This window comes from Lepidochelys kempii, chromosome 6 (genome assembly GCF_965140265.1).
Source record: "Lepidochelys kempii isolate rLepKem1 chromosome 6, rLepKem1.hap2, whole genome shotgun sequence".
Lineage (NCBI taxonomy): Eukaryota > Metazoa > Chordata > Testudines > Cheloniidae > Lepidochelys > Lepidochelys kempii.
The window spans coordinates 109,309,924-109,785,831 of record NC_133261.1 but is presented as its reverse complement, the minus strand read 5'-3'; the positions used below and the strand labels follow the sequence as shown (position 1 = coordinate 109,785,831).

Genomic DNA, 475,908 nt, shown 5'->3' with positions numbered 1-475,908 from the left:
AGTGTATTGGCCACACATGCATATACAGCCTTCTTAGCAAGGCACTTTGCACAGTTAGGTCCCGATCTTGCAAGTGCTTCCACTCAAGCTTAACTTTATGCATGTGAATAGCCCCATTGAAGTCAATGGAACTGCTCCCCTGAGTAAAGCTAAACATGAGTAAGTGTTTGCAGGATCAGGGACTTTGTGAAGAACTCTGTGCAAGAGGCTTATGCAGGACATACAATTATCCAAAAGGTCATAGCTTGGTCACATAAAAACAAATTTTCATTTTTACACTCATGACACTTATCCTCAAAGAGGGCTATTGCCCTCCCTGGTTTAAACTTTCTACTCCTAGCCATTTGGGCCATAAAGGTGTTTTGGTTTTTTTAGTGGTTATAAGAATTTTTTTTCATGTGAAAACTATAATTCTCTCCACTCTCATCGTACTCAAAAAGGAGCAGAACCTTATTTACTCTGGGATTCTAGGGGGAGAGAGGAATCACCTTTTGATAGAGAGCAAAGGTGAAGTTATGAGTAAGGCTGGGTGTTCACCATGGCAAAAAGTGCAAGAGCCATAATTTGAGTTAAAGAATAAAAGGGAGTGGAAATCACAACACACATTTGAATAATTGTTAAGATAATATGAGAAAAGTGTTATTAAATAGGTGTCAATAATGGCTCTAGGCTGTGATTTCCAAAGGACTGCAAGGGAGTCAGGCTCCATAAAATTCAATGGGAGTTGGGTGTCTGTCTATCTATCTTACAGCACACATCACTGTATTATCTAAGCACCTCCCACGTAAAATCTACAGCAATAGCAAAGTCCCTTAATGGAGTTCCTGGGCCACCCCCCCCCCCATTTACAGGGTTGGAGCTCTGCTTGGGGTCAGAGTTTTCTTGGTGGGATTTGGGGAAAATAAAAGGGCTGCTCAAATTGGGAGAGTCACTTATGATGGAAAGGCTTTCTCAGAGAGGAAGGTTTTGTAACATTTCCTAAAGATGATCAGACTCCGGATTCACCTGATCTCCTCTGGAAGGTTGTTCCAGAGCTGGTTCTCCCTCTGCTGCCTTGGAACAGCCCAACCTTAAAGCAGATAGAGAACAAAGCACCAAACTCCATATAGAATATGTGTTAAAAATGATAAAGTGCTAGAAAGCATGTTTTATGTGCCCTAGAATATGTTATCTATTCTTACATTATGTGGTTTAATGCTATTTAAAAAACTCAGATCATTCTTCTATGCTCTGCCAGAAAGGACATTCACAGAACATTTGTAAGAATTCATGGAGTCTTGAGCATGAGCAAGCTTCTGGCTCATGGTCTTATTCCAAAGTCATGGTCATTAAAACATACAAGGTAAAATAAATTTAAGCACCTAAGTGACCTAGGATCCCAAGTCCCATTGACTTTCAATGAGAAAGGGCCAAATTTACAAAGGTATTTGTAGATTTAGGCACCTAAAGGTGCAGATAGTCACCTAACAGAATTTACAAAAGTGCTTAAGTGAGTTAGACACCTCACTCCTAATGCTTTCAAATGGGAATGAGGTACCCAATCTGTTTGAAAATTCCATTAGGTGCTTATCCACATCTTTAGGCAACTAAATACCTTTGAAAATCTGGCCCTTGGTGCCTAAATCACATAGGTGCTTATGAAAATTTTATCCACAGCCTTATGGAAACAGTTCTGCTATTCTTATGGTGGACAGGTTTTTTAGAAGAGGAAAGTTTTCAGAGTTTTCTAAAGATGGTCATTGATCAGGGCTCTGGATTCAGCTCTCTCTTCAGGAAGTTTGTTCCACAGTCAGACTCCCTTGATTGAGCATGCTCTGTCCTGAGACCTCACACACTTCAAGTTGGGCTTTGTAAGCTTCATTGTCCCTGAAGAGGACAGCGATAACAATGGCTCACAGCTCAAAATTCCATCTTTAATGTACCTGGGGCTTGATCCATGAATTGCTTTGAAATTCTGAGGAGGGAGAAAATGGGGAGATCCCTCAGTGTGAAGAGAATTATCCTACAGCTGGGGAAGAGGATAGGGGGTGGGTGGAAAAAGAGATGGCTTGATTGTGAGAGGAGCAGAAATTCCCTCTTTATGGGATGGAAAGGGAGAATGGGGTTCTCTCATGCTGGAGGGGGTACTTCTTCACTGGGGAACAGAATCTATGGATCTTTCGTGATTTTTAAGAACAGGTTGGACAAACCCCTGTGAGGGATGATCTGGGTTTACTTGATCCTGCCTCAGGACAGTGGGCTGAACTTGATGACTTCTTGAATTCTATGATTCTATGAAACATATACATGTGTGACTTCACTCCCCGAGTGGTCCCATAGGTATAGGGGTTTGCAGGATTAGGCCCTTAGGCCTAGCTTATAGGTGGAATTTGCCCCATTTCCAGCCATGGATGTAGTTGTGCTGGTCTAAACCCCTCATGCAGCGGAGGAAGCTGTGACTGGCATTGGCTGGACCTCACACCCCGCTGGAGTGTGGTAAGAGCAGCAGGGTCAGCACGCTCTAGAATCACCCGTGAAAGGGCTCCGCTAATCGTGTCACTTATCTGGTGGTACAGATGAAGTGTTCTCATTCACTCTCCATTTCTCTCTCCTGGCAGAGGGAAATCACTGAGAGTGAGAATGATTTCTTGAGGTAATCAAGTCAGATCTAATTATTACATTTGCACTTGTCCATGAGCATCTTATAGTCCAATTCCGCAGACATTTATATCTCACATCTGTGTGATTTCTATGCTTTTTAAATAGAAAATGACTGAAATATGTTCCCTCCCTTCTAATTTATGCAAATCAGGTTGGAATATTTTTCGCTGTGTGAAGAGATTCCTGTCTATTAGGAAACAGGGGGTTGGGTGGGGAGATGGAAAGAAGTGGTCGGCTGAAATTAGTACATTTACATCAGCATATAAAATCAGACACTTAGAGCATAAAAAAAAAAAAAAAGGTCAGTCCTGCAAGTTAAAAGTGTCCCCAGGTAATTTTCATGTATCAATCAGGCGCCTGTGAAGCAGACGGTCTATGCTCTCAACAGCAGAGGACACCGCTTTTTTCAAAGTTATGGATTCATTAATAAAAACATTTTTTTGCCTGAACAAACATACTGGTTGTGGCCAGTGGGAAGACAAGGGGCCTGAATCTCCTGTCACCTGAGTATAAATCAGGAGTAATGCTACTGGAGTCACTTGAGTTACACTGTTGTAAAATGGTCCATAAACGAGAGGCGAATCAGGCCTAATGTATCTCCCGTCACCGAACACCCCTTCAAAATACGAGAATTACCGGAGTCTCCAGAGGATGAACTCACTCTCTCCTGCCCCAGGTCCCACCCAGGCCCTGCCCCCTACTCTGGGGGCTGCACAGGAGCATGGGGTAAGGCTGCCTGTGGTGACCCTGTGCCTTTGCTCCACTGGGGTCATTTCCAAGGGGGCCATTCTGGCCCCTTTTCACCACCAGAACGACGTGAAGTGGTCGGAGTGGGGAGCCATCATCCAGTTCCTAGTATTTAGGACAAAACCATGAATCAGTCTTAACTTTTACCTTCACTGTGATGGTTACACTTCAGTTCTTGATTTATCATACAGCAAAGTAATGGTTATAGAACAGCTGGTATAAAGGCCTCATCCTCTGCTCCTTAATCAATGGAAACGTTGCCTAAGTAAAGCAAGCAAGTTCAGACCCAAACCACAATGACCATTAAGTGCCAACGAAAGGCATTTTCCCCCTATGGTCTTCTGACACATGATCTTTTTGGATTTTCCATTGGGGGGGGGTAGAGAAGCGTAATATGTTTCTTGCAATACTCCTGAGGGAATTCTGCACCAATCAAATAAAAATTCTGCACGCAATATTTAAAAATTCTGCAAATTTTATTTGTCAGTAAATACAGAGGGCTCCAGCATGGCAGTGGGGAGCACAGGCTACTGGCTGCACAGAGGTGGAAGATCAGCTTGCTGCCCTCCACCCTCCCGGGACATGGACTCACCGGTGAGGCTGCATCCGACCCTGACACAGCTCAAGGGCCAGGTCTGCCCCAGAAACACCCCAAGGCCCTTCCCCTCTGAACCAAGCAAGCAAGAGGGACAGAATCTTGGAAGCATGCCCAGTCCTGGCCCCCAATCCAGGTGTGGGCAGGTAGGCTCATCCTGGAAGGATCAAAAGTGTGGAGGGCAGGATCCAGGTGTGGGGTGAGAGGGCTCTGTGAGGGGCAATCTGGGTGCAGGGGAGATCTGGATGCATAGGGGCTCATTGGTGGGTTCCAGCTGAAGGTGGTTGGGGCTCAGTAGAGAGGGTCTGGGTGTGGGGGGCTCAGCAGAGGGCTCCGGGTGCAGAGGGGTGGGGCTCATTGGGATGGGGGTTTGAGTCCAGGGGTCTCAGTGGAGGGTGCTCTGGGTGCAACAGTGGAGATCCAGATGCAAGGGGAGGGGAGGGACTCGGTGGGTATCTGAATGCAGTGGGGTGAGGCTTGGTGTGGGGTGGTCTGGCTGCAGGGGGTTTGGCTCAGTGGGGTGGGGGTTCGGGAGGCTCAGGGGGTGAGACTCAGTAGGGGGTCTGGGCATGGGGAGGGTTCAGATGCACAGGAGCTGGGAGGATGTGGGAGCAGTTTTCCATACAATGACACCCCCCCATGGCTGAGGAGCAATGGGGGCAAGAAGTGGGGGGCAGAGCTTCCTGCAGCCAGGGGAGGTTTCTGGGGGGGTGGGTCTGACCCAGCCTGGTCCTGACCACTCCTTGCAGGAGAAGAAGTCGTCCTGTCCTCCCCCATCCCCAGCCCAGACAGGACTAGCAGCTGAGCCTGGTGCAGGGTAGGAGCTATCAGCCGGGGCATCCCCAGCCCCTCTCCCACCACAGTGATTTACTTCTCCACTGGCTGCTTTGGATGCCCTAAATGGCACGCCTGTGCTACATGGGAGGGGTGCATGACTGCTTTTGCAGCTTCCCTTTTCTTCCCTGTCAGAAGTAATTTTTCTGCGGGGAAGAAAATAAATCTGTGGAGGACATGAATTCTGCACACACACAGTGGCACAGAATTCCCCCGGGAACATTGCAAGATAATGTGTAACAATGACAATACATCACAAAGAAGCATTAAGGGCTATTTTCTCAAATTATTTTCAGATGTTGGAGGGGGAGATGATTGGAAAAAAAGGGAGGAGAATATGACATTTACAATAATATTTATAACTGACACTAATATATAAAGTGTAGATATTTGTGGTAATTACTATATACAGTAGAATTTACAGTAGTTTTGTACCTATGAGATCCTGATATTAGACACATACATTTTGCTCTATAGATTGGGATTTTTAAAGCCAGATTTTTACTGGTCACAACTGAATGTGAGCTTGGTATTCCAGAGAGAAAAAGTCTCCATCATCTCCTCTGATGTCACCCCAGAGAGAAGATTAGAAGATTATCTGTGTCAGGTGACAAGAATCCAGCAGCACAGAATAGAACTTTGCACATTCAAAGAGAAAAAAGGAGGGGAGAAATTCCAGCCATCTCTAAGAAACGTATATCTCACAAGTCTATTGCTGGTTCACAAAGAAAATGTTTTATGCAAAGGTGTTTCTATACAGTAAATAAAATAAGAAGATCAAAGACTTGGAAGAGGATTTGTCTTTGAGAGGGAAAGAGTAGATAGTCCATGAGTCTCAGTGGCATTTCAGTCCCATTCTATTTATAAGCAGCTGCTTTCTCCGGGGAGAAGTTACAAAGGACCATTGTAATTAAGTGGAGAAAATATTAATGCTAACTACCATTTGAAAGGTGGAATTGTTTTTTAGCTGCAGCAATGGCTGCTAACATACTGGAATTGAAACTGAGTATGCAAGCTTAAATCCCACTTGCCGTGAGCATTTGTCTGGATGAAATTTGTTTGCATAGCTATTTGCAGAAGGTGAATACAAAAGAACACAAACTGGGCTTATCACACTCACTAAGAAATGTGAAAAAAGAAAAGGAGTACTTGTGGCACCTTAGAGACTAACAAATTTATTTGAGCATAAGCTTTTGTGAGCTACAGCTCACTTCATCGGATGCATTCAGTGGAAGTGAGCTGTAGCTCACGAAAGCTTATGCGCAAATAAATTTGTTAGTCTCTAAGGTGCCACAAGCACTCCTTTTCTTTTTGCGAATACAGACTAACACGGCTGCTACTCTGAAATAAGAAATGTGAGCAAATGTTCACCAGCATTCTTGCAGTATTCACTCAGTGCAGAGAGAGAGAAAGAGCGAGATCAATGTAAAGCCTATTCTTCCATCAATATACAGTTGATCTCCAAGCATAATTCCAATGAGTGTTAATGGGGGTTGCCAATGTAAACTTTCCAGGCGTTAATGGGTAGTCTCAAGGGGAAACTGAAGGAGCAAAAGAACAATTATACAATTTAGGCCTGATCCTGCTGCCCCTGGTTTCAATGGCAGCTTTGCCATTTATTTCCATGGGAGTAGGATTGAGCTCTTTATATTCCCCTGCAGCTGAATCTACTTACCACAAACCTTGTGGGGGGAAAAAAGAGCTTCAATCCCTGAATGTAAATATTATGCTATCAAGTGGTGGATCTGAGGAGCAAGTGAGAATCTACAAACCGAGAAGGCTTGGCAGCTGCAAAAACAAAATTCAGGCAGACAGATACTCTCTGCAATGAGGCTGGTCTTAAAAGACTTGCAAATGAATGGGCTCTGCAAGGTTTTCAGTGTTTCCTACCAAAATTCCTATAAATCAGCCTTTCTGGACGGGGAGGCGGAGAGGAGTAGAATCAGTTACATCCCCAGACAGCTTGGATCTCCAAGGTTAACTGACAAAAAAGACTGGAGAGCTGGAATGTCCTGGGAGGAATTAAGAAGGGGCAATGTCATCCTTTCAGAAGGCAAAAGCCACCGCTTTAGTTATGGACTGTAAGTGCTTGGGAGACTAATTGCTACTGTCTGTGACCAAGGATTTCAATTCAGTAATAAAGGAAGATGAGGTGCCAGATACATGAATTATGGAACCATGCTGGGAATACTAAATCTTGTTTTAAGAGAAGGAAAACCACACTCCTTTATTGAAAGTATGAGGATCAATGCCAATTACAACACTAGAGAGAGCAGGCGAGACAGAGATGAGCCTCTCGCCTGCGCCTGAGAGAATGAGATTTATTAAAAGTGGGCCCAAACAGAGCATTATCAGGCCTGAATAGTCCCATGTTTTAATGAATAAGGCTTCACCAGCTTTCGTCTCTAATATTTTCCACCTGTGCACATTTAAATCAAGAAAGACATTTTCACCATTAAAAAAAAAAAAAACACTTGCCAACAGTGACCATAATGGGGCATCTGTGAGGTCATAGCTTCCCTCCATATTTGCAACAGGAGCAAAGCATATGATATCTGCCAGCAAATGCTGACTCGTGGGTTTAGAAGGGTAGTAAGAGGTGTGCTGGATGACCAGGCCAGAGGTTGATACATCTACCCTTCTATAGCAGTGGTTCTCAAACTTATTTGATCATGCCCCTGCCCTCCCTTCTTTGTGTCTGTAGTAGTTTACTCCCCCGCTTCTCTCGCCACACAAGTACATGCACTGATATAGGCAGCAGCGCTTCACTTAAATCAGTTTTGGCTTCTTTGTTTTTCACTTGAGTTGTTTTTTTGTTTTTTTCCTGTTGCACAAATGAGCCAATGATCCATTGTAATAAGAGCAAAAGCAAAACTGTGACCAACTGTGATCATGGTCCATGTGCACACTATGCCCTTATCTAGACTACGTGAATAACATAGCTGGAGTCAACATAGCTGGAGTGGGTGGGTGAGATTCTGTGGCCTGCGTTGTGCAGGAGGTCGGACTAGATGATCATAATGGTCCCTTCTGACCTTAGTATCTATGAATCTATGAACATAGCTTAGGTTGACTTACTGTGGTGTCTACACCACGCTGGGTCAATGGGAGACACTCTCCTGTTGACTTACCTTATGCTTCTCGTTCCGGTAGAGTACTTTGGAGTCGACAGGAGAGTGATTGGCGGTCAATTTAGTGGGTCTTCACTAGACCCGCTAAATCAACCTCCAGTGCATCGATTGTGGTAGCGTTGATCCCCGATAAGTGAAGACAAGCCCTATGTCATAGCAAACAGATTAATTTACAGATGACAACAACTTTCTATAATGCTATTCAAGATTAACAGAAATCCGTCAAAATGCTCAGCGTCATCTAGAGTCAAATGCACAGCACCATCTGAGGACCTGATAGGTCTGGAGGAATCAGCTTTGCTAGTTATTCATTGCTGTGGATAAAATGTGTGCAGTAAGTTTTTCTTCCTAAAGCTTCTCATGAATACATTCTGTGCCTCCCAGTTTGAGAATCTTTGCTTCATAGCAATCCCAGTTTGAATCTCATCATATCTCATCTCATCACAATTAGTTTATAGATTCTCCACAGCTTCAGACTTTTGGGAATCACCAGCAGCGAACAGTGAGCAGGTGGTAAAATCAGATGATCCTCCAGAAAGTCTCCTGCACTGAAATCAACTGCAACCTTCAAGGTGCAGAGTCAAGGTCTCCCATTCAGGGAGATGGGATGAATTAAGCCAGTGGTTCTTAACCTGGAGTGCATGCACCCCTGGGGTTGCAAGATGCCCTTTCTGGGGGTGCGAGACATGCCAGATTTTTTTAGAAGGTAAATTATCAAAAATGCAAATTAAGCACAGGCACGTAAGTACAACTACTTTGTTTCATCAAACCTATGTATTTATTAACATTAACATTATACATTTTTTAACAATTACTGTAATATACAAACAAAAAATATATCTAGGTTTAAAGAACTGACCTACTTCAATGATTTTTCATAAGGGGTGCGAGAACATATTTTGAGAACCAAAGGGGTGCAGGCTGCAGTGAAGGTTAAGAACCACTGAATTAAGGGATTGTTAATGGAATCAGAGTTGAGCAAACAAAGGAGGAAAACTATTCACTAAGGTGTTCATAAAATCTGCAGCATAATTCAATCTGGTCACGTTCACACCCATTTTCATTTACTTCTTTGCAAGCATTTGTCAATGGCATTGGATGGCAGGAAAGTTTGCAAATGAACTTTGGTTCTTATTTATTTGGAGAAGAAGAAGAAGAAGAAACACCATCACAATTAGCATAAACTGGTGACCGTTCTGTCCATGTCTGCAAAGAGGCCAAAGAATCAGTGGGAATAAGGAATGAGCAACTCCATTACCATTTAAGTGTACTCTCTAGGTCAGGGTTGATCAAGGCATCCATGGATCTCAAAGTGTTTGAGGAAGTCAGTATATTTATTCCCATTTTATAGATGAGGAAACTGAGGCACAGGAAAAAGTGACTTGCCCAAGATCAGCAAACCAGGGAAGAACCAGGTATTGGACCCAGGTCTCCTGAATTCCAGTGCAGTGCCCTATTCAGTAGGCCATGCTGCTTGTCTGTGGATAAAATTGAGGAATTCACTATGCAGGGATGTCAAATCAATTCATCACTGAAGATAAATGTCTTAAATACGCTGCGGAGCATTTTCCTATCATCATTATTGTTATTGTCAGAAAAAGGAAAGTGAAAGCAAATAGTAGAGAGGAGAAGAGAGAAATAAAGAGAAGACACCAAGGGAAAAGAAGAGGAAGAAGAAGAGAACACATGAGATTAGTCTTTGAGGCAATAAAAATACATGTTTCTGTAACTGCCATAAACTTGGGCACACATTTGATTGTGCATGTAGCTCTATGTGCAAAGCTATGGCTTTGTTTTCTGTGTACTGCACCTTTAAATTTCTAAGGACTATACCTATCTGCATGCATATCACTGAACAGACAACACTATGCTCACCCATGCAGACTTTACTTTTATTCTTCCTTATTTTGTTGTTTCCCTTACTCTAAAATAAATGTCTGGCTGAAAGGATATGGTTGCTTTTTGGTGTATGGATAAACATAACATACTGCTGCATAAGGCTTGTTGAAAAATTTCCAATCAAAGTGGTTTTCAATGGAAAATTGCATTTTCAACTAAACAAAATTTTCCATGAAAAGTGTCTTTCTACAGCATTTTTTACCCCTTTTTCTTTGAAAAACTGAAAGCCCCAAACACAAAGTATTTCACTTTGGAAATGCGGCTGAGAAGACACGTGGGAGCTGTCATTCAGTTGCTTCATGTCCTCATTCTCTTCTAGGGTTTGGTCTCTCCAACTGGACAACAACTCCCACAATGCTTCATGGCCAGGGACTCCAATGATGCACCATCCCTTCTTCAAAAGTGGAGATTGTGGTGCATCATGGGAGATGTACTCAAAGCTCATAAAGGAGAATGGAGACATGAGACAGTTGAACTATAATTGCTGTGAGGTGCCATAGCAGCATTTCCAAATGGAAAAAAATTGAGCAGAAATCTGATTTTCAAATTTCCACTGAAAAATTAAAGTTTTCCAAAGAAAATGCATTTACAAAGACTTCCCAACTTTAGGCAAGACTTTACAGCATCACCTTAACAGTGATGTCCAGTGGTTCCCTGGAAGGTAAATTAGGGCCTGACCTTGTAACCATTAACTCACCGGAGCAGTATTTACTCACACCAGCTATCCTATTCAGTATAGTTTTCCAAAGGATTGGGTCCCAATGCAACATATGACGAGTACAATTAATTGAATGTAACAATTAAAAAACATTTTAGCATGCAAGTCAAACAGTCAGCAGAAATTGAGGCTCTATTCCCCAACTGTTCCAGCACGACTGCTGCTTATCAATAGCAGCCCTGCTTGGCCACCTATTGTAGTTCTTAACTATCCTCCTTTCCCTGTTGGCACAAACCCTTCCAGGCCAGTGTTTTTGCTATGTCCTGGATGCATCTCCTGTCTATGTCTTTATTAACTCACAGCAATGACAGGAATTAATGGAAGCAGGGGAGTGAAACCTTGGCTGTAATATCCTGGAATATAGATTTTCAGCGGGGGGGTGCGTGTGGAATTACTAGCACATTGCGCGGAGTGCTTTGGCAGAGCTAGATTAGATGTGCTGAAATGACACCCCCGGGCCATCAAAGCAGCAGTTAATGTGAACTAATAATGGGTCCCAGCATTTTTTAAACACAGTATCAGTTTATAGTTATTTTTATCAGAAAATTATACTGACAAAAATTACAAGAACGTATTACTGGTGATGTTAACTTGCCAGGAATAGATAGGAAAAGTACAAAGGGTACAGAGCAGAAAATTAAAACCCCAGGGAATTTTTTAATGTAGAGAGCAGCAGAAACTCTAAGAAATCGATCTCACAGCAGAGCCCACGTATGAGGAAATTCACGTATAGTCAAGTGTCAAGATGTTTCCTCAGTGCAGGGCAACGTGTCAATTGCAGTTCCAGTCAGAGTGAACCTTTGCTTAGAGTAAAGATTTTTTGTAATGTTGAGTTTTCATTTAGTTCATTTGCCCAAAAAGCTGCTGTATATTTGCAAAGGTTTAAGACCCCTTTCTTTCTCCCCACTGTTACTTGAGGACCTCCTTCTGCTACTCTCACGCTGACTAGCTCTGAACTCTGCAAGTGGTCCTGTTGCACAGGTGCTGACCCGCCATTCTAAAAGGCTCATTGGGTTAAGTTCTGCCCTCAGAGGGGGATGCACTGCTCCTGCTGAAGCCACTGAGATTTGCATGTGCAGGCAGAATTTGGCCCCATCCTCTCTAGGAGCCAATAAAATGTTTTTTATTTACCAATAAACTCATGGGGATACTCAATTGGTAAGCCCACCATTGGTATCCTTTTCAAACAAAAGTCCTAGGCCCCGGGCAATATGCTGCAGAGATATTTCATGCCTGACAAATTACAAAGCAGAGCTAGATCCTGCCATCTTGGTGCGATAACTCCTGCTACAGGGGCACTATCTCCTTCCATTACTCTGGGCTCACACGGATGCTCATCTGCACAGTGACGATGGGTTTATTCCAGTCCTAGCCCTCCAGACTCTAGTATGTGCCGAATGCTGCTGCCTGCTGGCTTACTCATACCAAGCATAGCACCCCCACCCCCAGACACTTCCACTTATGGCTCCCCGTCCATTTCAGGAACCAGGCCAACATTATTCTCTTTGTTTTTGAGAGTCCCTTTCTCTTGAATGGTCTTTCTCTCTCCTACTTTCCCGGGGCCCCCCACTCTTCTAGCACTGGGCTACTCGCTACCACTCACTCCATGCCACCTTGAATAGTTGGGGGAAGAGCCACCTTCTCTGCAAATCCTGTTACCCTTCTAGTATCCTTGTACTGCATTGGCTCTCCCTGTCATTTCAAACCTCAGCTGGGAGCATCTCATTACTCCCCTGGCTCCCTTTTGAGTTCCCACTCCCCCTCCTGTATACTAGTTAGCTATGTCTGAGAAAAGCATGATGGTCTTATGCTTAAGGCAGTGGACTGGTACTCAGGCAATCTAGGTTCAATTTGTGGCAGTGTGATCCTGTGAGAAACATCCAACCACTCTGAGCCTCAGTTTCCTATCTGCAAAATGGAGATAACAAGACTTACCTTCTGTTTTATCTATTTAGTTTTTAACCTCTCCAGGGCACATGCTGTCTCTTACTATTTGTTAACACAGCACATACCACGAAGAGGCCCGGTTCTTGGCTGTAACTATGCTACTGTAACACTAAGTTCTTGCATATTTTATGTCTAAAAAGTGTTTCATGATGGAGTATGTATGAAATACACTCTACTAAATAAAGGTGTATTGCATTCCTGAGTATGAAACTTTCCATATCTCATACATAATTCTACCTGCAATCGATCTCATTAACAAACAGAATGCATCTAGGACTGTTTGTTCAGCTATGGATGGTTGAAATGATGCTATCATTGACATAACAATTGATATAGCCATGGAAAGAATATTAGTTTCAGAATCCTTCTGGCCAATACCCCAAGATGAAACCAGCAATGCATTATGTAGCCCATGGTACTGCATAAAATATTATTTTGAGCATAGCAAGGTAAAAATTAGTGGGCATAACAATGAATGATGAAGGAAAAAGCTATGATTTATGAGATGAAAATCTGACTTGATGCTGGCTCTTTAAAAATACACTTGAACAATGCATGGAAAAGTAAACGTTTTCTATCATGTCCACATTCCTTCTGCACCTCAGAATTGTAATTAGTGACACGAGGGTGAGGGGAGGGGGGGAATAATTCATTTGACAGTTGTCCTCAGGGCAGGCTTTTTACTTCTATCTACATCTACACAGCTCTCTATTACTGTTTCTCCTGGCAAAACTCCTCCTCCACTTCACTCGGTTCCTTAGCAGAGACAGGAGCAGATGTAGGGCTAATCCACATTTTCTCCTCTTTTGATGAATTCTTTGCTTAGCCACTACTGGACTAAGTATTTCATTTTCCAAAGATGGACGATGATGCACCGGGACACACACAGTATTAGGTGAACAGAAAACTCCTGTTTGTAATCCTGCCTGCTGTGTGAAATAACCAATGTTAATTCAAACTGGACAGGATCTAAATTAAACAGCATGGGCCAAAGTCATCCCTGGGGTAACTAATGCTCTAAATGTACTTTATTTGATTTGACTGAATTACATCAGGAATGAACTAGGCCCACTGTGTTTATACAGTGTTGAATGATATAGCCAGGAAATTTGAACTTGAGAGGCACACATGTATAAACTTGACTGCTCTGGCTGAGACACTGATACTATGCTGCATTTAGCTTGTTGTTCTTTGATCTGGATCTGTCATTATCCCTTACGAGTATTTCTGAGGCTCATTTACTTCCCACTCTTTATAAAGGTTAGCTGTGCCTTCTGAAAATATGAGGAGTAATACAGAAATCCTGTCTACATGCAAAATGTGGACTGTATGGACAGTATTTTTTCCAATTAGTCCAAACACAAAAACATACTTCTATCAGTTATTTCAGATCTGTCCAGTATAAGGTATGTACGCTGGTATGAATCTCTACTGAATACACTAAAAAGTGAATCAGTATCCGTAAATTAAGATGCAAAGAATATAACTTTTGGAAGAACTAATGGTGCATAAATGCAGCCAGAGATTTCCCAGCTCTGGAATTTACAAGGTTAAATTGCAGATTTCATGCTGCTGTTGAGAAGGAATTTGAAGTTCACTCAGATTCCTTGGGAGTTCAGCAAAGAGCTTCCTAGAGTGTAACAGATTTGATGGGTCAGCCTAGTTTCCCTATTACAACATAGGCCATAGTATTCTGCAGTTACTCAGCAACCCTCACTCATCTGATAGATGCCATCTTGGCACCAAGGATTGCCAGGCCTCAAGCAGATTGTGTGTGTAGACTTTACTTACATGGAAATGAGCAAAGTCAGACACAGAGCCTGATTCTGTACCATTGGAGTCAACGGGAGCATTGCCATTGGCTTTATTGGGAGCAGGAGCAGGCCTATATTGAGTATTGTATAATATTTGCAATGAAGGAATATATTCATTAATTTACCCAGCAACTTTTTAATACCCCATCTCACTAGCTGGTGCTGTATGTTTTCTGAGCCTTCAGTTTTATCTTTGTGACCACTAGCCACTCCATATTTATAAAAAAAGAAAAGAAGTACTTGTGGCACCTTAGAGACCAACGAAGTGAGCTGTAGCTCATGAAAGTTTATGCTCAGATAAATTGGTTAGTCTCTAAGGTGCCACAAGTACTCCTTTTCTTTCTGCAGATACAGACTAACACGGCTGCTACTCTGAAATCTGTATTTATTCTGTACTATATTATTCTGTATAGAGACTGGAAGAAGCCAAAACCTGGTCTCTTTTTCATCTGTGTTTCTGCATTGTATGTAGTTGTGATTTCGACGGTCCGATCGTGCAAGTGGGGATTTCATTCCTTGATATCCAGCTCTACACTTCTGGCACTGTATAAATAATAGCACTACACCTTTGACACTTTGCAAAGTAAATATGCATACTAAAAGCCCAATCCTGCAACCCTCACTCTTGTAAATAATCCTTAAACAAGTAGCATCACTGAATTCGTTGGGATTAGCCGCATGAATACAGGTTGCAGGATTCCTGGGTCCTATGACAATATATAAATAATAACAGTATTGTTTACCAAACTATGAAGCATTAACTGGAAAGAACTACCTGATCTTTACATTGTATAGGGAGAGTTAGGGGCCTAAGGGAGGGATCCTCACAAGCTGGCCAGCTGAGAAAGGAGCCACCTAAACTAGCCAGGAGTAAATGCCAAGGAGAGGGGTGAGAAGAGGAGAGGGGCTTAGGCATCTGTGTGGCTGACTGACCAGAGATAGGTGCCCCCCAAGCCCCTGCCTGATCAGGATCCTCAGCTAAGGGGCACCGGAACAGTGGAAGCCAGAGGGTCACGGTCCCCCCACTTTTAAAAGTGAGAGGGCTATGCTCTCCAACTTTTTACTGTCCATAAGGGTGAGCGATGTGGGGGACGGGTCAGAGAGGAGCAAGCGGGGGGGGAGGTCTCGGAGTCAGGGGGGAAGAGGCGGCCCAAGGGTAAGCGGTCGGAGGGAAGGGGTAGTGCGGTGGCAGGGCCTTAGTTCGGGTGCCAGTGGCCCCCTGACTTTTAGGGAACTTCTACTGCTCCTGCCTCAGCTGCAAACCCTCTTCTGGAGGTATGTGCCTAAGCCAGGACAGCCATTCAAATAGCCCATGCCCTGGCAGCTGACCCCATCTCTCTACCTCTGTCTCCTGCTTATGGTGATACCTCTAGCACACCTGCCCTCTGTGCCACTGGCTGTGTTTTGTGCAGGAGCTGTGCAAGCCCCACACTTCCCAATGGACTGCATCTGCCCTCCTGCTGTGGGGTCTGACTGGGATCAGCTGTTAGGTGTGCTCAGAACATGCCTACAGGATTGGGCCCGCAGGTAAGATGGATGCCCTTTGGCTTAGTTTCAGACTCCAGCTTTGCAGCTTCTGGGGCTTCGCCCAGGAACTAGGGCACCAAGCTGCTCATCAGGGCTTCAGTGGCTTTGTGAATGTCGAGTGGTGGAAAGATAAGCACCATGCCAGCGGAGGGGCAGTTTTGGAAATGTCAGTGGCACTTATATGGTGGACTAAGGCACCTAAATATCTCTGAGGATCTAGCCCATAGAAGCCTAAGTCACACTGACTTTCAATTAGACTTAGGATACTAAGTTAATTATGCGTTGCAATGCTGCGTGGAGACCTGCCAACATACTTTTAAAAATCTGGGCCTTAGAAGTCAGTGCTTTAACTAATCAGTCCTTATAAACTGCACATTCATTCTGTGACAGCGAGGTCCTGTTGCCATACACCTCTTTCAAAGGTCCTTTTGGAACAAATGCCTAACTGGAAACTGACACACATTTTGCAACACAAAGCACGACACCCTCCAGAAATGAAAGAAAAACAGCTTGGTTCACTTTTCTGATAGATGTCAGCGACCAGGTCTGCTGCTTTCTGAAAGGGCTTGACTCCCTCCACACTCCCCTAAGGCTGCTCCCCTCTTACTGTTTGCCTCAGTGGGCTGTACTGATGCAAAGGTTAAAGGCGTGTGGTTACTCCTCCATGCACGGGCTCTGTATCACTGAAATCAAAAAGGACAATACTAATGCCAGTGTTATTAAAGATAATGAGCGGCTGATTAGCACTGGAGACACAACAGAAAACATTTAATTTAAATTGCCTTTCTTGTCGAGTTAATTAAAATAAAACACAAAGCTTCTCAGCTTTATTACGATAACTGCTTGGTTCAAGCCAATTCAACTAAAGAGGATTGCAATTAATATTTGTGTTGACTTCCACCTTACATTAACATAATAAAAGAGACTAATAACACCTTTCAAATGATTCCCAGTGATACAGCTGCAGTTTAGAATGTCAATACATTTGGGTTAGGTGTAATGTAATGTACCCCACATGTTCTCTAGAGAAGCAGCCAGTACTTAATGAGGAAATACAGATGTGCCCAGAGCTTTGAATATGAGTGAATGAATAACTGCCCTAGTGGGCTTAGCTTTGTACTGTAATACCTGTCAGTTGCTTTCTGAAACTTCTGGTGCCTTGTTCAGGCTGCCCCAGGGAACGAACGATTCAGCTGGATCAGTTAAGGAAAATGTTTTGATGCGATATCAATGGCTCCTACAGTCTGGAGTCATCTTTTAGACCAACAGCACCCAGTGAAATGAATGCAGCCACAACAGAGTGAATAGGTAAATATTAATGTTTAAAAATAATCATTTTTCTTATGCATACACTGTATTGTTTCTCACTGCTGGCAAATACCATACATATCACTGCCCTCTATTGGAACATATCGGAAATGCTAATGGATTCATTTCCCTAACCAGAGGGAACTACACAAATTGAGCCTTTAGCTTCTAGTTTTGGAGCGCACGGTCCTGAGTCAGGGGCCTCTCCCTGTACAGTGAGTGTGATAACTCTACATATGTGGTTATAGATCGATTTACCTCCTTCTTTTGTGATGCCTTATAAAATCAGACGGCTCTTGGTAGACTACAAAACACATCAATTTACCAGCTTTACTGAAAGGTATTTTACTAATACCTACAAGTACATCCATCTTTAACCTATACCCTCTTTATCACCTATATATTAATCACAGTAATTACAATACTGGGGTTAAATGAAGGATACATTTGCATTTCTTACACCATTGCAAATTACTGAGTAGTCTTTAAGATGTTTTAAACTCAAAATAAAAATTAAACTGTGACTGTACAGTATTGGGTGAAGAATAAAGTGCTGTAAATAATGGATTTAGTATTTACTCACTCAGTGTTAATTGTGATGGAAAGGGCATGAGTTTCTGTAGAAATCTGCACGTACCGAGTGCTCCAAGACCCCGGGATGGCAGGTCCTACACAAGTGCAAAAGTTTGTATTATTATGCATCTGGGTATTAAATATGAGTATAATTTAATCTGGGCATCCCATTGCAACGTGCTTATATGGTGTTCTATGAAAACCTTAGTTAGCTAAATAGGAGCTTTCACCACTTGTAGTACAATGCTGTGTTCCTGTTTAAGAAGTTACCAGATTAGGCCCAGGATCAAGGAGAAAAGTTGGTTTTGTGCATGAAAAGAATCATAGGACTGGAAGGGACCTCGAGAGATCATCTAGTCCAGTCCCCTGCACTCATGGCAGGACTAAGTATTATCTAGACCATCCCTGACAGGTGTTTGTCTAACCTGCTCTTAAAAATGGAGATTCCACAACCTCCCAAGGCAAATTTATTCAGTGCTTCCTAATTCAGGGTGGTTAAGTTTTTCCTAATGTCCAACCTAAACCTCCCTTGCTGCAGTTTAAGCCCAATGCTTCTTGTCCTATCCTCAGAGGTTAAGAAAAACAATTTTTCCTCCTTCCTCCTTGTAACAACCTTTTATGTACTTGAAAACTATCATCATGTCCCCTTCAGTCTTCTCTTTTCCAGACCCAATTTTTTCCAATCTTCCCTCATAGGTCATGTTTTCTAGACCTTTAACCATTTTTGTCGCACTTCTTTGGATTCTCTCCAATTTATCCACATTCTTCCTGAAATGTGGTGCCCAGAACTGAACACAATACTCCAGTTGAGGCCTAATCAGCACAGAGTAGAGCGGAAGAATTACTTTGTGTCTTGCTTACAACACGCCGGCTAATACATCCCAAAATGATGTTCGCTTTTTTTGCAATAGCGTTACACTGTTGACACATATTTGGTCCACTATGATCCCTTTCTGCAGTACTTCTTCCTAGGCAGTCATTTCCCATTTTGTATGTGTGCAACTGATTGTTCCTTCCGAAGTGGAGTACTTTGTATTTGTCCTTATTGAATTTCATTCTATTACTTCAGACTATTTTTCCAGTTTGTCCAGATCATTGTGAATTTTAATCCTATACTCTAAAACAGTGATTCTCAAAGCCAGTCCGCCGCTTGTTCAGGGAAAGCCACTGGCGGGCCGGACCAGTTTGTTTACCCACTGCGTCCGCAGGTTCGGCCAGCCGCGGCTCCCACTGGCCACGGTTCACTGCTCCAGGCCAATGGGGGCTGCAGGAAGGGTGGCCAGCATGTCCCTTGGCCTGTGCCGCTTCCCCAGCACCCATTGGCCTGGAGCGGCCAACCGTGGCCAGTGGGAGCCATGATAGGCCAAACCTGCAGACGCGGCAGGTAAACAAACTGGTCCGGCCAGCCAGGGGCTTTCCCTGAACAGGCAGCAGACCAGCTTTGAGAACCACTGCTCTAAAGCACTTGCAACCCCTCCCAACTTGCCAGCATCTAAACTTTATAAGTGTACTCTCTCTGACATTATCTAAATCATTGGTGAAGATATTGAACAGAACCAGACCCAGAACTCATCCCTGCGGGACCCCACTCATTATGCCCTTCCAGCATGACTGTGAACCACTGATAACTAGTCTCTGGGAATGGTTTTCCAACCAGTTTTGCACCCATCTTATAGTAGCTCCATCTAGGTTGTATTTCCCTAGTTTGTTTATGAGAAGGTCATGCGAGACTGTATCAAAAGCTTTACTAAAGTCAAGATATACCACATCTACTGCTTCCCCCCATCCACTAGACTGGGATGCAAGAAACGAGGCCGGGGTGCTGGAACTAGGGATGCTGGCGATGCAGAAGCACCCACTGCCTTGAAGTGGTTTCCATCATATACAGGGTTTACAGTTTGGTTCAATGGCTTTCAGCACCCCCGCAATACAAACTGTTCCAACGCCACTGAAACTAGGGGTCAATTCCTGGCTCTGCCACAGATCTTCTCTGTGACCTTGGGCAAGTTGCTTAGTTTCCTCACTTCCCCGTACATAAAGTGGAGCTAATAATCCTTCCTTGATCTGACTTGACAAGTCATAAACTCTTCAGGGCAGGGATTGCACTTACTCTGTATAACACAAACCACAATAGGCCCATGCCTTGGCTGGGGCCTCTAGGAAAGACTATAATAATAAGTAATACCATCGTGCTGTCCTCCATTCCTTATCTCTCTCTTCCTCTTCCCAGCATGTGTCTATGTGCACTATAAGGTGGGTAGAAAGCTGGCTAGATTGTCGGGCTCAATGGGTAGTGATCAATGGCTCCATGTCTAGTTGGCAGCCGGTATCAAGTGGAGTGCCCCAAGGGTCGGTTCTGGGGCCGGTTTTGTTCAATATCTTCATAAATGATCTGGAGGATGGTGTGGATTGCACTCTCAGCAAATTTGCGGATGATACTAAACTGGGAGGAGTGGTAGATACGCTGGAGGGGAGGGATAGGATACAGAAGGACCTAGACAAATTGGAGGATTGGGCCAAAAGAAATCTGATGAGGTTCAATAAGGATAAGTGCAGGGTCCTGCACTTAGGATGGAAGAATCCAATGCACCGCTACAGACTAGGGACCGAATGGCTAGGCAGCAGTTCTGCGGAAAAGGACCTAGGGGTGACAGTGGACGAGAAGCTGGATATGAGTCAGCAGTGTGCCCTTGTTGCAAAGAAGGCCAATGGCATTTTGGGATGTATAAGTAGGGGCATAGCGAGCAGATCGAGGGATGTGATCGTTCCCCTCTATTCGACATTGGTGAGGCCTCATGTGGAGTCCTGTGTCCAGTTTTGGGCTCCACACTACAAGAAGGATGTGGATAAATTGGAGAGAGTCCAGCGAAGGGCAACAAAAATGATTAGGAGTCTAGAACACATGACTTATGAGGAGAGGCTGAGGGAGCTGGGATGGTTTAGCCTGCAGAAGAGAAGAATGAGGGGGGATTTGATAGCTGCTTTCAACTATCTGAAAGGGGGTTCCAAAGAGGATGGCTCTAGACTGTTCTCAATGGTAGCAGATGACAGAACGAGGAGTAATGGTCTCAAGTTGCAGTGGGGAAGGTTTAGATTGGATATTAGGAAAAACTTTTGCACTAAGAGGGTGGTGAAACACTGGAATGTGTTACCTAGGGAGGTGGTAGAATCTCCTTCCTTAGAGGTTTTTAAGGTCAGGCTAGACAAAGCCCTGGCTGGGATGATTTAACTGGGAATTGGTCCTGCTTCGAGCAGGGGGTTGGACTAGATGACCTTCTGGGGTCCCTTCCAACCCTGATATTCTATGATTCTATGATTCTATGCAGCAAGAGCTGTACCCAAGTTAGCCTGTCTGAGCTAGGCTGAATCCAGCTAGCCTGGGCAACAGTAGCAGTGAAGACAGCACAGCGTGGGCTTCAGAGCAGGCTAGCGAGCCAAATACCTATCCAGAGTCCATGCCAAGCTTGTACTACCTGTGCTGAAGCCCTCACTGCACTGGTTCACTGTTACCCGTGCTAGCTGGAGTCAAGCTAGCTTGTGCAGGGTAGCCTTAGCAGGGTAGCCTTAGGCTACCGTAGCAGGGTAGCCTAATGCTGTGGCAGCATTAGATCAGCAACAACCAAATTTAACTTTCATCTAAGAACAAATATTCCTCGTGAGTTTGCTTTCTATATGGAGTCCTCAAAGTTCCAGAAACTCGCTTGAATTAAATGCAAGCTGGATTCCTGTCCGGCCCCTAGCTGCTAACACCTAATTGATGGCAGAGTTGTGAACAATTCCTTCGCTTCTTCCTTAGTTATATAACAAAGGCAAAAGTACAGTAGCATGTTCAAAATACTTGTCCTACTTCCAACTACAGAATGAAAATGTCTGACTTGGCTAATTAGTCTCCAGTGTGAGAAAGAGGACATGTCGTTAATCATTTAAGAAGCTCATTAGGTTTGCCCCATATTTCATCACTACAGTCACAGAGGTTTTCCTTTGTGTGCCTGCAAGCACCTAACAATACCAGCTGATAGCCATTTTTGAATCACTCTAGTAACATGGTAGGTAATAATGAAACCAATTGGCCCTCATTCACTTATACGTGTTCTACATTGGTGTTACTACATTAACTTCAGTGAAGTCACTGGTGATGGACACAAGTATAAACAATTTCACAACATCTGTCTCATCGTCTTTGAAGTTGAATCAAATAAGAAGAGCCCATAGAGGCACCTATTGGTCAATTTACACATTCTTCTTAGACTACCCATGTAACTGGGCAATCTGCCCCATTACTGATGTGGGCAGGGCAGGCAGGGAGCAGCCCTCCCTGCTCCTGGGAGAAACCCAGCAGGCAGGTCCTGGGAATTAGCTGATGCAGGTAAACAGCAGCTGATTTGATAATAAAGAAGAACAAGAAACCAAGAGAGATTAGGGAGCATACACCCTATAATCAAAGCAGGAGGCTGCAGGCAGGCACATCCTGTGGATCTTCCCTCCCCTGCCACACCACAGCATTGGGGCAGGCCTGCTCACAAGCTACTGGAGGCCAGAGGGCCCCAATCTGAACCCTTAACCAGACTGTTTTGTGTGTTACGTTTTGCACATTGTCTCTTTCTTTGTTTGTGAAGATAATAAGCCATCATGTTCCTCTGCACCTGATGTGTGGTGGTCACAGAGCTTGCTTATACATACCAAATGAGTTCATAAGATTTTTTAATGCTCTGTCAGGAATGGCTGAGGTTCCTTTTAAATGAGGTATTTTATACAGAGCACCACCTAGTGGCTGAGCAATATAATACAAGTTAGCATTCCATCACATCTCCCCCTTTGAGTTCTGCATTCGTACTATTTACAATATTTACACTATCATGCTATCTTTGAAATTCAGTACAGATCTGTCTGTTGAGGATCTCTGAATTGTATTGGGTTTATAATTACACGACCCAAACACATAACAACTTGGTCATTTGGCTGTCCGTTAGTTGCCCTGACTGGTTGTGGTTGGTCTGGAATTCTTGAGTTGTCTTCTTGTTTGGCATCCACCATCTGTAGAATTTGCTCTGTTGATTGTTCTTCCTGAGGAACACATTGTAAATATTGATGGGTTCTGTTGAATTCACTATCAGTTTTGATCTCATATGATCTGAGTGCTGACTTCTTTTTCTTTTCGACAGCTGGAGATGTCCATCCTTTTTCTCCATTCAATTTGACATGGTCAACAAATTCTGGACCCAGCAGTGGTCTGTCAGAGTAATGTCTGTTGTAAGAGAGTGTTCATAAACTCTTTTTGCCTTTTCATCCGATTTGGTTGCTGTCTTCATGTCTGGCCACTTTGGAGATAGATTCTTTCCAAAGTTCGAACAGTAGTTCTGAGTTGTTTTCCCATCAGGAGTTGCGTTGGACTATAACCAGTTTTTGCTATTAGTGTTGATCTGTAACTCAGAAGAGCAAGGAATAGATCTTCCTGCTCTACATTTTCTTGGCTGTCTGTTCAGCTCTCTCAACCTCTTCATTCACTTGTGGGTAATGTGGCTGCTACTAATATGATCAAAGTCATATTGGAATGATTTATTCTGCTGCAGTGAACTGTGGTCTGTTGTCCATTATTAGTTGTTCTGGAATACCGAAAACAAAAGTGCACTTCAGTTTCTTGATACAATTGTGACATATTGTGTCTTTAAGTACATTATTTCTGTATACCTGGAAAAATAGTCCATGACCAGAAGATAATCATGTCCTCTGAATTCAGCTACTCTCTGTTGGTCTGTTAGTTCTGCAATTTTCACATGCAGATGCCTGGCCAACACACTGACAGGTTGGCTCATTCCTGGGATTTAGTTACTCCTTGATGTCGTTTATGGAGAAGATATAGGAGTTCTCCTCTCGTTTCATTTGGAATTACAATGGAATTGACTTTAAGCAAGTAAAATGGACTCATGATTAATATTCCATGCACCACAAAGTAGTCTCGTCACTTTATTAGTGTCCTTTAGGTACTTGGGCCAGCCACCCCTAATGTAACTTAGAACTTCCTGAAGTTGCATGTCTGTCAAGGTTGCTTTTTGTAGCTGTAGTAGTCTCTTTTCTGACAATGGTCTGTATGTGTCCACAGCATCCACCTATGCCTTTATGTCATCTTCATGCTCAGAGGTAGTTGAGTGCAATGCTGGACTCCATGAGAATGTCTGCTACTACTAGATTTTTCCCCAGGAACATATTTAGCAATTAGGTTAAATTATATTAACCTTGGTAATAGACAATGGCGCGATGCTTGATCCAGGGGTCTTTTCCATTGATGAGGGTTATAAGTGGTTTACTGTCTGTTATCAGTATAAACTAATCTAGTCCACAGTGATATCTGTAAGAGTTCTCATATGCCAATATGCTTTCCAGGCACTCCTTTTCAATCTGTGAATATGTTTTTTCCCACTTCTGTGAGTGTGCAAAAGCAAAATGCAGCCGGCTTCCACTCAGAGCCATGTTGTTGCAACAGTACACCACCTAGGCCATAGCTGCTTGCATCTGCACTGGCTGCTGTGGGTTTGTTCACATCGTAGTACTTGAGAACTGGAGCTGTTGAGATCATTTCTTTTACCTTTCCAAAGGCAATTTCTTGATTTGGCCCCACATAGCCAAATGCGTTGGGTAACGGTAGTTCATTCAGGGGTTTTGTCATTGTAGAAGAGTCTTGTAGATATCAACCAAGGTAATTTACCGTCCCCAGTATATAAGTTATGTTATAATGTACTGTGTGGTATATCAGTTGGTGCATTCAATCTCAAATTGCTTTTACTTTCTCAGGGCTAGGACTGATTCCATCTTTGTTTATTGGATGTCCCAAAAACTCCATTTGGGGTAGGCAGAAAATACATTTTTCCTTGTTTAGCTTCAGTCCAGACTGACTGATTAGGCTTAGGACTTTTTTGAAGGTTTTGGTGCATTCTTCCGTCGAAGATCCATATATCAAAATATCCTCCATGAAAATTACAACTCCATTCATGTTTGTTAACAGTTCTACCTTCTTTTCTTGGCAAATTTCAGGTGCACTGGTAATCCAAAAGGTAATCTTCAAAAGCAAAATCTCCCAAAGGGTGTGATCAATGTAGTCGGTTTAGCACTCTCTTTGGCTAAAGGAATTTGCCAGAATCTGCTTGTGGCACTAAGCCTGGAGAATACAGTAGCTCCTTTCACTTTGGGGAGAATGTCATCCAGTGTTGGTAGGCTACATTTTGCTCTCACAACTGCCTCATTACATTTTTTAAGATCCACACATATTCATATCTTTCCATTTTTCTTTATAACTGGTACCATTGGGGCATACCAGGATGTTGGCTTGGATATTTTTTTAATTACACCAATCTGCTCTATTTAACTCAGTTTCCACTTTATGAAGTAATGGGATAGGAATCCTGCAACGTGTATGTACACTATAATTCAACATTGTCTCAAGGTTATTTGTATTGGATCTCCTTTCAAAAGTCCAATATCACCAAATAGTCCATCGAGTTCTTACACCTTTTGCACTAGGTCCATCATGGCTGCCACATTGTGGCTGAGAAGAATATTGGTCTGTGGTCTTTTGATCACATACAAAACCAAAAGAAATGCATTCAGAGCGTAAGTTGTTTATGTGGTGTACTGGCTCATGCACCATTCAGAATACCGCCAGTGCTAATCAGAAGCTGTGTCAGGTGACTTCAGCTCTGAGAGGGGTTGAAGGGGATTGTAAGCCCCTTCTGAGATGACTGTGACATCAGTACCTGAGTCGATTTTAAATGCAATAGTCTTGCCATGAATGTTCAGTTTCACTCTCCAGGCAGGCTCTATGTCATCACAAGTGATAGATCCCAGAAACAATGGCTCTTGACTGTCTGCAATAAGTCAACTCCCTGACAACTTTGGAGAGGCAAACAGCTGCAAAATGTCCATATTTCATGCATGTATTAAATCATGTGCCTCTGGCTGGATATGCGTCATCTTTCTACCCCTTGCGCATGTAGGCTGAAATTTGCCCCTCTTAGCCTGGGATCTCTCTCTCCTTGTCTCGGGGGTTTTATGCTAATGACTTTTATCACTCATGCTGCATATGTTAACAGCTTCTGAGACAGTTTCTTGTTTTTCAAGTTTGCCAATATGCTCTTGGTTTTGCTGTTCACCAGCTCAGATTCCTTTGCTTTCTGTATAGCTGTGGTTAGAGTTAAATCTCTCTTCCCTGGTAGCTGCTGTGAAAGGTTTTTATTTGTTAACCAAACAACCAGCTTGTCTCTGATATTTTCATTCCCCCAATCACAGTGTTCAGCCAATGTATGCAAAGCTCTTATACAACACACAATATTTTCCCCTGGTTCTTGAATTCTCTGATGAAAAAATGCTCTTTTGTAAACCACATTTCTCTAGGTATAACATATGCCTCAAACATAGCCAGGACCATAGATATCTTTGTGACTGTCATCAGTAAAGTAAGAGGATTTAAAGGTATGCTCTTCTTGCTTCCCTGTAGCATAAATTAAAGAAGATATCTGTATATCTCCATGTAACGTTGCACGCTATATGATTTTATGAAACTATGCTAATGAGTGTAAATATAATGTAACTGGAATATGCTTCAAGCAAAAGGTCCCTTGTAAGGTATCATTACAAAGCTTATAATCTACTGAGTGTGGTCATCCTATTTGTATAAATGTATCACTCTTGTATCTGAAACTAGAAATATAACCCTGAGGTCCTATTGTAGTTATGCAAAATGTGGGCCATTAATAGTGGTTTGGAATCTTGATGGCTCCCATCAACCAGGACAATTGACTGTGGATGGCTGTTTGCTTGCAGGCCTTCCTGTGAGTCAGGGTGAGAGAAATGAAGGCTTGGGGTCTCACAGGACATGTGACCATGTCACCTGGTACTGAAATCCATCTTAAACCTGGTGCTTTTCCATTTAGAAGGAGGGAAGGGGACCCAGAGAGACAAAAGATTCCCGCCTTGTGCCAAAGCTATATAAGGGGGTGGAACAGAACAAAGGGGCTGCAATCATGAGAAATCTCTTAGCTACCACCTGAACTGGAACAAGGGCTGTACCAGGGGAAAGGATTGTGCTCAGACTAGGAAGGCATCCAGTCTGTGATAGAAACTTATTGAAACATCTGAGGGTGAGATTTTATCTGTAATCACTTTCTTACAGTACTAGGCTTAGACTTGCATGTTTTATTTTATTTTGCTTAGTAATTCAGTTTGTTCTGTCTGTTATTACTTGGAACCACTTAAATCCTACTTTTTGTATTTAATAAAATAACTTTTTACTTATTAACTAACCCACAGTATGCATTAATACCAGAGGGTGGGGAACAGCTGTGCATACCCCTCTATCAGTGTTATAGAGGGTGAACAATTTATGAATTTACCCTGTATAAGCTTTATACAGGGTAAAACAGATTTATTTGGGGTTTGGACCCCATTGGGAGCTGGGCATCAGAGTGTTGGAGACAGAAACATTTCTGAAGCTGTTTTCAGTTAAGCCTGCAGCTTTCGGGGGGATGTTGTTCAGACCTGGGTCTGGGTTTGTAGCAGGCTAGTGTGTCTGGCTCAAACAGGCAAGGTTCTGGAGTCCCAAGCTGGAAGGGAAAACAGGTTAGAAGTAGTCTCAGCACATCAGATAGTAAGTCCCAAAGGGGTTTCTGTGATCCAACCCATCACACTCCAGCTTCTTTGTGGAGTTTGTTTGCAGTTCGAAATCCTGCAAAATATTGCTTCCAGTCAGGGGTACCAGAAAGGGGGGGGGGGCGCCGGGGACCATGGCCCCATTACTTTTTACCAGCCGTAAGGGCAAGCAACTGAGCAGAGAGGAGCAAGTGGGGGGCAGGTTCTTGGGGAAGAGGCAGCACAGGGGTGTGGCCTCAGGAGAAACAGTGGGCAGGGCCACAGTTCGGTTGCTGGGGGTGTCAAAGCTGAAGTTCTCTGGGGCATTGAAGAGTGCCATGTTGATGAGATCCTGCCACCTTTACTGCTTTGTTCCTTCTGTTTGCAACCTTTGTTGCTATTTTCCTTCTGTTTCTGTTCTTAATGTAATCTTGACACCACATCACGTAGTTCTGTACCAGGTATGGACTGATCACAGAACTTGCTTATGCACACCAGAAGTGTTCATCATGAGATTGTTTAATGCTCTGCCGTGTATGGCAGAAGTTAGTTTTAAATAAGGTTTTTCCACACAGTACCATCTAGTGGCTGAACAGTATAACACAGTTTAGCATGCCATTATATAAACCAGTGGTTCTCAACCTGTGCCCAATCAGCACACAGCTGCAGTCCATGCGCCATCCTCAGGGCTATACAGGTAGTATTGGATGCGGCCCACAATGGTAAATAGGTTGAGAACCACCGATATAAACAGAGCCCTGAAGGAAGGGACAGAAACTAAGCTGGGCTTAGCTGACTATTTGTCCCCAACTGGTGATTGGTTTGTAAGCTGGCAGTACTGCTTTTCCAAAATTATGTAAATTGGTCAACTAATGTTAGTGGGTTGAGGCAAAGAAAGTGCTTGTTTGCTTTATTCCCAAAACAGACATTCTTTTTTAAAAAGTGAACAAAATATTAAAACCTTTCATTCTGAAGCGTGCCACCTAGTATATCTTAATGCTTAGCATTTTAGAAAAGCATTGATTCATCACACTTTACAATTGGGTAAACTGAGGCAAAGAAGCTTACAAAGGTAACAGTGAATCAGTTGCAGAAGTGGGAGCAGAATGCAGAAACTTGGGGCTACCTGTCCTGTGCTCCAAAGAACAGCCCATGCCTTCCTTTGGTTCCAGTGTTAGATGAAAAGAAAATAATAAAGTGACTGTATTAGAACAAGATTTATCCAGCTTCAGCACTAACAACCAAATTCTGACCTCAGATGCATCAGGTTCATCTGATGGCAGCATGGTCCTGCCACACCTGCCACTGAATAAGAACATTTCACTAGATTGCCATCACACAGGTGAATCAGGAAGGTTGTTACTTCACCTGTGAGAAAGGCCTGCCCAGTGCTGCTCTGGTGATGTGACAGGAGGTTATCAGGTAGCACTGATGGCTGGGGCAGGGAAGCAGCACCGTCTAGTGTGCGTGCTCACCCTTCTGTCATAAGAGGGAAGTGGGAACGTGAACAGGAGACATTCAGGGCACTGAGGCAAAAGCTAAGGAGGAAGCTAGTTGCTTGCAGGACAGACATTCATTGGTTTCAATGGGAGTTAGGGGACTCGGTGTTTTTGAAAAGCCGACTTGGCAACTGTCTGCATCTTTAGATGCCTAAATATTGTTACAAATCTGGCCCTCTGACACTACAGCAATGGGTGGCTGTGTAAAACCCTTATGACAGCAAAGATCGCTACCGATGCCACTGTGTGAGAGCAATGAGGAATCTGGACATGATCTTTGTGCTTTTGAGCCTGGCTTGCTGCAAGCTGGCATGGTTCCTCTCCCAAGCATCACAGAAAACTCAAGATTTCAACTGCATTGTAACTGGAGCCTCCAAACACCTTAAACAAGGGAACCTGCCTATATCCGCAGTCTCCTAATACTACCCACAGAGTCCTTCTATTCTCTGGCCCAATGTGTTAGACATTTCAGCTGTAAACCTCAGACCAGAGCATTTGGCTTAAACCTACTGTTTTCATGAGTATTAAAATGCTGCTTCTATATCACGGCTCAAGGTGGTAATGTGATTGTTCTGAGTTTGTAGAGCACCTAGCACAGCAGGGTCCTGGACCATGACTAGGGCCATTAGACATTATGCTAATACAAATAATAAAACCCTGCAGACTGTCAGTGGTGATTTTCATCATATTTATCTCCATCTCCTCCTCCAAAACCAGAAAAGACACAGACCTCTACTTTGTCCTAGTGAACCAATGAAAAGCTCATACTGGGTCTAAATAAGTTTGATGCACTTGAGTCTCATTCCAAAGTCAGGCTAATTCTCAGTGCAGACAGCCATCCAAACATCAGTCAAGCTACTCTGTCCGGGAGATGGCACCCTACAAAGAGAAGCTGGAGCGGAGATTAAAAGAAACGTTCACTTTTACAGGGCTCCAGAGCTTGAATCAGTGGGAAAGACTGAACAACAGGTAGAAAAGCACAGCAGGAGCACAACAGAAAAGCAGACAGATGGATGCTCTGTTAGCTCATTAAGTGTAGAGATGTAAGCCTGCTGGGAAATTATCATCCACTTTATGTCCTGACAGTAGAAAGAAATTAACTAAAAGAGCTAAGGCAGGTTTAGCAGTCAGGCTATTTAATTATGCTTTTTAAAGTGGCCTTTGAAGCCAGAGAGGGAAGGATGGATCTTGAGAGTGTGTTTCATCCTTATTAGTCGCTCCATCCTCTGAGGGTAATAATAATTATATTGTCCTGCATTGGCATGAATGTTCCCAGGGAATCCCAGTGCTCCTTTCCCTCCTAGATAACATTTTCAGCAGTGCAAGCTGAGATAACGATGTGGACACTTAGAGCTCATGCTTCAGGGTGTGGGACCTACACAGATCATGTATAAACTTCCCTGCTGGGTAGATCATTGCACACTTGTCTTGTGCTATAAATGGGGACAGACCTGAAAACTCTGGGGTGTAGGGAAAATCTGGATCAAACTTTGTGGCTCATGCTCGTGTCTATTGTTTTGGCGATTTGTGAAGGAAAGCATCTCATTCTCCCACTGCTGCAGACAACACCAGACTAGACTGATTCAATGTGTCATAGATTTTAGACTAGAATGGACCATCATGATCATCTAGTCTGACCTCCTGCAGAATACAGGCCCTGGATCCATGATGTGATCTGGTATTTTGAATACCATGATGCTACCGTGACACCCTGGCACCCCCTTATTCACCACTGTCATATAATTAGGATATGTTTTGTACAAAGTAGGCCTTGTGAGGTATCATTCTAGAGGTCTTGATCTGCTAGACATTAATCTCTCAGTGGATTGTATGGGCTATCGTTGTATGTGAAGTTTGGCTATGTATGTGCTCCTGAAACACTGTTGTGAGGTTGAGAACACCCACAAGCCGCCTTTCAAGTACAACAATAGAAAGGCCAAACAATGTTAACGGCTTATTGAGGAAATACAAAGCAGCACAAGGACGACCCCAGGAACTGTGTACAATAGAAACCTCTCAGAGATAGCACTACACAATGGGAACTGTTTGACTCAGGTCACAGCAAAAGAGCTTTCCAGCAAGTTGAAAGAAGATATAAAAAGAAGGAAATGACATCATGAGGAGACCTTACTCTCCCTACAACAACACACCTGAAATTACTGGAGGAAAAGGACTGAATTGAGGGGGTAGGGGGGCTGGTCCCAGGCTAAAGGGATTTCTAGCCTGTGTATGGAAATTTGGTGGACTTCTTGAATCAACAGTCAGATAGGATCTGAATCAATAATCTCTCATCCTAATATTGTAGGCTTAGTTTGTGTTTTGTTTTTTTTCCTTATGGTAATCTACTTGATCTGTTGGCTATCACTTAAAAGTGATCTTTCTGTAGTTAATAAAGCTATTTCATATTTTACCTAAAACACTGTGTGTTGTTTGAAGTGCAAAGAGGATAAATCTCAGCTCATGAACAAGAGTTAGTGCACATCCACTTTCCTTTATAGAAGTGGTGGACTGGGTAATAAATTCATACTGGTCGGGTTTTGACCAGGGCAGGACGGTACAGCTCTGGGGTCCCAGGGAGGGTGCCGGGGAGACTTTGGCTGTAGCCTCTCTATTGTGGGTTCATGAGTGGCTAGCCAGAGCATTCATGAACACAGCTGGGTGTTGTCCCTACATGTGGATGCTGGTGTGAGTGCAAGCTTGGAAGGCTTTGCAGCTTGTCACAACATCACATTGCAAGAGGGAACCCAAATTAGCAAGACAGAGGGCTCAGCTGGACCTCAGTTCCAGGTGGCACCCCAGAGCGGGACCCATCACAGCTACAACACTTGTGCTCTCATTTCACAATGATGCAAGCAGGAAAAAAAACACCAAAAAAAAAAAAATCAGTGTCTCAGCACAACAGACAGTTTTGTGCCACTGACATTACATATGGGATTGGCATAGCAAAACTGCACCGAAATTGCAGCCCTCTCAGAGGGCATAGCACCTGCATTATCACTGGAGACATCCATTATGCAGTACTTGCCGTGGGACTTTCCTCTAGCAGCACCTATGACACAGGCAGGAATAATAAAAGAATGCATTAATCGTTTAGAGAATTGCTATTACAGTCAATTCATCAGTATTGGACCTTCACATGAAAGTGCTTTTGTTTCTGCTTGTCCAGAACACTTTGTCTTTTCATGCCGCACAAGGTCATACTGTATTTAGCTAGGACGGGAAAGGTCCTATCAGTCTGGAGGTTTGAGAATGTGGATCCCACAGCTTGGTTGCTGTTGCTTCCCATGGAGAGATTCATGGCTCAGTCTTCAAATTATTTGACTTCTCTTTTAAATTCCACATGACCTGGTAGTCAGGCAGCTGTTTTCTCTTTCTTTGTGGTTTCCTGGCAACTGAGAATGACGCTGGGATCTTGCAACTATGGCGGTGGGAGCTGGGCATGGCAAAGAACATACTGTCTACCGAAAAGGAGTAGGCCCTGTTCTGAAGTCACCATTATGAGGACTTGCTAAGACAGTGCAACAGCCACCATGTTGGCCAATGCGACAGAGACTGAACTAGAAGCTAAAAGCATGAGCTGCTACAGAGTGAGCTAAAGAGAAATGGTTCTGTTGCCACTGTTGTATCTGCCTCATATCCTCTGTGGGTGAGGCACAGAGCGGGACCCATAAAACACAAACATACACTGGCGGGTTACAGTAGCTCATACAGCTCCACCCTGCTCCTACCAATGCTGATGAGAATTTTAAAATCCACAGACAGATGGCACCACTGGTGATTGTTCAGCTAAGAAATGCAGCAGCTCAGTGCTGATACATCCCATTCAAACTCCTTGTCAAATCCGCACATTGCTTTAAATGTGACAAAGGCCCCCCCAAAAGAGAACAAATAAAAATGCACTTTTGGTTGGCAGCAACTTCTATGGGATCATCCACTTGGGTAGGCGGAAAAAACAAAAATTACCCTGGGGCATGGCCAAGGAAATGCCTAAGTCCAGAGAAGTGGTGCGGAGATAGACAAGCACTAGTCTGTATGTAGAGATCACAAGGGCACGTATCAGCCTTGGTTCTGCAACTGGACACTCATGGGAAGACCCTGGTGCCCACACAGAGCTGCACTGATTTCAGCAGATCTCCGTAAGGGTCCAAGAGTTTGTCTGACCCCATTTCATTAGAGGATCAAGGCCCTGGTTTCTTGTTTCTCAATAGCACCTCAAGAGCCCAGACAAGATCAGGACTCCATTGTGCTAGAGTCATACAAACTCAGAGAGAGACCGTCCCTGCCCTGAGCAGCTCACAATCTAACTAGACAAGAGTGGAGTGGGGGTGGGGGAGGCAACAGAGGCACAGGGAGTGGAAATGACTTACCTCAGCTCACCAGTGGCTGTGCTGGGACTAGAACCATGCTCTCCTGAGTCAGCAGCCTGTGGTCTACCTATTGGACCTCCCTGCCTCTCTGTCAAGGCTAGAACTTCTTGCATTTATCTTAGTGGCAAACATGCAAGCCCTTGTTCAGGGCTTTTCTCCCCCCAACTCTTTTCCTCTCCTACTTGCTTCCTTGCTGTGCACTAATGTTTCCAACTAACTTGAAACCACCAAGTTCCTGCATGGCACAAAGTGGGCCCCTTTCAGCCCCCACCCCCTGAGCCTGCTGCACCAGCTTTCTTGCACATTGGGTGGAACAAAAGTCAACCCCCTGTTTTTTCCTGCTTAGTGAGTTTTCTCCTCCTCCGTGTGTTTTCAGCATTGAACTCCGTAGAGTTAGCCTTTGATAAACAAATCAAACTGATTTTTTTCCCCAAAGAGTGTTTCTGTCAAATCCACTAGGTGGCAGTAGAAGAAATACCTTCCTCTCCCAGTAAAAGATTAGGATCCTTTGAGTCAGATTTGAGGAGGATCAGTTAGGAGAACTGATGAGCAGGGCCAGCTCTAGGTTTCTTGCTGCCCCAAGCCAAAAAAATTTTGGCTGCCCCCCCACCCCAGCCCTGGGCTTCCCCCCCCTTCCCTCCTGCTGCCCCAGCCCTGGACTCTCCCCCACACACACACACCCGCACCCCCCCCCCCACCGCCCCAGCTCTGGGTCACTGGTAACTCCTTCCCAGGGCAGGTCATCAGCATCCCGCTCATGACACTAGCAAGGGCGGAGGCTGCATCCACCCGACTCCTTCCCCTTGCCCAGGGGGGCCCTGACTCCGCTCGCTGCCCCCTCGCCTCCAGCTGGTCTGGCGCTGGCATGGTCGGGGTAAGCAGTGGGGCTCCCGGGCTGCGCCTCAGCCCAGTGTCCCTCCAGCCGGGGCTCCCATCTCCAGGACCAGCTGGGAATCAGGAGGCCAGAGCCAAGGGGACTGCTCCAGCAGGGGGCTGAGGAGCCGGGGCAGGGCAGCCCCAGAGGGAGCAGCCGGTGGGGAGTGGAGCCCCGGAGAGCGGGACGCAGGCCCTGCATGGCAGTGCCCCAGGCACCAGTCCCCTCTGTGGACCCGCTGCTGCTCCTGGCTGCCCTGCTGCAGCCCCTGGGCGGCTCGGGCCACTTCGCCCAGCCCCGGCTGCGGTGCTGGGGGGCGGCAGCCCTGCGGCACTTGCAGGCGACTCCATGCGCCCCATGGGGCGGCTCCCAGCCCAAGTGTCCTGCTCTCCAGGTGTCGGAGCCTGCCAGATGCCTCGGCTGTGGCCAGTGGCCCAAACCACAGCGGCCCTAGGGCACCCCCGCACTGCTGCTGCTGGACCCCAGTCCCGGGGCCAGCTTTGGCCACCCGCTGCGGCTCTTCCACCTGGACTTCGGCATCAGCTTGGGGGCCGGGACAGCACCTATGGGGGTGAGCACCCTCAGGGCCAGCCCCCAAGCAAAAAAGATGGCCCGAATGCCACCCCTGCAAATGTGCCGCCCCAAGCACCTGCTTGCTTGCTGGCGCCTAGAGCCGGCCCTGCTGGTGAGCTATAAGAGAAAGGCGGTGTGCCAGCTGAAACGTCAGGGGAGGGCACCCATACAGTGAGGTGCAAACGCTTTACAGCAGGTGGCATTAAAAGGAGAAAGAAGACTGGAAATCTTACCAGCACTTTGCTTTATTTGCAACACACAACTATTCTTGATCAGAGTATTGTCATGAATAAGTAGCTCGGCCTGGGGCAGTGCTCTGAAGTAACAATGCGATCGGAGCCTGGAGGTAGGATTCCCACTCCCAGTGTAAAGTATGCTGACACTCTAGTCAGGCCTAGATAGTCTGAGCATTAATCCAAATTAAGGCAAATGTGTATAATCAAGTCATGGGTGCATATGATCTATAGCACAAGTCTATTAATGAGTTACATATTTCAGATATCCAGAGATGCAGTAATTTCAAGCGCACAGTGCCCAGATCTGACAGTATTAATGATTGGTGCCATTGGCAGGGACGGAAGAGGGGGACAGTGGGAGCATGTCATGCTCAACATTTTTCTGTCCAGCTAAGGTAATTTTAAGAAACTTTATATCTATACAACCTCTCACTGATGGTAAATACGGCACAGAGGATTTGTCATGAGGAAGGTTATCTTTCTTTCTAAGCATTTATACTCTTCTCACCACTGCCTGCAAGTAAAGTAGTCAGGGTTCCTGTACCATCAAATATGAGGCAGTCTTGCTGACCTGTGGGTATTTTGGAAATGGTTAGCAAGGGAGGACCAGGAACCAAGACTCCCGGGTTCTAGTCTTATTCTTTACCTTAGATAAACCCCCTCACCTCTCTGTCTTAGTTTTCCACCTGTGAAAAGTGCTTTGGGATCCCCAGATGAAAAGCCAAGTATGAAGTATCATTGCTGCCCCCATTATCACTCTATTTACCACCATGGACAACACAAGGCACCTCCTGCAGTGAGCTGTGTCCTCCCTGTTCTCCATGCCAGGGCCATGGACATCCTAGCCCTAGAAGAACCGCTGTGGGGGTCTCCGATAGGAAATAGTCACGTTCCCCAGAGTTATTAGCCTCCACATCCCACACGTTTTGGTCAATTCTGTCATAAATATTAGGAGGCAGAGAAGGGGAGAACTAGTGAGTTAAGAACAATGGTTGTTCTCTCTCCTTTCTTTTCTTCCTGATTTCTATAGTGCTCACCACCCGGAGCTTCAAAGACACTCCCTCCTACCCCGACTACAGTTTCCTCTTGTGCAAAAAGGGAAGAAAGGGGACACATCCCCAGACTCATATTCTGTATCGGGAAGGCACATCTCATGTGCCCCACTGCCACGCATCACCACCTACCAGCACACTGTGGGCACTATATACATAATGAATGACTCCTCTCTTCCACCTGGGGCAAGTGGAGAGGGGTCTTGAAGTGGTCTTGTGAACTGGGGAGCCACAGGAAATCCAGTAGCTCCCAACCAGAAGCATCCTATGTGTTCCTCTGGGGACTGCTTGCTATCACAGCAATGATCATATGGCCAGGCCAATAACCAGGCTGCCACTGGCTCCTGGGATCCCTCCCTGCAGTCAACGAAAAACTCTCCCTGATTTCAGTGAGCTCTAGATCAGCCCCATCGTTCATTGCCTAACAATATTAACCATTCACCTTTATCAGACCCCATCTTCATTGGTTTGATGTTCCAGAAAATGTCAAATTCACTGGAAATGTTCAGAATCCCAGGCTCTTTCCCAGTCCCACAGGCTAGCTACTTGTCTTGCCCCGGTGCCTTGCTTCCCAGGAAGCTGAGCAGCAGCCGTGCCCTGTTGCAATCAATACGCATTTATTCTAATTGAAAACACCATTGATTAGAGGCTGACTGGAGACGTGAAATGCTCTATCAATAACCTGTGCCGGAGAAGGACTCTGAGTATTTTGACAGTAGCCAGCAGAGTAATTGTCAGCAGTAATGCTACACAGAAAGCCAAACCAGCCAGTGCTCTGTCAGTCTTTGAATGCCCTACTTACAGTTCTCACCAGGGAGCAAACTGTCTTGCTTTCACAAAAAGAAAAAAGGAGTACTTGTTGCACCTTAGAGACTAACAAATTTATTTGAGCATAAGCTTTCATGAGCTACAGCTCACTTCATCAGATGTAGCTCATGAAAGCTTATGCTCATATAAATTTGTTAGTCGCTAAGGTGCCACAAGTACTCCTTTTCTTTTTGTGGATACTAACACAGCTGCTACTCTGAAACCTGTCTTGCTTTCGTGATCAATTAATTTCCTCTGACTGCTAACCCCACAGTCCTCCACTGCAGCATCTTGCCAAATGCATGGCATAAGAATCTCTCACTGACGTGAGAATCTGGATTCATTTTTTGCACCACAGGCAAGACAGCGGACCCAACTTCCTCCCCACCCCCCTCCTTCAAGGTTTTCCCCTGCAGGGAAAAATTCCATTGATTGCTAAATGGAAGGTAACGTAGTGAAGTCATTTAATTGAACAACTCTTTTGATGTACTGCGGCTTAGGCTTTAAATAATCATACGACTCCCACAGTATGTCTGATGTCTTCATGTTTTATTGCAGGATGAGTTATGGCTCAGCTTTCTCATAACTTGTTATGGTAGGTAAGCCAAGCCCAGAAACACTGGGGTTTGTTGAAAAGCCTGCCTGAGGGTGGGAGGGAGTTAGAGCAGGAGATCGGAAATCAGGAATTCTGATTTTATTCCCAGATTGGCCACAAATTTGCTGAGTGACCAGGGGGAACTGGCAGCCTCTCTGTGTCTCAGTTTCCCCACCTGTGAAATAGAGCAATTAGGATGAATAGAGACTGGTGATTTGTGGGTGTGGCTGAAGTTGTTCATGAACATTTTTGCCAGTTCAATTCCGGTGAGCTTTTCAATCCTCAGCATTTCATTCACTATGACAGTTTGCGAACTGCAAAATTCCCCCTGAAATTCTCTCTGAGTCATGCAGTTCATTTCTGGCTACAGATTTTGTCAGTTTGAAATGGAGCATGCAGTAATACCTCGGGTGATTCTGGATTGCGGACAGAAGGCAGGGAGGGATGAAACAACACATGGAAAAACACATCCATTGATAATACACATTAAGCTGTACATACATGTACAGCAGGTCAGACGAGAGCAGAAGTGGCACTAGAAGTGCAGGATAGATAGTTCAACTTTTAGACATGGCATGGGGATTAGTGATGAATCATGCACTCTCCAATCAAGGGAGCAGCTGGCTTTAAATCAGAATTTTGAGTAGCCAGAGCAAAGGAACCAAATGGTAGCAGATAAGCAGGCCTGTCATTAACCAGGATCCCGACAATACATCCAAAACAGTGCTGATCTTTATGACCTGCCCACAAGGATGATTTAACTGGGAATTGGTCCTGCTTTGAGCAGGGGGTTGGACTAGATGACCTTCTGGGGTCCCTTCCAACCCTGATATTCTATGATTCTATGATTCTAAGGACTACCGGAGAAATAATATCCAGAAACATGCCACCCCCAAGATTAACGTAGCCAAAGCACATGTGAAAGCAAGTCACACTCTAAATCGGCTTACTCAAACTGCACAGAAACCTGGTGATGGATTTAAACTCAAATGATTCAGAATTTTGATACGTCTCTGAACCATCCAGCTCACCAGGCCAGGTGGTCCTCTGTCCCTAAACAATGCACCCCACACCTAGCACTCATTCTTTGCAGGGAAGCATGACCTGCTATCCCTGCCCTTCTCTGGCATCTTTGGTTGATGAATTATGTTCTCATCTGGTGTCTTCAGTGCGAAAGAATTGCCAGGAAGAGTAGCGTGCATGGTATTTGAGAAGCAAAATGTGGTCCCTCTTCCACAGTGCCTTGCAACAGACAGCACTGCACAAAGATTTCCGCTGCTATCATTCCTGCTGGGCCCTTGTCTATAGCACTAGAGCCCCCTGCTCTTTTGGAGGCTTGAGAGAAGAGACAGATCCCAAGGACACCAATTGTCTGCCCACTCAGTTGCCCGAGACACCTGTGGGGGCCAGACAGGAAGGCTGACTGACACGCCAGGGCAGTCAATTTCAGGCTTCAGAAAGCCTGTGCATGGCTGGGATCTCCCAGACACATGAGCTGAGCCTGGATAGACACAGTTGGGGAGAGGAGAACAAGAGTTGATTGCTGGGAGTGTGCTTCTACCAACAGGACCCACAGCCTTCGAGTTGCTCTTGGAGAGAAGGTGCAGAGAAAGGCCAGGGCCCATTGGTCCCATAACAAGCCATAGAGCTAGTGAGGAGGGAAGAATGAGCGGATTCTAACACTCTTGGAGATCAGGAGGGTGCTACACTAAAAGAGTTGCACCTGTTTATATTGACTTAGTTAAACCAGTGCAAACCCCTAACGTAGAATAAATGCACTCAAGCCTGTTTAAACCATGCTTAAACCCTCAATTTGGCTTTCTTTGGTGTGTTGCTGATGATTTAACTCTAGGAGGTCATTTGTGTACAGTGTGTCTACATTAATGATTTGCACTGGTTTAACTAGATCAGATTAAAAATCAGTTTAGTCAGATTTGTCCAGGAAAGTTGCACCAGATCTGAGCAAATGAGCAGCAATGGCTCTGCTCACCCACCTGATCATGTGGGGCTGATCAGCCAGTCGGGGAACAAGGATTAAAGCTATGTAATTTACTGTGATCCCTCTCAGACAAATCAAACCAGCTACAAAAGGGGACCTTGGAAATGTGTGCACATATTTCTGGCTGTTGTTATAACAGCAATATTTGTCCCCTCACCAAATCTCATGGAAAAAGGCTTAACCGGAGTGTTACCCCCCACCACAAGGACATACAGGGTTACTGTTGCAAGATAGGTCTTCAAAGACAAATGCCTTATATGCTTAGAATCAAAACACCTGCTTGCAACGCAGGTTCCGCCTAACCCAGGAGATTCCCTGCCTTGTACAACACAGTATTCAAAAGCCCCATTCCTCTCATTTCTGCAGCGTGCTGTGCTCCAGCATGGCACATTAGGGCTGGAAGAGATCTCAGGAGGTCATCTAGTCCAATCCCCTGCTCAAAGCAGGGCCAACACCAACTAAATCATCCCAGCCAGGGCTTTAAGACCTCTAAGGATGGAGATTCCACCACCTCCATAGGTAACCCATTCCAGTGCTTCACCACCCTCCTGGTGAACTAGCGTTTCCTAATATCTAACCTACACCTCCCCCACTGCAATTTGAGACCATTGCTTCTTGTTCTGTCATCTGCCACCACTGAGAACAGCCGAGCTCCATCCTCTCTGGAACCCCCCTTCAGGTAGTTGAAGGCTGCTATCAAATCCTCCTTCACTCTTCTCTTCTGTAGACTAAATAACCCCAGTTCTCTCAGCCTCTCCTCATAAATCATGTGCCCCAGCCCCTAATCATTTTCATTACCCTCCTCTGGACTCTCTCCAATTTGTCCACATCCCTTCAGTAATGGGGGGACCAAAACTGGATGCAATACTCCTGGTGTGGTCTCACCAGTGCTGAATAGAGGGGAATAATCACTTCCCTCGATCTGCTGGCAATGCTCCTATTAATACAGCCCAATATGCTTTTGGCCTTCCTGGCAACAAGGGCCCACTGCTGACTCATAATCAGTAATCCCCAGGTCATCCACTGTAATCCCCAGGTCCTTTTCTGCAGAACTGCTGCTTAGCCGGTCCCCAGCCTGTACCATCTAAATAGTCTAAGGTTTCAGAGTAACAGCCGTGTTAGTCCGTATTCGCAAAAAGAAAAGGAGTACTTGTGGCACCTTAGAGACTAACCAATTTATTTGAGCATAAGCTTTCGTGAGGTACAGCTCACTTCATTGGATGCATCCGATGAAGTGAGCATAAGCTTTCGCGAGCTTTGTAGCTCACGAAAGCTTATGCTCAAATAAATTGGTTAGTCTCTAAGGTGCCAGAAGTAAATATTCTAAATAATTTTACAACTTTTACTCCATTTTAGTGCATGGCTCACATACTGACCAGATCTTTAGCTGGTTTAAATCAGCATCACTCCACTGAAATCAATAGTTAGGCAGATATGCTGCAGCCAAGGATTGAGCCCACTCTGTTTAAGAAAAGACTACAAAGAGCTGAAGTTCTGATGAATGTGCTGTAAAACACTCCCTCTTTCTTTCAAGTTTCTCAGATAATTGAACTGAAGTCACCTTGAATCATGACTACACATGGCTGAAGAGTCTCATCTCTTGACTCAGGTGTAGGGCCAAATTCAATCCTGCTGCAAGGCAAATTAAACAAATGGAGTTAAACCAAAAATGAATTTGTCCTGTTAAAATTTACTGCACGACAGAACCAAATCATGTTTGTCTCACAAAAGGAAATGAAATCCATTATCAGTGACTTTGAATATATCATTCTTTTAAGAAAATCTGGGCATCCTCCCTTAAATACAGTATCAGCTTTCAAAAGGAGTGTTATGGTAACAAAATTGCCTAATGATTACCTGACAGAGGTCAGCATTGCTCACTCAGCTGTTCCTGAGTTCCTTGGTACAGAAAGGGAATGCTATAGGTGATGGATGGAATGAAGCCTCTGATCAGTGAGCTGGAGAACTGAGGTTGTGTCTTTGAGGGGGGTTCCTACACCAATTTACCACCTTGCTGCAATTTGGATGAAATTTAAGACCAAATCTGAAGTATTGGCAAGGAATCTCTTTTGAAAGACAAGCCGGAAAGTTTCCTTTGATGAATATTAAGCTTCCATTATTTTCCCTTTTTACCGTAAGGGTGGATGCAGCATAGGTAGAACTCTGCCCGTTATCTGTATTTGGGCGTGTCATAAATATAAAGGGAAGGGTAAACCCCTTTGAAATCCCTCCTGGCCAGGGGAAAGCTCCTCTCACCTGTAAAGGGTTAAGCAGCTAAAGGTAACCTCGCTGGCACCTGACCAAAATGACCAATGAGGAGACAAGATACTTTCAAAAGCTGGGAGGAGGGAGAGAAACAAAGGGTCTGGGTCTGTCTGTAGTCATCTTGGCTGGGGACAGAACAGGAATGGAGTCTTAGAACTTTTAGTAAGTAATCTAGCTAGGTATGTGTTAGATTATGATTTCTTTAAATGGCTGAGAAAAGAATTGTGCTGAATAGAATAACTATTTCTGTCTGTGTATCTTTTTTGTAACTTAAGGTTTTGCCTAGAGGGGTTCTCTATGTTTTTGAATCTAATTACCCTGTAAGATATCTACCATCCTGATTTTACAGGGGGGATTTCTTTATTTCTATTTACTTCTATTTTTTATTAAAAGTCTTCTTGTAAAACACTGAATGCTTTTTCATTGCTCTCAGATCCAAGGGTTTGGGTCTGTGGTCACCTATGCAAATTGGTGAGGCTTTTTATCCAACATTTCCCAGGAAAGTGGGGGTGCAAGTGTTGGGAGGATTGTTCATTGTTCTTAAGATCCAAGGGTTTGGGTCTGTGGTCACCTAGGCAAATTGGTGAGGCTTTTTACCAAACCTTGTCCAGGAAGTGGGGTGCAAGGTTTTGGGAAGTATTTTGGGGGGAAGGATGCGTCCAAACAGCTCTTCCCCAGTAACCAGTATTAGTTTGGTGGTGGTAGCGGCCAGTCCAAGGATAACGGGGGTAATATTTTGTACCTTGGGGAAGTTTTGACCTAAGCTGGTAAAGATAAGCTTAGGAGGTTTTTCATGCAGGTCCCCACATCTGTACCCTAGAGTTCAGAGTGGGGGAGGAACCGTGACAGGGCGAAAGCCCAGCATTTAGAAAACCAGTTCAAGTCAAGGAGACTTTGAAATAAACCTTGTCCACATTGTTTGAAATGAAAGCTCTTTTGCACAGAGTATGATTGTGTGAAGCGTAAGGATCTATTTTTCATCAAGCAGCTCAGGGTGTTTTCAGTGCAGAATTAGCTTAGGTTCTAACTCAGGTGTTGTCCCCAAACTTCCTCCCATCCACACACAAAACCTACTCACCTGAATTTGGAGGTGCTTTCAACCCAGGCTAGCTGGCTCTGCTGGGATTGTGGATTAGAGTTTGGATACCACTTACACTCAGGCTGATAAACTACCCTCTTCACAATGAGGATGCAGGATAAATCACTGATGTGCTGATAGTCCTCCAATTCCTTCCCACAATTCCCCTTCTGTATCCACAAGGGCACACAAATTCTCAGAAATCACTGGGAAAGAATCATAGAGTAGCTCAGCTCACTACAGTACAAAGAATCTTGAGATATATCCCCAGAAGTCCTAGCAACACACCAGTAAGGATTCAATAACTCAGGAATGGCTTTGCCCTGTGGCTGCTCACACCTTGGCTGGGCTAACTGGGGTGCTGACCACCTGGTCTAACTTTGCAATTAAGACATACCCTTAGAGGGGCTCCCTCCATGAATCCATAGCTCAATGGAAACTACAAACAGACTCACTGGGCTTGATTTGCCATTATCCTGCACCTTCTATAATTTACATGTCTGTAAACTGAATGCCAAGATTTGCTGGTATTTTACACACACTTTGCCCAGGTGTTAATGATTTCACGAGGTTCAGGACAGTAGTGAATCAGACTCATTGGGTGGAATACAGTTGACCACCAATGCAGGCAAATTTCCTGAGACTGTTCCAAGTTGCAGGATTCAAAATACACGGGAAAGCAAAGAGCAGTTGGTCACACTACGCACACTCCTAGCTGTACAGCTGGTGTGACAGGAGAAATGAGAGAGAAGACATAGTATATGTTTGCACCAGAGAACTATATTAAATGTGTCTACTGTATAGGTAGAGTCCAGATTCCTAGGATCTTATTCTCTTCCTGTCCATGAATAATTCTGATTGAACTTGGTTAGTTATGTGTAACTGCAGAAGGAACATACAGTCCCTGAATTCAATGTTCTTATAGACCAACAGAACTTTTCCTTTCCTTTCTTTTCATTCATAGTCTGGCCTTTTTAAATTCAGTGTTATCACCAATGGGCCCAAACACTAGGTCTGAACACTCCTGAACTTTGCAGCCCAGTCCCATTTTGAGATACTTGCAAATTCATCCACAATAATTCATCTACTCCTGGCAGGCGGGAGACCCTGGGTCCAGTCCCACTGCTCTAATAACTTTTTCATTATTTATCCAGAGTGCAACAGCTTCAACAGGAGAGAGTGGGGGAGCCCTTCACCAGAATAGCAGGGAGCTCACTGGTTAGGATTTGAAGAGGAGAGTTCTCTTTTCCCCCCCCTCTGGCAGAGAGGAGAGAATTGAACCAAGTCTCCCATATCCCAGAGGAGTGCTCTAACTGGTGAACTAAAAGTTATAAGGTGGGCAGAGATACCTCCCACCTCCTCCTCTGGCTGGATTTTTAATGGGACCCAATCAGATTGGTGGCCTCTGAGGACGCCTACTGGAATGGCCTCTCTATAGACAACTCATGCCTCCCCAGACCTAGGGGCCACAATCTAAAGGGGAGGACACTTGACAGACCCACATGTCTCCTCTGCCCAGTGACCCCTCCCCCCACCTTGCACCCAGGCTGGGGCCGCCATACTCTCCCTGCCCCAGGTCAGGGGGCGGTTTTCTGTCCTTCTCCCAGTGCGTCCCCTGCCCTGGCATGTTCGGCCCCTGTTCCTGGCAGGTGGGCCCAGGCGGGGAGCAGAGGGGACAGGGTGGGCTGCCGACTCCCCAGCCAGGCTCTCTCAGGCAGCTGCTGTGCTGCATGGAGCAGCAACTCGGGCGTGAGAAGTGACTACTCCAGTCCCGCCCCTTCTGCTCCCGGCCCGGGCCCGGCTGCCAGGGACAGGGGCCGAGCGTGCTGGGGGCAGGTGCAGTGGGAAGACAGAGCCCCCCTCCCTCTCCACCCCTCAGCAGGCCAATCTGGGGGAGGCAATTGACCCTGAATGCCCCCCACCACACACACACACACATGAGCCCCTCTGTGTGAATGTCTAACTTTCCCTGCTTCGTGAAGCGCTCTAGGGCTTAGCCGGTAGATAGGATCCAAATGCCTAGATGGAGGCAGCAGCACACACGCTCACAGGTGGAAACAGAGGTGCCTGGAGAAATTTTACTCTGAAAAACTTAGGCACCAACTGAGTTTAGGTGCCTACCGTGTTGGGCAGGTGTTTTATGGATCTCAGTGGAACCAAAACTGGGACTTAGGCTCCTAAACCCCAGACTCAGGGACCTACGTCTGGAGTGTAGGCACCTGTTTACTTTTGTGGATGCCAAAATGAGTGTGCTACTACTGGGTTAACTGGGATAAGTGAACTCGCTGGGGCGGGGTGGGGGCATTTCTGGTATTACTTGGAGAACAGATTTTTATTATTTGTGTTAGGTGCTGTCTGTGTGCATATGAATGCACGGAAGATATATAAGACCAGTCAGACATTTAAATGGTGTGCATTTATTCACACAGTTTAATGTAGATAACATACTTACGCTTACATCATCCTGGCTACATTCACAGTGTTTTAGAAATATGAACTAATGAATCCTCAAAATGCCAGTGTGAGTAAGCACTTATATGGCTCTTATTACCCAAATAATCTGAGTACCTCACAATCTCTAATGTAAGTACTGTTAACCCTATTTTACAGCTGAGAAAGGGAGGCACAGGGATACTATGTGTCACACAGAAGTCTGTGGTAGAGCAGGGAATTGAACTTGGATTTTCACAGCCCAGGCTAGCACCCTCACCACTGGGTAGTATTAGAATAGCCATTTTACAAATGGCTGAACCAGTTAAGTGATTTCCCCATAGACAAAGGATGAAACAGTGGCAGAGCTGGCGATAGAAATTGGGACTTCAGTGCGAGTTGATAGTGAGGAATGAGGCTTCAGGAGTCCTAATGCCTAGTTCCCTACTCTGCTACTAACCCAGGAATAGCTCCCATGCCCCAGAGAAAGAGACAGACAGACACAGAATACAGCCTAACCTCTCTTAGGCCTATGAACTGAAGCAGGAAGATTCTCCTCATGCTTAAATGCAAACAAATAAGAACAGAAGACAGAGAAGAATCACAAAATATAATTCCTGCCCTTGATTAATGTGATTAATACTTCCTTTCCTCTACTAGCAATTACATTAACAAGAACAGTTTCATAAAACACAGACATCTGGCTGGGACTAGAAGGTACAGCATGTTTATGTATTATTAATACTTTCAAAAGTAGTCTTCTGTGGCATGATTATATACACTAGAGCAGTGTGAAATGTCCTTTACAGCAAAATTAATTAATGCAGGTACCTAAAATCTTTTAATATGTGTTCATCTTTTTGGAATGAATTCCTCGTTTGGACTAAATACATTTGTTTTGCCAAATAGTGAAACAAATTAGGAGCTGAAATCGGTTGATTTGATTATAAATTAGCGGCCAAGTACTTCTTCATTCTTAGAAGATATAATCTTGTCAGGGAATCATGAGTCTATCATAATGGAAAATTGTAAATCCCAGCCTTATCCTAGAAGAGCTCTTTAAGGATTCTTGGCTATGTCTGGAACAATGATGCTATTGTCTCTCAGTTTAAATATTAGGCCTTGGCACTGAACATAAAATTATAGTGGGAGCCTTCTAAAGCATAACTTTGGGATAGAGTTATTGCATTTCTTTAAATGGTTTATCCTCTAAAAAAAACATGATCTAAGAAAGTTACTTAGCTGGTAAGCCCTTCATAGCAGGGACTGTTTCTGTTATATCTCTGGAGCCAGCAGAGAAGGAGATAGACAACAAACAGACACAGAGGGAGCTGATGAACGCACAGCTTCTTGCTGTACTTGCTTTATTGTTCTGGCTGAAAAACTGAAATCAACCTGAAAGTGAGGCTTTGGGCTGTGGAGCCGGGGAGAGTACAGAGTCCCTTGCACATTTAAAGGGAAAGGACATCACAGTTTGTTTGCTAGATGTTTGCACAGCATCTAGCACAGTGGGCTGGTGCCTCGAGATGGCACTGCAATACAAACAATAATAATCAAGGTTTTCTTCAGTCTTTGTATCACATTGATGATATGCTGTAAGCTGCTTACACTACTAGGCAATCCAAGAAGAATGGTTATACATTACTCCTAGGCAGATATACCTACATTAATTAATGCACCATCCATTCTTGAGGGGACAGTGACTCCCTGAATCTGTACCTCAGAAGTCACAGATGTGAGAAGACAGAGTATTCTGCTTCCCTTGATATCTGAAATGAAGAACTCAAATGGGAGGAAGAGTCACATTTTCAGTAGCAAAACTGCATGCAACTGGGTGTGGCTGCATCACTTGCCTGTCCACTTACTGTCTATGCAGGCACAGGAAAACAAATATGCAAATGGCTGCTGGAGGCCCAGCTTTTCTCTGTGGCCTGGTCTCTGCATGCGCCTGCAGTTATCATATGCAAATGTGTCCAATCATTTGTGTGCACAGAGCCTTATTATTGTTATTATTTCTGTTACAATGGTGCCTTAAAACCTTAACCGAGATCAATGCCCCAGTGTGCTGCTAGGTGCTGTACATACACATCCTAAGAGAGAGGTTCTGCTCTGAAGAGCTCATAATTGCCTAGACATGACAGAGGAAAGAGGAACAGGTGAAGTGACTTTCTCAAGCTACACAACACGTCAGGCAAGAGAATCCAGGTCTCCTGATTCCCAGCTCAGTGCCCTGATCGCTAGCCCATGCTTCCTTCCTGAAATGGTGATCCTAATAATAAGAGAGAAAATGAATCTAACAGACTCATTCTCCTCTGGGTTTCCTAGACCATATTTTGTGGAACCAGACTCTGTCCCCTTGTGAATATGGGCCAAAAAGATGACAGATGCCACCAGGCTATTTGACCTTGCGTAAAATAAGAACAGAGGGCTACAAATCTAAGATGGGGAAAATGGCAGCCACTGCAAAAGATACCCCAGGCCAGTGCCTTAACCACAAGACTGTCATTCCTCTCCAAGCACTGCAGGAAGATTCTGTTCCATGGGCATTTCCAGTTCAACCTGAAAAGAGAATTCCCAGAAATCTCATGAAAGAGAGCCTGCTTTCACCATAGTCTAGCTCAGGTCCAACCCTCTCTGGTTTGGATGGTGTGAACAGTCGGATGCTTTTCATGAACTCAACTTCTGTTCTGTTTGTGTTGTTGCTCTTCACGAAAATGCACCCTGCCCATGCCTCCTATATTATATTGCACAGCATTGTACTTGGCTCAGGACAGGAAGTTAGTTTACCTTGGCAAATATATCTATGTAAAATCTCCTGAGGAAAACAATTTATTTAAAAGCATGTGGTTGAAAAAAAAAAAAAAAAAACCCTTGTGATCAGCAGAACTTTGCTCCCTCAGCTTGTATGGGCAGATTCACTCATAAGGCCAAGCTGTCATGGGGTTATAAAATAGAAACAAGTCCTTGTAAGAACTGATCTTTCTTCAATTGCCCTTGCATCTTTAATCACTCTCACCACTTTAAAAGCAGCAGATCTGGCAGCTGATAATTAGACTGAGCCTGAAGCAGGATGGCCAGTGGCCAGATCACGTCTCCTTTCATCTGCATATTTATGCATTTAAAGGAAAATAACTAGGTTCTTCTGAATCCATAAATTAAGTTCTCCAGGCTGGTTCTAAACTTTCCCACTGATCTTAAATAAGTAGAGTGTTTTTTTTTTTCCTTCTTCATTTTTCTGTACTGGATATAAACATGGGAGAAGTACTGAGATGACCCACACAGGTTATTGATCCTCAGTAGCATGTGATGTGTCAGGCAAGGTAAAACCTAATGCACTTATTTTTGAGATAAATCTTTGATTTGATTCCTGGGACAGAAAATGTTGAACTCGCCAAGACTCCTTATATAAACTGTCTGGATCTTCTCTGTTTGACTAAACAACAACAAAAAATTACCCAGGCACTAGTGATCACCACATTTAAAATATTATCAAATACAAAACAATGTACTTTGCCCGGTATTGTACTGATTAGAAAATCATTGACAGCGCCTGTATTGGCACTGAGCCTACTGGAGATTCTGGGTCAATATCTGACATGATGTTCCCCTATATAGATGTCAGAATAAAAGAACTTGCTCCAAATGAGAGTCTCTCTCCAAAACCGTGGGCTGCTGGAGATCTTTCACAGTTCATACTGTCAGAGAAAACAACGGATGGTCGATCTCCCTCTATGTTATGCCTTCAACCCCTCTGTCAGAGGCAGACTCAGTTCAGCTGAACCGCTCCCTCCCCCCCCCCCCCGCCGTGTTTAGCGTTAATTATGCATTCTGGGTACAGAATGGCATGACAGGGCTGCCATTGTCTTTCCTTATCTCTTGGTAGTGAAGTGTAAGGAGTGATGTTGTGTGAATTGCTCAGAGAAGGCAAGGCTCACTTCACAGAGTATGGCAAGGATGCTTTCTCCATACCCCTGGCTTGTGGCTGGTAGCTTCTGACACTTTGCATGACATCACGTAGGACATTTCGCAATTCATTTTCAGTCTCATTCTAACCATTTTGCCCTATCTGACATGTGAACGAACGCATGCTTTTCTATTAGTACTGAATGACAAAGTATATCACTATTAAAAAACAGGATGCAGCGAGGACAAGAGGATATTGCTTGTGATGTGCACAAAGCAATCAAACAACTGACTATGTCAAGCTGTTCTGCAGTGACTCAAGAGCGTGAGTACCAACCTCAGGGCAGACTGTTAAGAACAAGGGCACAAACCCCAACTTGCATGGGGGTTCTATGCTTAGATTTCACCAACCAATTATCAAGTGTAAACTCTTCAGACACTATAATAGCCTTAACATGGAGTCACTGGCAGTCCCCTTGGGTATGCCAATCTATCTTGTCACCTAGGCAAGCCTACCTTTGTGATGGATGGTCAAATCACAGCAATATTCAGGTTACTTCCAGTCACAAAGGACCAGTCAATTATCTCAGGTCAATTGTACCTTAGATCTCACACCAATGACAATGCTTGTAGTTAATCCTATAATAAACTATATACAAATGTATTAATAGGAAAAAGAAATGAGTTATTTACAACGCTAAAGCAGGTAAACAGACACACAAACCAGTTACAGTCTTACGTTTCAAAAGGTAATAGAAGCTTCTAGAATAAGCAAGATCTGTGTGTCCTTTAGGACTAACCAGGCAAAGCAGCTCAGGATCCCTTGCTCATGCCTAGAAACCTTGCCTCCAGAATCCAAGCAGCAGTGAGATCTAGTTCCTCCTTGTTAGGGGGTTTTATTCCCTTTCCCCCTTCTGATTTGAGCTGCAAACTCAGCTGACGGGAGGAATTCATTTTCAAGACTCATCTTCACTGGGGTGTGGGGAGGGGAGAGTAACAACAAAGTCTTGCAACCTCTTTAACGTTCCATTCTAGTCCATCTGGTGTTGATGGGCCTTCCTTGTCAGGCAAGCCATAACACCTTCTGTTGGAGACCAGCATTTCACACTAGTTAAAGTCTCCGAGCTTGTACTAACACAGTTACAGAAGCTTACAGTGCAAGTGATCAAATATTACCTCGCAATATGAGATACAGAAATTATGAGTAAGGCTAAGATTTGGTCACGGATATTTGTAGTAAAACTCATGGACAGGTCATGAGCTTCCATGATTTTTTGTTTATTGCCTGTGACCTGTCCCTGACTTTCACTGACAAAATGGGGAGGCAGGATCAGCTCAGCACCCTCTGCTGTTGGGGATCTGGGGTGTTCCTCCCCCCCTCCCCCAGCATGGTGATTGGGGAGCTGCAGAGTTCCCTCCACGAGGATGGGCGCTGGGAGCTGTGGGGGTGCAGCTGGGAGCTCCAGCCCCGGGGCAGAAAATGTCATGGAGGTCAATGGAAGTCCATGACTTCCATTACTTCCGTGACATAATCATAGCCTTAGTTATGAACGAGATAAATGCAGGCAGCAACTCACAAGCATTCAATAAAGCCTAAACACATTCTTATAAGTCTAATACCTATTGTAACAACACTAGCACACAGGTGAGCCAGACTGATTTAATCTATATATTTGCCTGTATTTAACTGAGGCATGGAGATCTTGGCATGATATGGCACCTGGTCTGCCAGTACCACAGACTGCCTTTGGCACATTGAAGTGCTTAGCTACATACCAGTTCCTAAATTTTTTAATTCTCTATTAAAGAAAAGAATCATTCGCATTTCTATAGTGGTAAGCGTATTTCTGCATTGGCAGAACCTTCTCCGCTCCGCAGATTATACCGCTATAGCTCTGCTGGTACAACTCCCTGTATAGACACTCTATTCCAGAATAAAAGTGACTTAATTCTGGTATAATTACGCTGCTTTCAAAGCTCTTTTATTCTGGAATAGAGTGTCTGCACAGTTTTTTAAGCTGGAGCTTGGTAAGGGATTGTCTGCACTTAAAACACTACAGCAGCACAGTTGCAGCACTTCAGTGTAGATACTACCTACGCCGATGGGAGGGATTCTCCCATTGGTGTCATTAATCCATCTCCCTGAGAGGCAGTAGCTGGGCTGACAGAAGAATTCTTCCACTGACCTAGCGCTGTCTACACAAGGACTTAGGTTGGTTTATATCCACCATTCAGGGGTGTGAATTATTCACGCCCCTGACCAACATAGTTAAACTGAGCTAATTTTCTAGCGTAGACCAGGCCAAAGTTTATGAATCGGTTTATGTGATGGGGTTGCTTGCAATAGTAAGGGATTGGACTTGATTACCCTTCCAGGCCTATTTACAGTGCATTAACTTCACTTGGATGAGACAGTGAATCACTTCCCGGCTATTTAACGAATTAGAAGAAACAAGAGGAAGATTAAGGGGGAGTTTGTGACTCTCTTTACAAACATAAAAACATAAGAATGACCATACTGGGTCAGACCAAAGGTCCATCCAGCTCAGTATCCTGTCCTCTGACAGGGGCCCATGCCACGTGCCCCAGAGGGAATGAACAGAACAGGCAATCATCAAGTGATCTATCCCCGTTGCCCATTCCCAGCTTATGGCAAACAGGCTAGGGACACCATCCCTGCCCATCCTGGCTAAGAGCCACTGATGGATCCATTCTCCATGAATTTATCTACTTCTTTTTTTAACCCTGTTATAGTCTTGGCCTTCACAATATCCTCTAGCAAGGAGTGTGAGTTGCTCCGAACAAACAAACAACAGCCTTGAATGTAGCACAGCAGCTAGTTATCGGAAATGCTTCTTGGTATTTTCCATCTGTTGTTTTAGGGAATTTCATTTGTGTCCTCAAGTCTTCAAGACATTCAGAAGCGGATAGTAAAATGCCTGTCCAGCTATACCAACATGCTGATTAACGTGTCCCCCAAAGGTACATTATCAAGCTTTTAATCTGAGCCACAAGTCTCAAATCTGTCATCTGAAGCAACGAAGGGTGTCACAGGATGTGTTTTACCAGCAGAGAATTCACTTGGTGAAGGCATTTGTGAGGTAGGAGTAATTGGGAGGGAGAATTGGGAGGGCTGGTCGTTTAGCTTTATAACTTTGGGATAGCCCAATGCCTTTAATTCATTTTGAGGACAGATCATGTATTTCCAGTACAATAAATAGAACAGTCTGATCCAAACCCTGTAGAAGTTGTCCAAGAGAGTAATTTCATTGATTTTGATGGGCTTTGGATATAAATGCTGGCATTATAGTGTAAGTATTTGTCCTTGTGGTAGGTCTTGGGTAGACTAGGATTTGGAAGGTGTTAGTTAACATGTAACTATATAGCGTGTAGACAAGACAATGCGCCTTTAACTCAACCCGTCTCCACTAGGCTATTAACAGGCACTATCTACCACATTCCAAATCCAAGTCTAGATGAGCACTTAATGTTTAAAGCAAATGGAAAAGCAGGTTAAAAAATAATGACGGCCTGGCTTTATGGTTAAGGCATAGGACTAGGAATCAGGTGATCTGAGTTTTATTCCTGGGTCTGTCACAGACCTTACATATGAACTAGGGCAAGACATTTAGGGCCTGTCTTCGCTATGTTAACTCAGAAGATCAGCCTCCAGGTTAGCCTAGCGTGAGTCTGAGCAGCCATACTACAAAGCCTCATGGTGGAAATTGTGAGAAGGCATTGGAAGACTATCAGCATTTGAGTGATTTAGACTGCGTCTTAATTGCAAAGTAGGCAGATTATTTGTCTGAGCGGAAGCACTCAGAGCCTCAGGGTGAATGCACCCTCAAACTTTGTGCATGGATGGGAGAAGAGTTAGCTGCAACACCTGGGAAAGAGACCTAGCTAACTGCACTGAAGAGATACCCTTACGCTCCTGTGAAATTGTGACATGAAGTTTCCACAATGAATTGGTGAGCTGAAATTTAAGCAAGGTAGACTTAGCATTCATCCCCTCCAGCTAGCACCCTGCGTCTGTAGATGCAGATAATTTTGCCCCAATCTGATCAATTTTATCTGCAGAATAACCTGAATTTTCCTCACAATAGCCAAGTGAGGACAGCTTGATTAACCAGACTATCCACCACCCAGAACAAAGCCACTGCTTTAGATTATACAGCTGCTATGGAGGAGAAACAGAAGTATTTCTTTGCCTTCCTCACACTCATAGCATAAGACTTTAAAAATCATTAATGATGCAGTCACTCAGTTTCTGCATGAGGCTTCCATCAGCAGAGCTCTAACAAGCTGCCATTTTGCTTCATCATCTGTCGCAGATCAGCTGTAGACCATGTGAGGCAGAGCCAGGGAAGATGGTATCTAAGGGTCAGTCTACTGATAGTTCAGGACAAAAGATCATTGTAAATCCTATTAAACTCCCAACAGAGAAGTGTGTCGGCGATACAGTATTGTATTCAGACCCATCTAGAAGCACTCTGTTCACTAATGAAAATGGACCATCAAAAGGAGAGTTATATTCTAACTTCTAACCACGGGCATTAACATTTGGTCCATGACACAATCTGCAACTCTCCGGTAACTAATCTTAACCCAAACCCCACACAGTGTGGCCAGCTGTAGGAGTTGAACCTAGCACCTGGGGTAATCCCATGGTTGTCATGAGAATCTTGAACCAACTTAGCCAACACATCAATGGGGACGTTAAAGTCATTGAGAATTGATGCTTGTAAAACACGCAGTGATCCTCAAATGGAAGATGTTTTACAAGTGCACAGCATTGGTTTTGTCAACACAAGTGCTGTTTTCAGATAGTGTGTTGTTTTTTTCATTATCAAGGTTCTGCTCCCCAACAAGTGCTAAATCAGATATGAATTCCCCATTCACACACTTGAAGACAGTCATCCTTCATCTGTTGCTATTTATTAAATTATGCTGTATGTCTTTGCAGTGAACAGTATTTTGTTTTATGAATACAGCTTTCTCTCTGTTATTGCAACCTCGAATAAATGAAGAATATTAAAGTTTTTTTTTAAATGACATTCCTTACTTTTATCTACGGGGACAACATTTTCTCCCAATAGCATTGTCCTTTTGGAAGATGTGATAGACATATTGGATAAATACTTTACCTCCAACCACATGGTTCCCATTGCAATTGATTCCCCTGCTGTTCCCTTCTAAGCACTTCCCCACCTTACTTCTTCCACAATGGTGACTTCAACAGTGTGACTGACAGCGGAGATAAATTTATTCCAGCAGCTGGTTTTGGGCAACAAACTTATTTACCTTAGCGTGCACTTCAGTTACTGAAATAAAGATATTAGGGGAAAATTTTACTGCAATTGATTTTATAAAGACCTTTGATGAAGCTTTAGTGTAAAAGGACAAAAGCGAACAAAGATTGATTGGCCTGGTTGGGATATGAAGATACTGCTCTCTCTATAAAACACCCACTTTTCACACAAGAGGTTTACAGAATATACTATGGTTGAGGAGGGCATGTTGGTTAGCGCATCATAGAACCGAAAGATTGCCAGAAATTGTAACCTGCAAAATGCAGAATCTGGATTATAATATTGCAGTTTGTTTACTTTGAATTGCCATGGAGTTCATTCTCCTGAGTTCTTTGAGCTCAGTGGGAGCCTGGGGTGCACAAGGAATGCAAGAAGGGACAAACAGGAGTAACTAGGGATTGGGAAGTTAGAAGCAGAGGAAGTTATTTTGTGGATTCAAAATTCTTTCATATATATCAGAGGCTCAAGTCCTTTCTCATTCCAGGGATCACTCTCCAACTACAAGTTTGGATAGTGTTTTGTTAAAGCAACTAATTAAAAATAGATACAATGTTGTTTGCTTGGATTCCACATACTCAGCCTATGACCACTTAATATTACTAAGCCAAAGAGCAGAAGGAACAATGCCTGACTTCATTGGGTTCGGTATGAACACAGCTTTGCCTTCAAAAGGTCTGGTTCTGCAATCGCTGTAAGCCAAAATGCCCAGTGAGTGGAATGAGGGTTTTTGGTATCTAAGGACTTCACTATTACTCAGCAAACCTGGTGATCCAAATGCTAGAAAAGTAATAAACTGAAAAAGACAATCATGTTTATTTCTGAATTGGAACCATTGAAGATCAGAATCTAGACAGTAAATTCACTATCAGACAATTAAGAAATGTTGATTGAGTGAGAAATCTGATCCTGGATAACTTAGAAAACTTAGCAGGACAGTCTTTCACTTCTAGGTGCCTGATCCTGCATTCATTGCACACCCAAAACTCCCATTGACTGCAGAACCTTGCATCATATGAGCTCGTTCATATGAGTCTCATACATACAAACCCCTCCACTGAAGTGCAATGCCCATATTACAGGCCCTGGGGAGCTGCACCGTGGAGACAGGGAGAATTGTGCCCATAGACTAGGAGTGGCACATTTTCAAAGTGTGTACTAGGTCTCCACTTGCGCTTCAATGCAACTGGGCACATACATACCTGCACTCAATTTGTAGGTGCAAACACCTGGGTGTGTACTTCTAATAGCATGACACCTGAATATTCATAAGTGTTAGAATTTGCACCTACCACATTGATTAGGAGCATTCGGTTTTGTCGGTGCCATGTTTAACACATGCAGAGGTGTTACCCTGTTGGAAGTGTGCATGAACTAGTGCACATAAAGGTACACAGCTGGTCCCAGTTCAGCATGGTACTGCTTGCACGCTTAGAGTTAGGCACCTGCATGTGCACTTTAGAAGTTAGGGGTCTGAAAATGTATCCATTAATTTGAAATGTGTAGGCTATGTTTTCCACATGTGGCTTCTCGCTTGCCAAGTGCAAATCAACTCAAGGGGATCCTTTAAACCCTTCATACCCCATTTTAAAAAATATATTTATTATTTGTTAGCCCTTTGTGAGTGCACAGCCCTTTGGAAAATACAGGACATGAGCCTCACCTCCCCAAAAGCTTCTAGATTTCTTAGACTATGTCTACACTACGCGCCTTTTAGCAACACAGGTGGGCCACTACAGCCATGCCGCTACAAGGTGCGCAGTGTAGCTGCTCTTTGTTGGCAGGAGAGCAGCTCCCGCCGACAAAACACAGTCCACACCGCTGCTTTTCATTGGTAAAACTTTTGTCATTCAAGGGTGTGCAAAAAAACACCCCCGACCGACAAAAGTTTTACCAACGAAAGTGCAGTGCAGACAAAGCTTTAGTTGCTGTAGCTCTGACTCTGGGATTTGCATATTTACAATAAACAATGTCCTCCCCCACACCATCTGCACAAGGGCCAGGCCTGACTACCACATGGGAAACAGATAATACAATGAAGACATTCTGAAAAATTATTAGCCCAAAGGGGAGACCTCTGGGAGTGCTGGGTGTTTCAAATACTTTTTAAAAAAAAAACAAAAAAACTCGGGCCTTGACTTTTCATCAGGAGTGTGTAGAAAGATCTTTTTAATACGCACCAGGGTCACTTCGTTCTTGCAGTTTTCAGTCTTTATCCCCTCTCTTTCTAGATCCAGCAATGAGACTACACACCAGCCCTTGGCTGTTGCCATGAGGGTGTTCTGATTTGTCTCTCTTAGGGTTCAGAGAGATGGATACAATCTCAGTAACTCTTTCTAATGTAGAGCATCACATGGCAGATGCCCTGCAGCCCTCACCCAATAGAGTCAAAGTAGAACAATAGAGGACCCCCTGCCAGGGCCTCTCTCTCCAATACACTGGTCCTGTAGAAGTGGAAGGAAAGTCTTTGACTGTCCATTTAAAAAGCATTGTCTTCACAAAGCCCATAGCAGGAGGGTCATCATGATAAAAAAAGGCTTGTTGTTGTGCTAGATAGGCATTTTCATTAATTGTGTCATTTTGGAGCATAATGCAACTAGAATGGATTGCATGAGAAAGCAGAAGTGTAATGGCTCTGCTGTGCCTTAATGGAGCACTAATGAGCTAACAGGTGAGCAGCTACATTAGGAAACACAGAATAGCATGTGACAAGGAGCACAGCCTGAGGCAAATGCTCAGGAATCTCACTCTGGAGTATCCAGACCCCAATCAGGTACGTCTACACTGCAATAAAACACCAGCAGCTGGCCTGTGTAAGCTGACTCTGTCTCATGGAGCTATAACCTTGCACTGGAGACATTTGGGCTTGGGCTGGAGAAACTTATACTGCAATTTTATAGCACCGCAGCCTGCATCAGCGGACGTCAGCCGACCCTGGATGTTTTACTGCAGTGTAACCATACCCCTTGTGGCCTACAGCTGGCCACTGCAGGGTAATGAGAGTATGGCGGTTGAGTAGCCAATATGGTCTTATTGCTCCCTGTACACTCACCATTAGATGGCATGAAATCCCTGGTCATGTCCAAAACATACTCACCTTCTTCACAGCAGTGCAGAGAACCACCGTGAAGGCCTACTCCATAGTGCACACAGCCTGCGTGGTCCCACTCTATGCACGGTGCTTGAGGCTCTGAGTTGAGGGAAGTTCCTTTGCAGGTGGGGGGTAAGGCCTATTGTGACTTGGCTTTCCTGAATTGGACCACAAAAATGGTCCGGAAAAAAGAACAGGTAGTGCAGTACTCCCAGTCATTCCTGTCCAGACACAATGTTAGGTACGTCTCCATTTATTGCAGTTTAAAATGCATAGAAATCCTGAAGCCTTTTCAGAGGAACTGTGCGCAGAGAGCCCATGCAATATATTATCAAAGCAATAAAACCACCCTCCCCCTTCACCTCATTGTCAAGAGGAGAATAGCAGTTCTTTAGGATACAGAATAGAACTTCAGACAAATATTTTGAACATTTTGCTCAGCAGAATTTCTTTCATTGAAAGTAACACTGGATAACCTTCAAGGTTGATACAAGGGAACTGGTGTTTTCAAATGCACACATCAAACCCAAACTCTGCATCCAAACATCCCAAACTTTGGATCTGGATTTGAACTGAACACCTACTCCCCTGCCCTGTTACGGGCTGAACCAAAACTCTGGATCTGAACTGGATACCTCCTTCCCCCAGTGGGTTGAACCCAAACCCTGCATTCTGAACTGCATACCTTGACCTCCTGCCTCCCACCCCCCTGGGCAGATCCAAAATCATGGCTCAGGATCCAAACAGTGCACTTTGGGCCTCATCACTAATGTATGGATTCTTTACATTTATGATGTTACTAAATCCCTTTTGGCAGCCCCATCATTGGGGAGTTATGTGTTCTTCAGAGGTGCATTATTCATAGATTTTCAAAGACAGATGAACTAACTAGGACTACTACAGCCAAGTCCCTCACGGCCATTTCTATTCCTTTGCTGACAAGTTCTGAAAGCAGCAAGATGAGGTTCTGAAAATTGCAACAACATTTGAACCAAAACTGCAAATGTTTACAGGGAATAGCAGAGTCTGGGAACAGGTTAAGAACCAGGTGGGGTTGTGTAGAGCAGAGCATTTGGCTACGAATAATCTCTGCTTTGATCAAAAAGACAGCACCATTTTACTCAGTCCAGGATAGTATGGAGATCACATCCTAAAGCAAAATAAAAAGTATCATTCCTTTTGGTAGATGATGTTCTCCCCAATGACTCCTCCCCAAATTGCTGAATGTGAGCTCTCACTGTTTTTTAAAGTCTTTCCCTCGAGGGAGCAGATCGTTTAATATAGAGTACCGCATTGTCGTCTGGTATTAAGTCAGTCAGGCAACTTCGAAATGAGGCGAGTGGGCGTCCTGGTAAGAAAATAAAAATGCAAGTTTAAACAGAGGAGATGGGTCATCTTGGTTCTTTAGATTCCAAGAAAGATTTATATATAAAATTCTCTCTAAGCGGGTTCCTTTTACACCAGCTATGTGCATTTGAGGCATCCTTCCTACATTCCCTGTGCATCCACGATCCTCACCAATTTCAGTAGGAGTACACAAGAAATACAGGATCAGGCTCCATAGGCTTTATGTCTCAATCTGTATTACAGAGTTACATTAACAAGTTACTGCCAAACACCAGCAGCTCCAGTTAATGTGAATGCAAGATCTGGGCCCTCAGCATGTCCGAAAAATCAGGCCACAAGTAACAGAATTGTCCTTTTTGGCAACTCAGAAACAAAGACTTATTACAAAATATGAGGAAGAAAAAGCTTAGGAGAATAAAAAGAGACGACAGAAATGGCCTTGATACAGGTCAGCCTGTTGCAGAAACAGAATGCAGCGACACAGGGAGGATGTTCTATTCCATTCTGTATAGGTGTTTATACCGTGCTCATCACCATAGTAGCTGAGCACCTTCTAATAGCACACGAAGCATGTGATGAACATCTGTTACATTATAAAACCTAGAAGAGATGCAGAATACAATACCCATGCATAAACCATTGCTACTGTGAAACTGGCCCAGAGGCCAGACGTATTGTTTTGTCAGCACATGAATACTCTCTTATACAATAAAGTTATCCGTGTACAATTTTCATACAAACGTATAGAGTACGATTTAAATATTTTTTTAATACAAAACACCAAAGAGCAGCCATGTATCATGTCAGCAGACAAGATACATGATCATAACCACCATGGTAACAATGCCTGTTTAATGTTCATATACCTTATTCAGTATTCACATTATAAGTAATAGCTTAGACTTGCTGAAGTGTCAGCTAAATGAGGGGATTTACAGTGTAATTCTAAAACTATACAAGCTGGCTTCAATGAAAGGCTGTAATCAGAGCTAATTACAGGGATGTTTGTGAAACTCATTGGTCTGGGGCTTTATTTTGATATAAAAAGGAGCAAAACTATTGTAAACTATGGTTCTTTTGAGTATAATGATAGTAACCGCCTACTTTTATATCTCTTCTTTCACCTCAAAGGACCCAAAAGCTTTTTATAAACAGTACATACCACAGCAATTGCCTCACCTACTACTGAAGTGCAGCTATCTCTGGGGTGGATCATAGCAACTATTTAAAAGTGCATACCAACACCATGCAAAACTGTAGCAGAGGAAGTGAAGAAAATTATCACATCCTGTTGAAGATGCTGATGGAATTCACTGAGGAAGAATGTAATTAACCAAACATGGACACAGACACTAAAATCTCCCATTATTCTTGCAAGATATATGGTATCTTTAATGACCACAAAAGGTAGCTTCCTATCTTATATTAAGTTTCTATATGGTGTTTTTCCTCCATAAATCTCAAAGAGGGGCAGTATCATTATCCCCATTATACAGATGGGGAAACTGAGGCACAGACCGGGAAGTGACTTGCTCAGTAGGTTAGCAGCAGAACTGGGAATAGACCCCAAATCTTCTGAGTCCCAGTCCAGTGCTCTAGTCACTAGGCCACACTGCCTCTCCTAGACAATACTTTGAGATGGTTCTTCCAAGATAACTGTGCCACCTAGCACCATGCCGGAGCACTGGCACAGTACTGACCCGGAGAACAGAGCCACCTCCTGAATCACCCACACCACTTCCTAAGCACTCTGAATTTTTCATGGCAGAGCAACCTCTTATCTCAGTACTGATCAGGCCAGACCCTATACGGCTTGTGAAATCTAACCAGATCAGAACCCAGCATGGTATGGCTTCTATTAAATCAAACAGAACAGCAGCTTTATGCAGTGGGACATGATACCAGTTCCTAAGTGTAATATCATGCTTTTTTAAACACAGGATCTAAAGGGAACCTTTTTGACTTCCTTCGTGCATGCTTTCTGTCATACGTCCCAGCAACTTACAACTAGCTCTGGCCATCTGTACTGAAAGATCTTTATTGGGATTTTCGATAAAATAAAGTCATCTCACCTGTCCACGTTCTCTGTTGAGTGACAATAAAACTTTGGCACTGTGGTTGAGAGTTACAGATTGCTGCAGCTTCCTCTGCATTATGAATGGAGAGCAAACATCCCAGATGGCTGTAGGAGGGCCAGCATTTATAGTCCTGCATTTCCATGGTTCGGAATCCCTTTAGGGTGATGTAGTCTGAGAAACAGAATAAAAACTAGTAGATAGGGAAGCAGCCTTTAGGAAACTTTTAATATAATCCAAAAGGAAGATACCCTGCAGTATGTTACGGTTACATCATAAAGTTAATACTTTGCCCTTGTGTGACATCCTTCATTCAAATAAGACAGAGAGAAGTTACAGATTTCAGAGTCGCAGCCGTGTTAGTCTGTATTCGCAAAAAGAGGAGGACGACTTGTGGCACCTTAGAGACTAACCAATTTATTTGAGCATGAGCTTTCGTGAGCTACAGCTCACTGCATCGGATGCAACTCTGAAGTGAGCTGTAGCTCACGAAAGCTTATGCTCAAATAGAGAAGTTACAGTAGCCTGCTCAGACTGAGCCAGTGGAAGAGCCAAGCACAGAACACATACATTTTAACTTAACCCCCACTGCTTTAACCACTAGATTTGTCTAGTGCCTCCCAGAAAGATATGACAGAGCGGGCAATGTTTAAGGCTACCGCTCACTCACTGCTAAGCTTTCTGCCCCTTTGTGGAGGTGCAAAATAGGACAGAGGCGCTAATTTTAGCACACTGCTAATGAACACTGATGGATAAACTGAGGGAGAGACATTGTTAGAAAATACGACTGTTAGAAATGCAGGCCCATCTGTGTAAGAGTGCACCTACATTTTTGCACATGCTCTGCTTGCAAGCATGCCATTTCCAGAGTCGATGTAAATCTGGCACTCCACGGATTTTGCAATTCATGCCCATCCCAAGTCTGCATGGGAACACTTAGGAAATCTAGGGCCACAACACCTTTTGTGCGCAAAGCAGCAAGGAATGAACTTTTTCATAAGGAAGAATGATTAGCCACTTTTCTCCACCATGGAAAGGGTTCCCTTCTTTTGTACAGATGAACAAAGCCCCAAACTATTATCCATGGTCTACCAATGACTCAAAGCAGCAGATAGGTTGCACAATGAAACTGGAGAAAAATAAAAGTATCACAGGGCTCCGTGGGTAAAGAGAGTGGAAGCCATCTGAGGATCTTTCCTACCAACTGGTCCACAGAAGTAAAAAGCTGGAGGGCCACTTAAGATATTAACAGGACATATATTCACTTGAAACACAAACTGATGCACATGTTGAAAGGACTGTGAGTAGAGTACTTAAAGCAGCACACACGCATGTGCACACAGACAAGCCAGATTGTTCTGCAAGGTACGTACAATGTAGTACAAGCAATCACATGCAACTCTCATGAAAAAACAGCAAAGATTGCACCAAAGAGAAAGAAACAAAGATACTAAGGCCAGCTCCACACTAGAAACGTTTGCTGGTATAGCAATATCAACTAGGGAGTGATTTTGGGTGATTCTTTATTGTTTCAGTGATACTTCTATTTTAAAAAACACCAGTGCAGATGCAGTTATACCGGCATAAAAATGCTTTAGCTGGTATGGCTTATTTCACCTTTTTTTCTGGTGTGGCAGCATCTACTTTAGGAGGGCTTGATTGTATAGCTATACCTGTATAGTTTTACTGGTAAACCTTTTCTAGTGCAGACTAGGCCTAAGTGTGCCGAATTCTGCCCTCACGTACATCCACTGTGTCCACTGGGGCTGCATGAGCGTAACTGAGATCAGAATTTGGCCATATTTGGGAACCACAAGATTCTTACAGTCCGATTGCACTGCAGTCATTGAACTATTATCTAAAGACTCTGAAGCCATGTACCTTTTAAAAGAGGAAGCCTGTTCTGTAGATATAGCCCAGACTTGTACAAATGTAAAACTTTTTCAAAAGCTCCTAGGGTTTCATTTATTCCATATCGTAAATCACCTACATTAAAAAGAAAAATATGACAGAAGTAATTAACCTGATAAAATATCATTTAGAATGTTTTCTCATAAAAGAGAATGGGGTCTAAATATTAGCTTGTACCTGTTCCATTCAGAATATCACCCAGAAGGGGCCGCAAAGCAGAAGGTGCAGTGTGTGGCAAAAGATACGTGAAAAAATACCTGCAAAGAAATCCCACAGGCTTGTTAGAAGTGAGAGGTCTCAATATGTCAACAGTTACTCCTCTCTAAATTGTCACTGTCCATCTCAGGAGGACGATTCTGTTCTATTCAGGTTGTTACACAATGCCCAATACTGTGGTGCTGGAGCACCATAACTGGCTTCTCATAGATCATGTTGCCAGTCCCTTTCAAAGCTTGGTCCCTGTGGCATATAGTGCTGCCAAGTGCTTTATTCAGTCTGATTTAAAGGATTCAAGCAATGAAGCTTTCACTAAATTCCCCTGCAAGGCTTCTATGTATATTGCCTTGCTCACCTTTAACCAGTGACTTTCCAGTCTACAAAGGACATGTATGCTCTCTCACCTAGGGCAACCTTGTAAGGCCTTGTGCTACCAAGGCTTGGCAGCCCATTATTAACTGAAAGATAGGGTAGCTCATTATTAATTCCTTGAACCATCCAGTCCCTCCACAAAGCTGCTGCTCTAAAAGGGATGGGTAATTATTGCAAGACTATGATTTTCTTTTAGGGTGAAATTAGGATCCCTCAATAACAGTGTCTCCCTCTTAAACCCCCGAACATTATAATAATGGGTGATCAAGACTTTCACCTCCAGGTCAGCTGTTCAAATCTAGCCCAGATCAATGGAGAGAGGAAGTCGCTGTCTTTTGATGACGGATTGGTGGCCTACGTGAAGTGACTTGACAGTCTCAGTTCAATTCCCAATAGATGTCCATCTCTATTTCTTCTTCGCTCCTTTGTTGCCCATCTCAAGCGAGGGGCCATGAGTTAAAAGGGACAAAGAGACTAAACTATACTGTTTTCATACAGAGGAAACTCCACCTGCAGTACTACCAAGCTGAGGCACATTGGTGGGGAAGCTTGCATTGCCTCTGCTGTGGATAGTTAGAGGATTGCCATCTCCAAGGCTGTCGTGGGACCTCTGGGAAACAATAAGTTCACTGTGGAAAGTTTTTTGGGCAGGTTTATTGGTGATCATAGAGGGAGGCAGCGCAGGAGGGGTGTCTGCATTCTTACTAGCCAATGACTACGCTGTTTTCAATTCTTAGCTAACAAGGAAAATAATATTTGCTACAAAGAGATTCTTAATAAATCTCTCTCTCTCTCTGTATACTACATAGAATAAGTACAGGATACTGCTCACTATATGGTATTGTGCAAATTATGATCAAATCTGCCAAATTTTTCTATATAATTGCACATACCGGTATGCATTAAAAAGATTCTTCTTTTCATTTAGTCCATCACATTTCCCAGCTGCAGTACATTTGAGAATGAAGCTTTTTGCAGGGAAGTCTAGTGTGCAGTCATTATCTTCCTTGCATGACAGTTCCTCAGTGCTGGCATCGTCCATGTCTGTCACTTTTAAGTTTCCATCCACCATAACAAACTGCCTTGGCTGGAAATCCAAGAGGACTATTGAACCCAGAGGGGAATGTGCCAGGTAAAACAGCAGTTTCACTAGACTCAGGCAAATCTGAGAAAGAGGAGATGAATACGCATGGGAAACATAGTCCAAAAAAAGCTATTAAACTGGAAGAAGGGGAAAGGCATTCAATGAAATTAAAGACAAGAAATGTACAGTAATTAAGAGGAAATTATGTGTACGTTACAAGCTGTATTGTCAATATTGCCAGAGGATTTTACTGTCATAAACAGTTTAGCAATGTTTGTTAAATATGCATACGCACAAAAAGAAACCTTTACAGTTACATCACTAGGATAAAAAGCTACAAGGGATAAAATATCAGCTTTCATGCTTCAGGCCATATGTAGATTGCCAGCTGGGATCAGGAAGGTGTTTTCCACCCTGGTACAGCATTACACAATTAGCCCCTGATCCTGCAACTGTTCCATGCACTTGGACTCCTGCACCCACATGGAAGCCCATGTACTTCAGTCGACATGAGTTCAGGGGTTGGTTCACTCAGAACAGCTTACAGGATCAGTGCCTAGTGTGGTGCATCATGGGATAAAAGCAGGCAGGGACCATCAGTATAGACCACTGCCATAGTCAGGATATAAGCGCAGATGGTCCAATTATCTGTTCTGGAACAGCACTCCCTATGTAAAACTATTGTACTAAATGTTTTGTTCATTAACGGTATATCTACACTGCAATTAAAAACCCACAGCTGGCCCATGCCCGCTGACTTGGGCTTAGGGGCTGTTTAATTACAGTGTAGTCATTCAGGTTTGGACGGGGTGCAGGTAGGGTTGCCAACTTTTTAATTGCACAAAACTGAACACCCTTGCCCTACCCCACTCCTGCTCCAAGGCCCCTGCCCCACCCCTTTTCCAAGGCTCCGCCCCCCACTCACTCCATCCCCCCTCCCTCTGTCGCTCACTCTCCCCCACCCTCACTCACTTGCTCATTTTCAGTGAGCTGGGGCAGGGGATTAGGGTGCGGGAGCAGGTGAGGGCGTCGGCTGGGGGTATGGGCTCTGGGGTGGAGCCAGGAATGAGGGGTTCGGGGTGCAGGAGGGGGATCCATGCTGGGGCAGGGGTGCAGGAGGGGGTGAGGGCTCTGGCTGGGGGTGCAGGCTCTGGGGTGGGGCCAGGAATGAGGGGTTTGGGGTGCTGGAGGGGGATCCGGGCTGGGGTGTGGGAGCCCTTTCCTTCTGCTGGAGCCTGCCATGAAGCCCCTATGCTGAGTTTTGGATGTCTTAGTCTGTTGGTGGCTATGACTGTGGTAGCCACATTCAGCCTTGTGGATCACATGCTTTTGGGGGTTTTATGGTTTGAGGGTTTTTTAACCAAAGAATTTCTCACTGATTGCAGTGTAGTTCTTCCTTTAACTTCAACATCATCCTCTCTCCAGTAAAGCAAATAAGCAGCAGCCATTACAGTGAGGCCCTGACCAAGACCTCTGAGGGCATTACCGTAATACAAATAATAAAAATAACTTCCATGTCATACGTAATTTATGCTAACGGAGAGCTAAAGAGCCTCACTTGGCCTCTCACCTACCGGACTGAGACATCAATTTATTATTATTTGTATGATAATAGTACCAAGAGGCCCCAAACAAGATCAGAGCCCTACTGGACAAATACACTGTAAGAGATGGTCCCCTGAAGAGCTTATAATCTAGACCAGGGGTGGGCAAACTATGGCCCGGGGGCCATATCCGGCCCTTCAGATGTTTAAATCCGGCCCTCGAGCTCCTGCCGGGGAGCGGGGTCCGGGGCTTGTCCAGCTCCACGTGTGCCATAGCTCCACGCGGCTCCCGGAAGCAGCAGCATGTCCCCCCTCCGGCTTCTACGCATGGAGGAGAACAGGGGATCCACACACTGCCCCCGCCCCAAGCAGCGCCCCCGCAGCTCCCATTGGCAGGCAGTCCTGACCCCCTCCGCTGCCCTGACCCCCTGCCCCAGCCCTGATCCCCGTCCCACTCTCCAAACCCCTCGGTCCCACCCTCCTGCACCCCAGAGCCTTCACCCCCCCCACCTGCACCCCAACCCCCTGTCCCAGCCCAGATCCCCCTCCTGCACCCTGAACTCCTCATTTCTGGCCCTGCCCAAAAGTCTGCACCCCCAGCTGGAGCCCTCACCCCCTCCTGCACCCCAATCCCCAATTTCATGAGAATTCCTGGCCTGCCATACAATTTCCATACCCAGATGTGGCCCTTGGGCCACAAAGTTTGCCCACCCCTGATCTACAAAAAGGATAAGAAACAGAAAAAGGATAAGAGAAAAGACAGAAGCGCAGAGGGGTGAAGTAACTTGCCCAAGGTCATGTAGGAGGTCAGTCAGTGGAAGAGCCTGGAACAGAACTAGTCTCTGTCCCTTGCTCCATCCACTGGAACATAATGCCACTGCAATAATGGGCCTCCCTATACAAATCAATAAACCTCTCTGCAAAGGCATGCAGAACAGAAGGAACCAGACATCCAGTCAGACAAACACAATACTATCTCTAGGCAGGATTCTTTAGACTTTGTAATTTTAGGTCTGTTGTAACATTGCTTCGGAGGGGGAAATAAAGGAATATCTAGTAATAGTGGAGCTCCTGCTCTCTGACTGGGGCTATTATTTACTGTATTTTAAAAGGAGTGAAAACAAGATTATTTTAAGAAGATTTTAGGAACATACAGAAAGTCAGCACAACAATCCTCAAAAAGAAAAGGAGTACTTGTGGCACCTTAGAGACTAACCAATTTATTTGAGCATAAGCTTTCATGAGCTACAGCTCACTTCATCGGATGCATACCGTGGAAACTGCAGAAGACATTATATACACAGAGACCATGAAACAATACCTCCTCCCACCCCACTCTCCTGCTGGTAATAGCTTATCTAAAGTGATCACTCTCCTTACAATGTGTATGATAATCAAGTTGGGCCATTTCCAGCACAAATCCAGGTTCTCCCACCCTCCGCCCCCGCCCCAAACTCACTTTCCTGCTGGTAATAGCCCATCCAAAGTGACCACTCTCTTTACAATGCGTATGATAATCAAGTTGGGCCATTTCCAGCACAAATCCAGGTTCTCTCACCCTCCGCCCCCCCCCCAAACTCACTTTCCTGCTGGTAATAGCCCATCCAAAGTGACCACTCTCTTTACAATGCGTATGATAATCAAGGTGGGCCATTTCCAGCACAAATCCAGGTTTTCTCACCCCCCCCCCAAACACACACACACACAAACTCACTCTCCTGTTGGTAATAGCTCAATCCTGTGAGCCCCAGCACTCATCATGGGCTCTTTGCATTTACTCAGTTTGAGACCTAAAAGCTACTGATAAAACTGCCTTTGTTCTGTTTTCTTACTTTAAATCTCTCTTCCCAGGGAGTCTGCAGAAGCTGAATCATCTCCAGAGGGGATCCCAGCTCCAGCATAGCTGTGACCCTTATTTCAGGATCTAAGCTATTATCATAGCACTGACCATGCAACTGTAGAGAGAAAAGGAGAGATTGTTATACTGACGCATACTCAAGTACAAATGTCAAGGGAAAAGGCTGAATAAATATTGACAGATCAGCTTGGCCTCTGGGGAATATGGATTCAAGTACAGTAAAAGGCATTCAGTCTCCTATACTCTGTTTAAAGCAGGCAGACACCATGTAAATACGGTAGTACTACAGACAATACAATTCAATTGCTCTCTGTTTCCAAGTCACTGATACCGTCACAAGTATCAGGGGGTAGCTGTGTTAGTCTGTATCCACAAAAACAACAAGGAGTCCCGTGCACCTTAAAGACTAACAGATTTATTTGGGCATAAGCTTTCCTGGGTAAAAAAAACCCACTTCTCCAAATGCAATGGGATACCATCCCATTGATGCATAGTTCTATTTCAGAGGAACAGCCGTGTTAGTCTGTATTCGCAAAAAGAAAAGGAGTACTTGTGGCACCTTAGAGACTAACCAATTTATTTGAGCATGAGCTTTCGTGAGCTACAGCTCACTTCATCAGATGTTTACCGTGGAAACTGCAGCAGACTTTATATACACACAGAAATCATGAAACAATACCTCCTCCCACCCCACTGTCCTGCTGGTAATAGCTTATCTAAAGTGATCAACAGGTGGGCCCCGACCAACAGCAGCTGTTTCGCTGAGCGAGAAAGCAGCGTGAACTGCCTTGTGTGATTCCCCCCAGCTAATGGCATCATTAGCAGGCATCAAGCCCAGAAAGAGACCCTGATTAGTTTACAGGATGTGAATCTGAAGAACTCGCTTTCTACAAAGCACGTGGCTCTGGGCGCATCCTTGCAAGAGGGTCTGTAGTAAACAATCACCCCCCCCCCCCACACCCCGTTCCCATCTCTAACCAACCCCATCAGCTTGGCTTTACTCGGAAGACCGGGATCTCCTTCCTTCGCCCATCTCCGGACGCACAGAAGTACCGGGCGGTGTAGCACAGCGGGGACAGTCCGTGAGGACACCTGGCTAATGCAGGGCGTAGCTGCCTGTGCCTGTGTGCAGTGGCTGTGAGCCAAGGAGGTCGGGCACTCGCCCCGCTACCGTCTCCCCCAAACGGGCGCTGCCGCAGCAGTTGCCCGGGGTCTCCCGCAGGCGGCCGGGCCCGGGGGGTCAGTAGCCGCGGGGCGCTGGGAGCGGCGGAGGTGGGCGAGTGGGGCAGCCGCGCGGCATTCAAGCAGCGGGGGGTCAGAAGCGCCGTGTCCCCCTCTTCCCCCGTCCCTCTACCTGCCTTGACGACGCCGGGGTGGTCGAGGCGCTGCAGCAGGGTCACCTCCTTGAGCAGCTTGTAGCTGGCCAGCCTGCGGCAGCCGGCGGGGTGCCCGTAGCGCTGCACGCAGCGGCTCACGTCGCCGCCGGCCCGGTGCACCGACTTGAGGGCGATGGCTCCGGCCCCCGGCAGCGCCGCTCGCTGCACCAGCTTGGTGAAGCCGGAGCCCACGACGCCCAGCCCGGTTACGCGGCTCAGGTCCCCGCAGCCCAGGCGGCCGCCGCGGCTCAGCCCCCGCTCCGGGGGCCCGGCAGAGGTGGCCAAGCGCCGCAGGTCCCGCTGCCGCCGGCTCAGCTCGCCCAGCAGAGCCGGGGGAGGCCGCCTGGCAGGCCGGGGGCAGCCCCGCGTCCCGTTCGCCCCCCAGCAGGGGCCAGCGCCCGGGCAGCTCTGGAGGGCCAGGGCGAGTAGGGCGCTGGCGGCCAAGAGGCCGAGCAGCGCCGCCCCCCCGGGCCGGGCGAGGCTGGCGCCCTCCTTGCCCCTGGCTGCCCGCATGCGGGACGGCCCGAGCGCGGCAGCTCCCCAGCGGCCCCGCCGGCTCTGCCTGCCGGTGCACGGGGCGAGCCCAGAGGGGCGTGTCCGCCAGTCCCAGGAGCGCCGCGCCGCGGCCAGCCCCGGCTCGGCTCCCTAGGGGGCAGCTGGCCGCTCCCGCCCGCCGCGCCTCGCCTCGCCTCGGAGCGGCTCCCCCTTCGCTCGGCTGCCCTCTCCCCCAGCCCGCCCCACGGAGCCTGTGCGCGTCTGCAGCCAGCCCCGCCTCTCACCCAGCCCAGGGAGGCTCCTCGTTCCTGCTGCGGAGTCGCCCCGGTGTTTTAAACCGGCCCTTTCAGTTCGCCGCAAACTGCGTTTGGGAGACAGGGAGGGGGAGATCCGGCCCTGATTTCACTGCACTGTCACCGCCGCTGAATTTGGCCCGTTAGACTTGAGCTGCTCTGGGCGGCGGAGCTGAGAGGAAGAATGGTCCCTCTGATTAGCTTGCTAGACACAGGAGGCCCCAGGTATTCAGGCATCTAACGGATTGAAATCAATGGGAGTTAGGTGCCTACATACCTTCTAAAATGTGAGTCTCTTTGTAAAATGAGGCTAATAGCACTTCCCTACCTTGCAGGCTGTTGTGAGGATAAACACATCAAAGACTGTGGGGTGCTCAGATACTACAGTAATGGGGGACTTAGGTTCTGAGCCAAATCTATGGCACTGCAGTTAAAGGAGAATTACACTAGGTGTGAATTTGGTCCTCTGGCTTTAACTACACTGCTTTCAGTAATTCGTAGCCACAGCATGGAGAAAACATAGTGGGTCTGACTGTGACTGGTCACAGTACCCCAGTATTTCAGTGGACCTAAATGACTAGAGAAGTAAGTATGCAGTGTTGCTGTAGGTCTGTGGGCCCCAGTATATTAAATAGACAAGGTGGGTGAGGTAATATCTTTTATTGGACCAACTTCTTGTTTCTCACCAACAGAAGTCAGTCCAATAAAAGATATTACCTCACCCACCTTGTCTCCTTAGACAAGTTAGTGGTAGTCAAGAGCCTTAACTCTCAGGGCTCAGAGTTGCTCAGGCCTCTATCCCACTACTTGTTTGCTGCGATGGTGCCAGCTGAATTCATAGCAGAGTGGCATGAGAATGTGCCCTGTCGCGGAGGAAGAAATAAGGCTGCAATTCCTAGACGCCTTTGGGAGAGGATTGCAGAGTATCTCCATGAAAGTTTCATCAGGATCTCTGAGGAGGATAAAAGAGACATCCCTATTCACATAAAGGAGTGCTTCAAATTCCCACCCCCTTGCCTGGCCCAGCAAGGGAATGAAAAGCAGATGCCAGCTCTGCAGGGGTGTCATTTCAGATTTTTTTTGGGGGGGCAACTTTAACTGTGATTCCAGGGGCTACTTAAACACCTGAAAAGTCTAGGTTTTTTGGCGGATAATAACTTAGAAATGAGTTTTGGAGCCTTAATAAAAGAACTAAAAACTTCAATTGGTAAATAAAATTAATGCAGAATGTTTGCTCAATATCATTGTCCTTACAATATCACACCAATCACCCTCAAACACTCACATACTTTTTTATTTTCATTTCTATTACCTTCTGGAAAATTAATAAGCAAGCAAATATATGTACTCTTAATTTGTATATCTCATTTCTCATTAAAAAGTTATGAAGTCTAAAGTAGTTGGGTTTCCCCTCAAACATTCTTCTAAAATGTGGAATAACTAACAAATTAGAGAACAAATTCATTTTGCACCAGCTTAAAAAAAAGGCAAGATAAAAAGCTTTAAAGTGATAACTGGAAAGAAAATATTAGAATAGATTGACCAACATGGATTTCCTATCAGATCTAAGACACCTGAAAGTGTATTTCCAGTAGAAAAATGTTTTTTTTTCCCCAATGGCAATGTGTTTTCTTTTCCTATTAAGTTACTTCAGTAATAAGAAATAAAGTCTTAAATATTGTAATCTGTTTGTACAATGCATTTGATATTTCTCCAGCACAAATGAAAACACACTTCAGTTCAAGATACTTAAGATGTAAAGCTTCAAAACATAAACACAGATATAAAAATGGAACTTGCATTTACAAATGACTGATCTAAAAGCCTGTTTTAGCTTCTGGAAACTGTTCAGTGATATAATGTAAAATAGAAATCCTGAGTATGTATCTACAGTGACCCAACTGGATGATTTTTAACCATTTTTTAATGATAACATGACACTATGTGTCTTAAATATTATTAAGACAATTTGCCCTCTAAACAATGTCATTTTAAGGGCATACTCATACATTAAGGAAGTTAGTAAAGAGTTTTGTTCCAGAGCTGTAACAAACTTGTAGGATTAACATGAAAGCAGGAGGATGGTCTGAATACATCATGAAGCGCCATGACAGGTATGCTTGTTCTTTAATTCTTTGAGTGGAGTTTTGCTGGCAGGGAATTAGCTAAATAGGGAGACAAAAGAAGGATGAGGGGACATTGAAGCATGGGGATAAAATGGAAGGTGAAAAGAAGAGAGGAGGAGTGAATGGGGAAGAGAAAAAAGCTTGATTTACACTACATCATAGTTATACCGACCTTAACCCTCCATGTACACAGCACTATGTCAGCAGGAGATGGAGTTATTAAGCCGATGGGAGATCTCTCTCCCATCAGCTTAGAGCCTGATCACCAAATGGCCTGCAGTGCAGCTGTGGGAATGTAAATTTGTAGTGTAGATCGGCCCAAAGATTAAAAACCTCATCAGCAAAGCTCAACAGATCCCACAGTGACTTCCTCTGCAGCATGAAGCAGGGATCATCTGGACACACTCCACCTAATCAATTCCCTGCCACACACTGGATGGGCCTCCGGGCATTGGTGGCATCTCGGTCTCTTCTTCCCTGCCTGCGGCTTGCAACAGTTTAGCCTCCTGAGGACTGGAAAGGGGACAAGGCATTTAGCTCTGATTTGGTCCAATAAAATTTGTTTGGAAAGATTCAGAATCAAGTTTTTTATAAAATAAGGCACAGCCAGCCAGGCAGACTGATTAACCCTGGTTCCCAGGCTAGCTACCAAGTCAGTGGGAGAGCTGGAGCCAGAACCCAAGAGTCCTGACTGTGTGGCACACTCAATTTTAGAGCTGCAGCCTTACGGTGAGGAGAGTATGTTTGGGATTAAGAGAGGAGAAGGAGAGTGAAGGACAGTGGCATGAGGAGCTGGAGAGAGAAAAGCCACCACAGGTGGATCAGGATGAGTCAGTGCAGCAGCAGTTCTGACACCAGAGAGAGGAGAGAGCGCTGGAGTAGCGCTGAGAAAAAGAACAGGAAGAAAACTCAAGGAGAATGCCCATGAGGGGGTGATCACAGATGCAGCCCTGTTGTGACATAGTCCCCTTAGTAGCCTGAGGTGAAAGGAATAGACACCAGTTAAATGTGAATTGAGGAAACTCTGTGACCAATACCAATGGAGCAGGAATCATGGGACCATTATCTCTCCCCTTTCCTCTCAGGGGAAAATGTTGGAGCCCTATTCCTGACTGGGCCAGGAGGAGGAAAACAAAGTATCTGAGTGAGTTACAGATGGGTTGCTACAAATATACTGAAAGTCCAAAGGAACCAATGGCAGAGGTCTGTGTCAGGTCCAGGGGCACAGACTGGCACACTGGCTGGATGGAGACGGTGGATGCCCTCAGCATGGTGATGAGGACTACAGCAGCTGCTGAGGGGTTGTCATGAATTGCTAAGAGCCTGTCCATCCACCCAAGGGGCTGACCAGATGGCAGGGTGAGAGTTGGGCATGCAACCTTCCAGTGCTTGCCAATACGGACACAAGGACACACCCATGCTTCCATGGACACATGAGACCGCCTCACAAGGGCAGGGCAGTATTTCTGCTACTGGGTGTCTCCCACTGCGGGCTTATAAATGGGTGGTGGGCCGATGTCAATGCAGACGGGGCCAAACCCTTCAGCTTCAGCCTGTACTTCACAGATGATTGAATAAACAGCCCAGCCAGCAACAGAGTTGATTCTTCCTGAGCCATTGGGATAGAGCTTGAGAGGGGTGAAATTTAGGGGGCTGTGATTCCAGGGTAAGAAACTCAGTTCTCTGGAAATAACATGGAATATAGGGCACAGCATCGGGGTCCTGCTTGGCTATGGCCTTTAGAGTTACAACAAGAACAGTAAAAAGAAAAGGAGTACTTGTGGCACCTTAGAGACTAACCAATTTATTTGAGCATAAGCTTTCGTGAGCTACAGCTCACTTCATCGGATGCATACCGTGGAAACTGCAGCAGACTTTATATATACACAGAGAATATGAAAAAATACCTCCTCCCACCCCACTGTCCTGCTGGTAATAGCTTATCTAAAGTGATCATCAGGTGGGCCATTTCCAGCACAAATCCAGGTTTTCTCACCCTCCACCCCCCCACACAAATTCACTCTCCTGCGGAGAGTGCATTTGCATTGTACAATGTACAAATGGCCCACCTGATGATCACTTTAGATAAGCTATTACCAGCAGGACAGTGGGGTGGGAGGAGGTATTGTTTCATATTCTCTGTGTATATATAAAGTCTGCTGCAGTTTCCACGGTATGCATCCGATGAAGTGAGCTGTAGCTCACGAAAGCTTATGCTCAAATAAATTGGTTAGTCTCTAAGGTGCCACAAGTACTCCTTTTCTTTTTGCGAATACAGACTAACACGGCTGTTACTCTGAAACAAGAACAGTAATGAAATCATAACTTTAATAGTGTCAGACTGAGCTTAGTGGGGATTGGAGCTGGTTGGGAGCAGGGACTATGATTGTGAAGTCAGTTAGAATGCAGCAATTTCGCTGGGCAGCAGCTCTTCAGGGCAGTTGGGCTGATCAGTGGGCATCATAATACTGATGACCTCTGCTCTTCAGTCAGTGCTCCAGGACCAGCCCCGGCACTCTCACAGGGTCAGACCTAGACCAAATTGTGCCCCAGGCAAGGAGCATCTTTGATTTCCCCTCCTCCATTTGTTAAACCTTTGAATACCGTCTTTTTTATTGCATTGGTAGCCCATTTTATGACTTTGATTCATGATTTGCATGCATGATTTATCCCTGTCACATAAGATGATAAATTTGCACACTAGGATCTGTAAAGCTGTATTTATTCATGCCATATAAAAGCAAATAAAAACATTTGTTTCCTCTAAGCTTTTAATTTTAAGAATAACTGAAATGTACTAACATCAAGAAATTGAACTGTGCACCAATATTGGGTGGCCCAACATTAAATAGTGTTACAATTGGTGATGGTCTTAGAATATTAACCCTAGTCCTTTAGTTCAAATCTTGCTTTTCTTGCCTTTGCCCTCATGAACCGAAGCACAGCATCAGAGAGATCGAAAGACTGGCCAATGGCATTTTCAAATGATAAAATAGCAAGCAATGTCAGTCTCTCGTTGGCTATCACTGATCAAAGATATGTTTTAATGGGCCTGAGCTTCAAAAAGTTGTGCTCACCACACATGACTGTGACCGGCAACCTGAGCAGAATCCTCAAAGCTAGCCACACATTAGGAAGAGTGTCCTTCAGCTCTGCATCATGAATGAACTGGAGAATGTGGAGTGAAGAGTGCTTCCTGTGTTGCAAGATGCGACGGATATTGTCCTGTGTTCCCTCTAAGCTGCGCAGTCGGGCGGCACTTGATTAGCAGAGCCACACATATCTGTCACCATGTGTTCAGGTGTCCCCTCCTCCCCCGCCCTGCTGCTTTGCAGCCACATTGCTCCTGCAGCTGCTCCCGGGACCATCCTGCTGGCTGTGCAGAGCAGGGGAGGGTGCTAATGTCAGGGTGTCTCCCTCCCCCTGCTCCTGTACCCCATCTCCACAGAGCAGGGGAGAGGGGACAGGGCTCAGGACTCGGAGCAGGAGAGCTGCTGCAATCTGAGGTGTGAACAAGCCTTCTGGACAGTGTGCGCCTTAAAGAGACAGCACACGGTCTCTCAAAGACTTTCCCAGCAGCCAGTTTACACAATCTCTGTCTCCGTCTCTGACTCTCTCTCTCTCACACACACACACAGACACACACACACACATGCTGTCTCTCCCCCTCCCCCCTCTCTGCAGAGCGGTGGAGGGGGGACAGGGCTCAGGAGCAAGAGAGCTTTCAGTGAGTGCCTTAAGGAGACAGCACACAGCATCTCTCGGAAACTTCCCCAGCAGCCAGCACACACACAGTCTCTGTGTCTCTCACACACACACTGTCTCTAGGTCACCCCCACACACACACACACACATACTGTCTGTGTGTGTCTCTCTCTCTCTTTCTCTCTCACACACACTGTCTCACTCACACACACACACACACACTCTCTGTGTGTCTCTCCCCATTACACACACTCTCTGTGTCACACACACAGTCTGTCAGTCACACACACAGTCTCTGTCTCACACACATATACGCACTGTCTCTGTGTCTCTCTCACACACACACACACGGTCTGTGTGGCTCTCTCTCTCACAGACACACACACACAGTTTTTCACACTTCCCTCCCAACACATACTTGCATTATTGTTGTTGTTACTTCTTGGTACTTCCTGCAATGCACATATATGCTCTGTAATTTTATTCTTTCAAAGTGTGTTATTTGTTTTTTGACTGGTCTATGCATTTCATAATTTTTATTTCTTTCTTATGCTTAAATTTAATTCTTTGAGTCGTGAGTTCTAAAATGCCTAACCTGTCCCGGCTGGAGTAATTATCCTTATAATAACTTTTTAAAAACATATATCTAATTATCTAGGTTTTTTTATTCTACTGGTGGGGCATATCCACACATCACCTCCGTGCACATAACAAAATTCATTCCGCACATGGATGAAAAAAATGAGAGGGAACATTGATGTTGCCCAATTCGACACAGAGGTCTTTAGCATTGACATCTGAACATTCCCTATGTGTCAGCATCTGGTGAAGGTCCGTACAATTGTTCAAGAGTGTTTTCCTGTCCACCAGCAACTTAGTAAGGTAATACAAAAGCCCCCAGCTCTTTTTGTTTGTCCTAACCTTTCTTCGATGGACACTTGAGCAGTGTCAACAAGCGAGCAAAAAAACTCCAGATAGAGGTGTGGGGGTTGGCTCTGGGGTATCAGTTCAGGTTTCCATAGAGATGGAGCTGGTGGAGAAATTCAGAAAGAGATCCAGGTCCGGATTCAACTTCTTGCCTCAATTAAGAAGAGCTGGAGCCCAAGTGATGTGGTAAGAGACAGGTCTCTTGACAAATTAGCTGAGGAAACCTAGAGTGAATAACAAGGACTCGGTTCTGGGGGAAGCTGGAGTGTGAACAAACCAAAGTAGCTGAGTGGGCAGAATGATCAGCTGAAATGCAACACTGCAACACTGGGTAGGAGCAATTCTAAGAGGGTGCTACCATTGTGCAGGCTGTACTGGGATATACCATTGGGGTGGCACCAGCTTTCCATTGCTGACTCTCCTGTCACTGATGTCAGAATGAGGAAAGGACTGTCCCTACCCCAGAGGAGTTTAGCATTCTTGTTCTAACAATGTCATCTCTGCCCATAGGTCTAACAGTGCACAAGCAGCCACAGTCCATCCACAGAGAGAGAGAGAGAGAGGAAGGAATGAGCAAGAGAGATTTGGAGCCCATCAGCAAAGACCAACACATCCCATTGTGCTGTGAGTGAGGTTTGCTGTCACACAACAGAGAGAGAGGAGAATGTTCTGCTTTTCTCTCAGCATTATTCAGTCTGGGAGGTCTCTGGGGCAGGGATGGCTGGGATTTGTGTGGTGTAAGCGCACAACATGCTCAAGGCACTATCCCCATGATTTACACTGACCCCCCTGCTCCATCCTGCTACCCGCCGTCCGGGCCAGTGACACACAACAAACCTCCTCCCTAGGCCATGGAGAGAACAGGAAGCGCTACACTGCACACACATTACTTTTAATATCTGCAGCTCTGTATTAGGGCAAGACTAGAAACAAATCTCATGCTTCAGGGCTTCAACTAGCACAAAAGACCCCATGCAGCAGCTTGTTCAAGCCTCTGCTTGATCCAACATGGCTTTTCTCAGAGGGATGGAGGCCCCCTGCAACCCAAGAGAAACAGGACTGACAGAAGAACGCTGCAGAGATTTGGCACAACATCAATCCGCCAGCCTCCAGCCTGGGAAGCACCTACTCTCCCCTGTGGTGTTGGCTCCTAAGAAACTGTCAGGCCTGCAGGGCTGACCCGGATTTGACAGTTGGAAATGAAAGCCTGCCACCTGATGGAAGCAATGGGTAATGAGCACTGATCTGGCACAATCCAGATATAAAAAGAAAAGGAGGACTTGTGGCACCTTAGAGACTAACAAATTGATTTGGGCATAAGCTTTTGTGAGCTACAGCTCACTTCACCAAGTCCTCCTTTTCTTTTTGCGGATACAGACTAACATGGCTGCTACTCTGAATCCAGAGATCGTATTACTATTTTCCCTGTATTGGGACACTTTTCTTGCTTTTTCTTTCATTTTGAGTTTTGTGTGAAAAATTGGATAGGTGCTAATAAGCTCGGGACTAGCAGCCTCTGGGGTTTATCATGGTTGTAAGGACAGCTCATACTCTGGAAATGTTTGCGCTAGGCTGACCAGATTGCAAGTGTCAAAAATCGGGACAGGAGGTGGGAGGTAATAGATGCCTATGTGAGAAAAAGAGGCAACAATTGGGACTGTCCCTATAAAATCAGGACATCTGGTCACCCTAGTTTGTGCTGTTGTTTGGCAAGGTATCCACAGGTCTATCAGCTCCTTCCATGGGCTCCCTGATGGTTCCATAACTCCTCTACCTCCGAGGCTTTCCGACTCTTCAACAGGTTCTTAGCGACAGACACCTGTGCTATTAATTTAGATGGAATATATAGGCCCAAAGAGCCAAAGGTGTCAATGTGACCCTGAAAATGTCCAACATTAAAGAGTGTTAGACAAGGTTTGGTATACAGAAACTTCAACCTGCTTAATATGCTAACCTGATACAGGCTCACCAATTATCTGAACAGAAGATAATCAGGTTCTTGTCCTGAAATCAGGCTACAGAATTCAACACAGAGAGTTCAATATTTTGTAAGGACCCTCAGGGTGAGTGGCAAGAACACTCATGCTGAGAACAAAGCAGAGATTTTTATTAAAGGAAAAAGTCATTAAAGCTCCAGACCTCAGAATTAAAAAGAAATAATAACATTCTAATAGTACCCATGGTAACATTCCTCACAAATGCGAATTAAACTAGCATATTAACACCCTTCTTGTAGACCTGGTGATAAGAGACACAGGACCAGCCTCGCCTCTGGCATGCTAGATGAGTCTAATGGTCCAAGTTCCTCAATGCCGAGATGGTGGAGAGCAGAGTCAGTGTTGAGTAACTAAGTTTTACTGCAAAAAATAAGCTGGTAGCTAAACAAAGGGGAACTAAAGATCTAAAAGAATAATTTCCATATGGTGGTTTGCCCTCTTATAGAGTCTTGGCACTATCCTGAATATTCATGTCAGTGCCCAATCTTCCATGCCCAAATCACATTTCCTCACCCCCATAATCTTAGGGTACACTTATTCTACCTTACTCATACATATTAATGCCCATTATCTGATATCCTGTTACCTTTGGCCTGAACCGTTACTTCCATGTTCTTGTGGTGCACCTTGTTGTTATTAGTATGTTCCAGAATTGGTAAACACATTCAGTTTCCCAAAGTCTAAAAGGATAACCGGTAGGCCATTTATCTATGCCACAGGTTACAAACACTCATGCAAATTTGCTCTAGTTAATAATACAGGACCCAGGTTCCTGCATTACAGCCAAATATAATGATGTAATGTTTACAAAAATTATCCAGTACAAAAATATAAGCCATAATAATATAATCAAACCAGCCAATAAAGACAGGATATATAATATAGCAACCTAGCAGGTTAGCCCTATGGACTACAAATACCATGGAAAACACATCATCATTGAACATAATTTTAGTCTTTAATTAAAGATATAGAAAAGAAGGAAGAACAGTTAAATCATTTGAAAAGTATTAAGTAAGGCTTTCATTTTAATAACATCCCTTGTTTCCTTTTCAAAGGAACTCCTTCCCTTGTTTGACAGTCTCGTAGATCAGTGGTTTCAATCTGGGGTCCACAAACTATGTCTAAGGGGTCTGTGAAAGGCTGTTGTTCCATAAAACAGTGGTTTTCAACCTGTGGTCTGTGGATCCCTGATGGGTCTGCATACTATGTCGAAGATTTCCAAACTAGTCTGCACCCTCATTTGAAATTTTTTAGGGGTCTGCAAAAGAAAAAAGGTTAAAAACCACAGTCTTAGATGGTATCAAAGATGGTAAAAAATGTCCTTTGGGGAGGGAGAGAAGTTAGTTGCATTCGGCTGGAGTTGTTGTTGAAGGTGGGGAAGAAACACACAAAGGTCAAAGTCTCACCTCTTAGGTGGCATATGGGATTTAGCTGAAACTGGTGATGTCAACTGGTTCATTCTCTCTGGCTCAGTCTGCTCAAGACATCTTTCAGGATTAGAGAGAGAAAGTTCAGGGCCGTGGAGATGGTTGAGGTGGCAACTGTGAAGAGAAGCTTGTTCCTTCTCTTGTCTTTCAGTCAGCCAGCAGCCCAGTAGCCTTTCCCACTCAAAGTCTCTTTTTGAGGATCATTAGGCGGAATCGCCCATCCCCTCATATTTTGTCCACAAATTAGGCCTAATTTCCAACACACCAATTTTGGTTCATTGACTTCCAGTCTCACACTGTTCTTGTTTATCAGGCATGATCTTAACGCAATTCTTGGAGTATACTACTAGGCCTTTTTGTTTAGACTAATTCCATCTTTTTCACCTTTTCCCGTCAACATTATTGGCTATTGCGTCACTTCTATGAACTGTTATTCACTTTTCACAGTTGAGGTCACAATTAGGGTATCTTTGTAGGCCCAATTATCACAACAACCCTCATCCGATAGGGCATCCAGACCTCTGCAATGTCCCCAGCTGGCCTTTAAGAAAAAAGGCATCTGGCTCAATCCCATATTAACCTCCAGCAATATACTTGGAGAGAAAGATAGAGTCCCTTTATTTGTCAGGGAGGAGCAATGCAGAAGCAGGGCTTGGAGCAACCTGAACACAGAAACAGAGCATAACCACAGGCACATGCATTGAGCAGCCAGTGAATTGCTGCCGTTGGGCTGAAGAGCAAGCCTGCTAGCTTGCTCAGCCAACCAGGTGGGGCAATCCATCACGTGGTCTAGTGGATGCATCCCAGCTGTGCTCATTAGGCTGGCAGGTGACTGAGCAAGTGCAACTGCAGGGCCTTATACCTGACTGCATGTGTACCGTAGGACATTACCAAAGACAGTAATGCTGTCGGAGTGATAGCATCAATGCGATAGAGCAGATTATCATGCCCTTATTTATGCTGAATAGTACCTTAGCACATGAGCTGTCCCACTGAAGTCAATGGGAACTCAGTGTAAGGGGCATTACAATCTGGCCCTACAGGAACAGATGGATGCTGTACCACATCACAGCTTGTCTTCTGCCCATCTTAATTGGAAGAGATAAAGAACACAGTTCAGCTCCAATTATCCTGAACTCCCTTTTATCCAAGACAAGGTCATGTTCCCCATCATCTATTAATTACCATCTATTTCTAAACAGTAGCGTTTTCCCAAGTAGTTCTTCCTTTAATTGAGATAGGCCATTTGGAAGCTAATCCAGCTGAGTGCTTTGTCAGGCATGGAGCATTGTCATATTACAATCTAGCTAATGTCAGTTGTAGAAGTAGGACATGGTAATGCTAAGACACAGCACAACTTTTGCTTCCACTGTGTGTTCACTGAGCAACATGGACTGGGATTGGAGAGAAGGACAGTGTGAAAGACAGAGTGAGAGACAGACAAGAAAGGAGGAAAGACTAGATATTGGCACATTTTTTGGCAAAAATGCCAAGTGAGCAATACCAAAATGTTTTACAAATTCATGGCAGTTTTGTCCAATTACTTTGGCTGAAAAAAACCCTAAAAAGAAAGTTCACAAAAAACTGAAATGCTATATTGAAATTTTCAAAACGAAACGTTTCAATGTTTTGGTTCAAAACTTTTCATTTAGAAATTTACCTTCATTTTATTAAAAACCAAACACTTAAAAACATAAAAAAAGCTTGAAATCAAAACATTTTGTTCAATCCAATTTTTTTTTAAACTTTTTTGAGTTGCCAAAAATTTTTTGTAAAAAATTCATTTTTTGCTCATTCTGAAACAATTATTTTAATCTATCGGTATTTTGGAATTGCCAATGAACCAGAAAATCCAGTATTTTCACAGATCTAGGATAGACAATAGATGTAGCTTCTGATCCCCTCCCCTGCCATTAGTTTTCATATGCTGAATCATATTCACAGCAAAGATAACATGTACTATTGCAGTTTACAGCATGGATGTGGGAAATGATTTGGGTGCAATAAGAATGAACTCAAACTTTTACCCCCAAACTCAAACCAAAACTGCTGTACAATTCAACCAAGTGTTTGATTCATTGTTTAAGTGCTCATGTGCTTCTGAACTTATGCCCAATGGTTCCACTGAAATCAGTGAAAAATCTGGACCAGGATTTGGCTTTAGGTTTGTTTGTCATCATATGTAGCAGAGTGAGAGATGATATTCTTGTGGTTTTTCCAAGTCTGATGAGAACCAAGCGGTACCGGATTAAAAGTCTGCTTTTTGCAAAGCTTCCAGATCAACAAGATTCAAATAAACATTCACACTGAAACTCCTAAACTTCTCCACAGTAATTACGGGGTGGGCTAACAACATTTTCTAAATAGCACCCCTCAAAAGTGATTGCAAAAATCTCTAAAATCCGTGGGGAAACTCCACCACCATTTGACTCCATTGCTCCCCACTCCCATTATTTTTGGGACCTTTTTGTAATGATCCGTGGTTTCAATATGCACACTACGCCGTCTTTTGGTCTAAAGGTTCCTGTATCCATAATTGTAAAGCTCTGCCCTGGCACCAGCTGAAATTCAAACCTCTGAAGCAGCTTTGCCATCACCACTTTAGCCTCCATCTGTTAAGGAGAAAAGAAAACTCGAAATCAGCAGATGCAAATATTGCTTTGGCTGAAGAGATTTAAATTGAAGACACTGGGCAATTCTGTAAAATACAGAGATTTAAAACGATACAAGCTACGGTATTATTGTAACTCCATTAGGGAAAGAGCTTCCCCTGTGAGGGGTGTTCCTCAGTCACCTGCAGTGTTCCCGAATTGGAGATACATTACAGACACAAAGATATGTCTGTTGGTTTAAGTTCTAGGTCTTACTTGGAGACGAGGGTACGGATCAATCCACTTTAATAAGAGGATTGCCAGCGCAGGTATAACTGCATTTAGATGAGCCCCATTAGCAGCATGGGAAACTGGAAAAACAGAAGATTCCACACAAGAGCTACAGAGCAGGGAACAAAACAGCAAGGCCAGCTTCCCTGCACTGTCCACAAATGTGCATCACGACAGCCTTGGGGAGCCCAGCTCTAAGGGGAAGAAGCCAGGTCAGTAGCTTTGCCTCTATGCCTTTGGGCCTGTCTGGTTGCCTATTGCTTCAGCAACATGGCACAGCATGTACCAATGAAGCAACAGTTAAAATTTGTTAGCTTAACAAAGAGAAGTTTAATGGGTGATCTGACTGCACGGGGAACAAATATTTAATAATGAGCTCTTCAAACTATTAGAGAAAGGTCTGACACGATCCCATGGCTGGAAGTTGAAGCTAGACAAATTCAGATTGGAAATAAGGCATAAATTTGTAATGGTGAACGTGATTAACCATTAGAACAATTTACCAAGGGTTGTGGGGGATTCTCCATCACTGACCAGGAATTATTCTGGGGAAGTTCTATGGTCTGTGCTATACAGGAGGTAAGACTAGATGATCACAATGGTCCTTCCAGCCTTGGAATCTATGAAAAAGGTGGGATACACCAAAACTTCAGAAGCCTGCGTACCTGTGAAAATATCTGTCCAATACAGGAACGGGGTCCCAAAGAAAATGGAAAATAGGTAAAATATGGCCTATGAGGAAAAAAAAATTTTTTTACAACATTTATTCTGATGGCTGCACTGGGATGAGAGATGCTGGTTTATAAGTCAAATATTTCATCACAACTGTAATTTTAATTGCTTAGCAATAACTTCTTTACACCTCTGACTCATTAAGGCACCATCTTCCTAACCTAACAGCAGAATAGCATCATACGTCTTTGTGCCCATTTCCTGTTATATGGGGGAAATGACACTGTAAACTCTTGGGGGCAGGGACGGTCATTCATTATATATTTGGACAGTGCCCAATGCAATGGGCCCCAATCTGATTTGGCCTTTGGGTGCTACTCCAGTCTAAATGTTAATAATAAATAATAATAATACCCTCCTTTGTAAAGTGCTTTGAGAACTGCAGATAAAAACCTGCTGTATAAAACACAAAATTATTATTATTAATAATAATAATGCTTGGATTTGCATCTGAGCATAAAGCTACAATAATAAACATATTTTCCCTGTTAAAGCTCTTACCATAATGGTTACTCAGTACGTTTTGGTAACATGGTAGTAAAATATACTCACTTTGGTGCATCTTTGCTAAATCGGTCAGGATTAAAGGTCAGTGGGTCCTTGAAAAACTTTTCCAGCCTTCCCATGACATATGTGCTGAACTGCCAATAAAATGTGTGTTTGCATTATTTATGAGATGCACACTACTAGAGCCTCTCTGATGGCTCACAAGGACAAAAATAATTCTGTTTGTCTCTAACTAAACACTTTGCATCACCCTCCCCATCACTGGATCTGACGTACTGCCACAAACTGGGTCCAAAAGCCCGATTCACACCTTACTCTTTTGGTCTTCAGTGCCCAATTCTCTGCTGCCGTAATTCCCCTGAAGTCAATGAACTATGCCAACAGGGAATTCTGGCTCTGCAGTGTCTAACTCCATTGTGTGTGGACCTATAACCTGATACGTTTTGGATGCAGCCATCAAACTCACAAAGAGAGTAGTGTTTGCTGGAATTCTGATGCCTTCAATGATATTTTCCTTTCCTGTCCAACGTATGGTCCCTGAAACAGGAGGGTATAATCGGAGGGATTCTTTGAGAACCTGTGTCAGCACAGAGGAACAAAGAGTTAATTATTACAACATGGGGAGAAGAGAGATTATGTCAATTCTTCCCCCATAGCCTTTCCAATCAGGTCATTGATCTGGAGGGTGAACAATATAAGTAAGGCTGTAGCTAGAGAAGCTGATGGCTAGCAAGGCAGGACAGCTAAATACATATACTTCTGCCCTTCTTACTGCCTTGTGTATAAGGAGAACACTGTGAAAAAAAAAACCACAGCAGCTAGACAAAGAGCCCAGGTCAACTGCCTTGGGCTTGTGGGGTTTGCACCACAGTGCTAAAAATAGCAGTATAAAGTCTATTACTACTCAGGTTGGAGCTCAGGCTCTGAAACCAGGTCAGTCACCCCAAGTCAGACTCTCTGGGGTGGAGTTCCAGACTACAAACCCATGTTGTCAAAATAATGGCAGAGATTCACTTGAAACATATAGTGAATGAGAAACCTAGTTCTATGCTCTGATAATAATTAAACTAAGCAGGCAAGGATTTCTGTGCCATTTCAGAGTGAAAACCCAAGAACATCTTTTCTCCCAAGGTTATGCTACCCTGAAAGCTCAGAATAGCTAGGACAAACACTGTCAGAACTGATCATTCCTTTTGATTGTATAAAACAAAACCAGTTCAGAGTCCCCTAATGGCTGTGCTATGACATGGCAAAAGTGCTGCAAAACAACGCCAACTGCCCTTTGGCCTCATTCTCCTACTGTACCTGTGACAAGTACTCCAGCTTCCCAAGATCTTCATAGTCAATGTCCCTCTTGGCTCCAATAACCTCATCCACTTCAGCATGAAGTCTAGAGGTATAATGAAGGAGAAGCTGTAGTTACCGACATCCATTTCCTGCTAGGCCAGGTGAACGCTCTTTTTTTTTTTTTTTTTAAACTGTCCTAATATTGAGCCTGACCTTGCCTTCCTCCCTCAGACAAAATGCCTATTGATTCCAAAGGCTGACTGCCTGAGCAAATATTCCAGGATCAGTACCACGGCAGTATTCATAAAGCATAATACAATCAAATGTGATAAATCCCATCTGCAGACCAGACCGGCTTTGTATAAAGGCTTCTAAATAAATTACTTAAATAGAATTGAAAAATCTCAGTTCCATGTTTTTTATTTTACAAGTGTGAAATTGCATTAAATATTATTTATTTTGGAACACAGGTTAGGATTTATTATGAATAAATACTGGTTATTTAATAGTCCTTATAATTATTATGGGGCACAAGAGTCAGAGAGCTGTCCTGGCAAACTAAGCGTGGAGTGTACATACCTTTCTAGTATTTCAGGTTGCCGTCCCAGTTCCATTATTGTAAATGATAACTGATTAGCAGTTGTCTCATGACCTAAAAATATTGAGAATCTATTTAAAAAGCAACACTGAAAAAATTACTATTCTATACAAAATTAATGGTACCAATACAACTGTGACCACAAAACCAGAGGCCAGATTGAGGCCTCTTAAAAAAAACAAAAGCCCCAAATGCTTAATTTTAATACTGTGCTAGGCAATAAATGAATGAAATCATATAAATGTTGAAATATGCATGTAAGAGGCCTTCAACAATAAAAACCGCAAACAGATTAAGCTGCAGATCAAGCCTATTATTTCTTGTCCTACTTTCAGTGGATACGGAGAAGAACAGATCTCCATCTTCTTTAAAACAGTCCTTAACATTTCTGAAGAGTATCAGGTCCCCCCTCAATCTTTTCTCTCAAGAATACACATACCAAGTTTTAAATCTTCCCCATAGTTCAGGTTTACCAAACCTTTTACCATATTTGTTGCTCTTTTCTGGACTCTTCAATTTGTCCATATCTTTCCAGAAGTATGGTGCCCAGAACTGGACACACTACGCCACATCCGTGATGAGTACAGCAGAACAATTACCTTCCGTGTCTTACATAAGGCACTCCTATTATTACATCCCAGAATGATATTAGCCTTATAACACTGTTGTCTCACATTTAATCTGTGATCGACTAGAAGCCCCAGAGCCCTTTTCAGCAGTACTACTTCCTAGCCAGTTACTCCCTGTTGTGTGTTTGTGCATTTGATTTTGCCTTCCTATGTGTAGTAATTTTGCACTTGTCTTTATTGATTTGCATCTGGTTGATTCCAGACCAATTTGTCAAGGTCTTTTTGAATTCTAATCCTGTCCTCCAAAGTGCTAGCAATACCCCCCAGCTTGGCATCATTCTTAATTTTATAAGCACACTCTCCACTCCATTATCCAAGTCATTAATGAAAATATTGACTAGTTTTGGATGAAGAACAGACCCCTGAAGGACCCCATTAGATGTGTCCTCCCAGTTTGATAGAAAACCATGGATAACTATTCTTCGAGTACATTTTTTTCAACACAGTGTGCCCCCACTTTATAGGGATTGCATTTAGACCACATTTCCCTTAATGTCTTTTAGCTGCTTTCAATGAGATCTAGGGGAGGAGACAGCATCATGAGACTAACCAGCTCTTTGCAGACCACCATCAAGTGCTGCTCTGTGGACCACCGTTTGGGAGCCACTGGTCCAGATAGTCTTTGCTTATGTTTATCTGATGAGTGGGAGGGTTAAACGTCATTTTCTTATTTCTCACTCCAGATCTCACTCAAACTGGTTTTACACCACTATAACTTGCAATGGAGTTACTCCTGACCTACACCTGTGTCAGAGAGAGAATCAAGCCCTTAGTAACTCTCATGGTAGACACCCTGGGAACGTGTACTCTTTTCAATAGCTTCCCACATTATGTGTCAGAGTAATAAAGTAACTATCATACAAACCAGCAATGAAGAAAGTGACAAAGTTATCCAGAATAGTTTCATCATCTCTAGTCTCCTCCTGAGCTGCTGGGATAGGAAACAAAGTAGTTATAAAAGTTCACTTTGCCCCTTTAACAACATTTTGGGGACAATGGGGGTGGGAGGGAGGGGGGCTAGAAGGGATGGGGAGGCTCAGTGGTGACCTGGAACCCAAGTTCTGATTCCAAATGTAAAAAGAGGTATATGTTAAACTCAGAAAGGGGCAAAATCTCCAGGACAAGGTCCCACTTGTAAACAAACCCTTGTTTGGATCTTCAGCTTGAAAGAAACATTCCTGAACATGTTAGAAAGGTCTGTAATTCAAAGTTCAGATCCAGAAGTGAATCCCCAAATTTTGGGTGTGTTTGGATCCACTGTTTAACCCTGCAAAACAACTCACAGAATAATGAAATCAGAGAAAGTTGAGTTTCCTACCATCCCCTTTCAGGATCTGTGTAAGAATATCTTGTGGGACTTCCTCCCCATTCTGGATGGCCTCTTGCCTCTGCTCAATGCATTCCTTTCCTACACGGCGCAGCAGTCTCACACTTTCCCGGACCTCCTTTATCAATTTTTGTTTTCCTGGCATGTACTGAATATAAAATGCACTTGGTCATTTTACTAGCTTTGCAGAATAAACCAAAGAGGTGTAGAGACTAGGGCTGGTCAAAACTGTTTTAAATAAAAAACTGGGTTTGATTAAATGAAATTTTTTGCTAAAAAATATTTGTTCTCCATGGAAAAATTAGATTTTTGTGTTGAAAGACCAAATGCTTGAACACTGAAATATTTCAATTTGGATATGCTGCCGTAGCACCTCACAGCAGCTGTAATTCAGTTCAGCTGCCTCATGCACCATGGCCAAGGACTCCCAGGAAGTATCAAAATGCACCCTCTCCTGCATCATGGGAGATGTAGTCTAACCAGGGTGTCTGACCTATAGAGGCAAATGGGAGCACAAGCCATCTGAACTACAACTCCCATGAGACACTGTGGCAGCATTTTCAAATCAAAATATTTCGGTTTTCAGTTGAAAAGTTTTGGTATATGAATTTTTGCTTAAAAAAAAAAAAAAACACGTTCACAGGAAGAAAACCCTTTTTCTAACCAGCTCTAGTAAAGACCATGATCCTTTTTTCAGATACATTTATGTTTCTATTCAGAGAGAGAGAGAGAGAGAAGATAAGAAAATATTTTGTTCAGTGCATGAGTTTCTTAAATTGCTACTGAAATTTTATTTCAAAGAGAGAAGAAAAGAAAGACACAGGAACCATTTCAATCTGTTGATCCTTTTTCTATTGCGAAAGGGCCAAAACACACAACCCCAGCCCACTGTGCTCACCAGTCAATATGCATGCAGTGACTACAGCTTCACTCTGAAGAGAGCATTAACTTAAGTGAGATGTGTACGGACCTGCACAAATGGGACACGTATCTCGTTCATTCCTTTCATGACCATGGACACGGCATGTGGGAAAGGTGTCTGATCATCCTGCAGTGTGTTTAATTCTATGCCAAAGGCCACCTGAGGATATTGAGAGAAAGAGGCAGCTATTTGCTGATTAAACCCTTCTGCTTATTGCATCTATAATTAAAAAACACATGAATAGACCCATGCCCTGTTCCTATATCATGCTAGTACCTAAGGGTTACATTCTACCTTTAGACACAGCCCTGAGCAAAGGGTGGTATCTAAAGCCCAGAAGCAGCCCCTGGGAGAGAGAGAGGCTCAGAGACACCGCTCTGTGTCACACTACTTACCCAACGGGGGTAGTCATTTACTGCTCCCTTCTACCAACCTCTTGCTGACTCCTGCAGAGAGGGTGCAGCCATGGCAAGTTTTTGTTGATGCATAATGGCCATGAAACACTATACACACACACATATGAATTAAACACTGACATGTTCCTTTGAGATTGGAGGAGAGGGAGAAGAAGACACAGACCTGGAGAGCTCTCAGGCTATGTCTACACTGCAGGCGTGATCTGCAGCTTAGGTACACCAAAGTTAGTACACCAAAAACGGCAACGTAGGCTTCAGCATGGGCTGTACAAGCCCATCTGGGACTCTGGGTATGCACTCATGCTGCTAGTCCACACTGAATTCCTGCTACTTTTAGCGTGCTAGCTAGATGAAAGCTAGCACTGGTATGGCTACATGAGGTGCAAATCGCACCTCCAATTGCACAGTACACACAGCCTGAGGGTAACAGCCCCTGAGCAAAATTTTCAAAACATGCCGAAGTCCTATTTCCAAAGCACATAAGTCACTTAGGGGCTTCTAAAGTGGGACGTAAAACACTTTTGAAAATGTTTCCCCTCTGTCCCTTACTGCAGATCAGATTCTACCACCCTTGGGCAGGTTGAGTGGTAACTTATTCCGCGAGTAGTTATCTTACTCCATACTGATGTCAGTGGGTCTAGTTATGGAGTACGCTACTACTCTACCTGTGTAGGGGTGGTACATTCTCACCCTGAATTAGACTGGCATTCAGGGGAAAGTTTTCTGTTTCATAGCTACAGCCCCTTGATTTTGGTCTAGGTATCTGCACTATAACTTTTCTGTCACTTACAGTGAAAAAAGGATGTCAGACAGTCTGTACCTTTGCAAGAACATCCAGAGTCACTCGGCTCATCATGCTCATGATGTCCACTTCAGTTTTTCCATCTGCTTTTTCCTCTAGCTTCTCCATCAGCTCCTCTACTTTTTCATTAAAGGTTTCCATCAAACCAATCAGGTAGCTGGATAATTAAAAAAAAATATTAGTGATGGGGCATCTTTGTTCAGAGAAAAATTATCTTCGCTTATTTTACAAAGGAAAATTTAGAGAATAAAAATTTTTCAAATGATATTTTAAATCCTAAACTAGTTACATACATTTTTCCAAATTAAAGAAAACACCTGGTATAATCACTTGCTTAAGCACAACAGAACAAGCTAAATTCTGCTTGCACTACTTCTGTGGAATTCAATCCTGCCAGAGATAAGAATAACCACGGAATGAATCACTTTCAGAGCAAAGGGCTTGATTCAAAGCCCACTGAGGTCAATGGAAAGACTCCCACTGACTCCAGTGGGCTTTGGATCAGACCTGAAATGAAACATAATGCCTAGATTTAGCTTACCTTTCCCTCTGAGCATAGGCACTGAATTTTGTTTTTCCTGGGGTGCTCCACCCTTGCTCCGCTCTGAGGCCCCGCCCCTACTCTGCCTCTTCCCACACTGCTCTGCCCCCTCTCGAGGCCCCTGCCCACCCATTGCTCTCCACCCTCCCCCATACACCTCCCGCCAGCTGCCAAACAGCTGTGGCTAGTGGGTGCTAAGCACCCACTATTTCTTTTCCATGGGTGCCTGAGCCCCAGAGCACCCACGGAGTCGGTGCCAATGCCTTTAAGTACAGACACATGAGGAAAACTAAACAAAAACCCTACACAATACTAAAGATGTTTCTCCTAAAGACTGGAAGCAAAGGAGTCAAGTGGTATTTGAAGTCACTCTTTAGATCCTTGAGAGGCACTCAGATAGGACATATGGTGTCATCACTAGATGTCTAGATAGATAGCTCTGCAAAACCTGCTGCTGCTACTAGTGTCATTGAGTGTATATGGATGTAAGTGGGAGAACCAAATTAGTCTCTATTTACTGTACGTACAATACGGCCAAGTTATGGTTGCCATAAAAACAATGCATTAAACTTTAGATAAAATGAGAACTATCCATTGAATGACTGCAGTTATTTCTAAATTGAAAGTAACTGGGGAAGGGGGAGAAATACCTGACACATTTTAATAACTCCCCTCTGGAGACAATAGGGAGCTAATCTCAGATATAGATTTGCCTTACGTTCGGCTGAAAGCTGGATCCATAATTCTCCGTTGCTTGTACCAGTGATCATGGTTAAGATCAGTCACTAAGCCATTCCCTAAAAATCTAACAAAAAGATGAGGATTAAGGAAAAGAAAAAGTTTCTGGCAAGGGATTTGATATGAAGTTTTCAATTCTTTCAAGCCACATGTATAGCAGCCTTTCCGCATCTGCCTGAGCTCTCATTAGCCTACTCGGTTTTATATTAGGGAAATATATTGTAATTTCGAATTATAAATATGTTCTTTTCTCAGGAAGCACCAAGTTGGTCCAAGCACATTATTCCACTCATGCCACTGAAGGAGGAAATGACTTTAAAAGACAGCTGGATTTGTAGAGTGCCTAGCACAACTGGACCTTGATCCATGACTGAAGGGTCCTAGATACTACCACGTGCAAAATCATAAATAATCATATCTGAAGGTCCACATTATATGTTTCAGGTTTCAGAGTAGCAGCCGTGTTAGTCTGTATTTGCAAAAAGAAAAGGAGTACTTGTGGCACCTTAGAGACTAACCAATTTATTTGAGCATAAGCTTTCGTGAGCTACAGCTCACTTCATCGGATGCATTCAGTGGAAAATACAGTGAGGAGATTTATATACACACAGAACATGAAAAAATGGGTGTTTATCATACATATATTTCCCCATGTTTATTCTCCCCTTCCCCCCACCCCCCCACTGTTCCTCAGATGTTCACTACAAAAGGTTTTCTTCCTCCCTCTCCCCCGCTCTCCTGCTGGTAATAGCTCATCTTAAGTGATCACTCTCCTTACAGTGTGTATGATAAACACCCATTTTTTCATGTTCTGTGTGTAGATACATCTCCTCACTGTATTTTCCACTGAATGCATCCAATGAAGTGAGCTGTAGCTCACGAAAGCTTATGCTCAAATAAATTGGTTAGTCTCTAAGGTGCCACAAGTACTCCTTTTCTTTTTTCATTATATGTTTCAGTAGATCATGCTAGCAGGGCAGGATAATTTCCCCCTCTCTGATGAAAACCAGCAGCTGAATACCCCCATGCACAATGGAATGATTCAATCATGTAAAGGGCAACCAGTGATTGATTTATTTTTTAAAATAGTCTTGTGCAAAGTTTCATCTGCTTTGGGTTTAACTCATAGGAGCCCAACTGTTCTGAGGCTAGGTGCATATCCCACAGGGGAGGGATGTGAAAGATAAAGGACTTCCATGTGTACTCTCCATTGTTCCACTAGGAAGACACTTGATTCTGTTTGAGTCTCATCAAGTTAATATAATGGGTGCCTTGTGCCCAGTTGTGACTGGAGTTTAGCCACAGATCCCAATTTAAAGTCAAATCCAGAATCGATCAAAGCAAATTGAATCCCTTCCTCCCGTTTTATTCATTTCTAAATTTGTTTTAAGCACACAATGCTTTTGATTGGAGTTGGCCTACCTCACGCCAAATAGAGCATAGAGTTTGCCATATGTTATTCCATCCTTCGGGTACTGTGGCATCATCAGGAACTCCTAAAATGAAATCCCACAGTCAGCAAATATAAAGTGCAATTCGTTTCCCAAGTAGACTGTAAAGAGCCATTCTAGCATTCAATACTTTCTTTGTTTTATCAAAAGTCCACAGGCAACAGGCTCCACGAATCACACAAACTTGCCCCGTGAACTATTAGGAAGGAACACATTTGTCTGCCAGAGTTATTTTAGAAGGTTTGGCTCCCTCATTTGCACACTTACAGAATTTAAGGCTTCTCTGCAGGCCTAGCCCTAGAACACCTTTCCTCCCAGGATCTGAAACTGCCTTACAAAAGTTGCTCAAATCTCACATCACTATTATTCCTATGATTCAGAAGGGGAAACTGAGGCATCTAGCAGTTAGTGGACTAGTTTTTGGAAGTGTTGAGCACCTGCAGCTCCCATTGACTGCAGTAAGTGCTGCGGGCATCCACTATCCTGTAAAGCGATGTCACAAGTGGCTTAAATCAAGGCAACAGTAAAGTCAAATGGTACAGCAAGAACTAGAACCTCTGGCTCCTAACCTCATACTCCAAACACTGCACATTTGAATGAAATGAAACACCCTTTCATTTTCTAGGAGGACAGATGGCTGGGTAGATGGATAGGATGATTCCAGTCAGATGATTTATACAGTACCTTTACTCCTTCTGGACTTAGAACCATTAGCGAGACTCTGTGAAAAGCATTAAAACGCACAATGGGGCCATACTCCTCTGCCCTACACCAGAAAGGAAGGAGAAGAATTATGGTGCAAAATAACACATCAATCATGTGTGAAATGAAAACACCCTCAAAGGAACACAACACAGTGTAATGTGCATTGCTACCGTCACACCTAGGCAAAGCACTTACAGCAAGACCTGACTCTGTCACTGACTTGCTGAGTGACCCTGGGCAAATCACTTACTCTCCTTGTGCCTCAGTTTCCCAATTTGCGATATAGGGTTAATGATGCCAGCATGTCCCCCTCTCCTGTGTAACACTGGGTGGCGGTGTGGTCCAATAAGATAAAAGTTATTGAGATATAACAACTTACCATTGTATGAAGAGATCAAGTGCCAGCTCATTTTTCTTTAGCATCCTCCAGATGATTGGCAGGTGTCCCAGTAAAAAGCTGGAGAAAACAAAACTAGATCTTAGTCTAATCCTAAGGCTGAAACACTCCTCTCTGTCCATAGGACTCAAGTGGACGGAATGAAATATGGGAGATAGATTTAAAGGCTGGAAGGGACTTGGCAGGATGTGTTGGTTCAGCTCCCAGAACGTGCAGGTCTTCATGAGGCTGGGGACGTTGCCATTAACTTTGCTGTGCGAACTGACACAAGTTAGACCTTACGTATCAATTTCTCCATTTGTAATAATGGCGATCACGTTTATTTGCCTTTGAAAAGTGCTTTAAATCTTCATTTGAGGACAAGAGTAGATCATGTTAATGAGTGTGTATTTTTAGACACATTGATCTCATGTGGCTTGTAAGCTTTTGTAGAACTTAGTCACATTGTTTTGGTTTCCATTGATGTGCTGTCTGCATTGCTTGTATTTTCTTTCCTTTAAAGAAAGCACACCCACAACCCATAGCCCCTCCTAAAAGACACATTCCCCGCCACCCCCTTCCCAGATGTTTACAAGGCAAGACTCCCTCAATTGTTCTGCAGAGTTCTCTGCATTCTGTAGGAAGGTCTGTGAACAGAGACTGAGCACAAAGACTCTGCTGTTCTGTAAAATGAGACAGTCTTTTGTCTGTGTAAGAATCTGAGATGTTTGGGATTACAGGTGGTAACTGTCTTGGCATCAGTGACAAAGGGACCCAGTGCCTTCAGTCTAATATTCCTGAATCCATGCTGTAGTTGTTATACAATTGTATGTACAGAAGAGAGCATGTGGGCCCAACTCTGAACTTCTTTACACCATGGTAACTCAGTCAGTGGTGTTACAGTGATGTAAGTATGATTAGAATTGGCCCCTCTCTGTCTACATGTTCTGGTTTGTTCAAATTATGAAATAAAGAGGAAAAATTAGAAGGGAAAGTACTGGCTAATATGGAAATTACAAAAACGAATAAAAGGCGTTGATCCATCAAATGCATCAGCTTTATTTAAAACCCATGTGTCAATTCCTTTAGAGGCGAGTTGAGAATTCCCACTGACTTTGTATACATCTGAAGTAGGATCTGGCTCAGCAGCTTCCTACTCCAATTTCTCAAAAAGCCAACAAGCTGTGCTTAAGGGGATCAGTTTTCCAAATGAGACACAGATAGCTGCACTGTTGTTCTCGTTAAAGTAAACAAGTTATGATAAAAAAAAAAAACCCACAGGTTCCCTTTCTTTATGCTAGATTCTTTTAGTTACTTAAAAATGTCAAGCATTTAACAAAATTACCCAACCATTTACAACAAACCCTTTTAACCCTTTGTGTGTGTGAGTTAGTGGAGTTCCCTTCTAGTAACTGGCCCAAAAAGGACAGGATCCCTCCTGCTAACGGTTAGCTAAAGAAATTCTCCTTTAGCTGAGGTATCAGAAACCTGTGTGTTTTGAGCATAAAGGAGCAAGGTTGTAGCCCTGACTCCCCTTGTGCATGTCTCATTTGTTGACTGTCGTTGTCCTCACCACAAATATTTTTCTTCAAATTTCCCACCAGTGCAAGCCCGCCAGTGCCAGAGCCACTGGTGGCAACAATGGTGGGAATGCTTGTATACACTGGCTACCAGTGGTTTAATTCACTATGACAGAGGAAAGATGGCCAAATGGTTAGTGCACTAGCCCAGTACTTATGACAGCTGGTTTCAATTCCCTGCTCTGTCAAAAACATTCTGTGTCACCTTAGACAAGTCACTTTGTTGCTCTGTCTCAGCTCCCCATTGGTAAAATTCGTATGAGAAGAACAATGTTAAAAGCGTGTGAAGGGCTCACCACAGTGATAAGAGCCCTGCAAAGCTTACCATAGACAGTATTGTCCAGCTGTGTTTAAAGCAGTTCTAGCTGTTGGAATACTGGTGGCAAAGATGGCCTGTCTACACTCATGCTCCCACTGTTTGAGCAGCACCGGTGCTTGAGAAAGGTCTAGTACAGGCAAGGCCACTGTCTGAATCTTCCCCTATGTATGCTCTGGCCCAGTGGCTGGCTGATGGGGACGGAACATGCCAATGGTCCTACTCTAGATCACTTCGCCACCCCCACCCCCACGAACCCTGCCATGGAAAGGACAGCACCATATTTTCTTCCACTTATGCTTTTTTTTCCAATGGGACACTTGGTGGGACTCAACACATGAAGTTAAGCATGTGCAGAAGGGTTTGCAGGATCAGGGCCTAAGATAATACAAACCATATATTCTTCACTCAGGCCACTGGCATATTTTTTTAGAGGCTGTCGGTGTGCCATGCTAATTAACACAGAGAGCACTGTGTGGCCCTAAATGACTAAACCAGCATACCTGAGTCACACATCTGCCTCATTTCACACCCCTGTGTCATTTCAAGTCCATTGTTTTCCAGGGCTCTGCAGTGATTCTTGGAGTGCAGAGGATTCTTTGCAGAAGTCCCTGACTCCAATTGGAGCTGTGTGTGTGAGGGGGTTCAGCATCTCATAGGACTGGGCTCTTAAAAATGGTTTCCTTTATCACACGAACAAAGATTCAGATCAAAGGACTACAAGGGGACTAGAACACTCATTAAACTCCTGGATTCCTGACACCTATTGTGTACCACGCTGATACCTTTGCTCAGGTTGGGATGTATCGGCATGTGACAATTATCCAAAAAATGTCCGTTTGGAAAGACATCTATTTTTCCATGTTTCCCTTTAGAATCCTCATGTGAAATAAGCCTTTGACGGGATAACCAAAGTTGTGAGCCGTTCAAGTGAGAAAAATGGCACAAAACCCCAATGCAAGGATCGCTTTCACACCTATTCAGCGGAATGTTTTAATTTAAAAGTGCTCATAAATGAAGGCTCAGAGCACCTTAAACCATTTACCCACCATTTCTATTCTAAAGTATACAAGAGGGCATCAAGACCAAATAAAGCTGATACTAGGAGCCACACAAATGTCAACAGAATGCATAATACAGCCGTGCTGGAAATTAAAAAGGGATATGGAGATCACAAGCCTTATGCTGAAGGATCCTACCTGGGCTGATCGCTGAAAATCAAACCAAAAATCCTTAAGGAGAAACAGACAAATAAACAAGCCAAAACTTACCTTACATGGTGCCACAGGCCTGGAAAGCCATTTTGATCTAACTACCAACAGGACTAGAGCTGGCATATCCCTAATATTAATGTGTAGACTCTGAACAGAAAGACATGATAACTGCAGTTACACAACCAAACCTGATATCCTGGCCTGGCTGCTTATGCAACAGAATGCAATTACTGTGTCTGCTCACATACTGGTATGTCCCCAGTTTACTAGGGCACACAGGCCCAAAGCCAAGGTGAAATAAGCAGCCTCAATACCGCTACATGAGCTGTTTCTCCTTGCTGCAGCAAAGCCACTTTGGTGCTTCACGTCTCTTTACCGCTGTCCATATCTGTTGACCCGTGGTTTTTTGCCAAACCAGAATGCCTACGCTGTATCGAAGCGGGTGAAATTATTGTCAGCTGATGTGGTCCAAACATCCTGATATGACCACGGGGGGGGGGGGGGGGGGGTTGTGGCCAGCAGGGTCAGTTTAAAGACAGTGTACTGATAGAAACAGAGCTTCAAACGTAACTGGTGCGCTAGCCCCGAGATGGATCCCAACCCCCCCTCCGGGATTGCCAGAGCCCAAATCCTACAAATGCAACGCAAAGCCAAACCCTCCAGGTAAAAGATTCAAAGTGCCTCTAAACAGGCTTTTACCTCCTCCAGCATAAAAGGAGAAATCCTGACCTCATTCAAGTCAATGGCAAAGCTCCCACTGACTATGCCGGAGCCAGTTCTGCACCTGAAGCGGGTCAGGCCAGCACGCCTGCTCCGCAATACCAGCAAGGTCACAGGCAGCCCTCCTGGAGGGAGAGCAGCCCCCTCCCCTAGTTCCTCATTGGGCCATGCTGGCATTAGCTGGGCAGCAGATGGGCCCCGATGCACCCAGGCTGGCGAAAAGGGAGAACCTGCCACCCCAGGGGACCAGGCACTGGGGTGGCGCTATTGAGATGCCTGAAACAGCAAGATCCTTGCCCCCCCCCCCGAGCCCCTGTCCCTCCCCGGGGGCTGGCTGCGGGCCTCCCCCTCACCTCGCTCTCGGGGCGCCGGGGATGTGATCGTACTTCGCGTGGATGGCTCGCACGTAGCAGCAGTAAAGTCCGAAGGCCAGGAGGCAAAGCGAGAGCAAGAGGAGCAGCAGGGCCCCCAGCCCCTCCATAGCCGCGGCTAGATCGCTGGGCAGCCCCCGCCCGCCTCTCCGCTCGGCTCGGCCGGACGGGTTTCCGACTCCCTGCCGGGGCCCTGCCCTTCAGGCAGAAGGCGCCGCAAGGCTGGGCTTAAAGAGACAGGCAGCCCTGCCGCGCCTCCCCCGGCAGCGGCCAGGTCCGGCCGCGGCTCTTCGGCCTCCCCGGGCTGGGCCCTGCAAAGCCAAGGAGTCTGTAACAGCCTGTACCCAACTCGGCCCGAGTCCCCCCGGGGGAGCCTTGCTGCTCTTCTCGCCAGAGGGGAACCAGAAAGTTAATAATCACCCAAGGGAGCTGTCAGCACAGGGCCAATTCCACGGAAGGGACACAGGGAGGTGAAACTCGTGTGTTACAAAGAAACGCTGGACTTTTCTCCCCTTAGATTACATAACCTGGTTCAAAAATCACAAGTAACACCCTTCCGCCCCATCACCAGCTTGGCCTAAAACAGCTTTAATTTCTAAAATCAAGATTTTTTTAAAACAAATATATATATATATATACATATATATATATATATATATGGTTCTTTGTGTTTGCCTTCTGATTTGTGAACTCTGAGATCCCACGCGGGTCATGTTTACAAGCTCTTCATCGCAAGCATAAGAGGAGAAATGTATTTTTTCTTTTTAATTAACATCTGAGATTTTGCACAATTCACAAGACTGCAGGAGCTGGGGCGTTAAGGGAAAAAAACACCCAGTACTGTGCAACTCGTGATAAATCCTGAGAGTTGGCAACCGGGAAACATCACAGTCACCTGATATTTCGTTGTTATGATGTTGGCTGACTTTTTGGGCATTCATTTCCCACATCTTGGACAGCAAAGCTCAAAGGGGAAAAGTATAATGTGCCTTTAAAAATAAATGTAAACTCATCTAGGACCACAAATACTAAAATGTCTTAATCAGAATCATTTAAGATTATTGCATGACATCACTACAAGGCAGAGCTATGGTTTTCTGGTTTTCTTAACTATGCATTTCTTAAACACAGAAGTATTAAACTGCCACCTGGTGGAGCTTTCGAGAATTTGCTAGATAAAATAAAATGACAAGGTGAATGACCGCAATAGCTTTTATTGGACTTTTATTTCTGTTGGTGAAAGACAAGCTTTTGAGCTACACAGAGTTCTTCTTTAGGTCTGGGAAAGGTACTCAGCCTGTCATAGCTAAATACTAGTTGGAACAGATTTAACATAAGTAGTTAACACCTATTCTAAGAGACCATTCAAGGGGAAGTGGTCAATTAACACCCCTACAGACATAAGACAAAAAAGGGAGTGTTTGTAGGTTATAGATTGTTGTAATAAGGCATAAAACTAGTGTCTTTATTAAGGCCATGTCTATACTAGTGAATTTATAGTGGCACAACTGTACTGCTGCAGCTGCACCGCTGTAAGATCCCTCATGTAGCTGCTCTATGCTGATGGGAGAGAGCTCTCCTGGCAAGGTAATAAAAACACCTCAATGAGTGGTGGTAGCTATGGGGAGAAGCTCTCCTGAGGACATAGCGCTGGGCATGCTACCACATATGCCAGCAAAACTTATGTTGCTCAGGGGTGTGTTTTTCACACCCTAGTGACATTAGTTTTGCTGACGTAAGTGCTAGTGTAGACATGGCTTTAGACCATGATTTTTAGAGTGTAGCAAAGTTATGGATTTAATCTCGTATTTTGAAGGGTTGTGCAACTTTCCTTTAGGATAAGGACTAATAGATCAGATATGGAGTGCTTGTTTTGTGAAAAGTCATAGGGTTGTTTTTGTTTTTTGTTTTTTTCTTGTCTTTTATCATTTTCCTGTGTGAGTTCATTTGAGAGCATGATGATTGTCTGCTTTCACCCACATAGTTGTTATTGGGGCATTTAGTGCACTGGATGGGGTACACCACATGTTGCGATAGCCATGTGTAGGACCCATGTGAATCGCCATGCGTTGTGGGCGGTATCGATCATTGTAGCAGTGGAGATATGTCTGCAGGTTTTGCATCTGTTGGTCTGGTGCCAGTTTGAGTTGGTGGATCCTGGTTTGTGTGGAGCTTTCTTCTGATGATGAGCATGGCAATGTTGGGGGAGCTGTTTGAAGGCCAGAAGAGAGGTTTGGGAAAGATTTCTCTCAGGCTGTGGTCCCCATCAAGTATGGGTTGTAACAGTTTAACAATTCCCCACATGGGTTCCAGTGTGCAGTGAGAGGTGACAAGGAGGGTGTGCCTATGTAGGGGTATTTTTTCCTGTATTGAAACATGTTTTCTCAAGGTATTTGGATGGCCAGTACTATGATACGATCTACATGTCTGGTGGAGTGTCCTTGTTTGGTGAAGGGAGTTTTAAATGTGTTAAGATGTATATCCTGCACATTCTGCAATACCTGAGGGTCTGGCTGTAGATAACATGTTTTGATATGTTTGTGGATCTGTGAAGCTAAGAGTGGTGATACGGAAGGGTTCTTGTATATAGTTGTCTGTTATTCCAGTCCCAGGATAGCTAGTGACATATTTTGTAAGTGATGAAAGGAGGTAGCGGGCATAGTAAAGACAGCAGCTTGCACTTGAAAACAATTCACTATCTCTGCACCACATACTTGACCAGTTTGAGGGATGCAGAGGGGTCGGTCTTTGGGACAGTCCTGAATTTGTCAATAAAACCAGGTTTCCAAATAAGAGGCTTTTTGTTTTCTTTTTTAACTGCATCCATCTCAAATATGCAAATGAACATGGTGGCTATTTGTGGCGGTTCAATGACAAGACAGCACAGAGCTTTTAGCAAGCAAGCGGCTGGTCTGCTAACAGGCTTCTGCCTGTCAGCTTTCCACCTTCCCCCTTTATTCTTTCTCTCCCCGCGCGCATTACATTCTCCAACAGATAAAAGGAATACACTGGCTTTGTTTAACATTCTTATTTACCAGTTTCTATCTACCGCATTCCTTGCTCTCGGGCCTTGAGCCCAGTCCTGGGAGGCTTCCCACGATTCACGACATCTGGGCGAGATTCCAAGGTTGATGCCCTTGAAAGGAGCTGTGTGTGCACAGGTCCAGCACAACACTCCGGGTGTGCCCTGAATGTTGCCAAGCACATAAACCTTGTATGAATCCTACAGCTATTCATTAAGTATCATCAGCATGCTCAGCACTGGAGTTGACAATTTAGACAGTCCCTCCTGAAGAGTTTACCATCTAAATCTTCAAAACTGTACAGAGCACTATATGGGCAGAGCCCTGAGCTCAGTGCAGGATCAGGGACTATGTAAGCAACATGCTTGATCGGAGTGCCATAGCAAATGGAAATAAACACTTGCATATTAGTATTTTATATTGGCATCAATAGCACATCACATTGCTACTATAGTGTCTTTTGCAGCATATAGTTACCATAATATGTGCAAGCATTAGCCTTCCACTTTAAAAAATAGCTCATGGGGGTTGGGAGGATGATAGATGCTCTCAGTAGTAACTGCTCGCAGGATTAGGACCATAATCTGTGCTTCCTGTGGGAATATTCAGATCACTTTTAACAAAGTTTATAGAAGATCTATAGCATCACGGTGTGCTAGAACATTTTTAGGCACTGTAATGCAGACATTACTCTGACAGAAAATGATTGTGTGGATAGACAATGAAAATACTCAGGCATTTGTCTAATGGGAGGTAAATGGATTTTACTATCACTGAAAACAAAACCTCAGTATATAAAATTTGTCTTTGCTTTCTTGTTGGTGCTTTCTTGTCTGTTCAATGGTCCAGTGTCATCATAGACTAATCATTGAGCAACTACAGTTTACAACAGACAGAGACCTGGTCTCTGCCCCCAAGGAATTTAAAATCTGGTATATAGAGCATGTAATCTCATGCTTTCTTACTGTGTGATGGCAAAGCAAAACCGCTCCACTTATCTATGATTTTAAAATGTGCTAAAGGTTTAAACATATTCAATTTATACTGTGATACACAGCAAGCAAAAGGCAGTAGCACTGTGTGGTATTATCATGGATACATCCAGCTCAGTTCAATGCTTTATAAAATAACTTTGGGAATAGGGAATATAATCACAGGTTTAAAACAGAAACAGGCTAACCTTATATAAAAATATGCAACAGTATAATAAAAAAATTCATCTTGGTGTTCTGAGGGTCAACTATCTTAACAGCTGATCTCCTAGGTTTTACTATTATTACTGTGTAGATTCATATGGTACCCATCACTATAGTACTAGAGTGCACATTATCTGGATTAGAGTAAGAGCAAATAACATTTTCCCCAACTATAAGTACACACACCACGGACAGACCCCATTGCTGGAACTCTTCCATTACATAGTTGTTTCTCCGTTATTAATATTGTACATGCCATTTACAACATATGCAGGAAAATATTTGCTTGTAGGCGAACTCACCTGCATTCTTTCCTGCAAAATGCTCACATCAGAAGTGAAGATTTAAAGTTTTTTTCAAATATATCCAAAAATTAATTTTAAAATCTGGGTTTTTTATTTATAAAATACAGGCTGCATTATTATACCTAATATTACAGACCCATCATTACAATAAAGGCTTGTTTCCACCACCATTACAATAAAGGATTGCATTTTAAAAACAGTTATACAGAGGCCCAGATATGAATGAAATAAAAGTAATAGAAAGACATAACTTCCGTACCAGTATAAATTTGTTAATTTCTCCAAGTATAAAAGTAATAATAAAGTAATGGGCCAAATTCTGCTTTGTATGGAGTCAGTACTAAAGCCATCTCTTGTATCAACATGTCACTGAGCATGGCTGTGTGAAGAGAGAGCCTGATCATGAGTGGTACTGACCACCTGCAGCTCTAGGGAGTGTCAGGCTCACCTCCTCCAAGTCTGCTGCTCTATTTAGTCATGTCTAGACTCATAAGAAAGGCCATACTGTGTCAGACCAAAGGTCCATCTAGCCCATTATCCTGTCTTCTGGCAGTGGCCGATGGCATGTGCTTCAGAGGGAATGAACAGAACAGGTAATCATCAAGTGATCCATCCCCTGTCACCCATTCCCAGCTTCTGGCAAACAGAGGCAAGGGACATTATCCCTGCCCAGGAGAAGTGAGAACCCTCAAGAAAAAGGAGCAATTCCTTATAATAACTGAAGGCATTTCTCTTTCAGAGGTAAGCAATACCATTCAAAGCAAGTTGAGTTACACCAGCGAAGGAAATCAACAGCACATCACCACCAACAGCATGAGATCACATTGTTATTGATCTAATAATGCCAGTATGGACATCTCATGTTCCCCGAGATAATTCTCAACCAGCACGACTCATGCTATCTCCATGCCACATGCAGAGTGGATGCCCATAAACAACGATATGATTGGAAGAAGCTAAGTTGGCCTTCCTCCTTCGCTATCAACAACTTTCTCCAACAAGAAAGGGGTAGAGATTAGACACCTAAGTGGTAAGATCATTAACATTGAGAGATAGCTTCTTGATAAAGGGCCAGGCCACAGTACGTTTAATAGTTGCCTTCAGCTAGTCCTTCCTGAGAAAGGCATTAATGATTACATTCCAGATTGATGTCAACGGAACTACAGATGGCTGAATATTGGGGTTGTTTTTATATATAATCATTTAAATAGCATCACTATTTCCCATGTTATTGTTAAACACTAATCACAGTTTCCATCTGAATCCCTTTTCCAGTGGTGCTGATGGTAACTTGGCAATAAAATTCTGCTCAAGGCAGAAATATGGGATACAGCTTTCTCAGCCTGAGAGTAAAGTCAACACATTAAAAACCCCAGGACTGTAATATGAAATGTATAGAAATGTTTAAAAATAGCAAAGTGGGCTTGGAGGCCTATTTAAGTTTCTATAATTTTAGGCAGATATAGATTTAAAATAAAATTTGGGATGCAGTTAGCTCCTATTACTATTTGTAAAAAGGTCAACAGTGTGTTAGGCACTTTACAGGCAGGTCTGGAGATACAAAGTGAAAACCTGGTCCCACTGAAGTTAATAGCAAAATTCCCTCTAAATTAGAGGTGTCTATTAGTCTAAAGCTCAGAGCTGGGAGTCAGAAAACCCAGAGTGCCAATCCTGCCTGACTTCTTCTGAGGTCTTGGGCAAGTTTTTTAACTTCTCTTCTAACATGATTTCCTCACCTTAAAATTAGGAAAATGCTTACCTACCTGCCTGCAAGGGGGAGCTGTGAAATTAGCTAACATTTGTATAGCACTTTGAAAATGTATAATGCTACTGCCTTAAATAATCACCTACAGTGAGATCCACCTGAGTGTGAATGGCCAGTACAAATCCTATGCACCATTTAAAGCCTCCAACTGGGACTTAAGTCGTGCACAGACCTTTGCCAGGCCTTCTATGTAGAGGTGAATTTTACCCTGAATACATTAAAATCAATCAGTGTGATTTAACAGTCAGCCAATGCACTTTCAGAATAACTTCTACAAATTGTCATATGGATTTTTTAGTAGACTTAACACATGCTCTAAAGGTCCCAGTCTGTCCCACCCAGACAGAGACTACTGCCTACCTCCATGGTACTTAGGCCATTAAATAATCAGTGATGCACTCTATATCCAAGAGGAGGATTGGGATGTAAACATTTAACATATACACAATAAGGACATGATGAAAACATTACAGGCCACTTGCAGCCCTGATACAAGCAGGTAAAATTCCAAAAAGAGTTTTACCCTCTTACCACTCTGTTTTGCCTTAAATCGTGAACAAAATATGAACACACAGAATAGAAATATAAATGTATTTATGATATGTAGGGCCTAATCCTGCTGTGGGATACATTCCCAAAGCTCCCACTGAATTTAACAGGCAATTGGAACATAACTAATGGTAAGATCAGGCCTATTACTAACATAATGGGACAGGTTTTGTGCAAACTTCTACCCTGTGCTACAACCCATAAAGTTGATGGGGGTAAGAAAGTGCAATGCATTGCAAAAAGCTGCCTTAAGAAGATTTGGCGGATTTGTTCTGGTTTGCTGGGTGACAAAACGAGAGCTACATTTTCCCCTTTGCTGTGCCGATGAGTAAGGTGGGAGGAAAAGGGCAGGAGGGACACCCAACCAGGGGGGAGAGACAGTTGAACAGAGGCTTGCAAGGGTTGGGAAATGGGGGCAATGGTGGTTGGAATGACAGTCTGAAGCTGTGAAGCAGGGGCATCAACTTTCATTTTTGGTGGGGGACAATCCCAATTCCTTAATGTGGCAGGATGTCTGAGGCCAGGTGTACACTACAGACCTAGATCAGGATGACTATGTTGCTCAGAGGTGTGAAAAATCCACCCCCCGGACCTAACCCCCCGTCATGTAGACAGCGCTATGTTGATGGGAGAACTTCTCCCACTACCACTTCTTGGGGAGGTGAATTAACTACACTGAGAAGCTCTCCTTTCACCATAGGAGCGGCTTCACTCACCCAGTGCAGCGCCTCTATGGCAGTGTGTGTGTGAAGACAAGCCCTTACTCTACTGCCTGTGGTAAAGGCTACCTTTGCTGCACATACTGTGCATGTTTTCGGTTCTAAAGGCAGATTGGTGCCCTCTGGGTTTAAAAAAATTCTCAAGAGAATATCTGGGAATCCAGCTTTTCTGAGAGGGCATCCCAGTCCCTCATTAGACACCGCTCTCTCTGGTTGTTCAGCGTAAAGAACAATGCATTTCAGAACAACTTTGCACTAAATAATTCCTTTCCCCCCTTAATCTCAAACACACCCAAAAATAAAGTTTAAATGACTTTAAATATCCACCTAAAGCCAGGAAATGTGCCAAATTATGTCCCTGACTCATGCCCTGTCTTTGTTTTCTTCCTTTCTTTGACATGTTAAAAACAGCATGTCACTTGCAGTGCTAATACTAAATTTCCTCAGTTTGAGTCAGTCTTAATATTAATTAAAGACAGTTCTTGTATTTAGTAGTGTACGAAATGTGTGAGATACTGTTTATACCCAGCAAGCTGATACACAGGAGGTGGGCAGGGTTCTCCCTGCAGAGTTCTGTGCTGCATAAGTCTTAAAAATCTAAAACTGAAATTTCACACAGATGAAACAGAACTCATTTTCAAACTATTTTTCTTTCTTTTGGTGGCCAGGACTCCTTAGCAGCTAAAGAGACCAAAAATAGCTTAGTTTTGAGATTCATTTACATTACGAGATAGAGGATGAAAACATCTTAATTTATACAGAATGTTTCCTTCTCAAGGTTCTTAAAGTGTTTCAGAAACTTTACACACACATACAGAGGAACTGCAATCCAATATTGAAATGCAGCCATTTCTGGGGTGGAAAGAAGCCATTGTTTAACAGCACACAGCAACACAACAGGTTATAGCAAAGACTCTGGGGAAGCCACATAACACATGAATAACATACCCACAATTGCACTATGGTAACTGATAGTTTAAGGGGCTGATCCTGTATAATGGTCCACTAGCACAGAGGTCCGTGCATTGGCATATTCTGATGAAGGAATAGGACATATCTAAAACTACGTATATATGTGAACTGTGACACAAGTGAAGCAGTGAGCATTAAAAGAATGACAAAGACTAACAATAAGAATCTTATTAAATAGTTAATGATGCATCAAATATTTAAATCTACAGGTATTTCAAGCCTTTGGCATCAGGGGCTCTTTATTTAAATGCTGCAAAATTAGAGAATGAAAAATGCATAGATTTTTAAGGCTAGAAGGGACCATGACGATCAGGAGTACTTACCTTCTCTGTTGTATGAATATGTATAGAATGCACGCACTCACTTTCTCTTTGTCTATATTGCCCCCCAAGATTTCCCACCGTTGCACTTTCTCTGGTGGAAGCAACTGTGGGATCACAGCACTGGTGGGAAACTGTCAGGGAAAAACATAATAGACAGCCTCTGTTTCTAATGGTGTATATTTTCTCTATACGCTGTGTGGCAGCCACATGACTCCCAACAGCACAAACGGGGATTGCAGAGCTTTGTATCTGAATTTGCTGGGGTCAGTTGTCATCAGCTCCCCTGTGTACCAATAGAGAGGTGATAGCTGTGGCCTTGAGTATTCCTTATGTTCTCCTCTCCCGGCACAGAATGAATGCCACAAGGTGGCAACAGCAGCATCTAGATGGCGGTGATCAGTCCTCGATGATGAGGTGGCATTTACTTACATTCTGCTGCCAAAGGCTCCAGCTGGCAAAAAGCAGGAGTAAAATAAACGAAGACTTTAATCTGAGGAGTACTCATTCACCTGCCCCTCTTTGCCATGTTGAGGTTCCTCCCCATCTTGTCTTTGGAAAAGATACTCAAATCATCCAGGAGTATTCTGGGATAGCTTTAGTTCGCTTGGGCCAGAACCTACCCACCGTTTTTAAGCAGAACACTCCCTCAAATTTCCATTTAAAATCAAACAGCTAGCATTGGATGAAATTAGATTATGAAAAAGAAAGGAGAATTTTTGAAAACAAATGGTATGAAATAATTCCTCTTTCCCCCAACCCGCCCAAAAAACTGTTGTATGTGGCCCAATGATTTTATAGACAAATTTACAAAGGGCTTCTCGAATTGTTCCCCAAACAGATGAATCCAAATTGAGTATCCCCAAGTTTTCAACAGCTGCACCTCATTACTGGGTTGCTGTGAAAAAAGCCTTAATGACATTTTGAGTTTTTTGTGGCAACAAGAACAACATTCCATAAAAGGCACCTTACTTCTTTGTTTTCCCCTTTTAGCTTGATTAACATGGAACAGAAAGTTGTAGTCGGTGCTACTCCTTTCATCATCTCTGCTCACACAGGGATGCTATTCTTTACCAGCAAGGAATATTTATAGGGTCTTCAAGAAAGTTCAGGCATGATCATTTTAAACAAATGTATTTAGCATCTGGAGTTGTGTTTTGGATTTGAAAGGACACAGTCAGCGTGGATTCTGGGCTATTTCAACAAAATTAGTCATCAGTTGCAGATTCTAAGTCTTGTGTTTGAATTCTGCTGGCTGTCTTTACAAGTACTACATATTCCTTTTTTTCATCTTTCGCATGGTGTGGTCTGAAAGACACACCGTAAATAGGAAATAGACACTGAATATAAAGTGAAAATTACTGTATATAAAATGAGGACACAAAAACTGTTTTAAAAAATGAGAGAGCAAGAGAGACAGAAACAACGTGTCTCCATTCATTCAGTTAGGGCTACTTATGTGTTACTTGTAAAAAAACCAATTCAGACAAAAGTGTAAGATTTTTTGAAACTGATGGTGTCCCTTTAAGGATTGTACACATGTAACAGGCCTTGTTCTCTATGGCACTGCCCCTTGTGTAGTCATTTACACTGTGCAAAATGGGTGTAAAATGCTACATTTCTGATTTGGTAGAGTTTTGCACAGAGGTATGTGGTCACACAAGGCTCAAGGCAGTGGACAATCAGGACTGAAGTGTCTCCATAACTGCAGTTAAACTGGATTAGAGCCACCATATGTACTATGGGCTGGATTTGCCACTTGCTTACACTGGTGTAAATGGGAGTAACTCCAGTGAAGTCAATGCAGTTACTCTCGTGCAAGTGAGATGAGACAAGACTCTCTGAAATGAAACTTGAATCAATTTGTAGAATTTAACACATAATTCTTCCAGACACTACAATGACTCCGGGTAGGATTCCTTCCTCATGTAAACAGGTGTAATTCCCACTTTAGTCAATACATTTACACCGGCATAAAAACAGCCAGAGAGGAGAATCAGGTCCCTGCCTTCATTTTCCTTTTAAAGCCAGAGCATGGAGATTCAACACTAAGTTATCTCCATTTTCCACAACAAAACACACAGACTCGTAGATGCTCAAAGATCAATGTTCAGTTTTTTGTACAGGTGCCAGAACAGTTAAGCAGGCAATGTGAATGTTTGGATAAACAAAACTTTAAAACACTGCCATTTGGGAATGTTTTTCAGCGGAATGCTGCTAGACCTGGCTGGGGGAACTCTGTGCTACAGTTGCATTTGAGATGACAAAGGGGTACATCTTTCTATTTCATAATCGCTAACATGAGGATGTTTCTTCTTCCACCTGTAAAAAAGAAAACCCTGATCACACACATGCTCAAGCGATTATGTTCTGTACATTCTCTCCCTCCTCCCAGCACACACATTATAGGATGTATGGGGACAAGACTGCAAGATTACTTAAATCAGATATAGCATCCTCAGGGTTAAATATACCGTTTTCAATACATCCACTGTTTAAGAAGGGGGAAAAAGAAAGATGAGGTTAGTCCATTTCTACCCTCCCATTCCTCCCAATGTGCTGTTTTTAGTTTTCAGTTTATAACCTCTTCATGGCTACATATCACTCCTGCATCTTCTTTGTGGGAGCAGTTGTTTTTGCCAATGTCTGCATGTGTGCATTCCAGCAGGTTCTTCTCCTGCCCAGTGCACTCAACATCATCAAGAAGAATCCGAAGCAAACGTCCTTCCCCAAACTCCGCTCTCTTGGTTGCCCTGACAACATAAGGGAACCCTAACTGGCGACACACCACAACTGCCGCCTTGGAGTTCCACAAGTCGTCACACACAGTGCCCCACTCTCCATTGATGTAAATCTCCACCCTTCCCCGGTCTCTTCCTCTTGCTTGCCTGTTCATCAGTCGCACTGCACCATTCAGGAGCTGGGGTGGAGTCAGAGTGCTGGGAAGTTTGTTTTTCCTTCTCTGCCCTCTTCTTTCCCCACTCTTCCCCCCTTTCCTGGACTTTGGGGGTTTGGTTGTTGGTGTTCTGGAGGTCACCTGCACTCTATTTTGATTCCTTAGAAGGTTCAAGATTTGTTCCACCCAGTCTGGAGTAGTGGCATGGGGTGTTTCAGAAGTTGGCCTACCCCTGCGTGGGACTTTGGTGGTAGTCCTTAATCTAGGCCGTTGGGTTGGTGTTTTCACAATCAGTTCTTATTGGGGGAAAAACAGAGGTAACGATAATGAGTTTATAAAGCTAGTACAATAGTTTAAAATGACTACATAAAAACAGTGCTAACTTATAGCTCCACTGTATTTAACTTCTGATGGAGTTTACTTTCTTGATCCTGTTGAGTAGTTAAACCAACATTGCATCAGCTAAAAGTTTCCAGTGTATTAAGAATGTCTGGCTGCTGGAGATGACTGCACAGTTCAATGCCAATAAATAGGACAAAAAAGGAAACATTACCAAATTTGCATGCACAGTTTACCAACAGAACTTTAATGCGTGGACATATCAAGAGTCAGACTTAAATGCTCGAGACTTCTGGCAAGAAATAGAGGTCTCTCCAAGTACCTCTTGCCCCTGCAGAAAGCATTTTTAAAGACATGCTTCTACTTCTGCTGTCTTCTTCATTACTAATGATTGGATCATTACCAGATTGTGAGAGCTCCAGCCTCCCCACTGTGCCAGATACTTTATTCAATGTGGCTGGAATCACAGACATTCACAATCAATTCTCTCTGGTAACTGGAATGTGCAAAAAGAGCTGAGTTGCCAGGACAACACATAAAACAGTGGGTTTTTTTAAAACAGTCTTGAACTGCAAAGGGCTGGACATATTTTACTGTTGCAGCTTCCAGGAATTACTGGACTTGCTTATTCATTCTATTTTTAAGTTAAAAATAAATATAGGATAGTCAAAGGGATAGTTACTTTAGTCAGAATAATAATTAACCACGTAGCTCTCCCAACATTATGCATATTTGCAAAGATGTCAAAATTCTGCTGTTTAGCCTACGGACTTCCCCTCCAACCTCACTCATCATTCTTTTTAATATACAGAGGGGAAAAAGTGTCAAACACCACCCTCTCCTAAATAACCCACATCCTCGACTGGCCAAGATTTGGAGGGGCTCAGTTTTTTGGAACATCCTCCCAGAATCCCATATGTTGGCAGGGGGGGTCTTGTTTGTAGCATGAAAAGCATTCCCTATTCTGAAAGCTCAGCTTCTGAAGACAGAAAATAAATTGGGGAAACTGACAATACAGAGAAGAGATTATCACACTCTGGAAACTTACACATTGTTAGGTTTAGGGCCTGATCTCACAATGTACTCAGCAATTCTGGAGCTCACTAATTGATAAAGTCTATCATTATGCAATAGTACATTTAGTAACAGGCAATCAATGGCGGGGGGGGGGGGGGGCGTGGAGGGGATGCGTAAGCCAGAAGTTCAGCTGATTATCTGACTGAACTGAATCTTTTGAGAGCATTTTCCTCATCCTTTCCTGACCTCTAAGTAACAGTGGCTCAGATCCAATCTCTCTCAAGGAGCTAATTTCCAGTCCTCCTCTAATAACAAGACTTTTCACACACTGAAGTGCTTCTGCCTATTAGGAGGTACTCCTAGTGTACTCCTACTCCTAGTGGAAAGCACTGTAGAATTCAAGACTGCAGTGCAGAGATGACAACAGGCAGGGTTTAAATTCTCACAGACTATTTCCCAGAGCCCGAGGGCTTCTGCCCCACAACCGCGGGAAGGGGCAGGGCTCGGGGCTTCTGCCCTACCGGAGGCACCAGAGCTCCCACAGGTCTGAAAATATTTACCTGAGCTCTGCTCTGAATGGCTCTGGCTGAATTTAAGCCCTGGCACAGGGAATCCACGCTGCTCTTAATGAGACAGCCATATTGCTATCTACCACAGAAAGGGAAGATGGGAGGGAATGGGAAAAAGTCAGGTAAGGAGGCACAGTCTAAGCTGAATGTTTAGTATGTCTATCCTAGGTACTTATATGGCCTCCCACCACCCCAGGATCTGAGTGCCTCACAATCTTGAATGTATTTATCCTCACAACACTCCTGTGAGGAAGGGGAGTGCTGCTATCCCCATTTTACAGACATGGAACTGAGGCACAGAAAGACTAAGGTGAGGTCTATACCACAAACTGAAATTGGTATAACTACGTTGCTCAGGGGTGTGAAAAATCCACACCCCAAGCAATGCAGTTATATCAACCTAACTCCCAGTGTCGACAGCACAATGTCAAAGGGAGAGCTTCTCCCATCAACATAGCTACTACCTCTCACAGAGGTGGATTAACTATGCCGACAGAAGAAGCCCTCCCATCAGCATAGGTAGTGTCTTCACTGAAGTGCTGTGGCTTTTAAGTGTAGATCTGCCTCCATTGCCTTGCCCAAGGTTACACAGGAAGTCTGTAACACAGCAGGGAATTGAACCAGCGTCTCCCAAGTCCGAGGCTAGTGCCCCAACCATCCTTCCACTCCTTATATTAAAAAGGTGTCGATAGAAATTAATTTTAAGGATAGACTGGGCCTGAGGCTCTGGATGGTTTGCATATATCCAAAAAGACAATGCTGGTTTTGAGTTTATATTTACGGATCAAAAATAAGGAGCAACAACAATACTCACTCTCCTTCGGCACAAACTTTATTAGCCTGCTTTTCACTTTCACTGACAAAGGCTCAACACGGCATTTTCCTGGGGGTGCTCTCCTGTGAAAGAGGAACATAGACGATACAGGATGAATTGCTTTCCAATGGTATCAGCAGCATTCTTTGTTTCCATTGCTTTTCAATGAATTTCGTACTTCTGGAAAAAAGGTCTATTTAAATGACCCAAATAAACTCTTATACCCCACCCCACAAAATCCTATTCATTCTGTATATCAGAGAGCTCAAATATTCACAAGCATGTGCAATATTTTGATAGCATTTTCTTGATCATTGCTGTATCCATCAAAGTACAAATCACTGGTGGGTTCAAGCGATACAGAAAGATATGAATCAAATTGAACAGAAAAAAAGCATAAAGCTATACAATGTTTGTTAGATAGCTGAAATGAATGTCATGTTCACATGCAAGTTTCCAAGCCATCTCCATAGAAACAAGATGGCATGCAATCATTTATATATTTAAAACAAAAATACACTTCACTTTGCACCACAATTCGTACAACAGAAAGGAGCCAGAAAGAATGATATAAAATGGAAAATAAAAAGAATCTGGAATTTGTCACTGACAGCAAGTTAACAGTTTAAACAGCATCATAGATGCAATTCACTTCAAATTAGATTTTTACATTCAGAGTCCCTTTTAAAGAAGCATTCTCTTAAAATGCTACATTCATTTGACTCAAGCTTGTTTGCCATGGCAGCGTCCTTCACTTTTGAGAAGTTATACCCAGTACACAGCCACTTTTTCCTCTGATATTTGGTTTGTTATTTTCAGGGCTTCTGAGGATTTTCAAAGCAGCGCAACAGTTGGATAATGCAGTCTGACTATTTGCATGCACACATGCAGCAAATAATCCCTACATAATTAGAGTCATTTGCATCTGCTGTGTCTGGAAAGAAGACCGTAGTAGCCAGACATGAAGCATAGCTCTCTCACTTATTGACTTATGGATACTATACTTTTGTAAGCCCTTGTACAAATCTTTATTTTTCCACTGCTATGCTCTGTAATGAGTCCTACTAAGAAGACTTTCATTTATAAATTATAAATTGCCAGTTGAGTTCTGTTTTTCAAAATTTTAAATGTTTTTATGTGGTTTGATACTAATAAGGATTATACTTTGTATTTTAAAAAGGGATGCCCATGGTTTTAAGATGCTGGTTTGTACCATGGAAACTGCAAACATCTTTTTAATACATTCTATGGTATGCAGGAAATATTCTAAATTGTTTCAGTTGATGGGCAATGAGACGATCAAAAAAGAACTAGTCTACAAAGGTGTCAGAAAAAAAAGAAAAGGGTGAAGTTCTGGAATTCAGAAGCTACCCATATGCAAGCAGAGAGATATTCTCTATAAATAAGGAGTTTTCCCATGCTGACTTGAAAAAGACGCTCAGAGAGCTGATGCCCAAATTTAGTTTATTTTAAATAAGCACACGTCTTAAAAAGCCTACTGGGCGCATTTATCTGAAGGCATTACTTGGTCCTTTAATAGTCATGTTTTAGTTAAATTAAAATCTATAAATCCTCCCCAAGATTCTCCTACATTGTTAATGTCCCAGATACAACAACTTCGTGCAATAGCATGAGATTCAGAAAGTGAAGCCCTAGTCTTCATGCCACTGTCCAAGCTAATTCCACCATTATACCAACAGCATAAATGGCAAAAAGTAAATTCAGTTTTTATTTTATTTTTCCTGTTTTAGTTATAGAAAGTGGTGGTGCTAATATCAGGCCAGGCTGCGCCCTTTAATTCACATAGAGAGGCCTCTCTGTGGACATGGACCTCACACCTCCCCTGAAGAAGATGTTGGCCAGCTGCAGAAGGTGCTCTGTGGAGGTGGGCTTTGTGCAGAAGGGAGCAGATGGGCCTGTCAGGAACATATCAACCACCTTGACAAAGGCAGCATCAGTTTGGGCAGAAGTCATGAGGCTCCACTGTCCTCTAATACAGCAGCCTCTGAGAGACTTGAGTGCCACAAAACCAGCTGCCGGCTTTTCAAGCTGCCACTGAATAACCCTCACAGCCAGCTAAGATATACAACCCCCCTTCAAAGCAAATCCATGGATCACCCACCAATGCAGACTCCAACTCTGTGGAAACCTAGAGCATCCTAGGAAGCTTACTCAGAACTCTCCAATATGAAGCCAGTTCCTGTTTACACTGGTTTACTCTTTAACAAGGAGCCAAGGTGAAACAAGGGCAATTTATTTCAGCAATAACCATCAATCACATTTGAATCCAGGTCCACAGAACCAAAATGTAGGTTTTGTAACAAGAGCATTTCTCACCGTGAGGTGTCTACTATTTTGTAAACTACTCCATTGGGAGCGGTGGCACTTGGTACTCCAGTAGACATGAAGTAAAGTTCTCCTTAGAAAAACAAATAAGAATTACTGTCTGGGAAGAGAAACCTGTCATGCAACCTATGCATCCACTTGAAAAGACTGAATATAAAATACAATAGACAGACAGAGAATGGGCTATGTACCAAGAATTATTCTGTGAAAATATTAACATAATTGGAGAAAATAGATTTTTATGAGGACAAATTTGATCAAATAAATTAGTTAGAGATTATTCACACAGCTCTACCTGCCAGAGAGAATTTTATGTCAAAACTCACTGATTTCCTTCACACACACCTCTCTCCTCCCACCACACTCTTCATTCACCAGCCTGCCTACTGGAAAGGCTATCCTTTGGGTTCCTCAACCCTGCCTCACAGTGTCTGGCTTCAGGCCTGCTGCTGAGGATATTCTCTGGGTTCCCCATCCCAAAAGTGCAGAGAGAAGGGGAGAGAGAAACAGGCACAGACCTGCTGGTTGGGAGAAGCCTTGACCTGCCAGACCCCCTAAGGCATCCCCTATGTATGCAGTGAAGAGGAGGAGGAGAAGCAGCAGCAGGAGAGTTGAGATCAAAGAAATCATGGGTGTGGGTGGGAATCAAGGATATCAAAGAGAAACCTTGTGTGCAAAATCCTGAGGTCTTTACTCTAATTTTGCTTGGGTAAACTCCCAACTGCATAAGGAGCCTCAAGATTTGCCCCTGGATTTTAATCAAATTTTGCCATGACTCATCAATAATTTTTCCAGACATTTAACCTGAAAATAGTCACTGCCCTACTAATGAGGTTAACTGTGTAAAGGAATGGACCCAAGCACATAACCTGACTTTTATGCATGCAGAACATAACCACCTATACAGTAGCACCACCTCCCTGCAGAGAGCTGATTTGGGAATTTTATGCAAATATCACAAGTATACCAAAAAGATTTGTGGTTTGCCATTGCACAGGAGCTGCTTCCCACCCGTCAGAGTAGTAATCCTGAAAACAAGCATTTTAGTAAGGGAAGGCCCACTCAAATAATTGACTGGTAAAGTCATAAACAAACATCTCCGGACAGCAAAAGGGCCCAAGAGAAGATTATACCCTGAACTCAGTAGAGGAATATATTATTTTAGTGGTACCTTTTCTTTCCATTATACTGAAATGAATACATAGGAAGAACTAAACCTGTTAACAGATTACAAACCTGATACTCCATTGCACCTTGTACAGTCACTTATTCCAGTGCAGTGTAAGTGTAAAAAGCTACAGAATGGTAGGATTTTACATCCACTTTGCACCTCATGGGGGCATCAGTATTGTGTTTTAAAAACCCCGGCAGTGAGTCTCAGAGCCTGAGTCTACAGACTTGGGTTCGCACTGTGGTGCTAAAAACAGCAGTGTAGATGTTGTGGTTTGGGTTGGAGCGCTGGCTCTGAAGCCTAGGCAGGGGATAGGCTAATTATGTCAATAAAGGGTTTTATTTTTAAATATAAAAAAAGGGAAAACATTGTAAATTCAGTTATTCAATTGCATTCAGCCTGCATTAATACCAAACATTGCCCGCTCAACTGTCCAGGAACAACAAAGCGTTATAAAACCATACCTCAGGGACTGTGGCAGGAGTCATTGTGATCAGAAGCCAACAGACTTACATTACGTCTAAGAGCACAAACTTCTAAATTTCAATGTGGTGCATGCTACTGCTTAGCAACCATGCTAAACATTTGTGGAGTGACTCTAATGCGTCTACTGCTATGAATTGTACAGTGTGCTTATCCTTACTTCAGTCTCACATAATTAACAACATGAATGTACTAACACTTGACCAATGTCAAGTTTTCCCTTCAGATCCTCTTCTCCCTCACCCCAGTTTCATATCATAAGAGCTCACTCTTGTAACATACAGAGCCAGTAGCTTATCCTGAAGCCTCGTCACAAATAATATTATTTAAAACCAAGGCCAAATACTTTACCTACTACCTAAGCAAAACTCTCATTGACATCAACGGAAGTTTTGCCAGAATATGAACCTAAAAGGAAATATACAATTGTTTGCAATTCACACATTGCAAGATACTAAAACAGTGTACAATTTCCATTCTGTTTCACTCTGAAAGGAGATTTACAATATTCAAGGCCAGTACGAGCAGGTTTCACTGTCACCGCTCATTGTGTCTAATTTTCTGTCAGTCATTAATAGTGTCCAGTCCAGATCTTAATGAGCCAAAAGCATAAGCTTGTTGTAACAAATACCAGACTCCTTTCATTTTTACTGTCAACCTTGTGGCCACCCAGTTGCATCTACACTGCAATAAAAAAAACTCTGGCATTGAACCTCAGAGCCTGGGTTAATTGATTCGCGCTCACAGAATTCGGGCTGTGGGGCTAAAAACAGCACTGTAGACATTCAGGCTTGGTCTTGAGCCCAGGCTCTGAGAACTTTTCCCCTCATGGGATTTCAGAGCCCAGGCTCCAGCCTAAGGCCAAACATCTACACTTCATTTTTTAGCCCTGCTGCCCAAGCCTTATGAGTCTGAATCAGCTGACCCTGGCCAGCCCCAAACCATGCTGTGGTTCTTTTATTGCAGTGTAGATGTACCCCCCATATATTTCCTATGGCTTTTTCAAATTGAAGATTAAGGTTCCCGCTAAGTGATGTTTTAACGTATTTGTCCCCAGGCATTCGCTCCCCTCCAAATGGCAATGGGGCAGACGGTAATGCAAATGGATCCACAGTAAAAATAAATAAATAAAATGGCAAGCAACCCACTCCAAAACTGCTAATGGGCTCATCATTGCATGAGACACTGGCCACTTAAGGAAGAGAACATTATAATTGCTTGTTTTTAGTAGCTGTGAGAACTCGGGAGTCCAATTTTTTAATGTTTGGGCACACTCTGGATCTTACCTGAGCTACTCTCCAGAATGCGTGCTTCTTAACCTAAAAAAGTATTCTCATTCCAAGGTGTTTTGCTCTGAAGATAAAATACAACCACACTGTTCAGTGTAATACTATATGATTACCTGCCTCATCTTCAGCAAAAGAGATGATGTACTGATAATAATTATTGATAAGCCCAGGGAACACACACGTTTGTCCTGTTCCCATGCAAATTTCAGTGTACTGCCATTCTCCAGTAAAATCTTTCTCTTTCAATGACATTAAACGTCTGCAAGACAAAAAATAATTTTCAACAGGCAACTGGGACAGATACTTTTAATCTAGTAGTACCAAATGGGATAATTAAAAGAGTGCCCAATCCTGTGACGGATGTGTGCTCTCCACTCACATTAGATTCAACAGAAATGAAAGGGGATGAACATTTAATACGACCAGAAACATTAAGATACATTCGTTTCAATGGGAGTTAGGCACATCCTGTGGCTGGATAGTGCAAAGCATTAAAGATGCACCAAAATACAGAATGGTCATTTACTCTCCTTTTATGGTTTTAAATCAATGTCAAAGCCACATCCGTTCACATGTACTGACACCAAGTGAATCAGCAATATCTACTGCTGGTGTGATAATCATATACCTTCACAATAACATGGAATAACGATTACATAAAAACATGTTATGTGAGTCATCTGTAATATGCAGTAAGGGTTTGCACTCAGAATAAACCAAGCAAAGAGCAGTAAGTCAGCGATGGTTACACTGCAGAAGCATTTGCAGGCGTATGGAGCAAAAATGGAAGATTTCAGCTGGGGGTAATGCTTGCTGAGCGACTGGACTTACCCACTCATAAAATCACCAAATATGTACAGTCCATTCAGGTTTGGAGACTCACAACCTCGATAGACATAGCCTCCTATAACAGATTTCCCCATTTTGTGTGGATAAGCATAAATTGGAAGCACATCATCTGTAGGGGGAGAAGATATTGTGTCTTTCCTTGTTTTAAGTATGATACAGAATAGCTGTTCTATCGATAATAAAATTATAGATGGTTACTAGTCAGCGATGTGTACTATCAAATTCCCATCCAGATTCTTGTTCTGTGCTAAACCAACTACTGAATGGAGTCAAATTTATTTTTATTATACTTTGGCCTTTCAGGTCTCTTCTCCCAAATGGCTGTGATAACTAGGGGCTCCTTACCAAGAAACTGACCCAGTAATTAAGTGTACAAAATAATTTAATGGTGGACCTAAAGGCTCTGTGATTAGCCGCATGCTGTCATGGGAGATGCCTAGCTGTATTCCTGAGCCTGGTCTCTCCCCTCTAGAACAGGGCTACAAGCATGAAAGAAACTGTATGTTCACAACCCTGTCAGAGGGAATCTCGCATGTCACTCTGAAGTAGAGGAACTTACCCTTGAAGAGCCACAAAATAATTGTGGTGAGACATCGTGACAGTGTTGCCATATTTAATGCAAAATATTCATGAAATCACCACAAAACATCACCAGGGTAGAGTGTCATATTGTGACTCTCTAGGGCTCCATCTTAAAAGTTTCCTCACTCCCCTCCCTCTCTCCTCCCAAACTCCTGAATATAGGGACAGAGGGCATATGTATATGGGGGCAAGAAGGCATGCATTTCTCCTCTCTATCCCTCTTCTCCCACACAGCAATTGGAGAATAGGAAATTGGAGAAGGGAAACATATTTCTCTCCCCATCCTGTTTTCCCCACACTTATTTGCTGGGCATCCAAAGGGCTCAGCACTCTCCTGCGTCTCTCAGCGAGTACTCCCGTGACTGGCGATTGGCTCCAGGAGAGCCTTGAATGGCAGCTTGATACTCAACCTGCTGCACTAGAGCCTCATCTCTCTGAAGTGACCACTGGAGCTGAGCTAGAATGGGCACTGAGGAGATCTGAAGGGAATCCTAGGCAGCCCTCTTCTGTCAACAAATGTAACTCTCTGCCTTGGGAAGATGAGGGTAGTGTGGATGAGGAAAGCCAGGTGGGAAATCCCTTGTTGAGGACAAGAAACTTATTGAGCTGTTTCCATAAAGAAAGCAGTTTACACAACATAAATACCAGACCAGATCCTGAAAGCTGCCAAGCCCTTCCCACTCCCCTTAACTTCATGGCGCATTCATGTATTGTAAGGGTCAGGGCAGATGGCTATATAAAAATTATACAGCATAGCTTCCCATCTAAAGTAGTTACTTCTGAAAACTTGTTTTATTTTAAAGAATCTATGAAAGCATCAGAAACTGTTCTGAACCCACGGTGTCACTGATAAAGAGCTTCCCATTAACGTAGCTTAAGTAACTGACACACAGAAAGGCATTAAAAGGACACTTAAAAGGCTACTTTTTCAGTGGCAGAAGGAAGAGAATTCAGACTTAAAATGTGCCACATGCCTTCCAAGCCATTAACCCACATTTTATAGCTCTTAATGTCCTTTCCTATGTACCAATTCCCTTATATTTAAATTCATAGGAAGATGATGTTTACATGGCAAAAAGAAAAAAGTAAGGCACTGAACAACATAAAAACAAAACGGGCCAAATGCTTGGCTGGTGTAAAGTGGTGTCACTCCATTGGCTGCAGTGAAGCGATGCCAATTTACTCCCACTGAAGCTGTGGCCCAAAATTCAGACACATTTATGGCCTGGTGGGCCCTGAGATTTACTATGTTGACCAAACTGTAGCAGACAGCATGTGTACTGAGCCAAAGTGTTAAAAATAAAAAGTTAAGAGTGTTTTCCTTTTGGGATTAAAAAATAAATAATCACACTGCACAACAGAGTAGCCTTTTAAAAGCCGGCAGAGTAACCAATCCATGTAGGGGAATAATAGTTTGAAGAATCTATTTATGAAGCTAAACCATTTACAAGTTATGGAGATAGTAACATTTTACTGATTTATCTCAGGGGCAAGGTGTTGGATAAAGCCAATAGCTCTGACTTCCACACACTTGCATATTAGTGTAGTTTATGTAGCAAAAATGAAAATTGTCCCTCGTGCATATTTATCCAATTCACAGAACCACCATGAAAACTTGGCACAGTTTGGTATAATTAGCACCATATTTGGTTACGAAGTGGAATAGCCAGGGCATTAAAGTTCAGTTCATTTTTCTCGTAACTCAAAAATGGCAAGAGTTTTTAATGTAACTTCCCAAGTCAGTTTGCTCCCAGGATGCATATGCCAAGTTTAAACCCAAAAATATATGTTAGCAACTGCACAATCAACCTGTGAAAGCAGAAGTCAATAATGGAAGTCCAGGCACCACCCAATATCAAGGTCATTTATTTAGAGTGTATAATTACCTAGTGAGGAATTGGCGCATAGTTTCTTATCATAACAGCTGAATCCTTCCCTTGCTCTCCAGCCATAATTTTTTCCTCTCTCTATAATGTTAACTTCTTCAAATTTATTCTGTCCTACATCTCCGCAGAAAAGTCGCCCTTTCCCTTCCTTTGTATAGGGTTCGCCCCGATCGAAAGAGCAGCGCCACATATTTCTCACTCCGTATGCATAGACTTCAGGTCGAGCTTTTGGCTCACTAACAAATGGGTTGTCTGGAGGGATTCTATAAAGAGGCCCATGGTCATTATTGTCCACATTGATCCGTAACACTTTGCCTAGCAATGTTGATCTGTATTTGTTCAAAAGAGAGAGGAGAAAAGACAGCACTCTCTTAAACACATATTCTTAACCAAAGATAAGTATTTTTTTAAAAAATGCAGTCTAAGATTTCATAATTTCTATTTCAGAAAACATAAAAGTCTTTCAGTGCATCAAATATTCACGTAGTTAAAGTTTATGGGAGCCAACCTACGCAGTTTAAAGTAAGCCAGAGCTTTGCCAAGGGCTTTAATGAGGGCAGGATTTAATCTTACAGACAAAAGAAAAACTGATTTAAGTAAAAAATTAAGGGCCTGATTCTGCAAACATTTACACATTTCACTTTAAGCATCCGAGAAGATCTATAGACCTCAGTGAGACTGCTATGGGAGAATGGGAGAAAAGTTAAGTTGGCAGGTTAGCGTTTGCAGGACTGCAGCCTAAGTGAATTTATTGTTCATGAAAAATGACAGATGGGCAGAAGCCCTCTATTTATCCCCCGAATAGGTGGCAGCAGCAGTGCAAACTTCCTCACCAAGATCCAGCAGTGAGGATTAATGGGATCACCTCCAGGGTGAGGGCAGTTTCCTTGCCCAGTCAGACACTGGCCTCTTTGCTGCCAACAAGGGTGCCAGTTGTGGGGAGCTTTTTGTTATCTGGATAGTTTTACTTAAGCAACCGGACCAAGATCATCTATCTCATTTTGCATGGGCCACTGAACAGCCTTCGTATAGTAAGTACTTTTTGGGACTACCAACTTGGCAGATTTAAACTGGTGTCTTGGAAGTGAAAAGCTCTATAGCCCCCATCTAGATCCTAGAAAACTGGGCTCAGTTCAGGATATTGTGGCTAAAAATTGAGTTCGTGTTTCAGATTTTCATAGTTCTTTAAAAAACACATTAGTTACTGTTGCAATGTAAATTAGCATCATAACAACGCTTAATATGCAAAGAAAGGGTTGCAGTAACAAAGCTTCCTCTATAGTAACAAGATTTATGACAGCACTTGGTTCATTATGGCATCTATGCAACATACTGAATGTGTAATGAAAATTAAATGTGGTGCATTGTCAGCAGCTAATTTCCAAATGTAAGTATTTTGGGTGTTTGTTCCACACTGCAAAATGGCATAATCTAGATTAGGGAAGAGCTCCGTTTTGAATTATTTATTTTTAAATGAAGACATTTTGGTTTAATGGAAACATGGTCTAATAGATAAGCCACAGGACTTGGTGTCAACATATCTAGGTTTTATTACATTATGGCATGAAATTAGAACCAAAGGAATTTTCTATAATTCCAGTTATTTTTACCTTAAAAAGGCGAGAATACTGCTTTAATGCCTGTTGAGGAAACTGGAATCACACATTTAAGGAAACAATAAACATAACTAGAAAAACAGTTCCTCTCCCCTTGGCTTATCTTTTCTACTTAACCCCCCTCCCCAACCCACCCCCACACACAAAGTTGCACACACACACTTAGAGGCTCATACTTGTTTTGAGCATTTCCAAACGTCCCAAAAGGATCGCCAGCCATGCCTCCATCCCCAGTAAATATGTAAAGATAACCATCATCTCCAAAGAGCAGCTCTCCTCCATTGTGATTGGAAGCTGGCTCTTCTACCTCCAGAATTATCCTGATCAAAACCAGGAATGAAGCATTATCAATATTGGGTAACTTATAAGCAAAAGGCACAGTAGCACAATAGCCTAAGTACAGCATTTGAGACATGAAATTGTATGAGGACCAGGAAAAATACAAATCTTCCTCCACGCCCTGGTTATAGAATTTTGCTTTGTCCTTGCTCTAGAGAAATCAGAGATTTTTCTTTAACACGCTACATGCAGTGGGCCAGCTTTTGATTTCAGACACATTATTTTTTGAGCCATATAATATTGTGCACTAGTCATCTGGAATCCCAAATGGTGCAACAGGGCAGACACATTGATTTTATTATTTTAGATAAATCCACAAAATTTTCAATGATATGGAACCATCACATTGTGCAGTAAGGAACCTATGTAACCATGTTTATGATTATTACACGCAAAATGTATTCTTTTAAAATAATATTGTTTGCACTTCACACATTTCATAATTTACTGTGCATATTTTGGTTTAGCATATGCAGTAATTTTTTTTTTGTTATCCCTATCCTCCCCCTCTTTGTACCTTTTGTTTGTCATACACAGTTGTTGCTTCTCGTTTCCAGTCAGACTGTAAACTATAAGGTCCAGGACCGAGTTCTACCTGTGCATTTGCACAGTGCCCGGCACAATGTGGCTACAATTCTGATTGGGGCTTTCTGAGCTACTGCTTTACAAATATTAAATAATAACAACAACAAAGCTCAAGGCTTGAGGCACAAATTATTAAGAAGAATTACAGATGCATATTTCACTTGCTCCTGGAATCTGTACATTACCGAACCACAAACTTAAATGATTTTTAAAGGGATATCCTTAAAACATATTCATACTGTGTCAAGACAAGTATTCTGATTATTGTTCAAAGCAACACCTAACATTATTGTTAACTGAAAGAAATTTGAGGAAAGAAATCTTTTTTCAGCTGGTTTACTTTGTGCATTTGGCATCACTTTAAGTATAGCAAACAGTTAAATATAGGAAAACATGATCAAAAAAGTACACATTTTGGCAGTGGGATTCAGGGGCAAGTGTAACACTTGAAATGTATTTTATTTTCTTATTTTAAAAAACCCACTATATTTCAAGTTGACAGTCTCTCTCTAATATCTGTAAAAATAATTGATCAGATAATAACAAATCGCAGTATCTTGCATTAATGTTGTCCCCTCTCCTTCTGAAAGATCCTAAAGCGCATTGTAAACAGATAAACTAGCCATGTAGGGATCAGTTCATCCATCACTAAACTTCATCACCTCTAGAATGGAGTAGCTGTTCAAGACCACATCAAAACACTACCCAAGCGTAAAAGTGAAGAAGGATACTGTAAGTAATAGAAACCTTCTTTCTGTTCAGCTCCTCCCAAAGCAAAGGGATTCTGCAGTACAGCAAGACAAACTAGTAAACCTGAAGGCAAACAGAATAGATACATTCTCACTCTTAATGCTAATGGAACCCCACACAGGGTTACAGGCCTGACTATCCATCTCTGGACAATATTCTCAGTGAAGTCAATGGAAGCCTTGCCAAAGTAAGGACAGCAGGACCAGGGTTTGCTTTTTTCAGGTTGCAGCATGAATCTATTTTTGTAATGAACATTGTAGTAGCGACGGAAGAGGTTATAAACTTAGAGCCTGATGGATCTTCATTCAACAGGACAGCACGAGAATGAACATTTGCAGGGTTAGGCCCCTGATCCATTTCTCAAGGCTCTTCTCCTGTCCACATCTAAATTTCTTTTAAAGACTCACTTCTGCCATTCTGCCTACAGGGAACTAAGTTGACATATATAAACTGTCGTTCCTCTTCCCTGAGCCTCTGCCTGTCACTAGACTGTGACTTCTTTGGAGCAAGGATCACTCATTCTTGAGTGTTTGGAAAGTACCTAACACATTGTGGGTGCTAGCATAAAGATAATAAAATTAGTAATATTCAGTGATCTCATAAAACTGTCATTTTGAGGTCCTACTCCAGATTATAAACTTTATAAACCAGTCCTCCTTTGTCCTACATGCAAAACTTCAATTACCTTTGCACTGTAGGTGCAGAGCAACAGCAGAATCAGATTAGCTAACTCAGAAGCCATAAAACATTTTTAATAAGAAAAATATAGCTGTGCTTAAAAATAGTGCAGTTAATGTGTTTGGCCTATGCCTTAATTCCGTATATTAAGCAATGAAACACCAACATTTATGAAACCAAAACCTTACACTGCCTTCAATGATGCCTTGTTTTAGAAGAATAGGATGCTCCAATTCACTATAATGCAAACTTTTAAAATGCAGAAGATTATTACATGCAAAATGTATTATTTTAAAATAATACTGAATGCACTTCAGACATTTCCTAATTTACTGTGCATATTTTGGTTTGGCATATACAGTAATTAAAAAGTTATCTTATATAGTGTCTCATACAAATGTATCTCAAGATGTTGCACAATTATTACACATTTCTATCTACCTAAGGTATTTATAGGGTCCCTCATTACCATAGTATCTGGGCTCCTCAGAATATTTAATTAATTTATCCTCACAACACCCTGTGAAGTAGAAATGTGGTATTAATTCCCATTTTACAGATAGGGAACTGAGGCACAGAGAGGCTAAGTGACCTGTCCAAGGTCACACAGGAAGTCAGTGGCAGAGTTGGGACTTGAAATGAGGTCTCCCAAGCCCTAAACTAGTACCCCTGAACCATCCTTTCTCTGAATTTTGTGCCTATAAGAGTAATAAATAATAACAGATACTATAGCTGTGGAATTATATGACACTTCAGGGTAGTTGAAGGAGATACTGAAAGGCACTGAGAAGAGAGAACAGGTAGATTTTAGGAGGACATTTTAAAAGAGACAGATAAAACAGATGCAGTCAAAACAGAGCTATAGAGAGGCTGTCTATGAGGGCAATAGCACAGAAGAAAGCCCTTTCATATCAATGTGTGTGAGACTGTGGGGAGGGAAGGAAAAGAAGTGTGTGCTAGATCAGCATATGAAGTGGCAAGTAAGGTGGTTTTCAGAGTTTCTGCTTTAAGACTGATGAATTAAAATATTATTTTCTAATAACTTTAAATGTGCTGAGCTGATGAGCCCAAAATGTGCTCGTAACAGTGTGATTATAGGAAGAGCACGGCAAATTCAAATAAATGCAACTGTATTTATTTCATTCCAAAAGATACATATTTATTTGAATGCACAACACCACAGGAATGCAACATCACTCAGCTAAGCATATTGGGCCAAATTAATCTTTGGTGTAACATCGCTGACTTGATTTATATTGACTTCAGTGACATTCCAGTAGGGATGAATTTGACTCACACAGTGCAGAACTTGAATGTGTGGTCAAGGTTTCTCTTGCTCCTTTTTCTTTCTTACGCAGCCGTCAAACCAAGGAAATTAAATGCAAAAAACTTTATGCAACATTATAGTTCTATCTTTAGATGTTCAATGGTTAGGAAATTCAATTTTTTTTCCAGGGCAATTGTAATTCATCTACATGGAACATGTATCTTTTATACCTTAATACATACCTGTGCAAAAAGAAGCAGCTACAATTACTCTTGGGGAAAGGGTTTTGAATTTTCTGATCTTTGTACATTAAAATAAAATCTCAGTTATAAATTGATGTCCTTTTTCCCCTTTAAAGTTACAGCATAAAGAGACTAGGACTTACTTCATATAAAATTAGAATGAAAGAGCAATATTAAGCCAAATAAATCTTGTTTATTGTGTTAGCAGGCCTTTAAAAATGCATGAAATTTTCTTTGAAATCTTAAATAATTTTGACAGATAAATGTGCATACAATACCTTTCAGAACTATGGTCCAAAGTATTCATGTCATCAGGAGAAATTCTGAACTCACTTATTCGGATTCTCTCTTCAAAATGAACTTCAACTGAATAGTAGACATACACTTTACCATTAAATTTGAATTTAGGATGGAAGACAATACCTAGAAAACCTCTCTCGTCTCCTTCCCAAGGTGAGGTAAGTACGGCTTCGCTGATGTTCAGAAATGGCTTTTCCAGCCTTGACCGATCTGGGAGGTAGGTCCAAACTAAACCGACTTGTTCGGCAATGAAAAATCTGTGAGTTCCATCATGTGCATGCACCATAGCAACAGGATTCCGCAGACCATTAGCTACCTCTACTAGGCACAACTGGAGACAGCCCTCTGAATTGGCAGTCATGAACCCAAGGTTTTGATTAAGATTCTGATTTACCAGCAGGCGAGGGAAACAATAGTCCACATCATCAAGTGACAAATAGTGGCAGAACTTTGCCATATTGTTTTCCAGGGCCAATAATTCTTTGTCCATAGAGAGATAGCGAAACATGGACCTGCATTTTTGCCACACCTGCTCACAGTATTCTTGGCAAAGTCCTGCCACTGTCCGCAAGGGAGTGGAAGGATCCTCAGCATCATACAAGTGAGCAGCATAGGGGGAGCATTCCTACGGAAAGAGCGGAAACCTCAGTCACTTCAAAATGTGGCCGAAAAAATTTCACCAAAATATGTAACGTCATTTTATCACAACATGCATGTGACTCACTGTGCAAATATATTTACATACGTAAAGATCTCAGACCTTTGAAAACGATTCATCCCAACAATCAAGGTAATAACCTCAAGTACAGATGGTGGGAGCCAGGTTTCAATGAGAGTTCTCAAATGTGGATTCAGGTATTCAAGCCTGAGTGACAACACAAAAAAACTGGACCCAGGCTCATGGATATGCTTAGTGTATATCACGCCAACGTCCTAACAGAGGAAAAGTGAAGTTTTGTGTTACAGGCTCTATTGTCCAAAGATAGAGAGTCACCATCACTCTACTCCAGTGTAATGCTGGAGCAACTGCATTGAAATCTTGGAGTCACACCTGTAACTATAAAACTGGACCAACACAGAAGAATCAGGTCCCAAAATTTCCACATTGAAAGAAGCAGCAACTGAGCCATCGCTTTCTATAGCTTCCATTCTTCTTCTGCGGACAAAGGCAGGCACTGCTGTAACAGCTACATAGAGTGAGGGCCACAGGTCTGTGAGCACAAACTACATCTGAATACCCAACTACCTGACTAGCGAGTGCAAATGCATCTTGAGACCATTAAACTAGATTGTAAACTCTTAGGGTATAGAGACTATTCATGCTATGAGTAGGGCTGTACCAAATTCACAGCCATGAAAAAAAAACTACGGTCTGTGAAATCTGCTCTCCCCCCGTGAAATCTGGTCTTTTGTGTGCTTTTACCCTAATCTATACAGATTTCACTGGGGCTCCTGACCCAAAAGGGAGTTGCAGGGGCAACGCCAGGTTATTTTAGGGGGGTTGCAGTATTACCACGCTTACTTCTGCGCTGCCTTCAGAGCTGGGCGGCCAGAGAGCGGCGACTGTTGGCCAGGATCCAAGCTCTGAAGGCAGCACCCCACCAGCAGCAGTGCAGAAGTAAGGGTGGCAATACCATACCATGCCACCCTTAGTTCTGCGCTGCTGCCTTCTGAGCTGGGCAGCTGGAGAATGGTGCCTGTTGACCGAAGGCCCAGCTCTGCAGGCAGCAGCTCTGCCTTCAGAGCTGGGCTCCCGGCCAGCAGCTGCCGCGCTCCAGCTGCCCAGCTCTGACAGTAGCACTGCTGCCAGCAACAGCGCAGAAGTAAGGGTAGCAGTACCACAATCCCCCTGCAATAACCTGGCCCCTCCCAACTCCTTTTTGGGTCAGGACCCTTGCAATTACAACACGGTGAAATTTCAGATTTAAATAGTTGAAATCATGAAATTTATGATTTTTAAAATCCTATGACTGCAAAATTGACCAAAATGGACCATGAATTTGGTAGGGCCCCAGCTCTGAGATGTTACAGTGCCTATCATGAAAGGGTTCCAGTCCAGATTGGGCCCTTTGGTAGCTACTGCAACACAGATAAACAACAGTTTATGAAGATGCCCTGCTTAAGAACTGAATCAAATTCATATAAGGGTTATCTATCATGAGCACATTTTCTTGACATAAGAAGTCACTTAAATCCAGAAAATTACTTGTCTCTTACAAACTGACCAAAACACCCAATTCTCTTGGTTTTCAGGTGTTTTTTCTTGTCAAGTAATAATATATTACTTTCCACTTCTGATGCACCTTCCAGCCAAAGATATTAAAGTGCTCTATAACAATGCAATAAGCCTCAGTTGGTAAGGATTTTTAATTACAAGTGATAGATAAGTAAATTGAGAAAAAGAGAGGAAGAATGATTTATCACATATCACTAAGCCAGTCTGTGGTATAGCTGGGAAAAGAAACCAACTCTCTTGAATAAATCTGTGCTTTAATTATAGGGCCACACGTCTCCTAAGCAAAATGGGCTTAATTTAAAAAAAACAACATACAGATTAGGTCATTAGTCAATGATGAAAAGAAAAAACATCCAAGATACCTATATTTAAATTAGCTGGTAAATATACACAATTGTACTACACACAATATTTCATTTTTATAATAGTTCTGGCATCTCCCATAATAAAGCAAGGGACTATGTAACAGATCTGGTTAGTGTATAATAAGATTTCTTATTATGTCAACCTATTCATTGCAAAATGAAGGTTATTATGCTGATTGCCCTTCAAATGAACAGCAGTTAATGTGAAAAAAAGGAGATTCAATGAGACAAAACACCAAAAGTGCATCCACAGATTAACTGCACACCAATTCACTTATGCAAATGTAAAAGTGTGCAAGGCATAGCAGATAAGATGGCATATTTCCTAGTGCATTTGTTGTGGCCATGATTGAAAATTTGGTCTTAAAAGTCAAACCTTAATACAAAACAGCAAGAGAATTCCAACTTAAAACTATTATAGCATTCATACTGGCCACACATGCATAGCTCACATTGACATCAATGGAGTTTCACACGCGTATGGAGAAGAAAACAGACTCATGTTAAATGCTGTAGTACATATGGTTCTCTGACAGGGTATCTTACACTCCATATGCACCAGACACCAATATTTTGGTTTCAATACAGGAGATAAAAATGGCATAGAAGCATGAATGCCTAATTCCTTTGTTACTGTGTTTGATCCTTAGGGCTTGTCTATATGACCTGCTCGATCGATGGGCGGCAATCGATCCAGTGGGGATCGAAGATGCGATAAATCGACCGCTGAGCACTCTCTTGTTGACTCTGGTACGCCACCAGGGCGAGAAGCACAGGTGGAGTCGACGGGGGAGCGTAAGCCGTTGACTTACCACAGATCTAAGTATGTCAACTTCAGCTACATTATTCATTTCGCTGAAGTTGCGTAACTTAGATTGATTCCCCACCCACAGCGTAGACCACGCCTTAGTCTTAAGTCAGTGTTAATAACAGAAGATATTGTGGATAACCTTATATGCAAGTCATAACACATCTGTGGTGCCATTTGTATACACACAGTAACATCCCATTGGAAGTGATGTACAAAAGATTAACGACCAGCCAGATTCTGCACTGAACCATGTTTCTGTAGTATTTTCCACTACTAAAATGCTCAAAGTTGGGAGACCTTCTGATTCTGAATCCGAAACACAAGACGCCTGATCTTGAAATTCTTTGCTTGTGAATCAAGTGGTGCATCCAACCCCTAATGCTACTTTATTTGTTGTGTTCAGTTAGTTATAACGTTGACTGACTTTGCACTGAATTCATGGCACAGCATGACCAGCAGATCTACATTCTCTTCTACAAATTACAAGCTACACTGTTTTATTAATGCTTTTAATTGAACTCTTCTAGGTCTTGATCCAGAGCACATGGAAGCTAGTGGACAAGACTGGGCAGGCCAATACCATGATAAGAATTGAAAGAAACACTGTCACTAATTTAAGTAGCTGGCTGGATATGTCTCAGTTATTTAGGCAGCTAACTTACAGAGTTACAAAAAATATTTACCTAAGGATTGACATTAATTGCAACAATTAGAATCAGGATTTGGTACTCAGATCCAGCAATGATTTACCTGTGGTATCAGTCTGGCAGTTCTGATGCAAGTTTTGAGAAAAGTGTTCTACTTTCCACTTAAACTTTGATATTTCTTATCAATTTCAACCTAGGAAGCACAATACTCTTACTTTTAAAAATTATATACTTATTTAGGAGGTTGTAGTTTAATGGGAATCAAAGCCTTTGCCCTCCATCTCTTTACAAAAGTTTTCAGCAGGCTGTACCCATACATGTAATTATTTTCACTTTATATAGTTTGTCCTCAGCCCCTTCCTTGCTGCTTTGCAGCACTAAAGCAGCCTTAACTGGTCCCTTGAAAATTTCACCTGTGATGGAAAGCTTTTGAACAGCATAAAGCAGGGATTGGCAAACTTTGGAACGCAGCCTGTCAGGGAAATCCGCTGGTGGGCCGGGACCATTTGTTTACCTGCAGCATCCACAGGTTCGGCTGATCACAGCTCCCACTGCCTCGGTTAGGAAGGGGACGGGTAGCAGGGGGTGCAGTGTCACCTGGCCAAGTGGGCGCTGCGGGAAGGGAAGAGGAAGCAGGGGGTGCAGTGTCTCCAGGCCGAGCGGGCCCTGCGGGAAGGGGAAGCGGAAAGGGAGCAGGGGGCCTGGTGTCACCGGGCGGAGCGGGCGCTGCGGGAAGGGGAGGGGAGCAGGAGGCGCGGTGTCATCGGGCAGAGTGGGCACCGCGGGAAGGGAGGGAGGAGCAGGGGGAGCGGTGTCACCTGGCCGAGCGGGCGCTGCGGGAAGGGGAGGGACACCAGGGGGCGCGGTGTCACTGGGCTGAGCGGGCGCTGCGGGAAGGGGAGCAGAGGGCGCGGTGTCACCGGGCCGAGCGGGCGCTGCGGGAAGGGGAGCAGGGGGTGCGGTGTCACCGGGCCGAGCGGGCGCTGCGGAAAGGGGAGGGGAGCTGGGGGCTTGGGGTCACCGGGCCGAGCGGGCGCCGCGGGAAGCGGAAAGGGAGCCGGGGGCGCGGGGTCACCGGGCCGAGCGGGCGCCGCGGGAAGCGGAAAGGGAGCCGGGGGCGCGGGGTCACCGGGCCGAGCGGGCGCCGCGGGAAGGGAAGAGGAGCAGGGGGCGCGGGGTCACCGGGCAGAGCGGGTGCTGCGGGAAGAGGAGCAGGGGGCGCGGGGTCACCGGGCAGAGCGGGTGCTGCGGGAAGAGGAGCAGGGGGCGCGGGGTCACCGGGCAGAGCGGGTGCTGCGGGAAGAGGAGCAGGGGGCGCGGGGTCACCGGGCCGAGCGGGCGCTGCAGGAAGGGGAGGGGAACCGGGGGCGCGGGGTCACCGGGCCGGGCGGGCGCCGCGGGAAGGGGAGGAGGAGCAGGGGGTGCGGTGTCACCGGGCCGAGCGGGCGCTGCGGGAAGGGGAGGGACACCAGAGGGCGCGGTGTCACCGGGCCGAGCGGGCGCTGCGGGAAGGGGAGGGACACCAGAGGGCGCGGTGTCACCGGGCCGAGCGGGCGCTGCGGGAAGGGGAGGGACACCAGAGGGCGCGGTGTCACCGGGCCGAGCGGGCGCTGCGGGAAGGGGAGCAGAGGGCGCGGTGTCACCGGGCCGAGCGGGCGCTGCGGGAAGGGGAGCAGAGGGCGCGGTGTCACCGGGCCGAGCGGGCGCTGCGGGAAGGGGAGCAGAGGGCGCGGTGTCACCGGGCCGAGCGGGCGCTGCGGGAAGGGGAGGGGAGCCGGGGGCGCGGGGTCACTGGGCCGAGCGGGCGCTGCGGAAAGGGGAGAGGAGCCGGGGGCGCGGGGTCACCGGGCCGAGCGGGCGCTGCGGGAAGCGGAAAGGGAGCCGGGGGTGCGGGGTCACCGGGCCGAGCGGGCGCTGCGGGAAGGGGAGAGGAGCCGGGGGCGCGGGGTCACCGGGCCGAGCGGGCGCTGCGGGAAGCGGAAAGGGAGCCGGGGGTGCGGGGTCACCAGGCCGAACGGGCGCTGTGGGAAGGGGAGGGGAGCCGGGGGTGTGGGGTCACCGGGCGGAGCCGGCGCCGCGGGAAGGGGAGAGGAGCCGGGGGCGCGGGGTCACCGGGCTGAACGGGCGTTGCGGGAAGGGGAGCTGGGGGCGCGGGGTCACCGGGCCGAGCGGGCGCTGCGGGAAGGGGAGCCGGGGGCGCGGGGTCACCGGGCCGAGCGGGCGCCGCGGGAAGGGAAGGGGAGCAAGGGGCGCGGGGTCACCGGGCAGAGCGGGTGCTGCGGGAAGGGGAGCCGGGGGCGCGGGGTCACCGGGCCGAGCAGGTGCTGCGGGAAGGGGAGAGGAGCCGGGGGCGCGGTGTCACCGGGCCGAGCGGGCGCTGTGGGAAGGGAAGTGGAGCAGGGGGCGCGGTGTCACCGGGCCGAGCGGGCGCCGCGGGAAGGGAAGGGGAGCAGGGGGCGCGGGGTCACCGGGCCGAGCGGGCGCTGCGGGAAGGGGAGAGGAGCCGGGGGCGCGGGGTGACCGGGCTGAGCGGGCGCCGCGGGAAGGGGAGAGGAGCCGGGGGCGCGGGGTCACCGGGCTGAGCGGGCGCCGCGGGAAGGGGAGCCGGGGGCGCGGGGTCACCGGGCCGAGCGGGCGCTGCGGGAAGGGGAGCCGGGGGCGCGGGGTCACCGGGCCGAGCGGGCGCCGCGGGAAGGGAAGGGGAGCAGGGGGCGTGGGGTCACCGGGCAGAGCGGGCGCTGCGGGAAGGGGAGCCGGGGGCGCGGGGTCACCGGGCAGAGCGGGCGCCGCGGGAAGGGAAGGGGAGCAGGGGGCGCGGGGTCACCGGGCAGAGCGGGCGCTGCGGGAAGGAGAGTCGGGGGCGCGGGGTCACCGGGCCGAGCGGGCGCTGCGGGAAGGGGAGAGGAGCCGGGGGCGCGGGGTCACCGGGCGGAGCCGGCGCTGCGGGAAGGGGAGAGGAGCCGGGGGCGCGGGGTCACCGGGCGGAGCCGGCGCTGCGGGAAGGGGAGAGGAGCCGGGGGCGCGGGGTCACTGGGCCGAGCGGGCGCCGCGGGAAGGGGAGAGGAGCCGGGGGCGCGGGGTCACCGGGCTGAGCGGGCGCCGCGGGAAGGGGAGCCGGGGGCGCGGGGTCACCGGGCCGAGCGGGCGCTGCGGGAAGGGGAGCCGGGGGCGCGGGGTCACCGGGCCGAGCGGGCGCCGCGGGAAGGGAAGGGGAGCAGGGGGCGTGGGGTCACCGGGCAGAGCGGGCGGTGCGGGAAGGGGAGCCGGGGGCGCGGGGTCACCGGGCAGAGCGGGCGGTGCGGGAAGGGGAGCCGGGGGCGCGGGGTCACCGGGCAGAGCGGGCACCGCGGGAAGGGAAGGGGAGCCGGGGGCGCGGGGTCACCGGGCAGAGCGGGCGCTGCGGGAAGGGGAGCCGGGGGCGCGGGGTCACCAGACCGAGCGGGTGCTGCGGGAAGGGGAGCCGGGGGCGCGGTGTCACCGGGCCGAGCGGGCGCTGCGGGAAGGAAAGGGGAGCCGGGGGCGCGGGGTCACCGGGCCGAGCGGGCGCTGTGGGAAGGGAAGGGGAGCCGGGGGCGCGGGGCCACCGGGCCGAGCGGGCGCTGTGGGAAGGGAAGGGGAGCCGGGGGCGCGGGGTCACCGGGCCGAGCGGGTGCTGCGGGAAGGGGAGCCGGGGGCGCGGGGTCACCGGGCCGAGCGGGTGCTGCGGGAAGGGGAGCCGGGGGCGCGGGGTCACCGGGCCGAGCGGGTGCTGCGGGAAGGGGAGAGGAGCCGGGGGCGCGGTGTCACCGGGCCGAGCGGGCGCTGTGGGAAGGGAAGGGAAGGGGAGCCGGGGGCGCGGGGCCACTGGGCCGAGCGGGCGCTGAGGGAAGGGAAGGGGAGCCGGGGGCGCGGGGTCACCGGGCCGAGCGGGTGCTGCGGGAAGGGGAGCCGGGGGCGCGGGGTCACCGGGCCGAGCGGGTGCTGCGGGAAGGGGAGAGGAGCCGGGGGCGCGGTGTCACTGGGCCGAGCGGGTGCTGCGGGAAGGGAAGGGGAGCCGGGGGCGCGGGGTCACCGGGCCGAGCGGGTGCTGCGGGAAGGGGAGCCGGGGGCGCGGGGTCACCGGGCCGAGCGGGTGCTGCGGGAAGGGGAGCCGGGGGCGCGGGGTCACCGGGCCGAGCGGGTGCTGCGGGAAGGGGAGAGGAGCCGGGGGCGCGGTGTCACCGGGCCGAGCGGGCGCTGTGGGAAGGGAAGGGGAGCCGGGGGCGCGGGGTCACCGGGCAGAGCGGGCGCTGCGGGAACGGGAGCCGGGGGCGCGGGGTCACCGGGCCGAGCGGGCGCTGCGGGAAGGGGAGAGGAGCCGGGGGCGCGGGGTCACCGGGCAGAGCGGGCGCTGCGGGAAGGGGAGCAGGGGGCGTGGGGTCACCGGGCAGAGCGGGCGGTGCGGGAAGGGGAGCCGGGGGCGCGGTGTCACCGGGCCGAGCGGGCGCTGCGGGAAGGGAAGGGGAGCCGGGGGCGCGGGGTCACCGGGCCGAGCGGGCGCTGTGGGAAGGGAAGGGGAGCCGGGGGCGCGGGGTCACTGGGCCGAGCGGGCGCTGTGGGAAGGGAAGGGGAGCCGGGGGCGCGGGGTCACCGGGCCGAGCGGGTGCTGCGGGAAGGGGAGCCGGGGGCGCGGGGTCACCGGGCCGAGCGGGTGCTACGGGAAGGGGAGAGGAGTCGGGGGCGCGGTGTCACCGGGCCGAGCGGGCGCTGTGGGAAGGGAAGGGAAGGGGAGCCGGGGGCGCGGGGCCACTGGGCCGAGCGGGCGCTGTGGGAAGGGAAGGGGAGCCGGGGGCGCGGGGTCACCGGGCCGAGCGGGTGCTGCGGGAAGGGGAGCCGGGGGCGCGGGGTCACCGGGCCGAGCGGGTGCTGCGGGAAGGGGAGAGGAGCCGGGGGCGCGGTGTCACCGGGCCGAGCGGGCGCTGTGGGAAGGGAAGGGAAGGGGAGCCGGGGGCGCGGGGCCACTGGGCCGAGCGGGCGCTGTGGGAAGGGAAGGGGAGCCGGGGGCGCGGGGTCACCGGGCCGAGCGGGTGCTGCGGGAAGGGGAGCCGGGGGCGCGGGGTCACCGGGCCGAGCGGGTGCTGCGGGAAGGGGAGAGGAGCCAGGGGCGCGGTGTCACCGGGCCGAGCGGGTGCTGCGGGAAGGGAAGGGGAGCCGGGGGCGCGGGGTCACCGGGCCGAGCGGGTGCTGCGGGAAGGGGAGCCGGGGGCGCGGGGTCACCGGGCCGAGCGGGTGCTGCGGGAAGGGGAGAGGAGCCGGGGGCGCGGTGTCACCGGGCCGAGCGGGCGCTGTGGGAAGGGAAGGGGAGCAGGGGGCGCGGTGTCACCGGGCCGAGCGGGCGCTGTGGGAAGGGAAGGGGAGCCGGGGGCGCGGGGTCACCGGGCCGAGCGGGCGCTGTGGGAAGGGGAGCCGGGGGCGCGGGGTCACCGGGCCGAGCGGGCGCTGCGGGAAGGGGAGAGGAGCCGGGGGCGCGGGGTCACCGGGCCGAGCGGGCGCCGCGGGAAGGGGAGAGGAGCCGGGGGCGCGGGGTCACCGGGCCGAGCGGGCGCCGCGGGAAGGGGAGAGGAGCCGGGGGCGCGGGGTCACCGGGCCGAGCGGGCGCCGCGGGAAGGGGAGCCGGGGGCGCGGGGTCACCGGGCCGAGCGGGCGCCGCGGGAAGGGGAGCCGGGGGCGCGGGGTCACCGGGCCGAGCGGGCGCCGCGGGAAGGGGAGCCGGGGGCGCGGGGTCACCGGGCCGAGCGGGCGCTGCGGGAAGGGGAGCCGGGGGCGAGGGGTCACCGGGCCGAGCGGGCGCCGCGGGAAGGGGAGAGGAGCCGGGGGCGCGGGGTCACCGGGCCGAGCGGGCGCTGTGGGAAGGGGAGCCGGGGGCGCGGGGTCACCGGGCCGAGCGGGCGCTGCGGGAAGGGGAGCAGGGGGCGCGGGGTCACCGGGCCGAGCGGGCGCCGCGGGAAGGGGAGAGGAGCCGGGGGCGCGGGGTCACCGGGCCGAGCGGGCGCCGCGGGAAGGGGAGAGGAGCCGAGGGCGCGGGGTCACCGGGCCGAGCGGGCGCTGTGGGAAGGGGAGCCGGGGGCGCGGGGTCATCGGGCCGAGCGGGCGCTGCGGGAAGGGGAGCCGGGGGTGCGGGGTCACCGGGCCGAGCGGGCGCTGCAGGAAGGGGAGCCGGGGGCGCGGGGTCACCGGGCCGAGCGGGCGCCGCGGGAAGGGGAGCCGGGGGCGCGGGGTCACCGGGCCGAGCGGGCGCCGCGGGAAGGGGAGGGGAGCCGGGGGCGCGGGGTCACCGGGCCGAGCGGGCGCTGCGGGAAGGGGAGCAGGGGGCGCGGGGTCACCGGGCCGGGCGGGCGCCGCGGGCGCGGTGTCACCGGGCCGAGCGGGCGCTGCGGGAAGGGGAGCAGGGGGCGCGGGGTCACCGGGCAGAGCGGGCGCCGCGGGAAGGGGAGCAGGGGGCGCGGGGTCACCGGGCAGAGCGGGCGCCGCGGGAAGGGGAGGGGAGCCGGGGGCGCGGGGTCACCGGGCCGAGCGGGCGCTGCGGGAAGGGGAGCCGGGGGGCGCGGGGTCACCGGGCCGAGCGGGCGCCGCGGGAAGGGGAGAGGAGCCGGGGGCGCGGGGTCACCGGGCCGAGCGGGCGCTGTGGGAAGGGAAGGGGAGCCGGGGGCGCGGGGTCACCGGGCCGAGCGGGTGCTGCGGGAAGGGGAGCCGGGGGCGCGGGGTCTCCGGGCCGAGCGGGTGCTGCGGGAAGGGGAGCCGGGGGCGCGGGGTCACCGGGCCGAGCGGGTGCTGCGGGAAGGGGAGCCGGGGGCGCGGGGTCACCGGGCCGAGCGGGTGCTGCGGGAAGGGGAGCCGGGGGCGCGGGCTCACCGGGCAGAGCGGGCGCCGCGGGAAGGGGAGACGAGCCGGGGGCGCGGGGTCACCGGGCCGAGCGGGCGTTGCGGGAAGGGAAGGGGAGCAGGGGGCGCGGGGTCACCGGGCAGAGCGGGCGGTGCGGGAAGGGGAGCAGGGGGCGCGGTGTCACCGGGCCGAGCGGGCGCTGTGGGAAGGGAAGGGGAGCCGGGGGCGCGGGGTCACCGGGCCGAGCGGGCGCTGCGGGAAGGGGAGCCGGGGGCGCGGGGTCACCGGGCCGAGCGGGCGCCGCGGGAAGGGGAGAGGAGCCGGGGGCGCGGGGTCACCGGGCCGAGCGGGCGCTGTGGGAAGGGAAGGGGAGCCGGGGGCGCGGGGTCACCGGGCCGAGCGGGTGCTGCGGGAAGGGGAGCCGGGGGCGCGGGGTCTCCGGGCCGAGCGGGTGCTGCGGGAAGGGGAGCCGGGGGCGCGGGGTCACCGGGCCGAGCGGGTGCTGCGGGAAGGGGAGCCGGGGGCGCGGGGTCACCGGGCCGAGCGGGTGCTGCGGGAAGGGGAGAGGAGCCGGGGGTGCGGTGTCACCGGGCCGAGCGGGCGCCGCGGGAAGGGAAGGGGAGCAGGGGGCGCGGGCTCACCGGGCAGAGCGGGCGCCGCGGGAAGGGGAGACGAGCCGGGGGCGCGGGGTCACCGGGCCGAGCGGGCGTTGCGGGAACGGAAGGGGAGCAGGGGGCGCGGGGTCACCGGGCAGAGCGGGCGGTGCGGGAAGGGGAGCAGGGGGCGCGGTGTCACCGGGCCGAGCGGGCGCTGTGGGAAGGGAAGGGGAGCCGGGGGCGCGGGGTCACCGGGCCGAGCGGGTGCTGCGGGAAGGGGAGCCGGGGGGGCGGGGTCACCGGGCCGAGCGGGTGCTGCGGGAAGGGGAGCCGGGGGCGCGGGGTCACCGGGCCGAGCGGGTGCTGCGGGAAGGGGAGCCGGGGGCGCGGGGTCACCGGGCCGAGCGGGTGCTGCGGGAAGGGGAGCCGGGGGCGCGGGGTCACCGGGCCGAGCGGGCGCCGCGGGAAGGGGAGAGGAGCCGGGGGCGCGGGGTCACCGGGCCGAGCGGGCGCTGCGGGAAGGGGAGCCGGGGGCGCGGGGTCACCGGGCCGAGCGGGCGCTGCGGGAAGGGGAGCCGGGGGCGCGGGGTCACCGGGCCGAGCGGGCGCTGCGGGAAGGGGAGAGGAGCCGGGGGCGCGGGGTCACCGGGCAGAGCGGGCGCTGCGGGAAGGGGAGCCGGGGGCGCGGGGTCACCGGGCCGAGCGGGTGCTGCGGGAAGGGGAGAGGAGCCGGGGGCGCGGTGTCACCGGGCCGAGCGGGCGCTGTGGGAAGGGAAGGGAAGGGGAGCCGGGGGCGCGGGGCCACTGGGCCGAGCGGGCGCTGTGGGAAGGGAAGGGGAGCCGGGGGCGCGGGGCCACCGGGCCGAGCGGGTGCTGCGGGAAGGGGAGCCGGGGGCGCGGGGTCACCGGGCCGAGCGGGTGCTGCGGGAAGGGGAGAGGAGCCAGGGGCACGGTGTCACCGGGCCGAGCGGGTGCTGCGGGAAGGGAAGGGGAGCCGGGGGCGCGGGGTCACCGGGCCGAGCGGGTGCTGCGGGAAGGGGAGCCGGGGGCGCGGGGTCACCGGGCCGAGCGGGTGCTGCGGGAAGGGGAGAGGAGCCGGGGGCGCGGTGTCACCGGGCCGAGCGGGCGCTGTGGGAAGGGAAGGGGAGCAGGGGGCGCGGTGTCACCGGGCCGAGCGGGCGCTGTGGGAAGGGAAGGGGAGCCGGGGGCGCGGGGTCACCGGGCCGAGCGGGCGCCGCGGGAAGGGGAGAGGAGCCGGGGGCGCGGGGTCACCGGGCCGAGCGGGCGCTGTGGGAAGTGGAGCCGGGGGCGCGGGGTCACCGGGCCGAGCGGGCGCTGCGGGAAGGGGAGAGGAGCCGGGGGCGCGGGGTCACCGGGCCGAGCGGGCGCCGCGGGAAGGGGAGAGGAGCCGGGGGCGCGGGGTCACCGGGCCGAGCGGGCGCCGCGGGAAGGGGAGAGGAGCCGGGGGCGCGGGGTCACCGGGCCGAGCGGGCGCCGCGGGAAGGGGAGCCGGGGGCGCGGGGTCACCGGGCCGAGCGGGCGCCGCGGGAAGGGGAGCCGGGGGCGCGGGGTCACCGGGCCGAGCGGGCGCCGCGGGAAGGGAAGGGGAGCCGGGGGCGCGGGGTCACCGGGCCGAGCGGGCGCCGCGGGAAGGGAAGGGGAGCCGGGGGCGCGGGGTCACCTGGCAGAGCAGGTCCTGCAGGTGGCTGGCGCAGGCGGCGTAGTCAGTCTGGGCCAGGCGGCCGCTCAGGCTGTAGTACCGCTTCATCAGCGCCCGGTCCTGCTCCACGTCGCAGCAGCCGAAGTCCGAGTACTGCACGCAGAAGTCGAGCGGCTGCGGCGGCCTGAAGGGCGGCTTGAAGTCCAGGCACTGCGGGTGGGGTCGCACCTGGCCTAGCCCGGCCAGCAGCAGCAGCGCCAGGAGCGGGGGCCGCGGCCCCGGCTCCGGCCCGGCCCCCCCGGGACCCGGCGCCGCCCTGCCATGTGCCATGCTGGGCGTTGGGCTCAGTGCGGGCGGCAGCCTGGCCCCCGCCCGCTCCCTCGCCCCGCCAGGGCGGGCTCGGGTTATGCAATCCCCCGGGCCGCCCCTTTGGCTGCACGTCGCCCGGCCGCTCCCACCCCTCCGGCGCTCGGGGCAGCCTGGCTGCGCCGGAACCCAGCGGGCCGGCAGAGGCGATGCGCCGGCGGCTGGGGCGGGAGCTGGCCGGTCCCGCTCTCTCCTGCTAACGGTGCCCTAGGGCCGGGGGCCCCGGCGTCAGGCTGAAGCGCCGCCCCGGCTCTGGGCAGAGCCAAGAGCAGCTGCAGGGAAGGAAGCGCACGTAGAAGAAGCAATTTTCGCAAAGAAATATGGGCTGCGGCTCCCGGGGGGGCAGCTCCACATAGCTCAGGGCTGTGAGCATTTCACCCCCCAGCCTATGGCGACACATAAAACCCCACAGAGACATAGGTGCTGCTGCGGCCCTTCCGATATTACAGCCACCGGCGGGGTTCTCCCAACTCCACCTCCACAAGAGGCCATGGCTAGGAGAATTCCTCACTCCAGCTGGCACTGTCTACACCAGGGACTCAGTCAGTTTAGCTACCTGGGGATTTTTCACACCCCTGCGCAAAGCTGGGTCAATCTGATTTTGTCCTGTTGTCCAGCCCTAAGAGATGTATTTAGGTCAATTTAACCCCCAGAGTAGACACCCCAAGGTGGATGGAAGAATTCTAGCTACGGCCTTTCGGGGAGGTGGATTAACTACAGCAATGGAAAAAGCCCTTCTGTCACTGAAGCGAGTGTCTATGCCACAGGTTGCTAACCCTCCCAGATTGGCCTTCTGGAATCGGCCTCAATCTCCCGGAGCAATCTGGGAGATTTTAATAGGCCAAAAGTCCAGTTGGTGGGGCTAAGGCAGGCTTCCTACCTGCCCTGGTTCCGCGTGGCTCCCTGAAGCAGCTGGCATGTTCCTGCGGCTCCTAGGTGCAGGGTCAATCAAGGAGGCTCTGCATGCAGCCCTGCCCAGAGCACTGGCTCTGCAGCTCCCATTGACTGGGAACCACAGCCAATGGGAGCTGCAGGGGTGGGGTCTCCAGGCAGGGGCAGCGTGCCGGGCCGCCTGGCAACCCTTGAGCCAAAGTTCCTGGCCTGCCGGCCGCTTCCAGGAGCCGCCTCAGGTAAGTGCTGCCTGGCCAGAGCCCACACACCAGCTCTGAGCCCCTTCCCGCACCCAAACTCCCTCCCAGAGCCTGTGTCCCGCACCTCCTCCTGCACCCCAACCCACTGCTCCAGGCTCAGCCTAGAGCCCCCTCCCACATTCTGAACCCCTCGGCTCCAACCCAGAGCCTGCACCCAACCCCTGGGAGTGCAAGTGAGTGAGGGTGCGGGAGAGTGAGCGATGGAGGGAGGGGGATGGAGCGAGAAGGGCTGGGGCAGACGTGTGGCCTAGGGCTGGGGCAAGGGTGTTTGTGTTTGTGCGATTAGACAGTTGGCAACCCTAGTTACAGCAGCGCAGCTGCAGCACTGTAGCAGAGCCACTGTGGCATGTTTAGTACAGACATAGGCCTGGTCTACACTAAAAAGTTAGGCTGACCCAGCTACATTGCTCAGGGATGTGAAAAATCCACACTCCCGAGTGACGCAGTTAAGTCAACCTCAGTCCCCAGTATAGACAGCATTAGGTCAACAGAAGAATTCTGTCGACCTAGCTACCTCCTCTTGGGGAGGTGGATTACCTACACCGATGGAAGGATTTCTCCTCTCAGTGTATAAGTACTGTCTCCACTGAAGCGCTACAGTGGCACGGCTGCAGACTTGCTGCTGTAGCGTTTCAAGTGTAGACAAGCCTAAAGTGATTTAGGAGACTAGTTCAGAAGTGACGTAGGCATGTGAGCCAAGGTCTATAGCACTTTTCAGAATGGGACTCATCCTCTTAAGTCACTTCAGAGCTACTGAAAGTTTTACCCACTGTCCAGAGTCTTGGAGAAGGGCAAAGTTTTGTCACATATAGAACATTAGATGTGGTTATATTATATCCTGCAAAGTTGGGTGGGTGGGAGAGCATGGGGGGAAATTGATAGACATCAGTCAGAGAGCATATAGATCTATAATGGAGCATATAGACTTTTGAAAAGTCTGGGGTGGAGGGCGATTGCCCCCCTTGCTGCATAGCGAATGGTGCCTCTGGAGCTAGTGAGAATGGTTTTGCTGAAACATTTTTTTCAGTGAATAATGGCTTTTGGGCCAAAACAAAATTTTTCATTTTGATTTGAAGTTTTCCATAAAAAAATTCCAGTAAACTTTTTTCAGTTAAAATTTTTGGTTTTCAAAAGTAGGAAAATTCTTTGAGTTTTTTTAATTGAAAAACCAAAACATTTTTGTGGGAAATCTTAGAGTACTTTTTCCTGAAATTTCCCATTAAAAATAATTGGCATTTTTTAATCAGCTCTACTATAGACTAAACAGAGAGAGAACTTCCAAAAATGAAGGGCAGGAAAATTTTGGAAGCAATATTTCTTTAAAACCCTCATGGGATTCTTCTCAATTTGATCCAAAAAATTTTCCCCTTCTCTGTAACATGAGAAATTCTGGGAGGACTGGTTTGATTTTGGTAAAGTTAGCAGTGGGGTTTTGAAAATTGGGCTTATAATGGGAAGCTATGTGCAACCTTCACTTTGAGGGGACTGGGGCCCTTCATAAGAACCACTTAGAAGATCTGATTTGAATAGACCATGTACAGTGGAAATAATTATATATGTCAGGTTTCAGAGTAACAGCCATGTTAGTCTGTATTCGCAAAAAGAAAAGGAGTACTTGTGGCACCTTAGAGACTAACCAATTTATTTGAGCATAAGCTTTCATGAGCTACAGCTCACTTCATCGGATGCATACTGTGGAAACTGCAGAAGACATTATATACACAGAGACCATGAAACAATACCTCCTCCCACCCCACTCTCCTGCTGGTAATAGCTTATCTAAAGTGATCACTCTCCTTACAATGTGTATGATAATCAAGTTGGGCCATTTCCAGCACAAATCCAGGTTTTTTCACCCCCCCCTCCAAAAACCACACACACAAACTCACTCTTCTGCTGGTAATAGCTTATCCAAAGAGACCACTCTCCTTACAATGTGTATGAAAATCAAGGTAGGCCATTTCCAGCACAAATCCAGGTTTTCTCACCCCCCCCAAAAAAACCATATACACACACAAACTCACTCTCCTGCTGGTAATAGCTTATCCAAAGTGACCACTCTCCTTACAATGTGTATGATAATCAAGGTGGGCCATTTCCAGCATAAATCCAAGTTTAACGATACAGTTCTGTGGTGACCTAGAATCCTATTTTCGACGTCTCCGACTCAAGGAATATTTCCAAAATACCTCTGAACAACATACTAATCCACAGAGGCCTCCCTACCAACATTACAAAAAGACGGATTCTAGGTGGACTCCTCCTGAAGGTCGAAACAGCAGACTGGACTTCTACATAGAGTGCTTCCGCCGACGTGCACGGGCTGACATTGTGGAAAAGCAGCATCACTTGCCCCATAACCTCAGCCGTGCAGAACGCAATGCCATCCACAGCCTCAGAAACAACTCTGACATCATAATCAAAAAGGCTGACAAAGGAAGTGCTGTTGTCATCATGAATAGGTCGGAATATGAACAAGAGGCTGCTCGGCAGCTCTCCAACACCACTTTCTACAAGCCATTACCCTATGATCCCACTGAGAGTTACCAAAAGCAACTACAGCATTTGCTCAAGAAACTTCCTGAAAAAGCACAAGATCAAATCCGCACAGACACACCCCTGGAACCCCGACCTGGGATATTCTATCTACTACCCAAGATCCATAAACCTGGAAATCCTGGGCGCCCCATCATCTCAGGCATTGGCACCCTGACAGCAGGATTGTCTGGCTATGTAGACTCCCTCCTCAGACCCTACACTACCAGCACTCCCAGCTACCTTCGAGACACCACTGACTTCCTGAGGAAACTACAATCCATCGGTGATCTTCCTGATAACACCATCCTGGCCACTATGGATGTAGAAGCCCTCTACACCAACATTCCACACAAAGATGGACTACAAGCCGTCAAGAACACTATCCCCGATAATGTCACGGCTAACCTGGTGGCTGAACTTTGTGACTTTGTCCTTACCCAAAACTATTTTACATTTGGGGACAATGTATACCTTCAGATCAGCGGCACTGCTATGGGTACCCGCATGGCCCCACAGTATGCCAACATTTTTATGGCTGACTTAGAACAACGCTTCCTCAACTCTCGTCCCCTAACGCCCCTACTCTACTTGCGCTATATTGATGACATCTTCATCATGTGGACCCATGGAAAAGAAGCCCTTGAGGAATTCCACCATGATTTCAACAATTTCCATCCCACCATCAACCTCAGCCTGGTCCAGTCCACACAAGAGATCCACTTGCTGGACACTACAGTGCTAATAAACAATGGTCACATAAACACCACCTTATACCGGAAACCTACTGACCGCTATTCCTACCTACATGCCTCCAGCTTTCACCCTGACCACACCACACGATCCATCGTCTACAGCCAAGCTCTGCGATACAACCGCATTTGCTCCAACCCCTCAGACAGAGACAATCACCTACAAGATCTCTATCAAGCATTCTTACAACTACAATACCCACCTGCGGAAGTGAAGAAACAGATTGATAGAGCTAGAAGGGTTCCCAGAAGTCACCTGCTACAGGACAGGCCTAACAAAGAAAATAACAGAACGCCACTAGCCGTCACCTTTAGCCCCCAACTAAAACCCCTCCAACGCATTATTAAGGATCTACAGTCTATCCTGAAGGATGACCCAACACTCTCACAAATCTTGGGAGACAGGCCAGTCCTTGCCTACATACAGCCCCCCAACCTGAAGCAAATACTCACCAACAACCACATACCACACAACAGAACCACTAACCCAGGAACCTATCCTTGCAACAAAGCCCGTTGACAACTGTGCCCACATATCTATTCAGGGGACACCATCACAGGGCCTAATAACATCAGCCACACTATCAGAGGTTCGTTCACCTGCACATCCACCAATGTGATATATACCATCATGTGCCAGCAATGCCCCTCTGCCATGTACATTGGTCAAACGGGACAGTCTCTACGCAAAAGAATAAATGGACACAAATCAGATGTCAAGAATTATAACATTCATAAACCAGTCGGAGAACACTTCAATCTCTCTGGTCATGCAATTACAGACATGAAGGTTGCTATCTTACAACAGAAAAACTTCAAATCCAGACTCCAGCGAGAAACTGCTGAATTGGAATTCATTTGCAAATTGGATACTATTAATTTAGGCTTAAATAGAGACTGGGAGTGGCTAAGTCATTATGCAAGGTAGCCTATTTCCCCTTGTTTTTTCCTACCCTCCCCCCGACGTTCTGGTTAAACTTGGATTTATGCTGGAAATGGCCCACCTTGATTATCATGCACATTGTAGGGAGAGTGGTCACTTTGGATAAGCTATTACCAGCAGGAGAATGAGTTTGTGTGTGTGGTTTTTGGAGGGGGGGAAACCTGGATTTGTGCTGGAAATGGCCCAACTTGATTATCATACACATTGTAAGGAGAGTGATCACTTTAGATAAGCTATTACCAGCAGGAGAGTGGGGTGGGAGGAGGTATTGTTTCATGGTCTCTGTGTATATAATGTCTTCTGCAGTTTCCACAGCATGCATCCGATGAAGTGAGCTGTAGCTCACGAAAGCTTATGCTCAAATAAATTGGTTAATTATATATGTGTATTTACAGTATAATGAACATTTTGGAAAAGTGATGGGAAGTCTTGAGTCTGGTTCTAGTTGTACTGCAGCCTGCTAACTACATACACATACAACGTAAACATTACAGTATTGTCAGGTTTCAGAGTAGCAGCCGTGTTAGTCTGTATTTTCAAAAAGAAAAGGAGTACTTGTGGCACCTTAGAGACTAACAAATTTATTTGAGCATAAGCTTTCGTGAGCTACAGGTCACTGCATCGGATGCATTCAGTGGAAAATACAGTGGGGAGATTTATATACCTAGAGAACATGGAACAATGGGTGTTACCATACACACTGTAACCACAGTGATCACTTAAGGTGAGCTATTACCAGCAGGAGAGCCGTGGGGTTGGGCGGGGGGGGAGCCTTTTGTAGTGATAATCAAGGTGGGCCATTTCTAGCAGTTGACAAGTCTGAGGAACAGTGGGGGGTTGCGGGGTGGAATAAAGAAGGGGAAATAGTTTTACTTTGTGTAATGACCCATACACTCCCAGTCTCTATTCAAGCCTAAGTTAATTGTATCCAGTTTGCAAATTAATTCCACTTCAGCAGTCTCTCATTGGAATCTGTTTTTGAGGTTTTTTTGTTGAAGAATTGCCACTTTTAGGTCTGTAATCGAGTGACAAAAGAGATTGAAGTGTTCTCCAACTGCTTTTTGAATGTTATAATTCTTGACGTCTGATTTGTGTCCATTTATTCTTTTACGTAGAGACTGTCCCATTTGACCAATGTACATGGCAGAGGGGCATTGCTGGCACATGATGGCATATATCACATTGGTAGATGTGCAGGTGAATGAGCCTCTGATGGTGTGGTTGATGTGATTAGGCCCTATGATGGTGTCCCCTGAATAGATATGTGGACACAGTTGTCAACGGGCTTTGTTGCAAGGATAGGTTCCTGGGTTAGTGGTTCTGTTGTGTGGTATGTGGTTGTTGGTGAGTATTTGCTTCAGGTTGGGAGGCTGTCTGTAAGCAAGGACTGGCCTGTCTCTCAAGATCTGTGAGAGTGATGGGTCGTCCTTCAGGATAGGTTGTAGATCCTTGATGATGATCCTTGTAGATCCTTGGAGAGGTTTTAGTTGGGGGCTGAAGGTGATGGCTAGTGGCATTCTTTTATTTTCTTTGTTGGGCCTGTCCTGTAGTAGGTGACTTCTGGGTACTCTTCTGGCTCTATCAATCTGTTTCTTCACTTCAGCAGGTAGGTATTGTAGTTGTAAGAATGCTTGATAGAGATTTTGTAGGTGTCTGTCAAAAAGCAGTCAGAGAACACTTCAATCTCTTTGGTCACTCGATTACAGACCTAAAAGTTGCAATTCTTCAACAAAAAAACTTCAAAAACAGACTCCAATGAGAGACTGCTGAATTGGAATTAATTTGCAAACTGGATACAATTAACTTAGGCTTGAATAGAGACTGGGAGTGGATGGGTCATTACACAAAGTAAAACTATTTCCCCTTGTTTATTCCACCCCTCCACCTCCCACTGTTCCTCAGACGTTCTTGTCAACTGCTAGAAATGGCCCTCCTTGATTATCACTACAAAAGGTTCCCCCCCCGCCCCAGCCCCCGGCTCTCCTGCTGGTAATAGCTCACCTTAAGTGATCACTGTGGTTACAGTGTGTATGGTAACACCCATTGTTTCATGTTCTCTATGTATATAAATCTCCCCACTGTATTTTCCACTGAATGCATCCGATGAAGTGAGCTTTATCTCACGAAAGCTTATGCTCAAATAAATTTGTTAGTCTCTAAGGTGGCACAAGTACTCCTTTTCTTATAACAGTATTGTGTTGCTTTAGATTGAAATTGATAAGAAATATAAAAATTTTAAATGGAAATTAGGGCACTTGTCTGCAAAGTTGTATCAGGACTGCCAAACTGATACCATAGTTAAACAGACCATTGTGAGTGCCCATCTTGATTCCAGATCTTTAAGTTAATATATTTCCTTAACATTTTCTAAACCACTCTCTAAAGTACATTGTTGCAGCATAATTTATTTGGTCAACTATTTAAACTGGTAAAGGTGAGCTTTTTATTCTGTTAATAATATAAATCTTCAGTCACAAAAAGAATAAATCAGAGTAATAGTGTAATTTGGAAAGAAGTTATTTAGATTATGACTTCAGCTTCATTTGGTGTAGTCAGTGAAGACTCAGAGTGAACAATATATAATAATAATAATTAGCACTGATGTGACTTGATACAGGCCATGTTAAGAGTGAGACATATTTAGAAGCAAGAAAATTCAGGATCAATGCAGCTAGTGTTTTTACTGTAACTAACTTCTACATTCTTTGGTATTATAAGGTCAGACTCTGATCTGGCCTAGCTTTGTGCAACACTAGATGCAGTTGAGATGGTGCACAAGGTGGCTTTTACACCATATGTTTGTGGTTCCCACATACAGGGACCCTGGTCTGGATCCTGATTTGGTCTGGACCCTGCCTGAAGACTGCTCTAACTTAGCATGCCTATCTGTGTCCAAAGGGCCTTTTCTGACAGCCAGGGATAGCACCTTTGACATGCTCTTTTCCCTGATGATACTACACCAAGGGTGAGGTTCCCACTGTATGCTACCCAGGGATTCCCCCTATGCAAGGGAATCCCAAGTTAGCTAGTTATACCAGCTTCCCAGCAGTTTTGCACCACCATTGTGGGAAAAAGATTCTGACCCAGAGGGTCCAGTCTCACACTTCCCACCTATAGGCATTTGATATGTATTACTAGGAAATATTTACTTCAGAGATTGGGTTAAGTACAATATTTAGATGGCAATTTTTTGTACATCATATTTTATGTCATATTGTTTGTATAAAGCCTCCAAGGTGCATTATAATTTTTGCTGTTAAATACTATTATCCATATTTCAGTGTGATAAGTTAATATTAAAATCTAGAAAACCCATTAAAAACAAAAGAATTTGGAGATAAGCTGCCATGCTATTTTTAACTCCCACTTTGATACAAAAGTACTGCTATATAGTGCATACGGAGTATAAGATCACTGCTTGGTTTTAGAGACCCTGTCAGAAGACCATATGCACTATAGCATTTAATAGGAGATTTTTTTTCTTCTCCATATGCGTGTGTAACTACTGCTAATGCCAATGAGAGCTATGCATATGTGTGGTAGTCTTAACTTAGAATAAAGACAAATTTTCATCCATGACCCCAATAGAGGCAAACACAAACATGCCACCTCATCCATCGCACCTGCAAAACCTTCTATTTGCATGTATAAATAGGTAATTAGGTATGCAATTATCCAGTCCCAGGTTTTGGAAGCACAACTGGTTTCCATCCATTTTTTCCATTTTGTGGTTAAAAATTGGGTTTGTGTTTCAGATTTTAATAGCTCTTTAAAAAACACATTAGTTACTGTTGTAATGTAAATTATCATAATAACAGTGCTTAATATGCAAAGAAAGGATTGCAGTAACAAAGCTTACTGTATAGTATCAAGATTTATGACAGCACGTGGCTTATTATGGCCGCTATGCAACATATCGAACTTGTAACGAAAATGAAATGCAGTGCATAATCAGCAGCTCATTTTCAAATGTAAGTATTTTGGGTGTTTGTTTAGCATTACAAAATGGCATAACCTAGATTAGGGAAGAGCTCCGTTCTGAATTATTTATTTTTAAATGAAGACAATTTTGGTTTAATGGAAATGTGGTCTAATAGATAAGCCACAGGACTTGGAGACAACATACCTAGATTTTATTGGCGCCCTGCTGTAGCCTTTTGTGTGGCTGTAACCAAGTGGCCACTTTTGAAAGTGTTGAAAAAAATTTAGAGTTCAGTAGATGGATGGAATATTGGCACACATTCACAATGCTTTTACAGCATTCAAAACTGAATGGGATCTGAATTTGCTTGGTACCTCAGTGTTCAAGTGTGCTTTAGATAAAAAGAAATGAGCTTTTGCAGTAGATAGTTATCCAGTACTAGCAGCCAGTCTGTAAACCCCAGCACTAGAATAGATAACAGTCAGGAATTAAATACGTTGACACAAATGCTTGTGGAAGATTAGGCCCTGCCTGAACACACTATGTTTGATCTTTCTAACCCCTGCTGTCTGTCATTATTTCCTGAGCATTATGTTTCCTTTGTTTACTGAGGTAAGGCAATTTTTATAAAAACAACACACAAATGAGAATGAGGCAAAGGATTAATTTTAGTCTAATGTGATCTGCCAACATAGAAGTTGGTAATTTATTCCAGCATACCACAGGGATCCGGTTAGATTTTAGCAGTCTACATAAACAACTGGAAAGACATAATAAGTCCCTGAAAAGATGCTAGAAAGGCAGTTTTGCAACACTTACAATGAACAGATTTCTTCTTCTTTAAGCATCACCCTGGGCTTGATTCAGCAACACATTTAGGCACTTAACTTTAATCAGGAGCTGAAATCCTGTTGACTTTAAACACAGGAGTAGTCCCATTAAAGTTAAGGAGCTGCTTAAGAACATTGCTTACTCAGGGCCTAAATGAAGAGGGTGGAATATGCACTACTGACGCTCTTATGGCATCTTGTATCTTTGAGAAGAAACTGTTACATCTATAAAATGGGGATAATGATACTGACCTCCCTTGTGAAACACTTTCAGAGCTACTGATTAAGAGTGCTATATAAGAAGTAGGTGTTAAAAAAAGCCTTATGTTAATGTCTATTTTGATTTTTAAGGAAAAAGAGCAAGGACCAAATCTTGGCAGTAGGCCCGAAATCCAGCACAGGTGCTCTGACAGAGGGTTCAGTGAAAGAGCAATGTCTCAAGGCATGTTGACATGGCTCATTATGCTGCAGAATGCTATTTACTGCTGCTGTGTTTATGACCAGAGTGCTCATTGCTAGTGGAGCTGTGTGTCAGCCATGTCTCCTACTCTGTTCTGATGCAGCGTCAACTGCTTTAGCAAAACCCTTCTGGTAGCATATTTCTGTGCTCTGTGTCACAGTAAATTTTTGTACAAGACACCGGGACAGACTTCTAGCTGGTGTAAATCAGTATAGCTCTATTGTATTCCTGTGTACCACGGCAGGGATCCAACATTCCTGCCTGGTGCATGCTTGTGGCCTGATGATCCACTTTCGTACCCACCATTCTTATGCTTCTGCATATGTTCTGGCAGGACAGAGACCATAGTTTTGCAGATATTCAGTATCTTTTTGCTTCACATAAATTGCCACCTCCATAGGAGGATTTTCCAGACATGAGGCCTGAGGAGCACATGTGGGGGATAATATTCCTTGCAGGTAATGCCTACATAACAATGTTATTCTCTTATCAGCTCACACAGTGATAAAAACCTTTGGAGATGTTCACAAACAATGAGTGGCATTCCCGCCCAGCTAAAAGGAATGGAATAATACATAACCCTCTATTAATTATGTTGTCTATTGCATAGCATGTGGGGGTTTTAGTTAGTGTGTTTGCAAGTGAAAAATAAAGAGATTGAAGTGTAAAGTCTTTTAAAAAGTGATTTAGTGATTTTATGTAATGTATGACTGCTTTGCATTACATACCCTTGGCAAAATTAAATTTTTTTTGTCATTTTGATGGATAATGTCAATTTCAATTTTCACCGTTGCAGGAAGTTAGGGTGAGGGCCACAATAGCTACTTAGTGACAGACAAGATGCAAAAAGTTAAAGCTTTAACCTTTAAAAATACAAATTCTCAATATATTGTCAAAATATACAAAGTAATTTTCCTTAAATCAAACTCTAATAAGTTCTCAAACACAATTTTTCTTGCTTTGTCTATCTGTAAATTTCTATTAGTCAATGGAAATATTTGTTGGTTTGTGTGTGGAGGGAGAAATTGAGGTTTACTGACATTTACCAATAAAAATCTAATCTTTTCAAGCCTAATTATGTATAACTATAAAGTTTTTCTATAACACAAAATAGACCAAAATACATGCTCACTGAACTGTGCAAACAAGCCTTCTCCTGCCTAACGATGATCTACAACAAAATAAGATATGCCTTACTATGTAAGAGGAATAATGCATTATGTGTCTCCTTAGGGTGGAAGGTGAAAAAGCTCATTTACCAGAACACATAGCTTCTATAATTCTTCTTTGTATGGCTGATGTAGATGTAGAGCAATAATTATAATTTTACTCTTAGGTGGTTAAGCCAGATAATTGCATCAGGAGTAGCCAGAGTGTATCACTGTGATGCCTCCTTCATATTTGTGAATCGGGCATTGGATCGTTATATGCTCCATGGTCTGTTCTGGGTGACCACAGTCGCACACTGGAAAGTTTTTAAATTTTCCATTTGTGCAGCAAGTATCTGCATTTGCCATGGTTTGTGCTGATGCGGTTTAAGGTCGCCCTGAGTTTCACGGACGCTCAAAGCCAGGGATCTTCTGCATCGGGTCGGTTTGTTTGTAACTTCTTGTGAATTCCATTCAGCTTTCCATGCTTCATCAGGGTTGAAGTCACATTGTCAAAGGTTAAGTTGGACATCAACAAGTCGAGAGTGGGTACTTCTGGCCAACACTGGTGCACAGTACTCAGCTATGGAGTACACGAGGGCCATCACTGATGGACGTAGCACTGATACTGATGCTCCCTGGTAGAGCTGTGACACATGTTTGCCAAATTTTGGTGTGATCACATCCAGGGGTGTGAAAAAACAAAACAAAATAAGACTTTTTCAAATGGAATAAAACAAGTATCAACCAGCGCTGCCATTACTCCTCCTTTGCTATAAGCATAAGGAACTGCAGGCAGCTTGTTCAGATGTTTTCCATTAGCTGAAAATGGAAAATATAGTTAATAAAACCACAACTTGAAAAAATTCCCCAAATTAATTGCAGTGGAGGGTCCTACTGCAGTGCGTTATGGCAACTGCTCCAAATCAAAGAGAAAGATTGCAAATCTTGGATTCTGGCTTTGCTGGGGGTGGAATGCCATCTCCTGGCCTTTTTCAGAGCTAAGAAGCCTTCAGCCTGCAATTCATAAGTGAAAATATATGAGGATCAGTTGCTTCTCTTCCAGGGACAAACCCATGGAAGAGAAGAAAAGAACTTACAGAAGTCCACGTGGTCAACTCCAGAGTGTTCTTTCCTTTGGAAGGAGGGGTTAACAGACCCACAAAGAGGCATAGCCTCTTATGTATACACAGTGCTAGGATCCACAGGGAATCCTGATCCAACTAGACAGATCTTGGAACATCTATGCTTCTTCCAGGGTTTGCTCAGTTCCGGCAGCATGACTGATTTAGTAGCTATACGGCCTTTAGTTTGCCAACCCACTACAGTGTTGTTCTGAAACATGCAAAGAACATTAACTTCCAAGAGCACATGTAAATTTGCAGTTTCTTTTGAGAGGCATAATATCCAAAGGGGGCCAGGGTAGCATGCTCCTTTATAGGCCCTCCTCCACTTCTTCCACACTTCCTGGACCAAATTTTGTATAAATAGCAGGCATTTGTTCTCCTTCACTCAGCCAAGGAGAGCTTTTGGCTCTAGGAATCCAAAGGATGCAGTAAATCCTGGTGAACATGTCCCTTCCCTTGTGGAAGATTATCAAGCATTATTCATAGTAACAGCTAGTGCAAAATTAGTTTGAAAACATAATACTGACTGACTTTGAACAGGCTTACAGCCTTGTCAAAGACAACTATGCACGCTACAAGCAGAGCCACATGGAGTTCTGGGCATAGATTTGCAATGCCTTCTTATAGTGATACAAAACAGCTGATTTAAGAATCCCCACACGGAACATGGAGAACTAGACAATCCACGCTAGTTTAAGGGCCTGACCCAGCTCCCATTGAAGTTAATGGCTAAGGACCAGATTTCCAAAGGTATCTAGACACCCAAAGATGCAGATAAGCACTAATGTGCTTTTTAAATCCCCCCATTTCCTTTCCTCATTCCATAAGCATTCCTTATGTTTTATCAGGATTAAGCCTCAGCCATCTTGCCATTCTACAAGCTCATTGTCCACTGACCCCAATATCTGCTGAGCACAGCTGGAGGCAGGGAGCTGCAAAGGAGCATTTCTCCTATCTTGGCCCTGGGGTTGCTCTAAAGTGTGCCAGCTGTCCATGTAACTCCTCCAGAGTTACCCCCTCATAGCCTGGGACAGTCCTAAAGCACCCCATCTCAGTTTCCTTCTCTCCAGGGCTCCTTAAGAACGCCACACAGTTCAGGGTATTCAAAAAACAAGATTCCCTTTCTGAAGTCTGATTTATTAAGTCCTTACACAGTTTCAAGTGGCCCTCCCGTTATTCTCATCTCGTTCCACCCAGACTGGCAACAAAGTCTTTCCAAACAAATGAGACTCAAACCAAAATCTTTTTAATAGTTCTTCCTCCACAGCATTTTTGCTGGAATGTAGTCTTCCCGCGTCCCTCCAAGCTCGGAGATCAGATCACACCACAAGGAAACAGAGTTCCCCTACCAGGTCTCCTACAGGAACACACTTGTTCTTGTTAGGCGGTGGTGGTGCTGCTACCATCCCCTATTCCTCCCCAGGCCTCTTCCTATCTACCCTGGAAGCCTGAATGAGTCATATGACCTGTCAGTCACATCACATGCCCCTCATTTTCCCAATCTGGGGAGGAGAGTTGGCTGTGTCACAGGTGGGGCTGAGACTCATCTCCTTTTAAAGGGCCAACAGCCATTTGACAGGCTAGCTGGGAACTACCAAAGTGCAACAGGCACTCTGCATTCCCCTTCATTACAAACACTTTTATTTTTTTTAACATTTCCCACAGTTGCTTCCAATCATGTAGCTCCACTGGTGGCACTGATAGTGGGAGCACTAGTGTAGAGCAGACACCAGTGTTTTCACGGCTGTGCAATTTAACTCTGTGCATAGCAGTTGTAGATGACATTGTGGTAAAAACACTGCTGACCTGTCTCCTGCTGTTGCTGCAAGACTTGGAGCTGTATGGGTGGTAGCAAGGGAAGGAAGGTTTAAAGGAAGAAAGTCTGATGTGGGCAAGCCTTTCTCTATCAGAATTGTTGTACATAGACTTGGGATTGATTTACACATGTAACCGTATGAACTTCTGGCTTTGGTTTACGAAGGAAGGATGGGCCAGAGGTTAGGGTGCTAGTTTGAAACTACAGAGACCTGGGATTCAAGTCTCTGTTGTGCTCCAGACTTCTTTTGGGACCCTGGGCAAGTCATTTAGCCTCTCTGCACCTCAGTGTCCCATTTGTAAAATATGGATAATAGCACTCCCCTACTACACAGGGCATTGTGAGGATAAATACATTAAAGATAATGACGTGTTCAGATGCTCTGGTAATAGGGGGCAGGTAAGTACCAAAGATAGATAGATTTCTCTTACACTGAAGTAAAATGTGGGTTATTCAGTTTGGACACTAACAGTTTATACATTTTAAAAGTGCAATCAAGGAGAAACAAAGCATTTACAATCATGACAATGCAGTAAATGTAACTACAAATAGCAACCAGTGATGTATCATGCAACTCACTTGGACCATGTGAAAGGCTTCTAGAAATGGAAAAAAATCTTTTTTTACAGTGATGCTTGTTGCCCTTTAAAAAACAGCCAGATGAGACTGTTTCTACCCATAGGGTTCTCATGCACTGACAGCTACATTAACCTTTGCTGATAAGCGCTTCTCTTTCTTGTAAAATCAGCTAGTGAGTGCAAAATTCTTCCAGACTTTAAAATGGTTACTATCAAATCAAGATGTACTAAATGCAAAACCAAACTACTCATGCCTTACAGTTACTATTTGTTTTGTTAGTGCTACACTGAGATTACTTTAGATGTTGGTATATGATGATGGCTGGGCTTCTGTCCATTTTAGCTAATATTGCAGAATACATCTGAATGCATGAAATGCAGCCATTTGTTACTGTGACTATCTAGGCATTTATACCATGCTCATCGCTATGTTGTCTGCACAGCAAACAACTTATCAGAGCACAAGTAATACAATATATGCTTTGATTATTTTATATTATGTCTATTGGTTTTAAAACAATGCTACAAAATTACTCACACGCCATTCCCCTTCCCATGATGTCTCCCTATCAATCTCATATCCTTCTTGTTTGCAAATATGTGATTTCCTTTATATGAGAGAGAAATTCCTCCCTTATAAGAGGAATTCTTCTTTTTTCCCCATAAATGCAGTAAATGAGATGCTCATATGAAGCTATTTCTGCCATCTTATAGTATCAAGCTTTTAAAATTGGGATATAGGCGATTTTCCACCTTCTCAGGATCAAGCTCTGTACACAACCAAGGGCAATTTAAAAGACTTTGTAGCCTAATTAAAACAGATGGCAAATATAATTTTGATGCGGTCAGTGGTTTCTGATTCCATAATATCTCTATAACATTTATAATAGTTGACCAGACATTTCTAATATTAGGACATTGTCAAATAATGTATGTCAAGCTACCATGCTGGCTATTCACTATTAAAATACATCCTTGTTCAGGAGAATCCTGAATAAATGCAGGAATCCACTATGTGATTGGTATCGTTTAAGTTGTTGTAAATATATTTTAGACTCATGAACAGATTTTATAATCTCACCCAATATATTTTATCACTGTCTCTCATTTAGGGCCCTGCTCCTGCTAATGGGTTCGGCTTTAAACTTGTATTCCCATCCTTCTTTGTGAGGCTGAAATGCACAAGTCAAATAAGAGAGCACAAGTAACATAAATATATTGAGAGAAGGGTACAATTTTTATACTGAAAGAGCAATAGGAAACTACTTCGCAGCAAGCAGAAATGCAAACAACCTGAAGTTACGTGAAATCCTGATTGCTGATCACTTCCCAAGTTAAATCTGTTCCACAAGGATGCGAAGGTAACTGGCAAACCTTGAGACAAACAATCTGTCTGCACTGTTATATCTAAGGGTATACAGCCTATAATATTAATATTATACAGTCTTCAAGGGGGCCAGGATTTCACCCTGGATGATTCTCTCTCTGAGCCAAGCAGTGAAAGTTGTAGCATGCTTTACAGACCAAGGACATAATCACTGCACCACACCCATCTCTCCACTAGAGCTTGTGCCGCCTCATCCTTGTCCTGAGGGTCCCAACCCAAATGAGATCCTCCACGTGACAACCAGACGTATCGTGGGGAAAATGCTAAGCTCCATAGGCCCTCCAAAGAGAAGTATTGGGATAGGTCTATAGCATCCCCTCCCCTCAAAATACATGATGAAAAGTGATGATAAATTACCCATAGCACTGTGTTACAGATATCCCACTACATCATAAGGAGCCTCTTTCCCAGTGGGATTTAGTGGTCCGTAGCAGACACCCACTAATATCCCATTTTACACTTTATGGACATTGATCCACAAGCATTCCCGATCATTGTCTATTGAGTTATCAGTGACTCAGAAACAGGTAATGCCATTGTTGACACAGAGTGCCATTCCCCCCTCCTTTTGCCTGTTCGATCCTTCCTAAATAGGTTATAACCATTGATTTTAACATTCCAGTTATGCAACTCGTCCCACCAGATTTCAGTAATACCAACTAGCTTGAATTTATGCTCATAAATGAGCAATTCCAATTCCTCTTGTTTGTTACCCAGGCTCCAAGCACTGGTGTACAGGCAGTTAAAGAATTTCTTGTCTTCATGTCCTTTGATTCCTTGATTAATTTTGTTTCAAGCATCTTGATTCTATGCTAAATGAGGCCTCATATCCTCCCTCTTTTTATTCTCCCCTTTTGTTAGTTTAATGCCCGCTTGACTACTCTAGCCAGCCTGTCCCTGAACAGATTGGTTCCCCTTCTGCTGGGGTGGGAGGCCATCCAAACTATACAGTCCCTCTCCCCATAGAAAGTGGACCCAATGTTCCACAACACCCAAACCCTCCACCACTTACCTAGCCAGGGGTTCACTTCTAGAACCTTCTGCCTTCTGTCTTCCTTTGCTCGCAGGGCAGGAAGGATCTCAGAGAATTTGGATGTCCCCAGACATGTGGAGGATTTCAGAGCATCCTTGTGGAAAGGCAACACTTGGGAGGGGCAACAAGGGCTACATGCTCCTCCCAGACGCCTGGGGGAGGCACATTCAGCAGGGAACCGCAGCAGTTCAAAGGAGCAGAACACGGGGCTGCCACTCCCAGGAGCTAGCGCCCCGGGCTGGCAGCGCCTCCGACACGGCTGTACCAGTACTGCCCCAGCCCTGCCCCCAGCACTTCCACGCAGCTGCATTTCCTGGGGTCTGTTCTGCCCCGCCTGGAGGACAGGGCTGTGGATGGTACAGCTATGCCGGAGGAGCTGCTGGCATGGGGTCGCCCGGCATTCTGCTCCTTTTGCCTGAAATCGGTATCCAGCGCAGCTGGAGGACAGAGCCCCCGCCCAGGTAACATGAGATGGGGAGGGAACAGGAAGAACGCGGGGGCCCCAGGCTGGGGGCGGGGAGGAGTCACGTTGGGGGTAATGTGGGGGGTCACGTGGAGACATCATGTGTCCTCCCTTTTGCTGGTGCCCCCCTTTGTGTCCTCCCACGAGTCGCCTATTCTGATGTCAAACAGGGTCGCAGGGCCCATGGTGGAAGGAGATTAGCTCGACATGAGGCTGTAATGGGGCAAAGCAGCAACAACCTCACTAGAGGGCCTGCAGGGGCCTAGCACAGCCCAGAGTATTGGCAACGCTAGCCAGGGAGGGAGCACAGGCAGAAGACGGGGAGACATCCCCTCAGCAGCTCCCGATGGAAAGCTACCCTTCCTTGGGGTAATCTCTACTGTCACCAAATGCCTTCTCCAGAGCCTAAATCCCCCTTTGGGAGTTCAGAGGCAATTAGTATTTCCTATCCCTGGGCCAGCAGAGACTGGGAGCATCAGAAAATGCCCACACCAGCTTACTCAGAATTGGATTTTTATTCCCGTTTTACATTATGGAAGATAGAGAATGACATTGGATCCCTTAGTGTAACCAGCAGTGAAAGAAAATGATTAATTAAACAAAAAGGATCATGACAACTGACAAAGCAGCAGGTCTTCCATGACTCCCTGAAACAGAGGACATGTAATGCTGCTGCTGCTGCCACCATCCACAGACGCCCCAAGCCTTCCTCGCAGAAGCTTACTTATGAAGTTGCAGCACACAGAAGCAGTAGAGAGCAACATGCTGGCACATGGAGTAAAATGTGGTCGACAAGATAACAGACGCACAATTCAAAAGACTAATGGTCTTTTTACATTGCAGATACAATTATGGCACAAGAGATTCAGCCACTACACAGTTCCAGCTGGTAGTGTGGATAGGACCTTATCTGTGGGCATCTAAGGGCACATTGAGACTACAAAATTACGTTGACATACAACCGCCACAGTTATTACACTGCTTTTGCATGTCCACACTATGCTCCTTGTGTCAGCGGTGCATGTCCTCACCTGGAGCACTTGTACTGATTGTACCATCACTGTGAGGCAATGTGGGATGGCTTTTGAAAGCCATAATAGTCGATGTAAGCAACGCAGTGCCTACACTGACACTGCGTCGACCTCATTACGTCGACATTGACTCTCACCGAGGTGGAGTTATTAAGTCGGCATAGCAGGGCATTTATGTCGACGGGAGCAAAATTTTAGTTTGGATGCTTACATAGTTAGGTCAGGATAAGCTGCCTTGCATCAACCTAGTTCTGTAATGTAGACCAGGCCTAATGCTTTTTCCTAATCTACCTATCTAGGCATTAATAGACTACCCAATCATTGGTGCATCCACATTCAAAGTCCTCTTGATACCAACATACCCTTTTGCATGAGAGCAGGCAGGCTAGCATAAACCAATCAAATCCCTTCTGAAGATCTACTTCCTTTCCCAAGAAGTGAATCAATCATAGAGACTGAAAAGAATCTGAGCGATTCCATCCTCTTGGTTTCCTAGAACATCCTGTCTGCTCTATATCTGTCTTTCTTAGACTGTAAGCTCTTCCAAGCAGGGTCTGATTTCTATTTTGTATCTTGTACAGCTCTGAGCACATTATTTGTTAAGCACTGACAGATAAATCACCATCATTGTTGTTGTTTTGCTTTTTGAGTTGTTTCTTATTTTATCTGAATTGTCTTGTCCATCTGAAATAAAAACAACAATAAGAGCAAAATATCACTTCTATTTCTCTACTTTAGCAGAAACATCTGGCTAATGTGTTTATCCCACAGTCTCAACCACATATAAAATTAATCAAAACATTAAAAAAGGCCCAAATTGTCAGAACAATCTAACAATGTGTGAATTCACCTATCTGAAATCAGAGACTATCCAAATTTTAGGCACATTGATAGAATAAAAAACCATGGCCAAAAGGATCATATTTTTAAAGTCCATGGGAGCTATGCATGTGGAGTATGTAGCCACTTATTTCAGTGCCTAAATATTGACTGGGGCACCCAAGTTTGGAAATTTTGGCTGATATATTCATTTCTGCCAATTTGTATCACTCAGACGTTATTTGTACAGTTTTGGGAAATAAACTGATAAAGCCTCTACTAATTATTTTGGTAAGTAGAATTATTAATATTCCAAGAAGCTCTAAGATCTAAAAGACTTTCTAATTTATTATATCTAGGTTTTTTGATGAGTAGCCATGAGGGATACTTTCAAACATCAATAGAGATGGAATGCACTATTAAATACAGATGAATACAAGGAAGAATGACGATTGAATTACATTTGTATGTGTAACCATAAAATGGTCTGATATTATTTAATTTTAAGCAAAGATTATATATCACTCCAAAACAAAAGATTATGATCTATGGCTCTGTTTCAAAGTGGTGCACAGAATGTAAAATAGAGACACGGCCTAGATCTTTGGCTGTGGCTGAAGAGCACATAGCTACAGGTTGGGAGGTAAGGAGAAGAGGAAGAGCACAGGTAATATGAAACAATGTTTTTCACTCCATTGATTTTGGGCCAGCCTGAGGGCTGAGTTAATGTATGCTGGCTCCAATGACTCCAAGGGTCTGTTATGACAGCTGGAGATTTCTGAGGCATAGGACATCCCTAATCACACCTCCTTTCCTGCAATTATGCCCCTATGATCTATGCCACCAGAGAATCTGTCTACAGCGGGGTCATTCTCCAAGGACCAGTTACACTGGCTTTGGGACTGTTTGCTCAGGTGCAGTGTCACGAAGTGGCCTAATGCAGTTAAGCGTTGGGACCTAGGGATTTTATATACATGGCTTGTAAATGTAGAAAGCTTGCAATGTTTTGGTCAAAAGTTTTCAAGCATATGTAAGCTTTGTTAGCTGTGTTTGGTTTATTTAATTCATATGTTTGCATTTTAAATAGTTTAAAAGATGTTATATTAAACAGACATCAGTGAAAATGGATGGGAGTGCATTCTCAGTAGCAAGAACTTGTGCAATGAGACATTGGATAAAAGAAACTGGACCTTTAAAGTCAGAATAGATTAAGAATATGAATGCATGTATCCCATGAGAACTTATTACCAACTCAGAGGACATCCAGAGACCTTCAAAAAGAAACAGGGCCCAGATTTGAGTTCAGATATCATATCATTTCAATTGTAAATATACTGTTTATTATAGTGTTTATAGTGTAGCTGTGTAATATTTTTTATCTGATTTACTCAATTACCAACATTGTTTTATATTTATACAAAAGGGATTATATGACATGGTTGCCTGTCCTAGCAGGGGACTGGACTTGATGACTCAGAGGTCCCCTTCAGATCTATGTTCTTATGTTGTTAGACATAAGTATGCTTTATAAGGAATTATAAACTGGATTATAAACTAAATTAACTTTTACCACTCAGGAAAGGGATCTTGGAGTCATTGTGGATAGTTCTCTGAAAACATCCACTCAATGTGCAGCAGCAGTCAAAAAAGCAAACAGAACGTTGGGGATCATTAGGAAAGGATAGATAATAAGACAGAAAATATCATATTACCTCTGTAGATCTATGGTAGGCCCACATCTTGGATATTGCATGGAGATGTGGTCACCCCATCTCAAAAGATATATTGGAACTGGAAAAGTTACAGAAAAGGGCAACAAAAATGATGAGGAGTATGGAACAGCTTCCATATGAGGAGAGATTAGTAAGACTTAGACTTTTCAGCTTGGAAAAGAGACAGCTAAGGAGGGATATGATAGAGGTCCATAAAATCATGACTGGTGTGAAGAAAGTAAATAAGGAAGTATTATTTACTCCTTCTCATAACGTAAAACTAGGGGTCACCAAATGAAATTAATAGGCAGCAGGTTTAAAACAAACAAAAGGAAGTATTTCTTTACACAGTGCACAGTCAACCTATGGAACTCTTTGCCAGAGGATGTTGTGAAGGCCAAGACTATAATAGTGTTCAAAAAAGAACTAGATAAATTCATGGAGGATAGGTCCATCAGTGGCTATTAGCCGGGATGGTGTTCCTAACCTCTGTTTGCCAGAAGCTGGGAATGGGTGAAAGGAGATGGATCACTTGATGATTGTGTATTCTTTTCATTCCCTCTGAAGCACATGGCATTGGCCACTGTCAGAAAACAGGAAACTGGGCTAGATAGACCTTTGGTCTGACCCAGTATGGTCATTCTTATGTTCTTATGAGTACTATGTCCAGTTCTGGGCACCACATTTCAGGAAGTATGTGGACAAATTGGAGAAAGTACAGAGGAGATCAGCAAAAATGATTAAAGGTCTAGAAAACATGGCCTATGGGGAAAGATTGAAAAATTGGGTTTGTTTAGTTTGGAGAAGAGAAGATTGAAGGGGACATGATATCAGTCTTTAAGTAAAAGGTTTCAGAGTAACAGCCGTGTTAGTCTGTATTCGCAAAAAGAAAAGGAGTACTTGTGGCACCTTAGAGACTAACCAATTTATTTGAGCATGAGCTTTCGTGAGCTACAGCTCACTTCATCTGAAGTGAGCTGTAGCTCACGAAAGCTCATGCTCAAATAAATTGGTTAGTCTCTAAGGTGCCACAAGTACTCCTTTTCTTTTTAAGTAAAAGGTTATTATAAAGAGGATGGTGATAAATTGTTCTCCTTATCCACTGAGGACAGAACAGGAAGTAATGGGTTTAAATTGCAGCAAAGGCAGTTTAGGTTGGACATTAGGAAAAACTTCCTAACTGTCAGGGTAGTTAAGCACTGGAACAAATTACCTAGGGAGGTTGTGGAATCTCCATCATTGGAGGTTTTTAATAACAGGTTAGACAAACACCTGTCAGAGATGGTCTAGATAATACCTAGTCCTGCCTCAGTGCAGGAAACTGGACTAGATCACCTACTAAGGTCCCTTCCAGTCCTACATTTCTATGTTTCTATAATTCTATGTGTTATTTAAGTAAATCAAAATCACATAGTTCTGATTATATTACATGGTTACTTCATTTCCTGAAGAGTCATTGGTAAGGGACTTTGTCAAAGGCTTTCTGAAGAAAATCTAAGTATACTATATTCTCTGGATCACCCTTATCCATGTGCTTGTTAACTTTCTCACAAAATTTGCAATTAAAAAAAATCTGCAGTGGAGTTTAAAACAAACTAACTAATAAACAAAAATTTGAAACTTTTCTATTGATCTTAAGTTTTACATTAGGTTATTTTTTACAAAATCTGAACTTGAGGCCAAGTTTGACCTGAGAGTGACCCAGTAACTTTTAGTTTAGGAAGCTGTTTTCCAACAATAGTAGAAGATTTGCATCTTGTAGAGTTCAAGAAAGTCTAGAAGACTGCGCTGCAAGTCTCATAAAACATAAAATAACCTGTGTCCTTTTCATTTCACAGACTTTCAACCCATATTTCCCTCCCATAAAAGTGATACTTCCTTTGCCAACTTGTTAGCCTGAGCTAGTCACCATATGTTATGATGATTAAGCTTTAACAACTCCTTATGAATAAGAATTATGATGTTAGTCACACATTAAATGGATGAAAGAAAGGTTCTATAAATGGTCACTGTCTCCATTACTCTTTGATCTTTCTGTAGCATGGCCAACATGTCTCCCTTTATGTTCCAGAACAGGGTGATTTAAAAGTTGCCTTTGAGCAGTTCAGCATTAGTCTTGCATTAGACAGGAGATATTCCCACTACAGCCGTGTGTGAGATTTGATGTCAACCTTTATATCATAAATTGCTTTCATCCAGCTCAGGGCAGCAGGCTTTTAAATATCATCCATCAACTCTGTGTGCCACCTGTGAGACATTGTTTTGAGCAATTCTTCAGAAAAGAATGACCACTGTTATGTGCTAGGGTGACAGAAGAAGACTGATGTGAAAGCTGGATTTCACTTGATGAATTATGCTACTAAAGTAAGATGTGGACAGGCAAAGTCTAATGAAAACTAATGGTTTCATTAGTTGTCCAAACTTTTTGTACATTAACTATCTGTGTTGTATGTCAGGTTCACAGTTCAAAGTTAAAAAGCTTTGTAAGTAAGGGTTTGAAAGTGTCAAGCAATCAGCACTTACCAGGATCAGGCCTATATCTAGCAATAATGCTACTGCTACATAATAATGTATTTCATCTATATAGTGCTATTCCTCCAAAGGATCTGAAAGCACTTATCTAGCTATAATAAATATCACTTCACCCACCATTGAAATTAAGACACATCTGGGTTGGAATGTAGAATGCTATGAGTAATAGAAGTGTCTTACTCCTATATGCTACTTTTTAACTGAAAATGACATTAGCACCATACTTAGGGCCTAAACTCCCATTGACCCCAGGGGGCTTTGGATCAGGCCCTTAGTGCTGAATTTGTTAAAAAAGTGTGTATGGCCTGAGGGATTTAACCTATTTTGAAAATCAACCTATTAGTTTAATTTTCAAATATCTGTAATGGTGTGTGCTGGAGCGCAGATTCATAATGGGCTCATTTTTAACCTGCGCTTTCTCCATCGGTTTGTTGTATCTACCTGTTGTCTTTTTCTGACTTATACCATATATTGTAAACTGTTTGTAGGCAGGGGCCATCTTTTTATAGTTTGCTTAGAACAATGGAGCTGGGGTCTTTGGGCACCAACACAGTAAAAATAAATAACAATAATAATAATAGTGATTGTAGGAAGTTAGTGACAAGTGCTGGTTTGACAGCCCTCGAGGCTGAAATCCTCTGTTTTTCCTAAGAACAGTTATTGCATGGATAGTGCCAGGACAGGTTTCTCCCCTGGCTGTGTGCCCCAACCCTGACCTGAAAAGACACTTCCTATCTCACAGGGGCGATAGAGTAATTAATCTACCTCCAAGACTATTCAATCATTGTCTTCTTGGATGAGATTGCTAATTGGGGTTCTCATTGTGATGATGTTGACACCTGTCCACCAGGAAACTGACTGAGGACACCAACTCATTTCATATTGCCACATAACAGCTGTCAAATGGTAATGACTTTCAGTCACTGCCAACCTTGCCTGGGTTTGAACCAGTAACTTAGACACAAAAGACTCCTCTCTTATTAGGACCAATCCCCTGAGCCATCCAGTTCCCCAGCAGCAGATGTCTCATATGTGAGTGTCAGAACGGAGGCAATTGTGTCTAAAAATATGGGCTGAATAAATGTTTCTAAAGTATTAGTCCTAAAGCATTAAAAGTATGATATTGCACCCGTTTGACACAGCAACACTCCTATTGATTTTGGTGGATGCAGCACTTTAATATGTGGCACCATAAATCCAGAAGGTTATGATTCAAAACACTAAAATGCAAGTGAAATACTGGCTTTACACACCTCTGCGTAGACAATCTCTAAAGCCATTCTGGCTGCTTAATGCTGTTCTAGCTTTCATGCAGTCAAAGAGGTACCTTTGTTTATGTCTCTTAAACACATATCATCCACCTGGGTTTCACTAAACAATTACACAATGTATTTCCCAATGGAAAGGTCGCTTAGCTTATTTATTATATTAAGATCTTTAAGGAGGGCCAGTCAATGTAGTTGGGAAAGAGATACTGGGGCAAATTATCTGCTGATGGGCAAAATTCTATTAAAGTCAGTAGAGCTGCTCCCACAGAGATTTTGGCTCACCTTGTTTCCCATGAGGCTCTGTCAGCGAGGCTAAAATGACACAGACGCTGCCATCTAATGTAACTGATAAATACAGTATTGCAAAATAATCAGCTTCTGAGAAGATACGTAACAGGAATGAAATGCCAGCAGCCAAGGACAGCTTGGTTTGGCACCTATTCATCAGGAGCCCGATCCTGCTAACACTTACAGTTGTACAGGCTAGTCCTAGGAGTTTTTTGCAGGAATAGGGTCTAAGAAAGCATGCTACTGAAATAGAAATAGCAATAAATCATTACCTGGGAAGAGTATATGTGCTCTTGAAAAAAGAATCCCCCAAATAACTGGTGAGTCTTCAGAGCTCTGCTGATTAGAGAAAAGCCAATTGCAGCAAGTCTCACTGCCAATTTAGCACCTGCAGAATAGGAAACTGTATTGCCAAACAGGATGCTTTTCTGCTCTGTGGAACTGCTTGATAAGTGACAACACCCCAAGTTCTTGCCCTTGGTAGATAGGCTTTTGTAGGAGGCTGGTTTATATAGGGCAGCCAGTCATTTATTGGAGTCCCCGTGGCAGTAAAATGTTTGAATGAAAGAACCTCCTCCCACGCTGCAAGAAGCTTTTCCAGTTGGTCAGCTCAGGAGAGTTAAAAGAAGAATAAAAGTGCAATTGTTTGCAGGATGGGGGTGGGGGAAACCAATTTATAACACTGTTTTAAACAGCTTAGCTCCTCTTTGCCACCAGTTACTCTGAGTGCAGGCTGTCCATATGGAATATATTTTCTCTAGTGTTGTAAGCCAGATTCTGATCTAATTTGCACTGTTGTAAATCTGAGATAATTCCATTGAAGTCAGAAAAAAGGTGTAACTGTATCCTAAAGCGTGAAAAGACTCTTCACAGTGTGTGTTATTATTACTGTTATTATTTGCTTTGTAGTCTCATCTAGGACCCCAATCATAGATCAGGACCTCCCTGTACTTGGCACTGTACAAACACAGGAAGAAAAGGAAAAAAAAAAAAGATGGTCCCTGCCATGATTAGTTCATCTCTCTGGCATACCAAACTTACACAGAGAATGTATCACTTTGTGTCACCTGCTTGAACCATGTAACAACACCAACAGTAAGCCTATTGTACAGTAAACTGCATTATCTGCCATTTATCCAGTGAAGTATTGCTGATACTTTAACCACAAGATATTGAGCAGACAGTAAGGAGATTAATGCCCCTCCTGGTTTTACAGATGCTGCAAAGAAACCTGCACTAAGGCTCACTCTCAATAAGCATTCTCTTGCCATAAGCAACCGCCAAGGTTTCCTAGCACAACTGTGTTACCGCTTTGGGCCCTGTGTGCATTGGGATCAATGCAGATTCCCTAATCAAGGCCTCAGTCTCTATGTGAAGAAGTCCTTCCAGGCCACTTATAGATTCACAAACTGAGGAGAGGTGATTTCTCTCGAGCACAGAAGATTGAACAAAACAGTAAAATGGAAGAGTAAGGACAATTCTAAAACATTATCAGAAATAGTAACACATTAATGGCTAGACTGGGACTTGGGATACCTGTATCATGGGTCCAGGTATTCAAAAGCAAGCATGTGCAGCACATCCATTTACTCCGTCTCCCTACCTCACCAGCAGGTAACGGTGGGGGGGAAAGGGAGGAAATCAGTAGCATCTTGACTCCACTCCTCCAACTCACCCATCATTGCATCTGAACCGGCACGGGGGTGGGAGGCTCATAATTTGTGACTGGTGTAGATTACTCTGCAATATTTTCTTTGAATTTCACTTCTTTGGGTTCTAATTTCATAATTACTGCTGTGTAATGGTATATTTAACAGTTGCAGAAATGAGTGTTGCATTTAGTTCTAAAAGGGATTATTTCTGGTCTCATTCTATCTCTTGTGGGAGTGGGTTCCATAGGCCAAGCCAGCTCCTGGGGCAGTTCTGTCTCCCCTATTCATGACTCTCTCCCTAGTGATCCAAGAGTTTCATAGTTTGAGTGGAACACAGTTGTTGTGGAAGCTCATGGTCACGAAGGGAGAAGTGATCTCTTCTCAGGTAGCTAGGACCAGTCCCTTGAAGGACTTTGACTAGCTGGCCAGAGACCTTGAACTGTACTCTGGACTCTGCAGAGAGCCAATGCAGACACCCAGAGTTCTATGGAGGGTGTGTTCATGTGGACTTGTGTTGCTAAGCAGACACGTGTTTAGTACCAAGAAGGTTTTCCCGGGTATGTAGCTTCATTCCTAGATATAATGATTGGAAATAATCAAGCCTGGAGTTCAGGAATGCGTGGCTCATTGTGGGTGATTCTGGGCTGGATAGGATGAAGCAGACTCTTTTGGCCAGTTGCACATTAGTGGATGTTTTGCTGCATGGATATTTGGACCTCCAACTACGAGGAATCCAAAAGCTGTCCCTGCTCTCCAGGCACAGTGCTGGGCTGGGCTTGATGTGTCTCCACAATGCCTCCTAAAGGGCTGGACGCCACAGGGCCTTAAAAAAGGCAAATTATTCAGTACAGAAACGACTTACATTTTTCTGCTGGTGTAAATCAGTGTAACTTCATTAATGACACAACACTACACTGATTTACACCAGCTAAGGCTCTGGCCCATAGGGTTTTTTACCTCTGGGTCATTTGTTTGAAGCTGGCTCAGTTTAGTAGCAGTCCGGTTCTGCCAATCAATAGTGACCTATAGGCCACAAGTGCATGGTGGTAAATGTATAACAGGTTGTTTGTGTCAGTCCACATAAACATCTTGCTAGGCAAGTGTTCAGAACACAAAAACAATTCTCACAGTTGGCACTAACTGGCATCCTTGCTGGCATTCCCAGCAGAGAGACAAAGGACTGAATGGGCATGGGGACTGAACTGCTTACCATCCTGGATTGCTACCTACTTGTGTCTGAGTTGGGGCACACTGTTATGGGAAAGCCTGCACGGCTGCTGGCTTTACCTAACTTGTTTTGTGCCAAGAGGACTTTGGAACCTTTCATGAGCATTAAATTCACTTTTAATTAGGGGAAGGAGGAGAATACATTAAATATATTCAAATTCACAGCCATGGCTGATCGATTAAGCTTGTTAAAATTCTGCACAACATCAAAATAAAAGCCTACAGCATGGTTTAAAGTAGTGTCTATGGAGAGGAAATCTAATTGTATCCAAAATGTAAATTCTGCTAAGCTAGAAGTATGTCTGCTCTGCAAATGAAAGGGAGAGACTTACAATAAGATTACAAACACAGGAATCTTTGCTGCACTGACTGTTCAGTGCTAGAACAAGTCATGAAGCTGACAGATTCTCTCCCAGCTGCTAAAACTATCATAACCCTAAGGCAATTAAATCCACCCATTCAGAGTTTTACTTGCATGGCAACAATCAAATTGCAACAGATAATAATGTAAGAATAAGACATGGCCACTGTTTGGAGCAGAGCATTTGAACCTTCTTTAGAAAACAATACAACAGAAAATGAGTGATGAATACAAAAGCAAGGCAAAGGAACTTGCTATCTTAAGGACAAAACACAAGCCAACCTGGCATTGTTCTAAACCAGAGAGCGAGACAAGCTGTGCCAAACTGAATCATGCAAATGAGAGGCATGCAGGAAATTTAATAAAATGCATTGCCAAGCTAAAGAACAGAAGCTCTACTAACAACAGTCACATTGAACCTTGCAGTAACAAACCTATTACCCAAATGCCACCTGGGGCTTCCCTTGGCTCAAATGGTGAAAGAGTGGAATTCGTTCTCCAATTTGTATTCAAACAGCATCGCTCTTTGTAACTGTATCCAAGTCCTATTGTGAGTTTGAGTCATGCAGACACTATAGAAGATTTAACACAATCACCTGAAAACTAAGAATTGCTTGCTGTGGCTGCTAAACATAAATCAAGTGAGGTAGATTTACTTAGTCAAGTAACTTAGTACATTTATACTAGAAAGGAGGCCTAAAATGAGCCATTCTAGCAATGTTCTGGTTTAAACTCTCTCTGTCTACTTACTGTGCCCTTGAGAGCAGCAGACAGCATGTTGACATTTATGAGGCTTCCATTCCCCTGATACCTCTCAATTCTGCTGAGGCCCAAATGTCAGCCACAATGAGGGTCAAAGATCTTAAATGAGGGACACGAAGCAAAGAATAGTACAAGAAGCTTTAAATGATATGGAATTAGTTTATTTAGCATTAACAAGAAAACATGAGCTGGAACTGCTATATTCTGATCTGAATTTCAAACACGATACTCTGGAGGTGTTCAGATCTGAGAATCCTGATTCAGCTTATTATAAACATTGGGACCAGTTACAAAATTTGAATCTAGCTTAGAATTCTGGATGTCTTAGCATGTCTTAGAATTCTGAATGTCTTTGATTCAACCCCATTTGTCTATAACCTCAGCTTCATGATTCAACATATTTTAACATGATTTAACCTACTCGAAGAGTATTATCAATAGTAGTTACCAATGGTTCACTGTCGAACTGGAAGGACATATCTAGTGGGGTCTTGCAGGGGACTGTTCTGGGTCTAGTAATAGTCCACATTTTAATTCATGACTTGGATAATGAAGTGAAGAGTATGATTATAAAAACTGAGGATGGCACCAGGCTGGGAGGTTTGCAAGGACTTTGGAGGACAGGATTAGAATTCACAAGGACCCTGACAAATTGGAGAATTAGTCTGAAATTAACAAGATGAAATTCAATACAGACAAGTGCAAAATATACACTTAGGAAGGAAAAATCAAATGCAAAAATACACAATGGGGAATAGCTGGCTAGGTGGTAGTATTGGTGAAAAGAATCTGGGATTTACAGTGGATCACAAATTTAATATGAGTCACCAATGTGATGCAGTTGCGAAAAAGTCTAATATCATTCTGGGCTGTATAAAGACAGTGTTGTATGTAAAACACAGGAGGTAACTGTCCCACTCAACTTGGTCCAGGTGAAGTCTCAGCTGGAGTACTATGTCCAGTGTGGAACGTCACACTTTAAGAAAGATTAGGATAAACTGGAGGGAATCCAGAGGAGAACAACAAATATGATAAAGGTTTAGAAAACCTGATCTATGAGGAATGGTTAAAAAAACTGCGTGTTTTTAGTCTTGAAAAAAGAAGACTGAGGGGAAACTTGATAACTGTTTTCAAATATGTGAAGGGCTGTTATAAAACGGACGGTGATCACTTGTTCTCCAGGTCCAGTGGAGGTAGGACAAGAAGTAACCTGCTAAATCTTCAGCAAGGGAGACTTAGGTTACATATTAGGAAAAACTTTCTAACTACAAGGACAGTTAAGTACTGGAATAGGCTTCCAAGGGAGGTTGTGGAATCCCCATCATTAGAGATTTTAAAGAACAGGTTACACAAGCATCGGTCAGGGATAGTCTACGTTTACTTGATCCTGCCTCAGTGTTGGGGGCTGAACTAGAGGACCTCTAAAGGTCCCTTCTAGCCATACATTTCTATGATTCTTTGATTTCTGATGTCAATAATTATCAGGAATGAAAAGCAGGAAATACTCTAAGGCAAGGTTTCAGAGTGGTAGCTGTGTTAGTCTGTATCAGCAGAAAGAACGAGGAGTACTTGTGGCACCTTAGAGACTAGCTAAAGCTCACTCATGGGCTTTAGCCCACGAAAGGTTATGCTCAAATAAATTTGTTAGTCTCAAAGATGCCACAAGTACTCCTCGTTCTAAGGCAAGGGTGACAGTAAATTTGGGTCTTACATGAGGGGCATCTCTGTTAATGAGGTCACAGTTGAGAGGTATGTGGCCCCTCTTAAAAAGTGGGATGCTATTATATTTGAATCTCCTCAAAACAGAAGAGCCAGCAAGGTGAGAATAAATACTGGGAATATATGTGTCTGTAAGACAATGACATATGGAAACAACTCTGTTATTTTTCAATTCCTGTATTAAGTTTTGTCCTGTGTTTTTATTCCACTGATATCAGTCTGGAGCCATGCATGATAATAACTATTTCTTATATAACACTTGTTATCAGTATATCTCGAAGTGCTTCCCGTTCTTTTAATGTATTTATTGTCACAACATCCGTGAAGGAGGGAGGCATTATTATCCTTATTTTACAGATAGCAAACAGAGGCACAGAGAGGTTAAGTGATTTGCTCAAGGTCAAACAGGAAGAATGCAAAACTGGGACATGGCACAACTGAACCTGGGACTCCCTGGGCTCAGCCAGTGCCCTACCCACTGGAACATCCTTTCCCTCTGGAGTCTTTATCTATAATGACTTCTGACGGTGAAGCACAGGGAGAGATGCAGGCAAAGGCACATAGAGGGTGATTCTTGTATGTGGCTTGATCACACACCTAGTAAAGCCAATGGCAAATGGTAAATCCATTGACTTGGATGGTGCCGGATCAGGCCTTGTGAGCTGTGTGGGCCCTGTCTTGTGAAGTACTGAGTGAATCTAAATGCCTTAATCTCCCACAGAAATCAATGAGAGCTGAGTGCTCACTCCTCACAGGATACATTCAGCCCCTTGCAGAATAGTACCCTGAGGTGTTACACATGCAGCATGGACCAGATCGTTTCCTCAGATACCTCCATCCCCCTGCTGTGAGTTATGCATGTAGCATGTATCTAAGGACAGGGTTTGGCCTCAAAGGCACGATGATGTCATGGCAACTAAAGGAGTGAAGCTTTGTGATCGCCTCAGAGCACTGAGATGTAGGTAAACCTTATTTGTCATTTATTATACGTATTTGATGCATCACATAAGATTTTAAGAGAACATTTAAAAATTAAAGTGATATTAACAATGTGCCTTTAGTCCCCTGTTAGGTTAGACAGTATTATAAATATGTGTAGAAGAGATGTAAACCTTCATGTTTCTGGGCATAAGCCAACCAGTAACAGATGGTGGGTAAGAAGAAACTCACCCTTTAGGCAGTCTTCATAAGAATCTGGTACAGGCCACTGTCAGATACAGGAGGGTCTGATCCAGTCTGGCTACTTCTATATTCCTCTTTTTTGCTGATTTCTTGTAAATTCTGTAAGAGGAAAAATATTTTTAGTTTTGTTTAAACACTTGATTTCAAGATCTTAATGGCACAGCTTAATGGATTCTGGCAGATGAGATGACTCAGCTAATGTTGCCTGCAGTTCATTTGCACACTGCGATCTTCTTGATTAAAATGTTACGAGTAGTTTGGGGATTTTCTCAACACTTGAAAAATGGCTTTGATATCACTGGCCGGAAACGCAGTCTTCTGATTATACTGTGAAATAGGATTCACCCTCCCCCTATTTAGCTAGCAGTGAAATTCTTGCTATAACTGTTAAATATAAATATTCAGGGACAGATTCTGAAATGTTCTGATCATCTGTAACTCCCAAGTGACAGCTGCATGTGCCCAGAGCCTTTTAGGATTTAGATCCCACTTCCTAGTATTTTATATATCTAAAGATTAATATAACAAAAAAGGTGAAAAAACCCACCCACTCACTAGAGATGGCTGGAAAATTTCAATGAAAATGAAATTTTGATGAAAAATATCCATGAAACTTACCACCATCACCATGGTTAAAACTCTTAACACTTAGTGAAACAAAAAAGAGACCTAGCTTGAATTCCCCACCCAGCCCTGTTAAAGATCACTGGAGCCGATCTGGGCCCAATAACATTGCTGGAAGAATGTAGGAAACTCTAGAAGAGGGCTTCTTGGGTTTTTTTTTTCAGAGTGTAGACCATATCTTAATAGAGAATTTGTCCAAAGGACACCTTCCCTCCCATTCACCATTGAAAGAACCACAGAATTTGATCTAACAGATCAGGAAGTATTTATCTCAGATCTAACCAAAATGCTATACAATGGCAGTTTTAGGACCTGACTTTTGGACTGGTGAAGAGTATGCCTACGTGGTCAATCACAATCTTAACTGTTCCCTCAATCTACTGTAGGATTTTTTTAAAAAATGATTATTTTTTGCTGGTACATTTTATCTGTTTATTAGCTCCTGAATTATAAAGCAAATGGATGCTCTCAACTCTCATGATGAAACTCCCTATTGATGTCAGGTAGAATTTCACAAGCAGAATGAAGGAAATATTTGGCCTAGTTATAATAGCTGAGCTCAGTACTAAGAGGTGCTGCATATTCTGCCCGTAACTTGCCTTTATGTTGTATCTCAGCTAGAGGGGCTAATGCATCTAATGTATCTCAGCTAGAGGGGTGGGCAAACTTTTTGGCCTGAGGGTCACATCTCGGTATGGAAATAGTATAGTGGGCCATGAATGCTCACAAAATTGAGGTTTGGGGTGTGGGCTCTGACTGGGGGTGCAGGCTCTGGGGTGGGGCCAGAAATGAGGAGTTCAGGGTGAGGGAGGGGGCTCCGGGCTGGGGCAGGGGGTTGGGATGCCGGGGGGGTGGGGTGAGGGCTCCAACTGGGGGTGCGGGCTCTGGGGTGGGGCTGGGAATGAGGGGTTGGGGGAGTAGGAGGGTGCTCTGGGCTGGGACCGAGGGGTTCGGAGGGTGGGAGAGGGATCAGGGCTGGGGCAGGGGGTTGCGGCATGGGAGGGGGTCAGGGGTGCAGACTCTGGGCAGCACTTACCTCAAGCAGCTCCCAGAAGCAGCAGCATGTCCCCCCTCCGGCTCCTATGTGGAGGCGCAGCCAGGCGGCTGTGCATGCTGCCCTATCCGCAGGTGCTTGGGGCGGGGGCAGGGTGTGAAGCCCCTTGGCTGCCCCTACACGTAGGAGTTGGAGGGGGGACATGCTGTTGCTTCCGGGAGCCATGCAGAATGGGGCAAGCCCCTGACCCCGCTCCGTGGCTGGAGTGCCAGAGCAGGGCAAGCCCCAGACCCTGCTCCCCAGCAGGAGCTCAAGGGCCGGATTAAAACATCTGGAGGCCGGATGTGGACCCTGGGCCATAGTTTGCCCACCCTGGGGCTAATGGGATGACAGACCCCTTTCATGGGGCTTTCCAGTGGATCTGGTCCTGATCATATAGTTGGTAAGAAATAAAAGAAGAAAGAATTAAACACGACAGCTTAGCTCTAAAATGCTCAAACGCAAATTACTATTTAATTAGAGTTGGAGCAATGGACAAATCTCATTCACACAGATTAGGAATGTAGCATAGTTTGCATTATCACGTAGCAGAAATTTTCACTGTCGAAACCTGAATTAAGCATTTAAAAATATTAATCAAAGATTAGTTCTTGGTGCTGATTTCTGAGAAAAGACTAATAGGGATGAAGATTTATAACTTGGGTGAGTAATGGAGTTTAGACTCTAAGGGTCACACCGTTAGCTGGTGTGAATTGGCGTAGCTTCATTGAGTTGAGGATCTGGCCCCTTGCATTCAATAGCAAAGGGTTCATTCTGAACTGGGTTTGTAGCATTAGGTAGTCTAGATAAGCAAACTTCAACCTGGCAGAGCAGAAGAGTCACTTTGTCAGCAAACGTATTCACGGGGAGTCATAAAGCAATGGAGTGATATCAGGGCACCCTGTTGCAATGCTTGTGTCATGATACTGCATCCTAAGATTTAATCAGCACATAGGAGAGTCAGACACATCACAGTGCACTGTACCATGGTTATTTGGAAAAAGATTCACTGCAAGTTCATCTGATATAATGGGTCAACTTCATCTCGGATGTAAGCAGGGACAAATCCACTGACATCAATGTGCCAGAGGTGAGTTTGGTCTAATTTCTCCTCTCATTCCCCACTCCAGGCTGCTTGGAGGAATAGGAAGAGATGCTGGCAGCTCCAGTGCATGTGCTTAGTGCTTCTTGTGCTGCATTGTAAGTGTGCAAAGCCATTTGTAGGGCCCCCCCGGGATCTCTGCCTCCTCTTCCTGAGGCCAAACCTGACTCTGAGATACAGGTTTCCTGAGAGCCACAGAATCTCAGGGGGAGATGCACTAGCCTAGAGCAGAGCATTAGAAGTGTTTTTTTGTAATACTGTCTCAGCCCTGTAGAGGGAATGCTTCGGTAACATTTAAGTGATGTGATGTGTGATTTCCAACACCAGGCACCAAATTCATCCCTGGTGTCACCCCACTCAATTCAATGGGGTGACACCTGGGATGAATTTGGCCCAGTAACTTTTTCCTAAAATTCTTGTCATGTTACACAATGGCTTAATAAATTAATACCAAAATAAAGTTAAAAAAACCAAAAAAGAATGTTATTTTAAATTCAGTGCAAGTGATAGCCTTTGATGCAGTATTACACGGGCATAAAAAGCTTATGATGACATGCATATTAAAAGGACTTTTCGTTCACAGCTTGCTGAAGGCCCTGCAGCTAAATGTAACAAACCAAATGTTTGGTGTGTTGTTTATTAACTCCTCTGAGTTTTCCATCTGAAATTGGCCAAGCAGAACCATAATTCCAGCTGAACCACATCGAGGAACTGGCTTTGTTAGCTGGATGTAGAAAGCACAAGCCCTTCAAAAATATCCCAGGATGTGTGTTGTTTGTTGAGATAAAAGCAATAAACCTATTTGAATACCTTAATATGTATTGTTGATAATAATATCTTGCACTGATGTAGTCACTTCCTTCCAAAAATCTGACAGAGCTTTCCAGACATGCCTCACAACATCCATCAGAGCCACTCTAAACATGGGTAAACAGAGGCACAGAGAGGCTGTGACATGCCCAAGATGATTCAAAATCAGTGACAAAATTGGGAACAGAGGCAGGAGTCCTGACTCTGAGCCCTCTACACTAAATAGACAACACATTCCCTCATCACCTTCCCAAGCTGACAATCCTTTTATCTACTTAAAAAGCATTATGATACCCATGTTTAAAGAAAGACAGTCTAGGTGAGAGCCCTCCCCACCAAATACAAGTCATTCATGTCTATTTGCTGCTAGTGGATGTCTGTATCCTAATAAACTAAGTATTAATCATCACAATGGTTTATCTTCTTAGTGTACATTAATACTTTCACCCTTGGAGCTCTTTTGTCCAGTAGGCTAATTCTTTGCAAAGCCAGCAGATTCATCCAGAGTTTCCTCCAGAAAAAAAAAAATCCAGAAAAAAACAGCTTCTCTGGGAACAAGGTCAACTCTGATGCCACAAAGTCAACTTCTGTGCTGCAAATCAAGGGCAGCCCTGGTAATATGCTGCCCCGTCCAGCCACGTCCAGATTGCATTGGGCAATCATCACTGCCTTCTCCTCCCAGTGACATTGTGGAATGACATCTCTGAACAACTCCCTCTGCCTTCACCCCTCCTTTCCCTCCCAGCAAATTGAGGGTAATTTTACAAATAAGGATGGAGCACTCCTGAAACAACTGGGAGTGCCTGGGATAAGCACTTTTTACTTCCTATAAGAGAGGATGTGATTAAAGCCATGTGAATAAAGGGCTTGTCCCAGAAAATGCTCAGATGCCTGAGACAGGATGCAACCCAGAGATGTTACAAAACAAATCATTGCATTTGCGTAACAATGTGGGCCAGTGGACTGGGGAGCGGGAGACCTGGTTTCAACACTCTGCTCTCCATTGCGTTGCTGGCCAAGTCACTTTGTCACTCTACACCTTGGCTTCTCTGAAAGGGCGATGGTTTTACTCGCATGCCAAGATCTGCCAATGAAAAGCCAGAGAACAGTATTGTTATTATTCATGCAAGAAGATGAGAAGCAAGGAGTGGTAAGGGAGACCTTACAGGGGGCTAACTAAAAATAAAGGGCTAGCTTGAGCCTTTAGATTTAACCTGGAGTAAGGGGCAGCACATAGCTGAGCTGCTCCAGGAAGACTCCATAAACATTGTGCCTCAGTGATCCCCTATGGGACACATTTCTCCTGGAGCTCCTCTTTATGCAGTATCAGTTAATTACTAGATGCAGCATACATACTCCCCGACCACATGCAGCCAATCCACCAACTTCCTCCCCCTTTCTGATGGGGGAGCTGTATCGGACACACAGCCCCTGCTCTTCCCAAGATGTGGGTTCATCCTGCACAGCTGTGTAGGGGGATGCAATCTGACTCCCCTGCATGGCCCTGTGCGATCCAGTCAGAATCTAGTTCCAAACCTTCAGACACTCTACAATCCCACTCTTCATCAAGCCAGGGGTTATTTTGTACTTAGTGTAATGATAAGATATGGCTTGAACCTCTTATTTTTAAAACTGTGTCTTCTTGACTATAACAGGGTTCAAAAAAGAACTAGATAAATTCATGGAGGATAGGTCCATCAATGGCTATTAGCCAGGATGGGCAGGGATGGTGTCCCTAGCCTCTGTTTGCCAGAAGCTGGGAATGGGCAACGGGGGATGAATCACTTGATGATTACCTGTTCTGTTTATTCCCTTTGGGGAACCTGGCATTGGCCACTGTCGCAAGACAGGATACTGGGCTAGATGGACCTTTGGTTTGACCCACTATGGCCATTCTTATGTTGATCTTACACAATTGCTATTTTGACAACATGAGCGCCTGCTTATGAACAAGACCTGCACAGCAGGACACCCTAACGTGAAACCAGTATGAGCTTGCTCCAAGCAAAGTGTAGGGCAGTGCTTGGATATAGTCATTTGCCAGTAGGGGATAAAATCCTTGTATTGGAGCCCAAGGTATTGTATTGGAGCACTTGGTGCAATCAGGTTCAACCTACAGGCCAGAAATTTGTTCCTCAGAAGTAGGTTGATCAGGTTAAATATCTAATGCTGGGGACCACCTGCATATCCTTCCATCTCAGATTGCTGTTATCCTACATTCTTTAGGAGCCAGGGACAAAAGTTAGCCTGGCTCAGCGATGGTTTAGAAGCATCCCTGGAGAGGAATGTGTTCCATCAGAGGCAGGAAAATCCCTCTCCTCTGCTCCAGTGAGGAGTAGGGAATTGTCTTTATTTACAGAGGACATTGCCAGAGGCAGGAACCAATGAGCCCAGACTAACTTACACAGAAAAATGTCCAAGAGGCTGCAAATTTATTTAATTAAACTTAACAGTATAACACCAAAGGGAAGCAACTGGAATTCCTTGGGCCATTGCTCTGTGCACCATACTCTGATGCATCAGACTTGAAGTTGCTTTTTGCCAGAAGGACATCAAGGCCACAGGCCTTTACCAGCTTTCCAATGTGGCCAAAAGGCTGAGAGTGCACAAAGTTAACCTAGAGGTCAAATGAATCATTGACTGCGTTTCCCTTTGGATAAGGAAGGTGATGATTTCCCAGTAGGACCATTCTAAGACAGGTTAAGGTCACAAAGGAAATGGCTGGTAGCACCACCACAACTAACTGTTGGTGCATTTTTCCTTTTACAACACAGTTCATGTCAAAAGCAGATTTAAAATTATGGTTGTAGAGAAGTGGTGTAGCCCAGAAGATAGGGCACAGAACGTCGGGTGACCTGTGTTCTCTTCCCGGCAAGGCTACTGACTTAATGCACTGCTCTCTATGCCGCAATTCCTCCATCTGCAAAATAGGTCTAGTAATACAATACTTACCCTCCTTTGAAATCCATGAATGAGAAGTGACACATAAATGCAAAGCATATTTATTTATTATCATGTAGCCTTCATGAGATATCCTACAACCATCACAAAACTGCCTAGCACTTGCTTGGCACTATGTAAATATTAAACCCCTCCCACATATATTCAGCAGCTCTTCAATCAACATAGTCTAGTGACACTCCTGCAGCTCCCTATCCAGACCCTTCCCTCCTGCATTGCTGGAGTTTGCATCTCACCAACTGTCCACCCTTTCTCCAGTAACATGGAGCTAACCCTCCCCATACAGCATGCCTGGACCCTGTGCTGACCACTGTACTCAGTGCATGCGCCCAGCTCACCTGTTTTTCCTCATTCTCATGCTTGGGTTCAGAGACAATGGGAAGACCATTAGCAGGATGCTGAAAATTGCCAGGCCTAGCTATAGGGATGATTTCAAGCCAAAGCTGGTTGCTCACTTGCCTTCCAAGGCTATCCCTGCTCCTCAGAAAGCACTCATCATATTGCAGCTAAGCTGTACTGCTGTTACCGGCTATCACCAGCTTCTTCTTGGCCTTCAGCTCATTCTTCCTAACCAGTTGTATGTCAGGAATAGTGGGCTCTGTAGGAGAAAATGCCCTTTCCATATTTTCCCTTTAAAACTATGGACAAGTAGGAGTCGTGCAATTCATCTGTATAAACAGCAGCTGCTGCAGAAACTTGTGCAACATCCTCCATTGTTGGGGGTTATATATATAATATCTATATGCATACAGCTGAGCTATATTTAAAAAATATATATGCATATTGCTGAGCACCCCACAGGCTGTGGATGGAAAGAGGGTTCCTGTGAAGAGGTATGGCTATGAAAGGGGATGGGATGTCTCTTCTGGTGCACAGCCAACACCCCTACTGCAGGTAGCTGGCTGAGAAGATGCAAACATCTGAGGCTGACCTAGCCCTCTCCCGTGTCTTTCACTTCCTTCCACCTTGCCCACTTGAGAAGTCCCCACACACTCTAATATCTGGGCCACTGCTCTAGACAGCAGCTGAGTATGCCCACCAGTATTGCCAGATTCCTCTGGCTGGTACTGAGTAATCCTTCAGTAAAGGCTGGTCAAAGAAAGGTCTAAGGTTAGCCAATGGCCCTGTGTGCCACAAGTACTGGTTTCCCTTCCCCTCATTGTGGTGAGAGGTGTAGCAGCAGGAAGGGCCTTAGCTTGTATGGTAACAAAACCCACCTCCCTGGGGGCAAGGCTTGCCTGGCCCTTGAGGCAGCCATAGTGGTGGTGTGATGGCCACCATCTTGGCTGACACACCAAGGACTGAACCAGGGGCCTGCAGAACTAAAAGCACAACAGCTTGAGTTTACAAGCCAAGCCGCACCAACTGGGGGCTCTAACAGGCCCCTATCCTGTTGAGAGGGCACTGAGGGCAACGTGTTACACACTCACCAGTGGGCTACAGTAGCTGAAGCTTAGGTCATAGAAGGCTGCTGCCCAGCTGCAGATAGAAGAGCAGCCACAAGAGTGGGAACCAGAGGCTGGAGGCACTAGGGACATACACTGAAGAAAACTTACTCGTGGTGTGGCCAAAGGCTGAAACAGACTGAGTCAGAGAAGAATGAAGGGTTTCTACGGGGAGAGTGGCTGGAGAAGTGACCTTACCAATCTCATGTAATGGAGCTGAGGAGGGGCTGCATGTTACATAACAGTGTTGGAAGGAGAAGGACAGTGGGCTGGGTTGCTCAGGGTAAGGGCTGGCAGGATGGAGGCTGAGAGAGGAAGCCTACACAGGGTAGAGTACCCTCAGCTGTATACGGGCAGGAGTTGGAGGAGGGGCTGCTTCCCCCTCTCTGGTTATTTATCTCTCTAGGTAGATACAATGCACCCATCCCTGTGATGTCTCAGCACTACAGAATGATCGAAAGCCACCCCAGTGATCACCTCAGCTTTGGTGGTGCCACTTTGGTAGGCGCCCAAGACACATGCTTCGGATTGACCAGTGGAAACGCTCTGAACAAGAAGCCAGGGGTTGTTTTTGCAGCTGTTGGGGCACTGCCTGCTTGTGCCAGCAATCCCAGGGTCAGCGCTGTGTTTCTCCTCCACTGTGGCTACTGAGGCACCATCACAACAAAAGGAATATCCCCAGAACTGGGGAATCTCTGCTGCTGGAATAAAAGGCACCTCCTCTCCCCACATACCCCACCTGCTTTCCTGGTTGCGGCATCAAGAGATGGGGGCGGGGGTGTTTCTTACACGACATCCCTTGTCCTATATGGACCCTGGTAAAAAACAGGGATGTAACAAACCGATAATAACTAAATAAGAATGAACGAATCATAATGGAGCCCTACCCAGGCAGCAAACCTAATGCATAAATAAACCAAATTCACCAGCAACTGCCGCAGAGAGGGCAAGAGACGGGGCCACGTACAATAAGGCAGCAGAGGCTCCGCGTCCCCTGTGCTCCCAGCTCCTTTCAGACCCAGCCCGGCGGTGACCCATGGCTGCTGGGCGAGCCCGAGCGAGACGCTGGCAAAGGCGGATCGCGGGGCACAGGCGCTCCCAGGCTGAGCGTGTGGGTCGCTGCTGGGGAGCGCGCGGCCCCTTTAAGAGCCGACGCTGCCCTACCTTTCCCTTTGTACCTGCTTTTTGAAAGCGCTTCGCAGCCCTCGCATTGGCTGCGGGGAGCCACCGCTTCTCCCCAGTAACTTGACCCGAGGCGCACAGCGAATGCAACCTGAAAAGTCTGGAGCATGGCAAGGTCCCTGCCCCCAGCCTCTGACACCCAATCAGGCTGCGGGGGGAGGTCCCTGCCTCTCTAAGCCGCCGCTCCCCGAGCAAAGAACTGTCTGTATTCGGCAGCAGCCGGGTAAGACGGTGGGGGAAGCCTCTTGTGCAGTGGATCTGTGTTGTGCTTTCTCTCCTTCAGTACTGGAGGGGGCCCCACCTCCGCTCCTCTCCCCTCCCCAGAAGTAGGTGGGACCAGTTCAAGCCGTGTAGCTGAGCTCCTGCTTTCTGATGATTGTGCCATTAGAGGAATGCTCCTTCGCTCACCACCTCTTGTCATGAAATTTTTTACGTGCAGTTTACAAAGGCATTGACATCATCCGGAGAGCAGCCTCGGAATTAACGCCAAACAAACAACCGGAGGGACGGGTTTCTATTTCACATGTTATTCAAAAAACCAGCTACCTAGCTCAGCAGCTGTGGGGTGGACAGGGATCGGATCAGGAAAGCTGGGTCTGCACTGGAGGAATTAATGGTGCCCTTATTATTTTATTTGTACTGTTTATTGGAAATCGATGGGTTTGGGATTTTTGTAGAGGAACAAGTGAAATGAGCAAATCCAAGAAGATTGACCGTTGCTGATTAGCCTCCACTTAGTGTTGTTTTCACCTAGGGTAAGTTGATTGATTCACTTTGGAGACTTAATTAAAAGCATTCTAAAGCTTTGAATTGGATCTCCCCCTTTTTTGGTTTTTGATATGGGGGACAAATCTTTCAACGTGAATTTGCTGTTTTTTTTCTTGCCCCATCCGCTCTGAAGAACTATAATTTTCTCCCTACCCAACATGTTACAGTAAATTTTAGTTCTAGAAAACACTGTTTATTATTATTATTTAAAAGAAACAGTATCTAGACTCAAATATGGCAAAAAATTATGTGGAAGGGTCTAAGGAAGACCTGAGCAAAATTTCAGAAGAGGAGATGATGAGATGGAGCAAGGAAGAGCTGGTGAAAAGACTGAGGAAAGTAGAAAATGAAAAAATGAACTTAATGGTGGAACATGGCAACTTAATGAAGGATGTAAACAGGAGGCTCCAGGTTCATCTGCATGAGATCAGGGGGCTGAAGGAGGTGAATCAGAAATTACAAGATGATAATCAGGAACTGAGAGAGCTCTGCTGCTTCTTGGATGATGATCGGCAGAAAGGCAAAAAGCTGTCCAGGGAATGGCAAAGGTTTGGGAGGCACACGGCCAGTGTGATGTGGAAAGAAGTTGGGATGTATCAACAGAAGCTGAAGGAGCTAGAGGCAAAGCAGGAGTCCCTCATGAGGGAGAACATGGAGCTGAAGGAGATAGTCCTCATGCTAGATGAAGAGAGAAATGGAGCTGGCTCTAGGAGCTCTATAGACAGCCAAGCCAGTTTGACCAATTTGAATGGGAGCTCTGGGACCAGGGATGTGGGGGATGGTAGTAGCACCTCCAGCACTGGGAGCGCAGGGAGCCCAGATCATCATCACCATCACCTCCATCATCACAAACCTGTCGAGAATAAGGCTGGAGCAATAAGGAGATCTATGGATGACTTGTCTGTACCCGTTCACCACAGGAGTATCCCCAATGGTCTCAATGGTAAGTCTGTTCCCCCACTTCCTCCCTCTCTCTAGTTCTGTTTGAGGAAGTGCTGTCTAGTGGTTACACAATTGAGGTGAGGTGACATGGGGGCTGTGCTTAGCTCTGCCACAGATTTCCGGTTTGAACTTGGGCAAGTCACTTTAACCACTCTGCCTCCACTTTGCCCCCTGTGCAATGGAGATGTCTGTCTCAAGGAGGTGCTGTGAGGGTTAGTGCATTGACCTTTGGACAGTGCATGTATCCGGAAGAGTCCATGGGAATGCATGTTATCAATTATTGTAAGGAGTAGTAATTGTATGATAGGAAATACAGCAGGTGACCATCTGGGAAATGTGAAATGCACCCTGTGCATTTCTCTGTGATTTTATTAAACCTCTTAATCTGATAACTAGTTGGTAGTGGAGCTGTTCTGATGTAGTTATACTATTGTTAAATGCTCATCAGATGCATTATTAATGGAGGGGCTGTGAGATGGTCTTTTATTTTTTGTTTTAAGTCCTGGCAGGCAAACTGACTATATGTTTTCTGAATTAAATAACATTGATTTTCCTGTTAGTGTTTTGTTTTATCTTAGCTGCTTGCCTGATAGTTTCATGAGCTTGATAAAAGCATAGTTGGGATGTTGGAATTATTACAATCTTCATCTGCCAAATAATGGATAAAAGCATCACCTGTTAACTACATGGGGCTTTCACTGGCAGACTGTCTGAAACTGAGCAATGCCCAGTAGCTAAAGACTGTGTTCAATGTATAGGAATTAGCTTAACTTTTTTGCTTCCTCCCCTTCCTCTTCTGAAATAATCAGAGAGGCAGGGATCATTCTATAACTGAATCTGTACTTATACTTTATACAACGTGTGGTCACAATTAGAAAAATCCCAATATGGAATGATGACAGGCCTCATCCTGTTCTTCTCAGGCAGGCAAAGTTGAGTCTGTATTGAGCTGGCTTTAAAATAATACTAATATTGATGATAATAATAATATTACTAGCATATCCCGAGAATGTCCTTAAAATCCAGATTTGTGGGGAAAGAAGCTTGGGATGCAAAAAGATTTCAAATTTGACAGGAAGAACTTCTAAAGGGTGCAATTCTGATGAGACGAACCAACAGGAAGCAACCTGGGCTCATACATGACAGCTAGAGTTTCAGCTTCTTCAAGCCCTTTCCACCAGAATGTCCAAATCAGATTGGAATATTCTGTGGTAAATGGGATATAAACTACAGCATCCTCCTTTTCCAAGCTTAGAAACTGCACCCTCAGCACCGCCAGCTTGCAACAGCAAGGACTGAGTGGAATGTCAGAAGGGAGGAGTGGGGGAGTTGGTTTTTCTGAATGATGTGCTCAACTTGTCATGTTCCAAATGTGAGAATGTTACACTTACAAAGGGGTAGATGTAGTTCATCCCCTCCAATGGGAGAACCACAGGATGGGGCAGATAAGGGACTGCCAAGTCACCCTAATATTGAAGGAGTTCTAGGAATGATGGAGGGAGCAGAGGCCATGGCAAGGTCCTGGTGTTCTATGGGTAAGCCTCAGGGCCACTGAGAATGTGAGTGGGACTCACTCAGCACTTATCAGCCCAATCCTGAAGAGTGTTATCCTTTACTAACTTGCCATGCTCCGAGTTCCCTTGCAATAGCTGCCTTTTCCGTATAATAGTTGAACACATTACACCCATTTAACTCAGGGAAGGAATGCTGGTTTAGAGGCTGGTACTGTCCTCAGATGTTGCAGGACATAGTATCTTAAACGTAATTTGCTTCTCATGCTACTCTGCCATCTCATGAATTTTAAGCAGCATTTTAAAATGTCTTCAAAGCAGAATTGTAGATCTTATTTTATAAAGCTTTGCTGTTTGCATTTCAGATGCTTTGCCTTGATGTGTATTGTGCAAAAAAAGCATTTTAATTCTAAATTCTTTCTTTGTGGGAGGAGGGTCACAAAGTCTTTTTGATATACTGGGTCAAGTTCCTCCTAGATGTCACTCCACTAATTTCAGTAGAGTGACACCAGGGCTGAGTTTAGCCCATTTATGGTAACCAGATGTTTTCATGAACTGGATTGTTTGCTAACGCAAAACATAAAAAAAGGCCCTGATGCCATGGTGATGGGCGCCATAGAGAAACATTAGATAGAATTCAGTTGCCTCCCTCTGCTTATACAAGAAAAGGAAAGTCTGCAACTGCAGGGCCGAGTTGGGCATGGAAGTGGGGAGTGCTGCCTCTGCATGCCAGCCTCTCCAACCCTCCCCTGTGTAAGCTTCCCTCTAAGCTTCACCACTAGTATCCAGTGCTATGGGATGCATGAGCCAGAGCTGCTAGATCAGGGGGTTTCAACCTTTTTTTCATTTGTGGACCCCTAAAAAATTTCGAATGGAGGTGTTGACCACTTTGGAAATTGTAGACATAATCTGCAGACTCTCAGGGGTCAGTGGATCGCAGATTGAAAACCACGGTTCTATGGTAACAACTACCTTTTGCGGACCCCTTAGACATAGTCAGCGGACGCCCAGGGGTCTGCGGACCACAGGTTGAAAACCACTGTGCTAGATTCTCCACTCGCCGGGGTCATTGACACAAGTTATGGCAGCTTGTGTGATAACTTGCCTAGTTTCTCACTCTGTGCTGGGCAACCGCTCCCCCTGCACTACATATGCTGCCTCACCCCCCTCCTTTTGATGCTGGTAGCTGGGGAAACCAGGTAGCCCTGCACATTCCATGAAGTCCAAGATCTGTAAAGAGGTGAGTGCCTTGCGGAGTAGAAGCAAGGAGACACAGCATAGATGCCGTTTACTTCCAGAGGTTCTCTCAGGATATTTGGTATTGGGCAGGGTGAGGAAAGTCTGGGTTCAGAGGATGTAGCCCTTGAGCTCTTTCCTATGGGGTGTGTATGTGGAACTTTGCCCTGATGGGATAAATCCAAGAAAACTCTGTGTTTAAACTCAGTTTCCATTTCTCTGAGTGGAAATAACCCATGTAGAGGAGAAGGGAGTATTAGGTTTGGTAGGATCATGTGTGTAGGATGGGGGGCGGCCTGGCTTGGGTTTTTGTGTAGGAAGGAGCAATGTGGACTTAGGGAAAACTTTTCAGAAGTGGTGACAGGTTTAGGTTCCTCTGTTTAATGGATGCCCAACTTGAAACACTTAGGATGGTCTCTTTGGGAAATGTTGACACTGACTCTTTACCATGAACTTGTATAGTTTCATGTCTGCTGGTGTGCAGATATAATCTACACTCTGTAATAATTCATGTATGGATGCCAGTAAACCTGATCTGGTGAGTTAGGTAGTGAAGCTGTAAAATGACTTGCATAGTTGTCATTCTCCGATGGCATCGGTATTCAGCAGAGGCCCTGTGCCTTTGGAAAAGCTTGTGAATACATATGCAAATGCAGCTTCTTATCTGGCTACTTTTGATTGGCAGCAAGAAGTCTGGCACTGAGGCACACTCAGGACGGTGTGCTGCAATTCTGGTAAGGCTGCTGCAATGTGGAAAAGCGAGACAGGTGAACATAAAGAATGCAGAAAGTCGAGTGAGTCTGTGGTTGAGCTGAGACTGAAACAGTCTGCATCATGGATTCCGTCCATTTGTTCTGCTTGGTGATTCTTGTGCCGGAAGCACAAGAAGGTGGAATTCAAATTTCTTTACATTTTTGGATTGATTTATCTCCCTTGAATAAAAAGAAAGGGGAAATTTTGAGGGTCTTGTTGCAGAGAAGCACTGGTGCTAGGTTTTAATTTTTTGTGGCATTAGGCAAACTAAAAAATGCCCAGGCTGCCCATCCCCTAGCTACTCAGACAGAAAACAGTCCCTACATGGTTTCTTAGCTCTAAGAGCCTAAGATAGGACATGGAGTAAGAGTACTCAGGTTTTGCTTGGGGATCATGCTTTCCTATGTATTAAGCAGAATGATTTCAGTTGGATAGTGGTTTTGTGAAAGAGTCAAGCACTTGGAGGCCATTCAAGTCATCTCTCACACGACAAATTAGATTTGAAGGAGGTCTGTACGAGAGAACAGAGTTTAAAGCACAGCCTTGCTTTCCCTTTCCCCTATGAGCCTATGGAAGTGGGACTGAGCACAAGAGCCTAATCTAGCGTCCACTGTCCATCCTCCTGTTGACTTCAATGGCCTGAGGATCAGGCCCAAGGTGAGAAGATGTACATGAAATGATAGATTCGCCAGGTAAATTCAGGCTAATTTTAGTAGCCATGATAAAGAACATTGTCCCACTTTCCCTTGTCTTACCTCTCATTCTCTTTCCTTTAAAGTATATCAGTTCTGCGATGCAAGGGGATCTTAGTAGGCCTTTTATCAGAGAAGTTTCCAGAGCTCTGTGACTAACTACTGACAACAGCAGTAATCATGGTATTAAAGATAAGTGATGACCCCAAATTTACTAGAACAGTGTATAAATTGGATAACAGAATTTATGTTTATGTTTTACAGAATATCCAGAGACATGTCTCTGGATATTCTGTAAAAAGCCAGGTAGAAATCTGTCTGGCCTTACTGTCTGGCCTAACAAGCTGCTTGCGTGTGCTTGTTAACTATAAGGTATGTGGGAAATTAGACTCTCAGGGACTGATCCAAAGACTGCTGAAGTCAAAGGGAGTATTTCTATTGACTTTTGCGGACTCTAGATCTGACCCTTATTACTGTTATCCAATAACAGTTGAAAGCATAAGACAATTGGCTTCCATAGGATTTGTGTGCACCTCTGGGACTCTGCACAGCTGATAATATGAGGCAAATGTGACACTGGTGCCGGTATGGAACAATTCCACCCATTGGTGACCAATCACCAGTGTAGCTGCAATGGTGTAAACCACTAGTGAAGACAAGGGCGGCTGTGATTTTCACCAGTCCAGTTTAACTCTGCTTGAAATAAGGGTAAATGCAAATTGTGGCTTTCCTTTCCACACTAGAGGTTTGTATTGGTGCAAACACACTAGCAATTGATGGATGAGATGGAGACAAAATCCCAGTGCATACAAGGCTTGAGGGCTTTTCATTTTTCTCCAAGGGTCAAATTTTTGTCGTGAGAGGTTCATACTCAGCTCCCATTGAAGTTGTTTGTTCTGGGTTCCTAAGCTGCTCCTCAGTTTGTCTTGCTGTTTCCCATGTCGCCTGTGCTTTATTCCAGTTGGCTACCAGCTCTAGCTGGGTCAACTTTTCTAAAAAACCAGAGTGGTCAGAAAGGTCTGTAGGAAATCTGTAAATTTGGCAATTAGGCTATTGATTGATGTCTCTGCTGTAATAATTCATCACTGCTATCCTCTTCAATGGAAGAAGAATGATCTCTGAGGACGAGGGGGTGGAAAGATCACTAGTTTTACCGATTCCCACTTGTAAATGTTCACATATTTACCTAGAGGGGACAATATATTATGTTTTAAATGGTGGCAAAGAAACATTGTTTAAAGAGCTGTTCCATGCAGGTTGGTATTGATCTTATGTGCAGCCTTACTGTACTTCTTTCTCCCTCTATCCATTCTGCTCTCTTTAGGGCCAAAGTCCTTTGTTGTTATCGGAATATTGCAATCAGTATATACATTTGCGAGGGTGCATTAATGAGGCCTGAGAGACCAAAAGGAGGTAGGGGTAGGCAACGTCGGGCAGAAACAAGAGATATGGATTATTTAAGGTATTTTAGTGACCATCTGCCACACACTGAAGAAATAGACATTTTTCTATAGTTCTGATGGAATCCCAAAAGTTAATTTTTACAGTAAAATTTTCTTTGGAGAGGGACTCAAATCAGACTCCGCTCTCTTGCACACTCTCTGCTTCATCCACATGAATTATGTGGCAAGGGTAGTGAAATCTGAACCCAGATCTCGGTCCTGTTTCCACAAAAGCCTCTTTCTTTAGAATGGGCCAAACTAGAGCCCTGGATCGAAACATGAAGTTGTTGGATCTGAGGTTGGCTCAAGCTTCAAATCTAATATGCTTATTCTAATAATATTTAGCACTTTCTCTTCAAAGTGCTGTAGAAACATTAATTTTTTGATGCTGTTGTATTTTACATTGCAATAGTTCTAACATTTTAGAACATGAGCTACAATCCTTCATGTTAACCATGGAAACTTGCCCTGAGCTGAAACTTTAAATGTAAGACCTGAGCAGAATACCGTTTTAAAATCTTTTGAAATTTTATCCGGGTGTGTGACTAGAAGATTAAAAAATGCCCATGTTTCAGAGTGCCACCAAGAATGTGATTTGAGTCTCTTCAGGCCAGATGTTCATTGTCCACTAATTTTGAGTGCCTCAGTTTTTGGGTGACACCTAATGCCAGATTTTTCAGAGGTGTTGAGCTCATGCCTTCATTTTAGACTTGCACTGGGAGTTATGGGTACTTCTAAAAATCAGTCCATAGATGTTTACGCTGGGCCCCCAAAATTGGTGTCATGTTTAGAAATTTGCATCCCGTTGCCTGAATCTCTCAATGCTTTCTCCTTCAATCTCATTAATAATTTTGGCCTCTCTTCCAAAGAGACCTTCCACTGTTATGAGATGTCCCCTAGGAAGGAAAACTCCCTATTGATTAAAAGGCAATTTTCTATGGCTCTTGATGGAATTATCCACTTACACCTGTCAAAAGCAATCAAAATAAGGGATGTAAACTATGTTTGTTGCAATGTAAATGATTTGGTTCCTCTGGAGGCGTTTGATCAGATAAAGCAGAGGATCGAATTAAACAGCGATCTAATGAAGTGGCAGGTACAGTAACTCAAAATGCAGTCCTGCCATGCCCAGTAAATGGGGAATGTGCGGGGCATGACCATTAAAACAGGCTGCGATTTAGTAGAGGTCTCACTGTGGTAATAGTGGGCCTGTAAAAGGCTAAGGGATAATTATTCCTTTGTGGCAATGAGGGCTAAGTGTCTGGTATCTTTCATGCCTTTGGATTAATGCTCTAGGAGGCACTGGGCAGAGCACAGCGACCAATAGCTCCTGCTGCCAGTGAGAAGGTGTAACCAATGCCCTCCTGCTGGTGAGCAGCGAGACGGTGTGGAGCTTGTGACTCTGCCCATACCTCCCTCACATTCACCTCCCCTGGGGTCTATTATTGCTGTCCCAGGGCATCGTTCTGGCCTGAGGCCTGCCTCAGGTGCAGGTGCTCTGGAGGGCAGTAGGAAAGGAGAAAAGGGCTAGTAGCCAATGGGCTTAAATCGACCCAACCATTTCGGATACACTTTCCACGCAGCAGAATAAGGGAAATTAATGCTATTTTACTCTGGTTTTAAATCTGCTAAAGCTGTGACTCAAGGAAAGCCAGTTGATGCTTGAACTCCATCCTCACTCATGAGCAATCTATCCTTAACTTTATCTCATTGCAAAGCATATGACATTGCTGACCTTGGTAGTACTGGGGTGACTTAGTGCCAGAACTCACATCCGTAGCTTTTACCTGTATGGGTTGTGTGGGTTTGTGTTCCCATTTGCATTGTTATTTTTAAAGATGCCTTTTGTCTGGGAGTTGGAATTTATCATGCCCTGTCTCAAAATGTCATCATCTCCTTGTGGTTAACTTGCTGCAATTCATGAAACACTTGGCTGCCAGAAGTAGTTATGTGCAGCCGTTCCGCTGCCTGTGTAATGGACAGAAAATTGTAAGCAGCACTGCTAGACACTCGCACACTAACATGTCCACCACGAAGAGGTTGACCCATTTCCACAAATAGATCACTACTGGCAGGAAAAGTAGCATTGTCTCAGAGAATCTGCCTTTCCGTTGCCTATTGACTTGTGAAGTAAGAAGAAGGTTAACTCTGTCTCCCGCATCAACAATCATGCCAACACGTGACTCTCCATAGTAACAGAAGCATCGTTGCTCATGTATGTTTGTAAATCGCTTCTTCATCTGACAGAGGCTTAAAACGGCAGCAATTCCATTTTTCTAATGAGCACTTTTATTTGTGAATGGGATGCATGGTGTACAGCACTCGGAAATGATCTCTGGGTATATATAGGCATTTATGAAGCACTTATCACTGAGGTATTGGAGTGCTGCATTGCATGTTATATATGACACCTTTGTTGTCTTGTGAGTCTGCACCATTTGGGCCAGGTTGCAATTGACTTTTGTGCACAGGGACCACAGAAAAAGAGGGGCCCCCTACCTTATATTGCCCTTGCAAGAGCTGGTCACAATAACAGGGACTGCTTGGCCCTGGCTCCCTTTGGAAAGCAAATCACCTGGCCCCTCCTCCGCATAGGTTCAAGGAGTGGGGCTGGGCACCTAGAAGAGGGGGAGGGATAGCTCAGTGGTTTGAGCATTGGCCTGCTATACCCAGGTTTGTGAGTTCAATCCTTGAGGAGGCCATTTTGGGATCGGTGGCAAAAATTGGGGATTGGTCCTGCTTTGGGTAGACTAGATGACCTCCTGAGGTCCCTTCCAACCCTGGTATACTATGAAGAGCAACTGGCTAGTGCACAGTGTGTACACGTGGGGGAGAGTGCCTCCCTGAGGCATTGTGGTCCCCCTACACCGTAACACCCAGTCTAGCTGTATATGAACGGGAGTGGTATTCAACATCCTCATTGAAACCAGCTGTCCCATCATCCAGTGCAGTTTTTAAATGCTGTTCTAGTCACTATCAGGAGCACTCCTTAGGATAATTGGGGCCTGTTCACAAACCCTTACTCATCAGCATTGACTCACTGGCCTGTACTCCTCTCTGTACCAGCTCGGGCTGCTGTGCTCTGAGGTGACTTCAACCTGGGAGAGGGTAACCAGTAGTGCTGGTTATCTACTAGGGAACGCAGCCTTAGGAGCCTTGCCACAGGAAGCTGCCAGTCAGCACATCCCCACCCCCGCTGCAGCCACTTCCGTCAGTGGTGCCAAATTTTCAGCTTCCTTTTGCAGTTTTGATTACTATGGGCTCCAGTCTCCCTGATGGTGGGCTCCACTCAGGGATCATGACCCCATTATGCTAGGCACTGTACACAATCAGAACAAAAAAGATGGTTCCTGCATTAAAGCACTTACAAGCTAAGACTACGACAAGAGACAACATTTGGATACAGTCTTTCTGCTCCCAGGGACCCTGTGGCCTGGTCAAAGCTATCCTAAACCAGGGATGAATTTAGCAGATTGGTTTCAGTGGGGCTCTCATGAGAACCCCACGTTTGCAAGCTTCTCAGTAATGTATGAGCCAGTGTCACATAAGCATGGTGGGTTTCTCTTCACATTACCATATGAATTTGGGAATAATAGCGGTGATTGGAGGCTCTTGTGGGCTCAGGTGCATGGGTCAGGTGCACGCTGAAGATCAAAGAGTAGAAGGGTGATAAGATTGCTAGACTATGTTGCAGTGTCACCCCAGCCCTGCCTGCAGGGCCTGCTCAAGCAAATCTGCGACACCCTGCAAAGCTATTCAGTTGCCCTCTCTACCCCCTGCAGTAAGGCTCAAGACAGTGTGTTGATCTCCTTTCTTCTCCTGCACCTGCCCCAAACTGCTCTGCTATGCCTGCTGGGGATCTGGTCTCACAATAGGGAAACAGAGCTTAAGTGTTTATGGAGGAAACTAGGGGATTAGTGGATGGAGGAGGTGGGGGGAGCCTGCATGAGCCTAGCTAGGCTCACAATAAAGAGGGAAGGACTTCTGGGTTTCCCAGGGGGCTCATGTTATCACCACCATGGAGTCAAAATAAGGCTGCTCCTGCTTCACATCGCTTGGACGAGAGCTGGAGCAGTAGGCAACGTACTATTGTTTCAGCCTGTCCCCGGTGAGGTGGAGAGTGGCTCATGAGCTGGGGCCCCACCCTGCCTGTGGGCTTGGTGCATCCTGATTATAAGAAAATGAGGTTGTAGTGTGTGGTAAGTGTGCTGCTCTGTGCAGTAAGCTGCAGGACTGATGTTGCCTTGAGCTGTCACTAAGGAATGATTCTATCAAAAGAAAAGGGAGAGGATAAAGAGGACAAGTCAAAGCAGATCAATAAAAACAAACAACTATTTAAAAAAATTAGGTAATCCTTGTGGCATTTCCAATCCCTGAAGCTCAATATTTCTATGGAAACCATTGTAGCAAAAAGTTTGCTGTCAGTATCCTTATCTGATATCTTTCTGCTGGTTGGAGTTACCCACAGTTTTCTAACCAGAGCTGTCAGAATCTAGGCTGATATTACAAATATAAGGTTGCACCCTGCATTCCTTGCTTTGACTTGACCATTAAGTGTCAGACATGCACTAGAAGACTCGCATCCATCTTTCACATGCAATTTCTTACTAGGATATATGTCTTGTGTTCTATGACCTTAGTTATCATTGATTATGTCCTGTCCCATGAACACCTCTCCTGTTCTTACCTACTCCTTATATAGGTATGTCTACACTGCTCACTCCTTATGGCAGTGTGTAGAGTACATATATGATACACACTCCAGAACGGGTACAAACAGCAGTATAGACGGTGAAGCACTGTTTAGGTGAGTAGAGACTCACCTGAACCTTTATGATATGTACCTTACACAGCTTTCTTCATGCCCATGCAGTGCCTGCTGCATCTATACTGCTATTGTTAGTAGTGTAGTATCCTGCTGCCTCCCAGCTGCTGGAATCTCTCCCTGCAGGAGGGAATGCCTTCCAGCAATGAGGAAAGGCTCTGGCAGGGGAGAGGCAACAGGGTAAAGCAGCTGCTGAAGTCTTTTCCCGCTGCCTCCCCCTCCCAGAGCCTTTCACTAACACACGTAGTTACACACCACAGTGTGGATGTAGCCTGCTTTTTGCTGTGGCATGGAGCTACATGTTTAACATCAGACGATTCCAGAGCAGAAGGCATGTCATCAACCAGCTTACTATTCAGGATCTGCTTTTTGCAGATGCTGCTGCATTCGTTTCTAATTCACCCAATGAATTGCAGGTTGTAATGAACAGGTTTTCTGATGCATGCACCAAGTTTGGCATGGTAATCAGTATCAAGAAAACAGTTGTCCTGTCAGAAGGTACCAGCATTCCACCTAAAATCTATGTCAATAATGAAGCTCTGAATAATGTGGGTCACTTCTGCTATCTCAGCTCAATTCTTACCAGCTCACTTAACCTTGATAGGGAACTCAATGCAAGAATCGGCAAAGCTTCTGTCATTTTTGGCAAACCTACCTCACGTGTTTGGAACAACAAATTGCTAATCCTGAGCACAAAGGATCAGGCTTGTGTCGTTAGTACTCTTCTTTACGATTGTGAAAGCTGGGTTACAGACTCCAAGTAGAAGTGGAGATTGAGCAGTTTCCACCTCTGATGTCTTAGAAAAATCTTTGGAGTTACTTGGGATCAGTAACGAGATCCTTGAGCAAACCGGCCTACAGTATATGCAGACTACCCTGGATGTTGGCAGGCTTTGCTGGTTGGGACACATGGAGCCCATACCTTGAGATAGTCTGCTGAAGGCTATGCTCTATGGCCAACGCAAGAATTGCCTGTGACACAGAGGAAGGCCAAATCTCCTATACAGTGACAAAGTCAAGCAAAGTCTCAAAACATTCAGCATTCCCACTGACAACTGGGAAAATTCTGCCCACAATCGCTCAGTTTGGAGAATCTGGGTTCAGGCTGGTGCAGTCACCATGGAGAGCCACCAGAGAGCCCAGGCTGAGGCCTGCAGGTGAGCCAGGGAGCAGAGTATGCTTCAATCTCCATCTGGCATGTGGAGCTGTAGCCACTGTGGAAAGGTTTTCTGCTCACGCATCAGGCTCTTTTTCATATCATTGCTAAGCACCACTGACGGACTGACTTTGTCATGTCTCCTTTCATCTGTCAAGATCCTAGATGGCCAAGAGTACTTACATGTACCTGAAATGCCAGTGCCAGCAGTGTGCAGTGTAGACATAGCCTTTATGTGTAATGGGAACTTTCTCCAGTTCCTTAATGAATGGCTAGGAGTTTGAGCCACATCTTCTTATTAAAGGGATTTATTTATTTCCAGTAGCTGAGTTGATTCTTTCACTGGCTTTCCCCATCTACCCCACATTTAGCATGATGTATGTTTCCCGTGGATCCATTTTCAGTATAGTAAAGTTCCCACATTTTATGTTGGAACACCTTTGTCAATTTTTGAAGCCTATCCTGCCAACAGGGTAATGGGGCCAGAAGCAATCCTTTTCAGGTGCACAATCATTTTAGTTCTTGAGAGAGTTATAAAGAAAATGGTATTTTACGTATAATCTTAAGGCATTTTTCTGATAACAATACCTAGCTCTTATAGAGTATTTTTCATCAGTAGATCTCAAAGCATTTGAGACGTGGTGTTCTTTTGTCTTCCTGATTGCTCTTTCTTCTCTCTCTCTTTGGTACTTGCATTTGCAGAAGCAGTCTTGTATTTGTAAATTTCCCAGAAGCTAAATACAATGTTGATCTATGCTTTGGATCTGCAGAGCTCTTAATCCTTTCCTGTTGAGTTTAAAGCTTGTTCTCAGTGGAATGTGATAAATACTTCTAGGTTATATGATCTTCACCAGTGGTTCATGTGGCACACAAGGGTGGCATTGTAAAAATTACTGATTTTTAAAAGGCCTGTTATTCTTGATGCTGGTAGCTACTCACACCCAACGCTGTAGCAAGTCAATTGTTTGATACGTTGCAGACTGCTGATAGGTCTATACTTTGCTATTACATGTGTGTCATGCTTGCCTTCTTGCTTTTGAATTATTCACTCTTTCGGTTATGATTTTTATTTTTCATACTATAAACAGTTTACAGTTCAGCTACTGCTGTGGATCTGCTCTTGCAAATGTGATAACATTTGCAATGCAGTTTTCTCCTAGAGGTTTTTCTTTTGTCATCCTCTTAACTACTTGTTCCTCCTCTTAAAACACGGGGATCAGTTCTCAAAGCCTGAACATTCGTTCCTCTTTGATGTCATGAAACAAGATAATGCATGCCCTGTTTGTTGAGATGTTCTCTCTCTTGGAATTGCTGAAGATTCCACTTCTAACTGTAACTACTTCTGCAATTTGCAGTCCTCCAGGCTATGTTACATATCTGCATTTGAACAGAATGATACTCCGTTCAGTATATTTAGACAACTTTTGTAGGTGGGTCAGTTTTTTAATTGCTTTGATTTATGGGTTTTGTGGAAGTCTAATCTGCCATGGCTGTTTTGTCTCCTTCTGTCATCTTTTAAACCAAATTAAAAATCTGGGTTTTTCTTACTCTGTGGTTAAAGATCTTGTTGTTGCTGTAATTTTAAGCCTTATAAGGACAGCTGCTGGAGGGAAAGGTGGTCTTGTAGCTCAGGCTCAGGAACTCAGAAGACATGGGTATGTCTCCTGTCTTGACCACGGATTTCTTGTGAGACCTTGTGCAAATCATTTAAAGTTTCTGTGGCTCAGTTCCCTACCTGTAAAATGGGGCTAATAATACTTCCTTTGTCTGTACATTTAGATGCTAAGCTCTTCAGGAAAGGAAGTGCCATTTATAACGTGTAGGTACAGCACCTAGCACAACGGGGCCTCTAGACACAACTGTAGTACAAATAATAACAAACACATTTTTCAGAAAAAAGAAAAGGAGTACTTGTGGCACCTTAGAGACTAACCAATTTATTTGAGCATGAGCTTTCAGAGCTAGCCAGGAGCAGTTCTTCTCCTTTTCAGTAACCAAAATCCCCAGCTGCTCTGAATTCCCAGTTTAGGCATCAATAAAGTTGAAACAAGGCTTCAAGTTCTTCTGTAAAACTTAAAAAGTGTGTTTAAATTTCTGGGAAGGGGTCTTTATAGCATGTACGCTACCTAGGACAAAGGGAGGCCTGACCTGACTGAGACCTCTATGTGCTACCAACATCTTAATGTTAAATATTCCTAACAAACAAACTTTCCATAAGGGTTTCAGAGTAATAGCCGTGTTAGTCTGTATTCGCAAATAGAAAAGGAGTACTTGTGGCACCTTAGAGACTAACCAATTTATTTGAGCATAAGCTTTCGTGAGCTACAGCTAGCTCACAAAAGCTTATGCTTATGCTCAACTCTAAGGTGCCACAAGTACTCCTTTTCTTTTTTCCATAAAGGAAGTCCTCAGGTGAATGAGACAAGGAACAATAAACACCACTGTCCATACTAATAACAGACAGACAAGACAAATGCACAATAGGTAAACTTATGTCCTAGTAGATTGCAAAAGCAACAATTTTGGGGGGGAAATAGCTGGAGGTGGAAGTTGTTGTCTTTCAGCTTATCTAATTTATGAGCATGTGTGATCCTAAATTTTATACTCCGGTTTTGTTTTTTTTTTATGATGAGATGATAACATAAGACTTCCTAATGCAGTTTAGGCTGAGACACAGTTCCATAGTCATGAAGGAAATGAATCCTCAACTGCTGTGTTTCTCTTTGTCTCAGCCAAAAGCTAATAATGTCCATGCTATAATAGCTAAAGACTCTTTTCCTTGCCTTGCCAACTAAACTCCCACCTTGTCCCTTCATTGCTCCATTTCTGACCCCTCTAATTTGTTAACACCTAATAAGTCTCGAATTAAAGGAAATCAGATCCAGTCTGCTGTCTGTCTGAACCAAATGTTTCTTTAGCCAACCCTGGCTTTTATTCTTGGTTGCATGGTGGATTTCACAGGGAGGAGATATTTGTCAGTATACTAGCAAATCATTAAAATGGTGACAAGACCACAGTAACTCTTCCTCAGCAATTATGTATGAAAGGTTGTCAGTGTGAGTATTATGGGAAGTTTAAAAGCCTTAATTTTCATTTGGAATTGAAACCTTAATGACTTTCCACTCCCACAAATCATAAAGACCTTGTTTCAGATTTAAGTTGACATAAAAAGCCTTTTTTATCAGATTTCTTTTTGTAAAGCTTTTTCATGAAAAAATTTAAATAGATTTGTGAGTCACTGCTCTTTGTATAAAAGATAATTACTGGAATATGAACTTCACAAAAGTAGCATTTGTGACTCTGCTGCTAGCCAGCCAGTGGAAGCTTTTGCTTTATCTCTTTTCAATTAGTTAAGTTAAACAACATCTCTGTTTGAAAGGACTAATTATGCTTCTGTTTGTTGTTTGTCTAGTATGCTAAATGTTTTCTATATGTAAAACCAAGCAGCAAGGGGGAAAAATAAGGATTGCCCCAAATGAACACCATTTAATTATTCGCAAAAAGAAAAGGAGTACTTGTGGCACCTTAGAGACTAACCAATTTATTTAAGGTGCCACAAGTACTCCTTTTCTTTTTGCGAATACAGACTAACACGGCTGTTCCTCTGAAACCTGTCATTTAATTATTCAAACTGTGCATGCAGATCTTATGGGGGTAAAATACATTATTGAATTCAGTCAGGTACTAATTTGCAGCTGAGCGATGTAGGAAAGAGAAACTGAATCTCATAAATCATATTGCAAATAATAAGTACAAATTAAGAGACCTTCGATTGATGGACTAATTTTTATGAAGTGGTTTCAACAGGTTTTAAAGGGAAAAAATGCTTGCACTGGTCAATCACTGGTAAAAGTTAAAGCCATGCCCTTCCTGTGTGTTTTGTTTTTGTTTTGTTTTTTCTGTTTCAAATCTAGATGGGAAGATTTTACCTAGGAACATAATTTTGCAATGAAATGAGTATTGTTAAAGATTGAGGCAGATGCTGCATGTGTGTTGCAAGGAGATGTGAACAGGTGAAGGACATGTATGTGCGTGCACGCACACACACGTACACGTATTATTGCTTGTTTTTAAAGCTATCGGCCAAGATTTTTCAAAAGTGGTTAGCCGTTTTGGGTGCCTCGTTTTTTACTACTCAACTTGAGATACTTTAAGGATACTTAAAAAGAAAAGGAGTACTTGTGGCACCTTAGAGACTAACCAATCTAAGGTGCCACAAGTACTCCCTTTCTTTTTGCAAATACAGACTAACACGGCTGTTACTCTGAAACCTTTAAGGGTACTTGCTTTTCAGAGGACAGGTGCTCAGTGAAGGTGACTCAAGTCAGACTTTTGAAAATTGGCGGTACCCAAAGTGGCTAGTCACATCTAAAAAATCTTGGTTATGGTTCTGACAAAACCTTGTGATAGAGCTGTTAAGTGCACTAAATAGCTGATCAGTAGCCCTGCTTGCAGTGTAGTTTTGGAGATGACCTGTCTGTTCTATGGGTCCTGCCCCTGAAGGAATAGGTCATGTAAACAAAAGCTGATTAACTTTTTCCCGCATGGAAGCATTTCTATTTTTCTTTTTAATCATCCAGCTAAGTCCCTTTGAATGGGGAATTTTTCAGATGGAAAAACTGCAGTTCCACCCTATTGTTCAGTCTTAGCTGGATAAAATAGGGAGTCTGGTATTTGTTTTCTGACCACTCAAAGTGAAGGATGGGTTTGGAGTCACACTTGTATACAAAACAGTCTAGTTCTCTGTGTATTTAAAAAGAGAGAACTTCCTGACTGGGTAATATGTTAAGGATGAAAATGTTTGGATTTAATATGTATTTTTAAAACAGAGACTACATATCTGGATTTAAACCAAACCTACCACAGGCAAGAGGAGCCTAGAAAATAATAAAGACTGTATGTTTATCAATAAACCACAAACTAATAGCCAAGAATTGATGTAGAGAACTGTAACTAACACAGATTCATTAATATTAGCAGGTGGAGAAGGGAAGTCTGTATTTTTACATGAGAGTTATGGATCTGCATCAAAGCCTCTGATTTAACCATTGGGAAAGTTTAGACCTGAACTTTGTGGCTCTGCATATCTTTGCTTTTCAGTGCAAATAAACATGCTGTCACAGTTTCAAACCTGCTGAAATCTGCAGCCCTAGTACTGAGCGGATGGAAAGCAAGCAGTCAGGAGACCCATAATTATGGAGTTTTGAAAATACAAACAGGGTTCAGTTCAAAACTTTAGCACAATTCACAATGTTGCAGAGATGGAAAAAATAGGTACATATTCATCCTGTGCTGTATATAGTTGACCCAGTTGGTAATTCAGTGTTGAAGGCTCATCTGTATGTTTCAAATGACAGATCTAGGTTCTGAAGTGCTTATGATTAGATTAAGAAAGTGTAGTAAACTTTAATGGTGCATGAAATGGTACTGCTGGATTTGCAGTAATATGACTGTACTTCTTTAGAACAGTGTGAATATACTTGTATAATCTCTTCAAAGTAGGAATCTCAAACTGCTTTACAAACTTTAATGAGTTTAGTGTCACAGCAGCCTTATGAGATAAAGATGCCTCATTATCCTCCTCACTTCCCTCCATTTTTTTGTTTTTTGTTTTTTTTACAGTTTGGACATTAACTTATCTATGACAGAGTGAAAAACAGAGAAAATCTTCTGACTTCCACTGCCGGGCCTTATCTTATAAGCCTTTCTGAGTGTTTCTGAAATATGTGCAATAATTGCTTGCAGATCCCATCCACATGAATAACAAAATGTTTGTGCTTGCAAAACTGTTGCTGTGCATTTTAAAGCAAAAATTTAGCCTACTAGCTTACTTCTAACAAATTATATTGGACTTCTTACTAGCCTTCTGGGTCCATAAGCAATTGAAATTAAAGTTAATATGGCATTGAAACAAAATCAGTTCCAAGCATTTATGAACAGCCTTGTCTTGGTCTGCATTAGTTGGACTCTTTGTCCCTGGTTGAATCTTGCATTCCTTGTGCACCCAAACCTCCTGTTATCTTTAAATGGGAGTTTCAGGTGGGTAAGGAATGTGAGGTCAGCCTGGAATGGTATCAGATAATCACTGGTGTTAAAGAACAGGCGGACTTGTGGCACCTTAGAGACTAACAAATTTATTTGAGCATAAGCTTTCGTGATGACTGTGAAAAATTCTCTGCATCGGAAACTTCTCAAGAATCCACCCTTGTAAGGCACTGCTACAAGATTTCCTCCTAAAAGCTCTTCGGATAGGAGAAGCTTCATTGTCCGTGAAGTCTGAGGGTATGTCTATGCTATCTGCTGGATTGGCGGGCAGCGATCGATCCAGCAGGGATCAATTTATCGCGTCTAGTCTAGTCTAGATGCGATAAATTGACCCCCAAGCACCTGTACTCCACAGCCACGAGAGGCGAAGGCGGAGTCGACGGAGGAGTGGCAGCAGTTGACTCACCGTGGTGAAGTCACCACGGTAAGTCGATCTAAGTATGTCGACTTCAGCTACGTTATTCACGTAGCTGAAGTTGCGTAACTTAGATCGATGTGTCCCGTTTCTCCCCTCCGCACCCCAGTGTAGACCGGGGTGAGTATTGATTTTGAAAGCTAGCCTGTGATGCATGGCCTCAGTAGGAACATGTGTTTTCTGATATATATTCTTTCTTAAAAATGTATGTGTGTGAGTTTAGTGCTTGAGAAAGTTGACAGTCCTGGAGACTGAAGTCCTCTGTTTAGCCACAGGACAGTACTACACAGGCAGCAGCTGTGCAAACTTTCCCCACACTCTCCTGCCAACAAACCTGACTCCTAACCTGAAAGACCTACTTCAAGGTCGCAAAGCCTGGAATCTATTGAGGCTGCCACCAAGAGTCTGTAGGGTTCCAGACGTGGTGGTGGTCTTTGCAATGTGGACATCTCTCTGCTAGCAGAGCTTGTCCTAATGACATGCTGTCAGTGTGGTCTCTCTTTGTTCCTGGTGACCAAATGCTGGGACTGGGCTGGCTGGTCATAAAGCAAATTTCCCTTTTCTAAATAGGAAGTGGATGAAATGGGTGAGGGCAGTGGGAGTTTTCAGGGCAGCAGGTGTGTTAGTGAGCAGTTTAGCCTCCTGGTATTTCCCAGAGCTATTCTTGCACTTCCTCTAGACCATTGGCTACTGGGAATTGGATGGTGAATCCCCCATGTTTGTCACATAAGCTACTATAGATCCTTTAAACCGTAACAACTTTCTGTTACTACAGACCTGGGCTGGGTTTGAGCCTGCACAGATTGTTCTCTCTCTTCCCTTTTGAGATGGCTGCTATATCCATTGTCTGACTTACCCTTTATCGATCAAGATCTGGTTTAACTCCTTTGAAAGAAGCTGACTGCATAATGCAGAGCTGCTTACCACCTCTTTTGGGCCTCGCTATCAACTCGCTGTGGAAAGCGCACGGAGGGGCAGAGGATGCTGAATGCTCCGAGGTCAGACCCAGGAAGGTGGAAGCTGTGTGAGCTGTGTGTCCTGAAGACAGTCTGCTCACAGAAAGGAGACGTTCCTGAGGTGGACAGGCTCTCACTCCTTTACAGTGGGGTGAATTTGGCCCCACGATTAGATTCTATTCCACTCAGGTTCTTGTACCCCATGGATATGAAGATATGGACAGTACAAAGGACAGGCAAAAATCAAAAGCAGAAAGAGTTCTGATCCAGTAATGTGCATTGCCTGCATCTTATTTGAAACTGTCCCTGTCATCTTAGTATTTTCTGCTTTCTTTCATGATCCAATGAGAACAAAGGGTGCAGGGTAGGTATGTTGTACTCCATTATTTGCTGCAAAGCTAAATAGCATGTGTTTGTCTATTGTTACCTTAAGGAAGCTGTCTTTTGGGGTGAAACAGCACTAAAGCATTTTGCTTTTCCTGTAAGGACGTTTCATGTATACGTTTTCTGTTTGGCTCCAATAAATATGGTAAAATGGCATAAAGCTAACGCCTCCTATCACTGTGTCATGCTACCGCTTACTCCTTTTTGACTGCCACTTGCTCATGAACTTGGAACAAAAACTTCTCTGATATGTTCTTTGTTCAAGGCTGCGAATAATCAACTTTGGGTGACATGCTACTTGGTTTGGCAAGGCAAACGCCTTATTGCAGCTACACAGGGTATTCAGGATGGTGCATTGCTTTCTTGTACAGTTGGAAACCAGAGTACCCTCTAGCAAAGGCTCTTAGTTGACTTTGGAGAGCTTAATCTTTTTAATACAGCCCACAATGTGTAGTGAAAGATCTAGATAATAGAAGAAAACAATTATTTATCTCGGATTAGCCTACATAAAACATTTACTTCAAGCAGAAAGAAGGCCAGAATACCGGCCTTTTGTAGATGATGATGAAATTAAGCCTGATCCAAAGCCTATTTAAGTCAATGGGAGTCTTTGCACTGACTTCTCTGAACTTTGGATCAGGTCCTTGGAGCTGCTCTTATATTGCTTTGTTTATGATTGATACTTTTTGTTGAGGAGAGGGCAGGCAATAAAAAAAAGTGGTTTTTTTTTAAATTTTTTTTTAAAAATACATTATTCTTAATTAACTCTCAGGCTGGCTCAGTAAAAATGACTCCCTCTTCTGTCCCTCCCCCAAAAGAGAGAGCCTGCCTGTCTTTCAAAATCCCCAGTCTGCTAGCAAGCACTAGACATTTTCCCAATGATTTATTACGGCAGGAGCTACAAAGTAATCCTTGGTAAACGGATTTATATATGTGGCGCTCCGGTGAGTGGGAGATTTATATGTGGCTTATTTCATTGCTGCTTATTATTGTATGATGTTTCATTGAATGAAATTACATGACTGCCTTGACTCTTGAAGGCCTAGAACGGATTTAAGTTGTTACTATCTTTTTCTGCTTACAAGAGCTTCACAAAGAGGGAACATTTTAATGCCACTGACAGGTTTGCTGTCGGCTCTCGTCCTCCATCCTTAGGAGGTTTGGCTGTGCAATGTAGGGCTGCCTCTTTGGCCTTAGTGTAACTCGTCCCTTAACTAGAATGTCCATTCCATTATGCAAGGCAGGCACATTATTAAAGGCTAATTTTAACCAAATAGCAGTCTAAGCTACTCTTCTCCCCTCCCAAAGAGAACGTCTGTTGTAGCTGACTGAGTGTAAACTAACCACTTAATCAGCTACTCTGATGATGAGGAAGATCCAGTTATAGATCCACCTGTTGTATTTCGTTTTGTATGAATTGTTAAGGACAGATCCTCAGCTGGAGGAGCTCCACTGAAATCAAACTTACTCCAATTTATAAGAGGAGAAGATCTGGTCCTAGTCTTTCTGGGCCAAATCCTGGGGCCCATAACTGGTCCTTAATTGGAGTTTTACTGATTTATTTAAACTAACTTCAATTAATTTTTTCTCTAGTTGAGATTCAATCTAATTAGATTTTAAAGATGTTTTAAACTCTATCTTAACACAACCATAAAACCTGCCAAGATGTTCTATTTTACATAAACATTTTGGTTGAAATCAATGGCAAAATTCCCATTGACTTCAACTGAGGCCAGGATTTCCCCCTTTATTTTTAGATTGTCCAGAACCTTTCATTTCTGAGTTGGTTGCATATTGCATCTTTAATCATTTAATCTATACATGGCTTTTTTTTTATCAACCGTGATCCCTTTTGTGCAAGGTTAAGTCCTGTATTCCTGCAGTGTGTACTCTGAGCCTCATTCATAAACATCTCTCTGAACATCTCCCTTTATCCTGTGTCCATGGAGGCGAAAGAATCACAAACAATGGCAATGCTGAAACAAAAGTGATGATTGTTCAGGGATCGCAGAGGCGGGAGGTCAGCTAGACCTGTCAGCCTGTTGCAGGCTGGGACCCATTGTCCCAGTAATTGGATTTCTGCTGATGGTGCCCAGCCGCTGGGAATGTGAGTGAGAAGGAAGACATGATGGGGGACACTTGCCAAGTGCAATGAAGAAAGCAGTGATTGCGGGAAGCAAATGACTACAGAGTCCCTGGTGTTTGTTGAGGACAGTATGTTAATACAAGGATGAATAGAAGTAGAAAGGCACCAGGTTTATTAACACTGAGATGCAGAGATAATGCTGTGCACTGAAGTTTATCTACTGGATCCTGAAGAGCCTTAATTCCAGCGCTGGACCTTGAAACTCAGGGATATTTATACAAATCACTGCACTGACTTCAAGTCCCTATTCCTGAGACTGAAATTTGGCTTACTCACTTGAGAGCCAGAGTCATCTGTGCTCAGTTATTTTTTTTACTCTTTCTGATGTCCCAATTCTGGGCTAGATTATGATTGGCCCTGGCGTGGGGTGGGGGTGCTGCACAAGCAGCTTCCTCCTCACATGTTACATGGACTGTGCAAGGGTGATTGCACTAGCATTCCCTGTGAGAAGACTGAGTGGTCCTTGGTCCCTGTGGGAATCTGGTCACTCTGAGAGAGTGGGGCCTCCACCTTTCACAACTGTCCGCACCAACTTGCGAAGTGGGGCTAATGCTCGAGGAGAGAGCAACCTGTACTGTGTCTTGTGGAGTGGCTTCCCATTTCTCCCACTCTCCATCCTAGAGCTGGAGCCAGAGAAATCCCTCAGTGCTCTGGGGATGTTGGTTCTCTTTCCCTTTGGACTCCATCTGCCCCAGTGACTTACCTGTGGGTGGGGCTCCTGGAAAAGAGAGTACGCTCTAGCGTCCCACCATACTTGGGCACCTTGTGGTGTCTGTGTGTGTGTGGGGGGGGGGACCTAGCTTTGAGAGGGAGGTAGAGGGGGTGGGAGGAGGCTGTGAACAAAGGCAGCTCGTCGTTGGCCAGGTGAGGGTTGGTGGTGGGGTGAGATTTTTTCCTCCAGTGCATCTTATTGATGTTCTGGGCAATCCATTCTCAGCTTTACTCCCAGAACTGCTCTCTGCTGAGTTCTGGTCCAAGTCCAGCACAGAGAAAGAGGCCTGTCAGGTGCCATCAGCCAAAGACAAATTTGCAGTCTCTTGCCTGGATCATACACAAATCTCTTTGGCCTGAATATCCACAGTAAAACATTTGACAGCTTTGCTCTATCAGCTCTGAACAAGCCCATGCAATCATACCTTCTTCATTTGCAGTCTGGAAACTTGCCTCCCAAAGCCACTGCAAACTTTCGTATCTTGCTCTTTAGCTCTGGTTGGGCAGCATCCACTTCCCCTCCACACCCACCTAGACAGCAGCTCAGACTACATGAATGTGGTCCCAGGAAATGACTTGCTAATGGCTGTACAATCCCTCCTAGCTTTACAGGTTGAAGAAGCCTTTATCTGACAGACAGACATGCACACACCACTCCCTGCCCCCCCACCCCACAGTGTATCTCTGTGTGGTGGGGTGACCCACTTTTGCCTCCTGTAAAATAACATTGGCAGAGTGATCACATCTATTTGCCTTCCTCCCTTGCCAGTAGTGCCCCGGGAAAAATCCATTCCTGATCCCTGCTTTTCCAGCACTCTCTCTTCTCAGCTCAATTAATTACACTGTGTATTGGAGCACCTGGCTGCATAGTCATAGTGAGTGGGGGTAGGGTTGCTATCAGGGGAGAAATAACACAGGGCCAGTGTATACTGGCTATATACTGTACAGAAATACCCACACAGCAGCAGGAAGCTTCCCACATTTTCCCTTCCCGAGTTTCCTGCGCATTCTTAAATGGTGTTTGAACTCCTCTCCCACCTGGGGACAAACCGGAATCCTGATCCACAAACACTAAATTCCCCAAGATCCTTGGAGAACTCAAGAATGGTTCTGCCAGGCTCCTAATGGGAGGGCAGTGTGCCAGCTCTGAGCCCCCTACGACTCTTTTCCAATCCATGTCATTGGGTTGGCTCAGTAGGTGCGCAAACTTGTGCGGGAGAGGAAGCTGTATCAACTCTCCTATGGCTGTACGACTCCCCAACTGCCAACTCCCTGTCCACAGCTTGCCCTACCCATCTATGGCTCCACAGAGCTATGAAGAGTGCTCAAGCTAATCACTCCTTTCTGTGTGGGGAGGGGCCAAAATATAGCTATGGTGTAAATGATGGTGCAAGCTGCACAAAGTGGCAAAGTGTTGTAAGTTGTGCTGATTTGTCATATGCAAAATAAATGTAATTTCACCAACTTGATGTTCCATGAAGTCGAAATTTAGCCCCTATTTTTAAGTGGACTCAATTTAGTGGGAGCAAGGCCTGCTTACACCAGGGCTATAATTGGCCTGGGGAATGCTTGGGGTTTCGCTGAACTGAAAGTGACCTGCTTTACCTTACACCTTAGTTGTTTTTCCTGTTCCACACACAGGTGAGTAAGGAGAGTTAGCCACCCATTTTACATCCCCGCAGAATGCTGGATTGGTACAAGCTAGATGGCTTTGCTGCTTTGATAATCAGCTTGCACCTGATGTGTTACTTATTCCACACTGCTGAATTTGGCCCAGACATTTGGGAGTCACACCCCTTTTACTCGAAGCTGAATTTGGCCCGTATGTCACGAGGCTCAAATGGGACAGACCCCTACTAATCATCACCTACTCCCTTCCCATTCATCTTGGAGAGATGAAGATGTAGCTCCACCCATCCTGCTAGGGCCTCAGATCACCATGTTCTCGCTAACTTCCTTGGCTGTAAAAGCAACATAAAAGAGCATGTGTCTGAAATAAATGGTACGCCCATTGTGAAAGAATACCCTTCTCCCAGAAATGGGCCCACTGAGCAATGCTCTGCTTGCTCATCCATCTTCAAAGCTGGCAGGATAAAACAAATGTTTGGAGCTTTCCCTACTCTGTGCTAGCAGCTATCTAGCTCTTCAGCTGCATTGATGTCCCATTGATGATTGGCATGCTTGGATTGGAAATGAACTGGTGAATGCTCATTCCTGGAACTAGATTCTCTAGGTTGTATGTACTTATTGCAAGGAAAATCCATGCACATTTGCAGCTTTCCTTCATTCTGCGTAATAATCTATTACTATAGACTATTCTGCGTAATAGTGGTTCCATTTAATTCATAGGAAGAGTGTGAGGAAAATAGAAACCGGTGAAATCAGAAGAGTACTTGAAGTCAATGGGGCTTTGTTTAGGGGGTAAGGCTTAGAATCATCAGGGCTGGAAGGGACCTCAAGAGGTCGTCTAGTCTAACCTCCTGCTCAAAGCAGGACTACTCCCCAATTTTTGGCACAGATCCCTAAATGGCCCCCTCAAGGATTGAGCTCACAACCCTGGGTTTAGCAGGCCAGTGCTCAAACCACTGAGCTATCCCTCCTCCCAGAAGGTGCTTGTGCACCTACAGCTCATTGCAGGATGAGATCAGCATTATACCCCATGCTCTATAAAATAAAATATCAGTTTAAATGTGCATGTGAAAGTAGTGTAGAACTTGCGAGCAACTAGGGAATGGAACAATTTTATTTTTGTTGATGTTTTAGCTGTGGTCTTTTCAGACCTTAGGATGTATGATGGCGTAATCATCATCTAAAAACCCCTCAAAACATAAATTGAGCACTTGTGATAGTCTGCGGAAAATGTTAAAACAACACATGGGGTAGTGAATGCAAGGAATACTAGAAGGAGTTTTCTGAGGGTGAAAAGGTTCACATTCCACTTGCATACATCTCCAACACTGCTGCATGCTAGAGGAGAAAAATGTATGTCAAAGGCAGGCTTGGTTAAGGGAGGAGTACTCAACACTACATTTATGTTGTGCAGTGAGTTAAAAATCTCCATTTTAAAAAGTGGCCTAGAATGCTCTGGTCTCTTCGCAATGTGAGATCAGCAAGTCAACCGTAAAATCAGCTTGGTACACAGTGCAATAGATCAAAAGACGTCTGTACCTTGAAATATTAGAGTGGACAATTTTCAAGCACAGCTCAGGTCTTATTGCTTTGGTTTAGAGTATAGCACTACTCCACATAAATTTTGAATTAAAATAATAATAATTAATAAATGCTTGCAAAGAAGCACCAGACCAAAAGAGAGAAGCTGAAAAAAACCCCTTGCCTGGTCTGCTCATTTTGATGACCTGTTCAGATGGATATTGGTGTAGTTTCTCAAGCCATTTTGGGGTTAGGTGTTTTCAGAACAGACACAGCCATGCTTTGGGGTCATAAATCCTTCAGATTTGTGAAATGGCAGAAGTAATCCTAGTCCATGTACAGTTATGCCTGATGGTGATGATCCCTTCTAGTTGCATAGCACCTTCCATCCAAATGGGCTCAACCCAAGGGGCTTAGCCAAGGGGTGTTTGCATATATGGTTTTGTATATGTGTTAGTGTCATACCAAACCATTGATTTAGTGTGCCTCTAGATTGGAACATGGCACAGTATTCAGTGCTGGAAACACTACAAACAATGCTTTCACAAAGGGAGCGAGGAATAGCTTATCTGTTTGAAAATACAGAGGATGTACAGAGAGGTCAATGTAAATATGAGAATTGAGATTTATCCAGAATAATGGAGCTACTTAGATTGTAAACTCTGTGGGGCAAGGGTCATCTTTTTGTTCTGTGTTTATACAGCACCTAACACAATGAAGAATCCTGGTCCCTGACTAGAGCTCCTTGGTGCCACAGTAATACAAGTAAGAATTCCCCTGCTGTGATTTAAAAAGTCACTTGAGATCTCTAATGACCACAGGTATCTATATGTCATGTGCATTGACAGCATCATGATAACAAATTGTCAGGACTTGCACTCTTGACTTCTCTTGAAGACAGAACTATCAGCAGTCTAGTGCTCCAGTGTGCTATTCAGTCAGTACTGACACTGCAAAAGTGTCCCCTCCTGAGTCGCCAGCCTGTAATCCCGCGGCATCTGGGATTTCTTGGAAGCCACCCGTCTAATAGGCTGAAGGTGATGGCCTTTGTCTGACAGGGTATTGGGGGGAAGGATCTTCCTGGGTATGGTTTTGGGGCGAGCTGTACTTCTACAGTTTTTTTTCCTTTCTGTTGTCTGATGGTGGGTGTCGATTTTTATCTCCATTTGATTGTTTAAAGCTGTTGGCTGGCGGGGTTAATTGATTTGTATTTTAGTATTAATGCTGCCGGGTGGCTATTGTAAGTTTAATTGTTGGCAGGGCACTCGGAGCTTTTTGTGGGTGTTTTTTTCATATAAAATTGAAATAAAAAAATAACTATTAAGCAGATCTGACTACTTGGTCATGAAATCTGACATGTGCACAGCCCAAGGCAGTGTGCCTGCAAGCCCATCAAATGAACAGAAAATATAGACTCCCCCTCTCGCTCCCCTAATTTAAAAATAAACCATAAAGCAACATGTATCTCTTGCTTTATCCTTCTGGCATTCCACTTTTGGCTGAGGTTTCCTCTTGCCTCACCCCAGCTAAAATGTCTGCTTTTGGTTACTTTTTTGCCTGAAGTCTCAGCTGTATTAAAGTGTAAATACATTCACATGAAGAGTGGCATCCTGCTGTTAGGAAGTGATCACTGCTTATCTTGTAAAAGAAACTTTGGACTCCTCCTGTGGGCTGCAGCTGAAGGCAGTTCTTCACCTCCCTTCCCTTTTCTTAACCTTTGAAACGTGTAGGGCATAAAAGACCCCTGCATCTTTGAGCTGCATAGGGATCCTCTTAATCAGTAAAAACAGAAGAGCTGAGAAACACCAGGCGCATTCCTGTAAAGAAACAGACCACCTACAAGACTGAGCACCTGAGCTTTTAGGTCAGCAGTATATTTAGAGAAGATGAATTGCCACCAGCAGGATTACAATATACATTCCCACGCCAAGGTGAACCTATGGATGCTGTCTATTACGCTACAGTATGCAACAAAGGCCTCTCTAATTATACCTGTGACTAAGACGCCCGCTATCGCTTTTCTACCAAAATTTAGATTGTAACCTTAAACCATGGGAAAACATTTTTCTTTAAAGTGCATTGTTATTGGAACATTTTCTGCTCCCTCTCTCCTTCCCTGCCTGCATAAACACTTTATCGAGTTGCAGAGACCAGAATATTTCACGGGTACTCTTAGGAGGAGGGAGAGAGTTAAAACTTTGTGTTTGATTAAAACACTGGGCAGAGGGGGGGGCAGAGAGAGAGAGAGAGAGAGAGTGTTTGTATTTGATTAAAACACTGGGCAGAGTTGAGGGTGTGTGTGTGGGGCGGGGGGAGGGGGACGGATGGATGTCTATTCTTCCTGGATCTGCAATTGCAAAAACTGTGTTTACCTTTGGTCAATACTATTGACTGGAATATTGGGGTTTTATTTTTATATCAAGATAGTGACCTTTCATCACAGAACAAACTTTATTTCCAGAGATATGAAATTTAAGTGCTTGAATGAATTTTAGTGGAAATGTCATTATGGTAAAGGATCCTTAAGAATTTTATGGTCTGCCAGGTGTTACTGGCATTTGGGGAAAATCCACACTGAATTCTTTAACTACAGCATGATCTTAATAAAGAAGTGAAAATGATGCCATATTTTTTTTTAAATGCTATCCAAGCCCTCCTAGGAATAATATAGATTCATTTTAAAAAGTATTCATGCTTGCATTTGAATGGCACTGTGTTTCTAATTACTTGGGGGAACTGGTAACACAGACCAACATGGAAGACCTTGATAGTACTTATTTATGTAAAACGATTGAATAACACTTATCGTGTCACATTAAAAGATATAGCTACAAAGGCACTTTTTTTTTCGAGGCAAGAGCTTTGTGTTTGATCAAGAAGTCTGTATGACAAACATATAGGGCCAAATTAATTGCTGGTGGAGTTACACCCATGATTAATGTGGACTAGCCTAGGCCATACACAAGTTGCTTTTAAATATGGTATAAACATTATTGCCAGACTTGAAGGTAACAGTTGCTTCATAACATCAGTCATCATAGCTGAGATTAGTGGAATAACAGTTTGAAGAACTCTACCTTTTTTTAGAGTGCATGGAACTTGTTTACCAAATAAATTCTAGTCCCAATGAAAGTATGGAAATCCTACCGGCCACCTGGTGTGGGGCAGGCTCACTATTTGCAGTTGTGTTAAAATAGAGCTTACACCACTTTAAACAAGAGCTGGAATTGCACAAAAGGGTATGCAGAGAATCTGACCTTTGGAGTCAAAAGCCAAAAGGTCAGCAGTGGTCCAGTGCTTTTATATTCCTGCCTGGAGTGGGGCTATAGTCACTCTGTTGCAATGGCTTCTGAACTGACTACTCAGATGTTCTTTAATTAAAAGCCATGATGGTTATAGACTTGCTCCTAGTTATTTATTGTTACAGTTAGGTGCTCTTATCTACTGGGAAACGTACATTTCTGAAAGTGGCTTGGCCTGGATTCTCTGGTTTCTAAGCCTTATACCCTATGTTGTTACTACTCCTTCTCTAAGGGCCCGATTTTGATCCCCATTCTTGTACTGGAGTATTTCAGGAGTAGTTCCATTGGTGTTGAGAATATCAGATCTAGCCCCATCATTACAAAATAATAATAATCAATAAAACCAGTTTGTCCAATTACAGACTATAAACAAGTACTTCTAGTGGAAATTACATACTTAGATGTTTTTTTTCTCTTGTATGTGAGGAAATGCCTTTACCTAATGATTGGGAAATAGTAAATGAATGTGCTCTTAATATTTTGGGACTAATTTTCAAACATGTAGTTGTGCAACTGATGTGCCTAATTTACCCTGGCTGTTGCTACTATTGCAAGCACAAATGGCTAGTTAGGCATGAATTTGCATGGAATCATGGTAACTGCATGAGCCAATTAGCTGTGAAATTGCACATTAATCTTTGAAAATGAGTTGTCTGATTTTTCAAAGGTGTGGAGCACCTGCAGATCTCACTGAAGTCAGTGGGTTCTGCGAACACACATTATTTCTGAAAATGAAGCCCGAGGATCTTTATAATGATCTGTCCCTGGTTTGATAATGGTGTGATGTTTTCAACCAAAAGGTCAAACAGAATTACTCAGAATTGCCCACTGTAACTTAATGCCCACTGTAATGTATTTAATAGTACTTAAGTGGAAAGAATAGTTAGTTAATTATGGATTTTTTTCATTTCCACTTTTTTCTTTGAGTGGGGTCACTATTTCATTATATACTTGAGAATGAAGCTTTAAGCTTGGATGAATGGAGAGCAGACGCAAAGCTTATGCTGGGCATTTTTGGAGCTAAATGTTAACTAATTTGGTATAAAACTACACTTTGAGTTTACATTTGACTTATTTATAACATTTGATATTCCTCATCTGTGGGTATTTTTGCTTTGCTTAGATAAATGTGGATTAAGTTTTAAAACAGTGTATTATTTGAAGTCCGAGCTGACTGTGTGTGTGGTATATGTGTGTGCGTGTGCACACGCGTGCAATATGTATCTATCAGTGGGTATAATAAATGCCAGCACCAGCAAATAATTACTGCTGAAGGATACTAGGGCTAAGGGAAAGGGAAAAGGAAAGAAATTTCTGAGTTGCAACTTGCCTTTACTGCATTCTGTTGATTTTACATAGTATATATAGCATGTAGTGTAAGCTGCCGTCCCTTAATACAGAAGTAGGTTAAGGTCAAATTTTACCCTTCACTCTGAGCTTTCTTGGTTTGTGTAGAGTAGACTGAGGTTCAGCTAATGTAGTGCATGTATAGATGTGTCAATATGTCCCATATGAAAAGCCAGGAATCGGAATATGAAAATAGTGGTGTCACTCGACTCAAACTCTGCTTACGCTCCCGGTATAGCTGGATGATTCTGCTATTGCACAACTGAAATGAATGATGGCAGTTTGTACCCTGCACCGGCTGGTATTTTCCCTTTTAAGATTTCCCACAGTTGCTACCACCAGTGTAACTGCAGTTGTGGGGGCGCTTGTGTGGTCTGAACTGACGGATTGGGCTTTTAAACAACCATGTCCTCTAACCCAGCACACAGCAGGTCCAGATGGTATGATGGTTAAAACACCAGGAACTGCCATCTTATCTATTCTAGTGCACTAGCCACCCCTACCACCAGTGTCGCTGCAGCGATGGTAACAATGGTGGGGAAACGTTAGGAAAATGTCTAGCACAGACAAGCCTTTAAGCAATTTTTTCTGGTTATTGGTTTTCAAACTCAAGAACCCAGAAGCATATCAGGTCACATTCAGAAGGTTTTCTTAGCCACTATAGGGATAGAAAATGATTTTCTTTTAAAATGGAAGTTTAAATTCTTCGGAAGCTGTGCAGCCAGCAGAGAAGGGCTGAGCTGATGTATAAGTGAATTCCAGCTCTATCCAAACCCTATTAAAAGCTCTGGAATATGAATATAATAGTACTGCTGCTGATCAGAGGGATGTTTTATGGAAATGCTCCTTGAGGTAAAGAGTTTTGTCAGAGCAGCTGTGTGATGCAGCTTAATCATCAGCTGCCTTCTCGGAACTGTGCAAACGGTGCAGGCTGGCTCCATTACAGATGGCTGGGTGTTCAGCAGAAAGATTGACTTGTACAGCAGCCCGAGAAGTAGAACTCTCACTTGTTAGACTTGCACATCCCTCTCATCACTGCAAGCTGGACTGCGGTTCCTTTTGCCTGGGCTGGATGGGTTCCAAAGCAGCTTGCTCCTACATTCTTCCCTTTGTGGCTTGAAGGAGCTATCAAAGCTGTGATGAAATCGGGGTGTGATGATTGAAATCTCTTTGTAGCTAACATGACCACAATTGGAAATCCTTCCTAAATAAAAGTAGACAAAAGAGTTGGACAGCTGGATTCTGATCCCACTTGCACCGCTTTTACATCTGTTTAAACTTATAGATGTCAGTGGAGTCACTTCTGATTTATACTAGTGTAAGATCAGAATTGGGCCCGAAAACCATGACTCAAGTCCGAGCATGTGATTCCTTTCTGTTAGTAACTTCGGTTGTTTACAAGAGAGTTCTCTCTGGCAAGTGAAGTTGTGGCTGGAATTGCCAGCTGATTTTTTTTTTCCTGAAAACCCCCCACCAGGCAAAGTGCTTTAAATGCAGTTTAAAGTACACCTGGTTCACACCCTGCTTACAGAACATACGTGGCTGCGCCCTGAAATGTTGGCACGAGAGTCCTGTTCCTGGTTCCTACGGAAAGCTTTGCCAGGGATTAGAGGAAACAAGGCCACACCTTTGCATCAGGCTGTTTCCACACTAAGGCTCTTGCTTCCTTGCTAACATAATCTGTGGGGTTTTTAGGAAAAGTAGCCTCCTTCTTATATATGATTCTCCCTCCCTCTCAGTTGATATACCTTGTGCTGCTTTGCAGTCATAAACATGCTTTTGATTCTTTTATTGCTCTTTCTGGAGCTGCTTCTAGGCTTGTGGTGAGAGGATGGCTGCACTCCTGGGAGTTTTTATTATTCATTAAACACTCATGTTTATTATTCATAAACAATAATGTGACAGACTTTGAGAGATTTAGATGCCTGACTCTATTGATTTCAATGGGAAGTAGGTGCCTAAATACCTTAAAAATCTTGCCCCAAATCCTTAACTTGGGTACACTGAGGTTCAGCGTAGTTCTTACAACTAGACATCAGAAATTAGAGCTGGAAGAGGCCTGTTAGTTCATTTGGGCCATACCACTATGCTCAAACACCAGTTGTGGTGGGTATGGTATAAGAACTTAGATCAGTGATTTTTGTCATTTTCCATAGCATGACCCTATGTTACAACAGAAAAAGGTTTCAGGACCCTGCTCCCATCTACCCCTATAGAAAAGGAGCATGGTTACAACTGATCAAAAAAAAGAAGCAACAAGCTGCAACAAATTACAAGTCAAACAAGCTGCAAGCCAAAAACTAGCCAACAAGCCAATTAAGCCAAAAACAAGCCCAATTTCTGCATTTTTTCCACTTGTTTGGCATGTCTAGTTACAACCCTGCTAGACCTGTCTGTGACCTCCAGGTCGAGACCCTGTGACAGGCATACAGACAGATCACTGGCCAATCTAGGGCTGTTCCCTAAGTTATAATTTCTAGTGATTTATCCCATCAGGATTTAAGTGTCCCAAATGATAAGGATTTTTTTGCTCTGTTCATTTTCGTAGAATCTTAGAATATCAAGGTTGGAAGGGACCTCAGGAGGTCATCTAGTCCAACCCCCTGCTCAAAGCAGGACCAATCCCCCACTAAATCATCCCAGCCAAGGCTTTGTCGAGCCTGACCTTAAAAACCTCTAAGGAAGGAGATTCCACCACCTCCCTAGGTGACCTCCAATGCTTCACCACCCTCCTAGTGAAAAAGTTTTTCCTAATATCCAACCTAAACCTCCCCCACTTAACTTGAGACCATAACTCCTTGTTCTGTCGTCTGGTACCACTGAGATGTTCACCTTAAGGCTGGCATCTATCATAAATATTTCATAAAAGCATTAAAATGCAGCTTTAAGCAGCAATATGTTTAGACTGTAAGCTCCTTGAGTCATACACTATGTCTTCCTCCACATTTCATATAGTCCCAATCACACTGACAGCCCCAATAAATAATAACAGTGCAGATGGAGAAGATTAATTGAACGGTGCCTATCTGTGGGAGTACCCTGTCTGGCAAGTCAATGCTCATATTAAATATGCTCAAGTTACCTTTTAGTTTAGTTTAAGTCTTTAGCTAAAACTAACTCTACATGGTCTTGCTAGTCAGTTTGTGCCGCACTCACCATGTCCTGCATTTGCAAACAGAGGTCACTGAATGGCCAGGGTGGTTCAGAAGCTCTAGATTTAATGCTGATATGGACTGGTGGAGTTGTAAAGCGCAGCTCCCCTGACCTGAACTCAGTTTGGTGTGGATCTTAACTCTTTGTTTCCCAGCTGAAGTGAAAATGGAATGCTGAGTGAAAAGCAGACTACATATTCTTTTTGAAATGGAAATTTGCGGGTGATGTAGCCAGGACTGAAGCAGCCAGTGAGCTGTGAATGAATTGCACAAGGACAAAAGGACTTCAGCACTGGAGATGTTTGTATGCATATGTCAGGGCCAAGCCTGCCTTATTGTGTCTGTAGTGAGGCTGCTGTGTCACGTGGCTCTTGTGTTCACTGCACAATTGCACCAGGCCATTCTGTGACTACGGACTGACTGGTGTTCAGAAGCCCACTTTAGCAAAACTGGTTCAGACTTGCTGTTGCTGCTAATCTTATGACAACTTGTAATTATGTGTGGTTGTGGGAAACACCTGGGCGTATTCAGTTTATTGTCCTTGTCTCATAAGCACCTGATCACATTGTTGAACCTTACTGAAATTTAAGTGACACAACTTTAAGGTTTGTGCTCTTGTTTTCCCCTTCTCCCCACCTTTTGAAGACTTGGCCTGCTGGTTCCTTTATTTGGTTGAAAAGAGGGAAGACTGTAAATCAGTGGTCCCCAAACTTTTTTGTCCATGCCTCCCCCTACCTGGTGTGTGCAACCCCTCCCCTCCCCAGGAGCCGGAGCCAGGGTCAGGGTCACGGTGGGGGCTGGGGGCCACAGCCGGGAGCAGGACCGGTGCTGCAGCTGGGGTCTTGGCCAGGAGTGGGGCTGGGAGCCAGTGGCCAAGGCCGGGGCCAGACCTGCTGCAGGGGCTGGGGGCTGGGGCCTTGGCTGGAGTGGAGCTGGGGGCAGAGTGGGCCTGGCTGGCACTTCCTCCCCACCCACCATGGGTGCTGGCCAGGACCCTGTTGCGCCTCTCCCACACCCCGAACGTTGTTCTGTGCTCCCCAGGGGGGTGTGCCCCACAGTTTGGGGACCACAGCTGTAAAATGTTGGTATCCACTTTGGATAATGTAATGAGGTGTTTTTTTTTTCCTATCAGCTAAAATATTAGATTGGTATAATGATTCACAATTGAATCATCAGAGCTGTTGAGAGAGAGAGAGAGAGACTAAGAGAGCACAAAAGTTGGAAAAGAAAAATAATAGTGATAAACCTCCTCTGTTGTCAAACTAATTTGTAAAGATTGGGAACTCTAAACGGGAGCAGCCCCTGAAGCCCCTGTGTCTATTCACAGCTGTTGCACTGGTATAACTACATTGGTTAGGTGTGTGAATATATTACGGGTACAGCTACATTGGTCCAACCTCTAGTGTAGACCCTGTTAAACTGAGACAAAGGTGCCTTATACCACTAGAGTTTATTCTTGTTCCTGTACAAGAATAAGTTCTACTGGTATAAGCACATTTTATACTGGTCTAACTGCCTCCCTGCGAGGGGGGTTGTACTGTCCTGGTATAGTTCAAGTGGTACAACATGTGGGTAAACAGGGCCTTAATTTAAGTCATCCAGTGTAACCACAGTGGCAAATGGTTCCGTTCACTGCGGAAGGAGAAGTGTTTGTTTCCTGTGTACATGGGGCGCAGGGAAGGGAAACTAGGTTATTTTTTAATTTTTTAAAGAAAAGTAAACCACATGCCAACAGATGGGATATGTTAGCAAGAGAAGGCATAGAAGCAGAGTGCACCAAAGATTCGGAGCAGGAACTGCAGTAGATGAGTTCTGAACAAAAAGTGAATAGCGAAGTATGAGCAGAGCAAAGGAAAATAGGAGCAAGGCTGAAAAATAGCCAGACAGTGGAGTTAGCGGTCCTATCATGCTGCTGGGATTTCTCTGGTTATCCTCCAGGAGCTGACATCACGTGTCAGGACATTTGTCTTTGTTATTGTGATCCCTGCAAAATTACAGCTCACACGTAAAGATTTTTGTCTGAATTTTCAAGGGAAGGGGTTGCGCATGGCATAGGCACTGACTCCGTGGATGCTCAGGGGCTCAAGGACACATGGGGGGGAAGAAATAGTGGGTGCTCATCACCCACCAACCACAGCTGTTCGGTGGGGCCACTGATCAGCTGTTCAGTGTCTGGCAGGAGGAACTTGGGCGAGGAGGTGGAGCGAGGGCAGGGCCCCGGGGAGGGGGCAGAGTGGGGGCAGGAAGAGGTGGTGTGAGGGCGAGGCCTGGGGGATAGGGTGAGGTGGGGGCTGGGCCTCAGGGTTGGGGGAGCACCCATGGGAACAAATAAAAATCAGCACCTATGGTTCATTGCATGGAACCCAACCCTCTGGTCCTTAGTTGAGCATAACTGCTACTGACTTCTGTGCAGATTGACTCTGAAGTTATTTCTCAGAATGTTCCAGGGAATTATGCCTGAGAATGAATTGCAGGGTCACCTTGCCTTGAAGTCAATGGGCATAATGCCCATTGACAAGTCCTGTAGGGTCAGATCAGTAGGGGTTGTGCCTGGGTAAGGGCTGCTTGTTCAGGACGATAATGAGAGCAGTATTGTTTCTGCCACTTCTTAGTAACGGAAGATTTCATCTTGCATTGAATTAATTTGCTAAAGGTGCATTTTAGAAAGTTGACCCAACGAAATTGTTGGTGAACAGAGATGTTTTTTGAAGCCTCTTGACCTTTTCAAAGCTGTGAGTAGATTTAGCGTTGCTCTTTCCAACTGTCTAAAAGGACTGCGGGATTTCAGGGGCTGATCCTGCAGCACTCACTGGTGCATGTAATGCATTAGCTGCTGTTCATTTGTTTCCTGCTCACACCCACAATAGTCTAGTACAGGAGTAGGCAAACTTTTTAGCCTGAGCGCCACATCAGGGTGCAAAACTGTATGGAGGGCTGGGTAGGGAAAGCTGTGACTCCCCAAACAGCCTGGCCCCCGCCCCCTATCCTCCCCCTCCCACTTCCTGCCACCCATTCAACCACCCCCTCCCAGGACCCCCTGCCCCTAACTACTCCCCATTACCCCACCGCCTATCCAAACCCCCCTGCTCCCTGTCCCCTGACTGCCCACCCCCCCAACCTCCGCCCCATCCAACCATCCCCTGCTCCCTGTCCCCTGACTGCTCCCTGGGACTCACTGCCCCTTATCCAACCCTCCCTGCTTCGCACGCCCTTACCATGCCTCTCAGAGCAGCAGGACTGGCAGCCACGCTGCCCGTCCGGAGCCAGCTACGCCGTCACCCTGCCTGGCAGGAGTTCGCAGCCCCGCCGCCCAGAGCGCTGGCGGTACGGCGAGCTGAGGCTGTGGGGGAGGGAGGACAGCAGGGGAGGGGCTGGGGGCTAGATGTTGCCCGGGGGCTGTAGTTTGCCCACCTCTGGTCTAGTAGGTTGGACTGGTGGCCACCTGGGACTCCTGAGACCTCTGTGATGACTACTTCATGCAATCTTACCTGTCTCTACTCCTCCTTCCCATTTGGCTGTTGTTCACCTCTAGCATACTGGCTAAATCCCAGGCCTGTTCTACACTTAAAAATTCCATCCATCTAGATATGTTGCTCAGGGCTGTGAAAAATTTTGCACTTTAAGTGCTTAGGTTGACCTAACCCCCGGTGTAGACACAGCTAGGTCGACAGAAGAACTCTTCTGTTGACCTAGCTGCTGTCTCTCAGAGAGATGGATTAACTATATGGATGGAAAAAGCCCTTCCGTTGCTGTGAGGAGTGAATACACCCCGGCATTGCAGTGGCACAGCTGCAGAGCTGTCGCTGGTCTACCAATAGCGACTGTACGTGGAGTCTGTGAGCTCCTGGGGCCAGGGACTGATTCTGTGCTACTTGCTTGTACAGTGCCTGGTACAATGGGGCCGTAATCCCAGTTGGGTCCTTAGGTGCGACCACAGTAGAGATAACAATTGTTTGCTACTCAAACGTGCAGGCAGTGTGTGTGTGTGTGTGTGTGTGTTTACACTAGAAAGCCCTAATTGCGCATCTGCCACAAGTCGCTGGCCCTCCACGCAGCTGGAGAGAGTCCATGCTATTAGATCCCAGTATAAGAGGAGGAGGATTTGCGGGGCACGGCCTGCCTTTCTGGTCAGTGTGTGTATAGCACTTAGCACAATGAGGCACTGATCAATAACTAGGGCTTCTGGGCATTATGGTACACAAATAATAATCATACATGACCAGAAGTGTACAAAGGGGAGGGCGGAGGATTAAAATCAAAATCTGGGTAATTTTTTTTTTTTTTACTACGTGGGGCTTTTTTTGTTGCTATTTAAACAAGTACATACACCTCAGCTATACCTGACTGCCTTACATGTGATGCGTACGGAGATGTATTTTTGTGCAATAATAACTTCTTGTTGTGGGGATTGTTGTGAAGAATACATCTGCCCAGCTGTTACGTTATGGAAAATGCACTGTGCAAATGTTTCCAAGGTTGTTTATGTTTTCCATCATCGTTATGACCTTATGAAGGCCGTTGTCTGACAAGGATGAATGGGTTTTAATATTCTCCAAAAGCTGGCTCTCATTGGCTGTTAGTTTGGTTGTTTTTTGGCTTACTTTGTTTGTATTTTGGGCAGCAAAAGAGAGTTTGAACTTTTAGTTTTAATTAATGATTTATTTATTTTAATCAAGCAAGCCCAGCTGGCTCACAAAATATGGCAAGCTCTAAAATCTGGAAGTGGATTGGGGGTGAGATAGTTGTACTGATTATCAGGTTTTAACAGAGACTCAGGGTACGTCTACGAAATTATTTGAAAATTATTCTGTTTGAATTTTCGGAAGCAATTTTATACATTCGGTCTTGTGTGTCCCCATTAAAGTGCTTGAATTTGGCAGAGTGCGTCCACAGCACCGAGGCTAGAATCGATTGTCAGAACGGTGAATTGTGGGTAGCTCTCCCACAGTTCCCACAGTCCCCGCCGCCTACTGGAATTCTGGGTTAAGCTCCCAGTGCACAATGGGCCAAAAACATTCTTGGGAGTGTTTCTGGGTGTGTCGTCAGTCGCTCTTCCCACCGTGAAAGCTACAGCAGACAATCCTTTCGTGCCTTTTTGGTGTGCAGATGCCATACTGCTTTCAGCAGACGGTGCAGTACGGTGCACTTCTTCTCTCCTGGTACTATGAATCCACCTTGCATTTCCTTTAGTCTTTCTGTGTAATCTCTGTAAGTATCTACTCTTTCTCTTCCTCATCGACCGCTTCCGCTGCCAATTCTGCTCAGCCATCGTGAACCGAGCAGCACAGCTTCCGCCGCCAACTCTGCTCTCCTGCTCTTGCCACGCTACCAAGCTTCTCCATGTTGTCTGTCCTGGGCTCCCGCCTCCGTGAAAGCTACAGAAGACAACCATTTCCCGCCTTTTTTTTTTTTTGGCTATTGTGAACCGAACAGCACCTCTTTCGCTGCCACTCTGTTCTCCTACGTTTCGCGCCCTTTTCCCAGGATTACCCATGCAGGCGCCATAGCGCGGCAAGCATGGAGCCCACTCAGATCTCCGCTGCAGTTTTGACCATTGTAAATACCTCTCGCATTATCCAGCAGTATGTGCAATACCTGCAAAATCGGGCTAGGAAGCGACGACAGTGAGATTACGACAGTGATGAGGACATGGACACAGACGTTCCTAGAAGCACGGCATGTGGCGATTGGGAGATCATGATGGTGTTGGGCCAGGTTCATGCTGTGGAACGCCGATTCTGGGCCCGGGAAACAAGCACAGACTGGTGGGATCGCATAGTGTTGCAGGTATGGTATGATTCCCAGTGGCTGCGAAACTTTCGTATGCGTAGGGCCACTTTCATGGAACTTTGTGACTTGCTGTCCCCTGCCCCGAAGCGCAAAGACACCAAAATGAGAGCAGCCCTCACAGTTGAAAAGCGAGTGGCCATAGCCCTGTGGAAGCTTGCAATGCCCGACAGCTACCAGTCAGTCGGGAATCAGTTTGGAGTGGGCAAATCTACTGTGGGGGCTGCTGTGCTCCATGTAGCCAACATAATCATTGACCAGCTGCTGTCAAGGGTAGTGACTCTGGGAAATGTGCAGACCATTGTGGATGGCTTTAATGCGCTGGGGTTCCCTAACTGCGGTGGGGCCATAGATGGAACCCATATCCCTATCTTGGCCCCGGAACACCAGGGTGGCCAGTACGTAAACCGCAAGGGGTAGTTTTCAATGGTGCTGCAAGCACTGGTGGATCACAAGGGATGTTTCACTGACATCAACGTGGGATGGCTGGGAAAGGTGCATGAGACTCGCGTCTTCAGGAACTCTGGTCTGTTTGAACAGCTGCAGGAAGGGACTTACTTCCTAGACCAGAAAATTACCGTTGGGGATGTTGAAATGCCAGTAGTTATCTTTGGGGACCCAGCTTACCCCTTGCTCCCATGGCTCATGAAGCTGTACACAGGCACCCTGGACAGTAGTAAGGAGCAGTTCAATTATCGGCTGAGCAAGTGCAGAATGGTGGTGGAATGTGCTTTTGGAGGTTTGAAAGAGCGCTGGCACAGTTTACTGACTCAGTTAGACCTCAGCACAACCAATATTCCAATTCTAATTGCTGCTTGTTGGGTGCTCCACAATATCTGTGAGAGTAAGGGGAGATGTTTATGGCGGGGTGGGAGGTTGAGGCAACTCGCCTGGTGGCCAATTTCGTACAGCCAGACAACAGGGCGATTAGAAGAGCACAGCAGGGTGCGCTGCGCATCAGAGAAGCTTTGAAAGCCAGTTTCATGACTGGCCAGGATATGGTGTGACAGTTGTGTGTGTTTCTTTTGAAGTTACCCGCCCCCTATATATATGAAAGGAAATAAAGTCACAATTGTTTAAAAAAGTTCTTTATTATTTGTTGCACAACACATTAAGAGAAATCAGAAGGTAGGCTTGGGGGGGGGGGTAATTGGGGAAAGGGGGTGGAGGAGGAGGGAAGTACAAGTCCAGAAACCAAATCAAAATTTTGGACATGCCAGCTTTCTGCTGCTTGTGCAATCCTCTGGGCTTGAGTATGTGGGTCCCCATAGCTTCCCCCCACGTGTTCTTGGGCGTCTGGGTGAGGAGGCTATGGAACTTGGGGAGAGGGAGAGCAGTTATACAGGGGATGCATGGCAGTCTGTGGTCTTCCTGCCTTTCCCGCATTAGATTCACCATACAGGGGAGCATGTCAGTCTGCTCCCCCATGAGCTTGACCATAGATCCTGCCTGCTCTCATCGTGTGCGTCCCTCCTCTCTTCGTGTTCATTTAACCCTTTATGGGACTCCATAATTGTTTGCGTCCATGCATTCAGCTGGTCCCTATCAGTGCGGGAGGACTGTATGAGGTCGGCGAACATGTCTTCCCTAGTTCATTTTTTCCGCCTTCTAATCTGGACCAGCCTCTGGGATGGAGTAGATAGGAACCGTGTTGAAACATTTGCACCTGAGGGAGGAGAAAAAGGGAGGGTAGCATTTTAAAAGATACATTTTAGAGAATAAAGGGGACACTTTCTCAGTGAAACAGGCCATTCATAGTACACAGCACATGTTCTTTCTATTCAAGATCACATTTTGCCTCTTATCCTGAAGTGCCTGCCACTTTGGTGTGAGTAAGCCATCACACGGCCGGGTAACAGAATTCAGCTTGCAGGCAGCCATGGTAAGCCCTAGGGGCATGTGGGGTTCTGCTTCTTCTGCATTCATTTCAATGCTTTTAAACTGCCAGGCCCCCTTTCCCATAGCAAGCAATGCCTGGTGGGTTTGCCATATAAAAGGAGGGCCTGCGGGCTCTCTGGGATGAGCGCTTCACACAGCATGCCATACCCCGCCCCCCCCGCACCCACCACATGGCTCTGATGAGGCTCTGAGCAGGGATGAGCCCTTTAAACTAAACATGAACAGCCCAGCGTGGCTGGGTTTCTCCCCAACACGTGGCTCTGATCAGGCTCTCACTCACCAGAAGTGCCTTCTCCAGGGTCATGGTCCGGGAGCCCGCATTGGGAGTGGGGGGAGGCTATTGGGTCCAGCATTAAGAATAGTTCCTGGCTACGGGGGAAAACGGATTCCCCACTTGTCGCCTGTACGCTGTCCTCCTCCTCCTCTTCGTCCTCCAATAACTCATCCTCCTCGCTCTGTGCAACTCCCCCCTTGCAGGTATCCAAGGTCAGTGATGGGGTAGTGATGGTGTCACCCCCCCCATAATTGCATGCAGCTCACGGTAGAAGCGGCATGTATGGGGCTGTGACCCAGAGTGCCTGTTCGCCTCCCTGGCTTTTTGGTATGTTTGTCCGAGCTCCTTGATTTTTGTACGACACTGCTCTGTGTCACTGGAGTAGCCTCTTTCCATCATGGCCCTGAAGACTTTAGCATGGATATTTGAGTTTCTTTTTTTGGAACATAGTTCTGCCATAACAGATTTGTCTCCCCAACATGCAGTGAGATCCAGTACCTCCTGTTCGGACCATGCTGGAACTCGTCTGCAAATCCAGGACTGCGTAGTCTCTTGTGATGGTGACTGTGCATGGTTGCCTGTGATGGTGGACTGTGTGGATGGTCAGCTGTGCTGATGGTGACCAAACAGGAAATGAAATTCAAAAGTTCCCAGGGCTTTTACTGCCTACCTGGCTAGTGCATCGGAGTTGAAAGTGTTGTCCAGAGTGGTCACAAGGGAGCCTTCTAGGATAGCTCCTGGAGGCCAATAACGTCGAATTGTGTCCACAGTACCTGTAACCTGGAACTGCAATCTCTATTTTAGTGCTACTCCACTTGCCGAGGTGGAGTACAGAAATCAGATTAAAGAGCCCTTTAAATTGGACAAAAACAGTTTGGTCCTGTGGACAGAATCTGTTTTATTTTGAATTAATTCGGCTAATTCAGAAATAACCGCATACTGTAGACCAGGCCTAAGGCTTCTCTTTCCCATTCCCCACCCCACCCCGCCTGGGCCTTCCCAGAGACGGGGTCTGATGGTGCAGGGATAAGAAGGTGCCTCACACCTGCTATTCCCACCATAAACAGGTGGATGGGGAGGGATGGAGAATGGGTGGAGTCTTGTTCCATCCCCCTAATCTGCCAACTAACACAGCTGAGCTGGCATGCTGGGGTACTAATGATCTGCTAGTCCTATAGGCCAGAAGGAGGTTACCATGCCCCGCTAACGTGAGTGAGAGGGGAATCTTGGGGCAGCGCAGTGAAACTTCAGCGCTTAGGCAGGGCAGGTTGTGCCAGCACAGTCCATCTCTTTAGACAGAAATGGGAAGGCAGCATTGAAGTCTGATAGTCTACAAAAGTCAAACAATTCATACTGTGTCTTACTTTATTCTTTAGCTGCTGTGACTTCTTACCTCTCCACCTTCCGCTTTTTTTGTTACGCATATTCGTGTGATGTTACAACGTTAAACCCTTTGGAATCAGGGTCTTTTTCTTTGCATCTTCTGTGAAGTGCCTGTTACAATTGCTATTATTATTTGTGTTGTGGTCGTGCCCAGAGGGCACAGTCACAGATACGGGAGGGCCCCCCTCATAATACACCCTGGACACAACAGAATGAAGAGATGGTTGGAACTTACAAGAGACAACAGGTGGGTGCAACAAACGGATGGGGGTGTACAAGATAACAGTGAGTCCATACTGGCCAGCATAGACAGCACAATACTTGCCTACAAAACCTTTGGTGACAGTCAGGCATCAATATCGGGAGTACTATAAGTATTATTGTACTTGCACAATTGTCGATGACAATTCCTTCCTTAGTAATTAGTTACTATGTTTCGTTATTCTTGTGTAGGTGCGATATTTAAGCAGCACTGTCTGTGTATCCTTGCCCACACACCTCTGGAATTTATGGCATGCTAATGTGTTGTTGACCCTCTCAAGTGGAACAAATATTGTCTAGTATTTTAAAGCTTGTCTCTACAAGGTACTGGGCATCCTGAGCTCTCCACTGATTGCAGTGGAAGTTGAGCCCAGTTAGTTTCTCCTAACTGGATAGTATCAGCATTTTCATATAGCTCTAGTTAAAGAAATTAAGAAAGATCTTCAAATCTCTCGTGTGCCTCCTTTAAAAACCAAGTTGGTGAGACTGGTATAGCTCTGTGTTTGTCAGATGGAATTCTCCATGTTCATGCTATATGAATGCATTCTTTCTAAGATTCATTTTGAGCGTAGCTCCTGATTAGCTGGAAGCTACACTTAAGATTCTCAGTATAGCAACAATTAACAGTTTTGACATTTAAATTGGCATCAGTAGGTTTCAGAGTCAACACTCCCCATTTGGGGCATTTCTCACCTCATAACTATTGTTTCAGTCTGCAGACTCAGAAGGACTGGGCTGCATGTATATTTGGAAGGTTTTTTGTACAACACACATTGATTAGAAAATGAGTTTCTTTATTAAAGTAAAAGTTTACTCAGTGCTGACACTGATGGGCCACTATGGAAGTGCTGGTGTGGTGAAATAGCTCCAACTGACTTCTGGTTAAGGAACTTTACTAATACTTCTGAAAGCTCCCAATGAGATTATCTGCAGTGAAGGAAATACATGTTTTCTCTTCCCCCAACTTGCAATAATAAAATACCACAATTTGGCAAATATTTTTTTTCATAGTTCTGAAAAATAAATATTAATTTAATGCTCTTGTAAGTTACATGAAATGGAATCCAAATACATTAATGATGATTCTGGACCATATGGTCAAGTGAATCCTGGGATGCACGCAACTGCATTTTCATATTTAATGTTGACACATTAAAATTCATCAGTTTGCAGCCAGAGTTGTCTTCATCAATTTAACTACCACCACAACATTCCTGAGATACATCAATACATTTCGTCATGTAAATATAAACTCTGATGATTAGGAGAGAACTGCTAGCTTCAAAGGATTACTATTGCTGAAAAGCTGCCTACGATTTAAAAGACCTAAAATAAGTTGCCAGAATGTGTTCTTCTGTCTCCCATTGTTAGAACCATAAAGACTCTTATTAATCTTTCTAGTACCTAATTTATTTAGATTTTTTTCATGCAATTTTAGCCAGAGGCTTGTTTACCTTTGTTGAATGTTACAGTGCTTGTTAGGGGGTTGAATACCCAATATAGAGTCCTATGGTAACATAACAATTAAGGAGAAGGTTATAAAATTCTGTGGGCTGGGATGATGCCTACGCGCTAGAAATATGTTTTCCAATATAAAAGCAAGCATAAATGGCAATTACCATCCCTTGGTGGGAAGAAGCTAATGCTTCTCCAATGCACTGAATGTGGAAGTTAAATAGAAGTAAATGCATCAATCAAATACTGATAACATTTTGTGTGTGCTGGTGGGAAGCAGAAGTTGTCTTTCTCAGTCTGTGATCTGGAAGATGCCAAGAGCACCAGAGCTTGGCCTTACACTCCAGGTTTGTGTCCAGTGTTTGCAACAAGAAGATAGAAAGAGCCTGGTTCTACTTTGACATGCATCTATGTAAATCAGCCCTAACTACATTGAAGCCCATGTAGTTACAATGGGGTGAAATCAGTGTGAGTGAGAGGAGAATTGGGTCCAAAGAGTCAACATGTCCGCAGTGCCCGGGAAACTGTAGCCAATCTAAGCAGGCCTCTTTCTCTTGTGCTTTATCTTTTAGATGGGAATGTGTATCTTATCATCTTCTCCATGCACATGTGTCAATTCATGTCATTTCTCTTCGAGAATTTAATTATCTGTTTGTAGAATTCAAGGCAGAGTTGTGGTGTTGTGGTCTGTGGTCTGTTCCTGCTTAATAGTTTTATTTTGTTTCTCCAAACCATCTACCAATCAGAAATAATTGTAGTAGTGGTTGTGTAACTCTTAACAAAGGCTGCTGATTTGGCAAAGTAATGACTGAGCTGATCTCCATGATTTTTTTGTTCAGGTATGGGGTGAGTGCACTGGCAAAATGGCTGGAGTTGCTCTTGTGTATGACTAGGTACCCAGGGTCTTGAGCAGGCTTGTACCTGGGCAGCTAGCTGTGCTCCACCGCTATTTTTAGCAAGTTAGCTCCATTAAAGCTCTGCAGGTAGGCCTACTTGTGCTGCAATCACACCTCCCGATTTCAGTGTAGACATACCAACTGTCACGCTGTCCAGAATAGCTCACAACTGAGAGTGCCACTCTCAGGTCCGACTGTCTGAAAAAAGGGAAGATACCCCAAACTGGTGGTATATTCTATAGTTAGATTTCACCAAGCCAGAATCAACTGCGCACTCATGGATTACTATATTAGTTTTAGCTCCCTCTGCTGCTCTCCAGTGCATCTTGCCACCCAGACAAGATGGACTAGGTGATCAAAGGTAATTAAAATAAAAAAATCACATCACATTAGGTCACTCCCGACCTTAAAAGGCCAGTCACTTACCCCAGGTCAGTGGATGCTCTTGATCTCACACCAAAGATAACGCTGTAGCCAGTTTCTCTAGTAAACTGGCTAAAGATTTATTAGCTAAGAAAAATAAATGAGTTATTGGGAGGTTAAAGCAGGTAAAATATATTACAGGTGAATCTAAGTTTGTAGTTCAAATGATAGCAGAGATGTAGTGATCTGTTGGTTTCCCGTCTCTCAGGGTTACCCAAAATGGCTTTGGGGATCTCTGTCCAATCACTCAGGATTCCCCCTGTCAGAATCCATCAGTCCAGAGATACCAGTTCGCTCCCAGGATTTCTTCTTATAGCTGCTTTCCCTGGAAGGCAATCTGGCAAGTGTTCCCATCACAACATGAGTCCTCCGCTTCTTGACTAAATGCAGATGAAGTTTGTGGATATTCCATTGCTGAACACAGTGACCCATGCTTTGAAATTAACATGCTTCTTCATTTACATTCCAAGGCTCTGATCCCATGTGATGGGCAATTGTATATATTGCACTTAGTTACAGCAATCCAGACAATCTGTCATTAGTTTTCATGAAGTTTTACACATTAAGTAAATTCTCATTTAAACATAAATACAGCCTTTGATTAGAGCTAATTAACTACAGGGACATAGATAAGGTGAATCAACAAGTTACAAATAAACATAGACAATAATATTAACATGTCTTTAAACTATTCTAGCAGACAAATGAAAGGGTCTGATCACAGTACAACACCTTTTGAAACTCCTGCATATGAATAAATTAGCCTGCTGCATTGGTCTGAGCTTGCAACCTGTTAGATAGCATCACATCAGCGTGAACTCATGTTTTTCGTTGATCATTTTTATTATTGAATTCTCCACCCTTCCCCCCAGAGAATCAACCCAGTTGATTATATGTACAGAGCAGTGTAGGAAAAAACAACATAAGAAAGAAAACACTGAAGCTTCAGTAATAACCAGGAATTCCCAAAACAGTCATAATGCAATCTGAAGCTGAATGGGGCCCCTATAGACCATTATACATGTAAAGATACTGGGTGACCCCACGATCTTTGATGAGGAAACCCTGATATCAAAGCATGACAAAGCACAAGCACAACATCCCTGTGAGAGAGGTAAACGTGGTCCCCATCCTACTAAAGAAGAAACTGAGCTGTTAAATTACTTAGTCAACTTCATGGAGTGAGTCAGTGTCCGAGATAGAATAAGAACTGAAGAGGTCCTGGCAAAGTGATGATTGAACTAATCCCTGCAGTTTTATGCTCAGAACACTAGATCATGTTCTCCTCTCTTTTACATCACCAGTTGGGAGAGACAAAGCTTCTGTTCTTGGTCCTGTCAGAATTCTGGGATTGCAGAAGTTTTCAGTGCCACGTGAAAGGCAAATAATGTTGCAAGAGAACAGTGGATTGTTACTGCAGTGTTTGGGGCGATAATCCTAGCTTCCTACCTTTTCTGTCCCATCAAGAATTTTAAAAGAATGAATCGTAATTTATCCTTGTGAATTAGACTGGATTTTCTGCTTGGCCTTCTGTCTTGACCAGATAGTCTTAAACATAAAATCAGCCTCTTCATTGCTGTGGAGGAATTTCAGGCTGTTCGACAACAGTTTGTGATTATATGTTTATGGATTGGCCAGTCCACGTGTACATCACAACCCTGAACTGTGAGTCTTTCTGGCTTTTGGATTTTTTTCCCCTTTTCTCAATATTTGCTAAACTCTCTGATCTAGAGCACCTGTGGTTTTTCCCCATCATTAGCTGCTAACATTGGCTAGCAAGTTCCAGCACTAGCCTCACAAATGCTCATAGCCTGGTGCCAAAAGGTGAAATAAAGCAGCAATTTGGGGTGTTCATTGCTCAGGTGAGGCATCGCGCATCACTTATATTGAAGGCTTCGCTGCTGTACACTGTGAGATTTATGGTCTTGCAGATGAATTGGATTAGAACAGCCAAAGTTGTAATAAAATGACTGTGCCAGATTTCCATATGAGAGGAGGGGAGAGGGAGGTGGGGTTTAGATACCTGATGAGGAAGTTGGCTTTTATTTACTACTTTTTCCCTAAAACTTTTCCAGTCTTGCAAGCCTAGCTAGAGCAGTGAGGAAGAACAAAGCAGATAGATTTCAAATGGATCGCTACATCCGGCTGGCTTCAGAAGGAAGGATGATTTTTAATGTCACAAAATTGTTTCTTTGAGGCTGAACCAGCTCAGGACAATATTGTTTTCCCAAATAAAAACCTATAAAGATTGTTCTTCTTTCTCTTTAATTGCCAACCCGGTCCCAGCATGTCAGGGAATGAGAAATGGGACCCATTTTTGTTTTTATGTATTAATTCTGTTTCAGAGGAAACTAACTGTGATTTGGTCATTGGTGTTTAAAATCTAGGGTGAGCAGCAGCCCTGAATAGTTTGTTCCCTTCCCCACCCCTCCGTCTACCACTTGGATCCCATGGCATTTTAAAACGAGTGAAAAGCAGAGGTGATAGAAAAATGGAAAAACAATTTTGGGGAAAATGTCAATTCTGCCTTCCCCCACCCCCATTTGATCCAACTGCTGGATTGGAGCTGGAGTGTGTAAAGCTTGGCTATCATTTTGGGATCCTTGGTTCAAAGGTGTGATACTATAGCCGTGTTGGAAGGAGATGGATTCATAGATTCTGTTGAGGGTGGGGGGCATCTGTGCTGTCCATTCAATATTTGTGGTCCATTCGTTGTTGCTCCCTGCTTGACAGGTCTGTTGCTGGCTAACATGAGCCTGGGCGAGGTTTACATGGCTCTTGATTTTACCATCCTGTTTCCACTAGGGCAAGTAGAAACAAAAGACTGATCTAAATCCCACATTTGACTAAACCAGGCCAGTTACAGAATCTGCAAGACATTAGGCTGTGATTATTCCTGGCTGACTACTGTTGTCTCGCCAGGGAAGAACCCAACCATGCGTTAAGATAGATAGAAAGCTTCCTGAACATGTTTCGTGCAGCATCCCAGTGTCTTCAAGAGCGAGATTACCATAGGAATGCAGCTTTGTGCTCTGAGAGCCCTCCTTGGAGATGAAAAAGAGGGGGAAAGTATATTGTGGCAATGGATAGCTGTGGGAGAGTGGACTCTTACCCAAGAATTGTAAATAGCTCTCACAAAAGAGCCCCATGTTGCTTGTGAGAACCTCCACTCCTTCAGCCTAGCATGGGTGAGATTAGGCCCTGAACTGATTATCTTGGAAAGACTACAAACAGAATCATATTGGGGTCATCTTTCTCTTTAGGAAAACATCTGTTGTTAAAGCTTTATGGGGAAGGTATTTTTAGGGGTGTGATTTGGAGGTTTTTTGTTCAAAGTTAGGACGATCCTGTTGGAAATCTCTTATCCCAATCTTAGACAATGTGAGTAAATCAGGGTGTAATTATATTCCTCCTAATGACCTTTGGAATATACTGTTGGTTACAAGAGGTCCAGCCATGCCTGTGTAATCTGGGGAAAACAGTTGCACATCTTGAAAGATGGAACGTGTATGTAAACATGGTATTAAGTGCTGACTGGCTGCCAACTGAAAGGGCAGAGATGGTGTGGAGGAAGATTTATTTTTTGTAGTAATAGTAACAGAAAGCCACACGGTAGCAGCAGTGTGTGAGTGATGCATGTGCATCTTTGTATTTGGACATTTTGTGAAGCTGTAATATTCAGTTCAGGCGGATAAAGCAGACATTTTCCAGCATATCTGGCTATAATTGGCAGAAGCCCTACTTGGTCCATTAAAAAATGTTCAAAATTGGTTAGATCCAAATCTACCGGTGCAGATCATTTGCTTTCCAGAAGCAGCATTTTATGTTTTTCATTGGACAGTGCTTATAGCATTAGTGGACAGTGGAAGGCGAAAATGTGCTCATTAGATATGAACCTAACTGAGAGTGACATGGCTGGGTATTAATATTAGTCTTGCCACAGGCTTTTCCTTTCCTTTTTGTTTTTATATTAATGTGATTATCCACTTAGTGAATTCCACAACAGCATCACCAATAAAAGGAGTATAGATTTCTCTCTTTCTCTCTAAATTTAAAGGCACCATTGAAGGTGCTTCTCCTCCAAATGAGAGAGTACAAGAACTGAAAATGCAGTAGAGCTAATCTATATCACTGTCAGCACGAGGTCATGCTTGCTCCTGACATGATCTTTGTTGATTATAGGTTTCTGTTTACCAGAAATCATTTTTTAACATTTCATAAATTGCCCATGGAATTTAACTTGGCATTGATTTTATGGAGAGGGGGTAAATGAGTGAAAAGGGATGAGAATTTATTTGCATCTCTTTCCTCCAGGACCCTCCTTCCCCTCCCCCAAAAGATGCCTGTAAAAACTTAGCATTCCATTTTCAGCAGCACTGGCTACAAGTTAAGCATGCTGGGAATGCTGGTGAACGAAGTGCTCTGTTTGGCTTGGAAGGAGGCAATGATTTGTATGAGAGTCGGATGGACTCCTGTTGTGTCTAGAGACTAAACACATAACCCAGAGTAAAGGTGCTATTTTGTAGTTGTGGTGATTAATTTAACTGTTTTCTGGTGTATGAGCTTTTTGAGGAGCATGTGAGCATCCTCTCCTCCCGGCTCCGTGTACATAGACCTGAGAGAGAAGAGACTGACCATTCTGAGGGGTAGCGCCGATGCCTATTGAGTGATAATTTGTGGCTGTACGGTCAATGCTTCCACTCTCTCATCCCCTCGATTCCTGCTGTTCATGGCTAGGATGAACAATGAGCTGGAACCGTTTGTTTCACAAGTCAGTGCCATCTGTGCAGGGCCCAGTGTTTGCTGAACAAAAGGATTTGAAAGAGGATGATGGGGTTATGTCTTTAAAAAAATAACGATTAAATTGAAGAAAAGATGCTGTCATCACCTGCTTCTAACAGAGTACGGGGCCGTTCGTATAGTTCACTATTGAAACCACTCATAGTTTAGTGCCACTTTCATTGCTTGCAACTATGCAAGTTTTCTAAGGTGTGGCTCTTGTTTGGATGCAGGGCAATATAGTAAATCATTGTGGTCCTGCGCTGATTTAAAAAAAAAAAAAAGTCTATGGTCTGTAGTCTGACAGTTTTATCTCCTGTGTAATGAAATTGAATTATTAAGGCTCTGAAATTAAATGCTGTTGTTTTAATAATTAACACAAGTCTTTCCCAGCATGTTTCACAACTTTGTAATTTCCTCCGTCTGATTTTGGGGTGTGTGAACTTGTCTGGAAGAATGTGAGTACTCAGATGACCTCTTCTTAATTATAACAAGCTCAGGGCATGAAGTACAACTCCGGCTGTCTCAAAAAGGTTTCTGAAAACATCCAAAACCTATGGAAAAACAGGGGTTTAGATAAGTGAGAGTGTAGTGCCTGATGTGTACTGCTATCAGGGGACAACATTGACCTGAAAATACAGATAAACAGCTCAAATAGTGAGGAAAGAACTTTACTCAGATACCCCAAAAACTCAGAGGTGACTTTAAAAAAAATACTGAAAAAACCCTTATAAACATCACATTTGTAAAGTAAAATACTCATGACTTCCTAATTTGACTGACTGAACAGTCTTTGATGCTTGGACCTTTTAATACATACATTTCATTTTTTCCCCTTCCCCTTCACCTATTGACCTGAAAAAATTTCTCAACTCTGTATCTGGGAATTTATACAGCACATGGTACAGTGGAGCCCAGATCCAAAATTGGGGCTCCTAGGTGCTAGGCACAGGGCATTTATTATTATTAATAAATGTTTAGATTTAGGGCCAGATTCTGATGCCCTAACTCTGGGAGAGTGGCAGTTAACTTCATGTACAGTTCCATTGACTTCAATGGAACTGCCTTTGGAGTTAGTCTTACGTACTTTGAATAGTACCTAATAGAATCTGGCCCTTCATAATTATTACTGTATCCGTACTTGATGTTTCCAAGAGGGAACAGTGTTGAGATGATATCCATGAGAAACAATGAAAGATTTAAAAAGAACTATTGGGCCAAATTCTCTTCTAAGTTACATTGGTATCAGCCAAGAGGGATTCCCAGTTCCACCAACTTTCATAATTTTAACTTGAGTCTTGCAGTCTTTGGTGCTTTTCTGATAAGCCCAGACTCTTGGAAGCATGTGAATGTGAGAATTTCAGTTTTCATTTTTTTTTAAAAAAAAGGAAAGTCCCATGGTGGTGGAGAAAAGCTAGAAAATGTGAACCTTAAAGGCTCAAACATCAGAAGATAAATCAAAGGCCCAAATTGTAGTAGTATTTTTTTTTAAAATCTCATGAGTTTGGGGGACCAGCTCATGATTTTTTGAATGCTTGGGGTTGGAAAAACTGAACTCCACTGGTTTCAGCATAGCCACCAGCAGAATTTGGCCCTTTCACCAGAACACCCAAGAATTAGCTGTGCTTGCCTGTGCTATCGGAGTTCAGTTATATACACAAAGGTTTTAACTGTTTTGGTGAATCCTGGGAGTTTTGCCATCAACTTCAGTGGAGCCAGGATTTCACCCTGCAGATTTCTGTCCTAGGAGGCCATTCCCTCCAGCACTGTTCACGTACCGGAGAGGGTGTGAAACTGTGAAGAGCGGGGCGTTCCGGAATGCCAATGTTAACAGAAGTGGATTGTTGGCTGGAGTGACTCCAGAGGAATAGAATTCAGCCATTTGACTCTGTGTGCACAAACATTTTTTCTTTTTTTGATAAACATATTGTCAAAGTTACTTGGCAGCAAATATTCTGTGATGGCAACAGCAGTTCTGGGTTCCCAGCCTGTGACTGCTAATGGAGGAGAATCATTAGGATGGTGACTGCTTAGAACATGCCTGTCTGTAAGGGCAGCAATCAGTCATGAACAGAAAGAGGGGCCGGGGGAAGGGCTGCTGGAATCATCGCTGGTGTTCAGGTGTTTGGGCTTTTTACTCTAACCCATGGGCTTTTTACTCTTGGAGGAGGGAGACGTGATCCAAGTTTAACCCCATCTAACCCATGACTTTCAACTCACTCAGCCTACTACCTGGGCTTTCTTAGGCTGTGTCTACACTACTGCCTATATCGGCAAAACTTAGGTCGCTCAGGGGTGTGAATATTCCACCCCGAGCGACTTAAGTTACACCAACATAAGCGCTAGTGTGCACAGCGCTATGTCAGCGGGAGAGCTTCTCTCACTGACATAGCTTATGCCGCTCACGGGGGGTTGTTTCTTTATGTTGACGGGAGAGCTCTCTCCCACCAGCATAGAGTGTCTTCACCAGACATGCTGCAGTGGCGCAGCTGTATCGGTGTAGCTGGCTGCTGCAGCTGTGTATGTGTAGACATGGCCTAAGTCACTCTTCTGAAGTTGTGCTGCTGGTGGGAGGGATGGTATGTTTGCTTCCCAGGGGCGATAAGTCAGCAGAAGTTTTGCCTGGGTAAAGACTTTCGGATCTGGGCCTTATAACTTTGTATCTTCAGCATGTTAGCTGCTCTTAACCTAAGCCATGTAACAGTGGTATTTATTTATTTGGTGCACGTAATCTGGTCAAGCCAAGCCACTGTGTTCAACAAGCCTTGTGGTTAAGGTATTGGACTTGGATACATGGGATCTGTTCCTGCCTCAGTCAGACTTCCTATGTAAGCTTGGGCAACTCACTTAACCTCTCTGAGTCTCAGTTCCCTAATTGTGAAGTGGGGATAACAAGACTTCTTTCAGTCTGTTTTGTCTATTTAGATTGTAAGCGCATCAGGGCAGGGGCTTCAGACTTGGTTGAGTGCCCTCTAGGGTCTGTCTACATTACAGCTGGGAGCGAGCCTTGCAGCCCGGGTAGACAGACTCGCGCTAGCATTGTGGATGTTGTGGCTACAGCGGAGACTCAGGCTTGGCACCTGAGCTCAGATCCAGGGGGTTAGGTGGGCTTGTGAGCCCAAGCTGCTATCTAAGCTGCAACATCCATGCTGCTATTTCTACCATGTTAGCTCAAGCCCCACTAGCACAAGTCTGTCTACCTGTTCTGGGAAGCTCCCTCCCCATCGTGGTGTAAGCATACCCTCAGATGCTATGGTAATACTTCATTATATGTTACATGCTTGGATATTGCAGTAGTGTCATGTCTTCATAACAATGAAAGCACGGGAGGTGGATGAAATCTCGCTTCGGGGAGGCTGGCCCCGCCCCTTCCATCCGAGGCCCTTCTCCTACGCTGCCCCTTCCATCCCCCCTTACCCGCCGGAGCCATGCCTTGCCACTGTGGCCGGAGGAGCCCCGGTTGAACTGCCCCAATCCCCAGGCTGGCTCAAGCACTGGCCAGAGCACTTGCCGGACCCCTGGGCTGGCCTGAGCACAGGCCCGAGCACCAGCTGGACCCCCAGGCTGGCTCCAGCACTGGCCCAAGCCACCCCAGGGTGCTGACTGGCTCGAGCCCTGAGCTCCAGGCCGCTGGCTGGAGCTGAGCCCCAGCCAGCTTCCAGGAAGAGGGGGGTGAGTAGGGACTCGGGTGGCCTTGCAAGAGAGGGGCATGTAGGTGAGGAGGTACGTGGCAGGTGTGGGGGGTCTCACAGGGGAGGTCGGATGAGGAGGGATGCGGCGGGCGGCAGGGATCTCTGGACGGCAGGGTGGAGTGGAGGAGAGGAGGGACTGACCAGGCAGCTGTGGACAGTGGGGGCCTTGGGCAAGAGGCGGAGCACAGGCAGGGCCATCACGGGCCAGGTGTCTGGCGGCAGGTCGGTGGCTAAGGTTAGTGAAGAACATTCTGCATACATGTTGGAGGTCTCTCTACTCAAATATATCTACACAGCTGTAGAATTTTTCTAACAAGGCCTGTTTTCTCCTGACTGATGTCACACTTTTGCTTATATGTTTCTGGATCCAATTTGATAATTGCAGGCCTGCCTTTCATCCTTTTAGCCCACACCCTAAGGGGGAAAGGTGAGCTTCTTGAGGGAATCCTTGAAGGACCTTGTTGGACTGAGTTCAAATGTGTGAACTCTAGCTCCAGAAGTGATTATTCTAACAAAATTTGTACTCCCAAAATCCATTTTATTTTATGATCTATTTAAACTACTTGAGTCATAGATCTTGGAACTGAATGCCAACATTCAGTCTCCATCTCACTCAGTCCCCCTTTGTATGAGCTGTTCAGCTGCTGGGTTGTAATTCAAAAAACTCCCTTCACGTGAAATAGTTTGCCAGTGCATTTTTCACATTTTCTCATCCCTGAAATTGCGGTAAAAGTTTTGTAATTGGGAATGCTGGTTAGACCCCTACTAATTTGCAGTACAGACTACAGAGCATTGTGAATGTCTTAATTTTGCAAATTAGTAGTTAAACAAAGACGGTAACACTAATAAAAACTTAGGATGCTTAGGATAATGCAGCACAAAACGTACTCTTCACTCGCTGGATGCATGTACTTTAGTTTGAATGATATATGAGCCTTCCTACTAGTAAATATTCTGTAATATATTTTGCCAAAGGAATGAAAGTTTTGGTAATACCAGACCTCATGATACCACTCTGCTGTTTTGTGTGTGAAAATTATGTGCTCTTTGGATTAGTGAGTTTCTGCTGTACTAAATTCCCACAAACCTAAATGTAATCCTGAAGGAAAAACCTGACTCCACAATGGTAAGGCATTTCTAAGCCCAGAGTCACTTGTACCACTGTTTTTTCAGCTTGCAAAGAAATTTGTTTTGTCTTTGTCTGATAACAAGAGTTAATACTGGAACAATTTATTTTCCTTTTCCCTTTAGGAAATTTTTGTAGGAGTTTTGAAAATCTATCCCCAACTGTGGGTGCTGGTCGCTTGAAAATCTGGCCCAGAGCTCTTTTGAAAATCTGACCCGCCTGGTATAGTGTGTGAATATACCAGACACCTGCTCCTTTCCCACTCTTACCCCCGCTAATCAGAAAGTGAACGGAATGTTGCTCATTTAGAAGCTGCTGTTTGTGCCAACCTTGTGTAGAATTGCAGTCCGAGACTGACAAGCCTTTTCGTATGGAACAATTAATATTGCCCAAACTAGTATTTTAATTACTGGGTGTGGTTTGTCCCAGAAGCTCTGGCAGGCGAGAATAGTCTATTCATAGAATCATGGAAATTAGAGGGAGAAAAGTCCTATTGGATAACCGAGTCCATCTCCCCAGGGCCAGTGTAGCGTTGTTCCCCTTCTGCTCTAGTCCAGTGGTTTCCAAAACTCGCTGGTAGTCTGTGGAGGGCCAGCTTGTCACCTGGTGCAGATGCTTCTCTTCACTCCCAGCTGCTATATCACATTAAAGACAGCTAAATATGCATGAAGTACTTTCCTAATACCACATTCCTGTGTTAGCAATTGCTGTCCTTGCTGCAGGTACTTTATGCAATTACACATGGAAGATGTGGCGCTTCGTCTGACTGTGGATGGGAAGGGAGAGGCTCACGAAAGAATCTTTCTCTTAAGATGGGGCTTGATGCTATCAAACAGTGTGATAATCCCTGGTGTAGTTCTGTTTGTTAAGATTTGAGTGCAATCTACTGTCCCTTTCCCAACTCTGTTACTTGCAATACTAATGTGAGGTGTCTGGAAAAAGTAGTGCTGGAAGAAGATGTCTTTTTTGCATTATTCTATTTGATGCTGTATTGTTGGTGACAAAGAATTTAGTAAAAACTTCTTTCCTCCAAAGGGAGGGGAGGGAGGAGAGGGTAAGCTCACAGATCTCCATACCATTTGGGATCTGGTTTCAGTGAGTGCAGCTCATAGGGAAGTCAATGGGAGTGGCACCCACTCACACCAGGGCTGAATTTGGTCCATCATTTCTACATTTGCCTCAGTCGCCTCTTGCCTGTAAACCCTTTTGCAAAGAAGCATCCTGTTCCATGTGCTTTATTTTCTGTACCTTTTTTAGAAATCTCTGGGTTTTATTTATATGTTAATTTATTTTGCAATGCGACCATTCCAACTATGTACATGTCTGCCCAATACACATCTTCAAGAGACACTGTCAAGGCTGTTAGGTCTAAAATTAGACCTGCTGGCTGTGTCTCTCGGTGTGCTGGCAAATGTGGGCACATCTCGCTGCAGCTCTCTCTCTCGTCCTGTCTGCTCCATTCTCTAGAGCCCTGCAGGCAGGATAGTGAGATACCCAGAGAGCAGGATTCCCCTGTGCACTCGAGTGTACAGAGCTCGGGCACGCTGAGCACAGGGATGGACTGATGTATTTGTGACTGCAGCACAACTCGGCGTGCTACATTTTCTATTTCAGGTTCATACAAGAAATTCGTTTAAATTAACTGCTACCATGTTGCAGTTGCTTTGAGGAACAAATAGATTAGTCAGTGTTTGGGGTGATGGGGGAAGGGATAGAGAGTTAAAGGGACACCCCAGTTTTATAGTTTGGTTCTGTTGTCCTTGATGATGTCCTTTCCAAAAAAACCCCAAGCAAACAGTAGTGTATACTCATCATTATAATATCCTTAATTATAACCTTACAAAGGGCTTTTAAAATCAGTGGCTTAGTAGTGAAAATAAACTCCCTAAAGTTCAAATCCTAGTGCTTTTATGTAGGAGAGGACCCACAGCAACTCTTGTAATGACTCCAGTAGGTCAGTTTACATTCCCATTCAATCCTTGTGCTGCGCTGTACGCTATTTTTCCAGTTGTAAGGGTTTTCACTGTGTTGACAGTCTAGTTTATCAGTACTGAGCACCTGGTAGGATGGTCCAGTGGTTGGGGTGCTGGGAGTGTCTGGTTCAATTCCCTGGTCCACCACAGCCTTCCTATGTGGCCTTGGGCAAGTCAGGTAGCCTTTCTGTGCCTCAGTTCCCCATCTGTAAGTTGGGGATAAGAGCACTTCTCTACTTCACAGGGGGGTTGTGAGGATAAATATATTAAAGATGATGAGGTGCTCAGATACTACCGTTATGAGGGTCATAAAATACCTAGATAGATGGCATTAGTATATAGGGTTGCCACCTTCCTAATTGCTGATAACCAGACCCCCGAGGCCCTGCCCCTGTCCCGCCTCTTTTTCCAAGGCCCTGCCCCTGTCACTTGCTCCTCTCCCTCCCATCCTCGTTGCTCACTGGATCGTCATTCCTGCATGTAGGAGGCGGCCCTGGCTAGGGTGACCAGATGTCCTGATAAAATCGGGACTGTCCTGATTTTTAGTTCTTTGTCCTGCGTCCTGACCGATGCGCGGTCGGGATGCCATTCGTCCCGATATTGCGGCTTTGGTAACTCGGTTCTGGCCGCTTTTTTTTTTTGGCTTCCCCCATGGTTTCCAATATTTTGTCCGTTTCATCTGGTCACCCTAGCCCTGGCTGAGCTGGGGCTGGAGTGGGTTAATGACCTGGCGCCTCCCCCCGCCCTGCAGTAACTGTACTTTTGGTTCAGGTGCCATTTATGGTTGCCAGGTCTCCTTTTCGACCAGACTTTGCAGTCAAAAACCGGGCATCTGGTAACCCTAAATGGCAACGAGATGCAGAAGCCAAAAACCGGACTGTTGGGGTAAAGACCAGACCAGTGGCAATCCTACTAGTATCTTGAGTGTTATAGACTCTCTTACTGGGGATGGGGGTGGGGGAGGGAGAGGTCAAAAGGAATAAAAGTAATAAATCTAAGTGAACTGGTACCTTTTATTAATCATTTTAATTAAAAGTAGTTATTAAGAGAAAAAGCACTTGCTCTTCCTTGTATACAAACTGAAAATAAACCAGAATTTCTAGTTTAGGGGGATTATGAAGAAAATCAACAAAGCAAGTCAAGGGCTGCTATAATTTTTAATCCATTAAAAACTGTCTGTTTTCATTCCTTCTTCAGTCAAGCCTGTATTAATGTGTCTGAAAGCTTGAATTCCCGATGGGCCACCTGACACTGGTATAGTGTGGCCATGACCCAATTGAGAGTTAAGGGTTTTTAAATTTTTTTTTCATATAGATTCATAAATACTAAGGTCAGAAGGGACCATTATGATAATCTAGTCCGACCTCCTGCACAATGCAGGCCACAGAATCTCATCCACCCACTCCTGCGAAAAACCTCTCACCTATGTCTGAGCTATTGAAGTCCTCAAATCGTGGTTTAAAGACTTCAAGGAGCAGAGAGACCTCCAGCAAGTGACCCGTGCCCCATGCTACAGAGGAAGGCAAAAAACCTCCAGGGCCTCTTCCAATCTGCCCTGGAGGAAAATTCCTTCCCAACCCCAAATATGGCGATCAGCTAAACCCTGAGCATATGGGCAAGATTCACCAGCCAGATACTACCGAAAATTCTTTCCTGGGTAACTTAGATCCCACCCCATCTAACACCCCATCACAGGCCATTAGGCTTATTTACCATGAATATTTAAAGATCAATTAATTAGCAAAATCATGTTATCCCATCATACCATCTCCTCTATAAACTTATCGAGTTTAATCTTAAAGCCAGATAGATCTTTTACCCCCACTGCTTCCCTTGGAAGGCTATTCCAAAACTTCACTCCTCTGATGGTTAGAAACCTTTGTCTAATTTCAAGGCTAAACTTCCTGATGGCCAGTTTATATCTACTTGTTCTTGTGTCTACATTGGTACTGAGCTTAAATAATTCCTCTCCCTCTCCGGTATTTATCCCTCTGATATATTTACAGAGAGCAATCATATGTCCCGTCAACCTTCTTTTAGTTAGGCTAAACAAGTCAAGCTCCTTGAGTCTCCTTTCATAAGACAAGTTTTCCATTCCTCGGATCATCCTAGTAGCCCTTCTCTGTACCTGTTCCAGTTTGAATTCATCCTTCTTAAACATGGGAGACCAGAACTGCACACAGTATTCCAGGTGAGGTCTCACCAGTGCCTTGTATAACGGTACTAAAACCTCCTTATCCCTACTGGAAATACCTCTCCTGATGCATCCCAAGACCACATTAGCTTTTTTCACAGCCATATCACATTGGCGGCTCATAGTCATCCTATGATCAACCAATACTCCAAGGTCCCTCTCCTCCTCCGTTACTTCTAATTGATGCGTCCCTAGCTTATAACTAAAATTCTTGTTATTAATCCCTAAATGCATGACCTTACACTTCTCACTATTAAATTTCATCCTATTACTATTACTCCAGTCTACAAGGTCATCCAGATCCTCCTGTATGATATCCCGGTCCTTCTCTAAATTGGCAATACCTCCCAGCTTTGTATCATCTGCAAACTTTATTTGCACACTTCCACTTTTTGTGCCGAGGTCAGTAATAAAAAGATTAAATAAGATTGGTCCCAAAACCGATCCCTGAGGAACTCCACTGATAACCTCCCTCCAGCCTGACAGTTCACCTTTCAGTAGGACCTGTTGTAGTCTCCCCTTTAACCAATTCCTTATCCACCTTTCAATTTTCATATTGATCCCCATCTTTTCCAGTTTAACTAATAATTCCCCATGTGGCACTGGGGAATCAAATGCCTTACTGAAATCTAGGTAAATTAAATGCACTGCATTTCCTTTGTCTAAAAATTCTGTTACTTTCTCAAAGAAGGAGATCAGGTTGGTTTAGCACGATCTATCTTTTGTAAAACCATGTTGTATTTTGTCCCATTTACTATTGACTTCAATGTCCTTAACTACTTTCTCCTTCAAAATTTTTTCCAAGACCTTGCATACTACAGATGTCAAACTTGTTGCATGTTTACTTCTGATGTTTTTCTGATGACTTGAAACTATGTTTTGACCTAACCAGAATCTATGTAACAGCACTGTCTGAAATTAGAAAGGATTCTAGGATTGCTGGATCTGGGACCAGGAGGCACTCTGGTCTGTTACCAGTCTCTGCGTATGATTGTGTTTGTCTTTAGAGACCCTGTACCTCTCTGCACACATATAGCTCATTTTACAGTAATGGGACTTAGTGTTCATGTCAGGAGGAAGCTACCAGCAGCCAAATTCATCCCTGAAGTAACTGCATTGACTTCATTGGGGTTAAACCAGGGATGATTTTCTCCCTAAGTCCTTCTCTGTATAAATTAATTCAGATGGAAACTACTTTTAATTATAGTCAGTTTTACTGCCATAACTGAGGAACGCTGTAATATCCAAATATGTGTGATTTGCTGTGTTGGTTTGCATGCATGTGCTGGGTGTGTACTCTTTACCGAATATGTGAGTTACAAGGCACATTGGCCTTTTATTAGATAAGACTAGAAAAACTGTGACGTCATACACTGTAAATGCCACAGAGAGCTTCATAAAATCATTGTTAACCTGACCTGACCAGGGTTACAGTGAGCAATTAAACCCTGATTATGTCTGAGTTCTCACACTGTTATTTTACAATACACTGGAATGACGAATTAAATAATCTGCAGGTGAAACAGTACTTGTATACGGCGAATGAAAACTGTTCCAAAGGGCACAATCATCAAGGTGTTAAAACCATTAGCAGGATCAGCTGCTTGTGACATTTAAAACCATATAATTGAACCTTGTGCTCATATAAAAGATGGGTTTCAGCATAACAGCCGTGTTAGTCTGTATTTGCAAAAAGAAAAGGAGTACTTGTGGCACCTTAGAGACTCACGAAAGCTTATGCTCAAATAAATTGGTTAGCTACAGCTCACTTCATCGGATGCATACTGTGGAAACTGCAGAAGACATTATATACACAGAGACCATGAAACAATACCTCCTCCCACCCCACTCCCCTGCTGGTAATAGCTTATCTAAAGTGATCACTCTCCTTACAATGTGTATGATAATGAAGTTGGGCCATTTCCAGCACAAATCCAGGTTTTCTCAAACCCCCTCCCCTTTTCCCCCCCCCAAAAACCACACACACAAACTCACTCTCCCGCTGGTAATAGCTTATCCAAGTGACCACTCTCCTTACAATGTGTATGAAAATCAAGGTGGGCCATTTCCAGCACAAAACCTGGAACCTCACGAAACCTCACGAAACCTCACGAAAGCTTATGCTCAAATAAATAAATAAATAAATCCAGGTTTTGTGCTGGAAATGGCCCACCTTGATTTTCATACACATTGTAAGGAGAGTGGTCACTTTGGATACGCTATTACCAGCAGGAGAGTGAGTTTGTGTGTGTGGGGGGAGGAGGGCGGAGGGTAAGAAAACCTGGATTTGTGCTGGAAATGGCCCAACTCGATTATCATACACATTGTAAGGAGAGTGACCACTTTAGATAAGCTATTACCAGCAGGAGAGTGGGGTGGGAGGGGGTATTGTTTCATGGTCTCTGTGTATATAATGTCTTCTGCAGTTTCCACAGTATGCATCCGATGAAGTGAGCTGTAGCTCACGAAAGCTTATGCTCTAATAAATTGGTTAGTCTCTAAGGTGCCACAAGTACTCCTTTTCTTTATACAAAAGATGGTTATAATAGCTCTATTTTGAGTCAGTACCAGTGCAGGTACTCACTGTGCAAACTTCCTTTTGCAGCTGTGTCCATGAATCTCGATTCTGACCAACATTTTCCCCCAACATTTGCCCCCTAGGTCGTTTGTGAATGGGAAGGGAATTGTATTCAACATGCTAGGTTTTTGTGGTGTTCGTGAATGAGAAGGGAAATGCCAGTTGAGCTTGTGATCCAAGTAGGATTCAAATGGGATGAGACAGACTAACAACTTAACCTCCTCCTCCTTGAGCATGACTAGAGCTTCCTCCGTTTAGACATGGGGAACAGGGAGAAAGGATAATCTTGTGCTTGAGGCAATTGGCTAGGGGACAGTAGATCAGGACTCCATTTCTCAGTCTCCTACAGATTTCTTTTGTGATATATAGGCCTTGAGCCAGAAAAGTTTTCTGAGCTGTAAAATAGGGGTGATACTACTTACCTGCCTCTGTTGGGACTTTTGAGACTAAAGTCCTTGATATCTGTTTTATACACTTAGAGCTGCTCAGGTGGTGCCATACCATGGAAGTACAAAATGTTAGTATTTAAGGTAATCAGGAAAGTATATGTATCCATTGGAACCAAAGCAAAAATTTGATCATACCCATGTTACCTGAAATTTAACCATTTCAACTTTTGCTTGTGATTGGTTTAAGAAACTTTTTATTTCTGCCAAGGAAGTCTGGGGTCAAGGCATCCTGCCAGAACTCCAAAGGTGTGTCTGAATAGCACAATTCAAGTTTAGCAGGGCTAGCCTGCAAGTAAGAGACTTATAACTTTTATCAGATTGTGTGGGAAACATGAGTGCTATCATGATACTATCAGGCTGGTTAACGCTACTAAATTAATAGATTTGTTACTGACCACTGCCATATGAATAACTATTTTAATTGAGCTGCCAATGCCTTTTCAAATATAAGAATATATTGCACTTTTAATGGTGCTTACCCAAAGGTATTAAAGTACTTGGAAATAAGGTGCATAGATATTAGTTCCAATTTACAGATGAGGCACTAGGTCATGCAAATAGTGAATGGCAGGCTTGTAAAGAGAACACAGAACTCCTCCTGACTCCCAGACCCCTGCACAATCCACTGGACAACGTTATACGCATGCAGCATTCCATATGTAAGGAGAGCCTGGAATGCTCTGATCTTTTCTGTGTCCGCATTTTTCACCTCAACACCCTCCTCCACTCCCCACCCCCTCCCCAATCCTGTAATGCCCCAGGCACTTTGCACACTGGGATAAAAAGAATGAGAAACTCTTTTATTTTGTGGTCCATGTTGATGCATTTTACCTGAGGATGCAATTGCCAAGGGGGTTGGAGGTGGTGTTGGAAAAGCTAATTTTTGCCAGCGTAAGGCTTTCTGTACATTTATTGACACAAACTGGCTGTGCCATTGGGATTGTAGATTTACTCATCACTGCTTTCTTTTTTTTTTTTTTTTAAACGGCTTGTGAACCCAGAACCCTTGTCAAAGAGCTGCAGTGCCAGATCCTCCCTTTCAAAAGCTAACACTGTTTATGGGAACATCAGCATTTCTTTTTTTCCCAGGGCAAGAACTTTGCTGCAAAGCAGTTTTTATTATTTACCTAACGATGACTAAGATGTGAAAACTCCAGAGCAAATAGATTGCTGCCCAGTGAAATGCCCATCTGAGGGCTTGAGAACTTGGGGTTTATCCTCTCCTACCTGTCACCACTAAGCATAGCCCTTCTTAAAATAATGCGTTCATAGGAGCCATACAATACAGCACAATTTTCATCCATTTGGGGTTGAAACACCTTTCCCTCTTTTTTTTTTTTAAAGTCATCCTGAAAATGAATAGATTGGAATAAAAAAATCCCATTCTAGCATTTCTGCTAATAAAGGTGTAATTGGAGTCCAAATGCATGATGATCAAAGGTAGCTTTAGGGTTGGGAGTTAGGGGAGGGTCAGCTGCAAGGTTCTTCTTAGGAACCCCATCACCTCTATCTCTCCTTCTCTCCTCTTCCCATCCTGTGTGGCGGGGAAAGTTCTCGATGGCAAATCTTCTTTCTTGCTGTCAATGCTCTGTCTAGGTTCAGCTAGTTTCTTTCCACCCCCTCTACCATCACCCATGCATGGTGGTTGGGAGGAAAAAAAGACATGGGGTTAAATTCATCCCTACGCTGATGCTGAGTCTGGTGTACCATCAAAGGAGAAGTGACTTGTGCCATAGGAGAGGAGGCAGGTTTGGCTCCTGGTACAAGTTAGGATATCACCTGAGGGCTGCTGCTGGAATCCCTGTGAGCCTATGGAAGCCAGAGGATAACTGGGCCATAGGAAAACCCCACCTACATGTCCTCACACCCCGGTCTCATCCTGTGGTGTCCCAGGCACCGCATTTCTCCACCAGGTGCTCCTGCGAGGGGATCACAAACCTGGCAGCAGAGCTGGCTATGCACCAGGTTGGGAGACCCCCTGTGCTGGCTAAAGTATTTTGAAAATAGCATGACGATGGTGTGTGGAGATTTGCTACAGCTGGGTATTGTTTGCCAGGCAGCCAGTGCACATTGTGGAGTGAAGGAATGGAATCCTCAGCAGCAATCTGCAGTAGGTGACACAAGGACTTCAGTAACTCAGCCAGAGGTTATGGGTCTTATCTGGCCCAGTGAGTTCACTGTGGGCTTTAAGGACTGAGCTTCCCAGACAGAGAGTCTGGGAGGGGCACTGTGAAGCTCTTCATGTTATGCTCGGCCAACTGGAATCCAAAACAAAATAAAACAGGTCTCTGGCAAGCACTCTCGGCATTGAGCGGTCACTGAACACCACATATTGGTAGAACACAGAGACAGCCCTGCAGCATGTGTGTGTGGCCTTGGGTTGCATTTCTCCAGGAAGAGGATATCTTACCCCTGCATTTCACTACCTAGCAGCTGTACTAAGTTCTTAAAACTTTGTTTTCCCTTGTGCTTTGGAAAGTACTGTCCTGGCAGCCCATTTAACTTGCATATTCACGAAGCCTCTGAGGTGAGTCAGGTCTCTCCTTTAATTGGAAGACCATTTCTTTTTAAAGTGATTTTTCCCAATGCACTCAGAGACTCTTTCTCCCCCATCGTATTTGGGGAGAGCGGCTGCCTTTTTCCAAAATCAGTGATTAACTTGCATGCTCTGTACCAAAATGTTAGCTGTGACAGATGGACGGATGTGAGCATCATGTGGCAAGTTAATGAATAATATCTATCACCTAATTTCCAGAAAGTTGGCATGTAATGAGACTGGTGCAGTGATTATTACCTCTGTAAATCATGACTTTTAAGATGATGACAATCACTCCTGCCCCAAGGATACAGGATCGCCAGACAATGATGTGCATTTAATTACTGTGTGAGAGAGGCAGAGCGCTCGGGAGCACACCATTGCCTCTAGATTACCTTCTGCAGTAGTGGTGTTGGAGGAGATTAGTACAGATTGGGGGTGGGGAGAAGAAAAGGCGCTTTACAAACGTGTCCTTTTATTCAGCAGGTCCATGGTAATGATGGGAGCTGTTCGTGTAGGGAAGCTGGTTTGGATTCCTGGGTGTTTTTTGTTTTTTTTTTTTCTCCCTCTCACCTCCGGGCCTGAGGCAGAGAATGGCCTACTCTGAAACCTGCCTGAGAAAGGGGTTGTTTAGCATCGCTCAATGGCATTTCTTCCGTCTGACTGTGGATGGATCCCACTTTGGTCAGAGGACGGTGTCTGCTAAACAGGGGCCTCAGCCTTGAAGGCTAAAGCTGTAGCCCTGTTTCCTCCCACTACTCTGTCAAGCCTGTGCTGGGATGGCAGTTCTTTCTCCTTTCTTCTCCTCTCCTCAGCAGCAAAGCTTTGTCCCCTCTCCAGTCCCACCACCAGCCCCTGTTGTCCATAGCTGTCTCCTCTCTACTTGCACTGTTGGCAGAGATCTCCCGGTTCTGGCCACGTAGCTTTGTTAACTCTTCTGCTTAATATCAAACACAAACTGTGTTATGGTGGCAGCAGGTGGGGCCTGTGCAACCTGGGAGGCCTTCCTGGAAGTTCTTCTCCTCAAATTAGCATGCACGCAGTGTCCGGCTAGGGGAGCTTTTATGGCTGCTGTCATTCCAGGGAAAGAGCTTCCTCCTGCAGCTCTGATGTACTGGTTTCTGTTGTTATTTGAATGGACTCCCCTTTCAGACATTCCCAAGGAAGGGCTCGATTCTCTGACGAGGAAGCAGAGGCAGGTGGTGTCATTCTGAGTGTGACTGAATCTCCCGACCTTTTTGAATGCCTGCGTGCCCCAGCCACTTCTCTTGTCCACAGACTCTGTGCTAATCTCCAGAGCATTGTGCTTTGGGGGTGTTTCTAATGGTGGTTCCACACTGGCAGACTCCACTCTGACCCCTTTCTCAGAACACTGGCCTGGAGGTGGGTCAGCTGGTTTAAAAGAACTTCCTTGTCAGTAGTGCTGCCTGTGATGGCCCTGTGCTCAGAGGTGCCCCCATTCAGCTCACTAAAGGTGCCCTTGTCCCACCCTTGACACCTCTCCTCTTGGAGATGGCTTCTCCCTAGTTCAGGCCCTAATACTGCTGTGCTTGGCAGGGTGGGTTTGAGCTCCTTCCTGCCGTACACTCTCCAGAGCCTCTGCGTGGAGGCACCCAGACCTGTTCTTTTCATGGTACTTTTTCTGCCAAACAATGTCGCTATGTCTAGAAGCACCCGAACTTTCCTCCTCACTGTACTGCTTCCAGCATCCTGAGGCAGTGTGGCCTAGTGGATAGAGCTCTGGACTGGGATTCAGGAGACCAGGGTGCTATTCCTGGCTCTGACACTGACCTTCTAGGTGACCTTGGGCAAGTCACGTTGCCTCTCTGTGCCTCAGTTTCCCTCTCTCTAAAAGGGGTATTGATACTGCCTTCCTTGGTAAAGCGCTTTGAGATCTAGTGATGAAAAGCACTAGATAATACTGAGGTGGTGGTATTATTATTATTATTATTTTTACTGTGTTTGGAGATTCTGCCCTGTGCTATCACAATGCTCATGCATGGAATATACCCAAACCTCAAGTCTGAAGATGAAATCTTGAAACATAGCCTTCCAGTGCACCAATCAAGTACCCAGCTGCCTGCTTCTGTTTGCTCCTCTTCTGCAGGTAGGAGATCGGTTGAGGAGTGTAGGGGTGGTGTAAAGCTGAAATAAGAATAGTTTCAACCCCAAAGTGAATATGACCTGCAAATATGTAGCACCTGGCTTGACAGAGCAGTGTCAGGGAGCAGCTGTTCCTGGAGCTTCCAGGCTTCAGAATTTCAGTCTGTACTTGATGGGTGACCTACATGCCAAAATTCACTGGCCCTGGGGCTTAGCTAACCCCTAAGTTATAGCCAAAAATTCACCCCCTCAGTGGGGAGTCCAGCGGTGATCAGTATAAGGACTTGTCCCACTATTGCCTGATGCAAACTATTCCAAGAAACATGCTTATTTTGAGCTTTCTTTTTTGAATCCTGCTGTGAGTCTCCTCTCTGAACAGGAAGTACAGATCTAGATATTACTGAATGTGCCACTCCCCTTGCAGCCCACAGTTCGTTCGTGTAATACCGCATAACGAGATAAGGCATATGGAAAATCCTATTCCTGAGTATACAAGTGTGCCTGGATTGCTAGATGAGCATTGCATACACTCCTAACAAATGATTTAACTAAGCAGGTTCCTCAGAAGGCGAATAATTATTCCATTCTTGTAAAGTTGGAACCCTGGTAGCTTTTTAACATGCGTTTCTTCAAGGTCCTATAAAATTTGTAGTAGACATGGCCAAACTGTGATCAAACCAAGTATGCTGCTGGCACTCCTCAAATAATTAGTAACAATCTGTCTTCAGTAATAATTAATAATTTGTCTTTACTATGTGCTCTCCACTTGAGAACTTAAACCCGTGTTGTTTTTTCGCAAAAGTCTGTGCTGTGACAGCTGCAAGGAAGTTAAATGTTTTCTGCCTAGAGGTAGTTCTGCACGCTACCAATCTGCATGGGAGCTCAGTTTGAAACTTGGTTCAGTCCTCCTCCATGCTGTCAAGACGAGTACAGTGTGTTCAGCCCCTGGGGTGGGGATGTAGGGAGCATGGTATATCACTCTGCAGTCACACTTAGCTCACCAGGCAATGGACAGCTCCACCCGACCATATGGGTCTCCTTCATCTGCCCACCCTATCTAGTGTTGTCTTCTTGACGTGAACAACCAGTTGCCTGCTATTTCCTTCATTCCTGGTGAATGGACCATTCTTCTCTCCATTGTTTTGCGGGGAACTGCCATGTAGGGCCATCTGCTAACATCCTGGATGGATCCTCTATGAGAGGAGGAGAGTATGGGTGAACTTAAAACCAGGCAGGCTTCAATGCAAATACCTTAATAAAAGACCAGACATTTTCCTTTGCTCCATTTTCAGCCAGCATGGTGAGGTGGATGATATTTGGCCATCATCTTATTCCACAAGTTTGTTTGCAAATGTGGCCCACTGTGGCTTTCTATTCCTTGTTTCAAGCTTTCTTCTGCTCAAGTAAGCAAAGACAGTCCAAGGGTCCTTGTGTAACACTAGAAAAAAAGTTGTCTTAACCAACTGGAAAGATGGTGTCTGTTAAATGAATGCAGATCCTGCTAATGGGTTCCAGTAAGTACCGTAAACCTGTTATTTAGTTCTCTGTAGTAAATTGGCCATTGTTGGTATGAGCCTATAGAGCCTGTATTGACCTTTTTTATCACTGAAAATGTCATAATGCTCATGGAATTTGTTATTACATAAGCCTCCTGTCTCAAAGTGTGCCTTGCTATGGTGTAATGCTCATCTGGAGTTAGGTAAGAGCAAGAAGCAAAACAGAGACCATAAAAAATATAGATCTACAGCTGAGAGACTTATTATAACATAACCCTCTATGCAGGGAAAACCAGGTGTCAGAGTTTTCTTGTCCTGTCTAACTCCACAGTTTAGAATGTAATGGGAAAACTGCCAAGGCTTGAAAATAAATCCTTGCTTTGTAAATCCCTTCATCTGACTGATGGGAGCATGCAATTAAGTATTACCCAGTTTATTATTGTTAGTTGATTAAATTTCTGTTGGTCAACACAAATAGTATTGTTTTGGCTGTGTGTTCATAGGATGGAAATTGGCAGTGGAGAGCTCTCCACAGAGAAAAGAAAGGACAACCTGTCATTTAAAACTGTTCTGAATGTGCGTATATGCAGAGGGAGGGGAGGGGTGGAGAGGGAAGTACAAGTCACTCTGTACAAACACTTGCCCCGCTATTTCACTTCTCCTTAGCGTGAGCCTGATCCTGCTGTAAAGAGAGGTTTGCCTCAGTGAGGACCGCAGGACCGGGCCTTGTGTTTTCTACAGTTTGGGCAAACACTGACTAAGCAGGATATAACCCTGTGGAAGTATGGAGGGGGATGTGCTGTGTGGGATGGCCCAAGCATGTATAAGTAGGATTAATGGGATGAAATTAGGTGAAGGAGAAATGTAGTCAGGAAGCATTTCCTCAAGGTGAAAGCTATTAGGCTGTGGAATAGGTATATGAAGAGAAGTGATAGGTGGTTCTTTATTTGAGTCATTTAAAATTGGACGAGACTGAGCACTTGAGAACTATCCTGTGCTGGTAGGGAGATAGCCTAGAATCACTAGAAGACCCAATAGACCTTTTCCATCTTTAATTTCCATGATGTATCTATTGCCTCCCTTCCTAAACCTGGGCAGGGGAAGTTCCAGAAGATTGGAAGAAAGCTAATGTTGTGCCAATATTTAAAAAGGATAAGTGGGATGACCCAGGTATTTATAGACCTGTCCACCTCACATTGAACCTGGGCAAGATATGAAGTGGCTGATATGGGACTCAATTAATAAAGAATTAAAGGAAAGTAATATAATTAATAGAAAATAGGTCCTGTTGAACTAACTTGATATCTCTTGATGAGGTTACAAGTTTGCTTGATAAAGGTAATAGTGTTGATGTGATATAGTTAGACTTCTGTAAGGTATTTGACGTACCGCACAATATTTTGGTTAAAAAACTAGAACAATATAAAATTAACACGACACACATCAAATGGATTAAAAGTTGGCTAACTGATATGTCTCTAAATGCAATTGTAATCAGGGAATCATCATCAAGCAGGTGTGTTTATAGTGGGATCCCACAGGAATTGGTTCTTGGCTCTGTGCTATTTAACATTTTTATCAGTGACCTGGAAGGAAACATAAATTCATCACTGGTAAAGTTGGCAGATTGCAAAAATTGGGGGTGTGGGAAATAATAGAGGAAAACCGCTGATACTGAGCGATCTGGATCATTTGGTAAGCTGGGTGCAGGCAAACAGTATGTGTTTTTCATGGCTAAATGTAAATGTATACATCTAGAAACAAAGAATGTAGGCCATACTTACAGAATGGGGGCTCCTCGGAAGCAGTGACTCTGAAAAAGATTTGGGGGTCATGGTCGATCACTAGCTAAACATAAGCTCCCAGTGTGATGCTGTGGCCAAAGAGCTAATGCAATCCTGGGATGCATAAACAAGGGACTCTCGAGTAGGAGAAGAAGGGTTATTTTACCTCTGTATTTGGCACTGGTGTTGACCATTGATGGAATACTGGGTCCAGTTGTGGTTTCCACAGTTCAAAAATGATGTTGATAAATTGGAAACAGTTCAGAGAAGAGCCAAAAGAATGATTAAAGGATTAGAAAACCTGCCTTATAGTAATAGACTCAAGGAGCTCAATCTATTTAGCTTAACAAAGAGAAGGTTAAGGAGTGACTTGATCACAGTCTGTAAGTATCTACTTGGGGAGCAAATATTTGCTAACAGGCTTTGCAGTCTAGCAGAGAAAGGTCTGACGTGATCCACTGGCTGGATATTGAAGCTAGACAAATTTAGACTAGAAATAAGGTGTACATTTTTAACAGTGAGAGTAATTAACCATTGGAATGACTTACCAAGGGTCATGGCGTAATTTCCATCATTGACCATTTTAAAATCAAGATTGGATGCTTTTCTAAAAAATATGCTCTAGGAATTATTTTGGGGAAATTCTCTGGCCTGTGTTATACAGGAGACCAGACTAGATGTTCACAATGGTCCCTTCTGGCCTTGGAATCTATGAATAATTGGCTTTTCCTAACGTGTGATTTCCACCTTCCATGCAGTGTGCACCATTCATCAGAGACTGGACACCAATCCCAGCTGGCTAATCAACTGGTCTCTTGGCTCCACTTTTCCTTTCATTTGATGTGCAAAATGAACTTTTATTTTGGTGAAGTAAAAATTGTCTGTGGGCTGGACCCCCTTTGGATGATGCTACACAATGGTCAGACAGAAGGTGCCTTGAGCAAGGTGTGTGATTTGGCAGAGTTACAGGACATGTGCTCCATGAAACATTTCTCTTGGTGAAGAGAGGGTCCCTTTCTGTATTGCATACACGTTGCCCCTGTTGGACCGTGACACATGGTGTGTATTCAGAACCCATGCTATTCTGGTGGCTAACACTTCAGTAAGGTACCGTAGCAGTGAAATCCTAAAATGTATTTCAGGCTGAGCCGTGCGTGATGACATATCTTTCACAGCCAGAGCCCAGTTCTCCTGACTTCTGCATCACACAGCCACTGCTGGGGACCCACACTTCCAAGTCACAAATGTGTGAAATCCCCTCATTACCTACAGCAGTAGCTGTGAGTGAGCAGCTATTTTCAGATACAAGCATGTAGATGAAGCACTCCCCCCTCTCACCTACCTTGGTTGAAACCCAGTTCTGAGCACTCTGTAATTTCTGTCTCTTGAAGTTAATTGAAAATGTAAATAAAAATATCCCTTGACTTCCTGCTTCTCATTTTCCCCAGCCTGGAGTCAGTTTTCTATTTTAGTTTTAATCTCTGTGGAGTTTATACAAACTTCCAGCAAGTGGTTCAGGGAGTGGTCAGCAACCAGTCCAAAATGCTTAAAGTGGAGATAATAAACATGTTAATGCAGCCAAGGTCCCCCGTTATTTATTATCAGTTCTGCTTCAATAGAGTTTTTATTTCAAAATGTGATTTCAGGGACATCCGATAAGAAAAAGAGGATACAGACCTTGACAAACCATATGAAGTGTTCATTTAGTTTATAGACTCAGATAGTCTAGTCCCATTCCCCGCTCCTCTGAATCATGGAAGGATTGATTTTTTTATTTTATTTTTTTAATTCCTGGTGGATGGGTGTCTGACCTGTCCTTGAATTATCCCCAGTCAAAGTGATTCCATAGCTTCTCCTGGCAGCATGTTTTTCAATAACTTAAGGATTAGTCCTATGAGATGCTGAGCACACACATCTCCCATTGAGTTGTGAACTGTCAGCACCTTTGAGGAGGTGCAGAGCCAGGAGTGGACCTGTAGAGACCTTCCTTAAGGTCACAGACAAAATGGAATGAGGAATATAGTCCAGGTGATAGCAGAGCAGAGAGATTCAGCCGCTGATAGACCTTCCTCTGCTGAGCTACTTGCCTTATTTGTATTGAGATGGGGTTGTACTATTGATTCACATTTAATCAATTATCAAATAACCTCTCCCCTCTCCTATTCTCCTCCATGGTATTGTCCCATTCTCACACATTGATTATTGCACTTTCCATTTGTCTTCCTATGTCTCATTTTGATCCTACCCATTTCTGTATCTTAATCTGATCCTCCAAAATATTTCTGATCCCTCTCAGCTTCTTACTATTAGTAAATGTTTTGTGTATGCTCCATTCCAGGCATCATCATCATCATCAATAATAATTAATAATAATAATTAATAATAAATAATACATATAAATAGGGCTGTCAAGCGATTAAAAAATTAATCGTGATTAATCACGCTGTTTAACAATAATAGAATACCATTTATTGCACTATTTTTGGATGGTTTTTACATTTTCAAATATATTGATTTCAATTACAACACAGAATACAAAGTGTACACTGCTCACTTTATATTTATTTTTATTACAAATATTTGCACTGTAAAAAACAAAAGAAAAAGTATATTTCAATTCATCTAATACAAGTACTGTAGTGCAATCTTTTTATAATTAAAGTTGAACTTACAAATGTAGAATTAAGTACAAAAAATAACTGCATTCAAAAACAAAACAATATAAAACTTTAGAACCTACAAGTCCACTCAGTCCTACTTCAGCTAATCGCTCAGACAAACAAATTTGGGTACAATTTGCAGGAGATAATGCTGTCCAAGTCTTGTTTACAATGTCACCTGAAAGTGAGAACAGGCGTTCACATGGCACTGTTGTAGCCAGCATCACAAGATATTTACATGCCAGATGCACTAAAGATTCTGATGTCCCTTCATGCTTCAACCACCATTCCAGAATATATGCGTCCATTCTGATGATGGGTTCTGCTCAATAACAATCCAAAAAGCGGGCCGATGCATGTTCATTTTCATATCTGAGTCAGATGCCACCAGCAGAAGCATGCTCCACACCTCGTCCCTTTCAGATTTTGGAAGGCACTTCAGATTCTTAAACCTTGGGTCGAGTGCTGTCGCTAACCTTAGAAATCTCACATTGGTACCTTCTTTTCATTTTGTCAAATCTGCAGTGAAAGTATACTTAAAACGAAAATGTGCTGGGGTCATCATCTGAGACTACTATAACATGAAATATATGGCAAAATGTGGGTAAAACAGAACAGAGACATACAATTCTCCCCCAAGGAGTTCAGTCACTAATTTAATTAACGCATTATTTTTTTAACAAGCATCATCAGCATGGAAGCATGTCCTCTGGAATGGTGGCCGAAGCATGAAGAGGCATATGAATGTTTAGCATATCTGGCACGTAAATGCCTTGCAACGCTGCCTACAAAAGTGTCATGCGAATGCCTGTTCTCGCTTTCAGGTGACACTGTAAATAAGAAGCAGTCAGCATTATTGCCTGTAAATGTAAACAAACGTATCTGTCTTAGCAATTGGCTGAACAAGAAGTAGGACTGAGTGGACTTGTAGGCTCTAAAGTTTTACATTGTTTTGTTTTTGCGTGCAGTTATTTTTTTACTTAATTCTACATTTGTAAATTACGCTTTCATGATAAAGAGATTGCACTACAGTACTTGTATGAGGTGAATTGAAAAATACTATTTCTTTTATCATTTTTACAGTGCAAATATTTGTAATAAAAATAATATTAAATGAGCTCTGTACACTTTTTATTCTGTGTTGTAATAGAAATCAATATATTTGAAAATGTAGAAAAACATCCAAAAATATTTAATAAATTTCAATTGGTATTCTATGGTTTAACAGTGTGATTAATCGCAATTCTTTTTTTTAATCACAGTTAATTTTTTTGAGTTAATCATGTGAGTTAATTGCGATTAATTGACAGCCCTAATAATAAATAGATTTATTCTACTCAGGTTCTTATACTGCACCCATCATTGTGGTATCTGAGCATCTGAGTTCTCTGCTGTGCCTGGTTTCAGGTCATGGCTGATTCTCTGGCTCGTTTTACAAGAGCTCCAGCCCTGCTGGAGTTTGGAGCAATCGTAAGGCTGCTCTACGCTCCAGCACTTGTTAATTACCCCCAATGAACCATCCAGCATTTCAGCATAGCTGGATCCTTTCCCCTTCCTAATTTTTACACTCTCAGCACAACCCATAGTCCAGCGTTGCATGTGGGGGGTCAGCATAGGAACTGGCTACACTGACTGTACCCCAAAAAGGGACGCCCCCAATGTCAGGGAGATGCAGACAGTTTCTGCTCCCTTTGCACTGCCTGAGTGGCATAAAGGGAGCATATGGGTGCCCATTGTTGTTTTATAACAATGGAATTGTGTTGTATCCCGAGTGAACTCCTGCAGAGACCTTCTTTGTACCTGCTCAGCTGCTTGCCGCTGAACTATCAATGACTGGGATGATTATTCCCAAGTAGATAATTCTGTGGCTTGACGGTTTGCATATGCGCCTGTGTTTTCATATCAGTATTGACTTCTGAAAGGCAGTTGGGAGAAACGCAACTTCCTCCTGTGGTTACGCTGCCATTGGAATGTGTTTATCAGAAGAAAGCTAAGTTACTGGGCAAATGGAGTGAGCCCAAAATGTTTACCTAATGTCTGTGTAAGGGTGGTGGTGCAGCTCAACGTTCTTCTGAACTGAGTGGGGAAAGCAGTATCTGGGGAAAATCCTCAATTAAAAACAAACCAACCCTTTCCTACTATTGTGCCTCTCCAACCCCACCCAGAGGAGCTTAGACTCTTCATTTCTTATTTGCCATCTTTTCTCCCTTACCCCCCACTTCACAGTGAGTTTGGGCTAGAAGCCAAATCAAATGTTTTTTCTGTTTCCTTACCTACCGTGGAGTGTTGTGAGTTATGAATAGAAATGGGTCTGAACTTAAACTACAGAATTCTGTGCTCTGAACAGCTCTGGGGCTGTTCAAAATCCAGAGCCCCATTTTGTGACCCAGCTTAAGCCTACTAAATAGGGCATTTGTACCCTGTTTTGGGGTGCTGAGCTGTTGAAGCCCAAGAAGTATTGTGGTGATGAGAGGTACCTGCACATCAGACCAGGGCCAGTTGCTAAATACTCCAGAAGGGGTCATGTCCTGAACTGGAATGTGGCTGAATGCTGCAACTGATTCGAGCCACTTGCATCTACAGCAGTAGTTTGCTTTTGGTAATATTTGGCCAGTGCAGGAGGGAGAACCCCTTCAGTTGATCAGTGCAGAGTACTGTGGAGCTGGATTGTATTTTCCTATGGGACCCCAGTGTATCACTCCTGCAATGTAGCCAGACTCCATGTCCTTGGATCAGGGATCTCCCCTGAAGCCTTTCTCCGATGTTAACATTGCTGAATGTGGCGCTCTCCTTGCTGGAGCAATGAACTTCGGAGGTTACATTCCTTTGAACAAAGCTCTTGGCAGGAACTTATGCTCTCTAATCATCTTGGCTAACACTTCATTGTATTGTTAGTGGAGTTGTGAGACTTGCTTGCATCCTACACAGTAAGTAAATGCTGCGTATAATTGGACAATTACTCTCAACTCCGCCTAAATGAGCCAATGCCTTTTCTGAGGTTTTAACATCTCTGCTATGTTACACCTGGCAAGTATATGTCAAATTAATGGGGACAAACAGCTTGGAAAAGCCTGGAGGAATTGCTTTAGCTGCTTTCTGCTTATGTTCCCTCTGTTATAAGTATACCTGGAATGGGTGCATTCAATTTAGGGCACCAGGCTGCAATAAAAAGCCTGACAAGTTGGAAAGAATTCAGGGAAGAGCAACAAAAATGATCAGGGGACTGAGTGATGAGGAAAGATTGTATTAACATGTCTAAAGGCTTGTCTACACTACAAAATTAAGTCAACGTAAGTTACATTGATGTACAGCCATCGCAGAAGTTAAAGGGGTGGTTCATGTCCACCCTATGCTCCTTCTGTTGGTGGTGCCATGTCCTCATCAGAAGCACTTCCACTGACTGAAGTGGGGCATTGTGGGGGCACTGACAGCTGAAGCCCCCTGCCCTGGGGCTGATAGCGGAGTGTCAGCCGAGAGCGGGGCTCACAGCTGCCCGCCCCCCTGCCCTGGCACTGACAGCCTGAGCTCTCAGTTGAGCATGGGGCTCACAGCTGGGGCCCCTCCCTCTCTGGTGCTGATAGCCCAAGTGTCAATCAGGCACCGGGCTCACAGCTGGGCCCCCCGTCCCAGCACTGACAGCTCGGTCTGTCAGGACCAGAAGGAGGGGGCAGCTGTGATCCCCATGCCTGGCTGATAGTGTGGGCTGTCAGAGCTGGGGTGGGGGGCTCTAGCTGACAACTAACAGGTGATGTAAGTAACGCAGTGTCTACGTGGACACTGCGTCACCCTGACTACATCGACGTAAGCAATATGCCTCTCGCAGAGATGGCGTTATCAAGTCGATGTAGTGGGCCACTTACGTCGGCGGGAGCACCATTGTAGTGTAGACACTACAGAGTTTCATCCATCTAACTCTGTAGTGTAGACCAGGCCTAAGAGAGGACAAAATGGGGGCATCATTCTACAAATGGTTGAAGGGTATTAATGCTAAGGAAAGAATAGACTTCTTGATGGTGGGACAGTATGGGGATGGGGGTGGATGGGGGCACAAATGGAGGAATGGATCAAACTAACAAAAGGAAACTTTAGGTTGATTATCATCAGAAAGAACATCCTGACCGTGAGAAGTATGGAGCTGTACAATAGCCCCACTAGGGAAGTGCCCTGTGCCATTAAAACTAGAGTGGACATAAACATCTCAGGATGTATGGAAGGGAATAATCCTGCATGGGCAGGGAGTTGAGCTGGAAGACAGGTCTTTTGTCTCTTTCTAACCCATACAGATGAAGCCGAGCCATCCTGCAAGACTTTGACCTTGATCTTTGAAAGTTCTGTCTACACTTTGTTTTGCTTTTTATAATTAAGCCCCAAAATGATTTGTACCATCCAACCCTCTTTCCGCTTCTTCCTTTTTGCTGCCAACTTTTCCAGCCTACGCCAATAACCTGCTCTTCCACCATACAAATATAACTGGTGCTGTGTGGAATAAAAAACACTGAGTGTGCAGAGGCTATGCTCTCCATTTGAAGGGCTGTAAACACTTGTGGCCTCTAGCTAGAGGGACTTTGATCTGACTCCTGCCATTTCTAATGGAGGCATCACTCTTGAATGAGTTTCTGTTTTAGGCCTGGTAGTATGCAGCAGACAAAGGAAAGGGGGATGGGGGAGGATAGTTTACCCTGATCAGGAACAGATTCAGTTGAGTGTCCTGAGTCAATAGAGCCTATATTTCATTAACCCAATCATTAGTTTTGCTTGCTACCAATTACGTTTTTTCCTGCCGGTTCTGAAAAGGGCATCATTTGCATGTCTGAGATTTTTTAATAGGAGGCTCAGTGAGCTCCGGGGGGAGGTATTTAAGTACTGGAAATTAAATTTGAATTTCTCTCTTGAGTTGATGGAAGAGGATTTTTGAGTTTTAATTACCATGCAACTTGGATTCACAACTGTGAAAGACCACACTGGGGGGAAGCTGCTTTCCTTTGTGCTGAGCAGTAAATTATGCAGTCTTCACCCCAGCTTGCAGAGACTATTGTCCAGAAGAATCTTCTCAAACAGAGGAGGGAGAAGCGTTATAATCAGGAATATCTTTTCAGTGCCTGGAAAAGTTATCACTTGGGCTTCTAAAAAGAAAGACCAGAACTATGGCAAAGATCCTAGGTTTTCTGTATTTTTAATTTTAAAATGTTTATGGTCCGTTTTGTTTTAACAAAATGTGTTTGTTTCTATCTACAAAGGTTGTCAGTGAAAACAATTTTATTAACCCAAGAATTTCTGTATAACCTGTCCCAGTTGCTGGCTCTGCAATTAGTTTGTAAGCAGAATCCCTTTAAAGAATGAGATCAGATTAACAGTGGGGACTTCAGTCCAAAATTATGAACAGTGCTAATATTTTAATTAGGAACATGTGAAATTGGTAGTGTTGTTTTGCAGGCTGTCATGTAAACATTTGCTCCTGGTTCAGTTTATGTGGGTGAAAAGAAAAGGAGTACTTGTGGCATCTTAGAGACTAACCAATTTATTTGAGCATGAGCTTTCGTGAGCTACAGAATCTCAAAGGAAAATTCAGTTGAAACTATTACTGAGGTTTGCTTCAAACCCACGTATTTTGCACAATTTTGATGCAAAAATCATTAGTGGGCAAAAATTGACGTAAAGATTTGACAAACTTCAGCAAACCTTTCATTGAACATGACCCACCTTTTGAATTAGTATCAACCCCCCCATCTCACAAATTTGTGTGATTTCAAATCTTGTGAACATTTTGACTAGCTCTAATCAGCATAAAGGGCTTCAGTGGGAAGTATTTTCACAGTGGAATAAGGTCCCAAGTCAGAGTTCCTCACTGCCTGGATTACCTCTTAACACCTGCTGAAAGTAGTAAGAGGAATAACATATGCACTCCAAGAATGAAGACATGGGGGCAAGTTCTCTCAGTTACACTGGTTCAATTCTGCTGACTTCAGGGGACTTGCAAGGTGTAGCTAAGAGAAAAGTCTGGCACACAGACTGGGAGACCTAAAAGTATTCTAACATGAGTTTTGATCCAAGAAGATCAAGTAGCTCAGACTCCAGGGATGCATGGATACCAGTGCTATCACGGCTGTTAAAGAGCAAGGACTAACGACCTGCTGAAGCACATTAAAACTTACCTGTTTTTACATCTGTGATTGGACTCTGCCTGGGGAAAGGTGGAAGAAAGAGACCAAACTTGTACATTTATAAAGCTGACCTGACTCCCAGTCTCAGCTCCTACAAAGTGTCTCCTGGACAGAAAGCACTAAAATGCTTGCTTATTTGGAATATTAGTCAATCCAGGAAGAAATTGCTGTTTATTGCAGTGAACTAGGACAGAATGGGAAGGGTTAGGGCACTGAATGGCAGCATGCTCTCTATGGGCTGTCGTGGAGCCAAGCTCATTCTTCTTGAGCAGAGGGAGGAAACACTCAGGGTCTGATCCTGCTCTCATTTAAGTCAATGTTAAAAATCTTATGGGTTTCAGTGGTGCATTATCAGACACTCACTGTTTGCAGCTTCTTTTTTATCGTCTTGGAATGTTCTACAGCTAAGCAAGGTTATTTTTGTGGGAGGTGAAAGAGACAAGCTTTTGAACTCCACAGAGCTCTTTTTCAGGTGTACAGGTGTGGGGAGGGATAGCTCAATGATTTGAGCATTGGCCTGTTAAACCCAGGGTTGTGAGTTCAATCCTTGAGGGAGCTATTTAGGGATCAGGGCAAAAATTGGGGATTGGTCCTGCTTTGAGCAGGGGGTTGGACTAGATGACCTCCTGAGGTCCCTTCCAACCCTGATATTCTATGAATCTAGGCTGTCATTATAGATGTGTATATGTACGTATCCGACCGTATGGTTGTGAAGATAACCTTAAAAATTGAATGGAGTGTAACCAATGCAGTGTTTTCTTCCTAAGTCCTAATGCTGTTTATTTAAATATCTACATTATATACATGACTGTTTTATTGGAAACATCGAATTAGTGTGCTTATCCCACAATCCTACATTGTGTTCCATTTCTTTCCAGGTGCCCAAACAATTCTTTATCTAACTGTCAGACCCTCCAGCTTCCTTCTGAAAAGTACAATGCAGTTATACGTTGTCAGTATAAAAATTTGTGATAGAATAAAAACCAAAGATAGTAGACATTGTAAAATAACCTGAACCTTGTATCATAATCAGTTACACAGGGCTGCTGTATGCATTGTATTAATGAGTTTCATATTCAGTTCCTTAAAAAGCTCAATTTCTGTAATTTAAATGAAGCTAGTGAAGGTCTTGCTGCATGCACCAGGAAAATGCAGAATCCAGAGGCATTGGCATGGAATTTTAGATCCAACTTGACACAGGGCTACAGGTGTAATGCACTGGCTATGTGCAAGTACAAGGAAGACATCCTTTAGTAGCTGGCCCACACGGAGGATAAGAAGCTACTAGTACTAGCCAAGGGAGTGCTCCTTTAGCTCAAGAGGAAGAGGTCTGTGTTTTCTGAGCTGAAGGAGCAGGCCTCTAGTCCTGGATTCCTAGAGGAGTGTGTCATTTATCTAGTAATTGGATCTGTTGTCTACAGCAGGTAGACTCCATACAAAGGGAATCCTATCCTGTCCTTGTCTGGAATGATGGAGACCATGACAAAAGATGCTGGTAGTTTGGGTTGTTAAAGAACAGAACTGTGGTGAGAGGGATTTTGATGGGGAGAATGTGGGGAAATGGTGACTGGATTTACTTGGGTAAAAATGAGGAGAAAGTTTGTCCTTTTGTAGGATTTTCCCTCTGGGAATCCATTCGTGGCGATTTCTAGAAAAGTGGATGCAATGTACAGCCAGATGTGCTCAACAAGAGGGCACAAAGCCTGGCACTATCCTCTTCCTGAAGTATTCACACCATATCCAATGTTTTGACCGTTTGTAGCCAGTGGCAAGCCACTAATCGGCTTCAGTTTTCTGCTGGGTCACGTGACCATGTTACCAAGATTAAAGCAGCATGAGGAAGGAAAAGAGGCTTAAATAGCTGAGGGTGCCCAGCAGGTCATTTTAACCTTTTCCTAATCAGTAAAGCTGCCGAATCCCATTAGTCTCTGAGCAACTTACTGCGCTGCTCCTTGAATGCAAGCTGCTGACGGAACTTTCTGTTCACCTGTGTCCTTCCCTGTTGATGAAACCAAAGTCAGTAGAACATCTGGAACATCTGGCCCTTTGTATCATAGCGTGAAATGAAGGGTCTCGGGCTCTTTGTTGTGTAATAAGTGTTAAACATGCCAATGAAAAGTAGCATGATACATAAAGCTATCGAAAGCAGGGGATTTAATTCTGCGTATCTAAAATTAGATACCCGGAGAAGGTACCTCTCAGGCTGTATGACACTTGGTGAGCGCTCCTCCATCTGTACGATAGCATGGAGATATAGGATAAGGACAGTTATGTTGGTCACTTAATACATTGCTTCTGTGTTGATCAGTGAACTATTTCTTCACTCTGTAGTAAATCTGGAGACCTGGGAGGTGCCTGTACTGCTGAATGCAAGGTCTGGCTCAGGGGCAGAGCCCTGCAGGATCAAACCCTCCAATTTGCCATCTTTACTCATTTTCACGTTTCAGTCTTTTTCTTGTAGGTTTATAACAACATGGAATTTCAGCTATTCATGGGTAGCAGGTATATAGGCCAAGGGACTAGCCTCACCCACGGCCTATGGAGCTATTACAAAGTTTTAAATTCCTCTTTCATTCTCCCAGCTGTTGCATCATCTTATTTTCCTTATGCATATTAAACAGCAATCAACAATTTAACACGCAGGAAAAGTGCTGATTCTTAGCTCTACTGGAAAAAAAAAACCTGCATGAACTTGGCCTGGACATTGCAAACTGTTAGATATTTCTAAGATAGCCTTGGTACTGACAGGCCAATCTGGTCTTCTGCAAATCTAGTTGACATGACAATATGTGTAAAATAGTAATAATAATAAAAAATATTTCTGGGGCTCTACAACATTATTGTGTAGATATGGCAAACATTATGGCACTCTGATGTGTGATTTTTATCCTGTGTTGACCCGCTGCTTATTAAAGTTCACTTTTCAGTACAAGTGGTAGAACAGCTCCGCAGTTGGTGTAAATCAGTATTGTTCCATTAAAGTAGATATCAGTTTACACAAACTTGGGCTCTAAGGTTGCCAGGTATCCGGTTTTTGACTGGAGTGTCCATTCAGAAAGGGAAATTGGCAGCGTCTGGTCAGACTGGATGCTAAAAGTCCGGTTGGCTTCAGTAACTGGCTTCTGCCACTTGGGGGTGGGAAGGGCAGCAGCTGCGGCTGGAGCCCAATGAAGAAGCTGCTCTCTGCTCAGCTGCTGACACCTGCCAGAGAGCAATGGGTGGCTTCTGGACTGGGATTTAAGAGGTAGGTGCTGCTGCCCGGGGATTTGGGGAGAGGGGAGGGATCCCCTCCAATTGCACTGGCCCCTCATTACGAGGACTGACCCCTTCCCACTCTGCCCTCTTGCTCCGGGGGCCGACCCCTGCCATGTCCTGCTGTGCCCCGATTGGGCAGCCTCCTCGTCAGCTCCTCCCAACCTGGCTCTGCAGGTGAGTCCCAAGAGAGTGAGCAATGGGGGTGGTGGAGAGTGAGCGACGGAGGGAGAGGAGTGAGCGGGGGTGGGGCAAGGCTGTTTGGTTTTCAGCAATTAGAAAGTTGGCAACCCTAGGTTCTGGTCCCATATGTACGGGAATTAATATTGCTGCTGTACTTTTATTTTAATCCGTCCCTTGAGTTACATAGTATATAGACTTCTCTTTGAAAGTTCACTTGTTAAAGATGCCCAAGGCTGGACCTCTTGAAAAATTATCCCCATTTCGTCTCAGGACATCACCAGAAGTCAGGATTTAAAGCGCAGTCCACAAGGCTGAACATGAGGCCTTTGCTTATGATGAGTGCCTTCAAAGTCGCTTTGAAGCGTTAGATCTGTGTGGGTATGAAAAATGTAACAGGAAGGAAAATAATCATGTTCCTTCCCCATCACACCCTCTGGAAACCTGGAAGAACAAGGGAGGGTCTGTTTTTCTGGTGCTTAATAGTTCATGTCTGTGCTAGTCTCCCTTGTGGACAAGAGCAGGCATTGGAAGACCATTCTAAGCAGTTTCAGGCACACGAGGGCATTTCTCTTATGGGTAGCTAAGGATGTGGGAAGCAAAATACTCTTCCCTGCTCATGTTCAGAGATATGGATACCAAGTGCATCTTGACAAAGAAAAATAATATCATGGAACAAATCTGTGTCAATGTCTAGGTAAGCGACGTCAAAAACTACTGTCAAATAACATTAAGGATCTGTCGTAATGGTTTTATCCCCAGAGATTGCTTTGAGGTTGTAGACTTCATGTCATGCCTAGTTGGATTAATCCCTCCTAAATTGCAGCATCTCCTAACTTTCCCTTAATGATCGAGCGTAATCTGTGGTAGAGATGGTGGGGGCAGATACAGGAGGAATTATGTGCATTATCTGACTTTCCAGGCAACAGACCAGGGGCTAATTTCATATATTGGAAAACCTTTAAGTAACTCATACTGGATTAATCCCCTGGTAACTGCTTCATAACAAGCTTTGCTATACCTACCTGTCCACCTTGAGGAACATTAGTGGAACAGTCTGTTGTTTGCTGACTACCTTAGGTAGTAAGAGCACTATAAAAAAAGATTCTGTCCATTCTCTCTTCAAAGTATCAGGATGATACTTTGCTGATGCTTTTAGCATAAATAGTAGGGTGGGACAGTTACAGTGTCACTCCTCTGGACCAAGTGTGCTGCCCTGAGCACAATCCTAGTGCTAGGAAAATAGATTGCATTATGCTAGGTGCAGTAGTGCAATCTGGAAAATAACTGGATAAATAATGGTGGACTCTGGCTATACATCAGCATCAACATTTAGTAAGATTTTATCAATAACTCTGTTCTTTTTCCTCCTCCTTCAGTTCTCTTTATTTACTTTGCCCATTAAATAGGACTTGTGGAGTAACCGAGTTATACACGCTTTGCCACAAGTGATTTGCTTTGCTGTATCCTTTGCGGAATAGTAACAAAGGTTGCCCTAGGAACAGAGAAGTTTAGGAGTGTAATAGAAAGATCACCCTACCAAGAAAGAAAATTCAGAAGCTACTTTTTAAAGGGATGAGCCAGCATTCTCTTTGCTACATGATATTTTTTCTTCTATCAGTTTCTTCCTAATGAAAGCCTGATAAGGTATCAGAAGCTCTTGAGCTCCTGTTGACAGTCATAGTGGGGAAGATATTTTGCTATGCTTGAAGAAGATGTCATTTCTGGAAGCTACAGCAGTGAGGGTAAAAGCACAAGGGAGGCCTTATCAGACTCGTACAGACTGACCTGAGGCTGCTAAGCTTTTAGACAGGTCTAATGAACTGGAACCAAGGCAGGAATTAGCAGTCTTGTAAAACTTCAGAACCAGTATTTAGAGACTCACTTGGAAACATTAATTAAGTAGTTCCAGCAGCACATGCACTGTCCTGCTTAAGCAATCTTTTGCAGCAGCATGAGCTTGTTTCCATGTACAATTGGCAGCTTGTTTGACAAGTGATTTTCCTGAGATTCAAGACAAAATGGTTGTCTGATATTTTTTAAATTACATTTTAAACATATTCAATAACTGAGCTTAACATGAATCTCGGCGTGCCTCAAAATTGCCAGGCCTCACTCTACAGGCCTACGCTCCTGTTGGGGACCAGATTCTGGATTGGCGCAGGGCGCCAGCTTGACTCCCTCAAAGACTTGATGGTGGAGGTAGAAGTTGCAGGTCAGAGAGCTTTTTCACCCCTCCCCTGAAACACACAAGGTCTGACTTCCCTGCAGGGTTAACTCGGGTTCTTACCGGAGTGTTGCCTCAACCCCCCTCCTGTCCACACACAAAAGCTGCCTCACCTGAGTTTAGTGTTGCTTTCAACCCAGGCTGGCTGGCCCAGAGCTCAGGTGCCTCTTTTGTTCAGGTTGGTAAGCTGCCCACTATACAATGAGGACGCAGGCTAAAACACTTGAATGTGATAGTCCGCCAATGCCCTCCTACAGCTTCCCACCATGTGCCCAAAAGGACAGCCAGTTCACTGGGAAAGAATTAGAGAGTGGCTCAGCTTCATTCAGCACAAAGAACCATAGGATATGCCTCCAGAAGTCCCAGTGACACCAATGAGGATGCAGCAACTCGGGTAGGGTAGGTGGTTGTTAACACCTGTGCTAAGCTAACCTTTGTGCGGATCACCCAAATTAACTCTGCAGTGAAGACATATCTACGCACACCAGCACTGGATAAGGCAAGGGAAGTTGGGGTCTGCTAGAAGCAGCAGGAGGGTTTGGGGTTGCATAGGGAAAGTGAAGGTTACAGGTCTGCCTGATTTCCTCTCAGAGATTCACTTTCATAGTGAAATAAGAAACGATGCTGGTTTGACCTGTTTTCTGGTTTCTCTGTGAAAGAATCACACCGCCTTGATAAATCAACCTTGTTACAAGACAGATTGCGGGCCCATATTTCAGCCTGCTTGTCATCCTCATCGTCAGTGTCAATAAATAAAACCCCGTGGAGCTGTGAGAGTCTGATCTATTGTGCTGAGGAGTCGAAGTCTGATAACGAGACTACTGACAAGCAGCTCTAGTGCTGGCAAATTGTTTTATTTAGCACAGGTTGAGGGTCTTTGCATGATACCCAGTTTAATGGAAAGGTCAATGCGCAGTGGAATGGAAAGGAAGATGTCAGCATCTGTGCACAGGGAAGAAAAATAGGGTAGCAGACAGTTAACTGTGTCAGAACTTATACTCCCTTTCTGTGTTCTCCTTTCCTATGATTTGAGTTTCGGGGCAGTGCTGGCTGCGGGGGGAAAGCTACTTTTTGTGGGGGAGAAAATAGACATTGCAGTACACTGAGGGAGGAAATGTTGATGCATCTTGCCATGATTAAGTCTCCTGTGCCTCACTGAGTGAAAATGGCCCATAGTGAGAGAACCCAATGGAGGGTAAATCTCCCCCTTCACCTCCCTAAATCTGTGGAGCATCTTCCAAGTGCAGACAGTGGAGAGGGGTGTTTGTGGAAACCATGCAGTAGATTTGTAGCCTAATCTGCCACTTCTGTACAGCACAACAGTAGGGATCACATGTGGCCCACTATTTGAAATATACAAGACACAGAAAGAATACAATGGAAAAACCCTGCATCGTCCCATCTAGTCGATCTCTCTGCTCGTGCAAGATTGTTTCCTGTAATACATTGCATAGAGTTTAGTCACAACTAGGTCTGCTTGTTCCGAGCCAAGTGTTAGGTCTTTCACCTCTTCCCTTTGGGAGCTGTATATCATATCAGAGAAATTAGTCCAAACTTCCATAGAATATAGCAAAAATCCCAACTAATTATTACCCCTATGCAGTATCACTCTGTCTGTTTGAGTGGTTGATATGGTTTTGCTAAATTAAATCATGTGTAATTCAATGTATTTGTACCATTTCAGCTCTCAATTGATGTTCCACTTCTTTCTGTTCTTGTAGACAGCTACATTAATATTTTTCTCTGTTTTAATCAAAATCCATACAATCTACTTTATTAAATCAGTCTGCTATGGAGACAATGTTCTAAAGATTTCTTATACAAATGGTGCTTGATATTAAACTTGTAGTTCCATTGAAAGCTTGTGCCCCACATTCTCTCAGATTTGAGAAATGATGTACAGGGAAATAAACCATGATGGTTACAACTGTCAAAATATATGAGTGGTTCATCTTATTTGCCCATCATCCAGCTTTCTCTGAAATCTCAAATGGGGAAATGAAATGCCCTAGCGTCTGCAAACATCTCTGTGTGTGACATTGTTCTGTGTTCCAGACACAGAGAAATTTATTGTAAAACAGTTTCTAATTTGTGTGTTAAATGCCTTCTTCAACAACTAGGTAATTCCCCACTCCTCTAAGGCCATTTAGTTAAAACAAGGAAGAGTGATTTGTCTCTCCTTGATTTAGCTGTAATAAGTATTAAGTGGTTTGTCTGTGTGGAGAGAAGTTATTCAGATAGATTATATCAAAGTTGAATTACACCCTAGTCCAGATGGAATATATATATTTTTAAAGATCAGTAAATATTCATGAGGGTGGGTAATAACAGTAATGCTCCTTTATGACTTCGGAGAGTAATTCAGGTACTGCTAGCAGAGATGATGATACCAACTACGTCAATTAGCATTTCAAAGGCTCAGTAAAGAAACTGGACTTATTTTACAGCTCTACAAACAATTTAGTTTGGGTGCTAGCACTGAGTAAATGCATCATGATTAGTTATAATCTTCACCTTCCTCCTCAGTTTTCATTTGCATTGTTTTTATTTCTGATTGTTCCCTGTGAATGGACTGCGTCCCTATCCCTTCCTCGACAGAGTGCACAGACCCTGAATTAGTGTCCAAACTCACCCCTGTTCTGGCTTTGAGATTACTGGGAATTCAAAAAATAACAATGCAACATAGACCTGACCCTAAACTTTCTCTCTAAGCCTGGCTGTCTCTTGGGTCTCCCTCCAGAACCTGTTTCCTAGCTCTCTCTCTCTCTCTCTCTCTCTCCAAAGCTGCTTCTACTTTCCATATATTCCCAGTCAAGCACCTGTCACAACAGCAGAATTTACGCAGTGTTTTTATGCAGGGTTCCAGTGTCTGATGACAGAAGAAACCTGCCATCCTGTTAGATGCCCCCCTTATGCCCTATTGCACTTACCCTTCTGATCACATACTCCGGTTTCTGCCCTCGCCACACTGACAAATGCTGCCACTCCACGCCTCCTCCCTACTACATGCCCCCACTACTCAGTGACATGCTGTCAGGTCTAAGTATAACCCAACCAGGGGTGAACTCCCAGCAGGGCTCCCCCGAATAGTTTCTCTGTTAGCCAGTGATAATCCCCCTGCTCCAAGGTGCATGTGCTCACAGAGTCAGGCAAACAGTGCAGGGACCCTGTCCATTTGTGTTCCCCTTTTAAATAGCCAGGAATGGAAGCACCCCCCCACCCCACCCCCGCCCCTCAAGCAAGCCAATTTGTATTATACTGCACTTGTCTGGAAAGGTTTATTATACATTGCTCTTAAAAAATATATTGAGCCATAATGACTACATAGCACAGAGTGTGACATATGTAATATGAGGGTAATAGCACTTCCCTACCTCAGTGGGGTGTTGTGAGAATGCATTAGAGATTGTGAAGCGCTTTGAATCCACTGATGAAAAGAGCTGTGCAAGAGTGTGGCGTTGTTATAATAATGAAAGAGAGTAGGATGGGTGGATACCGGATCTGGGTCCTAAGGCAAACATTTCCTCACACAACTGCTTCTGAAGAACTCCAGGGATAGCTGCTAGGGCTAATTTAGCAATAGCCAGAGAGGAAGTGAGCCTCATTCTAGCTGGGAAACCCTCCCTAATGGCACAGCCAAGATCTTGCGGTTCTGTAGAGCCACTATAACAAATGAGAAGAGTGTGCATTTGGACTGAGGGTTAAAGCATTCCTAAAAGCTGAAGACATAGCTAATATGGAGATGGGAAGGGGGGGGATTTGTTTAATTTTGAACAATGATTCTGGCTAGGGGGTGTGATCCATTAACATTCCTGCTCAGCAGATGGGTCTGCAATGCCTTTTTCAAATGAAGCTTTTGGGGTGGTGGGGGTATGTGTGGAAAATGTACTGATAATGGGAAGGTCAGAGGCAGAAAAATTCTGGGAATGTGGTTCTTGATCTAAAAGAGGGGAGGAAATCAGCATAGGTTTTGCTGCTTAATGCTTGAGTGGCACTGCCTGCAGGTCTGAGAGTTATGGAGTCTTTTACAATTGAAATCATGATGTTGACTGCTCAGCTGGCACCCACCTAGAATAAAGAATGTCCACAAGATGTTGGTGATTAATCTCTGAGAGTGCAGTGCAGAGGCTGACAGTACTGATGAGTGTTTCTCATGCCGTGCCAGAGATGCAATATTTACTGCTGGCAACAAAATAGCTGATTCTTTTTCTTGTTTGTTTTTTTATGTTTAATTTTACTACGGTCATTTGGCGTTCCCTTACAGAGGGCAGAATTAAAGATCGGTTCACTTATTGTATTTGAACACAGACTGACTTTCCAGAGTGTCATCTGATGAGAACTAGAGCCCTTGTAAATCTTAGAACTGAATTTCAAAGATGATAGCACCCACAGCTCCCATTGACTTCCCCAGGGTTGCACAGCCCTGCTGAGCATGTGTCTGGAAAGCACACATTGGCATATGATAGGCATCATTTTAAAAAAGAAATAATATTTCTCTCTAAATTTTTTCTCTTTCTATGAGTATCCGTATTCAAAAACTGTCCCTGCCATGGAACAAATCCATTTGATTGGAAGCCTACTAATAAAACTCACTTATGGAGGACCCTCTCCATGCAGGTGTATATATTCACAACTCTTTTTAAACATGGGTGTTGTTAGGTGGTTTCTAGCATAGTTTCTCTGGCCATAGTGGACTTGGAGTATTCAGTTCTTTGATCAAAAATATCTTATAAGCTGTTTGGGGCAGAGACTGTCTTTTTGCTCTGTGTTTTGTACAGCACTTAACACAAAGGGGTCCTGGACCATGACTGGGGCATCTAGGCATAATACAAATAATAATAAATAATTGTGGGACTAGCCAGGATGGGCAGGAATGGTGTCCTAGTCTCAATGGATCACTTGATTATTACCTGCTCTGTTCGTTCCCTTTGAGACACCTGGCATTAGCCATTGTCAGAAGACAGGATACAGAGATTGATGAATCTTTGGTCTGACCCAGTATGGCTGTTCTTATGTTATGTTCTTCAGCTAGTCTGTCTAGAGAGGGCTGTCTCCCACAAAGTCCACCCTGCACAGGTAAACTAGGCAAAAACCCTGCTAAATAGTATGGTTGTAGCTGAGCACCTGCATCTGAGCCAGCTGTGCATATATCGAGCCTCTATAGCAGGGGTTCTCAAACTGGGGGTCAGGACCCCTCAAGGGGTCATGAGGTTATTATCTGGGGGGTTGCGAGCTGTCAGCCTCCACCCCAAACCCCACTTTGCCTCCAGCATTTATAATGGTGTTAAATGGTGCTTGCTATGTGAAAGGGGTCACCAGTACAAAAGTTTGAGAACCACTGCTCTGTAGCATTATATACTACCGCTCATCCTAGTAGCTTACATATTTATCAAAAGGATGTACAAAATATGTCCAGACGAGTGATATCTGATCTGCAGGTAATCACAAGGCACCTGCATCCTTTAGCAGCAAAGTGAGTCTTGCATTGCATCCTGCTTTTCCAAACCACTCATTTTCCACAAATTTGGATGCCTGAAGCCTTGTGGAAAAATTCAGGATTGTACGTACATAGATTCACCTCTGGCACTAAATTTTTATTTAACAGTGCACAGAAACTCTGTGAAGCCATGTATGGCAGAAAGTGAAGAATAAATTCTCCAATCAGGGCTGCAGATTGAATTTAGGGAAGCAAACTAGGAATTTGGCCAGGTGGTTGCCGATTTTCTCAGGGCAAAATTTGTAAGATTTTTTTTTTTAAAACAATCATAAAATGTCACAACAAAGCGGTGCCCCTAACACTATGGTGGGCCACAGGTACATTACTAACTCAGACCCTGGCCCCTGATTCTCAAAGTACTTAAGCCTGTGCGAAGTGTCCCTGACTTCAGTTTTCAGCCCTGGTCTACACTAGGACTTTAGGTCGAATTTAGCAGCGTTAAATCGATGTAAACCTGCACCCGTCCACACAATGAAGCCCTTTATTTCGACTTAAAGGGCTCTTAAAATCGATTTCCTTACTCCACCCCTGACAAGTGGATTAGCGCTTAAATCGACGTTGCCGGCTCGAATTTGGGGTACTGTGGACACAATTCGATGGTATTGGCCTCCGGGAGCTATCCCAGAGTGCTCCATTGTGACCGCTCTGGACAGCACTCTCAACTCAGATGCACTGGCCAGGTAGACAGGAAAAGAACCGCGAACTTTTGAATCTCATTTCCTGTTTGGCCAGCGTGGCAAGCTACAGGTGACCATGCATTGCTCATCAGCACAGGTGACCATGATGGAGTCCCAGAATCGCAAAAGAGCTCCAGCATGGACCGAACGGGAGGTACGGGATCTGATCGCTGTTTGGGGAGAGGAATCCGTGCTATCAGAACTCCATTCCAGTTTTCGAAATGCCAAAACCTTTGTCAAAATCTCCCAGGGCATGAAGGACAGAGGCCATAACAGGGACCTGAAGCAGTGCCGCGTGAAACTGAAGGAGCTGAGGCAAGCCTACCAGAAAACCAGAGAGGCGAACGGCCGCTCCGGGTCAGAGCCCCAAACATGCCGCTTCTATGATGAGCTGCATGCCATTTTAGGGGGTTCAGCCACCACTACCCCAGCCGTGTTGTTTGACTCCTTCAATGGAGATGGAGGCAATACGGAAGCAGGTTTTGGGGACGAAGAAGATGATGATGATGATGATGAGGTTGTAGATAGCTCACAGCAAGCAAGCGGAGAAACCGGTTTTCCCGACAGCCAGGAACTGTTTCTCACCCTGGACCTGGAGCCAGTACCCCCCGAACCCACCCAAGGCTGCCTCCTGGACCCAGCAGGCGGAGAAGGGACCTCTGGTGAGTGTACCTTTTAAAATACTATACATGGTTTAAAAGCAAGCATGTGAAAGGATTACTTTGCCCTGGCATTCGCGGTTCTCCTAGATGTAGTCCTAAAGCCTTTGCAAAAGGTTTCTGGGGAGGGCAGCCTTATTGCGTCCTTCATGGTAGGACACTTTACCACTCCAGGCCAGTAACACGTACTCGGGAATCATTGTAGAACAAAGCATTGCAGTGTATGTTTGCTGGCATTCAAACAACATCCGTTCTTTATCTCTCTGTGTTATCCTCAGGAGAGTGAGATATAATTCATGGTCACCTGGTTGAAATAGAGCGCTTTTCTTCAGGGGACACTCAGAGGAGCCCATTCCTGCTGGGCTGTTTGCCTGTGGCTAAACAGAAATGTTCCCCGCTGTTAGCCACAGGGAGGGGGGAAGGTTGAGGGGGTAGCCACGCGGTGGGGGGAGGCAAAATGCGACCTTGTAACGAAAGCACATGTGCTATGTATGTAATGTTAACAGCAAGGATTACCCTGAAAGAGTGTAGCCACTGTTTTATAAAATGTGTCTTTTTAAATACCGCTGTCCCTTTTTTTTTTTCTCCACCAGCTGCATGTGTTTCAATGATCCCAGGATCTTCTCCTTCCCAGAGGCTAGTGAAGCTTAGAAAGAAAAAAAAAAAAAAACGCACTCGCGATGAAATGTTCTCCGAGCTCATGCTGTCCTCCCACACTGACAGAGCACAGATGAATGCGTGGAGGCAAATAATGTCAGAGTGCAGGAAAGCACAAAATGACCGGGAGGAGAGGTGGCGGGCTGAAGAGAGTAAGTGGCGGGCTGAAGAGAGGGCTGAAGCTCAAATGTGGTGGCAGCGTGATGAGAGGAGGCAGGATTCAATGCTGAGGCTGCTGGCGGACCAAACCAGTATGCTCCAGTGTATGGTTGAGCTGCAGCAAAGGCAGCTGGAGCACAGACTGCCACTGCAGCCCCTGAGTAACCAACCGCCCTCCTCCCCAAGTTCCATAGCCTCCACACCCAGACGCCCAAGAACGCGGTGGGGGGGCCTCCGGCCAACCAGCCACCCCACCACAGAGGACTGCCGAAAAAAAAGGCTGTTATTCAATAAATTTTAAAGTTGTAAACTTTTAAAGTGCTGTGCTTAAAGTGCTGTGTGGCATTTTCCTTCCCTCCTCCACCACCCCTCCTGGGCTACCTTGGTAGTCATCCCCCTATTTGTGTGATGAATGAATAAAGAATGCATGAATGTGAAGCAACAATGACTTTATTGCCTCTGCAAGCGGTGATTGAGGGGAGGAGAGGCGGGTGGTTAGCTTACAGGGAAGTAGAGTGAACCAAGGGGCGGGGGGTTTCATCAAGGAGAAACAAACAGAACTTTCACACCGTAGCCTGGCCAGTTATGAAACTGGTTTTCAAAGCTTCTCTGATGCGTACCGCGCCCTCCTGTGCTCTTCTAACCACCCTGGTGTCTGGCTGCGCGTAACCAGCAGCCAGGCGATTTGCCTCAACCTCCTACCCCGCCATAAACGTCTCCCCCTTACTCTCACAGATATTGTGGAGCACACAGCAAGCAGTAATAACAGTGGGAATATTGGTTTCGCTGAGGTCTAAGCGAGTCAGTAAACTGCGCCAGCACGCCTTTAAACGTCCAAATGCACATTCTACCACCATTCTGCACTTGCTCAGCCTGTAGTTGAAGAGCTCCTGACTACTGTCCAGGCTGCCTGTGTATGGCTTCATGAACCATGGCATTAAGGAGTAGGCTGGGTCCCCAAGGATACATATAGGCATTTCAACATCCCCAACAGTTATTTTCTGGTCTGGGAATAAAGTCCCTTCCTGCAGCTTTTGAAACAGACCAGAGTTCCTGAAGATGCGAGCGTCATGTACCTTTCCCGGCCATCCCACGTTGATGTTGGTGAAACGTCCCTTGTGATCCACCAGAGCTTGCAGCACTATCGAAAAGTACCCCTTGCGGTTTATGTACTCGGCGGCTTGGTGCTCCGGTGCCAAGATAGGGATATGGGTTCCGTCTATGGCCCCACCACAGTTAGGGAGTCCCATTGCAGCAAAGCCATCCACTATGACCTGCACATTTCCCAGGGTCACTACTCTTGATATCAGCAGATCTTTGATTGCGTGGGCTACTTGCATCACAGCAGCCCCCACAGTAGATTTGCCCACTCCAAATTGATTCCCAACTGACCGGTAGCTGTCTGGCGTTGCAAGCTTCCATGGGGCTATCGCCACTCACTTCTCAACTGTGAGGGCTGCTCTCATCTTGGTATTCATGCGCCTCAGGGCAGGGGAAAGCAAGTCACAAAGTTCCATGAAAGTGCCCTTACGCATGTGAAAGTTTCGCAGCCACTGGGAATCGTCCCAGACCTGCAACACTATGCGGTCCCACCAGTCTGTGCTTGTTTCCCGAGCCCAGAATCGGTGTTCCACAGCATGAACCTGCCCCATTAGCACCATGATGCATGCATTGGCAGGGCCCATGCTTTCAAAGAAATCTGTGTCCATGTCCTGATCACTCACGTGACCGCGCTGACGTCACCTCCTCGCCCGGTATCGCTTTGCCAGGTTCCAGTGCTGCATATACTGCTGGATAATGCCTGTGGTGTTTAATGTGCTCCTAATTGCCAAAGTGAGCTGAGCGGCCTCCATGCTTGCCTTGGTATGGCGTCCGCACAGAAAAAAGGCGCGGAACGATTGTCTGCCGTTGCTCTGACGGAGGGAGGGGTGACTGACGACACGGCTTACAGGGTTGGCTTCAAGGAGCTAAAATCAACAAAGGGGGTGTCTTTACATCAAGGAGTATTTCAGGCAGGACTTCACGGAGGGTTCCAATAAGAAATGGTGCACCTAAGTTATTGTTCTTATTGGAACAAGGAGGTTAGCCTGGCCTCTGATTGATACATGGCTAGATTTACCTCGCTGCACCTTCTCTGTGAGTGACTGCAGTGTGACCTAGAGGAATGAGTCCCCTAGACAGGGGAGGGGGGGAAGCAAATGAGTACAAAACAAATCTGGTCTATTTCTTGTTTTGATCCACTCCATCTATCTTTTACATCTTTGGCTGGCAGCAGACGGTGCAGAAGGACTGCATGCCATCCACATCTCATGGCTGCTCGGCAGAAGATGGTACAGTACGACTGCTAGCCATCCTCATCTCTTGCCTGCCTGGCAGAAGATGGTACAATATGACTGCTAGCAATCCTCATCTCTTGCCTGCCTGGCAGAAGATGGTACAGTACGACTGCTAGCAATCCGTATCGCCTGCCTGCTCACCATAAGACGGTTCAATAGGACTGACTGCAGGACTAAAGAGAATGACCTGGTCAAGTCACTCCAAATTTAGTCCCTGCGCCCATGTCTGTCCAGGCGCTCCCAGCCGACGTGGCCAGGAGCACCTCGGACATGACGATGACGGCTACCAGTCGTACTGTACCGTCTGCTGCCACAAGGCAAGGGGTTGCTGCTACTGTGTAGCAAAGCCGTACTGCGTCTGCCAGCACCCAGGATTCATAGGGTGACGGTTACCTGAGCGGGCTCCATGCTTGCTGTGGTATGGCATCTGCACAGGTAACTCAGGAAAAAAGGCGCAAAACGATTGTCTGCCTTTGCTTTCACGGAGGGAGGGAGGGAACGGGGGCCTGACGATATGTACCCAGAACCACCCGCGACAATGTTTTAGCCCCATCAGGCATTGGGATCTCAACCCAGAATTCCAATGGGCAGCGGAGACTGCGGGAACTGTGGGATAGCTACCCACAGTGCAACGCTCCGGAAGTCGACTCTAGCCTCGGTACTGTGGAAGCACTCCGCCGAGTTAATGCACTTAATGCACTTAGAGCATTTTCTGTGGGGACACACACACTCGAATATATAAAACCGATTTCTAAAAAAATGACTTCTATAAATTCGACCTTATTCCGTAGTGTAGACATACCCTCAGAGTGGTAGCTGTGTTAGTCTGTATCGGCAAAAATAATGAGGAGTCCTGGTGGCACCTTAGAGACTAACAAATTTATTTGGGCATAAGCTTTTGTAGGTTAGAACCCACTTCATCAGATGGAACTTTAAAACTTACTTAAGCAGTTGCTTTGCTGAATTGAGGCGTCAGAGAGGAAAGTGCCAAGTATTGACTTCCTACAGCTGCTCTTAGTTGTTCATTCCCAGCCAAGTTCATACCTGGCCTGTTTAGTCTGTGAACTCTGACAACACTGTATCTCAAGGTGGTATTGTATGGATCCTAAGGCCATTTAACCTGTTCAGAGGACCTATGTGATTTGAAATTGCCTTTTCTTATCCTCTGTTTTTGTTATGAGGAATATTTGGATTTACTTGTTTCATACAAAACATTTTTAAAATAAAAGCAATACATGTCATCCAGGGGAGTTTGTACTGTAAGTAGATACAGTATTTGAATATAATATGTCTTGTCTGAGTAGTTTTTACACTTCCTTTGTGTGCAGTGTGGCACATGTCTAAGGTGACATTTTCAGGCATATTTCAGTTTTTCCCATGAATAGTCAAAACACCGTAAGAGATTAGCTGCAGTTGCATGCTAGCAGATCTGCAAAACCTGCATAGAGAATGACCTGGCAAGAATTCTGCAAGGTGCTGAGTATCTCTGGTAGGTGTTGGACAACTTCAACATCCAATGACATCAGTGAGAGATGAGGTAGTATAGGAATGAGCCTTGGAAGATCATGTATGAAAATCTCTTACTAACTGCATCTTGCTAGACGATTGTGGGTCTGAGCCTGAGTGCTCAGTATCTCCAAAGCCCAACAAAAATCAGCAGGCTGCTCAGTTCCTCTCTCATTCATGCCCAGTGTGAACTGTTATGGTTGAATAGTGGCTTTGCACCATTTCACAGTAAATACTAATACCTAGCTCATATAGCGCTTTCCATCTGTAGATCTCAAAGCACTTTACAAAGGAGGTAGGTATCATTATCCCCATTTCACAGATGGGGAAACTGAGACTCAAGGAGGTGAAGTGACTTGCCCAAGGTCACCCAGCAGGCCAATGGCCATGGTGGGAATAGAACCTAGATCTCCTGTGTCCCAGTCCAATGCTCTGTCTTCTCCACTTTACAAAATACGTTTGACAGAACAGAGTTTGCTCAGGTTAGTCACTTGCTTAAGCTGCAAAACTCACTGCAAACAGATCACACACACACTGCAGACTAATTTAAAATGTTACAGACCGCTTAATGTGCGCAAGAATGTCCTTCAAATAGTTAAATTGTGATAAAGCTGGTGCAACTATTTTGCCCTCTCTTTAATTTCTCTGTGTGCAATTTGCAATATGTGTTGCTTCAAAATGTGTTCCAAAACAAACGCAGATGTTCTGCACAGCAGCAACCCACCCACAGAGGTCTTCAGCACCAGGTCATCCTAACCCCGGTGCTGTCTTACTGTAATGCTAAACTGTCTATTAAACTCCCCAAATTGAACACTGCCATGTTATGTGAGACTTATACTATACTCTGGTGCCCTCCCATTATTTCTGCCTACTCCATGTGTTTTTAGAATAGCCTATCAGCAAATTGAACACTGCCATGTTATGTGAGACTTATACTATACTCTGGTGCCCTCCCATTATTTCTGCCTACTCCATGTGTTTTTAGAATAGCCTATCAGATCTCACTGGTAGAATTCTTTGGGTGTGTATGTTCATCCGTGTGTGTACGTGAGGTTTTAGGTCTTGCTGTATCTGTCTCCTCCTCTTTGTTAATGCATTAGACTCTCCAGCTGTGACCCCTGAGCATGGTTCTTTAGCTCTTTTCTAAGCTTATCTTCCAGTGAGAGGAAAAATGAGTCTAATGGTGAAACTATATTACTGATTTTAAAGAACCGTGTCACAGGGAGATTAATCTTATTTCTTTTTCTTCTCTTTAAAGATTCATCTTCCAACTACATCAGGCAACTTGAAACAAAAGTCAAACTGTTGGAGGATGACAACAAACTCCTTTCTCAGGTAGGTTTTTTTGGTGGTGTTAATATACAACATGACTTTTAGATCCTGCGACTGGATCCAAGCAGGCAGAACCTGGTTCCCCCATGATTTCAATCAGGCCCTCTTGAAGTGCGAGGGTGCACCTGCATTGATCCAGTTGCAGGATCGGGTCTTATTTTGTAAAATGACTTTCATACTAATTGTACCTCAAAATCATTTATAAAATTAAATAATAAAGCACATTAGAGAGAGAGAGAGTAAAGGAAACAAGTCCAGACAAAGACAAGGCGCTCGTGAGGTGGAGAGTGACAGGAAGGCTGCTCCCCATAGCAGGAGCTGCAGAGGAGAAGGCTCTTGCAGCAACAGCAGCAAGATGGTATGGAGGAACACAAAGGAGGTGTCATAGGGTAGCTGGCCCTCTGAAGGGATCAGGGGCCCACACTACCTCTGACAGGCTCCACCAGAGGGAATGAGGCAACTCAGGTTCACCTGGGACTAATTAAGTTACTGAGTAACTGGGAAGCAGTTAATTAGGCAAGGAAACACCTGGGCCTGATAAAAGTGAAGCTACAGCTAGCATGGGGAGCAAGGAGAACAGAAGCTCCTGGGGAGAGGAATGGTTCCAGAGTGTAGGAAGAGAAAGCTCCTAGAGAGAAGGCTTCGGGGGGAGAAAACTAGTGAAGGAGGCGCAGCAGCAAAAGAAAGCCAGGGGGAATGCTCCTGGGTGGAAGAGTTTCCAGAAGAAAGGGACTAAGAATGCTAAATCGCAGAACAACCTGGCTCCCACGAAGAGCTTCACCAGGCAACAGAAGAAGTCCTAGATTAGAGGAATTATATGCTGTTCTGAGAAAGGGTCCTTGCGGTTCAGCCTCCAGGTGGGGACCTTGATCCAAGAGGAGGGACCCTCCCCAGCTAGAGGCCCCTGACTTGAGAAGAGGGTTCCAGTTTATGAATGCCTTGCTGGTAAGGGACCTAGTGCATAATGGGGGTTGATGGACTAAGGCTGACTCAGCCCCTCCTCCCTCCAGCTGGAGGCGCTGATGCGGAGGTCTGCCCATGTGATGTTCTGCCTTTTGGGACTGAATAAACTAGACACCTCTGGAGGGGCGCTGTTCAAAACAAGCTTTAGTGGAGTTATTAAAAGCCTCATTTGGGGAAACTGAGGCAGAGATGCAATGGCAGTGCTACACTGGGCTGTGAGGGGATGCTCTAGAGGCGAGGGCCCCCATTGCATCAGGGTTATGTATGTGTCTATACAGAGGACCCCAGTGCATGCACTATCCTTGTTATAGGTTGTTGTCTTTACTGCCCATTTGTAAGTAGGACAAGGATAATATCTGCAGGAGAGCACAGCAAAAAGGAGCAGCATTGGCCATTGTTGTATGGAACTCGTTTGTAACATTTGTTTACAATCGTTGTGCTTATAAACAAACAAGCGCCAAGAAGTGGGTGACTGTTCTGCACACAGTGGGCTCCAGAAAAAGCATTTAAAGCTAAGACTGTGCTTGCTCCCTGTTTTCTGCTGCTAGGGGCTTCTAGCCACCAGCTGTTCTGTTCCTTCTTGCTTCTCAGCTGCTCTGACATGTGAGGTTCCATGGGGAAACTCCTCCTGCCTTGCATTTCCTCTGGCTCCAGGGCCAAATTCCCTGCTGGTGTAAACTGGTGCAGCTTCATTGGTATGGCCATTTAAATCAGCAGAGAATTCAGCCCTGTGCCCTCATATCCTTTCACTTTCTTCTGTGCTGGCGTGTTCTTCTGTTCTAAACCTCACTTCTTGCTTTAAGGAATGTTTTATAGTCACTCTTTGTGACCATCTCTTGGTGATGGGCTGAAACCCCATTATGGGCTAGAAAGGGATAAGAGACAGTTAGTCACATCTATTACACCTGTGCTGTAGCTAATTAGTTGCTTCCCAGACAGAGAGGGTGGGACTAGGAGACATCAGGTGATAACTTCATGGACAGCCCTCTTAAAAGGGGTAGAGTTCAGGAAGCAGAGGGACTCCTGTGAAGGGCCCTGAGCCAGAGTCTGAAGGAGAACAGTCACCTCAGGAAGACTTGGGTTGCGGGGTTAGTGCTGAATACCAGAGCTGGGGAGAAGGAATGAAGACAGAGCCCAGAGGAAGGGCTGATTTGTTGAGACACTTTGTATGCTATTTTGAATTTCTATTACCCTGTAAGGGATCTGAACTAGATGCTTCTCATCTGGAGCACTGAATCATGCTCAAAGGCAGACTGCCTACATGGGGTGCGAGGGCTGAAATTGCTGCAATGAGACGGTCTGACAATAGGGGGCGCTATGGCAGTGAGTACAACTGCTAATTCTCTCAGCTGTTAGGTTAAAATTCTGTCTGGTTAGAGAGTTGGCAATTATTTAAAAACAGCCCCTTATGTCAATATCACTTTAGATTTAATGAAATGAAAATACTTTTTTTTAACCTAGTTTTACTTCTTATACTTTATGCTGTTCTGCTTGCTCTTTCCATCTCACTAAGTTTGAACAATTAAAATAAACCAGTCCAATATTGCTTTTCTTTCCACGTTCTGATTGTCGTGGGGTGCTGAAATGTTCATTTGTTTAAAAAACACATCCTTTCCCCATTGGACTTAACAAACAAAACCAAAAAAATCCAGAAGATGGAAGTATTTCTATTGGTGCTGAGGTTCTTTATAAAATCTTGTTTTTTACGAAATCTAAATATCAAGCGTGATAAAGTTCCTTCTCTGCCTTGGTGGGTCTTGCGCCTATTGGCGGATCTGCTCATCTCGGAGATTCACGGCTGCCCTCAGTTTAGCCGTTTTCGTGAACCCACAGTCCAGGTCAACTCCTCCTGTGTCTGATCAGGAGTTGGGAGGTATTGAGGGAACCGGGCCCGCCCTCTACTCTGGGTTCCAGCCCAGGGCCTTGTAGAATGCAGCTGTCTGGAGTGCCTCCTGGAAAAGATGTGTGACAGCTACAACTCCCTGGGCTACTTCCTCATGGCCTCCTCCCAACACCTTCTTTATTCTCACCACAGGACCTTCTTCCTGATGTCTGATAATGCTTGTACTTCCCAGTCTTCCAATAGTATGCCTTCTCACTCTCAGCTTCTTGCATCTCTTGCTCCCAGCTCCTCACACGCACCACAAACTGAAGTGAACTCCTTTTTAAGCCCAGGTGCCCTGATTAGCCTGCCTTAATTGATTCTAGCAGCTTCTTGATTGGCTGCAGGTATTCTAATCAGCCTGTCTGCCTTAATTGTTTCCAGAAAGTTCCTGATTGTTCTGGAACCTTCCCTGTTACCTTACCTTACCCAGGGAAAAGGGACCTACTTAACCTGGGGCTAATATATCTGCCTTCTATAAAACAAATTTGAAAACAGAAAAAAAAATATCACTCTCCTGTAGCCATCTGGCCTGACCCTGTCACACAAGCTACAGTTTGACCCAACTTCGTGGCCTTTGTAATCCTTTCAACTTGTTGAGATCTTGAGCTGGTATCCCTGACATTAAAGCAAAATGCCCTGTTGAATTACACCAGAAAGTCCTTTAGCTCCAGGTAGCTACCAAAGGGTTAAAACCCCAAAAGGCACTCAACAGCATCCAAGTGGCCTTCAGACATAAATCAATTGCTAATTTAATGTTAACTCTCTCCCACCCCTAAATTAGCTGGTGGCAGTTTAAACCCTGCGATGATTTAATTGGAAATATTGGTAAACAGATGGGCTCTGTTGAATGCTGTGGCCTGTTGCTAGGAGACTGACCACGGACTGGGTAAGTGGCTCCCTGTTCAATATGCCCTTGGCCTGACTTATTTCTGTCTTCTGCAGGCCATAGGGCACTGAGCGCTTTATCTGGTTGCCTGTGCTTTTACGAGGTCAGAAAAGTGATCACTAATTAGTAGGTGAAAAGTACATGGACTACAAAGATGTCTAGGGACATTCTTTTCATTAGCACACTGTTCGCATCTGAAGCCCTTTTTTTTGCAAATGGACCTCCCATGAGGCAACTGCTGAAGAAATGTTCACGTTTGAAGGAATGGATTTCATACACCTTACAGGAAAGCCCAGCATGTTCACAGTTTTCTGTTTTTAGCCAATGAAATTGAGAAGGAGAGTTTCTTTAAAAAAATCCTAAAACACTTCCCTCTCCCCCTGTAATACCTAGCACTTCTGTAGCAGAAATTAATACAGAACATCCCATCAATCCTGGCTTTCAGGCCACCCTCAGACAATGGAGGACGGGACATTGTCTCATTTGCTACCAAATCCCTTATCCCTTGCTCACTTGGTGACTGGCCAAGATCAGCAAGTGCGTGAAAGGCATTGGGCTGAAACTAAACATGCATAAATTGGAGGGAAAAGAAAAATATTTTGAAGCTCTGGTCACCACCATCATGCCTTCTGCTGCTGAGGGAGTCTGCCCTCAACTATCCACATCAGTTTGCTGCTTTGGGGATCTCCTGCTTCTGGATGCTCAAATAGCAACAGCTGCCAAAAATGCTGCCTGGCTTCTGGGGCTGGCAAGAAGGCTGGACCCTCTGCTGTCACTTGATGATGACCTATCTTCAATTATCCTCACCTCCATGACTTCCAGGCCGGATTACTGCAAGTTGCTGTGCCTGGGAATGAATGCACTGACAGTAATAAGCTCCAAGATCCAAAATGCACCAGCCCATCTTGTTAGCAACACTAGTCACTGAGAACATATGACCCCGGTGCTCTACTTGCTCACTATAACACAACTTTATGGTTCTCCGTGGCATCTGGGCCAAGCTACTTAAAAGAATACCTCTTGCTCACAGACCATCGATTTGGCGGTCCTGGGTACTTATATGGCCCTCGTTACTGTAGTACCGTGAACAATGAGACTGCTACCTTCAAGGGTAAAATTACAGGGAACACAGAACTGAGGCTACGTCTACACTACAGCCCATGTCGGCAAAACATATGTCACTCAGGGGTATGAATATTCCACCCCCCCCCCCGAGCAACATAAGTTACACTGACATGAACGTTCTTATGCACAGAACTTCTTCCACCCACATAGATTATGCCACTCACAGAGGTGAGTTTTTTATGCTGATGGGAGAGCTTTCTTTTGTCAGCACTGAATGCTGACAGTGGCTCAGGGTATGGTGCAGCTGCACTGCTGCAGAGTGGTAGGTATAGACGTGGCCTGCGCTTTCACTGCAATTGCTCCAAAGCTCTCTTCTGGAACTTGCTGATTTAACCTCATCTTCCCACAATGTCAACAAACAAACCTAAGGAAAAGAAGATAAGATGGAGAAAGACGAGACGCTCCCCACTCTTTCTCAGTACATAGACATGCACTTTCCAGCACCCTCTGAAGAAATCTAGTCTGCTTGTTTGACTCTTTTTTTGCTCTGTTTGCTTTGGGAAAGCAAAGCTCAGATCCTGTGATGAGGGGCTCTGGGTAAGCACCTAGTCAGATAGCACCATGACAAATGGGGTGCTATTTTTGTACTGTTGATATGTTCCCTCTAATTGAGACTTTGTTGAAACCACCAAACTCACTTCACTTTTCACCACCTAAGTCGCATTTTAACTCAGCTCAGCCTTCTCCCTTGTATGTTGACAGTGCAGTAGCAAGTGGTATTTGGAAAGATGCTTTCCCAATGGCAGGAAGTTCTGTCTCCAAGGCGCTGAAGGAGTGATGAAACCTGAGGTCCTAAGTAACAAACAATGCCAGTGCCTTAAGAGATTAAGCCAGGAAGACTTCTACAACCAGTACAGCTTTGTTATTTCCAAATGCTAAGCATAGAACCAAAATACTGCTTCATCCAGAGATATCTGCTATTGCCAGGGCTGTAAATGATATTGCAAGCTTTGTAAAAATGTTTATACTACAGTGGCCTGGGACATAGGACTCCTTTGCTAACTAGTGCTTCTTGACAAAGATTTGTTACTTACCCTGTTTAGTGGCTGGGATGTGAGGCTGTATGGAGGTGTACCTCAGTACCTTTGTGCCTTTTTCAGGCAGAAAAATAAATTAGTGTGAGACTTTTAAATGTAGCTCATTATTCTGCTGGCTGACATCTCTGCCATCCTTAAACACATAAGAATAAAGAACGCCGGTGTTGTGGGAGTAGTGATATTCCAGGGTCTTTCTGAGTCTGCCGTTCATACTGTACACATTAACATCAATACTGGTGTGTTAAGACATGTACTTCTCTGCTTCTGGTGACTATTTTGAACAGATTCATTGGAAGCTCTTTTCTTCCCATTTTGAGTAGGATCGAATGCTCCCATTCCCTGAACTGCGATTGAGGATGGGGGGAAATGAAGGAGCTTTCCTTTCTCCTTTCTCTCTCCTTCTCATTCATGATAACTAAGTACAGATACGGTGGGACTTTTTAGTTTGGGTGGGTTTTTTTGGTTTTATTCTTTTATACCCGCTGCTTCATTGTAGAGCCATTGTTTCCCTCCAAATGATCTTTAATTCCTACATCATATCTACCCACAGGAATTGATAGCTCCTTTTCAGGGCTACCCTTGGTAATGCTCTAAGCCAGGAGCAGCAGCTAGCAGCGAGTGTTGAACAATATAATAGAGTAGACTCATTACATGTCCTGCTGCATCATCTAAAGCTTTCTGTAGCCTTGGAGCAGAATTTTACTATATTTTGGACGCGGCTCTTAGTTAATGTAGCGTTGCAAGTCCTAGTGTCCACTGATCATGTGGGTTCCTGACACCAGCCATTCTAGGTCTTCATTGGCCTATTCCAGTGAAGGTTTTGTTATCCTACTTAGAGTTGGTAGTTTACTCCTAGCTTTGTGATATAACTCAATGTTATCACATGAGATCATGCCAAATATCACCATGAACAATGTCATGTTGTTGGAACAAGATTAATTTATCCTCAAGGACAAATACAAATAGGTGGCAGGTATACCGTGTTCTTGGGCTGAATAGTCCAATATGATCCATGGAAACACTTCCTTATTTACTTTCTCCACATCAGTCATGATTTTATAGACCTCTATCATACCCATCCCCCCTTAGTTGTCTCTTTTCCAAGCTGAAAAGTCCCAGTCTTATTAATCTCTCCTCATATGGCAGCCGTTCCATACTCCTAATAATTTTTGTTGCCCTTTTCTGAACCTTTTCCAATTCCAGTATATCTTTTTTGAGATGGGGTGACCACATTTGCACACAGTATTCAAGATGTGGGAGTACCATGGATTTACATAGAGACAGTGTGATATTTTTTGTCTTATTATCTATCCCTTTCTTAATGATTCCCAACATTCTGTTCACTTTTTTGACTGCCGCTGCACACTGAGTGGATGTTTTCAGAGAACAATCCACAATGACTCCAAGATCTTTCTTGAGTGGTAACAGCTAATATAGACCCCCATCGTTTTATATGCATAGTTGGAATTATGTTTTCCAATGTGCATTACTTTGCATTTATCAACATTGAATTTCATCTGCCATTTTGTTGCCCAGTTACTCAGTTTTGTGAGATCCTTTTGTAGCTCTTCACAGTCTGCCTGGGACTTAATTATCGTGATTAGTTTTGTATCATTTGCAAATTTTGCCACTTGACTGTTTACCCCTTTTTCCAGATAATTTGTGAATATGTTGAATAGGACTGGTTCCAGTACAGAGCCCTGGGGGACACCACTATTTACCTCTCTCCATTCTGAAAACTGACCATTGATTCCTACCCTTTATTTCCTATCTTTTAACCAGTTACCAGTCCCTGAGAGGATCTTCTCTCTTATCCCAGGACAGCTTACTTTGCTTAAGAGCCTTTGGTGAGGGACCTTGTCAAAGGCTTTCTGAAAATCTATATCCACTGCATCAGTCTTGTCCACATACTTGTTGACTCCCTCAAAGAATTCTAGTAGATTGGTGAGGAATGATTTCCCTTTACAGAAACCGTGTTGACTCTTCCCCAACAAATTATGTTCATGTATGTGTCTGACAATTTTGTTCTTTACTATAGTTTCAACTAGTTTGCCCAGTACTGAAGTCAGGCTTACCGGCCTGTAATTGCCGGGGTCACCTCTGGAGCCCTTTTTAAAAATCAGTGTCACATTAGCTATCCTCCAGTCATTTGTTACAGAAGCTGATTTAAATGATAGGTTACAAGCTACAGTTAGTAGTTCTACAATTTCACATCTGAGTTCCTTCAAAACTCTTGGGTGAATATCATCTGGTCCTGGTGACTTATTACTGTTTAATGTATCAATTTTTTCCAAAACCTCCTTTAACGACACCTCAATCTGGGACAGTTCCTCAGATTTGTCACCTAAAAAGAATGGCTCAGGTTTGGGAATCTCTCTCTCATCCTCAGCAGTGAAGACCAATGCAAAGATTTCATTTAGGTTCTCTGCAATGGCCTTATCGTCATTGAGTACTCCTTTAGTATCTTGATCATACAGTGGCCCTACTGCTTCCTGCTTCTGATGTGCTTAAAAATTGTTTTGCTATTAGTTTTTGAGTCTTTGCTAGCTGTTCTTCAAATTCTTTTTTGGTCTTCCTAATTATATTTTTAGACTTCATTTGCCAGAGTTTCTCCTTTCTATTTTCCTCACTAGGGTTTAACTTCCACTTTTTAAAGGATGCCTTTTGTCTCTCACTGCTTCTTTTACTTTGTTGTTTAGCCACGGTGGCACTTCTTTGGTTCTCTTACTATGTTTTTTTAATTTGGGGCATACATTTAAGTTGAGCCTCTGTTACGGTGTCTTTTAAAAAGTTTCCATGCAGCTTGTAGAGATTTCACTTTTGGCATAGTGATACAGAAATTAAAAGGTACAAACTTCCTCATTTTTGTGTAGTCCCCCTTTCTGAAATGAAATGCTATAGTGTGGGGCTGCTGTGGCGTTTTTCCCGCCACAGGGATGTTAAACTTAATTATATTATGGTCACTACTACCATGTGGTCCAGCTATATTCACCTCTTAGACCAGATCCTGTGCTCCATTTAGGACTAAATCAAGAATTGCCTCTCCTCTTGTGAGTTCCAGGACTCGCTGCTCCAAGAAGCCGTCATTTAAGGTGTCAAGAAACTTTGTCTCTGCATCCCATCCTGAGGTGACATGTACCTGTCAATATGGGGATAGTTGAAATCCCCCATTAGTACTGAGTTTTTTATTTTTATAGCCTCTCTACTCTCCGTGAGCACTTCACAGTCACTATCACCATCCTGGTCAGGTGGTTGGTAATGTATCCTTGGTACCTACATGTACCACAACCACCGGCTCCTCCCCAGCACTGCACACAAATCTGTCTAGATGTCTCAAGAGATCCGCAACCTTTGCACCCAGCAGGCAAGTCACCATGCGGTTCTCCCGGTCATCGCAAACCCAGCTATCCACGTTTCTAATGATTGAATCGCCCATTACTAATACCTGTCTCTTCCTAATAACTGGAGTTCCCTCCCCCGGAGAGGTATCCTAAGTGTGAAAGGATACCACAACATCATCTGGAAGGAGGGGCCCAACTAAGGGATTGTTTCCACCTGCTCCAGCTGGATGTTCTCCTTCCCTGAGGCTTTCATCTTCCTCAACAGCACAGAGGCTGTCAGACCGGGGATGGAACCGTTGCACTGTATCCTAGAAAGTCTCATCTATGTACCTCTCTGTCTCCCTTAGCTCCTCCAGTTCAGCCACTCTGGTCTCCAAAGCCAGTACACAGTCTCCGAGGGCCAGGAGCTCCTTGCATCGAATGCACACATATGCCACCTGCCCATAGGGCAGGTAATCATACATGCTGCGTTGGGTGCGATAAATTGGATAGCCCCCACTTTGTTGCTGGAATTCTGGCTGGATTTTCTTTTTACTCCTGCAGCTTTGTTGATGTTTTGTTTTTATCAGGGGGTGGTTTGGGCTTTAAGTTTAAAGAATGTTATGTGTATCTAGGGCCCCACCCCACCCGCATGTTCCCCCTCTAAACTCCCTTGCAAAATTCCCATTAGCCACTCCTGTTCCCTAGCTCCTCTGGTCGCTTAGGAGCGGGCTTTTTAAAGTCTTCTTGAGTAGCCCCGGCCCCTGGTTAAGGGTTGACTTAGGGGTCAAAGCCTCGTTAAGAAGCTCTCAGCCTTGCCTAGCAGGCCTCTGGTCAGCACACAGTCCCCCAGACAAACAGACCACACGGTATATTTCAGTCAAGCAGCAAGCACCCCACCTCTTCCACCGAGCCCTGCCCCTGCCCAGCTTCTTCTCCTGAGGCCCTGCCCCCATCCCCTCTCTTTCCTCCTAGCCCCCATCGCTTGTTGCTTTCCCCCTCCCACACCTCCCGCCCAGGTCAGGAGGGACTTGCCTGTGGAGATGGGGCTCAGAAGCTGCAGCTGCCTGACAAAGTTAGGAGGCGGCCCCTGCTGAATAGGAGCTGGAGTGGGTGAAAGATCGGCGCCACCCCACCTCCCCTGCTCACAGTGACTGGACAATGGGTGTGTGGTCAGTAGATCTGATCGGCCGCTGTCAGGTCCCCTTTTCCACCGGACTTTCCAGTTGAAAACCGGGCACCTGGCCACCTTAGCTTTACCCTTCAAAATTGACTTTACATCTGAACTGCATGCACAAATCCTCATTTGCATGCACATGTCCTTCTTTTACACATGCAAGTACAAGTTTTACATATGCACACAAATGTGGGATCAACAGTGTTGGTGGGGAGCTTCATGAAAATGTAGCACAGAAAATGTAAGAGTACCGGTGTCTGCATCAGTGCTTTTCATTCCTGCTCCTTCCCTGCTGATTTAATATGCCCAGATTGATTGATATGACTAATTAATTATCTGTTGGAACCCAGTAAGCAGACGTTTTAAAAAAAAATACATATTTATTGAACAAAATGTTCTTTCAAAATAAGAGCCTTTCAGCTTTATACGAGTAGTTTAGAAATGCTGCTAACTGGAGTTAAGAGAAAAAGGAAGTTAAGATACTACAAGCCTTTATTTGGGAGATGGATCCAAAACCCATTAAGTCAATGGAAGACTTTCTATTGATTTCAGTGGGCTTTGAATCAAGACCTTGGACTGCTGCTTAGGGAAGTACTTGCTTAGCCCACACTCATGTGGATGGGGTTCTCCAAATTAGATATAAATAAAAAAACAACTGCAAACTTTAACACAGTTGTAAACACCTACATTGCTGTGAGTAAAGCTTGTGTGGATGTGCAGTGTTTCTGACTTGGGTGATCTTGTGAATGTCGTAATATTTGTTGTTTTTTTTAAAGCTCCAGTTCCTGGAGTCAAGTGATTGTGAGAATCTCAGCTTTCATTTACAAATAAAGTGTGTTTCTAGCCCTCACTGCTGTGGAAAAAATGTGACACAAATGTATCCTGAAGAATGTGAAACCAGAAGACAAATGAAAAGAATTAAAACTTATTTATTTATATTTGTAAGCCACTCCTATGCTTTCTTGACTCATGATTTTTGAAATGTTGGGGTTGGCTGTGTGTGTGTGTGTGTGTGTGTGTGTGAGAGAGAGAGAGAGAGAGAGAGACGGGGGTGGTCAAAGTTCTTCCATGCGCCATTTGTTTCTGCTGTGGGAGAAGTGCAAGAACATTGTATTTAATGAGGCTTGGTTTAACGTCCAGCTGTGAACACGGGATTAGTCATATTCTGTGCTTAACCAACTTTTAAATAATTTTATTGGAAGCCACTTTTATCTGTTTATGGAGACAGAGATTGAAAAAGGCCAAATCACAGTATGAAAAGCTATGAAGTGGTAATATCCTATAACTTTATAATGCATAAAGAGGTGCAAATCACACAGACCTCAATGGTTGTGTGTGAAAAAATTCAAAGAATGGTACAGAAAAGCTAAGGATTAGCTTGAAAGAATTCAAGATGAACATTTCCAATAAGAATTCAGGGGAATGTACAGAGAAACATCAATCTCTGCTTTTTCGTGCGCAAGAGAATCTTAATCCTTGTGATGTCTCACTGACAACCTTGGACATTGAAGTTGGCTAACCATGTGTCCCCACAGTCTCTCTCAGATGTCTCAGTCATGACCTGCAGAGATGTACTATAGGGCTGGGAAGAGAGCAAATTCCAAAGCTGGTTGAATTTTTATCATTGGTACATTTCTTTTTAATGGGAAAAAATGCCTTTTTGACCAAACTGAAAATTGTTGTGGAAAAATTTAATTTGTTTTTTCAATTAAAAATTAATTGAAATTTTTGGTAATGATATTCCTTTTCCAGTTTGGCTTTCAGTACAAATTTTTGGTTTTTGAAAATGAATTTTTTTTTTTTTTACCAAAAATGGTTTTCAAAACGAAGAATTCTTAGCTTTCCAGTTTGGGTTGTTCATAAAATAACGGCAACAAAAACCTTAAGAGATTTGTGGGAAAGTAACAAAAAAAAAATTTTCAAAATATCCCATGAAAATTCATCATAATTTTTTTGGCCGGCTCTAGCTAATTCTCTCTGGCCGTTCATGCCCCAGTCAATGGGCTCAATTCTCCCCTGCATCTGAGCTTAGTTCATGTAGACATGGTCCCAGCTTTAGTTAGAACAGCTGAGGGGTTGGTCTAATTTAAACCAGTGGAGAATCAGCTCTACTCTTTCTGGCCTTGGAATCTATGTTCCTGCCCCACCACTGCCATATCCATCCCTTTCCCAGCACACCCTCATACTGGAGACCAGCGTAGCGCAAGTGTCGGCTTCACTGCTTCCGTTGAGCTGATACTTGTGAGTGGTTCTCCTCTGCAAGACGAATTCTCCGCTGGCCAATTTTTGGCTGGAATCCATCCGCTTTGCCCCACCTGAGTGGCGCAAAGTGACCAAAGGAGGCTGGAGATTGTGGCCCAACAAGACTACTCCCAGGCTTAAAGTTATACATGTATTTAAGCACTGGGCTGAATCGGTGCCTCAGTCCTTGGCGTCTCCATGAGTTTGCCAAGAAAAGGGGCTGATTGTGGAGCTGACTGTTGTGCTGCAGACACCTTCCACTGGTCTGAGACTCCCAAACTTATTGCATACAAGCCACCGACCAGCCGCTGAATGGCAATGGAAACAACTCCATTTTGTATTATAGTACTTATGGATGTAAGAGACTAAAAGCCCTGGATCTGAGCCCCAGCAACAACCTCAGCTGTTCCAGTCCTTGGTCTCTCTCTCTTGAGCAAAGATTGCCAGTTGGGTGATTATAATTATATACTGTATTTTCATTTGAGCTGATTACTTGAGCCTCACATGAGTTATTGGACTGATCTTTCTCTGCTGGTATAAAAATGAAAAGACAAGACAACCATTCTCGAATGTTAATGATGTATTAAAGCTCCTTGTCTCCGTTTCTACAGAGGACAGAGAGCATTGTTACTGGCACTGATATTTATTGCTTATACCCCATGGAGATGCTGATAACAAATATTTTTAAAATAGTAACAGGTTTCAGAGGAACAGCCGTGTTAGTCTGTATTCGCAAAAAGAAAAGGAGTACTTGTGGCACCTTAGAGACTAACCAATTTATTTGAGCATGAGCTTTCGTGAGCTACAGCTCACTTCATCAGATGTTTACCGTGGAAACTGCAGCAGACTTTATATACACACAGAAATCATGAAACAATACCTCCTCCCACCCCACTGTCCTGCTGGTAATAGCTTATCTAAAGTGATCAACAGGTGGGCCATTTCCAGCACAAATCCAGGTTTTCTCACCTGGATTTGGGTGGAGGGTGAGAAAACCTGGATTTGTGCTGGAAATGGCCCACCTGTTGATCACTTTAGATAAGCTATTACCAGCAGGACAGTGGGGTGGGAGGAGGTATTGTTTCATGATTTCTGTGTGTATATAAAGTCTGCTGCAGTTTCCACGGTAAACATCTGATGAAGTGAGCTGTAGCTCACGAAAGCTCATGCTCAAATAAATTGGTTAGTCTCTAAGGTGCCACAAGTACTCCTTTTCTTTTTTTAAAATAGTAGTTTTACATGCTGAAATCTTCTGCTAAACCTCTTATTAACAATCTCCTGCTATTCATTAATGCTTCCCCACAGCATTATCTCTCCTCTGTCAATTAAGAACTCCAATTTTCAGCACTTTAACCAAATGACATCTGCTGCTTTGCCTCTTCAAATCTTCATTTACCACTCCCTGTATAAGCAAAAGCCAGTGAGATGTACAGTCTGAAATCTACAGGCCTGATTCTGTTCTCACATCATCAGTTTTTGCACCTATTGACACAAGAGGAGTTACTCCTGATTTGGTGTTGTGTAAGGCCAAGATCCAGTCATATCTTAAAAATCTAAACACACACACACACACACAAATATATTCTGTATTGTTCATTGGAACCCCAGCTGTTTTCTGTGCCACTTTTTCTCAAAGGCCCCTAATGCATCTTGTTCCCACAGTTGTCATCTTGTTCCAGAAGAGAGAAACACAAAAGGATTTTGGGTGTGTCACCTGTGAAATTAACTTGAGCTTCCCCAGTTGCCTACTGGATGGAGCACTGGATGGGGATTCAGGAGACTTGTGTTCTTCTTCCCTGCACTGCCACTGGCCTGCTAGGTGACCGTGGGCAAGTCAGGTTACCTTCTGCGCTTCTGTTTTCCTGTCTGTAAAATAGGGATGATAATAATACCGACCTTTTCTAAAAAGCACTTTGAGATCTGCTGATTAAAAGTGCTATACGTGACATAGAAGATATTAAACAGAGGGGTCTTTAATTTCATCCCTTAACTTTCCTTTCATCTGCAGTATTTTGAGAAGTGTCTCTTCTTCTTCAAAAAAAAAACCCCACCCAAACAATAAACAGTCAGGTGCAAAATACCAAATGCTCATGTAAAATTAAGCACACATGAGCAGTCCCATTGAAACTAATGGGACTGCTCAGATGTTCTTAACGTCGTACATGTGTTTTGCTGAAGCATGATTGGTAACAATATCTTTAATGGCTGAAACTTAATTCAGTTCTTAGTTCATGTCATAATGGATTGTAGGGGAGACGGTAGGATGGGAGCTGAGGAAGTAATGGCTTAGGGTTTACTTACTGGCATTTAAAAATGCAGCTGCAAAGCACTGAAGAGCTGCCTTGAAGCCAGATGAAGATGTGCAGCCTCCATTTAGATCCTGACCAAGGATGCTGATGGTTTCAGCTACTGGAAATACCAAAAGCAATATGGCCAACCCTGTTTGTGCCATCTTACATGTGCTGGTGCTTTGTGGCCAGAGTATAAAATCCAGAGGATTGCTTCTTGTGTTCAGGTCAGAGGCGCTGTGACCATGGGGTTTTTTACCTTTCTCTGCAGCATAGAGTGCAGGTCACTTGCCAAGATCGTTTGGGTATATCTCATCTAATCCATTCCTTGGGCACTGGTGCACCTCAGTCCCGTCTGTTCACTGCCGGCGGCACACTGTAATTTAATCTCATGTGGGCTGTAATACTTTAGACTAATTTTGATTGTTGGGGTTAGTGTGCAGGTGCTGTGTGGTATTAGTGGTCTGTGATGTACAGGAGGTCAGACTAGATGATCTGGTGGTTTCTTCTGACCTTAAACTCTGTGACTCTGTTAATCCGGATTTGAGAGCATTACCCTGCTGACAACCCTGGCCATCAACTCTGGCCGTACGTGTGTGTGTGTGTGTGTGTGTGTGTGTGTGTGTGTGTGTGTGAGAGAGAGAGAGAGAGATCAATTTCAGTGGGAGTTGGATGGCTAAATACTCTAGTCAGCTTTGAAGATCTTACCCGTATTATGTATGTTCCTCATGTGAAGCTAGTTGACAACTTGTATGTAAAGCTTCTGTCTCAATCATCAAATTAAGTGTATTCTAGTCAAAACTGTATTCATAGGGAAGAGTTTCATCTCCCTCCACGCCCTTAATGCTGTGTAAAAGGTCTGGGGTGGTGTTGAGGACCCATAAAAGCTCTGTGTTGAACAGGTGGAGAATTCTTCTGGTTCAGATAATATGGAAAACAGCCATAAGACTGTCTTCTGAGCACCTCCTCACAAGTGCTGGCACAGAGGGCGTGCAGGGAAGGGCAGAGCTGGAGGTGGGAAGGGCATGTTGGGAGTGGGGTCACAGCACTTAATGTTGCAGGGATTCTGGGTAGTGCTGCAGTCCATAGGCATCTGGGGATAGGTTGTTTAGATGGTCTATGTTGCTCTAGGGGCTGCAAAGCAGCCCAGGATCAAGAGGGTGCAAAGGTGGCTTAACACCACCTAAATCACACTCCTTTTAAGAGGCGCAGCACAGAATGTCACCCCTCGTTCTTGTGGTCAGACCTAGTGATATGAGAACATGGCCAGGAGGCAGAAATTCTTGGTTCTGTCCCCGCCCTTCCACTGACTTGCTGTGGGATCCTGGACAAGTCATTTAAGGCCTTTTTTTTTTTTCTGATTTTACTTACATCAGTGTAAATCAGAAGTAACTTGACTGAAGTCAATGATGTAATGCTGAGATTAATCATGCTGAATATTATAGCACAGGTATGGCTATTGAATTCAAGAGGTGTTCTTGTGAAGTAAGGTATTATTCAGTATAAGTAAGGGTATACAAATTTTGCCAATTTTGTCCAAGGTTCCCCATCTTTAAAATAGGGATATTAGGCTATTTATGCTTATTTGTCTGATAAGGGGTTCTGTGAATTTTAATTTATCAATGTTTGTAAAGGTCTTTGAGCTCAAATATTATCTTGTCAAAGCCTGAATGTTAAAAAGGTCCTATTTTAGTAATCTGTAATAAAGATTAAAGTTTACCATGACAATAAAGTGTCTTTTCTTTTATATTTTAATTAAGTTTTAAGTTGTATAATATTCTTTTCTTCCCTTCTAGCTGACTGACCGCAACAGCTTGCCAAGAAATTTCATTAAGGTAGCAAGACCTAATACATTTTTAAGCTGTGAGTTTTTTGGATCTGTGGGACTGCCTCTGAGTATTGGTGGTGGCTGTTTGGTGCTCTGGTGGATCTTTCTTTCAGAGGCTTATGTTGGCAATTTCCAGTTAGCAATTTCCATTTTTAATCATCTGAATGTATTAAATGCACTCCTAATTATTTCTAACTTTTCTGCTCTGCACTGGTGATAAAGATATGGGTAAATCTGTCAAAACTCAGACTGTACTATCAAAAATTACTATTCAAATCAAAGCCATTTGCCAGTGCGAGGAGCTCACAGCTAAATGGCTTCTGGACCAGTATGTGTCTGGAATAATAGCAAAAGCTTTCAAACTAAATCTTCCATTTAATTACCCAGATGCAAACAACTGATTGCTGAGTGTCAAAATTGAGGCAATTTCAATTACTAGAACAATTATGGTGCAGTGAATTGCTGCCTGTAGGTGGTGAAGTATATACACCACAGCAACAGGAAGGTGACTTAGATAATGTATTGTAGTACTGTCCATAAACACATTGCCCCCTCCCTAAATTAACCCTTACAATAGTCTACAGGCCTTCCTCAGTAAATTGCACCGAGACACTGCAGATGACATGTGTTTCCAGCTTCTGATATCTTCCACCCTCCTTTCAGCTGTCAAATTTGAAGGAACTCAGCCCCTGGCTGCCCAGTTCTTCACCAGCCTCACTTGTCTAATCTGCTTCCTAACCTGTGTCCCCATATATGAGCTCGTTCCTACCTCCTCCCAAGTTTCAGGGCCTTTGCACTACAACATAGACATGTTCTTTCACTGTCTTTTCTACCTAACCCTAATTCTATCCATCATTCTCACACTCACTCACTCACTCACTCTCTGAACTCTGGCCCCAATTCCACCAACCTCTATATACTAGTTCCCACCCAGCGCTACAACCCAACCTCCCCACTCCCCACAGCTGCCTCTGTTACCTACCTGCACAAGAGCCTGAGCTAATCAGCTTCTGATTTACCCCCACCTCCCCTATTTCCTCCACAAATGAAATCAGAGTGCTTCCATATACACAGCCAATCAGGATTCCAGCACTCAGACTGCTAACTTTCCACATGTCCCCTGCCTGAAGCCTATGTTTCAGAGTAGCAGCCATGTTAGTCTGTATCCGCAAAAAGAACAGGAGTACTTGTGGCATCTTAGAGACTAACAAATTTATTAGAGCATAAGCTTTCGTGGGCTACAGCCCACTTCATCGGATGCATAGAATGGAACATACAGTAAGAACATATATACACATACACACACCTACACATACAGAGAAGGTGGAAGTTGCCATACAAACTGTAAGAGGCTAATTAATTGAGTTATTATCAGCAGGAGAAAAAAAACTTTTGTAATGATACTCAAGTTGGCCCATTTAGACAGTTGACAAGAAGGTGTGAGGATACTTAACATAGGGAAATAGATTCAATATGTGTAATGACCCAGCCACTCCCAGTCTCTATTCAAACCCAAGTTAATGGTATCTAGTTTGCATATTAATTCAAGCTCAGCAGTTTCTCGTTGGAGTCTGTTTTTGAAGCTTTTCTGTTGCAAAATTGCCACCCTTAAATCTTTTACTGAGTGGCCAGAGAGGTTGAAGTGTTCTCCTACCGGTTTTTGAATGTTATGATTCCTGATGTCAGATTTGTGTCCATTTATTCTTTTGCATAGAGACTGTCTGGTTTGGCCAATGTACATGTCAGAAGGGCATTGCTGGCACGTGATGGCATATATCACATTGGTAGATGTGCAGGTGAATGAGCCCCTGATGGCGTGGCTAATGTGATTAGGTCCTATGATGGTGTCACTTGAATAAATATGGGGACAGAGTTGGCATTGGGACAGGCCCAACAAAGAAAATAACAGAACACCACTAGCTGTCACCTTCAGCCCCCAACTAAAACCTCTCCAGCACATCATCAAAAGTTACAACCTATCCTGAAAAATGATCCCTCACTCTCACAGATCTTGGGAGACAGACCAGTCTTCGCTTACAGACAGCCCCCCAACCTGAAGCAAATACTCTCCAGCAACCACACACCTCACAACAAGAACACTAACCCAAGAACCTATCCTTGCAACAAAGCCCGATACCAACTCTGTCCACATATTTATTCAAGTGACACCATCATAGAACCTAATCAGATTAGCCATGCCACCAGGGGCTTGTTCAGTTCATATATCTTCTTACTCTATGTTCCATTCTGTGCATCCGATGAAGTGGGCTATAGCCCACGAAAGCTTATGCTCTAATAAATTTGTTAGTCTTCAAGGTGCCACAAGTACTCCTGTTCTTTTTTTGAAGCCTACGTGTTGTTCTAGACCTTTAGCGTGAAGCCAAAATAATCGGAGTGAAATTAGCCCCTATGGAGAGGGTCAGGGCCTATAAAGCAATAAAGTCCCTTAATCATTCAAATGGTCCAGATGTCTTTTCCTGCCTCTGTGGATGGGGTGAATTTCACCTTAAATATTTAAATTAGACAAAAATCAAACCCTGAGCTGGTGGGAGAGTGGAGCAGACACTAAAAATGGAAATTGTCCATCTCTCTAGAGGTTGGGATGCTGGTGTGACATGTACACACTTTAGAGGAAAATCTTTTACAATGCTGTTGACAAAAATATAGTATATTGCAACTGTTGAGTTTATAGCAGATCTAAGGATCCTTTCCATTTAGTTTTACTGCATGCTAAGATATAATTTCCTTTAAAGCTCTGGTACATAACAGGTGTAATACAGTTATGATATTATGACCTGTGGGTATCATTTAAAAGTGATCAAAAATCTTGGCTACCCTCCAAGTTCAGGAATCTGCATTTCTCCTGAAAGAATAGATGACACCACCAATGCCAGTAACACTTCAAGAAAATGTGTGTTTTAGTGGCCTCTTCTATTCTTGCAAGGAAAACTCAGAGCCTTGAATGTGAGGCTTAGCAGGTAAGTCAAAAGTAAATGAATCTCAGCTATTCTGTTTTAAAATATCATGCTCTGTGCCTAATTGGTTTGTGGTTTTGGATCTTCAATATACTTTGTGTGTGTGTAACATTTCCCGTTCACCTTTCATAATGCTTCTGCTCAGAACTTACAACAGTCTGATATCATTTTCCAATGTAAAAGCTCTGCTGTTCGGTTTAAAATGAATGTTAGTGGACTAAAGGCCAAGTTCTGATTTTATACCCGTTTTACACCATTCCAAGGCTATTGGCTTTATGGAGTTACTCCTGATTTACATGAGGTGGGGGAAGAGGGGGATAAATGAAAGCATAATCAGAGCCTATGTCTGTCAGGTTGCCATAGGAAAGTCCTTTTCATATGGGGGGGGGGGGAAACCTCCTGATGTAATGGCTCACCTTGCCAGGCAAGGAGCTGAGCCCACCAGTATAACACACAATCAGCTGTCTCTCTAACTCAGCATCAAGAAGTTAAAATGGTTGAAAGATGAAGCTTATAGTGCAGTGTCTAAAAATTATGACCCCCTGGGATTTCCAGAGTCTGTGACATTGTCTGCAGTTGTCCACTCAGTGCTTCCCAATCCCCTCCTGAATGGACTCCACTGACAGTAAATAAAAACTCCAGACATGCAAGTTATCATTAGAAGATGCTCTTCAACAGCACTGGGCTTCACAAGAGTGATGCTTCTTTCTGTTTTCCATGCAAATGGGACTAGCAAATGTCAGCTTTGACAGACTGTGGGAAGGTAAAAAGGAAAAAAAATTACCCAAGAGGAAAACAAACAAATACAGACAATCTGACAGAACAACCTAGGGAAAAGGTTCTAATACTTCAGTAGCATGTGGACACAAATGGAGAATTTACTTTTTTTCCCCTCCTGTAGAGATCTTAGGCTATTTCAGCTGACGACAAAGGAGAGAATAGTATTTTCAGTTAATGAGCACTTGTATAAGCTCGGTTCCGAATGCTAATTCATTGATTATTGGAAGCTGAAAATGTCATTTTCTAATATTCCTGGGTTATTTTAGAACATAATTCTAATTTAAATAGTTCCCTAGCTTTACTAATCTTATGCATAAATGCTGAGGAAGATCTGGGTGGCTGTCAAGGAAATTTGGGTCTTTCTCTGTTTAACTTTAATATAGGAATGGTCCATTTTATTATATCCTAGTGTATAGGAATTAGGTCCTATTTGTTAAAAGAAAAGGAGTACTTGTGGCACCTTAGAGACTAACAAATTTATTTGAGCATAAGCTTTCGTGAGCTACGGCTCACTTCATTGGATGCGTGAATGCATCCGATGAAGTGAGCCGTAGCTCACGAAAGCTTATGCTCAAATAAATTTGTTAGTCTCTAAGGTGCCACAAGTACTCCTTTTCTTTTTGTGAATACGGACTAACATGGCTGCTACTCTGAAACCTGTCCTATTTGTTCTGTTTTTCCATCCTCTCTAGCAGAAGTTAGCCTAAAGTGTAACTAAAAAGATTATTTTTCTAACTTGCCTGAAAGTTCTTATCTGCACAGTTGGTTCAATATAGCTATAGCACTAACCAGACAGAAAGAAAAAGGAAAATAAATGCTTCTGCTTGTTACCCTAACCTTAAAATAGCAACATAAACATCATCTGTCTTCTTATGCTATTTGCATTGTAATCAGATTGAATCACCCTGATCACAGCAGGTCAAAAGTAACAGGTCACAATTTATTCTCTTTGCTAGGAAGAATAATAGGTTTTGATTCAGACTTCAGGTGTGTGATAATGGTTTTTAAAAGTTTATTATTAGAATTAATTGAACTTTGTCAAAAATTTGAGATTTTTAACAAAAAATGAAATTTTGTGAAAAATGTTCCCTATTTTTTCACCCAGTTCAACTTCTTATTATAGTTTTATTAATGATTAGACCTATATTCTTGAAGAGAGAGAAACTTATGGTGTTAGTCAATTTTCACTAAGGTGTAACTCCATACCCACTTTTACTGAAGTGAATGTGTAAAATACCCATTGATTTAAGCAGGGGCAGAGTTGGACTCATTTCCTTCATTAAGGCTTAAGCTGAGTAACCACCATGTATAGACCTCAAGATCCGGCCCATTAGAAGTCTTTTTCTGACTCAAGACTTTAGGATTAATACAACATCTTTTATTGTTTAATAGTCATCCCCAGAGAATTAGTAAATAACTGCACTGGGGGAACCTTTGATGGGCTGTCAATGATGGAAGTGTCTGACATGAAAGTAAATGTGTTTAGGAAGCAGTGGTTTGGTGCGTATGCTCCACTGTTCTCTATCTGAGTCTCATAGTTTTGGAGAAATCTATTGAAATGGGTGCAAATGTAACATGATGCCTATGAGTCGGTTGGCGGCAGTGCAGATTGAACTCAGGACCTCTGGTTCTAAAACACCAACCTCTACTGCCTGAGTTGAAAGACTGTTCATAGAATCATAGAATATCAGGGTTGGAAGGGACCTCAGGAGGTCATCTAGTCCAACTCCCTGCTCAAAGCAGGACCGATCCCCAATTAAATCATCCCAGCCAGGGCTTTGTCAAGCCTGACCTTAAAAACTTCTAAGGAAGGAGATTCCACCACCTCCCTAGGTAACGCATTCCAGTGTTTCACCACCCTCCTAGTGAAAAAGTTTTTCCTAATATCCAACCTAAATCTCCCCCACTGCAACTTGAGACCATTACTCCTTGTTCTGTCATCTGCTACCACTGAGAACAGTCTAGATCCATCCTCTTTGGAACCCCCTTTCAGGTAGTTGAAAGTAGCTATCAAATCCCCCCTCATTCTTCTCTTCTGCAGACTAAACAATCCCAGCTCCCTCAGCCTCTCCTCATAAGTCATGTGTTCCAGTCCCCTAATCATTTTTGTTGCCCTCTGCTGGACTCTTTCCAATTTTTCCACATCCTTTTTGTAGTGTGGGGCCCAAAACTGGACACAGTACTCCCAGATGAGGTGTCACCAATGTCGAATAGAGGGGAACGATCACGTCTCTCGACCTGCTGGCAATGCCCCTACTTATACAGCCCAAAATGCCATTGGCCTTCTTGGCAACAAGGGCACACTGTTGACTCATATCCAGCTTCTCATCCACTGTAACCCCTAGGTCCTTTTCTGCAGAACTGCTGCCGAGCCATTCGGTCCCTAGTCTGTAGCGGTGCATTGGATTCTTCCGTCCTAAGTGCAGGACTCTGCACTTGTCCTTGTTGAACCTCATCAGATTTCTTTTGGCCCAATCCTCCAATTTGTCTAGGTCCCTCTGTATCCTATCCCTACCCTCCAGCATTTCTACCTCTCCTCCCAGTTTAGTGTCGTCTGCAAACTTGCGGAGGGTGCAATCCACACCATCCTCCAGATCATTTATGAAGATATTGAACAAAACCGGCCCCAGGACTGACCATTGGGGCACTCCACTTGATACCGGCTGCCAACTAGACATGGAGCCACTGTTCTGTTAGGTAAACCTGTACCAGGCTCATCAATGACTGTATGTTGCTCAGCCACTAGAAGGGGGACAGAGTTCCACACTGAGTAATGGATGGACACTCTGTTTGACTACTATGGGAGTTGAATTGGAGCTAAGTGAGACCTTGCACTTAAGTGATTTTATGTGCCTGATCCTGCTTTCTTTGTGTACCCAGAAAGCCAATGGGAAGTACTGCGTAGAAAAAAGGAAAGCAGGATCAGGCCCTTAGATCAGTGTGTGCTTTGGGATGTATCTTGTTCTTTAAGGACTTGCTCCTGCTCCCATTAGAAGCAGGACTGACTCCTAACTAAGTTCAGTGGTGTGAAGCTTTTCATCGTATGAAGGATTTTCTTTCACAAGACTTGTAAAATTACTTTACTGAACAGTGATTTACTAAAGACCTGCTGCCTGGTAACTAAGATCATCTCCGAACAGTGATGGAGAACAGAGGTGATCAGCAATAGTGCTTTTAAATGCCATTCTAATGAGAAAAGTAATTTAGGAGTCACTTCCATCTCAGTAATGAAAATTGGGCAAGGGAATAAGGGATTTCATTTTGTGAGTGAACTAACAATGCAAATACCAGGATTTTTAATTTAGGTTTAAATGGTGTAATAGTTTCTCATTTTGATGCATCATTAGTCATATTGCCTGTTAATGAGGGATTCACATTTTTCCTTGGTTAGCTTTAGACCTTGATAGCAAAGTCTGATGAATGTGTAAATGTTTATGAATGTCTGTGAGGTAATTGCACCAGTTTAATTGGAACGCTTTTCTTCTGCAGCCAGGAAAAACATGGATTTTTTCCGTCATATAAATAATGGTGCTGAGATGTGCTTTATGGGCTGTTGGAGGAAACCAGTTTTCATAGAGCAAGTTACATTTTGAAAGAAAATTGTAGAAGGAAACTAAAACTGTTTAGTGCTCATGAGAGGGACTGGAGCAATAGCACTGAAAGTGTAGCCCAAACAGGTCAAGATTTTCTACTCTACCCCACTAATGTGCCTTCCCTGACCTGGAAAGACCATTACTGAGGTGGTTAAGTTTCTTGACTTCAAAGAGATGTTTGTATCCTGTGAAGGGAGAATTTGCTTAGACAGCACAGGGTTCTGCTTTAGAGCCAGAGGTCTGTGGTTCAATCCCTACTGTTGACTTTACATTTGCATTGATTTCAATGGGAGCTGGATTGGCCACTAGTATAGAAATGGATTTCTCCAAAACTATGAGACTCAGAGAGAGAACAATGGAGCAACAAGGAGCATGAACTCCCATTCACTGCTTCCTAAACACATTTATTTTCATATTGGACACTTCCGATGCTGACAGGCGGTCAAAGGTTCTCTCAATGGTTTGTAACATTTTTCTTTATCTAAAGGCCTGATTCAGTGTTGACTGAATTCAGTGGGCATCTTTACATTGATCTCCAGGGCATTGGATCAGACTCATGAACAGCAACCACTGAAACAACCAGAAGCCTTGTCTAAACACAGAAGTTGCACCAGTTCAACTAAAATTGGTTTTAAAACTGATTTAGTTAAACAAATGTAAACCCCTGTGTGGCGCCTCAGTTTTATTGGTTTAATCTGTAAATTTACCAGCACAAACTAAACTGCTATAAACCAGGTTGAAACTAGAATAGTGTCCATGCTGGGGCTTGTACCAATCTCTTTAATCAGTGTAAAAATCACATCTTTAGCTAAACCAGTGCAACCTTGTATGTAGACCAGGCAAAAGCTTGGTTGCCTTAAATTGTTTGGCAAGACGGATTGTCACGGGGCAGCTGGCATCTTTAAGTGAAGCATGCCCAGCTTTCCTGCAACCAGAACAGGTGTCCCCTATTTGGCCAATAAAGGGGATGAGACAGCACCCAGGACCATAAGGGATCAGGGAGAATTGGAAGGCAGGAGAGCAGCAAGAGGGGTTTGCTGTTTGATCTCCCCAAGCTGGAGAGAGCTTGGGTCAGAGGACTGAAGGCAGAAAAGCAGGGAAGGGCATTATCTGCTAACTCCCAAGCTGGAGTGCCACGGACCAGAGAGGGCTAAACGGGAGCAGAGAAGGGGCTTTCCTGCTGATGTCTCCATGCTGCAGAGTGGGAGCCAGAGGGCTGAAGGCAAGAGATCAGCAGAGTGGGTAGCCTGCTGGCTTCCAAGTAGGGTTGCCAACTTTCTAATTGCAGAAAATCGAACACCCTTGCCCCTCCCAAGGCCCCCCTCCTGCTCAGTCCATCCCCGCTCCCTCTGTCGTTCGCTCTCCCCCACCCTAGCTCAGTTTCACCGGGCTGGGGCAGGGGGGTTGTGGTGCAGAAGGGGGTGAGGGCTCTGGCTGGGGGTGCGAGCTCTGGGGTGGGGCCAGGGATGAGGGGTTTGGGGTTCAGGAGGGGATGGGGGTGGGGCCAAGGGGTTCGGAATGTGGGAGGGGGCTCCAGGATGGGGCAGGGATTGTGGTGTGTGAGAGGGTACAGGCTCCGAGCGTGGACTTGGGGGTGCAGACTCTGGGGTAGGGTCAAAAATGAGGGGTTAAGGATGCGGGATGGGGCTGTGGGCTGAGGTGCAGGGGGGTAAGGGCTCCGACCTGGGGGTGCAAACTCTGGAGTGGGACTGGGGATGATGGGTTTGGGGTGTAGGAGCGGGCTCCAGGTTGGGGATGAATGCGGGAGGTGGCTCAGGGCTGGGGCAGGGGGTTGGGGTGCGAGAGAGGGTGAGGGCTCCAGGAGGGAGTTTGGATGTGGGAGGGGGTTCTGAGCTGGGGCAGAGGGTTAGGGCATAGGAGCGGGTTCAGGGTGTGGGTTCCAGGTGGCGCTGACCTCAGGTGGCTCCTAGGAGCTGGAGGTATGGCCAGGGTCTCCGCACGCTGCCCCTGCAGCTCCCATTGGCCATGGTTCCCCCCGGCCTTCCCTCCGCCTAGGAGCCGGGGGGACATGCCGGCCACTTCCTGGGATCTGGGCACAGTGCCTGCCTGCCCTGCTGGAAGGTCTGGGGTTGCTGTCCTGGCAGAAGGACAGGAGAGGACTGAGGAAGAGCCCAGATGTGGTGGAAGATGCTGCTTATGGTATGTGTTATGCTGATGAACTAGAAGTTGTGGGATCTTAATTACTATATGCACTGAGGGGTGATACATGGACCATGTTTTGGGACTTTTGTAAAGATACATGCACTGTGTTTTTCTGATAAACCAGCCTCAAGGAAAGGTATTATTGAGCTAAGAGAGCCTTTTGTGGAGTGCTTAGGGGCCCGAAAGGGGAACTGGGATACTAACCCTGGCATTGTGGCTGGGTGCCCTAAGGGGGCACTCAGGGATAAGGGGGATTCATTCACAGGGATACTTTGACTTTGCTGTCAGTGCAACTTGTGCTAGAGAAAATGAACACTCGGTCCAAAGTACCAGGACCCTTCTCCATGGGAACAACTCATCTTGAGGCTGGAGAGCGAGATGCTGAAAGATAGAAATAAATAGCCGCAAACTGCCCATCTCTATCCATATTCACCTGCTCCCTTCCATGTTTGTGTCAGAAAGTGGCACGTTGTCATCAGCGCAGTTTGTAATCTTCCAATGCAGCAGAATTACCTGTTGGGTCGTGCACTCTAATCCTCAGAAAGGCCTGCATTGTCCTTCTGGAGTGGAGCATTATGGATAAAAGCCAATGCATCTGTGATCACTCTAGCACATAGCAAGAACTTTAAAATTCCTTGCTGTACTATTTGCCTTTTTTGTTCACGTGTGTGCATATATGCGTGTGTTTGACTCAGCTGCAAGAGGGGACCGTACACCATGGCCAGGAATGTCAAGGCAAAATGGAGGCCAACGGTAGATAACACAGTGCTGGGATCCAGCATGGAGGCTGGTGGAGCCACATGTTCATATGTGACAGGTGAGGTGCAGGTTGTAGCTTGCACAGCCAGCCAGGACAAATCCTCTGTTTCAACATAATCAGCCAAGAAACGATTACACAGTAGACCTGTGGGATACTGTCATTAAACAAAGGTGTCTAGTCATCAGATTTGCATGGACCTATCCAACCCTTCTCCCCAAACTTCCCCCATAAAAAGCCCAGGCATTTATACAGTGAAGTAAATCTTGCCCTCAGTTCTAAGTGCATGTTACCTGCAAGAGTGAGCTACGTTTCAAAATATTGCTGTCTTTGACACTTCACTTGTGAAATGCAAAATTTGGGGAAACAAGACAATGATCACTTCTGATGCCATCTTACAATTCCAAGGAAAGTGTCAATGCGCAATCTGTGCGAATAATTCTATGGCAACTGACTGCAAAGGGATAAAACACTTCTAGCAGGTTAAACTATGCGGCAGTAATATCCAGTTCTTTAGGATGACTGCCATGAAGACTAGTCATCTCTGCACAGCTTGTAAAAGAATAGGGTTAGCGGGCTGTAGCTGTGAACTCATTAGATCACACTGGATCTTTTTAGAAGAATATAGTATTGGAGAGCTCAGAAACTGAGTTCCCGAACAGATCACTGCAAGAAAAAAATCTCTGCTGTCAATAATGGGAAAATGGTGTTTGCGCTCTAAGGGAACCAAACTTCTCTGCTGTAAAATGGGACCAAGCAGTGGAATTACAGCCACCATCAATGCTGCAGTGACAAGAGTGCTCAAGGTTTTGGCTATAGTCAACCCCTGGGGTTACTAGGGTGGCTTTTTTGTTGTCTGAACAGTTGAGCTGATTTATGAGACATTCTATTAAAGTTTATTGCACCAATGGTTTTTCTTTAGTTCTTTTGAAGGGGAAAATATCATTTTTGCAGCAAATGCAAGTCAAAAGTTTTAATGGAGCATAGAAATCTCAAAGGTTATGCTTTTATAGCTTTAAAATGGAGGACAATGTATTGCATGATACTCTTAAAATATATTAAGTTAATGGCAAGTTTATGTTAATAAAATGATATAATTCTCATCCCAGATCCTTCATTTCATCCTCAGGTATACTGGATCTTTTAAAAACAATTCTGCTGGTTCTAAGAGTATCTCATTTCAGATTCACCAAGTGAGGGAACTAGACTGAGACTCCCTCATAAGGGGATTATGCAGTACCATTATAATACCCACATTAACCACAAAATGATCATGTATTATTTTCCAGAGAATGTGTGTGATTTATAACATTTATTTGTATGGCATGTAGAATTTATTCAAGACTCTGTGTGTGCAAGAAGTTCTTAGCCAAACAAGAGATGGTGTCACTCACATGCGAGAGCTTTCATAAATGAGAATGTCAATATTTAAAAACTCTTATTACTCTCCAATTACCAATTGGAATAGCCAATTCCAATAGTCTTAAAAGGAGAGCTAGAAAATGGTTTCTAGTGTATTCTGATTGGTGCATGCTACTATTCTTTTAAAAATACTTTTTTATTTTGCAGGTATGAAGTCAGAGTTCATGTGAATAATTTTCCCATCTGCATATTAATGTGATTTTTTTTTTTTATGATCTGAAATTTAGATGAATAAAATATCTGCCCAGTCTATCTGTGAATGCTTAATCTCCAACCACTTGACAGTGTTTTTCCAGGAATTGAGGAAAGGAAAAGCATTTTAACTATCATAGTCATTTTAACGGTGATTTCAGGGAAAAGTTATTATGGGAACAGGCCACAGAATAGAAATAGTCACAAGGAAAAGCTAATAAAGAATTCTAAGCAGAATAAGCATTATTTTCCTTCCTCTAGTTAATACAGATTGTCCTATTTTCTCTTTGTCTTTGCAGCAATCTAGCTCTGGGGATTTGAGGACTCTAAGAAAAGGGTTATCCCCGTACCACTCTGAGTCACAGCTGTCATCGCTGCCGCAGTATCAGGATGCCATGCAAAATGTAAGACCCATTTAGCTACCTGGTGTATTTATACAGACAAGAATCTTAAATTTCTGAGAGAGAGAGAGAGACTACGCTCAGGCCATGAATGCAAATGTCTGGCAGGTTGATAGGTCATCTCTTCAGAACCAAAAACCCTGAAATCAATGGTGTGAAATAGAATAAAATAAATTGGTTACTCTCTAAGGTGCCACAAGTACTCCTTTTCTTTTTGCGAATACAGAAACTGTATTCTGTAAACTGCGGCTGTTACTCTGAAACCAGAATAAAATTGGGCCCTTTATCACAAGACTTATTCAATTTTACAGGTTGCAAATTTCCAGAGACAGAGGAAAGTCTGGAAACATTGATCTTAACCAATGAAATGTTGAGCTCAGGATTTTTCTAGTTGAGGTTTCCCAGATAACTCAGAAACCTGTCACTAAGTGCCTATCTGAAAAGAAAGTGGGGTCCAAATAAATCTGATGCTTCTTTTCTTAAACTCTTTTATGGACTGTGTCAAAAAATCTGACATTGGATAAGACAAAAGACATGTTGCCAGGTTTCTAACAATTAGTAGTCAGGATCTGTAATGCTCAAGTTCTTGGTGCTTTCTCTGCACAGCAAGTAAGTTCATGTAACAAGATGGGCCTGCTCTGCTTCCTCTAAAATGACAAAGGAGGTGAAAAGTCTTGAGTTAGCTAAACAATATGCTGTTATCTTCATGGCTCCTCCTTTCAGTCCCACAGCACCCACTAATTTTTGGAATGCTATTTCATTTGTTAAGGGATTTCTCAAGAGTTCATCTGTTATGGTCAGATGTCTTCTCCAGAATTGATCTAATAATGAATTAGGATTGTGAGAAGTAATTTGAGTTGCCCATACGTGGTAACTCCTCATATCTTTCTTTTTTTAAAAACTGATAGTACAAACATGCTTAATCGTTGTGTTCCTTTAATACCCTGCTGAACAAACATTTGCCTCTTAGGGCTAGGACAGAAGAGGCATAACCATAAAGCAAGTCTTAGCTATACTTTTGCTACTAAAGATGGCATTTAAGCAGTTCAGTTTCTAACGGTGTGAAATCTCACTTGCAGGTTTTTGGTGTATGAGCTTTCACTGAGTCAGGTGTTTGTACCAAAGCTAAAGATAAACTCTAGGGGCGAGGTGCTGCACAGAACTCACAACCTAAGGGGATGGGGAGCTAAGATGGCTTTTGGTCCTCAGCACTGTCATAATTTAGATAGCTCTGTGGGCCTGTCTAAGTTACAGCAGCCTCCTGCATCTCCCCTTGGGGATGCAGCACTTCCCAGAATCTCTGCAGCACTGCATGCTATGGCCCAACACAACCCTCCCACCCAAAGCTCCACTCCAGGCCCGTCGTCAATGCCTGTCTTCCACAGTATCTGTACTAGGAGCAACTTTACACCACCCTGGCCCTTTTATCCAGAGTAAAGGGGCCAGAGCAGGGAGAAGGATCTCAGTCTAGAGATTTTGAAGTATGCTAAATGGCTCTCGTAATGGGACAGCATAATGGCTTATTCCTGTAAGTAAAACCTGATCTGTGAAAGTAATGCATAACATGGGTAGACTCTCTCTGCTGAGCTGACGAATTATAGCAAGCAAAGTGCCAGTGTGTTGTTGGGATTGGAGAGTGGAAAACTTTAAGGATCCTATTTAAATTGGTGGAAGCAAGAAGCTACTTTTTGGTGTTGTCTCTTGGGGAGATTGAGAAGAGGCCCTGTAACACTGATATGCCACTACAAGAGAGGCCCATGCTTATAAATCTCAACCCCCAATGTACGGTTTTGAACCTTTAGCCCATACTTGGGTCAGGTTTTCAAGTTTTTCCTCAGAACCAAAAGGCTAGAAGCATAATTTTTTTTTTTTTAAAAAAAAAAGTGGAGATTCTCACATATCCACATGACTAGCAGCTGGGGTTTTAAGAAAAAACACCAGTTTTCCTGACACTAGCAATAAAAACGCCAGAGTTGGCAACACTAGGAAATGCATCTTCTAATTGTAAGCCGGGGGCAGGAGAGAAGTGGTGGTGCTCTTCCAAGGTCTGCTCATCAAAGAAGCGCTGCCTACTTTCAGCATATTGTGCAGCTGTTCAGAATGACTGGGCATGGTCTCTGTGCGCCGTTGGGATCCTTGCAGGGGGTGGGGCAAGGAGGGGAAGAGTAAGTGGTGCTCTCCAGGGTGCCAACCACTGTGGCACCAAGATGAGACCTCACTCATTTTTGTGACTAGATTGTGACCCTCCCTTTCCTTTTTTACCTGGGGACAAAAGAATTAACAATATTACATTGAAATTATAATCACTGGGCATCTGAGTTCACACCTCACTGAGATGAATGGGGCAGTTCACACCCCTCAGAGCTGTTGTTCTATGCCTTTGCAAACTTATCTCTTTTTCAGGTACATTTGGATCACATTTTTTAAGGTTTTCTTCCCAACCATAACAGCTAGGCTTGCTTTTTATTAAAATGAAAGCTGAGATCCTTGAGAACAAGCGAGTCATTTTAGAAAAGTGCTGGTACGGCCTACCGAGCATGTACTGGCTGTTTCTGAGTCTTGAATATTAGATTCTGGATGCAGTCCTTGCCTTTTAAATGATAAGAGAACACTGCTTCAGAGCTCTGTAGCATGAGTACATAGCACTCAAGCATCCAGGCCTCTTTCATGTTGCTTTTTACAAATGAATACCTAAGAAAAGAAGAGGTGACTTAATACCAGTCTAGACTCACATTTCTACAAATTCAGGTGTCTTCACCCCAGCAACTTCAGACCCCAATTTACTGGAGGGGCCAGTTATTGGGGTTTGCTATGTATTTTACAGCCTTCTCAGAGGTATCATTTTGCTATTCAGAGCAAATGCCACAGTAATAAAAAAGACTTACCTCCCTGTAGTGGCGTACACTTGCCTCTCATGAGCACCCCTTGGCCGAGTGTGTGTGTCTGCACACTCTCTCTCTCAGATTGTCCCTGCTCAGGGATAGAGCGGTGCCCCAGGGCTCCCTCTCTGGAGACAATGTCTTCACCCGCTTGGGGTTCCTGGCTACAGCTCTCCAGCTGGGCCACTAGAGTTCAGTTACCCCTCTGGGGTGCCTCAGTGTCTAGGCCACTTTCCCATAGCACCACGCCATCTTCATCCTTACCTCAGGGCCTTGTCCTAATGGAGTCCCAGCAACCAGCTCAAGGCTCTTTCTCTCTCTCCCCGACTTCTGGCTGTCCTGTCCTGTCCTGTCCAGGGTTCTGTAGCTCCGTCAGCAAGCCACATACATCCACACTCCTACAGCTCCAGCAAGGAACTGAACTCCCGCTGGCCCTGCAGCTCTTCTTATACTAGGCTTCTGGGCCCTGATTGGCTGTGTCCCACACAGACACTCTAGGCAGCTTAGAAGACCCTCTCCACTGCCCTTTTTTGGGGTGGGCTGTGGCAATACCACGAGGCCTCCAGCTGGGGCCTCAGAGGGTCTGGTATAACCCGTTACACCCCCCTTCTATAATTTTGATTGTGTTGAATCTGGGAAAGTATAAAATATTAGGAAATTATATCAATTTGTAGAGGTTCTTTCAGAATTAGAATAAAATTCCTAAATCACTGTAATTATTTTGAGCTTTTTTAGGAATCTGGCAATAAAATAAAATGTGTTAGTGTATCTGTGTGTGTGTATATAAGTATACATGTATATTCTGCAGTAGTAGTAATAGGGGACTTTACCTACCCAGACATCTGTTGAAAAAGTAATATGGCAAAACACAAAATTTCCAGTAAGTTCTTGGAATGTATTGTGGACAACTTTTTGTTCCAGGAAATGGAGACTGTAACCAGGGAGACAGCTGTTTTACACTTGATTCCGACTAACAGGAAAGAATTAGTATTGAATCTGAAGGTAAAAAGCAATTCGGATGAAAGTGATCATGAAATGATAGTTGTCATAATTCTAGGGAAAGGAAGGAGTGAGCGCAGCCAAATAAGGACAATGGACTTAAAGAAAGCAGATTTTAACAAACTCAGAGAACTGGCTGGTAAATTCCCATGGGAAGAAATCAGAGGGAAAAAGGATTTTTGGAGAGCTAACAGCTTCTCAAGGAGACAATATTAAAGGTACAACTACAAACTATCCCCAATGCGAAGGAAAAATAGGAAGACTAATAAGAGGCAAATATGACTCCATTAGGAGCTCTTTAATGACCTGAAAATTAAAAAGGAATCCTATAAAAAAGTAGAAACGTGGACAAATTGCTAAGGAGGAGTACAAGAGAATAGCACAATCATGTAGGGACAAAATCAGAAAGGCTAAGGCACAAAAAGAGTTACACTGAGCAAGGGATGTAAAAGGCATTAAGAAGAGGTTCTTTAAATACATAAAAATCAAGAGAAAGATGAAGGAAAGTATAGGTCCCCTACTTAGTGGGGAAGGAGAGCTAATAACTGTGGACATCAAGAAGCTGAGGTGTTCAATGGCTATTTTGTTTCCGTCTTTACTGAAAAAGGTAATGGTGACCAGATACTCAACACAAGTAATGTTAACCACAAGGGGGAAGGAATGCAAGCCCAAATAGGAGGATAACAGGTTAGAGAATATTTAGATAAGTTAGATATATTCAAGGCGGCAGGGTCTGATGAAATTCATCCTAAGGTAATTAAGAAACTAGCTGAAGCTAGTTGAATCTTAGAACCATTAACAATTATCTTTGAGAGCTCGTGGAGGTTAGGTGAAGTCCCAGAAGACTGGAGAAGGGCAAACATAGTACCTATCTTTAAAAATGGGACCTAAGAGGACCTGTGAAATTATAGACCAGTCAGCCTAACTTTGATGCCTGGAAGGATACTGTGTGATGTGGTGTACAGGCCTCATGCTGAACCAGGGTAGGGAGTAGAGCAACTGGGCTATAGAGGCCCACCCTCAACAGGTGCAAGGCATATTTCTAGTGGAGGAACATTTTCAAAAGGCATTGGTAGCTCAGGAGGAGGGGGAATGAACTGCATGTGACACTAGGAAGCAACGCTATGTAGGGAGTGGCAACTAGCTTTACTAGCACAGGACTTGGGTTCTCCCCGCTCTTTGGGAGTTGAAAACCCGGAAGCTGATTAACTGAACTGGATGCTGAGAAGAGTCTGCTAGGCCCTTGACCATGTCCCAAACTAAAGAGCTCCAGACTGATAGGAAGTGACCCAAGGATAACATAATTTGGGGTAGTTAAGTAGGTGGCCCTGCTGCCGTCCAGCTGTAGCAGCACACTGTGGTACCCACTGCACCTGATGGCCCACCCTGACATATGCCAGGGAAGCCACCTTCCCCTAGGATGGCACAAATCCCCGTACCTTGGCCACGCACCGCTCCTTTTTAGTGATGAACTCTGCAGGAGCAATCCAAGCTTTAGGTTGGTTTGCTCTAGTTAGAATTTCTGATGTTGCAAGAAACTCTTTCCAATGGACTCTGAAGATCTTTTGCAGGCATTTATTTGGGAATGAGTTGATCTTCTTATCAATTTCTGTTGTAGATTTCCATGATTCTTGGCCATAAAGGAGGACAGACATGATGCACATGTTAAACATTCATATTTTTGCCAGTGCCAGTCATGCTACTTTTCCAAATCTTTTCAAGGTTATAACAGTTTTTTGCTGCTTTTGATGTTCGTTGCTTGACATCTAGCGACTTATCACCATCATTGTACCTCTCACTCCTTAGATTGGTAAAATGAATGACTTGAAATGTTTTTGTCCACTCTAATGGTTATTTTTGGGACATTGATAGCCATATATTTTGTCTTTCCTTTGTTGATGGACAAACCACCTTGTTTTCCTGTGTCTGCCAAAAGCAATGTCTTTTCTTCCATTAAGGGATGTGTTGAACTAAGCAGGACATGTCATCAGCAAAAATGAGGTCATTCAATTATGTTTTATCATTGGCATTAACCTATAGATCCTTGATTATTCTAATTATTTAGTTGGTATTCCATAATATGCCCTAATTCTCTAAAGACCATCTCTGGGTACAGTGTCAAAAGCCTTCTGGAAATCTACAAAATTTATCACAAGTGGTGCTTGCCACCTCACACTTTGTTCTATAATGCCAGTATGGTCTGCACATGATCTCAGTGGTCTAAAACCTGCTTGTTCCTGTCTAAGTTGTAGATCTGTTTTGTTTCTTGATATGTTTCAGGATGATGATGTACATGATTTTCACAGGCACTGAGAGTCATGTGCTTTCGCTACAGTTATTGCAGTTTGTAAGGTCACCCTTCTTTAGCAATTTTCCTATAAGGGCTTTCTTCCACTGGGTTGGGTTCTTTTAGTCGTTCCATATTCTATCCAGACTTTCCTTGTGGTTTTGGAGGGCTGTTTCATCACTTGCTTTAACCATTTCTCCAGCTATGTTATCCTCTCCAGCTGCTTTCCCATTTTCAGTTTACTGATGGCTTTTTTAACTTCTTCCATTGCAATATCTTCTTAATCAATATGAAGCTCTAGTGCTAGGTGTTCATCACGTATTTATAGTAAGTCATTTGGGCTTGGTCTATTTAAAAAATGTACCACAAATCTTTCCCTTTTTCCTCTTCTGGTCTTTCCATTTGCACTTTTAATAGCACCTGCAGTAGTGCTAAAGTTCCTGTTAGCTGTTTGATTGTCTTACATAAGGATGTAAAGTCAGCTCTTTGGCTAGCATCTTAAGCCTCTTGACATTTTCTATCAGTATATGCCCTTTTATCTCTTGTAGCACTCCTCCTTTTTACCTCTCTATGTAGAACTCTGTATTCTTCTTGCCAATTGCTTGTCTCTTCACGTGTCTTACCATTCATGAGTTTTTGCTTTCTACTTCTCTTTTCCACTGCTGCCCAAGTAGCATTGCTAATCCATTCTTCCCTTTTAGATTTTGTTGTTATTTAAACTATCTTTGCATTTTCTAGATAGCACCCTTTGACGATTTCCCACAGAGTATCAATGTCTTGGTTCTCTTTGGTTAATTCAGTTAGAACACTGATCCTGTTCTTCAGTTCAAGCTGAAAAGCACTTTTTGTCTTTAGGTGTTTTAATTGTGTGCTGTTTATGCACGGTCTTCTTTTAATCCTCGACATCCTCTTTAACTTGATCTTCAAGTGAGCAATACAACAGTTATGGTCACTGCCCACATTTGCTCCCCTGTGCACGTACATCTGCCAAAGAGCTGTGCAAGGTTCTTGAAATGCAGAAGTGGTCTGTCTGATTCTTGGTAGCACTGTCTGGGGAGTTCCATGTTACTTCATGGATTTCTTTATGAGGAAATATTGTTCCACCTAACACTAGGTTGTTCACACTACAAATTTCTATTGATCATTCACTATTTTGATTGATGTCAAAACCCCTGTCACACTTGCCCATAACTTTCATAGATTCATAGATATTAAGGTCAGAAGGGACTATTATGATCATCTAGTCTGACCTCCTGCATAATGGAGGCCACCAAATCTCACTCACCCACGCCTGCAATAAACCTCTCGCCTATGTCTGAGCTACTGAAGTCCTCAAATCATGGTTTAAAGACTTCAAGGTGCAGAGAATCCTCCAGCAAGTGACCTGTGCCTCATGCAGCAGAGGAAGGTGAAAGACTCCCAGGGCCTCTTCCAATCTGCCCTGGAGGAAAATTCCTTCCCGACCCCAAATATGGCGATCAGCTGAACCCTGAGCATGTGGGCAAGATTCATCAGCCAGATACCCAGGAAAGAATTCTCTCTAGTAACTCAGGTCCCACCCCATCTAACATTCCAACACAGGCCATTGGGCCTATTTACCAGAATAGTTAAAGATCAATTAATTGCCAAAATCATGTTATGCCATCATACCTTTTCCTCCATAAACTTATCGAGTTAATCTTGAAGCCAGATAGGTCTTTTGTCCCCACTGCTTCCCTTGGAAGGCTGTTCCAGAACTTCACTCCTCTGATGATTAGAAACCTTCATCTAATTTCAAGTCTAAACTTCCTGATGGCCAGTTTATATCCATTTGTTTTTGGGTCCACATTGGTACTAAGCTTAAATAATTCCTCTCCCTCTCCGGTATTTATCCCTCTGATATATTTATAGAGAGCAATCATATCTCCCCTCAGCCTTCTTTTGGTTAGGCTAAACAAGCCAAGCTCCTTGAGTCTCCTTTTATAAGTCAGGTTTTCCATTCCTCGGATCATCTTAGTAGCCCTTCTCTGTACCTGTTCCAGTTTGAATTTATCCTTCTTAAACATGGGAGACCAGAACTGCACACAGTAGTCCAGATGAGGTCTCACCAGTGCCTTGTATAACGGTACTAATGCCTCCTTATCTCTACTGGAAAGACCTCACCTGATGCATCCCAAGACCCCATTAGCTTTTTTCACGGCCATATCACATTGGCGGCTCATAGTCTTCCTGTGGTCAACCAATACTCCAAGGTCCTTCTCCTCCTCTGTTACTTCTAATTGATGCGTCCCCAGCTTACAACTAAAAATCTTGTTATTAATCCCTAAATGCATCATCTTACACTTCTCACTATTAAATTTCATCCTATTACTCCAGTTTACAAGGTCATACAGATCCTCCTGTATGATATCCTGGTCCTTCTCTAAATTGGCAATACCTCCCAGCTTTGTATCATCTGCAAACTTTATTTGCACACTCCCACTTTTTGTGCCAAGGTCAGTAATAAAAAGATTAAATAAGATTGGTCCCAAAACCGATCCCTGAGGAACTCCACTGGTAACATCCCTCCAGCCTGATAGTTCACCTTTCAGTATGACCCGCTGTAATCTCCCTTTTAACCAATTCCTTATCCACCTTTCAGTTTTCATATTGATCCCCATCTTTTCCAGTTTAACTAATAATTCCCCATGTGGCACAGTATCAAACACCTTACTGAAATCTAGGTAAATTAGATGCACTGCGTTTCCTTTGTCTAAAAAATCTATTACTTTCTCAAAGAAGGAGATCAGGTTGGTTTGGCATGATCTACCTTTTGTAAAACCATGTTGTATTTTGTCCCATTTACCATTGACCTCAATGTCCTTAACTACTTTCTTCTTCAATTTTTTTTACAAGACCTTGCATACTACAGATGTCAAACTAACAGGCCTGTAGTTACCCAGATCACTTTTTTTCCTTCCTTAAAAATAGGAACTGTGTTAGAAATTCTCCAGTCATATGGTACAACCCCGGAGTTTACAGATTCATTAAAAATTCTTGCTAATGGGCTTGCAATTTGATGAGCCAATTACTTTAATATTCTTGGATGAAGATTATCTGGGTCCCCCGATTTAGTCCCCATTAAGCAGTTCGAGTTTCGCTTCTACCTCAGATATGGTAATATCTACCTCCATATCCTCATTCCCATTTGTCATGCTACCATTATGTCTAAGATCCTCATTAGCCTCATTAAAGACTGAGGCAAAGTATTTGTTTAGGTATTGGGCCATGCCTAGATTATCCTTAACCTCCACTCCATCCTCAGGGTTGAGTGGTCCCACTTCTTCTTTCTTTGTCGTCTTTTTATTTATATGGCTACAGAACCTTTTACTATTGGTTTTAATTCCCTTTTCAAGGTCCAACTCTACTTGACTTTTAGCCGGTCTCACTTTATCCCTACATGTTCTGACCTCAATAAGGTAGCTTTCCTTGCTGATCCCTCCCATCTTCTACCCCCTGTATGCTTTCTGCTTTTTCTTAATCACCTCTCTGAGGTGCTTGCTCATCCAGCTTAGTCTACAACTCCTGCCTTTGAATTTTTTCCCCTTTCTTGGGATGCAAGCTTCTGCAGCTTTGACTTGAAGTAATCCCAGGCCTCCTCCACCTTTAGATCCATAAATTCTTCAGTCCAATCCACTTCCCTAACTAATTTCCTTAATTTTTGAAAGTCAGCCCTTTTGAAATCAAAAACCCTAGTCGTAGTTTTATTTTTGTTTTTCTTCCGTTCATTTTGAACTGATAACTCTTGATCACTTGAACCAAGGTTGTCCCCTACAACCATTTCTTCTATGAGGTGCTCACTACTCACCAAAACCAAATCTAAAATGGCATCCCCTCTTGTCGGTTCAGCAACTACTTGATGAAGGAATCCATCAGCTATCGCATCTAGGAAAATCTGAGCCCTATTATTATTACTAGCACTTGTCCTCCAGTCTATATCTGGGAAGTTAGTCTCCCATGATCACCCAGTTTCCATTAGTATTTACTTCATTGAAAACATTAAACATTATAGCACACCCCAAGCACTATCACAGGGGGGGCCTCTAGTAGTTTTCTTCCCCAATGTGATTTTTGCTCAGACGGACTCTGTCTTAACTTTATCTAACCCATCACTGTTATTTCCAACCTTTGCATTTAAAACCACCTCTAGTCACTATGATATTATGTTTTGGGACCTTGGCTAACACATCCTGTAACAAATCATAAAAAGCATTATTTTCCTTCATCTGGCTTTTTTGTTGGTTGGTGCATAGCACTGTATGACTGTTAGTTTGAAGAATCTTGTCTGAAACCAAGCTTTAATGATTCTTTCATCGCCTGATTCCCACTCAGCCAGTGCCTGCCCTGCCTCATTTGAGATTAGGATTGCCAGCTTCAGTCTACCATCCACAATCCAGGAATGGAAATGATTTTATATGTTTCTCTACATAGTGTAATTTGTTTGAACCTCTCAATTTATACTCCCTGATTCCAATTAATTACTTGGGCAGTTTTAATAGCTTTGTACATTGTTCCCACATTCCAAAATCTGATTTTCATTATTGATCTGGTCTTGAGCAAGAGACTTCTCAGGACATGGGCTTTCTTTACAGTTTTGACCAACGTCTGTCATATTCTTCTCATGAAGTCGATCACATGTTTAAGCCTGCTGCACACAGATATGGCTCCTTTCTGTAGTAAGTTTGTTTTTGTCTGATGAAGTTACCAGCTCCATGCAAACCTTAGGTCCGCGGCTACTTATTCATTATTCGGAGCGGTTCACATGTTTACACTTCCCCCATCCTCCACCTGAGGAACGCGCTTGGTAGCTTTGGATGCTCCAAAGACCAAATGAGACATTGCATATTTATTAATGTATAATTTTATTCAGTGCATGATTATTTTGTAACAAATCACATTTGCACGGATTGAACTGAAGAGGAGCCTGGGAGGAAGTTCCTTGCCTCTGGGGTTCATCTCCCTTGATTTTGCTACCATGTACTAGCCAGAGATGTCACATTCCTTATAAAGATATTTCTGAAAAGTGCATTTTCTTTTGCCATATGGCAGGCACATTATTATTACAAAAAGGGTATGTGTGTGTGTGTACACGCCCTTAAAATACCACAGTGATGGGTGCTATAGACAATCCTGGGTATTTCCATTAGTCACTTAATTGGTTATGTGTAGTAATATAAATTCATTAATTTCTATGAGCAGTCTCTGATCCAGTGTCCTTAAAATTAACCTTTCTTACAGTTGTAAAAACAGTTGATAAATGGCCCTGGATTCTCATATGTATTGTAGCATCGGAGGTATTTGAAGGAAAGAGATCAGGTCACATTGTCTTAAGCATCCTACAGATCTTCAGTGCAGCGTCCCAAAATGGTGCCTTATGGTTCCTAGAGCTGGTGTGCAGTGGCACAATCCCCAAAAGAATGCTTCATTCCCCTTTCTGTTCCTCCTTTCTGTCCCAAACAATACCAACCTGCTGCCCAGCTAGCATGGGAAGAGGGTAAATCTGTGTGTGTGTGCGTGTGCATATAAATACACAAATTAGATGTGTTGTTCAATTCTTAATGATGCAGGGGAATTTCTGCAAGGTCAGCTATTAAATAACATCTTATTTTAAGGGGATCATACCACTAAAGATCCTCCCATACATGCATTCAATAACCGGCTGACTTAATGGGAGCCTTCTGAGTGGATCTGAGGACAGGGAAGTAGCCCATTGGGTCCACTGATTGCCTCCGCTCTATGGCAGCACTTGCCGAATGAACCCCCAGTACCTTTTTATACATGAGGAGCAATGAACGAAGAGCATGACAGAAGGAAGTGCATTCCAGCTGATGACGTTGATAACACCATGATGCTATTGAACAGAGAGAAAACCAAGGCAGCCTTTTCACTGCCACAACAATAGCAGGTGAAGGAGAGAAAATTAAGTAAAAGGATATTCAGGAGAGTGACAGAATTTGCAGTGCAGGGAATGCTATTTTAAAACTTCAGAGTGTGTGTTACAAGCAACTGAGGATAAGCTAATATATTTTAAAGGTAGTAGGCCTTTATCAACAGTTATTTTGAAGTCTATGAACAGCAGGTGCTGTGTCTCCCCTCAGTGTCCCAAAAGAGCTGTCCCAAGACAGAATTTGCTCAATTTTACCAACAACTTGGAAATCACATTTCCATCTGACATCTTTTGTATCTACTGTTGTCATAATTAACCTTTCAGAACTGAAAGAGATGAGAGAAATCCATCTGTTGTGGCTTTGAGCTTTCTGACAGCACTTTGCAGATAGTTCACTTCCTGCCTTGTGTATTAGTATGATGATATTGCTTATTTTCAGCTCCGGGGGGAACTCTTGCATTCAGTCTTCCCCAGGTCTCTCAAGAGGCTGTTTACTAGTAGCTGCAAAACCAAAACGAAAATATACAGTGGTACGTGCAGAGAGGAAAGGGGAGAGTTGAGGAGAGATGGCCCTGAGACTATCTACTGCAGTATTTGCCATCCCCAAGCATTCCAAAATTAGCCTCCACCCCCCCAAACATGAGAGTGACTGAAAACTTAAAAATAACATTTTTATTTGCCTTCTGTTTTTTTGAGTATTTAGTGTTTCACATTTTCCACCTTCTCTCTGCTTTATTTATTTTAAATGAAAGCTTTTAACCACCTGACTCCAGGAGCTGGGGCTTTAAGAAAAATAACAAATATGCATGTGTGACAAAAATTCATGAGAGCTGACAACACCATCAGAGGTGTGGGTGCCAGGCACAGCCAAAACACCTTTCTAAACATCAAAAGGAGAGCAGAAAAATCCGTAATCTTTTTAAAGGAACTTCTTTTATTTTAAATCTGGAAGTATTGTTTTAAGATTGCTTGATTTGTTTATTTTTAATTAAAAAATTAGTCTTTTTCAAAGTAGTCAAGTTGACAGTCTCCACTTCAGTCAGTCACTTAACAGTATGTTAACACGCTGTGCATGGAAAAATGGTATAATATTCCTGCCGATAGTATTCAGAATTTTTTTCGCAACCTATATCGCTTAGTTGTTGTTTGACTGAAACAGCTCTGAATTTAGAATGCTAATACCAGTTTGTAAGATTTTTTGAAAGACCACAATGCCTCTTTGGTGCTGTGAGAGTCTGTGGCAGTGTCATGTTTTTAGACAGTGTAGATTGAACTCAGGTCTGTTATACCAGTCTAAATCCAGACCACAGTGGAGTTACTTGGGTTTACATTGTTGTAACCAAGAGGAGAATGCATTGTGGCATTCCATGAGAGTGGAACTCTGTGATACATTAATGCTGTTCAGGTAGGAAAATTCCAAACATTCCTGTTGCATGGGAGAGCTAGTTGCAAAAGGATGTCCATGCTTTCCCTCACCCCCCTCCTATGTGCGGTCCTATAAGAGCTCCCTTCTCCTTGGCACACCAATTCAGACGTGTGATGGGGAGCAGTGTGGGACATGGCTGCAGGGAGAGGGGTCTCCTTCCATTGGATAGACTGGATATTTAGGACTGTATGGCAATGAAGCAGTTAAATTGTTTTTTATTACTCAAACGGGATATATACACCCTTTTTGCTGCTTAAGTAGATTTCACTAAACTCTGCCCTGAAGATATGGTTTGTCTGACTAGTCGGTGTCTGAGCTGTGCAGATGGGCTCTGCCTGCCTCCTGGACAGACCCAATGGTTAATTCATGGATTTCAATATTTACATGGCCAGCTGCTCAGTATGATTAATGGGAGGCAAATTAAATAATGCCAAAGGAGATTAGCATCTGCAATAAAGTCCCTCTGAATCTGAGATGGAAGATGGGTCTTGTTTTCACTTGCTAATACCAAGGACCAGTGGCTCACTTCCTTCAGTAACAGCAGTGAAGAGATTAGCAGCATACAGTAATAGTCTTCTATTCAAGACATAAACTTTCTTTCCATACTTTCCATTCCGTACTTCCCTCTGTGGGATACGTGTTCTCGTGTTTGTATCCTGTGGCAGGCATGCAGCTTTGCACAGCTGGAAAGGAGCATAACGTGACTTAGGTTAGTACGAAAGTGTGGCCATCTAAATGTGCAGGAGATGCAGGTTTTGTAGTTGTTTTTTTTTTTTAAATCCTGCAATCTGTCTGAATGGTGGGTACATGTTAATGAAGTGCCACCATTACTTAGGGTGGCCAGCTCTGACTAAAGCTATTCTGGGAGATTTTTTCCCCAGAACATGACGTAATGTCATTTTTCTTAAAATATCCTATTAAAATCTCCTGGATTGGTTTCAATAGTCATCGGGAGATAGATGCCGATTCTGGGAGACTCCAGGCCAATCCTGGAGGGTTGGCAACAGTACGGTTACTAAAAAGAAAAGGAGGACTTGTGGCACCTTAGAGACTAAGACATTTATTTGAGCATAAGTTTAGATGAACCGGGAAGATAACTATTCAGAGCAATTCCAAATAAACAGGCATATTCCAAGATGCTCTACTCAGAGAAAGGAGAGGAGATAATGGGACTGGGGACTGATGCATTGAACAGCAGGATGGCAAAAAAAAAAAAAAAAAAGGGCTAAAGTTGGTAAAAAAAAAAAAAAAAAAAAAAAAAGCCCCTGTAATTGGTTGTTGACCCATCTCCCCTCCTAAGAGATGGGTGTCTTCGGATGATGCTATCACGAGACAAATTGGTCCTCTTTATGTGCACTCCATAGCAGAGGCAGGAGTGTGCTACGGGCATGACTATCTACAGTAAGAGAGAAAGGGGCTTGGAAGGGAGGGGAAAATGTCAGCTCAGAGTCATGTCATGCTCGGAATACACATTGCGCTTGCTCTTCGTTTCAAGCTCAACCCTTCTGTGCTCGCATAGCAAAGAAAGGCATGTGCGCGTCCCAGCTCCGAATGGGGCTTCCACAGATTCATCAAGTAGATGCTAACGATGATATTTATATTGAAGGACCTAGAGAATTTTTGAGATCAACTATAGCAACCTTAAAAAGAACAGGAGGACTTGTGGCACCTTAGAGACTAAAAAATGTATTTGAGCATAAGCTTTTTTGTGATGCATCTGATGAAGTGAGCTGCAGCTCACCAAGTCCTCCTGTTCTTTTTGCGGATACAGAGTAACACGGCTGCTACTCTGAAATATAGCAACCTTGTTTCTGATCTTCAAGGAGTCTCAGTCTCTAGGCCTTTTGTATATCAATGTAAGGACTAAATCTTGTGAGCAGCCTAATAATACAGAAATAAATGGACATAGGCTCAAATAGATGTCCCCCATCTCTCCTCATTTTGGATCCTGCCTGAGCCCCATTGAGCAGGGCTTTCAGTTCAGCAAGGTGGCTTTTCTGCATCTAGCACAGCTCCTGGTCTGGTATGCTCCCAAAATGGGTCCCTTTCCCCCCCAGCAAGGTAGGTAAGACTGAAAGGAGAGGAACATTTTCAGCGAGATCTCTTGGAGCTGCCACTTGGTGGGGGGTGATGATGGGTTAAAGTTGAACTGTGAAATTTCACTTTCCATTTCTGAATGAATCAACTGAAGCTAAGAAGGTGGTGGTGGTGGTTTTTGGGGTTATTTTCCCTTTGTCGTGCCTTGGGTTTATGGCATGCATTTGCAGAGTTTCATTAATTGCTGCGTAATGTGGTAAATGCAGATTTAATTTAGTTGCTAGCGCTGAGACAACACAATCTCCTGGGGTGTTTGTGTTTCTGGGGCCAACTTTTTAGTGGGCTTCCCTGATTGCTCCAGCAGTACTTGCAGGCACATCCATTTGCACTTGCAAAATGAGTGATTGCACATGTATGCAAATCAGGTCTCACTGAGTGAGTCTTCAATTATATATGACAGGTTTCAGAGTAGCAGCCGTGTTAGTCTGTATTCGCAAAAAGAAAAGGAGGACTTGTGGCACCTTAGATGCAACCGATGAAGTGAGCTGTAGCTCACAAAAGCTTATGCTCAAATAAATTGGTTAGTCTCTAAGGTGCCACAAGTCCTCCTTTTCTTTTTTCAGTTATATATGTAACTTTTACACCAGGCATGTGGTCATGATCACCATCACATACACTCACATTTCATAAGCAGCTGTATCAACTGACTTTACATTGCACTTGTGAATATAGCTAAGCTCCGCATATACCAGTGATTGTTTCCATAATACCTAATGTACCTCAGAGAAATGGGAAAGAGGAAAAGGACAAGTGGTATAATGTGTGATGGTGCAGTGTTGGAAAAATATTTCCTGCAGGTTTTGATTCCTGTCGAGTCTTTAGGATTTTTTTAACCATACATCGGGCATGCAACAAAAAGGCAGCCAGCTGATTATTAATCCCTCTCCTCATGCAAAATAGAAGAACCATGCACAACAGAGAAGACTGATTTGCATCAAGGCACTAGACTTGGACTCCAGTGTTCGGGGTTCAGTTTCTGACTCTGCCACAGAATTTCTGTGTGAACTTGGGCGAGTCACTGCATCTCTGGGTGCCTCAGTTCCTAATCTGTAAATATTATTTCCTTACCTTCTAGGATAAATTCACAAATGTACATGAAACTCCCGGATGCCATAGAAACACCTAGAAATAAATCCAAACAGAGCAAATTAAACCAAGCCACAACCAAAACCAATGACAAACACAAATCTATCCACTTGAGTTTTATGTGGGTTGTATGGGGATACCTGCCTATTTCACTTGTAGTTTTCTTTGATCAGTCACATGGCAATCAACACTTCACAGCATCCCATGTGATCACAATTATCCTTGTTTTACTGCTATTTGAGCTATTATTTGACCATTTGGGCTTTTTTTAAATCTGGGTTTAAGTGCAAAATTCTTCTTGTTTTTTAAATCAATGATCTGTAGTAATAGAAAGCAATAAAAAGACGTGAAATTCAGAAGCTTTGAGATGTGGCCACAAGCTCCATTTCATTATTAACCATCTAAAAAGTTCTCAGCTCCTGGGATCTCTGTGGACCATGACTGTCCAGTCAAGCAAAACCCTTTTTAAAGCTTTCATTCTGATTCTGAAAGTTAGCTGATCTGTTCAGGAGCCAGTAGCACAATTCCTGGCAGTTCAGGACTAGACATCTTGGAGCTGAGGTAGACCTGAGTGGGGGGAGGGGAGAAGGGGCTGTTAAATGGATATAGCATTCACACTCAGAGTAATGAGCTAAGAAGAACGAGATCTCCTGTCTTTGTCAAATCCAATGAGAAATGTTGGAAAAGTTGCTCATCACAATTCTTCTGTTCCTTTTGACTGCCAGGAAGTATATAAAAAAATCTAGACTGCAAGTGATGTTTACACTTGGATTCTGGGAAGGAATGGTAGAAGCGACCCTACGGCTATTATTTAATGTGTTCACAAAAGCAACAACCTGAAGCCACTGATGCAACAGAAATGTGCAATTGTTGTTCTGCTAAATTGGCACATGGACTTGCCTACTATACCATAGAACTTAATGGCCAGATTCTGCTCTCATTTATATTGATGTAAATCAGGAGTAATGCTATTAAAGCCCACCTGCGCCAAAGAGAATGAGAAGCTTAGCATCTAGTAATGACTTAGGCTCTTACACTTGTTCTGTGCTCAGTAGAGAGGTGAAGCAGAAAGGGTGTATTTTTCATCAATTTAAATATAAAAAAAGTCACATCCTATTTGTTTTATGAACTATTCTTTATTCACCTCTGAAAACAGCCCACAGGTCCCATGACTGAGGGTAGGGAATGTCTCCAGCTTTGGTTACAGACTGATACGAAAATCTAGCAAATGGCTAAGTCAGCAAGACCTCTGACTAATGCAGTGTGCATATCCAAGAGAACCAACAAGGAAGAAGAAATTCAGACTGATATGAGCCTCACAACTCAGAATGTAGCGTTCCTCGTCTGTGTAGACTGTGTCTGCTTGTTAAGATGATAAATAGATTAACCTGTTTGTGGCTGGGTGGCAATGGGCTGCTTCAGTAGTGTAACCCTGGCTATAAAAGGGTAAGGAGGAAATAAAGGAAAGGGGTGTAAGAGAAAAACAAGAGCAGTATGAGCTTAGACTACTGCAGAGATGGGAGCTGCAGAAATAGTAGGGCTTAGGCTATAACAGCCCTCCAAACATCTGACCTTTTGCCCTCCATCCAGTCTCATATCTCCGACTCTCTCCCTCTCCCCAGTATCTCATCTTGCTGCTGGATGACATGCAGCTGCTCATCTTTCCTTCTTGGCCCCTCCTTCCCTGCTTTCCTGCTGTTGGCAATTCCACAATTCTTCCTGCAGAGTGGGGCTGCAATCTTGGGGTTATCTCTGCCTCCTTCCACTTCTTTCTCCCCCCAACCCCAGATTGTTGCTGTCAGTAAATCTTGCCAGTTTTCCCTCTACAACATCCCCCAGATCTGGCCATTCCTTCTGCCAAGACCCTGGTCACCTCTGACCCTGATTACTATAGGGTCTTCTTGGGCTTCCTTGGCACTCACTCCAGCCCAGAAAGCCACTGTGGTTCTATCTAAGTACTTTTATGGCCCCCAGTACCATAGTATCTGAGCACCTCATTATCTTTAAATGTGTTTTATTCTCACAACACCCCTGTAAGGTAGGCCAGTGCTATTATCCCCATTTAACAGGTGGGGAACTAGGGCACAGAGAGATTAAGTGACTTGCCCAAGGTCACACCAGAAATCTGTGGCAGGGTGGGGAATTGAACCCTGGTGTCCCAAGACCCAAGTTAGATTCCTAACCACATCATTCTTCCTCCCAAAACTCTTCACTCTGACTAAATCTAGCTGTTCTTCACAGCCCTGCACTGGCTTCCCCTCCCCATGAAATTCATGCTCCTCCTCACCTTCAGGAACTTACACAACTAGCTCTCCATCCCCCTCTCCATTCTTGTCTCCTCCCACTTTTCTCCTTGATGACCTCACTCTGCCAAGCTGACGCCCCTTTCGTGTTTTCCCTCCACTCCCACCTTTATGCCTTCTTTGGTGCTGCCTCCGGTGCCCGAAACTCCCTTTTCAACGTTCTGTTCACAGCACACAAACAGAGAAGTTAGATACAAACATATAAATTGCTTATTCTGGAGTGTTGCAACATAACACTACTTTATTTCGTCAAATCCAGAACCCTAACCACAAGAACCAAAGAGAGAGAGAGGCAAAGCAGGCTGCTTCCGAAGGCAGCAACGCACAAGTCTCCTCACCTTGCTCTAGTCTGGCTCTTTACAGACTGATTCAGATCACATGCTTCTCTAGCTTAAAAGTAGGACATGGGGAAAGTGTAAGGAAACCCCTTACACTTGATAACTTGTAATATTTAATGCAGTTTTCAATACACCACATCCATCCCAGCTCTCCATATTTACATCTTCTCCTCCTCAAAACCCATCCTGAAGACTCGCTTTGTGAAACTCTTTGCTACTCATTCATGCTGCTTTTAGTGTCCTGCTTTCCTTTTCCTACATTTGTACCTTCTTCACTTAGTTTATGAGCTCTTTGGGTTGAGGATTTCGTCTGTAAAGGGGTTTCCCCACTGACACTGCCATACAAATAATAATAATAATTAACACCAAGCCTAACCTGAGCATCAGTGATCATATTTGTCTTGGAAAGGAAGCCATCCCAGAGTGAGGCTATGTTTAGGCAGAAGCGGGCCCCTTTCCTTTGTTACATTTCCATCATTTAACATTGTATTTTTAAGGACAAATTATCTGCTGGTGTAAATGGGTACAGCTCCACTGCCATTGACACCAACAGAGAATCCGGCTTAATGTGTATGTATTTTTGAAATGATCCAAAATATACAATTTGTCTTTAAATCAAATGCAACTGAGGGTATTATAGAAAAAATAATAGTGGGTTTTTTTTCACGTGAGTGCGGTAAGCCATTGGGCATGATCAGATGTTTTGGAAACCATCTCTCACTGTTCTTTAAAAAAAGAAAAGGAGTACTTGTGGCACCTTAGAGACTAATAAATTTGTTAGTCTCTAAGATGCTACAAGTACTCCTTTTCTTTTTGCAGATACAGACTAACACGGCTGCTACTCTGAAACCTGTTACTGTTCTTTATGGCTCATGTTTCCCTCGTGCTCGTCTCCCATATTAGTTTTAAGAGCGTTTACAGTCATAGCTCAAGGTAGTATTACCATCAATGCCTGACGCAGGAAGAGAGAAAGATGCTATTGTGGAAAGGTGTGACCATTTTGCTGCCTCTTGTGGGAGACCTTTAGTCTACTGGAGTGTAGTCAGAAAGCCTTGTTTATATTTCCAGGGTGATAATGAAGATTCTTCTTGTAATGATCAGCTGGGTTGTATGTTAATATCTTGCAGGGTGTTTACTGTGTTCTAGCCAGGGGGAGCTTTGGGGGGATTTGTGGCCACAGAGCCCCAATTCTTCTGCTTTTACTTGTCATGCGATTAAGATCTAGATTGTATTAAAAAGAAAATAGTGGTGTTTTTGAAGCCAGAGGTTGGGAGAATGATACATATATTGATGCATTTGACATTTATTGAAGACTGATTCTGCAGGCTTCCAAGAGCAATTAGCAGATCTCCATCCAAGATCCCTACTGAATAGTCTTTGTTGGCAGCTCTGGTTTAAGTGGATCGGTCACTTACATTTTCCCCCCTTTATCATTTATTGTTAAAAGAGTTGGCTTGACAGCCTTGAAGATGAAAGTTCTCTGTTTAGCTATACAACATGCACAACCCCGTGGGAGAAATGAATTTTTCCCTTATCCCCACACTGAGCTCCAACCCTGCGCTGGAGAGATCCGTTGCAGAATGCAATGGTAGCCTCATCTCCATGCTCTTGTAACCTATTAATTCTCCCTTGAGATTTCCCACAAAGGTGCTAATTCTAATGCTGGTTTCTCTGATGAGTTCACCTCTTCAATAGAAAGTGATGTGTGGGCCACCAACTCATTTCACAACCATCAGGGGAAGACGGTTTTAGGTCAATACCTTGGTTAAATTCAGATCAGTGGTCTAGACATGAAAGAATCCCTGGCCATCCTGTCTTATTATCCAGAGCCCAACAAACTGGGCCAAATCCAGTTCCTTTATCAGCTGTATATGAACATTTTTAAAAAATAAAAGCGAAACACTTGAAAAAGTAAAACATGGCCATCTGGGGCTCACAGCTGAAATGCATGAGAAATGAAAACAACCCACTGGCCTCTGCTTGGTATAAAAGATTATGGGACGAGACACTGTTTTTTTAATCTTAGAAAAGATGGTAATGAAGACCCACATGCATTGTATGGGCAAAGCATTCTTGTGATGGGGCTACACATCACTCTGTCATCCTAATTTATTTTCACCATCCAACAGGATAATCGTTCTTTGTGTTTCCTATGGGATGCGAAGACTCAATATGAGTTTGTCAATGGATTCATTGTTGGTTTCTCTGAGTATTACAGTGCAAATGCACAAATAGGAAGGACAGGAGGAGTGCATCTCGCTGAATAAGGATATTGTATCTCGTGTTATTCAACAGAGAGACCTTGAAAAGCAAAGCCTATATCGAAAGTGCTTATCAAGCTGTTTGCATACTTGAATTCTTATGAAAATAGCCATTTTTGTATCTTTCCCAGTGGAATCCTAAACACAGTTGAACTAGAGAGCATGTTTTGGAAATAATCCCCACCAACATCGAGTCTGGACATCCGTTTATCTTTAGGTTACCTTCCAATCCTTCTTGTAGCTGAAGATGGGTACATGATGCCCATTTGAAAATGTTGCCCCAAACCATTAAAAACAGATGCCCACGATTATTTTCATGCCAGATATTCTCTAGCTTCTTAGTAAAAGCCAGGCGGTGCCGGAAAGTTGTCATGTTTACAGTGTTTTCTCTATGGCAGGGTGGGAGAACTCTTTTGATCTTGTCTAATGCACAGAAGTTGCACCAATTAAACTAAAATTGTTTCTTGAACTGATTTAGCTAAACTGGTACAAGTCCCTGTGGGGAAACACATTGGTTGACATTTGGCTTATATGAAGTAAGCTACAAAAGAGTCAGCTGATGTGTGTCCGCATAGGGGTTTGCACTAGTTTAATGAAATCAGTTTAAGAACTGCTTTTAGTTAAAATCATGTAGCTTTTATGTGCAGATAAAGCCTTTGTCTTTGCCTGAGGCTGGTGGAGAGTTAGATTTGAGGTAGTACTGATGCAGTTTTGTTCTTACTAGGTATTTTCTTCCTCTCATTTAAAGAACTCAGTTAAAATACTTTAAAGAACTCAGTTAAAATACTTTAAAAGTGTGTTTTTTACTTATTGTTTCAACAGGGCCCAGCTCGTATGACTCCTGATCTTGCTTCCTCTCCTGTGGCAGGATATGTGCCTGTGGGTCAGAAACCAGAGGCAGTGGTGCATGCTATGAAGGTAGGTCTGCATTCAACCAACATGTTGTATTGTTCCTGCATACAACAACTGTAGAAACATCATCTGGCATTTTCTCTAATGATGGAATCATAGTAATCAGAGATGGAAGAGAACTATTCAGCCAGATTATTACTGACCAGCAGCCATGCAGTTAGCTTGTCACACACTTACCAGCACCTCAAGCAGTTAGCTTGTCACATACTTACCAGCTAAGCAAGGTCAAGTGTGGCCAGCTTTTGGTTGGGAGACCTGCAAGGAAAAGTCACAATACTCCAAGCTGGTTACCTTTTGAGTTCCTCAGTCCTGACGGAACCAATGCCTCAAAGTAGCTTTAGGAAGCACTGGGTGCCATTTCAGAATGAGATACATGCCAACTGTCTTATACACTTTTGGTCATTGAAAATCCTGTGGCAGTTCTCGTAAGAGTAGGGAGCATTTTTTGTAATTATGTAACAAACTGTGGCTTCATACACATATAGACACCTAATTTGTCCCTGGGAGTCAAAACTAGGACCCTACCACTTGAGGTAAAGGAGAATTTTTGACTTGGTAGCAAGTGGTAAAGTCACTAGGGCCAGCCTCTAGAAGGAGAAATTCACTTGACATGTAGTAGGCTGGTGTGGTACATGTTTCCCCTTGTCCTGAGTATCTAAGATCCATAGAAATTCCAGTCTTGCAGTGTCATAGAATCAGAGAATATCAGGGTTGGAAGGGACCTCAGGAGGTCATCTAGTCCAACCCCTGCTCAAAGCAGGACCAATCCCCAACTAAATCATCCCAGCCAGGGCTTTGTCAAGCCTGACCTTAAAAACTTCTAAGGAAGGAGATTCCACCACCTCCCTAGGTAACGCATTCCAGTGTTTCACCACCCTCCTAGTGAAAAAGTTTTTCCTAATATCCAACCTAAGCCTCCCCCACTGCAACTTGAGACCATTACTCCTCGTTTTGTCATCTGCTACCACTGAGAACAGTCTAGATCCACCCTCTTTGGAACCCCCTATTTCAGGTAGTTGAAAGCAGCTATCAAATCCCCCCTCATTCTTCTCTTTGGCAGACTAAACAATCCCAGTTCCCTCAGCCTCTCCTCATAAGTCATGTGTTCCAGTCCCCTAATCATTTTTGTTGCCCTCCGCTGGACTCTTTCCAATTTTTCCACATCCTTCTTGTAGTGTGGGGCTCAAAACTGGACAGATGAGGTCTCACCAATGTCGAATAGAGGGAAACGATCATGTCCCTCGATCTGCTGGCAATGCCCCTACTTATATATACATCATTGTATAATGAACCCTGGCTACATACACACAGATCACATAGCTGTCTGTGGGGATCAGGACCAGGGCCTCCAGCACTAAAAACTAAAAGGCCTTTAACATTTGAGCAGGCTGTGTAGTTGCTGGTACCACCCAACAGAGGGAGACATGACCACTCACTCTACAATCCAATTCTGCCTATGTGTATTTCTCCTGTAGTTTCTGGATAAGGTGACATTCTTTGTTTCCTGACCTAAATGGTTCTGTGCTGTTGACAGATCATAGACTCATGGAAGATTAGGGCTCCTCAAGGGGTCATGTAGTCCAACCCCCTGCTCAAAGCAGGGCCAACACCAACTAAATCATCCCAGCCAGGGCTTTTTAAAGCCGGCCTTAAAAACCTCTAAGGATGGAAATTCCACACCTCCCTAGGTGACCCATTCCAGTGCTTCACCACCCTCCTAGTGAAATAGTGTTTCCTAATATCCAACGTAGACCTCCCTCACTGCAACTTGAGACCATTGCTCCTTGTCCTGTCCTCTTCTACCACTGAGAACAGCTGAGCTCCACCCTATTTGGAACCCCCGCTTCAGGTAGTTGAAGGCTGCTATCAAATCCCCCCTCACTCTTCTCTTCTGCAGACTAAATAACCTTAGTTCCCTCAGCCTCTCCTCATAAGTCATGTGCCCCAGCCCCCTAATCATTTTCGTTGCCCTCTGCTGGACTCTCCAATTTGTCCACATCCCTTCTGTAGTGGGGGCCCCAAAACTGGACGCAGTACTCCAGATGTGGCCTCACCAGTGCCGAACAGAGGGGAATAATCACTTCCCTCGATCTGCTGGCAGTGCTCCTACTAATGCAGCCCAAAATGCCGTTAGCCTTCTTGGCAACAAGGGCACACTGTTGACTCATATCCAGTTTCTCGTCCACTGTAATCCCCAGGTCCTTTTCTGCAGAACTGCCGCTTAGCCAGTCGGTCTCTAGCCTGTAGCAGTGCATGGGATTCTTCTGTCCTAAGTGCAGGACTCTGCACTTGTCTTTCATAGAATCTTCGTTGAACCTCATCAGATTTCTTTTGGCTCAATCCTCCAATTGGTCTAGGTCACTCTGGACCCTATTCCTACCTTCCAGCATATCTACCTCTCCCCCTCAGCTTAGTGTCATCTGTGAATTTGCTAAGGGTGCAATCCATCCCATCATCTAGATCATTAATGAAGATGTTGAACAAAACCGGTCCCAGGACCAACCCCTGGGGTACTCTGCTTGATACCAGTTGCCAACTAGACATCAAGCTGTTGATCACTACCTATTGAGCCCGACGATCTAGTCAGCTTTCTTTCCACCTTATAGTCCATTCATCCAATCCATACTTCTTTAACTTGCTGGCAAGAATACTGTGGGAGACCGCATTAAAAGCTTGGCTAAAGTCTACTCATCCAGGGACTGGTCTTCCTGGATGCATGGATGCACTGGACTTTGCTAAAGTCAAGGTATATCACGGCCACTGCTTTCCCCATATCCACAGAGCCAGTTATCTCATCACAGAAGGCAATCAGGTTGGTCAGGCATTTCTTGCCCAGAGTGAATTCATGTTGACTGTTCCTGATCACTTTCTTCTCATTCAAGTGCTTCAAAATGGATTCCTTGAGGACAGTTGCCAGGCTCCACCCTAAACTATAGCTGCATTTCAGCTGGGGATGAAATTATTCCTGTATATAAGTGTGTGCATGTGACAGAGAGAGATACAAACATCATGGGTCAGATTTCTAGGTAGCGTGCACTGATTTATAGCAGCTGAGGATGTAGTCCAGTGTTTGTGTGCATATATATTTTTAAGCTTCTTTGGGGTCAGATCCACAGCTGGTGTAAATTAGTGTAGCTCTGTTCACTGAGGTGAAATGCATGTGCCATATTATGTTACAGAACCATGTGATAAATGAATTTAACATGCACCTTTGACCTCCTTACCTGCCCACTGTTCATCAATACAGCTCTGCTAGGACTTTCTCTAATATTCCAGACCACTCACCCGCTTCAGTGTGGCATGGGGTCAGGGAGACAGTTTCTTGGGTAAATGGGTCTGGAGCCATTTGGGGTTTTAAAGATTAAAACTCTCAACTTCTGCCTCTTATTATCCAACAGCATTTCAAAGACACTTCCATTGAAAACAAAGAAATAAGCTCTACATCCCCTTGACACCACATGAACTTGGGAATGTAATTTAAATTTAAATTGAAGTAATAAAAAATATAGTAAATATTCTCCCTTTGAGACTCATGTATTTGAAAGATCGTTGACTGATAGAATCAGATATGGAAGTTTTAATTAATCTACCCCAAAGTTGCCCTGGACATTTACCCTGTGGATACAGCCAGTATTTGCTTCTTGCAAGATATTTCTGGTGATCTGCACTGGAATTTGATTGTACAGGTTGTGTTGCTTTCACAGCTGAGAGTTGCAGGTGTACTGATTCCAAACAAGCTTGTTCAAAGTGTGAGTCCAGCTGGATCTATAATTAAACAATTCCTTTTTAATAGAAAAATAGACATTGTATTTGTCCGGGCTGGAATGTCTTTCACATGCTCCATTAAAAAGGTTAATCTAGGTAAAGTTAATGTTTGTGCACAGATTCCACTGGTTGCAGATATATTGGTTAAACTAGTGGTTGGTACATTTTAAAAAGAAGTAGGTTAAGGGCCCTAAGAGAATGACCTAGTTTTATAACTGAAACATTTAGCGTACAGCAGGATTTCTGTGCTTGACCAAATCAATGAATAATCTAGGCTAGTATCCTGTTTCTATGAGTGGTCAGTGCTGGATGCTTCAGGAGTGAAATCCATCCTTGTAATGAATCTAATCCTGTAGTTCATTTGCATGCTTACACTAACGCACACACAAATATACCTGCTTTAAGGGTGTATGTGTTGTATGTGTATTCCTTTAGCACAAGAGAGAGGCAACATGGTGAGTGGCTTAAAAATCTTATTTCCAGGAGTCTGAGGTGACCACATTATGCGTGAGTAACAAAGCCATGAATGAGTTATGTAGGTCATCCCAAACACACGTCAGTAAAATGACTATTTAGTGTCCTACCATGCTGTGCTTTTATTCATGCAACAGATTTGACAGAAAAGGCTATTTAAAAAATGTTTTAGAAGGTTTTTAATATGTTGGTGCTATTTTTGTGTGGGGTCTCCACCTATAAAGGCAGGTGGCTTTAATATCATGAACCCTACTTTTCTGGACACCAGAGAAAAGGAAAAACTCTTTTTAGCAAGCTCTAAGCATTATCTAAAATCAGTTTTTTGTACATAAAAATAATGCAATTTTAAAAAGACATTGTCAACTTGACGAGATGCAGTGAGTCAAGAAAATGAGTTACAAGTAACTTCAGATACCCACTTCTCCCTGAGCCCCCTGCCAATTTTTGTACTTTTACAATCACATTTTCCTGTTTGAAAATGCTTTTCTCTCTCTTGTTGCTGTATAAAAGACCCACTGGCACAGTAGGAGAAAATGAATGGCTAAGGCCCACAGTCCTGCAAACGTTTACACGTGTGAGTAACTGCATAAGTATCACGGCCCAATTGACTGTTACAGGAGAGAGAATTAAACTGATTACATTCACATAGGAGGAGACAGTTCCTGCCTTGAGGAGTTTACATTGGAAGGCCTTAACTTCTTTAGTTAGGGGTGTGATTTGTTTACAGGTATAGTTAAAGCAGTACAACCCTTCATATGGATGTAGGTATAACGGAGTCTTATACCAGTACAGTTTATTCATGTACATTCACGGGACTAAGCTATACTGATACGAGCATCTTTACCTGGTAGAACTGCATTCACGCTGCTTTAACTATACTGGTTTCAAACCAACATAGGTGAAGTGGGTATAGACAAGTGCTAAGGCTCTGCTCCTGTCCCTGATAGTCCGTGGGTTGAGTGCTGCACCCATTGAAGGGAATGCATCTCTTTGTGGGAGCAGCAGTTTATAGCATTGGGGATGTGGCAGACCACATTGTGTTAAATCCCAGCTAGTGTTCTTGCAGAAGATGTCATTGATCTTTGAGATGTATAATACTTTGGCAATCTGTTTGTTTGTAGGTCCTTGAAGTCCATGAAAATTTGGACAGGCAAATGCAAGATAACTATGAAGAAGACCTGAGTGAAAAGGAGAAAGCAATTGTTCGTGAAATGTGCAATGTAATAAGTCTTTATTTGTAGTATTTTATATAATGTTATTTTGGTCCTAATGTTTTGTAACATCTGTTGTGTGTGTGTGTGTGAGCGTGTTTTGAAACCCACAGAGAAATTCAGTCATAAGGAAAACTTAATCAAAGCTCAATTAAATTCTGTATGGGCAGGAGCCAAATGTCAAATACCTGAACACTTAATTTGATGCATTTGCACAGAAGAAACCTAGGGCTGAGCTTCCTTAAAGGATACGGACACCACCTGTCCCACTCATTTCCTGGTAGAGAGTGGCTTATCCTATTAGGGCTGATGGACAGTTATGCAACTGTCTTTATCTGGCTAGGAGGTTTCAATTTTCAGCCCTGTGTACTGATCTTGGTTTGTAAGCCCCTGAGAATTATACGGTCGATTAAAAGCATAGGTTGGTCCTTTTGCCTTAATTTATACGTTTTAGGGTATTTAAGTCGTAGAAGTGGAGTGACCGTAATCTGATGTCAGAATTAGAATCCTCTCGTTTGAATCCATGAGGGGTGATTACACGTGATTTTTGGCACCCGCTAACATGTTTGGCCTAGCAACCACATTGTATATGGAGGTTGCCACATATTGTAAACTGAGCATTTATGCCAGGACTTTGCTCTGGCTGAGGTGTGGCTGCTTGCTGGTGCTCTGCTACCTTTTATTCCAGGCAGAATAAAATGACTTGGGTACACACTGCGGATGAAAAGTGAGCTTTGTATTGCTGTTAAAACATTGCTCAAGCTGAGAGTCATGTGTTTTGGAGGATTTGACAGTGCAGTGTTTCCCAGAGCAGGGACTCCTGTGGATATTCTCTTTGAAATCCATATTGCAGGTCAGAATATCAGTGAGGCCTTTTTGGTGCATGAGAATTTCAGAGGAAGCAAAACTCTCTGAAAACTTTTTGAATAGGTTGATGACAGAGTGTTTCAAAACCACTGGAGTGGCACAACGGTGCAGAAATGTGATATGACTTTATTTATGGAAAATATGAATGTATTTTTGGTGATGACATTTTTACAAAGATGTTGTTGGGCCGGAATACCAGAAACTGTTTAGTGTGGATTTTCTTCCTTTCCCCACCCAAAGCATGAACAAATTTAAAGAGCTAGCCCCAAATTTGCCCCTACATAATCCCACCCTGTCAAAAAACAGGGTTTAAAAAAAACTTTTTAATTCCTGAATATACAAATGCTATAGTTAATCCTCTGCAGAACACGAAGTGCTTCACTTTAAGGCTCCAAGATTGTAGGTAAATCCCTGCATTGAATAACAGTGAGCTCTTGGTTTGTGGGCTTTGTTTGGGTTTTATTAATGCCACTTTCTTCTAGCAGAAGGGAAGATAGAATGTTACGACTCCAGGACGGCACCTCCGCAAACTTGTGGGTTGGATGCTGGGTATTTGTAGAGATAAACTGGAAGTGGCTCTTAGATCTACAGCAACATCCTTCTTAGAAATGTTGCTAATTCTTGTCACTTCCTCTCTTGCTTTCCTCGTGAGAGCCCCACTTTCCGCATTGGTCCTCCTCTCTGTGTTAGGTTTTAGAGTAACAGCCGTGTTAGTCTGTAAGCTTATGCTCTAATAAATTGGTTAGTCTCTAAGGTGCCACAAGTACTCCTTTTCTCTCTGTGTTAGCCATTCATAAAAACTGCTTTAAAGGGAGTAGTATCTGAACTGGATGGGATCTTTTTCGGATGATATCTATTGAAAGGAAATGTCACTTTTTTAAGAATGTCAGTGTTTGGTCTAACATTGAATTTAGCTTCTGAACCTAATGTATTAGTTTTATATCATTACCTATGGCATAATAGTTCTAATTTCAAGAGAGAGAAGATGAACACTTCAAATCCTTTAAATTGTAATTTGGTGCATAAGTGCCATCTAATGGTCAGATGTAGAACTGCAACTCTGGTTTGGAAACTGCCCATTTTGACTTCTAGACAAATAATGTAGCTCATCAACTGCAATCTTTTCCCCCTTTTCCCACAGGTTGTCTGGCGAAAGTTGGGTGATGCAGCAAGTTCCAAACCATCCATCAGGCAACACCTTTCAGGAAACCAGTTCAAGGGGCCATTGTAGGAACGTCACACTGAAAACTAGAAGCAACTCTATAAAGAATCAGAGAGGAAGAGAGCTCTGTTTCTAGCAGCCAGTTGGGGTTTTTTTTCTTTTTGGTAACTGTCTATAGTGTAAATATGGCAGCTAAAGGCTTAGCCTCCAGGCTACGATCTGGAACCAATATTAAATGGGTTAACCATCCTATAATCACAGACTTGTGTCACTTGTATTGTAGTGCAAACCTGCTTTGTTGTATGGTCTCTATGTAGAATTACCTAACAAGAGAATTTCTAGGAGGAAAAATGGAACCCTGACCTGTGAAGAAGTTATTTTGTATTGCTTCTGCCCACCTGCTTGTTAATTGATTCATAACTAGGCTGGTGGCTCTACGTAGCATGTTTTTGGATTCTCCCAAGGAAACAAAAATCTGAATCAGGTGGCTTATTGGCTGTCCCTTTACTGAGCTGCTAAAATTGCTTGGAGGTCCTTATTTTTGGAGGATGATATGCAACTATTTTCAAGAGCGATCATATAAAATACTTTGTGGAATGCTAAAACACTGAAAGCACCTTGTATGTTGTACCGTATTGACCATGACACAGGTCCATCGCAGGCATGCAGAATAGCTTGAGCCTCCATTTCAGCTGCTCGTGACCTGATTTTAATGGAACAAATGATACTTAGAAGATTTCTGCAGTCACAATGTGAATAATTTTAAGTCATTTAGCCACAATCCAGTATGACTATGGTAACGCTGTTCCTGTAAAACTCTTACTGCTAAATACTTAGGGAAGAACAGCTTTCCTACCAATGTGGCTTACAGTTTTAACAAGAGAAGTTTCTCTCTTGGATCCTAGTATTTCAGTATTGACATTCACTCACATAATAAGGATTTGTTTTGTAATGTCCTTGTGGAAATACTGAACTAAATTGGTTACTTCATGATGTAACCGAAGCAACAGCCATTCAAAGCTGTGTAAATGCTATATCAACAGAAGCTGTCAAATGAGGCTGCTGCTGCCATTTAAGCTTTATTTTTGTTAAACCAAAATGGAGTGTTTTTTTCCTTCTAACTGCTGTATGTAAAAACAGTGGGACTTATATTTTGGTATTGTGAGTAGCTGCTTGTGGAGCTGTAGTAAGAGGTTGACCCCTTTCGGTTCCATCTTGTCACAAGATCTGGCCCCGTGTTTCATGAGCTGTTCTTCCCCTTCCCCCCCCAGCAGTCTACGGGAAACTGGACTGTTAGTAAACCTGCCATTGTAAAATAAAATAATCCTAACAGTACATGCATGTAGATCTCTTCAAAAATGGCATTGGTTTTGGTGCTTAGTTTGACGCTTTAATGTTGCCACTTTAGAAAAATCAGTCACAGCTACCTAAATGCAGTTGAATTAGTTGAGGTTGTTACTATTAGATACATTTGTTTTGCATTAGCGGAGTTCTTGACTTTGATTAGCGTGAAACACCTACAAAGAACTGTTACGTCAATCTTGCAGGTTCTAACACAAGAGAGTAGTGCCACTGTCTTTAGGGAGCCTACTTGCCTGAGTAAGGAATTTGCAGGATTGAGCCATAAAGAAACAGAGAAACAAAATAAAAATTAAGCAGTAAGTAACTGTAGATTAGATTAAGAATGGGCCCTGATAGCTGAGGTCAGTGAGTTATTAGAAACTCCCTCAACAGCAGTTCACTTCCCACTAAAGCATACCTGAGCTCTGTCAGCCACTATTGAGCTTACTAACTGTAACTCTGTACTAGGTTTATGCAGTCTGTGTAGCCTGGCAGAAACTAGCCTAGAAAATGGCACACTATCTACCTTTTGAGTTGACCTCTAGAGCATTCTGCATTTCCTCTTCTTAGCTTTTCATTTTGACCCTTTTCAGCCTGTTACCATCTATACTATCCATCAGTTTTTCTTTCTTACTCAACTATTTTCTTCATATTAAGAGGAGGGGAAAAGCATGATTTTTTTCCTTCCAGAATAAGGCAGCAAAGAAAGGTTTAATTTCCCCTCTGAGCTATAAAATGTACATATAACTGCTTAATCAATCTACTGAAAAGGCCATTGTAATTATGCCAGTGTCCAAACTCTGGATTGAGGGTTAGGAGCAGAATTGAATTACTTCAGCAAATTTTCAACTGAAGCAGCAGAAGTGTTGCCAGTAAAGCCTAGAGTGTTATTTGTACTGATAATGTGCTTGCTGGTCTCTGAGTAGATTAGCCTAACAAATAAACATTTAATGCTCCCTCCCTCTCAACAGGACCGAGAGCTAAACTAGCACATTTACTCCTTTCACTGCCTCTGACCTACTCGTCCAAATTTACTGTTAATCAGATATTTATCACAAGCCATTTTGTGGCTTGAAGCGTTGTCCGTATTCTGGTTTCAGCTGCAGATCTCAAACTCTTAAATAAAGGGGAAACAGCACTAAACCTGAGGCGTGTTGTATGGCTGTACACCCCAGAGAGCTGGCTTAGAAGACAGCCAGTCTTTTAGTTAAACCCCTGAAGGATCCTGTATACGAGTAGGCTAAAACTATATTTTGTATGATTCTACTTGGCAGCATAAGCCCCAAATGCAAGATGTGCATTGTTGATTTTATAGAAGTACATGAGAGTTAGTGCTGTATGTATTTTTTTTAAAGTTTGCTACTCTTTGTATTTAGCTCCGTTTGAGCAAAAAAAAAAAAAAAAAAAAAAAAGGGTGTCTTCCTGGGGGAAAAGACACTCACATTACAGAATGACTTGGGTGCTAAACTTTCAGTTGTCTGAAAAGATGTTTTATATGCACATTTAAATTCACTCTTTACTATGCTCTAGGTCTACTGTGAAAACTACCTGAAAAACTTTGTACAGTAAGTTTGAGGGAAACCCTCCCCCAAAATGGTGGCCATTAAGTTGATATACATTGGGCTACTGTCCTCAGTCTATTTAGAGGCTGCAAACTCTGCAGCCCCGAGACAAACAAAGCTTCCATTGACTTCAAGTGAAGTTTTGCTGGCCTTAGGAAAGCAGAATCAGGCCCTTAAGTTTTCTTTGAGTGACTAATGTAAACAAGATTTTGAAATGCTGTGGCATAACCAACTTCAGGTGGCTCATTGCACCTTTAATAAGGCTTCTGAGCCCAACGGTGAGACTGGCACATTTTTATCCAAATATTATTAGATATAAATCAGTGTTAAAGTGACCTTTTATCTTTTTAGAAACTGGGTGGGGAAAAAGTACTACTGATCTTTTTCAAAGTGCATGACTGTAAAGTGATAAAATTGTATATTTTTCATAAGGTGGGGAAAGTCTATTTGAACTGCTTTGGGAAATCAGTTTGAAGTTTGATTTCTGTTAAACCTGTGATTTTACAGCCCTCCTGTATATGATTTACAAAAGAAACTGGAATAAATTAGCACCCACTGTTGTGTACATAGCAAAATCTTTAGACATTAGCACGCATTTATACCTTTTATTGAACCACTTTGGCTTTCGGGGGGGGAGGGGGAAGAAAAAATAGTAATCAGATTTTTTTGGTATGTGTGTAAAACATTCATTTGGAATATTTTAGTAAAAATGAAGTATGAGATTGTGATAGTGTATACTTTCAGTTGAATAAAATAAAGTACATTCTTTGTAAATGAACTGTGATCCTTCTACATTTTCATAGACCACTGCTAAAATATTCTGACAGTGAGTTAGTACAAGAGGTAAAACACCTTTCCTCTTGCAGCAGTATAAACATGAACAGTCATTTTAGAGACAGACTAGTGGGGAAAAAAGATTTTGGGAAAATCCATTGAATTCAGATCAAGTTTTATTTGGGTACAAGTGAATGAAGCAGTCCTATTTATAACCAAGGTGTAAATCACAGTATGTTGTTACATTCAGACTCACACTTAGAAAATATATATATTTATCTACAGGAATTTGCAAATAGGTGTAAACATACGTAATTTTTCAAGATAGCAGTACATTCCAAAACAAAAACATTAGCAAGGCAAATATCTCAAAATGATTTCTGTCAGCTGGGGGTTGTAAATATATACATATTAAATAAAGTAGCTCTGATGCTTAACATTAAGTGTCACAGGAGAGTTACTTAATGAAAATGAACTTTTTTTTTTAACTCTAGATGGAACTTCAGGATATCTGACTATTTTGATATTCAAAAGTAGGCACTGACTGCTAGAAGAAAATTTACTTCTTACTGATATAAATGAGCCAATATGGCTGGTTAAAGTCACTAGTACAAAGTAACCCAGTGCTGGAATAACTCAAAACAATTTAGTCAGACAACTTAGTTTTAAATCAAATGTACAAATTTAGATTTTTAATTAGCTCTGCTGTGTCTATATTAAAAGCCTATATATCTTGCCATTAACGTACTGCAAGTAGGTCAACTAAGATTCCATTTCACTGTTCCATGTCTTTATATACTATACCAGAATCTAGATTATACAAATTACTTTCCTATTTATCTTTACAATATGGTTGCTGCTCAATTATTCTGCCTCTTAAACTATTCCTCAAAATTCAAGGCTATTTGTACACAATTCTGATGCTATCTCATCCATGTAGCACGTCCAAGTCCTGCAACAGGTGGCATAACAGGTGGTGGTATTGGAGGTGGCACTGGTGGTTGTCCACCAGGGGGAACTGTAGGAGGGGGATAATTAGCTGGTGGCATTCCCAGCCCTGGAGGTGGATGAGTTGGAGGCAGTCGTGGAGGTGGGAAGTTAGGATTGTACGTAGGTGGAGGAGGGTACCCAGGAGTAGGTGGTGGGATATTAGGGGGTGGAAATGATGTAGGCGGAGGTGGAGGAACAGGTGGAGGAGGGTTAGGAGGATACACGTGAGGATGATATGGTAAGTGAGTTGGTGGTCCATAAGCTGGTGGCAAAGCTCCATAGGTTGGTCCTTCGGTTTTCATCATTGACTGAAGACTCTGATAACCTTCCCCTGACATATAAGAATTTGTAGTGGACATCCCAGTTATGTAGCTGGAAGGTGGAGGTGGTGGAGGACGATGAGGCATAGGTGGTGGCTGATGTACGGGTGCAGGATGAGCTGGAGGAGGAATCTGGACCTTTGGTATGTCTACAGAGTCCACTGTAGTACTTTGCTCTGCTTCTCCCATTGAAGCTGCAGTTGTCAAAGGAAGCTTACGGTCTGCAACAGACAAAAAAAGCTTCATTTACTTTTCTGTAGCACAGCACTAAGGACTACCTACACTGCTGTGTTTTTCTCAAAATGTTAACATGTTGCACATAGTAGTCTGCTCTCTTCCAGTTTGTTCTACAGCTAAAACATTTGGAAAATCACATGCAGTAAGACCTTCTAAATTCGAAACTGCAGCTACTCCACAGTGAAAATTTACTTTATTAGTCTTAATATTTATTCCTTCCACACTGCTGAGCTCGTTCAAAACTGTTCTATGACAAGGACAGATAAACAGTTGTGACATGGAGTCCAGTCCAGCAGATGCTTAGAAACAAAGTCCGCCTGTGAGGATGTTACCTTCAAAATCTTTTAACTACTCTAGGAAACAAATGTGATACAGTGAAAAGAATTCTTTTGATGAGTTGGGATTTGTATTTCTGCACCAGTTTTGATTCTTGTGTTAGAACTTTCTGAGCTGATTGAGGCTAAGATTATGGGAAAGTTTACAAAAGGTCACACTATGTGCTACTGTTTTGGCCACTTCCATGTAAGTAAACATTAACCTTAGATCTGTTAAGAAAAGATGCGACACTTAAAGCTTATTCCTGTCTATGCTATCTACAACCACCTAAAATAAAATGTGTTACTTTGAAATTTAACATTTCTTATTCCCAGGTCTGTTTTTATAAATGATCTTCAGGCACCTTGTAAGAATGTGCGCACAATGCCAGCTTGCAGAAACAGCAGGCTCACGGTGAGCCTTGGTCTGTTGGGTTCTAGATCACTGAACGCTAACTTCATTCGAGAATATCTGGTCAACCAGCCTGCTGACAGCAACAGCACTTTATATGTGGCTTTCCCCCTCATAGTAAGCCCCACGTCCCAAAAGCTACATGCAAAGAAAAATCAGCTCAAGAGCAGAGGCAGCGGAAAAAAACTAACCCGAATACTAGTTTCTAAGTGCAATCACTCCACATGCAAGGGCTACACAGATTTGAGACCATGAAACAGGGAAGCATTAGGAAAGGGTTACAAAATTTGGGTCATTTCGTCTGAGCATTCCTCTCAAACACTTTTGTCTAATTTCTATTATTCCCTTTCCTTACCTCCAAAAACAAATCTTAAACTGGCACAAGATCACACCCATGAAACTTCAGGTTGATTGGACAAAAGTTAGGGGAAGTTAAAATCAGATCAAAGCTGGTCTGAACTAAGGGCAGACCAATGTCTCTACATGATAGGGCCCAATGGTAGTATCTTCAGAATCTACAGTAGTCAGTTTTAAAATGCTTTACTGATGGAAATAAACTTGTCACACAAAGCTAAGGCACATGTCGTGTTTGTACACAGAATAGTTTAGTTTTATAACAAGGTACAGAACATCTTTTCACTGAAAAAGCAGTATAGGACAGGTTTGCAGAGCTGCCATTTCACCACTGCCCCACTGTTGAACTAAAATGACAGTGCAAAAGAAAGTTGAGATGGACAAGCCTGCACATGCTACTCTTTGGCTGTAGAATAATTGATCACCGTCCTCTCAGTAACAGCCCTAACATATTTTAAGACTATCAGGTTCCTCTTCTCCTTCCCCCTTTCTTTTGTCAAGACTAAAACTACTCTCAGTATTTTCACCTGTCCTCATAAGGTCATGTTTTCAAAACCCTTTATTATTTTTGTTGCTCTCTTTGGGACTCTGTCCAGTCTGTCCACATCTTTCCTAAAGTGTGGCGCCCAAAACTGGATACAATACTCCAGCTGAGGCTTCACTGGTGCCGAGTAGAATGGGACAATAACCTCCATGTCTTACCTATGAAACTGCTGGCAATACACCCACAATATTCCTTTGCATTTGTGTATAGATATCTCGGATGTTGAGCAGATTCCCACTTTATTATTGTCCCCTTCTTGCTGTTCCTATGTCCCTATTATAATTTACCGTTCTTCTCTCTCCTGCCCATGACTTCTAGCCCTTTGTCAAGGTCACCGTTTTGACAACTACAACCAACAGCAGGATTGTTACCTAGGAGCCAGTGTTTCAGATTAATAAATCTGACTTTGAGGAGCTGCATTGTCAGTTCTTGAATTTGACACTTGGAGATTTCCTACATCCGTTTACAAGTGATATGAAAAATAAAAAACTTTGCATGACCAGCATATTATTTTTCCATTAGTTAAAACTTTATTTGCAAAAAGTTCTTTCAAACATCTGACTCTTCCTCATGGAGGGCTAAGTCCATGACAGATTTGAAGTTTAAAATTTGTGAGTAAGTTCCTATTCCATCACAACTGTCATAGGAAATGCTGAATTTTTTAGGAGTTCAGTAGTTGAGGTGGTAATATATAGACTAATTAAATATTGTATGGTCTTCATAAAAGGGTGACAGGTGCCATGCTAGCATCAGGCAGTAGCTTCAAATTGCCACATGTAATCTCTCTTCAGAATACACACCTGAGCATAGTTTCTAATTCATATACAGTGTCAACCAGTAAGGGATGTTCTTTTCCTTGGATGATTTCCCAAAAGAGGGCTTGATCTGCCAAAGAACCCTGTAATGCTCCAAAATGCCATATGTTTGTGAAAGAAATTGTACTACTGTGCTTCCAGTGCCTTGATACATTAGCTGTCCTTCCACTGACCCTGAGATATGACATAAATATTTTATAGTGTGTACTATATAATGCAACCTAAAATGACAGCTCTTAACAGGGGACAACAAGAGACAGAAGAATACAGTGGCAGGGTGTGTGCTTAGTACTATAAAGAGGAACAGCATCAGCTTTTCTCCTCTTTCCTGTATAAAATTTCAATTAAGTGTGAGGACTACTGTAAATAATTTATATAAATCTGATATGTGCATCATAGCTGCACATACCCACCTTCAAAAGAAATGCCCATTGTTTTATGACAGTGGAGAAACAGGATCTATTCACTATACTGAATTGTGGAGAAACCAGCCTCTATTCTATACTCAAATAGGTTACCAAGGGAGGTTGTGGAATCCCTGTCATTGGAGGTTTTTAAGAACAGGTTAGACAAATACCTGTCAAGGATGTTGTAGGTATCCCTTCAATTACAGGAGAACCTCTCAAGGTTTCTTCCAGCCCTACATTTTTATGATTCTAAATGTTTTCAGGTGCTTGATAAGTTTCTTCACAGATTATCACAACTGGCACAGAATTCTTTGTAAACTTGAAGATTCAAGGTTACAAAGATAGCGTCCACTAAAGTTAACGGTGAAATCGCAAGTCATAACCTTGCTTTTTCAATTAATATTTTAAAATTCCTTTTGGCCTGAAATTTTTCATAACTTGTCTTAAATCAGCTTTGATATTGTTACCTCTAACTAATCAAGTACTTAACCTCAAATATGGCAGATCATAAGAGACTGTTTGGGAGGTCCAGAGAAGTTTTCTGGCCACTATCTCACTTATGCACTCATTGTTCTAATTATACTATCAAATATTTCATCACCTTTCATACTACAATTAATATTATTCAAACCAACATGACACTTTTAGCCCATAGTAGCAAAAGAACAAGGTCAAGCACTCAACTCCAAAAGATCCAATAAGAACAGCATGCCAGGAAATAACTCTTAATAAAACCTTACCTGGAGGTGGGTGGACAGGGGGTATTGGTGGATGAGACGTCTCAATTTTAGGAATTTTAGATGGTGGTGGTTCTGAAAAAACAAATTTGGAAGCCCCTATCAACAAAAATGGAAGTTTAGTTATGGGTCCATCAGCATACTAAAACCGGAAATCCAGAATGGATTTTGGGAAAAGGATTATTTTATGTTTGTACTGTGCTGTGTACAATGGGGCCTGGACTTGTTTTCAGACTCCAGGCACTTCCGCAGTATGAAATTTAAATAATCTAACTGAAATCTAGCATCACACATGTTAGTTTATTATTAGGGTCTGTCCACAACTTTTAACAAGGATTTTATAAATGGAGTCATGGTTACTTTACTACACAGCTAGAAAAAGAAAGAACTGGCCAAACTTGTCACATAGGCACAGTTAGGGTATACAGCAAAATAACTTTTACAAAGTAGATACTGGAAGACAATCATGTGTTGGCCTAACTTTCTGACACCAGAAAAACTTGGTTAACTGCCATAGTTACCAAGAATTAACTATGTTGTGTTTGGGTACAGACTGTAAGCCATGCCAATAATTGGCTACAAACATAAGTTATAATGGAGTTGGAGCTTTTATAATAGTAATTGTTAGTTTTACTGAGCAGCCTCTCTGTACAAGCATAAAGGGACTATGCTTTAAGAACAATTATACTGTACTTCCACAAACAAACAATTTTTTTAATTTTTTTAATTGGAAGGTCTATATTTAAGCCTGCATAATCAAGACCAAACAAACATGGTAATTTCTAGACTTAGAAGGAAACTAACCAAGCAATTTTAGAAGGTGCAGTGAATTAGTTATTCTGGCAAACAGTTTTGCTTATTAAAAAAGTGAAAGATAGAATATACATTAAAAAAATACAATATCTACCTGATGCCTTAGTTTCTTCTTTGGGAGATACAGCCTATTTAAAAAAAAAAATTCACATCAATCTCCAGAACTATACATTATAAAATCTGAATAATTCAAACATGAAAATGTAATTAGGAAACACATACTGTTAGTACTTATAGGATGCAGTTTATTAAGGCCTGGTATATGCACATGTTTTGCATCAATTTAATTAAGTCTGTTTCCAATTCGAGTGCAAGAACCGTGGTCTCGACAAGCCCTAAACCTTTTTTTTTTTTTAAACCGAAAGGCCTGTGATGTTCCAAAGCTTTTGAAAGAAACTCTACACACAAAGAACATTGAATCAGGCAATATGAAGCGGGTCATTTGATTTGGGTAGGAGAGTTAGTTGATGGTTAAAAACGTGAGAGTGTGAACAGACTGAAAAATGTACCTACTGTGTGTGAACACAGAGCTACCTTTGTAATTCTTGTCATTTAATATTTGCATCTAATTTAATTTATTTATAATCTACTGAAGAAGTATCATGGTCCAGTAGATGAAGTACTGACTGGGAAGTCGGGAGACGTGGGCTCTATTTTCTGACTCTGCCTCTGACTTGTAGTGTGAGCTTTGGCAAGTCACTTCACCTCTTTATACCTCAGTTACCCAGTCAGTAGGATAATGAAAAAAATATTTCCCTTTGTAAAGCACTTTAAAATCTTCAGGTAGAAAGCACTACGTAAGAGCCAAGTATTACTGAAACAGCACAGAACGTGGGCGCACACTAAATTCAGAGCGAATGAGAGGTTTTACAGACACGGAACATTCTACCACCAAAGTGGCTTGGCGTAGAAACTTCAAATTTATTTTCATTTGTCTGAATTCCTCTAAGTTCTATAAACTTTCTTGCAGACTAAAGTATACACTTGTAGGCTTCCTACCTATCCTGCACCACTGAACTAGCCATCTCAAGCCAATGGAGTTTAAGAAGTTCAGTAACTCTAACAGGAAATTAATGAACACACAAGCTTATCAAGAAATTAAATTCCTTAGCAGAACCAGCCAAGTTACAGAGCTCCTGTAAGAGCCACCAAAACTCCTGCACTAATACTTCATAAACACAGACAACTACTTTCCTGAAGTCTATCCTGAGCCATGCTGCCCTGTAAGTGGCAGTCTGCACTGTCTCCAAGACACAGCCAGGGATATTCTGCTTTCTCTAACCCTGCAAATACATTTCCTCCCAATAACTGCAGGATCTTGCCCAAATAATTTAACTTGACTAGTGTCATTAAGTAAACATTGCAATTTCTTTGGAGTTGGAACTAAATTAAATTCTTTCCTACAGCTTACTGTAGGGGTAAATGATTCTATAACCTCATAAAAATGTTGTCTCTAGAGATTTGTAATAGGGCCAATACTGATATTATATAATTATTTTTGGAGTTCTAGGGTAACTAAACAGCTGCAACCAAAAAGCACAGAATTCAAGATCATTACATTATTTAATGGCTAAAGATCATCTTGTAAAATTTTTTAAATGAGGTCCATGAGTTAGAGGGAGTCTGGGAAAAACAGAATACAAACTTGTAAGTGCAATGAACCGTATGAACTGTAACAAACTATACCATATTTGCTAGCAGTAACTTCTTACTTTCCTGAGCCCCAATTGCTAGGGCTGTTAACTGTTCTGTCAGCGTATCCAGAATTTCAAGGTGGTTTTCTTATTATTTTGACAAGAATGTGCCAGTGAGGACAAAGGAGTGACCGTTATTTCAGCAAAAGCAGGTATATGTTAGAAGAGCTCCAATTTATGTCTCAAGACAAGGCTGTACACAGGTGCACTATAATTTGCATTGTTTTATTTAAATTCTTTGCTATCCTTCATTCTAGTAACTGAAGTAATATTCAGAGCCCCCTTCAACTTCTACCTTTTCTCCGAAGATTTATTTTGAATGTGTTCTAACTGCAGGTCTGCAAATCAAATTATAATTGCACACATAATTACTGAAAAGGGCACTAATTTTCATTTACCTTCATGATTGAGTGGAGTAAACAATTTTAAAATGGTAACATCTCCCACTCATGTTTAAATGATCCTGTAAAGTTTAGATACGTAAAAAATGAATAATACCAATGATTAAGCAAAGGCAAAGTGTGGGAAGTTCATAAGCATACAGGATGTGTATCACTGTTTTCCTTACTACTTGTTGATTCTTTCAAAGTTATTTATTCCCTATGAAGTCTCATCAGCTTTGAGAGAGACTGATTCAAAACCATTTTTGTTTAACTGTATTACAAATTCAAAAGCATGAACATGCAAACAAAAACAGGTCAATCTGAAATGGAGTATTGTAAACTGGGTCAATCTGAAAGCAACTAAGTTTAGACAAATATAATGGAATTCTCAAAGGAGTTCATTTTTAACTTCCCTTTGATTATATGCAGTGGATCCCCTGGTAGGGATCAATTGGATATAATCAAAAAGAAGTTACCTACAAGCTTCGTAAAAGGGCCCTTTATTTCCAGTGCCCTGACTTCCTCCGCTTATCACTGGATTCCCTCTAGTCTAAAGGTGGGCAAACTATGGCCGTGGGACTGTCCTGCCCAGCCCCTGAACTCCCAGCAGGGGAGGCCTACCCCCACCCCTCCCCCGCTGTCCGCCATGGGCAGCACAGCTTGTGCCTGCCCACCTCTCAGGCTTTCCAGTAAGCCTGTCCTGCTGCTCTGAGCGGCATGGTCAGGGGGCGGGAGGGGTTGGATAAGGGGCAGGAGGTCCTGGGGGGCAGTTGGGTGGGGTGGAGGTGTGGGGGGGCAGTCAGGAGATAGGGAGCAGGGGGTTGGATAGGGGGTAGGGTCCTGGGGGGGGGGTAGGGGCTGGGGGTCCCGAGAAGGGGCGGTCAGGGACAAGGAGCAGGGGCAGGTGGATGGGTCAGGTGTCCCGGGGGGCCTGTCAGGGGGCAGGGGTGTGGATAGGGGTGGGGCAGTCAGGGGACAGGGAGCAGAGGGGGTTGGATAAGGAATGGGGTCCCAGGGGGGCGGTTGGGGCAGGGGGTCCCGGGAGGGGGCAGTCAGGGGACAAGGAGCAGCGGGGGTTGGATGGGTCAGAGGTTCTGAGGGGGGCAGTCAGGGGGCGGGAAGTGGGAGAGGTGGATGGGGGAGGGGGCCAAGCTGTTTGGTGAGGCACAGCATTCCCTACCCTGCCCTCCATACCGTTTCGCAACCCCGATGTGGCCCTCGGGCCAAAAAGTTTGCCCAACCCTGCTCTAGTCTAATTTTCATCCTCTCTACTCTACCTGAACTGATCAATCAAAAAAGTCACTAATGACACCTTCCTTTCCAAATCTAAGAGCCTGTGCTCCATTCTAATTCTCTTCTATGTGTCTGCTGCTGCTGCTGCTGATACACACTACCCTTTTCTTCCGGAGGCCATCTCTTCCTTGGGTCCCTGACTAATCTCCTGGTTCACTTCCTGCCTTACTTAACCACCCTTTCAATGTTGCCTTCATTGAATCCTTGGTCCTGCTTCTTCTTTTTCTCTTGCATTCTCAACTCTTCCACCACTAGATATTTCCCCTCCTTGGGTAACCTCACCTACTCCAACTGTCTCATATTTCACATTTACCTCTCTAACCCTGACCTCTGTTCAGGCTCAAACTTCTTTTCCTGCCTCTCCCATATTTCACAACTGATGTCCTAATGCTATTCAAACTAAACAGGGCAAAAATGAACATCCCAACTTTCCTCCTAAAACTCCTCCCCCTCATCCCCTTTGATAATTCCACAACAGTCTATTATTGATGCTGGCAGCAAACTTAGGGTTTACTTTGACTTCTGCCCGGCATTGCCATATCTTGTGGTTTTATCACAAGACCCCCTACACCTGATGTTTCCTAAAGCTTCAGCTCCTGAAGTAATGCAAATGTAAGAATCTTTTTTTGGGGAGGGTTTTTTTAAGCCCTCATGCTTGTGGAACAAAGCTTGCTTGTTTTGTCACGCTGTCCCCATCCCCTCCCCCTGTCCCCAGAAGAATTTAGGAGTTTCAGTGGCATTTAGAGGACCTCTGCCATGCTTTGAAAAAAGCTTGCCATATAAATATTCCTCTATTCCCCTTTTGTTACTGAATTTCTCTTTAAGAGGGAATTATATACTGGTCATAGAAGACAGGTCACTACCCCTTCACTTTAGGGGTTTAGAGCAGTGGTTCTCAACCTTTTGGACTACTGTACCCCTTTCAGGAGTCTAATTTGTCTTGTATACCCCAAGCGTCACCCCAGGCTTTGACTTCAGCCCCACACAACAGGGCTTGGGCTTTCAGCCCTGGGCCCCAGTGAGTCTAACACTGGCCCTGGCAATGCCATTAAAACGAGCTTGCCCACAGTCTGAGAACTGCTGATATAATATATAGAAGAGTATAAACAAATCATTGTCTGTATGAAATTTTAGTTTGTACTGACTTCACCAGTGTTTTTAAAACAAGACAAATATCGAGATGAGTTTATATATTCCCTAGAAGGCCTCCACATACCCCTGGTTAAGAATCACTGGTTTAGAGCAACTGAAATTATCGTCTGGCGTCCTGCCACGGTTGTCAAAATGTCTGAATGACTGATATATGAAATTATAAACATCGATAAGGGAAACCACCTAACACTAATTTAACACAAATTCCTTTATTAAATCCCATTTAAAGTAGTATTTATACAATTACTCTAAAAATGCCTAAAAAGCCTAATAAGCAATTTACTACAACCAACCAGTACCAAAACATTTATAAGCATTCGATCAAGAGGCTTACAAATGGGCGAGGCCCAGGGGTGCTTAAACCCATATTGATTGGCTCCAGCATGTCAGGCAGGTAACAGTAACAAACCCTTTAAGAGTTTACTTTTTATACCCATTAACAAACAAGTCAGGTCATTGCTTGCTGACTTCAGCTATAAATCAACTTGAGACAATTGATCCTTAGTTCCAGTCTTAATCCTCATAAGATTTACAGCCCCCTTTCTTCCCTTATCTTCTCCCCCACTCCTTGCTTACCAGCAGAACAGTGCGAAGACTTGGGCTGGTTTCTTTTAAGACAGTTTTTCTTTGTCTTGTTACTGCCTCTCTTTATTTTATTAGTTACTTTTGAAGTGATACATCCTGCCCACACTACTAGTAATACTACTTATTCTCACGACCTTCTTTTACTTGCTGAATGGGGCCCTCTTTACAACACACAGTATATCCTTAACCAAACTTAAGCTAACTTTAATTCTTTCATTTTACTCTTATCCTACTCTTATCCTTATCCTATGCCCGTTATAACATCCCTCTGTGTGGCAAGCATCCTCACTATCCCCTCCAAACCCTGTCTGAAAAATTTACTTTTGCCTTGCTTTCCACCACTGTTATCCACTCCTGTGCAGTCTAATTCCTCCACTTTGCCCTACTTCAGTCTGTGTTTAGGTATCAGAACGTATGATTTTCTTACTCTGTAATGACTTATTTGCCTTACTTCACATCCCTCCTTTCCCTTGGCTAGCCTCATTTCTGTTTAATTTAGATGGGACACCCTTGGGGGCAGGAAGCATGCCTTTAAATCTTTATAAAGCTCCATGCCAAGTTACAGCAAAATCTACATTGTGAATAAACTGTGAAATCACTAGCTTTCCATATCACACATATGCAAAGCAACAATAATTCCACTTTGCCAGGGTAGATGGGTATTAAAATGCAGAATAAAACTAGCAGATTAAGCAGCTTTAACTGATGCCAAATTATGATCCCACAATGTTTTAAATTCTTTATTAGCACCAAAGTGGCACACAAAATGAAAAGATCTTCTCTACATGTGAAATCAAAGAAGCCATTTTAAATCTGAAGTGATTCCCCTTGACCATCATGGAGATGACTTTTGAAGTTGTTTGCTCTAATTAGTCAAATGATCACTTCAAGCAGCAACCAAATTCCATTTTATTAGGTTACTCTGTATTTATTCACAAAGTCTAATCTTGCAAAAATAATTTCACCATGATGCCCCATCATCATGGATTAAGTGAAAGCAGCTGATGGAGGAGACAATTAACAAAATGGGTCAGACAAAATTTCACACACAGAAGATCTGCGACTAGTTGTTTATGTAAAAGCAGTATGTACCAAGTGTCACCAAAGTGCTTTTTCCAATCACGTCAGTGAGTGTAATCTTTTTTCTTCAGTAAGTCACTGAAAATCCGTTTAACCATTCTTGAATGTAAGATGTTGCCTGTTACTAAAATCTGTCTATAGAAATTTATTTTAATTAGCTATTTAGTTGTGTTGCTGACCAATATCCCAAGTTCCATAGTAATATTATTTTCTAGTACAACACTTGAAGTTTGAGAAGAGTTCATCGACAGTTTTAAAATGAGGCAATTCTGCAACATACAACAGAATCTCAGAGTTATGAACTGACCAGTCAACCACACAACTCACTTGGAACTGGAAGTACAGTATGGTACCACATTAAATGAACTACTAAAAATATAAAGGGCAAATTTAAAAAGAGATTTGACAAGGTAAGGAAACTTTGTGCCTTTTTCATTTAAATTAAGATGGTTAAAAGCATCTTTTTTCTTCTGCATAGTAAAGTTTCAAAGTTGTATTAAGCCAATGTTCAGTTGTAAACTTTTGAAAGAACCACCATAACGTTTTGTTCAGAGTTACGAACATTTCAGAGTTATGAACAACCTCCATTCCAAAGATGTTTGTAACTCTGAGGTTCTATTGTATGTGCACCTGTATCTTTGAAAAATTTACATCTTCAATACAAATGTATCAGCCCCCAATAACATAGTTTAGTTTTACCATTTAAAGGTAGTTTTTCTCAGCAAAACAACAATGGGAGAGATTATTGGATATAGAGACCTTAATCAGCTGAATGTTCACAATTTAGAAGAGGTGCCAGATTTAGACAGACAGGCATTTGGAAAGGTTTTATAAATCAGGGACCAGCTCCTCAGCTGATGTAAATTGCCATATCTCCATTGTCTTCAATTGAGCTATGATGATTGACAAAGTGGAGCATCTGGCTATGAGGAATATACACATTTCTCCTATAATGTCTTAAGTGGCAGTCATGCAATTTCCTATTTGCAGACACTGGTAGAATCTCTTAGTAAGGTTTAACTTAAAATGTTTTTGGGGCACAAACTATGAGTAAATCCTCTAAGTACTATGCATCTTATTGCTTCCAAGTCATGAATTTCCTAGCATGGAATAAATTTGGTACACAAAGCATAATCTGAGCTATTGCACTCTCCTGCCACAACTCCCACATCTTTACACCTCTAACTTTTTATAGGCTTTAAGCTTTTATAGGCTTTTTTAAAATCTTGCTCTACAAATTATCTGGGTTTATTAGTCTCCCTTCTGCATCCGTTTACACTCTAGGCTTCTGCTAGGTGGGCTCAGATACCGTTCTCATCAGATTTCCAACTAAGCAAGATCAAGCCTGCTTAATACTTATATGAGACTGAAGAAAACTCCAGGTGCTGCAGGAAATCATGCTGTTGATTCAGTAGCTATACCCTTGTTCCTCCAGAGTTAATTTATGAATTCATGCCTAAGCATGGGATTGGAAGCCTAAAGCTGCTGAAGATGCATCCTTTTAGGAAAGACCTAAAACAAATACCCAGACTATTTGGGGGAAGGGGGAGGAATACATTCTGGCTACCTAAAATTCCCCCTAAAGTTTCAATTGAATTTGGAATTCTTTATTTTCCATCTTTAACTACCATGTACTGCCAATGTGCAATGTTACAACAGTGCTGCCATGTTCCACTGCAGACATGGCTTTGTTTCAGCAGTAAATGACTTTCTATGTAAAATCTAAGATTCCACAGACCTATGCATTCTTAACTTTTTCTGGCTGCTACCTCTATCTAGACTTTGGCACACTCCTCCTCAGCCCCAAATCTTTCACTGTATTGTCTGTTGCTTTTCTCCAGAGCTGCTACCTGCTGTTCTCTCCAAATCAAAGCTGCATTAGCCGTAATACGTCACAAGAAGACATTAAGAATTTATAAGAAAGAGGGGTGGGAACATCCTAAATAGCCCCAAAAAACAGATACCAGAGGCTCTAGTGTGAATAACGCACTTGTTATTTCACTGCTGTTTGAATAAATTATCAGAAACATAAATGCAATAGAGACAATAATTTAGTTAACTGCATATCAAATAGAGGTCCTTGACCCTGGAATGACTTTGGATAAGCGTGCAGCTGGAATACTTATGAGGTTTTGTCCATTGTGTAGGGTGTTTTCTTATTTTAAAAGAACAGATGATACAGAGCACAAGACATGGAATGCATAAAACTGTGTCTGTGAGATGAATTTTTTTTACATTAGCATGATGAAAATATGCAAAAAACTTAAGTGGTTTGTAATGGGGTGCTGCCCTCAAGCATGCCCCCTTGTGGCCCTGCATTACTCTTGGCACCTACTCAGGTTTTCAATTACAGGCAGGCCTCAGACTTAAGATATCATTGGTTCCTTACAATTGTGTCGTAAGTCGTAACTTGGAACGGCAATCTACTCTATTGTGGGACCAAGTGTTGCAAACTCAAAACCTACAGTCATAAGTCGAATCAGTGTGTCAATGCATAAGTGTAGTAAGTGCCGTTTGTCTTAACTCGAACGTCGTAAAGTCGAGGTCAATCCAGAGTAGTTCAAAGCACACACCTGCTTCACTGGGGGGGGGGGGGGGGGTGAGTGTGTGTGCGGGGTGTCCTAGTTTATAAATTCTGTCTACAGAGTGTGACTTACTCCTTTAGTCACTCCCACTCCAGGTCCACAGAAGAGTCCTGGTAGGTTTTTACTGCCCCTGTTCAGGAAGCAACCCAGGCCCTTCCTTGAAGTTGGGTTGTATTTAAACAGTTTCTTTCCCTTTAAGACAGCAATCCTGAGCTGGGTTGTAATTTAGGTCAACTGCAGAGCCTTACACAGCTTCTCCTTCAGCTGGCTCCTTTCTCAAATTAGTTTCCAGCATCAAAGGGTTCAGCAGGCAAGCCTTCTGCCACTGCTGTCTTCCCTGCTATGAGAGAGAAGGTAGCATATATGCTCATCCAATTGGTTAGAGGAGAGGGGAGCCTTGTCCCCACCCTGCAGGACTCCCAGTGTAGGCCTTTAAGGAAACAGTGACAGGATTTCCCGTCCACTTATTTCCACTTATTCCTAGTACCACTTCCTCTCTACTAATATCTCCCAGGTCCTTGTATACATCAGATCTTTCAAAATCTTAAAGGGCCATGCCATATGATAGGGTAAGCTGACCTTGAGGTATCACTACCATTAAGGGACCAGACTATCCCATCAAGTGGTTCCACTCTGAAAATGCCTAAAAATGACACATCGGGGTTCCACGTTTCTTGAATCTCCAATTTTAAATAAAATATGCTCATTTTGGAAAAAAAATGTAAACGGCCAATCCAGCAAACTCAGTCTAGTTTCTGAAAGTGAATTTGGGTTCTTCTTTTCTCATACATAGTCACTTATAACAAAAGTTCTACAGATCAAGTGATTTCATCTATAACACCTGGGCAAACTTACAGCCTTCAGTTGGTGGGCATTGGCATAACTGATTGGAACACAGTAAACCATTCTGTTGACAATGCACAAGACGTGCAGGCTCTGTGGTCCTGGTAGGCATTAAAAAAACCCAACTTATTTTGGTACTAAAATAAGCAGGCCTAAACTCAATAAACCAAGAAAAAAATCCAGCATGTAATAAGGTGATACTTTACAGTCTCTTTTCAGAGCATAACCATAATTTAGATTAAGCCAAGGAAACAACTGTTCCTGCTCTAAATAGAAATCTGCTCACCACTTATGTTCAGTTAAACTTACCGCTGGACGTTTAGCCTGCCTTGGAGGACTTGACTGAGGAGAGGGTTTCTTAGATTGTTGTGTTTGTTGCTGCTGTTGCTGTTGCACTGACTGCTGGGACTCTTTTTGCTGCTGTGACTGTGACTGCTCTGAACTTTGAGATTGCTGCGACTGTAGTACTGGAGGCATCTGAGGTGTAGACTGAAGGGATGGTGGCTGTTGCAGTTGGTGTGGAGTATGATGAGGCATTTGCTGTTTCCCTTGTGAGTACAGATCCAGGATCTGGTGACAGATATCTAACAAAAAGTCCAAAGTCCAAAAGGTTATACATTCCTAAAACAACGTAACAATATTGATAATCAGCTTGAAACCCTTTAAAGGGACACCGACATCAAAACAACATTTCTTGCTGAAAATATTTTACCTACTATTACAATACCTAAGATAAGTATCACTGTTCTTTTTTTCAATTTACTTTGTACATTTGCCAGGACTTTGTGTGTAGTCAGTTTCACTGTCATCCCTTTATAGCAAGTTTCTCTGACTGTGTGGGTCTTTCAAACAGTAGCAAAGGAGAGTGAAATATTTTTAAAGATAGGAAAACCTGACTGTATAACCAAAGCAACCAGCGAGGACATTAAGGGAAAGGAGTGGCACCCTACTGAAGGAAGGAATTCTTGAGAATTCAGAATGAGAATGAATTCAGTTTTAACTCTGCCACAGATTTGCTGTGCGATAGATCTTGGGCAAATCACAATCTCTCTGGGTCTCAGCTTCCTTATTTATAAAATGGAAATAATCCTCCCCTCTCACTCTCGTCTATTTAGACTGTAATAACTTTGAGGCAGGGATTGTATTACCATGGCTATATACATAATCTAGTACAACAGGACCCCTATCTTGGTTGGAGCCTCTACATGCTAGTTAGCCAAAAATGGGTTGAAACTGTGAGTTGTTCTGTTCCTTTAAGGTATATTTAAACTTATTTTTCTTCTAATATTATTATTATTATTATACAGTTGTAATGACTCTGCATGTTGAGTACTAAGCCTACTTTTTATATTCACCTGTAGACTAAACTATCTAGCTCTTTGTGGAAGTTAAAAGTATGATTCGAGATAGGTTTTAGCAGCTGTTTTGGAAAAATGTCCTTCATGTTTTGTCTTTCCAGTGCCAAGAACAATTAGGTCTTGGATTCATGGCCTAAATAAATACTGAAACATCCAAACCTTCAAAAGATTCCTTAGTTAAGTTATTTGACTTCCAGAAGCCACTAGCCTTTGGAATGGGATACAAGCAATGTAGGATAAAAATGTGAACTACACACACAGAAAGGGAGGAATGCAAGAACGCAGTTCCACAAGAAAATTATAACTCCCAATGAATATGAAGTGGTAGTGTCAGGTCAGACTGGGGACTACTATAGGCGTGGTAAAATGCTCTATTGCAGAGCTTCTGTTTTTCAGGATTTATTAAATTTAACTGGGGGGAGGGGTATTTTTAGCAACTTTTGAGTTTTACGTAGGTGTCCACTAATCCAGGGTTTTCAGGAAATTCTTTGTACATACTTTAATGAATAATGTATATAATAGTATATACACAATGAGTAAGCTCTTTGTAATGCTCCCTAGTGCACTTCAATGTAGCACTGTTTCAAACAGCACTATATTAAAGCACAATAAGGAACTTTTAGTGAGCATCAGAAGGGCCTACAAGGACCAATTAAAATGCATCACATTAGTGTGCTTTAGAAATAACACATTCCTGCTCCATGTAGACAAGCCCTTAGATACAAGCAACCATTTCTGTTGTTTACTTACTAAACACAGATTTCATTTTCTATATCGGGCTGTTTTATCGATGTCTGTCTATTAAAACTGAAAATCAGAAGCGCTAATTATAATATGGAAGACTACGTCTTGTTATATAGACAGATCACTTGCTGGGTTTTGAAGATCAGTGTGTGTAGAAATCCTGGTCATCCAGTGCAGGATTTCCAGGCTGTGAGCCCCACACTATTCCACTTCATAGGCCGCTACTACCTGTATCATTTGTATTTGCAAAATGTTATGGTGGAAACACTGGATATGAACACTTCTTAAGTTTAGAGGCATTTGAATCCAGAATTTTGATCTGGCTCCAACATTTACAATAAAAAAAATTCAGTTTTTAAAATACACAATTGAAATTTCTGGCAAGGTTTATAATATTATAAATTAAACATTGATAAAAAGAGACACTCATCTCCCCTCTGAAAAGCTTGAGTAAACAGATGGTCTTCAGTACCCTGCCCTAAAAGTAAGGTTGATGATTAAGGGAGAACCTGTCCAGACTAGTGTTGCCAGGCATCCAGTTTTTGACCTGAACGCCCGGTTGAAAAGGAACCCTGGTGGCTCCTGATCGAGTGGTTAAAAGTCCATTTGGCAGAGCAGCAGGGCTAAGGAAGACTCTCTGACTGCCCTTGCTCTGCGTGGCTCCCAGAAGTGGCTGGCATGTCCTGTGGAGTCTAGGCACAGGGAGGCTCCGAGCACTGCCCCTGCCCCAGCTCCGCGGCTCCCATTGGCCGGGAACCACAGCACTTATTCTGCAGTCAGAAAGTTGGCAACCCTAGTCCAGACCTCAAATTAAAAAAAAGAATGCAAGTGTTTAAAATGTGACAAAAATATTTCTGGTACCTTCCAGAACATCAACAGGTACGTCTTGAACAAACTGCTCCCACCATCTTCTATACATTGGCTTTGATGTCCACTCCTGAATTTCAAACTTGCACAAACGGCCTGCCAGATACATAACTGCAACAGCTATGATCTCAGGTTCCCATTGCAGTGACAACGTAGTACAGAGACTAGAATATCAAACAACAGTCATTTTAAGATAACCCAGATAGCTGCATGACAAGTCTGAATACATGACACCTACAACGTACTGTTGAGACAAAGCAGACGACAGTTAAGTTTTAATATCTCATTCAGGTAATTTTTGATTAACAAATCTAGGATTCCCCTGTCACACAATCTAATTTACCAAACTAAGATCTTTGTTAATAGTTCTTTGATTTAACAGTAATTTGATTTTTAAACATCCAAAGCACCATTATCATGCAGCAACAAAAAGCAACATGAACAGATTTCTGAGGAATTTATTTAGAAAAAGAGTTTGACATACTGAGATAAAGTTTTCACAAAAGCATGAGGGAATTTAGCTGCACCAGATTCCAGTTTGGGTGATTACATTCCGCTTATCTAAAAGATTCCTCCTGTAACATCAGCTGTATATGATATTCTTAAAGTTCTGTCCTAAACAGTTGTTCAGTGGTTTTATTTCAGTGGTAGGTGAAAGGATTTCTACATTTATTTTGTAATGCATTTGGGGATTATTTTGGATAAAATGCACTTAAATATAAACAATGAATCATGGGAATGTCGAGACCAAATACTCCAATGTATAAGTTTACGTTTTAGATACCGTTCTAAGAGGTCTAGAAAGTTGTCCCCTGATTAGCATATGTAGTAGTGAAGGCTACAGTAAAGTTGATTATACCACTACTTCTCAATTGTTAAGATTAATCATGAAATACTCAGCTTGATTTGCAATTTAAAACCCATAGAAATATTAGAGCCAGCTTTCCTTTTCTTCCGTAACCACTCAACTCATTGCTAAGTTCTAGAATATAAGCTCTTCAAGCAAAAAGTCTGAAAATCTGCCATTCAGTGATCTAGTTACAACAAATTTCACACCATTCATTGACCAATTCACTATGGGTTCTTCTGTTTAGCACAAGGTATGGATAGCAATTAGGTTAAAAAACTCATTAGTTTATGGAAGACTGAAGTACACAAAGTATTAGAGTGTACCCACAGAGGAGAGTCATTTAGTAGTTTCAAAACTAAAAATGCAAAAGGTAGTTTAAAAAACTTCCAAGGAGTAAACTGGGTTAGACTTTCCTTTCTTAATGTTGCTTCTACATCCATGGCACTTAGGTCTATGTTTATATTACAGCTAACATAGCATGCCTAACCCTGTGCTCTAAAACCCTTTAATGGATGTTGCATAGCATCGTTTTTCACAAGGTCCCATGGGAGAAGTCTCACCACTCAGTCTGCACTAAGCATAGTGCAGGGTCTTAAAGGCTAAGTGAAAATCTTAACCAAAGTAGCTGTAGTTAAAATCCATATTGATGACTGTATGGAACAAAGCTGCACAAGTCCAGTAATTTTTCCAAGGGCATTTTTCTGAATTCCAAGTACAGTGCTGTCTCAATAACACTATCAATTTTTCTGAATTTACAAGAAAAAAAGAAGTTTCCCAACTGCCATCCTGCATATTCAACCTGGGATCTGAAAGTCAAGCTAGATTCTTTCCTTCCTATGTATCACCATCTGCAATAAAGATGATGCAAGCCAAATGGTAGTCACACCTGTGCCAGGCACTGTTCTTCAATTTACATCACCACCACCACCCATGTAAACCAATTATCTCCATTTGGGTTGTACAGGTTTTCAAGACTTAGAATTTGGGCCTAAAATTCGAATCTTGCACACCTAAAATTAAGCACCAGAGTAAAAGCGACCAATTTGCAGAGATGCTGTGCACCCACAAGTCTGACTCAAATCAATGGGAACCATAGGTGCTTAGCGCTTTTGAACAATCAAGACCACTTTTCTTTGGATGTCTAAAGTTAAGCACTCTAGTTAGAAATCTGAGAGTAATTACACAGAGGTGTTGATGCACCAAGAAATAACCTTGCTCATTCTCCCTCACGTGTTCGTTCTACAGTGCTAACGGAAGTGTAATACACTAAGTTTATTTAAGCCTCTGAGGTATGCAGAAATGACTCAATACATCTATTAAGAAGGTGCTATTTTTTACATAATCATCTTTCTTAGTTAAATTCAGTTGAGCTACAGCTGGTTACAATATAAAATCAAATATTTCGCTTGGTTTTTTTTCCCCCCCAAGTGTTGTCTGATGAGACAAATAAACACTGCTTATATCTGAACTATTTACTGCACTGCACTATAAAGAATATAAAATATGTTGCACAAAGACTATATTTCTGGGACTGACCTCTTCCCAGGCCAAGACATTGGGGTCACACCTCTCTTCCTATAGGTATTGGAGGCTCTGGAATTTAGCTATGCCCTTTCTGGCCTCACTGTATGGATTTGAAGGAAGAACTGACCATATTCCCTGATCTGGGCTTCCCCCTGAAGTCCCTGATCTAAATTTTATCCTGGAATAAGAGGAATCCCTTCAGGCAAAAACTCTGAAGTGAGGGCAGGGGTATGGCCCATGATTCATGGACAAACGTGAACTGTCTTTGGAATGTGCACAAAGAGATATAGCCTAAATGTGCATGACTGGGGAAAGAGGTCAGGGTCCAGAATAAACCAAGTGGTGGTAACTAGCTGAAATATTTAAATGTCTGGAAACTTTTTTTTTTTTTTTTTTACCTGTCATTTACAAATGTCCATGCCATTTGAACCAGCTTTTGAATTTTGTTTTTATCACCTGAAAGAGACAAACAAAAAAGTTTACTAAACGAAAAAGCTCAGAAAAATTAGTTTTATAAACCATTATAAATGGAAAGACTTCTTTAGAAAAATGGTATCTGTGTAATATTCTAATCTTTTAAGGTATATCAGCTGAAACTGATGTGTTATGAGTGCAAACCTGTTAACATTCTAACCTCATGTTTTCATATGCTCAAAGTCCCCTAAAACATTTGCCTTTTGCACTGAATTTTTTGAGTTTTGAAAAATGGTAGGGGGACCCAGAATTGGTTTGTAAGTGGGAACAAATTCAGTGATTTTTTAAGTGAGGGGACAGATTTTGGGGGGAACTTTAAGGCAATTTAAGTTAAATAGTTATTGTTTGGAGAGGGAACACGTAGCAGGAAAAGAACTTTTCACCTGGGCTAGTAGGCCTAGACAGGAAAGCATCAAGTAAGTTTCCAAGTTATATCAGGCCAGGAAAAGAAAACCCGTAAGCCACTGGATTCAAATGATTTATACATAAGGCTACGAGTCTCTCATGGATTCTGTGACTTTCCATGACCTCCATGACTTCTGCAGCAACTGGTGCTGGTTCAGGGGCTGCCTGACCCAGGCAGCCCCTGGGCAAGCAGCAGTCTGGATGTATGGGAGAGGGCATGGGTGCACTTATCTCGGGGTAGAGGAAACCCACTGGCATGGCCCTGCAGCTCCTAGGCAGCAGGGGGCCGGGGTCTCTGCACTGCATGCAGGCCCCACCCCCGCAGCTCCCATTGGCTGCAGCTCCTGGCCAACGGGAGCTGCGGCAGCCGGCATTTGTGCCCCTCCACCACCTAGGAGCTGCAGGGATGCGGAGCTGGGTAGGGAGCCCCTGACAGCCCTCCGCCCCCACTGCGCCCCCCCGGGCCACCTCCCCAGCACACGTGGCCCCTCATCCAAGTTTTAGTCATAGGTATTTTTCGTATAATTGACAAGTCACAGGCCGTGAATTTTTGTTTACTGCCCGTGAGCTGTCCATGACTTTTACTAAAAATACCTGTGACTAAAACATAGCCTTATTTATACACAACAGTCATACACTGAGAAAAAAGTGACAAACCATTCTTTTAAGACATTAAAGAGCTGAGGACTGGAAGCCCAGAACACCTAACTACTACTAGTTCCCACTCTGTCGGCTTGGAAGTCACAACTTCTGTCCCAGTTTCCTTCTCGGAAATGTGGTTAATATTTCTCTCAGATGGTGGGTCAGTAGATCAATGTTTTTAAAGAAGTATAAACCAAGTGCGCTATTTAAGAGTTGTTGAATATTATTCAGCAATGCAACTCTTTATATTCACCTTTGAGTTGTTTGGCATACTTGAGAAGAAACTGGTATGGATGTTCCACTTGTAAATCAAACTTTATTGTTTGTAATAAGATTCTCTCCAGGACCATCACTTCCTCCTAGACAATATGACAAAGTAAACACAAAATATATAATTCCCTCTTTTATTCATGAACATTTGATGCTCATTTGAAATGTGACCTTATTTCCAGTTGAATTTGTTTAGCTTCAGCTTTCAGACACTAAATATTATTATGCACTTATCTGCTAGATTATCTTTCCCTGTGCAGGTATTTATAAGACTGTGATCAAGTCACCTCCTAGATTTCTCTTCAGTTATTTCCTACCATTGATGGTCCTGACCTTTCAGAGGCTGCATCACCTACCTTAAATGTTAGCAATATGAGATTTAACTGCCCAAGATGAGTTATTACTGAACGTAATTATGCGTGAATCTATTAGTTTCTCTTAAATATTCTTAACCTTTAAGGTTATTTATCAAGTGTTTACTTCAGTGAATGAAGTAACTGAATCCATATTCTCACCCCCATTCTCCCACCTCATTACCTAAAAAGTCTAAAACAGATCACAACTCCATTTGGGGTGCGCTTTTCTACATATGGGATGGCATATCACAAGAGATACACTTGGGCTAAGCTTCTGAAAAGTGAATAGGGATTTTGGGTGCCTCAATTGTGGCATACCCCATCTTGACACTTTAAAGAGGCCTGCTTTTCAGAAAGTGTAAAACACCCACCCTGTAGATAACTAAGCCCCTGGAAGGTGCCTCAAGATAGATACCTCAAAAATGCAGCATCCAAACTCACTAGTCACGTTTGAAAAATCTTGGCCTTTGATGGTGACAGCTGAGTATCAACTAAGAAAACTGAAGCTATCACAGCAAATCCAATGGCAAAGCTAACTGTGAATTAAACTATGAAAGATAAGCAGCATTACTCAGAAAAGTAACACCAACAACAGCACATAGTGAGATTTAAAAAACTAAGATCTCCCATAATGTCTTTTAAAGTTATGGCATCTAACTAAAAATAAGTTGTATTTGTCTGAAAAATGTGTATATACTATAGTTACAAACTAACATCTACAACTACTACAACTGAAAGAAAATTATTGACAATTTTTTTTCCAGTTCGTTTACTTTGTGAATTTGACAGCATTTTATGTAGTCAATTTCACAGTTTACACTGTATAATCAATCAGTTTCTCTTTTGCTGAAAACACCTTATAAGGAATAGGAAAGCTGAAACACACTTAAGCAAGTTAGACTATATACATGGTAATGTACCAGAAAATTAAAATTTAGGTTTATTTATCTAACTTGAAGAATAAAGTTGACAGTGCCTTTTCAAATGAGAATCCAACTTTCCTTTTACCTCAGAAGAGAAATAAAGCCTGGAAATATATAGCGCAAGTATTAACTCTATTAAAATGCTAAGTTAAATAAAAGAATAATATAAGCATGAATAAATTATTTTACCTTTGGGTCATCACCAAACTGTCCAAACTGTACATCATTTAGTAAGCTACGAGCTGTTTTGATTATATCTTTACATTTTTTTGGAGTTTCTTCAACTTTCCCTGCCAGGAAGAGACAGCAGGCTCCAGTCACCTAACAAAGAAAATTCTGTCAGAAAGTCTAAATCTACTATGCCGCATCTATATATTAAAAACAAATTGTGTTTTAAGTGTCAGTTTCAACAATCAGGTTATGAGATGCTGTTTCTCAGAGAAGGGTTAATAGAATTAGAAGCTCATGAAATGATTACACACACAATTTAGCTTTTTTAGCTATTTCCAAGTAAATATAACCTTTTGGAAGACAGCCCATTAAGTAGCATTTTATTTTATTTAAAGAAATACAGCCATAGGTTTTTGTCTTGGCATAGAGAGCATTGCTTCACAAGGGGGTTTAAAAACGTAATTATATATGTAATTTGTCTTTTCTTTGACCACTTAGCCCCTGCTGCAAATCACAAATTACAGCTTCTTGGGAATGACATTAACATAACAAAATTGTAACAGCAATTCTTATTTACTCTAGAGCACAGAAGAACTACATTTTAAGCCTTGATATTCAAGATAAAACATTTAATTTTCATTGCATGGAAAAAATGAAAACTGTGTAATACTTTGTGTTTAAAGCAGGTCTTGTTTCTACATTAAATCGTAAATTAAAAAATCACATGTAATTAAAATACTCTAAATTATCCTTTTTCTGACATACTTCTGAAACTCTGAAAAGCACAATATTAACAGAAAGCTTAAACATTTAAAGAAACAATATGCATAAACTATAACCTTGGCAAGATATTTCAGGGGATTATTCATAAACATGAAGCTTTAGTTAAGAAATGAGACCTTAGTTAAGAAATGAGGCCATCAGCCTTCCTTAGTTGCCACTACTTTAAATATTCCATACTTAAAGCAACCATGGAATTAAGAAGTCAATGCTGTAAATACTTACATATCTTGGGAACTGTTTGAAGGAATGAAACATATAAAATCGATGAAAATAAATTATTCCAGTTGCCAAAGTGTCATAATGTCTGCGCTACACAATAAGGATTTAAACAGTATAAATCAAGTTCAAAATAGAAGACATGAGAGGAAGCAGAGTCAGAGAAAAAATCTGTTTTGAACAAATAAGCTGACTGATTCTCTAATACTGTATCTGATACTTGTTTTTCAAGTTCTGAAAGCAAGTGTGATGTTTTACCAAAAAAACCTACAAAAAAACACAAGGTCCCCGCCCTGAGCATTTTTAACCTAATTCAGGTGCAGTGGATATCTTGAACAGTGTAAAAGGCATGGCTACAGGGTCAAGGTAAAGTTCACCCTGGTACAGAGGGTCCATACCACCACCTGCATGACTTAAGCCCCACACCTAGCTTGGAAAAGCCAGCAATAATGGCAGGCCTGGAGTGGAAGTCATGCAATTTAATGATCACAACACCCAAGCAAGTGGTGGAATCACGGAGACCATTGTTTCAACTCAGACTGGGAATACAGCCAAGAGAAGGACTTTCCCTGTGGTTGACAGGTGGATTTTGCCTCTCTTAACTCTCCACTAACATGTGATTGTTAAGGGCTGATGTAGCTGAAATCAAATCCAACTTTAGTGAAGATCAAAACTATAGAAGATTTTTAATGAGGAACTGAAGGAGAAAAGTTTCAGAGTAACAGCCGTGTTAGTCTGTATTCGCAAAAAGAAAAGGAGTACTTGTGGCACCTTAGAGACTAACCAATTTATTTGAGCATAAGCTTTCGTGAAGTGAGCTGTAGCTCACGAAAGCTTATGCTCAAATAAATTGGTTAGTCTCTAAGGTGCCACAAGTACTCCTTTTCTTGAAGAAGAAAAGGGATTATTGGTATACAAAAGTGGAAAGTAATTCCGAGTATGAGGAATGGTGAGAAGAAGCTGGGAGCAGAAGAAAAAGAGGGAATAGTTAGGAGAGAATATACAGAGGGGCAAAATGGACAAGAAAAGATGTAAATTCAAACACATGCCTAAACAGAGCCTTGAAGGGAAAAACCAGGAGCTTTTAATTTCTAAAATCACCACACAACCGACAGGCCACCTTTTCCCTTTATGTTGTCACTTCATTAGTTAAGGTAGTTCATTTGTTACAGAAACTAGGATTCAATTAACAGAAGAAAATGTTCAAGTAGAAAAACATTAAACATCAAAGATGTTTAATTTAAAAATATTAGTGATGTTTTTGAAATAAGACTACCCTGTACAAATTAATGACACAAATGCACAAGGACCATGCTTGGTATATTTTTTCTGGACTTTCTAATTCATAATGCTACATCGTACCCTGAAAATATCAACATAAAAGGATACAGTCCCAGACGTGTTCCAACATCAAATATGAATCTGGCTCCTTCTCGGCGGTATCGTGCCTCAGTCGCTGGATCAAGTCCTTCTAATTGTGATGGTGTATGTGCCAGATCTTTTTTATCCCAGTACCAACATGGTTTTGTGTGGTCCAGGTTTGCCAAATTTACAGAAGGGCTGGAGTTTTCTTTATTCTCCTTCATTTATTGAAGTAGAATTGTTCCTGCTTGATAAGTTTTCAGGCAATGGGTTTTCAGACAGCAGCTTCAAAATAATAATATAAAAAATAATCAGGTAAAACTGCAACAGACCAACATTTTTCATCCTGACGTAAGTGATATTTTCGCTACGCACACATACACTATACATGTCACAAGGTAGAATGGAAAGATGATCTGAAAGAAGGGAAATGTATTTGTGTATTTTTTGCTGATTAATGATGCATAGAAAAGGCTTGAAAAGTTGTTTTGAAAAGATATTTCACTTGTGAAAAATTCAGGTTTCATCTACACTGGTTTCCCCGAGTCTGTAGACATATGCAAAACTAAGAGAATGATGTAAATGCCAAAGTAGGGAAACTTGGGCAAATAAGTCACTACAAATCTCTTATTATATTTGCTCACTTGATCTAGGGCAGTGTTTCCCAAAGTGTGGTATGCATACCCCTGATGGTACATGAAAGGGTTTCAAGGAGTACGGGGCAGAATTTTTTATTTTACTTTATCATAACGGGACCCCCGCCTGGCACCAGGCTGAGTGGGGCCGGTGGACAGAACCGCAGACCCGCAGTGGGCTGGGCGGCTCAGCCCGCTGCCAGTCTGGGGTTCCGTCAGCCGGCTCCTCCCAGCCGGGGTCCCGGCCACCGGCCCCGCTCAGCCTGCTGCCGGCTGGGGGTCCTGTTCACCCACGCTGGCAGTGGGCTGAGTGGGGCCAGCAGCAGGGACTCCAGCTGAGCGGGGCCAGTGGACAGAACCCCAGACCCGCCGTGGGCTGAGTGACTCAGCCCCCTGCTGGTCTGGGGTTCGTCAGCGAGTTCCTGCCAGCCAGGGTCCCAGCCGCTGGCCCGGCTCAGCCCAAATTTTTCAATACCGAAATAGTAAGCATTAAAAACTAGTGCTTTCTTCACTAACCTAACCAAACCAGCGTTTTTTAATTTCAGAATTATACGAATTCACCATATATACACACACGCTGTTCTGCCAGACTGTTGATTCACTTCTATTATTTTTAATTATTTCTAGTACTATTTCTATATGTAACTATTATTTCTATTAAAATTTTTGTTTCAACTGTATGTAATATAATTTTGTATTTATTTCTAATAAACATTTAATCCAGAATGAAACAAATTAGGAGTGTGTTATAAAAATGTGGCTAGGTGAAATTTGGTGCTGGTAACATGGTTACAGGGTTAGCTGAACCTTTCCCCTCTCTCTCTCTCCATGGACACTCTTTCAAATGACAGGCCCTGTGTCTTCACTGTTCTTGGGATGGAATCTCAGATTCACCCTTCTGTTGCCTGGAGACTCTGCCTAACAACACCCCAATCACTAACTGTGATTACTCCGCAGGCCCAACTGGGTTTGGCCACATGCATATATTCCCTTTGGGAGCTATTTATCCATCCAAAAGAATGCTATCAACTATTTATCTATCCATAGGAATGCAACAATCAGAAAAAAAGTGTTAAAACAACAACAGGCCAATATGCATAACTGTCTTACTTAAAACTAAGTTAGGCTTAGCTTGACCTGCCACTTCTCAGTCTCAGAGAATCAGTGAGCACATCTCCAGCCTGTATCTGCCATCCCTAAACTTCAGTGAGGGTCTTTTTAAAACCATGCCAGCCCCTTTGCTCTGCATCACCTACTATTCATAAAAACAACAGATTTCCACATTTTTCATAATTGGCTTTGAGCTTTTAGGTCCTAAATGGTTTAGGAACTACCTACTTGAAAAAACATTTCTCCCCCATGGCACAACACCACAGTGGATGGACATAAACAGGAGTCCTGCTGGTATAAATGAAGTGGGGTCTGCAGCCAGGGCACCCTTCTTTGGAATCTACACCTCACTTCCTCATATGTGAAATTCCTCCCTCACCCTTTATATAATAACCTTCAAGTCATGTGCCAAAAATCATCTTTTTTTGTAGAGATTTTAAAATATGGAGGGGACACGCAAGGAGGGAGTTGAGTTTTTAAGCCACTGATTTACTCATAATAGATCTCACATTAAAATTAGGATGTGTTTATGTCAAAGGTGCCTAAAGTATACGAATAATTCCAGCATTTCTATACACATGAATAAAATGGTTACCGGTTACCTAACACACTAAATAGAAAAGTTTTCTTTGGGAAAAATTCAACGTTTCTAAATCAAACCAGGGCCAAAAAACCTCTACTCCTGGGGAAATTCTGCACCACTGCGCACGCACAGATTTCATGTCCCCTGCAGATTTCTTTGCTTCTCTGCAGAAAAATGGCTGACAGAGAAGCAAAGGGAAGTTGCAAGAGCAGCCACGTGCCTCTCCCCAACAATGTGGGCACGTTATTTCAGGCAACAGGGAGGTAAATCACGGACATTGCGGCTGGTGTGGGTCAGACCTACTCCCTGTATCCAGAACCAAGCCTTAGCCCCTGCATCTGGACACCCCGTGCTGAGTCCCAGCCCTGTATCTGGATCCCCCCGCCAAGCCCCACTCCCCTTTATCTGGATGCCCACTCCTGCACTCAGCCCACCCCCTGCGAAACCCTCCACACTCAAACCCTCACCCCAATGAGGCCCACCCCGACTAGTCTCCTGCACCCAGACCCCCACCCCACCGAGCCCCAACCTGTTGCACCCAGACTCCCATCGCACCAATTCCCACTCCCCCAATACGTGGACACCCCTGCTAAGATCCCCACACCCAGACCCCCCCTTCTGAGCCCCAACCACCTTCACCTGGATCCAGTGTTCCCTTTACATGTGAGGAATGAATTTTGTTATGTGCACCAATATGGAGGTGATCACCTCCATATTGGTGCACATAATAAAATTCATGTGGCAGAGGTGGGGCCCGTTGGGCTTGGAGTGTAGGAAGTGGCTCAGAACTGGGGCGGAGAGTTGGGATGCAGGGGGGGGTGAGGACTCCGGCTGGGCTCTGGGGTGGGGTCAAGCATGGGGGGGACAGGACTAGGGCAGTGGGTTGGGGTGAGGGCTCTGACTGGGGGTGCAGGCTCAGGGGTGGGGCCAGGGATGAGGATTTTGGTGTGTAGGCTGCTCCAGGACTACGGCGGGGAGAGAGGACTCTCCCCAGCTCTCTCCCTCCCATAGCAGCATCTGGGCTGGGGGGGGGGTGTGTGTTGAGGCATCTCTCCCCGCCGCAGCCCTGAGCACCTGCGTGGCACTTAATAAGTTGCTGCATGGCTGCTTAGAGGCAATTTAGCCTGGATTCCCCCTTAAGAGTTCCATTGCCCCTACATCTGCACCCTGCTCCTGAATGGCTGTGCAACCAGAACCCCCACGCACCTGGATCCCCCACTAAGCTGCCTGCACCCAGATTACCTCACACAGAATGCTCTCGCTCCACACCTGGATCCCTCCACACCTTGATCCCGCCGGGCTCAGCCTGCCTGCCCATACCTGATACAGAGGGGCAGGACCCCAAGGTGTTTCCAGAGCAGGCCCAGCCCTTGTGCTGTGTCAGGGTCAGGTGCAGCCTCACCGCCGTGTTGTGGATGGGGAGAGCTGCAGGGGGATCTCCTACCTCTGTGGAGCCAGGGGCCTACGCTCCCCACTACCATGCTGGAGCCTCCACATTTAATGACAAACAAAATTTGCAGAATTCTAAAATATTGTGTGCAGCATTTTTAATATTTTGCTGCAGCATTCCCTCAGGAGTAAAACTCTCAATCCTTTCTTTCAAGAAGTTTCCCATCAAAACCAAGACAGACAAAATTCAGTACAATGCATATTTTAATAATATTAAACTAAAAATTTTCTTTTTAAGATTCTCTTTATACATCACAAAAAAACAACAACAAACACCACAATCTCGTTAGTACTCTCCTTCTTACAGCACTTTCACACATAAACCAGTTTATAAAGTGAAACTGTTCTTGGAAAAGATCACACTACCTCCTGCCCCATAGCCAGCAAAGAATATTGATTTAATCCAAAATACAGTCTTGACTGCCATTTTCCTACGTGTGACACAAATCCCACAACCGAACCGAAGGGCAATGTTATGGTTTTTATGACACCAGTCTCCCTCCGGCACGAGAATTTAGGGAGATGCCAAACTGAGTAAAAGAAACAACGCACAAAGGCCGACGGGCACGGTAGCCGTGTTTGGACGCACATTTCCACGCAGCCCCTCCCCATCTCCACAGTCCCCCGCACCCCAGGCTCTCAACCGCGCCGAGTCAGTCCCATGCCGGCGCCCAGCCCAGCGCCCCAATCTCCCGCTGCCTCAGGGCCACCGACCACAGCCACCCCCGCCATTTTTTAGCCAGGATCTCAGTTTGCGCCTCGCTCCCTCCCCAGCCGCCTGGCCACAACATCCCTCCCCGGTATCGCCGCCCCTTCTGCTCAGCGCCCCGGCCCTGGCTCAAGACCCAGGAGTCCTCCCCACCGCGGCATTCCAGTCCCTCTTCACCCAGCCCCGAGCCCCGCGTCACCACCCATACCACTCTGAGAGACTCCCACCGAGAAACACTCACGAAGCGAGCACGCGATGGTCCCACAACACAGCGCGGCCACTATCGACAACTTCGCTCCCTGCGCGGCGCCATCTTGGGAATCGGACCAAGTCGTTCCTGTACGTCACTGCGTCAGCGTCGCTAGGGCACGGCGCCCACGTTCGCACTGACCAATGAGAATCACAGGCATAGCTCTAACTTCCCCCCTTCTCCGTCACACGCTGAATAGAAGAGGTTTCTGCGCACCCTACCGCGGTACTGTCGGTGAAGACCAATCAGGTAGCAGAATCGAGAGGATTGCAGGCCACTTCAACCAATAGAAATCGAAAGTGGTAGGGTGAATTCTCACCAATCGGGAGTGGCCTGGCCCCCTGTCCCCGTTTCCGCTACTCCCAGTGGGTGAGCGACAGGGGCGGTGGCGAGGGGGCGGCCTATGGGATTCGTTGGCTGTGCCAAAACTGGGGGCGGGCCCGCTGCGTGGGTGCGGCTCAGCCAATGGCGGCAGCGGGTTGGCATCAGTGGGCGGGCCAGGCGTTGGGAGGGTGGGGCTCGGGTTAGCTCGGCCGCCACCTCCCCCGGGCAGCGGACGGCGTCCGGTGAGAGAAACGTGGGTGACTCCGCGCTGTTTCCAAGAGGAGGAGGCGTCGCGGGAGGTAGGGACCGACCGGCCGCTCCGTCCTCGTCTTTTTTTTGGGGGGGGGCAACTCCCCGCCCACCAGCCCTCTCACCCTTGGGCTGGGTATGGGGCGCTGCCCCCTCACATCACCTATCCCCCGCAGGGGCCAGCCCCTCGGGGAGCAACTCTCCCCCCCCTTCCTCGGACGCAGCCGCTCAGCGCCCAGGCCTCGCCACCCTCCCCCCCCCCCCCGCGCGGTACTCTGAGCTTGCTCCACCCCTGTGAGTCTCCCTCTCAACTGCCGCCCCCGTCTCTCCTAGGGGTGCCTTGACCTCACCCCATCCTGCGTGTCACTTCCCTCCCCCCGCGGTGCGGGAGCAGCTTCGCCCGGCCGTCTCCTCTGCTGGGAGCACCCCGGCCCCAGCACTCCGTCCTCGTGCGCTGATCGCTGGAAACCTGCCTCCCGCTCTCGCCGTTTTGATGGGACAGGCTGTCCTCCTTCCCACCCGCCCCGCCTTCCTCCTCTCGCCTGTTCCTCTCCCGCACCCGCTCGCAGCTTCCCCTTCTCATCCCTGTCCTGCTCTCACCCAGATTCCTCCTGGGGGTGCTGCAACCTTTAGCCCGCTCACCCACCGCTCCACCTGGCTCCTCTCATGGGAACCACTACACTGCTCTGTCCCCCATTTTCCCTTTTCTCTTCTGCTTCCCACTCACTGTGTTTCTGGAAGGAGACAACACTGACCGAGATGGGCAGCACTTGCTGCTTGTCTAGTTCCCACTCCCACTGTCTTGCTAGGGGAGGAGAGAAAAACATTACATCCCAAACCCACATGCTGCTCACTGCCTTGTATCTATGTGTGGGTGTTTTGCTTTAATCCCCATTTGTATGTTTTGGAGGTATGAGATTTTCTTCACTTTTATGAAAACTGGAGGCAATTAAATCCACTTCCTCTCATTCATCTTCCTTCCCTTGCTCCTTCCTCCAAAAAAGTGATAGCAAGGGTGGAGAGTGAAAGTAAACAAATTGCTTAACTTGATTTCTCCATGATGTTATCCTTCCTTTTTTGATGATCATAGGGTTCACGTTTTTATAAAATGGTTAAATCAGCTCCGCCTTTCTCTTTGCCTTCCATAATTCTCCCACACCTCCATAATTCTCCCACACCTCTACTTCTCTGGATCCAGCTCTGGAGTGTTTCTGCTGGTATGTGAGAGTCTGCTTTCCTGCTTCATAGGCAGGTGGGCAGGAGGAGGCTCAGATTCATTGATTAATAATTTAACATTGGTTTGTACCATTTTAAGCACTCTTTTGTTCTCTTTTCTCCCGTCCACTGTGTGGCATTTTATTTTATTTCAATTTTGGAAAAGAATTAAGCCCAGCAACTGAAAGACCCTGAATGATTTAAGCAAAGTATCTTTTTTAAACTGATTGATCTGCTGGGGAAACTTCTCCATTACTTCTCTATGAGCTTGTGTGTTGCAACCTTCCCAAATCAGTACTGAAGGTGCTGCTGAAACTGATGCCATGGGGAAGCTGTTTCTACAACTTCCTTTCCTGCTCAAAGAAGATTGGTTTAGACTAAAGTACCACTTGAAAAAAATACAAAGATGAATTCATACTGCTGTTATCTCTTCCACAGTAAGATGGCAGGCTCTGATCTCCCCAAATGTGCCATTTTACCTGTGAAATAAACACATCTCTCCCTTTTTCTTCTCCCAAGTTTGTGATGTTTAGCCATCTATCTGAAACATGGACTAAACTTAGGCTTCAGTAGTGGCAAAGGGGGGGAAAGCCTGTGTTCTCAACGAAGGGGAAAGGGCTTTTTTCCTTATTTAGGTGACGTAATGGAGAAATGTACTGTCTTTTCAGAGTAGCAGTCTTGTTAATATGTAAATAAATAGCAAAATGCTTACATTTTATTGTACTATGCACTGAATATCTTTTACTCTTTCATTTGTTTTTGAAAGCAACATAGTATAAAGAAGCTACAATAGGAGTCTGGATGAATGTGATGTTTCAGACATTATCCATATATCTGGCTCCTAGTTAAAACTAGACAGCCGCTCAGTAAACTACAAATACACAGAGAATATGTCTTCAGGGGCAAAAAGGGTGGGTTTTATCAATCGTGTTAGCTCAGTAAGGTTAATTTAACATGACAACTTCGGACATGCTAGTCTGCATTTTAACAGGACTTTTCAATTGTGTTAATTGGATTGAGCTAACATAATTGAAAAACATACCCTTTTGCCAGTCAAAGAGAGAGTTTTAGGATTTCAGCCAAAATGTAAGCATGTAGAATCAAAATACTGGCATGTCCAAGTAAAGGTGGACTGAGCTGCAGACTTGATGCAGATCTGAATTTCCCAAAGTCTTCTCTACTCACAAATGTTGTATTTATTTTAAAAACAACAAAATAAATGTAAAGACACTGTCTATCCATATACGAGATGCATGCATCTTTATTAGCAGTATTGTTTACTATTTGTATAGTGCAAGAATACGTGATTAGAGTTATGGAGATTTCCCTACCAGATCCATAGTGCAGATTGCACTGAATTGTACATTTCATGCTGAATTGTACATTAATTTAAATCAATTAATCCAACATTAAGCTTTACACAGATGCTTATGTAGACTTGTCCCACTGTTGTTAAAAAAACTACGTCAATATATGCATACAAGGGGCCAAATTAAGGTTGCACAGGCAGTGTTGATTTTTGGCTATAATACAGTATGATTGAAAACAACAAGGCTACCCTTCTGAAACCTGTCACAATACAGTATGATTGTATCACATGTACATTCATAGATGTTTAAACTATTTTATTAAGATGTGTTTTTACTCTAATCTAGTTGAGGTTTGAATTAAAGTTATATATGTGAGTGTGTTTTGGATGAATGAGATATAAATATTGTGAGTGGTTGTATTTTGGAAGTGAAAGGGAGTTGTTGTGGGTATAAGGTGCATTTAGCATAATGGCGTGTAGGATCTGTATACGACGATATTGTAATGACCAATGATGGGAGACAACATGATCCAGTGGATTGGGTCTTGGAGTGGAGTCAGAGGCCTGGGTTCTGTAGCCAACTGTACCACTGACATGCTGTATGAACTTGGGTAAATCACTTAATTTCATTTTACAGGTGGAGAAACTGAGACAGAGAGAGACTAATGACACCTATCCTTATTTATAAAAGATTGAAGAAGAAAATGTGGTGACCTGGGTAGGCTATGCTAACTGTTAGGAGAGGCAGAGGCAAACCAGGACAAAAGGGATAACTTTACATTTTTAGAACTTCATAGGGGAAAACTTCAAAATTGTATCAGGAGTGTAAATACTATAGAACATTACCAAAGGTTATTTATAATAATAAACTATAGGTTATCAACTCATTAGCCTTTGTGAACTTGTACACACTTTGCAGTGAGTACCAAATGCATTGTTCTTAACAAGAACAAAAAAAAATTACAATATACTGTGTCACTTCAGAGCAGAATTAACTTTTCTTCTCCTTGGCTATAAGTCTAACTCCACTGTTGCTGTCCTGTTTTTTGCTTCTCTTCATCTTGAAGTGCTTCTTAGATTCAGCGTTCCTGTGGCTGTACCTCTTTCACAGAGTTTATCCATAAGCAGGGTTTCTTCACTTAGAAGGCCCTCACTTGTCCATTAGGCACCTTTGAACTGTTGTTTTTTTTTTATGGATGTTCAGTCACTCTCTGTTCAGACACTCTAGGTCAGTCGTGGGCAACCTGTGGCTTGCGGGCTGCACATGGCCCAGGGTAATCCGCTGGCAGGGCGCCAGACAGTTTGTTTATGTTTGCACAGCTGCCTGCAGCTCCCAGTGGCCACAGTTCACTGTTCCTGGCCAATGGGAGCTGCAGAAAACGGTGGCCAGCACATCCCTGTGGCCCGTGCTGCTGCTTGCAGCTCCCATTGGCCGGGAACAGTGGACCGCAACCACCAGGAGCTGCAGGCGGCCATGCAAATGTAAACAAACTCTCTGGCCGCCTGCCAGTGGATTACCCTCATGGGCCATGTGGAGCCTGCAGGTTGCCCACCACTGCTGTAGGTTCTTTGTTGATGGGCTTCTCGTTTTTTGCTTCCAGGATCTGTTTGTATCTAACACAGCTTTTTAATCAATTCCCTTTTTCACCAATTTATATTTCCTTTCAGTTTTTCCCTTGATACTTGCTCTGTGGTAAGTCTGTAGATTTTTATTTCCCTCTGCTTCCGTTCTCTAACAGTATCTGCTCATGTACCCAGGTCTGTTTTTTTTCCTCCCGCTTGTCCTGACCTAAAACCTTTCATATTTTCCTTTTTTCCTCCTTCTTAGTTCCGAGTCCCCTACTTTTAGTCTCCTGTTGTATTTTATCATTTTACCCCCTACCCAGGCTCCAGCTCATGAGCTAGCTCAACATCTCGATTCTTCTCCTTCTCTGACAGCTTTTTCCAACTGTTCCTTCAGGCAGATTCTGAGCCCCCGCCCCAGCTTGAGCTGCGCTCTTATGGTTTCTCTCTCGCTCTCCCTTTAGGACAGCATTCTGTGTGGCTGCATTGCAACTGCAGCAGGCGCTACTGCCAGAGTGCGGGTTACTACAAAAGCAATACATGAGAGCGAAGTTATTTATGCAACAGTGGTTTGTGTCTTTTAAAGTGATTGTGTTGACAAGAATTACATTTGAGAAATCTTAACTCTTAGGTAATGTTTTTTGTGTGGGACCCTTTAGAAGGGGACAGTGGAGGAAGTGAGATATGAAGTGACATAAGCAATTTGACTGGGTGATTAGTGTTTTTGAATGGCTTTTTCATAAGGAGTAATATTTCACGGGCTTAGGTGTACAATTGTCTGAGTAGAGAACTTCAGTGGGAGGCGGGGAAGGATATTGTCTGTCAGGAGACAAGGCTTGAAAAGTCCACTTGCTTATTTGTAACAAACAAATGATGTTTCCCCGGCAAGTGGAAAACAGCTAAAAACACTACTTCTCTCCCCCCCCCCCCCCCAAAAAAAAAGAACTTGCGCATCAATTTTATTAAAATGTTGCCCTCATTTACCTCAACTATGGAAAGTGGTATTTCCTGAATTAAAGCAGTCTTTTTGACTGCTTACTCCAACAGCAGCAGAACTGGACATACTGAAGTTACATTTGCCCTAATATCTGGGATTATGTTGGGCACAGTGGTGTGCACCTATAATCCCAGCTACTTGGGAGGCTGAGGCTGGCGGATCACTCGGGAGTTCTGGGCTGCAGTGCCTTATGCTGATTGGGTGTCCAGTGCCTCTGACAACCTGGCCAGTGGGTTACTGAAGGACTGGCTAGAACACCACAAATGACTTGTTGTGATCAGTGCTCTCTCTGGGAGGGCTGATGGACCAATCGATCAAAGGGATCTAAGATTACAACCTGGATATAAAAGAGATTTGCAGGCTTTGTTGTAAAGCATGTATTAGAGAACCTTTGAAATTATAAAAAGAAAAAATGGAAGAAACTAACTGTTTACAAAGGGATAAAGTTACATATTGATTTATCTCTGTTGGGAGCTGCTTAGCTAGACCACTGTACATCATATCCTAAAAGTGTACCTCCTCACAAGGAAGAATAAGACCAGAATTTTACACAGAAAGACTAACATAGAAAAGTAAAGTCTAAATATGGCTTTGACCCCAGAATCAACCTTTTATCTTAAATATAAAGAAAAGAGTTTAAAAAACGTTTGTTTGTTTTAAATGCTGTTCTATTTTGGTGTTTGATATGCCATTCTGAGCTAGAATATTATAATTCAGAAGCAAATTTCACAGTCCGTGACACATTTTTCATGGCCATGAATTTGGTGGGGTCCTACTAAAAGTAATCTGAGTGCTGCCCTTGTGTATATCCTTAGTTGGTTGATCTGTGGACAGAGGCTTGGAGAGAAGGCCAAATTCATGGCCATGAAAAATGTGTCATGCAAATGAAAAAAAAGCAAATGAAAAATACTAGCGTGCTGAGATTTATTTCCTTGCATTTTCAGAGCATTTGTACAAAGTACTAAAATGGTGTGTGTGTGTGTGTTTTCAGGTCACCATTTAAAAAAGTAATATACAGAGGAATTAATGACTTAGGAAACTCTTAATGAATATAAGGCATTTCCACCTCTAGGTTGGTGGATTATATCAAGTTGAGGTTGATAGAAAAAAGAAAAGGAGTACTTGTGGCACCTTAGAGACTAACCAATTTATTTGAGCATAAGCTTTCGTGGGCTAAAACCCACTTCATCAGATGCATGCAGTGGAAAATACAGTAGGAAGATATATATACACACAGAGAACATGAAACAATGGGTGTTGCCATACACACTATAATGAGAAAAGGAGTACTTGTGGCACCTTAAAGACTAACCAATTTATTTGAGCATGAGCTTTCGTGCTACAGCTCACTTCATCGGATGCATACTGTGGAAACTGCAGAAGACATTATATACACACAGAGACCATGAAACAATACCTCCTCCCACCCCACTGTCCTGCTGGTAATAGCTTATCTAAAGTGATCATCAAGTTGGGCCCTTTCCAGCACAAATCCAGGTTTTCTCCCCCTCTGCCCCCCCCCCCCAAACTCTCTCTCCTGCTGGTAATAGCCCATCCAAAGTGACCACCCTCTTCACAATGTGTATGATAATCAAGGTGGGCCATTTCCTGCACAAATCCAGGTTCTCTCACCCCCCTCCAAAAACCACACACACAAACTCACTCTCCTGCTGGTAATAGCTTATCCAAATAAATTGCTCAAATAAATTGGTTAGTCTCTAAGGTGCCACAAGTACTCCTTTTCTCATTATAGTGTGTATGGCAACACCCATTGTTTCATGTTCTTTGTGTGTATGTATATATATATATATCTTCCTACTGTATTTTCCACTGCATGCATCCGATGAAGTGGGTTTTAGCCCACGAAAGCTTATGCTCAAATAAATTGGTTAGTCTCTAAGGTGCCACAAGTACTCCTTTTTGCGAATACAGACTAACACGGCTGTTACTCTGAAACTTGAGCTTGATAGTAACCAAAAGTTGGATGGTCTGTGTGAAACAAGTGTGAGTGTCTCGGTTCAGTTTCCAGTGGACTGATACCACTACCACAATGGGCACAATTGCGTCTCATGTTTGGCAACCTTGGGAAAGAATCCAGTAGCTACAGCAGAATGGAGACTGAACTACTTCTTGCCCCTAAAGGTGGTCACTCTATGGGAGTGCCATGAAAGCTTATACTATTGTTACAATTATAGCATAGGACCTATAATTTAACAATGTTTCAACTTCACTGTGCTAGTATCCCAGAAGGCAGTAGTATAAGACAGGATTCAGGTGTCTCTAGTATTATCTGACTTTGGACAAAGATAGATGATGTGGTAAAAATGCCCAAGTCCTGTCTATGTTACACCCAGCACTGCTGTTAACACTGCTGGAGGTAGAGCAGTGGTGAATTATGGGTCTTAAATTTGCAGTTGTAGAAACAGCTCTCCTATCTCTGCTATACGTGTTTTGTGTCCACACAGAGGACTTCAGTTTCCAGGGCTATCAGTTTGGCATCTTTCATAATCGCCAAATTCATATTTGGAGACACCAGTAGCATGTATTTACAGTGGTTTTATATATTAGCACATGAACTTTTGGTAGCAAATGTTACCTAATAGGTGACTTCTTAATTATATAAAAACTGGGTTGGTACATCAACCCAAGTATTTTTACAGTGAGTTAATCACTCCTGTTTTGAACCACAACTTACACAGCTGGTCTGATGATAGGTTTCCAACTAAATGTTTTTGGGCAGGTTTAACTGGTCCACAAGGGACACTTTCTTTTGGCAGTCACCATTCCTCTCCTTTTCTAAGATATATGTATCCATTAACTAATACGTGTAGACTTATTTTGAAGGGTTTCTTTGGTACCCTATGAATTGGAGAAAAATATTTGCCGTTAGATTAAATGAAACATGTTTCCCATTTTTCCAGCACGAAGCATACGAGCAATGTGTTCCCAAACAATCCAGATGTATTTTACAGCTGGATTGATTGAAGCTTAAGGAAGTCATGTGATGTCCTTGTGCCTCAGTCACCAGCCCAGCTGTAAAATTGGGTAAAAGCGCAGGACCTTTTTGAAAAACAGATGCTGTATCTGACTTGAGGTTTTCTGGCTAAATTACCAAAACTAAAACGTGATCTAAAAGTTTTATTTTTGATGCATTGTGTTGAAAGTAGTTTAAAAAAAATTGAAACAAATGCATGGACTGGTAAAAATCATTCACGACTGCTGCAAATTATCTTCCAGCGTATATCTGAAGTAGCATCCTAAAGTATGCTGTACAGGCTTCTGTCATTGAATAAATGGTGTTATCGCTGAGTCTGCTCAAAACCTCTTACTGTGGAAAGGGAAAGAAACCGATACTTTGGGAAGCACTGACAATCGTGGGCATAGCTTTTTTGCTATCTTTTTAAACAGCCTATTCCGTCTACTAATGAAAACATCAGAGGAAAATGATTTCCTTACTTGGGTCATAGTGTACTTTAAGAGTAAGGGTTGCTGGTGTATTAGAATAGTTCATAGTACAAACCTACATGAATTAGTTATCAAGCACATTCATATTATTCCTAGCATTATCCATTTGACCCTGAGATTAAATAGAGAGTGAAGGGGAAAGCAACTGTTAATTTTTTATTTAATTTTTTGTATGGCATTATTGAATTGCATTTGTTTTTATATTAGTGCTTGCCTTGTTTTTCAGAGTAGTGATATCTTTGGTATGAACTGAGTTTTGGGGTCTGTTGTACACACTTGACACACTTCTCCTCATACTTTAGATAAATGTCCTTATTTAATCTTTAAATCATATTTAGCTTTTTTTTTTTTTGCACAATGATGTATGGGGGAACACTAGATATTCTGTTGCCCTCTGCTAAAAAAGAGCACTTTTATGAGGGCGTTTACATGTTACAGGAACTTTATTGTCTATGATAGAGATGGGCAAACTATGGCCCGCAGGCCACCTCCGGCCCGCGGGACTGTCCTGCCCAGCCTCTGAGCTCCCAGCCAGGGAGGCTAGTCCCTGGTCCCTCCCCCACTATTCCCCCTCCCCCACAGCTGTGCCACTGCATGGGCAGCACGGCGGCATGGCTGGCTCTGGCATGGTAAGGGGATGGGGAGCAAGGGGAGTTGGACAAGGGGTTGGGGTCCCAGGGGTTGGTTAGAGTTGGGGGTGTGGATATAGTCGTGGCAGTCAGGGGACAGGGAGCAGGGGGTGTCCTGGGAGGGGGCAGTCAGGGGTCAAGGAGCAGGGGGAGTTGGATGGGTCGAGGGTTCTGAGGGGGGTGGAAAGTGGGAGGGGGTGGAGCCAGGCTGTTTGGGGAGGCACAGCCTTCCCTACCTGACCCTCCATATAGTTGCGCAACTCCGATGTGGCCCTTGGGCCAAAAAGTTTGCCCACCCCGGTCTATGAGCTGGTCATAGCAGCACTGAGAAAAACTGTAGTATCGACCTATGTGGCATTGTCAGGGTTCCTTCCCCACTCTGAACTCTAGGGTACAAATGTGGAGACCTGCATGAAAAACCCCCTAAGTTTATTTTTACCAGCTTAGGTTAAAACTTCTCCAAGGTACAAACTATTTTACCTTTTGCCCCTGGACTTTATTGCTGCTACCACCAAGCGTCTAACAGGGAAAGAGCCCGCTTGGAAACGTCTTTCCCCGCAAAATCCTCCCAAACCCTACACCCCCTTTTCTGAGGAAGGCTTGATAAAAATTCTCACCAATTTGCATAGGTGAACACAGACCCAAACCCCTGGATCTTAAGAACAATGAAAAAGCAATCAGGTCCTTAAAAGAAGAATTTTAATTGAAGAAAAAGTAAAAGAATCACTTCTGTAAAATCAGGATGGTAAATACCTTAAGGTAATCAGATTCAAAACATAGAGAATCCCTCTGGGCAAAACCTTAAGTTACAAAAAGACACAAAAACAGGAATATACATCCCATTCAGCTCAACTTATTTTATCAGCCATTTAAACAAAACAGAATCTAACGCATATCTAACTAGATTGCTTTTTAGCCCTTTACAGGAGTTCTGACCTGCATTCCTGCTCGGGTCCTGGCAAAAGCAATGCACAGACAGAGAGAACCTTTGTTTCTCCCCCCACTCCAGCTTTGAAATGATCTCGTCTCCTCATTGGTCATTTTGGTCATGTGCCAGCGAGGTTATCTTTAGTTTCTTAACCCGTTACAGGTGAAAGGGTTTTTTCCTCTAGCCAGGAGGGATTTAAAGGTGGTTAGCCTTCCCTTTATGTTTGACAGGAATTGTCACAATATTTTTATTCCTCAAAGTATGTACTGTAGAGAAGAATCTTACACTGGTATCGTGGTTGTCATTGCAAATCACAAAGGAACATAGCCTCCTTGCAGATGGAGTGCCACCTGGATAGATCTCATCCTTGATGTTTGAGGTAAACTGTATATCCAATCAGCATGTCAATCAATGGTGGTCTTACTGCCCCAACAAAGCTTTTGGCGACCACATGATTGCTGGGCATAAAATGGTATTCCATGGTAAACACACTTTGGAATTTGTTGGTCTTCCATCCTAATAATGTGTCTGTACTAAGAAAGCCACCAAAATCAAACCAGGCCTGATGAAGGTGGTTGGGTTCAGTTTAAAATATGCTCATTTCTAATCTTGTCCTGCCACTTAATGTGGAGCAGCTGACAAAGATGATGGGAATCAAAAACATCAATCCAGTGCTCTTTAGCCTTTCTCAGTGCCCATGTTTCACTGCTTTACAACAGAGTTGGTATATTTGTAGTTCTACAGATCCTCAGCTTTCTGGCAAGCATGAAGTCATGCTGTACCACAGAGGCTGGTGAAAGGCCTGAAACATGCTATACAAGTGTTCACATCTTTTGAGCATTCTCCAGCAATGTCTATGGTGCTACCCAAGATTTTGACCTTTGCCATCTATTTGTTGTCCTATCTGGACAGGTTAATACTGAGCTTGTTGTAATTTGGACCTAGAGGCTGCTTGATGGTAATGGCCAGGGACTTAAATTTATCTGGCGTAATAACCAGACTTAATGCATGCTGTTTCTTGCCCAACCAGATCCACCATTAACTGCAGTGATTCACCAAACTGAGCAGTAGTAGGGGATATTATTGACTGCTTTTATAAAACACTAAAATCTTGTATTTGTGTTCAGGAAATACATGGTCTCACCTCATGAGTCTGAAAGTGTTTAGGAAAATAGCTGTTTTGTCTAGGGATTGGGCAAGGTGTAAATAATGAAGGAAGAAGTTTTTTGGGATCCAGGCACATGTATTGTGATGTCTATTCAATATTACTCTAGAGATTCAAAATGTTTAAAGCTAGACTGCATGCTGATGTAAGGAATGCTGTGTGTGGTGCAGCTACTTCAGAGTTGTATACTTATAGATATGTTTCTACTAAATCTTTAATACAGCATTTTTTTGAGTTCCAGTTGGTATGTTAATATTAATATTCATATATGATTTACACAATCAAATGTAATCTGTCCCATTGGTGTTAATATTCAGTACAAGGTATTATTGTTTTGGTCATTTTTTAGAGTCTGTTTTACAATAAAACTATTTTTCAGCAGTACATTTTTCTTAATTTTTCTTTTTAAAAAGTGAATAGACCAAGTGAAATTCTGAAAGAGGAGTTATGGTTTAACAATTTTGTTTGATGTTTGTAATCCATAAATAAATGATTAACTTTATGGCTGGCTTGGAGTCAGAGATGCTACTAGTGCATTGTAAAAAGAGATTGAAAGGAGCACTGGAGAGTCAGTGATTTGTATATAATGGAGTTTGTCTTACTCACTGAAGACTTTGGGCAGAAAGTTTTGTCTTTTGAACTCTGTATCCAGTACGACCCAGTCTCACCTACTTTAATCTCATCGTCTCATCTAGAATTGAGTTAATTCTATTCCTCCAGTTTTTAAAGGCTTTTAAAATAAGGATTGAGTTGTATTTGTTCAGAAATATATTCTATTCTTCCAGAGTTAGAACACACAGGGCCATTTGGCATTTCTCAGCACTAGGGAATATGCAAGTCCAATCTGCCTGGCTGAATTTTTGAAGCTTCTACTGGTATTACTCAAGCACTCAGTCAAACATCTGAAGTTCTGTAGGTGTACCTTCACTGAACAGACATGTAGCGAGGGTCGAAGATACAGGGTTAGTGCTTGAATTGGGAAAAGGCATTGGTTGCAGCCAAGTGCATTGCTGACAACCATAGGTTTATACTGTATGAGCAGGTTAAACTGTGATGAAAGTAATAAATATGATCTATTCATGCAAGGTGCACTTGTCTGTCGTTAACCTTGGTATCTTTTTGCATAAGTAATGATTAGTAACATGAGCCTCTATAATAACTTCTTTAAAAGTGACAGGGTGTGAACGTTTGGCTTCCAAGTAACATTACACATGGGTGGTTGCAAGTAAAAGTAGTGCTCGTTATAGACCCAAACTGATTTCTTAAAAATCAGAAATCTTTCCTCATCCCACCCATTTATTGACACTTGCCTGATTTTGTGTCCCTTATTAGTCACAAATATTTAAACATTTACTTTTTTCCCCACAGCCATAAGAGGTAATAAGTTTTTGAAAAAATTAAGTAAAAAATTTCTCATTAAAAGTGTTCAGAGCAATTAAACTCTACCATTAACCTACATAGGTATTGGAGACCCCTTTCAGTTGTTGTAGGAACCTTAATTCTGCCCTCTGTGACCTTACCTACTCTCCATCAGTATGTCCCAATGATTGAACACTGTACAACAGTTAGTCTGTCCTGACACATTGTCTTGAAATGTCCATATTTTAGAGCTTGACATGGAATCTTAGCACCATATTTCTATAGGTCTCTAATGCTATGACACAGAAAAGCTCTATAAAACTATATACTAGTGGACTCGCGGGTTGCTTACATATTCTGTTTTTAGGTGGTCATTTTAAAAAATTGAAATTGCTACAAACTAAGTGCCTTTTAGGGAAAAATGTTTGGTAGAAGTGTCTCATGTTCATTCTTTCAAAAGCTGTTAAAAATGAGGGGGGGAGCATTTAATAGCTCATTAAAGGAATATTCTTTGTGTGTGGCTAGGACAGAAATTCAGAGCCTGGTGCAACAAAACATCTCTTTGCCAGCAATGTTAGAGGAGGAAGATCAGTTAAACCCATCACTGCCATTGTCTGTGCATGCTTCTTTTTGCCAAGCTAGCTGATAGCCATATTTCCAAATATAGAGTATGCCATGTAACCAAGCTTATTTATCACTGTATTCTTTTCATTTTGCTGGACAGTTTCATTAGTTCTGTACAGAATTATCATTTGGATAGAAGGATGAAACATAGACCATAGCTATTGGTGGTCATTCAAATCTATAGGCCCTAATCCAAATTTTATTTTAGTCTGTTTCCATACAACTAGATACATTTTATGTTTGTCACATTTGTCATGTGTATTCTGCTAAGGAGCATGTCTTTTCACTGCCTTATTGGTGAACCAGGGTCTCTTTAATTTTTCTTTGAAAGAGTTTTGTGTTTTATTCATCTTCAGTACACATTATCTCTTGTAATTCAGATTTAATTTTAAATTAGAAATGTTCCATGGAAGGATCAGTTTTCTGAAGTTATGTGTTTCCAGGGTGTTAGGACAAATGCTATTAGATTTTTTTATCAAATCCTAAATCTCTTATCACCTGTGAAATCTGAATTTAACTCTCATTATAAAAGTAGTTCCACAAATCAGTTAGACTTATTCTCAACTTCGTAATAAAGGACTGTGTTGTCTCTTATATGGCTTTCTTCAGCATGATGCTATTGTTGCCCTCCCTCATTTCCTGGTAAACCATGTGACAGGGAGGGACTGTTGCTTAAATACACTGTTCTGTGGACATATGTAAGTGGATTGCAATTCTGTCTGCCCCTAGTCTTGGGCCTGTTTTATGGAGCAATATTTTGTTATCTAAATGAGATCTTTAGGAAGTTCTCTTCCTTGCAAATGCTAGCTATACTGGGATGGTTTTGGAGAAGACTTCTCCACACAAATATGTATGGTGGCAACTCAGTAGAAATTTTTATTTTTGCTGAGCAGCGCACGCGGTTTTGTTGTTTTTTTTATTAGATGTAACAATATTTAATAGATCTGAACAACTGATTCTGAGTTTCTTTTTGGGAGGGGTGGGAAGAGGGGTAGTAATGGCTTCCCAGTGAACTGAATAAAAATGTATAGTTGTAATCAAAATGGAGAGTTTCATAAAGGGAAATGTCTTCTTATCACAATATCTCAAGATACCACAGTCCACTGCTTGCTTTTCTGTTACGTGAAGTGGGCTTGCTAGTTTAATTCTGCAGGCAAGATTTTGTTTCCAGACACACATTCTGATGACAAGAAACAAGAGTCTGGACATGACAAATACATTTTCAAAGGAGAAAATGAAAATGTGGGTAGAATTTATATCGTGACCATATATTGGTCACGATCTGTTATAAAAAGTGTAACCACTTGTATGAAAACACATTTATCAGGATTATACAGTCAATCCAAAAACATTGTTCACAGAATTTGTTGGTTCTTGTAATAGGTTTGTGGTGTGGTGCCTCAGCACCACAGTCTGAGATGCGTGCTATGTTAGTCCTGACTTAGAACTTGTTTTCTTTTTTGTGGGTTCGGTTTCAGTTTGAATTTACAAAAACTTGCTTTAAAACAAAAATCTTTTCTCCTATGAAATTAATACTCTTGTTTTACTGTACCTTTTTAATTTACCTTTTTTTATCATCACACTGAAGAAGCTGGAGTCTATAATATACTCGGTAATGAATTATATTTTAGTAATGCTTTAAATGCAAATAGATTCTCATTACTGACCATGTTCCCTACTAATATAGCTTCACAGTATATTAATGTACTCTGAGAGGTTAAATTATCCTGTGAATAAGCTGTACGTGGTACCACTTTCTTGTCGTCTTGTGTGAAACAGCTGTGACTGGATACATATATATCTGATCCTTATAACATGCACATGATGTTCTCTACTCCACACTCAAAACAAAACCTGTAGCCAACTGTGTGTTCAAAGCTGCTTTTCCTCTAGTTACAACTTCATCACATCAAAAACCGTAAACTGCCTTGGAAGTTGCCCTTCTGGAATAAGTTTATCCATACACCTCTACCCCGATATAATGCTGTCCTCAGGAGCCAAAAAATCTTACCGCGTTATAGGTGAAATCGCGTTATATCGAACTTGCTTTGATCCACCAGAGCGCCCCGCCCCCACGGAGCGCTGCTTTACCGTGTTCTATCCGAATTCGTGTTATGTCGGGTCATGTTATATCGGGGTAGAGGTGTATTTAAAATTTGCAGACAGCTGTCTGTCTACAATAGCCCAGTTCCTCTCAAAAATCATCTTAAGAATTAGTAGACCAATGGCTCAGTTATTGTGGTTGTAAAAACATGTTTTTCTTAACTGATTGTATTAAGCCACAGATGGACAGCTCTAGCAAATGCACATGTAACCTATACCTGGGGTGCGGCTGCAGTCTTCTCTTTTTTCTCCTCTGGGGGTGTGGGCTCACCTATGGTGGCACCCGGTGCCTCCACCCAAAGAAACCCCTCCTGATGAGGAGGACACACAAGAATTGTCCCTGGGGAAAATATTCAGCACCCAGTCTCATATAGAGGAGTGTCTGTTAGAGCACGATAAAATAGCTGTTACAACTTCCAGAGTAATAAACAGTAACCAGGGCTTTATTAGTTTTGGGGAATTCTGGATAGGATACAATGGATAGAGGGATTAGAATAATAAAAGACAAAATAAACAATACATAAACTCTACCTCTTCCAACATTTACAGCCAATACATGCCATCCTGTTCTTTCCCAGCACCTGCCTAGGCAAATGATGAGTTTAGGCTCAGTCTTGCTAGCTGGTGCAGCACTGAAATCAGTGGTAGACTTAAAGCACAATATCAAAATAAATAAGGGTGTTTTTACAAAGTATCCACACCAAAGATGGTGGCTCTTTGATCTGGATTCCAATGTGCAGTTAGGCTGGCTCTTGGTGTAGCCTGACCTTGAGTTTCTCCTCAACCTCCTGGGGTTTTTAGTCTTTTCTGTGATGACATTGTTCAGTGTCCCAAAAGGACTCAGCCTTCCCTTGGGAAGGAATGTGGAGAGAGAAAGGTCATCCCTGGTTGTGTAGCTCTCGTTCCTGCTACACTCCAAACACAGCCAAATGAAAGTAAACTCAGCCCCTTGTATCTGAGTCCTGGCTCATGATTGGTCCCAGTAGTGTTCCTAGCCAGTTCTCCCTCTGCCCTGCACCCTGGGAAGCAGTCCTGAACCACTGTCATCATTAGTACTGTAGTTTGGGGTGAGTCCCCTAGAGGCTCAGTGTGGTATTTCAGGAGTACCTGCTCCAAAGGGATTACATACATAAATAATAATTTTATTTTTATCTTGAAGTAGAACTTTTAACTTGCTGTTCGTTTTGAATTACTCTTTACTTGGTTGGGCCAATCAAACAGGTATCAACTTAATTCAGAGTAAAATGTAAGTTGTCATGATAGTTGGTGTCCATAATATGACACTTGTTTTATCCTTATATTTGTTAAATACACATCATGAATGCTTTTTTCTTATGGACAATGTAGATACTTTTTAATATGCCAAACTGATATGGTATATTTTTCTATCCCTATATAAGGTATACTTCTGCCATAGTTATATGCAAAAACTTTAATGAACTTCCTTTCCAGACAGTGCCAAGCTGTCTGTCTTACTATTTGGAGGACCTGGAGGCAACATTTGGCACCTAGTTACCTGTGTGATGATAGATGACTATTAATGCTTTTTTTCTTTTTAAAGCATCTACCAGGAGAGGACCTTGTCTACTCCACATTTTAGTTAATATATTTTGCTGCTTAGTTATGAATTACAGTTTGTCTGTTTTTCCTTTCTAGTTGGAAGATGGGGAAGAAGAGCAGAGTGAAAACTCAGAAGTCAGGTACAGGAGCTACAGCAACAGTTTCTCCAAAAGAAATGTTGAACATAATTAGTGAATTATTACAGAGTAAGTTTGATTTTCTAAACATCTTTGTAGAAAGCAGGAGAGGGGAAAGAATGGGTAAAAAAAGACCTATTTCCCCTTCCCCTAATAGGCAGTTAATTGTATTAGTTAAGTTTCCTGGAGGTGTCGCCTTGAGATTTCAATCTCTTATCTACAGCTATATCCCAATTTCAGTTTTACTTTGTGTGTATATATAATATTTTGTGCAGTTTGAAGTTTTACTAATGTGCCTGCACATTTAAAAAGTATCAGACCGAAAACCCTACTTAAGCTTACTTGGCCAAAGCATCTTTGTTTAAAATATCTTACTGAATTGTAAACACAGAGGATTATACTGTTCTGATTAACAAATGGAAAATATTTTGAATTAAAGTATAACTTGTGGTATCAGAGCACTATGGTCACCTGGTAGAGAAACAATGCAACTTGAAATAATTGCATTCTTCATGAACCTTCTCCATTATTCAGCTGTGGTCCTTGGAGCTACAAATAGCCCTAAGCTCTTATAGAAGGATTTTGAGCTCACCAAATGACATCCATTGGATAGGCTTTGTTTACACTTAAGTATTCCTGGGGGAATTCTGCACCACTGTGCAAATGTAGAATTTTGCAGAAATTAACGGGCATGCAGAATTCCCTTTCCTCCGCAGAAATGGGCTGCAGTGCTGCTAGCCACTACTAGGAGCCGATGGACCCAGCAGAGCCCAGCTTAAACATAGAAGACACTGCTGGGGGGGTGGGGAGGGAGCTAGAGGGTTCCTGGTAACTGCAGTTCCCAGCATGTCCTGAGGGAAGGAGAGGGCAGCACTCAGGAAACTCCATGTGAGCTTGGGACTGAGCATCAGGCTGTTTCTCCCTTTGGATTGTGGGGGGAGGGGTTGGGGAGGGACCACAGTTGGGCTCTGCGGGAGAGACTGTCTGGACTCTGGGGGTGAAGGGGTTCTGGTATTTGGGCAAAGGGGGACCCTGTGGCTGGGCTCGGGGTGGGGAGCTAGGGAGCAGTGATACAACTGGGTTGTCATAGGGGTTTCTTTAACTCTGTACTCTGTATTCGGGGAATTTGTGTGTCTGTATTGTTACAGACATACTTGGTGACAGGTATTTTGAAATAAATTACCAAAATTATTGAAACTGGTGTGATTATGTAGTGTTATTTTGACAAATAAAATTTGCAGAATTTTGCAGAATCTTAAAATATTATGCACAGGATTTTTAATTTTTTGGTGCAGAATGCCCCCAGGAGTAACTAAGAGAGTCAGTTTCACTTTTGCTACTGATGGTATATAGGCTAGTGTAGAAAGAGCTCAGTGTGTTTATCATGGTTATGAAAGACCGCTGGTTTTCATGACATGGCAGTACATCATCTGATCCCTGTCCACAGTAGCTCTCATTGGTAGTGACACTGCAGCTGTGCCATTGTTGAAAAACAGGTCCTGATTTTCCTATTGTTAAATGCACTCAAGTGCTATACCAAGAAAATTAGGATTTGGAGCCACCATTATTCAGAGTGGTAAAACAATGAAGTGGTTATACCACTTGAGTCCTACGGTATAGCTTGCTTTTGCACTTTCTACTCTACACATTCATTCCTATCACAGATGACTTGTATATCCTGATTTTCGAAGCAGAAATAAGGCCCTGATGCCTTTTTTTTTTTTGGCTATGCTTTGATATTTTGTTCAATCCCGAACGTCTAGAGTTCTAATCAAGTTGCAAAAGGTGGTTTTTGCTTGGATAAATTTAAGTGTGCATTTCAGTCGCATCCAAAATTGGGAAAATGGCACAATGTAGTGTTGCTGGGATGGTGGTGGTTGTAGTCCAAAGCAAGAAAATTATTGTTAAATCTCTGTTTCCGCCCCAACTCACATAGTATTTCACAGCATTATATTAACATAAAAAGAACAATAGTAATAGTAAGCTTTATCTTTCACCTGACCCAAGTATTGTTGCTGTTACCTATTTTTGTTACAAGGATCCAGAAGAAACATTCTGGTGATGGTTCTGTCTCTTTAGTTTTTCTTTTTCTTTGTAATTTTTTTTAGCTATCGGATCTTTTTTCTTTCTCAGAGAATAGACAAATGGATCAAAGTGACATATTTTGAGGCAAGTGATATGAGAAATTGAAAGCTCTACTACATGCATTTCAAAGAATAGGAAATTTATAGTGTTTATACAATACATGTTTTGTCCAATAATGTATCTAGTGAAGGACATTTGGTAGTAAGGTCCAGTTAAAGTTAGCATAAAAGCAAGGCCTTTCTCAAGATGATAAAAGAACTAAATTGTATTAAAATATTCTTATTTTGATATTTTTGGCTTCCAGAATGCAGCAGCCCAACCCCTGGTCCTGGAAAGGAATGGGAAGAATATGTGCAGATTCGAGGTCTTGTTGAGAAAATCCGCAAAAAACAAAAAGGTAATAGAAAAACAGCAAAATTTAGAGCAACTTGTGTATCTGGAATAGCATGTCAGTGAGATCTATACCAAACAACTATGCAGGTGCATGGAAAATCATTCAAATACAGGAGATATTGCTAGTGAAAAGTAACATATTAACAAACTTCATAAAGACAGGAAGTTGAAGTCAAAATGACCTCTGTAAGTAAGTCTTTTTTGTTTCTTGCTTAGGCACTTAAGTGCTAGTAGGGTGTTTTGTTTAACTTAAGTGTCTCTTTGGATTAAAGCAAGAGTTCAGACATTGCTGGAAAGGAAGGAATTTTTTTTTTAAAGAAATAATTCCCTGGACAACATGCTAATGGCAGAATAAGTGTCTTTGTATGACAACAGAAATAATGTCAGTGTGTGACTGGAATTCTATGCCAAAATGACATGTAACTATTTATTGTGTGGGATATTGTAGTAGCTGTTCTCATCTGACATAATCACATAGCTAAAACTATGGTTTTAGCTCCCCCTGAGAGAACGTTTGAACTGTAGGGTAGACAAGATTTGGGTGGGCTATTAATTTGCCTCAGCAAGTTTGGCTTTTCCCATTTAATATATGGTCTAGAATGAATTTTCTCTTGATATAATCATCATCTGACCCCGAGCCATGGGAAATAGTTTTATGCACTGACCCGTAAATAGCTTTTTTCACTTGCTGATGCATCTTTTTAAACTTAATATCTGAGATTTATGTATGAACACTGTCTAAAAATAGCCTTATTATGAAGTTAATTCTTACATTAATAAAATGTCTACAAAAGGGACAAACAAAATTTGTCATAAGCAAAAAAAGCATATTTGTGATTAATAAATTAATAAATAAAAATACTTTCATCTAAGAATGCAATAGCAAGTTAGAGGTATTATCCCTATTTTATAGACAGGCAAGCTTTGGCACCAAAGGGTTGTGGTTTGCCTAATATCTCAGTGAGACAGTGGTCAGTTTGGGAATAGAGCTCAGCTAGGACGTGTGATTCCCAACCCCATTGTCTGACATCTAGATCACGGTAGCTCTGCAAAAATTAAAAAATTTTGAGTTGATCATTCTAAATGCGTTGTACCATATTCTAATTTGGAATGTGTTACCAGACATGACAGAGATTGCATTTAGCAGTAATTTTTCATAAATTGTATTTTAACTTTGGGCAAAAAAACCCCCAAAACAGCCCACCCCAAAATCATTTAATGCAACATTAAAGTCAAGAAATGCAGAAGGTAAGGTTCCTACAGCAATAGTCACTTGATCATCAACCTATTTTCTGTTGTGTGTTTGTTTAAAAAAAAAAAAAAAAAAAAATCTAATGGAAAAAAAAAGTCCTTAAAAATCAGTTTTAATTTAATTTGGGACTACAAACCATATTATGCACTAACTGTAGGAACCTTTCATGACATTACTACTGGGTAGAGTTTAAATTGCTTGAATGCATTAACTTTGCATTTCCATACCTTAACAAGTTTGGATGTGTTTGCAGGTTAACCTTTACTCTGAATTTTCTGGTGATTGTTTTCAGATAACTGAAACATTCTTCTAATGTGTTTTACTGTAATCAACTGATCTGTACTCAACTTTAATTCTATATTAATTTAGTTTTTATCTGGGAATATACTATTAAAATGTTTTATTTAGTTTTGGTATAAATAACCCCCTTTTTTTATGGTGTTCATCGCTGTACCTTTTAGTAGGTATTTTACTTGTAAATCATTTTACAAGAACTACAAGAATAGATACTGACTAATGCATAAAAACCTCACATTGTTAAAAGTAGCTTAGGCCTTTGATATTCCCGTTGTCAGGAGGTGATGTTTAAAGATTAAACTGATGCTGTTTGAGTGACTTGATCATGTATTTGGATCGGGATGAACTTCTATTATGTTTCTTCCCTCTCTGACGTTGTTTTCTGGTGTTATGTCCCATTGTCTAGTATTATGTAATAGATACCCTGCCTTATATCCTACCACAATGCATATATACAATAGCAGAGTTAAAGCTAGTCAATGAGTTTCTTGACTCAGAGTTTGAATATTTTACATTGTGTACTTTTTCATTGAAAAATACAGAACCTTTTAACCATAATACTATTGCCCAAATGTATCATATACATGTAATATTATGGATAAATATTACATATATATATTTGGAAACATCACCACCGAAATGCTGCAGCGAGGTGTCCTGTGGGTGCACAAAAATGCCCTGGCGGGCGCCATGGCACCCACAGGCACCGCATTGGGAACCGCTGTTCTGGAGTCCTTCTTTTCTTTACAAATGCATTTACCATCAACACTTATCCAGACTCTGTCTGGATGCAGATGGCTCAGTCATCTTACATAGGGACGTCCAGTACAATTATTCTTTTAGGAATAAAGGAGTGTAATTGTCAGATGCAGGGGATGACGTTGGCTTTGGGATCTTAGGGATTGGATCAGGCAGGAAATAGATACCAGATGGAGGCAAGAGGTGTGACCAAGTTAATTGCTGGCATCCCCAATAGCCAATGTCTAGTGCATATGAAGGCTAAAATGGCTAGTTCCCAGAGGTAAGTGAGACCTAGGGTTTTGCTGGTGTACCCTGTAGCAGAAGGTGAGTCGTGAAGTCTTCACAAACAGAGGATCCCCTTTGGTATCCTCTTACCCACTGGGAGAGGGGGTGAGGATTAAGAAGAGAGCTGAATCCTAAGGCTTGCCTGAGGAGGATCTATCCCAAGTTAGTGGTTATATGTTGCGGAACCCTGTAACTCTGCACTGGACCCAAATAAATGCCTGGTATTAAGCAATGACTGGGAGGTGGATGAGCGGGCACACTGCATCCCTATCCAATGTAAAGTTGCAACCTTCCACTTAAATCTATCCCTGGGGTCTGTCTACATTCACTTGTATGTCCTGATCAATGCAGTTATCATCAACACTTAGCTTTGGAATGTCTTTACTTTCAGCTCATTTAAATGAAAAAAGGGAAAGAAAATTTTCAGACATTTTCTTTCACAGACTAGTTTGATTTGCCATTTCTAAGGTGACTGGTAAGCAAATGTGGCAATGTTTAGGTTGACTAAAATTGGATATGACTGTAGAACATTACTGAGTTACTTTTAACAAAGACCAGTTCTGATCCAACCTCTTCAAAGGATAGCTGGGGGATAGTTAGGAGTTTTTCCTTTACATGTGGTTTATATTGACCCTCTGTGGCCTGTTAGATCCTCTCATTTCTGTGTTTTTATAAATTGTGCATATAGGTTTGTCTGTTACCTTTGATGGAAAAAGAGAAGACTATTTTCCTGAACTAATGAAATGGGCCACTGAAAATGGAGCATCCACAGACGGTTTCGAATTAGCAAATTTTGAAGAAGAGGGCTTTGGTTTGAAAGCAACAAGGGAGATAAAGGTGAACGTATGAACATTTGAACAGATTAGAAAATCATGTCTGTAAATGTATTGGAAATGTGACAGCAGGACATTGAAACCATTCTTTTCTCTCTCTCTCCCTCCCTCCAATGTAAAGTTCACTTCACTGGAACTACTGTTATAAAAATATTGTAAACTATATATACGAGAGATAAAATTTACAATAGAAATTTAGTATTGTTCTTTAACATTGGGCAGTTGTTTGATGGGTTGTGTAAAAGTGCTAATTATGAATCCTTAGTTGGGTTATTTATTCTGCCCAGACAATTTAGCTCACCATTCCTTGTGTCTTTATGCTTCGTTCTACATATTCCCTTCTGCTACTCCCTGTCTACCCCCAGGGTACAAGGCTTTCACTTTTTTTCAAATTCCTTCCTAAAATACACTTTTTTTTTCTCATTGCATTAGTTTGCCAAACCAAAGTGGTGCTGTAATATTTATTTGAAGCTGAATTTAAATAAACACTGATTTGTTTTAAATCCATCTTTTGGTCACCTTATACAGAATGTATCAATTGTACTTTTCTCATTCTTATTTTGTAAGCCCATTGGGGTAAAGGTTCTCTCTCCTGTATGTTTCCCAGCTGTAAAATTGGGATGATAATGCTCTATTATCTTGCAGTGGAGACAATTGTTAATGTGCGTGAGACACTCAGATACTATGCTGAAAAATGCCATAGCAAAGATGCCAAGGAAATTAATATTTCCATATTCATTACAGGATTTAGATGGTGTGTAGTTAATAAAGTAAGGGCTACTAATTGAATGATGAGGATAAAATATTGAACAGCTTCCTCCACCCCATACACTAAGAGAGATAAGGGTCCTGTGATCACATTCTATTTTTCACGTAATTAGAGACTGCATCATAGCACATACGCATGAGGGGGAAGAATTAAGGTGGCGCAGTCATCTTAACTTTGCATACTTCCTAAGTATTGAGTGCTTGACTTTGTAACCTAGATAAATTCATTTTAACATAATATTGTTAAAGTAATATTTATACATGATGTTTTAAATCAAGTAGTGGCTCGACCTATGTTCTTTAAGTCATAATGTAATATAAAGTAAGAAGTTCTCATAGCATTTCAGTTTACTTGGCAGTGATGGGTGAGGAGTCTTGATTCAAAATAAATTTAGGATTTAAAAAATGACATGAAAACCTTTAATTTTCTTAATTTATTTACATGTATATTTGAGATATTTTAGAGAAACAGGTTTTTTGTTATTTCATGTGAAACAGTAACTACATTTCTGAACTTTCTTGGGTTTTTTTGTTTTTTTGTCCCGTCCCCCCATCCCCCGTAGGCAGAAGAGTTGTTTCTTTGGGTTCCTAGAAAGTTGCTGATGACAGTTGAATCAGCTAAAAATTCAGTGTTAGGTAAGAGCAGTTTTTGAATTTCCTTATTGATGTGTATAATGGGAAGAGTTTCTTTGATACAGCATTACAAATTGACATGGGAATGGAATAGCAGTCTAAACATCAGGTTTTCGGTATCTAGAGTCTTGAAGTATCAGTGACCTGAATTTAATTTCCCTTTTCCATTCCTCCCTCTGCCGCCCTCTCCTCTTTCCCATCTCCTTCCCTGCCCCATGCACCAGGTATCTGCCTGGCTGTGATTCTCACCTGAGAGGGTGGATGCATTTTAGTGGTGATGGAATTCCTGATGTGTTTTGGTAGTTTCTAATGCATGTGGAGATGGTATGTGCTATAAATGTAAATAGTGAGCTGCTTATGTTTTGATACCTTACTTTGGATTAATCTTTTTTTTAACCATACAAAAATGTATCCGAATGTCTTAAAGATACCACGTAGCTGTATGACAGGCACTCAAGATAACCATCTCCTATCTCAGGCAGTGCTGTACACTGGTGACCCCAGACACTTTTATTTGGTACAATACTCATGCACAATTTTTAATTATTAATTTAAAATACATTTAGTATAACTATTTTCCAGGCAATTAGTTCAGCCATTTACTAATCTTTATGGTTAATTCAGGGTCCTTGTATTCTCAAGACCGAATTCTCCAGGCCATGGGCAATATCACATTGGCATTCCATCTTCTTTGTGAACGAGCCAATCCTAACTCTTTCTGGCTGCCATACATCCAAACTCTCCCCAGTGAATATGATACCCCTCTATATTTTGAAGAAGATGAAGTGCAGTATCTTCAGTCAACTCAGGCCATACATGATGTCTTCAGCCAATATAAAAATACAGCTAGACAGTATGCCTATTTCTACAAAGTCATTCAGGTAAGCAGCTTAAATTTAATGTATGGAATATATTGCACTTACGGGGTTTTGAGAGGAAAAGGGGTAAAATAATGACATTAAATGATAAAGCAATTTTTTATTGCTGTTAGAAAAACTGAAAATATGAGTCATTAACATACAACTTCTCACTTATGTTTGTCTATTGCTGAGATGTCATATTTTAACAGGTTTGTTAAAATGTAACAGAATTTACAGGGAACAAACAATCATTTTAATTAAAGTAGGAGAAACTTAATTCTACAAGTCTTTCATTTATATCATATATGCACTGCTCCGTAATAGGTTTTCTTTAGAGTAATATAGCTTATTTGATTTTTTTTTAAATACAACTGTGCCCATCTAGTAGCAAAATGGAAATGTGGAGATATTATACAAAAGTTTTTCTATACATTTCTCATCAAATTTCTGAAGTAATCCTTTAATTTAATTTGTCACAAAGTAGCAAATTATTGCTTTGCCATATAGGTATAATCAATATTGTGAGTGTATTGGGCTGTCATTGCCAAGGAAGCACTTGATATCCAGTCATCAAAGCTGCTTATGGCATTATCTGTGTATAAGGAGCACATGACAGTCCGGGATTTCCAACAGGAGATTGTAGACTAGAGGGCATCTGTTTGGAAGTAGGAGTAGGTTGAAAGATATTGTTAAAACTAAGGAATAGCTTGGTCTTTCAAACAGTTTCTATTAACTACTTTCAGTTAACGAAGGTTAAAAAGTTCTGCTCATGAAGTTCTGCTCTGTTCAAAGAGGTTAGATAGGTTTACTCCCATCAGAATGTCAACTTGCCAACTGCTGTTAGTGCTTAATGCACTTAGAGACAATTTTTGAAAACGCAGTGCTTTGACAGATAGTGTATGGTCATCAAAGGAAATGATACTCCTTTGGAGCTGAGTAGCATCATGGGAGCAGTGCTCTAGCAGAGAATGGTGGGCTCTTGCCTCCTGCCCTTGATTTGGGACAAAATTCACAGAAGGGTACTGAAGTCAGCTCCGTGCACTGCGAAACCTCCCACTTCACTACTCATAGCTGGCAATCCACAGCTGCACTGCCAGCGATGCACTTCTGTCAGGGGGATGGCAGGAGTGTTATGAAGGGAGCATATAATGCCACATTAGTCATGCTGAGTAGTATCTTATCTTGCTCGAGTAGTTCTAATGATTTTAAAAGGAATTACTAGCACAGTATGAATATGATTAGCGCTTGGTGGAGTGTAGAGTACAGGCACTACGCATGTATCTATACGCTGCATTGAAAGGTTCTGGCAGTGATGAGGCAGTGAGGAAAAGCTCATATATCCGGGAGTTGCCAAAGCTTTTCCCTGCTGCCTCCCCACTGCTGGAGCCTTTACTGTGGTGGAGAAAGCAGGACACTACACTGCAAAAAATAGCAGTGTAGAAATGAGAGGCACTGTTTGAGCATATAGAGAACTGTGTAGGGTATATACCCGGGGGTTCCGGCATGTAGAGCACTCTACTCACTTAAGCCACATCTCATGGTCTACACTGCTATTTTTACGTGTAATAGCTGGCATGTGCTGTCTGTACTCTACATGTCGCATTAAGTGCAGGCATAGCCTCATTCCCTGATCCTGCAAATACATGTGTGCGTGTGAATTTACTGCCATTACTTAGTCGCACTGATTTCATTGGATTTACTTTTGGGTTTACTCCACAGTAGTAAAGTTAGGCATGTGCATAAGAGTTTGCCGTAATCAGGGTCTTAGTTATTAAAATTAACCTAAGGCCAGTGCAAAAGCCTGGTTTGCTGAGAAAAGTGACTAAACATAATGGACTTGTCTGCACATAGTAAGTTGCAGAATACAATGTTATAATGTAAAGTATAAATAGAACAGTGGGGAGTGTGTGTCTGTTTAAGTTGCAAGTGATTGCTTAAATGTTTTGGCAAGGAAAAGAACATCTAAAGAATTTTTTATAACATTTGAGAGAGATCTCTTCTGTAGCTGTTTTGATAAACGTTAACTGAATTATATGATTAGCTTTGTGTTTCTTGTGATCTAAGTCAACTTGTGTAAAGGGGAGAGGATGTGGAAACTAGTTCAAGTCATTTGAACTTTAGATTAATGTGAATGTCCAGAATTGGCTCTCTAGTTCTGGTAGTCCTTGCTGCACCACATTATGTCCCCAGGTACCTGGAACCTTGCTTCTCATTGATGAGCATTATGATTGCATGGCACCCAAACTGGAATGTTCTATCTGTTCAAGTGTGACCATTACAGAATGTCTAACTCAGTTCAATTTTTATCTCTACCCCCCAACCCCCAAAAAAGAGAATCTAGCTGAGATCTTTTATGTGGAACTTCATCTTGCAACAAATTTGTGTTACAAAAAATAAAAATCCCTGACTTCTAACAGTGATGCGCGCACACAGCAGCCATGTGTCCGATCAAAAACGAGACAAGCCGCGAACAGTCTCAATTTAGACTTAGCTATTGTTTTGATCCAGTATGTATTGAATTTTAAGATTTTATATTTCTTCAGTATTTAAAAATTACCATGAAAATAGTTTTGTAATTAATAAACTGGTTTGTGTTAGGCATTTGCAAACCATGTTGTAAATTGTGCTAGGATAGAAAAATGCCAGAAAAATTCTTTGGGAGAAGAAACTGGTGTGGCTTTCCAGGCAGAATATCTACAATAAATCAATAATTGGTTTTAGAACAGCATTAATCGGGAAATCTCCTGTGGATGATCACACAGACTTCAGTATTCTATGTAGTAATATATTTGTATTTATATAAAGATTGGTGCGGTACTACTTTGATTCAGAAGTGTGGATTTACCTAATAATTCCAACTGTAATACCTTGTGGTGGTAATCAGCCTGATTCTGCTTGGTTTGGGATATGTTAATATTTTAGATGGACTCCATGGAAGTTGTTTACGTGATTCAGTAGATGGCACCCTTCCCTCTGAGTCCACGTTAAATCAATACTCCTCCAACAGGATGTTTACTAGTGGAAGTGGTGGTTTTTTGAATTAGTTGTTAAAACCAAGGTCCTGGGCACTTGCGAACATTAAAGATCCCCATGGCCCTTTTGGCAGACATACAGATGTCCTGGCCAGATTCCCTATACCTGAAACTCCTCTGTGGCATGCTTTTCTTCCTGCTTTAATAATTCAGCTGCATTATACAAAACTTTAAGCAGCTGCTGTTTCACCATAAAGTAGACTGCATTTCAGTGGTAGGTGAAGTGATCCCTTTATGCATATATAATTTATATATTAGTTTGTAGCACTTTGGTTTCCTTTGGAAAGAAAAGTGATATATAAATATATGGGTCCAGATTCACTGGTATGTTCCAGTTGCTTTGTGCCACTCAACAACACCAGGCAGCCATAAACCCATTCTAACTGGCCAGTTAAGCTGGATTTACAGGTGTTTTGCATCAGTGGGGTAGTACACAACAACCATATCACAATAGTGGATCTGGCCAAGTGTATTTATTAACTTGCATTCAGCAATAATGCACGAGTGAGATTTTCAACTTGTTTGGCACCAAGGGTTCCAAGAGATTCTCTTTATCAGTGTCTTGGATGAAGACTTATGAGTAACTGGTATGGATTTTGCTCTTTGAAAAGAGCTCTAGGTTAACTCTAGTCTTCAGTATATGTTAGAGCTGTCAAGTGATTAAAAAAATTAATCGTGATTAATCGCACTGTTAAACAATAATAGAATACCATTTATTTAAATACTTTTTGGTGTTTTCTACATTTTCAAATATATTGATTTCAGTTGCAACACAGAATACAAAGTGTACAATGCTCACTTTATATTTATTTTTGATTACAAGTACTTGCACTGTAAAAAACCAAAAAATCATATTTTTCAGTTCACTTAATAAAAGTAGTATAGTGCAATCTGTTTATCATGAAAGTTAAACTTACAAATGTAGAATTATGTACAAAAAAACCTGCATTCAAAAATAAAACAATGTAAAGCTTTAGAGCCTGCAAGTCCACTCAGTCCTACTTCTTGTTCAGCCAGTTGCTCAGACAAACTAGTGTTTACACATTTGCAGGAGGCAATGCTGCCCGCTTCTTGTTTACAATGTCACCTGAAAATGAGAACAGGCGTTCTCATGCCACTGTCGTAGCCGGCATCACAAGATATTTATGTGCCAGATGCGCTAACTATTCAGATGTCCCTTCATGCTTCAACCACCATCCCAAAGGACATGCGTCCAGGCTGATGACGGGTTCTGCTTGATAACAATCCAAAGCAGTACGTGTTCATTTTCATTATCTGACTCAGATGCCACCAGCCGAAGATTGATTTTCTTTTTTGGTGGTTCGGGTTCTGTAGTTTCCTCATCGGAGTGTTGCTCTTCTAAGACTTTTGAAAGCATGCTCCACACCTCATCCCTCTCAGATTTTGGAAGGCACTTCAGATTCTTAAACCATGGGTCAAGTGCTGTAGCTGTCTTTCGAAATCTCACATTGGTATCTTCTTTGCATTTTGTCAAATCTGCAGTGAAAGTGTTCTTAAAATGAACAATGTGCTGGCTAATCATCTAAGACTGCTATAACATGAAATATATGCCAGAATGCGGGTAAAACAGAGCAGGGGACATACAATTCTCCTCCAAGGAGTTCAGTCACAGATTTAATTAATGCATTATTTTTTTTAACGAGCGTCATCAATGTGTCCTCTGGAATGGTGGCCGAAACATGAAGGGGCATGTGAATGTTTAGCATATCTGGCACATAAATACCTTGCAATGCTGGCTACAAACATGCCATGCAAATATCTGTTCTCACTTTCTGGTGACATTGTAAATAAGAAGAGTGCAGCATTATCTTCTGTAAATGTAAACAAACTTGTTTCTCTTAGCGATTAGATGAACAAGAAGTAGGACTGAGTGAACTTGTAGGCTCTGAAGTTTCACATTGTTTTGTTTTTGAGTGCAGTTATGTAACAAAAAAATCTATATTTATAAGTTGCACTTTCACAACAGTACTTGTATGAGGTGAACTGAAAAATAAGATTTCTTTTGTTTATCTTTTACAGTGCAAATATTTGTAATCCAGAATAATATACACTTCGATTTCAGTTACAATACAGAATACATTATATATGAAAATGTAGGAAAAGATACAAAATATTTAATAAATTTCAATTGACATTCTATTTAACAGTGCGATTAAAACCGCAATTAATTGCAATTAATTTTGAGTTAATCGCATGAGTTAACTGCAATTAATCAATATATATTATATAGTATATGTAATAGCAAAATTATTCAAATAAACATTATCTACTGATTATAGAAAAGAAACACATGCTTGGGGATCAAAGTTGTTTCCAAAACACAGAACAAGCATGATTTGATGTTCAGTTTTACAAATGGGGAAAATGAGAGCTAGGCCAGGTCTACACTAAAAACTTTTATATAGTAATGTGTAGTAAAATTTGCTTTTACTGGTAACTTTTTTCACTGGGGGTACTGGTATAAGCTATACCAGCAAAAAAGTGCTTTTTTGCTTATATAAGCTGCATCTACACTAAGAGGGTTTTTTTTGCTATGATAGCTGTATCAGCAAGTCCTTTCTAGCGTAGACTCTGCCTAAGTGTCTCACCTAAGATCGCACAGTGAATCATTGGCAGATCTGGGTTTAGAATTTAGGAATTTTTGATTCCCAGGTTTTACTCATTCCATTTGCCATTAATGCATTGGGCTACAATGGCTGTACACTATCAAATGTTAAGTCATTTTCATTTGCATTGGGGTTTATGCTAGCTCCCATTATGGAATGGTTTTGATTGGAGGTAGACCAGTGCTGGAGTTCTAAAAAAAGAAGTGAGGGAATGCAGGGTGTGGGAAGCCCTAAGAGGAAGCAGTGGGAGATTGGGGGTAGTGAGTAGAGCTGGGATGAAGATCGGGTGGTGGAAAACTCAGGCTTTCCAGAGAAGCAGGGGTTGCACCCCACAAAGTCCATCCTGTCCTGGCCTTACCCCTGCCTGTGCTGGGATCTGTTGTCCAAGAAATCCTGCAACCTGGCTCCTGACACTGCCTGACTCCAGCTCTGCCCCAGGCTTCTGGTGGATCCATCCCCTATGTTCCCTTGCCCATTCCTGGCTGCAATGTCCCTGGCTCCCTCTGTGCTGACCTGTCACCAAGCCTGCGCCCCCCCCTTCCCCCCCGCCCGTCTAGGCCCAGCACCTGCCTGCTCAGAGGACACTGTGTAGCCGAGAAGGGAAAGGAGCCATCTGAAATAGAACCAGCAGAAGTTCTAGAACGCAAGTTAATTTTGAACAGTGAAAATCTGTCCAAAAATTTAGTAGGTAAGGGTCAATGTTAAATGCCACATTGCACATCCTTTGGTTTATGACAGTGGTTCTCAAACTTTTGTACTGGTAACCCCTTTCACATAGCAAGCTTCTGAGTATGACCCCCCCTTATAAATTAAAAACACTTTTTAAATATATTTAATACCATTATAAATGCTGGAGGCAAAGTTGGGTTTGAAGCTCATGACCCCTCATGTAATAACCTCACAACCCCCTGAGGGGTCCCGCCCCCGGTTTGTGATAAGTATTTTACAACTTTTTTTTTTTCCGGAGAGAGCTGGTAATTTGCAGGGTATTGTAGAATGCAGGAAAAATTGCAGCAGAACCACTTCCCCCCCAAATCCCCCTCACACATCTCTGTCCGCCACCAAAACAAAAAATCCTTTCTCATAAATCAGAAAAGCCCATAGCAATGTTGGTATAATTTTCCACACGTGCACACAAATCACTTTTTGGGAAAAAGTCTGGCATTGAAAGTATTGATCCAAATGGTGAATGATTTTGGAAGTTATAAGCCTGTGGAAATGAGACTGGGAGTAGGGCCAGAAATGAATTCATAATAAAAGCTGTCTTGCTCCCTAACCATAAAGGGTGCCACTCTATGTAGAGTGTAAGTTGCATGCTTTTCAGAGGGGAATAGAGTATTTGATTTGGGGGTTGGACTAGATGACCTTCTGGGGTCCCTTCCAACCCTGATATTCTATGATTCTCTATGATTTTGTGCATCACTTATTTCCTTTAGTACTTCCCATGTTTTTAGTTTAGAAATTTGTATTAAAGCTGGCCCATGTGACCAGGATTTAGACATGCAGGCTAATCTTTTTGAATTTGATACTTGCCCCAGACAATACAAACCAGTCTTCCAACTTCCTCCACGCTGTTGCTAGCTTCTCCAACACAGAAGGCAGAACTTGTGGCATCTTAAAATAGGTGTTTTGATGATGGCTGCAAACATTAGAAGGAAGGATGAGACTATTGAGTGAAGTAAAAAGATTTTAACCCCTTCATTCTGGATTGGTTTTAGCTTGCACAATGTGCCTGTTCTTAGTGACTCTAAGTGACTGCTCCATTAACCCACTAAATTCCCAAAATACTTCACAAATAAGGTTGATAGTCATTAAAACAGATTTGCTTTTCATGTGCATGCAGATTTAAATGTTGTTTGACTGGTAGTAGTCTGCTTTGTTTCACTAGCTTCTCCATAAACAGGGTATTCTCATAAGAGCATATTTCTAAACCCTTCCCAAAGTGATTAGCCTTGGATACACATGAAGAACAGGCAGACTTCTGCATTTAACAGCTGTTACAAGCTAAACTGTAGTCTGGTTTGATAAGCAAAAACAGGTGTGAGGTTGAGCAGATAAAAATAAACGCTTGAGCATGTTAGCCAGGACCTATAAACCAAACTGAACCCTTTTTAAATGTATGTAATTTGATAACTAAAAAATAGTTAAGGGGAAAAAATTCTTGCAGATGGACTTGAAAGGTATATTTGGGCTCTGGAACGCTACTTATAAAGAGCAGGAAATTTTGAAATCAGTAGCCTTGTATCTAAGTAGCTTTTCTTTTAAGAGGTTTTTATAGCTTGTTCCAAAGAGAACTTTTGTATACCACAGGGTTTTTTTTTCTTTCCTGGATAAGCATGTGTGTAACTTCTCTTAACACTTATGGGCATTGTATGTGCACTGAAGGGTGAACAGAGTTCAAATGTTTGTGGTTTAATGTTGGGGGGGGGGGGGGTCTGCACTGAAATGTGGCATTATAAGCACAAGAGGGAGCCATATAGTTTAGTCATTCACTATGAGATTCTTTGTTATATTTTCTTCGTGGCTTTTTGAAGGAGTGTGCCTTGGATTTCCTGGTTGATTTTTTTTCCTCCCAGCTGCATCTGGTTGCATGTTTGTAGTTAACTTCAGAGTGGTTTCTGTATAGATCAGTGCAAGACATCAGGAGTACTCTATGGCAAATGGAAATGCTGGAATGCTACTTTAATTCTCCCTCACACCAAAGGGCCAGTGGCAGTAGATTACAGCATTTTCTCCCCAAGAGTGATGGAGGGTGATGTTCTTCTACTGGCTGCCCCATTTTAAGACAACTATTTAATTGGTAGTTGTAGTTGATTTTTAAAATCATGTTAAAATTAAAATGGAAAATTAATAGGGCTGTCAAATGATTTAAAAAATAATCATGATTAATCACACTGTTAATAGAATACCAATTGCAATTTATTACAAATATTTGTGGTTTTTCTACATTTTCAAATATATTGATTTCGGTTACAACACAGAATACAAAAAGAAAAGGAGTACTTGTGGCACCTTAGAGACTAACAAATTTAGTCTCTAAGGTGCCATAAGTACTCCTTTTCTTTTTGTGAATACAGACTAACACGGTTGTTACTCTAAAACCTGACAGAATACAAAGTGTATAGTGCTCACTTTATATTATTTTTATTATAAATATTTGCACTGCAAAAAAATAGCATTTTTCAATTCACCTCATACAAATACTGTATTGTGATCTCTTTATTGCGAAAGTGTAACTTACAAATGTAGATTTTTTGTTACATAATTGCACTCAAAAACAAAACTATGTAAAACTTTAGCGCCTACGAGTCCACTCAGTCCTACTTCTTGTTCAGCCACTTGCTAAGACAAACAAGTTTGTTTACGTTTACAGAAGATAATGCTGCCCGCTTCTTATTTACAGTGTCACCTGAAAGTGAGAACACGTGTTCGCGTGGCAGTTTCGTAGTCAGCTTTGCAGGGTATTTACGTTCCTGATATGCTAAAGATTTGTATGCCCCTTCATGCTTCGGCCACCATTCCAGAAGGCATGCTTCCATGCTGATGATGGGTTCTGCTGAAAAACAATCCAAAGCCATCTGGAGCGACACGTATTCATTTTCATCATCTGAGTCAGATTCCAGCAACAAAAGGTTGATTCTCTTTTTTTGGTGGTTTGGGTTCTGTAGTTTCTGTATCGTAGTGTTGCTCTTTTAAGACTTCTGAAAGCATGTTCCATATCTCATCCCTCTCAGATTTTGGAAGGCACTTCAGATTCTTAAACCATGGGTCAAGTGCTGTAGCTGTCTTTCAGAATCTCACATTGGTACCTTCTTTGCATTTTGTCAAATCTGCAGTGAAAGTATTCTTAAAATGAACAACATGCTGGGTCATCTTCGGAGACTCTTATGACAAGAATGCTGGTAAAACACAGAGCACATTTTTTTAAAGAGAGACATCAGCGTGGAGCATGTCCTCTGGAATGGTGGCCGAAGCATGAAGGGACATACGAATGTTTAGCATATCTGGCACATAAATACCTTGCAAAACTGACTACAAAAGTGCCACACTACCACCTGTTCTTGCTTTCAGGTGACATTGTAAACACGAAGCCGGCAGCATTATCTTCTGTAAACGTAAACAAACTTGTTTGTCTTAGCAAGTGGCTTTCAGGTGACATTGTAAACAAGTTAATAAGAACCATAGTTGGGGCAGGGGGACAGTCAGTGGCAGGCAGAAGATGAGCTGGTAGTATAGTATGCAGTTGGATGGTGTAAATTCAACATGTTTGGGGTTGGATTCGTCTTAGTTTGGGCTTTAGAGCAGAGCGTAAACCAGGTCAGGTATTCCAATTTGTTTGACTACATGTAATATAGAAATGTTACCTAGCTAAATACACCATGTTAGAGAAGAAGTTGTGGAGGCTGAAATCCTAATACAGCATTAGCAGTACAAGCTACCACATACTTTTTTTACAGGTGTGCTTCAGTCTTGTTATGGGATATCCACGTCTTGGCAGTGGAACAATAGTTCACTCATCAAGGAATAAATGAGCATACACTCTCTAGTTGGGCTAATAACAAGGGTACTAGTTACAATGGTGCCTTTGTGTGTTCTGTTGCCAGTAGAGAACTATACTAAGACCACCAAGACCATTTAACGTAATACACCTCTACCCCAATAGAACGCGGTCCTCAGGAGCCAAAAAATCTTACTGCTTTATAGGTGAAACCGCGTTATATCGAACTTGCTTTGCCTCGAGCATTTCCATTATTAATAGTCACTTCCCGCCCCCTGACTGACTCCTCAGAACTCCCGACCCATCCAACTTCCCTCCCGTCCTCTGAACTGCCCTAACCCCTATCCACACCCCCGCCCCCTGACAGGCCTCCCGGGACTCCAACGCCCCTGTCCCCTGACTGCCTCGCCCCCAGAACCTCCTGACCGCCCCCCAAGACCCTCTGCCCCTTATCCAACCCCTCGGCCCCGGCCCGGCACCCTTAACATGCCACTCAGAGCAGTGTGTCGGAGCCAGATGTGCTGATCCGCCTGAGTGTGTAGCCTCACCACCCAGAGCACTGCTTTACCGCATTATATCCGAAATTGTGTTCTATCGGGTCGCGTTATATCAGGGTAGAGGTGTTTACTAAACAGCAGTGGTGGATTTCTGACACTGCTGGCTTGGGAATAGCAATTTAAAAATGAAAAGCTTGATGTTCCTTTACCCAGATCTCTTAGAGCAAAATGTAAAATCTGTGTTTTGGAACTGTAGAGTTATGTACATCCTATGGAGATTCTGCTGTTGGCTTTTTTGCTGGTCACTCAGTGACATTAGTAAAGTTCCAACAGACTGAATTTGCAATAAAGATTTCATTAATATGTTTTTTTATGAAAGTCTGGGTAACTTTCTGATACTCATATTGTTCTGTATGTTGTCCAAAGATTCACACACTCTTAATGGAATCAATGTAATGTGATGGTATACTTATCTCCTTGCCAGGCATCACTCCAGTCAAGCTTGGGAAAGAATGTCTTTTTCCTCAGGTTATCTAAAGTGAAGTCCCTTAAATGATGAACTCACTTTTAAAGTGTGGTGACATCCCTTTCTGTCAGTTGATTGTAGAAAGGTGGTGTTGGCTTCACCTGTTGAGGAAGGCATTTATATTTTTCTAGATCAGGGATTCCTCAAACTTCATTGCACTGTAACTCCCTTCTGACAGCAAAAATTACTACATGACCCCAGGAGGGGGGACTGAAGCCTGAGCCTGCCAAAGCCCTGCTGCCCCAGGCAAAGGGGCCAAAGCTGAAGCCTGAGCCCCACCATCCTGGGCAGGTCCCATAACCAAAGCCCAAGGGCTTCAGCCTTGGGAGGGGGAAATTGTAGCCTGAGCCCCGCCACCCAAGGCTGAAAACCCTTGTACTTTGGTCCCAGGCCCCAGCAAGTCTAATGCCAGTCCTGGCGACTCCATTAAAACAGGGTCACCGCCCACTGTGGCGTCAGGACCCACAGTTTGAGAACTTCTCTTCTAGGCAGTATAAAGAATGAGAAGAAATAAAAATTAAAAGTGACTAGCTTTAAAAGTAAGTTTCACTTGGAACTGCAGTACTTGCCAAGTCAAACACAGTACGCAGTTTGGGTTACAGAACAGTTGGGTGAAGAAGGCCTATTGTCTTTTGGAATTGCACATCTGGCTGCTGTCCTTCTTCCTCTCTTTTGGCATACATGCTGTCAATGATGTGTGGGAAGAAGATGAAGGAAGCAGGTCTGGGTACCCTGTCCTTTTCAGTATTTCTTCATGTGACAGGGGTTGAACTGTCTAAGGGGAAAAAGGCATTTACGAGGGAGCTCACTGAAGGTACAACTGCACTCTCACTGTCTCTATATCAGGAGTTTTCAACCTCAGATTTGCAAGCAGGTGTCAAGGAGTCACAGTTGCCCTTCCCTTTGCATATTATAAGTGGGAACTCCTTCCAAAATATCATGAAAAAGGGGCTATGGAAAAGGTTGAGGATTATTAGTCTGTGTGGTGACTGGGGAAGTAAATGACTGCAGCCACTACCAACCAAGAGTGTATATCCAGCTATTCCTTCCCAAATGTTCTGGATTGACTGGCCTCTGGATCCTAGAACAGATAACTTGTGTCATGATTGTGTGTGTTTGAGGGGGCTAGAATGGCACTGCTATCTCCACTGTCTATGTGCGGTTTTTTGCAAGTGGTGATGTACAAAAGAAATGGAATGGAAGATACAGTTAAACTCTGCTATGCCAGGAAGTGTCATTCTACACCATTCTCACCACATGAATCCTGCTGTAATGTAGGAATGACACAAAACATCCAATCAATATTTATCATATGCAATAAAAAAAAATCACTGACACAAACTTACAGTACTTTCAGGTGCCTCATCAAGTCAGTAGGTGAATTATATAACTTTAATTACAGTCCTGTGGTGCCTTTTTAAAGTTTAGAGCTCCATTCTGCTCTTGTGTTAGAACGTTCTGGTTTGTAATATTTTTTTTTCACCTTAGAAAATCTAGCACCTACTTTTAGAATAGACACACTCCTAGCAGTTAATAAAACAAGTTAAGTGAATGTTTTGACATGTACCTCTGTAGAAGTAAACTATTATTACAAAGTAGAAAACATCTTGTAGTTTTCTTCGTATCCACCATTCTGGACTGATGGGTTACCTCATTATGTTAGGCAGCACATATTCAATAGAAGATGGGAATTCTGATTCTCTCTAGATCACTTGGAGCCTCCTTTCTGAAATCTTTATTTAGTTTAGCTTAAGGGCAATTATAGCCTCAGTAGTTCTGTACAGAGAAGTGTTTCTCTTTAAGGCTCCTGCTTCAAAGGATTTCCACAGCTGGGAAGGGGACAGTACCCAGCAATTACTGATAAAACTTCCTACTTGTGGCCTGGAGTGTGTGTGGTTTCACCTTGGCCTGAAACCATCATGTAGTATCCAACTTGTCTCTTAATGAAATTTCCCCATGTTAATGAATGCATTGGAAAGGGGAGACTTCACTGAGGGTGGAGAGGGAAAAAAATTCTGCTTGGTCAAAAGAAAAACCCTTGAGCTTAATGTTCAAAGGCGTGAAAGCTAACAAGGTGGAAGCTTAAGCTGGGTTTGGCTTTGAGTACCTCAAGTAACCTTACCATTATTTTTTGCTTGGGATGCCACAGTATAATCCGCACTGAGTGGCATTCTTTCCAGAGATGATATGCAGAAGTAAAGCCTGACACAACTTCAGTGACACAGAATAGTTTCTTTATGATATTGACACCTGATTTAGTGATATTGATGCAGAAATTGTCCAATATCTTTTCCTTTTGGGATGTGTGTGCTTGAAACTATATTCTTCCGAGAGGGACAGGAAGAAGGTTCCCCAAGACTCCTTCCACTGTCTTTGTCAACAAGAATAGGAAGCAAAGTTGTACTGGAACCTCTGTCGAAATTTAATCTGAATGGAAGTGTAAGTATGATGATTGAGCCAGAACACAGAGGTGTGTGAACTCAGCTCTTGGGTCCTGATTCAGCAAAGCATTGAGCACATACTTAGTACTTTTTAGAATCAGGGACTTGGTGGCTGCTGTTGCTTTCATCCAGGTGGTAAAGTCCTGTTACAATAGTAACGTAAAAGAGAAATTCTTCAAAGAAGAGCTTCTAAAACTGAGGCTAACCTAACTAGGTCAGTCAGAAAGGTCCTGGTGTTGTAGCAGTTTTTGTTTTGCTTGACTGTCCGCTTCTGCAGAGGCAGCTGTTGAGATTTAGTGATCCTATGAACTCTTTGAAAATCAAGGGGTGGAAAGATCTTAGTTATCTATGCATTTCTGCCCAGAGAAAATTTAACAAACAAATATCTTTCTCTGAAAATATTTTTTTGTGTAAAACCATATTTCATATGGCAAACAAAGCATCCAGTAACATCAAAGGTATGTACAATAGTGAGCTGAGTGATACTCTTCCCTTACTGCCATCACTTGTTTTAATTTACTCAAACATTTTATTAAATACAGTGGGATTCAGTAAATCTTTCTTTTAGTATCTTTAAACATGGATCCCACTCTTGGTATGCATATACCCCATTCACAGGAGATCAGAATTTTTGACCAGTAGTGTCTATTGGGGCTGGACATGCCCTCTGACTACCCTTGCATGACCCCTACCAAGGGAATAAAGGGCAGAGCATCTCTAACATTTGCCACCAAGAATCCTTATAAAAGACTCTGAACTGTGAGAACAGAGGGCAGGTTGTGTGTTCTACATTTACAGAATGTCTCGAAGAACCAGATTCAGTGACAAAATGTACAAATAGATATATACAAATGCTAAAGTCTAAATACTTAGATGGGTGAGCTAGAGTGCCTGGCATTAAATGAGAATATTGATGTAATAGTGGAACAATGATAAGAACATACATAAGAACGGCTATACTGGGTCAGACCAAAGATCCGTCTAGCCCAGTATCCTGTCTTCCGACAGAGGCCAATGCCAGGTGCCCCAGAGGGAATGAACAGAACAGGAAATCAAGTGATCCATTCCCTGTCATTCATTCCCAGCTTCTGGCAAACAGAAGCTAGGGGCGCTATCCCAGGTCCATCAATGGCTATTAGCCAGGATGGGCAATCCTCCCTGAATTTATCTAGTTATTTTTTTAACCCTGTTAAAGTCTGGGCCTTCACAACATCCTCTGGCAAAGAGTTCCACAGGTTGTGTATTGTGTGAAGAAATACTTCCTTTTGTTTGTATTAAACCTGCTGCCTATTAATTTCATTTGATGACCCCTAGTTCTTTTGTTATGAGATGTAATGATAATCAATGGGACATGGTAATACCAAAGTACAAAATATATAGGAATGAAGGAGTAGGTTGTGTTGATGGTGGAGTGACAGTATGAGAGTCAATTAAAGTATCGCTTAAATCAGCCTCTGTACCAGATGACTGGAGGGTAGCTAATGTAACACCAATTTTTAAAAAAGGCTTCAGAGGCAATCCTGGCAATTTACAGGCCAGTAAGTTTTACTTCAGCACCAGACAAATTGGTTGAATCTATAGTAAAGAATAGAATTATCAGACACATGTTTGAATATAATTAAGGCTACATTTAAGTCACGGAGGTCACGGAAGTCATGGAATCCCTGACTTCCAGAGACCTCCCTGAAATTCTCTGCTTCAGCCCAGGGCCTGCAGGACTCTGGAGCTGGCAGCCAGTGGGGCCCTGGCAGGGTTCCAGTGCTATGAGGCCCTCTGCAAGGTTCCAGCGACAGGTGACAGACTCCTGAGGGGGCCATCCTCAGGGTTCCAGCGACGGGTGACAGCCTTGTGTGCATTGGTATGGGGGACATGCCTCAGGCGAGCAGCTGGGGGTGTCCGATTTTCTCTTCTGGAAATATGGTCACCCTGCAGCTCCCAGATGCTGTGGGTGGAGAGGGCCTCCCCCTACCCCCCCCCCCCCCAGATGCAGCTTCCAGGTGCCACTGGCAGAGTGGGAACGCCACAGCTCTCAGCCACCACTGTGGCAGAGGAAACCATGGAACCGCAGCAGCAAAAGTCACAGACAGGTCACGGCTTCTGTGATTTTTTTTGTTTATTGCCCATGACCTGTCTGATTTTTACTAAAAATAACCATGACAAAATCTTAGCCTTAAATAAAGTATCTTGGGGAAGAGTCAACATGGCTTTTGTAAAGGGAAATCATGCATCATCAATGTATTAGAATTTTTTGAAGGTGTCAACAAGTATGTGGACGAGTGATCCAGTGGTTACTATGTAGTTGGACTTTCAGAAAGCTTTTGACAAAGTCTCTCCCCAAAGGCTCTTAAGCAAAGTAAGCAGTCCTGGGATCAGAGGGAGGGTCCTCTCATGGATCAGTAACTGGTTAAAAGATAAGAAACAAAGAATAGGGATAAATGGTCAGTTTTCACAGAGGAGAGGTAAATAACAGGGATTCCCCAAGGATCTGTATTGGGACCAGTGCTTTTGAACATATTCATAAAAGATCTGGAAAAAGGGGTGAACAGTGAGGTGGCAAAATTTGCAGATGACACAAAATTACTCAAGATAGTTAAGTCCAAAGCTGACTGTGAAGAGTTACAAAGAACACTCACTAAACTGGGTGACTGCGCAACAAAATGGCAGATGAAATTCAGTGTTGATAAATGCAAAGTAATGCACATTGGAAAAAATAATCCCAACTACACATACAATATGATGGGGTCTAAATTAGCTGTTAACACTCAAGAAAGAGATCTTAGTGTGATTGTGGATAATTCTCTGAAAACATCTGCTCTGTGTGCAGCGGCAGTCAAAAAAGCTAATAGAATCATAGAACTAGAAGGGACCTTGAGAGGTCATCTAGTCCAGTCCCCTGCACTCAAGGCAGGACTACGTATTATCTACCATCCCTGACAGGTGTTTGTCCAACCTGCTCTTAAAAATCCCCAATGATGGAGATTCCACCACCTCCCTAGGCAATTTATTCCAGTGCTTAACCACTGAGAGGAAGTTTTCCTAATGTCCAACCTAAACCGCCCTTGCTGTAGTTTAAGCCCATTGCTTCTTCTCCTATCCTCAGAGATAAAGAAGAACAATTTTTCTCCCTCCTCCTTGTAACAACCTTTTATGTACTTTGAAAACTGTTATCATGTCCCTCCCCTCAGTCTTCTCTTCTCCAGACTAAACAAATCCAATTTTTTCAATCTTCCCTCATAGGTCATGTTTTCTCGAACTTTAATCTTCTCTGGACTTTCTCCAATTTATGCACATCTTTCCTGAAATGTGGTGCCCAGAACTGAACACAGTACTCCAGTTGAGGCCTAATCAGTGAGAGGAAAGCGGAAGAATTACTTCTCGCATCTTGCTTAGAATACTCCTTCTAATACATCAAAGAATGTTGTTTGGTTATTTTGCAACAGCGCTACACTGTTGACTCATATTTAGCTTGTGATCCACTATGACCCCCAGATCCCTTTCCACAGTACTCCTTCCTATACAGTCATTTCCCAATTTTCATGTGTGTAACTGATTGTTCCTTCCTAAGTGGAACACTTTGCATTTGTCCTTATTGAATTTCATCCTATTTACTTCAGACTATTTCTCCAGTTTGTCTAGATCATTTTGAATTTTAATCCTATTCTCCAAGCACATGCAACCCCTCCCAGCTTGGTATCATCTGCAGACTTTGTAAGTGTACTTTCTATGCCATTATCTAAATCATTGATGAAGATACTGAACAGAAACGACCCAGAACTGATCCCTGCCGGACCTCGCTCATTATGCCCTTCTAGCATGATTGTGAACCACTGATGATAACTCTCTGGGAATGATTTTCCAATGAGTTATGCACCCACCATATAGTAGCTCCATCTAGGTTGTATTTCTCTAGTTTGTTTATGAGAAGGTCATGCGAGACAGTATCAAAAGCTTTACTAAAGTCAAGATATACCACATCTACCGCTTCCACCCTATCCACAAGGCTTGTTACCCTGTTAAAGAAAGCTATCAGGTTGGTTTGACATGATTTGTTCTTGATAAATCCATGCTGACTGTTATTTATCACCTTATTATCTTCTAGGTGTTTGCAAATTAATTGCTTAATTATTTGCTCCATTATCTTTCCAGGTACAGAAGTTAAGCTGACTGGTCCCTAAAATAAATAGGAACCATTAGGACAGGGATAGATAATAAAGTGACATGATTATATTTTCTGTTTTATAAATCCTTGGTATGCCCATACCTTGAATACTGCATGCAGTTTTGGTCACTCCATCTCAAAAAAGAATTAGAAAGGTACAGAGTTGGGCAACAAAAATGATTAGGGGTTTGGAACAACTTCCAAAGAAGGAGAGATTAAAAAGATTGGAACTGTTAGAAAAGCATTGACAGGGGGAGCTATGATTAGACAGCTATAAAATCATGAATGGTCTAGAGAGAGTGAATAGGGGCATGGTATGTACTTTTTCATGTGACATAAGAACTAGGAATCACTCAATGAAATTAATAGGCAGCCAGTTTAAAACAAGCATAAGGAAATACTTCTTCACACAATGCACAGTCAACCTGTGGAACTTGTTACCATGGGATGTTGTGAAGGACAAAAAAAAAAACAGGGTTAAAAAAAGAATTAGGTTCATGGAGGATAGATCCATCAGTGTCTATTAGGCACATGGTCAGGTATGGAACCCCATGCTCTTGGTGTCCCGAGTCTTTGATTGCCAGAAGTTGTAATGGAGATGGATCACTTGAAATTGCTGTGTTCTGTTCATTCCCTCTGAAAGCTCTGGCTCTGGCCACTGTCAGAAGACAGGATCCTGGGCTAGATGGGCCATTGGTCTGACACAGTATGACTGGTCTTATGTTCTAGTAGTATAAAGTAAATAATTGTTCTTTTCTATTGTGCCTGAGAAATAACGTGAAGGAAGGGAAGAACCTTACTTTTACAAAGTTGCACACATATACCATCTTGATATGTCAGTTGCCCAAGAGGGCAAAAGTGTTCAATAACTTCACCTCTCACCACCCCCATATCTGGCTGTCAGACTGGCTGCTAGCCTTGGTGGTGGTCTTAGTTGCTAGAGTAGAACCCTTTCTTTCGCCAGTGTGGCTACAGGCAATCCGGCAGCAACCACTGGTACTTTCTGTTCGTTTTGAGACATCCTCCAACTGTATATAAGCAAGTTTTGAAATTTGGAGGAAGGTTTTTTTTAGACAGAACAGTACACTAACTCCTCACTTAACGCCCTCCCGCTTAATGTTTCAAAGTTACGTTGCTGCTCAATTAGGGAACATGCTTGTTTAAAGTTGTGCAGTGCTCCCCTATAATGTCATTTGGCTCCCTGCTCTGTACACTGTATGTAAGATTTTGTGGAAGAGCAGCGACTTTACAAGGGAGCATTGCACAAGTTCCTCTTCTCCGCCTCTTCCCCCTCCCTCCCAGCACTTCCCCCCACCACCAAACAGCTGTTTGGCGGCGCTTAAGACTTTCTGGGAGAGAGGGGGAAGAGCGGGGAAGCGCTGTGTCTCCACTCCTCCCTCTCCCTCCCAGAAAGTCCTAAGCCCACCAAACAGCTGTTTGGTAGTGCTTAGGATGTTCTGGGGGCAGGGAAGGGGCGGGGATGCAGCGTGCTCCGGAGAGGAGCTGGAGTGGGGGTGGGAAGAGGTGCGCCTGGAGTCGAGCGGGGACGGGAAGAGGCAAGCCTGGAGCATCCCCCAGCAAAGTCGGCGCCTGTTCTTCTCTGGGTAAGCTGCCGCTGCTGCAAAGGTGCTTCCTAGTGTCCTTGCCTGCAGCTGGCTGTGCGTGTGTGATGTAAGCCAGGGGCACTTCCCAACCACAGTACAGTAGTGTACAGCAGTGCTTCTCAAGCTATCTGATGTGGGGGACCGGCAATATTTTTTCCAATGTGCGCGCAGACCAGCAGCCAATGGCTCCGGTCCGCGAACCACCACTTTGAGTAGCACTGCTGTACAGTATATAATGGCTTTTGTCTGCCCCAAAAAAATTTCCTTGGAACCTAACCCTCCACATTTACATTAAATCTTATGAGAAAATTGGATTCATTTAACATCGTTTCACTTAAAGTTGCATTTTTCAGGAACATAACTACAACGTTAAGTGAGGAGTTACTGTACCATTTGGAAATAGACACCCAGAAATGTAAATGCACCAACCCTTGATTTTGCTCCATTTGGCCACCACAGGATGCCAACTCTGACAGTATTATCCCAAAAAGGTTTACTAACTTTTTGTTTAAATATACAATAGAACCTCAGAATTATGAACACCTTGGGAATGGAGGCTGTTCGTAACTCTGAACAAATAAGATTGATTCTTATGATTCAAGATTGATTCGTTATGATTCTTTCAAAAGTTTACAACTGAAGATTGACTTAATACAGCTTTGAAACTTTGCTATGCAGAAGAAAAGTGCTTTCCCTTTATTTGTTTTAGTAGTTTACGTTTAACACAGTACTGTATTGTATTTTTTTTTTTTGTCTCTGCTACTACCTGATTGTATACTTGCAGTTCCAAATAAGGTATGTGGTTGACTGGTCAGTTTGTAACTCTGGTGTTTGTAACTCTGAGGTTCTACTGTATGGGGTTTGTTCCTCCATAATGACCCTTTTGATAGAATGTAAGGGCCTGCATTTAAATGAGAATACTCACTTGATGTTCCCATTTTTAACTTAAAAAAAATTAAAGCTATTCAAAGCTGTTTCGTACAGACTTGATTAGTTTGAATTAGAGTTCATGTAATGCTGAATGCCATATTTTATAGCTGCTCCCTAAAGGTCTGGCTGCATAAGCTTAAAAAAGCAATGTCTGATTTTGTTACATATTAAGTGTTTGTTTAGTTTAAATACATGTCTGTATCTTTTTTGATCAACTTGGAAAATTTGCATGCTATGTAGCAGCCATCTTCTATACTTTATTAAATATCTGTCAATTATAAATATCAAGGTTTTACATTAATGTCAAGATAGTACATCAAAAATTCATGGAATATGTGACTTTTTCCAAGGGTATTTAATACTTAATGCATTTGTGTCATTTTTCTTTCTAGATATATTGAGAGGTTTTATTAAGTGTTTGTTAGGGAGATTTCATTTTTACCAAGGGACTATAAAGAGAAGCTGCATGCTAAATCAATTTTTTAATCAGAATATTGTTAATGTTTTCTGTCTTCAAACTCTTATAATCTATAGGCTTAATTTAAATTTCTTGGTCTATTTTTAAGTAGCATGCTGAAATAGTTCAGGGCAGAAATCTAATATGGTCAGATATGCTGACTTTAGTATATTTTAATTTCTTTAAAATAGCTACTAGAATATTGCATTGTGAAAAGTGTTCTTATAAATATGGTAATTACATTTTTTTGGTAATTTTATTCTGTCTTGCATCTTTTATTACAAAACCATATCATTCTTGCCCTTTGTTGTAATTCATCCATATAAAAACACTGGTTACATGCACCTGAACTATTAAGATACGGCAGTCTCTAATTTCTAGAAATTTATAAATGAAGGGATTAATGGAATATACAGCCTTCACCTTGAGGTCACATGTTCAAATCTGGATTGATGTGTGTTGTGACTGAAAGTCGTTGCCATCTGATAGCTGTTCAGTAGCCCATGTGAAATGAACTGGTTGTCTCAATACAGTTCCTTGTTGTCAGATGTCTCCATTACAAAAACTACACCATCAAAATTAACACTAATTTACACTCTTGGAGAGGCCAATGGCTGATTGATCATAGTGTGAACTACCCTCTTGCTTTCTAGAGATGCTTGCTGTAGATCATTGTTAAGACATATTGGCTGATAAATAATTTCTGCCTGTGTAGTATTTGATCTGAGGCTTCATTTAAGAATTTCACTGTAGTGTGCTCAGTCCTAGACCTTTAAAATGAATTTGGATTTCAAAGGAAAAATCAGTAAAAATATTGAGATGTTTACTTTCCTGTTTATATGCCATTTAACTTTTTTTAGTACATTCTAACTACTGATCTATTGTTGACAATCATTCATCCTGTCAGAAGTGGTTGTTGGGGTGAAAAATAAGTATTTCTTGTACACCTAGTTTCTTTTGATCTTACGATAAACAGCTGCATGCTGTTGGTTTAAAGTAGCATCTGTTTACATTAAATATTTCAAATATTAGGATTTCACAAGGGTGAATTAGTTTGAACCACCAGGGTCAAATTGGTAATGCTGGAGGAGATTTTTATTTTAATTAGTGTCATGTTTATCCTAATGCCAGCTATTGTGAATTAAGGGAGGAGGGTTTGGAAGGATTTTGACTTGGCCTGGCCATGTTATGATTAATGATCAAATTCAAGAGGAAATAATCTAATTTTGTGCATAGCATTTTGGTGATTATTCTGCTCCAGTGCCAGTAGGTGGCATCAGTGCCACACTGACAAAGTCTGTCCTGGTGAATATGAACTGTTTAGTCAAAGCTAATATCAATATGACAATTGGAAAAACTCCATGTCGCTTTTCTTAAGCAAAATTGTTTTAGTACCCAAAAAAATACAGTAGGAAATAGAATAACTTTGTAAGCGTTAGCGTTATGAAGATTTATTCCTGGATTAACTCTGTGGATTGAATATAAACGGGAAACAATCAAATTTCTTTAGAAATTTCCCTGTTCACAGAAAATTTTCTTTAGGATTTCTAGGCATAGAATGAGCTTTGACAGTTATTAGTTTGTAATAGAACTGGACATAAATGTTCTAGTGGAAATCTTTTAAAATTAAACTCTAGTTAACCCTTTGGTTAACTGTTAATTTTTATTTTGCTTCTGAATGGTAACTTTCCTGGATGCTTAGTTCATCATACCAAGGTTTAATCTTTAGAGTAGTAATATACTGCTAATCAAAATGGAAATTAAGTTGTCATAAAGAAATAAGAATTTTTTAGAATTTTAACGGAATACATAATTTCAGTTATCTCAGATTCTAGCATGTTCATCTTCTAATTATAGTATAGTTTGGTGGGAAAGAACGGCTCCTGAGGAATGTTGCTTGTGGCTCAATATTGTGTTAGTGGTTTTGTGTGAGAAATTGTTTTGTAAAATGTGCTGTTAAGTTTAAATATAGAGTAATTTGCTGTGCAGTGTACAATATTTATAGATATTAAAATCCTATAGAAATGTAGAAGTTCACACTGAATTTTTGAAATGCTCAAATTATTAACTTTTCACTTGAAAATCCTAAATTTCAGAGTTAATCCATCCAAAGGGTTAACTACAGGGATTGGGGAGAGCAAACACCTGGGACCTAACACCCAATTGGCAGTCTTTTGTAATGTATAATTTGCCTAAAATTGCACACTGAGCACAAGCTTTTGTTTTCTAATTGATTTACGGTTTGGGCCACTTATACCTCATCCCCTACTGTCCTGCACACCGTGCCAGCAAGTACATTACAGTGAGAGATGATAAATTACCATGCACTTGTGATGCTAATGCGTCAAGAGTAAAAACTCCATACTACATGGAGCTTCATGTATTAACAGTGTTGGAAAGATACAGCTAAGGAAAAATTCATTTGTATCTTAAGAAATAACCATTTGTTCATTTGATCACTTACTGCAATCTGTCTACAGACTTAATTGAAATGGAAGATTAAAATTATAGTCATATAGCTTTCAATCTGTTGTTTAGTATAAAGTTTTAAAGTGGTTGAAAAGTCCATGTCTTTTTAGAAAATGTATGATAGGTTATTTTCGACATACTGCATATTGGATACTTCATTTACCAGAAATGAGTGACAGGTTTTACAGGTTTAAAAAACTTTTTTTAACCACAGTACTTTATTTGCTAATGTCAACTAAACTATATACCTTTTATATCTAATCTAACAAATCTAAGAAAAAATAGAATTACCCTGCTTCTGGATGAGTGTATCTACATATAGTTGCTGTACTAAACCTAACTATGCTAGTCACTAAAACCATTTAAATATTTTAATCTATTGAGATTCCTGAAGTGTGGCAGAACTGTGAATAAACTCTTGGTGACTACTAGGAAGGAAAGAGAGACTTAGAATAAATTCATTCTCCATATGTAAAACACAGAATTAAGATTCCAGGATAGGAGAGGTGATAGTAGAATTTGCTGAAACCTAATGTTCATTTCTTGTTTGGGTTTTGTGAGGTTGATTGTTTTCTACCTTTATGGAATCAGTCCACCTTAAATTTTTATTTTTGTGTGGTGTCTGTGGGTTCCAGTCTTGAAATATGAAGAAACAGATTTATGGCGGCTGCTGGGCACAACAAATTAAGTTGACAGTGATGTATGAGAGCATAATAGCATGATGATCCCTCTGTAGCGCGGCTGGACGCCTCCTGCTTCATTTGGCTCTTGTTAGGATCTGTTAGGCAGCTAAATAATGAAAATTCTGCTGACTGATTTCAGATTTTTTTTTCCTCAGACACATCCTAATGCCAGCAAACTGCCCTTAAAGGATTCTTTCACTTATGATGACTACAGGTTGGTGTACTGTTTTTTAAAGTGAATCTTGGGATCTTGAAAAGTGAGAGATGCTTCACTAGGAAGAAGGGGAAAAAACCCAACCCTGTTCGTTAAACCATTTAAAAGTCAGTGTTTGATACCCACTGGTACTCTCTTTAGAAACAACAAAGAATAGAGTTTAATGTCATGTTTCAACAGTCATAGAAATTGTCATTAATATGGGGTCGGAAGAGAAGTTAATTTAGCCAAATTACACGTGACAGCCTGAGATTAGTGTGGTGGTGTGTAGTTTTTAGGTAACTTTTACTCTGCCGTTTAAGCCTCCTTATTTTTCACAAAAGGTTTTACCAGCATATATTACCTCATAACTGATATTTGGTATGAGACCTGGAAAAGTCTTGCTATGCATGTGAAGTCTGAATGCATTTTGGAGGTGTCTTAAGAAGTGGAATCAGTTCAGATAAGAGGGAGCTTGAGTTGAGTTAAAAATGATAAAATATCATGAATAAGGGCTAGTCTACATTGGCAACACTAAAGTGCTGCCGTGGCAGTGCTTTAACGTGCCTTGTGTGGTCACGGCGCCACTTCAATGACGGGCGTAGCCCCCAGCACTGGGAGACTGTTTACACTGGCGCTTTACAGTACTGCAACTTGCTGTGCTCAGGGGGGTGTTTTTTCATACCCCTGAGCGAGAAAGTTGCAGCGCTGTTAGTTGCCAGTGTAGACAAGCCCGAAGAGGAATTCATGAGCTCTCAAAGGGATCTTTTAGTCCTTTTGTAGTTCTGAGTCATTACTTTGGGATGGTATCTCCACAGATGTTTCCTTCACTGGGAGGGAGGGAGGGAGGTGTCAACTTAAGTGTGAAGTTGCCCAAAATGTGAATGATAAAGGTATGCATTTTAAAAAGTATTGTACTGGCCAGTTTTTTAATATCTCAATTTTCATAATTCTGGATTAGTTGAGTGAATAGACTAAAGTACTATACAGGAAATTCTGATACTTGGTGGCATATGGTAAGGGCACACTTTTTTAAAAATTTTTACATAAATGGAGATCTGAATGTTTTCTGTTCTTTGGGGAGAAAGTTTGGAAATGCTCATCTAAACTGTTGATTTCTTTTGGGTTGCAGCTGATCAACTGGCTGTGTTTAAACAATGAAATATTGAAGTTTTTATTCTTTGCAGGTGGGCGGTTTCCTCTGTTATGACACGACAAAACCAGATTCCAACTGAAGATGGTTCCCGAGTTACCTTGGCTCTGATTCCTTTATGGGACATGTGTAATCACATCAATGGTCTGGTAAGGATTTGTTCAATGTGGATAAGAAGCTTTAGAACTTAATATATTAAACCATTTCAATTACTGTTGCACATTTTAATACTTACTTTTCTTAAAACAGGGATTCCATCTTCCCTGCTGACCCTCAAAGCAAACATCTTAAAGAAATGACAACTTCTTAAATATCTTGAAATAACTATTTCAATGAGAAAATCCCTCATACCTAAAAGACTCTTATATGTAATTGCAAATCATGCATAGTTTTTTCTTTCCTTGCACTTTCACAAGTGTGCAGCTTTAAGAAGACTTTCCAATGATGCAAGATAGGCTTGGTGTCAGATTCTTTCTAGCAAATTTGAATATGTCTAATCTTCACACATACTAAGTTCTGTATCTGGTGTTGCTGACAAAGGTTTTCATGAGACTAGATATTTTTGTATTGGGTATATGAAAACAGACTATGATGGAGGTAGTCTCTCAAAGCATCTCTGTCCTGGCTACCACAAGGGAAAGTGGGTAGAAATTTGCAACTAAGCAATGCTGCCTGCTCTTAACCATGCCCAAAGAGCCTTGTTATGGAGGCTGCAACGGCAAGAACAAAATCTAGTTCAACAAAACCAGTACATCTGTTAGTACATCAAAGAAACACTACTTAACACATGCAAAAACACTACTTTAGGGCATATTAAACATTTAAAAGATGGCATGTGTATATAGAAAGTCAGACCTGCTGACGTTTTCGCTTGCCTGAGATATCCTCCTAGCTCATAGAGGACCAAATCTTGACTTGATAACAGATTGGTCAATTTTGATCTGATGAAATGAGAATTCACAAGAGAATGGTTTGCCAGTCTTGCTTAGCCAACCACAAAGCTTCTGTATATTTCACAGTTTATACTTTCAAATTATATTGTAAGTAAGTAGGGTGACTTATGTAAACAGCAAATATGACCTATTCTTCCATATTTTAGTAATCCAGTCCCTGTAAGGGAGAATTGATGTGGATGACAGGTCAGCATGTGTTAGCAGTCGTATTGTCATGAGTGAAGCTTAACTTAAATATTCAATCAGGCTGTAGTAATGATTTGCATTTTTCTGTTGATATTAGCAGTTTGGTTTATTAGATCATACAACGGGTTTATTTAAGGAGGATACCACTAAGACTGGCTGTATCAAACACAGTGGAATTCAGTCCTGGCTGATGATTTTTCTCTTTTTTTTTCTCTCCCAGTGAAATGGTTACTTATTAGGTATGTTTTTCTTTAACCAGTGCCTTTTACAGTTGAGTACTTGTTGCAGAATCTGGTAGCTCTCTTACTTTGTTTCAAGGATAGATTTAGTGTTTGACTACCCTCCAGTGTACAACATTTCTTAAACTTCATGAAACAATTTAAAAAGAAAAACCACTCCTGCAAGGCTTAGATGTAAGTATAGTGCTTACTGTACCTCTCGTTGCCCTCTTCTTCCTTGACATTTTTGGAGAAGTTTGTTCATTTTCACATGGATGGTCCTTAATGAGTGCCTTCAAAAGTTGGGATTTAAAAAGAAGGAAGACAAATGACACTTTTAAGAAAAAAAAATTAAATATAGCTAGCCCATATTAAAAACAAGGTCAAGCAGGTTGTTTTAATTTAAGCTTGTGCTATATTGGTAAAGTATTTTTTTGTTATGGTACTTGATGAATAGATTTGGTGCAGAGGCAGCTTGGGGACCCAAAACTGAGGATAAAGTGGAGAGTTCTCTTATCAGTTGTTCGTATTACTTATGTTTGAGTAGTTTACTCTAAAGGAAATATATATCAATATATAAACAAAGAAGGTAGCTGAAAATTTTGGGAGCTGACTGTTATTGGCTATTGTTGAAATAGAAAAGCTCTGTTAGGACTCTTTCTTCTCATTACAAGTTTAGATTACTTAAATTATCAGAAGTAGGAGTAATACCCACAGAGATCAGTTTTACTCATCTACCCAGAATTATGTATTATAGTAGGCTTTGGGGGAGCGAGTGGGAGTCTCTTTGCTCTTATTATAGCGCATCCCGATGAAATACCTCAAGTGGACACTTGATTCTCTGCATGAATGTATGAAAAAGACAGTGTTGCATTCTCCAGTGTCTGTTCCAAAGGTAGTGTTTAAATGCCCCTTCATTCAGTCCCTGTTATAATATGTCCCTATTCTTGCTTTATCCCACAAGTCTTTTTTTCCACATGCTAAATTATAAAATGCTCTTTGGGTTTTAGCTGGCATTAGGGCCATCCAGCTTTTTCTTGCTTCTGACGTTACTAATTAGATCAGCCTATATCTAAGAACTACGTCAAAATGTTTGTCTTCATGCATTTCTCATTGTTGTTCTTCAGTGGGATTGTATTTTGACAGTCAAAGGTTGGTTACTTGCTACTAGAGCTTTGAATGAATAAACTAAACTATGCCTACTGGGCTTGGGCCGTGCTTATCAAATCACTTGTCCAAGCAAACTACTGCTTCCCCCTACACAACTTGATATTCATGAACTGGCCTGCTCCAGCAGTACACCTAAAGAGGGAGACAACTTCTTATCCATCTCCTGGAAAAGGAAGCAACTCCAGTGCTCATTTTCTTACTACTTCCCCTGTCTTAGTTAACTTTGTAAATCGTGATTCTAGCACTATATTGGACTTTGCAGAGCAGCCCATTAGAAGTGCTGTTATTTTTAAAAGTTTGGCAGTCTAGTGAAACACACACTCGGCAAATTTGCAGCACTTTCTAAGACATACAGAATCCTTCTGTTTCCATCTAGGAATCCACAAATGCTTCAGATTCTCTCTGAAATCATTTTAGAAGATTTTAAGGGGTTTTTTGTTTGTTTTTTAATTTGAAAATGGTTTCTTTGAATTTATGAAGGAGCTAAGGAAACTTCAAGACATATGAATCTTTTGAGATAGTATCAAGGATTTCCTTCTGTCACAGAGGAAATTTTGGGAATGTTGCCACTGAAATTGGGATGCGCATTTTTAACAGGGATGATATTTAACCATTAGAAAAGATTACCTAGGGGTGTGGTAAATCCTCTAGCACTAAGTCTTTAAATCAAGCTGACATGTCTTTCTATAAGATGTGCTGTATGTCAGCAGCAACTGATCCAATGGAATACAGGCCTGGATGCCGGAATCTCTCACCTCCATATTGGTTCACATAACAAAATTCACATGGCAGGGGTGCGGCCAAGGCGTTTGAAGTGTGGGAGGGGGCTCAAGGCTGGGTTGGTGTGTGTGTGTGTGTGTGTGTGTGTGGGGAGGGGTGGGAGTGAGGACTCCGGCTGGGGGTGCGGGCTCTGGGGGTGGGGTCGAGGATGAGGGGTTTGGAGTACAGGCTGCCCCAGTGCTACAATGGGGAGAGAGGACTCCTCACAGCTCTCTCCCCACAGCAGCACCTGAGCTGGGGGAGAGAGGCACCTCTCCCCACCACAGCAGCTCCGGGGCTGGGGCTGCAGGATAGGTGTGTCTCCCCCAGCCGCAGCAGACCCGGGCTGGGGCTGGTTTGGGGCCAAAGGAGGGGCTCCTCTCCTCTTTCCCCCCCCCCCCCCCCCGGCAGGTCCAGGGAAGGGCACCTCTGCCCCCAGACGTGGCAGGTCCAGGGCTGGGGGAGAGGCATCTCTCCCCACCGCAGCCCTGAGAGCCTGTGCAGCGCTTAATAAGCTGCTGTGTGGCAATGCAGTTTAGAGGAAACTTAAGTGTCTGTGGCCTGTGTTATGCATCAGATCAAACTGGATGATCTAGGCTACAAAGAAAGTGTATAAAGGACTTGCAAAAGTATCACAAATTCATGGAATACATTTTTGAGCTGTGGCATCTATGTACAGTGCCATTATATGTGTCCCATAGGGCTCTGCTTATGGCTGCCATTTTGGATTTGCTGTGTCTGAGAAGAGTTCCCTGTGGTCACTATGAAAGCATTGTTTTGACTTACAAATGCATGATTGAATATGCAAGCAGAAATTATTAATATGTAAACCGCCAGCCAAGCTTTCAAAGTAGCCTAAGGGGCTCCCTCCTCAGACAAAGCAAATCCAAGATGGCAGTCACAGTATAGTACCTGTGTTCAAACATAATCTCTGTAAATGAAAACAAAGTTCTAATGAAGCCACAAGATCTAGCGAGAAAATCTGTGGCTTTTTGCAGTTTGTCCCCCAGGTTCACAACCTATTTTTACTACAATGTAGTTGTGTAAACACTAAATTCAGAATACTTGTCACAAAAGTTGTTTCCTGATAGCACAGCTTCATTATGTCTAGCATGGTCTCTGAATCCTTTATGATAGAGTCCATGTTGAATGTTATTATTCAAGAGCATACTAGATTTAACTTTTTAAAAAAAAATAAATTTTAGGATGGTTTTACTTATTATAAGTATTTTTATTTTCATGATTTTTAAAAGAAATGTATTCAGGGTATGGTAAAGAAATCCAATCCCCCCTCCCCCATCTGCTCCCACAGAAAAATCTCTTCAGTATTTGAGAATAATTGCTTAACTTTAGATAAAGGAATTATTTGCAAGTAAATTGGAGTTCTCTGAAGATGGTATCCCTTAAAGATTCCCAGTTATCCATTCCTCTTTCATTGAGAGAGATCGAAAATGCATTGTTAGTTGAAGGGTTTGACACAGAATGTAGCACACTCAGTGCAGCGCTTCAGAGTGCTTCACAGGAGTGACTTAAAACTCAAGAACTTTATAATAAGCTACTGGGTTTAGCTAGAGACCCGCAAGTGTTAGTCTATGGAGGGTACTTCCCTCAGAGCTTTCCATTTACTTCAGGTAAGTAATTTCCTTCCTTGATCTTCTCTAGTGCAGAGATTTTTAATGTTCCTAACTAAGAAATGATTGCTTAAGATTCATAAAACATTTAGTACCAACCATGTTGCATCAGGTGAAGGAAAAGCAGGATGTGCAATTACTTTAGATAATATCCATCTCCAATAAAAGGCAGCTTTATGAAAATGGGGAGGAAAGAAATGTAATATGCTAAAGACTCATTACTTTTTCCCCCTTGGGTAGATCACTACTGGCTACAATTTAGAAGATGACCGTTGTGAGTGTGTAGCGCTTCAGGATTTTAAGGCTGGAGAACAGGTAATGTGAGACAGCTATCCATTCCATGGCTATTTGGTGAAGTTTTATGCAGAAATGTATTGTTCATGCAACTGACTGTCTTGATGAAAATGGTGACGATTTCACACAAACATCTGCTTGTCTACTTGATAACTAACCTCTAAGGTTTTTATTAGCTGCAAAAGAGCCTTGCTAATCTGCAAATATAATCTGCACAAAAAGGGGTGCTCAGTATTTCTCTGTGAAGATTTAATAGCAGAGTCCTGTGGGTGAGGTCTTTGTATAAACACGGTTTTGTTGTAGTTGGATAATACTTCGTAAAGTATTAGTAAAACTAAATAAACTAAACTACAGTTGTCAAAATAATGAACATGATATATTCTGTCACACAATCATCTTTGCAAATCTCCTCTGTAGAAGTTGCGTGCTTCTTCCTGAGTAATAACCATTTCATATATTTAATCACTGGGGAGTGTACACTGTATAGGCCACTGATCTAGAAATTGAAGATGTGGTTGGTAAAGGTCCATACCCAAAACTGCCCTCAGTGCCTCAGTTTCCATCAGCAATAGCAGGTGGTAGGACTCTTGGTTTTGTTCAGTGCTTTTTTCTGCTTGAAATGTCTTGCATAGTTTTTATTTGACTAGTTTGTGATAGTCTAGTACTTGTCCAATCAACAGGTAATAAGAGGAGGTGTTATCAACAATCCAATAGACAAAGACCATTGGTCCAGGAGATATTTGGCCTGTGCTGTGTGTGCCCCAAAACCTTAGTCAGAATGAGAGAGGATCTTGAAAGTAATCATCCTGGATTAAGACTAATCGGTCAAACCATTAAAATAGAAAGACCAAGACTCTAAAGCTTTGCCTACATCAGGAAAAGTACCTGTTGATGAAAACAGGTACAGATGGAGTGGTGTTGAGCACAGAATAGCTGCAAATGTTAATGCTATTTGTTCACTGATCCAAAGACAAACTAAGCCATGTGCAGCACCAGTTCAGTGTAATGTAGACCAGACATGCATCAAGTCCCACAGTGTATTCTGAAGATATGAGTGGAAAGATGCTGACCCCACATCTTTCACTTCCAGTCTATTAAGAAATATGTATTAAATTGTTTAAAAAGTAGTATTTATGTAAAGAGGAGAAGCATCTGTCTTCTAAAACCTGATGAATTGAGCTGTTGGAGATAGTATACAAAACAGTTTGTGCATGGAGTTTCCTTGACTGGCAGGGGCGTGGATCCTGTGTTCAGATACTTAGTATGTTGGGGATACTTTTTGTTCCCAGGCAGGTTCCTTGCACTCATCTATGAGTGTAGGACTTGAACTCCTCTTTAGTTCTATTTTCTCCTTGGATTACAACCTTTGTACTCAAAAGAATTTTTAACAGATATGTCCCTTTATTCTTATCCTTCATCTTTTTCTAAAAGAGATGCTGTAGTTAGATTTGAAGTAGGAATTAATACAGAGAAATCCTATAGTCTGTGTTATGCAAGAGGTCAGACTAGATGATCACTTCTGGCTTTAAAATCTATGACTATTAATTGTACACAAGGCTTGCCTAGGTCTGTGTCTTGTATCTATCCTAGAACTATCATTCATAGAATCATTGCTTTTATAATGCAAGCTTATTTAAGCAGGATTCCATAGATATACTTTTTTTAAAAGATGAACTCAAGATCATTTAAGGATCTATAACTAGAACATTGCTTTTATTTCTAAAGGCAATGATTGTATTGCATCTGCATACAAGATAAATGTCTTATTTCTGTTGACAATTCCATTACTGAAAAAGGGTTCTTGTGGCTCAGAATGCAACAGCTGATGCTGTGGCTTGCTGTACCAAGTTCTTAATGCAGCCAAATGCTAGGTGAAAAATTGCACCATAAACTTATTAGTGATTTTTTTCTTTAAATTCTCAGTTCTTTTAAAACACTTGTTGTGGTGTATGCTGCTTCATCTAGCATTTTAGAGTGTAAGCTGTAAGAGGCAGGAAACATGTCTACATTTGTATGGCACCTAAAACAAAAGATATTACTCTATATAAATATGGAATATATTTTTTGTAAGCGAGAGGACCATGGTGAATAAATAGTCTTAAAGTACAAATTTGATTTAGAAAAAGTTTGGGGAAATGGGGATAATATAGAAAGCATCAGCTGAATACCTATAAGATGTCTCTATATGATATTAAATATCCTTAACACCGTAGCAGTTATCTCCTCTAGCATGCAGGGTATAAAATAACAGGCCCATCTCAATATATGGAAATTTTGAACACATTGCACAACATCCTTGAAGTCTTATGGCAATACTGTATGGTATTTTGAATCATTAAATGAAAATAAACATGCATTTTTGTTTTATAACCACATAAGTATTGTATTTCATGACAATATAACTTTTTTCAGTAAATAATTTTCCACTTATGTCCATTTTGTGAGTTAATCTTAAGCTTCCCGGTCCCTTCCGCCTCCCCTTCTGTTCTCTTTTCATCCTTCTAGATTTACATTTTTTATGGCACTCGGTCGAATGCTGAATTTGTGATCCACAGTGGTTTTTTCTTTGATAATAATTCACATGACAGAGTGAAAATAAAGCTTGGAGTGAGTAAAAGTGACAGGCTGTATGCTATGAAGGCAGAGGTCTTAGCTCGTGCTGGCATTCCAACGTAAGTAAAACAGAATGAACTGAGTTTTTTCTTTCATCCTTAAAATATTTCAAAATGTACACAGTCCCGTAGTGCATTATTAAAATTGTTCTGCAATAGTTTGCCTAGGCCTAATATCTTGTCTGTTTATATAGCAACTGACATACATTGTGATAATGAAGTTTAGTGCACTACTCAGATCTAAATAATCTAGTTTGGAGTGTATACAAGGAGGAATTAGATTTTCTTTAGTAAGTGCTTGGGTAAAAATAGTGAAAGTTAAATGTGAACCAATATGTGGCTTTCATTTCTTCCCTGTCCCTTCTCAAAATGTCCTGCAATGCTCAATTTGTCATCTATCACGGTTTCAACTATTTTTCCTTAGAAGAAACTGCTGTTAGTTCAGGCTGTAGTATGGTGGGCAGCAATCATGAAACATTGTTTTCTTAAGGGGAAAGGAGCCATCCTAATGGAAACTATTATCCAGGCCCTTCTGTTGTTGAATATGTCAATTGATTAATGACTGATATTGAACCAATCATAATATTGCTGTTAACATTTTAAAATCAATACTTAAGGTGAGATTATTCTTCTATATATTACTCATCTGGCTACTAAAATCAAGCATGAATTTATTATGAAAATCATATAAAAAGACATTTAAGTGTAAAATTGCCTGTCGTGTGGAGAAGTGATTGTTCTTTTTTGGGTCAGGTTGGAGAAGTTCCTTCAGTTCAGACTCAGAAATTAGTGTGACCTCATATTTTTTCAGAATCTAATAATGTGACATCTGTGTATATATTAAAGGTTTCATGTTGAAGCTACTACAGTCTAATTTGCATTCACGTTTTTTTTTTTTTTTGGGTCAGCTCCAGTGTTTTTGCCTTGCACTCCACTGAGCCTCCAATCTCTGCTCAGCTTCTGGCTTTCCTTCGAGTGTTTTGTATGAGTGAAGGTAAAACATTCACAAATATTCCAATTGATGGAGGGTTTTTTAAGTGAGAAGAGAAGAGATGTTCATATGAAACAAAGCTAGAAAACTTTAAAAGTAATGTTTTATGGGAAAATGGAATAGGGATTGGGAACACAGAACAGAACATGGTCCTCTTCTGCATCATTCTTTAAATTAATAGAACATTAGAGGACATTGAGTTTTCTAAAAGTATGTAAAATTGCATTAGTCCACATTCTTGGGTCATGTGGTATAAGGAGTGTGTTGGCAGCCTGAGAATTTTTTGGGACTGTCATAAATATAAAGGGAAGGGTAAACCCCTTTGAAATCCCTCCTGGCCAGGGGAAAGCTCCTCTCACCTGTAAAGGGTTAAGAAGCTAAAGGTAACCTCGCTGGCACCTGACCAAAATGACCAATGAGGAGACAAGATACTTTCAAAAGCTGGGAGGAGGGAGAGAAACAAAGGGTCTGTGGGTCTGTCTATAGTCTGTCTTTACCGGGGATAGACCAGGAATGGAGTCTTAGAACTTTTAGTAAGTAATCTAGCTAGGTATGTGTTAGATTATTTCTTTAAATGGCTGAGAAAAGAATTGTGCTGAATAGAATAACTATTTCTGTCTGTGTATCTTTTTTGTAACTTAAGGTTTTGCCTGGAGGGGTTCTCTATGTTTTTGAATCTAATTACCCTGTAAGATATCTACCATCCTGAATTTACAGGGGGGATTTCTTTATTTCTATTTACTTCTATTTTTATTAAAAGTCTTCTTGTAAGAAACTGAATGTTTTTTCATTGTTCTCAGATCCAAGGGTTTGGGTCTGTGGTCACCTATGCAAATTGGTGAGGCTTTTTATCCAACCTTTCCCAGGAAAGGGGGGGTGCAAGTGTTGGGAGGATTGTTCATTGTTCTTAAGATCCAAGGGTCTGGGTCTGTAGTCACCTAGGCAAATTGGTGAGGCTTTTTACCAAACCTTGTCCAGGAAGTGGGGTGCAAGGGTTTGGGAAGTATTTTGGGGGGAAGGACGCGTCCAAACAGCTCTTCCCCAGTAACCAGTATTAGTTTGGTGGTGGTAGCGGCCAGTCCAAGGACAACGGGTGGAATATTTTGTACCTTGGGGAAGTTTTGACCTAAGCTGGTAAAGATAAGCTTAGGAGGTTTTTCATGCAGGTCCCCACATCTGTACCCTAGAGTTCAGAGTGGGGGAGGAACCTTGACAGGGACTTTCTCCTCAAAGCAGCAGGTGTGGTGAATGTTCTAATTTTGAAGGGTACCATATAGTACATTGTAACTGCCTTTTTTCCTCCTTGTGATTTGTAATTGATTACTTTTGCTCTCCAGTCTTATTTAGTCAAAGGTTAAAAAATGACCCACAATGCAAGGTCTTATAAGTCCAAAAGTTCGCCGCATGAAAAGCATTTCAGTCACCCTTTACCACTAGATTCTTCTGGGAAAGGAACTAGAAAATACTGCACTATAGCAGAAATCAAAGACACACCTCAAAGTTGTCAGTTTGCACATATAAATCAACATTTTTGATTATTCATAATCTATAATCAGCTTGTCTTGTGAAGTAAACTTATCAGAGCCTTACTTTCATGCATGTGTGTAGTTGCACCAGGAAAAATGTATGCACAGTCATTAACTATGCACCTAATTTGTGCATGTAATAACTTACTTGGTGGATACAATCACAACTGTTTGCTAATTAGACACAATTATGTACCTAATCTTGCATATGCTGTTGCACTTGCATTTATGAAAATAATCCAACAAAGGTTATAGGTAAGAACTGTTCGTTTCACAGCAGGGAGAGCAACCACATCCAGTAGGGTTACTCTGCACATTTAAGTTACTATGTACCTAGATGCTAGCAGGTACACTAGAGGCATGTTAAGTTTTATGTATATATTGTATTGTATTTTATTTATTTTTGTTCACCTAAGACGACATACATTAAATGTATTAATAACTTCACGGCCTTGTGTTCCAGTCTCATTGGATTTTTTAAAAGAAACCTTTATTTTTTTAAGGTGATATTGATAAAGGAGGCTCTGTAGTATTTAATAAAGTGGTTTGTGTCACCACATCCCTAACTCATCCTCTACCTTCCCCATCCTCCAACAGCCCCTCCTGTGAAATTAAAAAGTATGCAAGTTAGATATTTGTCCCATTATCTATTGTATTAGTTTATGATTAGTGAATTATTTCTATGGCTCCCACCAAATATATCTATTTACCTACTTCGTAGTTGAGTGGAGGCCTTTTTCATTTCATGTCACTTTTGAGGGTTGTAGGAATGGATTGCAGGATTTCTGATATGTCAAAGGTGTTGATCTCTTTATAGTTAAACTGTCTGATACTTTAACCCTCAATTCATAAACTATACATATACGTCTGCATTATTACCTGTGCTCTCGTGATACATGAGATTTTTGACTAGTTTGTATTGAAAGACTACAAATTTTGTATTATATACTTTGGGACTACAATTTGTTTTGATATATATGGCTTTATGGGGAAAGATAGCGGAGTGGTGGTTCATGTGTGTACGTTCTAATCTCTGAAAAGCTGTTGCTTCATATGCTGGAAGTTTGGGGGATACTGTTGGCGCGTACGTTTGTGCTTCCTTTAGAATTCTAAACGAGTGTGGACTTTGGGACTGAACCTCTTTTGATTTCAAAGAGATGATGTCATAATTACATAATAAGCATAATTCTTCAGGGACATGGAAGGGATTAGTGAATTTTCTCTTCTATGAAATATACCTAGAGTGCATTTGCTATATTATCATGAAATGTACTGGTGTGCAATTGAGGTATGTGTCCTAGACTCTCAGCATGAAAACTGCAATTATTGTCTGTATTTAAACTGTTCAGTGAGGAGCTATATGACACAAATCATTGATCCGTTGGTGAGAAGTCCCTTGCCTTAGTAACTCTTTCATCAACAAATGAAACTTACTTATATGTCACTGAAGTCTATTGTATAAAATGTTAATACCAACTTTTGTAATGTTTAATTTGAAGTTTGTGATATACTGCTTTGCAGGAGAGTATTTTGGTAATTAAACGGTTAAGATTAATGAAATTTGTGTAATGCTGTCACAAACCACTTGACATTTTCTATGAGGCACTTTTGATGGATGTCTTTTGACCAACTGTATTCAGTTTTTTTTACTGAAAAAAAAAATAGCCTTTAACAATAGAAAAAGAAATCTATTGCTATTTATCCAATAAAAAGAAACATTTCAGGGAGCAGTGTATAAATACACCCAACTCTAAAGTATCACCCCCTTGTTCTGTTTATCACCATCAAGGATTATATGCGACATCGTATCTGTAATTGGCATCCAAAGTAAGAGTTATGATGTGTCTTTTAAGCCAAAATGTTCAAAAGGTTATTTAAGAATGGAACTGAAGGTTCCTTTTTCTGCTAACCTCAAGATTTCCAGATGCTACCTTGAGGGGAGTACTAGAGAGAGCCAGATTGTTGGATCATTCCTTTTAAGGGGAGAGGATTTTTTTCTCCAGCAATATAAAATCATATTATTGAAAATGAAGCTTTCTAAGTTTTGTCAACTACCATAGTGAATGGTGAGATTGTTTTTAACATATTGTTCTTCATAATTATTGCAGAAGAGCTGAAAGAACACTTAATAGGAGAGCATGCTATTGACAAAATCTTCACTCTGGGCAACTCTGAGTTTCCAGTTAGCTGGGACAATGAGGTTAAACTTTGGACATTCCTTGAAGCCAGAGCATCCCTTCTTTTGAAAACCTATAAAACTACTGTGGAGGTAAGAACCAAGAACCTGTAAATCTGTACAATCTTGAAGTTTTTGCATGGTGATTCTAGCAAAACAAGAATTCATTTCCTCCCCCCACCCCCGCAATCTTCTTTTGAGTTTATCTTAGTTATGTGACCATTCATTTTTCACTTGCTTTTTCATGTATAATTTATAATAATATATATAGCCAAAGAAAATAAAGTACGTAAGATTTTGGCAATCTGTTTTCATTTGTTTTCATGATTCTGTAAATTGTTGCTCCTTGTTTTTTCCACTAGTAAAATGTGGAATCAGTTTTAACTTGCTGTGTCTTTTTTTATATTTTCTAAATTATCTACTAGACCAAGGGAGGGCAAACTACGGCCTGCAGACTGGATCTGGCCCATCAGGGCTTTCAATACGGCCTGCGGGCTGGATCTGGCCCATGGCTCAGCAGGGCTAAGGCAGGCTCCCTACCTTCCCTGGCTCCACACCGCTCCCGGAAGAAGCCAGCACATGTTTCTGCGGCCCCTGGAGACCCCTCGCCTGCAGGCACTGCCCCCCGCAGCTCCCATTGGCCAGGACCGGGAACTGCAGTCAATGGGAGCTTCGGGGGTGGTACCCACAGGCAAGAGCAGCATGTGGCAGAGCCGCCTGCCCCACCCCACCCCCAGGAGCCACTGCCGGATATGCTGGCCACTTCTGGGAGCAGCTTGGGGCCAGGGCAAGCAGGGGGCCTGCCTTAGCCCTGCTGCATGCCGCTGCCACCCCAGAGCCACTCTAGGTAAGAGGCGCCGGGCCAGAGCCTGCACCCCGAACTCCTCTTACACCCTGCACCCCAAACCCTGCCCTGTGCCGCCTCCTGCACTCCGCACCCCCACCTGCACCCCAGTTCCCTGCCCTGAGCCTCCAACCCCCGCCTCACCCCTACATTCGTGGCCCTGCATACAGTTTCCCCACCCAGATGTGTCCCTTGGGCCAAAAAGTTTGCCCTCCCCTGTACTAGACTAACACATCTAGAAGGTGTATCACTTTTTTAAATTTGCTTTCACTACAGTTACCCTTAAAACTTACTGACTTGAGCTTCTGCAAGCTGATCCATGTGGGGGGACCTGTGCTCCTTTATGGATTCCCATGGACTTCAGTAGGGCTCCATACAGGCATAAAAATCTGCCTATGTGGATCAGCTTACAAGTTCTGGAGCCTTTGTTATTGCAGGACAAAAGTTGGATGGATTTTATTCATAATTTTCACTTTTTTCCTCCAGGATGATAAATCCTTCTTGGAGACCCATGACCTTACCTTCCATGCGACAATGGCTATCAAATTGCGTTTAGGTGAAAAAGAGATTTTGGAGAAAGCAGTGAAGAGTGCAGCTGCTAACAGAGAGTACTATAGTAGACAAATGGCAGAAGGAGCCCTACTTCCTAAATATGAAGAGAGCAATATTGCCTTGCTGGAGAACACTGTGGCAGACTCTAGACTCCCAATTGTCTTGAGAAACCTAGAGGAAGAAGCAGAGGAACAAGGGGACTTAAAGATTGATGAAACTATTGATGCAGGAGTCACGGAGAATGGGTTTGTAAATGGTGAAAAAACTCTACTTAATGGGACCAAATCAGAAAATGAAAATCTAAATCAAGAGGAAAGCAACAAAGACACTGAAGATGCCAAAGAATCTTCTTCAGACAGTACTGATGAGGTTAAAGAATAGTCAAAAAATAAAGTTTGACTTCATTGTGAAATTAAAATTAGCAGAAGTTTATGAACAGTGCATTTACATTGGTGTGTTTCTTTGTTAAAATTTCTCTTTCTGCAGAGGAAAATGTTTTTGCTGCTTTATATAAAGATGATTTTTTAAGTTATTTAAAAATTTTATCATCCCTTTTCAATTAAGATTGCCATCTTGCTTTCAGGAAAAAACTGGGGAAAAAGGTGCCTTTGCAAGATTTTGCAGACCTTTGTGGGACAAATGTATTTTCTTCTTTGGAAAGAATTAAGCTCTGCTATCTGCTGTGCTTTTGTTGTTCTGTCACTCTTGATTACTGAAATTAAAATTTTGCTCTGCCTCCTGCCAAGAAAAGCAGAAGGCAGGACTGACTTGGTATTCAGCATAAAAGTAGGAGAGCAGTACAGCAGAAAACTGAATAAGAGGATCAGAAACTTGGGAGACTGGAGGAAAACCTGTTTAAAACCAGGTACACCAGTCCAAAAAAGGTAAGGTGGCAACCTTATTTTCAATAGTTTTAAATGTTGATGAGAATCCTAATTATATACACTTACAGTGATTTTGAAGGATTTCAGTTTGCTTTTGTGTTTTGTTTACTGTAGAAAAACATTTCATCTTTCTCCTTGAATCAAAGTTAGGCTACTGTAGTACATCATCCACCTAATTTTAAAGGCTGACTTTTATTTTAAAATGGTACCTTCTTATTTAAATGTTGGCAAGGTAATGGAGAGTTTGAAAGCAGATAGGCCAAGCCACAGCTTTAAACTGTGTGGTTCAAAGTGAGGTAGCTTCCTAGCTTCTTCACATTTTCACAATTAGCTAGAGATTTTCAAAGCTACACTTTTGGCTAAAACCATTATTAAAATGAAAACATGAGTAATACTCCTGTCTTCTACTTTTTCATTTTTATGTAGTATTGGATGTAACACTGAATATGACAGCTATTTACCAATCTTATTTAAACTTCATCTATTGGCTAATATATATTTGATTCTGTTTTCCTGAAGGAAAAGGTAAGCAGGAGTATTTTTGGTTTGGGGAAGACCAAAATCAACCCTGGTGCATAGTTTACCATTTAAATTGTGTTGTGGTTGATGCACATTGGGTTACATCCACAATGCTAGCTATGTCTGCTATCCAGCAGTATTGGTCACCCCTCTCCTATACATTGTGAATTCTGTCTGAAAGCAATTGCAGCTCAGTGCAATAATGAAGTGAGGATAGTGTCAAAGCTTTTCGTTGCTATTTCCCAGTTTAGGAGAAGTGAATAACAGTTTAATTCTGAGCTCAATTTTAAGGACTTTTCCTTTTAGCATATTTTATCTTGAAAAGTTCAAAATAATAGAAAGATTGGGCAAGCTTGGATGACTGCTTAAATTTTAATGAATGTAGCAACGTGTTTATCCAAGATTGGTTGCATTAAAATGCCTTTTGACATTTACAGTCTTTTATTTTAGATTTTTGCTTCTCTTTTACATTACAACTTGAAAAATGTGCTTTTGCATTAATCGTTGGTGCAATACACATGTCAAAAAGTGACTTTCATATTGCCATAGTAACTTTGGAATCCAATGAGATGTAAAAAAAAAATGTTAAATAGTTTTTTCTAAATATTTCACTGAGAATGGCATGTTGCCATTACACTGGGGATATTGTTTCCCCACTAAGTAACTAGAGGCTGGACCGATATTTTTGTAACTAAAATGCTGCTTGTAGGTAGAACAGCATGCATTGTCATCCTGAGAATTTAAATGTCATACAAAAGTCACAATTCTTCAGCTTTTATTAGAAACAATACTCTTTCATTCCTGCTTCTGCCAATTTCATTGCACATGTATCGTAGAAGGCGATATGAAATTCTGAAAGTAGCTCTCCCTAAACATTTTCACTGTAATCCAAAATCTAAATGATTTGGTTCAATCTGATGCACTGTATTTTGTTCCAATATTTGCTGTTAACTATGGCTTAGCAAAACTTGTGGTGACCACAGGCAGGAGGAATGTGTGGGTTTTCTTGAATAAAGCATAGTTCTACAATGTCTTTGCTAGTAAGCGTATTACACAAACAAAAAATACCTAACCCTACCTAAAATTTACATGGAGGGAAACTTACTACATTTCAGTACTCCACAGAGGGCACTAGTCAAATCAAGAGTGATCATGCTAAGAAGTGTGGTAAACGTTGATCTATTAAGCAGTCTAATTTTTCTATTTTTGATCTGTTTGTGTTGGATACAATAATATTGCAGAATAGTCTAATCTTGTAGTTTACATTTCTACTCATTAGATGTAACTGATGCCTCAAAGAAATATTAATCTAAAATCTTCCCTCCCCCTTCAATTTTCAAATGCTTAAGGGATAATTATTTTGGCGCTGATAAGCCCTTATAGCCATCTGTCATGAAAACAGACCCTTCAAAAGCATTTTAAAGTTAACTTTCTTAACGTTTTGGTTATGTGGCTGTTCACACTAATCCTAGGATAAATGCCAAATATTGCTTCTGTTTAGTTAGCTATATGTAGTAGCCTTGTAAGTGGAAAACAGTCTGAGAAATCTGACTGATGTCTAAGAAATAAATAAGAATATTTCCTTTGAATTCTGCATGAAAACCTATCTGTTGAGGGTCGTTTCCCTAACAACCTGTAACTTGTACAAACTTATTTGGCTTTGTACAGTATGTCCATGTCTTTACTACAGGTGAGACTTAAGCTAAAATTACAGGCTAAACTAAGGATACAAGTAGTGTTTTAGGAACTGGGCTAAAGTTAAATGCTTTCTCTCTGTACATTTCTTAAATGGTCACTCGTACAGAAAATATACTTAACCTCAGCATGTTTAAAGTAGCTTAGCCCTTAGCGAGGAATGATCATAGAGCTGCAACTGAGGTACTTAAGGCACACTGTCATGTTGTACAAATAAATCTAGCTCTAATGTATATAGCCTACTCTTTTTCTCATAGATTGCTTTGCCAAATAGCACTGTTCAGGCAAAATATTGTTCACCCAGATGCTTCTAAAATAGCAAACAGTCCAGCCTTTTATAGTTTTTTCTTTTCTTTTTTTTTAGCTGATATTACCCTAATGTTGATTTCAAATATGGGCATACAGGTTTCAGGTATTGACCCTATAAAGAAACAGCAGATAGTTTCTAATAAGTAGTGTACATTTCTATGTTGTTCTGCTGTGAGTAGACCCCTTTCAGTAGAGCACGGGAGCAATGTGGATTCATGGATAGTAAAGGTCCCTCAATAGTCTGCTGCTGCCTCCATCACCTTGGAGGCCATGTTCAGGATTTTCACAAGCCAAGAAGCGAAACAAATTTGAGAAACTGAATGACTGTGGGGGGAAAAAAACAATAAAGGCTCCCAGTTTTTCTCTAGAGCCGGTGTCTTCTGTGGGGCTTTTGAATTAGAAAGACTACCTGATTGTCGTAGGGCTCCTGTAGAAGGACTGAGGAACTCAAACCTTAATTGAAAGTGAATTTTTACATGCGTTGGTAAAACTATTGTTTAAAGAGAAACAGCTTGAAAGAAGACCTGCCTTCTTGCTACCAAAAAAGTGCCATATCCATGATACAAGGGATTTATCACAGTCTGAGTGGGTGTTTTTAATAACCTGTTGCTCATTAGTACATGCAGGGTATATTTAAGTTTTGAGATGCTACAGTGATGAGACCATATAGGTATCTGGATCATTTGTAAATATTTTTGAAAACTTAAATAGGCTCTTACAGTTTGGTTAACAAACATATATTTGGCATGTACATGACACACTGAATCCCAGTGGAATGTAACTCCTGTCTTACGGTATGTCTACACTTAAACTGCTATAGCCTAGACAAGACCATGCCCATGGGAGGGGTTCTGTTTCTGTCCACCTCCCCAAGAAACAGTAGGTAGGTCAATGAAAGAATCATTACATTGACCTACTGCTGTTTACACTGGGAGTTAGGTCAGCATAGCTGTCTCTCTCGGGAGGGGATGGATTTTTCACACCCCTGAGAAACACAGCTATGCTGATGTAAATTCCCAGTTTAGACCAGCCTTTAGATGCACTAACTCACCTGACAATGCCCCTTCACTCTTCCCTTCGCCCTCCTCCTTCCCCCCGATATGTACTTGTTGGGTGGTCTGCGCTGAAGCCTGTGATGCTGCATCCTCACTGACATTTTTAGTGAGCTAGCTAGAGTGGGTATGTCGGCACAAGCTGCAAACCACAGCTGCAGCATAGATGGAGCCTTCATGTTACATATTTTTTGCCATTAACAACTTGTCTGTTTCCAAAATACCAAGAGATTAAACCATATTTATGGACTAAATTATTTTTAGTAAATTGTGGAGCAATTTAAAACAGACTAACACAAAATTTGATTTATGATGACAGATTAGGCCAGTAACTTAGCCTATTGGGCAAGTCAGTCTCTCTGTACCTCAGTTCCCAGTCTGTAAAGTGGGGATAATAGAATTTCTGTGCCTCAAAGGTGTTTTGTGAGGTGCTCAGATACTAACAGTGATGGGAGCCATATCAGTACCTTAGATAGTAAAATCTTAAGTTGCATCCTGCCTCGTTCTTCATGGCCAGATATCTGTATTGAACATTAGGTGGAGAAAAAGGAAAGTTGAGAGGGCCCCTTGTTAAAGGGAGGAAAATAACAAGTGGCCAGTTGTGTACTGGTCAGTTTAAGCAGCGAATGCAGTGGTGACTGTTCTCAGGGATGGTTTTAATAAATTGTTGGATGTCAGGAGACCTCTGAATTGACTGATAAGTAATTTCAACTTAATTAGTCTTGTTTTAAAATAATAAACCCTCAAGTTAGGACTGTGGAAGAACAGAAGAATTTGTTCGATCTAAAGTTACGAAGTTTTTTCCAATGGAGTAGCTGTAGCATATTGCACTGCCACATGGGAACCCTCTTTTAATGGCATTGATCCAAGGAGTCCCATGCTCTAGGCAAGTAAAAATGGTACAAGCTGGCATTTTGCTACAACATGTTACCAGTGAGTGTCATGATGCTTAGCAGAACTTACCACAATGTGGTCATTGTGCAGACCAAAGTAACCCAATTTTTCTTCATGTATACTGACTGGACAGTCATGACCACCGTTGTCAGCTAACTTGTTTAGTTACAGCTGTGTTCAAACATATTAAAAGTTGATAGTGTAGACTAGCCCCACCTGTGCTTGGTTTGGCTGAGTGCCTTTATAGCTGAACCATTTCAGTAGCCCTTTGCAGAGTGAGATACGAGATCACTTTGGCTCTTAAAAAGGGTGTTTCAAAATCTGCATGAGGATGGGGTCAAAATCTTGTATGTTGATCTCCAACTTGAATCCCATAATTGCACAGAATTAGAAGAAGAAGAATTAGATAACTGAATTTCAGTTATGCTCAAATAAATTGGTTAGTCTCTAAGGTGCCACAAGTACTCCTTTTCTTTTTGTGAATTTCATACTTATTCTTTTTAATAATAATTGTCAGCTTGACAGTCCTGGACACTGAAGTCATTCATCCTCCAAACAGGAACAGCATGGACAGAGCAAGCTTCTGCATCGTGCCCCATTAATGTTCCTGAGTTCTGCAGGGATGAGAGTAGTGTAATCCCCATGAATTCCTTGTTGCCTCTGTAGATGCTGCCAACCAGCCTTTGTGCCTCTAATGTGATGTTGTTTGGAATCCACACTGAGGCCACTGATTCATTCTGCATATGCCCTCAAACGGCCATATCACTCACTGCCAATCCAGCCAGTCCATGTTTAAAAGAGTCACCTAGAAGTTAACAGGATTCGTATCACATTAACTGTGCTGAGCCATCCAGTCTTTCCAACTGAATGTAATACTGTAATTTTAGAAATACTGTTCTTATAAAACCTGTTTGATGCAGACATTCAGCTGTTCATTGACATCTCTGTACAATGAAAACTGATTATAGCAATGACCACATCTCCTCAATGTCGAATAAATTTACATTTTTGTAAATATGCAGGTGTCCCTAAATCCAGCAATCTGTGCATGACCTGGTGTTCAGTCAAATTCATTTTCCCTAGCATTATTCCCGGTCGGTTCACCATTTTTAGGACTGCTATCTACTCAGCCAAGATTCCTAATTTCATTGCTAATAAATGTTGTATACACTCTTGTAGTCCAAATGTATGAATAATGTACTTTAAAACTGAATCTGCTGTGCTGAAAAAAACACATACACTCAACCTCATATAAGCTACAAGGGCTACTTGAGAATAGCTTGAATATAAGAAAGCCATAGTGCCTTGCAGCAATTAATTCAAGTGATTAGATGCTTGGAATGGTTTATTATAATTGCACACAGGTAGTAATTTATTAGGGTGGCTGTTTCTTTTGGCATATGTCAAAAAGGTCAGAGTTTAGATTTCTTTTTTGGACATTAACTTAGTCTTCTGAATCTCTGAAGTTCCACTTTTTGGTCATTAATTTCATACATGCTGAGATTGTGACAATTAACCCACTTAATAAAGGTCAAGTTTCAATTTTTTCAAATTTCTGGAACACTTAACTTTATTCCTTCTTGAAAATGGGCAGATACAGAATGATAGTTATTAAATGAGAACGAAGATATAGTGCTGCTGTCAGGATAGCTATTGAACAGTTAGTAACAAAAGGAGTAGAGTTACAGTGTGTATGATTTTTTTTAAAGGGTCAAACATTACAGGAACATGAAATAGAAAAATATAGAGCTCAATAGTGTATTCAATGTAAACTGACTTCAGCTGATGTTCCTGTTTAATATTATAACTTCTATACATCTAATTATCCACTCAAGTTTCAAATATACAATTTGCCCACTTTAAAATGTTTCTGCATCTGCATACATGATTTTCCTTGTATCCAAACCAGCATCCAGTATGGATAGTCCCGTCAGCACATCATGCACAGGTGAATAGACCAGTAAAGCAACATACGAAGTAAAGAAGTTTTTTTGTTTGTTCACACAAGCTCAAATCCTGGTCCAGGTACAATCAATGGGAATTTTGTCTTGGACTTCAGTAGGAGCCAGGCTACGGACCAAATAATCCTTGGACGCTTTCTAAACTCCATGTTCACATGCTAGTGCTGCAAAGGAAATTAGCAATTAAAAATGAATGTTGAACTATGTTAAAGCTCTTCAAGGTCCTCTAAGGAAAGGTGAGTAGAAAAGAGCAAAGTATTAATTGTGAACTGTATCATCCAGCATCCTTGCAAATGCAACCATAGTAATTCCTTATGTTAGTAGAAATCATTATACTTTTTAAATGCTGAGTGATTGTGTAGTAATTACACCCTGGAGCTGAATATTTCTGTGGAGATTTCACACACTTTTTCAAGTATCGGAAAAGATGTGAACTCATTGAACATTGCTAAAAGAAGGCTTATATTAGTTTTATAGATTTGCTGCCTAACATTCCAGTACCGGAATAACAGGTGTATCTTTCAAAGAATAAAGGGGCTATGTAATTACAAATAAAAGGCAAAAGCATGAGTGTGTTCTGTATACTTCCACACAGGGAAGTGAAATAAGTAGGATTCAAGCCTTAGAAAGGAATGAATCAGTAAGGTGCACAAGCTTTCAGCTAGGTGTCAATCACCTTTTCAATCTCTTTGTGGAAGCTCTAGTTCTTCAGCTGTGGGGCTTTGGAAAGATTAACCAACTACAGTGGTAGTGGGAATGTACACTTTGCTGCTGGAACTTCTAAAATGTGCATTAATGTGACTACACTAGTACGTTCCAATATTGTCACTCAACTGTAAGATTAGATAAAACTGTATTAGGTTTCATTGAAAAAATTGTGCAACTTCACACAGTAACATGTTCTAATGTAGTTTGGCGGTGATGTGGCTTATTCCCGGTGTGAGAAGTTCAGCTAGTGCATGAAAGACCCCAGGCTCTCTCTAAAGCATATTGGTTGGTTGTTTTAAGAAAGTAGTAAGGATATAAGTTAAACCCTGCCTCCTTTCTCCCCTCCCCCTTAAACTAGGCTAATAACTCCAATTTATGCTTTCTAAATGCTGCTAACTAGTCACTAGAAGTGATGGATCTAGCAGGGGAGATATGAATTATATCTGTTCAATTCAAAATTTTCTCAGCTAAAGCAAAATGATCATTTCAGACAAATGTCTGCTACAAGAAGCAGATACACAGCAATACTAACGTTACCATGATTTCCAGATTATCATAAGCAATGTATATTTCATCTCTTTTCATATTTTCACTTTGGAGAGTAACGTCATTCTCTGAGACCTATCTTAGAGATGATTTAGCAGCTGAAGAAATTAGTCAACCCTTTCTTCCTCTTACTGTTTTATAAAATCGGCTATTTCCCATTGTCCCTATGATGCTGCTAGAGATATCAAAACAACCTGTATCTTGGCAGGATTATATGAAAAAACTTGTCTCTTTTTCAAAATTCTAAGTCAAATCTATTTAGAAATCCAGAGTTTTAGTATTTATAAATTTACATCGTAACAATAAATAACACTTCTCACTTCCATAGCATATTTCTTCTGAGGATTTCTACAAAACTCTTTACAAAACTCAGTCAGCTGAGGTTTTGCAATACCTTTCTGAGATGAGGAAGCATTATGCCAATTTTCAGAAGGGAGAAACTGGCACAGATGACCATTAGTTTGGCAGAACCAAGGCTAGAGCCCCTGATTCAGTCACAAAACTATCTGGGCCCTTGACAAAGTTTTTCTAGGTTTGTACTGAGAGTTTCCTAGAACAACCAGAAAAATCTATATGGGAAAAAAAAAAGTGTGCAGGAGACTTATTGAGCCAAGATTTGTGGTTTGTGTAGACTTGGAATGATGTGCTATGGACTGAATTATAAGAAATTTTTCCTGAAATAAGAATTTATAAGTATTTCATCTTTGAGGTGGAAGTGCATTAAGTAACAATAGTTCTCTCCAAACAAAAATGCCTTCTGAGGAGAGCTTGGGGAAATTTGGGGGACTAAATTTTGCCCAAAAATGCAGGTTCAGGTCAACCGGATTATTTTGAAAATTTGTATCAATTTTTTTTGCCAAATGTTCCAGTCAAAAATAAAACAAAAAAAGTTGGGATGTTTTGATTTAAATGACTTCTTGTTTTTTGAATTTTCCTCAATATTTTTAAAAAATTAAACTTGAACAACACTAAACATTTCATTTTGGGTCAAACGATGTTTCACTGAACCTGAAGTGGAATTTCTTGGTTTCCTGTAAAATTCTTCAAAACAAAAAAACCAACAACCTAAAAACACACATGCACTCACTTAGGTTTGACTTAAAATACATTTTTTTGGTTTGGCCACTTGGAACTAGAAAAGTGTTAATTAGCTTCCCCCTTATTTTATTTAGCTTGGAAAAAATTTTTTGAAGATCAGGACACAGCCATCATTTTAGTCGTTCCCTTAAGTCCCTTAAATCCAAGGAATGGAAAACCTGTCTTATGCAAGGAGACTCAAAGAGCTTGGCTTGTTTAGCCCAACCACAAGAAGGCTGAGAGGAGATATGATTGCTCTCTCTAAATATATCAGAGGGATAAATACCAGGGAGGGAGAGGAATTATTTAAATTCAGTACCAATGTGGACACAAGAACAAATGGATATAAACTGGCCATCAGGAAGTTTAGACTTGAAATTAGACAAAGGTTTCTAACCATCAGAGGAGTGAAGTTCTGGAACAGCCTTCCAAGGGGATCGGTGGGGACAAAAGACATATCTGGCTTCAAGACTAAGCTTGATAAGTTTATGGAGGGGATGGTATGATGGGATTGCATAATTTTGGCAACTAATTGATCTTTGACTATTAGCGGAAAATATGCCTAATGGCCTGTGATGGGGTGGGATCCGAGTTACTACAGAGAATTCTTTCCTGGGTGTCTGGCTGGTGAGTCTTGCCCACATGCTCAGGGTTTAGCCGATCGCCATATTTGGGGTTAGGAAGGAATTTTCCCCCATGGCAGATTGGCAGAGACCCTGGTGTTTTTTTGCCTTCCTCTGCAGCGTGGGGCACGGGTCCCTTGCTGGAGGATTCTCTGCATCTTGAAGTCTTTAAACCATGATTTGTGGACTTCAATAGCTCAGACATAGGTTAGGGGTTTATTACAGGAGTGGGTGGGTGAGATTCTGTGGCCTGCGTTGTGCAGGAGGTCAGATTAGATGATCATAATGGTCCCTTCTGACCTTAAAGTCTGTGACTCTGACTCTAAGCTTACCACCTATGCTAATGACTCTTATATTCTGCTTCAGTCATTTCACGTGTTAGGTTCGTATCAGGTAAACTGGCATAAATCCAATCTTCTGGCTCTCTTTTGACATACTGTTCTTTAGTCACCCTTTTTGTTCATCAGATGTCCACCAAAATAAAATAACTAGTAAAGTAGACATCCACCATCTGAGATGAGAAGGTACATATGCTTCAACTTTGGTTTCTTACCATGGATCAAATAACAAATGATGGCAAAGTCGGCATTGCTACACCCACATTTGTAGGGACCATTTTGCATTTCCTACTGCTCACGCAAGGTAAATAATACAGCAATATTCCAAGAATCTAGTCTCAGACTACAGATGTTGTGGAGGGATGTTTTCTCAGATACAGAGCTGCAGCTATTCACCTCCTCTTTGTGACTATGGGGGTAGGGTAAGTGCCATTTTACGTAGATAAAAATCTGACACGAAATAAAATAGCACAATAATTAGTAAACAGAAGACCAGTTGACAACAATATTTTACAATCTTAAACCATAAAAAGGCTTTTAACAGCTGACTACTAGGAACAGCTTAAAGCATTTGCCCCATATTAATTTTCATGTGTCTTTTTACATCCTTTCAGCCATGCAAGAACTCTAAAGAAAAATACATTGTCTGCGGAGATGCACCAGCCACACTTGTTGGTGCTAGCTCTCATCCATTATATTAGTTCCAAGCAAAGTAAGCATGCTTTAGTGATCAGGTGGTGTCCAGAGTGTGATTTTCCTCCCTAACCAAAGAACTTGGAAGTGGGTAGGTGGCCAGCATGTGGTTACTCTCCCTTGGTTCTGGATTTATCCTGTTTTGTGCATGCGTCCTAAGGAGACGTGCAAGAACTGTAAGCCTCTCTGGGCAAAGGCCATTCCTTTTTTTTATTATTTTATATATATATAAAAGGTCTGGAATGTAGAGGCAATATGCATTAGCTTGCCAACTCTGGAGCTTGGCTCCAGTTCCAAATGTCCCCAGACTTCAACTGTGGTCAGAGCAAAGGTGTTGGCTTTAGGTGTATCTGTGATTTGAATGCAGATAGCCTGTTCCTTTAAGAGCAAGGATTGGATTTCCCCTCCTCCTCCTGAACCACATCAGACTTCTACGAAAAACTAGCTCACAAGCTATTATGCTGTGTTTCTGGCTGAATCTCACCAGCCAGTGACTGGTACTATGGTTAATGTACTTTTTCTTAATTCTCTCACTTTCTTCGCTTCATGCTTATCTCGTTTTAGAGTGTGTGAAATTTTTCAGTTCATTATGTTCTGAACTGTTGTTTAATTGAAGCCCCCCATGTTAAATCAGTGCGCATTGCACACAGTCATTTAAAATATTCCAGCAGTGCACATTCTTTATAAGTGGTTCAGTTGGAAGTGATCAAGGCTTGAGACTTCCAGCTTATAAAGGCCTCCACTGTGGTAATGTGAAGTGCTGCTCTCAAAAATTTCAAATTGCTTCATAAGCAGACCCAGTGTAACTAGCTTAAACTGAAGCGCACACATATAATTTCTCAGCCCTGTGCATGCTCAAACCCTTCACTTAACTTCTTGCATAGAAAGAAATAACTTAGGGAATATGACTCAATCAACTGGCCGGGGACTGGAGTGGGACCCCACCCCCACTCAGGAAAAGGGGAGTGGGTGCAGTATGCTTTTGTACCTTTCGCTCAGTCATTTTCTTCTGCAAGCACTGGATGATGCTGACTCTCCTTCCTGCTATATGAGGAGTGCCAGGCTTGCAGCTGGCAAACGATTGTCTTAAATGTACCTATCATACAAACTAAGGGCGTGTGTAAGAGGAACACTACATGATCGGTACCAAAGTACATGGACTCTTTCCCCTAAAATACTTTCTTCTTGATGCTCCTGTAGTCCATAGATCTTCATCGGTGCCCTACCCCCAAAAGGGAACTGAGATGAGCCATGGTCTCAAAGTCAAAGGAGTTAGGATCAGACCATGACTAGCCTCAGTTTATTTGCCCAGGGCAGAAACAGCCAGAAGGGTTGCCCATTTGGCACAGCTGTTTGAAATGTACAATGCATTCTGCCCCTGAGTGCAACCAGTACTGTTCTCTAACAAGTATGTGAACGGTGGGGAGAAATATGAAACCCCCAAGTTTATTTTTCTTCTGTTTATCATTTGTCATGTGCTGACAGTGTTTAAAAAAAAAAAAAAAAAAAAAGCACTCCCCGGGACTATCCTCCCAACCTTTCTCCATTGCTGCAAAGGAAAGAAAAGGCAGTATAAAATATGAGTGGCAGTGACATGGAGTTCAATATCCCCTTCGCACACTGCCCACTAGAAAACTATATTTGTGAGCAATTAGCAATCTAGTGTGGCACAACAGGCTTGTGAGAGTGGTCAGATGCTAATTACAAAATGCAACAACAGAGATAATCTGTTCCCAGGGCTAGAATGTATGTCTGAAAACTGAGTCGGAGATTCCAGCTTTATTGAAAATGCTCAGTAAGCTCAAGTAATGACCCACTCTAACTAAAGAACAAGTGCTTGGTAAAGGTCATTTATCCAAGTGGAGAAAACAGTTCCCTTTCCTAGTACTGTCATCTTTCACTTTAATTAATATCAAGTGTACGCTGGCTTCAAATGCTGTAACACTCAGAGACTGGACTTCTGGTGACATTTTTAATGAAAAAATGTAAATCACATTTCACTAGCACTATCATAGGTATTCATTAGCCAAGCCAAATTGCAGTGGACCACCTGTGGAAGTGCAGCTGGCCTCTCTGTGAATCCCAGATAAATTATTACAGCAACTACTGAGAGAATTCCTGTCGGGGGAATATGTGGCTAGGAATGTAGGAAGTGCTGTATAGGTCAGGCTTGTGGCCCGTCTAACTGAACAGGTCACAAAGAAGGCTCCTACATCAGCTTTAAATCGCAAATTCAGCAGGATGGTCTACACGGGTGATGACTGTTGAACATACCAAGCCTACTAGTTCATTAACTAGCTAGCTACTATAAAGTGGGTGCATAACTAGTTGGAAAACCATTCCCAGAGAGTAGTTATCAGCGGCTCACAGTCAATGCTGGAAGGACATATTAAGTGGGGTCCCGCAGGGATCAGTTCTGCGTCCTGTTCTGTTCAATATTGCGGACAATACCAATCTGGGAGGGGTTGCAACTGCTTTGGAGGTTAGGATTAAAATTCAAAATGATCTGGACAAACTGGAGAAATGGTCTGAAGTAAATAGGATGAAATTCAATAAGGACAAATGCAAAGTACTCACCTTAGGAAGGTTTCAGAGTAGCAGCCATGTTAGTCTGTATCCGCAAAAAGAAAAGGAAGACTTGTGGCACCTTAGAGACTTATGCTCAAATAAATTTGTTAGTCTCTAAGATGCCACAAGTACTCCTTTTCCTTTCATTTAGGAAGGAACACTCTGTTTCACACATACAAAATGGGAAATGACTGCATAGGAAGGCGTACTGCAGAAAGGAATCTGGAGGTCATAGTAGATCACAAGCTAAATGTGAATCAACTCTGTAACACTGTTGCAAGAAAACCCAAACATCATTCTGGAACGTATTAGCAGGAGCGTGGTAAGCAAGACACAGGAAATAAGCCTTCTGATCTACTCCATGCTGATGTAGGCCACAACTGGAGTATTGTGTCCAGTTCCAGGTGCCACATTTCAGGAAAGATGTGGACAAATTGGGGAAAGTCCAGAGAAGAGCAACAACAATGATTAAAGGCCTAGAAAACATGGCCTATGAGGGAAGATTGAAAAAATTGGGTTTGTTTAGCATGGAGAGGAGAAGACTGAAGGGGGACATAAGTTTTCAAGTACATAAAGGGTTGTTACAAGGAGGAGGAAGAGAAGTTGTTTTTTGAACAGTGTCCCTCTGGGTGCTCCACTTTAGGTGTTGATGCATCCCTGCGCCGGAGACCGGAGATTTTAGGTAGCAGTGCTCGGGTGGGACCTGCGCGCGCAGCAGCTGTCTCACGGTGTCGTTGGCACCTCTTGTAGTGTGGGCACAACGCGACCCCTCTGTTCCTTCTCTACCGCCCTCAGCTGCAGATGGAGCTCAATGGCAGTGCTACCTCTTCAAAAATCTCTAGAAAAGAAAATAATTTACATTGTAGTTTTAGCTTGTTAGCTCTTAGATAGTTTGATTAGACTGTACTTAGCCAGTTACTTTTTTAAAAATTTTCTTTTTCTTTCCCTTCAGTTTTAGTTTCTTAGGTTAACAGTAGAAATAGAGTTTTCTTCTAATCATTTGCTACATTTTGCTTCACATTTCCCTTCCCAGTTGCAGGAAAAGTCATCGGACACAATGCCGGGCTCACCTGGTTTTAAGAGATGCAGCAATGCCTGTCTCTGATGGCCATGCATCTTGCATCTGCTGCCTGGAGGAAACTCATATCCCCCAGAAATGTACTCACTGTACAAATCAAAAAGCGAGGGCATGGCGAGACAGAGATCTCCGCATTAAAATTTCCAGCAGTCTCAGGAGATATCAACAACTCAGCCACAGACCAGCAAAACTTCTGACAAGGGTAATGCTCAGCCTTCCAAAACCTCAAGGAAGTGAGCTTCAACCGCCCCGAAATGGGACACTCACAGAAAGAGGAGTTCCCCAGTGAGGTTCTTGCCCTCAGGGCCAAGCTCATCCAGAGAGAGCTCCTACAAGATCCTGGGCACCTCCAGCACTGTCCCCTCACGGACCGCTGCTGAGCCCCGATGCACCGACTCAGAGTCAAGACACCAAGTCTCCTCCACAGCACCGAAGACCCCTGTGCGGAACCCGGTGCTGAAAGCACTTCTGACACCCATGCTGCTACCACCGGCACCAACATGTTTGTCAGTACCAACAGACCGGCCTACAGTGGCACGAGCTGCCTCCGTGAAAGTGACAGCAATACAAACGTGGCACCAGCCCCAGCGGAACCAGTGCTATTTTTACACCCGAGGGACATAGCAGTCTCCTTGGCACCACAATCCCCACTACTTGACCCAGCACAATCTCCAGGCCAAAGAACGAGGCAGCCCCCCGCATCTCCCACCCCTCAGTCCATATATAGTGACAAGGAAGGGGATATGCAGTACAGCCGTTTCTCCTCTCGACACTCCTTACCCACAGGCAGGAAACCTCCATGGGAGACTGTCAGAACCAAGGCTCGCAACTATGGACAGCTGCAACATTGGTATGGGCAACTCTGGCCAGGCCCACCACCACCCGTCCCAATGCAGTGGCCTCCCTAGGACCCATATAGAGCCCAATACTCCAGATCTTCCACCCCAGCCAGAGGGGAAATTAGATCACCTCAACTTTCACCAGGCAGGGAAACCTCTGAGGTCCCCAAGCGGGGGATAGAGGAGCAAGAGGTGATTTCAGAGACTGAGCAGGCACACACTTTACTTACCCATAACTCATCCCTCTCACTGGATGATGCTGTGATACCACCAAACCCAACAACATCTGATGACCTGAAGCAGTTTCAAGAGCTTTTTAAGAGAGTGGTGGTCAGCCAGGAGATCACACTAGAGGAGGTACAAGAGAAGTAGCACAAGCTGCTGCAAATCCTCCAACCATCCGCCTCAGCCAAGAATGCTCTCCCCATTAACAAAGCCATAATGGAGCCGGCCAAAGCCATATGGCAGATACCTGCATCAGCACCACCTACCAGTAAAAGGGCTGACAGAAAATACTTTGTCCCAGATAAAGGGATGGACTTTCTTTTCTCCCACCCCCAGCCCAAATCCCTAGTGATGGAAGCCATCAATCACCACAGCAAGCAACCCCAGTTACGTTCCACACAGTACAAGGAACGTAAAAGACTAGACCTCTTCGGTCGTAAAATATACTCCTCAGCCACACTTCAATTCAGGGTGGCCAACTATTCCGCCCTCTTGGCAAATTATGACTTCTCTAATTATGGCAGCTGCAGGAACTCTTAAAGGATCTTCCTGAAGATAAACGTCCCCAGCTCAAGGCCATCATGACAGAGGGGCAGATAATAGCCTGTATGGCTCTACAGGCCTCAATGGATGTGGCAGACACAGCTGCATGAATAACTGCCACAGCAGTGGTGGTGTGCAGAGCATGCTGGTTGCAGGTGTCGGAAATCTCGAAAGAACTACAGCTAAATGTGGAGGACCTTCCCTTTGACCGTGAAAAGCTCTTTTCCTCTAAAACAGATGAGGCCTTACATACAATGAAGGACTCTTGGACACATAGACCCCGCCGAACAAATGATGCCGATACCATATCAAAGAACAAGAGACACATCTTTCCACCGCCAACAACAGCGGCATTTTGACTATAACCAGAATAAACAATGCCTTCAAAGATGTAGAGCCCTGTAACATCAGGCCTCATCTTCTCAACCATCCACAACCAAGCCTCAATTTAAAAGTCTTGTTTGAGGGTCTGAACGACCTCCCCAGATTGTGGTTCTTCGAGATGTGTGTCCCAGTGGGTGCTCCACTAACCACCCTCCTCCCCTCTGCTTCAGAGTTTTTGCTATCGGACTCCGTGGTACAGAGGGGGTCGGGTTGTGCGCACTACAAGAGGCGCCAACAACACGGCGAGACAGCTGCTGCATGCGCGTGCCCTGACCAAGCACTGCTACCTAAAATCTCCAATCTCTGGCACAGGGACGCACCGACACCTAAAGTGGAGCACCCACAGAGAGACACATCTCAAAGAACCATCGTTACTGCACAAGGTGAGTAACTTCTTCTCTTTAACCTCTGAGGATAGGACAAGAAGTAATGGGCTGAACTTGCAGGAAGGGAGATTTAGATTAGGAAAAACTTAACCGCCCTGACAGTTGGGAAAGTGCTGGAATAAATTGCCTAGGGAAGTTGTGGAATCTCAGCCACTGGAGATTTTTAAGAGCAGGTTAGACAAACACCTGTCAGGGATGGTCTAGATAATACTTAGTCCTGCCATGAGTGCAGGGTACTGGACAAGATGACCTCTTGAGGTCCCTTCCAGTTCTATGATTCTATGATTATCTATGACTATCTCTGACAGTGATCAGCACCAGCTCTTTGGAGGGAGATGCAAGAAACTCTGGAGTAGACAGATGTGGGATGACCTGTTCCCCGTGAAGAGTCTTGTCCTAATCCCTCAAAATTAGAGATTGGCTGGGACCCTGAAGCTTGAGGTTTTATAGCCCTTCTAAAACTTGTGTTAGCATTGACTATTATAACTCTATTATTCACAGATCTGTTCATCAAGTTTAAGGCCAGAAGGGACCATTAGATCATGTATTCTGACCTCCTGCGAGGTCACTCAATTACTCCTGTATTGAGCCCAGTAACTTGTTTGGCTAAAGCATGTCTTCCAGAAAGCCAAGCGGTCTTGACTTGAAGACTTTGGGAGAGGAAGAATACACCAGTTCCCTTTGTAGATTCTTCCAAGGGTTAATCACCTGCACTGTTAACAATTTTGTACCATATTTCTAATTTTGGGAACCGCACTGAGACTCTAGCATGAGCAGGGAACCCAGGCAGTTTATTAGCTGTGAGTCAGCATTAGGATTCAGGTGGCTTTGCACATTACCAGCAGCAGTGTAAGTACCTCCAGGGTTAGGCAGCTGCTGCTGTGTCATGGTTTGTGAATGCCAGTGGCTCCTAAATGTTGGACTGAGGGGCTTAAAGAGGCAATTGAGAAACAAAGTTCCTTTGTGAATCTAGCCCGCATTCCCCAGTACATTTTTTAAATATAGCAGTTGCTAAATTCAAAAATTTTTACATAGTCCTGAAAACCAATACTACGAGAGATGTGTCTGAGAAGTTTGAATTTGTAGGTGAACTTTGCAATTTTTCCCAATAATGGGTTGAACCAAAACTCCAAGGCCAAACATCGCCAATTTTCATTTTGGACCTGAGCTATACAGCTTGGGCCTCTATCTCTGAATATATATGTTAATTATTTAGTTTGATTCATGTACTCATTGGCTAAAAAGGAATGTCTATCCTTTGCGCTCTATGTTCCTGGGTATATTTTGAAGATACATTTAGACAAAGGGACTAATGGAAACATCCCTCCTTCCTGATTTTGCCAAGAATTAAGCTTTATAGCAGCCCTAAAACCATATATCAGATCTTTACTGTCTCGCAGCTGAGTACTCATGAGCCCTTAAAACTAAGAAAAACAAATGGGCCCTCAAATAATAATTGGTGTTTTGTATCTTCAGATTGCTTTACAAACATTAAGTAATTTTCACAGCACTTTGAGCTATAAGTATTATTCCCCATTTTGCAAATGGTCAGACCTGAAGCAGAAAGGTTGAATGACTTTCCCAAGGTCGCAGAGGTTAACAGTGTCAGAGGCCATATTAGCACTCAGGAATTCCTGGTCCCATGTTGGACAACTAGGCCTGGCTTCCCTCTCAGGAATAAGGGTGCCAAAGCCCAGACTTCCATTCCAGAACTGGAGTCAGTGCGGTAGCAGAAGCTTGGAAGCAGGACTGGACTTTGGTTCACCATGGCAAGAGGAAATTAGAAGGAGATTGGATTAAAAAAAGGGTGGGGTAGCTCTGAGTTAAGAAATCTGCTTCAGACTCTCCCAAAGTCCTATTGTTCACATTATCTGAATATTCAGATGAGTTTTAAACAAACTTGTAGTGGTGTGTGTCTATTGAAAATAGCTCAACTTAAATTATTACTCACCTTCTTCTGGGTATCCATTTCCATACACCTAGTAACATATCTTGAAACACTTGGGGGTGGGGTGGGAGGGTGAGATAGTATGGGATTAGAGCCCAGTCTAGCTCCCATTGAAGTCCCTGGGAATTGAACAGGGCCATACACAGATGGGATCCCACTAACTTCAGTGAGTGCTCCCTGTTTGACTAAATGGCTCACTACATTTCACCTTATGTACAGTAAAGGCCATTCTGGCTTTGGATGAAATGAAGTCAGTGGAACCAAAGAATCTGAATCCGTTCTGTGCCATCAAACATCACACTGGACGCATGCGAGTCTCCTCCATTTCTATCCATCCTGGGCCATGATTTGCATGTTGAGTCCTGTAAGTTTTCCTTCTCTGAGCACTGTTTTATGCAGGGGTTCATTTGGTCAGTCCCTTTTCCGTGTTCCTTCAGCTGCCCAATAGCACACCTGCCAAGACAGCTGCTCTGGCTTCATTCTTAACCGATAGACTCTGGCCATAAGTTTATAAGACCAATAACCTAGTCTGATATTTTAAAAAGTTGTAGTACTTATGCAGTCTGGGCGGAGCCTGCTGGTGCGCATTAAAATACTGTTAATGCACATCAGCAGGATGCACATGGACAGTTAAGAGTGCAGAAAGCTAGATTCCCTCCCCAGCTTGCCGTGAACTAAATGTTTGTGTGTAGACAAGTCTTTACTGTTTTGATGCCCATGCAATTATATATTTTGGTGTGTACACGTTGACTTACAAAACCATAACAGCTTTTTAATGGAGTCATTACGACCTGAGTAAATACATATTAATTTTACAAACAGTAAACATAATACTAATGATTTGTATTATAATGATAGTAGAGGTGCAGTCTGATTGGGGCCCCATTGCGCAAGAAAAATTTCCAGCGTTTACTGTCTAATAGCCTTTCATTATTTTCTGTGAACATTAAGTTCAGCTGTTTCAAATCCTAATGAGTCTGCTATTGAAAACAGTGCAAAACTGTAGAAAAGGAGATTTCTAAACAAAAGATCTCAACTGTTTTTAAACATAAACATCCCAAACCACTGGTTCGCACCATAAAGAGTCTGCAAATCTCAGTTTACATTACAAGGCTATTTTTGTACTAGAATCTTGCAAAAAGATCTCAACAACAAAAGTTTGGATCTCATTTGTTACGGAGCTGGAAATTGCATGGTTTCTGTTCAAGAAAAGTCATTTTTTTGATTGGCCCAGTTATAAAGTGAGTATCAGTGCATCACTTTATATTAGATGGAAACTGATCCCTGCTTTCATTCAAAGTTCAAACCAAATTTACCAAGACATTTGAAGTTCAAAATAACTCTATTAATTTGAATTTTCTTCTGCTTCCTCACTTCCTGTCTGTGGCTGGAATATAAAGTATAAATACCTCATTACCATGGGAAAAGCTATTCTGATTCACCCATCACAAGGGGGAACTGGAACTCATAAGAAAACATCTTTTTGCTGAGATCTCAGTCTAGCTTTCCAGGCCAAAGACATTTGCTTAAGTTATCACATATGCATAAATCAGGCTACATTCTCCCCAGACTTACACGCTCTGCAACCCTGCTCTTCAGAGTCGAACAGGGTGTAAGCCAGGGGAAGCATTTGACCCAGGAACTTTTGGGATGCGTCTCTAAACTGCACCCAACAACAGTTGCTCCTAGATACAACTGACAACAGAGGGCAGAAATGTTTCCAGGGACTTAATTACTGTGGTGTACATGGCACTACCATTTTAACTACCCAAACCCAGTTTTAAAGAAAAGGGGAATTGGGCTCAATTTGCAAGATTTGGATCTGGATTTCAAACATGCCACAGACGTGCAGTGTTTGTATATAGTGATTTAGTTCTATCTGTGGTCAAAAACTGGGGCTATTTGCAAAATTCTCAGCCTGATTTGTTTCATGCACACCTCTTGAAGTGAGGGAATAGTCAGCTGCAAGGATTTAGACTAAGGCCAACTCTACAGCAAACACTAGGGAAAATATGGGCAAAATGCCATGAATGAAAGTGAGTATCAGTGCATTATAGCTGAAGGTGCAATTAAAGAAGAAATACTAGCGAGCTCTTTGAACTGTGACATATCCGCACAGCCTTCAATTAGAGCCACTGTTAGTTCTGCTTTCACGCCGCTTAAATCATCAGCCTTTGAACTGATTTATGTGGAGAAAGTTGCACTAAAATAATCATTTTTACATAGAGTGACGAGCCCTGTGTACTCTTCTCAAGTGGAGAGGTGTAAAATTCATTTGAAAGATATATTGTGTGGACGTTCTTGGATTTTTAAATATGCGGATTCAGTTACCACTCTGGTTACATAGCATTTAGGAAAGTGTAAACGCCTGTAAATGCTTTCAGTCCTTCAGCAAACAAGTTACTTAGCAATATTCAATACAGGTTAAATAGGAGTCACAGTGGCATAGCTGCTAACCTATGACTGCATCTATCGAGGCAGTGTGGCACAGTGAATAGAGCAAAGGGCCAACAGGTGACCTAGGCTATATTCTAAGCTTTACCACTGGCCTGTTGTATGACCTTGGGCAAGTCACTTTACCATTCTGTGCCTCAGTTTCCCCGTTCTATTTTAGCTTCCTATCATTGCAAAAAATGGGAGTATAGGCAACAACATCTAGGATTGTGGCAAATGAAATAGAGAGGCTCGGAGGAACTAGGGCTCTGGACCTCTACTCAGCATTCCCCACTCCCGAGACAAGTTTATGAAGGAACCGTCTGTCTTTAATCAGTATCCAGCACACTGTTGGTTCAACAACATGACTCTCCCACAAAGCAAATACTTCAGGATAGTGGTAAGTGGGAGTTGTACGCTCAGTGGTGCCACCCTTTAGAAGCCACATGACACAGATGTCTTGTGGTTGGTTCTCCTTGGGGTTGGTGAGTCTTGGAAATTAGAGATACTGTGGCACTTCTTGAAATTAGGAGGTAAGCCTGCAGGTCCTTGACCAATATTTGCTCCATCAGGAAAATGGGTGGTACTGTCTACAGTGGAGCGTGGACTGTGGGTGAGTACACCATTACTGCCATGTTGGTCTAAAGTTACTCCAGTACCAGCATCTAGCTCCTGCTTCCAAAGTGCTTTGGGGGTGCTTAGGGGAGGAATGATGCTGTAGAGCTGATTTTAAAAGTGCTGAGCACCTACAACTCTGACTCAGTTTGAAATCCAGAAGCAGGAGCTTTAGAGCCACTCACCAGCATCTGACTTGACCTCTGAGAGAAGTATAGGGCTGGGCTATGCAATATTTCTTCAGCTTAAAGTCACAGTAATTCACCTTGATAGGGGACACAAGCAGCATCTATACTTCTAATCTCAACAATTGCTTTGTGCTCAAATAGTAAAAGAAACCAATAATAAAATGCTTTCTATCATTGCAAAGAATGGGAGGAGATGAAACAGCCTCTAGAATTGCTTCTTATGAAACCGAGAATCTGGGACTCCTCGCATACTCTGCATTCCCCCACTCCTGAGACAAGTTCATGAAGGAATGGCATGTCTTTAATCATTTAATTTGGTTAATTTAAAACTATGTATGCATAATTTATTTACAGAGAGGTAAAACCCTCTAATTCCTGCATTTATTATTGTAATGCACAGTATTAGAGTGAATTTTTTTCTACTATTCCACTCTGCACACTGTCTAAGTGTGTTAGCATTATACACATCATGCCTGAGCAAGTCTGTTCAAGGGGGGTTTGAGACTCCAGTTCACATATACCGTCTTCCATAAATTATGCACATAACTTCCATTTATATACAAAGGCACTGGAGAAGTTAGAATACAAATTAACTTATACTGCACACATTCTAAGTCATTGTCTTATACACCTTGCTTTAGGGTAGGAAAAAAAAAAACCCAAAAACCCAAACCACGTTTTCCCCTCTATACTGTGAGAGATTATTTGCTTTGAAAATGATGAATTATTGCCATGCTTTTTACAAGGATGACAATTAAAGGGGCATTTAGAGAAATCGCTGCAAAACTGAGCTCCCAACAGCGGAAGAAGTTGTATAGAAATCATCTCGAACCACAAGACAGCAGTTATGCAATCTGCCCACATAAATGGGACACACAATCTAATTCCAACTCAGTTATTTAATTATCAAGGTTTGTTTTCTCTGCTGCATAACTGTCATTTTTCAGGGGCTTTACCCTGAACTCTTAGGCATTTACTGATGTATCTGAAAGTTTGACAGAGGTCCCCATTTTTTATGAGGCTTGCCAGCTAATCCTGATATGTAAAATGTACAAGTGCACATAAGCACCCAGAAGACCTTACTGGTGCAAAAAAGAGAGATGAGGTTCTAGGGGGTGCAAGGTTCCTATATGGATTTAAAATGTACTCCAATTCCTGATGCAGGACGTTACTCCAGTCTGAATAATAGCCTATCCTATTCACCACTAGCTACTACTAAATTTTCACCCATTCCTTTTGTGACCTGTGCTGCACATTGAGCAGACATCTTCATTGAGCTGTCCACAATGATGCCTAGTACCACTAATTCACAGCCCCTCAGTGTGTACAAAGAGTTTAAATTATTCCTTGCAATGTGCATTAGCTTCCACTTATCTATGCTGAATTTCATCTGTCATCATGTTGCCCAGTTTATAGGCCTTTCTGAAACACCTCACAGTTTCCCCTAGTCTTGACTAACCTAGATACTTTTGTGACATTGGGACATTTAATTAATTCACTATTTACATCCTTTACTCCCAGGTCACTGGGAAACATCCCTCAGTAAGAACTTCGGGCAGTCAGGCATACATTTTTCAGATATGCTGAAACTATGAGTTGGGTCTGTTTTTTTTTTTGTTCAGTTAATTTGAAATGAGCTTTAAGTTATGAACTCCTAGGGCTTGTGGATGGCTGTAAGGGGCACTGTGCTGGAGATGAGATCTGTGGCAGGAGGAAGGCGTAGGCTGGATTGGGTTGGACTAGGCCAGCTTGACCGAGCAGGGCTCCATTTTGCCTCCCCTGAGTGGAAGCTCCCTCCTTCCTCAGGCTCTGAGGTGTTACCCAGGATTTTAAGAATCCAAAGCAATGGTAACTTTACTGTTTCTCTCCAGGCGGTGTCAGGAATAAATCAAGGGGGCACAGCTCATCCAGCTGATAAATGATGGATACAAGCAAGAGTATCTGATGAAGTGAGCTGTAGCTCACGAAAGCTTATGCTCTAATAAATTGGTTAGTCTCTAAGGTGCCACAAGTACTCCTTTTCTTTTTTATTAGATCTCAAGAACACACACCCAAATGCCATCACTGTAAGTTTAGAGCATCTCAAAACACTTATATTTATCTAAAGTTCAGAGTGGTTTCGAGGAATCAGTGGCCAGGCTTCTGGGGGCCCCCACCTTCCATCTAGCTGCTGGGGAATTTAGGTGTCAGATCCCTGCCCAAAGAAAGCTTGCTCGGACTGCTCCAAAGCACACTTTATAACTAAACTTTTTATAAATTTTCTCTGGACAAAGCACATAACTCATAATAGCCCCTAATAGCCCCTAGCAACAGCCAATGACAAGTTCTTATTCTCCTTATGAGCAAAGCATTTCTAGTCATAACGACAATAAAACGTACATGTCAGAGGCACCTAAAACCAAGGTTGGCCAAACATTCTTTCTATTTCCATGGGACCTTAACTCCCTGTCCCAACCTCCCATTCTGATAGCAAAACTGCAAACATGCAGTTGCACGGCCTTGCCTTCTCAGAGTCCTAAAAAGATTATCCCTAGCTATGGGGTTTTGGGGTTTCAGCTGGCAGTGGCTGAACATACAAAATGGCTGACTGCAGTTGTCATAAATATAAAGGGAAGGGTAAACACCTTTAAAATCCCTCCTGGCCAGAGGAAAAATCCTCTCACCTGTAAAGGGTTAAGAAGCTAAAGGTAACCTCGCTGGCACCTGACCAAAATGACCAATGAGGAAACAAGATACTTTCAAAAGCTGGGAGGAGGGAGAAAAACAAAGGGTTTGGGTCTGTCTGTGTGATGCTTTTGCCGGGGACAGAACAGTAATGGAGTCTTAGAATTTAATAAGTAATCTAGCTAGTTATGCATTAGATTATGATTTCTTTAAATGGCTGAGAAATTAAGCTGTGCTGAATAGAATGGATATTCCTGTCTGTGTGTCTTTTTGTAACTTAAGGTTTTGCCTAGAGCAATTTTCTATGTTTTGAATCTAATTACCCTGTAAAGTATTTACCATCCTGACTTTACAGAGGTGCTTCTTTTTATTGTTACTACTTTTTTACTTTTTACTTCTATTAAAATCCTTCTTTTCAGAAACTGAATGTTTTTTCATTGTTCTTAAGATCCAAGGGTTTGGGTTTGTGGTCACCTATGCAAATTGGTGAGGATTTTTACCAAACCTTCCCCAGGAAGTGGGGTGCAAGGGTTGGGAGGATTTTGGGGGGAAAGACATTTCCAAACAATGCTTTCCTAATAAATAAACCCAGATAAATGTTTGGTGGTGGCAGTGGAAGTCCAAGGGCAAAGGGTAAAATAGTTTGTATCTTGGGGAAGTTTTAACCTAAGCTGGTAAAAGTAAGCTAAGGAGGTTTTCATGCAGGTCCCCACATCTGTACCCTAGAGTTCAGAGTGGGGAAGGAACCTTGACAGCAGTAGTGTCAAATTCTGGGATACAAGCAGGAATGTCAAATTTGGGTCCAGATCCTCAACGGTATTTAAGCACCTAATTCCCACAGAAATCAATAGGAGTTAAGTACCTAGATGTCTTTTATAAAAGGCTTTGCGCACTTTTTTTTAGAGACTGCGATAATACTGTAAATTGTGTCGAGAGATTGCAACAGCCAGTCATGAAACAGATGTCCTGCTTGCTGTTCTAGGAGCTGAACCTGAGTGGGCAAGGGTCCCTCCAGGATTATTATCAAGATAAATAATGGTATTTGTCTGGACCTGGGCTCTCATGCTCTTCAGTTGTGCTAAAGGAGTAGGCATTTCTCCCTTGACAGGAGAGGTTGATGACTTTGAGCACACCAAAGACAAAGAGGTGATCCTGCCCCACTGGGGTTTGATAAACCTACGCATCAAGCCCCTACTTGTTCTTACAATCCCCATATTAATGTCTGCTCATTAACTCAAGTGTCTTTGTTTCCTACTAAAAAATCTTGGTTTTAAACCTCTTTTTAGAATTATTTATCTATATAATCCTGTTTTGCTGCCAAACAAGATCGGATCTGTAAGGTTTGAGGCGCAAAGGAAAATGCATACATTTTGAACTATTTTTTTTTCTTTTAATCATTTTCTTTTGCTCGATTAGTCTTTAATTCTTAGTTTCTCAGACCTTTTATTCAGCATGAGAAGATCAGTGAAAATGCCATTATATTTGGTGTTCATCTAATCTGTCATATTTTGCAAGCCATAAACTAATAAAACACTTTATTATTTTTATTCAAAATCCAGCAAAACACTGCAAAATTTGCAGTTAGTTACCCGATGACTCTGATACTGAGACACCTGTCTCTATCAATATAATATTTTGCTCTTGTAGGGCCTGATCCTCTTCCTTCTAGGGCTGCATTGATGTCAATGGGAGCAAGACCATGCCCATAAAACACAAAATATTTTACAAATATTAATTGAATAACCCCCACAAGACCCTTCTGAGGTGCAGATAGGAGCTGCAAGTATTACTGTGTTTGAGAGGTTAGGTGACTTTAGCAAGGACATGAAGTCTCAGAACCAGGTTGTAATTTAGGTGCCCAATCTTTCCCATCAGCTGCGCATTTCAACTCTTTCTGTGCAACTGACCATCACTGGACTGTGCCTCTGAAATGTGGGTGTTTATCATCATTATTTATCACATTGATTATGGCAATGCCTAGAGGCCAACTGAGAATGGGGTCCTGTTGTGCTGGGTGCTGTACAAACACATAACAAGAGAGAATCCCTGCCCCAAAGAGATTACAGTACAGTTAGACAAGACAGACCCCGTGCAAGGGAAAGGGCTAGAATGCACAAGGAGAGTCACTGATAAAATGGCTGATAATATCATGTTACTGCTGTGTGGGGTTTGGGTGTTTTTGCTTTTGCTTTTTTTAAAACCTTTCAGTGGCTTTGCATCCAGCTCCCACTGAAATATACTGACTTCAGTGCAGCAGGACTGGGCGCTGGGTGCTCAGTATTAGGCCTGGATTCTGCAGTGGGATACATGCAGGCAGACTCTTGCACATGCATGTAGCCCTATTAAAATCAATGGGGCGCTGTGCAGCTGCAGAGGCTCTGCTTGCCGGGGTCCCATCAGAGCCTTAATCTGAACAGCGTCGTTCTGCTGAGACCCTCGCTCAGCACTCTTGAGATTTTACCTTTCTTGATACCTGAAACACACCTCCTGAAGTTTCTGATTTGCTATTATCCATTGGGATGGCACAACTCTAATCTGGCTAATTAAAAATACCTCTCCTGCCCCCTGTATAATAAGGTAACAGCGCTGGTCTATCAGACAGAGCTGGGGAAGAAAGTAATTATGCCTGTCTCTATATATGGCATAATTTCTTATGCATTATTTATTAGGTGCTGTGATCAGCGATAGGTTTAGCCTATGCCCTGCTTAAGGTAATCAAAGTATATACCGTACACCCCCTCTCTAAAGCATTAGGCAGCTATCCCAAAGATGGTATCTTTGCATGACTGCCTCTCCATCCCAACACGTATACATGTAGCCCCTATAATGGACAAGCGCATGTATTATTAAGCAGCAGAAAGCACTTGTACAAGGCTGACGGCACACATGACTTATTTACACTGACCTAAAATAGCTGCACTTTAAGTGATACAAACATAGAAGACTTTAAAGTGCTCCATGGAGAATTGTGAATAAAGGAGAACCCTTTGGCTAATCCTTAAACATTGTTTTCTTAAAAATTGTCTCATTGCCTTTTATGAATCTGCCATTTTTTCTTACCTGGAGTGACTTCCATTCATTTCCTCTGCAGATCACATGCGTATTTAAAATAATAATAACACACAAATAATACTACAGCTACTCCCCTTTATCAGCACATTCTGGTTTTTGGAGACTGGTTCCTAAGGGTTCCTAAAGCTAGTATGGTAGATAAATGATTGGTTTTTCACACCTGTTAGCACAATCAGCCAGCACCATTTCCCGGGGGAAAGGTTTTGATGGCCCTGTTTCAGTTCATCACATAGACCAGAAACACACAAGGCTGACAAATTTGTCTCCATTGTCACTCACTGTCTGCTTGGCAATACGGAGTTGGCTACCATGGAGTCTAGATCTCCACTCACCCCGAGAGAGGATCTGTTCCTCCAAATCAGGATCGAGATCATTCTCAGGGTAGCTTGGCAAAAGCCTCCCTTATCTTTTCATTGGTTTGTGCCTTGTGGATATGGAAATGATTTAAAGAGGGGAGGGGGGGGGAAATCAATAAACTATTAAACTGGCGGAGGAAAAAAACTGTAAAGATTATTTAACAAAAAAAACCCCAAAAAATTAAGTCTGACTTATATGAAATTATATTTAATTTATTTTTATACCAACAGCTGTCAGTTCAAAGAACAACAACAAAGTAGCCATCTGTGCTTAATTTCATAAATCTACTGTAGATTGTCACATGATAGTGGAACTTGGACAAAAACATGTCATGTGACCGGGTCCAGTCACTTTAAAGCAATATTTTCATATTCTATCTAGTCAGATTTAACTGCATCTTACAGGCATGAAGCCCATCTAAACAAGCAGCAACCTGTCATGAAATGAATCTGGGGTCAATTTAACTGAAATCTGAGTTTCTAAGTGTTGGACATCTCCCCCCCGGCCCGTTTGTTTTTGTTGGTGCGGCAGGAAATGTTTTTAGCATGTTTTCAATAGTTAATCAAACCTATAAACCAATAAGAAAATATGAGCGCACATGGCGTGATTTCTTGTGATTTATATTGTCAAGGAAAATGCAGGGCACAGTAGATCTGCAGTCAGCAGTAACGCAGAAAACTTGCTGCTGCCTGGAGAGCCAGACATGTTCATCTCGCCCCACGACTCACTCCTTCCTTGGCTCTTGAGCTTATTAAGAAAAGGAGTTTGTTTTAAATCTCTTTGATTCATAGTCGGTAGGTGAACTAGAAAAAATGTAAAGAAATGAAATACCCACCAGAGAGAAAGGGCTAGTAGAGAAAGACACAGCTTTATTTACCCTCCCAATACATATTACGAGGAAAGTGCAAGTGAGATAAAGTCAGAGGGGGTGTAATTAAAATATAGATCAAAAAGTCACATTTTTCAATTTGCCATGTTAAAAAAAATAACAATCAGCTTGTCATAGTCTCATTAAATAACAGATGGTCGAGCATGAGTCATAGATCCCTGACTGATGGAAATATGCAAACTCTTTTCTTCAGAGAGTTTTTAACTTAGACAATAAAATCACATCAAATTGTCAATAATAATCTGAAGGTGAGCTTAGTTGTTTAGTATTTCTGAAACCCACCTGTGTTTGGGTGAAGGAGGAGTATGAGTGAAGTGATAGTGACCCAAGCTGGGAGACGGTAAAGTTCATTCTTTGCAATTAAGTTCTATCTTGCTTTATACACCCGTACACGCACATGTGTGCACACACAAGTTTTCAGGCTCCTAAATCTTCTGCGATTCCAGATGTGATTAAACTATGCCCACCCCAATGCTGAAAGGAAAAGACCAGTACTCATTTATATCACACAACTGCATAATCATAAATCATCATCTCAATCTTCCTCATTATGTCAAACCACAGAGATGGATAGCTCCCTGACTGAGAACAACTTCCCACTCCAACTGAGAGAACCAATAGTCCCAGCCATAGAGGGATCTCTGGAGCAAGCATCAGTCTAAACAAGGAGAGCTAAAACCTGATTTAACTGATGCCTCCCTAAACTCACCTATATCTCCTAAGTCCTAATGTGATTCCACTGACTTCATTTGAGTTACACAAGGATATTGTTATTATTTATTTATATTGCCATACCTAGGAGTTCTCGTCATGGACCAGGACTCCATGGTGCTAGATGCTGTACAAATACAGAACAAAAGGATTGTGCCTATCCCAGAGAGCTTACAATCTTAGACAAGAGACAATGATGGATACAGACAGACAGGGAGTACCAGTAAACAATGAGACAATTCTGGTCAGCATGATACGCAGTGGTCTCTGCACACCAGCAACCTAACTGTTTGGTTGTTTATAGGCCTAATGACTCATGTGGGGGTCAGTCCTGATCCCAATTGCAAAGGCACATACAGTTGCTCCCCTACTTCTTACTACTTCAGCCATTTGTTGAGTTCTGGCATTAACACAACCAAAGACCTATGAGCACTTATCAATTCATGTAACAATGGGAATAAACTCACCCTCTAGAACCAAAGTTCCAACTGTAGTGTGTGAAGCCTGAAAGTTTTATGCTTTGTACCATGCCATTACATTTAAAAGAACCCCGCTTGTCTACATACACAGCAGTCAACTCTGTTGCTGGAGCTTGTTGCCAAAGAGACACACACTGTTCCTGCTTCTGGACACCTTGATTTATTTTTTTAATTTTTTGCTGCTGTTGTTCCTTTTTCTAAAATAAGTTATTTTTGAATGGAAGTACATGTGCTGGTCTTTGTGTACGGAAACACAGCAAATATTGGGAAAAAAGCAACGATCCTTGTGATACCTTGATTGTCCTAGGAGTTCTGGTTGGAATGTTGCTTAGAATGGCCGATATTAAAGATGGAAAAAACCTAATGATCTTCCTTGGTCCATTCTTTTGCCAACACAAGATTGTTCCCGACAGAATACTGTAGCTGAGTATTAATCTAAAAAGAATTAAAAGGAATGAAAGCACCACAAAATAATAAGCTCCTTCAAGTGTATCTGGGATTATTAACCTGCTGGTCTCAGACAACCCTTATTCAATCTGCTGATACATCTGTGCTCTCGACATGTCTATGTGCTATATACTCACTGGAAATGACCATGATATTTTGGCCTGTTAAAGAAACTCAGGGTCAGTGGCAATAGTTACAGGCACTGAAATATTCGGGGGCATGCTCATCTACCCCTCACACGACTTTGAATTGCCATAAACGGAGATATACCTTGCAAATGTCCAGACTTCTGGGGTGAATCTTGGTCCCATTGAAGTCAGTGGGAGTTTTGCCATTGAGTTCAATGAGGCCAGCATTTCACCCCCAGTTGTTATTCCAGTCAAAGTAATGAATGTTTTCCTAGTCATAGTAGGCTAGTCTCTGCAAACCTGTTGATTCCCTTCCAAATTCCACCAGGTGTTTTGGATCCAGCAGATTTTCCTGACACTGCTGAATCCTTTCTATACTTCTTCATAGACAATTTTAGCATCTATTCCTGCCCAGATCTCCATCCCAAGGAATCACCCATCTTGTCACATAAGCTTCACTTTTCAGCTGTTACTTTTGTCAGAAAATTTTCCCTCCTCCCCTCACCCCCTGTCTTGACAAGGTTGCTGGAGTCATCCTGCTGTTACACGTAACCACCTGCTCTCTTGATCCTCGGCCTGAATGATTAGCTTAAGGAGTCGCAAACACTCCTGACATGCCTATCACTATCGCTGTCAACTTTTCTCTCACATAGCAGACTTCTAGCATGCTGTAAGACGGGATTTGTGACCCCCGTTCTTAAGAAACTCAGGGCCGGTGCCTCTGCTGGTGTAAATCAGCTTAGCTCCACAGAAGTCGATGGAGCTGCGGCTGAGGATTTGGCATTGAGTTTTTCTCTGGACAATTTTTCATATGAGCCCCTGTTTAAATTCTTCTAATTTAGTTGGAGTTATTGAGGTATTTGGCTACTCAGTTGAAGAAGCCCCACTTAAATAATGATTTCTGATAGCTTCCAGCCTGTTTTTGCTTTGTGCACAGCACAAAGCATATGCATCTTTGCGTATGCACCTTTCCCTTTGCAGATCAGCATCAGACAGCAGTAAGTTACTTTTGTATGTCTGGTTTTTGACATTGTTGATGAGCTTCTGTTACATCAACTAAGTGTAACCAGTATCTTTCTATTCTGATCCAATTATAATTTCTTCAGCATATTCAGATTGCTTTCATAAGCACTACATGCCAAGTCACCCTCCCTCATGTATCTAATGTGGCACAAATTGGGTCAAGGTTTCCATAGCAATTTATCCTGTCTGTCAGCTGTTTGGTATCCCATTACTTATGCCCAGGGTCAGACTGCTTGGATGAAGTTAATATATTGAACATTGACATTAGGATAAAGAAGTCTTTAAGTCTGCTTTACAGCCTTGTCAAATCTGTCTCATCCTTTGGGGCGGAGGGTGAGGGTGGGAGGGGTGAGGCATGAAAGAGCAAACCAATATTTGGTATCATGCAGGTAGGCAATACAGAAGATTCACCTGTGGTTCTGGTGACTCAGCTGATCCAGCTAATTAGTGAGGAAGGATGGCCTTGTGGTGAAAGCACTGGACAGGGTCTCAAGAGATCTGGATTCAATACCCAGCCCTGCCACAAACTTCCTGTGAGATCTTGGACAAATCACTTAATATTTCTGGGCCTCAGTTCCCTGTCTACAAAATGGGTATACAGTACTTCCTGTCTCCTACCCTTTAGCTATCTTGTCTATTCAGACTGTAAGGTCTTTGGAGCAGAGATTGATTCTTACGAACACAAAGGAGCCCTGATCTCAGTTGAAATCTTTCAGTGCTATTTGTAACACAAATATAATAATAATCATTGGAAGGATGCTATTTACAATTAAGTTAAAAATAATAGTGTGTGTTAATATCTGAAGTGTCAATGTTAGGGGTAGGTCAGTCTGGATACAATAATACTCTTCGCTTCCACCTCTTCAAGCTTTCAACCAACGCTTGAACTGAGTCAGAAGCCAATATTTTATTTTAGGGTTCACGTGAAGGTTAGCTATTAAATATACAGATGTTCCTTTTCTCATGCTAACGCACTTCCAATTCCTGGCTCGGAATAGAAAGGGAAGGGAAACAAAAATATAACAAATGAAAATTATCTGGGTGTATTGGAATTAGAATTAACAAACCACAAGCTTTATTTCCTTACATACATGTGCCACGGGAACCTTGCTCTAGAACCTATTGTGACATACAAGGGTACAATCAAGACCAATGAGTAGCTGTGTCACCACTGCCCTGGAATCTAGGGTGCCCTTAACAATGCCTTGCTGCTGTAGCCTCCAGCATGTAAGTCATTCCCAGTTATGTTGATTGGGGGGTGGGGTATGTCTTACGAGGAGAGGCTGAGGGAACTGGGCTTATTTAGTCTGCAGAAGAGAAGAGTGAGGGGGAATTTGATAGCAGCCTTCAACTACCTGAAGGGGGGTTCCAGAGAGGATGGAGCTAGGCTGTTCCCAGTGGTGGCAGATGACAGAACAAGAAGCAATGGTCTCAAGTTGTAGTGGGGGAGGTCTAGGATGGATATTATGAAAAACTATTTCACTAGGGGGGGGTGAAGGTGAAGCACCGGAATGGGTTACCTAGGGAAGTGGTGGAATCTCCATCCTCAGAGGTTTTTAAGGCCCAGCTTGACAAAGCCCTGGCTGTGACTGATGATTTAGATGGGGTTGGTCCTGCTTTAAGCAGGGGATTTGACTAGATGACCTCCTGAGGTCTCTTCCAATCCTAATCTTCTTTGATTCTATGTCTCTGTGTGTGCTGCAGCAAGCCAGCCACACCCTGACTCTTATTAGCCTTAAAGATTACCATGAGGTGACCCCAAAACACTCCCAGTCCTAGATTTCCCTGCAGAAATGTACATCTTGTACCGCCCAGCCCTCTCCTGGACAGTACAAATATACTGAATCCATTATTCCTTTAAGGGAATAATATGCATGCAACTGTTACCCCAAATGGAGTTATCCAGATACTTCACCTTGAACATACTGGCTTGATTAAAACAAGTTTATTAACTGCAAAGAGAGATTTTAGCGAGTACAAGTAATGAAGCATAAGTCAGAAATGGTTACAAGAAAAGACAAAATGCTTACTGGTGCCTAACTTAACAAACTATATTAGATTCAGAACAAAATTTTCTCACCACGTGCTTTCAGCAATCTCACTGACCAAACTCTAGGTTAGGACCCCTCCTCCGGAGTCCAATGGCTGCTTCCTTTGTCTCTTCAGGTTCAGTGAATCTGATGGGCAGAGAGAGTGACAGGGGTGTCTTGGAGTGTCTGCCCCTTATTTTTATAGCCCTTTCACCCCTTTGAGAAGAATTTCCAGCTGGGAGCAAGGCGACAGGCAGTCTGTGTAGAAGGTAACTCCATGCTGTTTCTTTGCTAAATGTAGATTTTTGCCTCTGCCCCATTTCCTGCCAAAGAATCACCTGATCAACATCCTCTACAGCAAACAGGGAAAGATTAAGAATGAGCTCTCAAAAATGGATACTCTCATAAAAAACCAACCTTCCACACAATTAGCCGTATGGAGTGGAAATCTATCAACTGCATGAAAAAACTTGTACAGATACAGACAGACATCATCTTCCTTTCCAAATGCAAACAGATGGACATCGTACCAAAAGGACTGAAGGTAAAAAATCCATTACAATCTACATACCACACAGACTATGCTGACAGCTTGTGCCACACGCTCTCAAAGAAACTGCGGAATCACCTGATCAACATCCTCTACAGCAAACAGGGAAAGATTAAGAATGAGCTCTCAAAAATGGATACTCTCATAAAAAACCAACCTTCCACACAAACTTCCTCGTGGCTGGATTTTACTAAAACTAGACAAGCCATTTACAACGCACACTTTGCTTCTCTACAAAAGAAAAAGGACACTAAACTTTCTAAACTACTACATGCTACAAGGGGCCACAGCAATGGTTCCCTCAACCCAC

At 43.2% G+C, this 475,908-nt stretch overlaps 6 protein-coding genes and 1 long non-coding RNA gene across 24 annotated transcripts; 2 read left to right on the top strand and 5 right to left on the bottom strand.

Annotated features, from left to right (window-relative positions):
• Positions 1–57,679: 57,679 nt before the first annotated feature.
• On the bottom strand, positions 57,680–69,785 carry LOC140913913 (extracellular tyrosine-protein kinase PKDCC-like). Its single transcript, XM_073350722.1, has 7 exons — positions 69,195–69,785; positions 67,811–67,933; positions 64,244–64,515; positions 62,940–63,019; positions 62,733–62,837; positions 60,849–61,025; positions 57,680–58,777 (listed from the first exon to the last, which is right to left on the bottom strand). Exons 1-7 carry the CDS (start codon positions 69,723–69,725, stop codon positions 58,674–58,676), a joined length of 1,392 nt encoding a protein of 463 aa, XP_073206823.1. The 5' UTR covers positions 69,726–69,785; the 3' UTR covers positions 57,680–58,673.
• Positions 69,786–78,800: 9,015 nt separating this feature from the next.
• On the bottom strand, positions 78,801–98,681 carry CYP46A1 (cytochrome P450 family 46 subfamily A member 1). 10 transcript variants are annotated; one of them, XR_012159558.1, is made up of 16 exons: positions 98,282–98,681; positions 94,102–94,179; positions 93,702–93,783; positions 92,989–93,062; positions 91,547–91,633; positions 90,306–90,444; positions 89,118–89,228; positions 88,139–88,295; positions 87,686–87,751; positions 86,173–86,245; positions 85,612–85,696; positions 84,773–84,883; positions 84,352–84,440; positions 83,733–83,799; positions 80,165–82,797; positions 78,801–80,016 (listed from the first exon to the last, which is right to left on the bottom strand). XR_012159558.1 is itself a non-coding variant. In XM_073349624.1 (16 exons), the coding sequence occupies exons 1-16, from the start codon at positions 98,407–98,409 to the stop codon at positions 79,995–79,997; spliced, it is 1,518 nt and encodes a 505-aa protein (XP_073205725.1). In that variant the 5' UTR covers positions 98,410–98,681; the 3' UTR covers positions 78,801–79,994. The 10 variants fall into 10 exon arrangements, 8 of the variants coding, with proteins under 8 accessions (XP_073205725.1, XP_073205726.1, XP_073205730.1 ...); XM_073349624.1 differs by having other exon boundaries at positions 82,649–82,797; XM_073349625.1 differs by having other exon boundaries at positions 82,649–82,797; positions 87,686–87,748.
• Positions 98,682–101,189: 2,508 nt separating this feature from the next.
• On the bottom strand, positions 101,190–140,848 carry HHIPL1 (HHIP like 1). 4 transcript variants are annotated; one of them, XM_073349622.1, is made up of 10 exons: positions 140,343–140,830; positions 127,145–127,791; positions 123,182–123,325; positions 121,390–121,718; positions 118,904–119,030; positions 118,186–118,331; positions 115,121–115,202; positions 112,784–112,866; positions 110,037–110,340; positions 101,190–109,470 (listed from the first exon to the last, which is right to left on the bottom strand). In XM_073349622.1, exons 1-10 carry the CDS (start codon positions 140,649–140,651, stop codon positions 109,392–109,394), a joined length of 2,250 nt encoding a protein of 749 aa, XP_073205723.1. In that variant the 5' UTR covers positions 140,652–140,830; the 3' UTR covers positions 101,190–109,391. The 4 variants fall into 4 exon arrangements, with proteins under 4 accessions (XP_073205723.1, XP_073205724.1, XP_073205721.1 ...); XM_073349623.1 differs by lacking the exon at positions 110,037–110,340 and having other exon boundaries at positions 140,343–140,848; XM_073349620.1 differs by having other exon boundaries at positions 101,190–110,340; positions 140,343–140,826.
• An 18,440-nt stretch (positions 140,849–159,288) lies between these two features.
• LOC140913912 (uncharacterized) lies at positions 159,289–182,624 on the bottom strand. Of its 2 annotated transcripts, none has more exons than XR_012159693.1 (4): positions 182,539–182,624; positions 173,374–173,484; positions 162,395–162,473; positions 159,289–160,547 (listed from the first exon to the last, which is right to left on the bottom strand). It is a non-coding gene; the product is annotated as an uncharacterized lncRNA (long non-coding RNA). The 2 variants fall into 2 exon arrangements; XR_012159694.1 differs by lacking the exon at positions 182,539–182,624 and adding an exon at positions 176,955–177,043.
• A 136-nt stretch (positions 182,625–182,760) lies between these two features.
• CCDC85C (coiled-coil domain containing 85C) lies at positions 182,761–344,552 on the top strand. Of its 3 annotated transcripts, XM_073349617.1 has the most exons (7): positions 182,761–184,253; positions 281,793–281,869; positions 298,585–298,623; positions 310,798–310,902; positions 333,303–333,398; positions 338,753–338,851; positions 340,851–344,552. In XM_073349617.1, exons 1-7 carry the CDS (start codon positions 183,545–183,547, stop codon positions 340,938–340,940), a joined length of 1,215 nt encoding a protein of 404 aa, XP_073205718.1. In that variant the 5' UTR covers positions 182,761–183,544; the 3' UTR covers positions 340,941–344,552. The 3 variants fall into 3 exon arrangements, with proteins under 3 accessions (XP_073205718.1, XP_073205719.1, XP_073205720.1); XM_073349618.1 differs by lacking the exon at positions 298,585–298,623; XM_073349619.1 differs by lacking the exons at positions 338,753–338,851; positions 340,851–344,552 and adding an exon at positions 337,593–338,729.
• A 154-nt stretch (positions 344,553–344,706) lies between these two features.
• Positions 344,707–375,918, bottom strand: CCNK (cyclin K). Of its 3 annotated transcripts, none has more exons than XM_073349614.1 (11): positions 375,779–375,918; positions 371,079–371,336; positions 369,696–369,777; positions 368,709–368,840; positions 367,224–367,329; positions 365,848–365,905; positions 363,070–363,239; positions 360,416–360,690; positions 350,586–350,619; positions 349,682–349,777; positions 344,707–346,079 (listed from the first exon to the last, which is right to left on the bottom strand). In XM_073349614.1, exons 2-11 carry the CDS (start codon positions 371,273–371,275, stop codon positions 345,472–345,474), a joined length of 1,758 nt encoding a protein of 585 aa, XP_073205715.1. In that variant the 5' UTR covers positions 371,276–371,336; positions 375,779–375,918; the 3' UTR covers positions 344,707–345,471. The 3 variants fall into 3 exon arrangements, with proteins under 3 accessions (XP_073205715.1, XP_073205716.1, XP_073205717.1); XM_073349615.1 differs by having other exon boundaries at positions 349,682–349,753; positions 375,779–375,916; XM_073349616.1 differs by lacking the exon at positions 375,779–375,918 and having other exon boundaries at positions 369,696–369,782; positions 371,079–371,164.
• A 370-nt stretch (positions 375,919–376,288) lies between these two features.
• SETD3 (SET domain containing 3, actin N3(tau)-histidine methyltransferase) lies at positions 376,289–443,178 on the top strand. Its single transcript, XM_073349613.1, has 13 exons — positions 376,289–376,410; positions 393,374–393,483; positions 395,804–395,896; positions 399,156–399,304; positions 400,632–400,704; positions 401,326–401,582; positions 425,640–425,698; positions 426,865–426,979; positions 431,988–432,062; positions 434,547–434,713; positions 435,562–435,647; positions 439,279–439,439; positions 440,677–443,178. Exons 2-13 carry the CDS (start codon positions 393,381–393,383, stop codon positions 441,121–441,123), a joined length of 1,785 nt encoding a protein of 594 aa, XP_073205714.1. The 5' UTR covers positions 376,289–376,410; positions 393,374–393,380; the 3' UTR covers positions 441,124–443,178.
• The last annotated feature ends 32,730 nt before the right edge of the window (positions 443,179–475,908 follow it).

What these genes read in the sequence shown, in the direction of transcription:
- LOC140913913 (XM_073350722.1), bottom strand. Translation starts at nt 69,725, where the DNA reads ATGCGGGCAGCCAGGGGCAAGGAGGGCGCCAGCCTCGCCCGGCCCGGG. An exon ending in CAGGCTTCCTCTTTTAAAAG is followed by an intron (nt 61,026 to 62,732) that starts GTACATGGCTTC and finishes TCTGTTTCTCAG; the next exon opens with ACTACATCACCCTAAAGGGA. An exon ending in TCAACAGAGAACGTGGACAG is followed by an intron (nt 58,778 to 60,848) that starts GTGAGATGACTT and finishes TTTTCTTACCAG; the next exon opens with GACGCCCACTCGCCTCATTT.
- CYP46A1 (XM_073349624.1), bottom strand. Translation starts at nt 98,409, where the DNA reads ATGGAGGGGCTGGGGGCCCTGCTGCTCCTCTTGCTCTCGCTTTGCCTC. An exon ending in TACGTGTCCCATTTGTGCAG is followed by an intron (nt 88,296 to 89,117) that starts GTCCGTACACAT and finishes TTTTATATTCAG; the next exon opens with TACATGCCAGGAAAACAAAA. An exon ending in AGCTGGAGTACTTGTCACAG is followed by an intron (nt 84,884 to 85,611) that starts GTACAGTAGGAG and finishes GTGCTGACACAG; the next exon opens with GTTCTCAAAGAATCCCTCCG.
- HHIPL1 (XM_073349620.1), bottom strand. Translation starts at nt 140,651, where the DNA reads ATGGCACATGGCAGGGCGGCGCCGGGTCCCGGGGGGGCCGGGCCGGAG. An exon ending in TTTGGAAATGCTCAAAACAA is followed by an intron (nt 121,719 to 123,181) that starts GTATGAGCCTCT and finishes GAACAAATACAG; the next exon opens with ATCAACATTGCTAGGCAAAG. An exon ending in AAAATAGTAGACACCTCACG is followed by an intron (nt 112,867 to 115,120) that starts GTGAGAAATGCT and finishes CCTCTTTCACAG; the next exon opens with GAGAGCACCCCCAGGAAAAT.
- CCDC85C (XM_073349617.1), top strand. Translation starts at nt 183,545, where the DNA reads ATGGCAAAAAATTATGTGGAAGGGTCTAAGGAAGACCTGAGCAAAATT. An exon ending in ACAACAAACTCCTTTCTCAG is followed by an intron (nt 281,870 to 298,584) that starts GTAGGTTTTTTT and finishes CTTCCCTTCTAG; the next exon opens with CTGACTGACCGCAACAGCTT. An exon ending in TGCCAAGAAATTTCATTAAG is followed by an intron (nt 298,624 to 310,797) that starts GTAGCAAGACCT and finishes TTGTCTTTGCAG; the next exon opens with CAATCTAGCTCTGGGGATTT.
- CCNK (XM_073349614.1), bottom strand. Translation starts at nt 371,275, where the DNA reads ATGAAGGAGAATAAAGAAAACTCCAGCCCTTCTGTAAATTTGGCAAAC. An exon ending in TCAAACAGTTCCCAAGATAT is followed by an intron (nt 368,841 to 369,695) that starts GTAAGTATTTAC and finishes TTTCTTTGTTAG; the next exon opens with GTGACTGGAGCCTGCTGTCT. An exon ending in CCCTGTCCACCCACCTCCAG is followed by an intron (nt 346,080 to 349,681) that starts GTAAGGTTTTAT and finishes TGTCTGTTGCAG; the next exon opens with ACCGTAAGCTTCCTTTGACA.
- SETD3 (XM_073349613.1), top strand. Translation starts at nt 393,381, where the DNA reads ATGGGGAAGAAGAGCAGAGTGAAAACTCAGAAGTCAGGTACAGGAGCT. An exon ending in AGCTAAAAATTCAGTGTTAG is followed by an intron (nt 400,705 to 401,325) that starts GTAAGAGCAGTT and finishes TGGTTAATTCAG; the next exon opens with GGTCCTTGTATTCTCAAGAC. An exon ending in GCTCGTGCTGGCATTCCAAC is followed by an intron (nt 434,714 to 435,561) that starts GTAAGTAAAACA and finishes TTTTTGGGTCAG; the next exon opens with CTCCAGTGTTTTTGCCTTGC.